Source organism: Podarcis pityusensis, assembly GCF_964106645.2.
Source record: "Podarcis pityusensis genome assembly, chromosome: 12".
Lineage (NCBI taxonomy): Eukaryota > Metazoa > Chordata > Lepidosauria > Squamata > Lacertidae > Podarcis > Podarcis pityusensis.
The window spans coordinates 47294952-47784829 of record NC_138037.1 but is presented as its reverse complement, the minus strand read 5'-3'; the positions used below and the strand labels follow the sequence as shown (position 1 = coordinate 47784829).

The window sequence follows — 489878 nt, the reverse complement described above, 5'->3', positions numbered from 1 at the left end:
TACACTCTCCAGATAGGTAACTGGATAACCCAACATGTTTATTTTCACTTCAAAACAGCAGAGCTGTTTTACTAAAGACAGCTTTGAGAACATCCTGTCAGGCCAGTGGCCCATCCAGTCCAGCATGCTGGTCTTACTGTGGCCAACCAGATGCTTATGGGAAGTGTTGCAGGAACCCCCCCGCCCCAAATCATTCAGTTTGTACAAACTCGACACACTCACACACGACATACGCGACGCTTCTGTTATAAATTCATAGAAAATCAACCAAACATCGGATCTGCACTGTTCCACTTTTATTTTACTCCATGAAGGAAGGACTACAAAATGGGGAAGGTTTGATAGAGGGCAGCCATAATCCCTCGAGCGTACCAACATGTCCACAGGAACCCTACCCAGTTGGCATGCCAACCTTGATGGTCCCAGACAGAAGACCATCACACTCACAAAGGACCTGCATATGGGAGTGGATTCAGCACGGACTGAAACAAAGGACAATGATCAGCTCTTCCCTCTGGGGGCAGGAAACTGCAAACTCCCCTTTGTCCTCTGGAAATTACTCATGGGGAGGGGGGAAGGTGGAACCGGCCAGGTGACAAGACACTCAGGTTACCACCACAACTCCTCCCTCAACCCCTCCTCTTTGTGATGTGTCAATGATGTAGTTGTGATGTAGTTATGATGCAGTCTTGGGGGTGTAGCATGGGGAATTTGTAGCTAATAAAAGTTGGGGTCTTCTTTTGTTTGGGGCTTCCATTTTGTTTCACCTGGTGGCAGGTGGGAGTCCTGTCGCCACAGTCTTCAATAAAGACCAAGCCTACTGGCTGCTGTTTTGCTCTGGTATTCCTGGCTGGTGTCCTTGCTTTTTTGTCCAAGGGAGCCCTCAGATTTCTCCGTTAACAGAAGACCATAAGCAGGAGATGAGCTCGATAGCACTTACTCCTGCAATTGGAATTCAAAAGTATTACTGCCTCCAGCTGCAGAGACAGATCAGTAAAGCAGCAGTTAGTTGCCCTTTTCAATTTTTTTGGAAAATTTTGCCAATTACTCCAGCCCGATTATGCCTCACCAACACTATAACTGAAGACTTGTTGAAGACTCTCTGGTTCAGTTCTGACTGACCTAAGAACCACAGGCCTGTTCTTTGCAGGAGTCCTCTGGCTCTCCCACCAGATACCAGAGCCTACCATTCTTCTAGCTTCCTTGGTCTAGCCTCAGTCAATCACACTGTCCAACCAAACATTCTAAACCTGCAACCACCAATTGGAATATGTATCCTTCTTTTGCATACAGAGTCCTAGACAGCGGACTACCCCTCCCACATCAAATACATCACAATACAAACGGCAGAATATGTTAAAACAAAGGGTTTGGCAGGAGATATTCCTGCATTGCAGGGGGTTGGACTACATGGTCCTTGTGTTCCCTTCCAACTCTACAATTCTATGATTCAACATTTCAGCATGGTATGGTATAGTATAGTATCAAAATATTTTTTTATTTGCAGAATATGGATAGGTATCTTTTCAAAATTAGATGCAAGTGCATCGAGTGATACCGAGGACAATCCTAGTTGTGCTTTCCAATGTTATTTCTTATCAATAAAAAAAATTGGTGTGTTGTGGCCTAAGCAAATTTTTATTGTGAAAGTGTGACTCAAAGAAAAAAAGTTTGAGAACCACTGTGTTGGACAATACCCATTAAACCACTGTTTAAACAAACAAGGCTTCTTCACACAACCTCACAAAGAGCTTCTTGAGCTGATTTCTCAACCATTGATGCTTAGCAATCTTACCTGTTCAAAACCCTTAAAACCGACAAATGCGCAGCTCCCGATCCTCCCATCCGTCCTCTTAGCTGGGAGCTGGGCTGCCCACAATGAACCACAATGCCCCCCACCCTGCGCTCCCAATATTTGTTATTTTCACAATAATTCCTTTTGGTACAGTTGCTTTTTTATAGATCTTCTCAGTAGCTACTCATATACGTATAGGCTTTATTAATTATTATTATTATTAGCCCCCTTCGCTCGGCGCCCTTCACCGGGAAACCACCAACACCGCCCTAAAATAAAACCAGGATCCTATGATTCTAAGAAAATATGCCCAGCAAAACGGCATAATCAAGTGACAACTAAAGCACCACGGGCTTGTGCTCCACGCTTCCTTCCACGAATAAAACAAATTATTATTATTATTATTATTATTTATACCACGCCCATCTGGATGGGTTTTCCCAGCTATTCTGGGCGGCTGCCAACAGAACACGAACACGGTGTGGAGCTCGGCGGCGCATTCACACGTGAACCAAACACGTGAACACCACTCCTCCCTTAGCAATGTACTTTAGAAGCCTCCTAGGCGAGAGGGGGATTGCCCGGCGTCGAAAACCAGCGGTGTATTTTTAAAAGGGGCCTCTCTCTCTCTCTCTCTCTCTCTCTCACTTTCCGGCTCTCGTCCCTAAAGGGAGGAGCCGCGAGAAGCAGCGAAGGAGTTAACAACAACAATAAAAACGCGGGGCGGGGAGAGGGCGCTCGCTCGCTCGCGAGAGAAGCGCTCAGGCGTCATTCACGCATGCGCACTTTAGGCTCCTCGTCTTTTCCCGCCAGCCTTCGGGAGGTTATGATTCTGGGTCCCTCTGAGGGGAGGAAGGAAGCAGCGGCGGAGAGCTGAGGCGACGGGGTAAGCGGAAGGGGAGCGTCGCCTCGGCCTTTTTTCGCCCCTGTAGTAGGCGGGCACCCCACCCCGTCACACTTCTTCGCCCTCTCAGCCCAGTTTGCCTCAGTCGTGGTCGGGGCTTTCGGTTATGAGCCGTTCGAGGCAAGGAGAGGCCGAGGGGGGAGCGGAGGCCTCCCAGGCTCCCAACCCCCATCGCAAGGAAGAGCTTTCTGAGGTGTTCGGTGGGGGCTCCTTTCCCCGGATGGCCGTGGATGCTTTGGCGAGATTCCCGGGTTGGGCTAGATGACCCTTGGAGGTCCCCCTCCCGCTCTCCAGTTCTATGATTCACGCACCCAAACCAAGCACAGTGCCTGCCATGTCCCTTTACCTGCCATATGATGTGTGGGGCAGGTGGCCGTAGGTCCGTCCCACTGTATCCCCACAACCTGAATCGGGTCCCCTCAGCGCTGGCTGCCTGGTGCACTTGAGGACAATGCACTCTTCCTTGCAAACGGCGGTGCAGGATGCTGGACTAAGATGGGCCTTTGACCCCGACCCAGCAGGGCTCTTCCTTGGTTCTTAAGCAAGGGGTCAGCAAACTTTTTCAGCAGGGTCCCTCAGACCTTGTGGGGGTCATGGACTATATTTTTTGGGGGGAAATGAACGAATTCCTATGCCCCACAAATAACCCAGAGATGCATTTTAAATAAAAGCACACATTCTACTCGTAAAAACACGCTGATTCTTGGACCGTCCGCGGGCCGGATTTAGAAGGTGACTGGCTGGATCCGGCCCCCGGGCCTTAGTTTGCCTACCCATGTTCTTATCTGTGCTTAGCTTGGAACCAGCCGGCGCCTAGACCAGTGGTTCCCCACCTTTTTTTGGCCATGCCCCTCCTAAGCATCTCTAAAATCCTGATGCCCCCGCTCCTGTGACATAAAATACTTACTACAGTATTCAAGGGGGATGTGGGTGGCACTGTGGGTTAAACCACAGAGCCTAGGACTTGTCGATCAGAAGGTCAGCGGTTCGAATCCCCGCAACGGGTGAGCTCCGGTTGCTCATTCCCTGCTCCTGCCAACCTAGCAGTTCGAAAGCAAGTAGATAAATAGGTACCGCTCCGGCGTGAAGGTAAACGGTGTTTCCATGTGCTGCTCTGGTTCGCCAGAAGCGGCTTAGTCATGCTGGCCACATGACCTGGAAGCTGTACGCCGGCTCTCTCGGCCTATAGAGTGAGATGAGCATTGCAACCCCAGAGTCGGCCACGACGACCTAATGGTCAGGGGTCCCTTTACTTTTTTTTTACTGTATTCAAAAAGTGAGCTCCTATTCACGTGGAGGGAAGCCTAAAAGGCCATTAACTTGGTCTAAACAAGCTACCAAATTGCCTCCCGCCCCCATGGGAACCATGGGCCTCGACATAAGATTATGCCTAAGATACACCTGGCCATTGTTTGTTTTTGCCTATGGGGTTTGGAGCCAACAGCAGCCTCCCATTTTCCTTCCTCAATGTATGGCAGAGGAAGTGGACAGGTGTCGTCAAGCACCTGGCCTTCAGCAGCAGTCCTACCTGAAGGGGGATTGCTGGGAAGTTGCAACATCCTTGCCTTGCCTGCCACATCAGGCTACATTGGGGCGCAAGCCTGGGCAATGTGTGCGCCTCCATCCTGAACTGCCCAGACAACAAACATAAATGCAGGCTGTATATTCTCACAAAGTCTTTTATGAATAACTGATAGGAATATAAACAAAGAGAACTACTCAGGAGTAATCATCGTTAGTAAAGAGGACTTTGGGATTTTCGTCAAATGGGTTGTTACTGTATTTTAAAGTAAGCAGAAAATGGGTGCTTCCTAACAGCCAACATAGTTTGGTAAAAACTGGTCTGTGCCATAGTATCCGCATGCATAGGTTTCCACTAGCAACTGATTTTTCCACTAATCTGTTCATAATAGTTTTCCTTTCTAAATAAAGCTAAATCTGCTTTCCTATTTCTTCATTAGTTGAACAATGAAAAATAGCAAGGAACCATATTTTGTGAAGTTTATAAAGTCTGCAGAAAACTCAGAATTTTTCCTTCAGGCCCTTGAGGTAAGCTTATTTAGTACGTGGAGTTGATCTGTGAATGTAATGTGATCAATGAATACCTTTTTTTATGTATTTTAAATATTAAGTTTTGTGTGTTGAAAAAGTAAACAGCATTTTTATGGTTTATCTCACTGTAAACAAAGCACAAATTGTAGCCAAGTTTTGCTTTATGACTTGTCTCTTGTAGTTTGTCTGGAGAACGTAAACAACAAGCCCTGGTTCAGATGTAATTCTAAGCTAAACTATGGTTTAGTGCAGCAGCTGCAATCTTCTCTCTGAGAACCTAGATGTTTGTAATAGGCTATGGTTTGGCTTACAGTTATTTCTGAACTGGCCCAATATTTTGAATTGAATGTGAATATGTTTTTAGTAAGTATCACCAATTACAGGCATATTTCAGTGCAACCACCGTTTATATTCAAAGAAACTGTTTGCAAATCTACAGAATACTTGCCTACTGCTTTTGTTATATTTTGCAGTCCATCAAAGAATTTCAGTCAGAAGAATCCCTCCAGATTCTTGAAAATACAGCTGCACTGAGGATACAAGAGAATGACAAATCCCTTTATATTTGTGATCAGTTCAGTGGCATTGTTTTTAATCACCTTCAAAAGGTTTGTGTTTTATTTACATAGTGACTTTGTTAATGCAGTACAGTGGTACCTCGCAAGACGAATGCCTCGCAAGACGGAAAACTCGCAAAACGAAAGGGTTTTGGGTTTTTTGAGTTGCTTCGCAAGACGATTTTCCCTATGGGCTTGCTTCGCAAGACGGAAACGTCTTGTAAGTTTGTTTCCTTTTTCTTAAAACCGTTAATACAGTTGCGACTTGACTTCGAGGAGCAACTCATAGCACGCGGTGTGGTAGCCTTTTTTGAGGTTTTTGAAGACTTTGGTGATTTTTGAAGCTTTTCTAAAACTTTTCCGACACCGTGCTTCGCAAGACGAAAAAAATCGCAAGACGACAAAACTCGCGGAACGAATTAATTTCGTCTTGCGAGGCACCACTGTATCTTGATAAATTCTAAAGGAATTGAAAATCTGTTCATGTAATTAACACACAGACACTAATGTTATCGGGTGGGGAGGGAAGTGGATGTAGATGTCTCTCACCTCTGTTTTTAATTATTTCACGGAGAGCAGATTTATGTCAGTATTTCTGTATGTTCCTGTGGGAATCAAGTGTAGGCTAGCATGGTGTTCTGCAAGATGCTGTTTGACTCCAGCTCCCATCATCCTCCGCCAGCTTAGCCAATGGTCAGGGATGATGGGAGTTGGAGTCCAACAACATCTGAGGACCCAACATTGAAGAAGACGGGACTAGCAGAACCTAATCTGGATACTGGGACTATAAATGGGATGAAGAAGTAGATGGTTTATATGTCATTATTTGCCTTCTGAAATAATCCAGTGTCATCTGATTGAACAGTTGTCCACGTGTATATTGTTAGTATTGCAAGATATGTACTGACACACAATCATAGATTTGTAGAGTTGGAAGTGACCCTAAGGATCATCTAGTCTAAACCCCTGCAATGCAGGAATATGCAGCTGTCTCATTGGGGGTCAAACCTGCAACCTTGGCACCAAACTTGTCTGACCCCCTCCTTTGGCAATCCACACAGAACTCTAGCCCAATGGTTGCCGTTAATCTGATTTTAATTGTTTTTATAATGAAATGATTTTAGAATGTATCATTTTAATGTTGTTAGCCACTCTGAGCCTGGCTTCGGCTGGGGAGGGCGGGATATAAATAAAATATTATTATTATTATTATTATTATTATTATTATTATTATTATTATCATTAGCTTTTTTTTTTTTTTTAGGCGTGCCATGTGTATTGGAAGTGTGGGAGAACAGTTTTTCTAAGGAAAAAGTTCCTATTTACCATCTTGTTTTGTCCTATCTCTTGTTTCAGCTTGGTTGCAGAATTGTTGGACCACAAGTAGTTGTCTACTGTATGCAGAACCAGCGATGTGTGCCAAGGGCCGACCATCCAGTATTTAATATGACAATGGCTGATGTAACTGTATCCTGTACAAGCCTTCAAAAAGAAACTAGGGTAATTCTTTTTTATTGGTGTGTTTTGAAGAGTTGGGTGTTCATCTTATTGTAAGCATCTAGTCATAACTAGGAGTCAAATTGTCTTTTGATATGTCACCATTTCAGCTAAATAGATAGATTTGCCATAGATGCCTTGAAATCAAGATCAGAAGGGCCAAAACTCTTCACTGCAGCAAGAACATTACCTTGCTTAAAACATCATTGATAAATGTCTAATTTTGTAAACCACATCAATTTTATACCTTAAGAAAATATATTCCGTTGCCCTTCTCTTTGATTTAGGAACGCTTTAGTAATATGTAACACAGATCTGTTCTTTGCTATTTTATACATATTAATAGTACTTGTCCTTTTCTTTTGACAGTGCGGAAAGGTTGTCAGACATTTCAAGATTATCATGAATCTTCCCTGTCTTCTTTTTCTGCAGTCTGAAAATACCTACTTTGAGTCTGCTATTTTATATATTTATTGAAACATTTATGTACCACCTTTCATCCAATCTGGATTTAAGGGTGTTTTACAACAAAAATGTGCATCACAGGCATGTTTTTTATTTTTATTTTTGCTTTTCCTTGAATCATCTTAAGTCTGCCAGTATTGTCTACTAAATGCGCTGTGCACACCTGACACTATTTCAGCTGTACTTCTGTTAGCTTTATGATACCATATTATTGTTTTTGTTTATAGTGTTTTGCTAATCCTCATTTGATCTGCTTTGTCTTGGTTTATTTTCATTTGCTGCTGTTTTTTCTCTTTCATAGGAAGAGGTCCACAAGTATGTGCAGATGATGGGCGGCCGTGTATATAGAGATCTTAATGTGTCAGTAACACATCTTATAGCTGGAGAAGTTGGAAGCAAGAAATATTTAGTTGCTGCTAACTTAAAAAAACCCATTTTGCTTCCCTCCTGGGTAAAAGCATTGTGGGATAAATCCCAACATAGGTAAGACTACATTCGTGCAATTAGAAAAGTAATACTATTTGCAGTGTTTGAAACTCCCATTGTTTTAGGTGCATTTTGCGACAGGGAATTTCATTAGCGTGAGCCGTTTCTGAGCTCTGGGCACCTACGATTTCATATTAAAACTGCAGAGTGGAAGGAAAGGAGGACCTTTTTCTGCCTCCCCACTTCCAGCTACTCTATGAAGACTGGAGAAGAAACCCTCTTAAGAATAAGAAAAATCCTTCCAGTAGCACCTTTAAGACCAACTAAGTTAGTTCTTGGTATGAGCTTTCGTGTGCAAGCACACTTCTTCAGATACACTGTGTATCTGAAGAAGTGTGCTTGCACACGAAAGCTCATACCAAGAACTAACTTAGTTGGTCTTAAAGGTGCTACTGGAAGGATTTTTCTTATTTTGACTATGGCAGACCAACACGGCTACCTATCTGTAACTGGAACCTCTTAAGAATATTAGAGGGGTGGGCAGGGGAAGGACTAGACCATGTGAAAAATGAACATAATATTTTAGCTGCATTTATTCATTTTCAGCTTTGTATTCTCGTTATAAAAAAGTGCACCTAGACATTCTGTTGTTGCACCCATAACCCAGGTTTCAGGTTCTATTTAGCTCCTAGCTTTCATATTTCGGTTTCTAACACTGACTACTTGAAAAATTCTGAGCTATGGTACGGTATTCTCCAAATAGTAATTTAAACTTATATGTTAGTGATCATGTTGCAAAGTGCAAGCTTCACACCATTGACATAAAAAAGACATACTGTATTGTTCTTTACTTGGATTTATAGGAGAAGGTTTAAACACCTAAGAATGATGATATATCCTTGACTCTGTTGCATAGCCATTAAATTCTGTACTGGCTTTACTTAACTCATGCACAACTCTGTTTTTCTGCTAATGAAGAGAAATGGCAAGACATACTTTTATTGCTCTTGTTCCCAACAGGATGTTTAGATATACAGACATCAATATGGAAGACTACCTATGCCCTTTGTTTCTTGGTTGTACAATCTGTGTGACTGGTTTAAGCAGTGCAGACCGAAAAGCAGTCCAGCGTATCACTATCGAGAATGGTGGTCAGTATACAGGGCAACTTAAGATGAATGAATGTACCCATCTTATTGTTCAAGAACCAAAAGGTAATTAAAAAAAAAAATTAAAAAATGTTGAATTCAGGAGGGTTCTTGTGTATTTGTGTAAAATAATTTGGTTTCACATCTTGAATGCAGGCAGACTCGTTTTAATTTGACATGCTGCAAAACATGTCAAGTAGCAAGCTGTTTATGCTGCCATCTATGGTGTCCTATCTGACAAATCAATGAACAGAGTCCTCATGGCAACAAAAATGCCATGCAATCCATTGTTCACAACCACTTCAAGCATTCCTTTCCTTCCCTTCTCCTTCCACATGGAGACTGGGAGTGAGCCTCTGGCTTTCATGCTTCCGTTTTCACTCTGTATAGAGAAGAATTTTCAGTATCAAGGGTTAGGGAATATCTCACATAAACAGAAGGAAAATGCTTCTCTTTTCCCAAAGGAAGGACACTAAAAAAGCCCCACTGAACCACTTCATTACTTTGGAAAAGTGGAAAATACTTTTTCAAGTACTCTCACAAGCAACCATTTTATTCCCTCTACACTCTATGTGTTAGGGGTAGATACCCCTTTTGAAGTTGAGGACCACATTATCTTGGAGGGAAAACAGTTGTGGGCACATATTGCTGGTGCGTGAGCCCAGAGCTGGCAGTGAGTAGGACCAAACTTGGAAAGGAGGTGGAGCACAACTTCATCACTCTCTTTACCATATCTCTCATCTCCTTCAAGTATTCATTTTCTCTCTCCCCACTCTATACACAAGCATGCAATTTCATTCATCATCCATTCATTTCACCACCATTATTGGCAAGTACGTAGAGGGATGCCAGAGGGCAAACAGGTAAGAAGGGCCTTATTGCCTGTGGACTGAAGGCTGCCCACCTGTCTTATCACTAACAGGACTGCATTTGGCCAAATTTAGAACAGCTTTTTCCAGAACCTGAAAATGATGCAAGGAATTTAATTCAATGTGTAAAATCTGCATATGGTTTGGCCAGGGAGTGTAATGGAATCAGGCATATGTATATCTTTGAGTAACAGCAGCGTGATAGATTGAAAATAATAAACTGAGGCTGCCATGCATTTGCACGTTTATTTGGACATACATTCTTTTGAAATGAAGAAACATCATCTGGATGCAAATTGACAGTATGTTAAAATCACAGTTGATAATTACAAAAAAGAATGCATGGTTTTCTGCTAGCTGTGTTTTACTTCCTGCATTGCCGGAATGGTTAAACCAACACTTAAATAGTTGTGGTTTGACTGCAATGTTTTGTTTCTTCAGGGTTTCTCTTAAGGATGTGTTTAAATCTTGGGTGCTGTATCACCCCAAACAAGAATTAAGAAACAAAAGTTTGCTATTTTTTTTAAAAAAATGCTTGAATATCTGTCCCTATATATTTATCTGAGGAACTTATTTTAATATTAACTTCAACTGTATTTGTTTTTGTACTTGGGAAAGGGCAGAAATATGAATGCGCAAGAAGGTGGAATGTCCACTGCATTTCAGTCCAGTGGTTTTTTGACAGCATTGAGAAGGGATTTTGCCAGGATGAATCCATGTACACAGTCGACCTTAAAGCAAAGCAAGAAAGTGCACCAAGCACATCAACTCCTACTAGCCTAACTTGCAAGCCCGATAGTAAGTATTACTGTATTTTTCGGACTATAGGACGCACCGGCCCATAGGACGCACCTAGTTTTCAGGGGGGGAAATCAAGGGAAAAAAAATTATTTCCCCCCCCGCAGCTCTGGGAGCAGCGGACAGGCTGCACGCAGCCTGTCCGCTACTCCAAGACCTTCTCCCTGCTTTTGCGGGAGGTGGCGGAATTCCCCCACCTCCCGCAAAAGCCCACAGGAGCCCCGCGCGACTCCTGCGGGTTTTCGACCAGGAGGGAGAAGGGACTGAAACGGCCAGTCAGTCCCTTCTCCCTCCTCGGGGAAAAGCACCCAAGAGCGGCGCGCTCTTTAAAGGGTGTGCGGCTCCTGCAGGCTTTTCTAGGAGGTGGGGGAATTCCCCCCCTCGTAGAAAAGCCAGCAGAAGCCGCGGAGCCCCTTTAAAGAGCACGAGGCTTTTGCGGGCTTTTGCGGGAGGTGGGGGAATTCCCCCATCTCCCGCAAAAGCCCAAAGGAGGGAGAAGGGACTGACTCGGCCAGTCAGTCCCTTCTCCCTCCTTGGGGAAAAGCCCTCAAGAGCCGCTTGCTCTTTAAAGGGTGTGCGGCTCCTGCGGGCTTTTCTAGGAGGTGGGGGAATTCCCCCACCTCCTAGAAAAGCCGCCGAGCCCCTTTAAAGAGCGCGCGGCTTTTGCCTGCTTTTGCGCGAGGTGGGGGAATTCCCCCATCTCCCGCAAAAGCCCAAAGGAGGGAGAAGGGACTGACTCGGCCAGTCAGTCCCTTCTCCCTCCTTGGGGAAAAGCCCCCAAGAGCCGCTTGCTCTTTAAAGGGTGTGCGGCTCCTGCGGGCTTTTCTAGGAGGTGGGGGAATTCCCCCACCTCCTAGAAAAGCCGCGGAGCCCCTTTAAAGAGCGCGCGGCTTTTGCCTGCTTTTGCGGGAGGTGGGGGAATTCCCCCATCTCCCGCAAAAGCCCAAAGGAGGGTTGGAGAGTAGCGGGAGGGTGTCACGCGCCTTCCCGCTGCCCCCCATCCTCTGGGGCTGGCGATGGGGGAAGCGCTGCTTTCCCCACCGCCAGCCTCGAAGCCGGGTTGGAGGGTAGCGGCAAGGCGTCGCGCGCCTTCGCGCTGCCCCCCATCCTCTGGGGCTGGCGATGGGGGAAGCGCTGCTTTCCCCACCGCCAGCCTCGAAGCCGGGTTGGAGGGTAGCGGCAAGGCGTCGCGCGCCTTCCCGCTGCCCCCCATCCTCTGGGGCTGGCGATGGGGGAAGCGCTGCTTTCCCCACCGCCAGCCTCGAAGCCGGGTTGGAGGGTAGCGGCAAGGCGTCGCGCGCCTTCGCGCTGCCCCCCATCCTCTGGGGCTGGCGATGGGGGAAGCGCTGCTTTCCCCACCGCCAGCCTCGAAGCCGGGTTGGAGGGTAGCGGCAAGGCGTCGCGCGCCTTCGCGCTGCCCCCCATCCTCTGGGGCTGGCGATGGGGGAAGCGCTGCTTTCCCCACCGCCAGCCTCGAAGCCGGGTTGGAGGGTAGCGGCAAGGCGTCGCGCGCCTTCCCGCTGCCCCCCATCCTCTGGGGCTGGCGATGGGGGAAGCGCTGCTTTTCCCCACCGCCAGCCTCAAAGAGCAGACTCTCCTGGCTTCAGCGGAAGCAACGCGAAGCCTCCAGAGCGCAGGCTTCGGAGGCTTCGCATTGCTATCGCTGAAGCCGAGGAGTCTGCATTCGCTCCATAGGACGCACACACATTTCCCCTTCATTTTTGGAGGGGAAAAAGTGCGTCCTATGGTCCGAAAAATACGGTAAGTTCTGTAATGTGTTAACTTCTCTATGAACAGAAAAATTAGAGATCTTTATAGCATTATGATTTGATTTATCACTTTTAATGTCTATTTTTGCAGAATTTTTGGCTCATAAACTTTGACAACCTGTGTACTAGTCTAGGTTTTCTATTATTTTGGAAATCTTTGGAGCCCAAGGCAAGAGCATCCTTGTTGTGTTTTTCAAGTAGACAAGTAGGGCTTGCAAAAAAAAGTTGTAGCTTGGAGTGCTCTTGTTTAAGGTTCCAGCCATGGCTTTCCTGAGCCCGTTGATACCTCTCTGTTGTGTATGGATGGTGTTGTTAGGCTTTATAATAATCCACACTTTGAGAATGAGCTTGCTGTTAGTATGCAGGATGACTACAATATCTTGCCATAGTTCCAAGGGGAAAACAAGGCCTGTGGTTGTTAGTAAACTGAGGATTAAATGCATGCAGAGTACTTACTCAGTAGTAAAAATCCCTTGTATTGTATTCATTGGGCTATACGTGCTAGTATGTGTGTTAGGATTGCAACCTTAAATGTTCTCTATAGTTAAAATAATTCATCCATACATTGTTTTTGTTCCATATTTAAATCACTGTATGAAAAACTGTATGAAATCCTTAAATCCTTAAAATATATTTAGAATAATAGAATCATGGAGTTGTAGAGTTGGAAGAGACCACAAGGGTCATCTAGTCCAACCCCCTGCAATGCAGGAATCTTTTGCCCAACCCTGAGATTGAGAGTCTCATGGTCTTCCAACTGAGCTATCCTAGCTTGAAAAACAAGAATTCCCTTAAATTTCTTGTCACTTCTTTCTTTGGTCCACATGCTCTCCTCAAGGACAGAAGAAAATTCATAACTTAGGAAATAATTATTTTGAGTAATCTGTCTTCTTGGAGGGACCTGAATAAGCATTAGGAAGCAGAACGTGAGTTCTGTCTATATACGATAGCAGACCACTATATTCAGCGTGATAGAACTGGGCTAGTAGTTAATAAATGCTAAAATAAATAATAACCTTGGCATTTTACCCTTTTTTCTTATACCAAAATAAAAAGGTAGTAGATATAACATTTTCCCGAAATAACTCCTAACTTTTGTCTCTATCTGCATTTTATTCAAAGGTCGAACACTCTCAGATGTCAGCCACATTTCAAATATTAATTTAAGCGGTGTTAATGAAACCTCTTGTAATTCTACTATGAATAGCAGGCTGGATCCCTCTTCAGATGACCTGAACAACTTGGATACAAGTTCTTTGCAAGCACCTGAAGATTTACTAGATGGATGCAGAGTATGTCTAAATGTGCATGTGCATATTTACCCAAGTAATAAATGTTGATGATGATGATACTGATGATGAGAATACAGCCATTTTGGACACCTCAAACTATATAGTTTGTGAGTTTTGCTGAGCAGAATTAGGTATTAAATTCATGAGTGACTTGCTTGGGAGCATTGCTGTCCTAAAGTCAGGACAGGTAGCTAAAGGTATTAAGATGATCTCCTAGGACACCACTCACATAGCCTAGCTGCTTCCTTTGTGGTTTTCCTTGTAATGGAATTAAACGCAATCAAGATTAGTTGTCTTCATGCATTTGGTTACTGATACCCTGTAAGTGTAAAAGTTGACAATCAATAGGAGACATAGGTACAGAAAGTGATGTGTACTGAACAGTGACTTACAGATTTAGTAGTGGAAGCTGCTGGAGAGAATTTAAAATAAAGCTGCGACTGAATTTGGAGTCTCTCAGTGTGCCAGTAAACCACGATTTTTCTCTACCCTTTCTTGTAGATTTACCTTTGTGGCTTTAGTGGCAGAAAATTAGATAAGATGAGAAAGCTTATTAACTCCGGAGGTGGTGTTCGTTTTAATCAACTCAATGAAGATGTGACACATGTCATTGTGGGTGACTATGATGATGAAGAACTTAAACTGTTTTTGAAGAAGACCACACAGAGGTACTGATAATAACATGTCTTGTAGTGCAATCCTAAAGGGACGCGGGTAGTGCTGTGGTCTAAACCACTGAGCCTCTTGAGTTTTATAATCCAAAGGTCAGCGGTTTTAATCCATGCAAAAGGGTGAGCTCCCATTGCTGTTTCCCAGCTTCTGTCAACCTAACAGTTTGAAAGCACGCCAGTGAGAGTAGATAAATAGGTACCGCTGTGGCGGAAAGGTAAATGGCTTTTCTGTGTGCTCTGGCACTCGTCAGTGTTCCATTGTGCCAGAAGCAGTTTAGTCATGCTGGCCACATGACCCAGAAAACTGTCTGTGACAAACGCTGGCTCCATCGGCCTGAAGCGAGATGAACATCCATAGTCACCATTGACTGGACTTAACTGTCCAGGGGTCCTTTACCTTTACCTTTTTTTAGTATAATCCTATACATATCTATAGGGACACGGGTGGCGCTGTGGTCTAAACCACTGAGCCTCTAGGGCATGCCGATCAGAAGGTCAGCAGTTCAAATCCCCGTGATGGGGTGAGCTCCCGTTGCTCGGTGTCAGCTCCTGTCAACCTAGCAGTTCGAAAGCACACCAAAATGCACAAGTAGATAAATAGGCGGAAAGGTAAATGGCGTTTCCATGCGCTGCTCTGGTTTCGGTGTTCCGTTGGCAACATGACCCGGAAAAAACTGTCTGCAGACAAACGCTGGCTCCCTTGGCTTGTAAAGTGAGATGAGTGGCGCAACCCCAGAGTCGTCTGCGACTGGACTTAACTTGTCAGGGGTCCTTTACCTTTACCTTTTATACATATCTACTCAGAAGTAAGTCCTGTTGTATTCACTGGAATATACTCCCAGGTAATGGGTATAGGATTGGAGCCTTAACTTCTGCCAGCAGACGGCCCTAATATTAAAATATTTATAACAATAAATTGTCTCCCCATTGCATATCCTTTTGTGTGCAATGATTCACATTTTGACGTGTATATTTCAGTGTAAATTACTAAAAAGGTTTTAGAGAGTTAAATGAAAGTGATTGTCTTACGGGCTTTATTCTCTGTAACGGTGCTCCTGTCCAAAGAAGTAAATGTAAGCCCTCTGATTTCACTTGAACATATAGGGACAGAAACATGGATTGTGACTGCAGATCATGTATTACACATCTTTTCCCAAGATAACGTCTTTATTGTTACAGTATCAAAGGGTGTGTTTTGGACACATCTGTGTGTGCCACTTCTTTATATTTAAAAAATTCTCCTTGCCTGTGCTTCATTGCAGCAATGTCAATATGGTTGCTCCTTTATGGAAGCCTATAGCCTCCTGCCCATAGTAACTTAATTTTTTTTGTTTTATAGGCCATATATTGTGACAGCAAAGTGGTTGTTGGAATGTTTTAGAAAAGGTTATTTACTACCTGAGGATCAGTACACTTCGGCAAACTACCAGCCACTTGACAGTCCAGTTTTAGAGCAGCCTATCTTTCCAAAAAGAAGCAGTCTTTCAAAGAAAGAAGTTGTGAGAACAGTGCAGGCTCCAGAAGCAGACGAAGCTCTACTGTCTCAGTATTCAGCTAATGAGTCCACAGTAGGTAAGATTGCTACGCAATGTAGCCTCTTCTCCTTGTTCCAGTATCCCCACCTATCTACAGCTCCCTTATGTTGACCTCCCTCACTATTCCACCAGAACCTTACAATTTATCTTATCCTTAGAGCCTGTGTAAAATTTCTATCTCTAGTTGTCCTGTTTCTTTTCATTTGCCACTGCATTCCTTTGGCCTTCTGCCACCTCTGTTAATCGTTCTCTGAGGACTTGCTTTTCAATCATCTCCCTATTTTGCCTCCCTTCCCCCAGTCACCCTGATTCTTAGGGAAACTAAGGGGCAAATATAGCCCATCTCGTAGAACCTCTTCATATTTTTCATTTAAATACGTGCATTTTGCTTCTAAAATGTGGGGCATGATTTACTTGGTGCTTCTTTGGCTGCTACACAATCACATATATATTTTTTTAAAAACTGGGGCTTACTAAAGAGTTCAACATTTGCTCTTTTAAAAAAGTAGTTTTTATTAAAGATTTTCTTGTGTTACAAAACAGACAAATAAGCAGAGGAAAGTACAGTTGGGGGAAAGAGGAGGGAGGGAGAGAGATGGGGGGCTGCTGTTCTTTCATTCTACACAACTGTTAGTATAGGGGCTATATCAGCATCACGTGGCTAGGTCCTTTGTTTATATATATCAACATTGTGAGAGGTTGGGGGGGGGGTCCAGAACTTGGTTGGTTGTGTTCAGTTGGTTGCAGTGTGGCTTGTTTGTATGTTGGAGGGGCATAAGTCTTGAGTTCAGTATTTGCTAAAATGAAAGACAGTTGTGTGGAAGAAGTGCTTGGTGGATTGCAGTAATTAAAGAAGGTAACCTTTTGAATGTGTAAAGAAGTGATAGGACTCCAGTTCAACATCTCTTCAGCCTAGTAACTTGGAGAACGTTTTCTCATTTCCACGATCAACACATCTTCACTTTAATATTTGTTTTGAAGCAACATTTCCCCCTCTTCCAGTTGATGCCAATAACTACAGTGACATTGATCACACTGCCTTTCGAGAAGAAAAAGAGTTCAGTGCCAGCCATAGTTCCTTGGCAAACACTTCTACAGTCATTGAAGGAGCCTTGTTCAACAGAAAGAGGTTCATCCTTCTGGGTTTTGGTAAAGAGGATGAATCCTGCTTGAGGCCTCTGATTGAAGAGAATGGTGGGAAGGTTCTGCCTCAGCAAAGTAAAGCTATTGCTGACTATGCTGTGGTTCCTCTACTTGGCTACAACGTGGAATCAACTGTAGGAGATGTGGTTACAAATACATGGCTGGTAAGTGTAAGTCATAGGATAATACATGGAATGTGCAAAAAGAAAAGTTGTCAGTAAAGAAAAAATGTTGCTGCTAACTTTAAATTTGCATTGAAGGATGGCATACCCCAAAATAATGTGCGCTCTCTCTCTCTCTCTCTCTCACACACACACACACACACACAGAGAGAGAGAGAGAGAGAACCTCACTAAATTAGGAATCTTAAATATGTATTTTATGTTTCTGTTCTATTTATCACTGTTCCAATCACAAAAATCCTGTGCTGCAGATATCTGATGTGTCCACACTCATAAACTGAACCCAGAGACTCACTGGAAGATGGTTAACAAATGTCATCCAGCAATTGCTACAGCTAATTGTTTGATACATCTGAATAAAGCAGATGAATTGTGGTGCCAAATATTATGACAATTACAAAACAATAAATAGTAGCTTTATGTACTGAACCATAGTTTAATTTCCCAGTTGCATTAAACAACTAGACAGTTACCAAATAAATATGTGTAACAGCATTACTACAGTCCCAGAAAGTTGGATATAGAGTGTATTGCACTGTCTCCCAAGATGGATGGATTCCAGCAACATTGTATATAGAGTACAGTGGCTTGTTGTCTCAGAACTTCTGTATTGTAGTTGAAAGAACGTCTAGGTTATTGGTTAATCTTTATTTCCTCATCTTTAGGTGACGTGTGTGGAACAGCAGTCCCTATTAGATCCCCAATCGAGTCCACTTTTCACACCTGTGCCAGTGAAGGAAGGAAACACTCCGTTACAACAATGTGTATTGTCTTTCAGTCAGTTTAATGGGGCAGAAAGAGATTCTTTAATATATTTGGCACATTTGCTTGGGGCAAGGTATGTAGTTATGTTTTTATTTTTTTGTTAATTTTGTACAATCAAGTTGTAATGTTTCACCTCCGAAATATCAAAAGGGTAAGAATCTGTTGCTCAGAGCCATGGCCCACCACAATTTTATACATCTATAAATACAGAATACGTACAAAAATACAGAACAGTTTAACATATTTCATCAAACAACACACCTAAAAAGGAACAAAAAAAGCAAGACTTTCCCTCTGATACAAAAGGGACACAACCCTCCCCATAAATTAATTCATAGATTTTGGAGAGAGGAGAAAACATGTAAGTTTTTTAAAAAAATAAATCAATTCAGCGAGGGAAATTGCTGTTGAAATGTACTTACTGTGATTTATCACTTTAAATCACTGTGTTTGTCTTAAGGAGGCGAGCAAATTGTGAGCATATATGAAGTAGCGTTCAGATCTTATTGTAAGGTTAATGTAGTGTGGCTTGGTATGGAAATGTCACCTGGCTTTGATTACAGAGTGCAAGAATTCTTTGTGAGAAAAGCCAACCCAAGGAAAGGAATGCTTGTCAGCACCCACCTGGTGGTGAAAGAGCCGGAAGGTTCGAAGTATGAAGCTGCCAAGAAGTGGAACCTTCCTGCTGTTACCATGGCTTGGCTGCTGGAGTCTGCAAGGACAGGAAAGAAGCCTGACGACAGCAAGTTCCTGATTGACAATGTAGACACTGAAGGTTGGTTCATTTGAAGCTTTGTAGGTGTGTTCAGTAGCATGATTGCGTAAGGCAGACGTATTCTGTGCTTACTAATCCTGAGCATCTACTGGCAGCATATTGATATGTGAAATGCTATGAGTGATCCAACATTAGTCATTCTGTGGGAGCAGAGCCATTGAAATCAATGGACCTAAGTTATTTATTTTGCCCTAGACTCCATTCTTGGAGCTGTTCAGTATTGAGACTGTAAGATTTTAAGAGAGATTTTTTAGGAGCTTAGAACTTTTACATGGTGCTTCCTAATCTATGCAATATGGATTCCTTGTTTCAATAAATAAAATATTTAAAATGATGAATATGAGTTGCAATTTGACTCTGCTCACTTGGATAAATTATCTGTGTGCCCCCGCCCCCCCCCCCCCGCAAACCCCTGGCTAACCAGGGCAAACATATAAGTAACCACTCATCACCCTAATTTCCACACAACCCTCACTATAAGCGGAATTCCTTTCTCCTCCCTCCACCCCCCCCCAAGTCTTGGTAGCATAGGTGCTGAATTGCACAGTCCTTCACAGTTATAAGACACAACCAGAAAAGGCCTAGAATGTTCACTTCCATCTGTGAAAGGAGAAAAGCAGTGTTAGCATTGGTCTTCTGCTGATAGGTCAGGATCTTTACCAAAGGTGGGTTGTAGCATCATCCCTAGCACCATACAAAAGCTGAAAAATGTGTTAGCTAAAAGAACCTAATTAGGTGCTCTATTACAAAAACTGTATTCAAAAGAAATAAGTAAAAAATAATGATGGTTCTTTAATTTTATTTTTATTTTTGACTCAACAAAAACAAGAGTGTTTCACAAATCATCAAGCTGAGGCAGAGATGGATTCTGCATCTCCAAATACACGTGACCATCCCAGCAGTCTCCTTGAAATTGGGAGAAGAACAGCTGTGACACCTCTGGATATGAATCGGTTCCAGAGTAAAGCTTTCCAGAGCGTTGTCTCACATCATATTGGTAACAAGCCAAGCCCTTCACAAGCGGGGAAACCAGTACAGAAGGAACCATCCCTGCATCTTGACACACCATCTAAATTTTTATCTAAAGACAAGCTGTTCAAACCTTCTTTTGATGTAAAGGTAAAATACCTTGCAAATCTTCTTTGGCCTATAACAGCCTCCCTCTTTTATCCCCTTCCTTTCTATTCCCAGTTTATTTATTAGATGACAACTATGATTATCATTGAATTAGAAGAAGTGTGTAAACTACCTTTAATAACTTGTAAAACATTTTTATCGCATGAACATCCCTTTGAGCAGAGAACCTATGCACAGTTAAATGAGTGCATTTTAATTGCTTTTCAGGATGCGCTAGCAGCTTTGGAAACTCCAGGGAGCTCTAATCCACAAAAAAGAAAACTGAGTACTCCTCTTTCAGAAGTCATTGGCAGGAACTTAAAAGTGGCTTTGGCAAACAGCACTCGGCAAGCAGCTGCTCTCACTGCAAGCCCTCAGTTGAAAGTTGCAACTCAACAAGTGGTAGGCTTGGGTTTTAGATTGATTGGGCATATATAGCATAAAGTGGGTGCTGCTTGTTTGTACAGAAAGATTGGTTAAATGCAGCAGAATTCAAATTGCATGGCTCAGTGGGGAGAGGAGGGATGTGACCATGGTTGTGTGTCAACTGGAAGAAGTGAAATTACACATGTTGGTTCTAATCTGCAAACCAGCCATGGGCTCCGCCTGTACTTCCTGAACATGTAGATGACCAGTGTTGTCTCATTTGACATTGCCAATCACTTGTTATCAATAGGCAGTGGAAGGGGTCACCTCAATTCACTCCCACCCACCCCACCCCACCCCAAACCCGCTCACATGTCCTTTTAAGATCAGTGGAAACAGTTGGTCTTGGCAAGTATCAACCACCCTCCATTCCAGCCTGATAATTGCCACCTGCCTAACTTGTCTGAATTAATTTTAAGATGTATTTTAATTGATGTCTGTTTTTATGCATATTGTGTTGTTTTTATGATGTTAGCTGCTCCGAGCTTGGCCTTGGCTGGAGAGGGCGGGATACAAAGAAAATATATTATTATTATAATTATTAACAAATAATCAGTGCTGTCATAACTGGCACTACATTTCTAGAGATACCTTCATGAATTTGGTATTGCTGAACTATTGCATTGAAGGAGAAAGGAAGGAGAATAACTTTTCTTTCATTACATTACAAACAAAGTGAATTCACCCTTGAAAATGTGACCCTGAACTACATTTCTGCTAATTCTACTTTGAACAGGAAGAGGAACCAAAGCCTCTAGCTGATGTTGTCATATGTGTGAGTAAGAAGCTCAGTAAAAAGCAGGGCGAGCTGAATGCCATTGCTGCTTCCCTTGGAGCAGATTACAGGTACATGCAGTTAACAGAATTCTTCACTGATAAGACTTTGACATCTAGCTCTTGAAATTATTATAGTGATTCAAGTGCCTAAAATTTTCTAGTTGCTATACAAAGATAAAAAGCAGTAATGGTCCTGCCCTCAGGTTTACAGTCTAGTACACATAATTCAAAAAGGAAAATGGAGGGAGGAATTTGAGGGTAAGGCAATTTATTTCACTGGTCTGGTTCACAAGTCACACTGAACCATAGGTAAAATAAATTGTGGGGTTTTTTGTGAATGAACAGTATGCTGGTGCATATTCCTCACCCCTGCTGCACTGGTGGAAAAACAGCCATTATCTGGCTTGTGTCATCCGAACCTTGGACTCATGGTTTGTTTCTAAACAAACCATGAGCAGAAGCTAAGGAAGAAGGAAACCTATAACTAGATCTAGGTTGAATAGAGATCTCAGATTTACTGTATCTGAATGAAAATGGAGTATGATTTAGAACTCCGTAAAGAACTCTTCACTGAGCCTATCAATACAGAAAGCTCAGTATATACTATTATGGTGATATCTGACACTTGCTAGACTTAATAAAATTCACGTAGATGCATGTTTCTGGTGTTGGAAGCCTTCAGCTATAAATGCCAATTTCTTACATATGTGGTGGGAATGCCAGATGACGTGACTTTTAGAGACAAATAATTGGTGTTATATGGCTATGATTGGGATTAAGCTCTATGCTGATTTAATGGATAGGGCCTGATGTGTCAAAGAATATGAAATCTCTAATAACAAATTTATTATTCTCAAAAAAAAGTGGGTGTATAAGTGGAAAAACCCACAAGCTCCAACTAGATGGGAATGATAGTGCAGAGATGGACAAATTAATAGATATGATGCATATGAGAAGCATTCAGCATTCAGAATACTATATTTGTTGATAAGTGGCTGTGTCTTGTAAGTTATTGGAATAAATGCAATGGAAGCTTGAGACTTTCTGTGATTGTTTTGTGTAACTTGCAGACCATAAATCTATCCTGTAACTCATTTGAGAACCTATTTTCTAAAAGATTGAATAAATTAATTAATTAAATTTGTTCCAGTTTTTGAATGTAACACAGTGAATAACCATTGTTCACTGGTACAGCATCTACTTTGCATACAGAAGGTCCCAGGTTCAGGCTCTGGCATTGGCTGGAAATATCTTCTGCCTGACCCCTGGAGTGCCGTAAAATGTGACTTTTCAGTTTGAATTACCAGATGGACATTTATTTTATGTTCCTGAAAAATATATCATGGTCTCGAAGGACGGTTTTAAATCACCATAATTGTCGACTGATTGATTCTTTAAAAAAAATTATTGGCATATTTACCATAGAAAATGATCAGCATCTCTGGTCTTCTCAAGGTGAGGCATGTGGACCCTCCTGCATGTGAAAATGGTGGATGTTATTTCTAAGAGCTGTTCCAGTTTGGGGTGTGTGCAGGTGTTAGGAATGTTGAGTTGGCATCATGATAACCACAAGTCACACACACCCCATTCCCAGAACTGGAAATCACTCAACGTGGAGTTTAACATGTCTTTCATATCTTTTAGGTGGTGCTTTGATGAAACTGTAACTCATTTCATCTACCAGGGAAGGCAAAATGATAGTAACCGGGAATACAAATCTGCTAAAGAAAGGGGCATACATGTAGTGTCGGAACACTGGCTTTTGGAGGTATGGAGAAACAGGTTTTTCCTAACACAAGGATGTGGAAAGGGGAAGGTTGCACAACATGTCATTACTGACTTCTTTTTTTAATGTGAATTGAATCTGTTTTAAAAATCGGGCATATATGGGGTGACAGCCTACATTAATCACATTAAGGCTAAAGTCAATTGATTTCAGTGAGCCTACTCTGAGTTTAATTGGATATCATTCATAAGCAGTGTTCTGTGCATGCCAGTCTACATGCAGTATAAGGGTTCAGCAAATGAAGTGCCATGTGTGCTACTTCTGTTTCATATATCTATAAATGTAGCTTGGCAATATTTGTGCGCTTACACTGCAGTTCTTCTAAGGTCCATCTGTATTTCAAAAGCTTGATTGTCTTTCAGCAAGACTTGTCACTTGCTGCTTGTCTGCTACTAAGTATGTCGCTGAAGCACTGTGCTAAAAGAGAATGAGGTGAAAGTGCTATTAAGTGAGAAACGCAGCCTCTGAGTCAGCGGTTGACAATATGGCAGCCACCATATTTTGTTAGATTCAAAGTATCATTGTCCCTTACTATTGGATATGCTAGCTTGCTAGCTAGGGGCTGAGGACAGTTGGAAGCCCAGCATCTAGAGAGCACCACATTGGCAACTTGTACTCTTGAGTAATATACAGTGAAACCTCGTGTTACGTACTGTCCTCTTTACGAATGCTTTGGGTAACGAACTCCGCTAACCTGGAAGTAGATGCCCCTAGTTGTGAACTTTGCCCCAGAATGCGAGCGGTAGTGGCAAAGCAGCAGCAGCAGGAGGCCCCATTAGCGAAAGCATGCCTCATGTTAAGAAAGGTTTCAGCTTAAGAACAGACCTCCAGAACGAATTAAGTTCATAACTGGAGGTCCCACTATATTTGTGATTTTAAGGGCAATGCTGTTTCCATTGGTGTGGCAGTACTAAGAAGCCAGTGATTGGCATGGAATCAAAAAGGAATTAATAAAAGACCCTGCAAAGTAGCAGCCAGAAATACATACACTGTAAACAGCACATTTTCCTGGATATCTGTTGTTGTTGTTTAGTCGTTTAGTTGTGTCCGACTCTTCGTGACCCCATGGACCAGAGCACACCAGGCACTCCTGTCTTTCACTGCCTCCCGCAGTGCCTCTATTCCTCTACTATTCAGCCCTTCAGTTCATTTCCTGTCTTTCTTTCAGCTCTCCAAAGTGTATTTGTCTTCCAACTCAGGTGTCTCTCATCTCTCTTGTCTTCTGTCCTTAGTTACTTGTGTGGCTCCCAGTTCGAGTTCCCCCATTCATCTATCCTCTTGCTCCATTGCCTTGGATAGGCTTTTCCTTTTATTTTAAAGCCTCTGTTTATCACTTAATTGCTATAATTTTTAAGTGGTGTGCAGGCAACTCACAATTTACACTAGGGTTACATTTCACACTTCTGTGCATGTAACTGAAATTGCTTATATTGGGAGCACACTGGTGAGTCCTCCTGGCTCGCGAGCAGACCTTCCCCAGAGCCCAAAGAGGACATCCTTTTTGGGGTTTGGAGAGGGTTTTCTTGCAAGCCAGAGGCATAGTGGGCCTTTGCTGAGGCCTCCCGCTGGACAGCTGATGTGCAGGGTAGAGCCACCACCGCTGCTTCCCCACATGTCAACTGTGCAAGCCGCACTGTCCCTGCGACTTGTGCGGCTTGCGCAGCTGAGGTGCGGGGAAGCAGTGGCTGCTGATGCTTCTCTACCCCACATGTCAGCTTTTAGGTGGGAGGCCTTCACAAAGCCTCCTGTGTCTTTGCCTTGTGAAGAGACCCTCCCCAGAGGGCCCCCCCAAATCCCTGGTAACAGAGAATAAACATTTCACACATCCAGTGAAACAGTTTCTAGTTCATGAAAGCTTATGCGGCAGCAAAATTGTTAATTTTTAAGGTGCCACAGGATTGTTTGTTTTACCAACAAAGTAACATTTTCAAGGAACATATTTATTGTTGGCTGGGCAGAAAAAGAAATGTTTCCTTAACAAAAATAAAATAAAATTGCTCACTTCCTTGCTCTAAGTTTGTAGCATTAATTCCTCTCCCTACTAACTCTTTCCAGAGTGCACAAGAATATAAACGGCTGCCTGAATCTCTCTATCCTTACACATATAACCCTAAAATGAGTTTGAATATTAGTGGTATTCAAGATGACAGATTCTCAGATCGGCTAGATTCATCTGAAAAAACAGGGAAGGAAGACGAGGTATGGTAGATTCAATTTGTGTGTGTATGTGTGTTTTAAAATCATTATGGTAACCTTAACCTGGATGAATAAATGAATGTGGAATAAATAAATGAATGAATGGCTTCCTGCAATTGTTTTCACTTAGATTATGCTAATTCTGTAATCTAATAAATGCCAAAAGTTTCAATTTATTGTAGATATGGCAGTTAGTGTTCACAACATTATGAAAGTAAAAGGACTAAACTAATTGACTGCTATATGACCACATTCAGCTACTTGGAGGAAAGGCCAGAGCTTAATGGTAGAATATCTGTGGTGCATGTAGGTCAGCCCCAGAATCTCCAGGTAGGCTTGGGAAAGATCCCTGGAGATCTCTCTGTCAGTGTAGACCACAAGTGGGGACCCTCCATATGTTGTTTGCCTTCACCTTCACCTTTCCCCAGTTAGAATGGCCAGTGTTCAGGGGACATAGAAATTGCAGCCCAGACACATTTGGGGGGCCATCGGTTCCCCATTCCTAGTGTAGACAATACAGTGGTACCTCGGGTTACAGACGCTTCAGGTTACAAATCCCGCTAACCCAGAAATAGTATCTCAGGTTAAGAACTTTACTTCAAGATGAGAACAGAAATCGCACGGCGGCAGCAGGAGGCTCCATTAGCTAAAGTGGAATCTCAGGTTAAGAACAGTTTCAGGTTAAGAACGGCCCTCCAGAACGAATTACGTTCATAACCCGAGGTACCACTGTACTGAACGAGATGAGCCATTGGTCTGACTTGGTATAAGGCAACTTCCTGTGTTAATGTCATAGTGACAACCTGGAAGTAGATTTACTTTTGTTGGACTGTTGAATATTTTTGTTGGGTTTATTAGTCAAGTTTGTATACAGTTCTCCTTGCATCAATAATGAACATGGGACAAATTGCCATACTTTTTCTGTTCTGAGATATGACTTGTGTAAGACCTGAACATCAACTGTTTCAGAAAATGTCGTTGGATACTAATGATATAGAAGATGTTGCTATGGATCAAGTGACTGAGGCAGCTTCTGTCGAAAAAGAAAATGCATCAAAAGGAGGTAACTGTTTGTGTGCATTATTGTATGGTTTGGCATCTACCATGCATTTTTGCCATATGCTGAAGATCCACTTCTTTACGCAGACCTTTTGGAACCCACCCTGTTCTTGTGATTGTAATCTGTTTTTAATGTTGTATTTTTAATTTGTGTGACCCACCCCTGTGACCTTAGGATGAGGGGCAGAATTTTCAGTAGGTTCTTGAAATGTACGGAATATGGAAGGGCAAAGTATGCGTAACTAATAAGCAGTGAAGAAGGGGCCCACATGGCTTTTATTACATGGCATTTGACATATTTTAAGTAGAAAGAGCTGTTATTTATTTACATTTCTTTTGAACTCCAGTTTTAACACAGACACTGGAAATGAGGGAGAACTTTCAAAGGCAGCTACAGGAAATCATGACTGCAACATCACTAGCAAAGTTTCAAGGACAAAGAAAATCTTTGTCTAGGAACGGCTTTGACAATTCTCCGACAACTCCAGATGGCCCTCGTTCTGTTCGTAATGGCCGTAGCCGAGTCTTGGAAGCACTAAGGTACTATGTGACATTTTGAACACATCTTGAATTTCTGGGCTACCATCCTAGGAAGCTACGCATAGGCAGCCAGAGGTGTCTTCTGAGGTTTTTGCTGCAGCTGCTTGTGTGACTGAATGACAAATTTCTAAACAGAAAAGTGACTTGTCTGACTGCAACAGAAACTTTAAATGCCCAGCTGTGAATGCAGTTCTCCCATGCTAGTGCACAGGAGACTAACTTATCCCATTGACTGCATTGTAACCTAAGTCCAGCTAACCTAAGCTTGTTCTAAACCAATATGTTTCATTACTGTTGCACAAGGTTAGGGAACCCTCTACAGATGTTGCTGGACTTCAAACTGCCAACAACTCCAGTAAAGCATAGCTGAAAACCAGGGCCAGAGGTTTTCCAACTGCCCTGCAGAGAACTCTGTATACTTACTAAAGCAGTGCACATCCTCATTGTTCATTTTGGTCCTTAGGCAGTCACACCAGGTAGCAATGGATGTCAACACAGAGCCATCACAGAGTGAACAGATTATTTGGGATGACCCCACTGCAAGAGAAGAGAGGGCAAGGCTTGCTAGTAACCTTCAGTGGCCCAGCAGCCCCTCACAGTGTTCCGAACAAATTCAACCTATTGCAGTAAACGCTGGAGACCTCTCGCTTACAAAATCCTTTACCGATACGGAAATTGCTGAAATGGGTAAGAAGAGAAAACAGTGATATTGAGTTGAAATAGCTGGTTTTCTTGTTTAAAAAAATTCCCTGGATTTTGCTCACTTAAGACTGTAGATGTGTAGTTGTATTATTGAAGGTTTCCCTGTTTTTGTTTTGTTTTTAAATGCTGTATATTTGGGGGGAAGTCTAGGTTAGAATTAAGCTCAGGCATATTTTCTATATATAATGAAGATTTCCTTTGTATAGTGGAGTCCTCAGTCATGTGAGTCCCCACCACTGGTACAATGATAAGAATTCATAAACAGTTTTACCATCTGATGTACAATTATTATTATTTTTTGCTAGGCCCAATCTAATAGTTACACAGTTTTGTTGCTACCAGGAATTGTGTATTCCAGTGTAGAGTAGTTTGTTGTCAATTAACTATATACTTGCTTTGTGTCAGAGGATACCAATGATGATCCGTTTAAAAAACAACCCTTGCCTTTTTCTTCATGTATATTTGAAACACCTTCCTCACACCAAATATTTAGGGGTAGGAAGGAATTGAGAAATTGGCCTTAAGGATGTGTCTGGAACAGAATATGGGGGCAAAGGAAAGGTTGAAGCTGTCTTAGGTATCCAGGGATAGAAGGAGGGGGTTCACATGATAGAATTATGAATAAGAGATTTTTTATACTTTGTATGGTTTATGTGGCACTTCAAAAGCATTAAGGATACATGATAATTTTGTTCTACAGTCAGTCTGTTCTCATGTGTAGGCAAACACAGGCGACTCCCAATGATGTGTGATCCAAATGATGTGTGATCATGCACACTTGCATGGCACTGAACCAGAAAGTAGCCCCAAAATGTCATAAAAAGGGGCTCTGCCGACACGCATGGGGGTCTGGAACGGAACCCCTGTGTAAAACAAGGATTTCCTGTAAATTTAGGCTGCAGTCTTGATAATTTATTGGCTATTTAAACCAACAGGGTCACATGTTTTGGAGGTTCTAATTTAAATAATACATTATTTTTTCTCTCCTTTTCATTTTCTGCGTGGCTTCCTTTGAGAACTGTTCAGTTTTATATTTGCCTGCTTTAGTGATTTGATGGGGATTTTTTGCTTTGTAGAAATTGATGAACCTGCAAAAACAGATTGGGTTGAGGTCCCAAAGCTTCCAGGCTGTAGAAATCCAGCAATCCCTGTGAAAGAAGATAATCTGATCTCAACTCCGCTGGCTCCTGCCATTGCCTTTCCTTTGGCAAATCCTCCTGTGGCTCCTCAGCCAAAAACAAATGTATGCCTTATGACAGCATGCTGATTCCTATATTAATATTTGCATTGAGAAGTTGTACTCCAGTGTTCGTTTGAACTTTCATTTGAAGTTGTTAGTAGTTTAATATTAACATACAGATAATAGATCGCAGCAGACAGTAAATATTTTATCCCTGTGGCTTCTTAGCAATTAATTTAAATCCCATATGCAACCTACTTTTTCCTGCCAGTTCAAGAATAATGGAGAGGTTGAAGGAAATAGGAAGTACCTGTGATTTGTTCTGTTAAAATAATTTCATTATGGGGACTAGGAGTTCAGGAATGATTTTTGCAAAGATTTCAAGGGTCTGACATATTGGTTGATGAGGTATTTAATTTCATGTAGTGCTCGTTGACTTTGTGCTACCTGCTAAATTACTGTATAATGCATATTTCATATAGATAGACTTCAGCTCTGATACATTCAGCTATACTTGATCAGAATAAATAGCTTCTACTGTATAACTTGCCATTTAGTAGAGACTCAGGCAAAGATATCGAAGTGATTTTTTAAATAACAAATATGTAACTTAAGTCTCTCTAGAGGCTTCTCATATGTTTTTAAAAAATGTGACTGAATTAAATTGTATGTTTTCCTTTTCTCTTTTCCCCAAACTTACCTTTTCAGGTCATTAGAGTAGATCAAATGACTGCTGAAGAACCAAAAAAAGAGTACAGATTCCAGCTGTCTTCTGTTCGCCCTCAGGCACGGATTGATTATTACCATATGATTGAAGAGCTGGGTAAGAAATCAGTGACCAGAAAATATTGGGGCTCCGTCTGGTGGTTGGTTGTTGTTGTGTGTGGCTTACAAAACACCTCATCACTTTCTATGTCTGACCTTCCTCTAGTAGGCATTGCATGTAAAAATAACTATATTTTAAATCCATTCTTTAGGTGGAGTGGTGCTTGAGAAGCAGTGCTTTGACCCTAGGTGTACCCACACAATAGTGGGGCACCCTATTGGCAATGAGAAATTCTTGGCATCAATGGCAGCTGGAAAGTGGGTACTCCATTGCTCCTACCTGGATGCATGCAGAACAGTACGATGCTTTCTACCGGTACGGCATACTTTTAAGTAAATGTTAGTCTGTTTTAAAAACTCTTTTACTGTTGTATTTGTTTTCGTTTTCAAATGTGTACCCTGCTTTTCCCCACATCTGTGTCACAAAGCAGCTTACAAAATGAAAACATACAATATACAAAATTCAAAACTTAAATATCAGAGATTAAAACATCAGAACACCATTGATGGTGCAAAGGCATAAATGAAGCTGATATAATTTACAAAAGCAGCATGTGGTCTGGGTCTGGGCAGTGTCTAGATGGGAAATTGTACATATGCTGCCTTGAGCTCCATGGGCTAAAGGCAGGGATATACATGAGGGGAAAACAATGAACCGAAATCTTGCCTCACCGCAATGTCTTAAATGACTGAATCCCACTTTAATTAGCTACTCCATGGATTTAAGCTGATAATTCATTATTTAGGTTGAGTGGTGCTTGAACTTGGGTAATTTAAAAGCATACTTTCCCTTAAAAAAAAAATCTCAAAGGGCACCCAGTATAAATGTTACATGTATTTTATTTGTTTATAAACTATAGGTTGCTTGTTTTGGGGATTTTTCTTGTTTCATGTTGACTGAATTGCAGTGAATAAGAGGCTTTCCACCCATTAGGAGGAAGATTTTGAATGGGGAAGTAATTCCATACTCAGTGCTGCGTCTGAAATAACTGAATCCCAGAAGAATTTAGCAGTTGCAGCAATGAGGTGGAGGAAAATAATACAAAGACGGCGAGAGGAAGCTGGTATTACTGAGGTATTTTTCCTGAGGAGTAGTGGGGTTTTTGAAAGTAGCTCTCAGCTTTTTATTGATTGATTGATTGATTGATTGATTGACACTTTGTGGCTGTAAAGAGAGATGCAATTCATTTTTATCTAATTTTTTAAAATTGAAAATATTCCTTTCCTGAACAAAATAAAGTGAATAAAGAAATAAAAAGGTATGTTCTATCACTATATAGTCAAGAGATGTACTTTAGTGTAGTAAAACAGAATGCTTAACGTTAGTAAGTCAAAATGCTAACTTGTTAAAACTACTTTTAGAAAATGTGTTGCTAAACTTACTTTAAAAATTTGTAGCATTTTATACGTATGTGTTCATGTGTATATACACATATTAATAGCTCTATCTTTGTAGGGGGCATTTCGTGGTTGGAAAGTTATTTTGAATGTTGACCCAGCCAAGGAAGCAGGCTTCAAACGTCTTCTAGAGTCAGGCGGAGCAAAGGCATGTATTCTGTTCATTTGCCAGTATTGATGCCAGTGGGTGTTGAATTGCTGCTTTCTGCATAAGAACATAGTATCTTAAGATTTCGTATTCGATCAGAATGATGAATTGTTACAAAGCAAGGAACTGGTTGTGTCACCAGAAACTTTTCGTCCTGTGATGCAACACACCTCCATTAAGCGTACAGTGGTGCCTCGCAAGACGAAATTAATCCGTTCCGCGAGTCTCTTCATCTTGCGGTTTTTTCGTCTTTCGAAGCACGGCTATTAGCGGCTTAGCGGCTATTAACGGCTTAGCGGCTTTAAGAAAAAGGAAACAAACTCGCAAGAACTCGCAAGACGTTTCGTCTTGCGAAGCAAGCCCATAGGGAAATTCGTCTTGCGGAACGACTCAAAAAACGGAAAACTCTTTCGTCTAGCGAGTTTTTCGTCTTGCGAGGCATTCGTCTTGTGGGGCACCACTGTACTCCCAATGTTATTTTTCCATTAATTTCAGTTATAAGTTTTGTTGTGTCCATTGTTCCAGATCCACTTGGGGGCGGGAGGAGAAATCAATCAGTATTTTTGTTTTACAAATATGTATTATTGAGCAAATAATTTAGGCAGGTGCAGGGGACCGTTGGCCTTCTAGATGTTGCTGAAGTACAATTCCCATCATCACTATCCATGGCCATGCTCACTGGGGCTGATGAGAGTTGTAGTTCAGCAACATCTGGAGGGTTAAAGGGTTATTCACACCTCTCTCCAGCTACTGAAACACAAAGGTCTCTCTGTGTGTGGAGTTATCTATAATGACAATGGTTATTTTACCAACCTTTTTTCTATTTCAATCTCTCCAAATTCATGTAACTAAAAAAATGGCAAGAGATCTTTAAAAAAGTATTTGGAATAATAATAAACCAAGACTTAAAGCTAATATACTCATGATGGGGGGAAATGGAGGTTTGTTTGTGCCAAATTTGCAATTGTATTATATGTACAAACTCATACAGTGGTACCTCAGGTTAAGTACTTAATTCATTCCGGAGGTCCGTTCTTAACCTGAAACTGTTCTTAACCTGAAGCACCACTTTAGCTAATGAGGCCTCCTGCTGCCGCCGTGCCGCTGGAGCACGATTTCTGTTCTCATCCTGAAGCAAAGTTCTTAACCCAAGGTACTATTTCTGGGTTAGCGGAGTCTGTAACCTGAAGCGTATGTAACCCGAGATACCACTGTATATGTATATGAGGGAGGAAATGGAAGAAACCATTGCATGAAATGGGGTGGGGGAATAGGGCTAATAAAAATAATTTTCTGGTACTCAGTTGGCTAAATATGTGGCAAACCCAACTATATTTCCTCCATAATTGCTATGAGTTGCATCCAGATTACCGCTTTAAAAATTGGAGAATTTGTTAAATACAAGGATCTAATATAAAGATACGATTGAATTCTCAATTGTTGGAAATACCTGGTATTCTGGAAAGCTGAATATTTTCAAGTAATGGTTGAACACCCTCTTAACAGAACAGGTAGATTTTTGTCTGTATAATTCAGACTAGGGTAGCCACTTGCTAGGTTCTCTGTGGCAAGTAATTTACTCACAGACCCCTCAATTCCAGACCCCTCAATTCCACATTCTCTCCTTAGCCATTGGCTCTTTGAGACTGGATACAAGACACTGTGTGCACAGGCTCAAAAATAGTTTCGGAAGCTGCATGTGACATGGAGGACTACCACCCTTTGCACTGTGCTGTAATATTGTGCAGTATCAATGGCACTTGTCCAGCCAATTTCCTTCCTAGTATTCTGGGAGCGTGGAAAATATGTTTAGAGATAGGGTAAGGTGTCATAGGAACAGTCATGGGGGCTTAGCCACGTGGAGATGTTGCACAACCACTGCACCCTATTTTGACAATGTAACAGTTAATATGTTCTTGATTTTGCATGCCACTTCCAGGGCCATTCTGCAAGCTGCAAGCAGGGCTGGCGGTTCACCTTCTGAAATTCTGCTGGCAAGGCTCGTTTAAATGTTAATAGTACACATGTACCATATATATAAGTAATTCACTGTCTCTGTGTTTGAAATTACAGGTGCTGCCTGCTCATTCTGCCTCTGTCTTTAGAGAAGCCACCCATCTTTTTGCCGATTTTAACAAACTGAAGCCAGAGGATTTAAGAGTTAATTTAGGAGAGGCTTCTGCTCATGGAGTGAACTGCCTGAAGCCAGAATACATTGCTGACTATCTTATACAGGTCTGCATACCAGTAGCACAATGTGACTTTTGTTACTTTTAAGAAGACTTGCCGCATCTCAAAAATCAAAGCTGTTGCAGCAACTATGTGCAGAATTTTGTGTGCCTAGGGCAAGGATTAGGAAACCTGAGGCAATTCCCAGTGGCAATAGTCAGCATGGCCAGTGGTCGGAGGTGATGTGAGTTATAAATCAGGAACACCGGGAGGACCACAGGTTTCCCGTAAGGCCTTTGCCTTTGTATGACCAATAGGAAAGCTGTGTGTGTGGCGGTAGAAGATAGAAAACCTGTTGCCTACCCAAGGCTATGGATTGTGCCTCAGGTGCAGAGATTGTGATGATTACGCTGCTCTTGACCCATTTTCTTCAGCTTAAAAGATGACATTTCAAGACAGGTGGATGTTGTCTTTTTCTTTGCCAGAGCTGGTTAGAACAAAAAACAAAAAGGGCTAGGCCTGCAGACAGGGCAGACTTTAGCCAGTATTCCTGCTGAAATGCTAGGGTAATAAGTAGGGAAAGAGAATGTCTGATAATGAATTCACGGGTGCGAAAATTGAGAGGAAAACTTAAAAGCCGGAAGCATGTGTTCCTATTGTGGGTGGGTGTGCATGTGTTGGTAACGGGCACTCCTTAAGAACGTCCTAGGTAACAGAAATGTGGGACTAGTGATGGTTTGGATCTTTAAAAAACTAAAATCTTGTTTTGAAGGAGCAACCACCTCAAATGGAAGGTTATCGTTTGCTGGTATGAAGATAGGCAGCAGCGTCTGGCAGAGAACATGAAACCGGGTTATCTTAGAAGCAGATATCTCCTGAAGAAACACGCCCGATAAAGCAAGCCTGAGTATGTTGATACCTTAAAAATATTTTTTCAAATTTCTATTTATACTTGTTTTCTTTCCACATAAAAAGGTCATTAAATGTTTTTTGTAATATTTTGTGTATATTGCTTTTAAAATGAAATTTGCTCGCTCAGAAACTAGACTCCACTGATTTTTGCTGCCAGGGTAAAGTGGGTTGTTTGAATATTTTAAATTTATTCTTTCTTTTATTTTCTTAGTAGATTTATGTCCCTTTGTGTGGAGCCCAGTCATGCTTCCCCATAGCATATTTTCATCCCTTTTCGGCTGCTTTTACATTTACTTCTAGAATAAAGGATGTTGGACTGTGAAGGTTAGTTCTGCTCAGCTGGAGGTCAGTGATGGAGGATTCCTCCATTTCTGGAGACTGGACTTTCAGAATCTTCTACCTGTAGGAGCTCCCTCAGTTCTGGAATGTACATCATTCCTAATAAATTCTAGAAGCCAGGCATTTCAGTATATTGAATGAAATGCAGTATGTTTAATGTTTAATGTTTAATAAGAAGCATAGGAGGGCATTTACTCTCAGTGCAGAACTTTTCTTAGCCCCTGCCCTATTCAGTCATTATTTGCATTTTGAGGCAACAAGAGACTGCTGGACCATGCCTTTAGCCCCTGCCATCATAATAATAGTAATTTTATTATTTATACCCCACCCATCTGGCTGGGTTTCCCCAGCCACTCTGGGCCGCTTACAGCACATATATAAAAAATTCTAAAACAGACATTAAACGTTTCCTGATTCTTGTGTTCTTCTGGCTTCCCATGGGCTAAGGGCAATAATCAACAGCAGCAAAACTGCTGTACTTTAAGCTGCCCGTGTAGGTATCTCATTGCTGATTGCAGTAAACAGATAGGAAGCCAGGAGCCATTTGACAATGAGAGCAGGGCTAAAGGTGTGCCCTGGAAACTGTTTGCTACTCACAGCTAGTTTTGAGGGGAGGAAATAGTGTATTGTATCCCACTTTCCAAATCTTGCTGGGTAGAATGCTTCTGTTCAGGATTTCAGCTGCTCCATTCCACCACCACCCCTTCCTTAATTGTGCCCAGTCATCTTGGGTTTATTGGGAGTGAAATCAGCTTTCAACCCTTAATATATTGATTTTCCATTGATTTCTTTTGGCAGCACTCACTTCTGTCACCAGGGACATTTTCCCCCTAACTCCCTTTTTTGCTATTCCGCTGGAGAGGAAATGACCTGTTCATACTTTGAGGTTCTTTCTACAAAATTTAAGATCTGTAAGCCACTCTCCCTCCTTCCTATGCAACCATCCAGATTCATTCTGCCAAGCAGCTCCTCTCAACATTCCATGCCATTTATCCTAATTGGACTGTTGTTGGAGGGACTCCCCCCACCCCATGGACTAGCTAGCCACTGTGAGAACAAGATACTGCATTAGATGGATCTTTGGCCTGATGAACAGGGCTCTTACGTTCTTAAAGAAAAATAGTGTCTCATTGTTCACAAGTCTCTATGCAGTTAGTATGACCAGGGGGTGTTAAGACACATGTTAACAATGGACAGTTCCTTATTTTAAACCAGAGATGGGGGACCTGTGACCTCACCCCCAATGTTGTTGGGATTCTAATTCTCATAAACACTAGAATGATCAACCATCAAGGGGTGGTAGGAGTGTGCCCCAGAAACATGTCGGGGGCCACAGGTTCCCCCATCCTGGCTTTAAACATACACTTAAAAACAGTAGATCATACCAGAGGGATAACAAACAGTGTGAACATAAGTTTATTTCATTCAGGGAGTTTACAAAAAAAATATGATAATTGATCTTAAGTAATTTCCATGCAAAACCCAAAAACCTTGTTAATACAATTAGAGCTGCACAGTTAATCACATAAAACCAGAAAGGGGATGCATAAAGATTGAAAACTCAACCATGCCTTCTTGCAAAGTCCATTGTTACATGATCCATACATTTAAATAATGTTTTGTAAAGAAGCCTTCTATAGTAGTAGCAAAATACTGTAATGAAAAAGTTGAATAAGGTGACAGAATCAGCCATCAGATGTTGGCCGATTAGTTATATGTTGTGCACTGCTATAGCACCTTCCATCAGGAAAACTCAAAAGCATTTTACAATGAAGTCAGCCTCACAACACCCCTGTGAGGTAGGGAAGCATTATCTTTACAGCCTAGAAAACAGAGGCACAAGAAGACTTCCATCCACTCCTATGCCATACTTGCAGCAGACTATGCTTTCATCCTTGCAATGGTTTGGGATTCTTTTCATTGATATTCATGGACTTGCCTTTGGCAAGTATGTTAACATTTTAAATCGAAGCGAGTGGTCAATATACCAGCAATGTTTATGGTAATTCATATTCTAATAGAAATGTCAAACTTTTTTTAGTTATTAAAGTTACTTTATATATATTTAGAAGTAACTAATCTTTCATTTTAGTAACCCCCATTTACCTAATGGCAGCTTGAAGGCTCTGGAGGTTCATATTTGCAGAGATAATACATCATCCTAAAGTATTTCTTCCTATTGTTACTTTCCTCTGAGAACTATTCTACAGATTTGGCAGAATAGAAATGACAGAATTCTAAAGTTCATATTACAGGTAGGGTGCACTTTTCCAATATTCTCCTCTATATGAAGCTTCATATAGGGCCTGGCAACACCCTATATATTTTTGTTTTCTACTTATGGGGCGTTTGTGGAGGATCATGAAAAATACAAGCCACCCACCCCTGCACATAGAGCTGGTATGATTTATTCTTCAGAACTTTCTGAATCCTCTATGAGCAATTCAAGTATTTTTATGCAGTTCCTTTTTAGTATCTGTGTTGTTTCAGACACATTAAATAAAAATGCAGTTTTGTAGCTGCATCAGTGCTTTGGGACAAGATTACATCAAGGATGAAGTGAATCAATTCCTGGGCACTTTTATGTAGGTATTATGTAAAATAAGGATATTGCTTTCCAGGATAGAATTCTTTTAAATTTTGTACCTTTTAGCCTTACTCCCCAGGAAAGTTTAATTTAATGCTTACTATCAACTTTTCTTTACGTGGGCTCTTTTGAGCTAGTAAAACTATACAAAGAAGCCTACTCAATATGGCATATATTTTTGCACTTGGATTTTTGCCTACCTTGCTTTAAGAACAGCTTTATGAAAACTATCAGTTCTGACTCTATAGTTATCTAGGCCTAGGCACAGTTTATCCAAAATAATGCAGATTTTGTTTCACTCTTCTAACATTACTTGCAGCAGTCCACACTTTCAGCTATAACATGGATTATCAGGGATACAGCAGTCTAAGGCCTCATCACTAAACTTTTCCACATACAGGTCCCACTGAAGTCAAGTATTAAGAGTATATAGAAGACACTGTCTATGCAGACGTGGCTTTAACAGTACAGCCTGACAGGTGGTGGTGGGAAGCTCAGGAATGACCCTGTTCACCTGATGCTAACATACTGCATCTCATATCTGAATGGGAGCCTATGCATGTAGAACCCAATACCTCCAAGTCCTTGGAGTAAAAATTGTGCTGTTTGGGCCTATGCAGTTTGGGCAATATGCACATAGTCTCCTATTCAAATGAGACTCCAAATATACAGGTATCAAGCAGATGCACCAGCAGTGCAAGGGCACTCATGACCCCCTAAAGTTTGTGAGCGCTGCTGTTAGAGCCACATCTGCATAAAGCTTGCATTGCAACCACACCATTATAGCATTTGTACAGAAGCCTCTGAAAGTGATGCAAAGGCTCTCAGGCACTCCTAATGCTTCCATGGAATGAACACCCACTCCATAGGATCTCTTTACCATGCATCACAGATGCATTAAAAATGATCCAACCATGTTTGGAATAAAAAGCTCTACCATCAACACATATTTCTTGTTATGCTATCAAAAGTCCAGATTAAAACCCTATATTATTTAAGCCTGGCTTATTTGACCCTCACATTCCTTTCTTTGCATGAAGTTGGCTTTCAAGTGCTTTACTGAATAGGTTACAACTATTATGCCTGCTTTGAATAAGATGATGTCATGAACATTATAAAGTGTCAATAATGCAGTAAGACAACTAAATATTTTTATGACCAGCTACAAATATGGTGCATGTTCTGCCAAAAGTCAGTCTTACGTCCATTCACACAATAGCTACTGGAACACAAATAGAAAATGGATTGCACAAGACCAGGTTTCATTTCAGGGATAGAAATGTTCCTATTGTGCTCACTTCGGGAGCACATATACTAGAAATGTTCCTGTTGGGGCGTTTCTGAAATTTAGTGCGTGGCTGCTAGAAACAATAAGCAGGGCCAGATTCTTCATGCTAATAATTAAAACTTCCCCATGAAAGTTTACCAATAACGAACTGGCAACAGATGTCAAGAAAGAACCATTACTCACTTCCAATCTCGATATGCCTAAATTAATCTTCCTTTCCTTTTAGCCTATGGATCATAAACTGTAAAGCAGTTCTATAACAGGATGTATCCCATCATGTAGGTAAAATAGGCATACATAAGGATCCAGCAACTTCACACAGCATTAAAGGTTAGTCACAGACTGCCTCTATGCATATCAGCCTACCAAGGAAGTAGGACTACACTTTGTCCTAAAAGTGATTCAGCAGTATGAAAAGAACTATATGTCATGTTTCTTTGAGCTGCATCTTGGGTTTTGGAAAATATTTGTGACTTAGAGAGACAATTCAGGGGCCTAGTGCTTCAATGGCCTGATTTACACGTCATGTTAAACCCTAGTTAAAACTGGTTTATTGTGAATATGCTTTCTATCTGCTGCTGCCAGGAACCAAGCCAGGCCCTTGACTTTTCAAGATGCTTGAACCAATGATTGGGGTTAGTTTCCCCAGAAATGCACTCTAAGCAGTAAGTTAAGATACTTTGTTACTGCTCATTGTTTGCAGAGAAACGGGTAAGAACCCTTGGTGGTGACATCACAACAAACCAGACTGTGGCTTTCCCAGCAGCAGGAGTGGAGCTTTTCATAATTTTTTAGCATTGTGCACCAGTGTGCTGTACACTCACATTAAACCAGGGTTTGTTTTTAACAGTAGCTGAATGTGAGATGTGTACTGGGCCAATGGAATCAAGTTCTTCTATGTGAAATATTTCTCTTTGAGGCTTCAGACTCTAAGGAATGGGCAGCCAACATGGTACCTCAAGATGCTGCTCCAGCTCCCATCAGTCCCAGCCAGCATGTCCAATGGCTACCCCAGATCTAGGACTTCAGAAGGCTGTCCAACTGGAATTAGTGATTGTAATCAGCGGCCCTGATTACAAACCTCAGCACTTCTAGTTCCTCACCATAGCAAGCAATCAGCTTACTTGCTACTTCCCATTAGTTTGTGGCTTTTGTTAATAGTATATGGGTGAGGTAGACAGTAACCAGACAAAGCTAAACGAAGATCACTCCTCATTAGCAACAGCTGCTTTGAAGTCCCAATTCTGTGCACATCTACTCAGAAGTAAGCCACGCTGAGTTCAATGGAACTTACTCCCATGTCATGTATAAAAAATTGCAGCCTCGAGTTTCAACTTCATGATCATTTATCAGCTTTGCCGTGCTCAGTTTAAATGACATAGCATCATAACTAAATGTACAGATTCATTAGACTCCAGAAGCCATGTACATTGCCATGTATTATATTTATTAATGTTACAATGTTATCTTGCTTTGTCGACCATGCCCAAGAACTCAAGTGAAGATACAAAGGACAGCTTCATCCTACCCTAACATACAGTATATTAAAACTTGATTCATGTGTAGTAACAACCTTCATAAAATGCCAAAGTTGCAATTTTAAGTTTTTGCTATGTCATTAAGTGACATACATATACACATAATCTTTAGCTTTAATACCCTGCCAATGTTTTGTTGGCGAAGAAACACACTTTGAGGAAGATACACAACTCAATGGTGTCAGTTGTAGATTTACTTCAGTGATATGGACATCTAGTGGCCTAGCTTTACAAAAGGCAACTATTTAGTAGCGTTTTCTTTCAATTATGCCAAGCAATTCTTTGATCACAAAGCCAATGCAATTCTAGGCAGAGGGGGAAAGTTCGTTACCCAGAATATTAATCATTTCACATCATAGCCAGTCGTCAATTGCAAAGTCACCCCATGTTTATAACTAAAGCTGTTTCCTATGAATGTATTTTACCTACCCATCTCACAAAGCTGTATGCTCTGAGGATGTCTGAATTCCTGCTCAAGAGTCAAGAAAGCAACAGGACTCTTGAAAAGACACAGTAGCAGCAGCAGCCACATCAAGATTTAGTTGAGAAGAAAAATTATGGAGGATTACCTTCTGTACCCCAGGTATCTCTTTGGGAGTTGGTTTGAATTCTATTCACGATCAGTGTCATACTGTACAGTAAAGCACAAATCTTAGCATATAAGTGTTATTGTACTAGTATCTCTCCAAATGTCACAAAGCTGGTCAGAAGACTGATCTCTGACTGAAGTTTTCACTTAATCTTTGGGCAACAGACAAAAAACTGTCATAAGTGCAACACATTTCCAGAATATTTCCATGTTTCAACCAGTAAGAAACCACAACAAATGACATTTTTCACTAGACATATAATTACTTCCATCCTGCAAATACAATAGTGTGTGCGACCAACAGCTGATACTTGCCATAATACATTGTTAAGGTTAAGTATACGGCTTGAATTTTTCAAAAATGAGCTCCACAGACTAGGGGCGCATAGACATTTGTTGGCCATTGAATGCAAATCTACAGAAATCCTAGTCACTTGAAAATAAAGAAAAAATAATGTATGGATAGTCTGCATAATCCATACTGCTACTTGACTATGCTGCAATTTCTCAAGCCAAAAAAAGGCATTTTTTTAAAAAATAAAAGAGTTTACATAGATGAAACCAGTTAATATACGCAGACTAGTGTCCCTACCTAAGTTTTCTATCTGGATGGATATTTATTTTCTGGAAACCTAAATTGAAACATAACCCAAACAAACAGCTCAACACTACACTGCATATTTTTGAAAGTGGTATATGCTAGAGGTTCCTAGTAAGTTATGGCTACATATGAAAGGATGGAATAATAAATGGGGGCACAGGACAAATTGCTCATTTAAGGTCACTTAAATTTGTCATTTAGAATAAATCAGAACCCAGATGGCTGACTTCTGCAGGATTTCTGAGAGGAATCCAGTAGAGCTGGTTTCGAGTTTCAGATGGCCACTAAAGAGTTGTAACCTTTTCCAGAAGTTGTGATCCACATGGTGTCCACAATGAGTGCAGCAAGTCTGAGGTAGTCAACCCTTACGAAGGCTCAGTATCTGAACATAAAAAAATTTGAAATAACCACTGGCTGCCGATAGCTTTTGCAGAGTAATCAAAACACTGGGGACTCTTGTTCGACCAGTTACATTAATTTCCCTCATATCCAAAAGAAGTGTCAGATGTACCAAATTAAGCATACTTCCATAGAGCAAATCACTTACGTCAAAGAGGTCTGCACTTGTTGCAGTAGATCCAGCAGATATAAGACGGCATGTTCATAATAGGTGGTTTAGTTACCTTAGACTGGAAAGGTATCAAATAACCATTCCTTAATTGTAATGTGTGTACAGCTTTACTGATCCCCAAGCACAGCATATTGGTTGTCTAGCTGAAGTTTAGTTGCCTGGGATTTTGAAACCTCATCCCTACCTCTAGTTTTGTGTTTTACTACTTCAAAGCTCTTCTCCATTTCTTTATCCCTAAGGGAAAATAAATGTAATCAGTAACTGTCTTACACACACTTGCCCCTTAGTAATATTATTTCAATGACACTAGTTTTGGTTGCAAAGTTCCATGGCTAGGGCCACTGACAGAATGGATATATGGCCCAGAACCCAGGGGGCTATTGTAGGCAGAGTCAAGAGCTTCTGCATGTTAAGTGGGATATTTCTTTGAACACAAAGCCTCAATGGCATTAACACAAACTGCTTTCAAAACACCACCAGCAGATTATCTTCTGTTCAAAAAAACAAGTTCAAAGCTATGCTGAAGAGTGTGTTAGTGGTAGAGTTTGCTGAACTGTGGCCATGCTACTTCACACTCCCAGAGGTTTGAACACTGCAATACCATAACAATTGTAAATATTTTAAAGTAACTGTTCCAAAGCATTGGCCTATATCCAAAAAACCCGTAGAACTAGTTCTGCATGCCCAAGAGAGGTTTAAGGAAAGCCTCTTTCGAAATGGGGTGCTCAGGTGTCAAAAACAGTTTGTGATATGGCATTGGGTGTATGTGTGTGTCTGACAGTCAAAGAAAAGCATTCCACCAAGCACGCCCAAGGCCTTGGGAGCCCTTAAAGTAGCTCTCAGGATCACAGTCACAATCACAATCTCAGGGTTAGTGAGAGATTGTGCTGAATGTCCTGCAAATGCCATCTTTGTTAACATACTTTGTTCCACAGGCAGACAAAATTGCAACAGGGTTTAAGCTGTTGTTTAGCCGAGCAAGTCAACTCTGAGGCATAAAATTATTTCTTCTGCTGAGATAAGAAAAGCACTGAAGTCCTGCAAATGGCACACTGAATTTAAGATTCACACAGGACTGTGATTTGTTATGTGGAATTGGCACACATCATGCCTTTCAACATTCTACCATCCAACCCCTTGGAACACTTTCCTGTAAAACAAATTAAAAGCCTCTTGATCAAACTTATGCAAGCAGTGCTCCTAGAATAACATATCTGCAATTAAAATCCACTTGCTTCTTCTGGTGCAAATAACACCACAAACTTGTTTATGGTCTCAGTGGACAGGTTTATGAAGCTTTGAACCAATGATTAGGGGGGAAAGAGATTTTAAAGCAGATGTGCAGAGTCCTATTACTATACTTACTTTCTAGTATCTACATGCTTGGCAGTGGCCTGCAACGATGGGAATTGTGTATCACTATAAATCTCTGGGGGTCCTTGTGGCACTTTCCTTGTTCTAGTTTCTCTTGCTCCGGGTGGCCTATATACTCCACTGGACTGGACTGGCTCTGGGGCTTCTGCAAATAAGACAGAAAGAGCATTAGAAATAGTCATGTGTAATTAGATTAATATGAAGGACTCTGCTGTTTTTTAACCATCTTGGCATACTTCGATTATTATATGAACCTGTTACAATATTCCAGTTTAATATATTCAGTCTGGATTTAAAAAATCATCTGGTGTAGCGGAGTGCTGCTAGCAGGCAACCTATTATCAAAACTAATCTTAAAAACAAAGAATCCCAACTGCTTTTTTCAGGAATAATGATAAATCATGGTTTGTTGTTACATCAATGTTGTCTCTACTTCAAGAGATGGGCAGAACCTGAAACTTCTATTTCCAGTTCAGAACAAACTATTGTCTCCCTGCTTTTGCCAAATATGGAAACTGTTACCTTACAGAAATTAGTTCACAAACTGGGATATCAGACACAGTGAGAAATGTGGTTTATTCCAAACTACAAATGGAAACTTCAAATTTCCTCTTTTTTGAGTGAAAAAAGGAAGGCAAGGGGGAAGTATGCGAATCCACCTAAATGTTGTGTGGCGCTGTGTGTGGCAAGACACTTCCAAGACACTTCCTAGTCTTTCTTTTTTTAATTAGCCACATCAAGAAAATATTTATTAGTATACATCAGCATTCGAAAACAGCTCGGCGCCAGTTGTGACTGGCAACCGGCCTTTTTCAACTGGAGATGCCACACTGTCAAGCAAATCACCTGGTCTGCAGGGAAGCGTGGCAGCAAAAAAGAAAATGCCCAAACCCCAGGTCCCAAGACCTACAGGGCACCTAGCTTTCCTATCCCAGTTTCTAACACTGGACATAAGGGCATCTTGTCTATGCATGAGAAAAACATATTTGCACATCCTTTTTAAGCAGAGGCAAATACAACTATGTATACTACCAGGGTAACCAACAGTAATCTTATGTACTGCTTTCATTATCTCCCTGTAATACTATGATTTTCCTCTCAAATGAAGAAAATGTTTAACAAATAGTAACTGTTAGGAATTCTGGCACCTAGGGAGCTTGAATTTTTTTTTTTTTAGCTCTTGGTATTAATACTGTACAGCAGGAACAACACCCTACACCTATTGAGCGATGGCTATACCGCATCACACACACTTACTACTTACCCTTGCATTAGTAAACAATGCTTTAATTTTAACAAACCAGATTACTTTCCCTCTCCTTAGTTCTGTCAGCTTGTTTCACTTTTTCCATAGAAGACCAACCTTATTAATTTGTATGAATCATGCTACATAACACTGAGATGTTTGTATCCTGCAATTAAATTTTGAGAAGCAATGGGAAGCTCAAATAACAGAAAGGCCAATACAAGCCATTTCAATCAATATACCTTTAAAATAAAGAGCGAAAAAACCAACAACTCACCAATAATTTCAGCAACAGGTGTCTGTGTAGGAGCAGATCTATTCCAAGGACCTGACAACTTATCCATACCCCCACCTGGTTCTTCACTGTTATCCCTTGGCTCTTCCCTCTTTTCACCATCTTCATCATCTTTTTCACTGAAATAAAAACGAAGGTGAAATACATGTTCATCATTTTCGTAAATCAAGAATGTATGACACCATGCACATTTTGCATATTATGACATTAAGTACAGTTCTCCACCCTGCGTGAATATACAAAAGTATCAACAGAGTCTGGCAATTTAAAAAATGGGCCTGTAGTTAGGAAAGGAGGGACAAAGATTTAGAACTACACAACTCAAGGGATAGCAAAGGCAAATAATTCCAATATAATTCTGCCCATATCTGTTTTAAGAAACATGCTTAAACAGCATATTACCCAGCAAAAGGAAGTACAGTAGACAACCACAGTTTAGTTCTTTAGGTTTGACAATTACTGAGAAGTGACAGAACACCCATAAACATGTTTAAAGTATTCAAGTGCTTTCTAAGCCATACAAAGCAGCAGAACTTCAAGGAAACATTTTATAAAAGTGGCTAAAATGCACAGATAGATTGTGCTGATCGCTTCAAGCCATTCTGTGGCAAGTCTAGGGATATGACTTTGTTAGTGCCTTTTCTTCAGCTATTAAGCTGTTGTATGTTAGGCTGAAATAACTCATGAGGCTGCAAGTAATATCTCTATCAGTGAGGCACATCCAGAAAGTTGATGAGTACAATTATATTTTACCAAGTGTGTCTTTTTAAGACAGTAATACCTAATTTGCATGGAATGAACTCTGAGACCACTGTAGTCAATTACTTCTTCTTGCTCAAATTCCTTCCACTCATCCTCCTCCTGTAAGAGAGACAAACATTATGTAGACTCATTATCTGCTCTTAACAGAAGGCAACCAGCACAATAAGCTCTAAAATTATTGTGTAATATAAAAAACAAAAAGATATTAAATTGTACAATAGTAAAAAACCCCTCACAGAATGCAAATATTTCTATTTCTTTGCAATGAAGTAAACACTGCCTACTTTAGGAGCACATAATACATTTCAAGTTTCCAGAGAATTTCACATACATTTCTTATTTCTAATTAATATACATGATTACCTCAATTCTAACATATTAGCTTAAGCTAGTAAAGAAGAGTGCATATAACTTGTGTTTCTGCCTAAGCATTTTGTTTTTATTATCCAACCTGGCCCTATTGGAATAGACTTTAATAACACTTTGCACTTATTTCCTAATATATTCAAGCCTCTTCATGGCAGGCATGATTACAGTGTACGATGTGTGCAAGTGTGGGTTCATACACTAGTGAAGTTTCCCCATGATGCAGTGGAATCCTTGAGTCTACAGGAAATAGTTTGGATCCAAAGACCCCACAGTTCAGCTTGAGCAAGAGGTGGTGGGAAAATAGGCTCTTCTTGGCTCTCTGGAGTTAGCTTTTTGAGGACTAGAGATAGTGGAGAGAAAATTGGCAACAACACCCTCTCATGCAAGTGGAAGGGCTTTCCACTTTGGATCCATGCCACTGTCTTCCTTTAAATTTCTGCCATCTATTAAGCAGAGGATTAAATTTCAGCTGGAAAGTTATTATCTACGGCCAACAGATCTTACCCAAGAAAAAAATACTGATCTGAAAAGTATTTGCTAACAGGAAATCTACACTCTTATCTTCCAAAAAAATGAGACACAGATGGACAGCATTCTAGACTGGTAACTTGTAGTCCATCAAAGCAACACTCTTTCAGTAGATGGGTCCACCTTTTATTACCTATACAATGGTACCTCGGGTTAAGTAATTAATTCGTTCTGGATTTCCGTTCTTAACCTGAAACTGTTCTTAACCTGAAGCACCACTTTAGCTAATGAGGCCTCCTGCGGCCGCTGCGCCGCCGGAGCACGATTTCTGTTCTCATCCTGAAGCAAACTTCTTAACCCGAGGTAATATTTCTGGGTTAGCTGAGTCTGTAACCTGAAGCGTATGTAACCCGAGGCACCACTGTATACTCATACCAATTATTCTTATAGTGCTCATGCTTATGTAGCCAAAGCAGCACCATCAAAGCACATTGGCAGATCAGAGTGACTTTGATGTATGGGTATGTACCAAAAAATCTATAGGGAAAAACAGGTGGACCCCAAAGAAGCACCCTGAGTTGCACAGAACATTGTGCGAGAAGGGAAAGAACCTAACAGCAGCTCCCCATTAGAAAATATTGCAACTTTTTGGGGGTGGGGGTTTAGCCTAGAGAAAAGGCACATGAGGTGACATGGTGTAAATCTGAAAAACTCTGCATGGCATGGACAATTTTTCCCTCTCTGAAAACTCGTGGACATCCAGTGAAGCTGAATTAGGGACAGATAAAGTATTCCTTCATGCAGTGTATAGTATAAACTAACTTGTTCCCACAGGAGGCAGTGATGGCCACCAACTTAGATAGCTTAAATAAGGATTGGACCAATTAAAAGAGAATAAGGCTAGCAATGGCTACTAGCTGTGATTGCTCTGCCTCCTTTGTTGGAGGCAAGAATGCTTCTGAACGCTAGTTGCTGGAAGCCACAGGAGGCGAGAAAGTGCTCTTGTGCTTGCATCCTGCTTGCTGGTTTCCTATAGGAACCCGGTTGGCCAGTTTGAGAACAGTATGCTGGACTAGATGGGTCTTTGTCCTGATTTAGCAGGCTCTTCTAAAGAGGTGGAATAGAATAGAGTGGCTTGAACAGGAGACAACACACACACACACACATTAAAGGACAGAAAGAAGCATCTGATTGCTTGGACAGGCCTCCTGGTTCACACGGAAAATCTATTTTTCAGTGTCCCCAGGGACAGAAGACAACTGCTCAGTATTGGGGGAGAAGGGATTGAAAAGGAAAAAAAAAAAAATCCATACCACAGCATTTTGTTGCAGCCCCACCTATGGCTCCCTAATGTGGATTTCTCACCAAACTTATTCCCTCATCTTAAAAAATCATTGCAATGTTGTCCAAACATTTGATCTAGAATCACTGCATTAGGTTAAGAACAGCCTGCTGAGTCAGGCCAATGGGCTGTCTAGTCCAGCATCCTATTCTCACAGTGGCCACCCAACCACAAGAAGATGAGCCTCAATGTGACAACGGCCAAACGTAGAATATTAGAGATATATTTAAAAAAAACACCTCTGCCTTGTCCTTGAGGAGCTTTATGAAAACTGCAGTGTCTCAAATATTGAAAGCTACTGACCAGATAAAACAAGGAAGCAGCATTGTGTGCAAAAACCTCATGTGCCAGTGAGAGCTGTTTAATCCATGTTACACAGCTCCAATGCAACCGAATGAAGTACTTCGGGAACCATTTTTGGAAGGCAATGAAAAGCCCCGGAAGAAGTTGCACTACCATGTTATTTTTACGGCTGAAGGTAAGCACTCAGTGGCACGACTGGACGAATACACAGGAAAAAAATCCCTGCCTGCCAGCATGAAGGCAGCAGCTCAAGGGAGAGAGCCACGGCCTCAGTTACTACGGACATGCCTCAAATGAACAGAGGCTGCTGGGAACAAAGCAGTTTATGCAAACTCCGGCGCCGTTACAAAAGAGCTAGAACATGCCGGGGGTTGCGTAGGTGGGGGCGCAAGACGACTATTTCAAGCCCAGTGATTTTGGTTCCCCATCGGGCATCTACTTATCGCTAAATACGAGAGTCCTAAACTCTGACCTCGTTCCCACCCCCCACCCCATCCGCCGGGAGGGTTAAGGAGCGACCGATGGGTGCGACTTCCACGCGCCCCACGCCAAGGCCACGGCGGCCGGGCTGACCCCGCAGAGGCGCCCTCTGCTGACAGGAAGTCACCAACGCCCACAGGAAGCAGATAATTCCCTACTTCTCTCTCACCGCCATCCCCCCCCCCCCCACGCCGCCCCATGACTGGTCATGCTGGAACCCACCCGGCTCAGACCCGCACCCGCCTGCTCACCTTAATCCCCCCCTTCGTCGCGGCGGCGTTGGCATTGGAGGCCGTCCCGGAGCCGCCCTCGCCCTGCCGGCTCCCCCCGCCCCCACCCCCGCCAGAAGCGTTGGCAGGGGCGTTGTGCGAGGCAGCCGAGGAGGCGGCCGTTGCCGAGGCGGCCCCCCGGCTGCTCTTCTCTTTCCGCTTCTTCTTGTCCCGCTTGGCGAAAAAGTCGTCCAAGCTCCTTTCCTCAGTCTCGGCCATGGCGGCGGCAGAAGCGGCGGCTCCTCCTCGCGCTCCGGTTCAAACCGGTTGCGGCTGACGGGACGTGTCTTCCTCGCGCCTGACGGCGGTTGGGCGCCTACCAAGCCGACGCGCTGCGCCGGGGGCGGGGGAGTGAGCGAGGGAAGGCGAGCGGGCGAGCGACCCCCTCACAGGTGCCCACCAACAGCAGCCCTCACGTGCGCCTCAATGGGGGTGGCAGTCGCTCGCCCCTTCCGCGGGAGGCGAGTGGTACAGTCCTTAAACCGCCGGCTGCCCGCGCGCCGGACGCCTCTCTCCCTCCTCAGCTCACGCGGCGGCGGCGGCTTCCGCTCTCCACGTTGGTGGCCGCCGCTTGACACAGCCAAAGGAAAAGTGGGGGCGAGGGAAGATAGGAGGGGGAGGCGGAGCCAAGCGGCAGGAGCTTTTTCTAACGTGGCACCTTATTGGGCATGGCGGCGCAGAGGCGGGAGGCCGCGCGCGCCTCCTTCCGCCGGGGCCAACCCGCCCAAAGGGAACAAACGGCCCGGGAGCCAATGAGAGGCAAAGGAGGCCTGGGTGACGAGCTTTGGGTGCGGCAGGAGCGTCAGCAGCCCCGTCTGTGATTGGCCCGGCGGCCCGGAATGTGGGAGGAGAGAGAAGGCGGAGGGAGTGCGCTTGCGCGAAGTCGACGCCTTTTGGGCGCTCCGGGAGTGACGAGGCAGTACAGCGCGGGCAGATGTTCGTTACGGGCCAGGCTTTGATCTCTGTTGTTTCTGCGCTCCCTCAGCTTAGAGATAGCGGGCCTTGGTTCTGCGCGCGCTTTTTTTGCTCGCCGTCCTTCTGAGGGGGGGGGGCGCGTTGAGTCCTCGAGATTCTGAGTCCTCCCTTCTGACGGGATTCGGCAGCTGCGCACGACAGGCAGAAACGCAACCGGTGCAGCTGCGCCCCTTGCCTCTTGTGAGGGAGGAAAACCGTACCTGCGGGGTTGGCTTATTTAGGGTATTTATATCCTGCTCCTCAGCCAAAAAGACTCCCGCAGCGACTTATGAGAAATTAAAGCAATACGCTCCCTTACAATCTTAAAATGAAAAAGGAATACAACGCCCAAGAGGACAGGGGAAAATAAATCTCAAAAGTTTAAGCACCAGTTTCTAGAGACAGTTGTTCCTATGCCGACCAGCTGGCATAGTTAACAGGCAGAAGGTGCCAGGCGGAGCTGGGCCTCCAGCAAAATGAATGCAATGAACCAACTTCCTCTCTTGCCCTGAGACAGGGTGATGGAATGCCTCCACCCAGGTGACAGTTGAGGCTGAGGAGGCCTGATGGAATGAGTTGCCATAAGATTGGAGAATTGTAGAGTTGGAAGGGGTCCCAAGGCCCATCTGGTCCAACCCCACTGAAGGTTTTTTTAATAGAGGTTGAATGGCCATTAGTCATGGATGCGTTGCAGGGAGTTGGAGCAGATTACATTAGATATTTGAAGATGGCTATCATATCTCCTCTCAGTCTCCGCTTTACCAGGCTGAATGTACCCAACTTCCTCAACCATTCCTCATAAGGCTTGATTTCCAGACCCTTGATCATCTTGGTCACCCTCTGCACACACTCTAGATCCTTAAATTATGGCGCCAAGAACAGGGCACAGTACTCCAGGTGTTGTCTGACCAAGGTACTATGACTTCACACCATACATTGTTGATGTAGCCTACAATAGCAGCTATTTTTACTACTGCATCACACTGTTGACTCACATTAAACTTGTGGTCTACTTAGACTCCTAGATCCTTTTCCTAAGTACTTCTGGCAAGCCAGACACTATTGTGTGAAGGACTCAATAGCCGCAAAAAACATGTTGGTTAATTAAATGTAGACTTGTTTAGTCTCAGTTCCAATTTAATAATAATAATAATAATAATAATAATAATAATAAATTTTATTTATATCCCGCCCTCCCCAGCCGAAGTCGGGCTCAGGGCAGCTAACAACAATAAAACAGTACAAAAGTACAGCACAAAGAACACTCTAAAATCATTCATTATAAAATTAATTAATTCAAGCCACTGGCAACCATTGGGCCAGAGCTCCGCGAAGATTGCCGAGGGAGGGAGTCAGGCTATGCCCTGGCCAAAGGCCTGGTGGAACAGCTCTGTCTTGCAGGTCCTGCGGAAAGATGTCAAGTCCCGCAGGGCCCTGGTCTCTTGTGACAGAGTGTTCCACCAGATCGGAGCCACGGCCGAAAAAGCCCTGGCTCTAGTTGAGGCCAGCCTAACTTCTCTGTGGCCTGGGACCTTCAAGATGTTTTTATTTGAAGACTGTAAGTTTCTCTGTGGGGCATACCAGGAGAGGCGGTCCCGTAGGTACGAGGGTCCTAGGCCGTATAGGGCTTTAAAGGTTAAAACCAGCACCTTAAACCTGATCCTGTACTCCACCAGGAGCCAGGACACATTTAAGTGTGTTCTTGAAGTGTTTCCTGAAGTATAGATTTTTATCTAGGTAATGGAAAAGCCCTGGACAAACAGTGAACCCATTATCAGTCCCAGCACCTAAGTTGAGTAAAGCTCCTGTGAGCAGGTGTGTAATATGCTATCTAAAGTGGCAGGTGAGGGCCAACCATGAATAAATTTACTTGCAATTAACACAGTGATCTTCTGATATTTGCAAGTAAATTTACCGTTAATCCTTGTACTTTTTGTTCTATTATGTAAGCAACACAAGGACAAAGCAGGCCACAAAAGGCAAGTCATAATGAAACAAAAAGCAACAAGCTTAGCTGCAAAAAATAGATTTACACAAAATGGATTCACCTGTGTGGCTTCTGCTAGGTAATGTGCATATGATTGTAGTCTAAATAGGCAAATTTAGTAAGCTGCTGTCCTGATACCAGGGCTTTTTCCCCCCCAGCCGAGCTCAGCAACTCAGTTCCAGCACCTCTCAAGTGTGCACCATTGCCATTATAAGAGAACGAAGGACGAGTTCATGGTGAGTTATGGCACCTCTTTTTCTAGAAAAATAGCACTGCCTGATACTATTGGTCAGTTAGCAAAATTCTACACCGCTGTTCCCTTAGGATTCAGAGAATGCCTCTGCCCAACTTGTTCAGTAACAAGTGTGGCTTTAGCAATTAAAACTAATCCATAAGATAAGGTTGTAAGATACAATAAGTAGCACTAGCAGGGACTTTGATAGGCTGCAATTTCTTTAAGCATTTTTCTAACTGATGTTTTTTCTCAAATCAACTTTTTGAAATCTCTTAAGTCATGTTTGATTGGGTTGTGTGTTTTTTTTAGCCTTTTCTGCACCAACTTTATGTGCAACAGATTGTGATTTCTTTTATAGTATGGACATGGCTCCTATTTGCTAGTTTGTTTAGAAATGCATTTGAAGACAGTGCTTTTTGTGGAGACCTTACTGCTTAAAAGCAACAAGGAAAGCTAATAAGGTTCATGAGAAAGACATTCTTTAATTGGGCCCATAAACTCATGCCTTTTGTGAAATTACTTTGGGGCATTATAGTCAAAGCAGGTCTGCAGAGTAGTCTGGAGGAATGTATATACCTGTGTTAAGGCCACAACATTGAACTCAGCAGGTCTTACTGCTGACTAGACATGTAGGATTGTGCTGTGTAGGGTAAGTCTGCATTCTCCATCTTCCAAGCCTTAAAACTGACTAAATACTGTACAGCCTTGTGGTGTCAATATCAAGAAAACCTTTCTCCCACTTTTTGGGTGTGCTGCTTAGCATCCAGCCCGAAGTAGAGTTCTGAAGAACTAGAAAGCTTGCTTATAATTTTGGGACAATTTGGTTGGTCCTAGTTAAGGTATTTTCCAACTGTGGATTTTGAAATCTTTAGGATCACAACTTTCCATGCTTTTCAGTGTCTAGTTTTCCTAGTGACCCTGGGGTGTTAGGCTAAAGCGAGGGCTAAGGGCTCTTCAGAGAATTCCAGGAAAATTATAGTATGGTTTAAACAATTTTCATCCAGTATCCTGCCCTCCCTCCTTTGGCCATATAAAGATATCTTCACAATTATATAGCTTGCTTCTACTATTTATGCTCTTCTTTTTGTGAAAACACTTGCATACTTTCAGTAAAGTGAAAGACCAACTGCCAGGATATTGGCGTCAAAGCATTTATTGTTTGGGTATAGAACTGTTGCTTTTTCTACACATTGGTTTACCTGGCCTGAATTTAGATAAACTAAAGGAACAAATCCCACACATCCGCAGAGTGGACCTATTGTATGCACCTTCCTCAGAGATCCAAATTAAGCCTTTTTCTTCTATGGGAAAAATAATTTAAAATTAAGGCATCGTTGTAAACTGTGGTGTGGTTGTGAATGTCTGCGCAGGATCTTTGTACACCATGATGAGAGATGGACAGATGGGAAGCAGCTGAGAAGTATTACTGGTACTAGGCGACTCAGTGTGAGTTGTGTGACAAGCACCAAATTTGAGAGGATTAGTGGTGTGGCTTAGAATGTATTGTGGGATCAAGGTGACTGAGCTTCCATCTAGTGCTGTTGACGATACTCTTGTCTGTTACAAAACTGCTTATGTTATTTAATTCTATCAGTTTTCTCTTTTAGATTGACATGTTCAAATCAAACTTGGTTAGACTCAAAATGTTTCCAGTGATCAGACAAAAAGTATTCCCATTGTCATTTAGTAGTATAGTGCAGCCCTCCCCAACCTGGTGCCCTGCAGTTGTTTTGGACTACAACTCTCACCAGGAATGATGGGAGTTGTAGTTCAAAACAGCTGGAGGGCACCAAGCTGGGGAAAGCTGGTGTAGTGAGACAGTACTAGGGCAGTATGTGTTTACAGTATGTGTTTACAGTGTTCTAAAAGAATGTCTGGGATCCAAGCCACTGTATCTGTTATTTCATATTATTTTGTAGTAGTTGTGCTGTACTTACTGTTTGAATGTTGTGAGCCACTTTAAGCACAATTTTGTGGGAAAGTAGCATAGAAATAAACACATGTTGTTGTTGTTGATGATGATGATGGGCCTCTCTGAATCTAGACAATCTTTTGAGATTTCATAGCTCCAAGAAACCCTTTCTAAAGGTCAAAATAGGTGAGATGTGGGAAACCTGGGATCAGATCTCCAGGTGTCTTTTTTAAACTTCCAAGGTAACCATCACATCAGGGGAGTTGAAGTGGATCAGAGGCATGGCACTGGGGGGGGGGGGGAAGGATTAAGGTATGCTGCCCCCCCCCCCGCAAACATACAAAGGTTTTCTCTGTACTGTTTTCTCAATAGAAATCTCTTTTTCTCTTCCATCCCTCCCCCCCAGTTGCTATTTGCTTCAGTAGTAAAAGCAGATGGGTCTATACTGTAACTGTATGTTTCCTCAGTGGGGTAACAGTAACTTGAAGAAGGGAGAATTTAGATCAGGAAATGGGAACATGGGCAGGTAAGGGGATAAACTACTCCAAGTCCTGTGCCATACAGGCTGGGACTGGTGCAAATTGGAGTCCATCTTATGGATGGCCACAGGTTCTTCAGCCTTATTCTATAATTTAACAAATATATCAGAGATCCAGTCATGTCTCATGTAGTTTGGCTAGGTTCATGTTCTAGAACACACCCTCAGTTAAATCAGGGGACTGGCTAGACTTATAGGCCCCCTCCCTCACCGTTGCTCCATATGAACTGAGAGTGTAGCCTAGTAAACATTCAATGCTCTTTTGCAGCCGTGCATTGCAGAATGCGATCAGTTATGGTGGACAAATGGAACTCCAGATAACCTTCTAAGGAACTTCAGGAGTGTCCAGAATACAATTTGCAAGTCTCCTCCGGTAAAACAGGGGACTTTAGAAAGTATTAATCTTGTGGCCTGATCTTTTGTGCCTTTGTTGTTGTTGTTTTTTAAAAATCAAACTGAGATCAGTGAGATATATTCTCAAATGAGTGTTGACAAGAATGCAGGATCAGTCTAGTTTTTCCCCAGCAGTTTTTTATATTAAAAAAGAGCCATCAAGTTGAACTGATATTTTATTCTATAATCATATAGGAAGTTTTGAAACCTGTAAGCGAAGCAATCATATGTGGGGATGCCTAGTGCAGTCGGTCAAGCTGTGGCCTACTGAAGTTGACGAATCAAGTTGGAGTAGGCTGCATTGGCTTTCATCGTTTCCATGGACACTTGCCAGTGAGATCATCCTGTGCTTTGAGCAACAATCATTGTCTTCTGAAGACAACAAATTTGAAAATCAGCTGAAAAGTTAAACAAAAACAACACTATCATTATTTGACCATTATTTGACCAAACTGCGGGAGGCAGTGGAAGACAGGAGCGCCTGGCATGCTCTGGTCCCATGGGGTCACGAAGAGTCGGACATGACTAAACGACTAAATAACAAAATCATTGTTTCTCCAAAGATAAGCAGACCCTTAACAGTACAAATTGATTTGATGCAGTTTTGGCAAGATGAGCAACAAAATGACGCACACAAACACACACACGCTTTGTATAAGTCAGCTTTGTGGTTGCAAGTAGAAAGGTTATCACATGCATGATTAAATAGATGCACATATGCAGTGAATATGTGGGCTTCAAGGTCTGGGATGACTATTCTAATCCAAGTTGTCCTTTGTGTTTTTATCCAAGTAGTGGATTCAGAGTTTTTTTGTGGGGGCGAAAATATGTTCTTCCTAATGAAGAGAGTGGATGTTAAATCCAGCCAAGACTTCCAAGACTGATAGGAAAAATTCAGACCAGGTCTTCATGAGTCAGTTGTCAGAAAAGAAATACACTTGTTTGGAAATCAAATTTTCCAGTGAAAAGGGCAGCTTTTTCTGGCGTATTACAGATGGGAATTCCATTTATGGTAAACCAAAAGCTAACTGTTCTGCGTAATGTTTCCCATGGAAGACATAATTATTATTTTTAACAGGGAAAACTTTGTTGTTCTTGGTTTGTGTTTGAAACAGTATCCTGAACTATATGTTAAAAGTCGTTTTTGCTCTGCAGCCAAATCCTCATACATTGCTATTTTGGCTGTTCATGCCGTTTAGTGTGCTGTATTCAACCACTTTTTGTTGGTAGTTTGGGCTCCACCACAGACACTAAGCTAGTATGAATCAATATGTTATGAATTCCCACTAAAGATGAAAATCTAAGTCCTGTATTTTGTGTTGAATTAGAATGGGCTAGCTTTTAAAAATGGAATGTGCTAGTAAATCAAGAGACTTAAGAATTAACACAAATAGATGTTTGTTTTGATAAATAATATATATCTCATTTACTTTGCTGAACTGGGACTGATGCTTCCTTTCTGCAAAGAAGAGAATACTTGGTTCCATGTATTGTTAGTTTTTTAAAGCTAGAAAATCTGAAGCGATGCCAGTTCTTCAGAAGAGTTATAGGTTTTTCTGATGCAGCATTGTCAGTCTTAACTAGTGGCAGCATCCCAAGGTTGCGGTATATGCAAATCTTGCTCTTTGACTTACCGTGGCTTGCAATGAGGTGGTAAAACTGCACTCATGCATAATGCATGCAAACAGACTGCATTATATCTCCATCCACTATTTTGTATCTATGATCTTCTGGAGATTGGGACCAGGGCAGGACCTATATCACTGAGCTCTGCTGCTTGTTTAGTCTTGCAGTGTTCCTATAAACTAATAGCAAACATCTGAGTGTGCACCCTTATGTAGCTAAAAGGGTACAGTCTCATACCCTCAAACATTTCTCTGATGAAAATAGGGACGTCCCTTTCCATAATTATAATTTTACTATTTTATGCCCCACATATCTTACTGAGTTGCCCCAGCCACTTTGGGCATCTTCCAACTTATATACAAACATAAGGAAACATTAAACATTAAAAAAAAAAACTTCCTTTGTTAAAAAAAACATGTAAAAAACTGTTGCCTTCAGATGGCTCAGGGGGCGGATAACTCCATACCTGCCAACATTTCTCCAATGAAAATAGGGATGTCCTAAGGAAAAGCGGAACATTCTGGGGTCAAATCAGAAACTGGGAAAGCTTCTCTAAATCTGGAAAATAGGGACACTTGAAGGGTCTGCAGTCTATATTCAAGAGGGAAAGAATTAAGCCATCACATATGTAAGGATGCGAAGTTGTCAAGATCGATTCCGATGTAAATTGTATGTCATATGATCTTAATGTAAATCAGTGTAAAATAGTAAACTTTTTTTTTTTTTAAGAAAGCTTTGGGGAACCCCAATGCTTGCAAAAATGCCCAAAAAGTTTAAGAAAAAATCCGGAGGAACCCACTTCTCAAAATAGCACAGTGAGGACTACTGTAGTCATATTTAACGGTCATGGAATGCTGACTGTTTGGGGCAGGGGTGTGGAAAACTGGGGTGGGGGAGAGGGGAATGGCATGTTGGTTTTATTTATATTTTGATATTTTAATGAACATTTAATGCATTAATGTGAGCTGAGATACTTTGATTAAATGGAGTACCATATATCCTGGAAAAGTGCATGGCTGACTGGCTGGAACTCTGGACAGGAGCATTTTAAGCTGCAGCTTTTGTTTCAGGTCCACTTGCAGCACTCTGCAGAGACCACAAGGAGCAGCCAAAATCAAAGAGGCCCCTTCTTTTTGGCAAGTGTGTCACCTGTTGTCCACAATATGAAATAGTGCAGCTCTAGGAAACTTTAAGCCGTGATGTGGTTTTGACTGGCCTTCTGAGCCAAGCAACAGGCAATGGTACTGTTTGAGCTTCACTGCTGCCAGCTGGGGAGAACTTTGCCATCAAGACTTGAGCCTGTTCCACCCACCCCATCCTTCAAAGGCCTAAAATTTAAATCTGAAGAGAGGCAGTACTGGAATGACTGGATTGTGCCTGCTGTTTCTGGGGAAGGTGGCGAGTGAGTGGAGAATCTGGTCTGGCCATACCTCGTAAAGAGGAATTGTTCACATATGACTTAGGAATGGAGTATATATATGAGTTCAGTCAACTAGTAGCTGTATATCCAAATCTGTAACTGAGGCATCAGTTGCACAACAGAATGAAGTTGTTGGCAATGTAATATTATAATGTAGCAATGCTAATATTTGCTAGATCCTGCTTGATTTATCCTTTTGTGTCCACTCTGATTAATTCTCCTCTGGGCACAGAGAAGCGATTATGCAGGCAAGACACAATTCACCATACAAAGAAATACCTGCTCTCTTCTTTGTCTAGAAGGCAGTGATACGCAGTGATATCTTTCTCCAGCTGTGTTTTAATGGACAGCAGAATTTCACGATCCCTCTGCTGCTGCTCAGTCTCCGCTCGGATTTCTCCTACTTCTGCTTCCAGCTTGGTGATGACAGAACCTAAATTCTGAAGCTCTATGTCATGCCAGTGCTTGGCATCATAGAGGGAGTTCTCCAAACCTCTCTTCTGCAAGGACAACAAAATCCTGTTGTAAATATATATATATATATATATATATATATATATATATATATGTAATAAAAATGCTAATACATATTTTTGGCCTGCCCAACTTGTGCTCTACCAAGGTAAACTCAGCAGCTATGTAGTGTGGCCTCATATGATAAGACAGTGGAGGGCTGCATTTGGTGGTTATAAGCTGGGGAGGTCCGGTGTAGGTTTTCATAGGTGAGAATGCTGACGTTTGTAACCTTGGCATGTGGAGTGGGACACCTGAACCGTGTCATCTTTCTTTCTTGACAATAGCTCCACACACTAGTTGGCCAGTAATTTTGGAAACTTTGGCCATAATTTTGGAAACTTGAGAGAGGTTAACAAGTGGTGTCTGGAACACTGAGAGGAGCTGTTGGCAATGAGGAGCATGTGTACAAATACTTGAATCCACGTTATAGAGGCTCTGCAGAATGCAACCATTTTGACAGAGGCCTTGTTTGCATGCAACACTAAGCCAAATCGTAGCTTAGGGAGAACAAGTAAGCATGCAGGTATCCAGACAGGTATTCTCCTGGTCCTACTATTGCTATGCTACCCAAAGGTAAGCCATGGTTTGGCTTAGCATTTTGTGTGAACCCAGCCTTGTTGGTTTTCCCCAAACAAACCACAAGCAGTAAACTGACCACAAATTGGTTCAGCTCATGGTTCATTGTGAGCAAGACATGTAATTAATAATAATAATAATAATAATAATATTAATAAAGTGATAAAACATCAAACATTAAAAACTTTCCTAAACAGGGCTGCCTTCAGATGTCTTCTAAAAGTCAGATAGTTGTTTATTTCCTTGACCTCTGATGGCAGGGCTTTCCACTACCGAGAAGGCCCTCTACTTGGTTCCCTGTAGCTTCACTTCTTGCAGTGAGGGAACCGCCAGAAGACCCTCAGAGCTGGACCTCGGTGTCCGGGCTGAACGATGGGGATGGAGATGCTCCTTCAGGTATACTGGGCTGAGGCAGTTTAGGTCAGCACCAACACTTTGAATTGTGCTCGGAAATGTACTGAGATGTTTAAATGCAGTTGTTTTTTCTGGGGGTACACAGGTACGCATACCCCTAAACATTTTGTGAATCTAAGTTTGGCCTCATTGAGGGGCAGTATTTCAATATTAGAAATCTAAGAAAATGAGAGTACCCCTAAACATTTTTTTAGAAAAAAGCATTGTCTCTAAATGTAACACTAAGCCACACTGTGGCTTTGCTTCAAGTGGTGTGGCAGAAGCAGGACTGGTGGAGGAGTGAAGCAGCCACAGTTTTTGCTTTGAGTACCCGCACACACGCTCTTTGTCTTTGGGCATTGTGTTTGTCATTGCATGCAAACTGGGCCACAATCCTGAAAAGAACCAAAGGGGCATTACTGATTTCAGTGGAAGAAATTTAAACACTTGCTTAATGCTCCTACTGGAATCACTGGTAAACAGTTATAAGTCAGCTTTCCAGCTTGTACCCTAAGTTTTATAGCTATAAAAACTGTTTTGAAAAGTGGAGTTTTCAAGCCTTGACGTCCACAAGAAGTGTGTGGTTGCAATTATAATGGATGAACAATGGTTTGTTGAACACATTTGAAAATGTCAGCTGCAATCCTATGCACATTTACTGGGGAATAATTTCCATTGAAATCAGTGGCTTCTGAGAAATCATACAGAAGGATTGCACTGATTCTCTTATAGCATAAGATGTCAAACCCATATACAAATAGGAATCTGTTCATCCTGGAAACAAAAGCCTTGCACCTATAAACAGATACCATTTCTCATTTCTGACTCACCAGAGTTCTCAGTGATTCAGTCTCTGCTTGCAGGCTTTGGATTTTGCAAGCTGTTTCATGAAACTCTACCCTCAGGGATTCAACCAGTTCCTCCTCTTGTGTCCGTACAGATGGTGCTGTTTCTGTGGCTAGCTGACAACATTTAACAGTGACGAACGGGGGGAAATGCAGATTCTTATTTGCTGTTCTGTTATACCAGGCATCCCTAACTCGGCCCTCCAAGTGTTTTGGGACTACAATTTCCATCATCCCTAGTTAACAGGACCAGTGATCAGGGATGGTGGGAATTGTAGTCCCAAAACATCTGGAGGGGCCGAGTTTGGGGATGTCTGCGTTACACAAATATATACAATTCAAAAGCTGCTGGGATTTTCAATCCATCACTTTCTCCTCCGTTTACAGCATATACTGGTATATAAATATTACTCTTGGTTGACAGTGCTGATTGGAGAAAATGGAGGAGAGCGTTATTTCATGGAGTAATTTGGGCAGTATTATTTTTAAGCTTCCCACACACATAATGAATGGGCAGTCCATGCTTGGTAAGCCTGGCTTTATTGGAGAGGTGCTCCATCTCCCTAATCATTTTACATTGCAAGCCTATGCATGTCTACTAAAACACAAAGCCCATTGAGATAAATGGGACTTACTCCCAGACAAATGTATATAAGATTGCAGTCTTAGTTACTCTTACCTTGTTTTGTTCTTACCTTGGTGTGGAGCAAGGCGCCAGTCTCAGTTCGGTTCCTTTCAATATCTTTCTCCCAATGAATCCGGATTTTTTCCAGTATGTCATCCAGGCCTGTTCCAATGGGAGTATCTAGTTCTTCCAGTGGTGAGACAGCAAGCTGCTTGTAAAGCATCCTGACATCCTGAAAACCACCCACATAAATAAATGGGCAGCACCCATTGAGTTTCTAGCAAAAGGAACAATTTCCATTGATGCAACTGGGTAGACATCATTCGTGGCTACTGCAGCCTTACTTGATTTCTCGTTTGTTTTCTACAAATAGTCACTCAAATGTAAATGCAGTACAGTCAAACCTTGGTTCCCGAACACCTCCGATACTGTACATTTCGGTTCCCGAACGCTGAAAACCTCGAAGTAAATGCTTTGGTTTTCAAACATTTTTCGGAACCCGAACGTCTGACGTGGCTTCCACTTGAGTGCAAGAAGCTCTTGCAACCAGTCAGAAGCTGCGCCTCGGTTGTCGAACGTTTCAGAAGTCGAGCAGTCTTCCAGAATGGATTACGCTCGACAACCAAGGTTTGACTGGACGTGGGAAATAGCAGTCAAACATAACTAGTAAGCATACGGCTAGTTAATGCATGAAGGGGTTAAGATCACAGAACTCAGTTAGGAACTCAGAGGTGACAGGGGAAGTGAAACTTTTTCTCTTCCTTTCCTCACTCTTTTCGTGCCATGTAACTGACCAGGAAGGATGTGTCTGAGCTTGTTCCAAGCTCAGACTGCATGCTTGAAGCTGTATTTTGTACCCAAGAGTATTCCATGTGTGTTCTCCTTGCTGCTAAAACAGTGCATGAATCAGACCTTTGGATTTTGTAAGTAAAGCTTTTAAAGTGTGTGGTCTGTTCATTGCCATAGGGTAGTGAGATAGGATCAAGTGCTGTTTGCAAACTAAATGGGATATATAAAGGGCTCTAGCAGCCTATATTCCCCACGCTGTACTACTGCTTAACTCTGTGATTGTTTTAAACTTTGCTGGGGGCGCTCTCCCGCTGGGTCAGATCTGTTTCCCCCCACAAAACGCTCGTATTCTGATTGGAATTACTGATGGTGTTACTGTTCACAAATAGCTATTTCTAGAGCAAAAGCTGTTTGGTGACAGAGAGAGCTCAGTTTTCAGGAGGAACTTTGTTTAGAATTGCTGGAAATGAAATTATTTTCCTCCTAGCCTGTGATAGACATGGCTAGTTGATGTAGAAAGTGTTTCTCATGGGAAGTCTGTGGTTTTTGGTTTTTTAAGTGTATCTGGGTCATTTCACGGGACCATCTTAATTCCATCAACCTTGATGACTGTGTTGATGATGAAATAGTTACCTAGGTGCTCTGCCATAGCCCCAGATTCTAAAGTGCAGTGCAGTGCATTACTGTTCATATATTATCAGAAGTAAGCAACATTCAGTTCATTGGGACATACTTCCAGGTAGTTGCATATAGGATTGCAGCCTTAGCATGCCATTGTCACTGGGATTTTTTGTATCCTTTGTCATGGCCTACTAAACTGAGGGAGTCTGGCATGGCTGCTGTGTGGTGTTGGGATGTGTTTTATATATTGTATTCATGCTTTTACCAAATTTTGCTGTTTGCCTTGGGAGGGTTTTGCTGTGAAAGATATCATATAAGTAGGGATGTTGGAGAATATTGTCAGAAATAGAAGCAGGAATGGAAATTGCCACAATTTGCATGTTTGTTGAAGGTAAGGAATGGAAATCACACAAATAAACACCAGCGGTATTCATTGCCATATTTTTTCAGTCCACAATTTTTATATAAAAATTATGTTATTTTTTGCATTCTTGACATTTTTCTTCCATTGAAATTATGTAATTTCGATGAATGCAGGACAGGCTAGAAATCACAGCCTCCTTGCATTATGTAGAATTCTTTAGATATTTCAGCTGGTATGAATAGGAGATAAAGAATTCTTTGCAGGATCCATTCCTTCTGTTTCCAGTCTGCTTGGTAGAAGGCTTTTTAATTTTTTTTTTTTGTTTAAACTAGAAGCTAGTAGTCTGGGTTTCCATGCTGGCCATGGAGAAGCATACCCATACAGAAGCACAGGGTACTAGCCCCCTGGAATAGTAGTAAAAAAATAAAGTTCAGACTAATAACTTTTGTGGGGAAATTTACAGGGCTGTTTTTAGCCCCTATGGTTTTATGAACAAGAGGCAACCTTGCATACATAAAAACCTACATTTCTGTAGAGAGAGCACCCCACGATCAAGGTGTTTCCAAGGCAGCATGTAAAAGTTAAGCTTATCAGTGCACAAAAAGCTTAACCCCTTGGGGAGAGCAGAGGCTTCATAACCTGAATGTAGCTGAAGTGGTTTTTTCCCAGATGTTTGGCTATAAGGTTATATGAATGTGGACTTTCACGTATGTTTAAATGGCACTGTGTCACACAGAAGTGAAAATAGCAAAGTATGTCAGAGCCTGCTTATTGTTTTGAGATAAAGGCATTAAGTTAAGCTTATGCAAAAAACAAATACAAAACCCACCAATTAAGAGCCCTGCACTGTGACATTAATCGCAAAGTTCAACAATAAACACTATTTTTGGCAGAAGTTAGCCTTTGTTTGAATAGATGCCAGTGAGTCGCCTAAAAAGATATATTCTACACATGTGCTGTTCTCAGCTCCAACTTACCTCTTCATGATTCTTTGACAGTAAAGTTAATTCTTCTTTCATGTTTTCGATCTGGCTCTCCAGATCCACCTTGGTCAAATTAGCATCATCAATCACTTTATAGAGAGAATTAATTTCATCTTCCACTGCCTTTCGGAACGGTTGCTCATTTTCATACCTGCAGAAGAAATGGACAGGACGTTGGGACACTGCAGCCCAGAGCTCAGTCTTCTGGCAGATGCGTTTGTTACAGGGATAGGAAACCTGTCACCTTTCAGATGTTACTAGACTCCAACTCCCACCCTCCCCACCTGGCATATCCAGTGGTGATGGGTGTCTGGGGGGTGGCAGCCTGGGAAGAGGGCAAATCCTCTGACGCAAACACCAAGTTGTGAAACTCCCTCCTTACAGAGGCATATCTGGTTCATTCGCTATACAGTCAAACCTCGGTTGTGGAACGTAATCCGTTCCGGAAGGCCGTTCGACTTCTGAAACGTTTGACAACCGAGGCACGGCTTCTGATTGGTTGCAAGAGCTTCTTGCACTCAAGCGGAAGCTGCGTCGGACGTTCGGATTCCGAAAAACGTTTGAAAAGCATTTACTTCCGGGTTTTCAGCATTCGGGAGCTGAAATGTACGATAACGGAGGCATTCGGGAACCGAGGTTTGAGTGTACAGTGGTGCCCCGCAAGATGAAAAACTCGCTAGACAAAAGGGTTTTGCGTTTTTTGAGTCGTTCCGCAAGACGAATTTCCCTATGGGCTTGCTTCGCAAGACAAAACGTCTTGCGAGTTCTTGCGAGTTTGTTTCCTTTTTCTTAAAGCCGCTAAGCCGGAAGGATTCCCTGTCCGAGCTGCTTCAGGTCGTGGCGGATTTTCTCCTGGAGACACCTAGTTTGGTTGTCCTAGGGGATTTTAACATCCATTCCGACACGACCTTACAAGGGGCCGCTCGGGACTTCGTGGAAAGCATGGCCTCCATGGGGCTGTCCCTGAATAAGTTTGGCCCAACTCATAGTCATGGACATGCCTTAGACCTGGTGTTCACCTCTAGTGACGTGGGTGATCTGACACTAAGTAAAAGTGAAACAAAAGAAGTGCCATGGTCAGATCACTTCCTGGTGCAACTGGACTTCTCTGCGACCCTTCCCCTCTGCAGGGAGGTGGGACCAATTCGGATGGTCCGCCCCCGCCACTTAATGGATCCAAATGGTTTCCAGAGAGTGGTAGGGGATGCTTTAGCCCATGTTGATGGCCTTTCAGCTGATTCCCTGGTGGCCCGCTGGAATGCGGAGTTAACCAGGGCTATCGACTGTCTGGCTCCAAAGCGCCCTCTCCGATTGCATGGAGCCCGGACAGCCCCGTGGTTTTCTTCGGAGCTGAGGGCGATGAAACAATCGCTGAGACGGCTAGAGCGTCGGTGGCAGAAAACTCACTCCGAATCTGACCGGACACAGGTTAGAGCTCAACATCGAGCCTACCAAGTGGCAATAGCGACGGCGAAGAAGACTTTCTTCACCGCCTCTATTGCATCTGCAGAAAATAGTAGCAGGAGACTCTTTCAGGTGGTTCGTAATTTAACGGAACCACCTTTACCACCGGGGCATTGTAAAGACCCCAAGATCTCCTGCAACGATTTTGCAAAGTTTTTTGCAGATAAAATCACTCATATTCGGAAGGAGCTAGACACCACCGTGGGAGCAGGGCCAGGGCGGGAGAGTGCTAGAGCTCTGTCTGGTCAAGTTGCATGGAATCAATTTCAATCCGTTACCCCCGAGGATGTGGACAGGCTGCTTGGACGCGTGAAAGCAACCACCTGTCTCCTTGATCCTTGCCCATCCTGGCTAATAAAAGCAAGCCGGGAAGGGCTGGGCGATGGGCTCTGCGGGGTGGTGAATGCTTCCCTCTGTGAGGGAACATTCCCAGATCCGCTGAAAGAGGCGGTCATTAAACCGCTTCTTAAAAAACCATCTTTAGACCCGGCCAGTATGGCCAACTATCGCCCAGTCTCAAATCTTCCATTCTTGGGCAAGGTGATTGAGCGCGTGGTTGCTGAACAACTCCAGGCACGCCTGGAGGATGCAGACCATTTGGATCCCTTCCAATCGGGATTCAGGCCTCACCATGGGACTGAAACTGCCTTGGTCGCGCTGGTTGATGATCTCCGGCGAGCTAGGGACAAAGGTGAGAGTTGTTTCCTGGTTCTGCTGGATCTCTCAGCGGCCTTTGATACAATCGACCATAACAGCCTTCTGGACCGTCTAGAGGGGCTGGGAGCTGGGGGCACTGTTATACAGTGGTTTCGCTCCTTCCTCCTGGGCCGTGTTCAGAAAGTGGTGGTGGGGGATGAGTGTTCAGACCCCTGGGCCCTCACTTGTGGGGTGCCTCAGGGTTCCATCCTCCCCCCCGATGCTTTTTAACATCTATATGAAGCCGCTGGGAGAGATCATCAGGGGATTTGGACTGGGTGTCCATCAATATGCAGATGATACCCAGCTCTACCTCTCTTTCAAATCAGAACCAGTGAAGGCGGTGAAGGTCCTGTGTGAGTGCCTGGAGGCGGTTGGAGGATGGATGGCGGCTAATGGATTGAAGTTGAATCCTGACAAGACAGAAGTATTGTTTTTGGGGGACAGGGGGCGGGCTGGTGTGGAGGACTCCCTGGTCCTGAATAGGGTAACTGTGCCCCTGAAGGACCAGGTGCGCAGCCTGGGAGTCATTTTGGACTCACAGCTGTCCATGGAGGCGCAGGTCAATTCTGTATCCAGGGCAGCTGTCTACCAACTCCACCTGGTACGCAGGCTGAGACCCTACCTGCCCGCGGACTGTCTCGCCAGAGTGGTGCATGCTCTAGTTATCTCCCGCTTGGACTACTGCAATGCGCTCTACGTGGGGCTACCTTTGAAGGTGACCCGGAAACTACAATTAATCCAGAATGCGGCAGCTAGACTGGTGACTGGGGGCGGCCGCCGAGACCACATAACACCGGTCTTGAAAGACCTACATTGGCTCCCAGTAAGTTTCCGAGCACAATTCAAAGTGTTGGTGTTGACCTTTAAAGCCCTAAATGGCCTCGGCCCAGTATACCTGAAGGAGCGTCTCCACCCCCATCGTTCTGCCCGGACGCTGAGGTCCAGCGCCAAGGGCCTTCTGGCGGTTCCCTCATTGCGAGAAGTAAAGCTACAGGGAACCAGGCAGAGGGCCTTCTCGGTAGTGGCGCCCGCCCTATGGAACGCCCTCCCATCAGATGTCAAAGCGATAAATAACTATCTGACATTTAGAAGGCATCTTAAGGCAGCCCTGTTCAGGGAAGCTTTTAATCTGTGATATTTTACTGTATTTTTTGTTTCTATGGAAGCCGCCCAGAGTGGCTGGGGAAACCCAGCCAGATGGGCGGGGTACAAATAATAAATTATTATTATTATTATTATAATAGCCGCTAAGCCGTTAATAGCCGCTAAGCTGCTAAGCCGCTAATAGCCGTGCTTCGCAAGACGAAAAAACCGCAAGACGAAGAGACTCGCAGAACGGATTAATTTCGTCTTGCAAGGCACCACTGTATAGCTTTCGGCAAATGCTGAAGACATCTCTCTCTACCCTGGCCTTTGTCATCTGAGATGTGTGTTTTGAGGGACTATCCTATTCTTGTGACTGTAATCAGTTTTCACTGTTCTTAGTACTTAATCTTAAATTGTTGTAACGGCTGGTGGAGAGCAAGTAAGGATGATTATGATAATATTACCAATGTACCACAGTCAAAAGCTCTGTCCCACTGATAGATGGCCCATGAATTGATCCCTTTTGTTAGGATTAACCCCTCTACTATTATTCCCAGTCTGAATCTTTCCCCCTCTTCTCTCTCATATCAATAGAGGAAGAGAAAATTGACCTACAAGAGATTACCTGTCCTTAACATCTTCGGCACAGGCTTGAATATTTTCTGTCTGTAACATAAGCCGGGCATTTTCCATGACTGCATCGCCGACCTAGAACAGTTGAAGCAGTCAAATATAAATAACAAATACAATCTGTATCCGGAACCGGGTCCTTCATTGGACCAGACTGAATTTAATCAGCTCTTGACACCTTGGTGTTAATACTCAGTAGATATCTTGTTGGTTGATATGTGTTAACCAATGGCTTCATGGGAGTCTGTGAAAGCGCTGTGGCAGTGTAGAAAAAACCATTGGAGTATCATGGTGAGCTATTGGGGAAAGTGTCTTGCTGCATGACACAGTTGCCAGAAGGAGTAACTTAAAACAACCTGGAGCTGGATAAAATTGCTATAAATTGTTGTGGTGATTTGGAGGTTTAATCTGAAATCAAACTGGATTTGAGTTTGTTGGTGTCTTTGGTTGGTGTCTCTCTTATATCCTGGTTGTTGGCAAATTGGATTCTAGATTCACAAGGGAAACTATTTTAATGCTTAGAAACTTGGCAAAGTTTTTTTAATATTATGGATTATTATATTATGGATGCATGTTCTGTACAATTTTATTAATACTATTGCTTAATTCAAGTTTGTCGTGGCCTTTGGCTAGAATGATAAGCTTGTGAACTGAAATATGTTGATGATTACCGGTATTTACTGGCATTGTTTCTACTTGTACGTGGCCATGGGAACAAATGCTTAAAGGGAGGGTATCATATATTTATTACAATATACTGTGAATAAGTTTGCATATAGGAATGCAGTAGGTACCATCTTGAGAGTGATATAAAGGGCAGATGGCCAATATGTTGCAGTTTTTCTTCCTCTAACATAATATTAGTTGGAGTGATACATTTGGGGAGGGCAGTGGAATGGCATGGTGTAGGAATTACCGTATTTTTCGCCCTATAGGACGCACTTTTTCCCCTCCAAAAATGAAGGGGAAATGTGTGTGCGTCCTATGGGGCGAATGCAGGCTTTCGCTGAAGCCTGGAGAGCGAGAGGCGTCGGTGCGCACCGACACCTCTCGCTCTCCAGGCTCCACGAAGCTACCCGCAAGCCTTGCGCACCCGGGGGGAGTTCCCCCGCGCGCTCAAGGCTTGCAGGCGGCAGCCTGAGGACGCCCCGTGCTTCGCGCAGGTGTCGGCAAGCCTTGCGCACGGGGGGAACTCCCCCTGGGAGCGCAAGGCTTGTGGGCGGCAGCCTGTAGCGCGGAGCACGGGGTGCCCTCCGGAGGACGCCCCGTGCTTTGCGCAGGTGTCGGCAAGCCTTGCGCACCGGGGGGGGACTCCCCCCGGGAGTGCAAGGCTTGCGGGCGGCAGCCTGTAGTGCGGAGCACGGGGCGCCCTCCGGAGGACGCCTCGTGCTTTGCGCAGGTGTCGGCAAGCCTTGCGCACGGGGGGAACTCCCCCCGGGAGCGCAAGGCTTGCGGGCGGCAGCCTGTAGCGCGGAGCACGGGGCGCCCTCCGGAGGACGCCCCGTGCTTCGCGCAGGTGTCGGCAAGCCTTGCGCACTGGGGGGGGAACTCCCCCCGGGAGTGCAAGGCTTGCGGGCGGCAGTCTGCAGCGTGGAGCACGGGGCGCCCTCCGGAGGACGCCCCGTGCTTCGCGCAGGTGTCCGCAGCCTGCCGCCCGGCGCGTGGGGTGCCCTGAAGCAGAGCGCCCCTCGCGCCGGGCAGACATCAGCCAGCCCCACAAGCTCGGGGGACAGCGGGGAGGCGCAGCGCCGCCATCCCACTGTTCCCCGACCTGGTTTTGGGGGGGGGGAAATAAAGGAAAAAAATTTTCCCTTTATTTCCCCCCCAAAAAAGTAGGTGCGTCCTATGGGACGAAAAATACGGTATTACTTTTTACTGTTGATAGGTATGGGTAAGAATTTGGACTATTTGCATTTAAAGGCGCACCTACATAGTTTCAGAAAGAATATGCAAACTGAAACAACCATCCTGCAAAATTTTCTCTGAATTTTGCAGTGCAGTTCTCCAGCCAAGTAATGTGTCCAAAAAGACATATACCAGTGTGAAGTTTGCCTAAAAATGCACATAATAGTGAAATAATAATAGTGAAAATAACATGGAATTATACATTATATTAGCAGGGATTGTTTTGTAAAATAGTGTCTATTAGGCAAAATTGCATTAAAAAGTTTGTTCTGCTCTGCCGTTAGTGCTCCAACAGCAGTAATACAAAAAAGAGGAATTCCAGATAGATGCTTCTCATGGTCCCTTCTAACTTCACAATTCTATGCTTCTGTGATTCTGCAACATCCAAAGCCCCCCCCCCCAAGTCCCCATAATAGTGGGGAAAATTGCACCAGCCTGGAGCTAGTGTAGTTATTTTCTCCGGTCACCACTGGTCTTTCAGCCTGACTGGATCTAGAGCAGGCAGGATTTTGAATTTGGTGGTTCCACTGCCTCATATTATCCTTTCCCCTTCCTTTTAGCATTGCCCTGACAATGTGGTGCTTGCCATCTGCAATTTCTATAAGTATTTGCATCGAAAACTGTAGTTAAAATAAAATTAATCCTGCTGCCCAAACAATTTGTGTCCTTTAAAACATTTTCATCTATCAAATCCTGCAGCCTTATTTTAAACCCAGTCTTCCCACCTGGGATCCCCAGGGTTTGGAAATATGACTGCAGTAAACTGTGTCAGGATTTTTTAAAAGGGAATTAAAAATATGCATTTTCACACTTTACGGCTAACAAAAATAACACTTACATTTCCCCTGTGTAATACTAACTGCTTCAGCAGTAAACCTCTCTTGGGAGGGGGGGACTGGAATTAGATGGAGATTTTCGTTAATTATTTTTCTCACTTTCTTACTTCTAAACTAGAAGGAAGGCTGCAATTTGTAACACCTTGTTCTCAGGTTCAGAGAGAAGTGCCATCTTTTAATTTGCTGCACTGACTGTACACAGATGTCCTGCTGACTCTTGGGAATATTTTTTATCAAAAAGCTCTCTTTGGACTGTTTAATAATGCAACCAGAATTCAAATCTCATGGGCCAATTCTCTCTCTCTCTCTCTCTCTTGCGTGCATGCATACACACACACACACGAGATTTGTAACAGGAGCTTCCCACAGCATCTAACTATGGTGGAATAGCCCTACAAGTTTTCAGCAACTGCAAACCATTCGCTCACAGGATTCATGCCGTTTCCTGCATGCAGATTTGGCCTTCTGCACAGCTAAGATTGCCAATTTCCTTTGTCTGCATGGATTTAAGAGGTTGTTTGGGGACACATCCACACCATACATTTAAAGCATTATGATGCCACCTTAATCATGGCTTCCCCCAAAGAATTCTGGGAGATGTCATTAAGAGTTTGTCGAGGGTGCTGGAGGTTGTTAGGCAGCCCATATTCTCCTCCCCGAGCTACAGTTCCTAGAGTGGTTTAACCATCCCTCTTCACAGGGAACTTTGGAGATTTGTAGAGGTGAATAGGGGTCTCTGCTCCCTTAAAAAACTGCAGCTCCCAGGATTCTTTGGGGGAACCCATGTCTGCTTAAAGTGGTATCACGCTTTAAATGTATGGTGTGAATGTGGCCTGGGTCAGGGGACAAAACCTAGTGGTTTCTGCCTGTTCTGCCTGTAAAACCTGGTGCAAATTCTGCCTGTTAACCTAAGGGAGTGATGGGGAACCTGTGACCCTGCAGATGATGTTCCAGCAGCCCCAGCCAGGATGGCCAATGGCCATTAATGATGATGATGATGATGTTATTATTTGTACCCCACCCATGTGACTGGGCTGCCCCAGCCACTCTGGGCAGCTTCCAACATATATAAAAACATAAAGGTAAAGGGACCCCTGACCATTAGGTCTAGTCGCGGATGACTCTGGGGTTGCGGCACTCATCTCATTTTACTGGCTGAGGGAGCTGGCATACAGCTTCCGGGACATGTGGTCAGCATGACTAAGCTGCTTCTGGCGAACCAGAGCAGCGCACGGAAACGCCGTTTACCTTCCTGTCGGAGCGGTACCTATTTATCTACTTGCACTTTGACGTGCTTTTGAACTGCTAGGTTGGCAGGAGCAGGGACCGAGCAATGGAAGCTCACCCCGTTGCGGGGATTCGAACCGTCGACCTTCTGATTGGCAAGCCCTAGGCTCTGTGGTTTAACCAACAGCGCCACCCGCATCCCTTATATAAAAACATAATAAACAATTAAACCTTAAAAAACTTCCCTATTTGATGATGGGAGTTGCAACATCTGGAGCGCTACAGGTTCATTTTACAGAATACCCTTTAAAGAAGAAAGCCCCTGCCTTATCCCTGCAGGAAGAAAGCCACCAAACTTAACTGGTTTGTTGAATTGCTTTATTAGAAAATAAAATATATATATACACAGCCTGACTGTTATGCCTCCCTCTTTTCATGTGCCTGTTCCATTGGCACTTTAATTTATTTGTGATAGCTACTATTTACACTGAGTTCTGCTGGTGATTTTGACTAGCTTAAAATCAACAAATTGTGGCTTGCTATTTAATACTTCATTATAGTGCTGTTTGTACTAATAAAATGAATTGTCAGGAATTTAGTATGGTTGTACTGATTGCTGAAACAGTTTGTTCTGTGATTTTGTTAGCTTTGTTTGAATAGCTGCTCTTTTTAGTTGAACTTGACTGCTGTGCAATGTTGTTAGGAGTGTTAATGCACTTATTTATACCTCGAGTCCCTTTGAGTGCAGCATATGCTGCAATAAGGCTTGTAAATCAGCCTTACTTGACTGGTAATGTGTGCCTCTAGAACAGTTTCTCCCTCACTCCATCCCACAACTTCTGGAAGCAGAGAGGCTTCACTCAGAATGTTTTCAGAATATGTAAAGACAGCAATCCAAGCCTCTGAGGATTTTACAGAACTTCATTTCTGTCCAGGCATATTGCAAGGCGGTGGACCCAGAGCAGTGACTCAGGCAGAGACACAACAGGCACCCACCTCTCAGGGCCAGTAATGTTGCTGTAACTCTGCATTGGGGCACAGTGGTGCACAGCAGAGACTGGTTCATTAGGGTGAATCGGGCACTCCCTCACCAACCTCAGTCTGTCTGAGGTTCAGGGGGATGCAGTAACAGCCACCTTCCTCTTCATCAGTCATCCTCCTTTTGTGGCATGGGTATTCCTTATGCATTCAGGATAAACAACATCGTTGGCAATAAAACGCCAGCCCTTATTCCACACCCCCACCCCACCTTCCAATTGAATCTAAATTTACCCCTTTCTGTGGAAAATCAAGTAAAATTTTAAAAGCATTGCCAGTAATAACCCATTTGTGATACCTATGCAGCCCATTTACAGTACAAAGCACTCTTACCTCCCTCCCCGTAGTATTATTATTATTAATTGAATTTATATACTGCCCTATACCCGCACATCTCAGGGCAGTTTACAGGATTGCTTATAGGGCTGAAGCCTTTTATAATAATAGCAATAATAATGAACATTAACATTTTATATACGAACAGGACTGTGTTGAGAAGATGAGTGTACAATGATTTAACATAATTTACAGATAATTGACATCAAATCATCTAGGAAATGCACCTGACAGTGAGATGCTATGGAAGTCTATTCAGAAGCAAGTTCAATTAGATTTATTCTTGGGTTAGTTTAGCGTGTATAGGCTAAATGCAGGCTAAATGCAGAGTTATGATTCAAGTATTTTACTGCTTGCATGGAAAGCGGTCTCTTAGTCCCATCTTAATTAATCCAGAATAATTGAGGACTTTCCTATTTCTGTCTCGTGGGGGTGGAGTGGAGTGGAAAGAAGTGACCGGAGGTTGTGGTGCACATTCCAAATGTGTCCATGGGCCCTAAAAGGTCTGTTTCTCTGACCCCTTAGCCTGTTCACCAAAACATTCCCAAGAAATTGTATTAGAGTAGAGCAGAAGTTTTCAACCTTTTTGAGTCCACGGCTCCCTTGACCAACTGCATTCTTTCTGCGGCACCCCTGTGGGGCTCAGGAGCCCAGTTGTGTCACCCCTTGCCTGCAGAGCTGGCTGCCCCTCACCCCTTTTTGAACACCCTTCCTTGTGGAGTGTTCCCTCAGCCTCCTCTCTTCTCCCTTCTCCTTGGGAGTCCCCTGGTCTCTGAGCTGCCTTCCCGCCCCAAAGAGATGGGCCTGCTCACACTCCCCCACAGGGGCCTGGGAAGCACCCCCTGGCCAGACCCAGAGGCACCATTCGCCTGGGGAGCTTGTAGCCAGGGCTGCTGCAACAAACAGCTGTGCAAGCCTTTGGGAGGCAGAGATGTAAGAGGGCATCAGAGGAAGGGAAGGAAGGAGGGGCAGAGGCCAGTGTTGCCCACGGCATCCCTATCATTCAAGGCACCTCAGGATGCCATGGCACACTTGTTGAAAACCACTGGAGTAGAGGCATCCAGGACTTCACTAGTTCCGCAAGATCTACAAGGTGATCATAGTGCTGCAGCAATGCTGATTCAATATAGGCGTGCCTTCCTAGTGTTTGTAGGGTCAAATTTTTTTATTTATTTTGCCCTTATGCCTCTTGCACTATGTATGATCATGCTTTAATTTCATAAGATATTTGGGTTGTGTTGGGAGTTTTTTTTTTTTTAAGGCAGTTTTATAAAATGGGTAAAAATTTCCACAAATTTTAGATGAAAAAAAGTCTTTCTTTGTTTGCAAAGACCTTGACTGAAAAGTTCCCCTCCATGCTAAACGTTGCGTAAGGGGTGGAAGAAACGCCTTGCCATAAAATAAAATAAAATCGACTTTGCTTTTGGAAAATAAGATGAATGAAAGCAGCAAATACCACTCAGATGGTATTTCCTCGTTACAAACAGCATCAAGCTGGCAATGAGATAACACCACGAGGATAAACTCGCTGTTTTGGCAGCGTTTCTTTCGTAGTTTTGCTCATAAATGTAACGACTGCTCTGAGAATTGGCTGACTACGCCAAAGAAGGGAGAGAGAGCTTTCCATTCTTCCCCTCTTGTGCATGAACCTCCTCAGGGCAATTCCCATACATAATGCATTCCCTACACACACACACACACACACACACACACACACACACACAGTGAAATGATGTTAATTACCATGAAGATAAAAATTAAAATGTGCTAGGCAGGGTAGCTCTACCCTAGCACGAGGCTGCGTTCTTATCATTGGCATCAGAAACTCTTTGTTCTGGTTAACGATTCGTTCGTCTTTGTCTTTCTTGCCAGTTTTCATACTCACTTGGTGGTAGATGGTCTCCCAGCTCTCTCTCAGGGCTCCCCAGTTGTTGGCGCTGGAAGATTTCTTGTTCAGGTAAACACGGATGCGGTCTTCGAGCTCCTGGTTGACCTGCTCTAAAGCTCTCACCTTTTCAATGTAGTCCACCAGGCACCCATTCAGGCTCTCGTAAGATAGGCCCCGTCCTCTTTCCAGCCCCTGGGGCAATGGGACAGTAGAGCAAGAGCTACGGAGGCCTTGTAAGAAGACGCTGCTTATACCCAGAGCTCTGCGGGACACGCGGGTGCCCAGGCTGCTGACACCTCCTGTTGGCACAATTCCCACATAAACCCCCGACGGCCTGGACAGGCTGCCTGCCCCACCGATGCTAACCCTACGGCTGGCGGTGCCCGCGCTCTCCGCTGCAGACGTAGAGGGCTGCTGCCCCAGAAAGGAAGCCCTGCGTCTTGTGAAGGGCATGCTGCTGCTCGGACTGCCTGCACTAAATGAGCAGCCTCTTTGCTACGTGCCCCTCTGCCGCTGCTGCTGCTGCAGCCGGCGGGTCGAGATCTGCAGAGCGAAGCAGGATTTGGAGGGGGGCTCATTATCTGTGCTCTGTCCCGAGAGCTTCTGGGACATTTCTCATTGTCTTTGGCTGCGTACCACAGGCGTGTTTGTTGGGAACAATTGTTCGGGCCTTTCCCCTCGGTCAGCAATCTATTTCATGAGAATGATCTGTCTGTTGCAAGAGCAGCACATGGAAAGGACAATGTAGTCCAGAGCCTCAATTTGGGCTGGGTAGGGGGCGAGGAGAGATAATTTCTTCCATGTTTAAATGCTGCCTTTCTCTGGGCTTCCAAATGCAGGGTTTACGTGTACTGGCATGAGTCCAGCTCACAGAGATGCCTCTTATATGCCAGGAGCAGATCTAGCTGAATTTAAGCGAGCAGCACTGCTTATACCGTCCCATCTGATCCTGAGCATCAAAAGGCCTCCTGGCTGTTGACACATGAATGATCATTTTTGAAAAGTAGAGTAGAAGCTTGAAGCAAACTGGCCTGCTACCACGTTGTGTGTGTGTGTTGCTATTGTAAGTTTCTATGATTGACAGGGACGACCCACCAACCTAACACTTTCACAGTGATAAGAAAGCAATAAGTAAGTGAAAACTGGCCAATTCTTCATTAAGTCTCTTGTCACTTATTTTGGGGTTCCTTCATATTTTTGCTGGTGACAGAGGCACAAAATACATTCCCACCCACATAAATACATTGATCATGTGTGATGAAGGGAACAGGCAGGAGTTGGACTTGGCTCCAAATCCAGCCCTGGTCTTATTTTATGAGTGCCTCACTATCTTTAGGCCTTAGCTCCACATCTCTAAAATGGGAATAACAATCTCCCTCATTTGGTTGTTGTAAGATCAGATACAATGAAAACTGAAAGTGTAGCCTTTGTAAATAAAAATTATAAATAGTACAGGAACAACCTTGCTTGATGAGTCCTAAACCCTCTTAGTTTTGCAGACCAAAGGGCTCAAAAGAAAGCAAGTTGCTTAGCAGTGTTTGGGACTGGCAGGAAGGGTATATGTCCCCTAATCCATAGGTCAGGAAGACTCACTCTAAAGAACATGATAAAATTAGCTTAAAATCTGTAACAACACAAAACGTCAAGCAAGATGTAACTAAAAGCTGATTTAGAATCAGAGCCAAATAAAAATTGGATTTTGGAAGCTGTTGGGAAGGCTGGCATAACAATTCCATCGAGCCACGCTGTTAGAGGCTCACCAAGTGGAATGCCACAAATATTCTCTGAGCCTGGCTGCCTATCTGCCTATATGGCAGAGCGTGGAGTCTTGCCTGGCTTGTCAGCCCAATCCCTTAATGCTCAGAGAATGCTCTGTCAGCACGCAGTTTAGTCACAGTACAATGTTTTTGTGGAAAAGGGATAGCTGTCTTTTTTGTTCCATGGCTCAACCCAAAAGAATGCTAGGCTATAGCCTAGTATATCAGCAAAGGCTCCTGCGCTTGCTCATCTTGTGAAAGGGAGGAGAGAAGGGAACAGAGAATGATGTGCTAAACCACCCCCCTCGCTTGGTTACATGCAAGTGGAGTACAAATTAAAACCATCTAGCAAAGGCGACAAAAGGAACTGGTTCAGCAGGCGTTTTTGCTTAGAAATCACTTTTATTTTATAAAGCTGGAGTTTGGTCTGTAAAGTTTTTAATCACACTTATAAAAAAGAGGTTGATAATTCTTGTGGGGTGGGGGGAAGCTCAAAAGGTTGCTCATAATTCAAGGTTACACAAAGGTTATATTTATAATATATATATTTATATATATAGATAGATTTATATATAGATTTTGGAGACAATGGAGATTGGACTGCAAGTACAAGTCATATTTCAGACACTTGCTCATGTCCTGCAAATAGCGTTTCTTGACAGAAAGGGTTAACAAGGACCATGCCGGTGTCCCTGTAATCACCATTAGCTGGGGAGCGCGGCTCAGACAGGTGGTCCTACAGGGAAAAAGGGGTCAGGGGAGAGAAAGGGAAGAAAATATTAAGCTTCAGAAATACAATAAGGGACAGTCAACATGGTAGAATTTGCACTGGCAGGACAAAGTCTTGAAGAATATCCAGTATCCAGTCAACCAATGGTTCAGTATGGCCAAAGCAAAGCTTTAAAAAATGTAATACTTAGGATTCACTGGTCTGAGCTAAAAGCAGTAGGGTGAGACAGAAACATCAGTGTCCCCTTAGAGAAAGGTGGTTCCTTTATACCAAGAATTGGAGGCCTGTGACTTTCCAGATGTTGCAGTTCTCCAGCTCACATTAGCCCCATGCAACTTGGCCAAAGGTCAGGGATGATGGGAGTTGTAGTCCAAAAAAGATCTGGTGTGCTACAGGTTCCCCATTCCAGCTTTGTTCATTTGAAAAATGTGGAATTGTATAATTGGTTAGGTGGATCATCCATGCTAGTTGATGGGATCGACTGTGACTGCTGATTTTCATGTCACGTCCTTTTTGTGAACATTCTAGCAGCTGAAAAATCTCTCAACAGCAAATTGTTCATAAATAGCCCAGCTTCTGGGAAGCAAGTGTGGAAACCCTCACATAGAGATTGGAATAGCAGGGGCTGGGTAGGGAAGCCTGGTGGGAAGGAGGCAGGAAAGCTTAATGGCAGGATAGTGGCTGAAACAAACAAAAAAAGACCGAGCAGGTTATCAACTGAGAAACAGAACCTGAGGGAAGTGTGGAGAAACTGGAAACCAAAAGAAAAGAGGGGGGAGGGGATAGATATATAGAGCAAAGATTGGGAACCTGTGGTGCTCTAACAACTTGAGGACCACAGGTTCTCCATCCCTGTATAAAGAGAGATGGGGCTGTAGGGAAAATCTGAGAGAGAAGGTGGTTTGGATGGTGTGGAGAAGATAAGAATGAAACTGGGTAAATTGAGATGGCTAACGGAATTGGGACAGAGAAGTCAGTGGGGCTGGGGCAAAACGCCCCTTGGTGTGAGGGTAGCCATTTATGCACCCAAAAAGAGGGCCAAAGAGGACATTTATTTGCATATGCTACATAATAAACATAATGGGAGGGGGGTTTCCAGCTACCCCACCCTTTGCCCTTGGAAGCCTTGTAAGAAGCTGCTGCAGGAGAGGGACTGTGGCAACCTCACGGGAGGCGTGTTTCTAGGACCAAGGGGAAACTGTGGCGCTCCCTTGTTTTTGCTATTGGATGCTGGGTGTTGTTTAAGTAATACTGTTATATGGGTAGAATTGAAATGTGTTTTTTTTGGTATGCTATTATATTTGCCATTGTTTTGCTGTGTCATTATGTAATTTTTTGTGGCATTTGCTTGAGATGCACACCTGTTTCTTTGTAGCATGCCGGTTTGAGCATATATATTTTTATTGTGGAAAAGTGGTGTACAAATTGAATGAATGAATGACTGGATGAGATGCAAATTTAGAAGCAATTACTACCATTTGAATAGAAACACAATTCCTCTCAATATAGTGAGAAAGATGTGACCAGGTGTACCAGCTCAGTCTGTTGTCCAGTGCTACAGATGGGTCACTTCAAGGCCCCTGGTCTCCATTTGTTCTTTACTCTTAAAAGGATTTGGACTCAGCTCTTTGAGTCGAGTACTCTCCTCTGTAAAGTAGGACACAAGGCCACCCTGTCTTGGTTCAGGAGGAGTCTATATGCTGGTAACAGGAGGGGCATCAACAGAAATGGGAAGCCAGACACTATGTGCATGGAAGCCAAGAAGGCATGTTTGCAAAGAGTAGCATCTGAGGGGGTCCATGTGCCTTTCAGAACTGCTTAAAAGGGAAAGTTCTCCCAGTTACCTCTCCTATCATTAGGGCCCTGTGAGTTCACAACGCTATGTGTGAGAGCCAAGCAGAGTGGCTAAAATCCGCTTGTTGATATGAACTACCTCGGAGGTTCACTGCCAAGAGAGTTCAGATCTTACCTCTGAGGTTTCAAGGGACTGTATCTCTCTGGGTAATTCTACAGCATGCCTGTTGAAGTAGTCCATAGTGATAGCATTGTTCCAATAGCTCAGGTTGGTTTCTGGGTTTGATGTCTTCTTCTTTCTCCGCATGCAGCAGATGGTGAGCAGGACAGCTGTTAACACAAACATGTTTGAGAGTGTGCTTGTGCAACAATGGGAAATTAGTTGGCGGTGGCTTGCATAGTAGACTGTATATTGTAATAGATTACCCCCCACTGTCTGTGGGTTGCATGCACAGATCTATGAAAAGTTCACATTGTGGTTCATGTACCACTGGAAGATGCAACATTTGATGAATTAAGAACACCATGCAAGACCACCTAATGTTTTCACGTTCTGAATCAAAGAGATGTAAGAATATAAGAAGTCAGAGCAATCTAGGCCACCACACCCTGCTTCTCACGGTGACCCAACTAGATGCCTTTGGGAAGCTCACAGGAAGGACAAAAGCACAGTTCTCTGATTCAGGACAGAAAAAAATGAAGTGCTTCTTCATGCAGCACGTAGCGGAATTCCATCCCAGAACAGGGAGTTAGACACCAACTTGGATGGCTTTAGAAGAGGCAGATTCATGGAAGACAAGGCTATATTCTACCTCCCCTGTTGGAGGCAGTATGCTTCTGAATGCCAGTTACGGAGTACACAGGTGAGAAGACTGCTGTTGTGCTCAGGTCCTCCTTTTGGGCTTCCCATAGGCATCTGGTTGGCCACTGGGAGAAGAGGATGCTGGACTGACCAAAACACACAATTGCTTGTTCCCTTCCTGCCTTTTGAATCAGTGGCTTTGGAAACATACAGTGGAGTAGTTATCCAAGGTGTGTTGTTTGTAATGAAGCAAACTGCTGACAATGCTCGACACTGTTTCTGTAGTCCAAGGGGACCAGTGTGTACTGCTCTTGTTCCAGCTTGTTTCCAGGAAATACACTCAAAAACAGAGTAATGGTGTTTTTCAAACTTGGGTCCCCAGCTGTTGGACTACAGCTCCCATCATCCCTGATCACTGGTCATGTTAGCTAGGGATGATGGGTGTTTTAGTCCAACAATGGCTGGGGACCCAAGTTTGAGAAACACCAGTATAATATGTAGAATTTATATTATAACTTTAATGGTGGAAGGAGGGAAAAGATTACTTAAAGCCTTTCTCCTCCAGCCATTTTTCTGTTTGAAATTCAGTGCAGCTGTTTTTCCAGCTGTGGGAAGAAAATACGTAACTCTCCCCACCCACTGGTGGAAAAGCAGCTGGGAAGGGGGGATGCAAGTGGGGAATGGGCAGAAGGAAAGGGGTTAAGCTGCCTCTCCTCCCTCCTCACCATTCCTTTCCATAGCTGCTTTTCATTAGAAATCTGTTGGGCTACTTCATGTACCTGCTGTGTAATGCTTGGCCCAAATACCGCTCTCAGTCTTAGTAGTATCAGAGGTCACGTGTTCCATTCTAATTTCATAAGCATCTACGATTCTCTGGATAACACAGCACACAGCCAAGGCTAAGCCTTGAGTTAATATTACCAGCAGGGCCACTATAATCAGGTCTCACAGCAGGCTCCATCCTTAACACAAAATACTGAGAGAGAGTGCAGGCATAATCGTATCTGTTTTGATTTGGATCAAGAGATGTCTTATCTTCTTATTACCACTGAAAAAGCTTCAAAATCTGGGCAATTTCATCTAAGCCAGTCATAATCACTTCGCTAGGCTAGTCATCCTCTTTTGCATTGCGTAGCTGTGGGAAATCATATGGGTAGGAACTGCATGTTAGCTGCACAATATTAAATCTCTGCCCTGCCTACTGTCTTCCTGTGATGTTCATCAGGTGTCATGCCTTTAGTGTGGCAGCACCTGTGTTTTGGAACTCCCTAGGCAAGTGCCATCATTGGATTCTTTGAAACGCCTGGTGATAATGTTGCTGTTTCGGCAGGCCAAGTCAGACACACAATCGGTTGCATGTTTGATTGTGCTTCACTGTTTTTAGATGTTGCGTTGACAGCTTTTTAAATGTTTCAAATAGGTTTTTATTTTATTTTTCATTGTATTGTTTATTATAGATATGTTTGCTGCCCAGGGCTCCTTTGGGAAGAAGTGCTGGGCAGAAATTTGATAAATCAATCAATGCTAGCATACTAGCACGGGCACAGGAAGCAGCTATTGCTGCTAAAAGTCTCGAGGCTTGTTTCCTGTTGGGCGATACTGGCAAGACATTTCTGCATCTAGTGAAGTTTAAACACCACTGTGAGCTTCTCCTTTGTTACTGGTTATAACAATCAGTGGGCCTCTAGGCACACATGCAAATAGGAGAAGCTGTCGTGGGCACCACGTCGCACCCACACCATACATTTAAAGTCAAATTAATGCCCATGTAAAGCACAGGGTTGGGACGCGGGTGGCACTGTGGGTTAAACCACAGAGTCTAGGACTTGCCAATCAGAAGGTTGGCAGTTCAATTCCCCATGATGGGGTGAGCTCCCGTTGCTCGGTCCCTGTTCCTGCCAACCTAGCAGTTCGAAAGCACGTCAAAGTGCAAGTAGATAAATAGGTACCGCTCCGGCGGGAAGGTAAACGGCGTTTCCGTGCGCTGCTCTGGTTCGCAAGAAGCAGCTTAGTCATGCTGGCCACATGACCCAGAAGCTGTACGCCGGCTCCCTCTGTCAATAAAGCGAGATGAGCGCTGCAATCCCAAAGTCGTCCACGACTGGACCTAATGGTCAGGGGTCTCTTTACCTTTAAAGCACAGGGTTTCCCTGCAAAGAATCCTGGGAGCTACAGTTTATCCCTCGAAGTGCTACAATTCCTTTCGCCCTTAAACTACAGCCCCCAGGGTTCTTTGCGGGGAAAGCCATGCACTTTAAATGTATGGTGTGAATGTGACCCTATGTCTAATGGCTGCAAGAGAATGCTTCTTACAAGCCTGATTTCAGTTGGACCCTGTGGGTGCCAGTGATGGCCTCTGGGCGCATGAGCACCCACAGGTGCCAAGTTGGTGACCCCTATGTTACTCTAGTTTCCCACTTATGCAACCAAATTGCAGGGTCTCTATTAGCCTGGGAAATAATGGGTTGAATTCTGGGAGGAGAGCCTTCAAACAGAAGTGCTTACTCTGGGGAAACTTTTGAACCATAACTCTGCATTGTTCTGTACACCAATTATCTAAAATGGTGATTATGAAAGCTTTTTATTTACATTTATATTCTGTCTTTCCTTCAAGAAGCTCAAAGTAGCATTCATGATTTTCCCACCTCCTTTTACCTTCCCAACAGCCCAGTGAAGTAGGTTAGGCTCAGAGACGGTGACTGGCCCAAAATTTCTCAGTGAGCTTCAAGGCTGAAGGTAAAGTTGAACCCAAGTAGCACCCCCACCCCCCCGTTCGGCTTAGCCCAATGCTCTAACCATTATACCACATACTTGCTCTTTCAAAGAAAAGATGTGGTAAAAAAAACAGCTTTAGGGACGGGTCCACAGAATATAAAACACATCTATTCTTGATGCAATATCCAACAGCTAAGCTGTTAGTTACATGGGCAGACTAAACAGACCCTGTGAAAAAGGCACATTCCTTTCTCTCTAGGAGCTTCTTAGTCCAAGGAAAACAATTCAAGAACTACCCAAGAGCCATACTTTTTATCTTAGATTTGTAAATTTTATAATGAAATGATTTTATAATGAAATGATTTTAGAATGTTGTATCATTTTACTGTTGTTAGCCTCTCTGAGCCCGGGTTCGGCGGGATATAAATAAAATTTTATTATTATTATTATATGAAAAATATTGGCTGGTGAGGTAGGGGGAAGCAAATGCTGGTAGGCCAAAGACCCTTTGAATAGTTTGACAACTAAAGCCACTGCAAAAAAGTCTTGTTGCACACTAGGTTCCGCTTGTGACCTTCCCATAGGCATTTAGTTGGCCACTGTGAAAACAGGATGCTGGACTACATGTGCTAGGAGGTTTCTTTGTATCTGTGCATAGCATTTTTAGCCCACCTTTCTCACAAGGAGCTACCCATTTTATCCTCACAAACAACCCTCTGAGGTAGGCTAGGCTGAGAAGTGACAATTGGCCAAAGGCCACCTCATGAACTTTGTAGCCGAGTTGGGATTTTAATTCCGGGCTCCCAGGTCTTAGTCTGGGACTAATAACCACTATACCCCACTGCTCATCAGGGATTCAAATGAACGTTTCCCACCTCACAATATAAATTATGGACGTTTTACCAGTGCATAGGGGGTCAGAGTTCTGTTTAAAGTAACAGGGAGCACTGGGGGGGGGGGGGGAGGCTGTTAATCAGAACAGTTGATTTAGTTCCTGCTTTATTCAAAGGAAAAGGTGTGTGTCTGCTACAAATCTCTTTGTTGAATTAATAGAAATATAGTTATTACTCCTGTCACATTCAAAATTGCAGGCTATTATACGCCTACCACAATGCTTAAGACGGGCTCTTTGCTTCCATTTATCCGGTGCCATTCATTTAATTCCTACTGTACAAATCTTAGTCCCCAAGCAAACAAACAGATGTGTAGGCAAGAAGTCCCACGGTGGCAATGAAAAGCACTTGGTACGTAAGTGCCCACTTAGAGAAGAATTCATCCCCTAGAATTGATCTTCTTTCAGGGTTTATTTATGCGGTTGCTGTTGAGTCAGGATCAACAATATTTGGAATGACAGCCCGGGGTTCTTAGGAAATGCCCTTTTAACTACATCTTGCCTTTGCTCCAAGGAGATCAAGGCAGCTTACATGAGTCTCCCCTTCCCCATGTTATTCTAGCAATCATCATGTGGGGCAGGTTATACTGAGAGAGAGAATGATTGGCCCGAGGTCAGTCCCCATCTTCATAAACCACTGTGCTAAGTCATACCCATCTGCTCAAGTCACTTACCGTGCATTGCACGGGGTTGGACTAAACGACCCTCATGTCCCTTCAAACTCTTATGTGTGCCAATAGTGCACAGCCATAGCTTGTCTTTTGTAGATGGTGCAGTTTTCGGTTCTTAAGCAACAGCACTCAGAGAATTCAGATCACTATTAGTATAGATGATTTGTGTGCCTTCTGCCCTCAAAGAATCCTTATATTAGGCAGAGGTGGAGGGTTTGAAGGGGGGAAGGGCATCTGAAAGTACTTTCACCTAGGCAGACCATTCTGAATGGCTTAGATACTTAATTACAGGGCTTGTGTTACGGTGGATGGAGGTTTTGCAGCTAAATCTGCGTAAGCCTTTGGGAAATGTTAGGTTTGATGTTCGTCAAATTATGTTGCCAGAAAAGCATCAGGTTTGCCTCTGGTGGGCTGGAAAGACAGATTTGTTGCATCTAAGCCACAGTGATTGCTTTGTTTTTTATTCTCAAGTGGAATGGCAGTAAACATGAACCCCAAACTTAAAAGTATGAAAGTTGCATGTGTGGGGTGCATATTGGTTAGTTGGGGTTAGATGACCAGTAATTTACCACGCAGGGTTTCCAAATGGAAAGTGATTTTAATGTAAATGGTACAGAGCTGCGTAATACTACAGGCTTGGATGTTTCAAACCAATGGAAATTCCCAATATAAGGTTCCAGTCTTTCAAAGGAGAGACCACAGCTCAGTGGCAGACCACATGCTTTGAACCATGGCTAAGAATGTAATTCTGGGCTTCTCCAATTACAGATTTAAAGTGGCAGGGCTGAGAAAGACTTCTGCTTGGTGGTCCCCAAGAAATCACTGGAGAGACACCTGAGTGACCAGGAATTGGCTCACTCCTGAAGAGCTGAATCCACTTAGCTTGATGGCTCTGGGTCTTCCTACATCAGCGTTTCTAGGACAACCAGGTAAGTTGGACAGCAATCTGCAGAATGTCAAAGTAGCTGATTTACACTTCCTCCATTGATATGGATCATGCTGGCTGATATGAAAGCAGCTGCTGCAGACCTCTCCTATAGGAAGCGCTAATGTGGTGTGGAGAATTAGATAAGTGTAAAAGCTGCTTCCAGGTTCTGCGGCAATACACTTCAATTTGAGGCAGCCTGACTTTCATTACAGTGTCAAAGCACATCTAAACTGCATTCACCACTTAAAAGGAGCACTGCTGACCTGTGAGCCAAAGTGCAAATGCACGCTAAGTGAGTGTGAGCGTCAAATAAGGTTAAACATGTCTTGCTTGGGGGGGGGGGAAGGGGGGGAACATAAACAGGACCATATGTCTAAGTTATAATCCTAAGCAAACTTACTAGGGAGTAAGCCCCATTGAGCAGAATGGCTCTATCTCCGAATAAATAGGCTTGCAAAGTGAGTTGGATAGGGAAAGCACAGGGTTGCGTAGAAGGCAATCCATGCAAAGACACCATACTAAAGCTGTTCTGTAATGGTGATCTTCACCTGCAGCCTATCTCAGTGACAAGGCTTATCCTTCAGATGCTAAGAAAGGCCAGACGCTTCTCCTGAATTTCAATGGTGGTGGTGAGGAATCCGAAACCCAATCATAACTTAACCAATTGCTGATATACTGAGTTAATAAAAGCAGGAGGAGCGCTCAAGTGTTCCGAGGATGTGAAATACAGTGGAACCTTGTGTTACGTACCATCCCCCTTGCGAACGCTGCGGGTTACGAGCTCTGCTAACCCGGAAGTAGATGCTCCCATTGTGACCTTTGCCCTGGGATGCGAGTGGAAGTTGCATGCCGGCAGCAGCGGGAGGCTCCATTACTGAAAGCACGCCTCATGTTACAAGCGGTTTCGGGTTACAAACGAACCTCCGGAACCTCATAACCAGAGGTACCACTGTATGAGCTAGAACAGGATCCAAAGGAACACGCCACATGCATCTTTGGTATTCTACTGATACTTCCACACTCCAAGCTGGCCTCCATTTCACATGAACAGTAATGGCTAAATTAATTCACAGTCATGAATTGAAGTCACAGCTTTCCCATCCTCCTCTTTTTCATCACATCAGCCTTTAATTGCAGCAATAGGTTTCTTTTCTTTTTTCCTTAAAAGGTCTGGATTCCAAGAGCTTGGAGAAGTTTTTCAAAGTGATTGTGCTGAACATTTTGCTACTTCATGTTACAAATTCTCCCTCTTCCCCAAATGAATCAAGGCAGCGAGGACATAAAACCCACTGGAATTGTGACAAGATGAAAATGCATTTTTATGGTTAAGAACTGAATGCCACTTAGCACTTCTCTGCTGAGCAAGTACTAGTTAAATAGAAGACACATTTTCCAGGGTTTCTCTGTACTTCCTAATGCATTGGTCAAAACCACACAGATTTTGGGAACTACTACTTCATTCCCTGGCTGGCCAAACCAACTGGCCTGAGCGTACAATAATGAGCTGAACATGTGCTTTGCGTGATGTGGTCTCTCACAATTTGGCTGCTCTCATGATTTGGCTGGGACTCTGTAGATTTTGCTCTGAAAAGAGAGAATTCCTGTGGGTGGTTGTACCTCCCCCTGTGCTGTTTTAACCCTGGAAAATGCTTCTTCTGAAACTCCATTCTTAGGTTACATTTATGGATATGGGGACTTATGCTGAACACTGTGCAAAAAATCTCCACCTTCCTGATTTCTATATGCTTTATACTGATACAGAATTTCACAGTTCAGTTAATCCCACACTCCCCACCACTTCCTTGTGATGGGAAGATTAGCCACATTTCTTTTCAAGTGGAAATATGGCTGCCACGACCCTTTAATTTGATTAGAGAATGGCCACGTGGTATTATTCTCATTGTGTGAGCTTTTAAAAAGGCACCAGGACAAGAAGCAGAACATGAACAGGGGCACCTGGATAAACTATTGTAGGAGCGAGATCCAGTTGGATAGCTGGCAAAATGCTAAATCCAACCAAACTATGGAAATTCTAAGGCTACCTGTCAGTAAAATGTTGACTTACCATATCTGGGCAGGCATGTTTCCTGGGAAATTTTATCTTGCAGTCTTAAAATATCAAAACAATGAGGGACTCCATTTGAATCGCAACCACTGGCATCACCAGGGCAGGAATTTGAGACAAGTCAGTGTGGTGTAGTGCTGAGAGTGTTGGACCTGAGAGACCTGAGTTCAAACCTTTGCTTAGCTGTGAATCAGGCACACCAACTAGCGGGGGCCGGGAGGGGAAACCAAAATTTTCAAGGGGGTGGTTGGGCCCTTTCATAATTCCCTGGTGGCCATGTGCACATGTTGTGGGGCATGCTTGTGTCACATGCAAGCCGTGAGGCGTGCACGAGTGATGTCAGCCCGCCCTGGGCATGCCCACACACCACAAGGTGTGATGTTGTGCAAGGTGGAACGCTTGCACTGGATTGTCTTAGGCACACTGTTACCTCATAGGGTTATAGTCAATGAAAAATGGAAAGAGGAAGAAGCTCCTTGGAAGAGAGGTGGGATGTAAACATGAGGATGTAACAATGAATCAGTCGAGGGCCCTGCACAGCAGAATGAGTAAGAAAGTCCCCAGATACAGCAGGGCTGTCTTATCAGTTTGAAGTACATAAAGTACTAACACACTGATATCTAAATGCCCCTCTTCCGATAATTAAGTTCAGGGTCTAAGAATTCCTTAACTGCACAGTCGCACAGCTGTGTACCACTTGTGCACCTATATGTCTACTTTTCATTGTGGTTGTCACAATAATACTGTACTGTATTTGATGTACAGTCAAATAAACTGAAGTTTACTGTGTCATGTTTTGCTTCCTATGCCATTAACATGCTGACTGGTAGCAACCCCGTTGACTTTAAAAATAAAAAAATGTTCGCAACAATAAACCAGCAAGTTGGTCAGACAAAAGGTTGACTCTATTTGCCTTGTGTCCTGAAGGTGGCAGCAACCTCCCTACTTACATGACCCATTTGTCAGGTGATCTGCCTTGGAGCCTAGTTGCAGCTTTGCTGCGATGCTGAATATGAAATTGCACTCTTTTGGCAAGAACATATTTTCAGGAAAACCGAAGCTTTCTGCCTTGGGATTATGTACAAGGGAGCTGCAACTGGTCTGTCCATCAGGGGGAGCAAGTAATTTATTTCACATTACCATGACAAGAAAAGTGACTTGTCGGGGTGGGCATTTGTACCACATCTGGTATGTAATGCATGCCTTTCAACTTGGGAGATGATGGGGAAGCAGCCTGCAGAGTTAGCAGAGCCAAGGAAAGATTATACTATGATTATTGTCATTATCTTATTATCCTGATGCGGCACCATGCATGGCACCTGCCTTGTGAAGCGTTCCATCCCCTGAATTACAATTGGACAGGAAGGGTGTAGCTTGTGAGAGAACGAACTGTTCGGGGAAACAGAAAGTCAAACAGAACAGTCCAGCTGCTGACTTGAGAAATATGTTAATACAGCAACATCTGGCCCAAAAAGCCATTTACAGGCTGGAGACGAAAAAGAGCTTTTAAAAAAGTTGAACTGACACAAAAAACATTGCTGTCCGTGGCATATTCTTTTGTCTCATTGTTATCTGGACAAGAGAGGTTGGGAAGCATTTGAACCACTACCCAAACCCTTCAAGGACTATGAATGGGCCAGAAGCCAAAGAGCAGCTTAGGCTCGTGCAAAGAGAATTGTTGACTTTTAAATTTTTGAGTTAATACTTCTGGACCATTCAGCTGTTGGCATTATATTAAGACTGTTTTGTGATCTGACATGGTTGCCTCTTGATCCAAAAGTGAACTAAGCATGGCACATATTTGTCTAGACTACTACCACCTCTTAAGAGTTTTCTGCCACTAGCAATTCCTCAAGCAGGATGTGGCTGCCTCATCAGCCACACAGAATGAGACAAACAGGTAGAGCTTACTGTGCCCTGCCACTTATCTATGTTTCCATCCCTGCTCTGAAGCTATGCTGCAGAAGAAGTAGATCACTGTTTCAGTGCATCCTGGTAACCTCTCAGTCTTGCAGAAGGTAGTCGTACAAACTAATTGTATCTGCAAGGCCAGACATCACTACAAGTTCCATCTTTTTCAGTCACCCCAGCCCTGATCACACTCCATGATGTTACGACTTGGGAGGAGTTGACAATTGATACTGAAATCCCAGCAGCCATTTATAGGGAATTCCAAAGACTGCTATTCAGCTTGGTGTGGGAGAACTGAAATTGTAGTGCTTCAAGTATCTCCACAACCAAATCCCTTAATCTCCCCTGATGGACTAGTAGTAGCTATAATTAACTCCCATGAAGTAATATTCATCAAGTAGAAGAGAAAAATTAATTAGACCCAACAGTGTTTGCATGACCAACTGGGAAAAGTAATCCAGCCAGTGCTCTTTCCCTTCTTAATGCTATATGTGATATAGTTCATTGGGAGCGCTAGACTCATAAGTCCCAGATCACCAGTTTTCATTCTAAAAGAGTATCTTTCTAGCATTTGTAGAACCTGAGATAGGAGGCAAAATACACAGGCACTATCCTTCTCATAAGAGTACCAGTCACCTGTACAAGGCACGGTTCACCAGCAAACCCAATTATGTAGAAATGCCTTGCTTTTGGAAAAAAGCTACTATCCAGTTCCTAGCACCCAGTTTTCAAGCACCTGAACATTCAAGGCTCTTCCGTTACATTAGATATACATAACACAAGTGTCAGACAACAAGGATGGAGTATCTCAAACATCTACGACAGAATGTATGACAAAAAAAGAAGTCAACTTACAGCATGAGGATATGGGCACACTGATGGCCAAAATGATCCATGCTATATCCACTTTGCTGAGACAAATGGTTGCCCTGTGCTGGGGCTTGTTTCCCTCTGAGGCGTGAGAAATGTTCCCTGGCATACCAGGCTTCCGGGTCCCAGCGGGTACCAATCTGTTTAGGAAGTTGCCTGTTGCTGTTGAAGTGGAACTCGGCATCCACGTGGAGGGCTCTGCGCTTGGCAAGTTGGCACGCCCAGAGGGATTCAGTGCGGTAGATGTTTCATTTGGGTTCCTTGTTGTATGCGAGGAAGAAACATCAGCATCAATGCCCGTTTGACCAGAGTGACCAAATGCTGCTGCTGTTGCAGTCCCAGGGCTGGCAAAAAAAGGTCCCTGGTTTGTAGTTTGGCTCGAGGGTACCCAAGAGTCATTTTTGCCCAGAATATCCCATATGCCATACCACTGGGGTTTAAAAGGCACTGTCACCATTTCAGGAGCAGCTGATGGGGCATTTGCTGGGGTGGTGAGACCTGTTTCCTGTGTAACCAGTTCGGATGAGCTCCCCTTCCCTGTCGTGTTAAGGCCTCCCAAGGTATCACTGTGGAAAGATGCAAGTGAGTCTGTTGTGGTTACCAGCATGGTGCCATTACTACGACTGTGGGCTGTGGATTGAGACTGAAAGGGATGATCTGGAGACCAGTTCCTCACGGTCGGGGGAGAGTGCTGTCCCGTCTTTCGATAAGGCTCTGTAAATTCTGTGGAATTGCCATTGACAACCTGAGAGACATTCACTTGGGGGAGAGTCTTTCCGGAAAACAAAGCACTCTGGTTGTTTAAGTGATATGGTTCTTTGTTGCCAATGGGATGGCTGCTGGTTGATTCCTTCTGGCCAACAGAAGGAGCGTAAGTCTCCACTGAGCTAGCGGGATGAAAGTTTGCAAGGGATGCTGTGGGCAAGAGTTTGGTGGTGTGACGGCCTTTGTGTCCAGGAGTCATCCCCATAGCTGAGATATTGCTATTGTCTGTCAGGAGGCCCCAAGATGATGCCAAGCTGGGAAACGGTGCCTGAACTGCAAACACGAGTTCTTCTGTCAGTGCCAAAATCAGTAGAACGCCTGCAAGGAGAGAGATTGCAGTGAAGAAAACCCAAAGCATAGCAAACTGGCATAAAATCAGAATGGCAGGTTTGGGACTGAGGTGACGGCAACAGAAGCTCACTCCCTGCATTGCAGCTGGGTCATTTGTACACAAGGTTGTATGCTTGCCAAACATATATTCCAGTACAGAATATGAAACCCAGAGAATTTCAGCTTTGATTAAAAAAATTCTACATGTATAAAGTATTAATGGCAGTGCAGAAATGCCATTTCTTACCCTTATTCTCTCTCTCTCTCTCTCTCTCTCTCTCTCTCTCTGTGTGTGTGTGTGTGTGTAAAGTTTTCATTTATTTTAAACAATTATGGCCCAGTCTTCAACTACACAGGTTAGGACAGAGCATGTTAGGGTATCCTGCTTCATCCTCACAAAAGGTAGGTTTTGCGGAGAGAGAGACACAGACAGACACAGAGTGGGGAGGCAAGGCCACCTGGTGAGTTTCATGGGAGCAGGTATTTGAACCCAGATCTTCTTAGGCCAAGTCTAACACTCAAAGTACTTCACAACAGTTACTCACCACACTGTGCAGAAAACACACAACCTTGCAAATCTCAAAATGCTAATTTCTGTTGACCAGAGCCAGGATGGCCAGCAGGTTGGATCTGGGCCTATAGCAATTATACTGGGCATCTGACAATTCAAACCCACCCTTTCACTCATAAGGCAATACAGCACAACACTAGCAGGTTGTAAAGAACGGAGATAGTTTACACTTTATTACGATACCTCTCTTTTTTTTTGGATTTTGAAGCAGGGCTATGTTTGAGCACACACAATTTATAACTGTGAAACAGTTAGAAGGCACCACTTTTATATTGGCATTGCTCTACCTAGAAAGAGGTCAGCTTGTTGTATATCAAAATACATTTATGGTGTCCAGAACATCGTCTGTAGAACGAATATAGAAATTGGCTAGGACTGCCCCTGTTTACAAGTCCAGTTTAAAGATACAGAACCATACAAAGAGAGGAGCCTGGGATTCACTTGCCAACACCTGGATAGCAGACTGAGTAAGCTACACATGCCCCCTGGTTTGAGTCTTCCTGCCTGCTCAACCAGAATGAGATGCATTGCAATTCTATTTAAATTACAGTAATTGTTTTTAAATTTCCATCTATGCCTAGCATTTAGCATGTGCACTTTTTATGCAAATGTGTTCCAGTTTCTCCCCCCCCCCCAAAGTGATGCATTTCCCTCTTGTGTATGTGTGTGTGATCTGCAAGTAGCCACCCTACTCCTGGTTCCAGATAATGCCATATAACATATGGAGAAGAGAAGCCAGAGGTAAATGTAGGACAAGGAATACCTTTAGTTAAAGCACATCCAGATGGCTCAAGTAAATGAGATGTGTCATGCATGACAGTAGAAAGCAAAAGGAGAACGAACCATACGGTCAAGCTAGAGGGAAAATTCCGTCACAGTGTGGCAATCAGTTATCATCTGAGCATGAAAGCAAAGCATAGCCGCTGAACTTTCTCCAGCAGAAATCTTTCTGAGCTCTGTAGCACAGGTCCTCACCTACCAAAATTGTGTCTCCATTTAATGCTAACTCTGAGACTTCAGAGGAAGAACAGGTACCCTCAAAATCTTAGACAAACATTTACTTTGTGACCCCCAACAAGCTACTACTTTGCAGTAAGTATCTGACTGCCACTGAGGACACTGGATGCTTCTAGACAGCATCTGTGGAGCAATTTGGCAGTCTGTCTCAAGGTCATTTTAGGACACATTTCTCTTCAGATCACTGGTTTAATACAACACAGCAGCTCCTCCACAGTTATGAGGGCTTAGGGGGGGGGCAGCTGTCCAACCTGATCTCACAGAAGCTTCAAACTTGTGCTTCAGAGAATATTCATCCCTTGTATATTCTTGAAAGAGAAGGCCTGGTATGAATAAGCACAGGGAAATTAAGAGCAGAATCTGAGAAGCATTGTTTGATTACTTATCTCAATGGGTTGTTTACTCTTATATTCCAGATATCACACCTTCCAGACAATGGAAGGACCAGGAGGACATCTGTATTTCCCACATCAATGCATTGATGTTTATTTACTTAGAAGTACAACGAACCATTTCCCTAAAACCGTGTACACGCTATGCCTTTAAAGTACATTCAAAACACATGGTTTCCCTCAAAGAGCTCTGAGCACTGTAGTTTGTTGAGGGTTGCTGGAAATTGTAACTCTGGGAGAGGTAAACTATAGGGCCCAAAATTCTTTGAGGGGGAAATGTGCTTCACATGCACTTTAAAGGTATGGTGTGTGCAGCCTTCATTTGTTTTAATACTGTGGCATTAACAAAAAACCCAAATGTCTGCCAACAATGTTGAGAACTGCACTCTGCCATGAACCTTTTCCAACTCAGGGGGACAAAGGGGCGGGGGGGGGGATTTTCCAGTCTTCCATGGTTCTGCCCATACTTCCAGAATCCAAAGCTTCATCTGCCAACCCCCACTACTGGGCCTACATGAAAGCTCCTCACCCTTTGCTTGGTATTGGAGCAAATATTGCAACTGCTCCTTAGCAATGCTATTCCGGATCGCCTGTGTCACCAGCCATAATCAAAGAAGAGTTCACTGTCACAGAAGGGGAGTCAATGCAAACTCATTTCGTTAGAACAGGTGTGGGCAATCTGACTTGGATGTTGTTGGAGTCAAACAACCAGTGTTCCTGATTCTTGGCCATGCAGGCAGAGGTTGATGGGATTTGAGAGTCTCTAGTTTAAAATATTTCTTCTTATAAGCTACAAAGTGTATTTTGGCAGCAGCATAGCGTGGTTTGCCGATGACCAGGGTGCGGAGGGTGAATGGAACCCTCGCCAGCTCAGTCCTTGATGCTGACGCTGCCAGAGTGCCCCCTATAAAACCAAGTGGGGCCACACTATGCCACTTACGGGGGGCGGGGCGGGTGTAGCTAGCCAATGTGGCCCTTGGCAGGTGAAACCTGTGGAGAGGAGGGCAGGGCTAGGAGTCGCCCCTTGCCCACCTTCATCCTAGCCCACTCACTGTCTGGGGAGCATGTCAAGTGAGCAAGCGCTGGCCAGGCACCCATTCAGCAAGGGGGCCAGGGATGCGGTGGGAAGGCCAGGCTGGGCTCCAGGGCCCAGAGACACCGCTCAGCAGCAGGCAGGGAAGGATGGGGAACGGGGGATGAGCCCTGCCAGGACATGCCTGAGTAGGATGGGGATCCCGGCAAAAACCAAACCTTTGTGGGGGCACCTTGTTTGTGCCCCCTCAAAATCCGTGCCCGGGGCCACAGCCCCCTTGCCCCCACCCACACCCTGATTTTAGGGCCTTGCTAGACTGAATATTGCAGCCAAGGTACTTCTCAGTTTTATGGATGAAGCACTTAGGGGTGTGCTTTTAACACCCAAAGGTGTGTGAGAGGGAGAGAAAACCTTCCCCACCCCCTCCAACTGAATAATGGACCATTGCAAAGTAAAGTAGGGAAGGGGGACAATTACCTGCATCCCCTTTTATGTTTAATTTTTAACGCACACACACACACCCCGATTTATGCAGGAATGGGGCAAATAAACATTTCTACCATGGCTGGCCCAAAATATTTTTGGTGCCTAAGACAACAGTAGATAACATCTTCCTCCCAATCAAGGTACATAGTACCTAAGGCTGGCTATATTTTGGTACTTGAAGCAGGAAAAAACCACAAGTGTCCCCTCTCCTCCTTTGCAGTAAAGATACTACCACAACACATTAAATTTCTTGACAGTAAAAACTATCTATCTGAGAGCTGGCACCCTCTTGTCAAATGATAGGGCCAGTCCTATGATCATGTTTAGAGTGCTCCTTAAGGCTGGTTGATTTAGATTGATGCTGGCTGTGTACAGCCACTAACAAAAAGTCCTCACAAGTTTATTAACACTCCCCAGCCAGGCAGCAGCATGAGTTTATATGGGAGGTTATGAAAGTTCATAGCATCAGGTTGACTTGTCAAGTAGAGGGCTTTTTTCTGCTTTTGTTTCAGTTGTATATCAAAGTACTTGGGCACTTCCCAACAAGTCCTATGACTTTGGACCGAGTCCGAATTGTCAAAAACCCATTGGAAACATTTACTGCTTGTGCAGGCATTTTTCCACGGTGAATTTACGCACAAAGAGTTCAGCCTTGCATTCTAAAGCCAAGAGTCTCTTCAACCCCCACCCACCTCAGTCTCATCCTCTGATCTCAGACATGACGATGACAGGATAAACACAGCCTCCTTGATCAGTGGGGCTTCAAAAGCATTGTTGCTCTAGAAAGTCAAGAGCAGATCTTTTTTGTGCTCACATACCTCACCCGTGGCATTCAATAAGGGAAGACAAGCTACCTGCCTGGAGCCCCAAATCAATTTATTGTCTTTGTACTGTAGGCTGGTTTTGCATGCGCTCAGATCCTGCTCTCCATCATCCAGGCAGGCAGGCAAGAGGCCTCATCCAAATTCAAGGACACATTCCAGCGAGGCCAAAAACACTCATGGGGGGTGTAAGGTAGCTCTGTTGAGTGTGGCCTGGGAAGAGGGGGTATAACTCAGGAGGAGAGTCCCATTTATCCTCTGGGCCTGAGGTTCCCCAACCTTGCCTAAATGATGTCTCACCTTGAAGTAAGCCCCATTGAACCTAACAGGATTTACTTCTGGGTAGACAAAGGATTGTGCCAGGAGTGCAGTGAGTGCAATTTTAGACATCTTCCTTCAGTGCCATTTGCAAGAGATCAGAATGAGGTGGCCTTCTAGCCCTTGTGAACAAACAATCCCATTGTTGGGTTTTGGGACCAATCTACATGTTTGCTTCTGAGGTGATACAGTGCATGGAATGCAGCTTTGCCGCCTGACGTTGATATGGGGCATCGTTTGTCTGAAATGAACCATACGTGAAAATTACCTAAGCAGACAAAACCTTTCAAAATCAGTGGGTTCCCCTAAATACCCCTGATGTAATTCTGGAGATTTTCACTTGGGACTATTTCAACAACCTAATGGACAACCTGGGGCCCTTCAGAGCTGGTTGGACAACAGTTCCCACCATTCCTGATCTCTGGACACACTGGATGGGTCTGATGGGAGTTGCAGCCCAACAAGAAGATCTGGAGGGCCCCAGGTTGGCCAACCTTCAGATAGGAGTTCCCTGACATAAAGCACCAATGTGTATTTCTCAGCTAATGACATACTAAGAAGAAAAGTTATTTGTCCTCCCAGTGCCCTGCCTAGACCCGGGTTAGGGCACTTTTTTGTTATTTGTCCATGGGACCAAGAATGGGCGTATCCCAGTTAATATTACATAGGTGTCAATCTAGGAATGCGATAGCCATGATCTTCATTTATATCTTATGCTCCTCAGGGCAGTTCACAACATAAGCAATGCCAATTCCATAAAACAATTACAAACACACACAGGGTTAGTACTTAAAATAATCACCGTTGATTCAAATGGCTGCAACCTGGGAATAAACTACTTTGTTTCTGAGTAAACATACATAGGATTGGGCTGATCAAGTCTGATAAAGCCCATCTCATAGTAACAGGTAAACTGAGAGGGGGCTAGCTGGGGGGGGGGGAGAGGACAAAAGAAAGCCATTCACCCTACAGCATGAACAAAATCTTGCTTTCTCAAAAGTATGGGAAATCAAAATATTTCCAAAATATATACAGCTTATCATAGGAAACAAGCACTATTCAGCTCAAGCACAGCACTCTCTTGACAAAGCAACTGAGTGTCCAGCTCTTTCAACAATTAAACCCCTTAGAGGAGCCATCAGCTCTGTTGCTAAGAAGGTGAATTTTTAGCCAAGCTTTAAGGCGAGTCAGTTCATAAATCAAGAAATTCAGTTCCCTCTCAGACTGTCAAGCAATAGGAACAATAGAGATTACAAACAGAACATTAACATGAAGAGGCAGGCAGGCAGTCTCCCCATTCATTCTCACGGTAAGCTGAAAGAAAGCAAGATTCTGTGGAAATAACAGAGGGTTCAGAAACGCCTATTGAGAAAAACATTCAGACAACTGAATAGCTGACCCTTCAGAAAATGATCACGGGGAATTAAATCGCCTTGTAATTACTGAACGGAGGAGGTCAAATAGGGGAAAAGTGAGATGAGACTGATCAGATTGCGCTAGGTAATAAAATTACTCACCTGAAAATATCATTTGGACTTGTCAGCAGACATTCTCACCTACTCACATCATGTAGGCTAGGAAGCTTCATATTTTAGTAATTAAAAAATAAATAAAGGAAGTGGCTTGTGCCTGCTAAGCCACTACTTCTCGGGAGGAGAGTTTTGCTGCTAATGCTGGGATGGCTTGGGAGCAAAGACGACAGGCACACAGTACGCAGGCGTGTCTTGCAGGAATGTGAGGCTTAGTGCCTGCTCCTTTGTGCAATACTTTTGCAAAAGGCAAGGAAGGCTTATTAGTTACTGAGCCTTATTTGCTCCCCTGCTGAGCTGCTTTGTATTCCAGCTTGGGTTTTTTCCACTCCGACATACACACTTGCAGTGCCAGACTCAGATGCTGCTACACAAAAGATCCCCTGACTGCTCTGGTTTGCTGGGAAGGAAGCATTAGCCTCTCAGTGGCACATCCTGATAGCTTGGACTAATTTCCTATTTTAAGGTGGAATACTGCTCATACTCTGACATGTAATTTGGCTACACACACAGCTGGATTTTACACACTGAGAGATTGTTTTCTAGACCTGTTCTCTTTAGATATTTGAAATCTGGGGGGGTTTTAAAAAAGGAAAATGAAACTCTGAATTGCCTTCTGACATGCTCTTTCTCTCTCTGGTTCCAATCCTGAACAGTATTTCCTTCATAGTGAAGAATGTTCCAACACTCTGCTTTGAGGATTATGTGGAATCAACCTATATCCTAGAGATTATTGTTCTCACTGATGGTGCAGTCAGTCCAGTTATCTCCAACCTTGGGTTCTCAATGCTGTTAGACTACAATTCCTGTCATCCTTGACCATTAGATAAGCTACTAGGATGACAGGAATTGCAGTCCAACAACACCTGGAGACCCAAGGTTTGAAGAACACTGGTGGAGGTCAGGGATGGGGAACCAGAGGTTGTCTAGATGTTGTTAGCCTTTAGGTCCCCACCCTTGATCACTGGCCATGTATGTTACTGGAGCTCCTTGGTATTTTTAAATATATAACTTGGTATTTTAAATTATATAACCATCTGATTAACATAAGTGACCCCTCTCATTCTCCTTCTGTGTTATTTCTTCAGTAAAAATAAACCAGATCTTTAGTGTATGAAGAGATGATGAAGATGAATTCAATTTTTAACCACCCTTCACCATGTGGTCTGAGGATAGGTTCCAGTAAATTAAACATACAATATTAAAACGGTAGAAAGCAAATTACAGTCACAAGAATAGGGCAAGTTCTAAAAAACTATTTCTCAAGTGTCGAAGGCCAGGTAAAGAAGTGCACCTTCAGCATACAATGGAAACTCAATAGTGAAGGCACCAAACATACCTCTGGGGAGGGAATTCCGTAACATGGGGGTTGACACAGAGAACGCCTTCTCCTGGGGCAACCCCTCAAACTTCTGTGGGCAGTGGAACTACTAAGTGGGCACCCACTCTTCTGAACTGATCATGTGCACTGGGCAAGAAAGACTATTTCAATATGCAATTTTGATTCTCTGAAGGTATCTCATGTTTTGTATAGCTTTGAAAATTTCATGCTGTTAGATCAATACTTGAGGAATTAGAAGTTGAATCTGTTAATTACCCAGTTGCGTACAGACTAATTAGAGACCAAGGAGTGTGGGGAAACCGACAAAAGTAACTTCAGGTTGCATTCCTTTAGCTACTAACCTCCCAAGGAGACATATATAGGATTGGCCGAGTCAGGCGCATATACAATATAATCCAGGCGTCAGCAAGGCTTATCAGGCATGGGCCAGATCACTCCCACGGACATCCTCCGTGGGTCAGACCAAAATCCTGGAAATTGCGCCTGCGCATGCCCAGATGCTGAAAATCATGCCTGCACAGAAGCAATTTCCGGCACCACGGACACGAGCAGACGCGATTACCGGCATCTGGACATGCGCAGAAGCAATTTCCAGAGCCGTGGAAGAGAGTCCCCGTGTCACGCTGTGCCAGTTTAGTGCAGCACGCGGGGACTCACCAAGTGGGCGGTTCGGTTTGGGGGCGGCTCGGGGGCCGGTTATACAGCCTCAGTGGGCTGCTTCCGGCCCATGGGCCTTAGGTTGCTGACACCTGGTGTAATCCTTCGTATGTCTACTCAGAAGTAAACTGCATTGCATTCAACAGGTCTTATTCACAGGTAAATGCACAGTGGATTACAGCCTTAATCCCATTGATTTCTGTGGTTTTAAATCTGTAATCATTACAGGTTTAATCCTATAGAGATCAATGGGATTAAGGCAGAAATGTAATGGATGTAATGCAATGGTCTTAACACAGTGATGTATTTGTATGGCGTAATGGATCAGGGCCAAGGTAGGCTGCCTATATCTGTGGAAGCTGAGTATTAAGCCCCCCCCCACCATTTTGTTAAAATAAGAGCAGCATATACCCTCCTTCGAAACTGGGGAAGGAGGTGAAGGCAAGAGAAGCCCGGAAGCCTAAGAAAACATTGTCAAATGAGAGAAGGTGTGAAACTTCCTACTGAGAAAGCTCTGGCCAATTATTTGGCTGGAGCAAGTGCCCCAGTCATTCCTCATTAGCCTTAATCACTCAAGAACCATTCCCCCTCCCACTTCATTAGAAAATTAAGACATCTGGTTGCAATGGGGCTAAGGGAAAAGGACAGTGAAGTAAACGGAGAAAAGCAATGTCTTGACGACCTTGTCTATGGTGTAATTTTCTATATACATGTATGATGGACACCTGAGACACAACCTGTAAAGGTGCAAGCCTGGTGTAGAAAGAGTTGGTGTGGATTTTAATTCTCCAATTCAACTCTCACTTCCACTAGAACAGATAGTGGCCTCTGGCCATCTAAATATTGTTGGACTCCAACTCCCACCAGCCCCAACTTGCACAGCTAATGACCTGGAATGGTGGGAGCTGTAGTTCTTGTATAGTCCTAGGGATATGGGAGCTGTAGTTCTCCACCCCTGTACTAGGAATCCACTGGCTGGCCACAGACAAGCCACTGCCTTTTAGCCTCAGGCCTCTCCTGTGTTTGGTGGATAATGAATCTTGCCTACCTTATAAGCACTGTTAGGAGGATTATATAGATCATCCTCCTCCAACCTGGTGTCTTCCAGATGCTTTGAACTATAATCCCTGGCCACTGGTCAAGCTGGCTGCTGATGGGAACTGCAGTCCAAAACATCTGGAGGGCACCAAGTTCAGGAAAACAGACACATGTGCGAAGTGCTCTGAATACACAAGTACTTTATTAATGCCAAGTTTTATGATGATTCTGTAAGAATATTCCAAACTGAGCAAGGCTAGTCATAGCTGCAATGCGGCTATTCAGAGGCAAAAATATCCACATTTGATGGAAATATGCACATGCACAGGGTGAAAGGGCATCCGAGTGATGCACATTTGTGCGTGAATAGGGGGGAAATGGGTATGTCATTTCTGGTTTCTCTGAGGTTCTCATTTTTCCAGTCTAAAGTTCAGTTCTCCACATTTCCACATCAGTTTGCATTTAAAAAACATCTTAATGATAATTCAGCAGTATTTTAATGTGAATTTCTCCCAATATACACATTTTTGGCGTTATTTTCACTAATATATCCAGTTTTGCACACGTATCTCAAGAGCTGCATTGCAAAATTCAGAGGTGTAAATCTTGTGCTTTGGTTCACATATTCTTTTGGAATGTGCACACTAGGTATATTCACCTTTAAATATGAACCGAATTGGACTTCTCCCCCATTCCTCTCTGAGTGAATCATCCCTAGCACTTCTTTGTTCAAATAACACCTGCCCTTTCTAGTTTTCTACTCTATAAAACCCATTCTCCTTTTTAGCCATTACATGGCAGCATTTCGGTTGTCAGGATGCTGTTGCCAAGGGAGATAGAATAGATGTGCAGCTGTTTTTTTCTTCTACCACCACTTAGATTTGCTGTTGCTATTTACCTGACAGTGTGGCCTTTGGCTGTTGAGCGCATCACAGTTAACGCTCTAAGGGATTTCGGAGGAATCATGGCAATGGCATAATGGCGCCCCAGCATGAAGTACAGCTTGCACAGGACCCTATTGGGTGAAGGGTTTTGTTTTATGTCACAAAGGCTGACTCAGAATGTCGAAAGTAGTGGCAGTATAAGGGTAGGAAACAATCAAAGAGAAAGTAAAAGTGGGTTTGGTTGCCTTATCTTTACCATTTCGGACATCCAAATATGACTGTTTACATGCATCTGAAATGTGTGAATCAGGGGTGGGAAACGTCAGTTCCAGGGCCTGAATGAGGTCTTCCAAGATCCTTGAGGCCACACACCCTCCCCCAGCTCCTAGGGGAACTACGAATGGTGTGGGACTACAGTTCCAAGGATACTTTGGCAGATGCTATGACTGATAAAGCTTTATAAGTGTGCTTTCAATGTACGGTGTATATGTGACTGGTGACAAGGTGTAGAGACAAGACACTTGCAAAAATATCCAGTCTAGAGGGGTCCCATGTGTGCATGTGTACACACACACACACACACACACACACACACAGTCTTCCAATGTCTCCCTAAGGAAATTTGACCTTTTAGGGTAAAGTTTTCCCCCTCCAGATTAGGATGTTTGCTTGCTGGTTAATTTTCCTTCTAGCCTGCCCAGCCAATCTTGTGAGCCCGCAAGAAACCTGTGTGCACCCACTCAGTCTGTTGTCTAGGTGCTAACCACAGATGGGCAAATTCTGGGCCCCATCGTATGAGTCTTTCTCTTTAAACCAGATTTGGATTGGAGAGCACCTCAAATAGAGGACTGTCCTTTGTCGCAAGGGACACATGGACACCAAGGTAGAATTGCAGAACTTCTACAGGAGCCTACTCATTGCCTGGGCCTCAGTGATTTTATATCTCCCGAAGACTTTCACCTAAAGGAAGAAATTCACTGGAGCAGCATTCATAGAGGAGAGAAATCACAAAGGCAACATGCTACAGCAGCATTTGAAAAGGGACTTGACAATTTGGCCTCCTAATAGTATGTGTCACTGCAGGTGTTACTAATACAGGGGCGATCACATCTCATTCTTCTGAAGGTCAGATGATCACTACAGGTATCATAAGTTATTCCTCTCCCACTTGATAAAGAGGACAACACAAGTGGTAAAGGAACAGATAGATTTTTGCCTTCCTCTGAAGACAGATACTGAACTAGAATAACGGATTGCCTAAGCTGACGCAGTAAATTGTGTGCTTTTACATAGAGCAACCTCAGAGAGAACACTGGAACTGCTTCTGCTAATGAGGGCTAAAGCGCTTGGCATTTTAATAGAGAACCTTTATGATCCATTACTTGATTAATTAGATTTGGTAGTTGAGGGTTGAGAATACTGAAATAGCATCTGAAGTACCTCCACAATATCTGCTCTGCTGATTCCATGTGGCTGATAAACTAAAAATTCTTGATTCAATATGCAACCAAGCTGTGATTTATTTGGCAATATATTCTGTTTGACTGGTGCTTTATGTTTCCAGTGAGAAATGAATTCTCTTTTTGTAATTCGTTTAACTGTCCTTCACTACCACAGCACATTTCCTTTAGATACCAGAGTGCCTTGTGTGAATATTCATTAGCTAGGAGATGCTAAGGGCACGATCCAGTCAAACTTAAGCACTTTTAATTCTAACAGATTTCAGTAGGTGATAAATACATTTGCTTAACTTGAGCTGAAATCTGGGGAGATTTTTATTTTCTAGATGCTCTATTTTTTATTAAACTTCTTTTTAAAAAATAATTGGATGGATTCCAGTTGGTGCCTCTGCACTAACGGAAGGGCTATTGATTCATTTATAGCATCTGCTAATGGAAGAGGAGAGGAAATGCTTTTTTGCCCATTCCTTCTTCCACCTAACCTCTCCTGCACATCCCCTCCCACCCTATTCTAGAGGATCCAACCATTCTCTGGAGCTGATTTTCAGGGGAAGGGGGTAGATGCTACAAGGGGAGAGAACAGAGGAAGATGTCTTATATTGAATTTGACTATTGCTCCATCAAACCCAGTATTGTCTACAATGACTAGCAGTGATTTCAGACAGGGGACATCTTCCTACCTGAAGCTGAACCTGGGACCTTCAGTAAGCAGGACAAGTGCTCTGCCACTGAGCTATGACACTTACCCCCAAATTGCCTCCCCTTTTCTTTTATTGCTGGGTCCTTCTGAGAAATCAGAAGCTCTTCCCTGAGTGCAAGGGCACTCACTGGATTCCACCCAACTATTTTACTGCCATCTCAGGGACCATTGTATTATGGAGAAATGCTGCAGAGCAGTAACAAATCAATCTGGCTTACAAAATGAATATGTAGGATACACAATCTTCTGAACTATAAGTCATAAAACAAAAAAGAGACTAACAATGAAACTTAGTTTTCAGTATTGAAGAATGCATTTGTTTCTATAATGTTTTATGTTGTGAACTGCCCTGTGATCTTCAGACAAAGAGTGGTATACAAATTTAATAAATACTATTAAGGTAAAGGTAAATGACCCCTGGACGGTTAAGTCCTGTCAAAGGTGACTATGGGGTTGTGGCGCTCATCTCACTTTCAGGCCGAGGGAACTGGTGTTTGTCCACAGACAGCTTTCCAGGTCATGTGGCCAGCATGACTAAACCGCTTCTGGCACAACGCGACACCATGACGGAAGCCAGAGCGCACAGAAACACCGTTTACCTTCCTGCCACAGCAATACCTATTTATCAACTTGCACTGGTGTGCTTCCGAACTGCTAGGTTGGCAGAAGCTGGGACAGAGCAACGGGAGCTCATCCCATCGCATGGAATCAAACCACTGACCTTCCGATTAGCAAGCCCAAGAAGCTCAGTGGTTTAGACCACAGCACCACATGCAGGAAAATAGTAGGGAAATACAACTACTACTACTGATATTAACAATAATACCACATAATCTAGCTTGAAAGAATCCTTCTATGCAAACGTAAGAGATCATGACCATGTCAGGCAGCCAGATAAATTATGTTTTATTGATAAGAAGTCTTATATTGGACTCTGATTCTTCCTCCTTCCTCCTCCAGTTTGGAAGGTTTTGCTTCTCTTTTAGATGAACCACAGCTTGCTGTGCCATTTGAACTTGATAAATTGGCTACTCCATGGATGGGAAACATCAGGCTTGGAAGCCCAATGCAGCCCTCCATACCTTCATATCACAACCCTTGGGACTCTCACTGGGCCCCTCCAAAGGCAACAACACACACTGGCTGTGATCTGCACTCTCCTCAAGTGTTTCTGTCTAATGTGTCCTTGAACTGTGACAGTGCCCCTTGCTTGCCTGGATGGAGGATGGAAAGATGTGAGTATGCAGAAACCTTGTATTTTTGCGTAGGTGGAACACAGCCTATTAAACAAAGGTTTATTTAATTATTCTACCCCCTTTTGCTTCTGGTCCTGCTATTGGCATGTGGCCCTTGGAAGGCTTTCCAGGTGGGAATGCAACCACCAGGCTGAGAAAAGTCCCACTCCAGCTGTACTCCATATCACGACCCTTTACAACCAGTGTGGGGAACCTTTGCCCCTCCAGATGCTTCTGAACCACAACTCCATCATCCCTGGCCATTGGCCATGCTTGCTACAGCCAATGGGAGCTATAGTTTAGCAACATCTGGAAGGTCAAAGGTTCCCTACCCCTGCTTTACAATAAGGAATATATCATCTGAAATCTTGTTTGGTTAATTTGTTTAGCACTGATTCGCAGGGGAAGCCATCAAAAACTCCACAAAATATTAAAACACAAGCCTTCAGTTAACCACAACTTTCCATGATGGAATGCTCTCCAAACAAAACATCAAGGTGTCTTTGCACAACCCGTTTTTGCCGCTTTGCTCCCCGCTCTTGGTTTTTTTACTGCCCTCATGCTGCACACTATTGATTTTTCATTGAAATCCTGGAAACATTAGCCATGTACTTGGAACATTCTGCTTCTCTTAGTTCTGAAAGGCTGCCTGTGGACTAGAAATAAAAACAGCTAAAGCCAAATGGGTCTCAGAGGAGGGATTCATAAATATGAGGAACTCAGGACTCAGCTACATGTACAAGAGAAATGGGTAGCACAGCCTTCTGGGACTGGAGCACTTCAGGATACAGGTGACCAACTGCATGACTGAGTGGTGCCTCCAAGTCAACCATGGGTTCTTGGGCAGACTGTTCTGTGATAATGGATGAGGGAGAAATGCAATTCAGTTTGCATTTAAAGGCGAACCTACCTAATTTGCACCCTCCGAAACAATATATGAACCAAAACACAGCCATCTTTCAAAATCCACATTTCTCCAGCAAAGCAGTGTGCACAGAAATGAGTAAAGTGTGCATAAAAATGTATAGATTTGTGGAAATAACACAACAATACACCAGGGAAAATTGCTTTGCGAAAATGTGCATTATTACACAAGATTAAATGCAATGTGTGCATTAGGAGAAATTCAAAATAAAATGCTGATGAATTTCCTTGACAGTTATTTCTGCAGTTAACAACCTATTATAAAACACTGAATAGGACATGACAAAATACCAAAATTAAAACATTACAAACGAAAATCAAATACAAACTACAATAAAAATAACTGCATACTGATAAAACATTAGCAATAAAAATCAAACAGAAAACTGCAATAAAGGTTCCACATATCATTAGCAACAATTTATTTATTTTGAATGCATATCCTGCCCTTCCTCCCTAATGAGCCTTCTGAGATAGAAGCTGCACTCTCTCCCTGCAGTACCATTTCCCAATCTTCCGCTTCACTCTCAAGCATGCCCACTAACCGTAACACAGCAAATCCCCAGCCAACCATTGGTCACAAAGCAAACATCTGGGGTTAGATCCCGACTAAGTTAGTTGTGCTTAATTCCTGTTGAAAGAGATGGGGTTCAAGTTACATCATGGTTAGCCTGTCCTATTGATTTCAATGGGGCCTGAGATCAGTCGGCAGGCTGCTTATTCACTGTTTGCTCACACGTTGAGCACAATGATATTTACTTTGGGGTAAATGTGCATGAGATTTCACTGAGCCTCTGGAGCCAACTCAGAGGGCCCCAGGAGACTGCAATGTGTGATCCTTTTGAATGTCTGGCTCTGCTTTCAAATGAGACCCCCCCCCCCACACTTTCTTATTCTCTGTTAACACCAAGGAATCTTCAAAAGCTTTATTGATTTTAGGGAATAGATACTAATGTCTCCATTTGCAAAGGACCGTTTCATCCATTAATCAATTAATCAAAAATGACTTTATTTCTGTATTGATCTACTGCTACCACCCTTGTTACAGGCCTCCCTGAATTATTACTATGCAATAATAAGAGCTGTGCAATTAAGAGTGGAGCAAACCTAATGACAAATTATAAACTGGGGAGTTCAGTGGTTTGAACCAATTGCAATTAACACTGCTGCTGCAGAGTGGATACGCAGGCATTCCCACCCTCCGCCCCCCAATTAACTACACAAAATGTACCAAGCATAAAGTGTTGTGTGTGAAGAACTGAAACAAATAGGGGAGTCATGTCAGGCAGGTGCTCCATTCATCCTCTTGCCTGAACTGAAGTGTCCAGATCCGATCATTATATCAGGACTGTGCGCCACAAGCAAAACAGTGAAGCGTGCTCATGCCCCAGGGACATCAATGCAACACAGCCGCATCCCACTGATGTCAACAGCAGTTGACACATGTGCGATCATCACATTCAAGAGATCAAGCCCAACAGGTGGAGGTTTCCTATAATCTGAATTGCCTCAGCCAGTTTCCCCTTCTTGTCTTTAAAGATTTTAATTGAGGTAATTTACGCTACACCCACAAATCTAAAAGCGAAGTTGATAGCTATTTTCCCACTGTAGCTTTCCTAAAACAGGCAAATAAACTTCAAGCACATTTCCCTCTCTCTTTTAAAAAATTATTCACCTCTCTGACAAAGGCTGTGTAACAGCATTTGCAGTTTCAGTATGAAAAACGGAAAACATTCTGCAGCATGTGAGTGAATGATTTCCCCCAGAGGCTCCCAGATTTGGTTCGCTTGAAAAATTAAAACTCAGAAACAGCAGAAGACCCATATTCAGGTCTGAGATGCAGTTATACTTTTCAGTAGAGACCTAGTCCTTCCCCTTGGTTGCAAGCCATTGAGTGGTGGGAGCGATGTGAAAGGGTTTAAATGCTCATGTGGAACCAGTCCTAAATGGGCTTAGCTTTCTCTGAACTGTGCTCAAATGCACTGGTCCAATGGAGGGCACTAGCGGCTGGTGGGCATTGTTGCTCCCTGGGCTTCCCGATAGCATGCACTGCTGCCAATCACTGAGAGGGGAAGGGGCAAGACGGTGGGGAATTCAGCACAGCATGGGAACAGCAGTAGGGGCATCAGGTTGGCTCTGCTGCTGCATCTTCACTGTGCCAAGCTCCCCGCTGCCTTGCCCCTTGCTCTCCCCTGCCCTTGGTAACACTGGGAAGCCAGGTGAGCTGCCCTGACCTTGCTGCTCCTCTGGCAACTACTGGTGGAGGGGCAACTGGGGAGGAAGGCAGCTCCAGGCCCCTTTTTGGAGGAAGGGCAATAGCATTACCTGCTGGAGCGCCAGGATAACCAATGGTCCCTCCTTGCTCTGGCAGGTGCATGAAGTTGTAATGAGGCTTTTATGCTTTACTATGGTTTATGGCAGTTCAGTATACAAGAAGTCAGAGAATGAGGCCTGTGTCTTAGTATATTGGCTGATCCTAATTAACAAGGTATTGTGCTATGTACTGTTGCGCGCTCTCTCTCTCTCTCTCTCTCTCTCTCTCTCTCTCTCTCTCTGTGTGTGTGTGTAATGAAACAACACTTGCCTGCATTTTGGACCCTCCTGCACATCAGACTCCACCCTTGAACCAAGCCCAAATGTATTCTTAATTATGTGCTAGTTATGGGTGGAAGGAGGGGAGTGAGGAAGATAGGGATCAGGGGTGTCTTTTGCAATTGCTTGCTTGCTAGGCTACGGAGAACATTTAACAGTGCAAAAATGCAGTGCTATCTTTCCCCCGCTAACATGCGCCTGGTGTTACAGGCTATTTATTGTACCTTTATTCAAAAAGTATCCCTGCTGGGAGCTGTCTATGAACATTTGCTCGCTGCCAATTTCTCTGCCAGAAGCACGTAGATGGACCTTACGACTATTTCCTCAAGGTAACCTTGGCCACAAGATATTTATCAGCAAGGGTAATAAAATGTAAAACAGAAAAGGGGAGGGAGAACAAACAGCCAGTTGTCTAACCCTCACAGTTTATGTCTGTAAATTATCAGTTAATAACCAGGCATGCCAAGCTAATCTAATCCAGTCTTCACCAACCTGGTGCCCTCCAGTATTGGACAACAACTTCCACCGGTGAGGCTGTATAGTCCAAAATGTCTGGAGGGCACCAAGTGCATAATGAAAGTAGCACGGCATAAGACACATTTTAAAAGTTAGGTCTGTTTTATATATATATATATATATATATATATATATATATATATATATGAAAGCAAAATATCTAGGCTTGAATGTACATGTGGCAAGCCTAGGCAGTGGCAGCATTCTGAGGCCACACCAAACATTCAAAGATCCTGGGAACTGTAGTTTGTTAAGGGTGTTGAGAGTTAGGAGACCCCTATTCCTCTCACAGAGCTTTAATTTCCAGAGTTCTTTGGGAAGAAGGCTCAATTGTTAAACTACTTCAGGAATTGTAGCTCTGAGGGGTCTCCTAACACCTCTCAGCATTCTTAATGAACTAATAATAATAATAAATTTTATTTATACCCCACCCTCCCCAGCCAAGACCAGGCTCAGGGTGGCTAACACCAAATATAAAAACAATTGATTGAAATACAGCTTAAAAAACAAGATTAAAATACAACATTAAAACATTAAAATGCAGCCACATTTCAGTGGAAACTCAATCAAAAACTTTTTTGGGGGATGAAAACGTCAAGGCTTCACCAAGGCTAACTATCCAGACTGGTCCTACGTGGGCCAGAAAAAAGCCAGGGAAGTCCCCAAATAGGAGTTCCAACCCAGAAGGAGAAAGGAAAAAAGAAAGAGGGGGAGGGAAACAAATTGATTCCATGCCAAAGGCCAGGTGGGCATATACTCAGAGTCGCAAAGTGATTTCATGCTCTTTATTCAGCTCATAGTGGTGAGGAGGAATGAATAAATGTCCCCTCACAGTATCTGCTTTATATACATTATTTACACAATGGGCTGCACATGATTGGCTAATTCTGGAATTCTACTGTAAGCCAATCAGGTTGTGGATTCACTTCTATCTGGAGCAGGATTGGGTGGTTCCTGCCAACCAATCATACTGCTGCATTGTTCTAGGACCAATCAGACTGCTGCCTTTTGGATCCTATTGTTCTAGGACCAATCAGACTGCTGCCTTTTGGATCCTATTGTTCTAGGACCAATCAGACTGCTACAGTTTGGATCCTATTCAACTCAGTACATAACACCCCTCCCCTCTAAGTTCCAGTCCTGCCCGGGAGGTCGCATTCATAGTCCTCAAGGTATGCCGGCGGCCTACGTGTGCGTTGTGGCCTGGGGTGTTCCCTGGTCCGGGCTCCGGGTTCTGGCTCGTGTTCCAAGGATGCTGGCTGTGATGCGGCTGTTTGGTCTGGTGCAACCGGCTCGCTCAGTCGTGGTTCTGGTTCCGGTGTCCTTTCGGCCTCACGGGTCCTCTCTGTATTTACTGATTCTGCCTCTCCTGCTGGCCCCTCCTGCTCTATGGGCCTCACTGCCCCGCTGTTCCCTTGGGACTCCTCTGACCTGTCCTCCTCCTGGTTTTCTCCCGGGAATCGTCGCCGTATCTGGTCGCAGTGGCGGCGCCAGCATTGCCCCCCATCCGTTAGCACCTCGTACGACACGGGGCCAGTGACCCTGGTGATTGTGGCGGGTACCCATGCTGGGCCTGCCCCAAAATTCTTTGCGTACACTGGGTCCTGGGCCTCGAAGGTCCGGGGGTTCCTGCCTTCCCCCACCACTACCTCATCCTGAGCTCTATCGGGGTGAAGGCGGTCCAATCTGATTGCAAGGCGCCGACCCATTAGTAGTTCAGCGGGGCTCCGGCCAGTCGTTGAGCTGGGGGTGCTGTGCTGTGCTAGAAGGAATGTGGCAAGGCGGTACTCCCAGTCCCCTTGCGTCATGCGGCGAAGGGTGTCCTTGGTGGTCCGCACCATGCGTTCTGCTTGGCCATTGGTGGCAGGGTGGAACGGCGCCGAACGGATGTGGCGGATGGCGTTCTGCGCTGTGAAGGTTTGGAATTCTCCTGACGTAAATGCAGTCCCGTTGTCTGAGACGAGAGTGTCAGGGAGCCCGTGGGTTGCAAACAGCCTGCGTAGTACCCGGATGGCTGCGGACGTGGAAGTGGACGGTACCAGTGCGACTTCCAGCCATTTGGTGTAGGAGTCCACCACTATGAAGAATGTTTTCCCCTGAAAGGGGCCAGCGAAATCCACATGCAGGCGTGACCATGGTGCTCGGGCGGACTCCCAGGACTGGACTGGGGCCCTTGGGGGATCTGGGCGGGATTCTTGGCAGGCCTGGCAGTGTTTGACCCAGGCCTCTATCTCTCCATCGATCCCCGGCCACCACACATAACTCCTGGCAAGGGCCTTCATTCTTACTACCCCTGGATGTGTCTCGTGTAGGGCTGTGAGGACCCTTTTGCAGAGGGGCTGGGGAACAACGACTCTGCTTCCCCATAACAGGCACCCCTTGTGGGCCGACAGTTCATGTTTGCGGGTTGTGTAGCCGGCGAATTCTGGCCCGGGGCTGCTGCTGGGCCATCCCCTCCACACCCAGTCCAGGACCCGGGAGATGACCCTATCTTTCTTGGAATGGTGTGCAACTTCTTGTGCCTGAATGGGGCGGTCGGGAAGCAGCTCCAGGCTCATAACCTCTTGTGCAGGTGCTGGGTCAGGGCCTGTTTCCGGTAGTGGTAGCCTGCTGAGGGCGTCCGCATGGCCCATCGCCTTCCCAGGTCGGTGAATCAGTGCATACTGGTAGCTGGCAAGGAAAATTGACCACCTGAGGACGCGAGGAGACAGCACTTGGGGGGTCTGCTTTTCGGGGGCAAACAAGCCAAGCAACGGCTTGTGGTCAGTCACCACGGTGAAGGGCCGCCCGTACAAGAAATCATGGAATTTTTTTACTCCCTTTACGATTGCCAGACCCTCCTTGTCGATTTGCGAGTAGTTCCGCTCGGTTGTGTTGAGTGTCTGGGAAAAGTACGCCACCGGTACCTCTCTTCCATCCGGGAGTTGGTGCCCCAGGACAGCTCCAATGCCATAGGGTGAGGCGTCGCATGCTAGCACCACCGGCAGCCTCTCGTCGAAGTGTGCCAAGACCGAGTTTGAGACAAGCAAGTCCTTGACTGCCTGGAATGCGGCCTCCTGGCGCTGGCCCCACACCCAAGGGGCCCGCTTGTCCAGGAGTCTGTGTAGGGGCTCCGCTACCGCCGCCTTGTGGGGAAGGAAGGAATGGTAAAAGTTCAATAGTCCCAAGAAGGCCTGAAGTTCAGTCTTGCTCTTGGGCGCTGGGGCATCACAAATGGCCCGTACCTTGTCCCCAGTCGGGTGGACCCCTTCTGCGTCCACCATAAATCCCAGAAAGTCCACCTGAGGCACTCCTAGTAGACATTTTTCCCGCTTCACCTTGAGACCCGCCGTCTGGAAACGGTGCAGAACGGTGCGGAGGCGGTCCTCAAACTCCTCTGGTGTGGGGCCGGCAATCAACACATCATCGAAGAAGGGGGTGACGCCAGGAATCCCTTTAAGGAGAGAGTCCATTATATTCTGGAATATGCCTGGTGCCACGCTGACACCGAATTGCAGCCGCTTTACCCTGAACGCTCCTCTGTGCGTCACAATCGTCTGTGCCTCTGCTGTGGCCTCATCTACTGGCAGCTGTTGATATGCTTGGGCCAAGTCCAGCTTGCCAAAAATTTTCGACCCAGCCAGGGTGGCCAGGACATGGCTGACCACTGGCACTGGGTATGCGTGGGCCGTGAGGGCCTTGTTTATGGTACATTTGTAGTCTGCGCAGATGCGGACCGAACCATTAGGCTTGACGGGTGTGACGATTGGGGTTTCCCAGGGAGCATTAGGCACCGGCTCCAGCACTCCTTGCTCTACGAGTCGGTCCAATTCCTCGTCTATACGGGGTTTCAAGGCGAACGGGACCCGGCGGGCCTTGAGCCTGACCGGTCGTACTGCGGGGTCAAGCTGTAGCGCAATGGGGGGGCCCGTATACTGTCCCAATTTCCCATCGAAAACCCCTGGAAATTCCTTGCATATGGCGTCCACGTCCACTTGTAAACTAGTGTGGTTCACCCCGGTGACAGCTAGCCCCAGTGGTCCAAACCATGCCAATCCCAGTAAGCTAATGTAGGGGCCCTTGACCACAAGCAAGTCCAGTTGCCGCGTCCGCCCTCGGTATTGCACCCTGAAGGTCCCCACCCCCATTGTGGGGACCTTACGTTTCTGGAAGTCCCGGAGGGTGAATGGGGCCGGCCTGAGTTTGGGACCCCCAGTGGGACACAGTTTCCTTAAGGTCCTTGCCGAGATTATGGATAGAGTTGAACCCGTGTCAAGCTCCATGCGGCATGGGGCCCCCTCTATCTGTACCTCTACATAAATTTTCTCTACGTTGGGGTGGGGCAACTGGTATACCTGGAAGTCCGTGAGCTCCGTCGAGTTGCCTTGGTGCGTTGGGCCCCGGGACCTGGGGCTCTTGGATTGGTCATCTGATGCCTGGTGTCGGGTGGGCCGAGCCCGACACACCCGGGCGATGTGTCCCGATTTTCTGCACTGCCTGCACTCTGCGTTGCGGAAACGGCAGGTCCTCCTCTCGTGACTCTCCCCGCAGCTTGCGCAGTTCCCTCCTTCTCGTCGAGGCAGCTGTGGTCTGTGCGCTGCTTGAGTGCGCTGCTGTACTCGGTGCACCTCCTCCCTGTCAGATCCTGAGTCGTCGGTGAGGTCTTCATGGTGGACCCTCGGTTGGGATGGCAGGCTCGGCCGTGCCTCTTGGGTCGACCTCTCGGCAGCTTCTGTTGCCAGGGCCTCCTCCAGAGCGACCTGGAACGTTAGGTCCTTCTTAGCGTAGAGGCGCCGTTGCAGCTTCTCATCCTTCAGGCCACCGACGAGGCGGTCACGAAGCATGTTCTCCAGCTCTGAGAAGTTGCAGAACCGGGCGGCTTGGCGGAGAGAGGTCACAAACCCAGTTATGGTTTCCCCAGGGGCTTGCCGCTTTGCGTAGAAGGCATTTCGACGAGCCACCACTGAGGGCTGCGGCGAAAAGTGCCCCTTCAGCTGTTCCATTATTGTTTTGTATGGAACAGTAGCGACGTCTTCAGGCGCAAGGAGAGCCCGGGCGATTTCAAACGTCTCCTCTCCGCAGACGCTGAAGAATATCGCCCTCTTCTTGGCGTCTTCTTCGTCGGTGACCCCTTTGGCTTCTAGGAGGAAGGTGAAACGGGAGGCGTACGCTTCCCAGTCTCCAGATGCTGGGTTGAATGGCGAGAAGCTGCTGTTGGCTGCCATTCTGAGTTCCTTGTGCCCCGGAGCTGAAGCCTGGATACACGGTGCGAGGCAGCGGTGCGGCAGTTGGCGGTGCTGCGGTGCTGTGTGTGGCAGTCAGCTCAGCGGGATCCCATCCTCGTCGCCAGTGAAATATACTCAGAGTCGCAAAGTGATTTCATGCTCTTTATTCAGCTCATAGTGGTGAGGAGGAATGAATAAATGTCCCCTCACAGTATCTGCTTTATATACATTATTTACACAATGGGCTGCACATGATTGGCTAATTCTGGAATTCTACTGTAAGCCAATCAGGTTGTGGATTCACTTCTATCTGGAGCAGGATTGGGTGGTTCCTGCCAACCAATCATACTGCTGCATTGTTCTAGGACCAATCAGACTGCTGCCTTTTGGATCCTATTGTTCTAGGACCAATCAGACTGCTACAGTTTGGATCCTATTCAACTCAGTACATAACAAATAATAATAATAAATTTTATTTATACCCCACCCTCCCCAGCCAAGACCAGGCTCAGGGTGGCTAACACCAAATATAAAAACAATTGATTGAAATACAGCTTAAAAAACAAGATTAAAATACAACATTAAAACATTAAAATGCAGCCACATTTCAGTGGAAACTCAATCAAAAACTTTTTTGGGGGATGAAAACGTCAAGGCTTCACCAAGGCTAACTATCCAGACTGGTCCTACGTGGGCCAGAAAAAAGCCAGGGAAGTCCCCAAATAGGAGTTCCAACCCAGAAGGAGAAAGGAAAAAAGAAAGAGGGGGAGGGAAACAAATTGATTCCATGCCAAAGGCCAGGTGGGCATATCGGGAGAGACGGTCCCGTAGGTACAAGGGTCCTAGGCTGTGAAGGACTACAGTTCCCATAATTCTTTGGGGCAAGCCATGACAGTTAAAGTGGTATCATAGTGCTTTAAATACATGGTGTGGATGCAGCCTGAGGTGAGTCAGGGCATTCCTGCATCTGCACAGTCCTGACCTCACTGCCACCCAGCCTCACCCCTGCCCCATCCAGGTAAGCTACAGCGATGGTGGGAGGGCAGCTTTGCGGTTCTGCCCCACCATGCTGACCAATGCTGCTTTAAAACAAAACGCACTGATTTGAGGGTATCTTGATTACAATCTCTCTCTCCCCCTGCCCCCAGGATGGAAGCTTACCCCATGGCAGGAAGATCTATCCATCACACTTGTATTTCAGCCTGAGGCTGAATATCCACATGGAGCTATTTTGCTTTATCTTAACAACAACCTTCTGTGGTAGGTTAGACTGAGAGGTAGTAAGTGATTCGCGAAAGGCCACCCAGTGATCAGGATTTGAATCCAAGTCTGCCTACCCCAAGTCAAACACTCTTTCCTATGAGCTTGTTGATTCTTTCTAATTTGATTGCTTTTAGATCACAATGGGTGCAAGACGTATTTATTTTCTCATTAATTGCAAAACCACATGGATCAGGTTCCATCTGTCCCTGAGTGGAATCTCCCCTCTCCCCACCCGCTCCAGTATACATATACATACACACACACACACACACACACACACACACACTTATTTTCTCTGGTTTCAGAAACTCTTAGTGCATTAGCTTTTCCTTTGTCAGGGTTGTATCTCTGACAGCAAATTGTCAAGCAAACAAAACCTTCTTGCCAGCGCTGCAGCTCTTATCTCTTACAGTCAGTCTCACAGTCCAGACTGCAGCTGAAATTGACAGGAAAACTCTTGGCCCAAGCAAGCCAAATACTCTCAATTGTTATTATAATAATTATGTCACATGAATTTTGCAGCAGACCACAGATGTCTTAGCCATGCAGATCAGCCAGGCAACTGGGGAAAAGATGTTGCACAGACAAGTGCTCTTTCATTGCTGTTGCTGAAAGCCAAACTGGACCATGTGTATATTATTCTGTTTTGGACATGTGAGCGTGGGTAGCTTTTTAATTTGTTCTATCCATAGAGTTTCGGTAGGTGAGCAGCAATCTATTAATAACACATTTTTAATTACCAATTACCAATCAAAATGAAGCAAGCAGATAAGCCTCAGCTATATACTGTACTGTAGATGAAACAGATGTGGGCTGTAACAAATATTGCAATGTGTAGGGCTCCTGATTCTAGCCACCCAGGGACACTGCTTTTCCATATATTGTACTCTATTCCATTCTGCACACCCTTCAGTTCTCATTGAAAGGCAAGCCTACCCAATTTGCATATTCTGAAACAAGATGTGGACTGAAACACGCCTATCCTTTGCAATTTGCATTTCTCCAGATTTTCCAATGAGGTTCCTCCTGCCACGCAATTTGTATAATATGCATATACTACGGGAAGTGTGCATTAAAAATGCATATGCAAGTGAAAATAACAGTCTCAAATCTTCCATTCTTGGGCAAGGTGATTGAGCGAGTGGTTGCTGAACAACTCCAGGCACGCCTGGAAGAAGCGGACCATTTGGATCCCTTCCAGTCGGGATTCAGGCCTCATCATGGGACTGAAACTGCCTTGGTCGCACTGGTTGATGATCTCCGGCGGGCTAGGGACAAAGGTGAGAGCTGTTTCCTAGTTCTGCTGGATCTCTCAGCGGCTTTTGACACCATTGACCATAACATCCTTCTGGACTGTCTAGAGGGGCTGGGAGCTGGGGGCACTGTTATACAGTGGTTCCGCTCCTTCCTCCTGGGCCATGTTCAGAAAGTGGTGGGGGGGGGGATGAGTGTTCAGACCCCTGGGCTCTCACTTGTGGGGTGCCTCAGGCTTCTGTCCTCTCCCCCATGCTTTTCAACATCTACATGCAGCCGCTGGGAGAGATCATCAGGGGGGGTTGGGCTGGGTGTTCATCAGTATGCAGATGATACCCAGCTCTACCTCTCTTTCAAATCAGAACCAGGGAAGGCGGTGAAGGTCCTGTGTGAGTGTCATGAGGCGGATGGAGGATGGATGGCGGTTAACAGATTGAGGTTGAATTCTGACAAGACAGAAGTACTGTTTTTGGGGGACAGGAGGCGGGTGGGTGTGGAGGACTCGCTGGTCCTGAATGGGGTAACTGTGCCCCTGAAGGACCAGGTGCACAGCCTGGGAGTCATTCTGGACTCACAGCTGTCCATGGAGACGCAGGTCAATTCTGTGTCCAGGGCAGCTGTTTATCAGCTCCATCTGGTATGCAAGCTGAGACCCTACCTGCCCACAGACTGTCTTGCCAGAGTAGTGCATGCTCTAGTTATCTCTCCCTTGGACTACTGCAATGCGCTCTATGTGGGGCTACCTTTGAAGGTGGCCTGGAAACTACAACTAATCCAGAATGCGGCAGCTAGACTGGTGACTGGGAGCGGCCGCCGAGACCATATAACACCGGTCTTGAAAGACCTACACTGGCTCCCAGTACGTTTCTGAGCACAATTCAAAGTGTTGGTGCTGACCTTCAAAGCCCTAAATGGCCTCGGTCCAATATACCTGAAGGAGTGTCTCCACCCCCATCGTTCTGCCCGGCCACTGAGGTCCAGCACCAAGGGCCTTCTGGCGGTTCCCTCACTGCGAGAAGCCAAGTTACAGGGAACCAGGCAGAGGGCCTTCTCGGTAATGGCACCGGCCCTGTGGAACGCCCTCCCACCAGATGTCAAAGAGAAAAATAACTACTAAACTTTTAGAAGACATCTGAAGGCAGCCCTGTTTAGGGAAGCTTTTAATGTTTAATAGGTTATTGTATTTTAGTGTTTTGTTGGAAGCCGCCCAGAGTGGCTGGGGAAACCCATTCATAGAGAAATCAATTGAAGACTGGGAAAATGAGACACAGAGAGAAATGAAATTGACAGATTCGCCCATCTGCACCTGCACCTCAATAGTCAGTCAGTATTCCACACCCACTGAGCATGCTCAGTCCTCTCTGGTCTACTTTGGGTGGTGCAATTATCTCCTCTAGCAAACATGTGGAATGCAGCCATTAATAGTACACCCTCCTTTTTTAATGTAAGTCACATTAGGTTACTGTGTGTCACAAGCTATAATAATAATAATAATAATAATAATAATAATAATAATACAATGTGATTTTATCCTTTCTACCTGCAACTGTTTTATTGATTGCTTGTTTTTTGAGATTGCTTATATATTATATTTTGAGCACTGCTTTAGGGAAAAGACAGGGTATACATTCCCTAAATAAACAGAAATGTTGGGCTCAAGCTATCGGAGGCTTTCTTGGTAATAAAGAAGCACCCTACATTTTGTTACGAAAGCAGGAGGCTAATGCTGATATTGCTGGCACATATGCTCCCACCCCTGTCAAAAACTGTGTGTCAATTTAAGCTTCCAAGCAGTCATCAAGGGCAGTCCCAGGTAGAGGAGTAACACTGACAGGCTGACTGCATGCATATTTATGGCCCGCTGCTCCCTCAGGTGCAGCTCCCATTTAAGCTAATAGGACCAGCACAAGAATAATGGCAGGTAGGTAGACAAATTAATAAAGGAGATTTAGCACTGCAGGCTCTTAGTGGGTGGGCAGCACTTTCATTTAAAAATAAATATAATATTATTTAGAAAGCACACAGCCCCACAGCCTGCAGGGCGAGGCAGAATAATTCCATTATAAAAACATTAGAAACATTCGAAGTGTAGAATACCAAAGAAACGAGGAACAAAGGGAATCCAAGTCCGGGAGAAGGCCGAAGTGGATGCCAGTAAGAGAGGAAACCTCTTACAAAGAACATTCAGGTTATTTTATTAAAAATCAGCATGAATGGTTTTTTCTTTTAAGAGAGAGAGAATAGACTTTGTGTGCATTCATGACAGGCTATTTTGTTGGAAATTCAAGTTTTCATCATGCTGAAAAGAAAGAAATAACCCACGTAGGTGAACTGTGGTCCCGGAATGATGGGATGCTGAAGTCTTGATTAGGACTGGGCCTCTGAAGCACATTAAGCCTCTCAAGAGGTCAGCCTTCGAGGTTAATTGCAAAATGCTACATATTCCACAAGGATGCAGTTGTTTGGCACTGGTAAACATGTGCCAAATGTTCAGTCCCTTCTCAAAAATGCACTAAAGGGATGAAGTACACTGTTCCTGCTCACGTCAATTTTAAGAATCACAGAGACCTCATTTAGGCTTTATACTTGTCAAGTAGCTTATGGACCTAGGTGAGCCAGGGTTGTGTTTTTGCATGAAACACAATTGGCTGCAATTGGTACTTTGGATTACAGTAAGCAATATTCTCAAATACCAGATGCTATAATAAGAACCAGCTATCGATTTAAATTAGCTGAACTTTAAAAGAAGTGTTATAACGCATACTGAATCAGGGATCATTTTTGATCATGTTCTCATGTGGAAGGCAAGTTGGCCTAACATTATGTCTTCTTACACAATGAGCCGGAAACCAGTTATACGCTCAGCTGAATATGGGCGATTATAGGGGCTGTTTACCAAGTGGTGACTAACCAGAGTGTCAAGGCCAGCCCAATACATTTTGCCGCCCGTGTTGAAGGGCAACGCCCTCCCCATTGCGCAAAAGAAGTCAAAACTGCAGTATCCTTAAGGCAGCGAGCTGTCCTCGCAACACCTCACTGCCACCCACTCCACCAACCATCTGCCACCTGCTTAATGGTAGGGCCGGCCCTGCATAATTTTATGTTAATTGTGCACCATATCCGAAATAAGAACAGCCTACTGGATCAGGCGAATGACCCATGCAGTCCAGCATCCTGTTCTCACAGTGGCCAACCAACCAGCCCGCAGAAGGTGAACACCAGAGCACCTTCTTCTCCCATGGTTTCCAGCAATTGGCATTGCTGGAACTGTGGAGGCAAAGCATGGCATCATGGAGGCCAACTGTGGAGGCAAAGCATGGCATCATGGCTAGTAAAAAAGGTAAAGGTAAAGGACCCTGGATGGTTAAGTCCAGTCAAAGGTGACTATGGGGTTGCGGCACTCATCTCACTTTCAGGTCGTAACGTAATGTGTTACCAACTACCCTTACAGCTTAAGTACCTTACAGACCACTTCTTGTACCATCCTCCCTGCCTCCTAATATCTGGTGCAGATACTCTTCTTTGTGTCCCAGCTAAGATGGGGGCTTGGCCGATAGGGACAAGGGCCTTTTCCAATGGTTGTGTTCTTTGCCCTGAAATGCTTGATTGACAGCCCTCTTCTCCTGCTGTGTCTCACTGGATGGTAAAAACATTTTTTTATTCCAGCAGGCCTCTGTTTTAATGAGTAGATAATTTCCTATCCTATCTTATGCCTTTGCTTCATCTGTTGAACCTCTCTTCACCTTATCCTATTGTTATCTTAGCATGATTGTCATTGTAGTTTATAATTGGTTTTAACTGTTGTAAGCATTGGAAGGGCAGGATAGAAATCCGTATATCAATCAATCAATCAATCAATCAATCAAACAAACAAACAAACAAACACATAAATAAAGTTGGCTGGCAAGAAACTGATGTAAATGGGAACGCATGAGAATGTGTGTCTGGATGTGGGCATCTGGCTCTCCAGCAATTTGCAGAACAGTACATTTTAGCATCACACAGAGTCATTATGATTGCACATTCGGTGTATTTTTCTATATATCAAATCTATAAAGTCAACATCTGATCTGGATGTATGATTTAGCATCTAGGCAACTAATGGCTAACGTAGTATACTGAGGATAAGCGAGTTGGCCCATGCTTATCTTTAAGGCAGCAAATGATAGCAGTTTCATAAACAGACATGCCCCCGCTTCCTTAACTGCTTCACTCCCTGCTAAAAGCCAGGTCAAAAGTGGCCCTTTAATATGTAAAATCCAAGCCTGAGTGTAAAATGTAGAGCCATCCACTGACTGTAATATAATGTGTCATAAGAAGTAAGTAGCCTTCTGGTTTGAAGGAAGGCTGATAGGCAGTACAAGGCTATTTTACACATGTCAGAGGTAATAAATCTATAGGTTGCCTGCAGGCCTTAGATCCTGATAGAAACACATTACGTGATGTTAAATGTCTCTGTGTTTTTAATGCTATTGACTCTTTTCAAGAAGGTCTTTGCTATCAAGCTCGAAGAATTCCTGTTTATGCTGGTTTGCGTTCTAGCTTTATTATGCACAGAATGATTGCATTAATCAGTTTTCAATTAGGAACAGCTAAGGGGAATAGATCGCCATACCAGCTTTGCTTATGACTCTTCAATTTTAAAAGATCATCCTCAGGAGGAGGAGGAGAGGGTAGAGAGAGTCTTTAATTGACTCCCCCAGCTCCTGAATAGAATGCATATGTCATTTCTTAGGATATGTGCAAGTCCGCATTCATCAGGCTGCAGCTCAGTGGTGGAATATCTGGCTTGAATGCCAAATTGCCCAGAATTCAATCCCTGGCTGGGAAGGATTCCTGCCTGAAACCTTGGGAGAGCTCCCACCAGTCAGTGTAGACAATCCTGAGCTACATGGACCAATGGTCTGACTGGGTATATGGCTGCTTCCTATGGTTCCTAATGATATTGTTATGGTCTGATCCCATAAGCCACCATGCTGTGTTAAGACTGGGCACTATGGCTGTTGTGCCTGGAAAGTGCCACAAACTCTGTGATATTGCCCTGAATAGGTAAGCTAACTCAATGCATCACAGGGGCACAACAGGATACTTTGTTTGTGTTGTTAATCCCCATCAGTGCGCTAGTTTAGGCTAGTAGGGTATATTCAGTGGGGAGCTAGGAGGAGGGAGCTCTCCTTGGAAGCTTAACATTCCTGGAATCTTAGCACCTTGTGTAAGGTGAACTGAACTTACGTGTATGTCTGGTTAACCAGGAAGTGGGTAGGAACTGAGTCCATGTACATATTGCATTATTTGCTATATTTGGATGGGCTGACCTCCAAGTACTATAAGACATTAAAAGACTATTTGATACAACCTTTGATGGAGGTCAGCAATGAAATTATGGAGGGGAAGAGGGCACCGGAGTCGTGGAAGGAAGCGTTCATCACATTAATACCAAAGTCGGAAGCTGAAAAGACACAACTTAAGAACTACCGTCCCATCTCTCTTTTAAATGTGGATTACAAAATATTTGCAGACATTTTGGCAAATAGATTTAAAAAAGTTTTAAATGAAGTAATTCACAAGGACCAGGCTGGCTTTCTCCCAGGTAGACATCTGTTTGCTAATACAAGGAACATTATTGACATTTTGGAACTTTTGCAAACAGATATAAATACAAAAGCAGTTTTAATTTTTATAGACGCGGAGAAGGCCTTTGACAATATCTCCTGGAAATTTATGATGGGAAATTTAAAAGAGATGGGAGTGGGACGGGGTTTTGAGAATGGGATTGAGGCGATATATTCAGAACAGAAAGCTAAACTGATAGTTAATAATGTGGTTACAGAAGAGTTTAAAATTGAAAAAGGGACACGACAAGGTTGCCCTATTTCCCCTTTGTTATTTATTTCGGTTCTGGAAGTGCTATTGAACATGATTAGAGGGGATCGGTTGGTGGAAGGAATTCAGGTCGGTCAGAAACAATATAAATTAAAAGCTTTCGCAGATGACCTGGTTTTGACCTTGCAGAAGCCAGAGCCTAGTACGAAAAGAGTATTACAATTGATTAATGATTTTGGTCGGGTGGCTGGATTTAAACTAAATAAACAGAAAACTAAGGTTTTGGGGAAAAATTTGACTGATACAGAGTCAGAACGGTTTCAGAATGAGACGGAACTCAATGTGGTTAAAAAAGTAAAATACCTAGGGGTAAACATAACAGTAAAAAATCTAAGTCTATTTAAGGACAATTATGAAAAATGCTGGACAGAAATCAAGAGAGACTTAGATAGTTGGTCAAAATTGAAACTTTCTTTGTTAGGCCGAATTGCTGCTATCAAGATGAATGTATTGCCAAGGATGTTGTTTTTATTTCAAACACTTCAGGTTTTGGACAAAACGGAGTGCTTTCAGAAGTGGCAGAGAGACATTTCTAAGTTTGTCTGGCAGGGCAAAAAGCCCAGAATTAAGTTTAAGATATTAACCGATGCAAAACAAAGAGGGGGCTTCGCCCTGCCAGACTTAAAGTTGTATTATGAAGCCGCAGCGTTCTGCTGGCTAAAAGACTGGCTACTTCTCGAAGACACTGATGTGTTAGATTTGGAAGGGTTCAACAATGCCTTTGGATGGCATGCATATTTATGGTATGACAAGGTTAAAGCAAATAAGGCCTTTAAGAACCATATTGTCAGAAAATCATTGTTTAATGTCTGGACAAAATATAAAGACTTGCTGGAAAATAAAACACCAAGGTGGCTTTCACCTTTGGAAGCCAAGGCCCGAAAAAGACCCAATATGGAGGCTAAATGGCCAAAATATTGGGAAATACTAGAAAAGGATGGAGACAATTGGAAATTGCAGAGTTTGGAGAAAATGAAAGACAAAGTGCGAGATTGGTTACATTACGCTCAGATTAAAGAAGTTTTTAAAAATGATAAGAAACTAGGGTTCCAGGTGGAGAAATCGAAATTAGAAACAGAATTGCTAGAACCAAAGATTAAGGTACTCTCAAGGATGTATAACTTGCTGTTGAAATGGAATACACAAGATGAAACGGTTAAATCGGCTATGATAAGGTGGGCACAGGACATTGGGCATAATATCATGTTTGAGGACTGGGAGAGGTTGTGGAGTAATGGATTGAAATTTACTGCATGTAACACTCTGAAAGAAAATGTAATGAAAATGATTTATAGATGGTATATGACCCCAGTCAAACTTGCCAAAATTTACCACCTGTCTGATAATAAGTGTTGGAAATGTAGAGAGTGTGAGGGAACGTTCTTCCACCTCTGGTGGACTTGCCCTAAAGTGAAGGCGTTCTGGGAAATGATTTATAATGAATTGAAAAAGGTATTTAAATATACCTTCACTAAGAAACCAGAGGCTTTCCTTTTGGGTATTGTCAGCCAAGGGGTGGCAAAGAAGGACCAGACATTTTTTATGTATGCAACAACAGCAGCAAGGATACTTCTCGCCAAACATTGGAAAACTCAAGATCTACCCACACTGGAAGAATGGCAGATACAACTGATAGACTACATGGAACTGGCTGAAATGACCGGCAGAATCCGTGACCTGGGAGAAGAGAGGATTGAGGAGGACTGGAAGAAATTTAAGAACTATTTACAAAAGTATTGTAATTTGAGTGAATGCTAAATAAGATGCTAGATTAAAATAACTGAGCACCACTAAATTTAGAAGTTTTTTAAGAAAATAAGTAAGACTGTGAAAATTTAGCTCCTTTCGAGAATTATAAGATTATGAAATATAGAAGGGATATAAGAATTTAAATAAGATGATAAATTGCTGACAAAATGTTACAACGATGAAAGTGGGAGCGGGAGATGTGAGGAAGTCCAAAGAAAATGTGAAAATATGTAAGGATAAATGTTATATTGTTTATTATGTTTATTTTTATTGTAAAACCCAATAAATTGCTTTAAAAAAAAAAATATTTGCTATATTTGTATTCTGACTGCAGGGCTCTGTCCTTTGAGTTTTGGATAATAAATTCACCAGTTGTCCTCTTGCCTTGGGACTGAAGCACCCAGCACTTGGAACTTTTAGACTGGCTGACTACAAAATTGCAAGCCATATTGTCTATTTTTCCTCTCTACAGACTCAGAAGGATTATTGCATTGTTTGTGTGTTAAACAAATGACCTATGTGTTTAGCTCTTTGTGGGCAATTGCCGCATTGGCTTGAATAATTATTGTTCCAATGAAAGAATTCTTTTCACCTTAAATACTGGCAAGTTTTATTCCACCCAAGCCTCAAAGGACCCCCAGAGGAAGGGATCACACTGTTGCATGGCAACATTGGCCTACCATCTCCCATATCGAGCCCTTTGTTTACTGCAATTGTCATCTGAGACTATTATTCTCCTTATCTTAACGGGAAGATGCCATGGGTTATTACTGTGGTGTTGAAAGTGCAGGGTATAAATGCAAGAAATTAACTTAAGCACAAAAACCCTTGTAGTAAGGTGCAGCAAATTGGGGGTTGCAGTGACTCCATTATGCAAGACTCCATTAAGCCAGCACAGAACAAGGCTGGTGTGTGGCAGAGGACAGCTTTGCTATGCAGCACAGCTAGGGATGGGGAAGACAGTTGATGCATTTAGCATTTAAAGGAGAATCTACCTACTCTGTACTTTCCAAAACAATATGCAACGCAGAACACAGGCAACCTTCAAAATTAGCACTTCTCCAGATTTTGCAATGACATTTTCCAGTGTGGCATAGTGGTTAGAGTGATGGACTAGGACCTAAGAGACCACAGTTCAAATTCCCACCCAGACATGAAGCTGACCTTGGGCCAGTCACTGGTTCTCAGCCTAACCTACTCCACAGGGTTGTGGTGGGATTAAATGAGGAGGGGGAGAACCATGTCTGCCACCTTGAGCTCCTTGGAGAAAAAGGTGGGATATAAATGCAGTAAATTAATAATAAGTGGTCTGAAGAAAAAACAACAACCCAAAAAGCCACACACTAAGGTAATGTGGGTATAGACATGCATACTTAGTGAAAATTGCATTATATTGGGGAAAACACGCTTTGCAAAAATGTGGATATTAGGGCAAATTGTAAATAGTAGCATATTAGGAGAATTCCACACTAAAACTCTTACAAATTTTCACGAGGACTTAAAACAGACACACACATATACTGCAAACTGATACGGAAATGTGGAGAACTTAAGGATGGGAAACAGAGAAACAGAAATTGACTGATTCTCCCATCCTTGAAAAAGTTATTCCAACACCACCGAACTACCATTGCTGATGCAATGACATCAAACCAATAAATGATGGCAAGAGACATCTCAGCACCTTCTGAATTGAATTTCTCCCACATCCCTAACTTGTGGTGGTAAAATTTATTTGATACCTGCACATCCTTGACTCACCAGTTACCTGCTGCATTTGTCACAACAAAATCCTCCTCCTACCAAGAATGGGAGCTGAGGGCTCCACTATAGCTCAATATGTGAGATTAACCATCACACCCTGAAACAGGTGTGTTTATGGCCCAAGACCATGTTAAGCTGGTGCAGCAATGAATTGTTCCCACTGCAGGTCAGTCCCAAGATGCTAGCCTGCCACACAACCATCTCCTCTTGTTTGGGTTTCTGCTGATGTGTTTCCTTTCTGTCCCATTGCTGAATCAAGTCTGTGCAGTGAATAACAAATACAGCTTCCTTTTCTATTAAAGCCTTCCCAGGCATTAACCCTCACACTCTCAGTGTTATCTTTATCAGATCTTTAGCATATGGTCTGGTGGGCTTTGTGGCTGGCTAGCTATTTGTATGTGTACTTTTGCATTAGTTTCCAAGAAATGAATGCTATACAGTGGTACCTCGGGTTAAGTACTTAATTCATTCCGGAGGTCCGTTCTTAACCTGAAACTGTTCTTAACCTGAAGCATCACTTTAGCTAATAGGGCCTCCTGCTGCCGCCGGAGCACGATTTCTGTTCTCATGCTGAAGCAAAGTTCTTAACCCGAGGTACTATTTCTGGGTTAGCGGAGTCTGTAACCTGAAGTGTATATAACCCGAGATACCACTGTATTTCGCCTTCCCACTTAGTCATTTTGAAAATCTGCACCTTCTTCCAAAGCCCACAAATTATGCATTGCCAAAAAATAAGGTTTGCATAGAAATCACATATATTAATTTTTGTGTGCAGAGGCACGTTTTTAAATAATTACTATCATTTACACAGGACTTCAAACACAATACATCTTATAACAGTGGGAAAAAACTTACTTGTCTTCTTTCTGCATGGTGGGCAACTTCAAGGCCCTTGCTGTTTCTGAATTTACATTGATATTTTCAGTATTAATTTCTAATATTGCTGGTTGTTTTCCTAATGGTACAGCATAAATGTGCATATGCTATGATTTAAAATGCAGCAACAATAATAAACGTTTGATTAGAAATCATTTCTATTTCTATTCCAATTTTAAAAATTCACAACAAGAGCTCTCTTAACATCTAAACCGGGATGACCTTTAGGAGGAAATTACTTGCTATGTTTATCTCAGAACCCACCCACCCACCTCCCTCCCAATCTCCCATTAAATACAAATTCCTCTGTGGCCATGTTGGAGCCTTTTCTATGAGACCAGCACACATTGCAGATTGGTCATGCCTTTCGAGAGTGTTTTAGGCTCCCTTTTTTTTTTTTTTTTGGCACCACTTTTTCACTCAGAGGGAAAAAAGACAAGAGGAATGTGTGCTGTGATGCTGAACTTTGAAAAACAACCTGACCTTTACAGCTGAGTTGGTGCTCTTTCCCTTGCTTGGTTCCCCCCTGCACACCTGAGTGGAGCTCAGAAGCAAAACAATTTTGGAATTCAGAAGGCCAAGGAGTGGGTCTTCTAAAGATAATGGGAGTGGAATGAAACACAGATGGTAAGAGAACCACATCTTATTTCATCTCTAATAAATAAGAGTTAATGGAAAGGTTTATACTACTGGGACAGAGCAACCCTATGCCCAAATTACACTAGGGCAGGAGACATGCCACTGCAGTGCTGGTAGCAGGACTGCTGTATCCAGTACATGCTCACCCTGGGGAGGGAGGGAAGGAGAAAATATAAGAAGGGGTGGAAAAATGCAGATCCCTCCCTCAGTGTCCTTGGAAACTAGGCCACATACCCAGTAGCATCTAAGCCACATACCCAGTAGGATCTAGCTTCATGGCACTGGCATCACCATCACTTACTGCAATGATGCAGGGTTGGTTCAGGGCAGCACTAATAATCATAATAATAATAATAATAATAATAATACTTTATTATTTATACCCCATCCATCTGGCTGGGTTTCCCCAGCCACTCTGGGCGGCTTCCAACAAAAGATTAAAATTACATTAAAACATCAGTCATTAAAAACTTCCCTAAACAGGGCTGCCTTCAGATGTCTTGTAAACGTCAGATAGTTGTTTATTTCTTACTATTCAAAAAGAAACAAAACTATACAAAACATACAACCATACAATTAAAAGATACAAAACTATACAACAACTATACAGCAAGGTTGGGGTAGTGCAGGAGCACTGGTGAAAACACCAGATTGGCTCCATCCATGTGCCTACCCTGCTTTCTCCTCACACCATTCAAGAATGGAGCAGGGTCAGGTCTATGGTGCCAGTCTTTTCCACGCTGCCTCCTCCTGCACATACCACCACTCAAAGACTATGCTGGTACTGTTGCCTATATGACATCCATATCCAGATGCAACCAATGAAATGATGATGGTGGGCCATGGCCTCAGGACACAAACAGACCACACAATTCATACATGCCCGCTTCCCTTTCGCTCACACACAGATCACACACACATCTCTTCTTCTCTCGCACATTCCAGGGTAAAAAACCGGAAGAATGGAGCAGGCCAATTTCCCCCAAAGAATGAGAAAAATTGTGTCTGTGCATTTTGCCTCATATGTCAGGTTCCAAAAATTGCTAGAAATAGTTTTTGAATGGAAGCTGGGGATCTGGGGATTGTGGTTCACCCCAGGGGCACCAAAAAAGCCTTTGCACTGCCATGGTGCCCAAGATGATGACACCTTTAAGGCAAGGAAAATGGCTGCTTGAGGCTCTCAGGCTGTGATTTAATGCCTAATGAAGAAGACATATTTTTAAAAATATCTGAAATAAGATTTTTGGGGTTTTTGTTTTTTGTTTTTTTAATACCAACGTTGTTTTGAATTTGCAAATTCCTCTGCCACTCAACTCCAGTGGGGGACTTAGGGAGTGTGCATCTAGTAGGATGTCTAAAGAGCAGCAAATTGATCTTCCCCATGCCCACCTCTGGTGCTGAAAGTCTCTTAGGGATCAATGTGATGCAACACTTGCTGGAGTGACAACAGATAAAATGCATTTGGGACACACTTTGGATAATTTTTATGGGAAAGTCTATCTTTCCCCAGGCACTCAAGGGGAAAGCAGACTCAGTGCAGTGGGTTAGTTAACAGCATTACTCCAAACTCATCTAATTAAAGGTCTGTCTAGAACTCTAAGCACGGAAGAGAAAATACATATAAATGACAATGATATATTGGAGAGCTGTGGAACACAACAATGTTTTCAGAGGGCATACTATAGTTCGGGGAGAGTAGTTGCCAATCCCAATCAGCTATTTGTTCAGACTTTTCCCTGACCTATCCCAGGTGTTCAGAGCAGGTTACAATATATCTCATTTTATCCTCACAGCACCTGTGCGAGGAAGATTTGACAAACAAGCAAAGAGATGTTGGCTCCCCAGAGCCACCCATTTACCTGGATGGGTAAACAAGGATTTGTACTTCAGTCTCCTGTGTTCATCCCAAGAGCTCTGAGAGACAGAAGGCAGGAGGGAGACCCCTTGGCAGTTCTTTGCATAGATGTGCAAAGAAAGGTATCTTGCGGAAGGAATGCAACTGTGTGAAAATAAGGTTCCTTTTGAATATTGATGGGATTGAACAGCTAAGGAGCCAAGACTGTACACAGAACAAAAAAGTACACACACCAGTAGAAAATAACACACACCTAACATATACCAGTTGCCGGGGGAGGGTGTCGGGGGCTAAGAGAGTATATTGCCAGTACAACACATGGTTACTAAGTAAGGTAAAGGTAGAGGGACCCCTGACCATTAGGTCCAGTCGTGGACGACTCTGGGGTTGCGGCACTCATCTCGCTTTAATGGCCGAGGGAGCCGGCGTACAGCTTCCGGGTCATGTGGCCAGCATGACTAAGCCGCTTCTGGCGAACCAGAGCAGCGCACGGAAACGCCGTTTACCTTCCCACCAGAGGAATTTATCTACTTGCACTTTGACATGCTTTCGAACTGCTAGGTTGGCAGGAGCAGGGACCGAGCAACGGGAGCTCACCCCACCGTGGAGATTCGAACCGCCGACCTTCTGATCGGCAAGTCCTAGGCTCTGTGGTTTAACCCACAGTGCCACCCACTAAGTATCTCCCCATAAATTACCCTATCCAAACTCGGGGGACATATGGCTGAAACTGGAGGGCAGTTTTTGCATAGCGCTAAATAGCTCAGCTTCTCCCTGATCTTTCTTTTACTACAACATATAGAACCGAGATATCTGAGCCAGCCCTGTCTGGCAACTCCCGTGCTCTTTCCCTTTTTTTCATGCTTTATGTTTCCACACACATTTGTGCATGCAGAGTAACTGAATGATTCATAACATAACAAGAGTCATAACATATCCGTAGCTTGGCTAACGCTTGGAAGAGTTAGCAAGTTATGACTAAGCAATTTGGCTGGTCAACAAAGACCAGAAATAAAAGTGCTGCATTTTTGTTTTGTTTTTCATAGTATTTTTGTTTTCTCTGTCTCACTTCCAGTTCAGAAGCAAAGCCTATAGGTGTATCATGTCTAAGATGGGTTTCATTTAATTTCCTCCCACCCCCAACACTCCTTCTTTAAATACAGATTTATAATACATTAAACACTTGGAAGCCAAACTTGATTTTGCTTTTAACTTAACTTGGCATTTTTCATCTTTTCTGAAACCAATGTTCTTTCTGCTAGCTGAGGTTTAAAATTAGCATACTTCTACTGAAGGCATTTAAAATGTTGATTCCTTATTCTTGGAGAAATTTAACTTCTGTTTATACAACTTGCTCCCCATGTACATTCTGTTTCCAATATGCCATTTGTTAAACCATCTGGACTGGCATTTGGACCCATTTTGGTAGCATCCCCTTCTTTAGGAAATGTATGAGGTGCATGTACAGTGATGAAATTGACAGTTTTCTGTCACGGCTTGGTGTAGCAATTGCACAGAATTTAAAGCTGATGTTCTTGAGCCCCCATGACTATCACACTCTTGGGTGCCTTTTATCAGCAGTGAGAATCACTGGTAACCAGGGTTCATGCTGGTGCCTAGCAAAGAGTTCCTGTACCACTTGATCACATAGCCAGACACATGGAAATACCTGGCGAAGGCGAGAACCCGTAACAGGTGTGAAAATGGAACCTCATTTAACATAAGGCCAATCAGGACTGGCTCAAGAAACTTTGCTGACTGAGGTGGAACAGCAAAGGGTGCTTCTGCTCCCCAAATCAAGGTACATAATACCCAAGGCTAGATAAGTCATTTTGGCCCCTGAGCCAGAACATCTCACAAGCACCCCTTCCATGGAGTAAAAATGCAATAATGAATAGAAATCAATTTGTTGCCCTTTCTTGTCACCCTAAATAAGCTGTCTGGGGCAGCTTTCTCACTCTGCCCAACAGTAGGGCCTGCCCGGTTTTCAACCACAGCACAACCTTCTCTCCTCATACCCTAACAGGCAAAACAATGATCGATTTGTAGGAAGGCATATGGAAATTTGGCTGTATGTCAATGCCCAAATTATAGACCTTGGACATTTTCTGGGGCCTTCCACTTCCTGCCTTTAAATAACGCAGTTTCTAAATGGAAAGATGAAAGGTGATGGACCTTTTAATTTGTCTACATCTTTAATTAGGGTATGTACTATTGAAGCAGCTAGTACAATTATTTCCACTAAATGAAAGTCAGGACACTGGTGGGAAGTGCTGGATTTCATGGATGTTTTCATTCCCAGTTGTTCTGATCTCCTTTAATATTCTCTTGAAGTAATTCTCACTCCTATGCATATTCACGCCATTACTTTTAATCTTGGGCCATTCATTTGCCTTGACATAAAAAGTAATTTGAAAACCCCCTTAACAAAGAGTGTGTTCTTTCCATTTATCTCATAATTCGCTGAGGATAAAGGCAACTTTCTAACAGATCAAATTGTGAAGAACCTTCTGCTGGATATATTATAAATAGATCATAGCAAAGAGGTTAATCTTTTATCAGCTCAAAAACTGGCAGACTAGTGCTTTGCTGTTTTCCTTCAAGCTGGCTTAACAAATTTCCTTAATTCAAACCTAGAGGAGCTGTTAAAAATGGTTCAAACAGATCTTATGCTACCTACAAATGAGTATTTCCTTGGAGTAATTCTTTCTAAATCTTTCTGTAAATAAAGAAAACTGACTGACCCCACCAGAAAGCCAATTTACATATTGTGCAGAACAGAGCAGACTGAGGACCAAACTAGATACACCAGAGACCTATGAATGTTTCTATGATGTGTTTGTTGTTAAAAGCAGCTATTGGGGTGGGGAGAAGAGAATTGGGTCATGAGCACAAGGTATGTTTTGGGGAGGAGCCCCTGCAGCCCCTTTTCACACTGCCCCCTGGACATCTGTTAGGGGTGGGCAAGTCAATTATAGTTTCTCTGCTTCTCATTTTTCCAGTCTTAAATTTGGTTCTCTACATTTACAAGTCAGTTTGTGATAATTCATCCATATTTTAGTGTGACGATTTCCAAATATACATTTTTCTATGCAATTTCCCCAATATAATGCATTTTTGTATGTAATTTTCACCAATATATTCATTTTATGCACACTTTACCCTAGCACATGCAGCTTTATACCAGTTACTTGGTTGGAGAACTGTATTGGAAAGTGTGAATTAGTGATTAGCATTTAAATGTGATCTGAAACAAATTTCTCCCTTCTTATCTGTTAACGTTAGCCAAGCAGGTGAAAACATATGTGCACAAGGTTAAGCCTCCTCTGCTCTATGCCATGGTCCCAATCCAAATCCCCTCACAGCTTTTCTTAGCAGGGGGGTGGGCCTTGAAAGATAAGAGAGATAAAGTCACGCATCTGCAATGTCACATCTAGCTTGGCCCTGAGGTGGCAGAATTCTTGATGGTTCCACTTCAGACTGTAAAAGTGTGTGTGTGTTTGCATTTGTGAAAATTTCTCCACATTATATAAAAATTATGCTTGCATACAGTAGCAAATCAAAGAGAAAAGTCCCAGATTCATGAGTCTACTACAGATTTTTGGTTTGCCGTTTTCACACGGAGGAGCATTCAAACATATGACACATACTTCATGTCCCACCCGTTCCAAACCGTTGCTACCTCATCCTGAGAAAAATATGTAAATTGGTTCTAAGAGTATGTAAAACCGTTGAGCATAATTGAGAAAGAGAACCCAGCTTCCTGAAATATAAAAAAGGGGGAGGGGAATACACTGATGACTCTGATGCTGCCTCTTCCTTACACTGATTAGCAAATCAGTTTCTGACTGGAGGTAATTTATAAGATCCTTCAACATTTCATATGATGTGCTGGGAGGGGAAGAGGTCACATCTTTCCTGGAGTAAATCTCAGTTGGCAGTTACAGAATGTTCAAGCTTGTGAAAAGGCCAATTAAGGCATTATTGGCTGATGGGCCTCAGCACTTTGGATGGCTTTTAAAGGGCCTTGGAAAATTAGCTCTGCCGTCGTCGTTCAATGCACATGGGTTTTCTTCAGGGAGGTCCACAAATGGATCCTCTTTCTGAAAATCTCTGCTTCCATGATTGAAGCTGCAAAGCCTGGGTTATTTTTCTAATTATGAGTTCAGGGAACTGATCTGTCTGCAATAACTGCAACCCACCCTTCACTCGATGCTTCACTCTTGTTAACATGGCGTGTAAAACAATTGAAGTGGGCAAGAATTCACATGATTAAGGAACATAGGAAACTGTCTTATAGCAAGTCAGAACATTGGCCCATCCAGCTCTACACAGATTGGCACTAGTTATCCAGGATTTCAGACAAGGTTCTCTTTCAGCACTTCTTGGAAATGATGAGGATTGAACCCGAGACCTTCTGTGTGCAAAGCAGATGCTCTACCACGAAGCTACAGCCCTCCCCCAAAGCACACTTAGATTTGTGCTGGGATGTGGCCAAATTGTTTGATCATCTGGGTTATTTCAGGAACAGTCTCAGTCTCTTTCTTCTCACATGCTTGCACGCACAGATGAACAAAGCAGATGCTGTCAGTGGATACACATGCCTACATATCACTCGGCCCTCAATCCTTGATTTCTCATCAAGGTGAACTGCCTCTGTTGAGTACAGTTAGGTGTTTTTTGTTTAAAAAAAGAATTGTTGTGCTCACCTCATACAAATCACTATCAGGAAGCTTGGTTGTGCTGAGTCAGACATTGTTTCCATGAGTTTTGAGTATTTTAGCCAGATGTGAAAAGTATTGTGTCTGAGAGGTGGCTGAAGCACGCACCTGTGATGTCTGACCTGCAGCGACCCTTTCATATGTGGAAGTCATCCCTTGATGCAGCAGTGCTCATTATGTCTCTCTTGGACTAATATTTGTGCATCTACGTTACACGCCAACCCTGAAATTAAAGGAAATGTGAGTGTGCCTAGGTGAATCGCAAAGGCCATAACCCAACAATGAGATGCAGTCCTGTGCATGTTTGCATGGAGGTACGTCCCACTGGCTTCAGTGGGGCATACATGGAAGCACAGGACTGCAGCTGGAGTTAAGAAAGCTTAAGCCCTCTGATTCTGATGGATTTAAACATAGGAAGCTGCTTTATACCATGTCAGACCAATGGCTCATCTAACTCAAAACTGTGTACACTGACAGGCAGCAGATATCCAGGGTTTTAGGCAGAGGTCCCTCCCAGCCCTACCTGAAGATGCTGGAGAGTGAATCTGGGACCTTCTGCATGCAATGCAGATGCTCTTCCACTGAGCTAAGCACACCTATCTTTGCGTTGTAATGTGGCCTATTTGCTCATTTGGATTATTTCATGAGCAATCTCTCATGTCTGCATGCAAAGGCAGAACACCTATATTTGTGTGTATATATACTGAGAGAGGAATACTTACTGGTAACATGCACATATACACAGATATGTGTACATATAATATATATTTGTGTGCATAATTATAGCCCGAGGCCCCCAGGTATAGGGCGGTTTGGAATTCAATAAATAATAATAAATTCTAATAATTTTACTTATGAAATCATTTTGTCCACAATTTCCATTAAGAAATTTGATATATATATATATATATTTAAAAACCCCAATACATCAGAGTGTTACAAGAAACCAAAATGGCCAGAGTGCAATTGGTGAAGACTAAACAATGCAAGCAAACAAACCAAGCAAAACCCCAACCACACTCTGCATTTTAATACATCCAGGATACAAAAGGAGAAACAAAAGCAGATTCTGAAAGGTATTCAGCATTGTTCTCTTCCAAGCCTCTACAGGCTGGACTTCCTAATGCAGAAATTACTTCTATGCTTGTTAGGTCATAAGAAGGAAAAACGCTTTTTCTTTGTCTAGTTGGGCTCTCTGCCTAGTTAGAGAATTGGAGCCAGTCACTTTCATTTCTCTCCATTGTTCAGCCAGTGAATGAAAAGAATTCAGTACCTGAATATAAAAATACTGTAAACCCTTTGGAACAGGGAAAGCCAAGCTGGTGCCCAATGGATGTGGCTTGTCTGCAACTCCCATCAGCCCTTTCTAGCATGACCATGGATCAGAGATGGGCACTGCAATCCAGCAACATCTAGAGGGCTCCACAATGGCTTCCCCTGCATCACAGTGATATGGATGTTGCCCTGTTTTTAAAAGCATAACCCATTCAAATATATCTATATCCCAACTCTAGTCATTTCATGGGTTTTGAATGGGGGGTGGGAGGGAAGCTGACCAGTTTCTACTGAAAGTTAAGCCCTAAAGCCACCTACTGAATTAATAGTGAGGTCAGTGAGATCTGAATAGGGGGTGTTCATAACTGATGTTCACTATACAACACTAGTTCTTAAAGGACTATAATTGAATGCTTCAGGGGCTGAGACCAGCAGTCCTTCAGATTTGAAATGGACACAATTAAAATGTGATAGCAGATGAGACCAGGTGTGTTCGCCCTCCTGACAGCGTGCGGAACAAATGGCATTGTTATTATATGGTGAAGGATGAGGTTGTGGTTGAACAGAGCAAGTCCATCCTTCATTTTGCAAGGTGTGGGCTACAGGGAATACGACAGATTGCGTCAGCCTGCAGTGTACAGCTGGCAGCCCCCGTCTTCTCATTCAGCTATCAATATAAATAATGAGAGATTAAAAGTAGGGTGATACTCTATTATTGAACAATCTGCAGTGGCTGAAAGTGTATGGAAACTCTGACGTGGCAGAAATGTAGGCAGAATGGGAGGGGAGATCATCCCTAACATTTGACAGGGCAAAAATGTTTCACGCAGATCGCTCAAATAGCCTCTTCACATTTTCAAGTCCCATTGTTTTCAGTACACCATTCTCTCCCATTTAAATCAGCAGGTGGCCTAAAAGCAGCTAACTTTGGCCGGGTTGCTGTCAAAGTTTTTAGTACTAGCCCGAGAGGGGAGAATGTGGTTGCACTCAAGACCCACTTGTAGGATTCCCATCAACACCTGTCTGGCCACTGTGAGAACAGAATGCAAGATTAGGTGGGTCTTTGGCCCGATTCAGAATTGGTCTTCATATGTTCTTATATTGGTACATTAAACAGTGGTTTGCAACAACATCCCTCAATCTGGTGCCCTACAGATATGGTTAGACTCCCATCAGCCCCAGCCAGCATGGAGAATGGTCAGGGAGATGAGCTGTAGTCCATGACATCCCGAGGGTCACAGGTTCTCCATCCTTGCAATGTAGGGACCCCAAAGAACTACAAATGTTTATAATGGTTCAAGAAGCTAGAAATCTTTGTTTTTCCCAATTAACAAGGTTATGTACTTTCACACTTGAGCACATCATTTAAAGGAGTTGTAAAATAGGGATTCAACAGGAAAGGTTCACGGGTCATTGGCACACAATATATCTTGTTTTCTAGGATTTGCTCCCCCTCTCAAACAGAAATGTGCAAGAAATACTTTGTGGCATATGGTTCCTGTAATCCTCATAAATTCAAAATTACCCCAATTATGAAACATGGACATCATTAAAAAGAAATGACCGTGCAATTATTTTCCGAATGCCACTGTCACTGTGCTGACAATTTAATTAAAGCTACTGTGCCTTAAGTTATAATTAGCTTCTACCAATACAGGAGAAGCAGACTTAAAATTCTCAAGTGGCACTAATCAAAACATATCTGTGTATTGTTACATAGGGGTTGAAATGATTAACACGTTTTATCAATCCTAAAGATATGACAATTATCATCTTTAACAAGAGTCTTCATACCAGCTTTATTTGTAAAGTAACAAAAAAATCAAACTTCCACGATAAAAACAGAGCATGGCCCCAATAAATTACAGGGAATATTAAAACTTGTTTAATCGTCCCCTCTGTTTAGCTGTGATTATTTGTGTTTGCTGATGTTTTAAGAATTCTTATTTTTAGTTTAAATGATTTATTTTATTAAATTATTTATCTTGTGCTATAGATGTTGGAGAATTCCAACAAAATGGGAGCAGAAATTGCCAAAGCTCATTCATTCCATGTCTGGAATGGAAAACAATCCAGTGAATATGATTGAGTAGTTGCTGCTGCTGTTAGCTTCCAAGTGCTATTCCCCCTGCCCCACTTTGCATTGCATTTCCTTTGCAATGAAATGAATGGGGCAAAATAATGTAATCTGGGCAATATATATGTAATTAATTACAGAAGTTATGCGATTTTGACAAAGTGGACAGTGAAACAAACAACACAGCTTTTGGAAGTAGATGAACAACAGTGGAATGGAAACAATGCTGCTTGTGATTAATACAGGGCAGAACAGAAAACATTGCCTTCTTACATCCCTGTGTTATATATCCCACAGTGGTATTGGTAGCAATGAAGGACAGGCTATAAAACAAACAAGGTTCTAGATGAACATACCTAGGACAAATGGGTATCCTTTGGAGCAGCAGGGCTAGGGAAACCCTGGCCCTCTAGATGTAGCTGCACACCAACTGCCATTAATCCATGAGCAACATGGCAAATGGTTCACAACTCCCACCCTGCCTGACCAAGAAGGTCTGAAGAACCACAGATCCCCCATTCCTGCTTTAGAGAATTCTTGCCACCACTACCTTTGCTACCACTGTTTTCTCCCACCTCCTGCCCCAAGGGAGTTTGGGAAGCCTTGTGGTGGTAGTGGGAAGGGGAGAAAGCTGCAAGGGCTATCGTGGGGCTCATGGCTTGGGCTGAGCAGGACTCTCCTCCTCAGGCTAAAACCTCTCTCAAAACATTACTCTGAGGGCAAGAGGCAAAAGAGAGCGAAATAGAGTAGAGCCAGTACAGTGAGCAGCACTGGAGAGAAATCAGGAAGGGAGTGGAGAAGGAGACAAAGGGGGAGAGCAGACAAATCAGAGTGATCTTCTGTAGAATGGGACTTCTTGCATTGTTTAATGTCTAGAAATGAACTCTTGTCTAAACTTTTCATGGTAATAATTGGAGCTGCCTATGTATTGTGATTCTGGACAACTGCAGAAAAATGAAGGCTGTTGTAGTGGGTGTATAATCCTAAGAATCCCCACACTTATGCTTTTTAAAAAACAAAACAAAACCAAGTTTCTAGACCCTGTGATTGTGAGGATATGCTTGAAAGTGTGTGGTAATTCCTCATGACTCTAAGGTTGCAAAGTACTTTTTGCTGTAGTTTGAGGGCAAGGATTCATGGCCCTGCATAGATTTTTGTCCCTCTGTTGATCTGTAGAAGCACAGAACTAATGCAACAGAGTAATTAAATTTTGTTTGCATGTTGTAATGTACGTGAGTCACAAATTTAATATTTTATGGGTGCAGAATGTAGGTTACCATGGCATAGATTCCCCCTCCCATCCCCTGTCCTGACAACAATCCAGTCCTTTCCTGTCCCACTGCAGTTAAGAGCAGCAAGTCTTCCAATTCTCCTTAGCCAAACTCTTGGCCATGATGACTGAACTGAAATACAAACGACTAACAATGTCAAACCTTTATAAAGTGCCACTTTATAAATTTACAGATTACAACCAGTCCCACCGTTCTTTGATGGAAGTGGCTGCTGCTTCAGCAAAACCAAGGCCAATTTGGCAGCGGCCGAAGAGCCACTTCTCAAGCAAGGGAAAGTGAAGAGCCAGAGCAAAGTGAACACAGGCAGCTTTTGACCTTCTGCTCCGCTCTTTTACTGCCTTCCTCTGAGGAAGAGCGTGATTCCAACATAACCTTGGCCTGCCTTTCGTAGGCACACCTGAACTGCACTGCCTAGCAGACAACAGAGAAACCACGGAAGTGAGACAGGCTCACAATTCAAGCAAAGAGTCTGGCAGCCTTTTAGGAGCTTTTCCAAGTCACTGTCTTTGCTAACCCCCCTTCTCAGAAGCATAATTAGGGCAATGTCTAAGGTGTTCCTAATCTTAATGAGCCACTTCGTGGCAGATGTGCAAGAGGTAACACCTTTAGTTTTCCATCTCAGAACAAACTTTGTTTTTCAACAGAGTGCTTTGAAAGTGGCACATTGAAGAAGCAGATACATCGATAGTCTTAACCTGGGAGCAGCCAACAATGTTCCTGGTCTACAATTGCCATAAGTCCTAGCCATCACTGCCAATGGTTGGGGACGATTAGAACTGTAGCCCAACAATACCTGGAGGGCTACCTACTGTTATAAGCTTGTTGCTGAGCAGCAATGTGCAGAATGGGAGGCCAGCCAACCAGAAATGACTCTGAGGTGTACTTGCCTGGAGGCAGAGTCAGCATTTGAAGTCAGGTCCAGTCCTAGGGTTGGGCAAACAGCAATCCGTGTGTTCAGGGAATCCAATGATCATGCGGTCAAGGGTCAAGAGGAACAGGAAGCAGCAAGGTTGAGACAGGAACTGCAAGCATTGTTATCAGTATCTGACTGCTGCTGGAAGCTCAGCTTAAGAAGGCTGAAGCCAGCTGGTTCTCATCAGCGCCTTCACCTCTGAGTCCTTGAAAGCTGAGCAGCTGCAGGTGAAATCATTCCCCCTTCTCGCCCTTCAGGCTGCTGTCCAGCAGGCAAAGCTGACTCCTAGCCCATGACACTTACACCTTAAGTTCTCTTGATAAGTACAGAAAATCCCAAGTGTGGAACATTTGGAGCAGGAACATGGGGATTACTGAGGATTTAAACACTCCACATCTCCATCTGCTGAACACATCAAATGAACTTCCAGGTACACTGAATTTTTGCCTGTCTCATGTTTCTAACATATCATGTCCTTGGATATATGTGACCATTTGGTTGCATTTTCTATATTCCTTGTCATGCTTAAAGATGCTGCATAGTATTGTTTAAGGGTTCTGGACATTGACAAGAATTTAGAGCATTCAGGCCACACCTGGAGTACTATGTCTAGATGTGGGCACCACAATTTCAGACCAAGATGATCAAGGGTCTGGAAACCAAGCCTTAAGATGAAAGGTTGAGGGAACTGGGGATGTTTAGCCTGGTGAAGAGGTGATTAAAAGGAGATATAATAACCATCTTCAAATATCTAAAGGACTGTCATATGGAAGATAGAGCAAGCTTGTTTTCTCCTGCTCTGGAGGCTGGGACCAAAACAAATGAATTCAAGTTACAAGAAAGGAGATTCCCAACTAAACATCAGGAAGGACTTTCTGATGGTAAAAGGTTTTTGACAGTGGAACAGATTACTTCGAAGGTGTTGGACTCTCTTTCTTTGGAGGTTTTAAAGCAGAGGTTGGACGGCCACCTGCCATGGATGCTTTACTTGAGATTACAGCAATGCAGGGGGTATCTTCAAAGTCCACAATTCTATGAAAATGTAGCAATTCACGAACTGACACAATTGTACTTCTGCCCAAAGACCGCATGGCTACGGAAGCTGTTGTTGTTTGCAACTGCCATGTGTTGACAATCAAATCAAACTAATGCATACACATACAAAATGGACATTGGTTAATATCTGTTGATCTGAATTCACGCCAGTGGGGGTCAAAAGACTGCTATGCTGGGTAAAGTTTAAGGACCGCCCACTCCCAGATTCTGCTAGCAACTGAGCAGACATGGACTTGAGACACTCTGCACTGTAAATGTTTTGTACAGATATTAAAGCCTTGAAAAGACCAGTGGGAGTCTTGCCTGTTCGCTCTCGAGCAACCACACACACACATAACAGGTATCATTATGTCAACGGCATATTTACGGGTGTCAATTTCACAAAGAGCATACACCAACCAACTGCCAAAACAGCCCCTATCCTTTCTGATCACCTAGTTGGAAGAATGTAGACAGGTGCAAAACAAGCAGATAAGCTCCCAATAGCCACAATTTAAATGGCAAGCAGATAAGTTTGGGGGCAAAGGAACTCATCTTCAAATATATTTGCATACTGCATGCAAGATATATTAGTGCAGCAGGTCAGATATTCTTGAACTTTAATGACACCAATATGCAGCTGCAGACAGTCCTGTGATGACATGGACTAGAAAAAAATGCTGCTGCAGTTGTGGAAATCCCTGCTTGATGCAGCTGCAGTTCTGTCTAGGGGAGCTGCTTGTGTGATGGGAACCTGCCATAAATTCACATATCCAGCTCCAAGTAATTATGATTTAAATCTCCACATAGTAGTCAGTGTGAAAGGCAACCTCATCTTGCAGCTTGTTACTGAGAGAAGGTGCTTAAGCAACCGAGGTTCCTGCAGGGCATCAGCTTTGGCAGATGTCTCCATAAAAGTCCCTAAGCCAGAGATTCTCACTGGCAGACAGCAACATTAGTCAAGACTAAATTCTGCAAGGAGCCCCATTCAAAGAGTTCTTGGTAGAAGATCTGCAGTCACTGTCACATTTATTGCCTTAAAGGGGGTTGGGGGGAAGCAGCCAGTTACCTCTTCCAACTACACTGATTATCTTTTTCTGCTCTTATACTGGCTGCATGCCAATGAGTACAAAAGAAGGATGTAAGGACAGGAAGGAGTAAGCTATGGTGCTGTCCTTTGGCTGACATGCTGTTTTAAAGATTACATGCAGCTTTCTGCAATCACAAGGATGCGGTAAGCACAGATATTTCATACAATGCAAGCACCAGATCACCTGTTGTTTGGGTAACCTTAAGGTCACTGAGCATTCACAGCAGGAGAACAGCATGGCTTGGGATCATTTGTTTTATCAGCTTCCCTCCCATGCTGTCCCACAACTCCAGGGTATCTGTTGAAATCATCAGGATTTCTTTCTTTTGATTTGTTTGTCTGCAACCTCATTTGCTCAGTTGCTGTGTCATCTGTGGGTTCCTTTGCATCTTCATCCATCCATCTAGTTATTTGACACTTGCACTGGGATCTGGGAAGAACGCCCCACAAAGGGGGCTCCCAATTCTTCTTTTCCAGTGCATTTTCAACTCTTCCATTTCAGCCAATCATAGCATTTGGTACTTCTTGTATTTGGTACTTTTCCTCCTTTGAAGTTGAGTCACATGATGCCGTATGATATGAGGTGATTGACAGGTGACTTACCACTCACATGTCAAAGTGTCCTGAGGAGGGTGGGGCAGTTCAGGATCTGGCAGCCAGTTTGGTCAGTGGCCAGGAATTATTAGAGCTGTGGTCCAAAACATTGGCTACCTCATCACTAACATATCAATTATATAGCTCCTTTCACAAGAACTACCTCCAATCATTTGCACTGAATAAGAGGAAAAAGCAGTGATGAGAACAGAGGGAATCATCCCAACAAAATGTAATAGTGTAGTCAGATATTATAGATGTTCTGGGGGCTTGGGATTGACCACATCTAACCTTAAGTGAGCACCCTATAATTTATGGTGCTATTTTAATCTGCAGCAGCCAATATTCCCAAACGGAAAGTTCTTTAATCATCCCACTTATCTCATAGCTACGGATTTTCACTCCTTGGCTATAGCAAAGGCCACAAGTCAATTGAAGAGCAAGAATGTGTAACTAAATTAAACCACAAATTGTAATAAGTGTAAATGATTTCAAGCCTGCTTCTATACATTTGCTGCCACAAGATTCTTTGTTAACATTTACTAGAGCTGGAGGGTAATTTTGTTCAGTCTGCACTGTAAAGAAAACCAATCTAATTCACTGCTCCTAGATCAGGATCTCAGAACAGAGCTATCAGTTGGATTACACTTTTTTCCTTTTTTCCTATTTTTGGTGCAATTTTGTTTTGTTTTGTTTTAAAAATGCACAAAATATATACAACAGCGTATTTTAGGGGAAGGGGAAGTACAAAATGCATACAATTTGAATTTGATTTTCCCCCGTGTGTTTTTTAAAGTTCATAAATAACAAGATAGAACAGACCCATGACTGGGCACCTGTAAAACTGATACAGAAGAAAAATAGGCTGACATTTGCTCTATATTTTGGAAAGTTGTTCGTTATGCTATGTGTAGCAGGAACCCCCCACCCCAATCATTCTGTTTGCACAAACTTCACACACACTCACACTCACACACTACATACGCCCCATTTCTGTTATAAATTCATAGAAAATCAACCATACATCGGATTTGCACTGTTCCATTTTATTTTTACTCCATGTGACAAGGACTATCAAAGGGGGGTGGCTTGGTTCTGGTCAGCCATAATCCCTTCACCATCCCAGCACATCCACAGGAGCCCTGCCCAGTTGCTATGTCAGCCTTGATAATCCCAGACAGAAGACAATCAAAATGACAAAGAACTTGCATATGATAGTGGATTCAGCACGGACTGGAACAAAGGACAATAATCAGATCTTCCCTCTGGGGGCAGGAAACTGCAAACTCCCCTTTGTCTCCTGGAAGACACTCCAGGACACTCAGGTTACCACCACAACTCCTCCCTCAACCCCTCCTTTCTGTAATGTATGCATGATGTCAACCCCCTTCTGTAATGTATGCATGATATTTCTGGGGGTGGGCTTGACCTGGAGGATGGGAATTTCAAAAGTTTTTATAAGGTCTGACACACCATCTTTCTGGGTCTTTCCTCTCACCTGCAAGTGAGGGGAGCACCCTGTCGCGACAGTCTTTCTTCAATAAAGACCAAGCCTACAGGCTGCTGATTTGCTTCAATTTACTCTGGTTGGTGTCTTTACTTTTTGTCCAAGGGAGCCCTCAGATTTTTCCGTTAACAGTTGGCGACCATTCGAAGGGACACTTGGTTCTCCTGCAGAGGTGGGGAGGGAGATAGAGGGGATCAGGCGCCACTGGGCAACCTTAGCCCAGGGATCCTTCTTCCTCTCCCTGCCTCCTCTTTGCGGGCGGTAATCAATCGTCACCAAAAGCCCAACCAGGGGAAGCAAAGGCGAGGTCAAGCCGGCTAAGGGGAAAGGATCCTGAGATCCGCAGGGGACATCCTCGAACGTGAGTATGGTTTGAAGTAAATACATTGGGAGGGGGGTGGAAAAGAAACATCTTCACGACAGCCAGACTTTCCTTCTTTCATTTCTGACGTTACCCCTCGGAGTCGCCCGGGTACGTTTAAATTCTGTCCTTTTCTACCCCGATTCTCCCCTTTCGGAAAGTGGCCAGGGAAATCGCGGAGCTATACTGTCTGGCGTTACCCCTCGGAGTCGTCTAGGAACGTCAAAACCTTTCTCTGTCTCTCCCCTCAATTTCTTACGCGGAGCGTGTCCGGGGAAATTGTGGTACTCTTGCTGTTTTCCGGCGTTACCCCTCGGAGTCGTCCGGGTACGCCTTAATCTATCTGTCCTTTTCTCCCCCGTTTCCCGTCTTGGAATTGAGTCCGGGGAAGCGTGGCCCTTTATTGTTTTTTCTCTGACGTTCCTCTCTCGGAGTCGTCCAGAGGCGTCCATCCAAACATTTCTCTCTCTCTCTCTTTTCTCGTCTAATTATGCAAATGAAGCCACCCCTCCTGCCTGGTGACCTTCGTTAGGGATGACCCGGGTATGTGAGAACGCAAGGTCATTTGTTTCCTTTCCAAACCTTCATTTTCTCGGACCCTGATCTGGCATTGCATTACGCAAGCGTCCAGTAGGGAGCCCAAACTTAGTCTCAAAGGCTAGGCAGGAGGCTGTCGTGGAGGGTAGAAGGGGCGGTTCACGAAGTGGGGCCCCACACTAGGATTAGTCTTGTAAACAGCGCTGAGGTAAAGGAATTCCGGGCAGAGGGACCCGTGGTTTGAGTTTCCGGGCAGAGGGACCCGTGGTTTGAGTTTCCGGGCAGAGAGACCCGTGGTTTTGTTTCAGGTTCAGGTTTGAGATTTCCAGAAATTAATTCGTGGTTTATAGATAAGTAGGAATTGTGTTAGTCAAGGGTACTTTGAGTACTGAAAGGATCTTTTATCTGTCCCCCCTTTCTTTCCCATTGCCCCTCCTCCCTTGTGTGTGTGTTTCCACTCTTTCTGTCTTTAGCGTACTTCGTTAACGAAAAAAAAAAAAAAGAAAAAAAAAAAAAAGCCCAATAATAACATATGAGAGAATGGGAGCTCACTAAACACCCTAGCTGGACTCCTCCTGGCAACAAAGCTTCCATGAAGCCTTTTTGCCCCAGAGAGGATTCTAATATGCCCCTCCAGCATTTCCAATTGAAAAAAAAAAAAATTTAATTAAAAAAAATAATAATAAAGGGGCAAAAAAAAAAAAAATGGTCAAATTTGTGTTGTTAAACTATAACCTAAAGCTAGAACATGAAACTGTAAACTTAATGGTGCTCAGAAGGCAGTAGATATAATAACAGCCCAGCCTGAGAGCCCACGCATTAGAGATCTTAGTTTCTCTAAAAAAAAATTAAAAAAAATTTAAAAAAAATGAATAAGAGATGTACTCAAAGATTTAGAAATATTTCAAGGGTTTGTATTTACATTGGCCTCGACATCCACAGACTGTTCTTAAATGCACATAGTTTTAAAATTGCAAGCTTGCTTCAAAAATTTTAAATTTAAGAAAGCCATGTTGGGCCTTATCAATCTTAAACAGGACAAAAAAAAAAAAAAGAAAAAAGAAAAAAAAAGGAAGAAGAATGAAGTGTGCAAATGTTTGTTATTTGAGAGAGGCTCCAAAGAGTCTTCCTCCGAGTAGCTTAAGTGAGGAGTATGATTTTAAGTTGATGGTAGATGATGTTTTGCTGCAACTTTTGAGTTTGTAAGTTCCAGTCTTTTTGTTCCAGTATTTTGAAATGTGCTGTGAAGAAACTAATGTTTCTGCTGCAAAAGCCTAGTTGAGCCAACTGCTCTCTCAAGCTAAAATGCAGTGTATGTATTTCATTAAGCATATGCCTATGAAAGTATGGTGTTCCTTCTAAGAAAAATATGTGAGTCCAGTTTTAACTTTGATTTGGTTGGACAGAAGAGTTATTGTAAGGCTCCTGATATCAGTCTCTATAAGACTTCCTGGCCTCTTTTGTTAGAAAATGCCCCCCCCCCTTGTTTCACTCTGCCTCTTTCAGTTGTTTTCTTCCTTCTTAATTCTGTGCCAGGTAAATTTACTCCCAAGTAAGCTTCCTTTAAAGGAAACTGCAAAGAGGGGGGGGGGGAATCTTTCCTAAAGTCACCCCGCATCTCACTTTCCAATGTGCAGTTATTAAAATAATAATAATAATAATAATCTAAATTAGGCTTACTATTCCTCTGCAAGTTAAGGGGGGAAAAACAAATCTGTTCACTTCAGTCTTCCTTTAAATATTTCTATAGGAACTTGCATTCGTTAGTCTAAGGAAGCAAACTCACTCAAACTATCTCAAGATCTGCTAAAAGGGTTCTGTGTAAAGTTGGGTACTTTTATTTTCCTCTTCCTTAGTACATGATAGGAGCATAGATGTTTCCTTTCCCAGCTGTAAATCTGTACTTAAATGTGTATGTCTCTTTGGTAGTACAAATCTTGCTGTGAAATCTTGCTGTGAACCCTATATTTTCGAGGGTTGGACTAGATGACCCCAGGGTCCCTTTCAACTCTCCCAATTTGTGGCTGTGTGGAAGGCCATGTGTCTGCAAGCATTGGAAGGTAATTCTTAAATTCTGGTGAGATGATGAGTTGAAATTCTACCTAGCTTTGCTCTTTGGTTTTAAGAGGAGAGAGGTGAAAGCCATGATGTTTTTGAAGCACAACTGGTAATATCAAGCATTTGAGTGATTACACTATTTATCATTTTGTCTACTATTAAAAAAAAAAAAAGTAATCAAACTTAAAAGTCTATTCAAAGTTTAAGCACATAAAATTCATATAGTCAAGTAGCATTAGCCTTGACCATCCATCCTGTAAATAAAGGGCAGGAAAAAAAAATTTGTCTGCAAATGGTAAGGTTGAAATGACTGAGAATGTTGAAAAAAAGCCATTTCCCCCATATATAAGGGCGTGGCATTGTTCCGCGAATGGCCAGACGGATATTAGCCCTTTCCTGTACATAAAGGAAGCAGTCTCTTTTGCTTGGGCTGAAATTGCTAGTTTTGGTGAATACTTAAATTGCTGAGTTTCTCTTTTTTGTTTAAAATCAAACCCTATTTTCAAAATCTACTCCTTACCCTTCCCTTACTCAAATAGTAATTTAGCCAAAGGATGCAACATTTTCAATAGTATAAAAGGTTTGCTGAGACACAATCACTCTGCACATGCACAGAGGCTAGATCAGCTAAAGAGAGAAAGAGAGAGAGAGAGAGAGAGAGAGAGAGAGAGAGAGGAAGGGGGGAACTGTAAGGGGGGAGAGGTTTTCTTCGAGAACTGCAGAGAAAAACCTTTCCAAATTTCCTTATGTAAAAAAACTTGGAACCATTGAGGGAAATCATCCTTAATGTATCTTTGCTCCAGGGGCTACGTAAGACAAAAGGGTTAAAAAACTAGCCCATCAAAAGTCAGGAGCTTTCCAGGTTCCAAATCTTAACATGCCAAATTCTTTTCACAGGTAAATATCAAAGCATTCCCCCCCTCAATGGGAATTTTAGGAACAGCATTTCCTGACAGGCTTCTCACATGAAATAATTTTCCCTTTTAACAGGATATGCGAACCCCGATAACAAAGTGTTTGTCCCTTTTTTCCCCCTCCCACAGCAACTTTCTTTCTGTTCTGTGAAACAAGTCTGAATCCCTGCTATATTAGTGACTTCCATCTCTTTGTGGCTTTGACACTTTTTAAAGTTACAAATAATCTGTTTTCATTTATTTAATCCGTTTCTCCATGATGTCTATGAAGTTAATCGAAGCACAACCAAACATTGTTTGTGGAATGGTACTTGTTTACCTTTGGCCTGAGCATCTCTTATTAATTCTGTCATTTTGGCTAGTGCAAGGTACTTGCACAACTTTAAATTGCCATTCATTTTTCCTTCGTATTAAGTCATTTTCCAGTATTTTGCTATTAACATTCTAGCCGATGTTGTCACATCAAGAAACACTCTTTTATTTTCATTGTTACTTCAGATTTCTTAAAATTGTGTGTCTTAGCATTTATTTATTTTCGTTCCTCATAAGTCAGTGTGTGTGTTTCATTATTATTTTAACCTTGTATTTTTTACAGTTCTCTTTCTCTCCAAAGTGAAGGAAACCAAACGAACTTGGCAGATAATAACAGTAATTATATGAAAATGTGATAATAATATTGGAATGAATGAAATGTTTAATCCACTAAGATTTTTATTATTTGCAGCTTCCAACGGAAACCGAAGGACATCCTTTTTGCCTTTTGCCCCTCCCTTTTCTAACACTGTCTTTAAGTCCTCAAAACCCTGCCCCCTTACAGGATATCACTTCTACAGATGTGCAATAATGAAAAGCAGCAACAACCCCTCAACTCATTCTTCGCCATCACAAGACCTGCAACAACAACAGACACCAAAGTTTCAAAGTGGCCACAGCTATCTCTTTCAAAGGATATAGACTGATGGGGAGTGGGGCTGACAAAGGGGGGAGGAGTTGAATTACAAGGACATTTTTTCACTTGAACCTGAAGCCTCTGTGCTCCAGGATTCAAAAGATACATGCGTAAAAGATCACAATTGTGTCAAAATATGCAACTGATATTTAATTAGTTTGTTTCGTATTATGTGTTATTATGTAAGAATGTTGAAATGTGTCTGACAGTGTGATTTCCACAAAGGGGGGCAATTTTTTTTGTAACTGTTTTTATGTTTAATGTCTTATTGCTTACACACCAATGGAGAATTCTCATGCATTTTATACTTTCTAATAGCTCACACTATTGTGTAGTCCAATGTTTAGATCAATTTATAACCACATTTCGTTGTCCCACCTGGCACTATGCCAACCTTCCCTCTCCATTTTAAAAAATGTGCTAAAACTTGCTTTACCAAGGAGAAGCTTCTAAGAAACATGAAGGTGGATATGCTTTGGTTTAACAGGAATGATCCCTTATAGACTTAAATTGACTTATTTGGACAACTGCCCTTGTTAAGAATGGTTTTCTTTTAACAGATTGGTTTGAAGAGTTGAGAACCATGGGGCAACATAAATTCAAATTGGACTCAGTTTGAATTGGGCAAGTGTATCCAGGCTGCAATTAGCTTTTTGGTCCTTAAAATGCAAGTGAGCAACTTCCCATGACTGCAAGACCAGAGCCTATAATAATAATAAAAAAAATAATCCCATGGAATGGCCAAGGCGAAGACATTTCTCTCAGGACGTGTCCAAAACCTGTGCCAGCTGTGGTGGGTGCCAGGCAACATAGTAAATATGAAAGCCCTAAGTGGATTCACCAGGGATTGCCACTACTGCGACACCATGTCAGTGTGAGACCACAGAAGAGCTAGCTTGACACCTGAGAACACGAAAATGGCGGGGGGGAAGCAAACTGCACTTTTCAGTCATTAGTGGACCTTCCTGCTAAATGTAAAGCATAGACCACTATTGAGAAAATATTTCTTCCAAGGTGCTAGAATACCACAAGTAACTGAGCAACAAAATATTAATTTTACGTGATATCCTATGTCTAACTATGTGCACTGTTACACCATTATATTTCTATGCAAATATCCTTAAGAAGCATGATATCCAAGTCCCTTTCAGGTTCACATGGGCACACGCATCTGGGACGGAGAATAGCAGGTTAATATTTATCACCTTAAATTGTGCGGAGAAAAGGATTGCAAAGTAGCCACCTTTGCAATCTTATCTCCGAAGGGGGGAACTGTAGCAGGAACCCCCCACCCCAATCATTCTGTTTGCACAAACTTCACACACACTCACACTCACACACTACATACGCCCCATTTCTGTTATAAATTCATAGAAAATCAACCATACATCGGATTTGCACTGTTCCATTTTATTTTTACTCCATGTGACAAGGACTATCAAAGGGGGGTGGCTTGGTTCTGGTCAGCCATAATCCCTTCACCATCCCAGCACATCCACAGGAGCCCTGCCCAGTTGCTATGTCAGCCTTGATAATCCCAGACAGAAGACAATCAAAATGACAAAGAACTTGCATATGATAGTGGATTCAGCACGGACTGGAACAAAGGACAATAATCAGATCTTCCCTCTGGGGGCAGGAAACTGCAAACTCCCCTTTGTCTCCTGGAAGACACTCCAGGACACTCAGGTTACCACCACAACTCCTCCCTCAACCCCTCCTTTCTGTAATGTATGCATGATGTCAACCCCCTTCTGTAATGTATGCATGATATTTCTGGGGGTGGGCTTGACCTGGAGGATGGGAATTTCAAAAGTTTTTATAAGGTCTGACACACCATCTTTCTGGGTCTTTCCTCTCACCTGCAAGTGAGGGGAGCACCCTGTCGCGACAGTCTTTCTTCAATAAAGACCAAGCCTACAGGCTGCTGATTTGCTTCAATTTACTCTGGTTGGTGTCTTTACTTTTTGTCCAAGGGAGCCCTCAGATTTTTCCGTTAACATATGCATTTGGACACCTCTTTAAAATATGATCACCAAACTTTGTATAATCATTCTTGAGATAAAGGAGCAGTTTGTTGTCTATGTTTGGACACAATCAGACACCATTTTGAATAAAAATGGAGGACTTAATATTCCAAAACTGCACTGATTTTTTGGTTTCTTATAACTCCTGAGCAATGCGGGGAATGAGGCTGGTAATTTGTTTTTAAAATCTCTGTTTTGCAATTTCCCAATATTTACCATCTCCATAAATGTTCATTTACATAAACAATGTGGTTAACTGTGCAACTGTAGGCAGAAAATAAGCTTGACTTTAACCCACTTTAGAAATATTGGGGATATGGCTTTTCTTACACCTCATCTTTCTTTTCTTAATGCATTGATGCTGCAGGGTTGGCAAGGTGAAGCATTCAACATGCTTGATTAATTGTTATTAATGTGATTTTATTCTTTATTGGCTAAACATGAGGTAAATGTTGATTGGCTGGGGAAAAGGAAAGTTAAATACAATTTGTCTTCCTCTATATTCCCATTGATCTAGTCACACCATGTTATCCATTTCCCATTAAGATTCTATCTGGACTGCACCTCATTTTAGAGGTAGACTTGGCAAATCAATTTGTGGTTCTTAAACAAGGCCTTCTATTTGCACACTGAGAAGACGAATTAATAATGCAAGTTTGTTGTTTTGTCTTCAGCTGTGACATGACATGCCTAAGGTATGTTACGTCACAGACAAAGTGCCACTTACACTGGATTGGATCCCAATAAAGTCAGTCACATGAAATCATTGGGCAGTTAGTCATGACTAATTTACATCCCACTCATTTCAATGGCCCCAAAGCATAGATCCATCCTACTGCAATTTAGAGTCTTGCTGTAAGGGGTTAGTGAAATTACTTTTGTGACTAGCAACTTCAGTACTACTGTATTTAAAGGTAAAGGGACCCCTGACCATTAGGTCCAGTCGTGGCAGACTCTGGGGTTGTGGCGCTCATCTCGCTTTATTGGCCGAGGGAGCCGGCGTACAGCTTCTGGGTCATGTGGCCAGCATGACTAAGCCACTTCTGGTGAACCAGAGCAATGCGCGGAAACGCTGCTTACCTTCCCACCGGAGCGGTACCTATTTATCTACTTGCACTTTGACGTGCTTTCGAACTGCTAGGTTGGCAGGAACTACCGTATTTACTTGAATCTAATGCTCACCTTTTTTGGCTAAATTACATTGCAAAAATTAAGGTGCACGTTATATTTGATGGCACATTTACGTTTGCCAACAAATATTTTTTTGGTCTCAAGGTTCTGAAAACTGAGGTGTGCATTAGATTCGATGGCACATTAGACTTGAGTAAATGCAGTATTTCAAATATATCTACACATTAGAACTCATTCACACAAAGTTAACTTGAATGGAACAAATCCAAAACCACTTTTAAAGTTTGTACTATGAAACACTTGCTTTTTATTACATGCACAATGTGAATATGGATTGGTTATTCAGAAATCCTAATAAACATGAAGGATGTAGGGATGATGGCTATTCTTTAGCAGAAGCATGTGGGATTCAGCATCTTGCAGAATGGTGTCTTCAGCCAATAAAAAGAGTGCAATCATCACTTCTCCCTTGGCAAGACATGAATGTCAAAATCTCCCTTGGCAAGACATGAATGAGTATTTGCCTCAAATGTGCAGGTTTTTCTCAACTGCAAATTGTATCAGGTGGGGGAGCCGATAACTAATGGAATCAATTGAGAAGGAATTTAACCCTTTCTTTCCTCTGAGGAAGGAAAATCTCTCCCCCTGTGATCATGGTATGTCCCCTGCCAGGTAATCTCTCCACCTGGGACTTCCGGGTTAGCGCCACCGGCAATGGCGGAATTCCTCTGATCAGGAGGAATTTGCCTTGTGGAAATTCGGGTCTGGCCGCCACGGCGAAGGCGGAGACCCACTAAAAATCACAGGCGGTTGAAGCCTGTGAACGTGGGATTCGGCGGGCACCTTTTGCACCTCCCCTACTCGCGGGGAAACCCGGTTTCGGGGATCCGGAGCGATGTGGGGTGAGCGGCGCAGTGCTTCGGATCGACTGCTTCTTCCACGAAGTGAAGCCGCATAGCTGTTGCCGGAGAGCGCTGACTTTTTCCTGTGGACAATTTGATCTTAAAGCAACTACCCGTGAGTAGAGTGAAGAATTGGATTTTTAAATGTTTTAATTTGGCACCGAAACGGGGAGGTTCAAAACAGGAAGTCCACCTCCGCTTTTTGTAAATAAGACTGAGGCAAAGAGGCTGCAAGCTAAAGTCTTGGAAAGCCCATTGTAAAGGACTAAATTCTCATCAGTAAAAAATATTAAACCCCCCTTGGAAGCAGGAGAAGAGGGGGGAGGCTTTGGATTGTATATTCCTGCAGGAGAGAGTGAGGAAGTTAAAATACCATCGTTCCGAACCTGGAAACGGGCTGCCAGTAAAATCGCCGTGCCTTGGAAGGTTCACTGACAGCGAATAGAACGTTCGGTGACAGCTAGTATAAGAGAGATACATTGTTTCCATTGTTTTCGTCTGTACTTAAAAAGGAGTAAAGTAATGGAAAATTGAAACAATCTTACTGAACTTTATTAAAAAAGGAGGAAAGTAACTGAAAATTGAAACTAATTTTGGATTATTGAAACTGTGTTTAAAAGAGGACATACTGACCGATACAAATACAACTCGCTTTCCCCTAGTGAAAGCTTTTGAAATTGGTTACTTGATAGGAGCTGGGCTACGGGATTTTCCAGCTGCAAGATAAGAAAGTGTGAGACTTTGGAATTGACCTTGAATCTTCTAAGTGTTATGGCAAACGGAAAGGAAAAAACAGACGGGATGTCGACAGAGGAGGCCTTGGTGGCTGCATTATTGAAAATAAATGATTCGCTGGAACAACTCCACAAGAAAATAGATGCGAGAAATGTGAAATTGGATGTTGCAAATATTGAAATTGTTTCAACTGTAGAAAGCTTAAATAATTTGGGACAAAAGGTGAATATTAATTCAGAAACCACTCAGAAACTGACACAGGAATCTACTTTGATATGGCAAACTGCAGATGAAGTCAGGGGGAAAACCCTTGCTGCTGAATCTAAAATAATACAACTGGAGAGGAGAGTCCCATCCATACAAAGACAACCTGACGAACATAAGTTGACATTCGTTATGACTGAACTTAAAGAAGAACGGATGAATTTGAGGACCAGAGCCCTATCTGAATTGGAAAAGGAAAGCTTGACAGAGTTTCAGGAGGCGATACTAACATTGGTTGAGAAAGAGAGGTATTTGGGGGTTGACATGACTGCCAAAAATGTGAATCTGCTTAAGGATAACTGTGAAGGATGTTGGATTGAAGAGAAGGGGGATCTGGAAATATGGACAAATCAGAAGTTGTCACTGTTGGGCCGAGTTACTGTGGTGGGGATGAGGGCTGCTGTGTTGTTGGGGATGTTGCTTTTGTTTCAAACACTGCAAGCTTTGGATGGGATGGAGGGTTTCAGGAGGTGGCAGAGGGATGTTCCTAGAGTTGTTTGGCAGGGCAGGAAGCCTCGAGTTAAGCTTAAGATATTGATGGATGCTAAAGAAGGAGGTGGACCTGCCCTGCCAGACCTTTAAACTTCGTTGTGAACCATCTGCCTTTTGCTGATTGAGAAAATGGTTGCTTCTGGAAAACACTGAAGTGTTGGACAATGGCAGACGAAGTTGATGGACTATAGGGAATTAGCGGAAATGACTGGCAAGATCCGAGACCAGGGTGAAGAGTCGATGGAAGAAGATTGGGAAAAGTTTAAAGACCATTTATAGAGATATTGTAAAATTAAGGAATGTTAGAAAAATGTTGGAATGAAATTATATGGCTTTAGCAGAAATGTCATAAGGAATTAGGTATAAATAGATTAATAGAAAATTAAAGGAAAAGTATGGCAAGAATGTGTAAAGATAATTATAGAACAGAAAACAGAGTAAGATGGAAAGGAATTGCTGAAACAAATAATAGAAGTGGAATACAAAAAGGGAGGTGAGATGAGGTCGCTGGAAATAAGTGAATGAAATATAAGATATTGAAAATGTTTGAGGTGATTTTAAACTGTTTTTGCTTGTTTTTATTTGGGTTTTTTTAGTCTATGTAGCGTTTTTGTATTGTATTTGCATTGTTTTTTCTCTTTTTTCTTCTTTCTTTTTTTGTTTGTGTTGGAAATGTTGAAAAAGTAATAAATATCATTAAAAAAAAAAAAGAAAATCTCTCCCCCTGAAGCAGGTACCGGTATTTGCTGGAGTAGTGGTGAAATAGCTCACTGGCACCAAGAGGAGACTGACCCCCCCAAGCAAACACCAACTGCATAGTAGGAATTTTCCTCAGGATCACAGCAGGGAACAAGAGAGTTTATTTCCCTCTCTATGCCAGATCTGATTCTGCTCAACTGATGTCATTTGCAATTTATTTACTGTTTACTGGGGAAACTCCCCGGCACATTAGATTTAAAGTCACAATTAACATCATGTATACATTGGCCTTCAGTCCACCCCCAGCCCCGCCTTTGACATTCCTCACTCAAAGCAAGTTTCATTTCACAGATACTTTATTTTAAATCTGGTCAAATTAAGCTAAGATTATCTCACATCACAGGTAAGGATTTTCTAGAAAAACATTTCAAGGGAGCCTGAGAAGATGGAGCATTGGTGGTTTGGCTCTTTCAACCAGTTCTGCTGAAATAATTACACCTGACAATGGGCTTTCTGTAATCCAATAGCACTCAAAAATGGAGAAGTAAGCAGCTTGAGGCAAAGCTATATAGGGAAAATTTCTCATCTGTTCTTTGTACTTATGAATGTCAAATGTGCCGCATGCCGGCCTCAGCATTAGTCATCTATAAAGATGTTGTGTCCAGTCAGCCCTCACAAAGGCAAAATTACAACTCCAGGATGTATCTACAAGTACACACATTTGGATAACATGTTTGTAGGGGGAAATTCAAAGCATTACACACAATTTCAGTCATGTGCTCCCACTGAGTTCCATGACAATCATTTGGCTAAAGTCCTATTGTGTGTTTTTTAAGTGCTTGATTATTTTTCTCTCTTTAACAAAGAATTTATATCTCTTAAGATGCTCAAGGGGGGAAAGACAGCAACAATCTAAAGGTTTCAAAGATGGTATTAGGCAGAATTTTTGCAATTAAAAAAATGCATCCCCCTTGGTTTTTGCATGTGCCTGAGCCCATATCTCATATTCCATGGTATTTAAAGCAATATGTACATGCATTTGGCTGGAGAAAGGTAATACCAATGGAAAAGGGGAAATTGCTACATAACCACCTCATAAATAAGTGAAATTTCTCAACTGGACTTATTCCTGGGGGCAAAATCCGTATCATATATGCCTATTTCTAATTCAGGCAGGAGCCAATCATTGCCATCTATGGCCAGAAGGGAGTTGTCAATGAATTTAATCTAATGAAATATTTTAAGCTTATATGGAAAGTCCTGCTCAAGTAAAATGCCAGGAAGCATCTTCAGGGAAATCAAAAGCAATAAGATGAGTGATATTTCAGAGAGGAGATTTCTGTACATTCCAGCTTGTAACTGGCACCTAAGCTGAGATGCTGTATATGGAAAGGATCAACACAAATCCTGCAGTTTAGGGAAGGCATATTTTGATCCAGCTCAGATCAGTGTAAACCAAAGTTGAGGAAGCTTTTTTTCAACCTGAGGGACACGTTCCTTCATAGACAATGTTATTGGTCACATAGTTGTTGGCAGGGGCAGAGTCAACAGAAGGTGTGGCCAGTGGCAAATGTGGGCCCGAGCAATGGTTGTGGCTCTTCCATTTGTGCTGTACGCTTTCAGCATACTTTCCAGCATACTTCCATTTGTACTTTCCAGCCACACAAAAGCCAGCACTTTCTCCACACACCTCCACCCACATATCTCTGCATCTGGGCTAGTCAGAGTCATTATCTTAGGTCAAAAACATGTTCCAGATAAGCAAAGGCACCCGAGGAGAGCATGGAGCAGGGTTTGGCCTGCGAAGAATTCTGACCTACACAAAGAGGCCTGGAGGGCTGCATTTGACCCTGGGCCTCAGGTTCCGCATCCCCAGTGCAAAATGATTGGGAATCACTCTGAGTCACTTAGCCCAATTGTGTATCCCAAAGTCAGAAGTATCCACCCACTAGCTCTCAACGGATTAACATGTGCAATCCAAGCCACAGTACGTTATGGACAGGAAGGAGCAGCAGCACAGAGTGCCACTGGAAAACAGATTCCTCATGATGATTCGTGTAATAGAGCCAATGGATAGAGCTATATAGTTGCATGTTACTTGAAGGCCTATTTATTGCATGTCATAAAATGTAGCGGTTGCAGCAAATCATCGTAAGGACAATGCAATGTATATAAGAACGCAAATCAGGAAATATGGTGTAGCTACCCCCAAGATTAATTTACATGAGATTAATTAAAATGTAGAATAATGCATGAACGGTAGAAGAAGTTTAAAGGTTCATACAATATCCTAATGCGCTCAGCAGTCCGACAGCTAATTTAGGATTTCTGCCATGGATTAGTCCCCAGCCAATCCAAGTTCACCTTTCCAGTAAACCACACTCTTAATCAGATCACTAATGTCATAGTTTGAGATGAATTCCTTCCCTATATGGAGGAACTTATTTGGGTTCCAGACCTTAAATGGCCAGATTACAGTGATCCTTTGTTACACAGGCTTGGATTTGAAAGGTTTGATTAATCTGATGCACTGGCTAGCCGGAGAAGAAAACCTCCAGACACTTCGGCTTAGGAACTAACCAGCGTGGTGAGCTTTAATTAGTTCTGACGTGTCTGGTTGTCAGACAGACATCAGAAGGTAAGCGTGCTGGGCATTTTCTTTAAAAATGATTAAATTAACAAGGCTTGATGATCTACCCAGTGCTACACTGATTTTTAAAATCAATAATGTATATATCAAGTCTAATCCTTAATCGCAGTTGGAGAGGGAAGACCCTACTTCAAATCTCACCTTGGTCTGAATGTTATGGTAGATGACCCTAGACACACAGTTTCAGATTCAGCCCTTCACCCACCGTATAGTAATAAATGCCACTCAGTCCTACTGGGCTATTATGAGCATGATTTGATGCAAAGTGCTTTGAACACCTCCCCCAAAGCAGTATACAAGTGCATCGCCATCTTTATACATTTGGAGAACCAGGATTAGGCCAAGGTATTTTGCTACCTGTAACAAAGGTGTTCTTCACCTACCCACCCCATATTCCCATGTAGAGAAGATGACCAGACTGGCAATGTAGTATTACTAAAACTCTGGCAGCAGGACCGTGTTCCCCACCACACCTGACGGCTGCAGACTACTTTAGGGGGTTCAGGGCAGGTTGTGTGGCATGCACAACTCCACGCTCCAACAGAGTGGAATGACTAGGGAGCCCAAAATGAACAGCTGGGGTGCTGCTGCTGCCATCCCAACCATACACAACATCTGCTGCTTGAGGCAACTGCTTCACTGTGCCTAATGAGAGAGTCTTCTGAATCAGGCCAAATCTCCAATTATCTTAGATTCAAGTTTTGCATCATATCTAATCCCACCCGGCTGTCAGATTAATCCTTATTACATGTGAACAGTAGCACGTATGTACAATTTGCAATGCAATCTATGTACGGAGACACTGCTGTGTGCACTCAGGAGCCAAAACAAAAAGATGAGTTACACTTCCTAAGCAATGCTATTAGGGACTGGCAGGAGGCTGATGAGTGTTCACTGGGCGAAGGGGACTGGAGTCTGACTCGGGAGAGGGGGGCAGTGGATACCTGTACCAGCCTGGAGGCAACAATGAGAGACAGGGGAAGCTTCAGAGCTGGAGGAAGAGGAAGACGACGCAGGCCAGGCAAGTGAGGGGCCGGGTGTTTCCCCACTCTCCCCTATGACACTGTCTCCCAGAACCAGGCGAAATTTGTAGTGAGAAGAGCAAAATCAGCTTCCATGCAGGTGTAGTCTCCAGCCATTGAGGGACGGTATGTAAACTGATGGAGGGGGAGTAGTCCCCAGTTGCTGCAGCTGCTCCACACAGGATGGACCTGGGAATAGCTGCCTAGTCACGTAGGCCTCCAGAGCTGCAGAAGTGACTGTGTTGCCTTTGACAATGAGGAGTTAACTCTCTGCCATGTGCATTCCTTTGGGTTGAAAAGCGCTACTGACACTTACCACCACAACCCCGTTTTCCTGCCAGATAATGTTGCATTGGCAAATATGTGCACCATGTGTGAAGTGGCTGAGGGAGAGGCTTATATATCCAAAATGCAAAATACACACGCCTGCCCCTGACGCAATGGCCCTTCAGTTAATCAGCTTCTTTGAGCCTGAGGGAACATGAAGCGCTTTCTCCACAGTTATGCAGTAATTGGTTTAGCAATAATTACAGATCCCAAACAGGATGCAGAAGGTATGCTTGTCAATGAAGCGTGTGCTGCTGCTGCTGCTGCTGTTAGTAGCAAGAAACCTATTGTAGTGTATTCATTAGATCTCCAAATGGTGATTGTGGGTGTTTTTGTGATGATAGCTACCAACTTAGATGGCTTTAAAAGGGAATTGGGCAAATTCAGGCAGGAAAGGGATGCTGTGAGGTGTGGTGCAGGCGGAATTCAACCAGAGTGATGCTGAGCTGGAGCTTCGCTCTGATTGGCTGTGGGTACAGCTAGCCCAAAGGGGTGTGGAGACAGCACTTTTGAGAGGTAAAAAGAAAAGGAGTTTTGGTTCTTGGCATTCAGCTGGATAACTGTATAATCTCTGAGCTGTGTAAAACTCGCCCTGAGGAAATATTTACAGCCAGAGAAAGCAGTCTCTGAGCTGGAGGGTTTGACTGAAAGACAGTGGTTATTGTGTTTTAAGTCACAGACAGACACACGAGAACTGGGAAGTTGAATTTTGGGAGAGGAGAAGTGGAGTTGTAGGGGGATGCTGTACATAAACCCCAATTCAGTAGGAATAGGATATATATTCTAGTGAGAGAAGAATAACCCCAAACCAGCTAGAAGGTCTGATATACTGAGTCTACTAGAGGAGCCTCAGGTGTGAGATTTCTAAAGGTGGGGAATCTGAAAAGCAATAGCACAGAAAGTACCAGCCTGTTTCAGAACTCACAAGTTATTGAAACCTAAGCCGGAACACCTCTGTGTTAAGTGTAAGTGACTGAAGTAAATCTAAGCTGTACATTTACCATCTTACCATCCAATTGAGCAGCTGCGACAACTACTGGATTATATATAGAGAGAGTTTAATGATTCTTTGAAGGTTTCCAACTCCCAAAATATTTCTGTTTACCATTCTTGAAATAAATCCCTTTTTCTGTTTAACTTCAATAAGTTTCATTTTAAAAATTATATAGCCAGAAGTACAGTGGGCATGCTACAGATGCCAATGGCTACTACATCATGATGGCTATATGCTGCCTCCAGGATCTGAATAGGAGCCGCTGGTGAACAACACAGAGAGGAGGTTATTACCTTTGTGTCCTGTTTCCTAGGGGCATTTGTTGCGTAAAAAATGATACTGGATTAGACTGGCCTTTGGTCTGGTCTGGCAGGGCTCTCCTGATGTTCTTATATTCATGTTGAGATCCAGTTGTAAAAAACATCCAAATGAGTGAACAGCCAAATGAGTGAAGAATGTGCTTTTGGCACCTTTGCTTTGATGCCTCAAGTGTAGCCTGCCATCTTGACAAAAGGGTGATGTTGCAGCAGGAGAAGCTACATCTACTCCTGTTCTCCCTTTCACATCCTTGTTAAAGACACAGGATCTCTGCCCTGTAGGCAATCTAACAATCCTGTGCTATCTTCATGCTTTCATGGTGATTTGTGCTCAACATGCTACCAGGGTGGTCACATACAATTTCACTTCCAATAGCTCTTGCACCTGCAAAAGTTTTGGGATGGTCACACTTCTTCATTTCCAGTCAGTGCATATCTGGTAACTCCTTGCTGAAATCCAGTAACTCTTCATAACACAAATGTTCTGCTTTTATCTACTCACCTGCACTGTGGCCCCTAGGAAGAGCATGAATGTGCTAGCACTGGGGAAGCACTGCAGAACAACTAATAAAGCAGAATAAATCCACCACTATTGTTGTGTCAAGAAGATGCTGCAGAATACACATGCAATAAAACACTAGTCTGGAGGGGACTGCATTCTCCATAGTTGCCTTCTTCTACCCCTTTATAGCATCAGCACCACAGGGGCTGATCTAAATCACCCATATTCTCATTAGACAATGACTGTTGACTGGTTAAGGGCTCTTTTGTGCATGCATATACATTACCTGATGCCTCACATACTCAGCAATACTGTATATCATCACTTGATGTCTAAATGTGAACACAGCACCATCAGAATGTATTGTGAATGAAATAATGAAAGGCTTTCCCCATGGACCTCTGAGCAGCACACAAGGTTCTGTTGTTCCTCCATCTTGTTCTCACAATAATTCTATATGGTTGGCTAGGCTGAGAGAGAAAAAGAGAGGGATTGGCTCCAGTTCATCCAGTGTGTTTCATGGTTGAGTGGGGATTTGAACCAGAGTCATCCTGATCCAAGCCTGACAATCTAACCATGACCTCACATGAATGGAGAGCATGCAAGTAAATCATCCTTAACACAGTGTCTGAGAGCGTTTCTGTAAGGAAGGAGTCTGGAAAAACATTTCATGGAAAGGAGATCTTGCAGAAAGAAATAGCCGAGGCAAGAATGAGCTCTCAAGGGTGGGAAAATAAACTGCATGTGAGTAAGAAAAGTTATTTTAGTTCATTGTATCAACAACGGATAACACACCTTATTGCTCCTGAAGTCCTATTAAACATTTCATACATCCAAATTGGCCCATGCCAATTTTCCAGCAGTACCACTCCCTATGTTAAGCATTTAAACCTTTTATTGGCTTGGAAAGCAGCTTGCCTTTAAAGTCACAGAAGCGTTATGTATCTGAACAATACTGTTAAAAGAGTGCGCAAAAAGAGAAGATTTTGACCCTGTCAACCACCATGACAGTACAGTTGGGCTTCAACAACAACAGAAAATCAATGTAGGGATATTTCTTTCCACCAAAGATAATTCAATTTGTCTACTGCAGGGTCATACAATGAACTGAGTCACCATTTACAGTGGTACCTCTGGTTGCAAACGGGATCCATTCCAGAGGCCCGTTCGCAACTTGAAAAGCCTGCAACCTGAAGCGCCGTATCTGCCCAGTTGAGCGGCGCGATTTGGTGCTTGTGCATATGTGCGAAGTGCAATTTAGCGCTTCTGTGCATGCATGAGCGGCGAAACCCGGAAGTAACCCTTTCCAGTGCTTCTGGGTCGCCGCGGGACACAACCTGAAAAAACGTAACATGAAGCAAACGTAACATGAGGTATGACTGTATATACATTGTCAGAGGGCTGGCGTCCCAATGTTTCGAAACTAGACTCCAGTATTCGTCAGAAAATAACCTGTAACTTCCTTGTGTGGATGTCATTGCTATGAGAACCATTTGCATTTTTAATTCTCTTTCTAAACTAGTCTTCCGCAGAAAAGCTAAACAACAGCGAGACTCTTAGGGTGGGGCTTGAATCTCTTAGTAAATATCTGTTCTGGGTGGCACAATTCAGCTTGCTTAGGAGTAGTAGAAATGATTTGCATTAAGTAAAAATGCCTTCTCAATGTTTATATAGTGCTGTGAGTTGTTCTGCATGCTCACTTGAGCCAACTGACCAAGATTTCCATTATTTTTGCAATTACTAGGGGAAAAAGCAAGTACAAAGAACCATATATTTCTTATACTCCATATTAAGATCACCCTCACTCTTCACAGAGCACAAAGAATGTTTGTGTGAACCCATGTCACAGATTTCTTACTAGTTGTGTAGAATTCAACTTAGTCATTTGTATTATCAAATTAAAGCACAAATTCTGTGATCTGGGTTTCCTTTTTGTTTGAATTTCAGAAGATGTGTGAAAAAGCAGCCATTGTAATATAGAAGTTACAGTAGCTGCAAAGACTGCAGATATCTGTGGGGTGACAAATAAAAAATGATTCCAGGTCCTTCTTGTATAGTCAAATTACCTTGCTTCAAACCCTTTCCTCACAGCATTGTGGCAGCCTAAGGAAAACTGGGGGTAAGTGATATTGTATGGTACCCGGAACTCACTGGAGAAAGAACAGAATTAATGTGACACATGATGCTGATGATGTGCAACAGTACATCTGAAATGAGTAAGAGTTTATTTGATTTGATATTTACGCAGCACAGCCCTCTACATTATTTTATAGCAGCCCAGAATGCCCAGGGGCAACCATTTAGTTGAAAGTGCTCCCCTATTAAAATCTTACACATGAACAGTTAATACATAAGGGAAAAGGCAAGCTTCTAGAGACAAGCAGCCCATTTCTTCCTTTTTTCCATTTGATTTTTTTCATGTTTATGTAAACAAGCACAAAGCAGAGCAAAAATGCAAGCAGAGCAAACACAAACAACCAAATATTTTAGGCATTTAAATGAGAACACTTGTCAAAAGAGTACATTAACTCCAAGAGCATTCATCCCCTACTGTTTCCCATCTTTGCAGAGATACCAAAGAAAAGCATGCCTCTCTCTCAGGTAAACATGTTGAAGGAAAACGGGGTCCGTGAGAGGACTACACTCAATGCCTGCCCAAATTCAACCTCCAAGGGTCTGTTCAGACAACTGCGCTATACTGCCAGCCTCTGCTGATTTGCAGCAGCATTGGAACCCTGCGCTCTGTTTAATAAGTACAAAGAACAATGTAAAAAATGAGCGGGGGTGGGGAAGAGAAACCATGAAGCAGAATTCTCAAAATGCCACCATGTATAGAATCAGGGTATTTTAATTTAAATCTATGTATCTGTCTTCTTGCTAGCATTCATGCAATCACAAAACTGACAATCCAGAATCAGCCTAGCCTTGTGTCGCACTGGAAAATTGATTAAGATAGGATATTTAATGAAAACTTTTAATTAGGATGAACTCTAAAGTGCCTTCATCATGCCTAGCCAGTTGCTTTGTGGCATACTCAACAAGGGGATGGAGGAACAAAGATGATTGTGTGTGTGTGTGTGTGTGTCTGTGATCTCCTTAGATGATATAGATATACACAGAGAAAGAGTAGATAAGAGGTGGGTGTGTACGTGCAAAGCTAGGTAACTGATTGGTTACATGCATCTATTTTTAGATTCTGTCACAGTAAAGGATCATTAAACGTGACTTTAGCTATTCTACATCCATCTAGCTTAGCAAGAAGTCCCCAACCCTGTCCAAAGCATTCATTCTTTTTCTGTTTTGCTGGATTCTGGTGATTATACAGAGAACAGAGTGCCTTCATAGCAATGAAACCCCTTCGGTCATACTCAGGTCTCCTTAGGGTTCAGTTTTTCTTTTTCCTGCTATGCTAGGTTTTGTTTTTTTTAAAACTAAAACCTTATGAAAAGTAAACAAAGTAACTATAGCCATTGTATTTTGTAGAAATGTTGTTCCACTGCTGTCTCGTAGATTCTAGAAAGGCAAAGAACTTGTGGTAACAGCCCAAGGCATTTTGCTACTTGAAACAGAGTCCAAATAGCATCCCCACCCCCCACAAATAAATAGTATTGCTGCACAATTCAGACACCAAGTCCTACTTTCATGACACTACCCTACCACCCACCTACGGCAGCTTGCTTCACCTTACTTCAGAGCAGGAGACCCTCGTGATCTCTCATTCAGCCTCTTAATGGAGTTTATAGAATTGCAATTGTCCTTCAGTGCTCTCCCATGATGCCATCTGAATACCTGTGCTCTAAGGCTATCAATAAGGCTATAAGTGGTGATTAACCACGACGGCTATGATCTGCCTCCATGGTCAGGGGTAGAAATTCTTCTGAATACCAGTTGCTGGAAACCACAGGCGGGAAGAGTGTCTTTGCACTCAGCCTTCCCACAGGGATCTTGGTGGTCACAGTGGGAACAAGATGCTAGACTAGATGGGCCACTGGCCTGATCTAACAGACTCTTCTTATGGTCTTATGCTCCCTATACCTAGGAAGCCATTACAATTAGATGATGCCAGATGCAGAGCTGCAGATGCACAAGTTTAGTCTGTGAGGAGGTTAGATGGCTTCAACCATTAGTACCTGGAACATATAACATATAACATGTACCCTAATAATTGTATTACTCCTTGGTGAACTATTGGGTAGAACGCTTCTTGCACACCTTGGATTTCCACAAATAAAAAAGCTAGCAGGATATTCAGAGAGTGGAAGGTGGCACTGCCTGCCCCTCTCAGCCACAGCCTCGCTGAGAGTGCTCATTTCAACTAATTCACATACCTATAATACAAAGTAGGCACACGGCACCTTTCAAGACAGGTGCCACCTCACTCAAGGTTCTTTCTAGACATCAGGCCCAGCATCAGCACATGGGATCCTCGTGCGGCGGCCTGCTTTTCTTGCCACCCTCCACCAGGACCACTGACCAGGACCTCCAGCACTTGTGCAAGTTGACTGGTGGCCACCCCACCATACTATTTCCTCCACACAATGCCCTTGCGCAGAAGTTGCTCACATGGAGCCCTCCAAGTGTTGTTGAACTTACAATGCCTATCATTCCTGACGGGTGGCTATGTTGGGTAAGGCTGATGGGCGTTGTAGTCCAACAATATCTGGAGAGCACCACACTGGCTATTCCTGCCATCTAGTTCAATGTGGGAACTGCTGCAGTATGAGGTAATCTCCCCCTGGCAAAATTTAGGGGGGCAGCCATATGAAAGGAGCCCTACTGATTTTGGCAGGCTCTACTTCACTGGAGGTTTTTAAGCAGAGGTTGGATGGCTACCTGTTACGGATGCTTTAGTTGAGATTCCTGCAATGCAGGGGGTTGGACTAGATGATCCTTGGAGCCCCTTCCCACGCTACAGTTCTATGAGTCTATGATTACAGGGGGGGTTAAACTTGGGACTGGCCCTGCTCAATATAGGTGGTTCCAGACCTCCCTGAAAGAGATTATTTTGCCATGCAATCAAACGTAATTCAAAATTAAAGGAGCAGAAACCACCGGGAACTCCTCTGTTACCAATCATAGTGACTTTTCTTTCTTTCTAAGGTGTCACAATTTGAACACAAATTACAAATAGCCTCAGGGCAGTGTACTGAAGCTGATCAGAATAAAACTCAACAAAAATAAACCCTTTGCCTGTTAGGAGCCATTGGGAGCATCATCCATATTAAAGCTGAACTGCTGATTTGCCACCCGTGCTTTACCAATATCCTCACTGCCAGAGTGACCTTTTCAAGGTTTCTGTTATGCTATGTGATACTCTCCCAATATTACCAATGTATACAGAAGAGCTGCCCATCAAAACCAGTCAACTGGGGCTTTATCAAAGCATTATCTAGAGAGGGAGAGAAACAGGCTGAGCAACATTTATCAAATAGAGTAATACAACCTTTAAAGTAAGCCTCCAATGGGTGGTTGCTACATGAGTAGAATATAAATGCAGTTTCCTTTGCATGTCATTTGAGTTAGGAGAATTTGCCAGGAAATTCCCTCTATTCAAATTTATTTCAGGTCCAATAAACAGATGCCAGTGCAACACACACCAGCTATTCACAACATCATTATGAAGGTATGAGATACTTTATACTGAGTTGAAGAAATAATCTATTGAACTCACAGAATCACAGAACTGTAGAGTTGGAAGGGACCATAAGGATCATTTAGTCCAACCCCCTGCAATGCAGGAAATCTTTCACCCAAAGTGGGGCTCAAATCCACAACCCTGAGGTTAAGAATCTCATGCTCAGCTCAGTTTTGTCAGTTCTGACTGGCAGAAAATTTCAAACCCACTTCCCAGGGTCTCAGGGAAATGAGGTACTAGGGACTGAATCTGAAGCCTCAAGTCCATCACAAAGGTGTGTCCTATGGCTTACAGTCTGGGCTTTGTCTGAGAGAGCTAAATCATAAACCCAGATTTGGGAGACATGTTAAGCCAAACCACTAAGCCAGCGTGGTTTAGTGGTTAAGAGCGGTAGACTTGTAATCTGGTGAACCGGGTTCACGTCTCTGCTCCTCCACATGCAGCTGCTGGGTGACCTTGGGCTAGTCACACTTCTCTGAAGTCTCTCAGCCCCACTCACCTCACAGAGTGTTTGTTGTGGGGGAGGAAGGGAAAGGAGATTGTTAGCCGCTTTGAGACTCCTTCAGATAGTGATAAAGCAGGATATCAAATCCAAACTCTTCTTCTTCTTCTTCTTCTTCTTGGCTTTGCTTAGTGCAAAGCAGCCACTATCTCCTCTTTAGAAGCCTACACTTTTGCTCATTTGTATTTTGGTTAGCACTATGTGCAAATGAGGACAATGTGTTCTACTACAAATGTACACAGAGGGCCAAACCAGGACATTGTGTGTGCCTGAGGCAGAATAAGAAATGGTGCCTCTCTTCCAAAGTCAAAAATATATAGCATCCAACAATGGCCAAGTTATTTGGCACCTAAGACAGAAAACTCCACAAGTGCCTTGCCCTGAGAAACACAGTTTTGACTGAGACTAGAACTTTATGTCCTCTTCTTGGAGACACTTAGCTCTTGGTATAGACAAATTTATCCTGGACTTCCAATTTGACATGGAACTTGTGTCTTCTTTCAACAATGTAAACTGATGGCATTTACTAAGTTAGGGGTGTGTGTGTGTGTGTGTGTGTGTGTGTGTGTAATGAGGGAGACAGCTTCACCTTACCACTAAGGGTGTTCCATAATGAGGAATCCACCACTGAGAACGTCCTGTTGTGTGTTAGCATGAACGTAGCAGCAATATTTGTCCGTGTAAGTATTATTACTATTACTTTGTGATGTTCTGTGTGAGTTTGCGGTTGAGGATGAGAGACAAAGACTTGGAAATTATTTACCCATGTATGCCAGGCACAAGATTAATGGTATTGTTTGAAATGTTGTGTGTGTGTGTATGAGTGTGTGTGTGTGTGTCCAATTGACCAAATACTCACAGGCACACATGTGCGCGCGCACACACAATCTACTTAAATGTTCTTCAATAATTGCTGGCACAGTTCAATAATAATTATGGATAATTTCAGTGAATATACTTTGCTATTTGGGGGGGGATACATTTTGGCTAAAGCAACCTCAATCAGTTTATGGTTAATTCTTCATATTTTCATTTCCCGCCCCTCCCATCATTTGAACTATCCTGCCATGTTACTATGGTAACAACTATTGCCAAGATTTCCCGTAAATGAAAGGGAGGGAAGTGAGAGGGAGGAGAGGCAAAGTAGCCATAAAACTGACGCAGTTCATATGAATACTTGCCCTCGAGGAAGTATTATCTATAAGGCCTGACACACAAACTGCTTCATAAAAGAAAGGCGGATTCATGGCAGGCATGCTAAAATATCTGTATGCTAGACTCTGAACAATTGGATTAAATATTTGATTACAAAAATATTTGAGGGCATTTCACAATGAATAAGTTGTGACAGATGTAATCATTTTTCCTGCTTTATTTGTATCATATGATTTAATTCCTCCATTAAAAACAAAACAAAACCTCCATATAAAAATCTAGATGAAAGCCTTCTAGTCTGCTCTGTGGAGGGAATGGTTTTGCCTGATTAGGTATGCAACCATGTGAGCTTCCACCTGCCATTTGAAATGGTACAGCCCACACGTAGACTGGCCACCTTGGTGAGGACTGAGCTATAGAGCCAAGGGGGAAGAAGCAATCATATGAACTGTAACTTAGACAGAACAGCTTGTAAGGCTAGGTTTTCCAATCTTACAGTTATGGAAAGACGCCCCAAGCTGTCTGATAGAATTAAGAAATTGATTATTGAGAAACTGATTGCAATCAAGTTTAACAGAAATATCGAAGTAATTGCTTGAAAAACATTCTCATTATATGATTGGCTGGCCAACTATTTTAGCAAAAAAAACAACAACTTGTTTGTGATGGAAGCCATAATGGAAATGGATCTTTGAAAACATGGGCTTGACCTTTATGAACAAAAGGTAAAAAAAATAAAATCTCCTTGTTTTCCCAGATGGAAGGAAAAAGCTAACATCTGTAGCTTCTAGCACAAAGAGCTGAGCTGTTTTCTACCCATTAATTGCTGCAATTGGTTTGAAGTGCAAGAGGGGACAAGGAAGGAGGAAGGAGATTATATGTAGCCCATCTGCAGCCAACATCTGCCAAGGGGGAATAAGACTGTAGTAAAAAGAGTTTTGGATTGATACAGCTAAATACAGAGAGGTGGGGCTGCTTGATTCAAGGCGGCTAATTAAATGTGACTATTTTAAGCAGCAGCTCTCAGTATATTTACCTGAAGTCTGTTCCCGTGGAATCAGTGAAGTCCAATCGAGAATCTTTCCTTCTTGTACACAGGTAATAAAACTGAAATAAACTACTCCATTAACTGCCAGTTGCACCCATGACACTCTCTCTGTGTGCATGGACTGCATCACCAAGCTGAGGCTGACTGCTGAGCAGGAGGGGCATGGATATAGACTTGCCATGCCACAGCCACCAGTGGCCTCCACCTCATGCATGTCTTTGGGGCTGCAGGGCTGGGGACGTAGACCTAATTTTTGCTCCTGGTATGAATAGGCTGCACAGAAGGCCAAGAGGAGGAACGGGGTCACTGTAGACAAGAGTTGGTTTGATGTGTGATGGCTTGCCATACTAGGATACGCCTTAGGAGGTGTCTGTGGTTTTACACACAGAATCACAGAACTGTAAAGCTGGAAGGGAACATGAGGGTCATCAAGTCCAACCACCTTCAATGCAGGAATCTTTTGCTCAACGTGAGGCTCAAACCCATGACCCTGAGGTTAAGTGTTTCATGCTCTGCCGACTGAGCTATCCCAGATGAAGACATGCGCACACCCTCTTGGGAAGTGTATCCCATTCATTACTGTTGATAAGTGGGTCAGATAATTGCCACAGCCGAGCCCTGCTGTCTGTGCATACCCAGGACCCTTACTGTGTCCATATGCAAGGAGCCACTGTGTCAGTGAGTTCATGCTATTATTTCCATGAAATTGCACCCAAGATTCTCAAGTAATGCATTTAGACTAGGAATGGGTGAATCTGGCAATTCTGGTTTTTCTCTGTTTCTAATTTTTCCAATCTTAAATTCCGTTCTCCACATTTCCAGGTCAGTTCTTTGGGTGCAGTTGTTTTTTTTAATCCCATAAAAATTCACCAGCGTGTTAGTGTGCGTTTCTCCTAATGTACTCACATTTTTATATGTAACTTTGCTTAATATACACACACACATATATATATATATATTGCAAAGGCACATTCCCTAATGTAATGTATGTTATTTTCACAAATATATGCACTTTTAAAGCCCATTATACCTCAGTATATGCATTTCTGTACACATCACTTGGCTGGAATTTCTGACCCGTCCCCAATGTAGACAAAGCTCTTCCAAGGAATAGCCCAATTTACTGGAAGCTGGTGGGCTCCCGAAACCAAAAAAGAAAGAAGAGACTCTCACCCATTTTTCTTTCCTTCAAAATAGCCTTTTGATGAAACATTTGCATCAAGCAGCATGGACACCTCTTTACATCATTCCTTTCAAGGGAAGGATAATTCTGAGAGTTTCCCATCCTGTGTTGCTGAGTACGCTCATTGGTGGAAAGCTGATTGACTGCTGTTATGAAACTTCACCAGCTTTAAAGTCTTTTTTTAAGACTCTTCTCTGTCACCTCTGATTTATTAAAGTTTCATTACAGGAGGAAAAGAATCCTATTGATTTACAGCAGTTTTTAGAGTTATGATTGGAGTGTTCAAATTCACGAACAAGAGAAATGTTCAAGCTGTGCAAAAATATATTGCTTTCCAGAGAAATATTAATAATACATCTGTTGCTGCTGAGATCTTTTATACTTTCGAGAGTGGGGATATAGTTGTAATATGTTTACAAGGATAGCTGATAAAAATCACCTGCGGTGTTTTGGTTTTTTTAATCATGCTGTAACTTTTAATGTCTAAAGTTCTTCGAGAAGTCCAAAAGCTCTGATAATCATTCAGTTATTTCAGCATATTATCTATGCACCACTCCTCCCCACAGTGGCACAAGAGGTCTACAACCATGTTTCATATTGTATTTAGAGAGCTGATATTCCGCTTTCCAAGAGATTTACAAATGGAGATTAAAATGAAAATATTGCAACACAAAATCACAAAAAAGACAAATGAAAGAAAACAGCATAAAACAAAGCATAAAGCAGGATAAATCCACGAGAAAAATTAAAAGCACCAAGGGGAAAAAAGTAACATCCAAATATTATAAGATGAAAAAGGCAGCAGGGTGAAGTGGGTGTTAATCTATTCCAAACATAAAATTATACTATACTGCTACTTGTATCAAATGGCTTTCTTAAGAAAGGATAACTGACATTCAAAGGTATCTAAATTTGAGAGGAATTTGGTGAAGGTCGTACTACATAAAATACTATGGGAAGAGAGGAATTTTCAAGGAAGCAAACGAAACAAAATTCCTTGATTCTGAACTGCTGAGAAATTGGAAACAATCAGCCCAAATGGCTCACCATCAATATGAAATGATATAGAGAAAAGTTGGGAGGTTTGAGATTTGGAGGTAATACGTTGTTTAGATATATGGACTTAACAAACCATGGACTGCTGATGGAGAATTAAAACATTAACGGATGTTTACATCAGGAAAATTCCCAATGGTATGAATATTTTAAAGTAAAATCTTCAGCAAATAATTATCTGAGAATCCATCAGCAGCTAAGAGACCAATGGATTTTGACAAAATACTGATGAATGATAAAGATCACTTGTCAAGGCTATACACCCTGTAAATATGATACTGAACCTACTGACAATTCAGAATCTCTCTGAATTCCCGTCTGCAAAATCTTATAATTTCTCTCTGGAACATAAGTTTCTTGGTTTCAAATAACCTTTGCTCAACCAGTTTGCAGATTTGAGGGTCTCTGTCCCCTCTTTCTTTGACTTTTTATTAATTCTTTTGCAAACCATGTTCTAAGGAGCGAAAGGGTCTCATCTCCATTCTTACTAAGATCCTGTTGGATCTTAAATTTGAAACTGGTTGCTCTGCACTTAAAGCCTGGGAGACGGATTGCAATATTACAACCACTGAAACTTAGTGGTAACATCTATGGTCTTGTTCCCATTCGAAAGCGACATAAAGGTATGCTGAAACTGATTTATCACTGGCACTTAACACCAGTAAAGCTCAGCTATATTCACAACTCACTATCCCTATTTTGCTGGAGGGGGTGAGGATCTCAGGGGTCATATTTGCCTGTGGTGGGCATGTGAAAGAGTAGAGAGCTTTAGGGCTTATTTTTTTATATCATTGGATAGGTTATCAGCCAAACACTTATTCCTGACTTAGCTCTCCTCTCCATTGAAAAAAAACCCTGCATTTAGTAAAGAATTGTATAAGGAACAGATCTCATATATGTTAATGGCAGCAAGATTATTATATGGTAGGAAGTGGAGGGCACAAATGGTGCCAACAACAAATGGATGGATTGACAAATGCTGGGCTTTTGCTTTAGTGGCCAAAATGACCCATTTCATAAGGACAAAAGAAAAAAGAGACAAGGTAGTTCGGGGGGGGGGGAATAGAAGCCATTTATTGATCATTGCAAGCTAAAAATTGTTACTTCCACAACTAAGGGAAATTTTAGGTTATGCTGAATGGCCTATTTTGCTATTCTTCAACTTCCTCTTATTATTCAATATCTTAATAATGGTTCATGAATTCTTGATGCCTTCAGCAATGGGGAACTCTTGAGGTTTACCACTGTGCAACTGCACTCACTACATACATAACATTGCCCTCCGCCCTTGCCCAGACAGAAAACGAATCAGAACTTGGAAGAGTGAGGAGAGCCTTACAAATTGGCTAATAGAGGAATGAAAAGCCCCAGGATTCAAAAGGGAGACATAACTTTTCTATAAATCATCTGAGTTGCATGCAATTTATTGGAGACCGGCAGCTTCTAATATTCTATGAACTCTTTCTGAAAGTACAAATAAGGTGTGACATGAAGACTTTTGGGAGTGTGCGAATTTCCAACTTCTCTCAAGCACTTCTGCAATGATTCATAGCTCCAAAGGACTCCCGGTATCATGCTGTTTAGTTCTATATTCTTCCAGGCTGAGAAATGCAGTTGAACACTTGTTAGCAGCATGGGAGACCTCCAGGCTGAAAGTGGCAGTGAGATTCAAGTCTATTGAGCTATCTATTAAGAACTGTCACAGCAGATTGCTACAAAGTTTTGCCTGTAATTGAAGTGCATGCTTAAGGCCAGATGTGTTCAGAACTGTATGGAGAAACTTCCAGCTAGGTACCATGGAAAAGTTAGAACTCTAGAGGAATAGCAAATTGTGCACATCAATGCAACCTGTGCAGATTTACTTATTCCGTGTGGATTGACTGAATCACCATACTAATTGAGGTTTTTGGTGGGAAGGAGTGGTGAATATGAGCTGAAGGGGGTGAAGAAATGCAGGATGGCTACATTTTGCAGTGACAACATATATGAGTACTGTAGGACGACAGAAGCTTGCCACAATCTCTGATTAGTTATGCATTGAAATCTGCCTCCTATTATGCTTCCTGATAATGGAGAGACTTATAAGAGCACTTTCACTGCCATCAAGCCATTACACAGAAAGTAGCTCTCATTCCTCTGCGTACATCACATTTTGTCTATAGAAAAGAGGCACTTCCTATGAACCGTTTCTTATACCCAATAAAAGCTTGATGCTGGCTATTTGTGTGCTACTGGGCTCGATTAAAGGTGTTGGTAATAGTTTATAGGGGGACGCGCGTGGCGCTGTGGGTTAAACCACAGAGCCTAGGGCTTGCCGATCAGAAGGTCGGCGGTTCGAATCTCCACAACAGGATGAGCTCCAGTTGCTCGGTCCCTGCTCCTGCCAACCTAGCAGTTCGAAAGCACGTCAAAGTGCAAGTAGATCAATAGGTACCACTCTGGCAGGAAGGTAAACGGTGTTTCCGTACGCTGCTCTGGTTTTCCAGAAGCGGCTTAGTCATGCTGGCCACATGACCCAGAAGCTGTACGCGGGCTCCCTCGGCCAATAAAGCGAGATGAGCGTCGCAACCCCAGAGTAGGCCATGACTGGACCTAAAGGGGTCTCTTTACCTTTACCTTTAATAGTTTATAAACCCCAAATGAGTCAGGGTCCAAATATCTGAAGGAGCACATACTCCAGTGCCAGCCAATTCAATTCTTAAGATTGGCGGGTAAGTGGGTGGGCTTTGCTTGTGGTCACTGGCAGGATTCATGGAGTTGGGAAGTTCAGAAAGGTCCATGTGGTGGGGCCTCAGCTTTGGAATTATTCCCCCCCCCCGAGGTGTGTCTGTTTTTCACATTGCTGCTTTTTAGATGTCAACCGAATATATTTTTATTTACCCAGGGTTTTACAGTTTGATACTATGATAAGGAGGGGTTCAATCCACAGCAGCAATGCATGACTTGATGTTTTAGTGATTTATTATTTAATTTTTTAGCTTGGATGTGCATTTATAGATATTTGATATATTTTGCTTTGGTGCTTGTTGTATATCATCCATTGCTCCTTTAGAGAAAGGGCAGTTCACAAACACCCTAAATAAATACTCTAAATAAAAGCCACGTGCCACAGATGTCAGTGACTAATGGCATATTTACAGTGATGCTTAAATCCATTTCCCCCCATTTCCTACATACATTATTCAGTAATCACATTGGCTGGAATATACATTCATTTTTAAAATAGCTCTCCTTCACTTCTGATTCTGAGCTGACAGCATTCACACATGCAGTGGGAGAGAGGCTGAAAGACACTTTTAGTGCCATGTATGAAAATAGGCTACTGCATATGTAAATCTTCTATTAGATGATGAACTTGTACTAATATGTCTGGCATAAGATGAACTCATTGTACTGCTTTGGTTCCCAGCATAAGGAATCTGCATTGGCAAATTGCAAGTGTATGGAGGATATGCATTAAAAAAAGCTACCCTTTCTCATTAATCTTGAAAGAGCTTTCATTTGGCTCTTTTTATAAACGTGTCAGAACGAGCATAAAAGTGAAGATGCCTTCTGTCAAGATACTATCATGCTGAGAACTGTGGGCAAATGCAGGGATTTGCCTGTCTGCTCACAAGACCAGCCAATGCCATCATGTAGGAGTCAATCAGCTTTTAATGCTAAACTTAATGACACAGTTTTAAAACATGGTATACAAATCTATACTCTCAGCCCCTTTTTAATAGCCTATGCCTGTGCATTTTTGGCTAGGTTGCAAAACTTCCCAAATGTATCTGTGGTTTTAGAGTGACATTGAATGCAATTCACCACCGTTAATTCTATTTCAGCAAAGGGGTTTGGCACTGCTTGCTGCACCGTAAGTCAGGTTTGATGGTTAGGGGTACAATACAGAGTTAGGAAAGTCTCTGCTGTGCAGAGCAAAACAAATACAAATTGTAAAGGCCTGCCTATATGTATTTATGCAACCTTTCGCCTGCTCATTTTGCACACACATGGATATGATACCCTTAATGTTACACCCCATTCTGGATGAATATGATACAATAACGCCAGTTTAAAGTTGGAATCAGCACAACATCTTTGCCCTGTCTGCATCTGCTTTAGAAGTGTTTTTAAAATGTTTTTGATGTATTGTCACTTCTTTTCTTTTTTTTGCCACCCTGGGCAGCTTTGAGATATAAATTTAATAACCAAACCAACCAACAGCACATGTGGTACAGAGAAAGGCATCAGCCAGACTGAAGTTGTGTCAATATCGTGGAATTAGTGTGCATGTGGGTCACACAGATCCATTCCTTTCTGTGTCTGCATTTGTATACGTTTGTCTATACAAAAGCACTTTACATTTCTTTTGTCTCTGATACTTATACACTGACATTTCCCACTGGGTAGTGTTTGCTGGGAAGTTACCACATGGTTGTGTGTTGCCCCTTTCTTCTCAATCACTAGTTTCACACTCTCAGTTACCCTCCATTAACTTTTCCCTTACGGGGCATGCACACAAGTATTTCCTTGTTGACAGTCTGGGGGTGCGATGCAGGGTTGGGGAAATAGCTGCTGAGCAAAACAAAAAAACAAACATGTGAGGAGACATGTGGAAGCTACGCTATGACCAGCATAGATCTCTCATGTTCCTCAATTTGGAAACAATGACCAGATAATATCCACACATTTGAACAAACAGAGTTCAACCGTGTATTTATGGCAGTAAAATTAATGGGGGAGGGGACCTTTTGCCAAGAAAGGGAAGAAATGGTACTCAAAATGGAAACATTTATGGGAAATGCAACATGCTTGATTCATATATATGAATTGTCTCCTTCTCCAGAGGCAAAGAAATTTGAGACAATATCCTTCAGAATCATCACAAGTGCTGTCTTCTTTGTCCATGCAGAAGGTGATACACCAAAATGCACTGGGCATTTTGCATTTCCTGTAAATGTTTCCACTTTGAACATTCTTTCAAGGCCTTGTCTCCTTCTAGGGTCTTTCAGCCCTCATGGTGCTGCCACCTCCTTTTTCTTCTCAGAAAATCTGTTATAAACACTGCAGTGCGTTAAATGGGGATGAATGAATATTCCAATTACAGTTTCATTCAGTTTCTCCTTTCTCCCAACCTAAATTCAGTTCTCCACACTTTTTTCAGCTATTTGCATTCTAAAAAAGTCCTCATGAAAATTCATCAGCATTTTATTAATAATTTCTCCAAACATACACATTTTTGTACGCAGTTTTACGCATTTCTGCAAGCAATTTATGCAAATATCATGCATTTTGGCATGCTGTTTTAAAAAATGTATGGCGAGGGTTGCACTCTATCCCCTAATATATGCCAACACATTGTTTGGCTGAAGAACTGCATCACAAATTTGGGGAAAGCATAAATTTAGAAAGATAACTGTGACTGGTTCACATGTGCGCTCAAAATGTGTGGATAAAGTAGCTTCTCATTAAAATTCAAACAAAATAAAATTTATCCCCATCCCTAGTTACAAAGAACAAGCTTTGAAGTCAGTCATACGTGCAATTATCCAAACTCCAAATATTATGCTCATTGGCTTTGAGGAATAGAAAACTGTTATGCATTACACATGCCTGCTTGAAATTCAAAGAAGTGGTGTCTTAAGAAGTGTATACTTTTGACAAGAGGAGGCATGCCCAGTTTCACTGAAGTCTAACGGTTAGATTCTGCCATCAATTATGTATGCGCAAATCGCACTGACTTCAGCAAGGCTTATGCATGTGTCACTAAGCGCAGGAATGCAGCCTTCTGCATTACTTAAAAACACTATTTGACATGATCAAAGAAATCTGAAAACACAACTGGATTTCTGCTATGGAACTGGTTCATGCACAGAGGAATATGAAAGCAATGCTGATTGGGAGAAAAACATCAACAACCAACTTTTCCAGATAGGAAGAGGAACATCCTGCTGTTTTCTATGAGCGGACTGTCACCAAGTCATATAACTCATTCTTTATTGTTTCCTTCTAAGCTAGCTAAATCCAAAGGAGCTTCGGATGTGGAATACAGCACTCCCAGAGGCAGATTCAAATTTAAAGTAAAGCAGACAGAATAAATAGTGAAGATGTCACCACTCATGATATTTTTTGCCTAGCGTTATATTTTCCTCTCAAACAGAAAGTGACATCCTTTGCTTTTTGAATATCAAAAACTCCAAAAATATATCAAACAGCAGCCTAAATGTGTTGCCGAATGGTCTACATTTATTACTGCTCTGATTGTGTATTCTAAATATAGAAAAACTAAGGAGCTTTCAGCTTGGCCTACAAGAAAAACTAAATTCAGTGAGCAGCTCATATTATAGAAATACATTATCCATGTAACGGCTAATAATAATTGCTCCCTCCCTAGTGGCTTTTCTCTACAGAAGAAAATATATTGTTGCGCACCATCCCAATCTTTGAGTGATGCAAGATTCCAGGGGGTCCAGGTGCTTACCCAGGGTTTGGGTTTCTTTGAGAATGAGGCACAGCGGAGACTGTGGTGTCTTTATGATATATGGTTTATTTACACATACAGTTTAAGAACAGCCCTGTTTAGGAACTCCACAAAACTGGAAGTAGTGTCCTGGCTTGTGAACTTTACCTTGGTCTAAGAACGGAAGCCGAACAGTGGAAGGGCACCGGCAGAGGGAGACCACATTAGGAAAAGCATGCCTCGGTTTAAGAACGGGCTTCCAGAACAGATTAAGTTTGTAAACCAAGGTACCACTGTATATACAACCTGAGCCTATGATGGAGAGGTTAACAGCATTAACACCCCAAAGGGTATTGTTTCTCCCATAGCCACAGCCTTGGATTCAAACAGATATAAAATATTGTTCTGTCTCTCTGTTTTCTCCCAGATTACTGCTTTACATCTAGGTCCCATGGCTGCAAAACTGTACTCCAAACGCTGGCTTTGTCTGTTGAGGCTCTTGCACTGAGCCCCTTAATCCCCCATCACATCACCAGGAACCTAGTTTGACTATTTCCAGGAATAAGAAGACTTGATTAGCTTTTACAACTTGCTCCAGGGATTAGAAGGGTCTGGCATATAGCTTAACACCCCAAACTCATAACAATAAAGACCCACAGGGCGGGGGGGGGGGGGAGCAATTTCACAGAGGTAATGCTTAATTGTTAAACTTCAAGAGGAGAAAGGTTTAAGCAGCCCCTTCACCTGTATGCAATCATGGCCTCCTTAGCTATATGTTGTTTTGTTTTTTAAAGTCAGTGAAACACTGGATTGGAGTGAGACATTGAACTGGATTGGTTATTAGTATGAAGGGGGAATCACATGATTACTGGTGCCATTGCTGGTGTTGGACATGCTGTGTGGGACTGCCTTCAGTCATTCACATATTACTATAGTCATCCTCAGTGAAGACGCCTGCATGCAATCAATGTGGACATCTAAGTGAGGCCATTCCTCCCTTCAGTAACTGTGTGATGCCTCCTTAATGCAACTAACATATAGATTCAGAGATGAGAGAATGATTTCACTGTTTTAAGAATATTTTAACTGTAACTGTTTTAGATGCTTTCAACTATAACTGTTTTGTGAATGTTTTCACTGTTTTTATATTTTTAAATTTGATTTTAGATTTGATGAAGGTGTGTTTGCCATCTTGGGGTCCTTTAGTAGGAAAGGCAGGATATAAGTTCAATAAATAATACTAATGAAAGTGCATAACTTAGTTGAACTTAATTCTCATTTAAATTAATGGAATGTAAGTCATGACTAGCTTTTCCCATTGATTTCAATAGGAACTAAGTCAGCTATCCTAGCTGCAATCCTATATACTTTTTTCTGAAAACAAGTCTAGCAGAAACTTAGTGGGGCTTACTTCTGAGTAGATCCAACCCACTATGCGAAGCTTTGCCCACAAACACCTCACACTGCACAACTGTTTAGTCCTGCTTAACTCCAAAGAACCTGGATGGGAGCTTAATTTCACAGTCACTTAAAGTCCCCTCCCCCCAAAATATTCACTATTATACATTCAGTTTCAGCCACCCATGGAGAAAGAAAGCACAACAAACATCTATACTGAATTATTATGGTTCAAGCTGCAGGGCTTAATCACCATATTAGGGGTGTGTTGTTTTTTAAACTCTCCTTACAAAGCCAGCCGCTTAATGAAAGTAGAAATGTAGCATAATATGTGTCTGGTGGCAAATGAAGGAAAGCTGTAGACACATGTTCACTTTAATTGACGCTTATCAACAAAAGCCCTTGTAGTGGTTTCAAGATGTTAATCAATGTACCTATTTTGAAATCTTGGTTTCCTTCTCCCCATTCTTCCCATTCTAGAGTGGGAAGTGACAGAGACAAGATGTTTGCGTTACTGTGTTCCGTGAAGTGGGACTATTGTCCTTTGTTCTTTCTCTTTGCTGTCTGATGCTAGAGAGAGAGGGAGTCATGTTGCAGTGCTCTGTGTGTGTTTATATGCAAATAAAGTAGATTAGCCAAAATGCTGAGTTGCTGAGGTCTGTTATGCAAGCTGCGAAGACTCTGCGGATCCCTAAGTGTGCCAGATCCCTAAGTGTGTTGGCATCAGTCACTGTGATGTTCGGGCTGAAGAAAGCTTTTGAAGCTCCTGAACGAACGACTAGGAGGGAGAGAACATGCCAGTCGGGCATGTGTCTCTGCCAGGGTCCTACTCGAGTATAGGACGAGCTCCTGACAACTAGATGCAGGGAAACCCTACCATTAGGCAAAATGAGGCATCTGCCTCATGTGGCCGGTGCTGGGGGGCAACAGCTGCAACTCCTAGCTGTTCTTCCTGAATGCCCCTCTCCACCATTCCTCTCTGTTGTGACATTGCCTTTTATGTAGTGAAAGATGCTCTCCTTTCAGTAACGTTGAATTAAAATTTGGTTGCCAGTTCAGCTGGCTACTGTACATGGAATGGTAGAGGGACATGTGTCTCCTTCCCTTCCCCTGATCGAGAGCAGAGGGGTCAATTGTAGGGTGTGCCTTTGCAAGCAGATTCTCTGCAGGGAAGCCACTTGCAAAGGAGCAACCTGAAAGTGTGATGGCTCCACAGCTGGTGCACACAGGCATCAATCCTGTGTGAGGTACCCGTTCAGGGATGGAGTGCCAGGAAGGAGGGAGTACCAGGTGGTTGTGGGCTTCTACCTTCTCCCAGGAAGACACAGTCAAGTTGGTCTGAGCCTCTACATGGGGTTTTCCCAAACACTGCCTGCTTTTCCTTCCTGCCTGATGCCCCACCCCCAGAGCCTTGGGTCCTTATGGGCCATGCATCCTGACCAACAGCAATCCATGGATGTCTCTACCCAACTTGGCCAATGCCAAAATCCCTGTGAATAGGTCCAATTTTAAGCTAGGAGCATGGACCTGGAGCGAATCTGGTGCACAGCCATATTGGATGGGGTTATAGGAAGACTGTATAGATGTCCCGTTGTGGCCCATTGTAATGCTCTCATGAACCCATGTGTATTCCTGCAGATAAGTAGGAGGCGAGGTAGGTAGGTGGTAATTTTATGAGAATCTTTCATGGAAGAATGCTGTGACACCATCCTGAAACTTGCTCTCACTCAGCAGAAAGATCAAGCCTACATTTCTCACTGAAATTTCTCCTCCACTCTGATAGCAGCATTTTCACTGGGACTCTGGCATCGTTTAACATTACATGTTGATCCAATGGGCCTCGGCTTCCCTATAAATGTGGCCAAGATCACGGGCTAGGGTGATATCTTTATAGCTGTTATTTTATGTGAACTAGTAACCAGTTTTAGAAAACCCAGTAAACATTTTTACTACGAGAGAGAGAGAGAGAGAGAGAGAGAGAGAGAGAGAGAGAGACTATGTTTCACAAAGCAACATTAAGCCAGCTTCCTTGAGGATTAAAGTTCCAGAATAAAAACCTTCTAACCCTATTCATGTCTAATATGTTCTTACTCTTTATGAATGGTAACTGGATTGTGTGAAAAGCAATTGGAACAAGCCCATTAAAGTAGAAAGTCTGCCTAGCAGGCATAAACAAACTAGTTTATTGGAAATTAAACAGACATATAGATCATCCCTTTGCTGTAAGGGACAAAGAACACTTTTACAATAGCTCCAAACAAATATACTGCACAGATTCTTCTCCCCGCTCCCCAACTAGCTTTAGTGATAGAATGAAACAATTCTGCTCCATTGTACAGATAGTACAAAAACATTAGCTTGTTCATTCACTCAACCTGCGCTGAAATTCACATTTTTGAAAAAGTTGTATTTTAATAACAAGTTGCGCCACTTTCACTGTATATATGACAACACATCAGTACTTTTTTTTTTGTCACTGAAATCCCTGAGAGGATCTCTGTATTTTTTATCTCTTTTCTGTTCTTGAAAATCTTATACAATAAAAGCCCAAAGCAAATCTTGCAATCAGGGACATTGACAGAAAGGGCTGACACATCTTTTATATTCTGCTTCCAGTACTTTTTAGAAACCCAGAAGCTTGTTCTCAAAAGCCATGCAAAAATCAATGAATGTTTCAGTCTGTGACTTACATCTGCATAATACACATCATGTGCAATATGCATCATCACATGACAACAACCTGCTTCTACCTGGTTGACAGTTTTGCAGGCTCACCCACCAAAAAGCAAAGAAAACTGAAAGGGACTGCCAGAACTGAGTTGTTTATCTCTGCTTTTTGATCTCCTACCAGTGCAACCCCTGCCATGTCTACTCAGAGTGAGACCTACTGAATTCATTGGGGCTTTCTCCCAGGTAAATGGCACTACAATTGCAGCACTATATTGCTATCCCTGCCCTAACCTGCCAGCTGCATGCATGCACCAGCTGAAGTAGATTCTGGCTTATGAATGCAAAGACTAAGATTTGTAGCCTATGTATCTGAAGTACAGTTGGGAAAAGGCTGAAGCTCAGTGGCAGAGCATCTGCTTTGGAAGTAGACTGTCCCAGTTTCAATTCCTGGCACCTCCAGGAATGTCTCCTATTTGAAGTCAAGGAAGAAGCCTCTGCTAGTCAGGTAATACTGTGCAAGGTGAACCAATAAAGCAGCTTGCTATGCTCAGATGAAGTGAATTACATCAGTAATAATAATATACTAATCACTTATGTGCAGATGAAGTAAATTTTAGGTGCATTATAGAAAGTACTCACCAGTGCTTGAATTAGCATTAGCTTGGGATGTAATATTTTCATTAGCTCAAACTCTATTAAATTATCTTGTGGTGATGAATATAACAGTAAATAGAAAAACATCTTAATCTGTGCTACTTTCATAAATGGGTTGGGAATGACCCTCATAAACTAACTTGAAATCCTCTTTTCGGAAATGATTTTCAACCTCACTTGCAAACAGATGAGTACATCCTATGTATCAATTCAGACTGTGTGAATTATGAACATGTGAAAATAACTTTCTGCCATACCATAGCTCCATAAATACATAATCCCTAAATAGATTACTGCTGACTAGAAACATTCCATCACTATGTAAAAAATGAACACAAAAGAATTCCTAATAACCATAGCAGTTAAAACACCTAATAACTTTTAATGGAATTAGATAGCATGGCATGAAGCTTGCGGAAAGTAATTTGATGACATGAATCAAGGTTTGGATATAAAACATTTATCAACAGATAAAACCTACTAAACTAAACTAAAGGAACTGAGTACATATTGATCCCCTTTAATTTTACTTTATTTAGCAGCTCTAAAGATAAACAAACTCTTCATTTGCAAACATGCAAAGTACAGCTACTATGACAACAATAAAACTAGTAGATTATATTTGAGAGTTCAGGGTCAAAAACAAGTCCTGCATTGAACAAAGAGACATCTTAAAATTAGAAATGTCAAAGAAGTTAATATTATTAGAAATACGAATTTGGAGAACTGCTAAATAGGTGATATAATGAAATTCAGTTAGAGGGGATTCGAGGAAGTCAGTTATCAATGTAATGAAATTAGGATTTGGAAGTAATAATTCTGTTTTTCTTTGTTTTTGTGTATTGTAATGTTTTTCTTTTCTCTAGTATCTTTTTTATGTGATAAGTGTGAAAACCAAAAAAAATTTTTTTGAAAAAAAAAAAAAAAATTAGAAATGTGACCTGATGTACAGCTGCTACAAAAAGTAAGAAATACACATCTGGCTCTGTTCTCCCCCATCATAACATCTGGTAGAATTTACCTGCATCCTATTGTGTTTTCAGGCCCCATTCCCATCTTCCTTGGAGGAAAACTCATGGGAGGTGGAGACAACTTTTGGGGAAGTTGCTGTTCTCAGCTCTCAGACCCAAACTGGAGAATGTATTATCTACTGCCATCTTCCTCAGACTCAAGACAATGCTCTTAATAATGCCCCATCACTTCCATGCTGCAGGAACCAATGACTGCGCCACCATTCTGCTGAATCAACAGTTCTTTACAGCACAGAAGGAAATGCTCTAGTCAGAATCTTAGACACTCCTCTGTCCAGGAACTGGATGTGACTCCACCTTTCCTGATGGCACCTTGTTTGTAAGTGCCTGTGCCAAAGACCACTCACCACCTCAACCTCAACCCTTGCTGTGACTGGACACCTATGCCTGGCATTATACTGCCTCCCCTTTTTATCACTGAGAACGAGGGAGGGAGAAAACATCAGCACACAGTTACGTTCTAAACACTATGGAGGAGCTGGGAATTACGATTTGCAGCCGCAGTTTTCTTTATTTTATATATACCCCTTAATCATCAAAACCTCTAAGCAGTTATCAGAGGCATTCATGCATTTGGCAGCATCCAGGCATTTAGCAACATGGCTAGATTGTCCCTAGTAGTTCAGACAACTGCTATAAGAGAAATTGGCAGATATCCAACTCTAAGACACATGGGGGCATCCATTTGCTATCACCACTAGCTTGCCCTTAAAAGAACACAATTTAACAGCTTAACCCCGAGCCCAAGAAAGGCAAAGAAAGGGATAAGGTGGGTTGTGTGAGATGAACAATGGAAGGAAAAATACAATAAATTTTGATGAACATTAAGAGGGGGGAGAAGGGGGGTGGCAAGAGTAGTATTACTCATATCCAAAGTAAGTACACCTAAAATAGAGAATATCAAAGTATTCAGATGACTGTCTACTTACTAAGCAGTTGGCAATAGAGGACTTGTAAACTTCTCTTCATGGTATCATCTGCTCCAGGTTGTCCTGCAGTTTATTCATGATTCTGTCTAGGAGATGATGAAGAAGAACAGGATATGAATAAGTTTGTTTGTTTGTTGTTTGCTTTTGTGTTTGTTTGTTAAGGAGCTATCCTGGTCTATGTGGCCTCTTTGGCCTTCCAAGCAGCTAAAAAAACATAATCAGAAATTGTCGAAATAGGTTGCAGAGTCCCTGTGTCATACTTGGTTGACCAAGTTGCCAACTGTGAGTTTTTTTAAAAATAAGGTATGTGAATTAAAACGAAGCAGACAACCGAGTATTTCTGCTGCTGGGTCTCTTTATTATATAGATTGGGAGCCATTCATCAAGGGTGTTGATTGTGAGATGGGTGCTCCTCATGCATGCACATTTTTTGGCAATGCTGGTATAAAAATGCCAGCCCACATCTGCAAGACCACATATCCCCCACCCCTGCACGGTTGTCATAACCATCTGTCTGATGTTTCTTACAGATACAGATAGGTAGCCGTGTTGGTCTGCCATAGTCAAAATAAAAAAAAAATCCTTCCAGTAGCACCTTTAAGACCAACTAAGTTAGTTCTTGGTATGAGCTTTCGTGTGCAAGCACACTTCTTCAGATACACTGAAACAGAAGCTGCCAGATCCTTCTATATAGTGAGAAGGTTCTATATAGTGAGAACTGAAACAGAAGTTGCCAGATCCTTCTATATAGTGAGATCTGCCAATCTCCCATTCCCACCACCCTTCTGAGTAATACCCCTCCCCACCTTCTCACTATATAGAAGGATCTGGCAACTTCTGTTTCAGTGTATCTGAAGAAGTGTGCTTGCACACGAAAGCTCATACCAAGAACTAACTTAGTTGGTCTTAAAGGTGCTACTGGAAGGATTTTTTTTTATGTTTCTTACAGAGAATTAGTATCACTACTCCTCCCACCCACCCGGTAATTTTGGTAGTTGGCATGCACCCAACCAATTCATAATGATCTCTGAGCAGTTCCAGAAGGCACCCAAGAAATATATAACAAAGGTGACTGTTGTGTTTGGAACCTTATCACCAAAACACATGGATCCAAAGAAGCATTACATTAGTTTCATGAAGCAACGAGGGTTTTAGACTTATTTTTATTGGGGGGAAACCTGCTTCTGAAACCAAGGGAAATTTGAAAAAAACAGTTGGGAGGCAGCTAAATAAAGCTGGGTGGTGGTGTTTTTGTGTGTCAAACATTTCACTGGAATCCGTGTAAGCCTATGCAGGTCTCTGAATCCTAGCCGTTATCTTTTGTCATTGCAACCAGATCCAGAAAGCTTCCACCAGCATCTATCAAAGAGCTTTACTGCAGAGCCTGCCACTTCAGGCTGAAGAGCCAACTCTTCAAAAAAAAAAGTTAACAATCTTTAGGCACTTGATACCTTTTATTTCTCATAAGAACTTCTCTCCCTGTCTTCCAACTCAAGGCATTTGCAAGCTATTCCAATGCACTCCACTATAATTCCTTCGGAGCTTATTTAAGAGATGATCTTGAAGGTATCTGCACTACAAGCCAAACCAATAAACAGCACTCCGCCACTGATTAAATGCCAGGAGTTTATGAAAGCAGGAGGACCAAATTTGATTTGTAGATGGAAGTCTCCTAGGATTGCCACTTTTATTAGCTCCATTTGCCTGTGGAAGAGGCAAGACATTCACTTATGCTATCACTTTACAGCTATTTATACACATGGTGACAAAGAATACTCGCATTTGGATATCTCCCTTCTCTCTTCCTGCTCTCAATTTCATTTTAAAACTGGTTGTGAATGTGAAAATGGTTCAATATTTCCTTAAGGGAAGACATCATTTTCACTTAAATAAAATAATATTTACTTATGTTCCATTGATCTTGTGCATAAAGCGAGTTATCCTGAAGGTAAATAGTTTCAAAGAAGGGCTTTTAAATATTAAGAGAGCAACCCAAAGTTCCTGAGGAGGTCTGCTGAGGAGCAGTTAGACATTGTAGACCTTCCCCTCCATTGGCAGAAAGGGAAGTCCACAGACGGAAGTGGTCCATTTGAGTCCTTTTCGCAGAGGAGGAAACCTCTGCCTCGTTCCCACCACCTCATAGATGTATTTCAATATGTATTTCAATTTGAATTTTCATTCAGATATTTAAAAAAAAATGCAAATGAATGCAAAACCAGGACGTAACAGGCTTATGAACATGTGAAGCTGACACAGACTGATCAATCCATCAGATCCATCCTCACTCAGATCCTATGTGTACTGGGGTGCATATGCATAGTCCCTGTGCAGGAATTCCTATTCATGTGCAGAAAGAAGGGGCAGGGCTCACCCTCCCCTCCATATATATTTCTTCACAAGCAGCCCTGTTTAAGGAAGTTTTTAATGTTTGATGTTTTATTCTGTTTTTAATCTGTTGGGAGCCATCCAGAGTGGCTGGGGAAGCCCAGCTGGATGGGTAGGGTATAAACAATAAATTATTATCATCATCATGTCATCTAAGAGATTTATTCCACCACTGATGTGGTCTGTCCACATCAAGCTGGCTTTAAAAGCAGGGGTGGGAGGCATTTTTCAGCCTGAGGGCCACCATTTCCTTCTAGGGTACCTTCTGGGGGTGGCCTGTGGGGCAGACCAATGAATATAAAATTTACCTTTGTACACCAGACTAGATGGTTCACACACACACACATGCCTCTCTGCCCTCCATCGAAGCAGTTTAGAAGCATGAGCAAGGTCCAAGTTTTACCCAGGTAAAACACTCAACAAGGATACAAAGAAGACCCAGTGGAGTAGGCTTGCCATATTTCAAAAAGTAAAAATCCAGACATCCCCAAAATTGTTGATTTTTTTAAAGGGAAAAGTTAACCCTTATGTGTAATAACGCAGGTAGCTACCATAACTAGTGCACCCCTGGCTACTGCTGCCCTGCTTTCTGCAGCTCCCCATCAAACCTGCTCTCCCTTCCCACCGCTGCCTACAAGGAGCCTGCCTAGCCTCCTGCAACCATAGTGTCACCTCCAGCCAAGAGTGGGGGGTAGGGGGAGCCTATTCCGCTAGGGCTAGAGGCCACCCAACCTCCCTTGATCACAGAGTTCATGGAGAGTGAAAGCGTTCCTTTCGCTTCCAATTTCCGGAATAACACACACACGCTTCCACACAAGCCCATGTTGCCTCCCTTTTACCCGCAGGAGAATGCTCACACCTTGTAGCCAGGAGGGGAAGCTCGAAGATGTAAACAGCGAGTCTAGGCCCCTCGGAAAGGCATGCCAGGTGCTGGCACTGCGGCTGTGGCAAGAGCCCACCACGCTCAGGACACTGCGCCTTGGAGAAGCGGTTTCTAGATGGGGTGGCTGTGCACAGCCAAGCAAGGGAGGCAGCAGCCAATGCCAACAGCAGTAGCGCCATGGGTGGCTGGAGCTCTCGCCATGCGCCCCGCAAAAAAAAAAAAAAAAACCCTGGAGAAAAACCCTGGGGGGGACGGACAACCCTGGACACTATTTTAGGCATCCGATTTCCATACATGTCTGGAATTTTCCAGACGTATGGCAAGCCTACAGTGGAAGGCTGTGGCCAGGGAAGAAGGGGTGTGGCTTGAGGACAGTCCTGGGGGCCAGAAAGTTGAGGTTCCCCATCCTTGCTTTAAATGTGCAAAAAGGAGGATTGTATTAATATACTGTGAATAAACATTCTAAAGCCTTAGACATGAATTTACTATCTAAGTAGCTTCACTCTGAGGAGAGACAGGGTACTGTATAGTTACAGCAGGCTTATTTCCCCCCGTTTATTCCTGCCACATATGCCTTGTGGTGACCATCAAAATACAGCCAGCTATTAACATGCACTATTCTTATTGCATAATATACATCCGGGATCACTGTCCTACGTTGTTCTTCACTTACTACTTTGGCACCATGAATGCCTAAAAAAAGTTTTACCGCTTAGCCCACAGGATAGCATCTATTACTTTGTTTCAACCATAGACTTACTGTATTATACTTCTACGGACTTTCAAAGATTGACAGACATGTGTTCATTCGCTTTCAAATATATTAGAGAATTTACAAGTGTACACATTTTGTTTTTGTTGTACTAAATCATGTATATTATGCAATAAGAATTGCAGTGCTATCTAGTAAACTGGTCTTCGTGTTGCTTGTACAGTCATACCTTGGGTTGTGCTCCGTGGTGACCCAGAAGTAATGGAACGCATTACTTCCGGGTTTCGTCGCTTGCGCAAGCACAGACAGTCAAAATGACGTCAAGCGCATGCGCGGAAGTGGTGAATCGCAACCCGCGCATGCGCACACACGCAGTCACAGGTTGTGTTCGCTTCTGGATGCAAATGGAGCTCCCGAACGGATCTCGTTCGTATCCAGAGGTACCACTGTATTGTTTGTTGTGCTAAGTTTGCAACACGGGTTTGTTGTTTTGTATTAACATGCACTAACCTGTAGTGTTGCTTAGCTTTTGCCTCCAAAAGATAGACTAATTTTTCAATACATGTGAACAACCCAGCATACCATTCTATATTAAACACTATTAGGAATACAGTATTTATATCTAAGAGCCCACTGCCATTTATTTGAGTATATTTACTATTCCCAATGCATGATTGCCTCTTGCATTTAAGCAACTACTGTCGATTGCACTATGTAATAATGTATAAGTTGTTGTGCTAGTTTTTGCTGTATTTAAATAGCAGTTGGATAATTTATTGATTTCTGAGAGGGAAGAACAGGCTTGTGCACAAATAAAAACCATGAGACATTTGGGTTGGAAATGGCAGTCTTTCTTCTGCCAACAGCTGAAAAAAACAGACCACTTAATGGTCATGAACCTTACTTAAAACTCCATGAAATAAACTGAGTAAGATCCTTTGGGTCAAATCCTACTCTGGCTTTATAGCTTATAAATATAAGTGAAGTCATTCAGTTGAGCAGACATGGATCCTTTTGGGTAAAATATTAAAAGTGAAGTTACTTTTGAAAGCAATACAGAACGGGATGAAGAAAGAAAACAAAGCAGATTGGAAGGGAAGAAAAGGCTTGCAAGCAACATAAGCATGGCTTTTTTAAGGCTGCAAACCTATAACTGGGATTAAAGGGACCTCTGACCATTAGGTCCAGTCGTGACCGACTCTGGGGTTGTGGCACTCATCTCGCTTTATTGGCTGAGGGAGCCGACAAACAGCTTCCGGGTCATGTGGCCAGCATGACTAAGCCGCTTCTGGCGAACCAGAGCAGCGCACGGAAACGCCGTTTACCTTCCCGCTTTCAAACTGCTAGGTTGGCAGGAGCTGGGACAGAGCAACGGGAGCTCACCCCGTCGCGGGGATTTGAACCGCCGACCTTCTGATCAGCAAGCCCTAGATGGGCAAATCTGTCAATCTGGGTTTCTCTCAGTTTCTCATTTTTCCAATCTTAATTTTAGTTCTCCCCAGTTCTGATTCAGATTGCATTTTTATTTTTACTAAACTAGCAGTTTAGTGTGAATTTCTCCTAATATGCATATATTTGTAAGCAGTTTTGCCTTATACATATTTTTGAAAATATTATTTCTTCACAAACTACTGCATTTTTGTATGTTGTTTTTCACCAACACATGCTTTTATGAACACTTGATCCTAGTATATACATATTTGTGCATATCACTTGGCTGGAGAATTGCATTGTGAAATGTGGAGAAGTGCAAATGCTGAAGACTGGCTGCATTCCAATTTGCATTCTGTTTTAGAAAGAGAAAATTAGGGGGATTCACATTTAAATTTTAATCAGATTTCTTCCCCATCCCTTCCTATGAGTAAATCGCATTGAACTAAATGGGGCTTACTTCTGAGCAGCCATCTTTAGGGTCCTGAATATCGGGGAAAGCAGAAATGATGTTTATTTCCCACAGATACCCCCCCTCCCAGCTTTCTCTTACTGTGACATTTTTCTCATGCAAATGGCACAATTTTGCTGAAAACAGAAAGCCAGAAATGGAAATAAAGAATGACATTAATTAGTTTTAATGCTTTACACAAAAAAGGAAGGAAAAGCCAGGTGCAACAATTTTGAAATCATAAATATTTCAGCATCTGGAATCTGCCCTCTTGGGTGGGTATACTTGAAAAAAAACAAAGCTACCAGTTTATTGGAACAGCAAACACAATACAAAAATACAGTTCTCAAGAAGAAGGGGGGGACTATCTCCATTAACAGCAAACAAAAGAAAAAAATAGTATCATTATGCATTTCAGCTCGTAACTGCATTTCCAACAGATAAAATCCATCTGAGATTACAGAAATCTTCATGTGAACAAGATTAAGAGAGGGAATAATTTCTATGAGCTACAGAAGCAAATGCACTGCAATTCACCTCAACTAATGCAAGGGTGACTGTGGACAAATGAGGGTTTCAGTCAACTGGTTTTGACTTCCCAGATCAAATGGATCGTGTACATATTTGGAAGAAGGATTAAAAATGAGGAAATCAATTTGCATTTTAATCTCTGTTTTTGTGTAAATGGGATCTGTTCATCTGCTTGTACAACCCAGCTTTCCTAACGTGGGGTGAAGGGTACTTTCTCTGACTAAGCAGCTCAAAGGTTGGAGTATCCACATGTGCAACAGGTAAGCAACTTGTGGCCCTGCAGATTTGTTACACTCCAACTCCCACAAGTCCCAGCCAGCACAGCCAACAGTCTGGAATTCTGGGAGCAGTTGTACAACAACATCAGAAGGGCATTGCCTATGCTGGCCTTAAAATAGCGTATTTTTTGCTCCATAAGACACACTTTTTTCTTCCTAAAAAGTTAGGGGAAATGTCTGTGTGTCCTATGGAGCGAATGTGTGGTCCCTGGAGCTGAATTGCCCAGGGGAGAAAAGCAGATCATGCTTTTTTTTCCTTTTCTTTTTTTGAAAGAGGGAAGTGGGTGTTGAAACAAAGCCGCTGATCAGCAAGCGATCGGGAGCGAGATAAGGGACGCTAGCAATAAAGGAGGCTGCCTGGGAGCGGGGAGGTAAAGACAGCAAACTTGCAAGGAGAGGAGACAGGAAGACTAAAGTAATGAGGAGAGAAATTAGAAGAAAAGGAGGGGCAAAAAACTGCTCCAGCTAAGGAAAAGACACTAAGGCAAACAAGAGGGAAAGGGGTGTTGAAAGGAAGCAGCTGATCAGTCAGCAACTGGGAGGGAGATAAGGGACGCTAGCAATAAAGGAGACTGCCTGGAAGGGGGGAGGTAAAAGCCCATGGATCCTCAGGGATTTTTGCATTGGGTCACCCCAAATTCACCATCAGATCACATAGCATGTCCATGGCTACAGCCTGCACCAAAAAAATCACGCACCCACTGTTTCGTTCAGAATATTTCTTTCCTTGTTTTTCTCCTCTAAAAACTAGGTGCGTCTTATGGAGCGAAACGGTCTATACCATAGATAAGCTATTAATCGCTGAACGAGCTATAGGAATCATTACCTTAAATGTTCTTTCTAATCCTAACAGCTGCATCTACTGTGTATAAGTATACACATGATAATAAATGGATGTGTGAAATCTCCATGCAGAGCCAAGGTATTGTCTTCTGCAACGAGTGATTTCCATCCCGTGCCCCACACTGAACTCTGGCTAAATTAAAGAGGACAGCTAAGACATAATGATGAATAGAAAACAAAAGAGTCCAGTGGAGCTGACAGGTCCCCAACACTGCATCGTTCATTATGTCTGAAGGAGGAAGATGCCAACAGTGTCCTAGATCAAAGGAAAACAGATGAAAACAAAAAGTCACTGGGCATTCCAAACTAGGTATTATTGCTGAGCTAGAACATTCTCCTTCAAATCTAGCTCTAGGGATTGTTTTTTGAAATTTTTTAAATAAAAACTATTAAAAAATATATGCAAGAGCATTCAGTTGTGTGAGCCTTGCAACCAGCATCTCAAGCCTACATCATTCAGGGCCCTGACAAACAGAAATCAGCAGAATTGTGGAAAAGATTACTGAGACCTGCAACAAAATGTTGCAGTGTGGTGAATGTCTGCTTAAGACCCTCAATGTCCCTCCCATTTTTCCATTCCTTGCAACAGTCCATTAGCATTATTCACACACTAAGCATACACAGTCCTCATTGGACTGTTTATGGGTTTTTTTTGGTGGGGTGTCTCCCCTTTATTTCTGGTGGCGGTCCTGAATTTTTTTGATCTAATAAATTCCTGCACAATCTTGAATAAAATTCTAGAATAAAAATTATTCCCAAGGTGGTTCACATTATAGTACAAGAAAACAATAAACAACATTTAAGCATCTTAACAAAACAAACCCATATTATTAAAACTAGCAATACAGCCACCAAGACCAGACCACACAATCAGAGCCACAGCAACTATTAGTTTATGTAAGCCAAGGTAACATGGTTTTTAAGGCTTGTATAAAAATATCCATGGATGAGGACTCCCTAATATAACATGAGACAGTATTCCAAGATTGTGGGGCCACCACCCAAAAAGCCCTGGCTCATGTGCTTGCCAGCCTAACTTCCTTTGTAACGTGCACGTTTATAATTACTTTGTTCAGTATACGAGTATGTCCTGCTTGAAATGCTTAGCTGCATTACAAATTGATCAACATCCCCCATCTCCGAATTTGTTCCCCATGTTGGAATGTTAAATCAGATCCTGCACATGCGTAGTCATTGTTCACCATGTGTACATAAACATCTGCTTCATCAACACCTATGAAAAAGTTATTCTGTGCTTGTTAACTGCTTATTCTTGATGAAGTTTTCACTGGTTGCTCAGCTCACCCTATCCAGTAGTCTTTTCCTGGGTGAGTATTTTCTCTATTCTCTGGTTGGTTTCTTGCAAACCTTTTAGTTGGCTGCCAAAATACGATATCCCGCTTAATATTTACAGTGCCCCAAATTGTAAATCCCGCAGGGGGTTGCGAAGCCCTGTGGGCCAGCCTGCCACACCCCACTGTCCAGGTGTTTAGCAGGTGTGAGGGGCTCTACAAATGTACCAGTGTATACCTACCATGGTGAATTGTATGTCTGGAGCAGGGCATGCCTGGCACGCACATTGTGACCTAAACACACACCCCCTTGTTTTTCCTGGGAATTGGCAGCTACCCCTTTTAAGTCCGTAGTGTAGGCAAGCCCCAATAATGTCAAGTTTTAATTTGTTCTGATTTCAGGGGTGGGGGCCCCTAAAACAAATTTGCAGCCATCCAGAATTTTTCTGCACTACTTGCTACCTATCACACCAAATGCTCTGATCTCTGATTTAAGATCAAACCTCCCTTCAGCTCTACGTTCACATTCGGGCTCATAAACAAAGCATCAGAGCTGGCCTTGCAAATAAGGGGCCCATGACCCGACACAAGATTCAAAGTCTCCGTGAGATTAAATCTAATATATTCAATGTGCGATAAAACGCTCTGACTTCAGATGTGACAAACCTGCTCAGGAGCCTTTCATCACGTTCACTTTAAAGGAATACCGTATCACCCAGCAGATGTAAAATGTCTCCTTTATGTAAATAATTCCCTTTTATACTTCAAAACCCATCTTTATGATTTTGTTTCTTTCTTTATGACAAAAAAACTAAAGCTGCAAATGCACCATTGTAAAAAGGAGGTGATGGGAGGAGGCAACTTGCAGTTGAGGTTAAAAACCGACAGGTTGCAACCTGAAGGTGTTTCCGCCCCCTCCTGTACGTTTCCCCTTTAAATTCACTACTAGATCTGGAAACGAGGAAGGAATTGTTTCTCTCCCACCTTTTCTACTCTCAATTTGGGGGCCTTTGAAAACTACTCAAGTAGAAAAGGAACAAAAAGAGAATGGCAGGGAAGTGTGGATGAAAAGGCTTTGCCTGCAGCCTTCTCTGGTCTTCAAAATGAGGACGGGTGACCTACTCACAGCTCTCTTTCTGGCAGGTCTGAGACTCCTAACCTTTCCCCCCACCCCCTGAAAAGCTGCCAGTCAATCAAAATCACCAAAGTGACCAGTCAGTTAAAAAAGAAACCCTTGATGTGATACTGCTACCCTCCTTCCCATCCTTTCCAATATGCTTCACAGTATTGAATTCCATCCCCCACCTCAATTGACTCAACAAGTACTGGGCATTATTGATTATTTATTTTGCTCTTAATTATTCACCATTAGCAAATCTGTTTGAACCAGTTCCCAGTGGGAGTTGCATCTGAACATCAATTGCAGTTAAGGGCTGCAGTTCTACTCCAGCAACCCCCACCCCTGTCTATGGGGGCTTCTGTTTGTCTGGCAGTTTGCAGAATGAAAGATGAAGGATGATTCCCCATCTGTATCTTAAGGTTTCTCCCTTTCATCAGGGCCCCTGATGGGACTATCAGAAGAAGCTGAGAAGCTCATAAGCAGATCTGCCTATATTATGCAGATTGTCTACAGATGAAATAAGTATTTGACTTGTATTAGAGGAAGGGGAGGAACTACTATGTTATGGCTGTGTAAATCCTATTTTATGGGTTGGATCACCCAACAAATTCAGGGTACACATACAAACTAAGAGAGACTTTTGTTATGTTTTCACAGGCCAGGATAGATAGACTATAGGTTGCTGAAGACAATAGACATATTTGTACCTCTGAATACGCTCTGTCACGACTGCTTCTATGTTTAAGATGCAGGTTTATTTTGTGGGTAGTTAGCGCTGTGGTTTAAACCACTGTGCTGCTTGGACTTGCCGATCGGAAGGTTGGCAGTTCGAGGCCTCGCAACAGGGTGAGCTCCCGTTGTTCGGTCCCATCTCCTGCCAACCTAGCAGGGCCTAGCAACCTAGAAGGGCCTATGATGATGTTCACAGGATCCAGGCCGGTTCATTAGACACACTATTTTGTGATTTTGAAACATCGGAGCCTGAACATTGGGACCTTACAGACATTCCATTTGGGACTAATGAACCCTTGGTTCCTTACTGTATAGGATGGATGTGTGCACACGCAGGCTTGTTTGTGATATTCAGATAAACTTACATAGCTCAGACTGGAGCCTTCTGACATGACACTGCTCCCCCCCCCCACTTGTTTACACAAAGGGAGACTTTAACATGAAAGCCATCTAATAATGCAATCAATAAGTATGAAGTGGTGTAGAATCATGAAATCTGCAATAAATCTTTCATCCTCACTAGGATTTCAGTTAAACAGCCAGATTTGCTTCTTCAAGGTAACCGAAATGGATATTAAAAAAAAAGTTTTCCTTTGAGTTATTCTTTCCATAACAGCTATTTACTCTTGGAAAGAACATCAGTCACGTTGAACACTGAGAGCATTTCTAGGCAATTGTTTTATTGCGTGATGGATGTGTAGTTATTACTCAGCTGTTGTGGGGGGATACAAATGTTTCTCCCTGCAGTTGCTCTCCTGAGATGGCAAAATTGTATCTTCTTTGCATTCAAGCAGCAATTTTTATTTCTGGGGAAATGTGATTCTCTTCCACCCAGTCTGCTCTTGCTTCATTTTCTGTTTCATTGCAATGCTGTGTGGACTGCTGATGTTTGAGTATCAACATAAGTATCTATTGACCAGTGCCTATGACATCATGCACCACAAGCAGCCAGTACAGTGGTACCTTGGTTCTCAAACTTAATCCGTTCTGGAAGTCTGTTCCAAAACCAAAGCACTCCAAAACCAAGACGCGCTTTCCCATAGAAAGTAATGCAAAATGGATTAATCCGTTCCAGACTTTTAAAAACAACCCCTAAAACAGCAATTTAACACAAATTTTTACTATCTAACCAGACCATTGGGCCATAAAATGAAAGCAATAAACTGCAGTCACACAATCAATCAATCAATAGCTGAACTGGGTTCCACACAGTCACAAAAACAAAACAGAGAGTTGCAAAAACGGAAAATAAATAGCAAAAACAGACAGACCTCAGCGTAATACTCAAAACGGAAGCGTAACACTCAAAACTGAGCATGTTCGGCATCTGAAAAAAGTTCGCAAATCGGAACACTTACTTCCGGGTTTGCAGTGTTTGGGTTCAAGTAGTTTGAGTACCAAGGTGTTTGAGAACCAAGGTACCACTGTATAGCATACTAACTGAAGTTCACTATACAGTGGAAAGGAGCAGCCAAGCATACTAGGACTCAATTTCTTGACTTTAAGAAAGCCGACTTCATAAAACTTAGGGAAGTGCTGGGTGAGATCCCATGGACAGTAATACTAAAAGGAAAGGGAGTTCATGATGGCTGGGAGTTTGTTAAGAGGGAGATAGTAAAAGCACAACTTCAGGCAATACCAATGAGATGGAAACATGGAAGGTGCCTAAAGAAGCCAGGGTGGCTATCTAAAGAACTTTTAACTGAGTTAAGATTAAAAAAGGATGTGTACAAAAAATGGAAAAGGGGGGAAACCACCAAAGAGGAATTCAAACAAATAGCCAGCACGTGTAGACACAAAGTCAGAAAAGCTAAAGCACAGAATGAACTCAGGCTTGCTAGAGAGGTTAAAAGCAACAAAAAAGGCTTTTATGGGTATGTTCGTAGCAAAAGGAAGAACAAAGAAACAGTGGGGTCACTCAGAGGAGAAGATGGTGAAATGCAAACAGGGGACACAGAAAGGGCTGAACTCCTCAATGCCTTCTTTGCCTCAGTCTTCTCCGATAAAGAAAACAATGCCCGACCTGAAGAATTTGGAGCAAATGATTCAGCAGAGGAAACACAGCCCAGAATAACTAAGGAGATAGTACAAGAATACTTGGCTAGTTTAGATGTATTCAAGTCTCCAGGGCCAGATGAACTGCATCCAAGAGTATTAAAAGAACTGGCAGGTGTGATCTCAGAACCACTGGCAGTCATCTTTGAGAATTCCTGGAGAACAGGCGAAGTCCCGGCAGACTGGAGGAGGGCAAATGTTGTCCCTATTTTCAAAAAGGGGAAAAGAGAGGACCCAAATAATTACTGCCCAGTCAGTCTGAGATCAATACCAGGGAAGATTCTGGTGCAGATCATTAAGCAAACAGTCTGTGAGCACCTAGAAAGGAATGCTGTGATCACCAATAGTCAGCATGGATGTCTGAAAAATAAGTCATGTCAGACTAACCTGGTCTCGTTTTTTGACAGAATTACGAGCCTGGTAGATGAAGGGAATGCAGTGGATGTAGCCTACCTTGATTTCAGCAAGGCATTTGACAAGGTGCCCCATGATATTCTTGTAAAGAAGCTGGTAAAATGTGGTCTTGACTATGCTACCACTCAGTGGATTTGTAACTGGCTGACTGACAGAACCCAAAGGGTGCTCATCAATGGTTCCTCTTCATCCTGGAGAAGAGTGACTAGTGGGGTGCCACAGGGTTCTGTCTTGGGCCCGGTCTTATTCAACATCTTTATCAACAACTTGGATGATGGACTCAAGGGCATCCTGATCAAATTTGCAGATGACACCAAACTGGGAGGGGTGGCTAACACCCCAGAGGACAGGATCACACTTCAAAACGACCTTGACAGATTAGAGAACTGGGCCAAAACAAACAAGATGAATTTTAAGAGGAAGAAATGTAAAGTATTGCACTTGGGCAAAAAAAATGAGAAGCACAAATACAAGATGGGGGACACCTGGCTTGAGAGCAGTACATGTGAAAAGGATCTAGGAGTCTTGGTTGCCCACAAACTTGGCATGAGCCAACAGTGTGACGCGGCGGCTAAAAAAGCCAATGCAATTCTGGGCTGCATCAATAGGAGTATAGCATCTAGATCAAGGGAAGTAATAGTGCCACTGTATTCTGCTCTGGTCAGACCTCACCTGGAGTACTGTGTCCAGTTCTGGGCACCACAGTTCAAGAAGGACACTGACAAACTGGAACGTGTCCAGAGGAGGGCAACCAAAATGGTCAAAGGCCTGGAAACGATGCCTTATGAGAAACGGCTAAGGGAGCTGCGCATGTTTAGCCTGGAGAAGAGGAGGTTAACGGGTGATATGATAGCCATGTTCAAATATATAAAAGGATGTCACATACAGGAGGGAGAAAGGTTATTTTCTGCTGCTCCAGAGAAGCGGACACGGAGCAATGGATCCAAACTACAAGAAAGAAGATTCCACCTAAACATTAGGAAGAACTTCCTGACAGTAAGAGCTGTTCGACAGTGGAATTTGCTGCCAAGGAGTGTGGTGGAGTCTCCTTCTTTGGAGGTCTTTAAGCAGAGGCTTGACAACCATATGTCAGGAGTGCTCTGACGGTGTTTCCTGCTTGGCAGGGGGTTGGACTCGATGGCCCTTGTGGTCTATTCCAACTCTATGATTCTATGATTCTATAACCCTGCCTGACTGCACAATTTTATAAATGCTTTACAATATTTATTTTTAAAAATATTTATCTTTATACATGCCTTATGCTTCAGACATTTGAATGCTAAGCAGCTCTTATTGTGTCATTCCAGTGCATGAATTACTAATGAAGCCTTAGAAAACAAAATCACTCCCAAATCGCCACCTAACTAGGAACCACAGAAAAAAACCACACCAATATTCTGCTGTTTTATAATCTCCTTTACAAAGACAAATAACTTTTGTTGTATGATCCTATCTCCAATCCTAGTTGGGGGGGGGGGAATGGCAGAGACTACAGGGCTATTTTCTGGAGCAGGAACAGTGGACTTTTTCTTTTTAATCTTTTTGTGTCATCTGGAATGGAAAATCTCTGATTCCAACCTCCCACACCACTATCCTGTGAAATGATTACAACCTGTGCTCCGACTGCAAGCAAGATGGATGGATAGATGAATTCACATATACAACAGTTGTGTCATGGAGATTAAGGTTGTGCCTTGACCTCTGTCTCGCAGGTTAAGTCTCTTTTTAATGGAAGCACTTTACTGCCTTTCCTATAATCATGCACTCAATATAGCCAGAAGAGGCGGGGAAATAAAGTGAACTCAAAATATGACTTATTCTGCCTTGGAGGGCTGTGTGACCAACATATAGAGAAAAGGTGGGTATTGTACTGGTGTGTCTTTCTGACATTTCATAAAAAGGTTTATTATGGCCTCCCCTACATTGGGAATGCCCTTTATTTATCTCAACCTTGAGCTCCAGGGTTAGATGTCAAAGGAAGCTATTCCCTTCTAAAAAACAACGGATCATAAGTCAATGGCCTGGTCATAAATAATTCCTATTTTATACAGCACAATAGTTTGTACACCATTAGAAATACGACGAGAGGAAATGAGATGCTGCAGCTAAAAATGGGAAGGTATAATTTCCATGAATTGATTCATTCTCAAATTATAAATGTATGCTCTATTTTAGTTATTGTACCTCAAATGCTGTAGTTCATTTTGAAAATATATGTGGGTTTCCCCCCAGATCAATCGGGAGAATCCCAAATAAATGTAAATATCAGACCAACTTATCTCCTTGGCTTTTACTGAGTATTATTCACTTGCTGTGCAATGTTGAATAATCCTGGTTCTCTCTATGTCAACATGACAAATTAGCTTCAGATACTTGGACAAGGGATGAATAAGTAAAGAGAAGTGTTTATGTGCAAGACCATTTTAATAAAGCTTTGCAAGTTAAGGTTTAGTTCTAAATAATAAGATTTGTGGAACTGCAATGTGGATTTAGTCCCATGACTGTTGTGTGATTCCCTACCTCCCTTTCCACCCTGTTGCTGTGTCCATTTAGCAAGGCCTGCTTTTTACTGGGAAAGTGGCTCTGTTTTCTTTCTATAGGTACTGACACATGTCAAAAGTACAGCTAAGCCTGACAAAATTGCATCTGGAAAGGAATAAAAACTTTTCAAACAGCAATGTTTGCTGCATACTTTACTTTTGTGACTTTAAATCTCTGCAGGGGTTCTCACCAAAGAGTATTTGCCCCAAACTTGGATCTTGGCATCCAGTAATTCTCCCTTCTGTATTTTCTTTTTGCACCAACATGTTTGCCTTTGAAAATTAAAGCTGTGGCTCCAAGCAGTGACTTTAGTGAGAGATTGGAAGTAATCTGGGCAACCAGCTAAGGGAGCAGGAACATGTCATCCCCCACTCCTTGCAAATATGGGCTACAGATGTCCAAACCTTTGCCTCCGAGCACAACCCTAATGGCACCATTGTGTTCTGTCTCTAAAACAGAAGACACAACTTGTTCAGGAACAGATATTGGAACTTTGTCTGCAGTCATTTTTCTCAGTTCAGCTGACGTTGCATAATGTGATTATGTCAAAGCACATGGAAGATGCTGCCCAAACTGGGTGGAACTCCCCTCTGCTAGAACTGTCCACAAGCTGCACAAATTGCAAGCATGGAAGCACGCATGAGGGATACTGGAAAAGGGTTGAACTGGGGGGGGGGGAGTGTTACATGTCATCTTTCATGAATATATTCAGACCTTGCACTAATGCATTCAACTGTATTAGTGTCTAATGCAGGAGCATGTTCTTTTAATATTTATCTTTTGCTTATGCCTGCAGAAAAGCCCATCCTTGGAAAGTCTTTGATGAAGCAACATGCCTTCGTACACCGTTAACAAATTTTACTATAGTCATTATCAGGCATACAAAAAAAAAAAAAAAAAAAGCACAGAACCACCAAATGAATGACATACAAAAGAGGAAGAAAGAAAATCCTTTTAAGAGGAAGATTACTTAAAAAGAAATTAGTTAAAACATATGTTTAATGATTTATGCTAAGACTTTTGGAACAAATGCAATAATTATATGTAAACCCGCACTAAGCCTTTATTACTGCTCCTTTGGGGAGCAATTATTAATCCATTCCTTTAATTGCAAAAAGTGATTTGCCAAAAAGAAGTGAAAAGGAACCTGTACAATTTGTGGTCCTAATATTAAGATGGCATTGTGTGATGATGAAAGAAGATAATGAAGTGAAATAAATAAATAAACCCTTCATTTGTTTCTAAGTACAGCTGTTATGGGTTTTTTTTATATTGTTGTGTAACTAAACTAATCACAATCCTTTGTTAGGGGCAATTGTGTTTTTACTCATCTGGGCTAATCAAAGAGGCCATCTGTTATTTCACAGGTAATTGGCACTCTTAAGTCCCAAAGGCCTGTGAAGTATCTTGAGGAAACAAAAAGTTGACACATCTGCTCCTACCAGGTACAGCAAGGACCTGGCCATGATCTAAAGAGTAGTGCTTTTGAGCTTGGCATTCATTTCATTTATTTCTTTAACAAAATGCACAGGCTGCCTAATAATAATACTGAAGTTTTAGTACTACATGTCCAGAAGAATGTATGAAATGTGGAACAGAAGCACTGTAACTAGACTTATATAGCAGGATGCTGAGACGGAAATTGACAAAACCTGCTCTGCTTTGGGGAAAACCCAAGTTCAGCCTTGCGGGGTGTGAGTGTTTCTAGGAAATCCACTTGTGAGGAAGCCTTGGGCTGTTTGATGTCTTCATTTCTAAACCAAAATGAGTGCATTTCTCATTTTGCAGTTCTCATGGGGAACCTATGGTCCTGCAGATGTTGTTGAACTCCAACTTCCATCAGCCCCAGCCAGCACAGCCAATGGTTTATGGGATTATGGGATCTGTAGTCCAGCAAAATCTGGAGGTCCATAGGTTGCCCACCCCTGGCAGAGCAGGTTAGATCCACCTACAACAAACTCTGTGGCCCATTAATAGATTATTGTCATTTCTGAAGTTGAAAGCTCAGCTGGTGCCTACCAACTGAGGTCAATTCTGTGCTATCTGAGCTAAGGGGCACAGTTAATGCTACATGTGAATGATTTTTTTCTGTTTAGAAAGTCAATTGGTGGATTGTACCTGTGTTTACAGAACAGAATGGATTATGGAGAATAACTAGCCACAGAATGAGAGGTATAAAGAGGAACTGTGGGGGTAGTGTACTATAGAAAGGCACGTGATTGAAGGGATAAAGCTGGTGGGAAGAAACCTGATGGTAAGGGCATCTCTTAGGGTTGCCAACATTTTTTCTAGACACCTCTGATGCCTATAACACAAGCATAACAGACATAAAAACCACAAGGTAAAGCCTTCCTAAATTCTGCATTTCCATGACAAGATGATGTTCAATTTTCATTTGCCCTAAAGATATAGGACAGTGACCGGGAACCATAGGTCCTCCAGTTGTTATTGAACTACAACTACCCTCAGTCCCTTACAATCATAGTCAATTGTAAGAGATGGTGGGAGTTGTTGTCTTTCAATACGTAGAGGTCTGCAGGCTCCCCATCCTTGATGTAGGGGACTGCAGATATTAAAAGATTATGGGACTTCTTTGTTCCTACTTCACCTACAAAACTACAACTCCTTGACTAAGATCTGTTTAAATTAGATTGAATAAGATACAGATGCCAACAACTCTAAGTATGACTAACATTGGATAATACCCGGAACATTTATCAAGGGGGAAATGTCACCAGATACCACAAAAATCTCATGTAAAAACAAAGAAACAAACAACACACACAAAGGACACAATCCACTAATATGTTCTCTCCAGTAGCCCCATTAACATGAATGGGAGCTGGTCAAGAGCATGGAAGATTGACTGGTGGGTTGCGTCCATTCGGCAATAACCATTCACTGCTGAATTTCCTTTATCTGTAGAGAACCTAAAGTACTGTACCATAAAGGCACCCTAAAAAGCTAGTTAAATCTTGAGGCTTGACCTTATAGCCTTAAAATAAGTTATATTATTTGAGTTCCTGATTAACTAGAGATGTGTACGTCAAATGATTTTAAAGTTTTCTAGGTGGGAAGGAAAAACAATACAAAGGAAGAAGATTGGCAAAAAAGATAACACAATTTCTTTGGGGAGATGAACTGAGATGCTGCCAATCAGATTTTGACAATATATCATTTTGAAGAGTCTAGATATTAATCCCCTCAAGAGATTCTGAATTAGAGTATTAGTAGACACAACCATATTATGTATGTATCAGCCACCTGCTCCCATTGCATTAGCAGTATAGTGCAAGGATTTGAAGTGTGTAAGTGTGTGAGAGAGAGGGGGAGGGGGAGATACACTTTGGTTTTTAATTCTTTTAAAATAAAATCAATTAAAAACCAATCTACCAAGCTCCAAATTCACCACTACATTTTCTTGGCTTGTTTGTTGTGCTTAAGATTGATGTACAGCGCTGTCCATTTGTGTTATCTGGGGACGACTGAGCTGAGAGAAACCATGTAGAAATGCTCGACTGCTTAACATAACAACATATCTGGCTGGTGGTAGAGGAGGAGGGGAATTGAACAGCTACAGACAAAGCAAAATTTCCCCTTCAGGGAGAAATAAGGACAACAGTCCATGATTTTGAGAGACATGATATAATAGATGACAAAGAGATTAAACATTGCAATTGTGATGAGAGAACGGTTGCAAATGAGCTTATGTAATAGGCTCTTGAACTATTTGAAAACAGTGATGTTTTTCTGGTAGGGATGGAATTTTCTGAAAATCTCAAAATTGATCTTATCTGCATGCATTCTTTCCAATTCACATCTTGCCCTCTGATCTCACAAACAATAAAATTTTATTTTTATCAGTTCCACTAAAACCACTAACAATTATGCATCTTATGCACACTATAAATATCCTATTATATGCATACTTTACACATATGCATTCCAGGTTTCCTAAAGTAACTAGCATACAACATTTACAGTTACATACAACAATGCATATAAATAAATGGGGCAGTTATAAGACCTCTACTGAAAAGCCCTCTCTGAATCCCACCTTACTGGATAATTATCGTCCAGCCTCCAATATTTAATTTCTGTTCAAGGTACTAGAATATGTGGTGGCATCTCAGCTCCCAGGGTTTCTGAATTTTTACGTTGTGAACCACCCTGTGATCTTCAGATGAAGGGTGGTATACAAAATAGAGAGATAGATGGATTATCTAGATCCAGTTCAATCCTGTTTCAGACCTGGTTGTGGGGCAGAGATGGCTTTGGCCACCTTGGTGGATGACTTACACTGTGAATTGGACAGGGAGACTGTGTCCCTGCTGGTTATGCTGGACCTTTCTAGAGAAGCCAGACTGGCTTCCTTCTCATGCTTCTTTCAGCAGCTGAAGACTGTTTCATTCCAACGGGCTTTTGAGAAATGACTTTTGTTTTAAGAAAAGGACTTTTAATAGTGCTGTGCTGTTTTTACAACCTGCATATTAATAGATTTGTTTTTACATTGGTTTAATTCTCTTACTGTAATTAAACTATCACCTTTTATTTGTTTTTCACTTTATGCCTTTCATCTGTTGCTTTGCTTTGTGTAGGCCACCTTGAGTCCCAGTCAGGGGGAAAGGTGGGATATTAACAAGAACAACAAGAACATATTAATTGGGGCTGTGCACCAGATTTGGCTGAGTCCCAAGCCAAACTGGGTGTATTTGAAGGGATTAAAGGGTTGAGGTGGGTTGAGGGACAGCCACTGATTGCTGTAGGACAGATTGGATGGCCCAGGATGATTTGGGGGGGTCAGGGGTCAGGGAATCAGGAGGAAGAAAAGGCAGGCATTAAGCAGGAAAACCCATGCCAAGACGTAACCTGACTGCCACTTTTGTCTTCCCAGGAGACTTTTCTGACTCTCCTTCTTGCCTGAAGCAGCACATCACAGGATTGATGCCTCCTTGCATCAATCCTGCATAGTGCAAGGTGCTCCTACAGAAAAGCCACTTGCAAAGCAGCACCGTATAGGATTGATGCCTCCATGCAACAGCTGTTGTGAAACTGTCAGTTCCAGCACCCCCCTGCAGACACCCATAGCAGCCCTCTGGATTCCGTCCCGTAATTTGGAGGGTTTGGAGTAAAGCGTCTATGAAATATTGCATTTGTTTTATTCCATTATGAAAAGCTGTTGACAAACGATGGGAAGCTCAAAGGCAAATAGGATCAAGAGGATGGAAGACTGGGTTTAGGAAGGAAGATAAGGAGAGGCAAGCTGCCAAGTTTGGGAAACTGAGGGCTAAGTTGTGAAGATAGGAGGGCAAATACTGGATGGAGAGGTAGTGGGATTTAGAGACAAAATTAAGTCAAGGGGAGCACACAGTGAAATTCCGAAGAAAGAAAACTTTTTATTGGGCATTGATTGCTGTGGAAACAATGCTAAGAAAGGGTAAGGTGGGGTGGCTTAGTAATGCTTAAACTAAGTAGGATAAAATGACGACAAAATTTGAGTACAAAATGTTGTAAATTAAGAATGAACTTTAGCTTCAACAAGATGCATTGAGGATGAAGGACTACTTCCCAGTTTAAAGGTCCTCTGCAAATCACTGCTGTGTCTGAAAATATCTTGTTGGTATAATGAATACTTGAAACTAGCTCTACAGTCATGTGTACTACATTTACTCAAGCATCTCAGAACTAATAATATGTGCTAGGTTGCAATTCTACAGTGCGCTCACTAGCTGCCTCTGTGTGGAGACAACACATGAGTCATCACTGGGGATTGAAGGATCTGTCAATTTCAATGCTTTTAGTTTCTCCTTTTTCCAGTCTTAAATTCAGTTCTCCATATTTCTGCACATTTTTTAAAAATCCTCATGAAAATTCTTCAGTACTTTAATGTGAATTTATATTAATAAATTGAATGCACTTAGACTAACATACCCATGTCTGCAAGCAACTTCTCCCATGATAAGTTTTATATGCTATTTTCACCACCAGCATAGTCCCTAATTGGTGGGCTGTAGAAATTAAATCACTAACTTTCATAGTTTGAACATTCACGGTAATTTAGCTCCAGGATCCAGAGTCAGACACATCTAGCAGTAAAAATAAAACAAAAAAGAGCCCAATTAGCATTTGTTCAATGTCTTATTTATTACCTTTCCTTTTTGTGGTCTTTGCGATACCCTTTAGTGTCAGGTTGACTTATAGCAGAATTAGCTATGGAGATGCTATTTCAGGTAACCATTCCATTTTACTAGAATCGCTGTGCTTAAAAGACTGATCCTCCTAACCATCCCCAAAAGGTAACAAGCAAGACAAAAATGGAAACGTGCAGAACTGCCAACCTTTGATTGCAGATGAAAGACGTCTTCATTCAAGTCATTAATGCTTGAACAATATCGTACCATAAAAGCCAGTAATGAACGAGATAACTGAAAAGTACTATAGATGTGGGGAAGGCTACAAAAATAACTGTTATCCCACATAAGTTAAAATGTCGTTTTCCTCCCCACACTTCTAGCTTCATTGCACAAAGAGTTTACTTTGCATTATGCCAGTAAACAAAAACCAACCCAATTATAAAGCACAGTTAATTCTGCCTGGTTCTGCAAGGCCCTACTAAATAAATGAAGGAAAGGGATCAAGCTCATGCTCGGCATGCAGGGGGTCCTAGGTTCAATTCCTGGGATCTCCAGGTAGGGCTGGGAGTGGACCCAGTCCAAAACCCTGGAAAGCTGCTGCCAGTTAGCATAGCCCATACAGAGCTAGATGGACCAATGGTATGATTTGGTATAAGTCAGCTTCCTGTATCTAACATGGCACTCTGTGTTTGTGAGTGAAAGGGTGAATCAGATGTACCTGGTGTGCTACAGCCCTTGTGTGGTCATTGCCAAGAAAGAAAGCCCTAGAAGCCAAGGCAGAGGAGGAGGAGATGGGGAGGCATCTGCACTGTGCTGACCTCCCTACTGCCTCCACCACCCTCTCTCCTTCCCATTAAGCAGCAGCAACCCATCTGCCAGGAAGCTGATATGGTGCCCCACCCAGTGAGCTGCTGCTGGGCTTTGGATGGAGCACAGCCCCTGGCAGGAGTTGGTGCTGCCAGATAAGTGGGGAAAGAAGGGGAAGGGAACGGGGTGACAAAGAAGGGCTCACAGTATGGTTGGGATCAGAGAGACCTCTGGACCCCATCATACTCCTGATGACATCAATCAACTTGTATAGCAGCAAAAATAATTTATTCGAGATGGGCCAACTCTGAACAGAGCAGTGAAGAAGAGTTTGCTCATCACTAGCTCCCCCATAGCTTAGGAACCAATTCACCCATGTAGCTTCTTATGTGGAAAGGAACCTAGAGAGTTTGTTTTCTTGGCAGAAGCACATCACCTTTATCAGATGTGAACTGCTGGAGCTGGGGTGGGGCAGGGAGAAGAAATATGTGTAAAGGAAAGGGTATTGATTTTTCTGCATATCGAGCTATTATTCCTTTCTCACATCAAAGGGAAAGTAAAAAGTGGTGCAACTGTAAAGGAAGGTTAATTACTGAGAAGATTTAATTCCAGTCTCTTAATTAAAATGGCTGACATACATATCATGGACTCAAGCCCCTGGCAGAGAATATGTCCATTAGAGAAATTATTCCTTGCAGTAGCTTTCCTGCAAAAACAAAGGCAACAGCAATGGTGCCAGACAGGATGTCAAGATGCATCTCAATTCTCCCCACTGTTTCATGCCAGACGGATGGATTTTACTACAAAACCTTGCTTAGTAGCTAATGTCGGTGTTACAAACCGATATATGAAAGCTAGGAGCTAAATGGGACCTTTAACCTAGGTTTTGGGCACAACAACAGAATGTCTAGGCACAATTTTTTTTAATAACAAGAATACAAAGCTGAAAATGAATGAACAGCAGCTAAAATATTATGTTCATTTTTCATATGGTTTAGTCCTTCCCCTGCCCACTCCCCCTAAATTCTTAAGAAGGTCTTTTCTCCAGTCTTCAGAGAGTAGCTGGAAGTAGGGAAGCAGAAAAGGGTCCTCCTTTCCTTCCACTCTGCAGTTTTAATCTGAAATCTTAGGCACAGTACTATGCTCAGAGCTCAGAAACTGCTCACGCTAATGAAATCCCCTGTTGCAAAATGTGCCTAGAACAATGGGAGTTTCAAACACTAGCTAGGGTAACGTTTAAATGTTGCTTTTCTCTTCAAACAGTTAACCACACCTTACTGTCAAACAGTATTTTCTACACAGTATTGTTAGGTATCAACAGGCATACAAGAAATAAACAATAGTCTGACCATAGTGTTCTGAGATTTTTCTTACTGGTGCATTGGTGATTAATAAGCAATTCAAATGAGCCATCAAGGTCAGCTCACACCTACCTGGTGCCAGCCTGATGCTAAGACCAACATTTGCTCTCTTTTTGCATGTGTGTAGGGAGAGAGAGAGTTTTGAATGTCACCAGTGAAAGATAAACAACTTGAGCATTTGAAACTCATTAGAAGGAAGCAGGCTTGAAGAGCTGCAAAAGTATGTTCCTATTGTGCTAGGAAATATGTGACCTTCCTATCTATTCATCCTGTACATTTGTGGATGACTCCAGACCAGCGTGGGATTTAGAGCAGTGAGGGCGGTCCCCTGGCAAAGGGCGCTCAGCCGAGGGGGTGCAAATTCTTCTTCTTCTACCACAAACCTATATTTAGATGGGTACCTATTAAAAGTTGGTGGGGGTGCCAAATTTTGTCCTCACTCAGAACACCATATTACCAAAGTCCACCCTCGCTCCAGTCTGATAGTGGTCTTGACATGGTTAGCCAGATAAGGTTGCGTTATCCTGTGATATGTATATATCAACTTCCTTCTGGTGGTAGCCAAAATTATTCTTTGATTTGTTCCTACATCGAAGACACACTTCTGTATTTTTGAGATTAGTCTGTCATGGCAGAATTAAAGATGTATATTCATTATGCAGTTCAACTCTAGGAACACATACAGCTAGTTTTAAAAACCATGTTTTTAAAATTAGCATACAATGCAAGAGCACAGTGGGGTGGTGGCAGTTCAGAGATTAACTGATTTATCCGGCATGAGGTCTTTCTAGATGGCACACATGGAATGGACTGAGAAAATTGAAGGTATGCACATGGATGAAATTAATGAACAGCTGGGAGGAGGAATATGTTCCTGCTGCAGCATCTCCAGTGCAACAAAAATAACTGAACCACAGGATCCCCCTTCCAAATTGCAGCTGTGTACAGAAGTCTCCATGGCAACAACAAGAATAACCCCAAGTAGATGCCTACCATTTATCAGAAAGGATCGTACAAAAACATTATCAAAGATGATCAATAAATTATCCTATGATCATGCAACCTGCTTTCAGCAAGTTACCGTATTTTTTGCTCTATAAGACTCACTTTTTCCCTCCTAAAAAGTAAGGGGAAATGTGTGTGCGTCTTATGGAGCGAATGCAGGCTGCGCAGCTATCCCAGAAGCCAGAACAGCAAGAGGAATCGCTGCTTTCGCTGCGCAGCTATCCCTCTTGTTGTTCTGGCTTCTGAGATTCAGAATATTTTTTTTCTTGTTTTCCTCCTTCAAAAACTAGGTGCGTCTTATGGTCTGGTGTGTCTTATAGAGCGAAAAATACGGTATATGCACACAAAAACCCTTTCCTCCTCAGATATCCCAGGAGAACTACTGTGAAAAAGCAAAAAGTTAAACAAAGCTAGGGAGGGGTGAATCTACAAATTTCTGACACTTTCCTGTAATGTAATTAATTTTCATATGCTACTTTCACTTACATATGCATTTCTGTGCACACCTTACCCTAGTATACACATTTTCATGCACATTACCCAGCAGGGGAACTGCACTGCAAAATTCAGAGAAGTGTGAATTTCAAAGGATGCTTGTGTTTCAGTTTGAATATTGTTTCATAAAGTGCAAAATATATAGGTTCACCTTTAAATGTGAACTGAACTGAATTCCTAATAAAATCTGGAGTTTATAGTCTTCCATAAATGTGATAGAGCCAAACCAATTACATTGCCCTAGTTGTCCTATACTACTTTAATTTCAGATCATCCTTTAGCATCACTTCTAATGGTCATGTTTTACTTATAAAGTTTTGCATACAATCCACTTATCTTCAGTGGATGAAGTCATGCTAAACAATAACTTCAAAATGTGACCTCTACAAATCCATGCTCACATAAAATTCATGAATGTAGTATTACTTTTAAAATGACTGAAAGAAAATCTGTTTGGATTAAAGCAGTCTTCTTCAGCAGCAGCATCTCACATCCATCTTTAGACGCCTCTTCAAATTGTCTCCATCGTTCTCTTTTTGCGTAAGTGGCCATCCCTTTGGTCAGTATAGCTTCAGAACTGCATTGCCCCAATCTAGTCTTGCTTGGTTGTTTAGAACCCAGAGCTTGCTAATATAAGACTCTCTCAGCATTATTAAATTCTGACCTCAAAGACCTGGATTTTTTAAAAAGCTCCAGGTCAATTCACTCCTTGCTTTTACAGGTGACCCTTCCAGCAATATCATCTACGGCCAATTATAATAATAAATTTCATGCTATTGACAACTGCTCACTAAGCTGTGCCCAGCTGTTTCTGTATCAATTCATGTGTCTAGAGCACAAGTAGATTTTCAACCTTCAGGAGGGTTTCAGATTTAACATCTTATTCTGAGCCCCAGGGGTGGGCGAGGAATGGTCTCCTTTCTTCTTAAAATGTCTTTCTTCCCACCCTCCCCTCTCTGAGACAGCATGTGATGTTTACTGTCCCTTATGTGAACTGAACAAGGCCAAAAGACACATTAAATAATTTTAAGCTACAATTTGAAGTATACGTTCCTGGGAATGTGGCTACAACCCTATACCTAGTTATCTAAAAGTAAGCTCAGTGGTACTTACTTCTGAATAAACACATATAGGTTTGGACTGGTAGGGTCCACTGAAAACAGTGGGGCTTACTTCCATGTTAGTTCTCTTTTCATTATGTGGGCAGAAATGTCCTTGGATCAAGTAAACAGAGGATTTATCTACTTTGCCGAACACTAATTGTAACAATAATGATGATAACTCACCCTGAGGCTATGTCATGGACTAGCTGGATGCAGAAGAGTGGTAGGGGGCAACCCTCAGGGGAAGAAGGCTCAGAGCCAGGGGATTGGTGGTGGGACAATGATGAGTAGTCAGAGGGAGCAGACTGGGAGGAGGAGGTGTTGGAATGCCGGTAACAGCAAATACCATACTTAGGACTGGTGTTACCCAAACCCTGTCATTAGCATCCTGGCTAGTTCTGGGGAGCTACCATTTATATTTCCTGTAATGTCGTGGAGTGAAGCTATATTAGCACATTGTGGGAAATTTAAATGCCCGCCACCTCTGTCACCTGCAGCTGCTGTCTCGCTTCCAATACTGCAAGTCTACTGTGAGTACAACCTCCACATCACAGAGACTACTGTGGAGACCAGTCTGTAACACAAATGCTAAGAGCCACAAACAAAGAGAACAAGTACAAAAGGTGCTCTTATAACCCATGCTGTACACTCCCTGTCTTGGTTAGTATTGCCACAGACTACATTAGGTCTGCTTTTATTCCTGTGTTAACAAATGCCAGCCATACGCTTGCCACTTAGAGGCGTACAGTGAAAAACATGTGCCTCTTTCTTTGGTGCAGCTGTGTGAGGAAAGAAGGAGGCCAAGCGTCTAGAATCCCGAACAGCACATTTGTAAGGAAATTTGAAAATAATTTGAGTGTTCCACAATTGCTTTGCTGAGACAACAGGAAAAAATGGCAACTAAAGCTCACAGGAGACCCATTTGTTTCATTTGTGTTTACAACTGTTCATTCAGAGTGCTCCACAGCCAAGCCGCGATATTGGAACATAAATTAATTTACTACAATTCTGATGTGAGATGGAAAGATTAATGTAATGTGTATCCAAAGGGAATTCCCACTACATGCTGTTTGCCAGAATCCATAGAAACCAGCCCTTTTCATGCTGTAACACATTGCTGTATTGTGGCTGCTGTGATTCCTTAGCAACAGAGCTACTTTTCTGTACAACCCAGCACATATAATGCATTCCAGACATAAGTAGTAGGGCTTGTAATTTTTGAGTGAAGAGTGGGAGAAGAACAAAAACTGGAGGTCTTTGTTGTATCTTAAATTGTATCCTTCCCCTGAGTATATTGGAGGTGGAGACTTACACAGTACCCAAAAAGAAGACACAGATTTGAGGGGGTGGAAGCATATTCTAATTTAGACAAATTTAGAAATAACTGTTATAATTTAAACAGAAATACAGGGCATAGCTGCGAAGGCTGTAAACAAGTGATCTGTATAGCAGCTCAGCCTGTTGATGGGCAACTTCCAGACCCCTTCTCTCCCTTCTTATCATTAGGCAAAGTGAGGCAACCACCTCAGGCAGCAAGTGTTGGGAAGGGGTTAGCATCCCCCTCTATTTGAGGACTGAGATTTGTGGACCATGCAGCCTGTCTTGTACCCAGTTCTCCAAACTACCCTGCTTCCCTCAGTTTCTGTGGAGGACGCTATTTCGTTGCCCACATTGACTTTTTCTGGGGAATGGGATCACCATCTTGTCTTCTGCATCAGGCAGCAGAACATCCTGGGCTGACCCTGCTTCTTCCAGTTTTGTTTTGTTTTAACTGGTTGTGGACCAGACAGTCATTCAAACAGAGGATCCCTTCAATGAAAGGGGTCACTTCTGTATAGTAGACCTATGGTCGCTGTACTCATGCTTAGGAAGAAAGGTGGGTCACAAAGGCATTTAATGAATAAAAGTAATTCAAAAAATAAATACCTATTAAAAACCACAGCTACTTTGGAAGGACAAACACTGCACAACAACACTGTTCTCATCTGTCTCTTGAAAGTGTACAATGCATTCTTCAGAACTGGGCTGCCACTACTGAGAAAAAAAATTAATCGGAGGAAGGGAACCTATGACAGCCAGCATGACAAAGGTCAGGAATGATAATAATCATAGTGCAACAACATTTGGAGGGTCACAGGTTCCCAGTCCCTGTTCTGCTACCACCACATGCCAACAGGAGCTGATGGAAGTAATGGGAAAGCAACATTATTCTATATTAGCCATTTAACATTTGGTGTGTTTCAAAGGAATAACCTATTCAGTATCTTGGCATCTTTTCTTAACTGCCTCTTCTCATTTACTAAAAGTTATTAATGAGCCATCTCAAAACCCAGGTAAAATGTGCCACTGGGGAATTCTCTAAATAGAAAAAAAGCATTCAGTCTTCTCCACCAATGTGTTTTTTTACAGCATAAGCTGAGGAATGAATGATACTACCATGTGCTACCCATACATTCTATGTGACATACCTTTTATCACTTGACCGCCACAGCACTTTACTAAATCCCAGTCCCTTGTAAAAGGGTTGACTTTTCAGTGGAATAATAGCTGGCTATATAAGAGGGAATATACTTTGCTGAACCATGCAGTCTAATTTCAGAAAGCAGTAAACATTTGAAACCCAGACCTCAAAATCCTTTAATCTGACAGCTGTGAGTCACACATGTTTATAAAGAATATTTAGGTGCTGAGATTGCTCTATTCAAACAACAATAATATAAAACTGCTGTTTAAGTAAATCATTAAAACAATGTGAAATACAAGCACACAAATATGCATGCAAAGGCAAAGAGAATATTAAACCAGCAATTGTACTAGTGCAATATTCCTTTATAGCATTTCCTTCCCCAGACAATTCATGCTATGTCAAGCCAGGATTGCAGTAACTATCAGTAAAGTAAGACCTGACAAACCCATCCAAAAGCCAGGTTTCAAATGGCTCTTTGCCACAGAAAGATGGCCTTACAGTGAGTGAGCATGCTGTGTGAATCCATCTTATTCAGATGCAGCACAAGAGAGACTCAATGGAATAGGGTGCCTCTGTTTTCCCAATACATTGCAAATATCATATCCATAACAGTGATCTAGTCAAAGGCTGATCCTTATTTAGTCAAAACAGCACAATCCATGCACAAGAGGAAGATGCCAGCATGTTCTGGGGGAACACAAAGTTCGTAAATGTACAAAAAATAAAAGCTTTTCATTAAAAAAAAAAACTAATTGGAGGGAATCCCCAAAACATCCAAATGAGGACTGAACATGCTCAGTGGGCACAGAATGCTGACTTTTTTGAGAATAGAATATTCTTCTGAACAGGTGCATTTTAATACTGCCACATTTTGCATTGTTTGTACAACCCTTATACATATAACACTTGTATAGAAATACAAATATGGATTTGTCAGTCTTCTACACTGTTATCTTTTAGATGCCAATTAAAAACTTTCCTATTTATCCAAACTTTTGGTGAACTGATATGCAGCTGATACTACTATCTGTATTATTCTTTATCAATTATTTTGCTTACATTATAAACCATCCTGGAGGCCTATTCTTGGCACTGCGGTGGCTTATACACAGTTTGTAAGTATATGTAGCAGCAAGTCTACATACACTTACCTGAAAGTAAGTCTCATTGAATCCAGTTACTTCTAGGATTGCCCTGTAAACAAATTAGTGATTGCTACCAACTCTCTCAATATGTTTGCTGATAGGACAATTAGTCATTGCAGACAAACAAGCTTCAGCTTCTTTTCGATGTCTCAAAGTACATATAAAAGATAGTAACACACATACACAAGGAAATTCGTTCAGAACTGAAAACAAAGGCTATTTGAACCTAGAGACAATTTCACACTATTTTTTTTTCATCCCAGGGCTACCAGCTATAATGTAGCCATCCAAACCACTTCCAGGATCTTCTATCCTGAAACCACAATCTTTTCAAGGGAGGCTTTGATCTAACTGTGGCTGGCTAAGTAGTTTTACGTATTAAAGAATTAACAATGATGCTGTTCATCTTCCTCCCTTCTAAGTCCGCACTCCTGAGCATCAAACGTTATCTCCTTGACAAGTGGCACCATGGTTATTCAGGGCATCATAATAGAACAGTCTGCCATTAATTCAGGAGGTAAGGCTGCAGTACAAATCCTACCAGCAAACAGAAAAGCCAGCCAATAGCCATCAAGCTAGCTCTCTGACTTGTCAGGGGAAATAAGAGCCATCACTAAATTTCCAAGCAAGCAGACAAGATGTTGCTTAGCATTAGGCTGAGACAGAATTAAACGCTTTAAGAGATAGAAAATCTGAATGAAGCCCATCATCTGTTTATAACTGTACCATTTCTAAGTTGCATTACCTCATAGCGCTAAGTGGAATTACTAGAACGCCAACCAAACGTCTTTTCATTTGCAACAAAATACAATAGCAGCATAGGGCTGGCTCCCTACCTGTGATTCCTGGCAGCTGAATGTGTGAACTGACTCCATGGGAAAGAGTTAAACTTGAGGTGAAAGTTCTAGCTAAGGTTTGATATCCATGATGGCTCATTCACATTGGTTGCAGTCATCGTGTCATTAATTTGCATGTGCACCCACAGTCCATTCTTAGAGGCTTTCTTTACATTTAGAGACAGAGGGTGACATCTAGTTAACTCCACCTGTTTGTGCAATGGAAATCCACATGCATTACAGGATTTTCAGTTTATCTTATTCTTTCCTCCAGTCCCCCTCTGCACTCCCCCAAATGTGCTCCAAATTGTCCCTCATCTCTCTGCAAAAGATCTTTGGGGTGCAGGCTTCTGTAGAGAGGAGGGGAGGGAGGAGTAACCCCACTGCATGAGTGAACTCCTGCTTGTGCTATGTTGCATCTCATCCTGTAGATATAAAAGGATTGCCCAGATATCCTTGCCTTTTAAGCCAGAATTTCAAGCCTGCAAAGGCTGTCTTTCCAACAACCATTGCAATGTATTTTGAGTAGAGGTAGCCTATGCAGGTCAGTAAGAAAGAAGAAATACTCCATGGCAATTGTATTGGACCTGAGAAAACAAAATTAATTGATGAAAGCCAGGAATAGGAAAACTGTGTCCTGTAGTCCAGGCAATTCTGTCCCCTGATATGCCGTCACTCCCATGGACCCATGTAATTCTTCTGGCTGGCTGACCTGTACAGGCTACCTCTACCCAAAATATATTGGATTTTTCATTTCTCTCACCTTCTGTCCAATGAGCTCAACACTACACACATGGTTCTCTCCCCCACTCCCATTTTTATTCTCAAAACAACCATGTGAGGTGGGTTAGACTAAGACAGTGACTTCCCCAGGGTTACCCAGGGAGATTTGTGGATGAGTGAGGAGTTGGACATGGGTCTCCCCAGTCTTAGTCCATATCACACTGGCCCCTGTTAATTAAAAATGAAGTAACTTGTGACAAGACTAAAATGATTAAACTCTGTATTGATTGGCTAAAAGATTTAACTGGGATCAAGCATATTTCTACAAAGAAAACAAAACAATCTTCTCATTTTTTAAAACGCAGTTACAGTTGCCCAAAATTGCCCTGGTACATGACAGCATCATTTGTTGTACAGAGCTGCAGCAGGAAAATCAGAAGGATTTAAAAAAACACAAAAGCAAAACTAGGCCATTCTTTGCTCAAGGCATGCTCTAAAAAAAAAGTAGTACATGTTTTGCGTGGAAAATTCTGTTTTAAAAACATTTCATGGCAGGGTTTCATCCCTTTTACTTGCTTCACTTTTCAGCATTAAGGTAGAAAATGGGGGTTATTTTTGACAGCATGCCCATTAATCAAAGGGTCTGTGAAGCCCGGAACATATTTTAGCTGATCATTACCAGAATGTCTTTGCTAGCTGAGGATCAAATTAGAGCCTAAACCATTTTTTTCCATCCTGGATGTCAGCAGTGAAAAGCCCATGCTTTTTCAGATTAGTACAGCTATATCCAATAACACCAGTTTGACACAGAACATAAGACCCACTTCAGTCTCAGTTCAGGCCTGGTTTGGGGACTGAATCAGCCTTGGTTACCCTGAGAGATGACCTTTATTAAGAGAGGGACCATCTCAATGGCTTTTGATGCTATTGACTATATACGCCTAGATCAAATGTGTGGGATAGGTATTGGATGCACCATATTATGGTGGCATAACTCTTACCTGCATGGCTGAGTAAAGGACCCCTGGATGGTTAAGTCCAGTCAAAGGCAACTATGGGGTGTGGCGCTCATCTCACTTCAGGCCGAGGGAGCCGGTGTTTGTCCACCTACAACTTTCTGGCTCATGTGGCCAGCATGACTCAACAGCTACTGGTGCAGGGGGGACCGTGACAAGTGCCAGAGTGCATGGAAATACAGGACACTATTTTGTCCCCATTGCTATTTAACATCTGCATGAAGCCACTGGGAGCAATCATGAAGAGTTCCAGAGCACAGTGTCATCAGTACACACTTGACATACAGCTTTGCTTCCCCATAAGATCTAATCAGGGGTGGATGTGCAAGAACTGGACCAGAACAGACTGCTGATGAGGCAGGTGGTTGTCAGAACAGGACAGCTCTGCTAAAATATCTGTATTGGCTACCCACATGCTACCAGGCCACATTAAGGTTTTTGTGTTACTACTCCTTACATCCCAGTCTGATCATGGAGATCATCTGGAGAAGCATCATTGGTTGTTCCCCAAGCCTGACTGGCTTCAACTAGAAGTGGGACACTTTGTGTCACCAGCCCCATGCTGTGGAACACTTTTACAGCAGAGATTCAGAAGGCATCCTTGCTACTGACATCCCTAGAAGACTTTTTTCTTTTATGCTGACAGGCCTATTCCGCTTTTTCCCCCTCCCCAACATGAGCCAATCATTTTTATAATCATTTTGTATAGTTTTATGTATCTTATGTTTTATTGCATTTGTAGAAATTGTTTTACACCACCTTGATATTTTATGAGTGGTGTGTGTGTGCGTGTGAAAATAGGATGCTGCCACATACTAAGATAATCAGGCAATCTCTTTCAGCATTGTCTACACGGACTGGCAGTGGCTCTCCAGGGTTTCAGGCAGGAGTCTTTGACCCAGACCTATCTGGAGGTTCTGGGGATTGAACATGGGATCTTTTGCCTGCAAAATAGTTGCTCTACCACGGAGTTACGGTCTGCAGGAGCAGGCATTGCAAAAAGAAAAAAGAAAAGAAAAGCACATTTTATTAGGAATGGAATGGCAGAGGATGCACGCAACAGCAGTACAAAGGACAAATTCCATGTATGCCAGCAGCTGAGGTGCACAGTGAGGTAGCACAATTGGAGAGCATATGTAGTGTCATCATGTCACATCTGAACTGGTTTGATTGCCAGGTTGCTAGAAGCTGGTGTTGAGGAAAATGCAGCAGAACAGTCTAAAAGGATTTCTTTTCCAAGCCAGTGACTGGAAATGACAGATGGATCACTGAAGAAATACAAACATTCCCTTGATGGCTCCCTTTACTAAAAATTAGGATGCAGCTTGAAGCAGTTACAGGAGGGAGCATGATAGTCTCACCGGAAAAACTGAGAAGGGCAGTTTTATTATTATTATTCAGACCTTAGAGCATCATTATAGAGAACTGCTTTTGCATATCCAACTAAACAATGATGCACAGAACAGGAAATAAAAGGAATTCAATGACTGTCAGCATATTCCTATCCCTTTTTACTTAGAAGTGTGTCCCACTGAGTTAATTAGGACTTACACCCTCATACATATAGTAAGGTCTGCCACCTCTGCATATTAATATTCAGTTAAAGTTAACTAACCCCAAATGGCTTACCAGCCATTTGGTATTTAATACAGTGCCCCAATTGGGGTCTTAATGGTCCCAGAAGACAACCAGCATATATCACATACTGTAAGAAATCAATGACACAAATGCTGATGCTTCTGTTCATGAGGACTGTACTGTCTGAAAGCCACAGTAAAAGTTATGGAGTTGGACAAGGAAGGGACAGGGGTGTTCCACGTTAAAATCCCTACACAGCCACAAAGATCACTAGGTAACTGTTAAAAAGGAACGTATTGGCTACTCATATGCTACCAGGTGCCTAAAGGTGTATAATGAAGGCACCAGGCGAACTTCCCTGGAGAGAGAGCATTCGACAGACAGGGAGCCACTCATGAAGGGTGCCCTGATCCTCCACAGTGAAAACATGAAACCAGGTTGCCCCGTTTTCTTCTTGATCTTGGAGTCTCCAAGGCAAAAGTCGCAGTAATTGTTGGGCAAGGCCAAACCATCCAGACCTTTTTTCGATCTCTGCTCCTCAGATTTCTGCGATACATGTGGGGGGGGGGCTGCAAGTCTTACTTGTCTTCCCCCTCTTCCTCCATAGGTGGGAGTGCACATAGTGGTAACTCAGCCCAGGACGGTTCTTGTAACACTTCCCATAGATGTCAGAGGCATACGGTTGTCTCCCAAAATGGCTACATCCAGCTTTTTCCGGGCGCTCCCAGCTCCTTTGCCCTTGGCTTTGCCTCGGCATTTTGGCATGTCTTCTTCATAGTCCTCATCATCTAATAAATAATCAGGTTCCAGGTTCCTTTTCTTTGTGCCGCTACTGGCAACAGGAATCTCGCCAAGGCTATGAGGGTCAGGCAGACTGCGCTCCTCAAGAGAGTCCGTCCTCAAAAGGGCCTCCAGGCTGCTGCCATCCTGAAAGATCACACCCTCTTTCTTTAGGGTCTGCTCAGTGTCTGGTTTAATGGAATGAAAGGGAAGCCTTGGATCCTCAGGAGGGTGAGCACGACATTTTTTCCACCCAAGCTGGGTAGGAATAGAGCTGGCCAGATGCCAAACCTGGCCCCCTGTGCCGCTTCTCCATCCAGATGTAGCAGTTACTCTGTGCCACTCCAGTCTGCGAGTCCAGAAATGGCGATCAAATACTTCTCTCAGCGCACAGTTGGGCACTGTAGTTGTGGCACTGCTCCATCGTGTCCTTATAATATTGTTCGCCAAGGAGCTTCACCACATTCTGTACCACCGCTGCCATTTTCCCCTCGCCTTTTCTTTGCCCTGCTCCCAAGGGCAAGACAACCAGAAGATCTACATTGGGAAGCTTGCCTTTGCTGACACTGCAAAGGACTTTATTCAGGCATATTTGTATGCTGCCTTGAAGGCCTAAGTGGTGAAGAGTGAGGTATAAATGTTAAGTAACTATTAAATAATGAGTGCAAGGACAAATGAATGAATGAATATTACTGCCTTTGTATATAATTAAGCTTTCAAAGTGGTGACTGTGGTAGCTCTTTCTGGACTGGTGACTGTGAGACACTGTCTCCTGAATCTGATTCTAGCCTTTACTGATTGTTCCCCAGCCTCCCTCTAATGAATGGACAGAACCACTAATTCCTGTTTCTTCCTAATTTTAATCTGTCTCCATCAGTTGCCATGCTTTGAACCAACAAGAAAATTCACGTACAGCTTGCAAAACCATGATTAATTGATTATGCGAAGTAAGTGTTCCTTCTGTCATTGGCAGATATAGCAGGGCTTGTCTCAGAATTCAGAAGCCATTAAGGGAGAAGTTTTATTGAAGCTGTCACACTGCAATATTCCAGAGGGTCTTTCCTAAACTGCCATACAAAGCAAACAATAATAAAAACCAAAAAGATTGAGAGAGAGCTCAGCTATCACTGAACAAGGATTTTGCCTATTTTGTTTTCCATTGCAATTCACATAGAACACAAAGGAAGGTGCTTGGAGAAAGGCAAACAGTCTCTCTCTCTCTCTCTCTGTGTGTGTGTGTGTGTGTGTGTGTGTCCATCCCCTCTTGGTAGTTGATGGACTAGTCCCTTGGAACCACATGTGACAGTCAAGTGAAAAATACAGCAGCAATGAAGCAGCTTTAGTTTACACTAAGGATTTTATTAGCAGCTTAGCAGCCCCAGAGCTAAACTCTGATGGAACAGACAATCTGTCTTCCTTGATGTTTCTTGGGAGCAAAGGAAACAGCAGGGGAACACATAAATCTAAGCAAGATTCATAAATAACTGGAGCCTCAGCCATAGGTCAAAGGGAGGGGTCATCAAAAGAATCTTTTCTAAAGTAAAAACCAAGCCCAGGTGTTAATCCTAATTGCACTAAATTAGACTGTCACAATCTGAGCATATGCTTGTAAACCTTTTGGGAACGGGGAAATGTCTCCTATTTTGTGGTTGCTATTCACCCTGAGCCCTTGAGACCAGGCTGACTCAAAATCAAGACCAGCCAATACAGTTCTGTATGTATGGAATTTAGGCCTGGGTGGGCCACTCTATTTCTAGTCTATTATCAGTTTCTCAAGTGTTCAATAATAGGTCTGTTTGGGTTGGGGGCTTTCCAACGAGCAGTATAGAACAATATGGAGTCTTGGTGGACTATTTAATTCCCGCCCGCCCCGCCCCCCAGCTACAATTGTAATTCCAGAGAATTCAAATTACAATACAGTAACATACAACTTTAAAAACAAGCAAAAAAATAAAGTTAATAATCAGTATGAATACTCATTGCAATGGATGTGCCATCTTCAACCACAAATCCACAGACAGGCCGCGGACCACGTGAATGAAGGTTATGGACCACTGGGAACCCCTGATACAGAGGCATAAATCCTCAGCTCTTCCTTACCCAGAACTTTATTACCATTTGATGGTATGAAAAATCTAAAGCTCGGTAACAAAAATAAGCATGAATCTGAGGGGTATGTTGTTGAGACCATCGTGGAACTTAAGAAGACTTCCTAAACTTCACAGTGAGCTTGAAAATTAACTGAGTCAGATCTGCCAGAGGATATAATAGTGAAAATAATGTTTAAAAAAGCAGTATAAGGTGGTACTTCAGTTTTTGAACGTAATCCGTTCCGGAAGACCGTTGGAGTTCTGAAACATTCGAAAACCAAAAACTCAATACGGAAAACTCAATACGGAAGCTGTGTTTCATGTTCAACTTCCAAGGCATGTTCAAAAACCGAAGCATTTACTTCCAGGTTTACGGTGTTCAAAAACTGAAATGTTCATCAACAGAGACGTTCGAAAACCGAGGTACCACTGTATTAGGGGAAATCATGAAGGTTAGGCAAAACTGCATTGAAATATGCCTATTAGGATAGATTTGCACTAAGGTGCTGATGAATTTTCATGAGGACTATGTTTTTAATGCAAACCGGTTAGGAAATGTGGAAAACTGAACTTAAGATTGGAAAAATGAGAAACCGAGAGAAAATATGGGGTTGAATTGCCTGGTACAAGATAAGCAAAGAGGCTGAAATTGTCTCTTCAACCACTACCTTTTCACATACAATGGAAAATGAGGGGAAGATAATGTGCAGGCCAGGTTATTGCCATGTGGTGAAGAGTAGAGAAGAGATTTCTGATGTTTCTAGCAAGGGAGAGAAGTCAATCAGGGCGTCATTCCTTCCTCTGTGGTCTGAGGTTTTCAGCAGTTGGGATGGTTGTCACTATTTTCCCTTTCCCCCTTGCTAGAAATTTCAGCAAAATGTTTTATTACTTGCCATAAGCAAAATAAGATACCTAGTGCTTCTGCTAAGAGGGGAGCATAGGCTGTGTCTGCTGGTAAATAAAAATGCTTCATGAGCCTTTGTGTGTTTTCCTTAATTCCACTGCATCTTCTTGGCATCCAGAAATCTATTTTAATCATCAGTATGTTCCAGGACACACCAGTATATCTAAGCATTGGTGGCTGGCAGATACATTGCATTGTATTGGTCTTTCCTTCCTTCAATAATTTTATTAGCACATAAACAAAACCATTATGAAAATATTGGTCGTTCAAGTATGATTATACACTCCCTAAAGACACTCTCTGGCAAGGTAGTGTAGCGTCTGTGCTCAGAGTGAATTCAGTGGGAATTGAATATGCTTCTTATTAGGCTGCTGTTAAGAAACAAACTACTCAGAGAATCACTTGGTTAATTAACTTAAGCACTGGGGATAATAAAAAGCTTCATTCAACCATTTTGAATGTACTCTTTCATGCACATTGCAACACTCTCCTCTTATTAGGGCTAAAGTTGAGGGAGGCAAAAAATCAATAAGTAATGGGCTGGGGATGGGGAGGGAAATGGGAGCAACATGTATGATCCTTGATGGTGCAAAGAGAGTCATGTGTTGCACAGAAGCTCTTGTGAATGTGGCACATGCTAGAAAAGAGAATGGTGGCAACTGCACAGTCCAGTAGCACAAGGGAAAGGAAGGGAACTGTTGTACACAAACTGCACATGTAAGCAAGACGTTTGGCAAGGCTCCTCCAAGATTATTTGGAAGGGCTAACTAGATGATACTTGGTTCAGACAGGGATTGATGCTTTAAGTAACTTTCATTGGGAATGAAACCCCAGATTTGTTCCAACCCTATGATTATAAAGTCCTTGTACAGCAAGCCCTCTTAATCCATGTGCAGCTTTACACATCACTTCACGCTAGAGCTAGCACACAAAATAAAAGATCTCCTGAACAGGTTGCCCCATCCTTGTACCAGAAACCTTAATCCATTCTTACCAGTCGGTGCAGCCATAATTAAATCTGCCAGCTTTGTACTTGCCTTTGTTATGGAAAATTGCCAGGGAGATTACAATAGCCACAACACTACAACAGCAAAATTAAATTATCCATTGTTTGGGTCTCCTTTGAGCACACCCGCGCTATACTTGCCCAGACTGCAATGCAGAGAAAGAGCTTTTAGTACGACAACTTACTCCAGCGTGATGAAAGGCACTGAAGTTTCATTACACACAAACAAGCAAATCCCTGCTTAGGATTCTGTACAGTGCATTGTTCTTTGCTGCTGTCACTACTTTCCACCCCGGTGGGGTGCAGTTCCTGGCAGCTCTAAGAAGCAGACACTATAATTATTACATGTGAGTGAATAAGCGGCATTAACTGTTGAAGCATTGCCCTCAAGAGCAATGCAGGATGGCTGAATGGGTCTGGAAAAAGATGTGAAATGGTTTATTTACAGGCTTGTTGAAGTTAAGAATTTACAGCAACTCAGTGCCAAGTTGGTTGATTTAACCTGCATCAGACAGATTGAAAACATCTGAGAACTGGTGTAGGAATGATTCAAATTGCTTTGGAAGGGGCACAATTTATCTCAGTAACCTCTGCACTTGAGCATAAAGGATGGCTGCATGTTGGACTGTCCTAGCTCAGGATAAACAAATCTGTCTATTTACCCATGATTCTATTCTTTAAAAACAAAAAACCTTCTCAAAATAGCATATTTAAATGCCTATTTTGATAAATTAAAACTGCGTCCCAACATTTGGTGAACTGCAAAATCTGATTGATGGCTAGGTTCTGATCCACACATTAGTCGGAGAGGTACAGATCAGGTCATTCTGTAGAAGAGTTCACATAGGTGAAATTCCTCAAGCTCCCCTGCTGCTAGCCTGCCCTTTCCTTTTCTCTCGCTTCCCCTCCGCTGTGTTTGTCCATTCCAACTGGCACAAACAATGATTTATTTTGGTAAGCCTTATTCCCAGCTGGGTGATTTCTCATGCAAATCCAAAGGCTGACACAGTGGTCTTGTACTGTATTTTGTGATTATAATTTCTTTTAGAGATTAAAAGGACGATCTGCGCTACATTAAAAAACAACAGCCTAATCTGTCCACAGTGTGAATACTTCAGGAGTGCACAGCCCTGTTTCTTCCATACTGGGTTTGTTCGTATATACAGCTGCCCTTGCTCAAGCCACCATGATCATGCAAAGCAGAGCAGTGCCACCCCTCAAGTGAAGGCTCCAAAGGCCACAAATGGAAATTCTGAGTCAGTGCCACCAGCAAGCTCTGTGTGCTGCCCAAATACTTATACAGGGACCGGGTTCATCTGAATTTGATTTTAGGGGTGGCAGAAAGCCAGTGTAGTTTTATTTCTCCAGCAACCAAAAAGGCAGAGAAAGAAAGCCATGCTGACAAAGCTCTGGGACAGCCTTTTTAGCAAAGAATAGCTTCTATGTCAGTGCACGGTTTATTTCTAATCTAGCAATAGTTTAGAGACATTTAGGATCAGGTAGAAAGCAATGGAAAGCCTTCAAAACAAGAGCATGAAGGCTGAAGCTGTACGTAGACAAGGTGCTAGCAACATGGTCACTCAGTGAACAACTGTGCTATGGATAGCATGGGAATTTAAATTAATCCCTTGTGGATCTTCCAAAATGATGGCAATAAATCATCCATCCATCTACAGTGTGTGAATACTAAAACACAATTAAGGGGAAGGGAAGGAACGAGATTGTACTCAACTCAGGTCCTTCTATAGTAACACCTGCTGACTCACAGCAGGCATGCCATTTTTGCGGGACGATGGGAGCTGAGCCCCTCCCCCCAATTTTCACTGAGGGAGCTGGGCACCCTCAATATTCTGCAGCCTGTTGGGCCCTCCCACAGCTGCAACTAGGGCCCATCAGGCCTTTCGGAGGGTGCAACAGCCCCACCAAGCCTCATCCCATCGCATGATTTCACATACACACATTGCCCCTCCCAATGTTGGGCAGAACGCAGCACGCCTGCACAGGAGAACAACTGGGAGATAAATCGCCCAACAAACAAGTCAACTGGCTTAATACCCAGCCGATCTGTTATGTTATTTCTAACAAAGATTCTGGAGGAAGCAAGCAGAGGATCTCGTGCCATTGGAGGCCTCGGTTTTGGCCAAGGAAGATGAATTGAGGGCTTTGGTTTCAAAGATATTAACAAAAGATGTCACAGGAAAGATTGCCATCCTTAGGGCAGTTTGGGAAAGAGATGCAGGGAAGGAAATTCAATTTCCTAGTCAAAGAGTGAAACTACTAGAAAGTGAAATTGCTGCAATCTGTCTCCATATACCAGAGAAAATACCTTAAAAGCAATCCACATATGGTATTATATATACCCCAGTGAGATTAACATATATGCTAGTGTTGGAGGAGTTGTGGTCAGGAGATCATTTATATTTAACTGCAGTTACACAGGCAGTGAGGTTTGGAGATAAGCAACTCAAGGAAATGAGCACTGTAAATGGGCAAACAACTGTTGAAAACTGGTATTACATTAATGGTTTTACTTAAAGCGGGATGGTAGAGTATTTAGGGACTCAATTAGATTCATGATAGTTGATGACAGACCTTTGGTAACAACCAAGGAAGAAAAAATAGGACTCCTACTTTAAATGTCTGGAACAGTAAAATTTGGGAAATCACCACTGTAGAGAAGCTTACATATCAAACCCATGGTCAAGAGACAAGTGAAACAGGACACATTTTCTCTCCTGAATGGAGTTATTTTATTTTTCATACTAATAAGTATACTTTGAGCTTTGTATGCCACAATTTGGAAAAAATAATAATGATTCAAATACCAGGAGAATTAACCTCAGTTGATGTTTTTCATGATGTCCTAAATCCCTTTGTTTAATGAATATGATTATGGTGATTGTTTTCTTCTGCACTGGACCCGTAATAAGAAAACAACAACAACATTATGTTACTTCAGCTGTCACAACATTGTAGTTGTTAAGCCTTTTTTTTTTTTTTGGTCTGGGGTTTTATTTGTTTATATCAAAACATTTTTGAAAAAAGGGTATGAAGTATGAAAGCTGTAACAATAAAAATTGAAATATTTGTGTGTTTGTTTTTGTTGCCAAAAGTAACAGGGACAAATTTCAGAAAGAGAGAGTAAACAAAAGTTGCTTGGTGACTCATCATACCGACTCAAACAGAATTTCCCTGGTTCAGGAAAGCTGAACCATAGGGTCACAACTAGGAAACTTCTCTGCCACTAAGAATAAATAAAAAAATAACAACACAAGGAAATATCCACCTCTTTTGCATCATATAAACAAATCCTTTCTCCCCCTAAAACCCAGATCCATACATGGGATGTTTTGCTGCACATTTTGGTGATCACTTGGTGGCTGAGAAGACACAGCTACTCTGCATTCTTATAGAACAAATTTTGCCACTTGCTCCCTATCCGATTGCCAGCTAGACACAAGCTTATAATACATATATGTTATGCTGTCAAACCATCAGATGGAAATGGACTGGCCATAAACTCATCACAGTATCACATGCGGCAGTTCAAACAGAATGAGCCTTTTCTGCGGTGAAGTCAGAATGCCCATTACCACCATGCACCCAATAGTCCCTGCTTTTCTGTCATAAAGAAGTTCATTGGCCGTTCTCCAAGAGAAAGCCAAGCCTGCAGATTCAGCTTCGAGAAGTAGATCATGTGCTATAGGCTATGAAAACAGCTGGCAACTAAACATACTTACATAATGTTTAGTAAAGCAATATAACATTCTCAAAGGGAGGAACTAGATTTAAAACAACACACCATGAAATTTTGAAAATCAAGACACCAAAGCAGAGGGGAAAACTGATACCAACATACTATTAAAATAAGCCTGGGTGATGCACGGTTCAAAGTGACAAATTCCTGACTTGATAATGATAATAATAATTTATTTGTACACTGCCCATCTGACTGGATTGTCCCAACCATTCTGGGCGGCTTCCAGCATATATAAAAACATAGTAAAACATTAAACCTTTAAAAGCTTCCCTATACAGGGCTGCCTTCAGATGTTTCCTAAATGTTATATAATTACTCCTCTCCTTAACATCTGATGGGAGGGCATTCCACAGGGTGGGAGCCACTACTGAGAAGGCCCTGTAAAAGGAAGCTGAATTCAAAGCTTAGGGATCACTATTGTAAAATATGTTTTAGCAGTGGCGGGCAGAAGGCTTTTCAGTAACCACTCTCAAAGAGTAGGAAGGTAGGCAAGGTAGAAGGCACTCTCCCAAGTGTCCCAGACCCAGGTTATAAAAGGTTTTAAATATAGGTACCAACACCTTGAATTGGGCCTGGGGGTAGGGGTGGGGGGACACAGGCAACTCATGGAGGTAATGCAAAATAGTTTTTGTGTGTTATATGCTGCTGAATTCTGAACAGCATTTTCTGAACTACATTCAAGAATAGCACCATGTAGAGTACTTTATAGTAGTCCAATGGGGAGGTTACCAGGGCATGCACAACAGTGAAAAGATCCCTTTTCCCAGGAAGGGTAGTAGGCAGATCACCCAAAACTAATAATGGTGACAATGTGTTCAAGCCAAATGTGGACAATGGGTTCAAGAGCTAGATGGAAAACTTAGAAGTAATTTTCAACATGATTGAACTCTTATTTCAAATTATAAAGATGAACTTGAGAAAACTGTGGTGGCAGACCCCTAATTATACTGATGCATTTTCATGCATTAATCTTGAATAATTCTCTTTGAGAAAAAAACAGTTTCAGAACATCTTATTTAAAAGGACTTTAAAAAATCTGTAATGAGATGCCCACACTTGCTTGCACCCAAGGCAGAAACCTTTAATAAAGGTCAATTAAGTGGACTCCTCATATTACATATTTTGTCAATTTAATTAAGCTCTATATTCTGGTTGGGTTCTGTAAAAAAAAAACACACAAAAAAAACCACCCTTAAACTTTTCTGTGAAAGAAGAGGATAATATTAAGGCTCTATTTTTACTTGACAACAAGAATCCAGTGCTTTTATCCAGATCTTTTCATGATACCTTCATATTCTAGCAATGCTCGATCTGAATAACTCATTTGATATATAAGCAGACAAACAATAGCAGCATCAAGCTTTTGCAGCCTTTCAAGGCAGACAGCTTCAACCCAAGCAAACAGAACGAATGACATAATGGGGGTAAGAATTAAACTTTTCTTTATAGGTTTTCTTATCCTACACATGCTCAGCTTCTATCAACAAGAATTTGATGGCATTATTAAAAAATCGCAGGTGCCTGCAGAAAGCAGGCGATGAATGTCTCAAGGCAGCACTTACAGCTTTTGTAGCTGAGCCCAAATGAGCTTCTCGGCGAGGTGGTTGCATCTCTGAGCAATAAAGCTGGCAGTAGGTTTGATGTAACAAACAACAAGGCTGGGAAATCTCCTAGGCAATTCATGCTTAATTTAAGAATTTGGACTGGAGGCCCAACACATCTGCGTCCTTCAATTTAGAACTATAAAGACACTATAAAGAGGCACTCTGAAGAAATGAATAAATATTCTTTTAGGAATGAATAATAGGGCTGCCTGGTGTCCTGTACCCAACATCTTGATTTCTGGGAAATCACTAGATATTGTTAGTGTCACAATAGACAGCAATTGGCAGAGCAGAAGTTTGACAAGGCTTGGAGACAGAAATTGCTACAATAATTAATGCCACCTGCAGTGCTAGATGCAAAGATGTTTTCTGAGCTTCTGAAGGGGCAGGTGCCATTTTCCAGTTGAGAACTAGTAATATTGGAGTGCTGGCATGGTATAGTGCCCTCCTGGTGTTGTTGGGGCTCCAACTCCCATCAGTCTTAGGCATTGCTCAGGGTTGACAGGAGTTCTAGTCTAACAGCATCTACATGGCTTGTGGAGGCCTGAGCCCCAATCCCTTCTCTGTAATATTAATTGCCTTAGGCAACTCACTGTCTCTCATGCAGGCCTAGAGGACCATAACTATCAGTAAAGCATGCCACATTTTAAAGGCCTATTTAAGTACCGTATTTTTCGCTCTATAAGATGCACCAGATCACAATACGCACCTAATTTTTGGAGGAGGAAAACAAGAAAAAAAAATATTCTGAATCTCAGAAGCCTGAACAGCAAAAGGGATCACTGCGCAGTGAAAGCAGCAATCCCTCTTGCTGTTCTGCCTTCTGGGATAGCTGCGCAGCCTGCATTCACTCCATAAGACGCACACACATCCCCCCTTACTTTTTAGGAGGGAAAAAGTGAGTCTTATAGAGCAAAAATACGGTGCATTCTAATTAATTAATTAATTAATTAATTAAGTTTTCTACATCCCTCCTCCACACACACACCTTGATGAAAAATCCCAATCTATTCTAAGAACTGAATGTCAACAATTCCCAAGCTATCCGGAGCTACTCATAGGAACAGCAACGTACCAATGAAGATATTTTCCCCGTATTGGGGGCCATCTGAATCTCAGATTATCCAAGCAGGGGGCACAGCTGAATCATTACCACTATCTGGTTATTGCTCACTTGACAATAAAACTAAAAAAAAAAAAAAAAGGTTCTCCTCTGATTTTATTTCCAGTCACCCTGGCCTCAAAGGATTGTGGATGCTGAATGGTGGGGGATTCGTGACAGACAAAGGGAAATATTTCTTCACAAACGCCATAATTAAAAAATTGAACATGTTACCACAGAATGTGGTGATGGCCACCGAGTCATCTGGAAGTTTTTTCCACAGCATTGTGGGGAACACACCACCTCCTAGATTTCTGCCTGTCACTTTGCTGTTAAAGGCATAGAATTCCTAGCTGGAAAAAAGGTTGGGGTCCTCCATCTATTTGCCTGTAGTCTCCGAACACAACTTCCCTTATGGGAACTTCTTCTCACAAGCTGGCCTGAAGAAAAAGACTGCAAAATGGAACTGCATTGCAAAATATAAATCTTGTCTATAGCCTGACATTTTGCATGAGCTTCATGTGGAGAAAACGTCAACATCAGGGTGCCTTGGCAAGGTGCAGGACAACAGCTCATTAAACTTACTGGCACTGGTATACAACCTACTGAAACGAAGGACAAGAGTAGTATGTGGTGCACAATTATTTCATTATTTATGTGAGATTGAAATGGATGTGTTTCCTAGAGTAAGGGAGGTTTCTCTATGGCTGCATTAGTTAACTGTAAAGTCACAAAGGACTGTGAACCATTTTCATTTCATTTTCATTTTAATATAAATCTACCTGGGAACTGTAACTTGCTAAGGGTGCTAGGAGCTGAAGTTCTGAAGTCAGCACCTTAACAATCTTAACAATTACCAGGATTCTCCATGACTGTTAGTAGGAAACTAATGCTTTTATATGTATGGTGTGGGTGTAACCCTTATCTTTCACATGGATTTTTTTTAAAAAAAATGAGCTGTGAGGGAAAAAAATGACCTCACTGATCAAATTTTTGGCTTGGACACTGGAATGGAGGGCAGGCAGATAAAACCGCTTTGCAGGTTGGATTCAGCCTCCAGTGAGACATCCCCTTTCTAAGCTATTCCTGTCTGATGCAGGATGGAAGCATTCTGTGCCTGCTCTAGCTGATGAGCCGAATACCTCTGACAGCCAGCCTACAGAAAGATACTTCTCTTAGTTTTCTATATGGAGTCCCTGCTGAAGCCAAGCTCAAGCCTTTTGCCAGCTTTGGGTTTTGAAGCCTTGCAAGGTGACAGACTTAGCCTGAAGACATGCTACTCAAGTCAGCTCCAATAACCGAAGCAGGACTATAAATAGACCATTATGTCCATTGGCAGGTTTCCATGCTAAGAGATGCAAGAGATGGTTGTGGGCAAATCAATAGGTGGCACTCTTCCATCAGAATATCTTAACAGTGTAGCACCGTGACAAAGGTATTAAGCTACAAGAGGTTCCTTCCAGCCTTTGGAAATAGAATTGTTATGTTTGGTCAGGTAACCTTCTGAGCAGCTTTTCATGGGAGAACATCCCTGGCTTGATAAAAACATTAATCTACCCAGGCGGATTCATGTGAATGCAGTAACATTATTTACTTGACACCTACGAAGGGCACATTATATGTTTTCTGTGTGAACATCCTCTTCATGTAGAAAAATGTATGCCTTTCATAAGTGTCTGAAGTGCAGTGCAAGTGTTTTTCACACTACAACTCTATGGATCAAGTAGCTGCATAGTAGTGGTAGAAAGACTACAGTGGTACCTCGGGTTAAGTACTTAATTCGTTCCAGAGGTCCGTTCTTAACCTGAAACTGTTCTTAACCTGAAGCACCACTTTGGCTAATGGGGCCTCCTGCTGCCACCGTGCTGCCGGAGAACGATTTCTGTTCTCATCCTGAAGCAAAATTCTTAACCCGAGGTACTATTTCTGGGTTAGTGGAGTCTGTAACCTGAAGCACATGTAACCCGAGGTACCACTGTACTCAGGCTGCACTTGATGTTACACTGCCAGGCATATCTTACGTGAAGAGTGCTTCTTCTGTGTGAAACAGGCCTTATTTACTTTGCCACTTGTGAATTGCCCCAAAAGAGAAAATGCATTGCCCCAAAAAAGAGGGCACATATTTGTAGTATGTTTGCAGGTGCTCATTCATATGTATAAATGCGACCCAGTTAGATAGGCGGGATGTAAGTAATATATTGTTGTTTAGTATTATTACCTTCACCCTAAAATTCTGGGGCAGCAGAATTTCAGATAGATCACTACTTGATTCCCACTAACAGAAGCATATACTTGTTTTCTTTCCAAATCTGGAAAGGTAAATATAGATTAAGAAAAGATGACCACATTTCAAGCACCCTTGTTTCTCCACCCACATGAATGAGTGTGCAAATTACTGCTATAAACTCTGTATGGGGTTGTATGCCCTGGCCTACAGCTGGAATAGCATTTGTTCATTCATCTTCAGATGGCGGCCAACTTAGCAGTACATTACCCAAACGCAGCAAAATCTGCACTGGTTTTCTAATGCCTTGCAAGCATCATTTGAGATTTTAGGCGTTTACAGGTTTTTACCTAGAAATTTGTTTTATTAGCTACATTACATCCTGATCTTTTCCAGGGCCCAATTTAAAGCTCTAGTTTTAACAGATCAAACCCTAATCAGTTTAGGACCAGTTTACCTGAAAGATTGCCCCCTCCTGCATATAACTTCCTGAACATTAAGATCTTCTTTAGATGCCCTGTTGTAGGTTCACATGCCAAGCAAAGTTGAGCAGGTGGATATCAAGAAGAGGGCCTTTTCAGTGGTGGCACCTCAACTATGGAGAAACCTCCCTGGAGGTTTGCCTGGCACCTTCTATATGGTATTTTCAGCTTTAAGTGAAGTCTTTATGCATTTAAGTTTTTTGTTTTAAATCTGGGCTGGCAAGAATTTTGAATTGTGCTTATTTTGTTTATTTGTGTTGACTACACAACACGCACAATGCCCTGGTCATAACACAGCCTGCTGCAAGAAAAGCAGTATCATCAATCTGGGAGAGCAATATGTTTTCCTCAATAGCCTAAGCATTCATATGCTACTTTTTCCCTCATTTCATCAATCTGTTCATTGCTTGCACAAATGATACTTCAACCTGAAAAAGAAAAAGAAAATCAAAACGAAGGATTCAGTCTAAAAGGGAAAAGGGGTGGGGGGTAAAACAAACAGATATGTATGAAAAACTCCCCTTCAAGTAAAGCAAATAGCTATTTTAGCTCTTAGAAGCATTGTATTACACATTCCATCATAAGCTTGATTCACTGTGCAAAACAATCATTACTCCTTAGAGAAAGGTGCCAAGAGGTTAGCACCCAGTGGAGATAAAACCCAAGGAATGAATTTATTAGAGATTTCTCCCAGCCTGCATACTGCCACTTTATGGCATGCCTAGTGAATTACACAACAGTGCTGCATTGAACTACCAACTACTCTTTGGTGGAATAAGTATACAATGGTGCAGTTGGGTAATTTTAGACCCTGGACTTAATGTTTCTGCAGGGTTCTTTACATAGTAACTCATACTTTACTTAACTCTAAAATGTGATAAGCCAGACCTGGAGAATTGGGGGGGGGGGGCTCCTGCTCCATCTGCTGAGTGGAGCTCTGGACTTTAGGACAAAAGTCCAGGACTGAAAGTACCTTTTAAGTATACCAAAAGCATATAGGCAACCTTGTGGCATAATCAAGAATCATAATGAAAAAGCAATGAAGCAATGTTTGTTGATGCTTGTAATGGTTCTAGGGGTTGCTCGTGCGTAAATCGGCACCACACCTGGCTGGGTTGCCCGAGTGAACCTTTTCTGTCCAGACAGCCACTCGCTCGTGGCTGTCTTAATCGCTGGCAGAATCCGTCAGTGGGCGTTTCTGGAACTTCTTCCAGCAAAGAAGTTCTTTGACGCCTAGTCTCCGCCTACTCTCCCTGCGCTGAAGCCTTCTGCGCAGGGAGGGTGTGGGCAGCGGAGGACCCGTGCTCTCCCCGCTGGTCCCCGGCGAAGAGTCATGGAGCCACCTCGCCAATTCCCCCATCTGCCCCCCTTCTCCACTGGTGCTACGCTGATTTCCTTCCCCAGAAGATGTGCTGCTTCTCTCCCTCCCGGGACGCTCTCCGGAATCCCTCTGGAGCCCTCCCTCTCCCCCTGGCTCCGATGGCAGTTCCCTGACAATGCTGTTGTCTGCAGGGTAGCCATGTGGCTAATACAGTGCAAACAACAGCAGTATGGCACAGTAGTTTAATGTGAAAAGTCAAAGTTCTAATATTTCTCTAAGTAAGAACACCCTTTTTAGAAAGTTATTCCTTCAATGTCATTCTACCTACAAGATAAGGGACCTGTGTTCAGTGAATCACTCCAAGTGTTCACCTATTAAAAATGAGGCCAGTTACAAAGCATTGCCCTCACCCAGAACACTTGCACTGGATTTTTGAAACAATCAGCAAAAAGATCAAGGAAATGAGGGGTGCCTTTTGACACTGCTAAAAATGTTCATGAAATGAACTCCCCTCCCCCTTTGGGCTCAGTCTGAATTAAAAGTAATTAATGCAGTTTGGGTGAATTGAAGTACTGCAAATAATTAATTCATCTAGCTTGTTGACATTTAGAAGTTATTCTGAATATATATCTTTGTTGAAAGTGATGTTAAAGAGCCTTAACCACTGGCTTTTGTTTTTTTAATAGAAACAGATGAAATCTTTGATTTGTCTCTGGAGTGCAATTTGTGAAGAAAAGCAGACACCCAGGGTTAATAACTGCGTAACTGCGGTGTCTGGTATTTAAAGAATTGATTTTGAACTATTTTTATTTGACAGCAAACTATAAGAGTGTTCTATTTAAGTTACGCAACACAGTACAAAATGAACTTAAGACAATGCACTGCTCACGTCTAAGACTTTCACATTTAGTGATAAACACGTAGGCCTTGATCCAGAGATCCTTACCCACCCAGTAGCAGACGAAACATATGTTGGTGCATGTCAGCCATTACGCCTTGCCAAATGGATGGATGTCAACTTTGGGTGAGAAACAGGGAAGTTGCGAACAGTATTCTGCTCCCACCCAGGACTTTCCAAGAGGCAACTGACAATCTGGGCAGCAGACGTGCTTTTGATTCAGCTCTTATCAAACTATGAGTGAACATGTCTTCAGGGATGGCTCAGTCGGTACAGCAGGAAAGTCTTTATCTCAGGATCATGAGTTCGAGCCCCACAACGGACAAAAGATTCCTGCATTGCAGGGGGTTGGACTACATGATCATTGTGGTGCCTTCCAACTCCACAATTCTATGATTCTCTATCCAAGCCTAGAAGTTGTCTCCCTTCTCCAAGGAACATGTGTTAACATCCATGCCTCTGAACAAGAAGGGGATCCGCACAGAGAGGCTCTTCCCATCCATTCCATGTATGGACTGCCCTTGTTGGTTTACAATGGCCATATTTGCATTTAAGTAATGTTTCCACATGGACTGCAAGAAGATCAAACCTATCCATTCTGAAGGAAATCAGCCCTGAGTGCTCACTGGAAGGACAGATCGTGAAGCTGAGGCTCCAGTACTTTGGCCACCTCATGAGAAGAGAAGACTCCCTGGAAAAGACCCTGATGTTGGGAAAGATTGAGGGCACAAGGAGAAGGGGACAACAGAGGACAAGATGGTTGGACAGTGTTCTTGAAGCTACCAACATGAGTTTGACCAAACTGCGGAAGGCAGTGAAAGACAGGAGGACCTGGCGTGCTCTGGTCCATGGGGTCACGAAGAGTCGGACACGACTAAACGACTAAACAACAACAACAAATGTTTCCACAATCTTCCTTCGAAACTCTGTTCTTTCTGATCTATAGAATTCTGGGCACTATGGTTTACTAAGGGTTGCTGGGAATTGTAACTGTGAGGGGTAAACTGTAGAGCCCAGAATTCTTCGAGGGAGGAAATGTGTTTCAAATGTGCTTTAAAGGTATTGTGTGCATACAGCCTAGAAGTACAATAAAAAAGGAAAGTCCTATTGAGGCCTGCTCTTGCTGAACTATCGCCTGTCAGCAGCTGTTCCATCAGACTGCCTCAGTGGGAAAGATAGGAAGCAGGACAATCCAGGGGCAGGAGACTACCTCCATCAGGTGCCTCATGCCCCTGGATTGTTTCTATGCCAGCTGGTCATTATAAGAACTCTTTAAGAATCAGTGCTTGAGTTTGTTTTCATCCGCTCTTCCCTCTCTGTCTCCTTTTCCCTGTGTGTCATGCTTTTTAGATTGCAAACCTGCAGGCAAGGGTCACCTTGTTTTAATTGATTGTGTGCAAGCTACACTTGGAGCCTTTTTGGCTGAAGAATGGGGTACAAATGGTTGAAATAAATAAAAAGTAAGCCAAATACTCCCATGTAAGTATCTACAGAATTGCAGCCACAACTGGAGTAAGTCAATGGTGCTTTTTCTGAGTAGATATCTAAAGGATTGCTCTGTTAAAATATCCTATCTGCAATCGGTTAACTCCTGTAATCATTATATCAGTTTGGGAAAGCGTAATTAGTGAAGCATATATAAATAAAATAAAACAAATTAAGCCATGTATAGACCAAAGTAAATGTTAAAATCTTCAATGTAGCAGTTTTAGATTTGATTTTCATTTTATATTATGGAAATTATTTTTAGATTATGTGTTAAATAATCTGCTTAAGCCTGTCAGAATTTGTTCAAACCAGTAAACAATTTTCTTTAAGGGAGTTTGATCTTCATAGATTCAGAACAGATCTTTTCATTTAATAGTGTACCCTTGCTAAGGCTTTAGATTTTTATTTTTTTTTTTAAAAAGTCTGGTATGTAAAATTAACATCTTGATGGTTTTATTTATTGCTGGTAAAATTAAAGACAAATCTATTTGCAAAACAGGTCACAAAGATACAATCAAACACTACTTACACTATGTTATGGTGCTTCTTTTTCTTCTCCCTCTTTAGATCTGCTCACATACTTTATTACGCCTCTGCTTCTCAAAAATGCAGTAAATTCTTTGCTGGGGATTTAAATCTCAGCTAAACAAACTTAACCGGTGCTGAGCTGACTTAGCAACCCTTGGAGCAGATCACAGCCATTCACCAGTTTAAGCTTGGAATGCAAGACATGCAAGGCTGTGTTTTATTTAATTTAAACACTTCTGCTCCTAATCTGGAACAGAACAAAAAAGATGTTCCCAGTGGAGAGCTCCTCTGCCAAGCCTCATGCAATTCTCTCTTGGGTACATCTGCCTTAGAGGTAGAAAATCAAAGAGTTGGAAGGTAGGAATGGTGGAATAATGCGATTCAGTTTGCATGTAAACCCTAAACTATCTATTTTGCATGTTCTGAAACCATATAGAGGACTGAAACACAAATCTCCTTCAAAATTCACTTAAGACAAATTTAACAATGCGGTTCTCCAAACGTTTGTAAAAATGCACCTGGAGTGGGAAATGTGAATATAAATGAATATGTTCATGAAAATAGCATACAAAAAATACATTATATTCGGAGAACTGCTTGCAAAATGTGTATGTTAGTCTGTTCCACCTTCCGCACACGAGTAACATAAAGGAATAAAGTTGTTAACATTTCTTTAAAAATAACACAGCAATTTTGTCCTTTGCAAAAGAATAAAGAAGGCTCAGTTGTCACCAGATGTAATTATATAATGATGCAATGCCTGTTCCCCAACTGCTATGAGACTCGGATACCATGCACAGGGACAGGGAACTTAATGAATCTCAGCTAAGCATCAGTAGCTGCCACTGAGCAGCCCAGCTTGTGCAAATTAATCCTTTAAATGCCCCGGACAGGCAGCATATGCCCAGCAAATTGTAACTCACAACAATATAGCCACTGGACAGGCCATTCCAGCTGCTCCTGGTGACCATGTTGAAAAGGGATCAAGTACATGCCAAACGAAGCAGCCCCAGCTAGGCCTACAGAGGGGTTGATACCACACAACCTCTGACACCTCTTGCATCTCACTTACTGCAGATTCCTGCATCTTCTGCTGCATGTGAAAGAATCTGGTCTATGTTTGATAATAATCAAGAAACAAACTGACCTGTGAACAGGTAGAAAAGCTTGTTTCAATCTGTGCAAACCTAAAGTTTTTAGAAGTCCATGAGAAAAATGACAAAGAGGAAGAGGAAGAAGAAATGGAAAATGATATCAGTAGTTCAGAAAATGAGACAGAATAAACTGCATGTATATGCTGTGTTGTATGTATATATTCCTTAAAAAAAAGAAAAGCACTACTCAAAGGGTAGACCTTCTATGGAGCTTAAATACTGAGGTGGACCTTAACTTTATTTGCTGTTGGTACTAAGGGGCAAATCTGATTATTATTTATGTTGATGGTTTTGTGGGGTAAGAAATGATTACTGATCCTGTTTTATATAGAATAACCAGCTATATTCACGTCTTTATAAATTGTGCTTGCTAAATGTAATGCTGTCTCTGTTTCCCTGTTGGAGAATCTATCAAGAGTGTTATGCTAAGGAAAGCAGTTTGCAGCCAATCAATCTGGTCTTTTGAAGTTGAATCTCTCCTTTGTCTTCTTATTCAGCTCAATAAATTTGTCTTGGATTCTCTCTGTTTTTGGCATTTATTGACTTTCTATGGCAAAGACTGTTCGGGGTTTGAAAGCAGACCCAACAGTTTCTTGCTTTTTGTTGTTGTTGCTTTTGAGGGAATGGGGGGTGGTTACCTATTTTATTGCAAGCATAATACTTTTTATCTACACTGTGTTTCACGCAATTTGTAAAACTACTCCTCACTGAACTTTTTTTCAATGTTTCCAAAAATTCCATTTTTTTCTGGAAAAAAACAGGGGGAAATGTTTCCCCCTCATGATTTCAAAATTTCTGGAATTTCACATCTCTAGTTGGTAGTCTGGGACATAGCAGGGATGGGCAAATAAAACAGTTTGGTTTCCTCTCAATTCTGGCACATTTCCACATCAGTTTTTTTTAAGTCCTTATGAAAATCTATCAGCATTTTAGTGTCAATTTCTTTCAATATACATATTTTTGTATGCAGTTTTGCCTAAGGCGCTTTTTTTTGCAAAAAAATCCCCTAATGTAATGCATTTTTCCACCAATATGTGCACTTTTGTGCACAATCCCTTTCTTCAAATGACTTTTAGGGTATGGAAGAGATGGTGTTCACACTTAGCTCTGCCTACATTCCCTTTAATTCCTATACTGAACCACCCATCCTTCTGCCTTACAGATAAATATGTACAATATAAGCTATGGAAGGCATAGTTTATATAGTTGTTCTCATCAGTGTAGGGCATGGGTGGGCAAACTAAGGCCTGGGGGCTGGATCCGGCCTGGGAATCAGCATGTTTTTACATGAGTAGAATGTGTGCTTTTATTTAAAATGCATTTCTGGGTTATTTGTGGGGCATAGGAATCCATTCATTATTATTTTTTAAATAGCCCGGCCCCCCACAAGGTCTGAGGGACAGTGGACTGGCCCCCTGCTGAAAACCCTGGTGTAGGGTTTTATCTGGGTTTCTTTTTTTCATTCAGATTAAAGCAGCAGGCAATTCAAAAACTATTCATAACATCACTTGGGAAACAATATCCCATATCTATATAGAATCTGGACTGCAGTGTCACAAATCAAGGAGAATCAAATGGTTTCCACTACAGTACACTGCGTGTCATCTAGCTTTGCAATTATTTGCCGTAACCCTGGAGCAAGATTCTCAGATACTACAGAAGACCACAAATTTAAAACAGTGAAGCACTGGGACTCCTGATGGGGCTGAGCAAGAATGAACAGCACATGCTTTATATCTCTCTGATAGTTTGAATGTGCCCTGCAGTTGCTACGTTCTTCCTTCTCTGTGCCAGAGCATCTGATTTGCTTGAAGAAGGTCCTGGTTCAATGACTGTAACCTCCAGGTAGGGTTGGACCATCCCCTGTCTGAAACCCTGGAGAGCTGCTACCAGTCAGCTTAGATAATACTGAGCTAGATGGATCAATGATAAGCGTGAAGCAGGCAGCTTCTTACGCTCCTATGAGTAATTCCTACTGAACCAAACACAAGTGGCAGGTCCCGCTGTAGGAGAACACTGCCATGGAACGCTCTGTCTTTGGTCTTGGCTGACTTCATCTAACACTTTTTTTTTTGAGTGAGCTCTTCCAACTGCATTTATTACAAATATTTCATTTTAGTTGTAGCCAAGACAGTGTCCTGCACTGAAAGAAATACTGTTTTCTCTATTTCTTTTTAATGCCATCTCAGCTTACTTTTCACACGGGCAGTTAACTTTCATATAATTCATCGTTAGAACGTGGCCACAGAAATCTCTGCAGCCCCTAACCATTACAAAAAGAATGGATTATATACTTTCGGGTGTTTTTACTTTAGCTTTTCCGTTATCTGAAGAACTCTGCCATCTCACTGGCACCATTAAATCTTTAGAAGACATCTGAAGGCAGCCATGTATTGGGAAGTTTTAAATGTTTGACATTTCATTGTTTTTATATGTGTTGGAAGCTGCCCAGAGAGGCTGAGGCAACCCAGCCAGATGGGCGGGGCATAAATAATAAAATGATTATTATGATTAAGCTGGCGACGGAATAGAAATGATGTGAAATAAGTTTCTTACCACAAATAATCAGCACCCATTAAATGTTAGTCTATTTTATAAAATATGCATATTTAAAGACTATGGGTACAAAGCTATGCACACTAACCTGGAACATGGAAGGAAACCCCATTGAAAACAACTGGATTTTTTTTTTTTAATGTACCGAAATGTGCTACACATTTCAACATGTTCAATGGGGTTTACTTGCAGGTCAGCTTGCGAAGGATTGTAGCCCAGCGGCCACTCCCAATCACCAGTCTAGCTGCCACATTCTAGATTAGTTGTAGTTTCTGAGTCACCTTCAAAGGTAGCTCCATGCATAACGTATTGCAGCAGTCCAAGCAGGAGATAACCAGAGCAAGTACCACTCTGGCGGGACAGTTTGTGGGCAGGTAGGGTCTCAGCCGGCTGCGCACCTGGTCCTTCAGGGGCAGTTACCCTATTCACGACCAGGGGGTCCCCCACACTCACCTACCTCGTCCCCCCAAAACAGTACTTCTGTCTTGTTTGGATTATAAAATCTACTCAATGTGTCCCTTTAATTGACTTTCCAAGTGGCTTTGAGAGGATGGTAACATTGGGTTTACCATGCAGCTTGAGATTGTCTCTACACATAGTAAGATTTTAAGTAGTTCTCATGTGGTTAGCAGTTGTCTGAATACACCCAAAGCCAATGTATACTTTTCATTAACTCCATTGGACTTTGGAGCATGGCCCAAATGACACTCAATTGTAATGATGAGAGATTCCAATTCATTCCCCTTTTCTGTATTCATTGTGCACAGTGCTTCTGTCAGGACAATTCATTTACAGAAACAATGGATGGAAATCAACAGCAAACCAATGAGCAAAAAACACTCATTCAATTTTCTTCCTTCAATTCTGCATTTTAAAAGTGAAGTTCTTAAAAAGAATAGATGATTATCTCTACAAAGTGTCAGTTTTCTTGCAAGACATGAAAACAGTAATAAAGGATCAACATCCAAATGACCAATGTGTGAATTTTAGAGACTGCAGTAATCACTTGCAACCAACGTAAATTACAGTGGCGGTAATTTATCATCCATTAATATGCACTGCTCTTTGAAATGACATGAGAAAAAGAGCTGAAACATTGGTATCAGTACTGTAGCTATTGAGGATCTTTACTGAATTACTTTTAGAAGAGATTGCAACTAAGGATATCTCCAGACTCACTATTTGCAGGAGGGACTCAAGTACATATGAAATGTAAGCTCATGCAACTGAGGTGGATTAACCACTTTCTCACCCTAGTCCAACAAATCCACTCATTTTCTTGACTTACTGCAGTGAGGAAAGTAATGGGGAAATGCACTGAATAGTGTACAATGAATCAGTGATTAATGGGAAGACATGTAAACACGTAAACACTCTGCAACCAAATCAGGATGAATGTTGATTGCAGTTTAACTTCCTTACAAACAAATGTATCTTGCAAGCTTTTATGATTGCAAAGAGACCTGTTCTTCAAGATTGGAAGGCCAAACATCACCATTCACTTCTCAGTGGTCAGAAGATCTCACTGCCCTTTCTGTGTTTGAGTATGTACCGTATTTTTTGCTCTATAAGACTCACTTTTTCCCTCCTAAAAAGAAAGGGGAAATGTGTGTGCGTCTTATGGAGCGAATGCAGGCTGCGCAGCTATCCCAGAAGCCAGAACAGCAAGAGGGATTGCTGCTTTCACTGCACAGTGATCCCTCTTGCTGTTCTGGCTTCTGATATTCAGAATATTTTTTTTCTTGTTTTCCTACTCCAAAAACTAGGTGCATCTTGTGGTCTGGTGCGTCTTATAGAGCGAAAAATATGGTATCTTAAATTGCCAATCTCATTTCAATATCTATCTGGACATATGGACAATTTATACTAATTATATATGTTAAAGTCAGGCCTGATGGGTTGTCTTTATTGTTAATGTGAGCCGAGGTTTCTTTGTTTTTGTTCTTTTTGCATAATAAAATTTATTTTAAAAATATAATAACAACATTGCACTTGGCACTACATTTTTTCTAGGTTATAGGAAATGGCTGACTACACTTTTAGAAGATGTCCATGTCCCCGTTGTCCACCTTGGGTCCTTATGAGAGAAAAATAGACTATTGTTAAAGGAGAGAATGATTTTCCTGGCTGTTCTTCTGTCTGTCCTTGAAATTGTATTGTGAATCTAAACCCCGTGACTAATACTAGTAATGCTAGGAAAATAAATCTCTGCCGAGGATCTAAAAAATATAATAAAAGGTAATGGGGATGGTGTTCAAGACTTATTGTCCACTTTTGTTAACAATACTGGCCTTGATAAGTCACTGATGTGATTAATCATCAAGCCGTTCCTTGTATCCGTGCTGTGTACTGTTTGTGATGGAGAGGCCACACAATTACCAACTCCCCCATAATTATTTCTGCCCCTAGGCATTATTGCTCAGTGATCATAAAATGTACTAAAAACTGCCACCCTTGAGAAAGTGAAAGAGACTGGTCAGTGCTTCCTTACCGATAAGAAAGCTCAGTCCTGTAGGTCACAAGTCAATAATTCCACAATAAAAGGGCATTCGTACACTCAATTCAAAAAATACAGGTGTCAATGCTGGGCTCAATTTGTTAAGTAACTAGCAAACATGACACTCATTTATCATGTACTTTGCACATCTGACCTTATTAAAAAAACATCCAGAACTAACAATTTTGGCAGCTTACGGGAACATATGCAATAAAACAGGATGTCATCACTGGGGCATCTTGAAATTATGGAATGCTGTTTCCATCATTTCCCACAACTGAATAGATGATGTGAACAGATTTTAAGGTTCAAAGCCAATACTGATTGGGTTTGTAGCAAGAAGCTAAAAATTATTTCTCCTAGGTTTCAGTCAAAGATTAAATTATTCAGATACTTATGCATACTCACATAGTTGATGAGATTCATGCAGTGGCATAGAGAACAGCAAAAGAAAAACTTTGCTTTTGCATAATATTAACACAAGCAGAATGATAATTCAAGATTGAAGGAACTGAGTGAAAAAGAATTATGAATTAAAGCACTGGATGTAAACTTTCACAGTCCAAGACAGATTTGTTATTTTTCTAAGGTGTAACATCTACTGTAGAGCTTTGCATTCCCCTTGAAACAGTTTTATGTATTATTGATTTGAGAGAGAACGGGCAGTAGTTTTATTCTTGAGAAAGTAGTTGTGAAGTGCTTGCTAGTCACTGCACCACTTATGAGGTTCAGCCTTACACATTCAGCCTATGTTGAAAGCCTAACTGCTCCTGGAAACTGGTGATGTCCAGGAGAGCTTTGCAATAAATCCATCCATCTGGTAGGAAGACTATGGCAGTCTCTGTCACATTCATAACTGTGACTACCATTTATTGCCAAGCCTTGACTACTCTAACACACTATAGATTTCCCATTACAGCCTCATGCATCCTTAGAATATCCCACTGTAGTCACTACTCCCTTCAGAAAATCAGAAGCACATCAGTCAATAATTCTTAAATGGAAGATGAAAGAAGTCTAAGGGTTCTAAGAAAACGTTTGACTCAATCCGAATGCATTTGGAGTCATTATTCAGTTCGCATTTAAAAGTAAACCTCCTGAATCCAAACTTTTTGAAACTATACACAATCCAATAAACAGACATCTTTTGACATCCACACTTTTCCAAATTCTGCAATGCAGCTCTCCAGCCAAGTAATGCGTACAAAAATGCATATACTACAATAAAATATGCACAAAATGCATATATCAGTGACAATAACATGCAAAAATGCATTGCATTAAGGGAAATAATTTTGCAAAAATGTGTACAGGCAACTCCCCATTTACACTGGGGTTACATTTCGAGGTCCCGCAGTTTAAGTGAAACTGCATATATTTGAAACACCATTGGAAAAGCCGGCAAACACCCGCTAAACCTCTGGAGACCCTTGAAAAACACTTTTTAAAAACCAGCAGGGCTCCTGGGATTTCACTTGCAAAGGCTCATGGGATTGCTAGGCACTGTTTTCATGCCTTTTTTGCCCTTTCTGGGCTCTTTTAGGGCCATTTTTTGGGCCAAGTCACTTCCAGGGTCAGCGCAGTCACATGTAAACTGGACATGCACAAATTTGTTGCTACCTCTATATTAGGAGAAAGTCATACTAAAATGCTGATGAATTTTCATGAGGATTTCATTTGTAAGAAATGCAAGTTGATACAGAACTGAATTTAAGACTGGATAAACAAGAAACGGAGAGAAACCCGAATTGACAGATTCAGCCACTCATGCTTAGAAATAGCTGCCACTGCAGTGTGCATAAAACTGTAGCCTTTGACTCTTCCTTAGGGAACTACAAAACATCGATTTTTAAGACATATTATAGACTCTTCTTCAAGGAACTCTTTTAAATCTTTTAGAAACATGCTGGATTAAAACAATAAATTATTAACTAGCACCTTTTGGACTTTTGCTCCCCTTTTATTCAAGAGTCATCACAGACAATAACTCACTCCCATCTCTGGTGTTTTCCCCTCTTAAATGTCTTTTAAGGATACTTTGCAGCTTCCATTCTTGAAAGAATTGTAGGCAGCAATTCAAGCTAACATGCTTATTCTGGTACCAGGTCTGACCATTACTAATGCTGCACTAGACAGGCTTTTCCTGGTAAAACATGCCCACTACAATCCTGCACTTAGAAACTGCCTTCATTTCCCCCTGCCACTGGATGAGGTGCCCTATCCACTTCCATATAACCCATGAATCAGCTGTTTACTAGCTTGGGCAGGCTATTTGTAGTCAGAAAGAAATGGTGGCAAGCATTACATTCTCTTTATGTTGATGTTTTTCAACTCTTCTTGCACCATAAAATGCCTTGGTCATTTAGTTATAGCACTCCATAATAAATCACCCAAGTGTTGCCAGTCTGCATGCACTATTAATTCTTTGGCAAGAGGTAAGCAAACTGAAAATTAAACTGAATTAGGCTGCTGTTTCATTTTTAGAAAATCTAAATCTAAAAACAGCTGTGGGGACTTAATGAACAAATTACATTGATTTTAGAACCGTATACTGTGCTCACTTACCGAAAGGGGGGGAGGGAACCCTAACAAGGTTGTAATCTAGGTGGGGAAGGGGCACCTCTAGAGAGATTATGGGCTCTTCTTTTTTCCGTGTATCATGCTTTCTGTCAGATCCTGGGAAGGTTATCTGGGCATCTGTCAGGGCTAGATTCTAATGACTTTACTGAGCTGGTACAGAAGAAACCTGCCCAGTCGTGTTCACCAACATTAAACAAGACATTAGAAACCATTCATCTGGTCAGGTTGTAAAAAATCTGTCTGTCTACATCAAACTGTAATGCAAGGTAATGTGTCACCAATGGAATAACTAGAGTAGAGTTCAACATGATTAGTTAGGGAAGATGGCTCAGTGGCTAAGGAGTGGATGCAGAAAATACTGGGCACCCCTAGGCTGAAATCCTTGTTCACTACAAAATTTCCTCTTCTCAAACCTTAGGCATGATTACAAAAGGTATACTTGATAATTTTTTTAAAATTTTAAAAATCCTGTAGTTTAAGATCAAAGTTAAAGTATTTCTTGTTGGCTTAAGCTCCACAAAGCCAGAAAATTAGAAGCTAAGGATGACGTCTTAACAGACATGCCCTATGATCAGTCATGCTGTGGAATATCACAAATTATGCTTGCTTACAACTTATCCTACATAAACTGCACTGTCCATTGGTCTTTTACATCCCGAATCCTAATGGAGAAGACAGAGTGCCTGAGACCAGCAGAAATGGACCACATTGTCTTGGTCCTCTCCTGCACTCCTCTTGGTTGATCCATGCCATCTGCTGCTTACAACAAGATCTGGTGTAATTTGAAATTTGGCACACTCACAGATCTCATCAGGTAGATGGTAGACCATGTATGCCAAAGTTCCAATTATTGGCATAGCAGGTATCGGGGTTTTTTAAGTTAAGGGTGGGAAACCTCCAGCCCATGGGCCTGATTAAGCCCTGCAGGTCTTCCAATTTGGCCCATCAGGCCACTTCATATGTGACATCAGGTGTGGAGAAGGTAAGCACGCAACTGAACCAAAAGCAGGACTGTTAGGTCTTGCAAAACTACGTACATCTACATGGCACTACCAAAACCCAGTAAGACATGCAGGCAAAAACAGATCACCTGACATCACTGTCAGATATAGGTTACCATGAAAGAACGTCATTTTTTTTAAACTACTCCCCTTAACTAAAGGGGCATTTCCTTAATAGGAGATCCCTCAGAATCACTTATCATCCAATCACACCCACACACTATGACTTAAAGGCTCCTGGGCTTAAAGTGGTTGATGTACTTTACACAGTTAAGATTTTACTACTGGCAGCTCTCATAACAGGTAACTATTTAAAAGTCAAGTGGAATATGCAGTCTGGGGCTTGTGGGACCTATTTCTTGGTGAAGGATATGGCAGATTCTTGGGATTCATCCCTGCCCTTCAGCCTTAGGCTCAACCCTACAATCTAGGCTTGGGGTGAGAACCTTGTTTCAAAAAGTGTGTGTGTGTGTGTGTGTGTGTGTTTCTTGTTCTAATCCTGCAAGGTTGAGCATGCGTTACAATCTACATCTACATCCTTGGAACAATATGGGACTGAATGGAGTGGTAATTAATTGTCATAACAGCTCATTAGGCTGAAAGTCAAAGTATACCCATTTTATCTGCAGCTGAATATTGGCATGAGAACTGGGACATTTGAACTCACAATGTTTTTAGACATTAGCCCTCCTTTATCACAGTCCTCCTCTCTCCCATTCAACCAACATGTGGAGGGGAATGTGATACTGCCACCTGAACTTCTTCCCCAACTTCCATATGCCCAAACACCCCCGTGTATTGAGATAAATGCAAAAATGGACCCTACAATAAAAGGGCCAGAACTCACAACTGGAAACTCTGGGACACAATTCCCCATCATGCATAAAATCCTCATGAGAGCACAGTTCTATATGTGTACCATATAGTCTTTATATTCTGTTGAGGGCCAGCTTATTTGCAGGCAGTATTTCTGGGCTAAAAACCAACAACCTGATTTTATAAACAGCTGAAAAATATTCAACAGGAAACACATCCCCAATGGAATACAAAAAAAAGAAGTAAAAGTGCTGAGTATTACATTCAAGCATCAACCAGCACTGAAGAACAATAGCAAATTAGCCTTTTGATGTCAAAGTCTCAGAAGCATATGCAAGATCTTATTAGAAAGAGTTACAGCTTTATATAAGTGGCCAAAGGTGGAAATGAATAATGAGAGGTTAAACTAAGGATAAAACTGTTTAAAAAACACACACACCAAGGAAAGAGTTCATGCCATTAGTTCTTTTAACACTTCGGTGAATTATGGTCTCATTATATAAACACTTTTTAATTAGAGTCTGTTATATCCCCAACGGGTTTGTTATCCATGTCAGATTTCAGGATATTAGGTATCAAAATGACTAAGAGCTTATGCAACTTGCATGAAATGTGGAAGTGATGTTCCTGCTTCCTCCCTTTAATGATTTCCCTAAATCTGTTCTCTCCTCTGAGTAGCCACATCAAGGTTATACTGTTGTGCACTCAAATGGGAAAGCTATCAGTTTTAATTTGTAGCCAGTGTACTGCAGCGATTTATGAAGCTGCCTGCTTTTTTAAAAGAAATAGATAAATAGAAGCTGGAGATGGCAGCCAAGAAATGTGATTGAAGGCAGTCCTGCTGGGCATTTGCTGGACTGTCTTCCATAGTACCCAAAATAAAGCAGGCAGCTCTATGTAGTATTCAATGCAAGCAGTACTCACATTAAACACACTGAAATTAACAGACATGGCTAACTTAGGTCCCTTAATTTCAGTGGGTCTACTCTTGAGTGGAACTTTGTTGGATACAATCCTCTGAAGATACCTCATATACCAATACACAGAGTACATTATCCAAGGATCCTAGGACCAGTCTCTGTTGTCAGAAGGATGAGTTGGTAAACTTCTTGCAGCGGTGCTATTTTTATTTTATTTTATTTTTTATATCCCACCTTTCTTTCAATGTGTTTATGCAGCATACATGAATCCCCTCCCTTTATCCTCACAACAACCTAGGCTATTTTGAGAGAAATTGGCTGGCCCAAGGTCATCCAGCATGCTTCATGACTGAGTAGGAATCAGTACCTGGATCTCCCTCGTCCTAGTTGAACACTTCAACCATTAAACCACATGGATCTGGATAGGGACTGGATTTGGGATTCATAGTCCTTTGGATCCAAAAATCCGTGGCTCAAATGGAGCCAAAATTGTGTTCCCCAACTTGCCATCAAAAACAGAGGCCTCCCATAAACCCCAAATCAAAAACTGCCCAACAGCACCACTGTTCTCAAGGACCTCTTCCAATAAATGTTTCCTCAAGCAGTACTGTCTCTGCTTGCCTTCCTCCCACAACTGATACCATTAATGGGAAAGCTCATGTTAAATGTGTATGTGGCAGTTTGGCCCTGAGAGGGTAAAATAATGCTCTGCTGGGTTTTATTAAAAAATGGAAGAGAAGGGGAAAGATGAGCTGTCAGCCTAAGCCACTTATTTGAAAGTATGTTCCACTGAAATGCAGACAGTTTAGGACCACATAAGTATGTTTAGAATTGTGGTGCGACAACATGTTCTTTGCCAAGGATATATAGCTGAACAAAATGTGCTGGTTTCTCATCAGTGAGCTGCAGTAAATTTTCATTCTTTTACAGGACACAAGGAGTTCAAAGAGACAGAAGATCCAGATTAAAACAAAGCAGGATAAAGCCACAGTGATCACCAGACAGTGAAGCCTAATTAGCCAGAGAGACTGCAAGAGAATAATTTTGCCAGCCCTAAAAGAAAATGAAAAACAGGTGCCAAACACTAGCTGAGAAAACACAATAGTGATAAATGCAAGTGAAGGAGTGAGGGAGTGGAAGTTTTTTAAGGAAAGAAATTACTCAAATCTGGTTTGGCTTCTTCGAGAGAAAAATGGAATGAGAGCAGTTGAACCTTCTTTGCAATCTCCCCAGAAATACATCAATGTCATTCTGAAACCTACAGCACTGTTACAATTACACCACTGAGAAAAAAGAGAGCAAGTATGACAGTATGCAGACTGGAGGTGGACAAATGTTGTCCCCATCTTCAAAAATGTGTGACAAGACGACCCAGGTAACTACCGACCAGTCTGCTTGATGTCTATACCAGGAAAGATCCTAGAACACATAATTAAACAGTTGGTCTGTGTGCACTTAAAAAAGGATGCTGTGATTATAAAGACCCAGCATGTGTTTCTCAAAAACAAGTCATGCCATTTCTTTCTTTTTTAAAAAATGCGAGATACAAGCTTGATGGATCAGAGGAATACTGTGGACACAGTATATCTTGATTTCAGTAAGGCTTTTGACAAGGTCCTTTGGGGACAAGTTGGTAAAATGTGGGTTGGAAGAGGTAACTGTAAGGTGGATTTGTAGCTAGTTGACTCACTAATGATTCACTAATGCTCACTAATGGTTCCTCATCATCCTGGAACAAGTAGGGTGCTGCAGATTCTGCCCTGGGCCCATTGTTGTTCAACATCTTTATAAGCGACTTGAATGAAGGAATTGAGAGGATTCTCATCCAATTTGCAGATGACACCGAACTGGGAGGAACAGCTAACACCACAGAAGACAGAATCAGAATTCAAGATGACCTTAACAGATCAGAGAACTGGGCCCAAACTAACAAAATGAATTTCATTAGGACAAATGTATGGTTCTACACTGAGGCAGGAAGGACCATCTGCACAAATATAAGATGGGGACACATGTGAAAAGGATCTAGGGATCTTAGTAGACCACGAGATTAATATGAGTTAATAGTGTGATGAAGCAGCAAAAAAAAATCTAATGCTATTCTAGGCTGCATCAATAGAAGTATAGTATCCAGATCAAGGTAGTACCACACTTGGAATATTGAGTCCAGTTCCGGGCACCACAATTTAAGAAGTATATTGAAAAGCTAGAATCTGTGAAGGCAACCAAGACGATCAAGGAAACCAAGCCTTATGAGGAACAGTTGAGGGAGTTGGGGATGTTTAGTCTTAAAAAGAGGAGACAGAGATGATATGATAGCCATCTTCAGATATCTCAAGGGCTGTCACATGGAAGATGGAGCAAGCTTGTTTTCTCCTGCTATGCAGGGTGACAAGGAAGGAGATTCCTACTAAACATCAGGAAGAACTTTCTGACAGTAAAATCTGTTTGACAGTGGAACAGACTCTTTCGGAAGATAGTGGTCTCTCCTTCCTTGGAGGTTTTTAAACAGAGATTGGATGGCCATCTGTCATGGATGCTTTAGTTGAAATTCCTGCATTGTAGGGGGTTGGACTAGATGACGCTTTGGGACCCTTCCCACTCTATAATTCTATGATTCTATATTTTACTGGATTATACCCTGCAAAGTGAATGAGGATTAGTAACTGCTGGTCTAGATTCTGTATCCAGCCTCGCTAAGGGTGTGGTTTGTTTTCTCATTGTTAAGTCAATTTTCTCCCCACTGTTAAAACCATTCTCTTAAAAGTGAGATTCTGTTGTTTACAGTAGGGTAAACTCTCCATCCTCTCTCATTCACAATTATTTGTTCCTTGCCTAGGAGATTGAAGGAAGAAAGATAAAAACTAGTTTAGTTAGACAAGAGAAGGGAGATCCAATTTATATCATATTGCTCACTATTATCCCCTCTTACCCATACCAGACAGAATTACACAAGAGAGTTGAGGAGAGCAGCTTGATTGATAGTAGGTAATCTGGTTTTGACTTGTCTCATCAAGAGCCATCCCACCCACCCAGACTCAAAAGTTGCCTACTATGGATGTAGAAGCTTAACTTCCTAATGGAAGGGCCAAAGGCCACAACAGAATGTGAGGTGGAGGGATCAAATCTGTTGCTGCTTATAAGCCACATTGCTTATAAGTCGTTTATATCAGAAGCAGTACAAAGGCAAGTGGAGAGACAAAGGTCAGTCAATGAGAACTTTCCACTTCAACAAGATGCCTACTGTGTGTTTCAATCAGAAAATACAATGGACAAAATTAGAAAGGTGAACAGTACAAGGTGACTGACTCTCTCTATAGTTATTCTTAGCTTGGCTTAAAAATAAATAAATCACCCCACAACACTCTCTCTTGAAAACTTGCAGGATGGAAAAGGTAATGCAGTGAAAAGCTAAACCCATAAAAAACAAATATAGACCATTTAAGAGAGAGAAAGAGTGTGTGTGTGTGTGTGTGTGTGTGTGTACGTACATGTGCTATAGGTGGTGGAGAAATCTGGTTTCGTCTGCATCCCCTACATAACTCAAACTTCCCAAAAGCAATGCATGAACTGAAACACAGGTATCCTACAAATTTGGCAGCTGCTGCAAAAAGATGGAAGGCAGCCAGGCCAGGAACAGAATGGGCTTAACGTAGCCCTTCTGGTTCCACCCCCACAAAGGATCTATGTGGCAGCATGCCCTGCTTCTTTCCTGGTCCAGGTACAACATCACCACACACCTAAACCCTGCCAGATGAGGGTGGGTAAATTAACTACTGAAAGTGATGATGTAAACCTGCAGACTTACTTGGCCAGCAGGCCTAATAAAGTACAACATGTCACATACTCTCTTCCTTCAGTAGTGTAACAATCCACACTCATCCTTTTCACCCCAGATATAAGAGAAACAAGAAATGAGCAATTGGTCAAGTCTGATTTGTTCAGAAATAAGTAAATGCTGATCTCTACATGGACCACCCATCAGCCTGGTTGCGGGAGGCTTGTTGATGCCCTTATGGTCCTCCAGACCTTGCTGCTCAAAGTGGAAAGGTCAGGGGTAAAGCTTTCTACATGACCAGACATTTATAAATGCCTGAAGAGTGTTCCTGTTTATTAAGGAATAGGCAAATTGATATTATATGAAAAAATGGACTTCCTTCATCCCTTTCAGTATTAAGTAGACTTGTTGTTCGTTTTAAACTGGTGGAATATAAAGTGAAACTGTACTTCACTTAACAGAAATTTGCTTTTGTAAAATCATTAAACTTAAAAAAAAAAACCTCTTACCCATGCAGAAAAATTTCCTCTTTAGACAGAAACACACAGCCAGGCTTGCCCGTTTTATTTCCCTATTCCCAAAGAATTCCTGGACATGATGGCCTCCCCATTTGCCTTAATGAATTTCCTACATGCAAAAAGAGCATTCCCCCCCCCACCACACGCTAATGGAATAATTGGGGGGGAATGATAAATGATCTTTGTGTGCGCACCGGAGCACTAATGCCTACAGCAGAATGCCGGGTAAGAATGTAACAATATACCTCGGCGAAATATTAATTATCGCTAATTTCCTGTAACCACGTTTGAGCTCATCAAGATTAACCTAGATAGGATTTATATTACATCTGTCTACAGTTTGCTTAATTCACTGGAGTCCCTAGTTGCAATCTTGCATTAATTAAGAGACAGCATTTTTAAAACATCACAAGGATATCATGTGGTTGGAGCAGTATTTGCCAGATTTTCTTTTAAATTATGTGAATAAATTGTACTTTTTGGTTAACTAGTGAAAAATTCCATTTACTAGATTACAGTATCACTTTTGAGAGCTAAAGGAAAATGCTTAAATCACAATATGGTCAAAAGGTAAATGCCTTTTTCTACTGATTCTAACTGAAGAGCTTTAAGCATGTGCTTACCTTTCCTACTGCAGTCAGTATAACCTCAGATTACTTACGGTAACTCAGGCTAGACTTGTGTCCTTTCAATTATGATAGCAAAAAGACCTCTATTGGTTTTAGGTGTTTATAAAAGGTTACATTTTACACAGTTATAATTAGAGGCAAAGGTTAACATTGCCACAGCTCACAGGTGTAAGAATAAATTAGAGCCCCCCCCCCCAAAAAAGGCAGAAAGAAATTTTACATATAAAACATGGATATTTAAAAAATATTAGGTACCATCTCTATATTATCAGGGACATAAGGTTAAAGAATTGTGTATACAGTGGTACCTCGGGTTACATACGCTTCAGGTTACATATGCTTCAGGTTACAGACTCCGCTAACCCAGAAATAGTGCTTCAGGTTAAGAACTTTGCTTCAGGATAAGAACAGAAATTGTGCTGGCGGCAGCAGGCCCCATTAGCTAAAGTGATGCTTCAGGTTAAGAACAGTTTCAGGTTAACAACGGACCTCCGGAACGAATTAAGTACTTAAGCCGAGGTACCACTGTAATGCACATGCTTCCCATCAACACTGCCTCTTTAGAACAAGTCTTGCTGATAATAAAAAGAAGGTCATGGTGACATTGTTCTAGTTATAGCTCACCTTTATAGGCAGATAGAAAAGTAGACAAGCTCCTTCTTAGTGTTGCATTGTAACGAGATAGACTTTTCTCCAACGGTCACTCACCCTGGTATTATCCTGGCCCCCATTTCTTTAATTGCTTGGAGATTTAAACTTTTCTCTTAAGGCAGAGTATTCTGGGTGTTTCTTGCTGACTGTCCTAGGTCATTCACTGGGGCTTCTAACTGATGTTTAGCCACTGGAGAGAACATCAACTGTTCTGCTGTTTACATCAAGGATAGACAACAAGATATCCTCCAGATGTCACTGGGCTGTCATCATCCCTGACCGCTGGCCATACTGGCCGAACCTTATTTATTTATTATTTAATTTATATACCGCCCTATACCTGGAGGTCTCAGGGTGGTTCACAGACTGGGAACTGAATGTCCAACAATATCTGGAAGGTGCTGTTTTGGCTGCCCCTGGTGTATATCATCACTGTATATATGGATTAAGAAACATAAATAAAAAAATCTCTGGTTTTCTAAGCAGCTTAAAGCCTGGTCCTATACATCTTTACTTGCAAGTAAGTCCCTTCTAATTTTAGTGTTCCATTCTTCACAGAAACAAACTTGCCTTTGTCTACAGGACCCAAAATTAAGGCAGAGCAGTTCAGAGACAGAACAAATCCCAAACAAGGTTAACCCATAGGTCTTCCGTATATGAAAACCCAGTGATTAAATTCTCAAGGCTCTGAACTTTATCTGTAGCTTCTTCCCTTTCATCAGTTTCTTTGAGGCCAATATGCCTTATATTAGTAAAATAGCTACATGAGAGTTAAAGCACAAAACATTTCATATCACACACTGGCTTTGTTGATAAATCCGTACGGTAACATCTGCTTTGGGAACATTGGAACTTCCAAAATGAAGCCCTTCATGATTTGTCTTATGAAGGATTAATGACTTCTTCTAACTTATCCTCATGAGATGAGAGGGAAGTGAAAGGTGTGCATGCACTTATGTGGTGGAGAAAGAGAGAGAAAACATCTTAGTTGCTATCTCAATCACTTCACTTCAGGCATCACGTTCTGCAAAAAAGCCAAATTTACCACTAGTGATGCATGAGTGAAGAGGCTAAATTATGAAAGACACTCTGGCTGCTACTGTTTAAAGAAGAAAGATTATGGCGAGACCACTTCCAATTACGCAATATATACATCAAGACAAATGACATAATGTGAGCCACGCTCTGTATTGACGCTCTGGGGCCTATTGGTTGGTATTTTTAATGAATAGTGGCCAATGGTCAGGAAACAGCTGGAGGTCTCTTTAGTGTTCTGGATAGGAGAAGAACAGGAGCATTTTTAAAATGAGGTGAGGATGAGGGACAGAGAGATATGAAGGGAAAGGAGCTCCCTTAGGTGTGCTGGGGTGGCTCCTCAGGGATCTGACATGGGGATTTGCTGTTGGTAGGAATGCTACGCTCAACTTGCATATTTGTAAATAAACTCAAATACTGAAAAACACTGTAAGAGGTTTCTCCTTCCAAAGGAAGTCAGACTTCACTAAGTCCTGCCCAGAGTTGGTGACAAGAGCTTGCATGGTCAAGCATCTGTTGAGGGACCCCCACCTCAACACTGGCAAGAGGCTCTTGGAACTGCTGCAGCGAGAAGGGAGACTTACTGACAGAGGGGATTCACTGACAGTATCTTGCCTAAGGCGGGGGGCTCAAAAACCTGCAGCTTACACAGCCCTTGGACCTTCTCACCACACAGAAAATATTTTTTCTGATAATTCATTTAATTATTTATGTGTATAGCTCCTGCAATATACATGACACTTGATAGAATAACATACGGAAGAAAATGCGAGTGGGCGGAGGAGACAAGTTCCTGTCTGGATAGGCTCACAAGCTAAATTTTAGGGGAGGGTGATACAGAATAGGGAAGGGCAAGCTAGGAAAGGGAGGGGGGAGGGAGGGAGAGGGAGAGGGAGAGGGAGAGGGAGAGGGAGAGGGAGAGGGAGAGGGGGAGAGAGAGAGAGAGAGAGAGAGAGAGAGAGAGAGAGATGCAAAAGGGGAACAGGGTGATTATAGCCAACTGAAATCAAACATCACACCTAAGTATCATTGCACATATCTCATCACTGCCTTAAAATGCAGCTAGGCCAGGTCTGCGGCCAGAGGGCAACATGAGGCTCCTGAGGCCTTTTTGGCAGCCCTTGGCAACATTTAACACACATCCCAGCCCTCCTGCTGCCTTCCCAAAGCCTGGTAAGTGAGGCATTGGGCTTTGGGAAGGAGGGCTCTGACAGGGTCCTAGAGTCCTCCCTCCTTCTTCCCAAAGCCTATTTAGTGCTTTCTCAGCTTTGGGAAGGAGATGGGAGAACTCTAGGACCCTGACAGAGCCTCACACCTCCTTCCCAAAGCCTAGCACCTCACTTAGCCAGCTTTGGAAAGGCAGTGTGAGGGATGAGGGGGGGCATAAAAATGCCCCCCTTCACAGGACAAGGCAGTGTACTGCCTGCAGCTTCCATATCAAAGTATTCTTGCAGCCCACTTGGTATGAAAAGTTGGGCTGTTCCGAACTAGGCCATCCTTTTCCTCAATTTGGTTCAAAGCTCGTTTGGGGCGAAAATACATGAAAACACAGCATTTCTTAGGTAACAACAAGATAAATATGGATTGTGACTAACATCGTGTGTACACCACTTCCCAAACCAGCAGTTGGAGTGCACCAAATGAGGAGTGTGTACACAACCTTCGTATCCATTAAAAAATGTCCATAGGATCACAAATCATAGCTCTCTCAATTTCGAACAATGGCATACAAAGCCTTCTTTCAAAAAAAAACCTGGATCCTTCCTGCCAAACGTGTCAGCACCATCCTGTGAATATCTCCAACATATATTTCTACTATTCTTGTATATCTTAACCCTCAGTCAATATGGTGTCAGTGAGACACCACTGATACTGTATTTTATGAAGATTTCCCTTCATGAACGAGAAGCTCTGGAAAGTGCTATACAGAATAGTAAAGTATTGTTTTAAAGTAGACACTGTTCAGTGTTTACAAAACATACATTTTATATCATCCAATAAACAGTGTCTCAAGCTGAGTCCTAAATTATCACTGCAATACATTTTGGGTCTGTTTTTTTTAAAAAAAAAAATCTTAAGCACTAACAGTACGAAAGACTATCCTTACCACTTTTCAACAGCTGCACTTCAATGCTGTTAAGTGACTGCATAAAACCCAGAAGAGCCAGGAAATGGAGTAACAGCTATTCTCAATTGTCTCGTACACAGTATCATCTCTTCCACAGTGAACTGAATTTAAAGCACCACCATTTGGCCTGAGTACATGCCAACTTCAGGAAAATGCAAGTACTGTGTTTATTTCTAGACCCTCAGCAAATCTTCCAGAATCAATGGGTAATTCTGAAAAGATGCTGGTGAAAGCATTTTGTACTTATTCCAGCAACATTTCTTTATTACTGTCCTCATTGTGCAAGCCCATAGTCTGGAGATAGGATGCTTTATGTGCCACAAGCTATGCATCTCCATTTATATGAGACCAGGGACACTGGGGGATGTTCGATTCAGGGAGAATGATTCAAGGAGAGCACAAGCAGGGAACCAACTGTGTGCCCTCTTAACCAGGAAGAGTCAGGTCATGAAAAACACAAATTCTCTCACATTGCCCCTGACTTTTCAGGTGCTTCATGGTTGCTGGCCCAAGGCATTACACTGTTGAGTTGGAGGACAAGATGACACCTGTAGAATCCAGCAAGACTCGCAGCTGTAATCTTTTATCAACTGGAGACAGTTACAGATAGGTAGCCGTGTTGGTCTGCCATAGTCAAAATAAAAAAAATCCTTCCAGTAGCACCTTTAAGACCAACTAAGTTAGTTCTTGGTATGAGCTTTCGTGTGCAAGCACACTTCTTCAGATACACAGTGTATCTGAAGAAGTGTGCTTGCACACGAAAGCTCATACCAAGAACTAACTTAGTTGGTCTTAAAGGTGCTACTGGAAGGATTTTTTTTATTTCAACTGGAGACAGTTGGCTAACTTAAGAGACTCAAGGGAATAGGAGCAGGGTGCCTGCCCTCCATTATCTGCCTCTTGAGGCAACTGCTTTGCTTTGCCTAATGGTAGGTCTGGTCTCCTGGCTTGTGGCTATGGTACTAGGGGAGAAAAGCAGCAACGGAAACAGCTTGGGATTTGTCACCATCCAGCTTTCAGCAGAGGCCCCTTCCTTTCTCAACTTCTACCACAGGCACTTATGAACAAGCCATCTTGCCCTTGTAATTGTCTTTCCTGTTTTATTGTGGCCCCATCTGCACTATATATTTAAAGCAGTATCATACCACTTTAAAGAGTCATAGCTTCCCCAGTGCATCCTGAGAACTGTAGTCTGTTAGAGGTGCTGAGACTTGTGAGGAGACCCCTGTTCCCTTTATACAGCTAGAATTCTCAGAGTTCCCTAGGAAAAGGAGTTGGCTACTAAACTACTCTGGCAATTGCAACTCTAAGGGGAGTAGGGGTCTCCTAAAAACTTTAACAAACTACAGTTCCCAGGGGTTTTTTTTTTGGAAGAAACCATGGCTGTTTATAGTAGTATAATAATGCTTTTAAAATATAGTGCAGATGGGGCCTCTGACATTTTTACTGGTGCTTATTGTTGTAACAATCTAATGAAAACTGCATTGTGAGGCCCACCTCAAAAGCCTTGCATAAATTTCACAAGACATAAGACAAGGATGAGGAACCGGTGGCTTTCCAAAAGTTATTGGACTAAAATTCCCATCATCCCTAATCACTGGCTGTGCTGGCCAGAGGTCAAAGAAAATCCAGAGGGACACAAGTCCTCTACCCCAGTCTTAAAAAGAAAGATGCTGTATTTTTCAGTATATTGGGTCACTTGCTGCAAGATGAAATCAGAAGCGAGGTAAGGGTCTCACTACCTATTTCTCCAGAGATTCTTTTCCTAACCTTTAACTCACTTATACACAAAGTATAGCACAGTAAAAAAAAAATCATGCCCTGGCTCCTCAGTCAACACAGGGCACTTCCATTTCCAGATGGGTTGCTGCAAGAATGAGGGAGGTTGTGGCTAAACAAGCCAGATGATGTTGATTCAGAACACTCAACTAGAAAATTACTGTTAGCCACCTGTAAAACATCTGGAAAGAATAGACTAGTAGCCCTGGATGGCTTTGATAGCACCATGGGCTTCTACAGGATGGGATCGTGACATGTGACCCAAAGCACCACAAGTCCTTTCCCACCTTTTTAATGTTTATTTTTCTCCTTAGAACTTGAACATTCACTTCTGCTACACTGAAACATAGGCTTCCTACTTTAAAAAGCAAGCAAACAATTCCCTGCCCATAGCAGAGCAGTTTCACGTCTTCAGCATGAGTAGTGATGAAGCAACCCGCAATGAGCTTGGAATTGGAAAATAAAGACTATTTTTCTCCTAACTTTGAAAATCAGTTGGTTTATTCTAGGACAAACTGCAAGCCAATTTGGACCCTAATGTGCCCCACAATTATGTCATCAGGAACATTACTGATTCATTGGCCACCCCAATGTCTCTCCAAGGCCTGATCTCAAGGGTGAGGAACCTTTTTCTGCCCAAGGGCCATATTCCCTTCTGGGCAGCATTCTGGGGGCCACATGCCAGTGATGTGAAGTTCACCTTTGTAAAGGCTGGTATCTACACATACTCACATGCCTCTCGGTCTTCCATTCAGTCAATCAAGAAGCATTATCAGAGATCAAGGGTTTGCTCTAGCCAATCAAGGATGGTGTGGAGGACCAGTGAGGGTTGTGTCCTGGGAAAGGGTGTAACCTACAAACTTCCTCCCACTTACATGTCTGTTTTGTCCAGAAGCCTCCAGCTGACTCTGGTACGACAGCACATTTCCAAGATTGCCAGAATCAATGGCTATACTGGGTGTAACAGGGATGTTGTTATCATTATATTCAACCAGTATCACACCCCTACCCTCCAAAAACATGCAAACATCCACCTTATTGCTCTTCCTCCCGAGCACAAAGAACAATAATAAAAAACCATGACCATAAACATACCTTGGAGCAAGATGTGTAAAAGCTCTCTGTCACACTTTTATTCTCATCGTCCATTGATTCTACCTTTTCTCATTTGTGGTGATGTTTTATTCTTTGTCTTGCTTTCAAGATTATTGTCAATTGAGACAAGCTGAAAAGTTAAAAGAAAGTGTGATTATGTCCAGTTACTTAGCCACACTGCATTCTGCAGTGTGTTCCATCCAAATAGAATCTCCCCAGATAGATCACCTTCCTTTCAATTGGCCACAACAATTCTGTGGGTCATTGATCTTAAATGGGAGCCTATAAACTTCTCTGGTGGTTTCCAGAAAATGAAATCCATCCATATTTCAGAACGCACTGTTACACTTCAGGTGTTAAGTAGATCTGAAAAGCTAATCCCTCAATGTTCTGAAAGTTTTCTCAGAACTTGTTTTTTATAGCATCTAGAACATATAAAGTGGATGTGAGCAAAGTGCCAACATCAGATAGCTGAGTAATGCTTATGATAGGCCTATTAAGTAGGGTGGCCACATGTCCTACATCACAGCAGACAATCCTATGTTTGAAGAAGTTGTCTATTTGAAGGACTGTCCAGTCAAAGACTGGTTTCACGATAAAAGAGGGTATTCTCCGTGGCAACCCCAGCAGAGCAAACTTTCATGGTGAAGGGAGAGTAAGAAATAATTTACAATTCAATAACTGAACTGAATTTGTTAACAGTCTTAGCAGCAGCATTCTGAACCAAGTCTTATTTCTACTCACACTTCAAATGCAGCCCTTTGTAGAGCCCACTGCAGGAATTCAAACACTAAGCCTTGTATTTACCGATCCAAATCTCCAGTCACCAGGAATGAGTGCAGTTAGTGTACCACCCTACACAAGACAACAGCCCTATTGGCCACATATGACATCTGAACATTTAGATAGGGTGGTAGCTAAATGGCAGGGCCTCTGCTTTGCATGCAGAAGGTACCAGGTTCAATCCCCAGCATCTCCAGGTAGCCCTGTACAATCACTGAGTAGACGATAATGAGCTAGATGGACCAATGATCTGATTCAGTGCAAGGCAGCTTCCTATGACCATGCAAGGTTCAGAAGAACCCTTTAACTAAGCACTAAAATGAGCAGTAGGGAGTTGCAAATGGTGACATAAAATGTTCAACTGAGATATTGTCAAATCTGCACTCTGTTCATTATAAGATATGTCAGAGAATGGAATATATCAATGGGGCAACATGCATCGTGGAAGGAGGGGAGGAATCGTCTCAAAGGAGTTTAAACAAGCCAAAGAGTTTGTATAAAGCCATCTGGAGCCATATGCTGCCTAGTTGCTCAGTAAGATGAATTAATTACTTTGATGAGGCACATACTTCAATCAGAAGACAATAAAATATCAAATCCTTTGAATCCTGCCTCATAAAGACACCAGATGACATCATGAAATACAGTATTATTGTTGAATGCTTCAGTATTACAGGGCTCCCTAACTGTAACACAGGCGTCTCCCCACTTCCATGCAATAAGCACCCAATTCCCACTGACACATGCACTGAAAACAGAACCAAAAGGGGCAGGGCAAGGGTGGAACAGTGTGGAATGGAGCTGGATGCGAGAGAAACGAGGGAATTCCCACTTGTGTGCATTCCGGTGACGTGTGCAGTAGCCCAGAATGGAAACCTCACGTAAGTTGGGGATTCCCCTGTATTTATAGAACAGAGATCTTTTTCAAGCTCACTTTTAATTAATGTGCACAGCACTTGGCCCAACAAAAACTATTTTTCTCAAACGGGGTGGGGGGGTGAAAATGTCTGCATTCTTACAAGCACACAGCTTTAAGGAAAAAAACTGAGAACATGAACAACAGTTTGTAAACTGGAAGGTCAACTTCCAAGTTTACAAAAGCATTTTAAAATCTCTGTTTTTTTGCTTTTACAAAAGCATTTTAAAATCTCTGTTTTTTTAGTCAATTGCGTAATTTTCAATTGTTTGAAAGATGTACCACATGGCATTGTATATCTGCAGTGCTGTAGCAAGGATATACCAACTATAGCTCTGACTCTACTAGAAGATAACTAAAGGAAACGATTCTTCCTGTGCTTTCCTGGAATTTTCACAAAAAATTATATCTCCTTCTAGCATAATAAATCACAGTGCCTACAGCCTACACAGTAGGAGGATGTTTTGACAAGGATTCCTTATGATGCTATTGCATATGCCTTGTCAAGACGCTGAGATGCCTTGTGAAACGGAGGGAGCTTCCTTGTCTGGTAACTTCTCCAAAAAGAAAAGGGGGGGGGGGGGACTGGCAAGATGTTCTAAGACTGAGAGAGCTTGTTGTAATGTAGATGCTATTTTGAATGGTGAAAGTTCACCAAAACAACACTGTGGGCTTGAGTGGCAGCCAACCTCTATAGCTAACTTATTGCTGATACACAGAGGTTAGGAATCTCAGCCTTGGGAACCTAATGCAGCCTTCCAAGCTTCTAACTGGCCTCACTTCAAACCTTGGGTGTTTTTACCTGGCTGGATTCCTGAAAATTCTCATTTTTCTGTATGCAAGAGGGTGTGTGAGTGTGTGTCTAAACTAGCATCTTGTACAAAGGTAACAATGAAATTGATTATTCTGCCCTCTTTTGCCTTTCGGCATGCCCAACACTGGCAACGTTCCCCCACAGAAAGTTACCTAGAGAATAATGTAGGGTGAAAAGGCCAGTAAACCCACTGCTGTAATGAGGACACTACTTTTGATCACAACACAAGGAGAACCCTGATAAAATCAAGACACACAGCACTGCAGTGCTACAGGACAAAAGGGCATCAACCAGGTGAGCACTTCAGTATCGCTCAAAGTCTTGCCTAAGCTGAGGGCCACTTCTCCATTAAAAAAGGAAGGGGAACTTAGCTCCCCTTACTTAGAGAAGTTAGAAACAAACTTTGCAGACCCAATAATTGACACATATCCCCTTCCCTTTTGAGGTGGATCAGTTGCCTTTCAAAAGTGAGTGATCTTCCTCCACTGCGAAAGTGGTAACTCTCTGAACATCACTTGTTATGGATCACAAGTGGAAAGAGTGATGATGTACTTGGGTCCTGCTCATGGGCTTCCCACAGGCATCTGGTTGGCCACTGTGAGAACTGGAAGCTGGACTAAAAGGCCTTTGGCCTGATACAGAAAGCTCTTATGTTCTTATGTGTATTCAGTCCAGCTTGATCATCAACAGACTATGCCTTTCCACATCCTATTTGCGGCAGTGCCCATCTGATACTTCAAGTAATAAATGGCAGTTATTAAAGGGATTCCTCACTGACTCCACTGAACTAACTCAGTCTCAAAACCAGATTTTGTTTTTTAACTTCTACTTTTTTTCTGGGGAGATAACACAAAAATTTCTCTAATGGCTCTTCTGCTTGCTAGTGTAGCACCTTTGTCCTAGGGTAATATATCACACCGAAGAAAGTACCACAGAAATTAATGGGGCAAAGGGCTGATTGACACATTAAGGTTTCTTCTAGCAGAGATAATGTGCACAGCCATCTTCCTCATTCGTGGCAAAATAAACACACACCTCACACATCACAAGTGATTGTGTATATATTGTTTTCTTATATGAAAGAATGCCATATAAGACACTGATCTTGTTTTCATGTAATGCTAAACCAAACTGTGGCTTAGTGTGAATGAGATGCTCCTGGCGAGATCTCCCTTCAGTTATTCTGATGCTGCACTGAGCTGAACTATGGTTTGACTTTGCATATCAACATAGGTTTGTGGTTTAGCTCTCCAAGGCAAACCACAAGCTGTAAACCATAGGACCAACCTTGGTTTGAGCTCGTGGGTTTGTCTGCAGAGCTAAACCCTGAGTCCAGGTTTGTAGGACACATTACCCTGACTTAGCAGAGCGCAGCAGAATGACTGAAGGAGGAGTAAACTGGTCACAAGTTCCTCTCTGTAAGCCTGCATGTTTGCTCCTAAGCCATGATTTGACTCTGTGTTATGTGCAAACTGAGCCATTGTCAAATAATTAATTTACAGAACTCCCTGCCATAAAGATATAGTGGTGACCACTGGTTGGTTATAAAACGGGGTTTGAAAAACAATCATGGAGGGCATATCTATCAGTCAAGTCATGATGGTTATATGAAATCTTCGTGGTGGGGAGGAGGATTTGTTTATCAGCATCACTCCCACTTTATTTCCTGTTGATTACAGATACAGTGGTGCCTCGCAAGACGAAAAGAATCCGTTCCGCGAGTCTCTTCGTCTTGCGGGTTTTTTCGTCTTGCGAAGCAAGCCCATTAGCAGTTTAGCGGATTAGCGCTACAGTATTAGCGGGCTTAGCGGATCAGCTGATAAGCGGCTTAGCGATCAGCTGTTAAGCGGCTTAACGATAAGCTGATAAGCGGCTTAACGATCAGCTGATAAGCGGCTTAGCGATCAGCTGTTAAGCGGCTTAGCCGATCAGCTGATAAGCGGTTTAGCGGCTTGGGAAAAAGGGGGGGGGGAGGAAAAAAACCCCGCAGGAACTCGCAAGACATTTTCGTCTTGCGAAGCAAGCACATAGGAAATTCGTTTTGTGAAGCACCTCCAAAACGGAAAACCCTTTCGTCTAGCGGGTTTTCCGTCTTGCGAGGCATTCGTCTTGCGGGGCACCACTGCACTGTTTTTTCTCTCTGCAAACAACCATGGTTTTGCACAACAGCCACAACTCTAACATAAAAGATGAAAAAGACGACAAATGAAAGTAAGGTGGCATGGCTTCAAAGGCAACTAACTTTAGTTTGGGGGAAAGGGGAAACTGGGGGTGGATGCAATGTGGAAAACAGAATGGGCAGAGTTTGGATGCAATAATGCAGGAATATTGAGGAAGAACTGATAAAGGAGGATAATGTGCTGCCAGTACTATGCACTATTCACATATCAAAGATATGATATTGCATATACCCTTAGTAAAACAGCTATGTAGATGGGCCCTAACTCCTTAGGAAATGTACTTAGGATTGCATCTAAACCACAATTAATTTTCCTTTGATTAAATCCAATGTATCTCATTGGAGATGTGAATTTATTATGACTGTAGCTTAAATTCATTTAGCTCTTGGAGATTGCATCCAAAGCTTCCATTATCATGCATTTATACATTTTGGTACACGTTTCCCTGTGCATTTTTGTTTGTACACATCATATAGGCTGTTATCTCCATTAATGCTTTTGCTCAAGTTCTTCTCAATTCATTGTTTCTTCTTCTCCTATAAAAATATAAATAACTCTTCCTAGTCATTTCTGATATATATACACGCCAAGCACATGAATTTACAAGTGTGAAGTAAGCTCTCAGCTCCTTAACTGGATTAGAAATTTTCTCAGTTGACGAATCCTTTTTAAAAATCCTGTAGAATCCTTAGCATCTAAAGAATCCCTGAAAATCAGACTTACCAGAAATAAATTTACCATAATTAGCTTAGTGCCTGCGCATCCAAGATAACTTTGTACAAATATTTTCAAACAAGGATGGTCACAGGGGATAATTTATGGTAAGACTTGATGGTGCAGTAACAGATGTTGCTGGAAGCCTTGATATTCTCATTGTAGCATGCAATGCTGAAAACAAAACGCTAGAAATGAGAAAACAGAATATACTTTTTCTGAATCCTATAGAGCATTTGTTCTCAGTAGATAGGAAAATCAGTTAAGGAAAACCAGTTAAAGAACACTGCTGATGAAAAATTCACAGAAGTTTTTGAACACAGGAGCATTTGGTTCTCTGAATTGGTGCTAAATAGGCAAGGTGCCAACTTTTTCAGAGTTTGCTTAAAAAACAAAACAAAAACAGACAACATGTAACCTGGGATTGGAAGCAGTGGGAATCAGTTGAAAAATGACAGCATCATTTTCCAGAAACCTCCCAACAGAATTATGTCCAGAGGCAAATCAACAGAGTTCCTCTTAAATATTACATGTTTTGTGCAGCTTCATTATTTATTTATTTATTTATTTAACGGGGCATGGGTGGCGCTGTGGTTTAAACCTCTGTGCCGCTTGGACTTGCCGATCGTAAGGTCAGCGGTTCGAGGCCCCGCGACGAGGTGAGCTCCCGTTGTTCAGTCCCAGCTCCTGCCAACCTAGCAGTTTGAAAGCCCACAGTGCAAGTAGATAAATAGGTACCGCTCCAGCGGAAAGGCAAACGGCATTTCTGTGCGCTGTTCTGGCTTCACCAGAAGCAGCTTAGTCATGCTGGCCACATGACCCGGAAAAACTGTCTGTGGAAGTGGACAAACGCCGGCTCCCTCGGCCTGTAAAGCAAGATGAGCGCCGCAACCCCCGAGTCGTTCGCAACTGGACTTAACTGTCAGGGGTCTATTTACCTTTACCTTTATTTATTTATTTATTATTCAACTTATACACCTATACCTGGAGGTCTCAGGATAGTTCACATCACAATCCTATTCATGTAGATTCAGAAGTGAATCCAACTGTGGGACTGGGGGGTTAATTTATACGATTTACCTGCCTAAGACTTGCAGCCTGTTCAAATAATAATAGCATCCCCATTTTTAAAAAATAAATGTGAGCATGTTGTATGTGCACAAAAACACACATATGCACACTAATGTTCTCTGCTCACATGATAGAAAACCTTTTCTGCTCGATTATACATTCCACATTCCTACTGCACAGTTCATTTTATTTGGTTGCTTTTAATAACCTACTGTTTTATTTTGTGCTGCAGAGTACATTGTTCTGGTTTTTTTAAAAAAAAATTGTTGTAAAGTGCTTAGAAACCCATGATTAAAGATGAATTCATAAATATTTTAAACGAATAATAAACGAACAGCCATTGATCCTTGGAGAAATGTCTTCCACAGACACATACTCTGCAGTAATTATTAACACCCCTGAGCGTCAAGGAACCATTTGATTTTGGGTATGGGTGTGAGGGCTAATGAAAAGTTATGCACTCGCTGGCTTCCATCTCACCCGCCACCCCACCCCAAACACACCCACCCACCCACCTTCACTTCCAGCTCAGCCAGTAGACCACAAGCCTCAGGGATGTGGGTTCGAGCCCCACATGGGGCAAAGGATTCCTGCATTGCAGGGGGTGGGACTAGATGACCCCCCAGGTCCCTTTCCAACTCTACAATTCCCATGGAAATCTCTCTGTAGCTTGGCTGCTTCAGAGAGGCGTGCTTCTATCAGGGCTGAAACGTTATGTGCTTTTAACCGGCTGTAGCAAAAAAACCCCAACCCAACCCCCTCGAAATTCGCCTTACAGAACAACAGAGTCCATTTAACCCCCGGTTCATTTGGATATCCTGAGAACCCCTTTCCTCATTTCCTCATTCAGTCGAGAGGCATTTCCCAGGTTTAAATTTAAACTGCCAGCTTTGCAAATAATAATAATAATAATATTAATAATAATAATAATAATAATGACAATATATATTTCATGCCACCCTTTCTCCTCACCTTTCCTCATTTCCGAACCCGCCTCTCAGTCGAGAGGCATTTCCCAGGCTTAGATTTAAACTGCCTGCTTTGCAAATAATTAAAAAAATAATAATAATGACAAGATATATTTCATGCCACCCTTTCTCCTCACCTTTCCTCATTTCCTCAGTCGAGAGGCATTTCCCAGGTTTAAATTTAAACTGTCTGCTTTGTAAATAATAAAATGATGATGGTGATGAAGGTGATGGTGACAAGATATATTTCCTTCCTCCCCACCCTCAAACCCAGAAGAGCGAGGCGAAAAAGAAAAGAAAACCCAAGTCGTATTTCCAACGCCTCACGGATCTCCCCCTCCTCTGCCTCTTTTAACTCTCACAAAGACAGAGAAATAACCCACGTAAAACGCGACACCCCCCCTCAATCCGTCCGCAAGCCCCATCCTCGCCACACAATATTGGGGTTTCCACACACTTTCTGAGGGAATGGAGGAGGACAACGTACGGCAGGGTCCCGAAAAAGCAGCCTCAGCAGCCTCCCCCCCCCCTTTTCCCCACCACCTCAGATTTTACCTCAGGAGGAGCAGCGCCGCTGCGAAGATCCACCGCGGAGGAACCCGGCGATCTCCCGCCGCCGCCACGCGCGACGCAAGACGATACTCCCCGGCAGCCCAGGAAGGCCAATAGCACATGTTGCCTCGCGTCCGTCACGTGGCAGGCGCCAGCCAATCCCTCCGCGGGTCCCGCTCCGCCGCTCCCCCTCCCCACCAGCCGCTCTCCCCCCCCCCCCATCCCGTTTAGAATTCCCGGCTGTGGGAACGCACGAAAGATACCCTGGGAGTCGGGAGATTTCAATAGAATTAGATATCCTAGGGGTACCCTGAGGGTCATCTAGTCCAACCCCCTGGGATATGCAGCTGTCCGCCTCTAGGGGGGAATCGAACCTGCAACCTCGGCGTTATCACCACCAGGTTCTACCCAGCTGAGCTACCCAGCCACGTAAGGCGTTTGCCCTCTTTGAATTGTTTTACTATAGCTGAGTTTGCATCCAATGTTACATCAAAGAATCAGGTATCTGGGCCAGCTGAATAGGCTGGGGGGGGGGTTTGCGCTCAAATCGAATTTAGTTCCCAGAATATAAATGAAGTGTTTTTGTTTTTTGCAACAGCAGGGACAAGTTATTATGGAGATTAGAAGCAGGATTATGCGAGAGCTGTATTGGATTAGCCATAATCGGGCCAAAATGGGAAGGCCCGTATTTAGCCGTTGTGGTTTTTAAAAGATTTAAAAAGTTGATGAGGGAAACAGGTGCTGTCAATAAGCAGGAGGCCCTTCGGAAGAATATGTGCTAATTGGGAAGAGAAGCAACTTCCTTGGCAATATTGGGAGAGCTCAGCTGATGGATCATGAAACTCTTAATCTCAGGGTTGCACAGTGGGCAAAAGGTTCCTGCATTGCAGGGGGTTATTATTATTTATTAAATTTGCATGCCACCCATTCATCTGAATGTATCAGGACAGCTCACCGCATAAAAACACAAAATGAAAACATAAAGTGCACGACCCTTGCTGCCTCCAAATCTCACATCCCCTTTTCTATTCATGCTCTACAATAGTGGTTCTCAAAGGGTGCACCACACTGGTCCGGCAGGAGAGAATGGCAAGTGTGGCGGGAAGGTGCAAGGACAATCAAACATTTAAACGTTTCAGTGTAGTACTGTATACATCTTATAGTGCATAGTAAGAGGCTTGTTTAATAATGACATTTTGGGAATGATTCATATAACTGCATTGGGCTAGATGACCCTGGCGGTCCCTTCCAACGCTACAGATTCTAAGACTCGTAAAACTGCCTGTCAGCTGGCTTGGGAATTGGGTGAAGAAAGGAGCAGGTACATTAGTGGACTGCAGTCAAAACTTTCCATCTTGGCTTCGGTTCTGATCTAGATCAAGTTCTTTAATCCACTTGTGTCGTTTAAATACACCATTTGAAGTACTGTATATGCCAATTACTGCAACACCATAAAAGGTAAACGGACCCCTGACCATTAGGTCCAGTCGTGGCCAACTTTGGGGTTGCGGCGCTCATCTCGCTTTATTGGTCGAGGGAGCTGGCGTACAGCTTCCAGGCCATGTGGCCAGCATGACTAAGCCGCTTCTGGCGAACCAGAGCAGTGCACGGAAATGCCATTTACCTTCCCGCCAGAGCTGTACCTATTTATCTACTTGCACTTTGACGTGGTTTCAAACTGCTAGGTTGGCAGGAGCAGGGACCGAGCAACGGGAGCTCACCCCGTTGCGGAGATTTGAACCGCCGACCTTCTGATTGGCAAGTCCTGTGGCCACCAAAAAATGGTTTCCAGATGATAGGGGCTGTATGTGATTGTATCAAGGAGCAACAATTCTCAAACAAAACAAAATTCAAAGGAAGGATCTGAGAACTGCAGTGGTGTGACAGCTGAGCTACCATAATAGCCTTTCTCATTATGAGTCTAATATAGAAGTCAATCAGCATTATCATAATAATCAAACAGAGGACTTAAGGGCATTATGAACAACATCAACTGATGACAATTCCATAGATACTTGAATCATTAACTGTTTCTGCAGATTGTTGTATGCTGGGCTGGGAGTGTCCTTGTAATGCTTTTATTAGCATGAACAATAAAACTACTCCGTTCTGCAAAAAAGGGGTATTCTGTTTTACTGGCCCCTTGATGACATTGATTGGGTGTGTAAGCTTCGCTGCAATGGCAATTTCCCAAGGTTTACCGTACCAGAGATCTAAAGGCAACTAACATGGATCTAATCAAATCCTTAAATACTGTCTCCTGGTCACCACCCTCTGACTCAAATAGTAGGGCTGTGCAACCTCTTCATCTGAATTCTGAATACCCAAGTTCAGCGGCGTAGCGTGAGTTGTCAGCACCCGGGGCAAGGCAAGTAATTTGCGCCCCCTAACCCGGGGCAAGGCAAGTAATTTGCGCCCCCCCAACCCCTAACCTGCCGATCTGAGTCGAGTTGCTGCTGGCGCTGCCGCCCAAACCACGCCGCTTGCCCGGAGGAGGAGGGGGGGCAGAGAGGCGAGGAAAATGCAACATGGCCCAGCAGCTGCAGCAGCAGCAGCGGAGGCGGGGCTGTGAGGAGGGGCTGCCTGGCACGTCCTCCGCGGCCCTGACGCGCGGGGCTGAGAGCCGCTGCCTGCCGGACGCCTTCAGCCCGGGCGCGCGCACAGCTCGTCGGTTCCACGAGACATGGGGCTCTGCTACAGCCTGCGCCCGAGGCTCTTCGGCGACTCCGGAGGCAGCGAGCGCGCCCCCCCAGATGTTGCGCCCGGTGCGGCCGGCCCCCCTGGCACCCCCCACGCTACGCCACTGCCCAAGTTAGGTGAGAATATTTGGACCAAAGCTGGGGCCCTTCAAAGAGAGCCTGCCTGAAGTGATCCAAAGTTAATACCCACCCCAACCTCCTCCTAAGCCACACGACCTGTCTCCAAAATAGCACCAACTTCTGCTAGTTCTCTGAATAACAAAGAGTTGTTGTCATTTCAATTCAGCTAAGGAGGGAGGATCATCTTTGGGCCATTGGGTTCACCCTTTAAAGCTCAAAAGTTCTCTACAAGGGGTGGAGCCTGGTGGAGGTAGTCAGCATACAGAGGCCTCCGTTTGCTTCCAACCCTTGTTGGAGCAAGTTGGTCACTTGGAGATGTCCATAGTGTGCCTGGCTTCGTTCTCTGTGGGATCCTGAATCAGACCAGAATCTTCTTTGGCGATCACTCGTAGCTGAGTAAGATTGTCTTCCATAAACACGGTTTTAACAATGAGTCCGTAAGTGACTGTGGAGGCCAATTCTGGATCCACACGTCCTTCCACAGTGAGGACATAGGTTTCCGGGCGGGAGTTGATCACAGTGTGGATCTTAGCATGTTCCTCCCTTGCGTCCTGAGTTCAAGTGTCTTCAAAGCCCATGACACCTTTGGTAAAGACTGTTCTCCAATTGGAGTGCTCGCAGGCCAGTGTTTCCCAGTTGTCAGTGTTTATACTACAATTTTCAAGATTTGCCTTGAGACAGTCTTTAAACCTCTTTTGTTGACCACCAGCATTACGCTTTTCATTTTAAAGTTTGGAATAGAGTAGTTGCTTTGGAAGACGATCATCAGGCATCTGAACTACATGACCAGTCCAACGAAGTTGATGTTGAAGAATCATTGCTTCTACACTGGTGAGCTTTGCTTCTTCCAGTACACTGATATTAGTTCACCTGTCTTCCCAAGTGATTTGTAAAATTTTTCAGAGACCAGAATATGACAGCCCATAAGGAGCATCACTTACCACCCTGCCCACAGCATTCTGCACCAGCTGGACTAGCTACAAGGGAGTATTGCAGTAGTCTAAAAGAGAGGTAACTATCACATGTGTCACAATAGCCAAGTATTTCCTGTCCAGGGAAGGGCACAGTTGGTTCACCAGCTGAAGTTGGTGGCAGGCACTCTTCCATGGACAAAGATCGTTCCAAGAACTGCCCTAAACTGCCTGTTCCCCTAGAGGGAGTGCAACCCCACCTAAAACAGGCAACCCTCCATTTTTGGACCTGGGAACGGTTCACCAGCATCTGGGTCTTAGCAAGATTCAGCTTCAGTCTACTGTAATGTACACCATATGAACACGTTACAGACTTCTGCAATTGTCTGGGGGTTTGTTGAAAAGAAAAGTTGTGCCCCCCCAGAGGAACATCCTTAGATCCTAACAATTCTATCTGGATCCACAGCTTGTCTTTATATTTCAATTCACACACACCCTCCCTTCCACTCCCCAAATGCTCTGGCTGCATTCATTACCTGCTGCTTTCTTGTCCATTACGCAGTACAAAGCAATCTGAAGTTAAACACAGACATTTGCATTTGGAAGGCAACACACTGTTTTAAATTTATCTTTATATATAACGCCATGAGCCATTGTTCAGGGAAAACTGCAGATTAATAAATTCAAGTTCTCTCCATTGTTTGGCTGGGTCAGCGCCACACTGGATTACTCCTGGGCTCCAGATACGACTTGCTATGCATCACCAAGGGCTGGTGTTTGATGAAAACAAAGTCTAAAACACCCTGCACACAGAACTATTTGGTTCTTATTTTATATCACGTTGCACCACTTGTCCCGGGAGACCTGGGTTCAAATCCACATTCAGTGATAAAGCTCACTAGAATCCATCTCTCTCATCCTAGTCTTCCTCAAAGAGTTTGTGAGTATAACATGGTGTGCATGTTTGCTGCTTTGTGTTCCTAGCAGGAAAAGTGGACATAAATGCAATAAATACCTAAAAACAAATAGCATTACACATCCATTGGGAGATACCCTTTCATCCTCATCCTAAGTGAGTCTTATTTGATAACATCATTCTCTAATAGCTGATTGGGTTGGCCAGTCATGTGATCCTAGGAAAAGTCAGCAACATACCTCAAATGAGCAAATGAAATACACTTCTTTTCCAGACAACATCTTGGCTCCCTTCCCCAATCTCCTTCCTTTCCTCTTATGCCAGAGCTGGGGAATCTTTGGCTTGGGGCAACATCTGGACATAGCTGTCAACTTATAGATTTGAAAATAAGGGACCAGCAGCCTCAAAAATAAGGGATCAGCAGCCAAAATAAGGGATTTTCAGAGCACAGGTATGTTCAACTTCTAAGCCTCTCTGAGCCAAAGGCAGAAAGCCCAGCCAGCAGCCAAACGAAGCCTCAAGCGGTGGTTCCCACAGCGCAGCAACCCGGCAAAGGGGATGCAGCAAGGAAAACCACCATCACCTCTCCACTGGGAAGCGCTGAGCAAAGGCGAGTCCCCAGGCAAGGCGGCCGATTTGATCGGCACAAGGCATGCAAGCTCCACCCCCCAGTCGTTCTTAGACTCCTTATTGGGTGAGCAACGCAACCAAGCAACACAGCTGGAGCCTCCCTCCTCCTAGGCCGGCAGGGAGGGAGGGAGGGAGAGGAGCTGCTGCCTTTGAAACCCGGGAAATTTAAGGGACATCATCAATAAGGGACAGCAGCGGGACACGGCGCTGGGATAAGGGACTTTCCCGCCAAATAAGGGACGGTTGACAGCTATGCATCTGGAGGGCCAAAGGTCCCCCAGCCCTGCTGTATCTCATGATCCCAGCTCATTATCCTTGCACAAACTTGACCAGACCAAACTCTTAGGAGCAACAATCTCTTATGAGACTTTACCACCAGAACTACAACCATCAATGGCAGTGGGGCTGGTATATTTGCAGTTCCTTTGAAATGCCCCATTAATAGACTTGGGGGCTGGAAACCTCAGTTCTGAAAATATACCTGCCCTCTTCCCTTTCGGAAGCACCCTTACATCACACAGTCTCATTGGAACATCTTCAGTCAGTGAAGTAGAATGGGACAGGATAGGCACTTACAAACCACAGAGGACACTGAGCTACATAATCTAGCTTGGAGTACGGCAATGCATTCTTTGTGGGGCTGCCCTTGAGGTTGACTTGGAAGCTGCAGCCGGTGTAAAACTTGGTGGACTGAGTGCTCATTTGAGTATCATATTACACCTTGACTGAAAGAATGGCGCTGACATCCAGTTAGCTACAGTTCAAGGTGCTGGTACCCAGGGCCAGCCCACCCATGAGGCAAAGTGAGGTGACTGCTTCGGGTGGCAGGATTCACAAGGGCAGCAGATCCCAATGTTGCTCTTCCTTCCCCCATGTTCCTGAAGAAGATCTTCAGGGAGGGGGATGTAATTTTGGCGTCCGCCTCAGGTGCCAAATTGTCTTGGGCTGACCCTGCTGATACAGGTAGCCCCATACAGTTTGGGGCCAGGATACCCAAAATATTGCCTTATCCCTGATATACCCAATTAATTGCCGCCTGCAGATACCATACTACCCACAGATTAGTTCCACACAATGCCAGAACCAAGCCTTTAGCATGGCAGCACCAATCAGGAGATTGGCGGTTTGAATCCCCGCAGCATGGTGAGCTACCGTTGTTTGGTCCCAACTCCTGCCCACCTAGCAGTTCGAAAGCACGTGAAAGTACAAGTAGATAAATAGGTACCACTCCAGCGGGAAGGTAAACAGCATTTCTGTGCTCTGCTCTGGTTCACCAGAAGTGGCTTAGTCATGCTGGCCACATGACCCGGAAGCTGTACGCCGGCTCCCTCGGCCAGTAAAGCGAGATGAGCACGCAACCCCAGAGTCATTCGCTATTGGACCTAACGGTCAGGGGTACCTTTACCTTTACTTTTTCCTTGTAAATGGATATTTTTATTTCAGTAGGTATCTGTACTAGATTTGAAACTGCTTTTATAAATTTGATTTTTTAATTGTTTCTATGTAGGTAATTGTTTTTTATGACTGCATTTATTCTGTTTTTTTACAGTTCTGAGAAATCAACCTGTTAGTGTGATGGCACCTAAACTTTGGAACTCCCTGCCTATTGATGTCAAGCAAGCATCTTTTTGGTGCCTGCTTGAAACATTTTTGTTTAGGCATATGTGCCTGGACAAAGAGATGTTGACAGACATTACAGGCCTGCTCCTGGTTTTGACTCGACAGCTTTTTGTGGTTTATGGATATCAATCATGGTTCGCAATGAAGGGCAAATAGTTTCATTTGAATGACCATACCATGAAAATCCTTTGAGTGAAATCTTTTGACTTTGAATAGGCTGCTTCAGATGCTGTTGCCCATTATTGTCCAGCGGGAAATCTTTCTTGAGTTTAGCACATTATTCCAAGCCCAATAGCCCATATATGAAAACCATGTTTCACCACAATCCTTTTAGAGAATTCACAACCCGTTTATGATGGTTTATTAGTATTTCTTTTGAGGCATCTAACAACTGGTTTCCAGACTCCTCTGGGACCTAGCTGAGAAAGCAGGCATGGAAGTTAGCTAATGTAGCTCATATGGTTTAAATGGCTTGGATCTAGCGATGGGGGTGGAATTCTTCTTTGAGTCACGTTTTAATGTGAACCTACCATGTTCACACTTCCTAAAACAATGCACGAACAAAAACACAGCTATCCTTTGAAATCTGCACATCCTGCATTTTTAAAAAACACATCCTTAATAATAAAATACATTTCCCCCTGATCCAGAAATCATTGCACACAGCATCAGGCTACAAGCAGGTCTCTTCCTTTTGCTGCTCTAATCCTCCCATTCAGGAGATAGGACAAGAGAATGTCTGTTGTCCCACCTACATCCAAACAGGCGATTGCCCCCATCTGCTTGGCAGTGCACTCGTAACTCTGAATCAACAAACAGCGTGTGCAACTAAGCAGCAGGATGTGGGCTTCTTCCCCTACCCAGTTGGGGTGAGTCATGCCTAGGAGGTTCGTATCCAATGTGACTCACATTGGTTTTATGGGACAATAGTGCTCGCCCCAATAAAGCCATAGGGTTGGCTCCAACTTGCTTGGAGCAGAGCCACTTAAATTAATGGACCTGTATTTAGGCATTAATTTCAATGGATCTACTGAGCATTTTTTAAAAACAACAACACACTAATAACTCCTCTATTCCGTTTAATGCGTGAGACCCAAAGAAGTTTGCTAATAATAATAATAATAATAATAATTTATACCTTGCCCCTGTGGCTGGGTTTCCCCAGCCACTCTGGGCAGCTCTCAACAGAATATTAAAACACTCTAAAACATCAAACATTTAAAACTTCCCGAAACAGGGCTGCCTTCAGATGTCTTCTAAAACGCAGATAGTTGTTTATTTCCTTGACATCTGATGGGATGGTGTTCCACAGGGCAGGTGCCACCACCGAGAAGGCCCTCTGCCTCGTTCCCTGTAGCTTCACTTCTCACAGGGAGAGAACTGCCAGAAGGCCCTCGGAGCTGGACCTCAGTGTCCGGGCTGAACGATGGGGGCGGAGATGCTTATTCAGGACACAATAAGATCATAAGAAATCTATGCAACAGCACTAGAACACAAAGGAGTACATCAAGAATAATAATGCCCACCAATAAAGCATTAATAAAACAGGGCAGTGCAATGATTATTATGAGCACAAGTAATTTTGGACACCACCCATAATTCCAGCCAAGGTAACAACTTAAAGAAAACTTCCCACCAGTGTGGCTGCTTTAATTTGCTTTATCCACTGGAGCCTACCTACAGCACCTAACCATGATATAATTAAAGCCTTAAAAGCCCTTGTGAATTATTTCTCTGTTCCATTCCAGTTCCAAAGCATCTCATTGGAAACAACGTCTGCATTTTTATGAACAGCGAAAGTAACAAGTAAAAGCCTCCCAGAGAGCTCTTTATTTTTCCAGACCTCTTCCCCTACGAAGACTGTAATTATTTCCTCCTCTGCTGCTTGCATAGTAGTTAATTCTCATCCTCCCTCGCACTTGATATCTATCCCCCAAGCTTATTAAACACTCTAATAAATGATACTGAAATATTACTAAAACGACTGCAGCTCTATGCAAAAAAGCCAGTCTTACCTACACAAAGCATAAACAATTTTTCATTTCGTTTTAAAGGTCTTTGGCTTGTAATATTTGTGAGGCACTAAAAGTGGTGTGTATGTGTGTCGCAATCCTTGGTATGGTCACTTTATTATAAATAACATTTGTAATACTTCCTTTCTTTTCATCTCAAATGTTATCTGTGTAGTCTTTCAGATATTAAGCCAGGCTTAGTCCCAACAGCCCTTCAAATAGAGGCCTCTCCTCTGTCTGTCATTCAAATAGAAGACTATCCTTGTAGATATGGCCACCCTAAAGGTAAAGGGACCCCTGAACATTAGGTCCAGTCGTGGCCGACTCTGGGGTTGCGGCGCTCATCTCTCTTTATTGGCCGAGGGAGCCGGCATACAGCTTCCGGGTCATGTGGCCAGCATGACTGAGCCGCTTCTGGCGAACCAGAGCAGCACACGGAAACGCCGTTTACCTTCCCGCTGAAGCAGTACTTATTTATCTACTTGCACTTTGACATTCTTTCTAACTGCTAGGTTGGCAGGAGCAAGAACCGAGCTCACCCCGTTGTGGGGATTCGAACTGCCGACCTGATTGTCAAGTCCTAGGCTCTGTGGTTTAACCCACAGCGTCAACCACGTCCCACATGGCCACCCTACTGCCTAACAAATAGGTGGGCAGGTTCACGTGAGAAAAGACAGTCCTACAGACAGTCCAGCCCCTTGTCACTTTGAACCACAATCTTCTCCTTGAACCTGCCCATCAGTTAAGATCCCCTATTAAAAGGCCAAAGACAGTTCCTTTAATTAAGCCTGAAAATTTATTCACAGCTGTCAGTCCCAGTTAGCAATCGGACTACCTCATTTCGTACAGTTGCGGTATGTCGATGCTTTTCAAGCGAGGCTCCATGTACAACATGCTACATTAGTCTTATCCTAGGTGTTCCTTACTGTAGCCAGGTGACTTAACTTCAAGATTATCAAAGTGGGTTGATTGGCAAGTGTGGCAAAACATGATCCTAAAGCAGTGATGGCCAAACTTGGCCCTCCAGCTGTTTTGGGACTATAACTCCCATCATCCCAAGATAACAGGACCAGTGGTCAGGGATGATGGGAATTGTAGTCCCAAAACAGCTGGAGGGCTGAGTTTGGCCATCACTTTCCTAAAGCAATAAGAATAGGGTCCTGAAAATACGGAGAACAAGCTTTGCAATCATATGACTGTGTCATGTCTTGCTTGCGAGTTTCCCCAAACGTGTGGCTGGTATTTGGGTGGGGACAGGTATTTGGGTGGGGACAGAATACTGCAAGACTGTGTTTATGTTCTGGGACGTGGGTGGCGCTGTGGGTTAAACCACAGAGCCTAGGACTTGCCGATCAGAAGGTTGGTGGTTCGAATCCCCGCAACGGGGTGAGCTCCCGTTGCTCGGTCCCTGCTCCTGCCAACCTAGCAGTTCGAAAGCACATCAAAGTCTAAGTAGATAAATAGGTACTGCTCCGATGGGAAGGTAAACGGCGTTTCCGTGCGCTGCTCTGGTTCTCCAGAAGCGGCTTTGTCATGCTGGCCACATGACCCAGAAGCTGTACGCCAGCTCCCTCGGCCAATAAAGCGAGATGAGCGCTGCAACCTCAGAGTCGGCCACGACTGGACCTAATGGTCAGGGGTCCCTTTACCTTTATATCTTGCATAATTGAAAATGGCCTCGCTTTCTTCTTTAAACAGTAGCAGCCAGAGTGTCTTTCATAATTTAGCCTCTTCACTCCTGCATCCCTAGTGGTCCCTTTACCTTTACCTATGTTTATGGTCACAGGCATAGCCAAGGGAAAGAGCTCCAGCAGTGCCACACCTCATCCCAGGACTGACCCAATACATTTTGGCCCCTGAGGCAAACCACAAAATGGTGCCTCCACCCCGCATCCAGGAAAGAAGGCAGGAGTGAAGATCTACATTGGGAACAAGGATGGGAGGAGGCCAGCAGCGACTCCTATTCACCAAGAGGCCGCTGTCAAGATGGCATATGGTGGGGCAGCAACAGAGGTGGGCAAGGCATTCCTTGGCGGCTGGATCAGCTGCCCCGTGGATCCTGCCGCTTGAGGCAGTTGCCTGACTTTGCCTCATGGATGGGCCAGCCCTTTCCTGTCCTCTAGCTAAGGATCAGTCCTCACTGTCAGTTGAATGAAGCAAAACAAACGAATTGCTGGGGTAATTGCACCAGTTCTGTTGTATTTGTGCCTGGGGTGAATAGAAGACCAATATGTTCATATTTTTAGGGGTGAGTGGGTGTCAATCCATCTCCCCCCTCTCTCCCAGTTTTGATGATTCCCTAGCAGAATTGCTTCATTAAAAGTATGGGCTCCCAAAGACAGGATGAATTAATGATAAATGTGTGGCAGATAGAAAGACAAAGGCAGCTTAACTATTTTCATTTCTTTTGCTAAATAGTCCAAAGAAAGCTTTTATTGCTGCCACTAGATTTCAATAAATAATGCCACTAGTCGTGTGGCAGCATTGTAATATAAATCTAGAGAAACTCTCCAGAGATCATCACCCTGACAACAGGAAGATGGCAATTTGTGATATCATCATGATAAACATTATAAGAACGGTGATGTGCCCTCTCTGCTTTGCTTCTTGTTTTGGAACTTTTCCTTCCCCGCACCCAGACTGCCGCTTGTTTTCATTGTTGTGTCATTATAATTAGGACCCTGCAGATTTCTTTATAATTGCTAATTATAAATAGCTTTTGCAAGCTTAATTGATTCTGCTTACAAGGACTAACAGATTACCCAGGATTCCCCATCATTTGTCACAGCAACACATGGAGTGGGAAGAGGGGCTGTTGCTCTCAGGCCTTTTATGTAGGCTTCCCATGGACATCTGGCTGACCACTGGAAACAGAGTGTTGGGACTAGATGGGCTATTGACTTGATCCAGGAGCCAGACTCTTGTTACGTTATTTTTATTTTCTATGGATTTGTAATGTCCTGGGTACAATCCCCTTCTGCTAACTTTGTTCTTCTTCGTTAGTCTTGGCCCAACTGCACTTGCTGCCAATTCGTTTCCGGGCCCAATTCAGAGTTCTGGTTCTGACCTATAGAGACCTAAATGGCTCAGGACTGCAATGCCTCTCTCACCATATGAACCAACCCAGACCTTGCAATCATCATCTGAAGCCCTTCTTCTTGTGCCTCCACCATGAAAGGTCCAGAGGGTGGCAACACAAAAACGGGCCTTCTCTGCAGTGGCTCCCTGTCTGTGGGATGCTCTCCTCATGAAGACTTGCCTGGCACCTTCATTACATACCTTTAGATGCAAGGCAAAAATGTTTCTCTTTAACCAGGTGTTTGTCTGATTAACATTCTATGGCTTTTTAAATGTGCTTGTGGGACGGGGTTATTACTGGTGATTTGTTTTCATTTTCCTTTTATTGTGTGTTTTGTATTCTCATTTTGCACTTTTCTGTTGTGAACCTCCCTGTGATCTTCAGATGAAGGGTGCCACATAAATTTAATTACTAAATTAATAATAGGACCATGGGACGGGTCTAATGTCCAATTATGGTTTTTGAAACCATAATTATGGTTTAAAATTATGGTTTTTTAAACCATAATTAAATGCAAAGTTGTGCAGGCGACAGAAGAAGGAAATGCTTCATCTCCTTTCCTGACCACAGAAAGCAGGAGGGTTCAATCCTGCAGGGTGCTGCTTTGCAAGCGCCTTCCCTGTGGGGCGAGTACTTATGAAGGAGCATCTCGCTGGGGACTGTAGCCTTCCCACCTGATACCACACCCACTGACAGCCCTAGTTCACACCTGGACTCCTAACTTGACCCAGACAATTCAGGACTGCCTGTACCCAACTCCGCCGAAGCTCAAACCCTCTTGCTTCAGTCAAATCCAGTGCACAGCCTAATCTTTATCATAACACATCATATATACTCACTTATAAATTTAATTCTGATATCGTCTTTGGTCATATTAGGTTGGGTCTCATAGGGATGGACAGATCAGTCTATTTATGGTCCATACCACTTTCACAGGTCTTCAGTCACAAGTCAGTCCCATCCAATTCTGCCTCAATCTGTAATTTTTCTTTTAAAAAATGAATGGGAATTTGCTTTATTTTGAACATTTCCCCCCATGGAATACGCCTTTAAAAAATCATTTTCTCCCAAATTACTCATTCGTGTATGTGTATGAACCAAAAACATGGATTTTCATCAATGTTTTGGTACATTCTTTGAGCCAATACCTGAAGCTCAAAACCTGGAGAAGTGCAAAGAAACCTGAAGGATAACTGTGTTCTGATCTGTGTTATTAGTCTGGGGAGTGCAAATCAGATTCATTCGCTTAAAAAACAAACAAACAAAAAACATATCACATGAAATCCTCCAACATTCCTAAGGTTTGAAGTGATGGAACAGGGCAATAGATTGGAAAGGCTGTTTTCTTTTTGTAGGCCTTCTGAGCGAATATTCATGAGCAGTTTCTGATACACTATACAAAGGAGTTTTTAACACACTTGAGCCTGTCTCTATGTGTTTCTTGCTCCACAAGATTAACATCACTTGGAAGAGGAAACCAAGATAAGCAAGGTCAACCTGACGCCTTTCTCACAATCCCTGTCAGCATCCACCAGTCGAAGGGTGTGAGACCCAAAAATGGTGGAGTTCAGACACTGAATTTGAGTGTCCCTAGATCCATTAAGGAAAGATCCCTCCAGAGTTGGGGCCAAACCAAAATGGATCCATCTTGTTCCCTTCCCAGCACACTCTGCTCTTTCCCCCTACTATTTTACCTAGACAGGTGAACAGTTTTCATAAGCATCAGTACACCAAAAAGATGAGTGCACTGTCCTGTATGGAGCCATGGGACTCTAAAACGTGAAGCCACAATGACAGTCAGTGGAACTGTGGTATTCTGCAATATTCTAGAATAGGAGGCAATGTTTTAAACAGGGATGGGAGGTCTTGGCTGCCAGATTTTGTTGGACAACAGTGCCCATAATCCTTGATCACTGGACATGTCAATGAGCTACAGCTGATGGGAATTAGAGTCTAACAACATCTGGAGAGAAATAGGTTCTTATCTCTGGTTTAAAACATATTATCTCCCTTAAACTTGGAGCTATCTAGCAACTCTATGGCAGCACAATTAACTTAAAGAAGTACTTGCTAAAACAGAAAGGCCTAATAAATTTTCTTGAGCACCATGTCAAAGAGCTTGTGGTAGACGTATTAATATAGGAAGGACATTCTTAATTGATGGGACACTAAGCCAACTCTTACACATCCAGATGAAATGGAAACTTGCTGAAATACATACCTTGTGGAAATGCTAGCGTTTAGACAGTAATTCAAACCATCTTGTATCAGTTATGAAATGGGATATGGCATTGCAGTAAGACCTTGAACTCACTGTGCTGGTGTTTGGTTCACTCATGCGGTACAAATAACTGAGCAAGCTGTAAGCATTAGCAGTCCTTTCCATTGTTCCTCAGCCACCCACATTCCACCCACAAAATGATGAGCAAGATTTTACAACATAACAGATGATGCCAAGTCAGGAAGGCCATAGCTATAGCTCCACTCACAGTATGAAGGTGTGCATTGGCAGAAATCCTGCTCACACTGCATAATGTGATTGCATCCTTCCACACTGGGGGTGGAACTGCAATGAGGAAGGCGCAATATCACAGCCTCAGCTTTCATTCTTGCTCTGCCCCTCTTCCACCTCTAACACCTGAGACTGGCTTTTGCCATTTCATTTATAGCAACCCTCCCCAATCTCAATTGCTAATCATCTCACCACCACCACTGGTAACTTGAGAAGCAGATCTCCGTTTGGAAGAGCAGTTATCTCAGCAAGAAGCATTCTGGTGACTATGTGGGCATTTTCATAAAGGTAAAGGTAAAGGGACCCCTGACCATTAGGTCCAGTCGTGACCGACTCTGGGGTTGCGGTGCTCATCTCGCTTTACTGGCCGAGGGAGCCGGCGTACAGCTTCCGGGTCATGTGGCCAACATGACTAAGCCGCTTCTGGCGAACCAGAGCAGCGCACGGAAACGCCGTTTACCTTCCCACTGGAGCGGTACCTATTTATCTACTTGCACTTTGACGTGCTTTCGAACTGCTAGGTTGGCAGGAGCAGGGACCAAGCAACGGGAGCTCACCCCGTCGCGAGGATTCGAACCGCTGACCTTCTGATCGGAAAGTCCTAGGCTCTGTGGTTTAACCCACAGCGCCACCCGCGTCCCTTTTCATACATGAATCTAAAAGATGAATTTCAACACTTAATTCATGTTTTTGTTGAATTGCTTATGAATGCAGTAAATCCGAGATGGAGAACCTGTGGCCCACTAGATCTTGCTCAACCAATATTCCCATCATCCCTGACCATTGACCATGCAGACTGGGGTTGATGGACATTGGAGTCCAACAACAAATTCTCAACCTCTGCTGTAAGCACGGGTGAGAATCTGGAAAGATAAGACTGGATGTACATTGCAGCTTATGTGGGTTTTGCATCCCTTTTAGGGGCAAATCTAAAAACAAAGCTAATTTAAGTCTCAAGAATATAACCATAGTTAACCTTTCATTTGATGGAGGTTTATTCATGGCTATAGTCATGATTGAGACAGTGTAGATCATGCAGTTAAGGACTTTACATTTCCCCCAAATCATGTGTCAGATTTATTTTTGAAGGGCTGTAGGCTAACTCAGTTGGTAGAGCATGCTCTGCGTGTAAAATGTCCCAGTTCCAACCCCCAGCTTCTCCATGCAGGGCTGGGAGGGGGGACGCTTTCCTGAAACGCTGGCGAAGAGCTGCCAGTCCGTGTAAGCAGTACTAAGCCAAGTACTAAGTACTAAGATGGACCAGTGCTTTGGCTCAGAATTAGGCAGCTTCTAACTGCACCATTTCTCAAGGTCAAAAGAAGGAAGAAGGAAGTACTCTGTGACAAACATACATACATACATACATACATACGCACCCCCTGATCTGAAATGTACCAGAACTCTGTGAAAATAACTACAGGAAAATTATAATTAAAAAACCAAACCATGTTGCTTTTTTGTGGCAGGCCTGGCCCCAAAGCATTTGTTCAGGTAGTCAGGTAGTCTCTCTGCTGCTTCCCAACATTGCCAGCTTCCTCTTGTTATGCAAATGTCGGAGGTTTCCGTCATTACAACTAATCAGCAGAGGCAATAACTTGTAGAGCCAAATGACGGCTTCTCTTTTTTTCCTTTTCAGTCCGCGAGCTCCTTATCTAAATAGTTAAGTCATACCAGCCCCGACAGTAGCATAAGAAAGCAATTATCTAGTTTAAAAAGTGAGCGGGGACAGGCAGCAAGGCTTATTACGTTCTTCTCCCTTAGGACTGAACAATTATTCCAGGGTTTTTTAAAATATGAAAAGGAAGCTTCAGTTGAATGCAATTGAACGCTGGTGAGGGCTCATCATCAAGCCTACCTAGTGGCGGTGAAGGCAGCAAAGAAAGCATACTTCGCTGCCTCCGTTGCATCCTCATTGTGCCATCCAGAAGAGCTTTTCCGGGTAGTGTGGGGCCTCTTACAGTCTGGCCCAAAGGAGATGGTAGAACTGACAATGACGACTCCCCACATCAAACGGGGGGGGGGGTGCCCTTTGCGCGGTCGCACACAGCCCCTGGGACCCTATGTGGCACCATTAGCACAGGCTTGGCTTCGCCTCCCCCCAGGTGGGATACCTGGAGGTCTCCGCCTACCTCAGCCAGTTGCCCAATCCCGCCTGGGGAGGCGTTGCCAAGGTAATCAGGCCAGGTAGGGGGAGGGACCACCCTGCCCACACAATAGGGGGAGGATCTTACCTGGGAATCGTCAGTTGGCTCCAGAGCTTCTATCTTCCCTAAATAGGGGTGGGTGTGTAACAGTGACCCACACAACCCCTTCTCCTTGTGGCGGCGATACCAGGGTTCTCCGTTAAAGGGGTTGTTTTGAGGGGAGGTTTTGGCCGTATGCCTAGAGGTTGCCATTGCCCTGCGACGGCAGTGTAACGGGGGCAGGCTCTCTCTGCTTGAACATATGTTTTCCAGAGCCAGCCCATCCCCACACACACTCTGGATAACCCTGATGTTACCCAGATCCGCGGTGGGGGACTGGTAAAGATAAACGCCCAATGCCTGAGCCAAGGTCTGCCCACATCTGAAACATAATAAAGTTGTGGCCAATTTTAATCCCATAGTACCTTGTCTTGAGTTGTTATTCCACACAGGGCTGCCCAGGGGTTGGGGGACTCCGCCTGTCCATGCAATAGCTGGCTGTGACTTGTTTGCAAAGCACTTTGAGGACAAAATCACTGGCATCCACCAAGATCTTAACTCTACTATTCCAGCAGATGACTCTCAAGGGGTGTTGAGAGCAGTGTGTAGTCCAGGGGTCAGCAAGTCTTACCGGCCATGGGCTGGATCACTCCCACAGAGATCATCCGTAGGCCGGACCGACGCAGCGTGACGCCGGAAATCGCGTCTGCGCATGTCCGCGGTGCCGGAAATTGCTTCTGCGCATGCCCATACGCCAGTGCAGACATGATTTTCGGCCTCTGGACATGCACAGAAGCGATTTCCAGTATCTGCGTATGCGCAGATGTGATTTCCGGCGCCGCTCGGCAAGTTCCTGTGGCACGCTGAGCCGGTTTAGTACAGCACGCGGGGGACTCGCTGTGCGGGCAGCTCGGTTTGCAGGCGGCTCATGGTCCGGTAAAACAATCTTCTTGGGCCATATCCGGCCCATGGGCCGTACATTGCCGACCCCTGGTGTAGTCCCTGACCCTCCCAAGTGTCCCCATTTTACAGGGACAGTCCCAGATTTGCAGAAACTGTCCCAGTTTCTGATTGGATCCCAGAATGTCCCGCTTTCCCCTAGGACGTCCCTATTTTCATTGGATAAATGTCAGAGGGTATGGATACAGGTAGGTAGCCGTGTTGGTCTGCCGTAGTCAAAACAAAATAAAAAAGTTCCTTCCAGTAGCACCTTAGAGACCAACTAAGTTTGTTATTGGTATGAGCTTTCATGTAAATGCACACTTCTTCAGATACACTGAAACAGAAGTCACCAGACCCTTATATAGAGGGTGTGGTGTTATTCAACCCCCAAGCCAAGGAGATAAGTAACTATACAATCTTTAGAAGACGTCTGAAGGCAGCTCTGTATAGGGAAGTTTTTTTTAATGTTTAATGTTTTATTATGTTTTTATATATGTTGGAAGCTGCCCAGAGTGGCTGGGGGCAACCCAGTCAGATGAGCAAGGTATAAATTATTATAATTTTTTTTTCAGTTTTGTTTTTTTTATTTATTTAATATTTATTAAAGTTTCAGAAAGAATAAAATCACATTAATAAACAAGAAAAATTTTAACAAAAGCAGAGAAAAATACACCATACAAAATACAAAGTACAAAATAGAAAAAAGTAAAAAAAGAAAAAAAAAACAGTTAAAAATAGTTCCGTCTTTTCATAACTTCTTTTACATTTACTTGTTTCCCGGACTTCCTCATACCTCCCTCTTTTGTATTCCAATTCAGTTTGTAAGCCCAGCAATTTATTTCCCTCCTTTTTAATTCCAATCCTAAATCTTAATATATTATGACATTAGATTTTTACCTATTTAGAACCAATTTTTCCATTTCTCTTAACCTTTTTGATCCTAATCCTTAATCTTGATATATTTATAGCTTTAAAACCTGTACAGCTAGAAGCCACTTAACTTCAATCCAACATCACTCTAACATTCATTAATTTTGCAATGTTTCTGTAAATAATCTTTAAATTTCTTCCAATCTTCTTCCACCGACTCTTCTCCCTGGTCACGGATTCTGCCAGTCATTTCCGCCAATTCCATGTAGTCCATCATTTTCATCTGCCATTCCTCCAGTGTGGGTAGCTCTTGTGTCTTCCAATACTTTGCGATGAGTATTCTTGCTGCTGTTGTAGCATACATAAAGAAAGTTCTGTCCTTTTTCAACACCGATTGGCCGACTATGCCCAGGAGAAAGGCCTCTGGTTTCTTCAAGAAGGTATATTTAAATACCTTTTTTAATTCATTATATATCATCTCCCAGAAAGCCTTAATCTTTGGGCACGTCCACCAAAGGTGGAAAAATGTACCTTCAGTTTCTTTACATTTCCAACATTTATTATCGGGCAAATGGTAGATTTTTGCAAGCTTGACTGGGGTCATGTACCACCTGTATATCATTTTCATAATATTCTCTCTTAGGGCATTACATGCCGTGAACTTCATACCTGTGGTCCATAACTGTTCCCAGTCAACAAACATAATATTATGTCCAACATCTTGTGCCCATTTAATCATAGCAGATTTCACCATTTCATCCTGAGTATTCCATTTCAGCAGCAAGTTATACATTCTTGACAAATTCTTAATTTTGGGTTCTAACAGTTCTGTTTCTAATTTTGAAAAATTATTATAAATATTATCCCCAGGCAACATGGCCAATGTTCAGGGATGCTGGGAGTTAGACTCCAAAGCAAATGGAGGGTACATGTTTGGGGAAAGGCTTATATCAAGTAGGCAGTATGGAGAATTTACTTATAGCAGTGATATCTGTGACGCGGGCAAATGTATTTCCCGCCTGTGTCACTTTTGCATGTTTTTACCCACAATTCCGTCCCTTATCTATGTCACCCTGCAAATTTTTGAAAAGCATTTCTCTAATTTAAATAGCTTTTGTCAAGGGCAGATATTTAAACATCCCCAGAAAGAATAGACATTGTGGATGTTCTTTGAATGTGCTGGACACTGTAGAACATATTCTTTTCTACTGTTCATTGTAGAACCAGCTACGCAAACGCATACTATCCCCTTTTTTGGGTAGTCTAACACTGCGGGAAAATGAAAATAACCAGATTCTATCTGATGTAACTGGGTGGCTGGGTTTTTGTCAATAGTATCCCTTAGAGGGCGAATGGCACTATTTAGCGGGAAGAAATCCCAATGAAAATCCTCGTCATTATATATTTTACATGGCTGTTTATTTGTATATATTTTACAATGTTATATATGGATGTTTTATGATGTTTTATGATGGCCTCTAGTTGTAATGCCTAAAAAAGGTTTGGCGAAGTATTTCCAACCTGTGTCACTTTTGCATTTTTATTGCATGTATATATTGTGGTTTTATATTTTGATTTTGTTCTGTGAACCGCCCTGAGACCTCTGGGTGTAGGGCAGTATATAAATTCAATAAATAAATAAATATATTTTACCCCCAGTCCTGTCCCTTTTCTATGTCACTCTGTAAATTTTTAAAAAAGCATTCCTCTCACAATACAAATTTAAATAGGCATTTAAAAATATATTTATTTTTTCCTACTTTTAAATTACTGAAAACTGTATCTAAATCAATGGCCTAACTTTAACATAAAAAAAACACCAGTTGTAATGTATGGGTGTCATAAGAAGGTGACACAGCCTTGACACTTACCAATGACTGAAGCAGAAAGAAGGTTTCCCCTATGCTCACCAAAGTATTTGAGTCTGGAGAGAGAAGATTTATTTATTTCCTAAAATCTATATACTGCTTGATTGTTTTACAGCATTATTTTACCCCAACAGACGATTCTGATCTTCCCCCTCTTACTTTTTCTTTCTGTCACAAGTCTGCCCTTAACGTTAATTTCCCCTCAGGATCAAAAGTGTCACGTCCCCCACCTTCTCGTTGTTTCCTTATTCGTAATCAAATGGGAGACCCGCACATTCAAATGCTGATAATAAATAGGCGATAAATTATTAACAGTAGCAAGCTGGAGGGAAACGAGATGAAAGCTGACAGATGTTTCTCTGAAAAGCAGCAAATGTAACTGACCAGGCCTGCGAGAGAATTGTAGAATACTATCTTGTGTGAAGAACGTGCCTCACAGAAGCAGGATGGAATATACACATATATTTTAATGGACAGATAAATTTAAATTATGTTTGTTACTGTGAGGCCATTTGGAGGATCAGATCGCAGGTCTTTACTGTGAATGCCCTACCCTCCAACATTTCTCTGATGGGGACATTTTGGGATCAAATTTGGGGCGGCTTCTGTAAATCTGGGACCGTCCCTGGAAAATAGGGACACTTGGAGGGTCTGAAATGGCGGAAGGAGCAGTTTCCACAAAACCATTGGCCTTTCCATTCGTTCTGAAGCCTGAGCCAAGGTGGAGGGGAGAGAGCTTAGTTTTCAAACACAAGCTCAGGCTATGACACAAAAATAAATCTCTGCATAATGACAGCGTCTAATGGAAGAGGTTCCCAACACTGTTAATGAGCGCTCAGAGATAGGAGCGAAGCTATAAATATTTTAAAATAATTAAAATAGATTGCCATTGCTGGGCCCCGAGGAAGCGTGGGGCTGCTGAACTGTCAGCTGTGGTGCTGAGGGAAATTGTTTTCTGAAGAAATGAATAAATGGAAGCACTTAAGTAATAAGATTTTGTATTTGCCAATCCTCCCACCAAGAGAGCAAGTGGGGGGAAACAAAATCTTTGAAATGATGAAAGGACCATAGGCCATGCAGCTAGCATCAACACTAAGCTCTCTTTGTGGCTGTACAGAGCCATAACATTTTTTTAATCTAATAACAAGAACACCCAGGGCTTGTTTTCAGCTGGAACTCTCCGGAACTCAGTTCTGGCACCTCTCAGGGGGGCGCCATTTCCATTCCAAGAGGTGTTCATGGTGAATCCCTGCACCACTTTTCCTAGTATAATAGCACTAAGAGCACCTTTTTTTTACTGTGCCAGTGTCTTGGCCCTAGATAAAGGGCTCTAACTCCCAGGCTGGTTTCTGCCAAAGTCTTTAATGCATAATTCAAAGGGATACAAAGGCAATACGCAGGTTACAAGGTGGAACAGATACATAAGAGGTATAGACACATGGCTAAGTGTAACATGGCTAGTCCACAACACTGTCCTCTGTGGCCAATCAGATGCCCATGGGAATCTCACAATAAGATCTGGAGCCCAAACGCACTCTCCCCACCTGTGATCCCAGGAACAGGTATTCAGAGACGTGCTTTCTCCAAAGTTGTAAGTAGGGGTCATTCCACGCCAAATCACCTGGTGCCATGTGCTCTCACAACTCAGATTTTCGTCAAAATAATAATAATTATGTGTAGATACCTATGAGATATTTTTTTTTTTAGATTTTTGGGTCCGAAATTGGGCGCAGGAGAAATTTTTCAAAATTTCAATTTTCACACCATTTAGGCTAATGCAATTTCTGCACCAGTTTAGGGGAAAAAACACACCTCCTGGTTCACTTATTTTTCAACCAATTGGGCTTATTTTGGTATCAAAATAAAGAGACAAAAAAAAACCTTTACAAATTAATTTGAGGTTAGCTCATAGGTAGGTAAAGGTAAAGAGACCCCTGACAGTTAAGTCCAGTCGCAAACAACTCTGGGGTTGCAGCGCTCATCTCACTTTACTGGCCAAGGGAGCCAACATTTGTCTGCAGACAGCTTCAGAGTCATGTGGCCAGCATGACTAAGCTGCTTCTAGCGAACCAGAGCAGCGCACGGAAATGCCATTTACCTTCCCGCCGGAGCAGTACCTATTTATCTACTTGCACTTTGACATGCTTTTGAACTGCTAGATTGGCAGGAGCAGGGACCGAGCAACGGGAGCTCACCCCGTCGCGGGGATTTGAACTGCCGACCTTCTGATCGGCAAGCCCAAGAGACCAGCACCACACACACACACACACAAAATATTAAACAAAATCTGAGATGTGAGAGCACGGTCAAGTATTAAAATCAGGTGATTTGGCTTGGAATGACCCTTAGAGCATAGCAGAAACTGATAGCCTTATCTCCATGAATATGTCACATGTTTTAAGGCTATCCTAGTTTTGGGGCAGCACAAAGACATTAAATGAGGTATTTGAGGGGCAGGGAGGAGCATTAGAAACCCTGCAAAACCCATGTAACTCAAGGCCTGCTCCTTGGATCTCAGCTGCACCAGCTCTGGATTGGGGCAGCAAAAAAAAGGAAGAAAGGCAGCCCAAGCCTCTGCCCTGATAAAGCCTTGTATGTATTTGACTCCCTGGTTCCCCAGCCCTATTTAGGTTTGCTCTGTTTGGCTGCTGGTTCTTCTTTTATGCTGCTTCGCTTGGATATTTTATCGATTCTGTGTTCCTTTCAGCTGATGGTTTGTAAGTCACCTTGGGGGGAACAGAACATGGGATACAAGTATTTCAGTAACTCAACTAAAAATATATTTTTTCTTTCTTTCTTTTTTAGAAAGATACTGTAAAATGGAAAATTTGCCAGAGGTAAGCTTGCATAGCAGAAGAAAAAGCACAGCCTCCATTTACTCCTCTGTCCTGCGTGGTGATAAACGTTTCATGAACACCTCTAACAACCAAGGCAAGCTTTGCTGTTCTCTTGCCAGTATCCATGCTGAGTGAAATCCATAACCCACAGGCACATTCACAGGTTTGTGTGTTAAAAAAAAAGAATTGAGAGAAAGAAAGAACCTCTGGAAATTAGGATAGATGCCCTACTGATAGGTTTGTGCAGATCTTACCATTTCTCAACCTGCGGTCCTGTAGGCACACACACAAAAAAGCAATCTATTGTAGTGCTGCTCTATTAAATTCTGAGGGCAGATTAGAGTCAGCTGATACTTGTGAACAATCCATAAATTGTAGAAGAACATTGCAAATTAGTTGCTTTCTGTTCTTTGCCATAACACTGAATCTAATGAGGCATCGATTCATTATAGCTAGTAGCCACTGATATCCTTTAGTTTTCCATTGAGGTGAAATTTACAATAGTGCACATATTAGAGGAGAGCATCATATTTTTCCGACATGGGGAAGCACTTCTGTGTAGGAAAAAGCATGAAATTAATGTGGAGGTGGCCCCATGCGGCAATCGCACATGCATGAACATCATGTTCGTTGGTGACATCTCATCAAGGGAGGGCTGCCATTCTCATTTGCTGTTGGTGTCTAGGCATAGGGTGAAAACGTATTATTAGGAAGGTCATTAAAATTTGAGGGGTTTGAAGCTTCCTCTATTAGCCAGGATCTTCTTTTCCCCAACCCCCTTTGCTTCTCTGAGCTTCTCTACTAAGGTGTTCCTTGAAATAATTTGAGCCTGGTCTGGAAGCTGAGGTAACAGACTATGGCTTGCACATAACTCCTATGCTTAAAACTCCTATGCATGGGTTGACCAATTGCTTCCAGGCCAAGTTCAAGGGTTTTGCATCAATTTACAAGGCCCTTAACAACTTTGGTCCAGAATTCCTTAAGGACTGTTCAGTTCCTTATATTCCTGCCTGATCATTAGGGAAGGGGGAGAAATGAACGAGAAACTAGCTAGCCTGCACTCCAAGAACCAATACATGCACCAAAACAGAGCTAGCCTTCAAAACTCATACTTCTCTGAATTTTTGATGCGGTTTCCCAATGAAAACAATATGTACAAAAAGCAAATGTTCATGAAAATAACATACCCAAAATACTTCACATTAGGAGAAATTACTTGCAAAAATGGTGTGCAGTAGTCAAAAACTCATACCAAAACAATGTGTTTATTAGGAGATATGCATGCTAAAATGCTGAAGAAATTTCATGAGTATTTTTTTTTTAAAGGAATTTGCAAATTGCAGCAGAAATTTGGAGAACTGAATTTACGATGGAAAAAAATGAGACTGTTGCAGAATATCCTCACAAAGAAAAAAAAAGTGAGAATAGCTGAGTCAGTAGAGCATGAGACTCTTAATTTCAAGGTTGTGGGTTTGAGCCCCACAATGGGCAAAATACACCTGTGTTGCAGGGAGTTGAACTAGATGACTCTCATGTCCCTTCCAGCTCTATGATTATATGAAAACAAAACAAAAGCACCAGCCTGGAGAGGCCCAAAATGAAGTTTGATAACAGATCTGTATCGCTGAAATTTAGAAGACAAGGCTTTCTCTTTGAATAATTATAATCTTTGCATGAAAGCACTTATGCAAGTAGATTTCCCCCTCCCTATATTTAACATTCATACCTAGCTGCAGCATAGGAGTTAATGTTTCTTTGCATTCTTACCATTACATGAGGAAGAGCGAGAGTTCCCTAAGGGCCCTAGGTAAATGGAATAAAATTGTGTGAAGTTGTGTTGTTTTTTTAAAGGGGGTGAATGTCGTTCAACACATTTCCAGTCTTATTTCTGCATTATAAATACACTCTGCCAAGCTTTGATTGTAGGCATATTAACACCAGAATGCAGAGAGCTGCTTGGAGCAGATTGGCCTTGTCTTGGGGGTAGAGCATCTGCTTTGCAGAAGGATCCGGGTTCAATTCCTGGCATCTCCAGGTAGGGCTAGGGATGCCCCTGTCTGATACCCTGGAGAGCTGCTGCCAATCAGTGTAGACAATACTGAGCTACATAGACCAGCAGTCTGACTTGGTAGCTTCCTGTGTTCCTATTGTCTGGAGGTAGTCCTCAGTGCTCTAAAAGGAGGTCCGTATCTTTACGCTTCTCCAGGAAATGGTGTAAAATGGAATTGGGATGGGGAGGGAAGAATGAGGTAAATTCCTCTCACTAAAAGGGGAAAGAGAAGCTTGTCTCTTCTAGTCAAACAAAGGCTCCTTAAAACTTGCCCATGGCTTAGAACCACTTTCATATCACGTTCTATTTGTTGCTTCGTGGTGAAAGAATAAATCTGCAATGGCAGCAGCACAAGCAACAGATTCTGTTATGGATTAATATTTAGGTAGCAATGTTACCAAGCACAGTGAATCTGAAGATCACAGTGCTTGTTATTTTGCCTTTTATTTCTTAGTCTTGTAATTGAGCCCACCATAGAAATAATTCTTAGAGTAAAGGAGTTGTCTGTCCGCACCAGAGCATTTTGCATCTTACAAGAACTCTCAACTACACATGGCTCATACTGATTGTATTCACTAATGGCTTACTAAATAGTATTGTGCCACTTTTGGGGAGGTTTTCTTTTTGGTTAATACCCTTTTGGATCTCATAGGGCCATGGAGGCTCTTACAACCATACATAAGAAGCATGCATAAAAGTTACGGCAATCTCCTTTCCCAAGGCCAATGTAGACTGCAGTCCTGTCCTCACTTACTGCTGGGGGTAAGCCGTACTGAATTTTATGGGGCTTACTTCTGAGCAGACACATAAAGGATTGCATTGCAAATGATATTGATGGTTAACAAGCCAAAATCAAATAGCATTTAGCCACAAAAGTATTTTAAGACTCCACTGATGTGTGTGTGTGGGTGGATGGGTGGGTGGGTGCTTAACATACATTCATTGTCATCTTAGTAAAAGTAAAGGGACCCCTGACCATTAGGTCAGTCGTGACCAACTCTGGGGTTGCGGCGCTCATCTCGCTTTATTGGCCGAGGGAGCTGGCATACAGCTTCCGGGTCATGTGGCCAGCATGACTAAGCCGCTTCTGGTGAACCAGAGCAGCGCACAGAAACACCATTTACCTTCCCGCTGGAGCAGTACCTATTTATCTACTTGCACTTTGACGTGCTTTTGAACTGCTAGGTTGGCAGGAGCAGGGACCAAGCAACGGGAGCTCACACCATCACAGGGATTCGAACCGCCAACCTTCTGATCGGCAAGTCCTAGGCTCTGTGGTTTAACCCACAGCGCCACCCATGTCCCGGGTGTAAATAAAACCAGAGGTTCAAGATCTCTCTCTCTTGTCCTCCCGCCTTCGGTCCAGCCCCCCTCTATGAATTTGATTCTTTCAGTTCTCAATTATAATCCTACAAGTTATATTGAAGGGCTTAGTAATTACAGTAGTTTCTCTGCTCGACTCACATGATAAGATCGCAGGTAACTGGAGAAAGAGCCTGCAATTCATAATGATGTGCTAAAGCAAGGGAAAAACGAGAACATTTTTTCATGTTCAAAGTGAACTCAGGCTTGAAAAAATCCCAAGCAAGCAGCTGTTTCCCCATCTAAGTTTCATACCTTATTCAACTCCAACACCTGTTTTAAAAAATTAGGCATATGGATGTGTCTTAACACTGTGCCCCATAAGTAAAAAAAAATCCTCCAGATACACATCTATATAATGCATCCGGTTTTGTCGCGTTCCCAGTGATCTTGCTCCAAAATAATTATCTTACGGAGAATAGCATGATTTGGTCTGTTTATTTCCCCAGTAGTTAGTAGTCTGTGGAGTAATAAGCACTCTTTGTTCACTTTCTGAAATAGACCCCATTTAACTGGGAGATTTTAAGAAACTTTTCTTGTGAACAACCAGAAGCATTGCAAACAGAAACAGTCACAAGGCAATGGTGGAAATACATTAGGGAATGATACAGAGGAAATTAGCCCCCACCCCATGGTGTTCTTGGTAGGGATGGCAGATCGTCACATCCTGTTGCTCCCAGGCATATTTGCAGCACCTTTTTCAATGCACGTGTCACTCACCACACTTTCTAGCCACTCCGAGCAATGCTTTCTTGTTTATAAAACAGGGGAAATGTTTTAAAAGAAGCAGTCAAGTCACCTTGTAGAACTGTAAATTCACTTTTTAAAAACAGTAATTGAGGATTTGATTAAAAACAACAACAACTGTACATTAATGTGCAAACGGGATGGAATGGGCTTAAAAATAGAAGGAATTCAAATGTGCTTGAATCCAATTTAGACTGATCTATTCATTCTTACATTAGCTCCCTGCAGCAGGGGGCTGACAACTGTGTCGTCTCCTTCAGACTCTGATGGTTTTGCTCTTCAAAACACTCCCGAGAGGATTTTCCGTAGCTAGAAAACATCTTTCAGCAAAGACCTTGCACATCCCCTGGACATTCTGGGCAATGGGCAGAACAATCCCACCAGTGAGTCAGTCAAGGGTTGTGACCGTTGGCAGAGAACCCAAGACATCTGGTGCCCTGCTGGGCTTACAGGGGCAGAGGGGAGGGAAGAGGAGCATTCGCTTTTTGCTTTTCCAGAGCAAGGTGGGGTTTTTTTGGGGGGGGGGTTAATTTTTATCACACACATGCCAGTTCCAGGGCTGGTGTTTCCCCCTTTGTTTCAGGAGCGTGTCAGGAGAATGGGAAAGATATATAGTGAAACAGCACCGTCCGTTAAGAGTCTTGCCAGCACCGTCCGTTAAGAGTTTGGGTGTAATCTTCGACACCTCCCTTTCCATGGAGGTGCAGATTGCAGCTATAACAAAGGCAGCATTTTTTCATCTCCGCCAAGCTAAGCAGTTGGCTCCTTACCTCTCTCGCCCTGACCTAGCCACTGTGAGCCACGCGATGGTCACCTCCAGACTGGATTATTGTAACTCACTCTACGTGGGGCTGCCCTTGAGACTGACCCAGAAACTCCAGCGGGTGCAGAATGCCGCGGCAAGACTCCTTACGGGGTCCTCGCTACGAGATCACATTCACCCGGTGCTATACCAGCTGCACTGGCTCCCGGTGGAGTACAGGATCAGGTTTAAGGTGCTGGTTTTAACCTTTAAAGTCCTATATGGCCTAGGACCCTCATACCTACGGGACCGCCTCTCCTGGTACACCCCACAGAGGAACTTACGGTCTTCAAACAAAAACATCTTGGAGATCCTGGGCCACAGAGAGGTTAGGCTGGCCTCAACCAGAGCCAGGGCTTTTTCGGCTGTGGCTCCGATCTGGTGGAACGCTCTGTCACAAGAGACTAGGGCCCTGCGGGACCTGACATCTTTCCGCAGGGCCTGCAAGACAGAGCTGTTCCACCAGGCCTTTAGCCAGGGCACAGCCTGACTCCCTCCTTTGGCAATCTTCACAGAACTCTAGCCCAATGGTTGCCATAAATTTGATTTGAATTAATTTTATAATGAAATGATTTTAGAATGTTGTATTATTTTATTGTTGTTAGCCGCCCTGAGCCCAGCTTCGGCTGGGGAGGGCAGGATATAAATAAAAAATTATTATTATTATTATTATTAATATTATTATTATTATGTCAGACGTTTGGCTTCCAAAAAACATTCGCAAACTGAAACACTCACTTCTGGGTTTGCGGCGTTTGGGAGCCAAAACTTTCAGGTCACAAGGTGTTCAAGGACCAAGGTTCTTTGTTTTCTTTTGAGTCCATGGCCTATCTAAATTAAAAGGGCCTGGACCTGCCATTTGCAGTATAGAACTAGTTGCTTTTAGGTACTGTGCATAGTGAATGTCTGTTCCAGAACACTGAAAGGAATAAATCGTTAGAATCAGTGTTGGCCATTGTATGCATGGAAAGAGAATCAACTAGGTATGGCGGTTGTGATTAATCTTGAATTGTTTTGTAGACAGATGAAAAAGGACATTGGAAAACTTTGAATGAATGGGAAAATTAGTCAAAATCTTAATAAAGAAAGAAACTGAAAATGCTTATATGTAATCACATGATATTATGATGGGGCTGATCCAAAGAGCCAAACGATTTTGATCGGTTCAGGATGATGACATTGGGTTGCAACTATTAAGACTGCTGTGATCCTTTGATTGGTAAAATGAAATGACGTGTGTAATCTGGAAGTGTATAAAAAACATTGCTTTGGGTGTGGTTCTTTGCAGCCTCCTCATTTTTGACCCTGCCCTTATATGCACATTTGTAATATAGGCCTTTATATTTTCGTTTGGAGTCTGCGTCCTTTTCTTTGGGGTTCCTGTGTGGGTGACCTCCAGTCTAGGAAACTTTTTAAAAAAATATCCAAAAGTCCCAGCTTCAATTCTTAGTAGGGTTAGTTTAAGACCCCGTCTGAAACTCTAGGTATCAACTCCTAGTCAGTGTGGACTAGACCAGTGATCCTCAAGCTTGGGTCTCCAGATGCTGCTGGTATACAGCTCCTCTCATTCCTGAATTGTTGGTTAAGCTAGTTCTGGGTGATGGGAGTTGTCGTCCATCAGCATATGGGGACTCTAGACTGAAGAACCCTGGACAAGACAACCTCAGTTGTCTGGTCAGGATCAGGCAGCTTCCTAGAGACACATCACACATTCTGATCACCATGGAGCCATCCACACTGCCATACGCATAAGCACCTGCTGTGTTGTATCAGCAGCTACAGTGGTGTTAGTACCGACACGCACAGCCTTGCTTTACTTCCTTTGCACATAATGCTGTGCTGGTAACTGTGAGCTTTCCTTGTTTTTCCCCCTAATGTGGCATCTGTCATGTAGTCACCATGATCCAAATGGCCTTGATCTGACCTTTTGAGTCCAAGGTTTCTGTTTTTCTTGTTATTAGTGTTACTATAGAATGCCAGTTGTAAGTTAATACTGATGACCCTTAATTCCCCTTGTTCCTAAGGGATGAAATATCTCTCCTCTTTCTATAGAGCACACGCCATATCCTAGCAGCGGCGTATCCCCCTTTTCAGTCCTGCGTTCTCACAGGCCTTGCCTCCAGATGGACCGCGCTCTCATTAAGTGTGGGGAGTGTGTTGCACCAAAATAGAAACGTATCTTCTCTAAGAACAAGATACAAGGCAGGTGGCCCCTTGGGAATTTGCAAGCCGCAGCCTTCTGGGGCTTGCTAGAAATAGCTGCAACTATGCCTCGTAAGAGGCGGTGCTCTGATTTCCTGGGTTAGTGACAGCAACTCAGAAAGGCACAGAAAGCAACCGTCAGGGTCTGAACCGGAACGGCAAGCTCAGTCCAAAAGCATGTGGTTTTTTGTTGTTGTTTTTAAATAGAGATCTTTATTGAAAGTTTAAAAGTACATAATTATATGTGCACTAAACATGGTGAGACATACATAAAGGAGAGAAAAAGAAAAGAGACACAGCACCTGTATAGAAGGGAAAGTAAAAGGGAAGGGGGGGACCCAAAACTGTATATAGTCAAACCTCTTCTTACGGCCACCTCTGCTTGCGTCCATTTTGCCAACGTCCACAGCAAACCTGGAAGTAACCGGCGGGTTTGTCGCTGTTCATGCATGCGCAGAAGCGGGCAATTGCCGCCTGCGCACAACAGCGCCTCTTCCAGCGACCCGTTTCAACCTCCAGACGGACCTCCAGAACAGATTATGGTCGCAGGTAGAGGTTCCACTGTACTTTACAAAGTTGTTATTGTACTTCACCAGATCTTAACCTATTACAATATTTGAAAGAATGGATTCCAAATATCATTGAATTTGTCCAGGGCAAGTCTGCATTTACAGTGGTACCTCAGGTTACATATGCTTCAGGTTACATACGCTTCAGGTTACACACTCCGCTAATCCAGAAATATTACCTCAGGTTAAGAACTTTGCTTCAGGATGAGAACAGAAATCATGCAGCGGCGGCACAGCGGCAGCAGGAGGCCCCATTAGCTAAAGTGGTGCTTCAGGTTAAGAACAGTTTCAGGTTAAGAACAGACCTCCGGAGCGAATTAAGTACTTAACTTGAGGTACCACTGTATATGCAAGTTGTTCATATGTTGTGATCTATGTTGTTGTTCAGTGCCTTGAGACCTTGGTGGGGATGTGGAAAGATGTTCTTAAACTCGGTTCAGGGTGGATCTGATTTTATTATCAGCCTGCTGTACTATGGTAGGAAGCTGGCCTGTTGTTGACATGACCCTTCTGTCAATACAACCTGTGACTGACAGGGTTGGTGACCTGCTTGATAGGAATTTAGGACTCCTGCATTTGGAGTTGGAGCCGTGGGGTCTTGCAGGAAACAGCTGCATAGTTTCTCAGATCAACCCAAAGCATTGGGTACTTTATGACCTATTGATCAAAGGGAGAGTTGACAGATACTTTATGATCCAATGAGACAAATTGCAGTGTAATATAAAAGCTTGACTTGTGTGGTTTTCCAAAATGATGAGCTATAAGCATCTATAATAAATGACTAGTATTTACTGTATCTTCCTATTCTCCTGGATGAAATCTCAGTAAAACTGAGCATTATCTAGAATATCTAATGTGTCTAGCTTTGTGTTTGTTTTTCCATTGGGACAGAATGCAGTGCTGTGTTGGCAGTCCGATATAATACAGAAACCTTTCCCATTCCTGTGCCCCCCCCCCAGATGTTTTGGACCACAATCCCCATTAGCCCCAGCCAGCATGGCAAATGGCCAGGGGTGATGGGAACTGTAGTCCCACCACATCATCCAGAGCACACCTGATTGGAGAAGGCTTCCCTTAGGCTATTTTCCATCAGGCAGATCTCAGAAATGTTAGAAATGGATCACTCATACTGTTGCACAGACAGCAGATCACAAGGCTAATCGACATAGAAATAAATGGAGGCATTTACATAAGTTGCATTATTTGGTATCGCCGGTATCAATTTGAAGCAAAACAACTATATTCAAAATGGTGTCCCTATTGCCAAGACTAGGGTAGCACCTTCTATAGAACACATGGCTTTTCAGCTGGCTTTTCCAGATGGAAACACTTCAGCTCTTTCGTGCTGAAATGCGACATGCAAACTGCTGTGGCCAATCCTGTTTACATGGTTTACATTAATAAGTGGTAAGTGGCCACGCAGACTTGGTAATGCGATTTAAGAAATGCGCTTGATCTCAGAGTAACGTGCATCAGTTCGCTGACCTACCAATGTGGTACAGCTGCCAAAAGAGAAAATTAACTTCGAGGCTTTATTAGAAACAGCATTTCGAGGAAGGACAGAGCAGTCATGAGACCTCATATGAAGCACTACTGTCCCCATTTGCTCTCCCTAATACAGGTAGCCCAAAAGCATAACCAACAGTCAGGAATAGAAGGAAGGCATCAGAAAGCAGCCCTGTATCGGGAGGTTTTTAATGTTGGACATTTTATTATATTTTTATATGTGTTGGAAGCCTCAGCCAGATGGGTGGGGTATAATAATAAAATTATTAATATTATTATTTACTGAATTTGCACTACAGCCTCCCTGATCTGTCCCAGGGGACTGATATGTGACGATACTCCCTGTGATGTCCTGGGTACCACCTGCCCTGGCCTGTATCTATTCCTGCAGAAATTTGAGGGGAAATTAAAAAACCCGATTCAGAGAAGTGCGGATATCAAAGGCTGCTTGCTTTTTGGTCTGCATATTTTTTCAGAAAGTGGAGATTAGGTAAATTCACCTTTAACTGCTAAATGCACCGAATTTCTTCCCCATCCTTACTAGTGGGTCGACTATAAATCTTTCACATTCTGTTAGATAGCCCTGTGACAGGATTGCCTGGTTGCTCTCTTCACCTCTCTGGCCTCTGGTAAACAGACTTCCAAGCTTCCATTATCTCGCAACAGTCCTTTTTTTTATTATTCTTACAGGCTACAGATACAGTTCTGCGGGCTGATTGATGAGGTGATTGTGATTCTACCGCCCTTATAAACCTGTCCTCCTAAGCATTAAAGAAGCTAGTAATGTTTCAGCCAATTACGGTCTGTGAGGGACAATTTAATAGCAGCAAAACATTTCCGTTCCTTGATTTTATGAGGTTGAGCTCTGCTAACTTATCGATTTTATTAGTATTGTTGCACACCACCCCAGTCTCTGAGCTGTGCGAGATTCCAGGGGTTCAGTTTCCTCAGCATAAGGGACAGCAGAGACTGTGGTGTCTTTAGGATATATGGTTTATTTACACATATATACATCCTGAGCCTACAATGGAAGAGTTCACAGCATTAACACCCCAAGAGGGTGTTGTTTCTGCCATAGCAATAGCCTTGGATTCAAGCAGAAATCAATTCTCTCTCTCTCTCTCTCTCTCTCTCTCTCTCTCACCTATTGGCAAAACCTGTTGGTGTTTCGCAACTTTCTGACTTGTTGCAGGACCTTAGCCAGACCTAGCAGAGTATACGCAGAGTCCACGGAAGCAATTGGCAACTTGGCTGCAGACAGGATGGACGAAGCAGGAACCAGGAACTTGTAGTTAGGTGTTTATTATATACAGTGGACTATTTACAGGAACAGAACAGAACACGGATATTTAACTTGCTCTCTCATACACGGCTCACAACTCCTGAACTCAGCCTCGTACACTAACACATTCCAGTTAGTAGGCCATTAATCATTATTCCCATGAGAGAGCTTGACCAATCATGGAGCTGTCTCCATGCCTCTGTATCACCAGGCAGATTACTCCTTCACATTGCCGTGGCTGTCTGCCAAACCATAATTGACTCTGTGTGAGTAGCTGCACATAGATTCAGATTCCCAACATCATCTGCATCTAGCTTCTGGCTCACATACCTCAACTCTGCCCTTTGTCTTTCTAACTAACAGGCAGTTGAGGGAAGAGTACCCCACCATTTGCTCTCTTGCACAGAGCCATTTTCCTTGTTACCTTAATGGCCCATACTTAGGAGGCCATTACCAGGAAACTTGCTTGGCTATACTGGCAATGGAATCCTGGTTGGGACTCAGGCCTGCATACATACATATATACATACATAAATGTATTTGTATGCTGCCTTTCCACAGTTCAAACCATGCTCAAGGCAGTTTAGTACATGAAGCAAATACATAACTACAGCCAGTGCTACTTTTCTAGAAAGAGAGGTGACAGAATTCAGCCATGATTGCATCCCTTGTTCTCTTATGATGGCAATGGCGCCCACCTGAGAGGTGCCGGAACTGAGTTCTGGTAAGTTCCGGCTGAAAAAAGCCCTGACTACAACAAAAGTAGTTATAAACAAAAGTAAAACATTTTAAAAAACACAAAACTAAACTAAACAATTTCCACATAAATCACAAGAACGAAAATAGAGATACAAAGAAAAAGAAAAAACACACACAACAGGAACAACCCCACCAACAAACTCCTTCCCACAAACAGCCCGGTCCAAGAATCTCCTCAGCAGCTTCAGCTTTTGTAGCTGGAGGTAGTCAGGACCCTGCCCTCCCAGGCCAGGTAGAAATTAAAACCAAACCTTTTTACTTCCTGTTCTTAAAGATGGTTGCGTTCAAAGCGGTTTACGATATACGATATCTTTATTGTCATTGTCCCATACAGAACAATGAAATTGAAAATCTACATAAAACATCAAAAAAACCCCTAAAAACTCTGAAACCCCATTTAAAAATTTTAAAATACAAACCCCATTTTAAAACACAAACCCCATTTTAAAATTTAAAATTTTCTTTAAAAAAAAAAGCTGAAATTTATATAAAATTCAGTACACGTGTTCCCAAATTATGTCATAAACAGCATAATCATCAAACTAAGCAGGGCTTTTTTCAGCCGGAACTCAGTTCTGGCACCTCTCAGGTGGGCACCATTGTGATTCATGGTGAGTTCCAGCACCCCTTTTTCTAGAAAAACAGCACTGACGACAAGTGTTTCTGCAACACATGTACACCTCATAAAATTCAGATTTCCCTCCTGGCCTTTTTCTTCTTTTTAATTTGTTTGAGGGACTCCCCGCTCTCTTCAGACTCGGTCTCTAGCGGACGCGCACTGTTTTGCCTAACATTAGAAACTGGTGTCTCCCCCACCTCGCCTCAAACTCGTAACATTGCTAAACCAGTGGTTGTTTTTTCTTCTCGTTCCAACGGTTGGGCTGTTGTTTTAGATTTCTAGAACACACAGAGAGAGATAAAGGAACATATTGAAAAGCTTCGAGCACATGTTTTTTGTTATTTTGAACCGCAGCAGAAACTGGCTGAGTAATATGATCAGAAAAGGCAAACCCAGAAGAAAGGAAAGTGCCAAGGAGCACACAATGGAACAACTCATCTGTCTTCATGTATGCAAATTTAACTATAGCCTTCCAGGAAACAAGTTACCAGCATTTCCTATACAGTGGTACCTCGGGTTAAGAACTTAATTCGTTCCGGAGGTCCGTTCTTAACCTGAAACTGTTCTTAATCTGAGGTACCACTTTAGCTAATGGGCCCCGCCGCTGCCGCCCGATTTCTGTTCTCATCCTGAAGTAAAGTTCTTAACCTGAGGTAATATTTCTGGGTTAGTGGAGTCTGTAACCTGAAGCGTATGTAACCTTAAGTGTCTGTAACCCGAGGTACCACTGTATATGTATCCACCTCCTGCTTCTCCCTCGTGCAAATATGAATTTATTTATTTACAGCTTTTTATTTATTTCTTTTTCTTCTTAGACTGTCTTTCTGGGCATATTCCTCTCAATAAACCAGTTCCTAGGGCTTTATTTAGCCTAGGAATGAGCTAGATTTCCTATGGCCCTGGTCATTTTAGGTTATTTTATAAGGTTGTGAGTATTTGCTATGGCATGAAACCTTCTATGCATTTAAAACTAGAGTTGTGCACAGGCCTGTCCTCTAATACACTCTGTGGCCCCTGGATTGGGAAAATTCACCCTGTGCCACCTCAAGGGCCACCTGCCCTGAATCTTTCTCCAAAGCAATTTTTGGGATAGGGTTAAGGGTCTTCTTCTTCTATTATTTAATTGTTGCAACAAATAACAGTATCATACAGACTAATATCACCCTAACCTCAAATATGGTGTTTAGGCAATGCATGCAAAATCACATCCCAGCAGCATAGTAAGTTCTTTTCCCAGACTTTTCCCATTTGTATAAAAGGTGATAAACAGTTTATGTTAACCAAAAGGTTTTATACTGTGAGGGAAGTCCTGTTTTCATTTTTAGCCGTGTACATAATAAAGATGTACCCAATCTGTTACAAAAGAGGTTTTGTGCTTCAAACCTTGTTTTAGCAATTTATCAGAGTTAGGGGTTTTAAAGGATTTTTTAAACCCTGTTTGTTCAACAAACAGTTAAAATAGGGTTTAAAAATATGGTCAAGATGGGGTGGACCTGAAGGGAAATTGATCTTTTTGGTGCTGCTTGAGGATGCAGGAAAGAGAAGAGACTTTGTGGGAAAGGCATCTACTGTACTCCATCCCCTATCTTCTCTAGTAACAACAACAACATTTATACCCTGTCCATCTGGCTGAGTTTCCCCAGCCACTCTGGGCAGCTTACGGCATATAAAAAATTGTAAAAACATCAGACATTAAAAGTATCCCAATACAGGGCTGCCTGCAAAGATGCAGCCCCCTGGTGGGTCCCTGATCCTCCTCACTCACACCTACTTCTCTTTCCTGCCTGGTGCCCTATCAGCCCCACATGTTTCTGAGTCACTCAACCCAACCTGTAGTGATCCAGGGTTGTTTGAACCTATTTGACCAAGGCCCAGATACCTCCAAATGGGCCCAATTTGTTTGCACAGCCCTGTTCACTACAAATGAAATTGGCCACAAAGTTAATCATGTCGAAGTCCCACTGATTGCACTAGAAGAGTTGATTATGTCCTTAAATCTCTTCCTTTGAAATCAATGAGACTTCAAAGTGATTAACTTTGGGTGCATCCGTGCTGTTGTTTCTTATTTATTAGGTGAAAGTACAGCTTTTCTTCCAGTCTTTTCTACTGCCTCTTTCTGTTTAGCTCATTAGCAACTGTCCCCCTTCCCTTCCTGGGCTAAACAATGTTAAAAAAAACTAATTAATTATCAGATTTTTTAACAGATTGACTAAAACGATGTTAAACTGAGTACAGGAGTTGCCCATGGCAGATGGTGTGAGTTTCTTGGAGTTTGCAATTGTGGTGCAGCAATAAAACTGCTAGCACATTTGCAAAGCTAAGCAGGGTCCTGTATGGTTTTGAATTGGATGGGGGACCACATGCTGGGATTCCTGCATAGGGGTTGGATTAGATGGCCTTTCCAACTGTACAATTCTATGAATTGTAGATAGAATTGTCTGTATCTGCAAACATTCTCCTGCCTGTGTGGAAGACAGGGAAAATGGAGTGTAATGCCCTAAAAGGGTTTTGGAGGTGCCTTTCTCCTTCCTGATCTTTCTCATTCTCATGCTATGATGAGCAAAGCCAAGCTTTGGCTTAGCATATCACCCGAACTCGTTGTTTAGTCATTTAGTCGTGTCCAACTCTTCATTACCCCATGGACCAGAGCACACCAGGCACTCCTGTTTTGCACTGCCTCCCGCAGTTTGGTCAAACTCATGTTGGTAGCTTCAAGAACACTGTCCAACCATCTTGTCCTCTGTCGTCCTCTTCTCCTTGTGCCCTCAATCTCTCCCAACATCAGGGTCTTTCCCAGGGAGTCTTCTCTTCTTATGAGATGGCCAAAGTATTGGAGCCTCAACTTCACGATCTGTCCTTCCAGTGAGCACTCAGGGCTGATTTCCTTCAGAATGGATAGGTTTGATCTTCTTGCAGTCCATGGGACTCTTAAGAGTCTCCCGAAGAGTCTCCCGAACTCAGGATTGTGGTTAAGCTCTCTCCCCTTTAACCAAAAGCTGCACCCAAGCTTTGTCCTTGGCTGCAACTCACGGTTAATGAAGAGAGAGTTTGACTATGGCCCGAGGTTTGGATGACATGCTAAACCAAACCTGGACATTGCTTGGCAGGGGAGTGAAAAGGACCAGGGAGGCACAAAGTAGATGTGAACTCCTCTGTAGAAGCCCACATGTTCACACAGTTCCAGGTTAGCTTAACATATTGTGCAAACACAGCCCTTCTATAGCAGTTACAGTAGCTGTAAGTTGTGGTTTTTGTCTCTCTCTTAGCATTTAAAAAAATGACAAATTCGGTTTGGCTCGGAAAATATGGCAGCTTCCAGCAAGGACATGTTGGACAATGATAATAATGAATTGTTATTAAATTCATAACCTGCTCATCACCAGAAGGTCCAAAGTTAACAGCAACATAAAACACAACATGAAAAACAGTGTAAGATAAATTTCAATTAGAACCAGAATGGGTCCTAAAAATGCATATCTCAGGTGTCAAAGACCAGGATATAGAGGTGCGGCTTAAGACTACGGAGGGCAGCCATTTTTGCTCAAACGGTATTTGTCACAATCAGTGCTGTTTCCATTCTGCTGCTGTTCAGTTTCTGCCAAATACTACGTTATTCATCTTCCTGGATGCTATTTAACATAAGTTACATAACTATTTATGTAATTGATGTTATATTCAATGTAAAGGCAACATCAAAACAAAGTTTAAAAAAACACAGCCGCTATAATTTATGTATCACTTGCAGACTTAAAAACAACAGTGTGAATGAATACATATCATACTCGTTTGGCTGTTTTCTGTTCCTGTTCACAAACAAACTCATGAGCTGCAGCAGTTTCTGGTTTCTTTTTTGTCAGATTTCTCTGACATCCCTACATTTGACTCATGCGGCAAAACCCCGTAGCACAGGTAATGCCCATTTAAAAAAAAATTTAGCTCTCATAAGCAAAACCCTGGTCACCTCTGAGCAGAATTGAACCATCAAACACAGGAGTAGCCTCATATCAAATTGTTGTATTTTCAATTCGTTTCAGTTTCTGCAATAATTCAGTGCTTCATTTTTGTTTTCCTAAGTGCAGTGTTTCAACATCTGAAATGTCAATTAACATAAAAATAACAGAGGAGACGCCTTCACCCCCGTCGCCAATGCAGAGTAGTAGATAATGGGTCCTTGAAAAACATAGGAAACAATCCATTGGAAATATGCCCTTTGTAGGCTGCTTTGAACTGAGTGGGACATGGATGAGATGTTTTGTTTATCTGTCAATGGAAATCTAAGACAAAGGCCAGGGATGTTTCACAGTAACAAACTGCCCGCATTCCAAAATCATGCCATATAATCTACTTCCAAATGGTAATAAATTATTCACAATGTGCTTGCACCTCCATCTCTCCAGTGCTTTAGAGGCAATTAAAATATGATCATCACAATAAAGAAATAAATAATCTTAATTAAAACAGTGCGCGGGAACACAGAATGGAGATGTAGCCATGTAGCCAATGGGGAGCTGCGCACTAACGTGTGATTTTACATAGCTGTCAGCTTTATCTAATGTATGTCTGAAAATAAAATCTGCAGAGACCAAATGTGGATTTTATTTTATTTTTGCTTTCTCTGCAGGACTCTGGGGCTGTGCACAAATGAACAGATGAAAGCATCCACGTGTAGCGGTTGTGGCTTTAAAATAAAAATACACTGCAAGATATACTTAATAATTAAGGCAACAATTTTTTCCTGTAATTAGTGTCCTACACAATTGAAATGAACCCATCCTGATTTCCGTGCTAATACAAATCCGCCTTTGATCCTCTCTCCAGATATTAGATTGATTATTTATCAAATGATAGAATCGTTTAGTAATTGGTGTTGCAAAACGTGGGGACTATATGCCATAAGTACTGTAGCTGTTCTTTTCCAAAGCATGCTTCTGTTTCTTCAAACATGCATGCCTTCTTTTACTGATGCTGTAAAAGCAAGCGCTTTGTGGCTATATGCCAGCTCCGGTGCCCCCAAATTAAGAGAAATATGCCGCAACTCTCTTCTTAAAATGAGTCTAACTCTGATGCTGCCAACGACATTCTCCGCTTTCTCAAAAGGACATTCCTTGAGAAACGTTTGAATCACAACCTTGCTGAAGTTAATCAGGTCTAGCTATGCTCAGTGTCTGCACGGAGACCCATGTAGCCTTTCCTCCATTAGTTATCACTGTCATAAATAAGCACTAACACTTCAAATGAATGATCCTGATAACAATAGATTTCATGCAAGGGTATCCTGAGGAGCGGATTTTGGCAATATGGCACCCTGAGCAAGGACAAAATTTGGATGCCCCCCACCACTAAATATTTCTTATTTTCACAGTAGTTCATTTTGGTACAGTTGCTTTTTATGGATCTTCTCAGTGGGTACCTGTATAAATATAGGTTTTATTATTATTACTAGGGCTTTTTTAAAGCCGGAACTTAGTTCTGGCACCTCTCAGGTGGCCATTGTCTTTCACATCTGCATGCAGCCGCTGGGAGAGATCATCAGGGGGTTTGGGCTGGGTGTTCATCAGTATGTGGATGATACCCAGCTCCACCTCTCTTTCAAAACAGAACCAGTGAAGGCGGTGAAAATCCTGTGTGAGTGTCATGAGGCGGATGGAGGATGGATGGCAGCTAACAGATTGAGGTTGAATTCTGACAAGAATGCATGCTGTTTTGGGGGGACAGGAGTTGGGCAGGTGTGGAGGACTCCCTGGTCCTGAATGGGGTAGCTGTGCCCCTGAAAGGCCAGGTGCGCAGCCTGGGAGTCATTTTGGACTCACAGCTGTCCATGGAGGCGCAGGTCAATTCTGTGTCCAGGGCAGCTGTTTATCAGCTCCATCTGGTACGCAGGCTGAGACCAGAGTGTCGCCAGAGTGGTGAATGCTCTAGTTATCTCTCGCTTGGACTACTGCAATGCGCTCTAGGTGGGGCTACCGTTGAAGGTGACCCGGAAACTACAACTAATCCAGAATGCGGCAGCTAGACTGGTGACTGGGAGCGGCTGCCGAGACCATATAACACCGGTCTTGAAAGACCTACACTGGCTCCCAGTACATTTCCGAGCACAATTCAAAGGCTCCCAGTACGTTTCCAAGCACAATTGGTGCTGACATTTAAAGCCCTAAACGGCCTTGGTCCAGTATACCTGAAGGAGAATCTCCAACTCCATAGTTCTGCCCGGACACTGAGGTCCAGCGCCGAGGGCCCTCTGGCGGTTCCCTCGCTACGAGAAGCCAAGTTACAGGGAACCAGGCAGAGGGCCTTCTCGGTAGTGGCACCTGCCCTGTGGAACGCCCTCCCACCAGATGTCAAAGAGGTTTGAATAATATTTTAATGGGTCTGGACGGTTCCAGACAAAGAGGCAGTTGGATCTGCCGCCTGAGGCAAATTGCTTTGCCTTGTCTCATGGAAGGGCTAGACTTGACTCCATGCCAGGTGTGAGAGCTTTAAAAAACCACTCACCCACTTTATTAAGCCGCATTGATGCAATGATGTGTCAGGAGATGAGTCGTTTTGGCTACCTCAGGTTACCTCAGGCGAAATGGACCAATGGTCTGACACCTTCTGGGTGGCCTTCTGGGTTATGTTCACTCTGAAGAATTGGACAACCACAGAGTTGTTTGTCTATGATATTAATATTGCACAGTTTGAAGTGACTGGAAGCATAAGAACTGACTCCTTTTGGAATAGATCATTGAATATTATTCAAAAATTTACTGGCAGAAGAAGATGAAGAAGTCAACTCCCTTCAAAATGGAGATCTGCAACTCTGTATGACTGTACCAATGAATTCACAAGCTACACTGTTGTGGAATTCGTATTGATTTTTAACAACCAAGGCCTGCAGCAAAACGTGGTATGTGTCAAGGGTGGCCTGAAACAAGATGGCGGCACCCTCCATTCCAAGTACAGAAGTTGACCAGACTTCAAGTAAGTTGAACCTTACTTCAACGTTGATCAGTGTCCTCTACTGTAGCACCCTGCTTGTGGTTAACGCTTAGCTGGAATGAAATATTCAACGCAGCAATAGAGAAATTAAAATAATGATTTATTTGTCAGACAAATAAATGATAGGCACAGTGGTATATGGTTACCAAAAGCTCTGCCTACTCCAGCCCTAATGGCCAGCACTTATATTTCCTCAGCCCAGCCCCCTTGCTCCTCCTTTGGCTGCCTCTGTCTAATCAGCCTGGTTGAAATTCCTATTGGCTGTTTGCTAGAACCAATCATAAAAGATACACCCATTTCCTATTACCTTTTATGGGAGACAAAGAGCTATATTTCCTTCTATCCATAAATGGCAGACATGTAGCCATATATCTTACATTTGCCTCGACAAGGCACCTTAATTACCAGATCACCTTTTGCCCTATTGCCCCTGGACTCCAAAACAAATGGCTAAAACAGATGGCTCATGGTTTTAAATTCTATCTAAACAGAGATCTTGGGTTCACATTCTCACACACCATCAATGAAATAAGAATCTAACATAAGAATCTAACATTTCTTACTTTCTAAATCCTTTGCCTAATTACATTAAACCAACAAATTTCATACATAACATAGATAGCTTTTTAGAAGAAAAGGCCTTTGCAAAGTAAAAAGGAATTCAGTAAAAACAGTTTCAAAAGCAGCCTCTTCAATTTACACCCCCCTTTCCCAGCCAGCTGCTTTTCCCATTAGCTCTTGCCCTTTAACCTTAGGAAAATATGGCCCGAGTCTGATGGGAGGCACATGGTATTATTTTCTGTTAAACAATAAATCTTACTATTTACCAACTCTTAATTAGTGTTTTTGCAGCTTGATTGTATTCTGTAATTTGTAGGGTCAATGTAACATTTGCTCACAGCCTGTATTTCCCTTTTACAACTTTGAGGTACTGCTATAAATCAGGGGGGCCCTTTCCAGGAGAGCAGGAAGATAAACAACTGCCAAAGTACTTATCCAGCTGCTTTATGCCTGGCATGAAACATACAAGCATTTGCAAATATATCTTTAAGCTCATTTTAAAATACAGGCCTTGATCAGATGCCTGAAGTCAACTCCCTTCAAAATGGAGATCTGCAACTCAGTATGACTGTACCAATGAATTCACAAGCTACACTGTTGTGGAATTCTTTATACAGGCACATATTGATTTTTAACAACCGAGGCCTGCAGCGAAACGTTGTACGTGTCAAGGGTGGCCTGAAACAAGATGGCGGCATCCTCCATTCCAAGTACAGAAGTTGACCAGACTTCAAGTAAGTTGAACCTTACTTCAACGTTGATCAGTGTCCTCTACCACATCTAGAGGCAGAAGGGAGAAATTTGATTCAATTCACATTCAAATTCTTAACTAATCTGCACTTTACAAAACAATGCACAAACTGAAACAGAGCCATCCTCCAAAATTCAGAGCAATGGATAAAGACAGAAAACCTAACTCTTGATTGATTTGATGTTTTTATTTTTATTCAATAATTGTTGTTCTTTTAAAATGGGATCTTCTTAGAAGCCAACCTAGGATTGTCCTCCAACAGTCTTTTAGATTGTTCACACGTCTCATCATATATTGAACACTTGACTAATAGCGTTTACCGATGAGCGCAGCTGCTATAAAGCTTACACCCATGAGCACAGTAGTAGCGATTGTCCACCAGAGACCGATTTTCGCCTGCAAAAAATAAGAGGTTTAAGCATTTTTATTCACAGTGACTGATGGTCCTTCATTTCTCACAACAGAGTTGATATTAAACATTGCTTTAAATGTTTCTTTTGGAGACAGAAAATAGCCAGATTTGAAACTCTCAGATTCCAAGGCAATTAACTCTGGATTTAACATGTGCTTTAAAAAATAATTCCATGTAACAGAACATGCTTTGGTGCAAAAATCTGAATTCTGTGGTTATAGTTTGAAAAATATTAAAGGAATACAGACCCAACATTTTTCATCAGGGTACAAGCCTGTCATTAATTTGGAAACCTGAGTTGGGTGTTTGTAATCTTCTCATTTGTCACTTCAGACAATTTGAATGTATGAACTCAAGTTATTTTTAAATGTTATGATATCTATTTTTGTTTGTTTGTTCTGATTTGCACTACTTCAGCATACTCCGTTGAAGTAAATGTTCCGTTCTGCTCCCCATCTTTGTAAATGGGGGTTAGAAATTAAATCCACATAAAAATAAAGTAAATTAACTGCTTCTTAATCTCACTTCATTTTTCCAGGATCAGGAGTTAAGAAAGAAAATTTCAATATCACAGCACAGATTGCCATTATGAAAACATGAATGAATTCTACACACCTGTCTACTGTGAGGTTCGCCATATCGTAGGTTGGTGGCAAAATGTTCACAGTTCATCGTGGCTGCATTGTAGTCTATCTCCATCCCAACATATTCATTTGCAGTGCTAATTATTTCGCTTACAGGCCTGACTTTATATTTTCTGTCCTTCTCGTTGTTGACCTTCCAGCAGTCGTTTCCTGCCACTTTTGAAAGCTTTTCTTTCTTCACCACTGCCTTTTTGGTGTTGGCAGACAGGGGAATAGAGGGAGAACTTCCTATACCCCCATCTCAAGAACACAGAGAGAAAATAAACTCAGAAACAGTGACCATTAGGCCTGGATTCCCTGCATTTCATCAACAACATTGTCTTCAATAAGACATCAGTTGTTGTTGTTGTTGCTGTTGTTTTGACAAATACTATTTTTTTTTATTATTAGTCACTCTTATTTTGCCCAAGGCAACCCCCCAAAAATTACAGGCAACCAGGATGCAATCTCTTGGCTACAAAGCAGTCCTCTAACTGGCTTACAACAATTGCAAGTATCAGGACATAGAACTTCCAGCAACAATTAGTCCCTAAGCCAGTGGTGGGGAACCTCCCCCCCCCCCCCGGCTGTGTTTCTTCAGGGGTAATCTGCCAATGTTCTCTATCTTATTCTTGCCTCTCATAAAATCACCCTTTCTAGGAAATAATGAGAAGCTCTTACCTGCAGAAGTTAGGTGGACCACATATCCATCGCCTACGTAGATAGCCCAATGTTGGTAACCCAATCGATAAATCTCAATCTGGTCTCCACGCTTTGGTCTCTGCAAGAAGAAAGTGAGCCCATGTTTTCCTTGGCTAAACAGCTGTGCAAGTTTACTCAGAAGTAAGTCCCACTAGGTTCAATGAAACACACTCCCAAATACATAGGATCACAGCCACAGAGGCAGCCTTTTCTTTTATACTGTAGCTCAGGGATAGAGAACTTGTGGCCTTCCTGATGTTGCTGGACCACAACTCCCATAGTCCCTGGACATTAGCCATAGTTGCTAGGGTTGATGAGAGTTGGAATCCAACCACGTCTAGAGGACAAATATTTATCCCAGACCTCACTCTGTGGCATCGTAATCTTTTTTATTGTATTTATCATTTTCAATTTTACAAATTTGCACAATAATATTAAGCCAAAATACAAACCATACATTTTCCATTGACTTCCCTTCTCCCCCATCCATGGTTCATTTTATTAAACCTTTACTGCTGTTAGCAGTATCCTGTTTGAAAGCATGCCAGTGCAAGCAGATAAATAGGTACCGCTGTGATGGGAAGGTCCACAAGACAGCTTTCCGGATCATGTGGCCAGCATGACTACACTGCTTCTGGCACAATGGAACACCGTGACACAAACCAGAGCTTATGGAAATGCCGCTTACCTTCCTGCCGCAGCAGTGCCTATTTATCTACTTGCCCTGGTGTGCTTTCAAACTGCTAGGTTGGCAGAAACTGGGACAGGCCAACGGGAGCTCACAGAGATTTGAACTGCTGACCTTCCAATCAGCAAGCCGAAGAGGCTCAGTGGTTTAGTCCACAGCGCCACCTGCTCCACTATGAGAACAGGATGCTGGACTAGGTAGATGGGCGATTGGCCTGATCTAGCAGGCTATTCTCATGTTCTTTAAGTCTGAGAAAAGCGCCACATGACCTCCTGCAAGATGCTGCAAGGGCAGATGGAAACCCCTTCACTGAGGAAATCCCCCTATTCTTAGCTCTTTCCTGCTCTTGAGGTCTGCTTTCCTTTCTTCCCAGCTCTAGTGTCCAGCCGTTTACTCTTTTTAAAAGACAAAATGTTTATTGGTTTTATAATGAGCCAAAGGCAGAAACAAAAATCAGTTCAAATATTGCACAATAAAATAAAGTATAAAATTGAAAGTCAAGCAAACTTAAATAAAAATATTTAAGTCAAGAAAACTTACATAAAATTCATAGCTGTCAAGCGTCCCTTATTTGGAGGGAAAGTCCCTTATCCCAGCACTGCTGTCCCTTATTGATGGATGTCCCTTAAATTTCCCGGGTTTCAAAAGAAGCAGCTCCTCTCCCTCCCTCCCTGCTGGCCAGGGAGGATGGAGGCTCCAACTGTGTTGCTTGGCTGCCCAACCCACCCCCCTCCGGCCTCCTCTCACCAGCCTCGGCCCCCGGAAACCCCTCCCCGCCGGGACTGGTGGGAGCCTCGGGCTGCTCTCCAAAATTATCTGGTCCCTTTTAACTGGTTGACTAAAATCCCTTATTTTGGCTGCTGGTCCCTTATTTCCAAGGCTGCTGGTCCCTTATTTTCAAATCTGTAGGTTGACAGCTATGAAAATTACAGGCATAAAAACAGTACAGAGCCCAGCACTTTACTGAGTTGCTGCTCTTATCATGGATTTCATTCCAAGCTCTCTTTTTGCAAGAAATAAAAACTTAGTATCCATGGCTTGCAGGAGCATCCCTCTCTTCCCACAAGCAGATGAATTTTGGATCCTGTGATTATTCATTACAGTTTTTGTAAGTCAGACTTGCAAGGCAGGAGGAAGGAGCTAAGCAGAGCTTTCCAAACTTTTCATGCTGGTGAAACACTTTTTAGACATACAGCATTTTGTGACACAGTAATTCCGTTTCACTAGCAAACAGGAGGTTAAACTAACCCCTTTCCAGCCCCGGGAGAAGTGCAGGCAGCATTCATGTGACACACCTAGACACTGCAGCCGACACACGAATGTGTCGCAACAGGCAGTTTGGAAAGCTCTGAGCTAGAGACAAAACTATCCTAAGCATTCTTACACAGAAGTTAGTCTCACTGTGTTCAACGTACGTTGGCTTGCAGCAGAGATAGCAGCATGAGGCAAGCAGCAAGTCAAGTGGCAACTCTTACTTCGAAAAAACAGTCAAAGGGAAGACAATCAAAGGGAAGGTATTTTGGACTGGGTGGGGATCGATAGACAATGTCCCCTATGCAAAGGGGTTCTTACCTCAGCCATTATGTTTTGCTCTCATTGTCCTCTCCTTTCAGTCCTCAGATATTTTTGTTCTTTTTCAGTTTCATTATCACTTTATATCCTTTAATTGTTATTTTTTTAAAAAAATCATGTTCTCAGGAAGGCAACAGTTGACGTCAATATAACATCTCCTGGCAACACTTCCTTAGTGTAGAAAAACAGCAGGAAAAACATTTTTCCTGCCAGGATATTTTTCCACATGCCAAAGAGGCCTAGAGCCCCCACCCCAACTCCCCAATATCCCAACATTTTAGAGCTCATTTCTGGTTCTTTTCACTTCTAGAGTAAGGTTACCAGATTTTTCCCCCAATGAATCTGGGGACTCTTTTCAACCATATCACTTTTTTCCTGACCTCCCAGCCTGATAGGCTCTTTGTATTTATGTTCTGGCTGTTCTACAATGGTTTCCTGCCCTACAAGACCCATTCACCACAATCTCTGTCTGAGACAGAGGTAGCCAACATGCTGCTCTCTACATATTGTTGGACTCCATTGCCCATCACCATGGCCCATATTTGCAGGGTCATAGGTTCACCACCCCTCAAGCAGGTGATGCTTTTCCTTGGCATGGGTGTACAGTTGATTGGGAAGACCTCCCGTTCACAACTGCTGCATCCTGTAAGCTGCAGCTATCCCTATCTTCCAGACAGTTTCTTTCTGATCCTTGTACCAGCTTTGATGACGAGTGTGTTTGTTTGTTTGTTTGTCTGTCTCTCTCTCTCTCTCTCTCTCTCTCTCTGTGTGTGTGTGTGTCCCAATTCTCCAAGCATTGAGGAGTTCAGGGGCTCAGAATGCCCTCAGGTTCTGCTTCCATTGCAATGAAGTCACTGGAGACTTATTGGCATTTTGTGATATAGGACTTGCATAATTACATGGGTTGACTGTAGGTAAAGATTCACAGCATTAAGCACCCTGGAATCTTCTGAAGAGCTCCCAGGAAGCTCTTGGATCCTCTGCCTGATCTTGTTTCCAGAAGTTTAAGAAGTATGGAGAAGGACTTTACCCCCACCTGAAAAAAATGGCCCTTCCCATTTCCCACCCGCAAATGGGGCAGTCTGGTTATTTTCAAAATGAAGAAATGTCACGTTCAGATGTCTTGGAGAACGGATATGTGGCTGATGTTTGTGGCTCCCTGTAATTGTTCCGAAACAGCAGCCCACCTACTGCACATGAAATTCCGTTACACTCTAATGCTAAGCAAATCCATGTGGAAAAAGCTTCCTCGGGGTCACTGTGATCCACTTTCAAAGAAGTGTATTGTTATTAAGGACCATGTGCTGTTCAGAGTGGTTTATTAATAGCTGCTAAACAACCACCAATTTATTTCAAAATTAAGAATACTGAACCAGATAAGGCCTAATTAATAGCTCGCTACCAGCATTTTGCTCTACCTTTTTAAATGTAGCACTGGAGCCAAGTAACTAATTTGAGCTCAGTTGTATTAACACCATTTCCATATTTCTGAAGCTGCAAATGGGTGGACCGGTATGTGAAACTCTTTCTTCAGTTTCAGTGGCTCCTGTGCTCCTTCAATTTTAGAAGTCCCATTTGTGCGTGTGTGTTTTAAGTATTCAACATGCATCTGTTTTTAGCTAATGGGACGTCTTTATCTGTTGCGGAAGTCTGTTCGACTTCCAAAACATTCAACTCCTGAAGCATGGCTTCTGATTGGCTGCTGGATGTTCAGCTTCCAAAAGAACATTCGAAAACCGGAACACTCACTTTGAAAACCGCAATGCTTGCAGGAACCCCACTGACATCCATGAAAAATGGGGGATGTAAATCAGATGTGAATAATCTGTAACCCATCAAGTCAAAAGCAGCGCACTAGCTATGGGTTGTGGGTTTGGCCAGAGCTTCTGTCACTTTTGATCTCAGATGGGAACCAAAACCAGGAAGCAAAAACATATTGCGACAGATGGGACTCTGTTCAACATTACTGAACGTTGAAGACAGTTTTGTTTAAGAAGGCTTTCCCCAAGGCACAACCCAGTCATTTATGACTTGCACCTTGGTAGGAATGGTTTCATTGCCTTTTGAGTGTGTAGGAATGGTCTCATCATGTTTAGAATTTATTTCTTTTTTTTTTGGTATTTTAAAATTTTAATCGTGTACTTTGCTTTGATGACCTCAGGCTATCAAATAATAAATGACTATTATTATTCATCAAAGCTTGTGTGTGTACTCAATGGTAAAATGTTTCGTAAGAGGAGGGACCTATTTCCCCCTTATATAAATCAGCCATTTTCTGTGGCAGCCCTAAGCAACGTAACAGAGGTGTGCCTGTCACCGTCATTATATAGCTTCTGGCAAATGCACCTCTTTACCCTGACTTTTGATAGTTGAGGGTGAGTAATAAATAAGAATAATTTACAATAAAATATTTTTATACTGTATACCGGTATTATTTTTTTTGCATTTTCCTATGTAGTATCATACTGATATTAGTGTTTATAGAAACTTCTTAGTAGATGTGATCAGGAATATTCACTTAACATTTAAAATAATGTACCACATTATCCCAGGGCAGTGTGACACAAATAAAAGTTTGCTTGAATTCCAACGACTGGGGTCACAAGGGACTGAAGAGACTGACCCTTCACCTCACTGGTATTCCTAACTGTACCACTTGGTTTTGTTTTCTCCCACTTTCATTTATTTTACCATTCATTCCTATGGGAAAAACTAACGCACTGGACTTGTGAACTTGGTAGTGAATGGGACAACACTGCCTTTCACTGAGGGGGACCGTACAGGGAATGGCCTTACTCAATACTATGCCAAAGGTCCTAGGTTCAGCTACCAACATCTCCAGGGGAAATTCTGACCTCTGTCAGAAGCCCCAGAGAGCCCCAGCCAATCAGTGTGGACATTGCTGAACCACATGGACCAATAGTTGTGAGTCATTCTAAGACACCACCCTGTGCTCCCACATACCTCCATATACATTATACTCCTTGTCATGATAGGCATTTTTCTAATCAGTCGTAAAAAACAAACAGGTAAACGTCCACCTATATGCCGCCCAACTATTAGAAGCTTGATACATTCCAAAATTAAAAACTAACCTGTTTCCCTTTTTTAGTCGCAGGAGCTGGAAGTCGTCCAACAGAAGATTTTTATTTGCTTCCCAACGCCACACCTATTTGCAGTACAGTGGTACCTCGGGTTAAGTACTTAATTCGTTCTGGAGGTCCGTTCTTAACCTGAAACTGTTCTGAACCTGAAGCACCACTTTAGTTAATGGGGCCTCCTGCTGCTGCCGCGCCGCCGGAGCACGATTTCTGTTCTCATCCTGAAGCAAAGTTCTTAACCTGAAGCACTATTTCTTGGTTAGCGGAGTCTGTAACCTGAAGCGTATGTAACCCGAGGTACCACTGTATTGGCTATGCTTTCCTTTTCATTGTCACTTGTCCACAATCCGTGTGCTTTCCTGGATACCACCTGTTTCATTGAATTACAGGTGCATCACTTTAGAATTACTTCTGAAAGAGCAAAAAAGAATCAGAGTGTTGAACTTCTACGTTTAAGTTTACACTAAGGACATAGGAATAAGGAAGCAGTTCAGTCAATACTGGAAATATAGAATTGTACTATTTGGCTATGGAAAACCTGGCAACCTAAGATTGCACCTATTATTTTTCTATTATTCCCAATATCACATCACCCAGATTCCTCCCCTCCCCCAGCAAGGGAGAGATAAGCAATTTGAACCCTGGGGATCCAAAGGTTTATGCACATTACGAGATTTCTATACCAACAATCAACCTGTATCTATTAACCGTGTACCATATTTTTCCGTATATAACACGCCCCCATGGATAAGACGCCCTCTATTTTTGGGGATTCAAACTTAAGAAAATGGAGGGAAATTGCCCAGAGCTGTTGAGCTTTTTTCCACTTACAATCTCTGGGGAGCAGAAACAAACAAGCCCACATCACCAATATGCACTGACAATGTATAAGATCCACCCCCCCCCCAATTTTAAAAATTACTTTTCTGGCACAAAAACCTTGTCTAATAAGCCACCGTCCCTCAGACCTTGTGGTGGGCCAGACTATATTTTGAAAAAAAATATGAACGAATTCCTATGCCCCACAAATAACCCAGAGATGCATTTTAAATAAAAGCACACATTCTACTCATGTAAAAACACGCTGATTCCCAGACCGTCTGCGGGCCAGATTGAGAAGGCAATTGGGCTGGATCTGGCCCCCGGGCCTTAGTTTGCTTACCCCTGGCGTAGGGGAACTGTTTGCCACCTTACAAGCACATTCTGTACAAAGGCCAAAATGGATGCCATTTACTCCAGGTTCATGCCTATCTCACCTCCCTCCCTCCAGTTACTAAATCTCTCTAATAGGTCTGGTATACCAGTTTAGGAAATCCTACCAAATTGGCTTTTGGGTCTGGCGCTAGACCAAATGCTTGGAGTGTGTCCCACTAAAAAGACGGCCATCCTTTGTTCCCTATAATGTCTCAGATTGCGCCTTTTCAAGCCCCGCTTTAACCCCCCCAAATATTGTACGTTTTTCACATGCTACGCACTGAGCAATCAAACCTTTATTACTCATTTAATTTGGAAGCAATTACTTGCTGCCTGGATTTATCTCACACACTTTTCAAATCTCAAAGCTCTTTTAACAGTCGGTATTTAATGAGCATATGGCAAATGTCCTCGTGATTCCAAATGTAATACCTCCCTTTTAATGAAGGGGGGAATTAGAGCCATGTTTCACAATTCCCAGTTATTTGGGTTGTTAGACGCTCCAGAGGTATCAGCATTAAGGCCCTGAGACTTCATGAGGAGGTTGACGTGTTGACATGGAAGTGGGATGATGTAGACTGTAAATTGAACATGTAAAATAAAAGAGGCAGCCTATTTAATGAGAGGTGGGGAAAGCAGTCTCAAACAAATATAAAAGGCAGCACCATGAACAAATCAACCTAACAGGGTTAATGTTTCCCCTGTATATTTAAAGTTCCTTCTCCTACCAACCAAGCCAGCTAGTAATCCTCTCAAGCCCTTATTCAATCTCCCACGTTGTATTTCTGCTACTGCTGAATGTTACTGTAGTATGAAGCTGATTATTTTGTGAATAGGTGGGATAAATGGAAATTCTTATGCCTTTGGAGACAGAAATCCAGGACTAGCCTGAAACTAATAAGGGGCATGTGCAGACCAGGCGCTTTTCCCCTCTTGTTTGGCAAAAAATTATTTCATTTACAAATCCATCTAACATAGATCCATACTCATGGGTAGCTCTGTAGATACAAACTGTAGATAACAAATGCCTGTCAGTGATCACTTTCTGTAGTTATGCTGCTCCTGCAGGCCAATCAGGTCCCTGATTCACTTCCACCTGGAGTTGGATTGGGTGGCTCCTGCGGACCAATCAGACTGCTGCATTCTGGACCCTATTGATCTAGGATTCAGCTCAGTACATAACAGGGGAGCACTCAGGAGAGGAAAACCTCCTCTCCTTCCTTCACCAAGAGCAGGCAGTTCAATTCTGTAGGGTGCTCTTCACAAGTGGCTTCTCTGCAGGAAAGCCACTTTCAAAGCTGTGCCTGCATCCTGCTGGAGCAATGCCCTCCACTCTCTGATCCTGCAGGATGAGGGGGTCAGGTGGAAGATGCAACTACTCGTCTGGTAGGTCTTGGCCTTTGTGCAAGGCTTCACACCTGACTCCTGCTTCCCCTTCCTGCTTGAGGCCCTGCCCCAACCACCACAGATTGCTTTGAGCCATCAAACCTGAACCGTAGTGATCCGTGGCTGTCTCACCTTGATTGATGCCCAATTTACTCCAAATAAGCCCAAGCTGGCCCAGGACTCGGATGAATCTGGTGCACAGCCCTAGTAAGAGAACACCACTTGGCTCAGGAACTCTCCTGCAATATTCAGAGAAGTGCAAAAGATGGCTGCATTTCGGTTCTGCCAAATGAACTAGATTTGCCTATGAATGTCAACAGAATCAAAGCTCTTCAGCATCCCTACCTGCCAGCAGCACCGAGTCTGCATGCAGATGTCACCTGGGCTTTGCAGCTCCAGAACAAAAGGACTGGACTGTGCCCAAAATGGTCACCATGGAAGCCCAGTTCTACACACCGAATAAATCCTGTAAATATAAACGCCTACCTTGTTCTAGCTGCAACACAATATTGTTATGTTATGCCAGTTCTTTTATATATGTGTGTATATATGTATATGTATATGTATATGTATATGTATATGTATATGTATATGTGTGTATATATATAGTGTATATTTATAGACTATATTTATACACACACACACACACACACACACACACACACACTGCTTCTTATCTCTGCCCCTTTTGATAACTCTCATGCTGATGAAATTACAGGAGTCTAGAAAAATAAATGATTTCCTTTTACGCCTTCTTAGGCTGAAATCCTTTGCATACATCCCTGGGAGGAAGCCCAGTCAGATACAATGGGACTTGCTTCTGAGTAAACATTGCTTAGGATTGTGCTTCAAACATTCTCTGTACAGATGACAGATAATGAATGACACAAACAAATTGCTTAATGGAAAAGGAGTGGTGCTTATCGCTCTGCAGAGGAAACATATCAGGATGCCAAAGGGATTGATTTTTATCTTAAGGCATTAATGACTTAATGCAAAGGCATTTCCTGATTATGGAAAAGGGGATTTGAGTAAATGAAGACAATGTTTATTTTTCTTGGTGATAAAGAATTTAAATGCTGCCACTTTAAGAATCAAATTCTCCTTTTTTAAGCTCTCACTCCAAGCATTTGAAACACCTTGGTCCGCTGTGCTTGCCCCACCCACCAAACAAAGGCCATGATTGGCTGGTTCAGATAAGGATTTTTGACGGGCAATTCCACAAGACTGGCTGAGGTAGATTCCAGTGGCCAGCTGCAAGAGAAAATTGTTTTCTCTGTGCCCAGGGGGAGCTGCATCCGGCCACAGCTGCTACCCATCCAGAATTCGGGTGAGGGCCCCTTATATTCTGCCACATCATCAATAACACCATCCTTTTCAAATAGTAGAAGGTGATGTCCTCTCCCCCTCTTTTGCAGAAACAATTCCCGCTGCCACCTTAAATAATCAGTCACCCACCCAACCAAATAATTTCCACAAGCAAAGATGATGTCTGACATTTCCAAGCTCAGCTTTGAATTCTTAGTGGTGAATATAGTTTATCTCATATGCTTTTCTTATAGAAAAAGGGAATTTGTCTCTTCTGCAAGTCCTTCAACAAATTTGGGATAAGTAACATCTAACCAAGGGACGCGGATGGCACTGTGGGTTAAACCACAGAGCCTAGGACTTGCCGATCAGAAGGTCGGCGGTTCGAATCCCTGCGACGGGGTGAGCTCCCGTTGCTCGGTCCCTGCTCCTGCCAACCTAGCAGTTCGAAAGCACGTCAAAGTACAAGTAGATAAGTAGGTACCTCTCCGGTGGAAAGGTAAACGGCGTTTCCATGCGCTGCTCTGGTTCGCCAGAAGCGGCTTAGTCATGCTGGCCACATGACCCGAAAGCTGTACGCCGGCTCCCTTGGCCAATAAAGCGAGATGAGCGCCGCAACCCCAGAGTCGGTCACGACTGGACCTAATGGTCAGGGGTCCCTTTAGCTTTTTTAACATCTAACTGGTTCAACATTTCACTTGATGTAAAATAAAGCCTTTCTGTTCTTGGTACTCTTTGTGCTTCTGATGGTTTCGGTCACAGGCTTATGTTTCTGTATACAGTGGTACCTCTGGTTACATACTTAATTTGTTCCGGAGGTCCGTTCTTAACCTGAAACTGTTCTTAACCTAAAGCACCACTTTAGCTAATGGGGCCTCCTGCTGCCGCTGCTCCGCCGGAGCACAATTTCTATTCTCATCCTGGAGCAAAGTTCTTAACCCGAGGTAATATTTCTGGGTTAGCAGAGTCTGTAACCTGAAGTGTATGTAACCTGAAGCATATGTAACCTGAGGTACCACTGTATCTTGCAAGCCATGGGCCCCATTCCTTATGATGGTACTTTCCACTTACCTTTCTGCATCTCATTATAAATATCCGGCTTTATTATTTTTTCTTCTGAATGTAACATCTCATGCCAGCCTTGGTTGGGTTTAGTTTTTATTTGTTTGTCTCATGAGGTTCTATTTTGTCCTTTGGGTTATATGGATAAAATTCAATAAAAATAGATTTAAAAACCCTTACACTCTTCTTAAAAGGTAAAGGTACCCCTGCCCGTATGGGCCAGTCGCGTCCGACTCTGGGGTTGCGCACCCATCTTGCTTAAGAGGCCGGGGGCCAGCGCTGTCCGGAGACACTTCCGGGTCACGGGACCAGCGTGACGAAGCTGCTCTGGCGAGCCTGCACCAGCGCAGCACACGGAAACACCGTTTACCTATAAAGCGGTACCTATTTATCTACTTGCACTTAAGGGTGCTTTCGAACTGCTAGGTGGGCAGGAGCTGGGACCGAACGATGGGAGCTCACCCCGTCACGGGGATGCGAACTGCCGACCATGTGATCGGCAAGTCCTAGGCGCTGAGGTTTTACCCACAGCGCCACCCGCGTCCCTATACTCTTCTTACAGGACCTAAAATGCAAATGTTGCAGAACAGGAGGTTCATGTTGCAAATTCTCCAAAACATAATGAAAAATCGATTTCTTTTTCCGAAAGGACATAAAAAGCAGATGCTACCAAACTTAAAATATTATTGACCTTTCAAATGGTTTTTTAAAAAAAGAGAAACATATACTGAAATTACAACAACAACAAATTAAATTTGTATGCCACCCTTCATCTCTGTAGATCTCAAGTACATAACATAAAAATACAAGATAAAAACACAAAATACATAATAAAAACAAGAACCAAAAAGAAAACCACAAACTAATACCCCCCTCCCAACCTCGTCCTGCTGGAATGTGTCTATAAAAGAAATAGCTGTCTGGCAGTAGCTTATTTTCCTCTCCACCCCAGTAACCTGTAAAGATATTTATCCTTTTTAATATGAAGTTTTTCAGTCACTTGAAAGACTTCCACATACTGCTACAGTGGCATTACCCATTTTTTTATTTTTTTGATTCATTCCTCATTCAGAGGTATGGCTCCCAAGTAAATTTTTGTATCATTGATTGGACAACTGCATTTTGTAGTAGAGTTCCATCCCTTAATCTCCAGTTAAACAGAACTGAACAAAATAATAATAATAATCCCAGTCTGTGTCATTAAGAAATGCCATCAGCTATTAACCTCAGAATTCTCCTCCATTTACATGAGGATTAAACTTGAGTCCTCCATTTTTAACCCAGACTTCCTAAGCAGGGGCAAAAATAATAATAAAAATCTGACACCAACATATTTTTTTTTACTCTATATCCTGAGAAATCAGATGGCTGCTTTGCAAAACTATGCAAAAAAAGGTAATCTGTTTCTTGCCAGATGGGATCCCTCCACTGTGTCTTTCCATAGCCTCATTAGGCAAAGCTCTATATTATAGGTTAATCTTGCACTCTAATGGAGCACTGTGTGAAATTATAAGCATAAAGCAGATAAGTATTTTGAGTATCCTCACTTTATTTTATGCAATGATAAGAACTAACCACTATTTACACATACTTTATAGATAGTGGTTTCCTAGTCTGCGTTTCTATTTTACACTTTTGGAAGTAAGCAGGAAGACAAGCATGCAGTTCTGTGACATTGTGACCCCTTACTAGATTGCTTCACCTGGTCAGGAGAAGATACCAATATGAGGGATGGGAACAAGGCAACTGAGAAATTGGAGGCTTTGTTGTGTGACGAAACTGTGCTATGCCACTGAAATGGAAAAAGAACAAAATGTGAGTCTCCTCACCCTTTTAAAGTCTATCGTGTAGATGCGGAGGGAGCACATCCATCTGTTATCTGTTTTCACATTCTTTTATTTATGAAACCAAATCAGCCAGTGAATTTATATAGAAATGGAGGAACCAAGTCAAAATGGAATCCCTAACCAACTCTTGTTCCCTGTCTGATGACTTTCCGACACTATGCAGAGATGATTCCCCTCCTCTCCTATGCATATATAGGGACTCATGGCAACCTAAAAATAGCTCACCAACTTTGCCCAAAAAAGCTCAACAACTGTCTGGATTTTCACTGTTTGAAATATGGCAACCCTACCCTGATATGTGTTGTCTGTGTTACTTGCTTGTTTCCTATTTTGAATTTTTATTGTTTTATTTTGATTAGATTGTAAGCAGCTTTGAGCCTTTTAAAAAATATATGAAAAAGCTGGCTAGAAAGACTTTAAATAAATAATAATTTGACGAGTTCATACAAACCTGCAAAACATGGTGCTTAAATATCTCGTTTCCTTGTCTTATACCCTGAAGTTTACCCTTTGCCCAAATATGAATGGGAGGGTTTTGTTCCTTGATGGTCTATTTGTCATTAAGAAGTGTGGAACCTACAACCAAGTGTTGTGCTGTATAACCTTTATCCTAGTAGGAGGGCTCAGGGTTCCTGCCAGTAAGCAAGCAAAATAAAAAATAAAAATAAAAAACTGGATTATGAGAAAGTGGTGGGACAGTTGCAATTGCAGTTTATTTTACAGTTGAAAGTAGCGTTTAGACTGGCAAACATAGGTAAATAATATTGTAAGCATTTCAGTCATTTGGGTTTGCAGTGATTTGTAGTTTTCATTTTTAAATTACCCAACATAGCTAGTTAAACTAAAAAGAAGAAAGGCAGAAAAGAAAGTACAGAGCAAAAATCATATACAGTACACCAAACTGTATTCTAAATAGGATTCAGGATCTATTCTGCCATATGTTTTATTATCCATTGGCACTCACTACCAGAGTTCGCGAACAGAGGGACTGATGTCGATGTATCTCACCAAGATGAAACATTCATTCATAGGGAAAGCTTCACGAAGCAGCTAAGAGATCACATGAAGGATGACGCTCGGTTTTAGCACAAATTGAAACCTTCCATTTAAAGATAGAAAGCAAAACCTGCACCTGACAGCAAGACACCCACAGATTGTCATGTTGATAAAATACTTGCTTTCAGAATGTGCCAAGGCACTAAGTAATTAATGAAGAAAAAGACATTGTCGTTCAGGGCAAAGTACATGGGAAAGCACATACTGTTGAGATGTATGACACTTGCTCTTGATAGTATTTTTCAACTAACCAGAATAAAACTTAGGGAGACAAATAATGTGGCCATCTCATACCCCTCAACTATCCCAGTAAAACCAGGACTTCCTGTTTTTTCTCATTAGAGCATGGTGGTCCTCACCACCGTCATGATCTCACACAATCTTAAGCTTAAACCATCCTAATTGGCTATCTCTACACTATTATTATTATTATTATTATTATTATTATTATTATTATACTGCCCGGCGGTTCATATAAAAAGATAACAGTATTTAAAATAAAAATAAAAGCAATAACCCAATAATACACCCCCTCCAAAAAAGAGCCACATTTTAAAAGGGTATGGGATGTTGATCAGGTCAACCAAAGGCCTGGTTAAAAAGGAATGTTTTTGCCTGGCACCTAAAGGTGTATAATGAAGGTGTCAGGTGAACTTCCCTGGGGAGAGCATTCCACAGACGGGGAGCCACTGCAGAGAAGGCCCGTTCTCGTGTTGCCCCCCCTCCAGACCTCATGAGGAGGAGGCACACAAAGAAGGGCCTCAGAAGATGATCTCAGGGTCTGGGTAGGTTCATACAGATAGAGGCGGCCCTTGAGGTATTGCAGTCCTGAGCCGGTTAAGGCTTTATAGATCAAAACCAGCACTTTGAATTGGGCCCGGAATTGCTCCTGTGTCCTGCACAATGCCATAGCAACAGATATATGTAAGCAAAGTTATAAATTTGTCCCATAGAGAATGTTTCATTTCCCTGTCAGTGTTATCTTGCTACATGAAGAATGTCTGAGTCCAGTTTAATTATTGTTCTCCTGCCATCTTAAACCATAAGGTGCTTGTCCTTTCCTGTGGAATCACACTGTTCTGGAGCAGTATTTTCAGTGTTGGACACTCCTGTGAAGGGCCCTTGAGTCACTCCTCATCAGAATGTTTTTATTATCCAAGAAAAGAATCGGCTGTGGTCTGCAGACATATGCAAACAAATACTGTGCAGCAGGAAGTAGCTGCAGTGCTAGGCGTGGAAGGTAATTGACGCTGGAAATGTGGAGCTGCCTTGCAGTCTCACACCAAAGGTCCATTTTGCCCAGCCAGCTGGAAGCTAATAAAGAGAGCAGGTTTAAAAATTAAAAAAAAAAAAAATAATAATTATTGTTCTCCTGGCTTTAATGCCACCCTCCCAGTCTTCTGCTGAAGGCCAGCGAGAGGCTCGTGATGGGTATTATGCTAGCAGAAAGACTGAAATGCATCTTTTATTCACTAATTGGGGATGCAGGAAGAATTAGCAAGTTGTCGGGGCTTCAGACTAGTTGACCTTGTTCTTTCAATGTCTTGCAATATTAGAGTCATTTTGCAAAGCAAGCAAGCTTCTTATACTGTATGAGGAGAAAAGCATAAAGTAAGAAGCATGTAGAAACAGGGAGAAATTGGGGTCACAAGTCCATTCATTGGAAAAGTACAATTACATCATAACTTAAAGCAGAGTGGGGTGCAGAGTATAGCTGTGTTGGGTCTACTTTGTATTTTACTAGAACCCCAAGTTCTGGTCATCAGAGCCAGATCTAAAATACATGTCCTTTCAATGAAAGCATATGATGCCTCTGAGCACATTCTGAGCCTAGGAGTTTATTTTCAGTCGAATTAATGATCCTTGCACACAAAGGTCCACTCCTGGTGTTAGCTCTCCTTTCCTTAAAGGTAAAGGGTAAAGGGACCCTGACCATTAGGTCCAGTTGTGACCGACTCTGGGGGTGTGGCGCTCATCTCGCTTTATTGGCCGAGGGAGCCGGTGTACAGCTTCCGGGTCATGTGGCCAGCATGACTAAGCTGCTTCTAGCGAACCAGAGCAGCGCACGGAAACGCCGTTTACCTTCCCGCTGGAGCAGTACCTATTTATCTACTTGCACTTTGACGTGCTTTCGAACTGCTAGGTTGGCAGGAGCAGGGACCGAGCAACGGGGGCTCACCCCGTCGCGGGGATTTGAACTGCTGACCTTCTGATCAGCAACTCCAAGGCTCTGTGGTTTAACCCACAGAGCAACCTGTGCCCCCTCCTTTCCTTACAGCTGTCTAATTTAGGTGGGGAAATATGGTTTGCAGTTGCTGTGGTTAAACAACTAGGAATCAGAAATGCTTGCTGATCTACTGCTAATCACTCTGAGATCTACCAATAGATCTACCTTCTTCCTAGCCATGGCTTAAATGTTCTTTTAGGAAAAAAATTGGGCCCTCCCAGGTAGCTGTCCTTCAACTTCAGAGTGCCTCTCTGTTTAGCTAGCTGTAGTACCGAGAGGAGTACCAACCAGAAAAGGTCCTTAGGGTTAGAGATGCTTCAGAAATGGTCAGTGTGTTCCAGACAGGGATTTTCTCCTGCCGAAACTTAGTTCCAGCACCTTTCAGGTGGGCACCATTGCCATAATAAGAGGACAAGGGTTCGTGGTGAGTTCCGGCACCTCTTTTTCTCTAAAAATAGTACTGGTTCCAGATGACCACAAACCTAGACCAGTGCCAGTGGCAAGTGGAAGAAGGGGAGAAGGAAGCAGAAGAGGGAAGACAAGACTGGTGCAGGTTTATTGGGGCCTGCAACTGAATAGCCAAAGCAAGGGTGTCAATAACTCCCCAAGGGACCCCTGACCATTAGGTCCAGTCGTGACCGACTCTGGGGTTGAGGCACTCATCTCGCTTTATTGGCCGAGGGAGCCAGCGTACAGCTTCTGGGTCTTGTGGCCAGCATGACTAAGCCGCTTCTGGCGAACCAGAGCAGCGCACGGAAACGCCGTTTACCTTCCCGCTGGAGCGGTACCTATTTATCTACTTGCCCTTTGACATGCTTTCGAACTGCTAGATTGGCAGGAGCAGGGACCGAACAACGGGAGCTCATGCCGTCCAGGGATTCGAACCGCCGACCTTCTGATCAGCAAGTCCTAGGCTCTCTGGTTTAACCCACAGCGCCACCTGCGTCCCTTAATAACTCCCCTGGCAGACATTTATTTCTTTCTCCACACCCTTCTGACAAGCTTCCAGGTGTCAGAAGGACTTGTGCTTTAGTAGAGTGTCAGATATCATCTCTGGCCGGAGCAAATACCTTAAGGGCATCTCAAGGGCAACTTTACGAACACAGGGGCTGGTACAGTGCCAGTGATGATATATGGACAATTTATAGAAATGGAAGAGTCCAAGGAGCTCATTAAGTGCAAGTGATCAGTCAGGTGGTCATTCAGTGAATAGTGAGAGCCTGCTTCAGTTTGAGTTTTAAAAGGGGAAATTGAGTTCCCACCACCACCAAAAACAACAACAACACAGAATACAAATTGCTTGGGTAGCAATATGTTGTTGTAGCTGACACTTTTGAAATAACGGTGGTACAAAGAAATAGCGGAAATTCTTAGTTAGAAAAGAACAGTTTAGCTTAGTTGCGTGGGAGGTATAACATCTGGTGGGTTTTAAGATGCTGCATCTATTCTTATACTCTGACTTGTTACTCAGTTAGTAACAAGTGTGCTAATATTATGATACCAAAGAGTACTGTGACAAACAGTGAGTTGTGGCATAAGGCTCCACAGATTACAATCCCCTTCATTGGATTCATGAAGTATTATCCTGAGTTGAAAGTTACATATATATGCATGGTTTGTGGGCACATATTATTATAATGAAGGAAGAGGGAAACTGAACGAGTTTTGCACCAAGGGAGGAAATATGGGGATATTAAACCCATCAAAGCTAGATGGGTGAATGGGCCCATTCCCAATACCATTTGCATCAGTGTTATGTGCATCCATCACATTTGACTGTAATTATCTCCACATTTGGCTGCAATTATCCCTACAAATTACTAAATGGCAATGCAGATGTAATATGTCTAGGATGCCTCTGAAGCCTCCTGGAATTATGGCTAAGTGAATGAAAACACGGGGAAGACCAAAGGCGGGGTGGAAGAGAGACAAACAGATCTCTCAGAATGGAAAATGCAAAAAAGACACCGGCTATCTGAAAATGCTAAGATATACACTGATATAAGAAATGGAGAGTATATTGGAGAATGGAAACCCACTGTTACCAGAGATGCAATTGTTGCAGTGCCATCGATTTTAATTTTGAGTTTTTTTGTGGATAAGAACTGCCTCAACTATTGATTTATATGACACAGGTTTCATGAATAAGGCTGGTGCCAAAATGAGTACTTGGAGAAGCATCCTAGCAACAGAGCAATCATTCGGTTTGTTATTTCAGCAGACTTTGAATTCATTGTTGGAGCTATGCTCATCTTTATTACCAGTTTGCTTGCTTTAGATGTTCTCAGCATATTTTTTCCTCACAGCGATGGAAGAGCAGCAGTGGAGCCAGATCTAAAATATAATTTGCTGATTTGATGACAATTCTGTGGGAGAGAGGCAGGAGAGGATATATTGTTTAATGATATCCTTCCTAACTTGCGCTAGCAAGTTCTATATCTTAGCAGAGTTTAAACATTCCCCTTTAAACCAGGGGTCAGTAAACTTTTTCAGCAGGGGGCCAGTCCACTGTCCCTCAGACCTTGTGGGGGGCCGGACTATATTTTTTGGGGGGATGAACAAATTCCTATGCCCCACAAATAACCCAGAGATGCATTTTAAATCAAAGGACACATTCTACTAATGTAAAAACACGCTGATTCCTGGACTGTCTGTGGGGCAGATTTAGAAGGCGATTGGGCCGCATCCAGCCCCCAGGCTTTAGTTTGCCTACTCTTGCTTTAAATGCACAGCGGTTTGCTTGTTACAAGTTCGTCTGAACCTCTCTATATAAGATTCTTGGTAAGATCCCTTCTTGTCCCTCTTAAAAAAAATAGAAATGACAATCTTATTAAAGTGAATATAAAAGCAGTTTACTCACAATCATTCAGTTCACAGTTGGATCCCTGAAGGCAGACTTAGGTTACAAAACTATATACACATGTGGAACTATCCCATAAGGGAATAGTTCCTAAGTGACTGCGAACAGGCAGTCACTTCTGCTCACATGTAGCACAGCAAAATGGAGAAGAGACAAACGAAGGAGCTGTGCTCCCTTGCCCAGGTTTGGCCTCACAAACTCTAGTCACATGCAGAGGAAGTTTTGTCCCGGCTCAGGAGGAAACAGGAAGTTTTCTCCTGGGTGATACAAAGCATTCCGTAGCATATCCACTCTAGGAATGTTGTACTTGACTGCTATAATAATACAGTGGTGCCCCGCAAGACGAATGCCTCGGAAGACGAAAAACTCGCAAGACGAAAGGGTTTTTCGTTTTTTGAGGTGCTTCGTAAGACGAATTTCCCTATGGGCTTGCTTCGCAAGATGAAAACGTCTTGCGAGTTTGTTTCCTTTTGAAGCGGGAACTGGGCTGGCAGGGAGCGAGCGAGGGAGCGACCTACCTTTTCCAGAGGGATCCTCTTCTGGAGAGGGCACAGAGGAGGCAGGTGGGCTGGGATCCAGCGGATCTGGCTGGGTCTCTGCGCCGCCGCCGCCGCCTCTGCCTCTCTCTCTCTCTCCCCCTCCCCACGTGGCTGCTCCATTTTGCCCTACCTGCGCGAAGGCAGGAGGAGGCGGGACAAAGGAGGAGGAGGAGGAGGCATCCACTGCACTTGGGCCGCCGTGAAGGCGCCTTTGCGGGGGTGGGAAGAAGCCGGGAGCAGCTGCCGAGACTGTAGGGAGCCCGGCGGCGTGGCGCAAGGTAACTGTGCTGGTCCCGGGGGGGGGGAGGTACTAATACCGTAGCCGAAGTTCAGTCCAGAGTCACTAGCAGGGTAGACAATCACTAGATGAGACGCGAGGTCCGAAACAGGGAGCCGGGCGGGGGAGCAGGAACGCTGGTAGGGCAGCAGCAGGAAGCCAGGCGGGTAACAGGAACACTGGTAGAGCAGAAGCAGGGAGCCAGGCGGGGAACAGGAACACTGGTGGGTCAGCAGCGGGCAGCTGGGCGAGGAACAGGAACACCGGAGAGTCAGGAGCAGGAAGCCGGGCGTGGAACAGGCACACTGGGAGTGCAGATCTAGGTCTGGGTAAAGCAGGTACTCCACAACGACGTTGCTCCCGCAACCTGGGACCGGGCTGCCTGACCTTTATCTTCTTCTAAGGCCGGGGGCGGTCCCGGCCCCCAGGAGCCCCGCCTCTCTTGGCCTTAAGGCGAGCACTCCTCCTGGGAGAGACCAGTTCCCTTCGCCTCTCTGCCCTAAGCCTCTGCAGTTCAGGAGAGGCCGAAGGGTTACTGGGCCCCGGGGGAGGCTCACCTGTAGCCACTGAGTCCTCCAGCACCTCTGGGGCCAGAATGGTCTCACCTGGTGCCTGCCCCTGAGGATCTGGCACAGGTGCAGGCTCCTCAGCATCTAGGCCTTGCCCCAGTTCAGCCGGCCCTGGAGGCGGGGACTCCTGTGCCGGCTGGGATTCCTCCGGTTCACTCTCAGACTCGGAATCCCAGGCCATCACAGTAACGGGGGGAGCAAGGGAGAGTCCGCGCCGGGCGCTTCGTGCGTCCGCCCTCGGTTCCTGGGCTTGAACTGCCTTTGGCACCTCGTGGAGAGAGAGGGAGAGGAGCGGGCTGGGGCTTTGGTGTGGGACGCGGTTTGGCGGAGCGAAGACGCGGCAAGGCTTGGCGACAGAGGAAGGGGGGCTGTTTTCGTGGGGAGGTGGGAGGGGGTGTCTTTGCCTCTTCCCGGCAATAGATCCTCCAGGCTGGGGAAACTCCTCCTGCTGGGGAGTGACCCGCTTTGTGCTTTGCCCGCTATCCCATTATAATACAGTACCAGGGTGCATCCATGCTTCGCAAGACGAAAAAGTCCGCAAGACGAAGAAACTCGCAGAACGGATTAATTTCGTCTTGCGAGGCACCACTGTAATAATAATAATAATAATAATAATAATAATAATAATAATATATTATTTATACCCCGCGCATCTGGCTGGGCTTCCCCAGCCACTCTGGGCGGCTTCCAAAAGAATATTAAAATACTGTCATACATCAAACATTAAAAGCTTCCCTAAACAGGGCTGCCTTCAGATGTATTCTAAAAGTCTGGTAGTTGTTGTTCTCTTTGACATCTGGTGGGAGGGTGTTCCACAGGGAGGGCGCCACTACCGAGAAGGCCCTCTGCCTGGTTCCCTGTAACTTGGCTTCTCGCAGTGAGGGAACTGCCAGAAGGCCCTCAGTGCTGGACCTCAGTGTCCGGGTAGAACGATGGGGGTAGAGACGCTCCTTCAGGTATACTGGACCGAGGCCGTTTAGGGCTTTAAAGGTCAGCACCAACACTTTGAATTGTGCTCGGAAACATACTGGGAGCCAATGTAGGTCTTTAAAGACCGGTGTTATATGGTCTCGGCGGCCGCTCCCAGTCACCAGTCTGGCTGCTGCGTTCTGGATTAGTTGTAGTTTCCGGGTCACCTTCAAAGGTAGCCCCACGTAGAGCGCATTGCAGTAGTCCAAGCGAGAGATAACCAGAGCATGCACCACTCTGGCGAGACAGTCCGCAGGCAGATAGGGTCTCAGCCTGTGTACCAGATGGAGCTGGTACACAGCTGCCCTGGACACGGATTTAACCTGTGCCTCCATGGACAGCTGTGAGTCCAAAATGACTCCCAGGCTGCGCACCTGGTCCTTCAGGGGCACAGTTACCCCATTCAGGACCAGGGAATCCTCCACACCTGCCCGCCTCCTGTCCCCCAGAAACAGTACTTCTGTCTTGTCAGGATTCAATCTCAATCTGTTTGCCGCCATCCATCCTCCAACCGCCTCCAGACACTCACACAGGACCGTCACCGCCTTCACTGGTTCTGATTTGAAAGAGAGGTAGAGCTGGGTATCATCCGCATACTGATGAACACCCAGCCCAAACCCCCTGATGATCTCTCCCAGCGGCTGCATGTAGATGTTGAAAAGCATGGGGGAGAGGACAGAACCCTGAGGCACCCCACAAGTGAGAGCCCAGGGGTCTGAACACTCATCCCCCACCACCACTTTCTGAACATGGCCCAGGAGGAAGGAGCGGAACCACTGTATGACAGTGCCCCCAGCTCCCAGCCCCTCAAGACGGTCCAGAAGGAGTTTCACATCCCACAAATTCTCCTTTAATTCACATTTTGGATATAGGAGATGGGATATGGCAGAGTCAGATGATGATGATGATGATGATTTATACCCTGCCCATCTGGCTGTGTGTCCCCAGCCACTCTGGGCAGCTTATAGCATGCTTCTCACATGTTGGGAACAGGGAGAGGAATCTTCACTTCACCATCGTAAGAGATTGCCTCCTTCCATGAAAGCCTGCTCACACCCTTAGACTTGGCAGAGGGGCCCTTTTATGTCCTATCAATGATGACTGGACCTAATGGTCAGGGGTCCCTTTACCTTTACTAAACTGCATTAACTGAACGGCTTTGTCAGACAGGTAAGAAAACGTTTTCTCTATAACGGCCACTCAAGGGCTAATGTTCATCAATTGTTCGGTTACAAACAAAATCCTGGTTCTTTGCGTTTAAGATTTAAGAGTCCTTGTAAAACTGAAGATGTGAGGAAATGTTTCTTTCTGATTTACAGGTTGCGCAGCTTTTGACGGTTCTGAGCTCTGCTTCTTTATGGGTTTCTTTGGCTTGTTCAAGAAAGATAGAATTGCCACTTCGCTGTATTGAAGCTAAGAAAACGGGTCGTGCTGGTAATCCTTTCTCCTTCCCTTTTGAACTGCCTTTTAGAAAAAGAATGGAATGGCTGTTTGTGCCTGATTGATGTTTTGGTTGTGAGAAACCTAAAACTTTGGGAAATCATTGCAAGATCCATTTTCCATGTTCCTAGCACTTTTGATAGCCATTTGTTGATTTTATTTCAGACCAACTTAGAAACACGAGCAGGTGTATTTATACTGCAAAGCAAGCCCTGTCTTCCTTGCAAGGATTGTCAACCTGGTGCCCGTGGGCACCAGCACACCCACCAGTAACTCTTATGGTGCCCCTAGTGGTCCTTGAGTTTCATTTAGGTGGTCTGTGGCGTGTTTGTAAAAATACAATTAAAAATCATACAGCAGCTAAATACAGCACATTACAGTTACTACAACCAGCAGAAAAGAGATTTTAAGGGTCACAATCCCCAAATTTTATTCCAATCCTTGGGAAGAATTTGTTTGCTAGTATCTAGTTACCATATTTTTTAGGGGTTCCATAGATCTGTAAGTCACATTAAGCAACACGGAGTACGATTTAGAAACTAATCCTCCCCTCCCCCACTCATTGTGCTTATAAAACTTTTCAAATTGTGTTAAGGGTCTCAGAGCTTCATTTGATCAAAATTAATCCAGTTAGTATTAAGATTTGACAAAGTTAAATTTATATGCTTAATAGATACAGGTTGATGATATAGAAATCTCATAATGTGTATAAACCTTTGGATCCCCAGGGTTCAAATTGCTTATCTCTCCCATGCTGGGGGGAAAAATCTAGCTGATGTGATATTGGGATTAATGGAAAAGTTATAATTGCAATCTTAGGTTGCCAGGTTTTCCATAGCCAAATAGTACAATTCTATATTTCCAGTATTAATTGAACTGCTTCCTTATTGCTGATTATTTCCTTATTATCCTGATTATTTTTTTCTCCTTCAGAAGCAATTCTAAAGTGACGCACCTGTAATTCAATGAAACAGGTGGTTTCCAGGAAAGCACACGGATTGTGGACAAGTGACAATGAAAATAACTGCAAATAGAAGGCCATAAAACACAGTTCCGGTGGAGATGGAAACAGCAGCTCCTGCGATTAAAAAGAGGGAAAGGGTTATTTTTAAATTTTGAAATGTATCAAGCTTCTAGTATTTGGGAGGCATATGGGTGGATGATTCCCTGTTTGTTTGTTTGTTTGTTTGTTTGTTTACAATTGATTAGCATAATGCCTATCATGACAATGAGGAGAATGTATATGGAGTTACGTGTCTTAGACTGAGTCAGAACTACAGTGGTGCCTCGCAAGACAAAATTAATCCGTTCCGCGAGTCTCTTCGTCTTGCGGTTTTTTCGTCTTGCGAAGCACGGCTATTAGCGGCTTAGCGGCTATTAATGGCTTAGTGGCTTAGCGGCTTTAAGAAAAAGGAAACAAACTCACAAGAACTCGCAAGACGATAGGGAAATTCGTCTTGCGGAACGACTCAAAAAACGCAAAACCCTTTCGTCTAGCGAGTTTTTCGTCTTGCGAGGCATTCGTCTTGCGGGGCACCACTGTATTGGTCCATGTGGCTCAGTAATGTCCATGTGGCTCAGTAATGTCCACACTGACATCTGGGGGTTCTGACAGGGGTCAGAATGTACCTCCATATACATTCTCCTCATTGTCAGAATGTCCCCTGGAGATGTTGGTAGCTGAACCTAGGACCTTTGACATAGTATTGAGTAAGGCCATTCCCTGTACGGTCTCCCTCAGTGAAAGGCAGTGTTGTCCCATTCACTAGCAAGGAGTTCACAAGTCCAGTGTGTTAGTTTCCCCCCAAACGTATGAATGGTAAAAGAAATGAAAATGGGAGAAAATAAAACAAAGTGGTACACTTAGGAATACCAATGAGGTGAAGGCTCAATCTCAGTCCCTGGTGCCCCCAGCCGTTGGAATTCAAACCAACTTTTATTTGTTGTGTGGCACTGCCCTGGGATAATGTGGTGCATTAATTTGAAATTTTTAAAAAAGTAAGTGTATATTCCTGAACATATCTACTGAGAAGTTTCTATAAACACTAATCTCAGTATGATAGGAAAATGCAAAAGAAAATTATATATAACTATTTTATTGTTAATTATTCTTATTAATTATTCTTATTAATTACTTCTGGCATTTGCCAGAAGCTATATAATGACGGTGCCAGGCACACCTCTGTTACGTTGCTTAGGGCTGCCACAGAAAATGCCCAGTTTATATAAGGGGGAAATAGGTCCCTCCTCTTAAGAAACATTTTACCATTGAGTACGCACACAAGTTTTGACGAATAATAATAGTCATTTATTATTTGATGGCCTGAGGTCATCAAAGCAAAGTACAAGACTAAGATTTAAAAAAATACAAAAAAAAGGAATTCTAAAAACAGTGAGACCATTCCTACACACTCAAAAGGCAATGAAACCATTCCTACCAAGGTACAAGTCATAAATGACTGGGTTGAGCCTTGGGGAAAGCCTTCTTAAACAAAACTGTCTCCAACGTTCAGTAATGTTGAACAGAGTCCCATCTGTCTCAATACGTTTTGTCTTCCTGGTTTTGGTTCCCATCTGAGATCAAAAGTGACAGAAGCTCTGGCCAAACCCACAACCCATAGCTAGTACGCTGCTTTTGACTTGATGGGTTACAGATTATTCACATCTGATTTACACCCCCCATTTTTCATGGATGTCAGTGAGGTTTCTGCAAGCATCTTAGTAGCAGTTTTCATAGAGGAATCCAAAGGGAGGGACTGTTTCAATATCTCCTTTGGTGGAAGTCATTTTTCATGGAATGCTTTTCCAGTTCTTTCTTTCTTTCTTTCTTTCTTTCTTTCTTTCTTTCTTTCTATATGTAGTCACATAGACTACAATGTGGCCACAAAGAACTGTGAACATTTTGTCGCCGAACTACGATATGGCCCACCTGACAGTAGACAGGTGTGTAGAATTTATTCACGTTTTCATAGTGGCAATCTGTGCTGTGATATTGAACAGAGATAGCTGCAGCTTCTAGGATGCAGCAGTTGTGAAGGGGAAGTCTTCCCAATCAACTGTACGCCCATGCCAAGGAAAAGCATCACCTGCTTGAGGGGTGGTGAACCTGTGACCCTGCAGACATGACTAGGCATGGTGACTAATGCTGATGGGAGTTTGGAGTCCAACAACATGTGGAGAGAAGCATGTTGGCTACCCCTGCCTCAGACAGAGATTGTGGTGAATGGGTCTTGTAGGGCAGGAAACCATTGCAGAACAGCCAGAAAATAAATACAAGGAGCCTAGCAGGCTGGGAGGACAGGAAAAAAGTGATTTGGTTATTTTACTTTTTGTTGTGCAATTGGGTAGAAGTCTTTTCCTTACACTTCTAGAAGTGAAAGGAACCAGGAATGACCTTTAAAATGTTGGAAGACTGGGGAGTTAGGGTGGGGGCTCTAGGCCTCTTTGGCATGTGGAAAACTATCCTAGCAAGTGTTGCCAGGAGATGTTATACTGATGACAACTGTTGCCTTGCTAATAACAGGTTGTTGTTTTTTAAGGCTATAAAGTGAAAACGAAACTGAAAAAGATCTATAAATATCTGAGGACTGAAAGGAGAGGACGGTGAGAGCAAAACATTATGGCTGAGGTAAGTACCTCTCTGCATAGGAGACATTGTCTATCGATCCCTACCCAGTCCAAAATACCTTCCCTTTGATTGTCTTCCCTTTGACTGTTTTTTTCGAAGTAAGAATTGCCACTTGACTTGCTGTCTGTTATACCCTGCTATCTCTGGCTACAAGCCAACGTGCATTTTAGGAGCAAAGTGTCATTGAACACAGTGAGACTAACTTCTGTGTAAGAATGCTTAGGATAGTTTTGTCTCTAGCTCAGAACTTTCCAAACTGTGTGTTGCGACACATTCGTGTCGGCTGCAGTGCATAGGTGTTTTCACACGAATGGTCCCTGCGCTCCTCCCGGGCTGGAAAAGGGTTAGATTAACCTCCGGTTTACTAGTGAAACTGAATTACTGTGTCACAAAATGATGCGTGTATAAAAAGTGTGTCACTAGCGTGGAAAGTTTGGAAAGCTCTGCTTTAGCTCCTTCCCCCTGCCTTGCAAGTCTGACTTACAAAAACTGCGATGAATAATCACAGGGTCCAAAGGTTGAAAAATTCATCTACTTGTGGGGTGGGGGAAGAGAGCGAGGCTCCTGCAAGCCATAGATACTAAGTTTCGATTTCTTGCAAAAAGAGAGCTTGGAATGAAATCCACGATAATAGCAGCAACTCAGTAAAGCATTGGGCTCTGTACTGTTTATACACTTGTACCTCCCCAGCTGAGCAGTCGCGATCCAGCTCCTGTTCCCGTGCAAGCAGCAACGCTGCCTAGCGGAGAAGCCCGATCCCACTCCTACTTGCCCGCAAACGGGAGCAGGTGGGGCGGGGACATTCCTTGCCTGCTCGCTTGCCACTCAGGCCCAGCCTTCCCTCACTCAGCGCCAGGGCTGCCACAGCTGGAGGAGGGAGTGGTTGCTGTTGTAGCAGCAGTGGCTGGAGCCAGCACTGGAGGGCGGCAGGTGCCTGCTCGCTTGTCGCCCGCCCGCCTTCCCTCACTAGGAAAATGGAAGTGTGGCACTCAAAATGGAAGTTATACTCAGAACAGAGCACGTTCGGCTTCTGAAAAAGGTTCCAAAACCGGAACGCTCATTTCCAGGTTTGAAGTATTCAGGTTCCAAGTAGTTCGAGAACTAAGCTGTTCGTAAACTGAGGTGCAACTGTATTTATTTTCCTCAATTTGAACTGTATTTATTTCCCCCCAAGTGGTGAACACACAACACACGCACGCACACACAAATAAATGGCCAGAGTTTCCACTTTGGGGGGATTTTTTAAAGCTGGATTCAGCAAAAATCAGCCAGGACGTATGGCAGCCCTAGAATAAGAAAGAACTTATAAAGAAGACTGGGAAAGATTTGTAGAATATTTGAAAAATCATTACAAACATATTAAAATGTTAACAGGATTTCAGCGGTATGAAGTATACTGGAACAAAAAGTGAAAAAGAGAGAGAATAGAAAATATAGAATATGCAGTGGTAAAGGTTTAATAAAATGAACCATGGACGGGGGAGAAGGGAAGTCAGTGGAAAATGTATGGTTTGTATTTTGGCTTAATATTATTGTGCAAATTTGTACAATTGAAAATGATAAATACAATAAAAAAGATAACGATGCCACAGAGTGAGGTCTGGGAAAAATATTTGCCATAAGCTACACAGGTGTAAGAAATCTGTGGTCCTCCAGATGTGGTTGGATTCGAACTCCCATCAAGCCTAGCAACTATGGCTAATGTCCAGGGACTATGGGAGTTGTAGCCCAGCAACATCTGGAAGGCCATAAGTTCTCCATCCCTGAGCTACAGTATAAAAGAAAAGGCTGCCTCTGTGGCTGTGATCCTATGTATTTGGGAGTGTGTTTCATTGAACCTAATGGGACTTACTTCTGAATAAACTTGCATAGCTGTTTTACGACACAATACATTGGCCCACTTGCGTCTTGCAGAGACCAAAGCCTGGAGACCAGATTGAGATTTATCGATTGGGTTACCAACACTGGGCTATCTACGTAGGCGATGGATATGTGGTCCACCTGACTGCTGCAGGTAAGAGCTTCTCACTATTTCCTAGAAAGGGTGATTTTATGAGAGGGAAGAATAAGATAGAGATCATTGGCAGATTACCCCTGAAGAAACACAGCCCTTGGGGGGGGGGGGAAGGTTCTCCACCACTGGCTTAGGGACTAATTGTTGCTGGAAGTTCTATGTCCTGATACTTGCAATTGTTGTAAGCCAGTTAGAGGACTGCTTTGTAGCCAAGAGATTGCATTCTGGTTGGTTGTAAGTTGTTTTGGGTTGCCTTGGGCAAGATAAGAGTGACTAACAATTAAAAAAAATAAAATAGTATTTGTCAAAACAACAACAACTGATGTCTTCTTGAAGACAATGTTGTTGATGAAATGCAGGGAATCCATGCCTAATGGTCACTGTTTCTGAGTTTCTTTTCTCTCTCTGTTCTTGAGATGGGGGTACAGGAAATTTTTTCTCTGCCGACACAAAAAAGGCAATGGTGAAGAAAGAAAAGCTTTCAAATGTGGCAGGAAACGACTACTGGAAGGTCAACAACGAGAAGGACAGAAAATATAAAGCCAGGCCTGTAAGCGAAATAATTAGGATTGCAAACCGATGTGTTGGGAAGAAGATAGACTACAATGTGGTCACGAATAACTGTGAACATTTTGTCGCCATACTACGATATGGCCAACCTGACAGTAGACAGGTGTGTAGAATTCATTCACGTTTTCATAGTGGCAATCTGTGCTGTGATATTGAAATTCTTTCTAAACTCTTGATCCTGGAAAATTAGGTGAGATTAAGAAGCAGTTAATTTACTTTATTTTTATGTGAATATAATAGTTGAGGAAAAGCTGCCAAATGATATATATAATATACTAATAAAAGCTAATAAAAGACTGATAAAAATAATAAAAACCGCACGACTGATGCGGAGCTCACGCCGATGCTACCACTAACGACGCCATCTTTACTTGTAGTATATTGAAGGACTGCAAACCAGAACAGAAAAAAAATGGATATTATAACTTCTAAAAGTAACTTGAGTTCACACATTCAAATTGTCTGAAGGAACAAATGAAAAGATTAAAAACTCAGAACTCAGGTTTCCAAATTAATGACAGGCTTGTACCCTGATGAAAAACGTTGGGTCTGTATTCTTTTAATATTTTTCTAACTATAGCCACAGAACTCAGATTTTTGCACAAAAGCATGTTCTGTTACAAGGAATTAATTTTTAAAGCATATTTTAAACCCAGAGTTAATTGCCTTGGAATCTGAATTTCAAATCTGGCTATTTTCTGTCTCCAAAGGAAACATTTAAAGCAAAGTTTCATATCAACTCCGTTGTGAGAAATGAAGGACCATCAGCCACTGTGAATAAAAATGCTTAAATCTCTTATTTTTTGCAGGTGGAAGAACCTTCTTTTCTAAACTGGATAGCAGACCAGATCGGTTGGTAAACACCATTAGTTGGTGTTCAATATATGATGAGACGTGTGAACAATCTAAAAGACTGTTGGAGGACAATCCTAGGTTGGCTTCTAAGAAGATCCCATTATAAAAGAACAACAGTTATTGAATAAAAACAAAAACATCAAATCAATCAAGAGTTAGGTTTTCTGTCTTCATCTATTGGTGTGAATTTTGAAGGATGGCTCTGTTTAAGTTTGTGCATTAAGAATTTGAATGTGAATCGAATCAAATTTCTCCCTGCTGCCTCTAGATGTGGTAGAGGACACTGATCAACGTTGAAGTAAGGTTCAGTTGCCAGTCTGGTCAACTTCTGTACTTGGAATGGATGCCGCCATCTTGTTTCAGGCCACCCTTGACACATACAACGTTTCGCTGCAGGCCTCGGTTGTTAAAAATCAATACGTGCCTGTATAAAGAATCCCACAACAGTGTAGCTTGTGAATTCATTGGCATTTGGGTTTTCATAGCCCCCTTCAACGGAGGAGGGGAAAGAGTCTTCTTTACTTGTGTGTTTAGCTGAAATCTCAGCCCTCAATCCTTCTTCCTTCACCTCAACTTCCCATTTTCTCAATATGTTTTTGCTTCCTGGTTTTGGTTCCCATCTGAGACCAAAAGTGACAGAAGCTCGCTCGCTCTTTCTTTCTTTCTTTCTTTCTTTCTTTCTCTGCTCTGCCATGAATAAAAAAAATCTAGTTAAAAGAAACTCATGAACAACAATACCATAATTAAAAATTATAGGAGAAGGAAAAAAATATATCCAAGAAACATCATTATTAAAAAATATTGAAAGAGAATGTGCCCTGGTCTTAAAGGTTGGCTTTTCAAAGGGGTGGGCAGGCTGGGAATCCTCATGCACTCATGGTAGCTTAAGCATAGCCCTTTGGCTCCTGGTGTTTGGACTTTGCATATACAGTCGTTTCCTGCAGCCAATCAGAAGCCGTGCTATGGAAGCCGAACGTTTTGGAAGTCTAATGGACTTCTGGAATGGATTCTGTTCGACTTCCGAGGTACAACTGTACTTGGGAATGTTGTTGATGAAATAAAGACGTCCCATTAGCTAAAAACAGATGCATGTTGAATACTTAAAACACACACACAAATGGGATTTCTAAAATTGAAGGAGCAAAGGAGCCATTGAAACTGAAGAAAGAGTTTCACATACCGGTCCACCCATTTACAGCTTCGGAAATATGGTAATGGTGTTAATGCAACTGAGCTCAAATTAGTTACTTGGCTCCAGAGCTACATTTAAAAAGGTAGAGCAAAATGCTGGTAGTGAGCTATTAATTAGGCCTTATCTGGTTCAGTACTCTTAATTTTGAAATGAATTGTTGGTTGCTTAATAACAAACACACTTCTTTGAAAGTGGATCGCAGTGACCCTGAGGAAGCTTTTTCCACATGGATTTGCTTAGCATTAGAGTGTAACGGAATTTTACGTACAGCAGGTGGGCTGCTATTTTGGCACAATTAGAGAGCCACAAACATCAGCCCCATAGTTGTTCTCCAAGACATCTGAACGTGGCGTTTCTTCACTTTGAAAATAACATGATAGCCCCATTTGTGGGTGGGAAGGGCCATTTTTTCAGGCCGGGGTAACGTCCTTCTCCATACTTCTTAAACTTCTGGAAACAAGATCAGGCTGAGGATCCAAGAGCTTCCTGGGAGCTGTTCGGAAGATTTCTAGGGTGTTTAATGCTGTGAATCTTTACCTACAGTCAACCCATGTAATTATGCAAGTCCTATATCACAAAATGCCAATAAGTCTCCAGTGACTTCATTGCAATGGAAACAGAACCTGAGGACATTATGAGCCCCTGAACTCCTCAATGCTTTGGGAATTGGGACACACACAAACACACACACACACACACAGAGAGAGAGAGAGAGAGAGAGAGAGAGAGAGAGAGAGGCAGGCAGGCAGACAAACAAACACACTCGTTGTCAAAGCAGGTACAAGGATCAGAAAGAAACTGTCTGGAAGACAGAGATAGCTGCAGCTTCTAGGATGCAGCAGTTGTGAAGGGGACGTCTTCCCAATCAACTGTATGCCCATGCCAAGGAAAAGCATCACCTGCTTGAGAGGTGGTGAACCTATGACCCTGCAGACATTGGCCATGGTAATGGGCAATGGAGTCCAACAATATGTAGAGAGCAGCATGTTGGCTACCCCTGCCTCAGACAGAGATTGTGGTGAATGGGTCTTGTAGGGCAGGAAACCATTGCAGAACAGCCAGAACATAAATACAAGGAGCCTAGCAGGCTGGGAGGACAGGAAAAATGTGATTTAGTTATTTTACTTTTTGTTGTGCGATTGGGTAGAAGTCTTTTCCTTACACTTCTAGAAGTGAAAGGAACCAGGAATGACCTTTAAAATGTTGGAATACTGGGGAGATGGGGTGGGGGCTCTAGGCCTCTTTGGCATGTGGAAAACTATCCTGGCAAGTGTTGCCAGGAGATGTTATACTGATGACAACTGTTGCCTTGCTGATAACATGTTGTTTTTTAAGGCTATAAAGTGAAAACGAAACGGAAAAAGATATAAAAATATCTGAGGACTGAAAGGAGAGGATGGTGAGAGCAAAACATTATGGCTGAGGTAAGTACCTCTTTGCATTGGGGACATTGGCTATCGATCCCCACCCAGTCCAAAATACCTTCCCTTTGATTGTCTTCCCTTTGACTGTTTTTTCAAAGTAAGAGTTGCCACTTGACTTGCTGTCTGCCTCATGCTGCTATCTCTGCTGCAAACCAACGTACGTTGAACACAGTGAGACTAACCTCTGTAAAAGAATGCTTAGGATAGTTTTGTCTCTAGCTCAGAGCTTTCCAAACTGCGTGTTGCAACACACGTGTGTCGGCTGCAGTGTGTCGGTGTTTTCACATGAATGATGCCTGCGCTCCTCCTAGGCTGGAAAGGGGTTAGTTTAACCTCCGGTTTGCTAGTGAAACTGAATTACTGTGTCACAAAATGCTGCGTGTATAAAAAGTGTGTCACCAGCAAGAAAAGTTTGGAAAGCTCTGCTTTAGCTCCTTCCCCCTGCCTTGCAAGTCTGACTTAACAAAAACTGCAATGAATAATCACAGGGTCCCAAATTTATCTGCTTGTGGGAAGAGAGCGAGGCTCCTGCAAGCCATGGATACTAAGTTTTGGTTTCTTGCGAAAAGAGAGCTTGGAATGAAATCCACGATAAGAGCAGCAACTCAGTAAAGCGCTGGGCTCTGTACTGTTTATATGCCTGTAATTTTATGTAAGTTTTCTTGACTTAAATATTTTTATTTAAGTTTGCTTGACTTTCATTTTTATACTTTACTTTATTGTGCAATATTTCAACTGATTTTTGTTTCTGCCTTTGGCTCGTTATAAAACCAATAAACATTTCGTCTTTAAAAAGAGTAAACTCCTGGACACTAGAGCTGGGAAGAAAGGAAAGCAGACCTCAAGAGCAGGAAAGAGCTAAGAATAGGGGGATTTCCTCAGTGAAGGGGTTTCTATCTGGCCTTGCAGCATCTTGCAGGAGGTCATGTGGTGCTTTTCTCAGACTTAAAGAACATGAGAATAGCCTGCTAGATCAGGGAATGGCCCACCTACCTAGTCCAGGATCCTGTTCTCATAGTGGAGCAGGTGGCGCTGTGGACTAAACCACTGAGTCTCTTCGGCTTGCTGATTGGAAGGTCAGCAGTTCAAATCCCCGTGAGCTCCCATCTGAAAGCACGCCAGTGCAAATAGATAAATAGGCATTGCTGCGGGGGGCGGGCAGGTAAACGACGTTTCCATGTGCATTCCTTGCCTGCTCACTTGCCACTCAGGCCCGGCCTTCCCTCACTCAGCTCCAGGGCTGCCACAGCTGGAGGAGGGGTGGTTGCTGTTGTAGCAGCAGTGGCTGGAGCCAGCACTGGAGGGCGGCAGGTGCCTGCTCGCTTGTCGCCTGCCTGCCTTCCCTCACTAGGAACATGGAAGTGTGGCACTCAAAATGGAAGTTATACTCAGAACAGAGCACGTTTGGCTTCTGAAAAAGGTTCCAAAACTGGAACACTCATTTCCAGGTTTGAAGTATTCAGGTTCCAAGTAGTTCGAGAACTAAGCTGTTGGAAAACTGAGGTGCAACTGTATTTATTTTCCCCAATTTGAACTGTATTTATTTTTCCCCCGGTGGTGAATACACACACACACAATACACACACACAAATAAATGGCCAGAGTTTCCACTTTGGGGGGATTTTTTAAAACTGGATTCAGCAAAAATCAGCCAGGACGTGTGGCAGCCCTAGAATAAGAAAGAACTTATAAAGAAGACTGGGAAAGATTTGTAGAATATTTGAAAAATCATTACAAACATATTAAAATGTTAACAGGATTTCAGCGGTATGAAGTATACTGGAACAAAAAGTGAAAAAGAGAGAAAATGGAAAATATAGAATATGCAGTGGTAGAGGTTTAATAAAATGAACCATGGACGGGGGAGAAGGGAAGTCAGTGGAAAATGTATGGTTTGTATTTTGGCTTAATATTATTGTGCAAATTTATAAAATTGAAAATGATAAATACACTAAAAAAGATAACGATGCCACAGAGTGAGGTCTGGGAGAAATATTTGCCATAAGCTACACAGGTGTAAGAAATCTGTGGTCCTCCAGATGTGGTTGGATTCGAACTCCCATCAGCCCTAGCAACTATAGCCAATGTCCAGGGACTATGGGAGTTGTAGTCCAGCAACATCTGGAAGGCCACAAGTTATCCATCCCTGAGCTACAGTATAAAATAAAAGGCTGCCTCTGTGGCTGTGATCCTATGTATTTGGGAGTGTGTTTCATTGAACCTAATGGGACTTGCTTCTGAATAAACTTGCACAGCTGTTTTACGACACAATACATTTGCCCACATACCTCTGGGAGCGACCAAAGCCTGGAGACCAGATTGAGATTTATCGATTGGGTTACCAGCACTGGGCTATCTACGTAGGCGATGGATATGTGGTCCACCTGACTGCTGCAGGTAAGAGCTTCTCACTATTTCCTAGAAAGGGTGATTTTATGAGAGGGAAGAATAAGATAGAGATCATTGGCAGATTACCCCTGAAGAAACACAGCCCTTGGGGGGGGGGGGGAAGGTTCTCCACCACTGGCTTAGGGACTAATTGTTGCTGGAAGTTCTATGTCCTGATACTTGCAATTGTTGTAAGCCAGTTAGAGGACTGCTTTGTAGCCAAGAGATTGCATTCTGGTTGGTTGTAAGTTGTTTTGGGTTGCCTTGGGCAAGATAAGAGTGACTAACAATTTTTTAAAAAATAATAGTATTTGTCAAAACAACAACAACAACTGAGGTCTTCTTGAAGACAATGTTGTTGATGAAATGCAGGGAATCCATGCCTAATGGTCACTGTTTCTGAGTTTCTTTTCTCTCTCTGTTTTTGAGATGGGGGTACAGGAAATTTTTTCTCTGCCGACACAAAAAAGGCAATGGTGAAGAAAGAAAAGCTTTCAAATGTGGCAGGAAACGACTACTGGAAGGTCAACAACGAGAAGGACAGAAAATATAAAGCCAGGCCTGTAAGCGAAATAATTAGCATTGCAAACCGATGTGTTGGGAAGAAGATAGACTACAATGTGGTCACGAATAACTGTGAACATTTTGCCGCCATACTACGATATGGCCAACCTGACAGTAGACAGGTGTGTAGAATTCATTCACGTTTTCGTAGTGGCAATCTGGGCTGTGATATTGAAATTCTTTCTAAACTCTTGATCCTGGAAAATTAGGTGAGATTAAGAAGCAGTTAATTTACTTTATTTTTATGTGAATATAATAGTTGAGGAAAAGCTGCCAAATGATATATATAATATACTAATAAAAGCTAATAAAAGACTGATAAAAATAATAAAAACCGCACGACTGATGCGGAGCTCACGCCGATGCTACCACTAACGACGCCATCTTTACTTGTAGTATATTGAAGGACTGCAAACCAGAACAGAAAAAAATGGATATTATAACTTCTAAAAGTAACTTGAGTTCACACATTCAAATTGTCTGAAGGAACAAATGAAAAGATAAAAAACTCAGAACTCAGGTTTCCAAATTAATGACAGGCTTGTACCCTGATGAAAAACGTTGGGTCTGTATTCTTTTAATATTTTTCTAACTATAGCCACAGAACTCAGATTTTTGCACAAAAGCATGTTCTGTTGCAAGGAATTAATTTTTAAAGCATTTTAAACCCAGAGTTAATTGCCTTGGAATCTGAATTTCAAATCTGGCTATTTTCTGTCTCCAAAGGAAACATTTAAAGCAAAGTTTCATATCAACTCCGTTGTGAGAAATGAAGGACCATCAGCCACTGTGAATAAAAATGCTTAAATCTCTTATTTTTTGCAGGTGGAAGAACTTTCTTTTCTAAGCCGGATAGCAGACATGTTCCGTTGGTAAACACCATTAGTTGGTGTTCAATATATGATGAGACGTGTGAACAATCTAAAAGACTGTTGGAGGACAATCCTAGGCTGGCTTCTAACAAGATCCCATTATAAAAGAACAACAGTTATTGAATAAAAACAAAAACATCAAATCAATCAAGATTTAGGTTTTCTGTCTTCATCCTTTGGTGTGAATTTTGAAGGATGGCTCTGTTTCAGTTTGTGCATTAAGAATTTGAATGTGAATTGAATCAAATTTCTCCCTGCTGGCTCTAGATGTGGTAGAGGCAGTGGCGTAGCGTGGGGGGTGCCAGGGGGGCCGGCCGCACCGGGCGCAACATCTGGGGGGGCGCGCTCGCTGCCTCCGGAGTCGCTGAAGAGCCTCGGGCGCAGGCTGTAGCAGAGCCCCATGTCTCGTGGAACCGACGAGCTGTGCGCGCGCCCGGGCTGAAGGCGTCCGGCAGGCAGCGGCTCTCAGCCCCGCGCGTCAGGGCCGCGGAGGACGTGCCAGGCAGCCCCTCCTCACAGCCCCGCCTCCGCTGCTGCTGCTGCAGCTGCTGGGCCATGTTGCATTTTCCTCGCCTCTCTGCCCCCCTCCTCCTCCGGGCAAGCGGCGTGGTTTGGGCGGCAGCGCCAGCAGCAACTCGACTCAGATCGGCAGGTTAGGGGTTGGGGGGGGCGCAAATTACTTGCCTTGCCCCGGGTTAGGGGGCGCAAATTACTTGCCTTGCCCCGGGTGCTGACAACTCACGCTACGCCGCTGGGTAGAGGACACTGATCAACGTTGAAGTAAGGTTCAGTTGCCAGTCTGGTCAACTTCTGTACTTGGAATGGATGCCGCCATCTTGTTTCAGGCCACCCTTGACACATACAACATTTTGCTGCAGGCCTCGGTTGTTAAAAATCAATACGTGCCTGTATAAAGAATCCCACAACAGTGTAGCTTGTGAATTCATTGGCATTTGGGTTTTCATAGCCCCCTTCAATGGAGAAGGGGAAAGAGTCTTCTTTACTTGTGCGTTTAGCTGAAATCTCAGCCCTCAATCCTTCTTCCTTCATCTCAACTTCCCATTTTCTCAATATGTTTTTGCTTCCTGGTTTTGGTTCCCATCTCCCATCTGAGACCAAAAGTGACAGAAGCTCTTTCTTTCTTTCTTTCTTTCTTTCTTTCTTTCTTTCTTTCTCTCTCTCTGCTCTGCCATGAATAAAAAAAATCTAGTTAAAAGAAACTCATGAACAACAATACCATAATTAAAAATTAAAGGAGAAGGAAAAAAATATATCCAAGAAACATCATTATTAAAAAATATTGAAAGAGAATGTGCCCTGGTCTTCAAGGCTGGCTTTTCAAAGGGGGTGGGCAGGCTAGGAATCCTCATGCATTCATGGTAGGTTAAGCATAGCCCTTTGGCTCCTGGTGTTTGGACTTTGCAAATACAGTCGTACCTCGGCTTCTGAATGCCTTGGGAGTCAAACGTTCCAGCTGCCGAACAGTCAAAACCCAGAAGTGAGTGTTCCAGTTTTAGAATGTTTGTTTGGAAGCTGAATGTCCGACAGGACTCTCATGGCTTCTGATTGGCTGCAGGAGTTTCCTGCAGCCAATCAGAAGCCGTGCTATGGAAGTCGAACGTTTTAGAAGTCTAATGGACTTCCGGAACGGATTCTGTTCGACTTCCGAGGTACGACTGTACTTGGGAATGTTGTTGATGAAATAAAGACGTCCCATTAGCTAAAAACAGATGCATGTTGAATACTTAAAACACACACACAAATGGGATTTCTAAAATTGAAGGAGCAAAGGAGCCATTGAAACTGAAGAAAGAGTTTCACATACCGGTCCACCCATTTACAGCTTCGGAAATATGGTAATGGTGTTAATGCAACTGAGCTCAAATTAGTTACTTGGCTCCAGAGCTACATTTAAAAAGGGAGAGCAAAATGCTGGCAGTGAGCTATTAATTAGGCCTTATCTGGTTCAGTACTCTTAATTTTGAAATGAATTGTTGGTTGCTTAATAACAAACACACTTCTTTGAAAGTGGATCGCAGTGACCCTGAGGAAGCTTCTTTCCACATGGATTTGCTTAGCATTAGAGTCTAACGGAATTTTACGTGGAGCAGGTGGGCTGCTATTTTGGCACAATTAGAGAGCCACAAACATCAGCCCCATAGTTGTTCTCCAAGACATCTGAACATGGCGTTTCTTCACTTTGAAAATAACATGATGGCCCCATTTGTGGGTGGGAAATGGGAAGGGCCATTTTTTCAGGTGGGGGTAAAGTCCTCCATCTTAAACTTCTGGAAACAAGATCAGGCAGAGGATCCAAGAGATTCCTGGGAGCTCTTCGGAAGATTTCTAGGGTGTTTAATGCTGTGAATCTTTACCTACAGTCAACCCATGTAATTATGCAAGTCCTATATCACAAAATGCCATTGAGTCTCCAGTGACTTCATTGCAATGGAAGCAGAACCTGAGGGCATTCTGAGCCCCTGAACTCCTCAATGCTTGGGGAATTGGGACACACACAAACACACACACACACACAGAGAGAGAGAGAGAGAGAGAGAGAGAGAGAGAGAGAGAGAGGCAGGCAGGCAGGCAGGCAGACAAACAAACAAACAAACACACTTGTCGTCAAAGCAGGTACAAGGATCAGAAAGAAACTGTCTGGAAGACAGAGATAGCTGCAGCTTCTAGGATTCAGCAGTTGTGAAGGGGACGTCTTCCCAATCAACTGTATGCCCATGCCAAGGAAAAGCATCACCTGCTTGAGAGGTGGTGAACCTGTGACCCTGCAGACATTGGCCATGGTGTTGGGCAATGGAGTCCAACAATATGTAGAGAGCAGCATGTTGGCTACCCCTGTCTCAGACAGAGATTGTGGTGAATGGGTCTTGTAGGGCAGGAAACCATTGCAGAACAGCCAGAACATAAATACAAGGAGCCTAGCAGGCTGGGAGGACAGGAAAAATGTGATTTAGTTATTTTACTTTTTGTTGTGCAATTGGGTAGAAGTCTTTTCCTTACACTTCTAGAAGTGAAAGGAACCAGGAATGACCTCTAAAATGTTGGAATACTGGGGAGTTGGGGTGGGAGCTCTAGGCCTCTTTGGCATGTGGAAAACTATCCTGGCAAGTGTTGCCAGGAGATGTTATACTGATGACAACTGTTGCCTTGCTGATAACATGTTGTTTTTTAAGGCTATAAAGTGAAAACGAAACTGAAAAAGATCTAAAAATATCTGAGGACTGAAAGGAGAGGATGGTGAGAGCAAAACATTATGGCTGAGGTAAGTACCTCTTTGCATTGGGGACATTGGCTATCGATCCCCACCCAGTCCAAAATACCTTCCCTTTGATTGTCTTCCCTTTGACTGTTTTTTCAAAGTAAGAGTTGCCACTTGACTTGCTGCTTGCCTTACGCTGCTATCTCTGCTGCAAGCCAACATACGTTGAACACAGTGAGACTAACTTCTGAGTAAGAATGCTTAGGATAGTTTTGTCTCTAGCTCAGAGCTTTCCAAACAGCGTGTTGCGACACATTCATGCGTCGGCTTCAGTGTGTCGGTGTTTTCACATGAATGCTGCCTGCGCTCCTCCCGGGCTGGAAAGGGGTTAGTTTAACCTCCGGTTTGCTAGTGAAACTGAATTACTCTGTCACAAAATGCTGCGTGTATAAAAAGTGTGTCACCAGCAAGAAAAGTTTGGAAAGCTCTGCTTTAGCTCCTTCCCCCTGCCTTGCAAGTCTGACTTACAAAAACTGCAATAAATAATCACAGGGTCCCAAATTCATCTGCTTGTGGGAAGAGAGCGAGGCTCCTGCAAGCCATGGATACTAAGTTTTGGTTTCTTGCAAAAAGAGTGCTTGGAATGAAATCCACAATAAGAGCAGCAACTCAGTAAAGCGCTGGGCTCTGTACTGTTTATATGCTTGTAATTTTATGTAAGTTTTCTTGACTTAAATATTTTTATTTAAGTTTGCTTGACTTTCATTTTTATACTTTATTTTATTGTGCAATATTTGAACTGATTTTTGTTTCTGCCTTTGGCTCATTATAAAACCAATAAACATTTTGTCTGCAGCATGTGTTGGATGGGGCGGGAGAGGATATGGTGCTTTTTTCAGACTTAAAGAACATGAGAATAGCCTGCTAGATCAGGCAATGGCCCATCAACCTAGTCCAGCATCCTGTTCTCATAGTGGAGCAGGTGGCGCTGTGGCAGGTGGCAGACTAAACCACTGAGCCTCTTCGGCTTGCTGATTGGAAGGTCAGCGGTTCGAATCCCCGTGAGCTCCCATCTGTCCCAGTTTCTGCCAACCTAGCAGTTCGAAAGCACACCAGCACAAATAGATAAATAGGCATTGCTGCGGGAGGGGGTCAGGTAAACGGCATTTCCATGTGCATTCCTTGCCTGCTTGCTTGCCACTCAGGCCCAGCCTTCCCTCGCTCAGCGCCGGGGCTGCCAGAGCTGGAGGAGCGGGTGGTTGCTGTTGTGGCAGCAGCGGCAGGACCCAGCCCTGGAGGGCGGCAGGTGCCTGCTTGCTTGTTGCCTTCCTGCCTTCCCTCACTAGGAACATGGAAGTGCGGCACTCAAAATGGAAGTTATACTCAGAACAGAGTATGTTCGGCTTCTGAAAAAGCTTCCAAAACTGGAACACTCATTTCCGGGTTTGAAATATTCAGGTTCCAAGTAGTACAAGAACTATAAGATATTTATTAAAGTTTCAAAAATAAAAAAAGAAGTTACAATAGTAATAATAAGAAAAAGGGGGGGGGAAGAAAAAAGGAATAAAAAAAAAGAAAGAAGAGAATACAAAATACAAAGAAGTAAAAACAATTAAAAACAAATCAATCTTTCCATATCTTGTCTTTCATTCACTTGTTTCCCTGACCTCCTCACACCTCCCCTTTTTTGTATTCCAGTTCAGTAAGTTAATTCAGCAAATCCTTTCCCTCTTTGTTTTTATCTTAGACCTTTGTCTTAATATGTAATAACTGTATATTCTCATCTGTTAGCAGTCCATTTTTACATACTCCTTGTAACATTGCTGCTAAAAACCCCTTAGCTTCATTCCAACATCATTCTAACATTCATTAATTTTACAGTATTTCTGTAGATAATCTTTAAATTTCTTCCAATCTTCTTCCACCGACTCTTCTCCCTGGTCTCGGATTCTGCCAGTCATTTCCGCCAGTTCCATATAGTCCATCACCTTCATCTGCCATTCTTCCAGGGTGGGTAAATCTTGTGTCTTCCAGTACTTTGCAATAAGAATTCTTGCTGCTGTTGTGGCATACATAAAGAAAATTCTATCCTTTGGCACCAATTGGCCGACTATGCCCAGGAGAAAGGCCTCTGGTTTCTTCAGGAAGGTATATTTAAATACCTTTTTCATTTCGTTATAGATCATCTCCCAGAAAGCCTTAATCCTTGGGCACGTCCACCAAAGGTGAAAGAATGTACCTTCAGTTTCTTTGCATTTCCAACATTTATTATCGGGCAAATGATAAATTTTTGCAAGCTTGACTGGGGTCATATACCACCTGTATATCATTTTCATAATATTTTCTCTTAAGGCATTACATGCCGTGAACTTCATACCTGTGGTCCATAACTGTTCCCAGTCAGCCATCATAATGTTATGTCCAACATCTTGTGCCCATTTAATCATAACAGATTTCACTGTTTCATCTTGAGTATTCCATTTCAACAGCAAGTTATACATTCTTGACAAATTCTTAACTTTAGGATCTAACAGTTCTGTTTCCAGTTTTGATTTTTCCACCTGGAAGCCAATTTTCTTGTCCAAATTGTATGCCTCCATTATTTGATAATAGTGAAGCCAATCTCGCACTTTATTTTTTAATTTTTCAAAGCTCTGCAATTTCAATTTATCTCCCTCTTGTTCCAGAATTTCCCAATATTTCGGCCATTTGGCCTCCATATTGAGCTTTTTCTGAGCCTTCGCTTCCATCGGTGACAGCCACCTTGGAGTTTTATTTCCAAGTAGTACAAGAACTAGGCTGTTCGAAAACTGAGGGACCACTGTATTTATTTTTCCCAATTTGAACTATATTTATTTCCCCCGATTTGAACTGTATTTATTTCCCCTCCCCCCTAGTGGTGAACACAGACACACACACACACACACACACACACACACACAAAATACACACGTGGCCAGAGTTTCCACTTTAGGGAGATTTTTTAAAGCTGGATTCAGCAAAAATCAGGCAAGACGTGTGGCAGCCCTAGAATGAGAAAGAACTTTTAAAGAAGACTGGGAAAGATTTGTGGAATATTTGAAAAATCATTACAAACATATTAAAATGTTAACAGGATTTCAGCAGTATGAAGTATACTGGAACAAAAAGTGAAAAAGAGAGAAAATAGACTATGCAGTGGTAAAGGTTTAATAAAATGAACCATGGACGGGGAGAAGGGAAGTCAGTGGGAAATGTATGGTTTGTACATTTGCGGGTGGGAAATGGGAAGGGCCATTTTTTTCAGGTGGGGGTAAAGTCCTTCTCCATACTTCTTAAACTTCTGGAAACAAGATCAGGCTGAGGATCCAAGAGCTTCCTGGGAGCTCTTCAGAAGATTTCTAGGGTGTTTAATGCTGTGAATCTTTACCTACAGTCAACCCATATAACTATGCAAGTCCTATATCACAAAATGCCAATAAGTCTCCAGTGACTTCATTGCAATGGAAGCAGAACCTGAGGGCATTCTGAGCCCCTGAACTCCTCAAAGCTTGGAGAATTGGGACACACAAACACACACAGAGACAAACAAACAAACAAACAAACACACTCGTCGAAGTAGTTAATTACCAGGTTACAAGGATCAGAAAGAAACTGTTTGGAAGATAGAGAGAGCTGCAGCTTATAGGACGCAGCAATTGCGAAGGGAAGTCTTCCCCATCAACTTACGTCCATGCCAAGGAAAAGCATCACCTGCTTGAGGGGTGGTGAACCTGTGACCCTGCAGACGTTGGCCATGGTGACTAATGCTGATGGGAGTTTGGAGTCCAACAATATGTGGAGAGCAGCATATTGGCTACCCTTGCCTCAGACAGAGATTGTGGGGCTGGAAACCATTGCAGAACAGCCAGAACATAAATACAAGGAGCCTAGCAAAATACAAGGCCAGGAAAAAATGATTTGGTTATTTTACTTTTTGTTGTGAAATTGGGTAGAAGTCTTTTCCTTACACTTCTAGAAGTGAAAAGAACCAGGAATGACCTCTAAAATGTTGGGATATTGGGGAGTTGGGATGGGGGCTCTAGGCCTCTTTGGCATGTGGAAAACTATCCTGGCAGGGAAAACGCATTTCCTGCTGTTTTTCTACACTAAGGAAGTGTTGCCAGGAGATGTTATATTGACGTCAACTGTTGCTTTGCTGAGAACATGATTTATTTATTTATTTTTAGTACGGTATATAAAGTTAAAACAAAACTGAAAATGAACAAAAGTATCTGAAGATTGAAAGGGGGTGAGAGCAGAACATTATGGCTGAGGTAAGAACCCCTTTGAATAGGGGACATTTTCTATCAATCCCCACCCAGTCCAAAATACCTTCCCTTTGATTGTTTTCCCTTTGACTGTTTTTTCAAAGTAAGAATTGCCACTTGACTTGCTGTCTGTTATACCCTGCTATCTCTGGCTACAAGCCAATGTGCAGTTAGGAGCAAAGTGTCATTGAACACAGTGAGACTAACTTCTGTGTAAGAATGCTTAGGATAGTTTTGTCTCTAGCTCAGAGCTTTCCAAACTGTGTGTTGCGACACATTCATGTGTCGGCTGGAGTGTGTTGGTGTTTTCACGCGAATGGTCCCTGCGCTCCTCCTGGGCTGGAAAAGGGTTGGTTTAACCTTCGGTTTGCTAGTCAAACTTAATTACTGTGTCACAAAATATGGTCTGAGGCTCAACATCAAAAAAAGAAGATCTTGGCTGCTGGGCCCATCACCTCCTGGCAAATAGAAGGGGAAGAAATAGAGGCAGTGAGAAATTTTACTTTCTTGGGCTCCATGATCACTGCAGATGGTGACAGCAGTCATGAAATTAAAAGACCCCTGCTCCTTGGGAGAAAGGCGATGGCAAACCTAGACAGCATCTTAAAAAGCAGAGACATCACCTTGCCAACAAAGGTCCGTATAGTTAAAGCTATGGTTTTCCCAGTAGTGATGTATGGAAGTGAGAGCTGGACCATAAAGATGGCCGATCGCTGAAGAATTGATGCTTTTGAATTATGGTGCTGGAGGAGACTCTTGAGAGTCCCATGGACTGCAAGAAGATCAAACGCATCCATTCTTAAGGAAATTAGCCCTGATGCTCACTGGAAGGACAGATCGTGTAGCTGAGGCTCCAATACTTTGGCCACCTCATGAGAAGAGGAGACTCCCTGGAAAAGACCCTGATGCTGGGAAAGATGGAGGGCACAAGGAGAAGGGGACGACAGAGGACAAGATGGTTGGACAGTGTTCTGGAAGCTACCAGCATGGGTTTGACCAAACTGCAGGAGGCAGTGGAAGACAGGAGTGCCTGGCGTGCTCTGGTCCATGGGGTCACGAAGAGTTGGACACGACTAAACGACTGAACAACAACAACAACATAAAAAGTGTTTCACCAGCATGAAAAGTTTGGAAAGCTCTGCTTTAGCTCCTTCTCCCTGCCTTTCAAGTCTGACTTATAAAAACTGTGCTGAATAATCACAGCATCCAAAGGTTGAAAAATTCAACTACTTGTGGGGTGGGGGAAGAGAGCGAGGCTCCTGCAAGCCAGGGATACTAAGTTTTGATTTCTGGCAAAAAGAGAGCTTGGAATGAAATCCACGATAATAGCAGCAACTCAGTAAAGTGCTGGGCTCTGTACTGTTTATATGCTTGTAATTGTAAGTTTTCTTGACTTAAATATTTTTATTTAAGTTTGCTTGACTTTCATTTTTATACTTTATTTTATTGTGCAATAGTTGAACTGATTTTTGTTTCTGCCTTTGGTTCGTTATAAAACCAATAAACATTTCGTCTTTTAAAAAAAGAGCTGGGAAGGGAAACAAACCTCAAGAGCAGGAAACAGCTAAGAATAGGGGGATTTCCTCAGTGAAAGGGGATTTCCATCTGGCCTTGCAGCATCTACAGTGGTACCTCTGGTTACGTACTTCATTCGTTCTGGAGGTCCGTTCTTAACCTGAAACTGCTCTTAACCTGAAGCACCACTTTAGCTAATGGGGCCTCCTGCTGCCGCTGCGCCACCAGAGCACGATTTCTGTTCTCATCCTGAAGCAAAGTTCGTAACCCGAGGTACTATTTCTGGGTTAACAGAGTCTGTAACCTGAAGCGTTTGTAACCCGAGGTACCACTGTATTGGATGGGGCAGGAGGTGATGTGGTGCTTTTCTCAGGCTTAAAGAACATGAGAATAGCTTGCATCCTGTTCTCATAGTGCAGTGGTGGCAAACCTATGGCACTCAGGCCTCTCTGTGGGCATGTGAGCCATTGCCCCAGCTGGTAGCTTCCGTGCTTCCCCAGCTGAACAGTCACGATCCAGCTCCTGTTCCCGTGCAAGCAGCAGCGCTGCCTAGCGGAGCAGCCCGATCCCACTCCTAGTTGCCCACCAGCGGGAGCAGGTGGGGCGGGGACATTCCTTGCCTGCTCGCTTGCCACTCAGGCCCAGCCTTCCCTCACTCAGCGCCAGGGCTGCCACAGCTGGAGAAGGAAGTGGTTGCTGTTATAGCGGCAGTGGCTGGAGCCAGCACTGGAGGGTGGCAGGTGCCTGCTTGCTTGTCGCCCGCCCCCCTTCCCTCACTAGGAAAACGGAAGTGTGGCACTCAAAATGGAAGTTATACTCAGAACAGAGCACATTCGGCTTCTGAAAAAGGTTCCAAAACTGGAACACTCATTTCCAGGTTTGAAGTATTCAGGTTCCAAGTAGTTCGAGAACTAAGCTGTTGGAAAACTGAGGTGCAACTGTATTTATTTTCCCCAATTTGAACTGTATTTATTTTCCCCAATTTGAACTGTATTTATTTCTCCCCCGGTGGTGAATACATACACACACACACACACAAATACACACATGGCCAGAGTTTCCACTTTGGGGGGATTTTTTAAAGCTGGATTCAGCAAAAATCAGCCAGGACGTGTGGCAGCCCTAGAATAAGAAAGAACTTATAAAGAAGACTGGGAAAGATTTGTAGAATATTTGAAAAATCATTAGAAACATATTAAAATGTTAACAGGATTAAAAGTGAAAAAGAGAGAAAATGGAAAATATAGAATATGCAGTGGTAAAGGTTTAATAAAATGAACCGTGGACGGGGAGAAGGGAAGTCAGTGGAAAATGTATGGTTTGTATTTTGGCTTAATATTATTGTGCAAATTTGTAAAATTGAAAATGATAAATACAATAAAAAAGATAATGATGCCACAGAGTGAAGTCTGGGATAAATATTTGCCATAAGCTACATAGGTGTGAGAAATCTGTGGTCCTCTAGATGTGGTTGGATTCGAACTCTCATCAACCCTAACAACTATGGCTAATGTCCTGGGGTTATAGGAGTTGTGGTCCAGCAACATCCGGAAGACCACAAATTCTCCATCCCTGAGCTACAGTATAAAAGAAAAGGGTGCCTCTGTGGCTGTGATCCTATGTATTTGGGAGTGTGTTTCATAGAACCTAGTGGGACTTACTTCTGAATAAACTTGCACAGCTGTTTTACGACGCAATACATTGGCTCACTTACCTCTGGGAGAGACCACAGCGTGGAGACCAGATTGAGATTTATCGATTGGGTTACCAGCACTGGGCTATCTACGTAGGCGAGGGATATGTGGTTCACCTGACATCTGCAGGTAAGAGCTTCTCATTATTTCCTAGAAAGGGTGGTTTTATGAGAGGGAAGAATAAGATAGAGATCACTGGCAGATTACCCCTGAAGAAACACAGCCCTTGGGGGGGGGGGAAGGTTCCCCACCACTGGCTTAGGGACTAATTGTTGCTGGAAGTTCTATGTCCTGATACTTGCAATTGTTGTAAGCCAGTTAGAGGACTGCTTTGTAGCCAAGAGATTGCAATCTGGTTGGTTGTAAGTTGTTTTGGGTTGCCTTGGGCAAGATAAGAGTGACTAACAATTTTTTTTAAAAAATAGTATTTGTCAAAACAACAACAACTGATGACTTCTTGAAGACAATGTTGTTGATGAAATGCAGGGAATCCAGGCCTAATGGTCACTGCTTCTGAGTTTCTTTTCTGTCTCTATTCTTGAGATGGGAGTACAGGAAGTTTTTTCTCTATTCCCCTGTCTGCCGACACAAAAAAGGCAATGGTGAAGAAAGAAAAGCTTTCAAATGTGGCGGGGCTAAGCAGCTGGAAGGTCAACAACGAGAAGGACAGAAAATATAATGCCAGGCCTGTAAGTGAAATAATTAGCATTGCAAACCAATGTGTTGGGATGGAGATCGACTACGATGTGGAAACGATGAACTGTGAACATTTTGCTGCCATACTACGATATGGCCAACCTGACAGTAGACAGGTGTGTAGAATTTATTCACGTTTTCCTAGTGGCAATCTGTGCTGTGATATTGAAATTCTTTCTAAACTCTTGCTCCTGGAGAAATGAGGTGAGATTAAGAAGCAGTTAATTTACTTTATTTTTATGTAGATTCAATTTCTAACCCTGATTTACAAAGATGAGGAGCAGAACTGAACATTTACTTGGAGTATATTGAAGGACTGCAAACCAGAAGAGGAAAAAAATAGATATCATAACTTTAAAAAATAACTTGAGTTCACACATTCATGTCTGAAGGGACAAATGAAAATATTAAAAACTCAGAACTCAGGTTTCCAAATTAATGACAGACTTGTACCCTGATGAAAAATGTTGGATCTGTATTCTTTTAATATAGCCACAGAATACATATTTTTGCACCAAAGCATGTTCTTTTATAAGGAATTAATTTCTAAAGCATATTTTAAACCCAGAGTTAATTGCCTTGGAATTTGAGAATTTCAAATCTGGCTATTTTCTGTCTCCAAAAGAAACATTTAAAGCAAAGTTTTACATCAACTCAGTTGTGAGAAATGAAGGACCATCGGTCGCTGTGAATAAAAATGCTTAAACCTCTTATTTTTTGCAGGCGGAAGTTGTTTCTGCTCTAAGCCGGATACCAGACATGTTCCGTTCGTAAACACCATTAGTTGGTGTTAAATATATGATGAGACATGTGAACAATCTAAAAGACTGTTGGAGGACAATCCTAGGTTGGCTTCTAACAAGATCCCATTATAAAAGAACAAGAGTTATTGAATAAAAACAAAAACATCAAATCAATCAAGATTTAGGTTTTCTGTCTTCATCTATTGGTGTGAATTTTGAAGGATGGCTCTGTTTAAGTTTGTGCATTAAGAATTTGAATGTGAATTGAATCAAATTTCTCCCTGCTGCCTCTAGATGTGGTAGAGGACACTGATCAACGTTGAAGTAAGGTTCAGTTGCCAGTCTGGTCAACTTCTGTACTTGGAATGGATGCCGCCATCTTGTTTCAGGCCACCCTTGACACATACAACGTTTCGCTGCAGGCCTCGATTGTTAAAAATCAATTCGTGCCTGTATAAAGAATCCCACAACAGTGTAGCTTGTGAATTCATTGGCATTTGGGGTTTCATAGCCCCCTTCAACGGAGGAGGGGAAAGAGTCTTCTTTACTTGTGCGTTTAGCTGAAATCTCAGCCCTCAATCCTTCTTCCTTCACCCCAACTTCCCATTTTCATCTGGTCACAGTTCATTGCTACAGCACTCCTGAAGGAAAATGCCTTGTGGCACGAGTCTGAAATGTAATCACAGACCTTTCCACTTTCAATCTAAAGTTCTCCCTACAGAGTTAATGCAAAAGCCCGCTTCAAATGTTTCGGAGAAAAGTCAGGTGGCCCTTTTGCTGTTCTTACCCTCCTGACTGCCCACTGTGATGTTTAAAACTTGTGTGATGGTTTAAAACTGCTCAGTGTACACTAGGTTCCATTAACTCCGTTTCACGCAGAAGTATTTAACCATGATCTTTTGACTAATCACATTTAGGCTTTACAAGTAATTGAGGTGTTCAGAATTCTTTCATTTTTAACATCCAGGGGATTCAAGCATCTGGATTGGACAAGTGCTATTTTTCTACAAAAAGATATGCCAGAACTCACCATGAACTCCCTTGTTCTCTTAGAATGGCAATGGTGACCACCTGAGAGGTGCTGGAACTGAGTTCTGGCGAGTTCTGGCTGGGAAAAAAAGCCCTGGTTATTAACCAGTTATACCTGGGGGGAAACTGAGACAATATTTTAGTTGTTACAGGGACACATCATTCAAATTTTGTACACATTTCACGGCATAAGCTCCATATCAAATTAAAATGCTACAGATGGCATATTGGGGGAGAAAAACATGTTCAAGCGTTTTGTCACAAAGCTAAGTTAGGTGACTTGTAAAGTACGTCACGCAGTGACCAAGGCTTGACATAAACCACATTTTACTGTGTTAACTTGGCAGATGTAGGTCTGACATGGAGAACCTATTACAAGAACATTCACAAGAGGATTTTTGGGAACTGCTTGTTCTAAAAGAGGACATTAAATTCCATTTCTTTAACCACTTTTAGACTCTTTTTTTTTTTTAAAAAAGCTGCCATTTAGTTAAATCAATCAATCAATCAATCAATCAATCATATTATTAGTATGAATAGTAGTAGCAAACATTTCATATCTATCTATCATCTATCTATAATTTTAATTAAATTTTTTGTTTTACAGTTTTGAATACTCATTTAAACATCCTTAAAATATCAGTGACCTCCCTTCTTCTCTTTCCATGGTTCATTTTGCATAACATAAATCCCTGCTTATTTTACATAAACTAAACCATTCAGTATTCCATTATAACATCAATCAAAACTTATTTACACTGTTGAATTTATTTACGCTGTTAAACTTATTTACACTGTTGAATTTATTTACACTGTTAAACTTATTTACACTGTTGAATTTATTTACACTGTTAAACTTATTTACACTGTTGCATGCTGCCAACATTTTCAGTTGTACACAATTATTTCCCATATATTCAATAAACTTTGTCCAATCTTCTCTAAATGTGTGTTCTTCTTGTTCTCCTTTTCTATATTGTTAAGTCCGCAAGCTGTGCATATTCCATCAGCTTACGTTGCCATTCTTTAGTTGGGACCTCGATCGTTTTCCATTTTGGGGTTAGTAGCAAACATTTCCATCCTGCCCTTAAATGCCAAACAATTATATATATGCAAAGTAACATTAAAACAACACAGAAATCTTACCATAGGCTTACACAGTCTCGTTTTAATATAAACACACCAGGCCTCACTATAGCAGCCCCTCTCCCCACCAAAAGAAACTTGGACAAAGAGGTACCTAAGTCTTTAGGTGGCACAGAAAATCAAGCAATGTAAGCACCAATTAAACTTCAAGGGGGACGGCATCTCACAACCAGGGCAGCTACCACCGAGAAGGCCCTGTCTCAGAATACTGAACTGCATACTTCATCTGGAGGCGGAAGAACGAGATGAGCCTCATTGATGGATCTTAAAGCCAAGGTAGGATAGGTTATGGGCTAAATCATGGGTAGGCAAACTAAGGCCCGGGGGCTGGATCTGGCCCAATCGCCTTCTAAATCTGGCCCCTTGGACGGTCCAGGAATCAGCGTGTTTTTACATGAGTAGAATGTGTCCTTTTATTTAAAATGCACCTCTGGGTTATTTGTGGGGCCTGCCTGATGTTTTTACATGAGAACAATGTGTGCTTTTATTTAAAATGCATCTCTGGGTTATTTGTGGGGCATAGGAATTCGTTCATTTTTTTTCTTTCCAAAATATAGTCCGCCCCCCCCCCTCAAGATCTGCTGAAAAAGTTTGCTGACCCCTGTGCTAAATCATATAAGTTTAACTCAGTTAATCAACTGAATGAATTTGCATATATTCACACATAGATAAAACAATATTACTGAAGGGGAGAAAGGCACACTTTGTTTTTATATGACACTTATGTGCTGTGTGTGGCAGTGGGGAGAAGAAAACACAGGGGCATAAGAAGGGGCCTTATCTCAAGCTGAAAAGCTACCGTTCAGTTCAGGAACATGTGAATACTGCATCCATGTCTTCAAGCTCCCACCTCTCCTCCAATGTCTGCATGAGCATCACTGCCTGCCACCATTCACACTCTGAACCTTCTACATGTTCTGGCACATGCCAAGGGGTCTGTGAAATCACACCATAAGTAATTTGTTTATGGAATCCAGGATGCAATGACTAGAGGGGTTTGGAAGGGATAAGGAGAATGAAAGCATGGTGGATCAATGGCTATTGGCCATGATACTTAAAACAGAATCTCGAGGGACAGCATACCTCTCTTGTGCTGTAGGACCTTTTCCTTGTCTGCTGTTGGGTCCCCGGAGCACAGAGTCACACAAAGTGGCAAAACAACCTTGCAGGGTGGTACCACAGGGTTTATTTGAAATGCATATGCATAGCAAAGGTGATGCGCAATAAGCTCGCAGTCTGCACACTCAGTTCTGAGCAAGCCAGCTTTTTATACATTTGCAGAATACAATACCACCTGATTTATTGTAAACCACCTGATTTCTGGGAAATTGAAAGTTATATTAACATAGCTGTCAAGTGTCCCTTATTTGAAGGGACACTCCCTTATTCCAGCGCCATGTCCCGCTGCTGTCCCTTATTGATGGATGTCCCTTAAATGATGTCCCTTAAATTTCAAAGGAAGCAGCTCCTCTTCCTCCCTCCCTGCCAGCCAGGGAGGAGGGAGGCTCCAACTGTGTTGCTTGGCTGTGTTGCTCACCAAATAAGAAGTCTAAGAACGACTGGGGAGTGGAGCTTGAATGCCTTGTGTGTGGCTAGTTAATGCAAGCTGAGGGGGGGGTTGAATGCTGGACGCCATTTTGTTGCATGTGCTGCTGCAAACTTTGCAGTGCAAAGCCAGGCTGGGGAGCCATCTTAAGTTGAGGCTGCATAGGCCTTGTGGTGCATGTGATTCAGATTCTATTCAGTTGAACCTCTGGTTACAAAGTTGGTTGAACAGTGTTCTCGAAGCTACCAGCATGAGTTTGACCAGACTGCAGGAGGACAGGAAGACTGGAGTGCCTGGAACAGGTGAGGCTGCAGGTCCCTTATTTTGGCTGCTGGTCCCTTATTTTCAAGGCTGCAGGTCCCTTATTTTCAAATCTGTAAGTTGACAGCTATGTATATTAAGTTTCTATTTCCTTACATGGGCATATTAGCAACGGGCATTCCTGAGTCCTCCTTATCTCTTTACAACCTTGAACAAAATTTTGAGAGGCCCTGCCAGCCTTGTTCTTATCTTCATTTGCTTAAGCAACACATTCTCCACCTTCTCTGTAACATCTAAGAGAGGAGAAATAGCCTTGCTCTTCTGGCTGGTGTAAAACCTCCAGGCCTTAAAGGAAGGGGGTTTTGGGATAACATGTGAGAGAAGAGAAAATGCCTCAAAGAGTTTTTGGGATCATATATAGAACAATATTCTAATGGCCCTTCAGTGCCACTGCAAGAAAAAGAATACTGAATTAAATGGACCTTTCGTCTGACCCAGCATTTTGTCTGACAAAAGCATTTTGTAGCCCTGTGTTCCTTCAGTGGGGGGCAGCAGCTGAGATACAGCATCTAGCCTAAAGCCAACCAGGGAAATTATAGCTTAATTTATCAGTGCAAATCAGCGGGTCATGACATTTCAACGGCACCAGGGATGTCCTGCTGATTCCTAAACCCTGATTTGTTTTGCATAAGGGCAAACACCAAATGCATCATTTCTACGGAAAGCTGGCACAAACTCGGGATGAAACGGTTGCATATTTTCCAGCTCGTTATGCATACAGGGACATTGAAAGAGATGTTTTCTCTTGCTGCGATTCTGACACACTTTTGGACAGACGGTCCAGCGTTCACGAAGCAGAGGGGGGTGAGGCAAGGCTGCTATTGAGCTGCATCCAAGACCGAAACCAAGTGTGATTGCTGAGTCACAGGATACAGTGTGAAGACTCAAATTCTTGCTTGGCATTTGGCAGCTGTCAAAATGATAGGCTTGCTTCATGCTATCTGTCTAGAGCGAACAGAAGCACTTCAAACCAAACCTGTTTCTGCACTTGACATCAGTTACAATTAAGGTAAATAAGTGGAATCCCACGAATCTTGACAGGTGGACAGAGTTCCTGTTTGAATCAGACACTAGACCTTGAACTCTGCTCCTTAAGAGTGATTGGAAGGGCTTTAGCTCAGCGGTAAGAGAATCTGCTTTGCACCCAAAAGGTCCAAGGTTCAATCCCCAGCCTCTCCACACAGGGCTTTGAAAGTTGCCATCTCTGAGTGCAGCACAGGGTCAGGCAACCTTAGACCTGGGAGCCTCCGACATTTCTATCCAGCTTTGAGGCTCTTCCTGGGTCACACTCTCTCTTCCCAGGTCACACATGTGATGTTGGTTTCTGTGTGTTGCCACTGTGCAGTGCTTGGAGTCACAGGACTCTGTTTACATTCCTGGGATTCCATACTGTTGGAAGTCTCACGGGAGACGGATGAGACGTTACTGGTTTCCTGTTCCTTTGTTTGTTTTCGGTTGCACTCTGCTCTCACAGAGAGACGATGTATTTTTTTCTGTCTGCGTAGCTTAGAAAATAAAGCATAGCCATGTAGCCATAAATCTCATCACTTCCGCGTGCTGCTTTGATTCTCTGCTGAATGGGATGTGCCTGGAGCCAGAGGCTCAGGTCGTTAATTATTGTCGGAGGCGATTCTGGAGGACTCGGCTGGAGGAGGAGGAGCTTTATCACCTTGGTCGAGCAGAGATTCTGATATGTCAATGCCCCTGCTCCACTCCTCCTTCGTGTGCTGTTGACTGGCTGGGATGTGTTTTTGAACTGTGACAATGCCTCTCTTTTGTCCAGTTTGAGAGTTATGTGTGCCTGGCTGGAATGTCACCTATTGCACAAAGATTCACGTCGTTTTGCTGCACCTGTATTTCGCCTCGGGCCCCATCTGGCACAGGCGCATGGCCCCTGGAAAGTTGCTCAGGAGGGAACATGGCCCTCAGATTGCAAAGGAAGGACAGTGTGTTTGGGGATCCGCCTCCTTTTTCTAGCTGCCCCACCTGACAAAGGGCCACCAGGTGAATTCGTAGATGCGCTAGGTGGGCTGTCTGCAGATGCTAGGATAGTAGAGGTTACTTGGTCAGTCAGTCCTTGTTCACCTTCCACAGGGTTCAAGAGATGATCTTCTCTCTCTTCTGTCCTTAGCCCAAGCCAGACAGTGAGAAGGAATGGCACTCTCTGGCTGCTGCTTTTGTGCCATAATTTGAGCGTGTTTGCAAAATATCCAAAATCTCTTTGGAAAACCTGCCCTTCTACACACACAGCCACTCCCCATTTATTCCCTAAGTCTTGCTGCCCTCTAGTGATAGATGCTGTTGAATTTCAAGAGCACAGTGCCACAGCCCTGTTGATCTTGTCCTTGTGGAATGAGATCGTTTGCATTATTACTCGGTTTGTTCTGAATTCAGTGGACTACATTCATACCAGTGTGCCTAAGATTGCAGTCTAAGGCTACATCTGCTCCTTAAATTGTGTTGATATCATTGCCTGAAGAACTACTCTTGAATTCACAATTTTCCTGTTTAAAAGAAATAACATGGTACACCTTTTTAGGTAGTTCACAGGGCTGTCCTGTGCATTTTTATTAGTGCAGCTGCAGGGTAAAAATGAACTCTTAAATTGGATTAATTAGGAGTTCTAAATCTTGAAATTGATCAGATTTGCATATTGTTTCCATCCATTTTTTAAATTGGTTATCCTTATAGACCAGGAGTAGCCAGTGTGGTGCTCTCCGTATGTTTTTCGACTATAAATCCCATCACCCCTGCCCATAAACCATGTTGGCTGGGACAGATGGGAGCTGTCATGAACAACATCAGGAAAATACAAATTTGCTTATTCCAAGCTTGGACATAACAACACATTCCTTGCTTTTTAATTCTTTTGCTCTGAGTACTAAAGCATAACAAGTTCAAAAGCTTACACTGTTTGTATTCATAGTTGGTCTAGATAGAGGTATTTCTTTTTTAAAAATGAAGGAGAAATCCCATCACTCTGAGACAACTTTTAGTAGTAAGCAACAAACAAACAAACAAACAAACAAACAAACAAACAAATAAATAAATAAATAAATAAATTAAACAATACTGTAAAGGCAAATATTCTAAGGGGTACATTTAGGAACTGTTGGAGATTACCATATGCTGTTTTAAAACCAACTACTGGGCAACTTTTGCCCAGATCCCTACAAGAGAAAACTAGAGCGGATTAAAACTCAGTTTCATCTTCCTGTGGCCCCTAACACATCCACAAAGAAGCGGGAATGCATCATCAAAACAGAGGACAAAAAAAGGGCACAGCTTTGCATAAAATTCCCACATGCTAATTTGCATCTATAACTGTATGCAGTGCTTTTTTCTTTAAAAAAAATGTTTAGGGATACTCTCATTTTGACTCAAGAAAATCATCATTTTATAGTTCAAATCAGGAAAAATAAATACAGTAAATGGACAAAAGTACAAAGAGTCACAAAATGTTTAGGGGCATGCGTACCCCTAGAAAAGAAGCACTGACTATATGTTTAGAAATAATTACTATATTCTAAATAGACATACAATATATTTCACAATAGTGAGCAAGACTATGATTGGATGATTGATACGTATGCTTGCTCTAGGTGCTAAGTGTTGATGGGCAATTTCAAGACTCCTCCTCCTCTCCCTTTTTAGGGTTTTTGATCTTTAACCTGATCTGGAACAGAGAGACCTTCAAACAGAGGACTGTCCTGTGTATAATAGGACATGGACGCTTGGCAGCTGGAAAGAGCATAAATGGAATCAGAGCAAACATAGAATCCCATCAGCGAACCTCTCCCTAGACTGCTCTAAACAGGTTGCTCCAGAAGCCCTCAAGGAAAATCAACATCAAAAATGTCACTCAGATCCTGTCCTCCCTCGGCTGAAAGGAGCTACATGACTGTGGAGATAGTGGGGAAATAGGAAACCTTTGGGTGCAAGAAGGTTGGCCATTGGGCTTTTGCTGACTGACTTAGCCAGTCTTGACCTACAGCAGGAGTGGGGAACCTCCAGACATTAGACTCTCAATTTCCATCACCTCCTGCCGGGGATGATAGGCATTGTGGAGTTCAACATCCTAGGGAGGGCCTATTCTGGCCTACTGCCAGAACCCAGATGGCAGTGGGAGCATCTAGCAAAGAGCTTGTTTCATTAGATGAAAAGGGAAATCTCTCCTGGGTTAGATGTTCAACTTCCTGAGTGTTTGGAGCAGCTCCTCTGATTCCTAATAGGTTCTACAACAGGTGGTTTGATAAACCTCAGGCATCCTTTACACAGAACATGTCCAAATGCTCAAATCACCACTAGATTCTTTGAGTTTCAAAAACAGGCGTACTCTAGATGGAAAACCAAATCTGTTTTAGTAAAAACAGCAGGTAGGCAGTCCCGTGGCACTTAAAAAAACTAATATGCTTATTAAAGCATAAGATTTGGTAGACAAGAGACAGATGGAGCAGATATAAGTAAAAAACATAAAGAAAAGAACTCGTTTCATCAGGTTTCCCCTGGCTCTTAATTTTCTGATCACACTGCTTAGTATTTCTGTTTTGAAGTTCTGCTTCATATTTCATTGGATTTTATTTTGTGTTCGCTTTTTGGGTGTGGGGGTGTGATTTTATTATTGTCAATTGTGTGAACTGCTTTGCTATCAGTTATGTAAATAAATGAATGAATGGGTGTCCTAAGGCACAAAAAGAGGGGGAAACCAGCAAACAGTGGAGCCCAAAGACTGCAAAATGCAGTAGTCTATCGATGTGATATGGTTATGTCAAGTCATTGGCAAATGAACATAGCAAATAAGGAAGCATTTTTCCCCCTGTAGTGGGAAAGCCATCCATTACTGTCACTGAGTTTGGAAGGGGGAAAAATGCTCAGCTATATATTCCTCACTACCAGTAAATCTGGTTCCAGGTTAAGCAGTGTCTGGGTAGGGGTCCATCAATTAGTGGATTTAGTTGGCAGTGGTGGCAAAAACTGTGCACCAAATAGCACTGGGTGGGTACCGGTAAGTCTAGCTACCTTTTTAATTTCCATTTTCCCCCAAAACAATTTTTTTATTAAGTTTCAACATTCAAAACATAATTTCATCTTTTATTTTTGTCGACTTATCAACCCGTTTTCCATGGAGTTGTTGTTTTTCCCCTTCAGCTGCACCCTATCTTCTATCAATCAAATCAAAACTACAATATTACTTCAATTTTACTTCAGTTGCTCATAGCTCAAATCCTGCTCACGAGTTCATCAAATTATATTTCTTTCAGTAGTCCGAAAAAGGCATTCATAAAACACTCATCATTAGATTCTCTTAATTTTGCCAGTTCTGCATAGTCGATTATCTTACTTATCCCATCTTCTTTGGTAGGAACTTCTTCCTTCCATTTCTGTGCATAATCCTAGCTGCTGTTGCTATATACATAAAAAAAATCTTTAACATTTTTTCTGCCCCTATAATCCCTAACAGAAATGCTTCATGCTTTTTTGATATACTCATTTTAAACATATTTTTTAAAAGATCTAATCATTTATCATTTCCCAAAATACCCTTGCTTTCCTGCAAGCCACCATTTTAATTTCCTATAAAAGGTAAAGGTAAAAGGACCCCTGACCATTAGGTCCAGTCATGACCGACTCTGGGGTTACAGAGCCGGCGTACAGCTTCTGGGTCATGTGACCAGCATGACTCTGGCGAACCAGAGCAGCGCACGGAAACGCCGTTTACCTTCCCGCCAGAGCGGTACCTATTTATCTACTTGCACTTTGACGAGCTTTCGAACTGCTAGGTTGGCAGGAGCAGGGACCGAGCAACGGGAGCTCACCCCGTCGTGGGGATTCAAACCGATACTTCCCCCCAATTGTTTGGGGAATTGTGGGAAATGAAATGGTGGCTGGAAACCAACCAACCAGTACTGTTTGGAGTGTTGTTGGCCAGAACTACTTATAAAAAAAGCCTGAGGCAGCAAAGTCACTCCTGTCAGGACAGATGCCAAGAATGCCAGGGCCAAGTATGAGTGGTCTGCTGACCATCACCCACATAATTTGGTTTGTCCCAGTTTGAATTCATATTCAGTTGCATGCAGAATTCATAGAATCATAGAATCATAGAGTTGGAAGAGACCACAAGGGCCATCGAGTCCAACCCCCTGCCAAGCAGGAAACACCATCAGAGCACTCCTGACATATGGTTGTCAAGCCTCTGCTTAAAGACCTCCAAAGAAGGAGACTCCACCACACTCCTTGGCAGCAAATTCCACTGTCGAACAGCTCTTACTGTCAGGAAGTTCTTCCTAATGTTTAGGTGGGATCTTCTTTCTTGTAGTTTGGATCCATTGCTCATATTCAGTTGCATGCAGCCTTTTTCAAAGGCTGTACTGAACTGCCTATCTAAAGCAGTTGCTAATAAAATCATTGTAATGGGTTCCCTATTTTCTGGAAAAAATCATAAATAAAATGGTGAAAGGATAGCACTTCGGTGTAAAATGAATCCCTATCATGGAAATTAGGAACCCAGCAGCCCATTCTCTAAAAGTCTACTTTCAGATGCATATTATTTCTTTGTTAATTTCCATACCTCTTTGTAAGAAATTCTTCTGAAATACTAATGTGGCCAGCTGCTGGGTTGGTACGCTTTGCAAACCGAACATCTGCTTAATTCTGGGCCCTGGGTAATTTCCTACCAACAAACAGCATCGGGATATGTGTGAATGATCGCAGCAATTTTATTTTCACAATCAAAGCTCTAAATCTACCTTCATTTTGCATGGATGAATAATACATGTGGCATGTTTCCCTGGACGAGGTTGCATTGCACTTCAGAGAACAGCATGTGGAGCCCTATTTGCACAGCAAAATCATCTGCTATGTTATGTTTAGGAAGCAGCCATTTTCTTGCGTGCCAGTTTACAATTGTCCTCAATGAAGCCTCTTAAAGTACATAATCTGTAATTAATGGGCTACCTCCTTTGGTTGTTCCGGAAAAAACCCATTGATTTCAGTGAGAAGTGCAAAAAACTTGTGCTTCCACTAAAATCTGAGGCCACGATCACACTCACACCATCCATTTAAAGCACATGACTTTTCCCAAACCATCATGTGCACCAAAGTTTACCCTTCACCAAGCTAATAATAATGATAATAATAATTTATTATTTATACCCCACCTATCTGGCTGGGTTTCCCCAGCCACTCTGGGCGGCTTCCATAGAAACTAAAAATACACTAAAATATCACACATTAAAAACTTCCCTGAACAGGGCTGCCTTAAGATGTCTTCTGAATGTCAGGTAGTTGTTTATCGCTTTGACATCTGATGAGGGCGTTCCACAGGGCGGGCGCCACTACCGAGAAGGCCCTCTGCCTGGTTCCCTGTAGCTTTGCTTCTCGCAATGAGGGAACCGCCAGAAGGCCCTCGGCGCTGGACCTCAGCGTCCGGGCAGAGCGATGGGGGTGGAGACGCTCCTTCAGGTATACTGGACCGAGGCTGTTTAGGGCTTTAAAGGTCAGCACCAACACTTTGAATTGTGCTCGGAAACGTACTGGGAGCCAATGTAGGTCTTTCAAGACCGGTATTATATGGTCTCGGCGGCCGCTCCCAGTCACCAGTCTAGCTGCCGCATTCTGGATTAGTTGTAGTTTCCGAGTCACCTTCAAAGGTAGCTCCACGTAGAGCGCATTGCAGTAGTCCAAGCGAGAGATAACTCCAAATAAGAATAAGAATAATTTATAACCTGCCCATCTGGCTGAGTTTCCCCTCAGCCTGCGTACCAGGTGGAGTTGGTAGCTACAATTCCCAGCACCTTTAACCTACAGTTCCCAGGATCTTGGGTGCTGTTGGGGAGCTATGTGCTTTGCCACATGGCTTTAGAGGGTAGGACTTGATTCACAGGGCTGGATTTAGGTTTGAGGAGGCCCTAAGCTACTGAAGGTAATGGGGCCCTTTATATGGCCAGCTGTCCTTTGTCAACAACAAATTGTCGCTGTTTTTTGTGTGGAATATATGCTATATGGTAATTTATGGACCTAATAGGTACCTAAAGCCATTTGCACATGCAGAATGTAGGCACCCTATATATAGAAATGAGCAAACCAGTGATATTTTAGGGAGCAGGTTAGCAGACGGGGCCCATTACTTATATCACAGGAGCCTACACAACACAAAACACTGTTGCTGTATGTAGGTTTTTTTTTTAATCTTATATTTTGGAAACATACATCCAGTTCCCCCCCTTAATTTCTTTTTTTGGGGGGGGGGGAGCCAAGAGAGTGAGGCCCTAAGCTATAGCTTGTTTAGCTTATACGTAAATCCAGCAATGACTTGACTTGACTAAACCTCTGGCAGAACTTTTTTTAAAATTAGCTTTTGTTAAGGGTTTTCTGTGAGTGTGTTACAAAACAGATAAAAGGTACGTCTATCAATTCGTAAGAGTCTTTTTTCACAGTTTGTTTACATTGAGCGAGAGACATTTTTTTTTGTCACAGACACCTCGCCTCCCTCGGGAGGTTGTGAAATCTCCTTCCTTGGAGGTTTTCTTAAGCAGCGCTTTAGCTGAGATTCCTGCATGGGAGAGGGATACGGGGTTGGACTAGATGACCCTTGGGGTTCCCTTCCAACTCTGCGGCTCAAGCACCCTGAGGCCGTTGACCATCTGCAAACCCTCCGGATGGGGCTGAGCTGCGAAAGTTGGGAGAAAGAGAAGGTAACCGCGCGATGGAAAGAACGAGCGCAGACACCGGCACTGCGCCTTCTTCCCTCGACGGCGCCTCCGTCCGCTGCCCGAGGCAGAAGCGAGGGAGGGAGAAGCAGCCACGTCACTGCCTCCTCCTCCTCCTCCCTCTTTCCCCTTCCCTCCTTCCTTTCTCCCCCTCCGTTGCTGCGGGAAGCAGCGAGGGAGCTGCAAAAAGTCAGTCAGACAGAGGAAGGCGGTCAAGCGCTTGGCCCCTCCTGCCTTCTGCGTCGGGCGCTCTGGGAAACTTTTTGGCGACTTCTGCCTTTCTAGCAAGAGGGGTGGAGATATTGACCGGACTGGACAGTCTTGGGTCATCCCTGGGACGGTAGGAGGGTTTCAGCCTTTTAGAAAAGTCACGTCAGAATGCAGCCCGGCCCTGCGCGCGGGTTTACTTGCGAGTCGGCGGGACTCGCCCCCTAGTAAGCGTGCATTATTAGGAGGAGAGCGGGACAGGACGGGGTTTGCGCTGCAAATCCTATACGCGTGTCTATTCAGCAGGGAGCCCCATTGAGTTCACACGAACTTGCCCTCAGGTAAGTGTGTCTAAGGGCTGCACTGCTGTTCTGTCAGCCGGTGCCGGGGATGAAAGTGGACCGAAAGGAAGACTCAACCAGACTTGTTTCAGGAGACATTTATCGGTGAGTCAGGGATGGTCAGCTGGCTGGGTAAATTCAGAAGTCGGGTGTGGTAGTACTGATGGCTAGACTCACAAAATCTTTACCATGTGGCTGCAATCTTGGCTGGGCGGTGTAAGAACTGACCAGGAGGAGAATCCAGTACTTGGTAGTGTGTTGGGGTTTAAGAAAAAATAAATAATAAAAAAACTTTTGTCAGGGGTGTTCATCTGTACGTGCTGATTTGCAAATTTTAAAAATATTTCCCTGTTGAGTATCTAGAAGATGCAGAGCCCTGAAGACGGTGCATTAAAAAACCCTGGCCATGTTGCGAACCTAAAGAGCTGGCTAGCTGAAGCAGCCGGACAATCTTGGAACAGTTCATGGCTAAGTGGAATGGGAGAATGGAGGCCGATCTGTGGCTATAGGGCTGGCACAGAGCTTTAAAGCTGCAGTTGCAGGTCTTGGCATAAATACTGAGGATGGGTGAATGCCTGGCATTTTGGTGTAACCTTTGAGTAAGGCAGTAACTTCCATCAAGAAGAGACGGGGTTGAGGAAGGCACTATGGGGACTGCTTCATCGTTGGTGAACCCCATCGGCACGGTCGGGGAGGTGATTGAAGACACCTACGAGGGAGGTGGTGGCGAAGCTTGCGAGATCCCCGTGGAGGTGAAGCCCAAAGCCCGCCTCCTGCGTAGCTCCTTCCGCCGTGTAGGGACGTCGCGGCCTGGAGGCCTCATCGGAGCCAGCTTCAAGTCCACAGCGTCCGTACAGGAGCTGGAATGCATGGCGGAGTACGAGCGCCTGAAAAAGGAGTACGAGATCTTCCGCATCAGCAAGAACAACGAGGTGGCCTCTATGATGAAAAAGGAGAACAAGCTGGATAAGGAGAACAAGAGACTTCGGGCAGAGCTACAGGTAACTTGAAAGGCTGGGGCAGCCATCTTGGGCTAGCAAAAAGAGGCATAGGTTTACAAGACCAAACATAATAAAACAACAACACCACCACCACTTTGGAATTGGAGAGCAGCTTCTTGCAAGCTGCCAATTTTTCTATTCTGACACTTAGACATTAACAGTCAAAACCATTGCTTAGCTGTAATTTTTCATCCTAGGGAAAACACTCTCTCTCTCTCTCTCTCAATAACACTGGTCTTTTTTTAGGCACTTCAGAAAACCTATCAAAAGATACTCCGGGAGAAAGAAAGTGCTCTAGAGGCCAAATATCAAGCCATGGAGAGAGCAGCTACATTCGAACACGACCGGGACAAAGTCAAGAGGCAGTTCAAGGTAAATTGCTCCTCCTAGCAGCCAATTCAGGTGCCGGGTGCTGGTAGCTTTTGAAACCAGAAGTGTCCGCTGTGAAACAAAAAGGAGGTATCAATATGCTTTAGGAATATGTAAGGGGGGACCTCCCTGCAACTCAGTGGGCACTGAACACGTATGCCGAGTGTCTGTTAATGGGAGAAAACACAAAACTAGAGGAAGGAATCAAATGGAGCATTTTGAAGAAGGAAAAGTGGCCGAAACCCTAAACAGGGCCACTCCACACTGCAAGATTTTGTTGCAGTTCCCATTTGTGTCTACTTATTTTCCTTCTGTCTTTCACATTGCGTTGTGGTGGGGGCTGAGGGTCCTGTTGCTTGTACACTGGACTGTCCCAGCTGGTGTTAGTTTCATGCCAGAATGAAAGGACTCTCACATACTATTAAGTGGTGTTTTATAACAGCTGTAAATTCTGGCTGGTCATTAGTTAACCTTACTTTTTTATATAGATTTTTAGAGAAACCAAGGAAAATGAAATTCAGGATTTACTGAGGGCTAAGCGGGATCTGGAGGCAAAACTGCAGAGGCTGCAGGCCCAAGGCATCCAGGTCTTTGATCCTGAGGAGTCGGATTCAGATGATAGCTGCACTGAGGTTACCGGTAAGAATTTTAACCTCCTGCTTTTGCCAGTCGTGGGGGGACAATGTATATAAATACAGTGGTACCTCGGGTTAAGTACTTAATTCATTCCGGAGGTCCATTCTTAACCTGAAACTGTTCTTAACCTGAAGCACCACTTTAGCTAATGGGGCCTCCCGCTGCTGCCGCGCCGCAGTCGCGCGATTTCTGTTCTCATCCTGAAGCAAAATTCTTAACCCGAGGTACTATCTCTGGGTTAGCGGAGTCTTAACCTGAAGCGTCTGTAACCTGAAGCGTATGTAACCCGAGGTACCACTGTATGTAGCATAAGATAGACAAAAAGCTATCGGCTTCTATTCCTGGTGGATTTAAAAAACTAGTACATAATATTAACTTTTAAACAATTTATAATCTGCTAAATTACTACCCACCCACCCATGAACTCATCACACAAGCCATTTCAAATTGTAGTATCGCTGTACAGTGATCCTCACGTGCACCACTGCCAACAGATGCTATTTGGCCCCCAAATGTAATGTTGCACCCCACCCCAAACTCCTAGCGGTGCAAGATTCCGTGGGTCTTAGGTGCTTCCCCAGTGTTCATGTTTCCTTTTGGAAATGAGGCACAGCAGAGACTGCGGTGTCTTTATGATATAAAGTTTTACCTACATATATATACAACCTAAGCCTATGATGGAGGGGTTGCAGCATTAACACCCCAAAAAGGTCTTAATTTTCCGATAGCTCTAGTCTTGGATTCAAACAGGAATCAAACAATTGCTCTCAAATACTGTTCTGACTCTCTAGCTTGCTGATTTAATTCTTGGTCACATCACTGCAACTCAACTCCTAAACCTTCTAACTATTTGCCATCTCACACAGAGCGTCTTTCCTTTGTTTCCCTTAATGGCCAATCACCCAAGATATTACATCAACACCAGAAGCTAGCCTGGGTTATACAATGATAATAATCTGATTACGTTTTAAGCTGTTGCCTTACATTACTAATGATAATAATAATAATAATAATAATAATAATAATAATAATAATTTATTTATACCCCGCCCATCTGGCTGGGCTTCCCCAGCCACTCTGGGCGGCTTCCAACAAAATATTAAAATACAGTAATGCATCAAACATTAAAAGCTTCCCTAAACAGGGCTGCCTTTGATAATTCATCATTTGATTTATGTTACGCTGATAAAATTGTTGCATGTCGCCTAAATGACTAGGTAATTGATGACCAGTCTATGTAAACAATAGGTATCCATCAGTAAATGCTTGTTTCATTTTTAAGCCACTGGAGCTCAGACTGAGTATTGGACTGGCGGTGCTTTGGGAAGCGAGCCTTCCATGGGCAGCATGATACAGCTTCAGCAGTCCTTCCGAGGCCCTGAGTTTGCACATAGCTCCATAGATGTGGAAGGGCCATTTGCAAATGTCAATAGAGGTAAGGGCTTGGTTCTCTCTGAAGCAAGGGTGATTAAAATTTTAAAAGACCCGAGACAAAATCTTGCAGTGTTGTATCACTTCAAGACAAACTGTGGCTGAAATGCGGAGTCGACCTGCAGAACAATTCATCTTTTCATCAGTGTTTTAGTTATATCATGTACCGGCACGAATTCCAGCTTCTTTGCAGATGACCTGTAGTGGCAATTGAGGTTTAAACTGGTGAAATAACGATTGATTGATTGATTGATTGATTGAATGAATCTTCCCTCCCTATCCTGAAATGGGTGTTGTGTTGTTGTGGTTGTTAGAAGCATCACTTTTCAAATTCAGAAGTCATATGTGTGTCTCTCTTTGTGTGAAGCCACCCAAAGGGACTTCTTTTCTTTTTAAAGAGAGCACTACAGCACACGTACTTGGTAGCACAGGATATTTTCATTCGCTGCTTCGAAACGTGACATTCAGTTTAAAGAAATATTGATGAATGAACAACATTTTGTGGACCTTAAGGTCCAGCCTGGCAACATTGACAGGCCAGGCCAATTGCATACTGTCCCCTGTGGCTGTTGGAAGAGCATGGTGGGAGGGATGGACTGGCTGGGCTGCATTAAGCTGATTGGTGGTTTTGAATCGGCTAACAATGTGTTTGTGTGTGTTGTCTTTTCTTACTTTTGCAGATGACTGGGATGCAGCTGTCGCTAGTTTGCTGCAAGTCACTCCCTTGTTTTCCCACTCTTTGTGGAGCAATACAGTTAGGGTGTATCTCATCAGTACGGAAGAGACTCAGCAAGAAGTAGACATCTTCATACAGGTGAGAAAAATGCGTGCAGGATATACTAGTGATTTTCGACACTTTTCTGCATTCTGTTGTCACAACACTTTGCAATCTGCTTCACATGGACAATAAACCGTATCCTGATTTCACAGTTTTCGAAACAGGGAACATTGCCCAGTTAGTAGAGCCTGTGTTTTGTATTTATAAGATTTCTAGGTTACTGCTTACCATTTTCCAGTTTAAAAGTAATTTTGAGTCATATTGCTGAGCGAGGTGTCTGCCTCAAGGTATAGAGAACTGCTACCCACCAGAGCAGACAGTATAAGCCTTAAATATATTACTCGGCTCATAAATAATGTGGCTTTTTTATGTCATATGGTGTGAAATTTTCTGAATTTATGACGTCTTGGTGACCTGGTGTGTGACACAATGAATCACTTCAGTGCAAAGAGTGTATTATTCTGGCTGTGTGACACAGCAACTTTATTTTGAATTTTGGTTTGATCAGAATGTAACTTCCATCCACCTGGTTGTAGTCCACACTGTCATTTATTTACCTATCTACCAACAAAATCTCAATATAATGTACAGCAACTGGATAAGTGTTTTATTATAGTTATGCTTAGCTTGAAATGCCCCTGGGCCTTTGCAAACCTTTTTGAGAAAGGGAAGTTCAAACCCCTCCAAACCAGAACTGCTGCCTTCAGTTTGAACCTACCTGAGCATTAAAATCAATGTTGAAATCTGGATTCTGCGACCATTGAAGGTGCAGTGGGTGGGAGGTCCAGTGTTGTGGAACACTCTTCCAACAGGGGTCCGTCCGACACCATTGCTACCCATGTTTCGTGGAGCAATGAAAATACGGCTGTTCTAGTGAGCTTTTGGGTCTTACGTCAACTGATTTGAAACTCTTCTATTTTCAACTGTGCGTGAAATTGTGCTGTGATCTTGGATATTATTCTTGTGCTTGTATAATATATTATTTTGGTCTTTCAGTACTATCTTTGCTCGGTTGTGTGGACCAGTTTGAGTATCCTTGTATAGAAAAGTGAGTTATAAATTATTGTAAGTAAATAAATCTGAGAAACGAAAGAACGGGACTGTCTCTTGGCATGTCCTTGACATCATCCAGAGTGTCTTGTAGCTAACTGGAGAGAAAATAAATCGATTTAGGAAGGAAGGTGGTATCCAGCATGTCAAATGACTCTCAGGCTTACAACCCACTACTAGTAATCATTTATGAATGACTGTGGCTGAGAGTAGACTTAATGGTTAACAGTGATTACTGCTAGCCAGAGTTTCTTGTGTTAACCCCGATTAGAGAAACCCAGCGAAACAATGGCTTAGCTTGCTCAATCTTGTTTTTTGTGATGGCAATTTAGCACCCATAACAAAACCCACATTTTCCTCTTAACTTTCAGAAATACTCTCCCAAACTTCGGAAATATTGTGAAACAATGGAATACTTCTTCCAAGCTGTCCATTTTCCAGTAGAAACCGAAAGTACTTTCCAGGCTGTGAGAAAATGGGAAATTGAGAAAAGCTCTTTAGCCATTTTGTTCTTGCATCTAAATTTGCCAAGGTGAGTTAGCAACTTAGGAAACCGTTAAACAGAAACAGGCAAGTACATCAGTAAAAGTGGACTATGTCACTAAGATGTTCCTGGGTATATGGAATATATTTTCAATCAGTTTTGTTTTTAAATACTTGAATACAGAACCTGCCTTAAACCAGATTAAAAAACTCAGCTTGTCTCAACACCACAGGTTTTCTAACATATTCCAATTGAAGTATGCTTACTTTATTCAAATGTATACACCAGAATTCTTCCTAGAAAGAATACTAAGAGCGCAATGTCTAATGCCTACTTACTGTGTTTAATGGGGTTTATAGGATTGCAGCCTAAGGGTACTTTTCCTTAAAAGACTCATTTGGTTTTATTTATTTTTGTTTCTTTCTTTACAACTCTGAATCTCAGTACGTTTTTGCCCTCAGTTTTTTAAAGGCACGTTGCTTGTTTTGTGATAAAAAGGCTTGTCCCTTTTTGACTGGAGCCGTTTGTAGAAAAAAGTGCACCCTTGCGGCTGATGTTGATGAAAACTGTGTGCTACAGCAGAATAGTATATAGCACAAAAATGCTGGTTTTTCAATCTAGCTGCCTGCTGGATGAGTGCGAAGAAGCCTTCTTGAAAAACCCTGAAGGGAAGCCCCGGCTTATTTGCCACCGACTGGAAGATGGACAAGTCGGTTCGGATTCTGTGCAGCGATTAGTTGAGCAAGTTCGTTATGTGAACAAAACAAAGGTAATCAGAGTGTGCTGAAGGTTGGTACGTTTATCAGTTTTCTTATTTTGTAACCGTTTGTAGAAGCTGGTGTTAACATAATTTGTATGTGACGCCTTAAATAATTTTTTTTTTAAGGATAGTGCATGCAGGAAGATAATGGAATGGCACACTTTCAGGCAATTGAATGCACCCTGATCGTGCAATCCCAAATCAATTTTGCTTCCCAGATAGTTGTTTACTGTCACGCTGCAATAGTTGTTTCTGTCTTTAATATAAATATCTAGTGGAAAAAAGGTTGAGGTTTCCAAAAAGAGATATTGCTTCTAAGATTGCTGTGATAGTAATATTTTTCACCTTGAACCCTAATGAGGAAGGATTTTTATTTTTTATTTTTTGGCCTTTAAAATGTGCTTTTGTTTATGTAGTTGAGTTCTGAAAAAAATGTTCTGTCCTTAAAATTAATTTGATTCAAAGAATGAAGATACTTCGAATTACTCTTCCCTACTAGCATTCATTTTTGTCTCTTTGTACTACTGAGTTTGAAATGGCTATGATTGGGTGGTTATTGCATAACGGTGCAAATTTTAAATACAGCCCTTCATCCAAATATGCAGATTGGCCTGATGAGCCACACCCTTTGAAAAGCAACAACCCCATTTAATTCTTTTTGTGATATTTAATTTTAAAATGTAAATAAGTTTGTGTATGTTTGTAACGAAGCAATTTTTTAAAGGAAAAGAGTAGCTCATCTAGGCTTCCTATGGAATCAGGAGATTGAATTATTGTTGCCTAGGAGAGTTGTATGCTGAACTGACTTTCTGTTTTTTTAAAGTGTGCAAATCTTTTCTGAATAAGATGCCCCAGGTCTGTAAAAACAACTTACTTCTATCTGGAGACATAGTCTTTTCAGAATGATTTCTCTCTCCTCCTACTCCAGATCATCAGCCATATGGGAGGAGAAGAGGAAGGAGCCCGTGAAGTCTATAATTATGTGGAAAAGACCATAAAACAGGTATTTCCCCAAAGGCCAGTTGTCTGGTGGAAAAGCAGTGTATAAATGCTGTGATTTTTTTTTTTTAAAGGAGTAAATCAACATGGGATTCTTGACTTTCGTTTGCATAAATAGGGGTTGCTTCACACGTTGCATTATTATATACATATCTAAAGTATATTTTAAAGCATCTTATTTAAAGCCAGAGGGGGAAACCAAAAGCATTTGGCTTCAGCTTTAGAACTAATTGCAGGTTTAAGTAATATCCAAACTTCAGGAAACTGTGGGTTGCTTGAACTGCGGTTGGTGAGAACAAGCAAAGATCTGAAATCATGATTTGTCCCCGGCTTGTTCTCAATAACCACCCTGAAATTGTAAAAAAGAAGAAGAAGAAGAAAGGTAAATGACCCCTGGACTCTTAAGTCTAGTCAAAGGTGACTATGGGGTTGCGGCGCTCATCTCACTTTCAGGCTGAGGGAGCTGGTGTTTGTCCACAGACAACTTTCCAGGTCTTGTGGCCAGCATGACTTAAACTGATTCTGGCACAACGGAACACCGTGACGGAAACCAGAGCACATGGAAACGCTGTTTACCTTCCCACCAGAGCGGTATCTATTTATCTACTTGCACTGGCATGCTTTTGAACTGCTAGGTTGGCAGGAGCTGGGACAGAGCAACGGGAGCTCACTCCTTCACGGGGATTCAAACTGCCAACCTTCTGATCGGCAAGCCCAAAAGGCTCAGTGGTTTAGACCACAGTGCCACCCATGTCCTCCTGAAATAGAACATCAGCAGAATGGTTTGTTTGACATCAGAAGCTTCCAGTCTCTTTCCTTGTATGCTCAGAAGAGGAAAAAACAGAGAAAGTGTGTAAGCCCAAGAATTGCTGTAGTAGGAAAGTAGTAGGAAAACCATGGTTTTATGTTAAGTTTGAACTGGACTGATGGCAGGACATCCCTAAAACACATGAACTATATGAAGAAAGGATGATTCCACCAAAGACCACCTGAATTTGGTGGTGGAGAAGTCCTTGGGGTAGATTTAAGCCCCAGCACCTCCTTTAGGGACGCGGGTGGTGCTGTGGGTTAAACCACAGAGCCTAGGACTTGCCGATCAGAAGGTCGGCGGTTCGAATCCCCGCGACGGGGTGAGCTCCCATTGCTCGGTCCCTGCTCCTGCCAACCTAGCAGTTCAAAAGCACGTCAGAGTGCAAGTAGATAAATAGGTACCGCTCCAGCGGGAAGGTAAACGGCGCTTCCGTGCGCTGCTCTGGTTCGCCAGAAGCGGCTTAGTCATGCTGGCCACATGACCCAGAAGCTGTACGCCGGCTCCCTTGGCCAGTAAAGCGAGATGAGCGCTGCAACCCGAGTCGGTCACGACTGGACCTAATGGTCAGGGGTCCCTTTACCTCCTTCTTTGGGCACTGACCACTTCGTAGACAAGAGTCACTCACTTCTTCATAGGATTTGTTTTTCTGCTAACATAGGATATACTGGGCTGTGAAATTACACAACTGGAAAGGAAGGGCGCAACAGACAGTGCTGAGCCTTCCATTCCTGAAGAGGAAATTTTTGGAGACGTGCTGTGGGATGCTCACGATGAACAAGAACAGATGGAGGCCTTCCAGCAGGCGTCCAGTTCAACTTCTGAGCTTGGATTTGAGAAAGTAAGTTTGTGCCCTATTTTAAGGCAAACAATAAGTGTTTGTGTCTGTTTTTCTTCACTTGCAGCAGGGCTGCCACTCTTGCAGGAGGAGTGGGGTTTGCAAACATCCCCGGAGGCTTTCAGTCCTCAGGCTGAAGGCGGCCATATGTCTCAGGCAGACGATTCGGTTGGTTCTGGGACAATTGCCAAATGTGCCAATACCAAGGAGAAAATGTAATGATCGTATTCCAGCTGGCTGTATGCTTCCTTACTATTGAAGTAACAAGTATAAAAACTTAACCTTAAGTCTAGGCTGCTCCCAGACAAAGGTTTTCTGAGAGCTTTCCAGCAACGGTGCTCATTCTGCCAGTGCAAAAGGCAGATCGGGGGCCAGCACAAGGTGGCTCACAGCTGACAAAAAACAAGTGAGCATGTGCAACCTCCTCATTCAGGTGTATTTCAAACCACTTGAGGATCAGAGCCACAGTGCAAAACCAGTTATGGGGAAAATCTATTGACTTGGCAAGTCTCTAGTGGTACCTCGGATTAAGAACTTAATTCGTTCTGGAGGTCTATTCTTAACCTGAAACTGTTCTTAACCTGAAGCACCACTTTAGCTAATGGGGCCTCCCGCTGCCGCTGCGCTGCCGGAGCACAATTTCTCTTCTCATCCTGAAGCAAAGTTCTTAACCCAAGGTACTGTTTCTGGGTCTGTAACCTGAAGCGTCTGTAACCTGAAGCATATGTAACCCGAGGTACTACTGTATATGTTAGGTCCCTTTGAACAAGATAATCTTTAAAACAAAATGCTTGATAACTGTACGAATTTTAACTGAGATCCTGCACCTGCTTACATGCAAACCACTGCTGTTAAAATTAACAGGAACTGCTTCTGAATCTAAAGGCTGAAGGTCCTGTTGACTTTCCTGGCACTTAAAATATGTTTGGGTTTTGCTGCATTGTACGCTATTTCTGCAATACAGTGGTGCCCCGCAAGACGAATGCCTCGCAAGACGGAAAACCCGCTAGACGAAAGGGTTTTCCGTTTTCAATGCGCTTCGCAGGACGAATTTCCCTATGGGCTTGCTTCGCAAGACGAAAATGTCTTGTGAGTCTTGAGATTTTTTTTTCGCTCCCCCCCCCTTTTTCTAAGCTGCTAAGCCTTTAATAGCCTTTTAGCAGCTAATCCGCTAAGCCGATAAGCCTTTAATAGCCGCTAAACCGCTAATAGCGCTAATCCGCTAAGCCGCTAATAGGGTTGCTTCGCAAGATGAAAAAACCGCTAGACGAAGACACTCGCGGAACGGATTAATTTCGTCTTGCGAGGCACCACTGTACACTGGTTTCTTTCATACACAGAAATCTAAACAGAACACTGTTGGCAAGAAGGGCACCAACTCTATGTATACATTCCTTTGCACATGGAGGTGTGCTCCCTCTGTGTTTTAATCAAAGGGGCAGCACATGCGCAGGGGAGCTGGGTGTTCAATGGAACATGCACAGGGGCCTGGATTGTGTACAATGGCTTGGCTGCCAAGACTCCAGAAAGCATATTTGAAGGGGGAAATGTACAGTGGTACCTCGGGTTAAGAACTTAATTCGTTCTGGAGGTCCATTCTTAACGTGAAACTCTTCTTAACCTGAGGTACCACTTTAGCTAATGGGCCTCCCGCTGCCGCCGCACGATTTCTGTTCTCATCCTGAAGCAAAGTTCTTAACCCGAGGTACTATTTCTGGGTTAGCGGAGTCTGTAACCCGAAGCGTCTGTAACCCGAGGTACCATTGTACTCACGTTAGAAATGTAGCTCATGGAATAGTGGTGCTCCTAGAGTTCAAAAAGTCATACATTGGAAGAAATTGTTTCATGCTAAGTGAATTTAAGAGTTTTGCGGATGTATCTTTTCTATCACATTTACATAAATCAATGTTGGAAGGATTGCACCTGTTTCTGGGTATGTTGAATTTCAGTATATTGGCTGTAAGAGGCGATTCTGCATTTTGGTGGGGAAAGGGGCCTAGGCTAAAAGCAAAGCTGTCCCTCCAGAATTTTGAAGAATCATACTAAATCCTTTAGTTATAAGAGCATGTGCTATGACACTTCTAATGACGTGATGGTGAGAGACCCTTAATTGAATATCTGACTTTTTTTTTTTTAAAAAAAGGGCAAAGGCATCCAGACATTCAAGTCTACTTGTGAAATATTTATGCGGTTTGCATATGATGGTTAGTGGTTTGCTGTGACCATGCCCTGGAGAGCTCTCTTGCTCCTCCCACTCATGCATTGAGGAAATAAACAATGATCCCTGGCTCAGACATAAGCACAAAGCCAGCGGTCATTACTTGCTTCCTCTGTCCCTGAGTCGGGAGCAAAAGAGCCCTCTTATCATGGTAGCCTATTAACCATGTGGTGTGTGAATGGGGCCAGTATTTGAGAAAGTAAACTTAGCTCAGCTCTCCTCTGAGTGATGCTGGCTACTACGTTTGTGAGCTAATCTGTGACCAAGACAGTGTCCTTAAGAATACTAATGTGGACACAAGCCAATTAAATTCAGCGTGACTTACAAGTCAATGTGGTTAGAACTGAGCGTTTGGGGGACCCAAGATGCCGTTATATCTTCTTCTTAGATCACACAGAGCCTCAAGATCAAATAGATGCTTAGATTTTTGAATCACTCTGTTTCTTGACTTAACCCCAGAGCTCTTTGTTACGATGCCTGATTTTTGTTTGCAGTATTACGAACGCCTGAATGACTTGGTGGCAGCCCCAGCGCCAATCCCGCCCCTTCTCGTGTCCGGAGGACCAGGCTCAGGAAAATCTCTCCTTTTGTCAAAATGGTATAGTCTTTTAAGTGTTTTCCTTCTTTGTTTTTACTATGGGTCCCCATAGTTGTACCCAATAAAGTTGCAGGATATAACGGAGAAAGTTCACAAGAGCAGCCTTTCAGAGCTGAACAAGATATGCCAGTCCTAGTGTGACAGCTAAGGGGACGTAATGGGGGAGCAGTTGCCTTGCTTAGAGCAGAGTTAGTGTTTCTTAGGGACCTTCTTTTGCAAAATGGAGTCAAAGCTGGGCTCTAGCTCCTATAGTGGGACAGGATCTGTTCCTGCTGTGTCTCCTCCTCCTCGGCCTTTCAGTTCTGTGTGGGGTTTTTTTAACAACCCCACCCCCCAATATTCCGTAGCAAAGATGGGGAAGCCATGATCCTCTGGGTGTTGATTTCCCTGCCTAAATCCCATGGATGCTGCTGAATAAGAAGTCCCAAGTCCACAAAATAGCTCTTGGATAGAAATAAACCTGGCAGATAGAAGGTACTCTGCAAATGTTCAAAAGCACGGTCCTTTTGGAAGCCAAGAGAAACTATTTCTCTTGGAAATAGGACCCTCGTACCTACGGGACTGCCTCTCCCGGTATGCCCCATGGAGGACCTTAAGGTCTATAAATAGCAACACCTTAGAGGTCCCGGGCCCTAAGGAAGTCAGATTAGCCTCAACCAGAGCCAGGGCCTTTTCAACACTGGCTCCGGCCTGGTGGAACGCTCTGCCTCATGAGACCAGGGCCCTGCAAGATCTGATTTCTTTCCGCAGGGCCTGTAGGACAGAGTTGTTCCGCCTGGCCTTTGGCTTGGAGCCAATTTGATTCCCTCCCCCTCTTGCTTTTTTCCTTTCTCCTTCTGTGATGGAACTCCTATTTGGGGACTTCCCTGGCTTTTTTTCTGGCCCATGTAGGACCAGTCTGGATAGTTAGCCTTGGTGAAGACTTGACATTTTCATCCCCCAAAAAGTTTTTGATTTGAGTTTCCACGGAAATGAGGCTGTATTTTAATGTTTTAATGTTGTATTTTAATCTTGTTTTTAAGTTGAATTTAAATCAGTTTTTTTATATCGGGTGTTAGCTGCACTGAGCCTGGTCTTGGCTGGGGAGGGCGGGGTATAAATAAAATTATTATTATTATTATTATTATTATTAAGTAACAGGTGGGCAGCCTGTTGCCTTCCGGCTGTTGCTGAACTACAGATCCCATCAACCCCAGCCAGCAAGGCCAATGGTTGGGGATGATGGGATGGTAGTCCAGCAACATTTGGAGGGCCACAGGTTCTCTGTCCTGCTTCTATTGTGGCCACGCCCAAGTGTTTTGCCTTTCTATGGGTCGGAAGGAAATCCTGCACATGCCTAATAACTGCAGGGTCAGGTTTTTGCCATCTTTTTAGTGGTCTCAAAATGGTTGAAGAGCAAATCTGAGGTGGCTGGGAGGTGATCACACAGACCTTCCTCACCCACTGATTAACTACCTCTGTCCTGTTGAGAGAAATCATTCGGCTGATAAGCCCCATAAACACGAATCCCCTTTGGACAGAGTGGGTTGTCTCCAAATAATATGCTGTACAGACTTTAAGTCCAGACAGTTGGCTGCTCCTGTTTGTCCACTTTCAAAATATGTGTATACACCCCCGGTTCCCTTGCAGCAAGACATGGATGGTCAGAATGGTCAATTTGGCTAATGCCCCCTGAAAGCACAGTGCATTTATAAGTGCTGTCAACAAACTCAGTGGCAGGGCACATGTTGTGCATGCAGAAGGCCCCAGCACCTCAAGCCGGGCTGGGAATGAACCCTGCCTGAGAACTAGTACAGTGGTACCTCGGGTTAAGTACTTAATTTGTTCCGGAGGCCCGTTCTTAACCTGAAACTTAACCTGAAACTGCCAACCTAGCAGTTCGAAAGCACGTCAAAGTGCAAGTAGACAAATAGGTACCGCTCTGGCAAGAAGGTAAAAGGCGTTTCCGTGCGCTGCTCTGGTACGCCAGAAGCGGCTTAGTCATGCTGGCCACATGACCCGGAAGCTGTACGCCGGCTCCCTCGGCCAATAAAGCAAGAGGAGCGCCACAACCCCAGAGTCGTCCACGACTGGACCTAACGGTCAGGGGTCCCTTTACCTCTACCTCTGGTTACGTACTTAATTCGTTCCGGAGGTCTGTTCTTAACCTGAAACTGTTCTTAACCTGAAGCACCACTTTAGCTAATGGGGCCTCCCGCTGCTGCCACGCCGCCGGAGCATAATTTCTGTTCTCATCCTGAAGCAAAGTTCTTAACCCGAGGTACTATTTCTGGGTTAGCAGAGTCTGTAACCTGAAGCGTATGTAACCTGAAGCATATGTAACCCAAGGTACCACTGTACTGGGCTAAATGGACCAATGGTTTCAACTTGGTGCAAAGCATCTTCCTACATTCCTATACTGGTCCCAATATTTCCCGCATACTGATCATCCTTCTCTGCTCATTTTTTTTTACATTTAAATACAGCCGTCTCAAAATATTAAAAACAGTAAAAACAGTAAACTAACATTCCAAAAGATCATTAGCACCATTTAGATGCCGTAATGCAACTTTGAAAATGTATGTTCACGAGAAACCCATCTTCTCCCTTGTTTGTCTCTCCACCTTCTCCCTAGGATTCAGTTGCAACAGAAGCATTCGCCAAATACTCTCATCCTATATCATTTCGTTGGGAAACCTTTGTCTAGCAGTTCAGAGCCTGTGCTGATTCTCAGACGTCTCACTTTAAAGGTATTTCAAAAAAATAAAATAAAGTAAAAATTGGGCAGGGCAGAATCGTCAAAGTCTTTTTAAAGACCTGGATGCCTGTGTGCTAAAGAAAAAGTCAAGAACTATTTTAATGGGCCTTGAATTTCTGATTTGACAGTAAGCCATCATATGGTATACTGTGAACATTCTGATCCCTGGCAAGGAGGTCATTCCCATTTTTTCCTTCCCTGGGCCTTCGGGTCAACACGGGATTGCAGCGAAGCAAAGGTTAGGCTTAGTATGTTGAATCTTTGACCACGGTTAAGCCCTCTCCTTATTAACCATGGGGCGTAGCCAAGATTTGGCCTATGGTTACAGGTTGTGGTTGAGGAGAAGAGGCCTTAACCATGATCTTGGTTTTGGATGACATGTTAAGCCAAATGCTGGCCTAGCTGGTCTGGTGGGCTACATTAACCCCCATAACATGGAGAAGAGCAAAATGGCTGCATTTTCCTTCTTGGGAGCCAGTTAAAGATGGACTTCACGTGATATTCGGACGTGAGCAATATCTGCTTTGTCTCAAATGCCATGAAACTGCAAAAACAATCTCGAGGACACTGAAATATATATATATCTTAGGAATACCAGTTAGTTCATAACAAAAAAACAACAACCCTGAGAGTTAATACACTGAGTAATATGTTTTCCTGGCTATTCCCAGCCATCTGGACAAAGAAGTAGAGACAGGTGGTATTTCGTCTGTTTGAGGCTCCAGGCAAACCCAGTTGGCGTTTTTCAGTTGGCAGCACACTGCACTGCTGCTGAGCTCGTCTCTCTTGATTTAGATACATGCAGTCATATTTTTAGAATAATACCCTAATTCGGGGACCCGAAAGTAGTGTGAAGGCAAAGTGAATCAGCGTCTACTGTTGAAGCTGGGCTGTTCTGGCCTTGTGAGCTGCCTGGGAAGGGAACCATATGCAAGCCATTCTGCGAAGTATAAATGTAGCAGTTGTTTAAAGATATGACTGTTCTTTTTTTAAAAAGACGATGGTTCATTATGTTTGGCACTGATTCATACGTGGGTCCTCAGTCCCCTCTCCCTGCCACCCAGGATGTTGTGTGGTTCCTCATATGCTGGGGAATGCCAGGTCAACCACTGGGACAAAAACGGTGATGTAGCACTTATAATGACAGAGATCACTTTTCCTGAATCTGTGCCAGTAAATCAACATTCTTCTCTACCCATCCACCTATTTTGCATTCTACGGACTATTCAGCCCCACTGGGAAGAAGCAGGTCTACATTCTGCAAAGGTCTACTATCCCATCATATACAGACAAAAGTTTTAATAGGATACCGCTAGGGCTAGGCAAGAGATATAGATATAGATAATGTTGTTGTTGTTTAGTCGTTTAGTCGTGTCTGACTCTTTGTGACCCCAAGAGCACGCCAGGCAATCTGTCTTCCACTGCCTCCCGCAGTTTGGTCAGACTCATGTTTGTAGCTTCAAGAACATTGTCCAACCATCTCGTCCTCTGTCGTCCCCTTCTCCTTATGCCCTCCATCTTTCCCAACATCAGGGTCTTTTCCAGGGAGTCTTCTCTTCTCTCTCTCTCTTTCTCTCTAAATACCCAGATCGAAGTCCATATTGTGATATCGGTTTCATAATTTTTGACCTGGCAGTATATATTGAATCATGGTGTGTGCGTGCGTGTGTGTGCTATGCAACAATCACAATGTGAGGGAAACCGCGAAGCCAGCCAATTCTTCTCTCAATCACAAGAGGAGGTGCTGGGGAAAAATCACAATTCAGGAAAAACCGTAAAGCCAGCCAATGCCTCTACATAGCTCCATCATTATTTCAAACATTGTGATATACCGGTATATTGCAATGTTTAGCTAGTGATTTATCACAATGTTGAAAAGCAGATATTGCCCACCATGACCTATTATGATGCAAGCAACAATTTGTAGCAAATCTATAGGACTGGGCAGTCAGTGATAGCATAATGTGTCAGCGTCCAATTCTCAGTACTTTATTCTCTGTCAGGGAACTGCCATCGGAAGGAAGGGAAGTGAAAGGGCTCACACAGGTTGGGAGAGACTCAGCAGCTGAAGAGGGAACCAGTAGGGGGAGAGGAGCTGAGCTGAGGGAAAGTGAGCTGGAGGGATGGCTCAGAGACACTTCCAGCGAAAACAGTGGGGAGGTTTCAGGACCTCCTGTAGGGACACCCACTCCTCGCCGGAAACTGTCACGCAGAGAGTCCAGAAGACGTGTTTCCGTTAAGGAGCTTTTGTGTTGGAAGCGATTCCGAAAGCAACCACTGTCGGAATCTGCCAGCGACTGACGGAGCCATGTTTAAGGGGCTCCGTTACAGACAGAGGTTTGCAAACTTGACCAAACTCTGAGGGACTTGGATTTTACACACAAGCAGCTCATCGTCCCATCACAGCATTCCGACAGTCTCCGTGAGCAGCTTGTGCAGGAGAAGGCATCATGAGCAACCCAGCCGGAACCGGAGAAGCAGGAGCTGGAGCGGGTCCAAGCCTGGAAGAAAGGTACCGGGTGTTGGAGGTCCAGCTAGCGCTGCAGACGGCGAGGCTTGAGGAGAGGAGGGCTCAGGATGCAGACAAAAAGGGGAAAGACACCCAGCTCGTCAGAAAGGTACCAGGATTGGTGCAGAAGTTTGGGGGGGAGCCCAAAGACTATCATGGCTTTCGGACAGAGATGCAATATGCCCTCAATCTGCAGTTTGATGAATTCCCTGACGAGGAATCACGAGTGGCTTTCGTGATTGGGCATCTTGAAAAGGGGGCGAGAGACTGGGTTAGACCCCTGATGGCAGCGAATAGTGACGTCCTAAAGGACACGATGAAGTTCTTTCGCGCCATGGATCTGATGTTTTCCAGCGATATTGAACAGGGAGTGGTGCGCAGACAGTTAATGGCTTGCAAACAGGGGAGCCGATCTGTCCGTGAGTACTGGACTGAGTTCACCATGTTGATCCATAAATTGGGGTGGGATCTATCGGCGGAACCCATTCAAATGCTCTTTGAAGAAGGGCTTTCTTCGGCTGTGAAAGACGAACTTTCCCGGGCGCCCAGGGCGGAGTCTATGGACCAGCTGACCAAATCAGCGCTGACCATAGGAGCGCGCCAGGAGGCGAGAGCATTGGAGAGGCGGGAAGGGAAGGGGGAACGTTGGAAGGAGTTCCGCATTCCAGACATTCCAGAGCCAACTTTCCCGCCGGCAGAGCCGATGGAAATCGGAACAGCGCGCGCACGCGCAGTTTCAAAGCCCAGTGAGGGGGGAAAGAAGGAGGGAAAAGGCGCCCGGAAATGCTATCTCTGCCAACAGCCAGGTCACTTTGCCAGAGTCTGCCCCCAGAGGAAGGAATGGCAAGGGATGGTAGGAGCTGTGGAGGGAAGAGAGGAAGAAATACCGGAGCAAGTAAAAGCCAACGCCTGGCTGCCACCGTCGGGGCACAGCAGCCAGGCCAAAGAGCAGTGAAAGTGCCCACGCCAGAACCTCCTAAACCCGCCCTAGTGATAGAAGTGGCGCTAGAGCTGCCAAACGGACACCCTCTAAAGATAAAGGCGCTGTTGGACTCAGGCAGCTCCTGCAATTTCATGAGCAAAGAGTTTGCAGCTGAACACCAGATACAGACGATCCCTTTAAGCAACCCCCTGCAGGTGACCACGATCGATGGCAGGGAGCTGTTGGGAGGAGAAGTCAGCTTGCAGACCGTCCCAATGATAATGAAGGTGGCAAGGCACACCGAACTGATAGCGTTTAATGTGGCCACCTTGGGAGGAGCTCCCATTATATTGGGGATGAGCTGGCTAGCGTTACATGATCCGCTGGTGGGCTGGCATCAGAGAGTGGTTTCTTTTGGTTCAGCACATTGCTTAGAACACTGCAAAGAGGGAAAGGGTTTGGCAGGGGCCCAAGCCACCCTAGCAGGGACTGAAGTAACGGAGAACGTGAAGGTACCACGACAATACGCAGATCTCCGCGACGTCTTCAGCGAAAGGGAAGCTGACCAACTACCTCCGCATAGACCCTTTGACTGTCAAATCAATTTACTCCCTGGGGCACAGCTCCCTGTAGGCAAGCTGTACGCCATGTCAGACAGAGAGATGCAGGAGCTAAGAGAGTTCATTGACAAGAACCTGAAGAGAGGGTTCATCAGAGAGTCCAGGGCGGTGGGGGGCAGCCCAGTGTTTTTTGTGGATAAAAAAAACACGAACAAGCCGAGGCTGGTGTGTGACTTCAGGGCCTTAAATGCAGTGTCAGAACCAGTGGCTTTCCCTATGCCCAGGATTGACGACATTTTGACAAGGGTGCGGAAGGGAAAGATTTTCACAAAGCTGGACCTAAGGGGGGCGTACAACCTGATACGAATAAGGAAGGGGGATGAATGGAAAACCACCATGTTCACCCCTTTAGGGGCATTTGAATATTTAGTTATGCCCTTCGGCCTACAAGCAGGCTCCGCATGCTTTCAATCGTTTATGAACCACGTCCTGGGGCCTTTGCTTTACAAGAATTGTGTGGCCTTCTTAGACGACGTGTTGGTGTATTCTGAGAATGAGGAGCAGCATGTGAGAGACGTCAGAGAAGTGTTGAGCAGGCTGCAAGCCAACCAGCTGTGGGTGAAACTGGAGAAGTGTCAGTTTCATACCAAGGAGGTGGAATTCCTGGGGTATCGCCTGTCAGACAAGGGATTGGCCATGGATCCCGGCAAGGTCCAGGCGGTGCTGGAATGGAAAACACCCAAAACAAGGAAGGATGTGCAGAGGTTCCTAGGATTTGGGAACTTCTATCGTAAGTTCATCCGAAACTTTGCCCACCTGACGGCGCCCATTACGGACTGTCTCAGCAGTAAGAAGAAGTTCGTTTGGACTGAGGAGGCGGAGCGAGCATTTGAGGAACTAAAAAGGGCCTTCGCCTCGGAACAACAACTCCTGCATGTGGATTTACAAAAACCGATGAGAGTGGAAACTGACGCATCAGACAGAGCGATTGGGGCGGTGCTTCTGCAGCCAGGGGAGGAGGAGTCAGAGTGGAGACCGTGTGCCTTTTTTTCGCGAAAGCTGAACAAATCCGAGAGGAACTACACGGTGTATGACCGAGAACTACTAGCCATTCATGAGGCGTTCCGGAGATGGAGGCACCTGCTAATTGGCGCACAACATAAGGTGCAAGTGTGCACTGACCACAAGAACCTAGAGTATTGGAGGACGGCACGAGTGCTCAACCAACGGCAAGTGAGATGGGCCCAGGAGTTCTCCAAATTTAACTTTGAGATTTGTTACGTGCCAGGCCCAGAGAACATTAGGGCGGACGCTCTCTCACGCAAACCTGAATATTTGGAGGGGGAGGGAGCACCCGAAGAGAGACATGTCATTCCAGAGGACCGCTGGGTGTGTGGGGCGGCATTGGTGGGACAAAGAGAACTGGTAGAGGAAACAGAGAATGATGAATACGCCCAGAATAAGCTCAGAGGTCTTAGGGGTGAGGGAGAGGAACCAGGGGGTTTCGAGGAAAGAAATGGAGCTTTGTATTACAAAGGGGCACTGTATATCCCTGAAGGAGACTTAAGGGGGAGGGTACTCAAGCAGTTGCACGACAGCCCCACGGCGGGGCATTTTGGACAACACAAAACCATGTGGTTGGTCACCAGGGAATTTTGGTGGCCTAAGGTGAGGGAAGATGTACGGGAGTATGTAAGAGGGTGTGAGCAATGCCAGCGAGCCAAAGGGGAGAGGCGGGCACCGGCGGGGCTATTAGAACCCTTACCAACCCCAGAACGACCTTGGGAGGCAGTGTCGATAGATTTTATGACTGATCTGCCGAAGTCCAAGGGGAAAACAGCCATCATGGTGGTGGTAGACCTACTAACAAAGATGTGCCACTTTGTAGCCTGCTCGCATGCAGTCACGGCGGAAGAAACAGCGAAGTTATTTGTAGAACACATTTTTAGGTTGCACGGGGTGCCATTGAGGGTGGTCTCAGACCGAGGAAAACAATTTACTTCCAGGTTCTGGAGGAAGCTCATGAGCTTACTGCAGGTGGAGGTCAACTTTTCGACTGCCCGGCACCCTGAAACCAACGGGCAGGCGGAAAGAGCAAACGGTGTCCTCCAGCAATACCTGAGGTGTTATGTCAATGACAGAGAGAATGACTGGGTAGAAAAGTTGGCGCTGGCGGAATTTGCCTACAACAATGCCGAGAATGTGTCCACAGGGATGAGCCCCTTCTTGGCTAATTATGGGTGTCATCCCAGGGGTTTCCCAGGGGGAGAAGGGGAGAGATGGGGTGTCCCGGCAGCCGAGCATTTTGTAGAAGAAATGGAAGCAATCCATCGTCAGCTCCAACTCAACTTAGAAAGGGCGAAGGAAGAATACAAGAGGCAGGCAGACAAGAACCGAAGGGAAGGTGAAACCATAAGGGTGGGAGATAGGGTGTGGCTGTCAACCCAAGGGTTGCCGTTCAAAGGAGGTTGTAAGAAATTAAGACCCAGGAGATTGGGTCCCTTTGAGGTCATTCAACAGGTCAACCCAGTGGCTTTCAGACTCCGGTTACCCAACCACATGAAACTGCACCCAGTATTTCACAGGTCGTTACTGTCACCGTATGAGGGGGGACGAGAAGGGATGGCCACTCGGGGACCGGTCATAGAAGAAAGGGAATGCAGCAGCCATGTGGCAGAAATCCTCGACGCCAGGTGGAAGGGGGATCAGGTGGAGTATTTGGTAGCGTGGGAAGGAGAACCGGAGTCAGAAAACACTTGGGTAATGGCAGAAGATATCAATGACGAGGTATTGATAGAAACGTTCCATCAAAGGTTCCCAAGGAAACCTCAGCCTGTGGAGAGGTTCCGGAGGGAATACTTTGGGACCACCGATGAGGAGGAGGAGTTGGAAGGATTCTTGGACTCGGAAGGGGAAGGGGAGATGGACTCTGAGGAGGAGGAGTACTTCGAGACCAGGAACCGCAACAGGTGGAGAGAAGTGTTCGAGACATCGGAAGATGAAGGAAGTTCATTCCGGGGTTTTGCCTCCTCACCGCCCGTAGAGGAGGGGGCGAGAGGGGATGAAGGGGGCCCTGGAGGGGAGGTGGATGTCAGGGAACTGCCATCGGAAGGAAGGGAAGTGAAAGGGCTCACACAGGTTGGGAGAGACTCAGCAGCTGAAGAGGGAACCAGTAGGGGGAGAGGAGCTGAGCTGAGGGAAAGTGAGCTGGAGGGATGGCTCAGAGACACTTCCAGCGAAAACAGTGGGGAGGTTTCAGGACCTCCTGTAGGGACACCCACTCCTCGCCGGAAACTGTCACGCAGAGAGTCCAGAAGACGTGTTTCCGTTAAGGAGCTTTTGTGTTGGAAGCGATTCCGAAAGCAACCACTGTCGGAATCTGCCAGCGACTGACGGAGCCATGTTTAAGGGGCTCCGTTACAGACAGAGGTTTGCAAACTTGACCAAACTCTGAGGGACTTGGATTTTACACACAAGCAGCTCATCGTCCCATCACATTCTCCTTTCAGGAGAATAAAACCAACCTAATGCTCTTCAATCCTGACATGTCATAAAAGACTATATTTAATTTCAGCATCATTCACGTATCTCTGGAAAGAATTATTCATCTTCCTATTTTGATAAAATCATTTTAAACAGATGGATACGGTATTTTAATCCGCTTTTTGGTCCTCTTTACAACGAAAATGTAATTAACAAGAAATAGCATGGGGTCATATATTGCCTTTAATTTACTGTTTCTGTGTGTTCCCTGCTGGAAAATTAGGTAAAGCATATTTTACTCACATTTACAATGTTGTAGCTTATGCAGCATTCCTGGTCAGTCTCACCTTTGACACTCGATCCTGTAAAGCTATTAGAAGAATTTCCTCGTTGGCTGGAGAAACTTTCTGCTCACCACCAAGGCGGCATTATAATAATTATTGACTCTATTGATCGGATCCAGGTAACATTTGCAGTATACTTGACTTGATAACAGTACTGAAAAATGAATTTAGAATTGTATTGATTGTTGTGCATTAGCTATTTCACCATTCAGCCTTTTCGTTGCTAATGGATGATGCTTATTCGATATTACTGAGGTGGTTTCTTTAAAAAAAGTTTGGGAGTAGTGGGCCTAGAACACAACACTGACACAACACACACAACTCTTGCAACGCATTATGTAGAAGGGGGTGGGGGAAATTATAGATGTTTACTGCATTCCCAGTGGCCACAGATACATAGACTTGGAAAGTGAAAACATATGGCCCATTTCAGGGCCAGATTTAGGGTTAATGAGGCCCTAAGCTACTGAAGGTAATGGAGCCCTTTATATGCCCATCTGGTCTTTGTCAACAACAAATTGTCGCTGTTTTTCGTGTTGGACACGGGTGGCGCTGTGGGTTAAACCACAGAGCCTAGGACTTGCCGATCAGAAGGTTGGTGGTTCGAATCCCTGTGACGGGTGAGCTCCCGTTGCTTGGTCCTTCTCCTCCCAACCTAGCAGTTCGAAAGCACGTCAAAGTGCAAGTAGATCAATAGGTACCGCTCCAGTGGGAAGGTAAACGGTGTTTCCGCTGCTCTAGTTTGCCAGAAGCGGCTTAGTCATGCTGGCCACCTGATCCGGAAGCTGTACGCTGGCTCCCTTGGCCAATAAAGCGAGATGAGCGCTGCAACCCCAGAGTCGGCCACGACTGGACCTAATGGTCAGGGGTCCCTTTGCCTTTACCTTTAAACCATTTTAACCATTACCTGAAGGTAATGGAGCCCTTTATATGTCCAGCTGTTCTTTGTCAACAACAAATTGTCGCTGTTTTTTGTGTTGAATATATGCTCTATGGTAATTAATGGACCTAACAGGTATCTAAAGCCATTTGCACATGTTGCCATGCAACCAGTCCATGCAGAATGAGCAAACCAGTGATATTTTAGGAAGCAGGCTAGCAGGCAGGGCCCATTACTGACATTATAGGAGCCTACACAACACAAAACACTGTTGCTGTATGTAGGTTTTATTTTATTTGTTTTTATCTTACATTTTGGCAATGTACATCCATTTTTTTTCTTTACTTTTTTTGGGGGCCCCCAAGAGAGTGGGGCCCTAAGCTAAAGCTTGTTTAGCTTATACGTAAATCCAGCACTGCACCATTTTTCTGTTGGAGGCTATAGGAAATCTGTGCATTTGTGACTTATGGGGACTGCTGAAAGGGAAAAATCAGGGGTGTAACAGTTGTCCTGTGGTGGGGTGAAATCTGTGTTCTGTTCAGCACGCTTATGAGTTTGAATTCAACTCTTTGTTTCTCAGCAAGCTGAAAAGCATATGAAATGGCTGATTGACCCCCTGCCTGTGAATGTGAGGGTCGTAGTGTCTGTGAATGTTGAAACTTGTCCCCCAGCGTGGAGGTAAGTTTGTTCTGGAGATGCTCAAAAGCAATCTGCTTAAACTGTTCAGTTGGCAGGAGTCAGGAGGTGCCTTTAAGTTGTCAACAAAGGGTATTCGGCAAGAGCCTCTTCAGTCACAAACTTGATGCTCAAACGGTGCTTGCAGCATGACACTCTTTCCCAATACAGTGGTACCTCTAGTTAAGAACCTAATTCGTTCTGGAGGTCTTTTCTTAACCTGAAACTGTTCTTAACCTGAGGTTTTTATTTTTAATTTATTTAATCATTTTTTTCAATACAAACAGCAACCACAAAAAACACATACAAATAAAATCACAATAACACTAATAACACAATTTAACAATTCAGATTTGAGTACTGATATACCTATAACTACACCTTTTTAACAATATTTCCCCACGTCTCCTCCCCCTACTTCCCACCACTGTCCGCCTTATTCCTTCCAGATTTCGTCATATTTATCCATTCTTAATTTGCGTTGATATGCAGTTCGTTTGTATGTAGCTAGTCTGTCCATATTGTCAATCCATGTACTCAATGGAATCTTTTTGCGGCTCTTCTGATTCATCAAAACAAGTTTTTTTGCTTCTAATATGGCACGGTACATCCATTTTTTTTCACCCCTTGTAATCGCCCACGTTTCCAGTATATAATTTAGAATTAAATTCAAATCCCCTAAATACCAATTTCTTAACCTGAGCCGTGCCACCGGAGCACGATTTCTGTTCTCATCCCGAAGCAAAGTTCTTAACCCAAGGTACTATTTCTGGGTTAGCGGAGTCTGTAATCTGAAGCGTCTGTAACCTGAGGTACCACTGTATAAGAAATGGGGCAAGAGAGAGATGTAAGGGGAGCCACATTGCATTTTCCTGCTGGGGGAGGGAAGGATTAACTGCGCTGAAAGAGGCCTAGGAGATGATTCAGAAAAGGCATGTATGGTCCTGGGACTCTAGCACTTCAGAGTGCAAGTGACAGGTGGCTTGTTTACTTGCTCTCATATCAAAAATGCCATGCATTTTAAAGCTGTCTCTTGGTGGGAGAAGGCTAGGTTGTGATTCATCCTTGCGTCAAAGCTTTTGATATGCAGTGTCGTCTCCACATAGAACTGCATTCAAACAAGAACCCCTATGCACCCAAACCTGAATTATGAATCACTGATAGACTTTGGAACTGGAAGGCTAAATTTTCTTTTGTTGTGTTCGGTGTGCCTTACTTTTAGGAAAGTGTGCATAGAATTGGCAGTCTTAATCTGGGCATTTCCATTTCTCAATTTTTCCAGCAACAGAGCAATACTAGAAGCAGGAGGCAACCTGACTGCTTTTCTTTTGATGGTGATGGTTTTATTATTATATGCCACCCATCCGACTGGGTTGCCCCAGCCACTCTGGGCAACTCCCAACAACATATTTAAACACAAAAAACCTCAAACATTAAAAACCTCCCTGTACAGGGCAGCCTTCAGATGTCTTCTAAAAGTCAGGTAGTTGTTTATCTCATTGACATCTGATGGGAGGATGTTCCACAGGGCAGGCTCCACTACCGAGAAGGCCCTCTGCCTGGTTCCCTGAAACTTCACTTCTCGCAGTGAGGGAACGGCCAGAAGGCCCTTGGAGCTGGATCTCAGTGTCTGGGTTGAACGATGGCGGTGGAGACACTCCTTCAGGTGTACAGGGCCAAAGCCATTTAGGACTTTAAATGTCAGTACCAATGCCTTGAATTGTGCTTGGAAACATACTGGGAGCCAATGTAGATCCTTTGGGACCGTATTATATGGTCCCGTCGTCAGCTCCCAGTCACTGGTGTCTAGCTGCCGCCTTCTTGATTAGTTGTAGTTTCTGAGTCACCTTCAGAGGTAGCCCCATGTAGAGTGCATTGTAGTAACCCAAGCAGGAGATAACCAGAGCATGGACCACTTTGGTGAGACAGGGCACAGGCAGGTAGGGTCTCAGCCATCATACCAGATGGAGCTGGTAGTCAGTCTCCCTGGACATACAATTGAACTGTGCCTCCAGTCTTAAGGTAGCTGCAAGCACTTCTGTGGCAGTAGGTAATGCACACTCAACAACAACAATTTAAAAGTCTTAGTGGTGGTGATGGTGGAATGAGTCCATAAAATGTGCGGGCCACTTAGGAAGGTGGTGCTTAGTCTCCCTATCATCAGTGATCATTTGGGCATGATGCAGTACAGTGGTACCTCGGGTTAAGTACTTAATTCGTTCCAGAGGTCCGTTCTTAACCTGAAACTGTTCTTAACCTGAAGCACCACTTTAGCTAATGGGGCCTGCCGCTGCCACCATACCACCGGAGCACAATTTCTGTTCTCATCCTGAAGCAAAGTTCTTAACCTGAGGTACTATTTCTGGGTTAGCGGAGTCTGTAACCTGAAGCGTATGTAACCTGAAGCGTATGTAACCCGAGGTACCACTGTACAGTCATACCTCGGGATGAATACGCTTCAGCTTAAATATTTTCGGTTGCGCTCTGCAGCAACCCGGAAGTAACGGAGTGTGTTACTTCTGGGTTTCACCGCTCGCGCATGCGCAGACGCTCAAAATGACGTCACGCGCATGCGCGGAAGTGGCAAAACGCGACCCGCACACGTGCAGACGCACAGTCGCGTCTTACATTCGCTTCAGGATGCGAATGGGGCTCCGGAACGGATCCCGTTCGCATCCAGAGGTACCACTGTATGTGCAATAGCATTTGTGCAGCCACATTCGCCGTAGCACTGCAAGATGCAGCTGCTGCATAACCTGGAAGAAGAAGGTTGCCCCAGCAAAGTTATACAGCTAGGGAAATGTGGCATCCTTCCAGATCCTGTGCAACAAATGAACAGCCACTGTGATTGTGCTGCATGGTAATCTAATCCCCGGAAAGGTCTCTCACCCCTTTTAGGTCTTTGTGCAGCAAGGTTGATAATGGCTGGAATGTACCGAGGAGTAAAGAAGTGTTCCGTTCATTCTCTTCTAAGTGTTCCCTCTTAGAAGAGAATGGTAAGCCTCCTCCGTATTTAGGGCTTTGAAATACAACCATTATCTCAAAAAAAAATTTATCTCCTGTGCGCTAATCTTGGGTATGTGCATGTAGGGACTTGCAGTACTTTGATATAGTCAGACTGCATAGATCAAAACTATATTGTCATCCAGAGCTCAATAGTAAAGGCTTCAAATTGTGTATTAGATTTTTTAAAAATATACTGTTCTAGTCTTTGAATCTGTTCTTTACAAGGAAGTGATTTCCACTCTCTCACTGAAAGGTTGTGGCCAACCCTTCATCTTGATCCATTAAATGCGAAGGATGTGAAATCTCTCATTAATGAAGAATGCAGCTGTGCGGACCTGAAACTGACAAAAGAACAGGTATTGATTCTTTATATATGTGTGAATGCTTTAGCCTGGGAGACGTTATCTACTGACAAAGTGAGAGAGACCTTGACTCAAGAAGAAAACTCCTAAAGCTCTACATGTGTAACTAAATTCTTTGTTAAAATGAAGCAAAACGCTGTAAAATGTGGAAAACCAATAACTGTAATTCACTCAAAGGGCTCGATTCATCATGCATAAAATCCCTTTGGAATTATTTGGTTAAAAAGGTAAAGGGACCCCTGACCATTAGGTCCAGTCGTGACCGACTTTGGGGTTGCGACGCTCATCTCGCTTTATTGGCCGAGGGAGCCAGCGTACAGCTTCCGGGTCATGTGGTCAACATGACTAAGCTGCTTCTGGCGAACCAGAGCAGCGCATGGAAACGCCGGTTACCTTCCCGCCGGAGCGGTACCTATTTATCTACTTGCACTTCGTGCTTTTGAACTGCTAGGTTGGCAGGAGCAGGGACTGAGCAACGGGAGCTCACCCCATTGCGGGGATTCGAACCGCCGACCTTCTGATTGGCAAGTCCTAGGCTCTGTGGTTTAACCCACAGTTATCTGCATATAAATGCGTGCTTGCATTTCTTTCCTCCCTTTTCTCCAAGGATCCCACCCATTTTGTCTTTTTAATAACCCTGTGGGGTTGACTACACTGAGCTTGACTAGCCTAAGGTCACCCGGTGGTTATTTGAACGTTGGTCTCCCAGGTCCAACAGAGTAACCACTGAACCACACCAGCCCCCACTCCACAAAGCTTTGGCTTTTGTAGTGTTAGATAAATGAACAAGGAGAGAGAATTCTGATCACCTACATATCTATTTGCCAAAAAGTGTTAGCAGAATTTTTCACCTTACTATCACTTAAGCCGTCATTAGCTCAACCCAAATATCTCATCAAATGCAAGGCAGCTAAACTATGGTTTGGTATGTCTGAATTGGCAGATCATGGTTTGTGATCAGGCAGCAAACCAGAAACTATAGTTTAAAGTGTTTTTTGCACACCATGGCCTGGGCTACAGCCAGAGTAATTTTGACAAAAACCTAGTTACAGTAATTGTTGTACCTCAAGAGGCCACAACACTTTAGAAATCAGGGTATTTAGCAGATGGAGAAAAAAGTAAGCAAGTCACTGTGAACCATGGTTTGCTGGTATGGCTTGGAAAAAAAACATGGTTTGGGTTCTAAACTATTAGTGCAAACCATGGTTTGACACAATGTGTGACCTGAATCACTGCATTCTTCAAACTAAAACAGTAAAAAAAGATTGTGGAATGAGTTCCCTGTGAGTAAGCATTTCTCTGAGTGTGACAGTTTGTAGACAATACAACATAAGTAAGCTCAGCAAGCTGCTCTCTAGTTTGTCCTGTTCTTTATCCTTTCCCTACTGCAAAAAAGATAGTCATCTAGAATGATGGCAATTGATATAGTAATGTGGTTACATTGCTTTTTTTTAAAAAAAAGTCATATAATTTACATTGCACCATCCTGAGTATATTTTGTATACTGCCCACAATGTGTTGCTGTTCTTGTGCTCTCCTTCATCCTGTATATTTGTGCAGAATTTTCAGAGCCTCATAGAATATTTAATGTTTGTGTTCAAACCTACTCTAGGAGAAGAAGCTTGAGAAACATGGTCATTCTGCTACAACTTGCAATGCCCTGTATGTCACTCTCTTGGGCAGAATGATGGCTGGGTATGTTGAAAGAAATACGGAAACTGTAGTTCTTCGCATGTGTTCTGTTAACAAATACTGTGGATGAAAAGGTAAAAGCTGTGTTTTTTGGAATCGAGATCCACTAAATTCAATGGGACTTCTTCACTGTTTTTAGTGGGATCTAGATTTCACAGCGGCCTGATTCCGATATAATGCTACAATATTGTTTTAGCGCTGCATATGAACTGATGTGGGCTTTAAGATCCTTTGTGGAGGTCTTCCCCAGAGGAATATAAATTTAATAAATATAAAATTTAACAAAAAATAAATTTTAAGGAACAAGACTCAGACTTGGTTGTCCTCGTCTTCTTTTGAAACATCCACTTCCTGTTTAAAACTAACCATAGTTTATCATGACATATGAACTAGAGGGAACTCTGTCTAGTTTAAACTATGACCTGATTTAGAATGGAAACTTAAACCATGGTTTAGTGCAAGGACAAAGGAACTTCCGTGGGTTCATGATGTCTTACATCCTTCTACTCCTCCTCCCACTAAACTTGGACAAAGTCTAATTTCACTTTCCACAAAACCTGGCTTGTTGCACGTGCACCCAGAGATCATCGGTTAAAACCAACTTTGGTTAGTTAAACAAACCAGCTTCACATCCCATGGTTTGAATTTGGCTTGTTAAAAAACCTGATGTGTTTGTTGGAAATTGCCACCCCTAGTTTGTACCTTGTGTCATGGACTGGCTGGATGCAGAGGAATGGGGGGGGGGGGGGAGAGAGACACCAGCTGGGGAACCCCCCCAAGGGAAGAAGACTCAGAGCCAGGGGATTGGTGGTGGGATGACAATGAGTTGTCCGGAGGGAGAAGAAAAATCTGCAAAGAAAAACAAGCAAAGAAACTGTTGTAATTCTTGACAAGTGTCAGCAGCAAGGCTTATATGGAATCACACCATAAAACATTCATCGCACAGATGTTTATGAACAATCCTTGTTTTTGTTATACTCAGCTTGAATATAATAAATATCTGCCTTGCTTTAAGTGTTTTTGTGCTAGTAGCTTTAATCTTTTTTTAAAAAAACTTAAAACTCTTACTTTATAGGATTTTTTTTTAACCTGAAGGCATTTTGCTTTGTGCCTGATGTTTTGATTCCCAGCCTCCCAACCAAATTTAGAAACATACACCAGCAGATGTTTTTCCAGTTGGGCACAGGCGTGGCTGAAGTCCATAATAAATAGTCATTTTCTGTAGTAATTTAAATACTCGGTTTCAGGTGAAATGTGTGCTTTCTTTTTAAATCCTTTGTTTCCTCCTCCCCCTTTCCCAGTGCTGGAAGTGCAGAAGACATTGATGTAATCCTTCAGAAGTTTTTGCAGTGCCAAGACACAGTGTCACTGTACAAGCTAGTTCTGAATTCAGTCGAAGAATCCTTGAAAAGTGAAAAAGACAAAAACCTCATGAAAGAGGCAAGTTCCGAAGTCTAAAGAAGCTCTATTTTTGGGGGGGGGGTGTGAAATGTGTATGTGCTTTCATAGAAACAGTTTTTCGTTAGTAAAATGAAAAGCATAGGGTGGTGGTAAACTCAATGGCCCCAAGTCCAAATTGTAAAATTCACATTTAGACCCCCACCTTTCGCCACCATGTTCAGTTGGTTATAACAATTGTACCGTAGTCTGTAGCACAGAGGGTTAAAGATGCCATATTCTACCACATGGCAATGTTGGCCTCACTTATGTAGACCTTCCCACATCTCAGCAGATTTCAAGGACATGTACTACACACATAGTTTCTGCAGAACATGGACACATGCACAGCAACATGCATGCTTTATAATTTAGTAGATCAGGCAAGCAGTGCTTCATTAAAACAAAATTAAGTGCTTTACGAGAAGGCCCTGCCTTCAGGCTTGCTATCTAAAAATAAACTTTTCCATTCCAAAGTCAATGACCAAATGCACATTCAATGCAATTTGATTTATCATGGAGTTTTATTTGGTCTGGCAAATAGGAAATTCTGAACAGCTGAAATGCTGACATTTTAAAAGTCAGTGCTTGTTTAAAAGATAAATCCGTTCTTTCTTCAGTGCTCTGTTGTAGGTCTGCAGTGGCTAAAATCTTTTGTTACGTCTCTTCAGATAAAGTATCTATTTAATTTACACTAATAAGACGAAAGATTTGCAGCAAACACAATTTATGTTGCAGCTAGTTTTCAAAAGCAGTAATTGATAAGGTTGCAGTCATGTTTTCATCTTTCAACTCTTCTGAAAGAGCTAAGATCAAAATCCCTTAGATCTAAAATCTTGTATGTCTGTCAATCATTCTGAAAGCTTCTTATACTGTATTGTTTAGGCACATTTAAATCTCTGTGCTGAGATTTTTATGAGGTTACTTTTTGTTGTGGGAACAAAACACCTTTTAAAGAATGTAGACAGAACTTCCTGGAGAGCTGTCCATCGTCTAGATTCAATGCTAATGCTTATTACGTTCATTGTTTCAATATTTTTTTAGCCTGATCCTGAAGCATCTACTGGTTTAGTTTTGCTGCTGTGCTGTATTATTTATTACTGGTCACACAGCAGACTCAGAAAGCAGTGGACAATAAGTTTTATTAAAATTATTTGTATGCTTGCGCTGTAGATACTTTGCCTCATCAGTGTTAGTCACAATGGAGTCAGCGAATCAGAACTGATGGAACTATGTCCTGCGCTGTCATGGGAAGTGCTGGCCTCGTTAGTTTACAGTTTGCACAAGATGTGCTTTTTGACATACGGCTGTGGCTTGTTAAAGTTTCGACACCTTCAGGTAAGATGTTCTTGCAAAAGGTATCTGACACCTGCCAGCTTCTTATAGAAGGCAAAATGAAAGAATATATGCATCTCACTCCTCCTCCTTGCATTTTCAAATATTTTCTACAAAAAGAATCTTTTAAGATCCATTCTGTTTCACGTATCATGACGTTTGTGCTCAAGGAGAGAAAAATTATAGTTCTAGTCCTGTTGGGAAGTTTTGTCTTCCTCTTTCTCTTGCACACAGACATGCCCCGGGCATGAGGAATTATGTTCTTAATGTAAAATACATTCCAGATTTTTTGATTTCCTTGCCTTACTAGGCTTATATTAAGCAGTTAAGTTATGCAATATACCAGCCTTGGTTTTTCTTCATTGCTTTCTCTGATGAGACTTTGAAATCCTCAGTTCACGATTTACTAATCTGAGAGATTATTGCTGCAGTCCTAAACCTATTTTATTAACTGAACCCCATTGTACGTACTATGACTTACCGTATTTTTTGCTCTATAAGACTCACTTTTCCCCTCCTAAAAAGTAAGGGGGAATGTGTGTGCGTCTTATGGAGCGAATGCAGGCTGCGCAGCTATCCCAGAAGCCAGAACAGCAAGAGGGACTGCTGCTTTCGCTGCGCAGCGATCCCTCTTGTTGTTCTGGCTTCTGAGATTCAGAATATTTTTTTCCTTGTTTTCCTCCTCCGAAAACTAGGTGCGTCTTGTGGTCTGGTGCGTCTTATAGAGCGAAAAATACGGTATTTCTGAGTAACATGCATAGGATTGCATTGTAACACACACTTACCTGGGAGTAGGTCTAATTGGACTCTGTGGGGCTTACTTCTGAAAAGATATGCGTAGAATTGTGCTACAATTTATACAATGCAACCATTGTCTTCTGTGTATTTTGTGTGTTTTTTTTTAGGCTTGGGAGACTGTCAAGCTGCAATACATGGAAGAAGGTCAGAATGTTTTTGCTACTTTCAGAGAAAAACTCATAGACTACTTCACCATGCAACTAAGGTAGACTTTTCAGGAAATTAGAGAAACAAATAATTCAGTATTTCCCATAGTTGACAGATGGTTTTTATAACTCAGTGGCTAAAAGTCTGAACTGTAGACCAGAAAGTCTTCATCTCAGATTTCACTTCTGCTATAGACTCAGTGGATGGATTTAGGCAAAGCATTAACTTGGGACCAGGGCAAGATTTTTGTGATTCCCAGGCAAAAATCTGGCAGTGGGGTCTCAACTTGGTTTTATCTGCTTTTTTTCATCTTATGTTAAAGATGTTTTAATAGTTGTTTTTCCCCCCAATATCCTTTGCTTAGCTACTTTGGGTGCTGGTTTTTTTTTTGTTTTGTTTTTTTAGAAAGGCAGAATATAAATTGAAACAATGTGGTTTTATCCATCTAAGTTCTACTCAGAGGAGACCTACTGAAAATAATAGACCAAAGTTAGGCATGTCTATCAATTTCAGTGGGTCTGCTCTGACTATGACTAGTATTGGATCTAACCCAGTACCTTAGATAGACTCTATGCAGATAAGGCATTTTGCAGAAGATGTGTTGTAATATTGCCCAATGTGGATGACTATTTTATCAACCCCTGTATTTTGCTTTCTGCTCTCCCATCAGCGAAGAGAGAGTGACTTGGAGGAGTGCGGATGAACTCCCCTGGTTGTTCCAGCAGCAAGGGGACAGGCAAAAGTTGCAGAAGTGCCTGCTGAATCTCTTTGTGTCTCAGAACCTTTATAAAAGGTAAGAACTATGTCTTGGTTTGCAGGTTCTTATTGCTAGTGTGTCATTTCTAAATAAGCACATGTTCCTAGAAATACATACAGACACACTCATTCCAGATAGAAATATTGAGTAACATCATGAGTATCTAATTCAAGCACCCCAGCTGCTCAAGAGTTCTTAATTCCCCTTCCTCGGTGCGAATAGCAACAGAGGCTTTGGTTACATTTTCTTTTTGCGCCTTATTTCCCCCATATTTTTTGGCTCGTGCAAGGGAGCCCTGGGTTCAAAAGAGAGGGAACTGCCAGGACCTTTGATGCAATTGCGTCAGGACTGGGGAGAATGAAAGAGAATCTGATATGTGTAGTAAGCGGGAAGACTCTGCAAAAGATTGTGGTAGTCAGAATTTGGGGGAAAGAACTAAAGTGTGTTTTTCCTCAGCTTTTGTGGGACTGACCAATAAGGCAGAACCAATGGCTGTGTTGATTCATCATGCTGAGCCATAGGTGAGAATGAACCTTGGGCTCATGTAAGGAAGAGTTCAGAAACCTTATAGAGTTGAGAAGACTCTCTGGTAGTAGATCTGGGAAAGACCTGGCCTTGGAAAACTGCTTTCAACAGGAGTGGACAGCGCTAGGCTAGATAGCTCCTTTTGGTCATACATGTTTATAATTTAACATACTTAAATGGTGCAGCTCTTCTTATACGGTTTTAGAGGTAGTTGAATTAAGCAGCAAATGACAATTGAGAGAGCCCATGTGTATACTTGCGAAAGAGTTGGCACGTATACTGATTGTGAGGGGGGGAGTGTCATTGTGCCGTCCTAGAGACCTCTCCCAAAACTTTGACACATTTTGGATAACTGGCTCACCCAGCAGTTCATAACAAAGAGAGACTCAGAAGCCCTCCTATCAATTGCTCACCATGGTGTAGCTTCATAGGTTCCTGACTAGAGGAGGAGGAGGATTAAATTGGATACTGTTATTAAGAGCTTGATTTCCCCCCTGTGGGGTAGTAATTATGGGGGGATGAGCAGCCCTCAGACCTTGATAGACTGCATTGGCTGTTTTAGACCCAGCGTGATGAACATAAGGAGTAACATAGGTGTCCACCAAATGTATTTATGGGGCCAGAACCTTTATTAAATGTTCTAGATATAGGTAGGTAGCCGTGCTGGTCTGCCGTAGTCGAAACAAACAAACAAAAAATTCCTTCCAGTAGCACCTTAGAGACCAACTAAGTTTGTTATTGGTATGAGCTTTCGTGTGCATGCACACTTCTTCAGATACACTGAAACAGAAGTCACCAGACCCTTATATATAGTGAGAGGGTTGGGAGGGGTATCACGATAAAGCTATTTTTGGCCATCTCACCTCTTGCTTTTTCCTGTAAGACCAATTGCAGTCGTTAACAGTCGTCAACTGGTTTACCACACCTATCAGCCAATCACCCATTCCCACCACCCTTCTGAGTAATACCCCTCCCCACCCTCTCACTATCTATCTATATCTATCTATCATCTATCTATCATCTATCTGTCTGTCTGTCTGTCTATCTATCTATCTATCTGTCTATCTATCTCACTATATATAAGGGTCTGGTGACTTCTGTTTCAGTGTATCTGAAGACGTCTGCATGCACACAGAAGCTCATACCAATAACAAACTTAGTTGGTCTCTAAGGTGCTACTGGAAGGATTTTTATTTTATTTTATTGAATGTGTTTAGAATTTACTCCTTGGAACTTCTCCTGCATCGTATTTCCTTGCTTGCAGGGGCCATTTTGCAGAACTGCTGAGTTACTGGCAGCTTCTTGGGAAAGATAAGAGCTCCATGGCAGCAGAGTATTTTAGCTCCCTTAAACTTTATGAGCAAAGCTGCGAGGGGGAAGAAAGCATGATCTCTCTAGCTGATCTTTATGAAACTCTGGGGCGATTTCTTAAAGACCTGGGTCTTCTCAGTCAGGTAAGTGCATTTGGTGGGCAAAAGAGCAAATGAAAATCTTATGTCCCACAGTGACACGCCACAGGTATGCCATTTTGTGCTGTGTTGGATACACGGAGAACTGTAGTTTTCATTCAAATGGTTCATTATTTTTTGCTATTACAGTGGTACCTTGGGTTAAGAACTTAATTCGTTCTGGAGGTCCGTTCTTAACCTTAACTGTTCTTAGCCTGAAGCACCACTTGAGCTAATGGGGCCTCCCGCTGCCACCGCGCTGCCAGAACACGATTTCTGTTCCCATCCTGAAGCAAAGTTCTTAACCTGAGGTACTATTTCTGGGTTAGCAGAGTCTGTAACCTGAAGCGCATGTAACCCAAGGTACCACTGTATTTTTTAAAAAGCTTTATCTATTTTTTTAATGGAGATAACTATATTTATCCTGGGGAAGATTACGGTGGAGGAGAACACCCACAGTCATTCTGTTAGGTCTCAAGAGACCAGAGATGGAATCTTCGGCTCACATCAAGCCTCTTAAAAGACAATGCAGACCAATCTGGAGGTAGTCCGTTGAAGGACTGGCATAGTTGTGGAAAGTGATTGCAAAAACCTGTATAAGGTGTACGCGGCATCTCCCAACACCCAGAGAAAGCAGTGTATTATTTCCTCCTTTACAATGTATGGAACTACGTTTTTATATGGAGTCAAACAGACAGTTCGATTCACCTAGTGGAAAGTTTTCAGAGTCATAGTATCAGAGTTGAAGGGAGCCTGAGCATCATCCTGTCCAGTCCCACTACAATGCAGGTATCTCAACATGTGGTCTCCCATCCAGTTTAAAACTGTACCGGACCCTGCTTAGCTTTGCAAATGTCCTGGCACTTTTATTGCAGCACCACTAGGAAGTGGCAGGTGGAAAGGTGGAGAGCTTTTAATAGAATTTCCTGGGCGACCCCACCTCCCTTTTTAAAAAAAATAATATATATATATATATATTCTTTTATAGGCCATTGCTCCTTTGCAGCGCTCGCTGGAGATTCGGGAGACTGCCCTTGATCCAGACCACCCCAGAGTTGCCCAGTCACTCCATCAGTTAGCTGGTGTTTATGTGCAATGGAAGAAGTTTGGTAATGCTGAACAGTTGTATAAGCAGGCTCTGGAAATCTCCGAAAATGCTTACGGGACTGAACATCTCAGGGTCGCTCGTGAACTTGATGCTCTCGCAATGTTGTATCAGAAACAGAACAAGTAAGCACAGCCAGTTTTCTCCTTCATCTCTCTCTCTTTTTCTCCTCCCTAAGATGTTGCTCCAGAGTGGCAACTGGGCTGCAAAATCTGTGGGGCAAAGAAATTTGGTTTTGGGACACTGGAAGGGTAGTTTGGGGAAGGAGGTTGTGGAAGCCTTTAGGCTGGGGAGAGAGCCTCCCTCTCTTTAGGTGGACTAGTATGGCAAGGGATGTATGCTAATGGTGCTTTGATGTTCAGCATTATTTTATGTCTCCCGAAAAATTATAGAGTGGGATAGGAGATTGGTTTGAGGCAGAGAGTACTGTTAAATTGCCTGGTAGCCTTCTTCTTTTCGGTCATCTGTACCAACTGATTTTGTGGGTCTTTTGAAATCAGGTTTTAAGGAATTGTTTTTGTTGGGCTTCACAGATGCTTGCTTCCATCCATGGGCCAGTTTAGATATTTATGCTCCTGTTAATGTGATACAATGGGTGTCGAATTACACCCATGTCCCACATCTCACCTGGGCACCTGCAACTGTGCCTAATTTCTGTAATCCATGCAGGAAGTGGAATGAAAAGAGGAAATGTGCTTCTGTTTATACAGAAACCCAGTCACTGGTGGCTTTTTATAGGCAGCGGCGGCTGCTGTGTCATCCTCCATATATAGGCCATTACAGTACTGAAACAAACCCTGACAATACTTGCTCATAAAATTACACCCCAAGAAGTCAAGATCTCCCACTAGCCTGGTGAGAAAGAAGGGTTATATCCCCCCGTTAAAAGCACTGTTGAACTCTTAGTAAGTTAGTCAAACAAAATCGTAATTGATTTTATTCATTTTAGATACGAACAAGCTGAACAGCTAAGGAAGAAATCCTTAAAAATTCAGCAAAAAGCTGTGAGACGTAAAGGAAGCCTGGTAAATGTTTTATTCCTTTGTTATATGGCTTTTGCTATTTCAAGGCTTAAAATATAGAAGGTCAAGGCAGTGAGTTTCTTAATCTCCTTTTTAGTATGGATTTGCTCTTCTTCGCCAACGAGCCCTGCAGCTAGAAGAGCTCACTTTGGGAAAAGATACGTCCGATAATGCTCGGACGCTTAACGAGCTCGGAGTTCTCTACTACCTCCAAAATAATCTTGAGTAAGTACTGATTCTGTAACAACCTACACGGCTTCCTTTGTCTTAGAACTGGCTGGGAGGGTACCATTATTCCTGACAGGAGCAATGCCATACAAGTTTTGTAGCCTGCGTTCCATATGGAAGAAGGAACATCAAATATACAAACTCAGGTTTCAGGTTTGTGTCACTGCTGCATTTCCTACCATTTTGAAGGAAATGGCCAAAAGGATTGCAATTCCAATGTGCAAGTTGTCAGGAGCTCAGCCTACACTCGAGTAGGACCCTGAAAGAGACACACACCCGACTGGCATGTTCCCTCCCTCCTTGTCGATTGTTCGGGAGCTTCATAAGCTTTCTTCAGCCTGAACATCACAGCGACCGATGCCAACAAGCATCGGCACACTTAGGAATCCGCAGAGTCTTCGCAGCTTGCGTAACAGACCTCAGCAACTCAGCTTTTGGCTAATCTACTTTATTTACATATAAACACACACGGAGCACTGCAACATGGCTCCCTCTCTCTCTAGCATAGTCTCCGTCACTTCCCACTCTGTGGAGTCAAAACATATACCATCATGTGAAAGACAACAATCCCATGACTGCAACCATGGAGCAGGAATTCTAACACAAGTATCTTCCTACATGGACTTTGGGCCACTTCACACCTATCTACACCAGTTGCAAAGTTATAAGGCAGCTTGATTTTTATCAGCTTGGACCGAAGCATAATTTTGCAGCCAGCATTATCCATATGCAGGTGACACGTGAGGTAGGGGACCAGAATCTGCTGGACAATCCCAATCCCTCTCTACTTATTTTTCCAGATGTGTAGGCTTCCTCAAACTCAGCCCTCCAGATGTTTTGAGACTACAGTTCCCATCATCCCTGACCACTGGTCCTGCTAGCTAGGGATCCTGGGAGTTGTAGGCCAACAACATCTGGAGGGCCGAGTTTGAGGAAGCCTGTGTTAGGCATTGTGTTCTAAATGTGTATGCTTAATTTCAACCCTACCCCTAATTTTCATGGTGTCTGTTATGTAGAGAAGGGCTACATTATGCACATAGTGATATCAGATGACTTCAGGACCATCAGGAGAAAGACTGTCAAAGGTGGTCCTAAATGCAGCGTCTGTTCTCTTATTGGGGTTTTGAGTTTTCTGCTTTGATTTTTGATAAAATTAGCAGATGCGTATCAGGGCAGGTCCAACAAACATTGAGCAATCACAGGTCCTGGGGTAAGTGGTGGTGCAATTATGGGAATTGCTGTGTCCCTGGCTACCTAGATCATCTGTTTCATTTGCATATGCAAGTACATTTTAAGGACAGTGGGTATTGCTCATGCGTGGAGCAAACTCTTGAATGAACCAGCACTTGCAAACATGGTTAGGCAGAAACCTTTTTCCTTCTTGAAAGGAAAAGTCAAGGGTTGACAAAGCAAGCCAAATTCCTTGCACAATATACTGAAGGGTCACGATTCTTCATCAGCAGTGGAACACACTGGCTTTGGAGTAGAATTATACCATCCTGCAGCACTGGTAAAACAAAGGATGTACAACTGCTCTGCAAGTTCTGGTATGAGCTAATCCACTTTTGATGGATGCATTGACTAAATCACTTACAGTTCTGCGTTTTCAGTCAGTCTCGCTGCAGCAGATTTAATGGTTTCCCTTACAATGGACATTCTTCTAGGACAGCAGAGCTTTTCCTCAAACGCTCCCTGGAAATGCGAGAGCGCGTTCTCGGTCCTGACCACCCAGATTGTGCCCAGTCTTTGAATAATCTAGCAGCCCTCAGCAACGAGAAGAAGAACTACGACAAGGCAGAGGAGCTGTACGAAAGGGCACTGAACATCAGGAAAAGAGCGCTGGCCCCAGACCACCCGTCTCTGGCTTACACGGTGAAACACCTTGCTGTGCTGTACAAGAAGATGGTAAGAGCAATAGACGTGTGAATGCGCTATTCATTTTAGGTGTCAGAAGCTCTCACCTAGCTTGGGGCTTTACGCAGTAGCTTGCGGTGACAGTGCGGTGGAAATAACAGAAGCAGAATAAATTATGCCAAGTAAATTAAGTCCAGAGTAATCGCACAGCGCTGCAAATAGTGACATTTTCATTTGACTTCAACCAACGGTTGATGACAGCATGGATTGAATGTGCAGCATTTCTAAAAGGAAAGAAAGCTATAGAGATCTGTCTCTCAAGCTCACGCTTGCTTTGTTTCCTAGGGGAAGCTTGACAAAGCTGTTCCTCTGTACGAGTTGGCTGTTGAAATCAGGCAGAAATCTTTTGGTCCAAAGCACCCGAGTGTGGCCACTGCTTTAGTGAACTTAGCAGTTCTTTACTGCCAGATGGTAAGTTTTCTCTGCCCTCTCCTTTTATACACAATATCAGGGATGGTTAATGAATGATATGCACAACATATGCCACAATTCAATGTAGCCAATAAGAAGAGGGGGAAAAACACCAGATTAAAATCTCTATTGCATCTCCCTGAAGTAAATATAAAATGCTGGTTTTAAATAGGACTAAAAATGTGTGTTTTCACATTAATTGGAAGCAGATACAGAGGCACAGCATAGTATTATCATAAGATCTCAGGGCGGTTCACATTTTTGTATAGCTGTATACTACTTTTTGTAAAGGACGTGGGTGGCGCTGTGGGTTAAACCACAGAGCCTAGGACTTGCCGATCAGAAGGTTGACGGTTCGAATTCCCGCAACGGGGTGAGCTCCCGTTGCTCGGTCCCAGCTCCTGCCCACCTAGCAGTTCGAAAGCACGTCAAAGTGCAAGTAGATAAATAGGTACCGCTCCGGTGGGAAGGTAAATGGCATTTCCGTGTGCTGCTCTGTTTCGCCAGAAGCGGCTTAGTCATGCTGGCCACATGACCCGGAAGCTGTCTGAGGACAAACGCCGGCTCCCTCGGCCAATAAAGCGAGATGAGTGCCGCAACCCCAGAGTTGGTCACGACTGGACCTAATGGTCAGGGGTCCCTTTACCTTTACTATAGTACTTTTTGAGCACAGCTGCCAATGGCTTTCCCCATTCCACTTGCACAAGTCCTTGCTTGCTAGCAAACCCCTAGAGCATGATGGAACCTGTTAAAAAACCCATAAGCAGGATCTCACAGGTGTTAGGTTGGCTCGCTTACCACTCATCGCTGCCCTTGCCCAAATCCTCTGGCATGCAGCAAGATTTCTCTCTCACACACAGCAGTTTGGATATGAAACAGCAGGTTTATTATTTTCTCAATGTTTTCCTTCACCTTCCTCCCTGACTGCCACACAAGTTAGTTCACAGGAAGGGATGTGTGTGTTCTACTTGTCATAATTCGCAACAGGCAGATCAGGCTCCCTAGCAAAGCCCTTACTCACATGGTTCCTTTGGGAGTTTCACAGAGCACCCTTTCTTATCTGTTTATAGCACAGGACAGAATAGGCAGAAAACACTTTACATTGGAAAATTCTCCTACGCAAACCTCACCTACCATACAGTTTCTGTTTTTTGTGGTTTTGCTTGCAAATGAGGATATCCAAGTGCTCTGTAATAGCTGGCGATCTTTGAAGAAGACTCATGACTTCTTCAAATGTTTTTCTTTTTTGGCAGGCAGGCAGGGAGACAGACAAACTCTGGCTGAAATATTTGGTGTTCATTGCTTACATTGTATTCATTCCTTTGGACTCAGTCTGCATTCAGGCCAACTTATGAGCCCAGCTTTTCTCATCTTCAGGAGTTAAGCCTTGCACAGCCTGTTTTAATTCTTTGGCTTTGTGTCCTGGCTTAATTTATAAAAGTTGCAGCACCCGTTCCTGCCTTCCAGCTCTCAGATTTTTATCATAACCTTAGCCAAAATGTGAGAGTAGTTACAAGCTATTCTCCTAGGCTCAGACATCTTACGGTTTCCAGTAGTTGGAATGTAAAATTTTAATGAAACTTAAGTGTTCAGCTCAGATCTGAACAAACACTTTTGGCAATACCTGTTATCTTTTGTGCCCTAATACTTCTAGAAAAAACACTCTGAAGCCTTGCCTCTTTACGAACGAGCGCTGAAAATTTATGAAGACAGCTTTGGGCGTATGCATCCTCGTGTGGGAGAAACATTAAAGAATTTGGCTGTGCTTAGGTAACATTTAATCTAACCAACCTACCTTGTTATTTTAAAAAAGTGTATATGTTCACTACTTGCTTACTGAATAATCCTAGGTTCACACACCAGATCTTTGCACCAGAGCAAAAGCTGCAGTATGGTGGGAGGGTGGGGGGTTCAGAAATACCTGACAAAGTTTCTTTGAAGCTTTTTAATGTGATACAGAAGTAGTATATTTTGATTTGGGGGTGGGGGATGACTTTAATCTCTAGAAAAGTGGGAAATACGAGTTAATGTTTGATAACTTTTTTCAGTTCTACTACTAATCTGCAAATGTTCTGGAATAGCAATGTGGAATGTTTTTTATTCCTTTGTTTTCTCTCACCCCCCCCCCCCAGCTATGAGGGAGGAGATTTTGAGAAGGCTGCCGAGCTCTATAAGAGAGCTATGGAAATCAAAGAAGCAGAGACTTTGTTGATTGGTGGCAAGGCAGCGTCCCGTCATTCATCCAGTGGAGACACCCTCAGTTTGAAGAGTGCTTTCTCTCCCAATGTTTTTTTGCAACATGGACAAAGGTGATGATAAGGTAAAGGACCCCTGGACAGTGAAGTCCAATCAAAGGCGACTATGGGGTGCAGCGCTCATCTTGCTTTCAGGCCGAGGGAGCCGGCGTTTGTTCAGACAGCTTTCTGGGTCATGTGGCCAGCATGACTAAACCGCTTCTGGCACAATGGGACACTGTGACAGAAAACAGAGCGTATGGAAATGCTGTTTACCTTCCCGCTGCAGCGGTACCTATTTATCTACTTGCACTGGCGTACTTTCGAACTGCTAGGTTGGCAGGAGCTGGGACAGAGCAACGGGAGCTCACTCGGTTGTGGGGATTCAAACCGCCAACTGTGATGGCCTGGGATTCCGATTCGGAGGATGAAACAGAGGAATCCCAGCCTGCACAGGAGTCCCCGCCTCCAGGGCCGGCTGAACTGGGGCAAGGCCTAGATGCTGAAGAGCCTGCACCTGTGGCAGTGCATCAGGAGCTGGCCCCAGGTGAAGCCCTTCTGGCCCCAGAGAGGCTTGACGACTCAGTGGCCACAGGTGAGCCTCCTCCAGGGCCCAGTAACCCTTCGGCCTCTCCTGATCTGCAGAGGCTTAGAGCAGAGAGGCGAAGGGAACTGGTTGCCCCCAGGAGGAGTGCTCGCCTTAAGGCCAGAGGAGGCGGGGCTCCTGGGGGCCGGGACCGCCCCTGGCCTTAGAAGAGGATAAAAGCCCAGTCAGCCCGGCCCCAGGTTGCGGGAGCAACGTCGTTGTTGGCTTCGGACCTTCCTGTGTTCCTGATCCCTGCTCGGCCTCCTGTTCCTGACTATCCGGTACTCCTGTTCCCTGCTCGGCTTCCTGTTCCTGACTATCCGGTACTCCTGTTCCCTGCTCGGCCTCCTGTTCCCGACCATCCGGTGTTCCTGTTCCCTGCACAGCCTCCTGTTCCAGCGTTCCTGTTCCCCGCCCGGCTCTCTGCCTCGGACCTTGCCCCTCTTCGTGTGGACTCTGCTACACCCAAGGTACCTTACCCCCGGGACCAGCACACCAACCTTCTGATCGGTAAGCCCAAGAGGCTCAGTGGTTTAGACCACAGCGCCACCCACATCAAATGGGTTTGTCTGAATATGAGGAGGATGGCAGTGCCCTGAACACCTCCCCCCCCCCCCCAGTATTGCCGAATGTTTTGCAGACTGTTCCACACAGTTAAAAAGTAGTTTTAGTTACCGTATTTTTTGCTCTATAAGACTCACTTTTTCCCTCCTAAAAAGTAAGGGGAAATGTGTGTGCGTCTTATGGAGCGAATGCAGGCTGTGCAGCTATCCCAGAAGCCAGAACAGCAAGAGGGATTGCTGCTTTCACTGCACAGCGATCCCTCTTGCTGTTCTGGCTTCTGAGATTCAGAATATTTTTTTTCTTGTTTTCCTCCTCCAAAAACTAGGTGCGTCTTGTGGTCTGGTGTGTCTTATAGAGCGAAAAATACGGTATATTGACACTCCAGTCCTGCATACATTACATGGATTTAAGTCCCATTGATTATAAGGACAGGTACGTATATAATCTATAATACCTTTCTTAGGTGCAGAGTCTTTCCAGTAAGAGAAAGGAGGCTCAGGTGAAGCAGTAACGATAGAGGTGCAGAAAGATGGAGGTTCTTGATTTGAGCAAAAACAGGGAGATGCTTCCTGATTGGGGCAGAAAGCTAAGTTGCATGCCTCCCTTATTTCCAGCCAAGTAGAGTTATCCAAGGTGAGTTATCTTCCACAAAAGGAACAGAGGCTTCCCCTTGTTTTTAACTCGCTGAACTCAAAACTGTCATTTGTCCTGCAGTTTACAGAGGAAAGCCAACTTCAAACTGGGTTTTATGATGTTCATTTGTTTCAATAGACCATAGTTAAGCTTAACCAGAAATTTTGGTTTGGACACAACACAATTGAAAGTGATGGCTAATGAACTCCTTGTGGCTGCACTAGAGAAGATAGGGAGTACACAAGCCCAAGGCTTATTCGTGTTACATAATAATGAGGTTTTTTTAGTTACAGCACCTTCTTTCCTTGACCAGGTATAAAGGATTTGTTGGGACTGAGCTGTCATTCTGTAATGTCTTTTCCTACTTCTGTTGGATTTAATGTGACTCTACAGTCAGAGCTTTTGATACCAAGAAGAGGGCCTTCTCGGTGGTGGCGCCCGCCCTGTGGAACGCCCTCCCACCAGATGTCAAGGAAATAAGCAACTATCTGACTTTTAGAAGACATCTGAAGGCAGCCCTGTTTAGGGAAGTTTTTAATGTTGGATGTTTTATCATGCTTTTAATATTCTGTTGGGAGCCGCCCAGAGTGGCTGGGGAAACCCAGCCAGATGGGTGGGGTCTAAAGAATAAATTATTATTATTATTATTATATCTCCAAAGTGGAGAGAAAGAAGAAAAAACATTTGACTATCAATCTTTCTGTAAATTATGAAATTTAAAAGCAGTATTTGTAGCTGTCCAGTTATACTTCCTTTGAGATATACATTAAATTGTGAGGAAGTGAAACTCTTAACTGAATAGCCTGCTTTGTGTTTGCCACATATTCAAAATCTAGAGCCGGGACTCAAAGACCATGTACCATGTACTCTTGAGCTGTGTGGGGTGCTTTTCTTTTGACCTTCAGGAATGGCTTATGTGTGGGACAGACACACAGCTATAGTTCGCGGTTGGGCATGAAGAAATACACCATTTATTTTAAAAAATTATACACATTTGAAGGCTTCCTAATTTCCCTTATCATTTTTTGTTCCATCTTACCTGGTTCTATACAGCTTTGCTTTCTCGCAGTTAATATATTCCCCTTGATACGTGGCACTCCGCACAGGCCCTTTTAAGTGTTTACCCTAGCACAGCAACCATATTCATGCATGCTTATTAGCAACCCCCACTGAAAACAAATCATACTTATGGGTGATTATTGAACAGGGCTGCAGTAAAGTAAGTATTAAATATTCCTTTCTTTGTATTAGGCATCAGGCTGAAGCAGTGGTAGCTTAGAAACAAATGGTTCAATTAGTCTTAACCCTATTTGTTTGCACTCCAATAATAATTTAATCTGAAATGTTTATAAGCAAGAAGCAGGCCTTTGGCAACAAAACTTGTATATGGTATAAACTGCACCAATATTAGTTCTGTTAAAGCTGAATTCTAGAAATGTTGGTAGTCTAAATTTCAAAACTCTTGTAACAAATTTAATAGTTGTCAGTTGAGCACAAAGTCCTGAGGTAGAAAGCAATCTATAAAAGCACACAAGCAGATAACACATTGGTTGGTTGATGCTAAGATTATTTTAGTAATAAAGTTTATTTCCAAGAAAGTAACTCACAGGAAGGACACACAAAAATGCTGTTGTAAAAATGCAAAATGGAAACAGAATGGAGTGTGATTGAACAAGTAGTTGAAGCAATTAATTGTGGGATTGCCTAGAACCATCAAACTTCCAAACCACTATTTTTGCAAATCTGTCTGAATCAATTAATTAATTAATTAAGTTAATCACCAGTTAATGACAAAAGCATTTCTCCAGCAGGCTTATCCAACTGACCGTACAACATTCAGTCCAGCAAGCATAACCTGTAGTTTATTGGTGGTGGTTTAAAAATAGTTAGCCTTAGGGCCATTGATTCTAAATAGGCTTCTCTTGGATTGCAGCTTCTTTGTTTACTAAATATATACCTGAAATATTACTTAAGTAAATACTACTAAGGTGACATTATTATAAAGCAACTGGCAAGAGACCTTGTAAGTGCTGAGCGACTGCAAGTGTCATTAACCCTGCCTAACTTTCAATTTTTGGTTGACCTGCCCGGATTAGAAAGGGAATTAAATGCTTTGGTGGAGGAAGCCCTGGCAACTTCTGCTTCCCAGAGCTTTTTATCCTACACCACTTGAGTGATAATCTACAATTGAACATAATAGACTAGATCATTTGCCAAACTTACTCCTAGTGCAGTTTTCTCTTATCAATTCAAAGCAACTTTCACCTCATTGCTTTATTTTCTTCTTATTTGGAAACTGAGGATTTTAGGTGTGATGGCTCAAGAGCATTTCCAAATTCAGTATTCTCCCATAACGGTATATCGGTGACAGCAAATTTTAGCATTCAATGCTTCCTATTACACACTGCATGGCTCGTCCCACATTTCCAGCCCACTAAGTCTTCCAAAAGACTTCTCTTGCGGCTAACAAAAGTATACCAAACAGTTACTTTTCCATGTAACGGTCATATATAATTGGCTAGGGTGTATGACAATGATAATCATTTTTTAAACAAGGCTCTCTCTATATATCGTATAGCTTTTCATTCTTCTAACTATAAGCTTAAGCGGATCAAGTGTTACTATTTTAGACACTTTTCCAATCCAGGCATCCTAAGGAGGAACTGATTACACTCAACAAATTTACTCTCACCTGAACTGGGCTTAAAAGGCAGCGTGGCATTGTGTTATAAATTAAACCTGTCAGCTTGCCTTGGTTTTCACTGGACCCTCATACCATAAAGTCTTCACATAATTAACAAAAAGACAACATGACAACGCACTATTCATGAAAGACTAAATCTGTTACACATCACTGGCTGCTGAAATTACAGTAATCTCGAAGTGTTCTTTTTGCTAGATGCTCTTCATCTTAGCCATAAGTTCTTCTAGACTTTCTTCAGATTCTGGAACAGTTTCCCCAGTAACAGCGTTCTCTTCCTGGTGAGGGGAGAATAGTAGTAAATGCCTTTACACCTTTTCACTATAGCCTCAAATCCAAAAGCCCCAACAAGCTTGGCGTGCTGAACACCACACACATTATAGTAAAATAGGCCGGATACAAACGTAATTAAATACTAACACCTGTCAGTCACCCAACATCACCATCATGTCAGGGGACTCATTCTTCCTTCCTTGCATGGCAAGTACAGAAAATCCAAGCTTAGTCTCACCAGGCTGAAAGTTACCAATGATCAATGCTGACTTCAAACTCCACCTTCTGCAGCGGTTGGCTACGCTACTGAATCCCTATGGGGGAAACTCAGAAGTTCATCCCAATGAGCTTTAGTTAAGGCCTATCAGGTGATATAGCATCCTTCCACAAGCAGAAGGACACTTCAAGGCTGCAAACTGTGCACTGGCAACTGCATCTCTGCATGCCCTTTGCCTGATATCTGGAGGCCTCACAAGCCAGAGGTTCCCACCCCATTGTAAAGCAAAGGTTAGCGAAGCACGTACATGCCAAGTGAGCAGAGGCTCTCTCCGCCAAGGAAGCTACGACAGCCAAGCTTGGAAGGTGCACACGTCAAAGTGTGCAGTGCTGCTGTGGCTATGACAGCAGTTGTGGGCTGTTAGGATCGTCTTACTTTCATGTATGAACCTGGTAGAGACACATGCCTGACTGGCATGTTCTCTCCCTCCTGGTCGATCGTTTGGGAGCTTCAAAAGCTTTATTCTGCCCAAACACCACAGCGACTGATGCCAGGAGGCATCAGCACACTTACGATTCTGCAGAGTATTTGCATTTCGCACAACAGAACTCAGTAACACTGCATTTTGGCTAATCTACTTTTATTTACATATAATACACTCAGAGCATTCTGACTTAGCTCCTTCCTCTTTCTCATCAGACAGCAAAGAGAAAAAAAACCCAAAGGACAATAGTCCCACTTTCCGGAACACAGTAACACAAAACATCCTGTTTCCATCACTTCCCACGCTGTGGAATGAAAACATACACCGTCATGTGATATGACAACAATCCTATGACTGCAAACACGGAGCAGGAATCCTAACAGCAACTTCATTGACGCACACAATGGAAGTGAAGACTGCAGAACAGCAGCACTGATTGCTCATTCCCACATGCAACTTGACAAGTTAAAGCCAATCCAAATAAAATGTTCTTGACGTTAGCTAAAAACAACTTACCACCTTGTTTGGTATTGTGTATGCCATCGTGATTCCTTCTGGAAGATCGAGAACTGGACCTGAAGCAGCTTTTAATTCTTCCTCTGAAACTTCCGATACCAACTCTATCCCTGAATAGCCCCAAACACATCAATGCAAGGGAAAGCATTAGTGCAGATTAATGGTATACACAGTAATTGTCTACAAATACAAAAAAGTTACAGACTGAACTTATGTTTCAGGGCAGATAAAGACATTACAGTGGTACGTCCGGTTACAAACGGGATCCGCTCTGGAGGCCCGGCTGTATCCCGAAAACTTCGTAACTGGAGGCGCCCTTCTGCGTATGCACGGTGAAACCCGGAAGTATACACTTCCGGGTTTGCCGTGGCCGTAACCCGAAGATTCTGTAACCTGGAGGTTACGCAACACGAGGTACCACTGTACTTCTTACAGTCAAAAACCTCTTCAGGCAATTGAAAGGGCAGGGAGTAGGGCTGTTACCCTCTCCCGTGTTGGACAGGCCCAATGGATTTGGGAGCAGTGGTAATGTTTAGGGGTTTTTAAACCCTAATTAAGCATAACATGCCAAAGTGGGTTCATAATGTGGGATACCCTTTCATGACAATAATAGATCACAATAGCTTGTGCTGCTGTCACAACTATGTCCTCACTTACAGCTACCTGCTTTTTGGGACAGGGGCTCAATTGAAATCATTCACAAGAGAGAAAGCTGCTTAGGCTGATGGGCATTTTACTAGTTCCAAGAGTTGTAAGCTAGCAATTTGTATTGTCTTAGTATCTTAACTCACCCCAATCATTCTCTTCATGAACTATTTCTTCTTCCTGTTCAATTACTTCTACTTTAGGATTTTCTGCTGCTTTTTTCTGGAAATACAAACACAGTCACAAGTGGTTTTTCTTCCCACTCTAAATAATGGGAAAAGTTAAATAATTATATGCTAGAGGCCCATTCAGAATGACCATACTAGGGTAAATAGCTCCAAAGAGTTCATGCTACATTTTCTAACATCCGCTGAACAAGTTATCCACCCCTTTCAAGGAATTGGAAAAGGAGCCTGAACTCTTTTAGCTATTTATTTTACCTTGTACTCTTCCTGCTGGTGTCTACAGTTTCTGTCATCGCACTGTGGATTTGGCTTCATCGTCATGGAGGGGAAAAAATCCTGCATTGCGTTATAGCCAAGGTAAAAGCTCACCGTGCCAAAATTCAGTAAATATCTGGGGGGAAATGCAGGAAGGATAAAAGAAGAGAACAGTTTATTGTTTGGATGTGTCAGACGGAAGACACAGCACTTTGGTTCATTATGGGTGACATCCAATGATGCTTGCCTACTTGCGCAACAGAAATCTTGCACAACTGGAGTTCTCCTTCAGCACCTGTGCACCCCGAAAATCTGCTCTGGAGGGTCCCTAACTATCTGCAGCAAATATAGGAGGGTGTGGAGGGAACAGATGGAGAATGCACAAGGACACAGCTGCTCACACTACTCTGGATCTCACCCAATATGCTTGATGTAATTCTTTTGCCATGAACCAATTCCCACTTAAACTTTTTTTTTAAATTGAGGCATCTCAGTCACTTACTTCAGGACGTTTTGAACAAGAAGACCGGCGACCACTCCCATAGTGGTGGGAAGGCTGGCGGCACAAACTCCCTCCCGTTTGAGCGTTTTCTCATCTATATTTGCCGCTACAACAAGTGGAGGTGCACACTAGCCAAAAAGGGAAGAGGAGTTTGAGAATCATAAAAGGGGCATTTGAAAAACCCACGAACAGGAGAAGGATCCAACAAAAATGACTTTAGATTCCAACAACTTTCACTTCACCTTAGAAGGGACAGCACAATGGAACTTAGAAAGCATATCACCACATACCGCAAAACAAGCCGATTCACCAGGGATGATGAGTTGGATATGGCCAGACACAGCGTTTTCGCTCACTCCAGATTCCATCCATATTTGTCCAAGCTCATTACAAGCCTTAAAAAACATAAAACACGTACTATTTATACATGCATAAGTTGCACTTGCTGCAAAAATCTAAACTGCTTATGGATATAAGAAGAGTCCTGCTGAATCAAGCTAAAGGCTTATCTCAGGGGAGGGGAACTGTCTAGATCTTGAGCTCCTGCCCCCCCAACTGACCGGTGGCTACTTTGAAAGATGAGCTAGGACACCTTTGCTGTAAAATCACCTGCCCGTCACCATGACATCAGGTGACCCAAATTAAAAGGCAAGAATCGGTAGCACATTCCTGGTTTCCAGGCCTGAAAATGAACTCATTGTAGGGGAGTTGGTCATCTAAAGAATTTCAATTGAAAATACAGTGGTGCCCCGCAAGACGAATGCCTCGCAAGACGAAAAACACGCTAGACGAAAGGGTTTTGCGTTTTTTGAGTCGTTCCGCAAGACGAATTTCCCTATGGGCTTGCTTCACAAGACGAAACGTCTTGCGAGTTCTTGCGAGTTTGTTTCCTTTTTCTTAAAGCCGCTAAGCCGTTAATAGCCGCTAAGCCGCTAATAGCCGTGCTTCTCAAGACGAAAAAACCGCAAGACGAAGAGACTCGCGGAACGGATTAATTTCGTCTTGCGAGGCACCACTGTAAGTTCTTAGGAAAGCAAAACTTCATTTGAGTTTTGTGACAGACTTCAGCAATCCCTCAAACTTCTCAAACCAGATCTGGAAAACGGATCCCATTCATGTCCATGTCACAGAAGTCTATTCACCCAAGGATGAAACTGAAGTCGCCAACGAAATGCAGTTCAATCTCTAGTATTACTGTTTTTGTGTATCCTGCTTTCATGTAACATACACAGGCTCAAGGCACGATGATACTGCAAATGCACCAAGCACAGCTACTGTGGAACAGCCATATCTTTTCAGAAGTGGCTCGCTTGGGAACCCTCTGCCTCCCCCACTGAGATGGCACAGCAGCCATACCTGCTACAATGTACTGGGTACGAGATCCACAGCTTCTAGCAATAGGTGTGCAATGTGTACGTGGGTGATAACAGGAGGCATGTGTGCGTTGCTGTTGCTACACTTACTGTGTTAATTGCCATGCGTGCTTCAAAATTATCCACGCAGCTCAATACAAGATCAACAGGTTTCCCTTCTTCTAAACCTCCGTTGCTATAAATAAAAAGGGGAGAAAATGGAAATATTAAGGTTCCTTGCAAGAAGATCAAGGAAGCTGTTTTACCATGAAACTCTCCATTCATTATTAGCATGGAATCCTCCTCTGCTCAAGGGTTGCATCTTCTCCTAGGAAATCTTACATGGCCCACATGCCAGCAATGGGCAGGGCCAGAACAACAAATGCCAATTTAACCTTTGTACAATAGGCTAAGGGGATTGGGCCGGATCCAGCCCCCGGGCCTTAGTTTGCCTACCCATGGGCTAGTTGCTTAGAGACCCCTCTATCCTCAATCCAAGCTAGGGAGAATCGTTATAAGAGTTAAAGGATTATTTCCAGCCAGATAAAAGCCCTCAAGGATGGGGTAAGGCTAGGCCAGACCAGACAGCAGTGTGGCCTGGGAGAAAGGGTGTGTGGCCTAGAGAGTCCTAAGGCCAAACAGAGAAGCCTGGAGCATTTGACCCCCCAGGCCTGAGGTTACCAACCCCCTGATTTAGAGAAATGTGAATCAGTAGTGTTTCGTTACGACCACCGCTACCAGCCCCCGAAAGATATGTTACCTGATCCTGTCCATAAAATGTTGAAAGTTGTCCACGGTTGTGATGTTGTAGTTATGTACTTCGAACTGCACATCGGGGTTGATGTTCCTTAAGGATAAAACAAACACTGCAGCTTTAACACGAACATCTCTGAAAGGAGCCCCACACGTTTGTGTTGCAAATTCTAACATACTAAGGTTGCAATCCCATGCTCTTCCTTGGGAATAAATCCTACCGGACTCAGAAGAACTTCCTTCCGCATAAACGTACGCAGCATGATTTCTTTAAGATTAGTTTCTCATGAAACTTTTTTTTTTTAAAAAAGGTTGGAAGTTCTGCATGCCTGAAGTTGCATTCCATAACTGGATGTCACCTCCCACTTTCACATACCTCAAAGTGTGCTCTGCTGCTTGCACTTTACTCAGTCCAGCTTGGTGGGGTTGGAAAAAGAGCCTGTTCATATTGGCCAGCTCCACCTTATCATAATCAAACAGGAGCAGCTAAAAGAAAGATTACAGTGACACATGAATGGCCTTTGGTCAGGTTCACGTTTAGGACAGACAGGGTCACAGCCCTTGGGCTAAAAAATATTATTCCTACGGATTCTAAAGTGGCAAACATATTTATTTCTAAAACACCTGAAATTCAGTTTTAAAAGACTGTGATAGTTTAAGTAAAATGAGATTCAAAATTTAAATTCATCACAGACGCCCATCAGCTTTAAATAATAAATTTTTAAGGGTTACTTCCACAAGAAAGCTCCCATTTGTCTCTCATGTGCTTCTGTGGCAGAGATAAAAGAATCAGAGAACAACAGTACAGTGGTACCTCGGGTTAAGTACTTACTTCGTTCTGGAGGTCCGTTCTTAACCTGAAATTGTTCTTAACCTGAAGCACCACTTTAGCTAATGGGGCCTCCCGCTTGCACAATTTCTGTTCTCATTCTGAAGCAAAGTTCTTAACCCGAGGTACTATTTATGGGTTAGCAGAGTCTGTAAACTGAAGTGTATGTAACCCGAGGTACCACTGTACTGGAGATCGGGGGGGGGTTGGATGTAGGAAACAAAGCTTCAACATTGATGTTTGCTCTTTGGCCATGGGCAAGTCATTTCCTCTCTTCCTACCCTACCCTACAGGACTGTTGTTAGAATTAAATGAGATAAATCCATGTATGTTGCTTCAACAATTTTAGAAAAATGAAGTACCAGTATAAGAACCAAAAAGGACATGCAAGGAGAACTGTGTGTCCTAAAATGCACAGTAAACATACTTCCAGGAGCCTCTGCCAACTACAGCTTCTAAACCGTCACTAATCATCATGTAGGTGACCACCCTTTACCCATTACAGAGGCCACTGTGAATACATTTAAGTTGACAAAGGGAAATTAATCTTTCACCAAAGCACCACTGATTTTACTCAGGACAGTGTTGTTATAAGGAAGAAGCGTATTATTACCTTACCAATGCCACATCTTGTCAGCATCTCAGCAGTTACGCTGCCAACTCCACCAACACCCACCACCGCGACAGCAAAGGAGCAGATTTTCTGCAACAAGAAACCAACACTGGTAAGCATTTTGTGCCATGTGTTTACATCGTTAATGCAAACTTCTATAAGAAACATTATCCCACCTCATAGTCTTTCACAATTCCCATTCTTTTCAGCGCCATCAGGCGACTAGAGAGAGGGAAGAAACAAAAACACTTTTGTCAAGTGGGCTTCATTCACATGGCACAGCTATTTCAAAATCAAAAGGAGATTAGCAAATTCCATGGTGCAAAATTGAAGTGCGCTGAAATCCCTGTTTGTCTTGGATATTTCAGCAGCTCCAGATCTCCCACGGTGATTAAATTAAGTATGGATTCATTTAAGACATCCTGGAACATAAACCAACAACCTCCAGGTTGGTGAAAAGGGCTAAACGGAAACACTTTGAAGGTGTGTATACAGCCTGTTCATGCCACTAATTTCTGTGCTGCCACTAGGAATAGCCATTACTTGCCCATTACTGTTCCATTACAGTAGCTGAAAATGCCATACCACTTCTTGACTGGCTGTTAAGGACTTCCATCTATCCACTGACACAGGGCTGCCATATTTCCAAGGCTGCCTCTGAAGAGTTCTGAAACTCCAGCTGGTGCAGAATTCAGCAACCAGGTTGCTCCCTGGGGCAGGCTGGTTTGAGCCCACAACACTAACCCTGGCCCAACTGGACAGGCTACCCATGAGCTTCTGGGACCCAATTCAAAGAGCTGGCTTCAACCTATAAAGTCTTAAATAGCTCAGGACCGCCGTACCTTAAGGACCACATCTCCCCATACAGGGCAGATTTGAGGGTAAACCATACACAGCACGGGTCTGCCCTTGCGGCTCGTTGGAAGTTGAAACTGCTTCACATGTACTATTACATTGTCGTCTTTATGAGGATGTACGTTTGACTTTTATTGCACCTGTTTTGCAAAAGTCCAGGAAAGAATCAGAACATCATAGTTTAAAACTACTGCTAGAGGACAAGAATCCCAAGACTACATTAAATGTAGCTAAATTCTGTGCGTCTGCAATCAATCGCAGGAAGCAAGTGGTTTCCCATAATGACCAAACCCCTAAATGCTAATTACAGGGGGCACGCTAATAATTAATTTTAATTTTTTATATTTAAATCCTTGTTATATTCATATTGTCCTTTGTATTTCTGATATTTTTATGATCTGTGATATTGTGTGTGTTGACGCTGGTCTGTGACCGTATTAATAAATTCATTCATTCATTCATTCACATCTCCCCATAGGAACCAATGTGGACCCCGCAATCTTGAGGCCCTTCTTTTGTGTGCCTCCAGAGGTTAAGAATAGCTGGGCCAGAGTGCCGAACTAGGATCTGGGGGCCCAGGGTCTGCAAATCCCAACTCAGCCTTTGAAGCTGACTCGGAAACTACAACTAATCCAGAATGCGGCAGCTAGACTGGTGACTGGGAGTGACCGCTGAGACCATATAAAACCGGTTCTGAAAGACCTACCTACATTGGCTCCCAGTACATTTCTGAGCACAATTCAAAGTGTTGGTGCTGACCTTTAAAGCCCTAAACGGCCTCAGCCAGGTATACCAGAAGGAGCATCTCCACCGCCATCGTTCTGCCTAGACACTGAGGTCCAGCTCCGAGGGCTTTCTGGCAGTTCCCTCAATGCGAGAAGTGAGGTTACAGGGAACCAGGTAGAGGGCCTTCTCGGTTGTGGCGCCCACCCTGTGGAACGCCCTCCCATCAGATGTCAAGGAAATAAACAACTGGCATTTAGAAGACATCTGTTTAAGGAAGTTTTTAATGTTTGATGTCTTATCGTGTTTTTAATTTTCTGTTGGGAGCTGCCTAGAGTGGCTGGGGAAACCCAGCCAGATGGTCGGGGAATAAATTATTAATATTTTTATTTTACTTTGGAAAACTGTTAAAATGATATATAATGAAATTCAATCAAGGGGATTTGAGGAAGTCACTTAATAATGTTACCAAGATTTAACAGGATGTATGTATGTTTGTTTTAATATTTTTTTGGAAAATTAATTTTAAAAAATTGATAAAAAAATTATTACTTTACATGAAGCTTACTGGGTGACCCTGGGCCAGGTAGCCTATAACCTACCTCGCAGGGCTGGTGTGGAGCGGGTGAGGGGGGGAGAACCTTGAGCTCCTCCTTGGGGGGAAAGGGCGGGATCACAGGATGGTAGAGCTGCGAGGGACCCCGCCCCACAATGGTCATCTAGCCCAACCCCCTCTGCAATGTAATTCACGATCACCCTCCCCTGCTCCAAAGACCAGCTCACCTGTACGGGTTGGAGTCGGTCACCTCCGAGCTCATCTGCTCGATCCTCGCCCGCCGGCCTCCTTCCCCCCGGCCCAGCTCTTCCTCCAGCTCCCGGACGCGGCGCCGCAGCTGCTCCACCAGCTTCTCCGAGGCGGCCATGGCGATCCCTCAGCGGAAAGCCCGCAGTACCGGCTGCTCAGCCCAACCCCGCGCCGCCGCCGCCGCCGCCGCCGCCAGAGACACGTCTCCCCAACCGGCGCTTCCGGGAGTCACGGCAAAAGGCTTCCCCCCGCGCAACGCAGCGCCGGAGACCACAGTTCCGGCCTTCAGAGTTCTCTCTCCTTTCAGAAAGTTGCTGCGAGTTTCAGAGTCCGGGGGTGGCGGGCGAACCGTTGGGTGGGGAACCTGATTGCCCCCCCCTTGCAAGCAAAAGGGCGGCCAAGGAGGGGCGGGCGGGCAGGGGGTAGCAACTGCCCCCCACAATAAAAAAAAACTGAAGTTCTCTACCCCCCCACCACATAAAGCCTGCCCCACACCAAAACAAAAATCCTGGTTGCCCCCCTTGCAAGCAAAAGTGCGGCCAAGGAGAGGTGGGCGGCCAGGGGGGAGCAACTGCCCTCACAATAAAAAAAAAAAAACTTAAGGGGTTCTCCCCCCCCCCCCCATAAAGCTTGCCCAACACCAAAACAAAAATCCCGGCTACGCCCATGAAAAGGGCACCATTTTGCTTTGCCCTCATCCCCCGGGTTTTGCGTTGCCTTGCAAGTGGGTTTAAGGGTTGCAAGCTGAGCAGCCCCCTTCCACGCAAGACTTGGGAGTGGACCCATTGAAGTCAGTGGACCTGCTCTCTAAAGCAGCGACTAGGTCTGGGCTACGACACCGCCACCCTTGAGGGGGGAAAGCCAAACGCCTTGGGCAGACCCGAGGAAAGAATTATTTCAGTCAGAGTTCAGCTCGGTCTCCAGAAAAGAGCAAGGTCTGAGCCGCAGGGGCAGCAGCCCGAACAGCTCTTTCTGCTCTGGGTGAGGAGGAGGAGCGTCTTTGCAAACGCTTTGGAGTAACTTCACAGGCAGCCCTATCGTTTGGAGGTATGTCGCCTTTGGAGGAGCGGCTGCAGCAACCTTTGCGCTGCAATTCTTATCTCACCCCACCGCCCTCTTTGCTCTCGCCTCCAGTGTAGCAACAAGTCAGCGAACCGGTTCGAGGCCGCGACTCCGCAGTTGGAGAAGAGCCTCTGCAAAATGGCAAGTGAGCCCGATACCACCGAAGTGAGGAAGCCGCACAGATTTGACCAGGGAGCCTTGGAGAGATACCTGTGCCGGCACCTGCCGGGCTTCCCGCAGCACCCACCCGAAGCGCTGAGGGTCAGGCAGTACAGGTAAGGATGGCAGCTTCGCGGAGCAATGGGGCTCGGAAATCAGGGCACTGAATTCAACGAGATTCCTGCATTGCAGGGGGTTGGGCTAGATGACCCTCGGAGTCCCTTCCAAGTCTACAATTCTGTGATCCACCCCCCACCCCGGCACAAGAATCGTGGGAACCGTAGTTATGGGCAGGACTTTTTTTCAGCCAGAACTCTCCTCAATTCCGGATCCCTCTCAGGTGGGCGCCATTGCCATTAAAAGAGAATAAGGAAGGTGTTTACGCTGAGTTCTCAAATTTCATTCATGCCCTGTGCAATGCTAAAATTTGGCACCCTGGGCCTATTGCGCTCCATTCTAAAGCGTAATTGCTGCGTCCCCGGTGACAGCCCCCAAGACTCTGCAGTGCACCCAATGACCAAACCGGTTGCCGTCCCCTAAACCCACCTCTGCCCCCAGGATTCCTTGGGAAATAAATTGTGCTTTTAAGTTCACGTGTGTTCGCAGCCTTTGGTAAACGCTGATAGCGCTGCAGCCTTAGGACTCTTAAATCAGTGTGTGGAGAGAGATGGAAAGGAGTGCATTAAGCTGCAAACATTTCACTGAAATCTGATAGGATAAGATTGGTTTCCTTTCTCCTGCACATTCTTCCTTATCCCCTGAGGTACCCTATACAGTGGTACCTCGGGTTACATACGCTTCAGGTTACAGACTCTGCTAACCCAGAAATATTACCTCGGGTTAAGAACTTTGCTTCAGGATGAGAACAGAAATTGGGCAGCAGCGGGAGGCCCCATTAGCTAAAGTGGTGCTTCAGGTTAAGAACAGTTTCAGGTTAAGAACGGACCTCCGGAACGAATTAAGTACGTAACCAGAGGTTGTTGTTGTTTAGTCGTTTAGTCGTGTCCGACTCTTCGTTACCCCATGGACCAGAGCACGCCAGGCACTCCTGTCTTCCACTGCCTCCCACAGTTTGGTCAAACTCATGCTGGTAGCTTTGAGAACACTGTCCAACCATCTCGTCCTCCGTTGTCCCCTTCTCCTTGTGCCCTCCATCTTTCCCAACATCAGGGTCTTTTCCAGGGAGTCTTCTCTTCTCATGAGGTGGCCAAAGTATTGGAGCCTCAGCTTCACGATCTGTCCTTCCAGTGAGCACTCAGGGCTGATTTCCTTAAGAATGGATAGGTTTGTTCTTTTTGCAGTCCATGGGACTCTCAAGAGTCTCCTCCAGCACCATAATTCAAAAGCATCAATTCTTCGGCGATTAGCCTTCTTTATGGTCCAGCTCTCACTTCCATACATCACTACTGGGAAAACCATAGCTTTTACTATACGGACCTTTGTTGGCAAGGTGATGTCTCTACTTTTTGGTACCAGAGGTACCACTGTATTTTTAGAAGTGTGAATTAAAGAAGCTTGAATAAGTTAGGACATCTCCAGTAGGTGAACAGTAACCCCCAGATCCCCCAGCTTCTATCCTTTGTAGAACCTGAGATATGAAGCAAAACGTAAAGGCACATTTTTGTCAGAAATAAGTCTGCTTTTGCCTTTTCAGTGTTTTACTTCCTTCCCCACCTCCACCAAGGACACCTGTGTCATCTATTTTTATGGAAACATTCCAATATATTAAAGGAGGCAAATCTTCCATTCCTAGTTATACACAGAACATATATCCATGATTCTTTTTCTCCCATGTACCCCTCCCCTTCCTCTCTCCCCAGGTTGCTGACAAGTTCTGCGACTTTAAAGCAGACACTCTAGGCAGTTTTTGGACTCCCAACTCCCATTAGCCCCAGCAAACACTGACAACATCTGAAGGTTTTCTCACGCATGCTTTCAACCAGCCCAGTGCTGCTCTTTGAACCTACGAAAACCCAGTGGTTCAAAGAGCAGCACAGGGCTGTTTGAAAGGCTTTTTTGAGGCCAGAAAAGTGTTATGTAATGTTATTCGGCTTCTCAGAGTGGTGAGAACACTTGCTTATCCAGGTGATATTTCATTTGGAAAGAGAGCATTTGAAAAATATTGGCATTTTGTAATATTTGCACTCATTTACAAATGTACAGGCTGCTTATAGGTGGAGAGCTTCTAAACCAGGCATGGCTGTACTTGGCCCTCCAGCTGTTTTGGGACTATAACTCCCATCAACCCTAGCTAACAGGACTAGTGGTCAGGGATGGTGGCAAATGTAGTCCCAAAACAGCTGGAGGGCCAAGTACAGCCATGCCTGCTCTAAACAGTCCACCAGATAGCCAGTCTATTTGCTCTCAAATCAGATCTCTAGGAAGAAAGCCAGCAGTCTGAGAACCCATATACAACTCTATGTATCTTTCTGGATCTCACTCACTTCAGTTTGTCATTTGTTTTCCCCACAGCTACACAGATTGCAATAGTTTTAGCTAATGGGGGAGGAGACAGTAATGCCTTTCCCCCAAAAATGGCTCTCCAACTGTTTCCTCATTGTGGGCCATTTACCTGTAATTCATCTAACAAAGGAGAGACTTGGCAACTTTGCCAAGACTCTCAAGGCGGTCTCTCCTGTTGGAATGCCCAATTTTACAACAATCCTAGCCCATTTATGGTTGTAGCTCCACATATAGTACTGACCTGTCTATCCTGGTTGCGTTTGAGCAATCCCCAAAGGGAGGAACAAAGGACGCAAAAAGGCAAGAGAGAGAAACTGTTGTTATCTTGGACCATTGCAATTAATTAACTAGCTTTGAAACTGTTCCAGAAACCCATATCCTACCAGCAATACACTTGTTGTTTGTAAGGACCAGCTAACTTTTTTTTTTTTAAGTGAGTTATAGAGTCTAATTATTGCTCTCTGAACTCATAGAGCACACTGCATTCTGCTTTTGTGCTGTTTTTTCCCCTCAGCACCAAATCTGGGGTTGTTATGGCTTCAGAGAGAAAACTTGCCACGTAATGAGCAGATGTGCTATGCGTGCTCTGAACGTCGACTCCAGATTTAGTATTTATATTTATTTATTTAGATTACATTTGTGAATCGCTTCCCATAAAGTATCTTGAAGCAATATCGGGGTAAAAGCATCAACAATAAAAATTGTTGTTTCTTACAGAATAAAAATAAAATAAAATCAATTTCAGATATAAAAAAAAGTTTCGAATCCACTGGTATGCCTCCGCTGAAAAGGCTTGCCCCAAAATATGTTGCTTTGATCATCAAAGCAATTTGCTTGTGCAAGTGTTTCATGAGAAAATTTCACAGGTGTGGTTGTTTTTCCATGCACCCAGACTTTTAACTAGTTGAACCAAAGTTATTAGATTTGGTAAGGGTGGACAACCTAGGGTCCTCCAGATGTCACTGAACCAATAAGCACAAAACAACCCCTCTGCAGTGCCACAAATCCAACTCAATGGTGTAACGTTTGAAAATGTTGATCGCTTCTCCTGGCTGGGCAGTTATCTTTCCACAAGGGGTGACATTGATGCCGAAATCCAGCATCGCCTGAACTCTGCAAGCATGGCTTTCTCCAAGTTGAGGTGCAGAGTGTTTGAGGACCGGGACATTTGCAGGGAAACCAAAATGCTTGTTTGCAAAGCTATTGTACTACCAACCTTACTGTACGCTTGTGAAACATGGACCACTTATAAGCGCCATCTCCAACTCCTTGAAAGAGTCCATCAACTGTGTCTCTGAAAAATGTTCCATATCACTTGGGAAGACAAGCGAACTCATGCCAGTGTACTGGAAGAAGCAAAGATCACCAGTGTCAAAGCAATGATTCTTCAACATCAACTTTGTTGGACTGGTCATGTAGTTCAGATGCCTGATTATCGTCTTCCAAAGCAACTACTCTATTCTGAACTTAAAAATGGAAAGCGTAATGCTGGTGGTCAACAAAAGAGGTTTAAAGACTCAAGGCAAATTTTTAAAAATGGAATATAAACACTGACAACTGGGAAACACTGTCCTGTGGGTGCTCCAATTGGAGAACAGCCTTTACCAAAGGTGTCGTGGGCTTTGAAGACACTCGAACTCAGGACGAAAGGGAGAAAGGGAGAAACGTGCTAAGAGGAAGGCAGGCTTGGCAAACCCTCACCATGATCAACTCCCACCTGGGAACCTAGGTTCCCACTGTGGAAGGACGTGTGGATCCAGAATTGGCCTCCACAGTCACTTGTGGACTCACTGTTAAAACCGTGTTTATGGAAGACAATCTTAGTTGGCTACAAGTGATCGCCAAAGAATAAGAATAAGACTGGACCGCAACTCTTATCATCCCTGACCATTGGCCATGCAGGCTAGAGCTGATGGTATATGGTCCAGCCACATCCAGAGGACCACAGATTCCCCATCCCTTTTTAATCCCTGGTTTGGTTTCTGTTGCCTTTCAGTTCATTTCACTTTTAATTTGTATACTGCCTTGCTATATTACTATACACAAGGCAGTTTATAGGCTGAAGAAACAACAAACAGACGGCAAAGATCACACAAGTATTAACAAATCTGATCCGGTACAAAAAAAGTCACAATAACTTTAAAATAAGCAACTTATATCCTATAAAGCAATATTCAACAATCCATTGGAATATAATGGTAAACAGTAAAATTAAATATCAGCTAATAATAATGAAACAGTTTGCACTTATCAATTACAATAAAGAATTAATAAACTAGAATCAATAAAAAGTAACGGCAAGTCACAATGCATGAAATACCGCAAAACATACAAAATCATGTAAAAGGCTCAAACTAAGAAACAAGGACACACAGCTTATAATTTTATTTTATTTTTTAATATCCCTGAACTCCTATTCTCTCTTCCCAGCTGCTTCTCAAAGTGCTGGTCTGGGGGAAAGTCCCAGGGCTGGAGGGTGGGGCAAAGCAGGTGGAAAAAGCCATTGCTTGATGAACAGCAGAGTCTCTCTCCCCCCTCACAGTTCTTCCTCTGGAGCAGCTCTCTTAGGAAGCCTTCTAGGGCTGGAAGGTAGGCCAAGATAGGTGGGAAAAGCCATTGCCTGATGGGTAGCAGAAAGTCTCTTATTCATCACTACATTTCCATGGCCCAAAGAGCTCAACGTGCTGAATTTTTGTTTGCTGCCCTAGGAATCTCCTTCATTCATACCTCGGTAGAGTGCGAGACTCTTAATCTCAGGGTGATTCTATAACCAGCATGTGTTGGGTTGTACTTACGCTTACCTTCTTAAAATGTTGTAACTCGCTTGGTGAGCTTTTGTGTGTGTAAAAAGTGACTAACAAGTTTTAAAATTAATAATAATAATAATGCATATCTTTGCTCACATAGCTCAGGGCAGTCAAACCCAACTTTTTACTTGGAAAAAGGCCTCAAGACCTACGTACTGAGGAAGAAACCTCATGGCTCACTCCTACCTCAAGCTCATAAGGTAAATTTGCTGTTGTAAAGCAATCCATTCATGAAATATCTTTGGCTTTTGTTTGAAAACATTGATTTGGTTAGCAACAGGGTGGAGAAGGAGAATGGCTCCTTCAGTTGACCGTAAGGACTAGGCTCGCAGGTATAAAAACAGAACTGCTACCGTCCAGGATTGCCCCCGATCTTGCGTTCCATTTGCTGCTAGATTTGTGTCGAGGATTTGTCAGTAGTTGGCGTTAACATTTGTTACTAACAATGTGATGTGGTTGTGTTATGGGATGGAGTTGGTGCAATGTGTTATGACTTGGTGGTTGGGGGTTTCAGAGTTTTATAGACCCCCTCCTGTGACGTGGTCTATGTCTGGAACCACATGTGTGTCCACCACATGCATGAACTCGACGTGAAGCTCCGAGAGGGTTGGAACCTTTTGCGTGGAGCCATTACATGCATCTGTTAAAAAGAAAATGTGATACTGTGCATACCTTTAACCCTCATGCCCAGTAACGAACTTGTCACATAAGGAAGTAGGTTTATTACGCGGAAATGATAAGAGACAGAGCATATGGATGTTTCGCATATGCGAGCAGCAAACACTCATTAGACACATACACACCTTAATTCTAAGGAATAAATAGAGTCCCTAACTACCCCTAAAGAGTGAGTGCCACAGGCTCACATTAAAAAGAAAGAACTATAAGAGAGGGAAGGGTGTACACCTGTTCTAGAAGCACACAGAACACAAAGTCGGGGAATTAAGCTTCCCCTTTAAAATCCTAGGTCCACAAGCCAACATCCTCTCTCACCTGTGCCTTTGGTTGTCTAGCAAAGGATAGGATTGATCCTTAAGAAATAAAAGAGGGGGGGGGTTCCTGTTTGAGCTGTGAGACAATGAACCATTCAAAATCTGGGATTTGGGTATAGCCTGAATCTAACAAAACTTGGTAGAGAAAGGGGCTTCCTGAATAAGTGAAGAATGAAACGCCCACATCCTTTGAACTGTTGTTTACTCCTGGGATAAAAAAGGTAAAGGGACCCTGACCATTAGGTCCAGTCATGGCCGACTCTGGGGTTGCGGCGCTCATCTCGCTTTATTGGCCGAGGGAGCCGGCGTACAGCTTCCGGGTCATGTGGCCAGCATGACTAAGCCACTTCTGGCGAACCAGAACAGTGCACGGAAACACCTATTTATCTACTTTCACTTTGACGTGCTTTCAAACTGCTAGGTTGGCAGGAGTAGGGACCGAGCAACGGGAGCTCACCCCATCACAGGGATTCGAACCGCCGACCTTCTGATCGGCAAGTCCTAGGCTCTGTGGTTTAAACCACAGCGCCACCCGCGTCCCTCCTCCTGGGATAACTCTGAATTAAGGAGGGCACAGCCTTAATTTTGAGGAGACCACACATTGATCTATACATGTACCTTGAAAGAGATCCCATTGTCTCTGTAAAGTCTGGCTCCTGCTTACAGGAGGGCGGTGGCCAAATTTTGCTGAAACAAACATTAGTACGTTGGTACTTTCTGCAACTATTGGGGTCCAGATGGTAGATATTCATTCCAGGTCACATCTAAGATAATAACCTGTATGTCCTTCGCATGCATATTTTATATTAAACTTATGTCAGCTGAACTGATCCATAGAAATAAACCTTGTGAAATGGCTAGATTGGCACCTGCCTGCAGGTAAGAGCCTGCGCTTGTATTCAACTCTTGAGCCACAGAGAGGAAAGGAATATACGGGTGTTATTCTGGTTAGTGTGTTTGGTTTTTATTGGCTGTTACATGTGTGAGATTGATGTAAAGCTGTGTAATCAAAAAAGAAATATAACCCTGGTAAGGTTGCATATTTGGTGTGAGTGGCTAATGAAAGTGATAAATTGCGAGAACTGTTGTGTGGGTGGAATGTCTATGTGGGCTTGTTTAACAAATGATACGGTTCTTCATTTTAGACTTTTGTATTGGCGTGGTTATTGTTACGTGTATGGTTATTGTCCTGTGTTGTACATCTGTGCATGTGGACTTTTCTTCTTCTAAAGTTATCGAGATTGTGTTTACTGTATATTTACATATTTGGATTTTTTTTAAAAAAGTAAATTGCTTCAATATTGTTAATAATCTATAAATTACTTAAATGGGCAATCAGATAGCACTTGCTTACATTTGAGTAAGTGGTAACGATTGTGATTCATTTCTAATGGCTTCATTGCACCTTTAAGGATTTGTGAATGCTGGATAATAGGCCGGGGTATTTGAAGTAAGCTCCACTGAGCTCAGCTGAACTTGCACTCAGGAAATTTGGTACAGGGTTGTAAACTTAAAATTGCAGTCTTATGCATGTTTGCTGGGAGTCTGCTCCATTGAACTTAGCTGGGCTTACCAGTGAATAAACTTCTATGGGATTGTGCTATAAATCTTGCTGAAACGCGTAAGAATTGCCAAATTCTTAAGTTCTACTGATCTGAATAGGGCAAGTGCATCCATTTCTGTGGATCACAGCTTTTGTCACTTAAGCTCCTATCACTCACATTATTGTATATCCTACCATAATCCTGTTCAGGTCGACAGAGAATATCAGGTTCAGAAAGCCTTGTTTGCCGTTGGATTTCCAGTTCCTGAGCCTCTCTTATACTGTAGTGATGCTTCTGTGATTGGAACGGAGTTTTATGTGATGCAACATGTACAGGTTGGTGCTTTGATTGCAACAGCATTTATTGCACACACTTTTCCTGCTCCATGGGCAAATTTAGCCCAGAATGCTTTAAAACATAAGAATGTTCCCACTGAACCAGATCAAAGGCCTATGAAGTCTAACGTCTTGTTATTACAGTGACCGAGAAGCCCTCCAGCAGGGCATGAGCACAGTAGCCTCTACATAAAGCACTGGTCCCCTCCCACCCTTGTTCCTGAAATAAATCTTTATTCCTCCTCCTTGCTTCTGATGTAGGTCTTCACTTCACCAGTGTTGGTGCTGACCTTTAAAGCCCTAAACGGCCTCGGTCCAGTATACCTGAAAGAGCGTCTCCACCCCCATTGTTCTGCCCGGACACTGAGGTCCAGTGCCGAGGACCTTCTGGCGGTTCCCTCGCTGCGAGAAGCCAAGTTACAGGGAACCAGGCAGAGGGCCTTCTCGGTAGTGGCACCCGCCCTGTGGAACGCCCTCCCACCAGATGTCAAAGAGAAAAACAACTACCAGACTTTTAGAAGACATCTGAAGGCAGCCCTGTTTAGGGAAGCTTTTAATGTTTAATAGGTTATTGTATTTTAATATTGTGTTGGAAGCCGCCCAGAGTGGCTGGGGAAACCCAGCTAGATGGGCGGGGTATAAATAATAAATTTATTACTATTATTATTATTACCCCTTCTTCCCTTGGTTGGTGGGGGGTGCATTTTGTGGTTCACCTCAGGTGCCAAAAGGTCTTGGGCCGCCCCTGCCTGGGACTCCCCATCTGGATCAGGACCCTAGAATATGGGAAGAGGGGAACTCTAAGCCTTTGCCCCTTACTGCAGTTCTGATTCAGATCAGCTCTATGGTGCTTGCAATATGCATTGCAATAATGTTTCTTTTAAAATGGATGGGCTCTTTTCCTCCTCTCTTCAATGCATACAGTGGTGCCTCGCAAGACGAAATTAATCCGTTCCGCGAGTGTCTTCGTCTAGCGGTTTTTTCGTCTTGCGAAGCAACCCTATTAGCGGCTTAACGGATTAGCGCTATTAGCGGTTTAGCGGCTATTAAAGGCTTATCGGCTTATCGGATTAGCTGCTAAAAGGCTATTAAAGGCTTAGCGGCTTAGATAAAGGGGGGAAAAGCGGGGGGGGGGGGAAATCTCAAGACTCGCAAGACATTCTCGTCTTGCGAAGCAAGCCCATGGGGAAATTCGTCCTGCGAAGCAACTCAAAAACGGAAAACCCTTTCGTCTAGCGGGTTTTCCGTCTTGCGAGGCATTCGTCTTGCGGGGCACCACTGTATTTTATTTGTGGGGGGGTGGGGTGGCAATGAGGACCACAGCCAGGAGCAAAAGATTAAAGTCACAAACACCATCCCCTTCCAATTCGTGAAAATAAATTCTGCATTCAAGGACAGAACTATGAAGTTATGATCACGTGTTGTTTTCCCCTAAGTATGTTACTAATCCGATCTCTTGGTTTATCTTCATTGCTCAACTAAGGCGAAGCAGCATATCTGTGTCTCAGTGCTTCTGAAAACCAGTAAGACAAAGTCATCACTGACTTTGTAATTGATTCTGAGCCGATATATTAGGCTCTATCTGCGCTATAAATTTAAAACAGTATCGTACCATACCAACAGTCATGGGTTCCCTCAAAGATTCCTGGGAACTGTAATAATAATAATAATAATAATAATAATAATAATAATAATAATATATTTATTCCCCAGCCACTCTGGGTGGCTTCCAACCAAATATTAAAATACAGTAATGCACCGAACATTAAAAACTTCCCTAAACAAACTGCAGTTTGTTAAGGGTTCTGTGAGACCCCTCTTCCCCAAATTTCCCTGGGAAGAGTGATTTGCTGTTAACCCAACTGTAAGAATTGTAGCTCTGTGGGATGAGGGGAGGGATACAGGTCTCCTAACAACACCCAGTACGCTGAACAAACTACAGTTCCCAGGATTATTTAGGGGCAGCCATGGCTGTTTAAAGTGGCATGATATTTCTTTAAATGCACAGTTCAGATGGTCTGGTGCATCTTGTGTTTTAAAGCTGTAATCCTCCCTATTTGCTTCTCACCCACCTTGTATTTGGCTCCTGGTGTCTTTAGGGTCGCATCTTCCGAAACACTGCATTACCTGGCATAAGTCCAGTGGAAAGATCTGCTCTATACATAGCTGTAATAGAAACTCTGGCCAAACTACACTCATTCAATGTGAATTCACTGGGACTCCAAGGCTATGGCAGAGGACCAGGTTACTGTAAGAGGCAGGTAAATGATCTACAAAACCTTTCCAATGTTTCTGCCTCATTGTATGACTTTCTTCACCATTTCTTCTTCTCTTTGCCATTTACAGAGTGACTAACTTCCCTCCACACACACACTTATTTTATTTTATTATTTTTTGGTGTCAGGCAAAGGATACGTATTTCAACTCTTAAACAAGGAAGTTAGCTTTCTGCAAGTCTTGGGCAATATTTAAGTGGTTGGTGCCAGCAGCTAATTTACAGAAGCAGCAGCAGCAATGGCCAGAGATCAATGGTCATTTCCAGTTTGATTTAACTGCAGCTGCTGATCAAGCAAATAGGTTTTCTGCAGGTCTCTTACACTTGCAGTTCTGCTTACACAAACACACCCCAACAGTGTTCACTTTGCCCTTTCTTTGCTCCTCCTCCTCTTACTTCACTGCTGATGTTCCCATTATCAGTTTTCCACAACAGATCACACCTTTACAACACCTGTGCTTCTGACTCTCATTAAAAAAACCCCATTTGAATTGTGCTACTCATTTGCTGTGTGAGGAAGTGTTGCCTTTTGAAAGAAGGAAATAAGGCTATGAATTGTATGGATTAGGATAGTGGTTCCCAAACTTTACCCCCCCACGGAGCACTTGAAAATCGCTGAGCGTCTTAGCTGACCACTTAACGATTTTTCTTCCTGTTGCAGCAATTGTAATTCACTCCGCTTGATGCTGCATTATTTTAAAAGGTTTTTTGTTTTGATTTTTTGCTTCATTGGTTTCTTATAAATTGCATTTTATCCTATAACAAATACAATAAAATGCAATACGGGAAATGAAAGAAGCAATAAAAATTAACTAAAAATTGATTATGATGGATGTGCCCTCTTTTGTCTTCAATCACAAATCCATAGACACACTGCAGACTGCCTGAATGAAGTCCATGATCCACATTTTGGGAACTCCTGGAGTAGGATCCAAAAAAGTCTGCAATCTGCTTTTGAAAGCAATATTGTGATATAATCCAAAAGAGCCATGGGAAAGTCCTGTAGCACAAACCTTTCGTCTGAGCTTAAGCAATTTATTTTTTGATCACAACCATAACATTTTCCCTTCAGTTAGGCCTCCGTCTAACATATATTTCCCCCCATCCCTTACTGATTTTGTTTTCAGGTATCAACTTGGAGAAGGCAGTATCAAGCAGCAGCTCATGCAAACATCCCAGCTATGGATGAATTGGCTGAATGGTTAACCAGCAACCTGCCTGCTGGCGATACTGAAGAAAAGTTGGTCCATGGAGATTTTCGATTAGACAACATCATATTTCATCCAACAGAGGTATCGTGCATACGGCTTCAGTTAGGCTTGTAGCATTTCCAGGACTATGTGCATAGAGCCCTGAGATAAAAGTAGTCCCTCTTATTTCTGTGTGCTTCGTAAGATATTGCGTTTTCTGCCTCTGGGGAAGATGTCCAAATACTTTTGTGTGTCATCAGAAGCAAGTCACGGTTGACATTGCTCTATTGGTTAGGCGCAATTTGTTTAAATTTGTCACCAGTGGCCACTCTGAAAAAGGATTGGAAAGAAAGAAAGAAAGAAAGAAAGAAAGAAAGAAAAGGCTATGGAATGCTTTGCAAATGATACAAGAATAAAGGAGTCTGTTAGAAGGGGGGACATTTCCACTCAAAGACTGGATGGTGCTGAGGGTGACTCATGCAATTGGTTTCCAATTCTCTAAGAGTATGTCTGCATAATCCTTTTTGTCGTGCCTCAAATTTATTTATTCCATAGGTTTGAGTCAATTTGGTGCCATTACCCTCATGGATCACTCCTTCACCATATTACATAAAAAAAGGACTTGAAGGACAACCCCTCCCCATATAAACTGTCCCAGACTCTGTGTTCATAATCTGAGGCCCTTATTTGTGTGCCTTCTGCATCTGAGGTCTGGAGGGCCTTCTCTGTAGTGGCTCCCAGTTTGTGGAAAGCTCTCCCCGGGAAGTTTGCCTAGAGCCTAAAATATATGTAATGAAAACGTACCTCTTCAACTAGGCCTTGGGCAGATTAATATTCTACAGCCTTTTAAATGTGTCTGAGGGAAGAAGGGGGTATTATTTGGCTGTTTTGTTTTACTGATTTACTTGTTTTTATCGTGACAAGTAGACAATTACGAGAAAGGACATTGATAACAATGTTCCTCGCTGAAGGAGGCCTCTTACTGCTCAATTAGATATACAAATGTCTTTAGATTTAGAAAGGAACACTGAATTATATTTTATATTGCTAATAGAATAATAGACTTCAGAGACGTACATAGAGATGTTGTAATACTGAACAGAGCCAGTAGTCATAGGAATCGACCGCCGTGCCTGGGAAGCTTTCCTGACTTCTTCTGAGTGACATGTGCCAGAATGTCAGGGAAAAGGACAGTGTGAAATAAAATGCTTAAGAATGAGGGGAGAAATTTAAAATCTGGGCAGTTGAGCTGTAACCTCTAGGCGTATCTTCCTCGTGGTTTGAACCGAGCTGAGAAAACCAGTGGGGCATTAACCCTGTAAATAAATTCACATAGTTACATAACTACCCTGTGGGAGGGATCATTCTAAAAAGAGCCCTCTAAAACTCTCCTCCAGCCTCTCTGTGCTACCTCTTTTGTGAGTGAAAGTTGAGTCCTTTTTGCGCAAGCAACAAATGACGCAACACTTGTAGAATAAAGTCCAAATCTCCGCTTCGGTTTCATGACCATAACGACAGTCAGTTCAGGCTTTGCTCTGCAATCGTCCCCTTAAGTGCAAATTCTTTCCACAAAATACTAGCCCGGTAAAGTAGCAGCATGTTATACAGGGCACTGATACAAAGGTGGTGGTGGTTTTTTTTGCAATTCTTGCTTGTTTCAGTGGACCTAGCCCTTGCCTAGTGGGCTGTGCCTCTAGTTCTGAGAGGTTTTCCTCAACCTTCCATTGCAAAAGAGTAATATCCTTATTCAGTGTGATGCAATAATAATAATAATAATAATTTATTATTATTATTATTTATACCCCACTCATCTGGCTGGGTTTCCCCAGCCACTATGGGCGGCTTTCAACGGAATATTAAAATGCAATAGTCTATTAAACATTAAATTATTATTATTATTATTATTATTATTATTATTATTTATACCCCGCCCATCTGGCTGGGTTTCCCCAGCCACTATGGGCGGCTTTCAACAGAATATTAAAATGCAATAGTCTATTAAACATTAAATTATTATTATTATTATTATTATTATTATTTATACCCCGCCCATCTGGCTGGGTTTCCCCAGCCACTATGGGCGGCTTTCAACAGAATATTAAAATGCAATAGTCTATTAAACATTAAAAGCTTCCCTAAATAGGGCTGCCTTCAGATGTCTTCTAAAAGTCTGGTAGTTGTTTTTCTCTTTGACATCTGGTGGGAGGGCATTCCACAGGGCGGGTGCCACTACCGAGAAGGCCCTCTGCCTGGTTCCCTGTAACTTGGCTTCTTGCAGCAAGGGAACCTCCAGAAGGCCCTCGGCACTGGACCTCAGCATCCGGGCAGAATGATGGAGGTGGAGACGCTTCTTCAGGTATACTGGACCGAGGCAGTTTAGGGCTTTAAAGGTCAGCACCAACACTTTGAATTGTGCTCGGAAACGTACAGGGAGCCAATGTAGGACTTTCAAGACCGGTGTTATGTGGTCTCGGCGGCCGCTCCCAGTCACCAGTCTAGCTGCCGCATTCTGGATTAGTTGTAGTTTCCGGGTCACCTTCAAAGGTAGCCCCACATAGAGCGCATTGCAGTAGTCCATTCCAAAGCAATTATTGGACACATGTGGATGGGGGCTTGATACAATGCCAGAAAATAATGGGTGCAATCAGAACGAGCCCTGTGCTTGCATGCTTTGTGATTCTCTCCCCCCATCACTTCCAACTTAGTGGCAAACCCTCATTTGCTTTTGCCTTGATACTGGGCAAACGGTGGCATATGCAAACTGCAGTTTACAGGCAAACCAAGATTGCAAACCACAGTTTTAACTGCATAATAATTGCATGGTTTTGCCATTTTCTAAATCTCTTAACACTGAGACAAATATTGGGGTGGCTCCCGGCATCATGGAATCATAGTGAGAGACCCATAGAACCAGTCATTATTTTTTTAAAGTGACTCTTTAGAGATGGTAACACCAAGGTTGCAGGTTCGATCCTCCTATATTGCAGGGGGTTGGATTAGATGATCTTCAGGGCCCCTTCCAACTCTACAATTCTATGATTCTTTTAAAAAAATGACAAGGGTGGGGAGGGTCACAAAAAAACCACCTTGGGGGCAGGATGCAGCCAATGGAACATGATTAGTTGCTGTTGTTTTACATGATAGATATAAATGCTTGTATGTAAATTCTGCATCAGTATTTTGGAGTGGCTGCCTATGTAATAAAAACAAGCTTCTCAGAAGTTGAATGAATGGAAGCAGGGCACTGAAGATGGACTGGTGTTAATGGTCCCTTTATACTAGAGCCTTGTGTGTATGCTGGAGTCAGTGGTTGGGGACTGCTGACCTAATCCAGCCCTTGCAGAACGGGTGCCCTCCAGATGTTGTTGGACTACAACTCCCATCAGCCCCAGCCAGCTTTGCTGCAATCCAACACCTGGAGGGCACCAGGTTGATGAATGTTGATCTAAACCTTTTCACCATTGCCACTGGTCCCCCCCCCCCCTGTATTCCTCTCTTTCCAGGCCCGTGTTGTGGCAGTGCTGGACTGGGAACTTTCGACTATAGGGCACCCTCTGGCAGACTTTGCTTACACTGTTTCTCTCTGGTTTTGGCCCAGATCCCTCAAACATTTGCAAATGGCAAATTTCCAGTATATAAACAATATTGCAGGTATGCACCCATCTTTCTTTATATGTTCTATGCCTATGTATTGGGGGGTCACCAACCTTTGGGGACCAGTGAGCTGAATGAAGGTCCTCGCTAGAGCGATGAGAGCCACTGGCTACAAATTTTAGGGTTCCTTTATTATATCATTTCCTTCATGGAGAAGAGAAATGGATTTGGGATAAGGAATTTTTATAGTAGATACTGTCTTTCCACCGGGGTTCCTGCCCATTTCCATCTTGCAAATTAAGGGTTTGAAAGACTACCATCCTAGTGAAGAGGAACTGAGCTGGTTGTCTTTTGTCTGCTCCCTGCCTTCAAATTATCTCCTAACATTATCTTGATGGTCTCCATTCAAGGGGTGGATAGATTGTACTTGGCAACTAAATTTGCATGTGCTGATTTTTATGCAAGGAACTCAAGGTATGCCTAGATGCCTTTCAGGAGCCGAGGCTGTGATCAGACTGGTACCAGGGGCACAAAAATTCATGATGGGGTACCTCTTGTCATATTAGGTTATACCACTTACCTTGCATGTGCCACGATCTAGTAATAATCCACAGAATAAGTTCATATGGACACATACACCTTTTCACAACCAGACTTTTTTTGTATTAGAAACTCAATAGGGTAAAGGAAGTTCCTGCTGCCAGCTCCACGTGACTGGCAGGCAACAACACACAGCCTGAGCAAGTGGGATTATCTCCATTGCTCCTCTCTCTCCCCCCCACCAAAGTTTTTTTAAAAAAAGGTTTATCTGTGGGGTAAAGGAATTATCAGCTGCCATCTCCATGTGACTGGTAGGCAACAACAGCTCAGTGTATGCGTATGAGATGTGGGAGCATTCTCACATAAGCACTGCATTGGATACAACCTGTTAGTTATCTCAGTTGGTACAGCATGAGACTCTTAATCTCAGGGTTGTGTGTTTGAGCCCCATATTAGGCAGAAGATTCTTGTTTTGCAGGGGCTTGGTATAGATGACCCTTGTCGTTCATTCCAGCTCTATCTCTCTATGATTCTATGATCTGATAGCTATATTGCTGCATGAGAAAATAGATGCACTACTAGTACAGTGGACGCTCGGGTTGCGAACGTGATCCATGCGGGAAGCACTTTTGCAACCTGCAGTGTTTGCAACCAGCCGCATCTGTGCACGCGCGAGTTGCGATTCAGCACTTCTGCGCATGCGCCATAACCTGGAAGTAACCCGTCCTGGTACTTCTGGGTTCGGCACGGTGCAGAACCCGAAATCGCGCAACCCGAAGCGTCTGTAACCCAAGGTATGACTGTATATCTATTTACACCTCTGTTGCATACAATTAAGACAACAACAACTCTGTGTAACCGGCACACCAAAGCCAAGTTTTCACATTATTCCGTATCAATTTCCTAGGAATTCCTTCGGCTGAAGAAGTGATCGCAACGTACTGTCGCTGCAGAGGTATCAGCACTGCTGTGCCCAACCTGAATTTCTTCCTTGCTCTCTCGTATTTTAAAGTGGCTTCAATAATGCAGGTAATAGTTGTGGCTATAACCTGCCCATTTTAAACATATTTTAACTTTCAGGGAGAAATACTGCAAACCATACTCCTACATAATGTTCGTGAAGTTTTTTGAAGTTCAACAAGAAATTGAGCGTTACTTTGATATGCATATTTCCTAGAATGTGATCAGATATGTCTCAGGCATGTGTCAATTACACAATTCAAATGCCCCTTAACATTCACATGAACACAAAATTTAATAACTGGGTGGCAGCGGGGAACCAGTCACCTTAAACACTGGCAGATCCAGCTGTGAGATTTTGCGGGGCTAGTTGAGATTATTACTACTACCATACTTCATATTTAGGGACGCGGGTGGCGCTGTGGGTTAAACTACAGAGCCTAGGACTTGCTGATCAGAAGGTTGGCGGTTTGAATCCCTGCGACGGGGTGAGCTCCCGTTGCTCAGTCCCTGCTCCTGCCGATCTAGCAGTTCGAAAGCACGTCAAAGTGCAAGTAGATAAATAGGTACCACTCCGGCGGGAAGGTAAACGGCGTTTCCGTGCGCTGCTCTGGTTCGCCAGAAGCGGCTTAGTCATGCTGGCCACATGACCCAGAAGCTGTATGCCGGCTCCCTCGGCCAATAAAGCGAGATGAGCGCCGCAACCCCAGAGTCGGCCACGACTGGACCTAATGTTCAGCGGTCCCTTTACCTTTACCTTACTTCATATTTAGTTTTCCATTGCCTACAGGAGCTGGATTTTAGCCACCCTGCAGTGGGTTTGTGTCAGTGTCCTCAACACCCCAACATTTTAAAAAAATAAACAGCTCTGGGACATCAACAACATTGTCTTACACTGAACGTAACGAGAGAGAGAGAGACATTGCAGTTCTTTGGTAATTCAAGAAAACCTTTAGTAAAAAGTATTTCAAAATAAAATAACAAAGGTCATTATATATTACTTTAGCTAGTAACAAACAACAGCTCTCCAAATTTTATATTTTATCAGTTGTTTCAGAGGCAGAATTGTTTGGCTGTTCAGCACTAAGTGTTGTGCCATTTCACAATTTCTACATGACATATTGTTTTAGCAAGTGGGGTTCTTGAATGAAATAAAAAGCCAAATCACATATACCTTTGTTTATATGTTCCTTAGGGCATCTACGCCAGATACCTTCAGGGAAATTCCGTTGCGGAAAACAGCCACAAGTTTGGCAGTATGGTGAAACCTTTGGCAGAAACTGGATTACTGGTATCAAAAAAGTAAGAATGGTTTATTCAGAATATTTTTTAAAAAATGGCAACGAGTTCACTCCAAAGCAGTTGAGGTCGTAGTGTGGGGTATTGCATGAGGAGTCGGGGAGATGAATTTGTTTCTGCTTTAAGGCTATGTAGCTGAAGAAAAATGCCATTACTGTCCCATCTGGGTTTTTCTTCTAGAACATCTTTTGCCACTGAGAGTCAGCCCCGTAGCACAGGAGAATTATTCCACCAGTCTAAAGAGGGCAAAGAAGTGCTTGAAACGGTGAAGGATTTCATGAAGAAATATGTTTTTCCGGCTGAAATGGTGAGACATATGATGTAGCATATTCAGAACACTGGTACTAATCAGGCACAGATTGAGAGCCTAATCATTGATTAGGAACAGAAATGTGCTGAATTTTGCCCCGGTTTATTAAGGTGCAGACTGGTGAAGTATTGGCAAGAAAACTGAGCCAAGCCACTTGTTTCTCTAGTATATGACTCAGCAGTACTGATTTGCGGTTGTCAAAGTAAGACACAGATTTAGTTGCTATTGGCGGCTCTAGCAGAGATGGGGAATCTGCTGCTCTCCATCTGTCATTAGTCTTCAGCTTCCATCAAACAACATGGCTATGAGCAGTGATGATGAGAGTTCAAGTCAAGTACAGCTTTGGCTTCCCTGCTATCAGGTCTAGTTCCTCCCTCAGTGCCAGAAGGCAGAGGTGATCCCATGCAAAGGTTATTAGGACTCCTGTATCATTCATAGTTTTACACAGAGGCATAGGTGCCAGATCCTGGGGGCCGAGGCACTTTCACACACCCCCAAATGTTTTTTTATTAGTTGGTGGGCCCCATCAATTTTCAGAAGGCATTTGACTCTGCCCCATGGTACATCACGATGCCATGCTCGCAACATCGGGATGTTGTGCGACATCGGGTCTCAATCATCTTGAGAAGTTGGTGCCTCTACAGAGAGGGGATTTTAGCTGGTGCAATCATCGCTGGCCGCCAGGACCAGCTGCAAGTCTGAGTTGCCTCATAACAAAATGTGGCCTGGTAACTCACCTCCTGGGCTGGTGTCCTCACCCCAGGGGCATGCAGTAGCAACAGCATCTGTTTTCTAAATTGGGCAGCTAGGAAGTGCCTGCCATTTTAAGCCCACCAAAAAAAAAATTTGACCCGTGGCATTGTGGGAAATTTTAATGGTGGATAGCTTTCAGACCCAGCCATCTAGTGCAGGGGCCCCAGGACAGGCATAGTGGTGGGCCTTTCTAAGGTCCAATGGTACAGTTAGGTAAATTATACTCTAGACATACAAGTACTCGGGTTAAGTACTTAATTTGTTCCAGAGGTCTTTTCTTAACCTGAAACTGTTCTTAATCTGAAGCACCATTTTAGCTAATGGGGCCTCCTGCTGCCGCTGTGCCGCCGGAGCACAATTTCTGTTCTCATCCTGAAGCAAAGCTCTTAACCTGAAGCACTATTTCTGGGTTAGCAGAGTCTGTAACCTGAAGTGTATATAACCTGAGGTACCACTTTACAGGTACCACTTTACAGGCTTTACAGGAGTCCTTTTATTTTACAGTGGTACCTCGGGTTACAAACGCTTCGGGTTACAAACACTTCGGGTTACAAACTCCGCTAACCCAGAAGTATTACCTCGGGTTGAGAACTTTGCCCCAGGATGAGAACGGAAATTGTGCGCCGGTGGCACAGCAGCAGCGGGAGGCCCCATTGGCGAAAGCGTGCCTCAGGTTAAGAACAGTTTCGGGTTAAGAACGGACCTCTGGAATGAATTAAGTTCGTAACCTGAGGTACCACTGTATTATTTTATTATTTATATGATGCCCATCTGACTGGGCTGTCCCAGCCACTCTGGGTGGCTCACAAACCAATATTAAAAGCACAATAAAACGTCAAACATTAAAAAATTCCCTGTTGTACTGGGTTACCTTCAGATGTTTTCTGAAAGTCATATAGTCATTTAGATGTGTGAGGGAAATATTGATTCGCTATTCATCCAGTCTGTTGGACTTCAGGTGCTCACATTCACAATTCTGTGCCTTTATGACTCTTTCCTCCAATTACTCACAAATCTCTTACCATATGAAAAGCAGAGTAAGTAGCAATCTAGTGAAATGTACTGAGGGGGGGAAATGCACTGATGTGGCTTTATTGGCTGTTGTGTGTTCTCTATTGATGTATTTTATTTTCCTAGGAAATGGTGGAGTATTACGCCAGAAATAAAAATTCGCCAGATGTATGGAAAAAGCCTGCCGTGATTGAGAGACTGAAGGTGCTTGTATTTTTTCACTTTGTGGTGTTAATAATGGAAGGAATTACCTGATACAGTCCTGTAGCTGTGCAAATGTCACTTGAAGAATAGCTTATCTGATGTTTGGGGATCTTATTCCAATTAAAATGGCAGGTAAAGTTTTGAAGAGAAAGAATAGTTTATCACCCTGATCCACAGGCCTGATAAAACGGCGACACTTTTGCTTTAAAGCACTTTAGGTCAATTGATTTCAACTGCAGGCAAGCCTAGGCCAAATTTCTTCTGCAGTTTCACAGGCTTACACTCTGGGCCGTTAATCATAGATGTTTTGCTGAATAACACTGTGGAAAGACAAAAATCTCTGCAATGTGTAGTTTTTAATCTTCAGTTTCTATAACCAAGGAGGAAAAAATAATAATTTCACACTAAGACACCTTGTCAGGAGTAAGATGCTCTGACTCATTTGGATTTCCTTAATGGAATTAGGTTGGTTGGAACCAGAGTTTAAGAACTGGTGTGTATATGAGAGACAGAGAGAGGGAGGGAGAGAGAGAGGGAAGGAGGGAGGGAGGGAGGGAGAAGGAAGGAAGGAAAGAAAGAAAGAGAAAGAAAGAAAGAAAGAAAGAAAGAAAGAAAGACCGTATTTTTCGCCCTATAGGGTGTACCGGCCCATAGGGCGCACCTAGTTTTTTTGGGGGGGGGGGAAAGATTTTTTTTTATTTCCCCCCCAGGCCGAGCTTCCCCCGACCCCAGCCCCCAGAACAGGCTGCTATCCGCAAGCCTGGGGAGCCCGCAGGAACTCCCGCTTCCTGAAGCCTGGAGAGCGAGAGGGGTCGGTGCGCACCGACCCCTCTTGCTCTCCAGGCTTCAGCGAAAGCCTGCATTCTCTCCATAGGACGCACACACATTTCCCCTTCATTTTTGGAGGGGAAAGAGTGCGTCCTATAGGGTGAAAAATACGGTGTGTATATATATAGAGAGAGAGAGAGAGAGAGAGAGAGAGAGAGAGGGAATAAGTGAAGCTGTTTATGGCAATAATTTGGCTTGGTGTTTTCTGAGTGCTGTGATTTCAATCAGATTGGCATTTATTTTATCGGGATTATATTAAAATACGTATATTTTCCCGAATGCTGTAAGCATCCCAGCTCTTAAATTATTTATTTTATTATATTTAAATATTATATATCTCCCTTCTAGCTAAAGTATTAGAATGGTCGTTCAGTGCCACCATGACTTGGCTGATCCCTCTTACTTCTCTCATCAGGAAAGGGCCAAGGCAGAGGGTCTCTGGAACCTTTTCCTGCCAGGGGTTAGTGGTCTTGGCCAGCTGGACTATGCCTTAATCGCAGAAGAGACCGGGAAGTGCTTCTTCGCGCCCAACGTGTTCAACTGCCATGCCCCAGGTCAGTGAATTGTTATGAGACTCATATCAGGGATCGTAGAATCACAGAGCTGTAGAGTTGGAAGGGACCTCAAGGGTTATCTAGTCCAACCCGCTACAGTGCCAAACGTGGGAATCGAACCCATTACCCTGAGATTAAGAGTCTCATGCCCTAACCAACTGGGCTAATCTAGTATCTGACAGGGAACCTTTCTCAGCTCAAGTGCCACGCTTTCTCCTGAGGGACCGCATGCCAGAGACAGATGTGCATTAGACCTTTGACTGGTTCCTACAGACACCATTTGCACACCCCTCATCCTACATCTAGGAAGGTAGAAGCATTTTCAGAGTTGAATGGCACATTCCAGCCAGGCAAAAACACTCAAGGAGGGCGCAAAGCAGGGCTGGTGACAGATGTGACCTTGGGAGTTGTCCTGGGGGCTGGATAATGAGTCCTGAGGTGTTGCATCTGGTTCCTGGGCCTGAGGTTTCCCATCCTTGCCTCTATGCAGTGATCACTGTGTGTCTGATGGAGCGGGAATTGCAACAGCGTCTTTTCTGTTTGTCTCCCCCCCAGACACAGGAAACATGGAGGTCCTGCACATGTATGGGACCCAAGAACAAAAGAAACAATGGCTGGAGCCTCTCCTAGAAGGGAAAATAAGTTCTTGCTTCTGCATGACAGGTAATAGTTTTTTCTTCTCCTCCTAAAACTAAGGATTGTGATACGGTGCTACAAAAATCCTCCAATAGGGACTGCATGGTGACTTCTTACATTTGTGTTACATACAGAGAAATATAATGGTTTTAGTATTGATGGTCCACAACAGTTCCTCTGCAGTATTTTTCCAGGAATATCTTTTCTTTATCATTTATATCTGCTCCAATTATTATTTCTGTATGTTTGTCTTATTTTTATACTGTTTTTTAATAATTGGAGATGTATATATGTTTTGTTATACAGTGGTACCTCTGGTTACGTACTTAATTCGTTCCGGAGGTCCATTCTTAACCTGAAACTGTTCTTAACCTGAAGCACTACTTTAGCTAATGGGGCCTCCCACTGCTGCCGTGCTGCACAATTTCTGTTTTCATCCTGAAGCAAAATTCTTAACCCGAGGTACTAATTCTGGGTTAGCGGAGTCTGTAACCTGAAGCGTATGTAACCTGAAGTGTCTGTAACCCGAGGTACCACTGTATAAGTGTGAAATTCAATAACCTGTAAGAAACATTGCAGTAATAAAACAAATATAGCTTGAACCAGATTTAAAATATTCCCTGTCCTTCTCATCACCGTTCATCTTTCTACATCACATAGAATTGCATGTTGATAAGAATTCTCAACTAATAAATATATGTCTACATATATATTTGAGCTCTTTGACATTCTCCTTAGATTAACTTAGAAACAATCTGAGACAGTGGTGGCAAACCTATGGCACGTATGCCAGAGTGGGCCCTCAGAGCCCTCTCTGTGGGCACACGCGCCATCGGTCAATCTGCGCCATTGCTGGGGGTTGGGGGTTGGCAAAGTGGGCAGCTGCCCCCCAACCACTGGGGGCAGGAAACTCTCACTAGAGTTCCTTGGCCCCCCATGCCACTGCGAGCCAGAAACGGGTTATGTTTTGCTTGTGTGAGCCAGAGATTGTCTGTGGCGACTGGGCGGGAGATTATTGCCTGTTGTCGATTGGCTTCCTCTGTATTTCTTGGCAGCTGCCTCCCCCCAAAAAGCTCAGCAAACCTGGACATTCCCCCCAATGAAAGCTCAACAACAGTGTGCAACCCCCCCCCCAAAGAAGCTGAACAACTCAGGGTACTTTGTGTTGGCACTTTGCGAGAAATAAGTGGGTTTTGGGTTGCAGTTTGAGCACTCAGTCTCTAAAAGATTCGCCACCATTGCTCTAAGATCTTCAGCAAAATAAATAGTAAGGCCTCTTCCCAAACCAATCAAGAAGGACAAGGAAAAATGCCAACCAGGCTGTGTGGTCCCCAGAAGTGCTTTAAAACAACTGTTGTTGTTTAGTCGTTTAGTCGTGCCCGACTCTTCATGACCCCATGGACCAGAGCACGCCAGGCACTCCTGTCTTCCACTGCCTCCCACAGTTTGGTCAAACTCATGCTGGTAGCTTCGAGAACACTGTCCAACCATCTCGTCCTCCGTCGTCCCCTTCTCCTTGTGCCCTCCATCTTTCTCAACATCAGGGTCTTTTCCAGGGAGTCTTCTCTTCTCATGAGATGGCCAAAGTATTGGAGCCTCAGCTTCACGATCTGTCCTTCCAGTGAGCACTCAGGGCTGATTTCCTTCAGAATGGATAGGTTTGATCTTCTTGCAGTCCATGGGACTCTCAAGAGTCTCCTCCAGCACCATAATTCAAAATTAAAACAACTAGGGGAACATTAAAGGTAAAGGGACCCCTGACCATTAGGTCCAGTCGTGGCCGACTCTGGGGTTGCAGCGCTCATCTCGCTTTATTGACCGAGGGAGCCAGCGTACAGCTTCCGAGTCATGTGGCCAGCATGACTAAGCTGCTTCTGGAGAACCAGAGCAGCGCATGCAAACGCCGTTTACCTTCCCACCGGAGTGTTACCTATTTATCTACTTGCACTTTGACGTGCTTTCAGACTGCTAGGTAGGCTGGAGCAGGGACCGAGCAACGGGAGCTCACCCCGTTGCGGGGATTCGAACCACCGACCTTCTGATCGGCAAGCCCTAGGCTCTGTGTTTTAACCCACAGCGCCACCCATGTCCCATAGCGGAACATTAAGCAACATAATAAAAAGGTAAAGGGACCCCTGACAATTAAGTCCAGTCGCGAACGACTCTGGGGTTGCGCCGCTCATCTCGCTTTACAGGCTGAGGGAGCTGGCGTTTGTCCGCTTCTGCAAACAGTTTTTTACGGGTCATGTGGCCAGCATGCTCAAGCTGCTTCTGGCGAAACCAGAGCAGCGCACAGAAATGCCGTTTACCTTCCTGCCGGAGCAACATAATAGAACCACATAAATAGACACATCATCTGCTGAGGGTGGTGGGGACAGACAGACTGCCTTTTCTCCTTGCAGACCACTGATGCTGCTTCTATCACCTCTGCTTGGTGATAAAATGGGCTAAGTTAAATTCTGTTTTCAATTACTCCAGCTGCAGTAAGCCATGATTGGTATTTTGTTTGAACAGAACCTGGCGTCGCTTCGAGTGATGCCACCAATATGGAATGCAGCCTCGAGAGAGATGGGGACAGCTATGTGATCAACGGCCAAAAGTGGTGGAGCAGCGGTGAGTAAAACAAAGTTTTCCTGGAATGATGAGGTCAATTCTATCTCAGAATTCTGTCCTCCCTCCCATGTTTCCGTATTGACTGCATGAGGACTAAGAAAGATGACTTTGATTTTTTTCCTAGCCTCATGCTTGAACAAGCCTTTGCATTTGCATGCTAGATATTCCATTATATTTTATCAATGGATTAAGTCACATGGGACTCCAGCATTAAGGTTTGCTCCTGCACATAGGTGAACTGAATCCTAGGGACCTATTCAAACTGAGTGTTGTATAAATAGTGGAGAAGACACATTAATTGTGCTGAGTCTCAACCCTGTGCTGGTACATGTAAACCAGTGTTTCTCAAACTGGTTTTGGACTACAATTCCTATCATCCCTGATCGCTCGTCCTGCTAACTAGGGATGATGGGAGTTGTAGTCCAACAACAGCTGAAGTCTGGGAACCCCTGATGTAAACCAATGACTCCTTTGGAATATATTTTACACACAAGTTGTTTAACAGTGTGTGAAGCTACAGACGTATCAATCTTTTGAATCAGAATAGTATGTGATGCTAATTAGCTGATATCTCAAAACTTCTGCAAGGCAATAAGGGACCCTCCTGAATTTTGACTTTGAAAGATTCCCCTATAAAAACAATAAACCTATAGTAGTTCAGGGATTGTTTTATACACATGGTTCCTTTCTCTTCCGTTGAAGCTCTTTTATTGTATACAAAAATGAAGCATAATATATATTAACATAATACAATAGGAATAACAAAACATAAGATTGTGTTGTGGGTGACTTAATGGAAATGCTGTAGGTGTCATTACGTGACAGTTCTAATTGTATTAGGAAATTCTACCCAGTAAGGCCTGCACTTCAAATTCCATTACGTGAAGGAATAAGGTCCCCCCCCAAACGAAAAATTACTGTACAAATATTTGTGTAAATAAGTGTTTAGGTGTATTCTTGTCCATATAAGTATCCAGATGCATTCTTGAGCAGCACCTGAACACGGCATCCCCATGTCTAGTATTCCTCCTTTCAGAAACACAAGGCCACATGTTCCCCATGTACTGATGCCATTATCCTATGCGTTTTCTGGATTCCTGTTCCTTGTAAATTATCTGGGGGGGGGGCAGGAGAAAACTTAGCACAGGATTTATAACAGGGCTTGGGGGGAAGCATTGATCCATTGGGGTTGTTGGACTCTGGACTCACGACACCTCCTGGCTCAGCTGGCCGCTTCGTGCCACGGTGGGCATGGCAGGCAGCACACTGAGCGAGCGGGCCTGAGCTGAGTGAGCGAGAGCACATGCGCCGCTCCTGCCAAGCGTCAGCTCGGTTTTTCCCCTTTTAGCCTTCTGGCGCCCCACAGAATTTGGTGCCTGCAGGCTAAAAGGGAAAAAACCTAGCCGATGCTCAGCGGGAGCAGTGCACGCACCCTTGCTCACTCAGCACGCTCGTTCGGTGTTCCCCAGACTCTCATCTGGTGCCCTCCAGAACCTGGTGCCACTAGCCTCGATGGGTAAGATGGGCCTGGTCAGTGGTCAGGGATAATGGAAGCTGAAGCCCAACAACAGCTTTCATTATCCCTGACCACTGGCCATACTGATGGGGGTGGAGTCCAGTGCTTCCCCACCTCTTCTTATAGGATGATTTTATTTTATATAATAAGAACAGGCTTGCCACTATCTTTCCTGAGCCATGCTTCTCAAGGAAAAAAACAGCCTTTAGGAAAATAGCTATTGAGTGATTCTACTCCCTCTATCTCCTTGCTACTATGCAGGCTTATTTCCACTTGAACATTTCATTAGTATGTATTATTTGATGCTAGAAATAATGTGCAGCATTTCCTGTATGCATTGATCAGCCCATTTAAACTAGGTTATGTTGTCAGCAGAGAGCAGGTACGCTAGGTCCAGCTATCTGCTCGATTGGAACAGCTTCATCCTACCACGTGAAGCAATCGCAGTCGATATTCAGTTCTTTTATCAAGGATCTCTCTGTGTCAACCCAGCACAGCCCAGGCATTGCTGACTTAAGCGAACACGGATTGCTTTCCTTCTCCCCATTTTCTAAATAGTGAAGCTACTGGTTTCTTGCCCAGAATCTTCATAGTCCACAGGAATTTCTTCATTCGCTGCGCTCTGCTGCCTTCTCCAGTAGCCGCAACGCTTTGCCATTTTGACCATGTGCATTTTGAAAGAGGCTCCCATAAAAAAATAAAGGATGGGGTTCAGGCAGCAGTGGAACAAAGCAATGCTGTTGGTCACCTGGAATACAATATCGATGGTTTTGCTCGTGTTGCAGTCTGTAATCAGCGGGTAGATAATGTCGATGGCTTTCCAAAGCTTGACGATGTTATAAGGCAGTTGCGTGATGATAAAGACCGACACCGCCGCGACAAGAACTTTCAGAGGCCGGCATTTTTTATCACTGGGGCTCAAAATGAGAGTCCTGGCCACAGCCGAGTAGCAAACCAGCATGATGAGGAAAGGCAGTGCAAAACTCAGCAACATTTCTGCTATTTCGATGGTTACATTAATGACGTTCCCCGTGCTTTGAGGAAATGCGGGAAAACATGAAAGTCTGTTGTTGAACTCCACGACTGTGTTAAAGACGAGTTCAGGAATGCAAAGGAACATGGCGGCTGCCCAGACAAGGAAAGACGTTTTGACGCATTGGTTGATGGCCCCTGGTTTAGCTTGGGATTTGACAATGGCTTTGTATCTATCGACGCTGATGCAGGCCAGAAATTGCATGCTAGCACTGAAGGTCATTGTGTAGATAGCGGACGTGATCTTGCATAAAGGGATACCTAGGACCCACCCGTGGGCAGCACTCGCAGCCCAAAAGGGAAGAGTGCAGAGCAGTAACAAATCGGCAATTGCCAAGTTCATGATGTATACATCCACCCTGGTCTTTAGTTTTCTGATGTAGGCGAAGAATGCCACCACTAAGGAATTCCCAGCGAGCCCAACGAAGAAAACGACAGAGTAGAATGCCGGTAGGAACGAGGTGATGAATGCTCTGACCTCACCTTTGTAGCAAAGCATTTCGAAGGAAGCATAGTCGAAAGTAGTGTTCAATTCATAATCATCATAGTGGTACCCTTCTGTAGAGAGCTCCATGGAAGAATCTGAAAGACAGGGTGGGGTGGAGGGAAGTTAATTGCACCCAGTGGATGTTAGTTTTCCAGGAAATTTTGGATTGGGGGAATTTCCTGTACAAATTAGGATGATTTCCAGCTTGCCTCAGAAGATTTCTTGATGCCTTACAATGTGATTCAAGGATGATGATGATGATGATGATGATATATTATTTCTACCCCGCCCATCTGGCTGGGTTTCCCCAGCCACTCTGGGCTGCTTTCAACAGAACATTAAAAACAGAATAAAACATCAAACATTAAAAACTTCCCTAAACAGGGCTGCCTCCAGATGTCTTCTAAAAGTCAGATAGTTGTTTATTTCCTTGACCTCTGATGGGAGGGCGTTCCACAGGGCTGGCACCACCACCGTGAAGGCCCTCTGCCTGGTTCCCTGTAACCTCACTTCTCGCAGGGAGGGAACAGCCAGAAGGCCCTTGGAGGCTGAATGATGGGGGTAGAGACGCTCCTTCAGGTATACCTGGCTGAGGCCATTAAGGCTTCAAAGGTCAGCACCAACACTTTGAATTGTGTTCGGAAACATACTGGGAGCCAATGTAGGTCTTTCACGACATGGTCTTGGCGGCCACTCCCAGTCACCAGTCTAGCTGCCGCATTCTGGATTAGTTGCAGAAGGGTGTTCGTTTCACTTTTGTTTAGTAAAGGGAGATAAATACCTTTTGTTACATCAGAAAATGTACTGAGATCCTAGAGAGTGATCTAATTTTACATGTTTATTTTACTTTTATTTCATAAAGAAAGCTAAAGCATTTGAAACTGACACACTTGCGTAACATTATATTTTTGCATTCATTGTTATGAATGAACAATGTGGGGAGGGGATTTTGCTCCACGTCATTGGTGGCATTTGGAAATAGATTTTAAATACTTGAATCAAAGGCTCCAGACAAACGCTATAATCTTCAATGGCTCTTACCTGCATGCAGGTCTAAACTAGGCATTACAATGAATAAACACATGGTTGTAGGTAAACATAGCACCTCCTCTCCCCCATTCCATCCTTACTATTACAACAGCCTCCAACCATTAGCAGCCAACTCCTAGGGCTGAGAAGTCTCCCTCCCCCGTAAAATATTTGAGGGGGCCGGACCCCTCCAAAGTTAGTGGGCATTGCCATTCCATGCGTCTGTGCACTGCAGCATGTGATCGCTTATGCATGGTAGGGGTTTATTTGCCCTCTCCGTCATATTTTATTCAAGTTGGCACCCCGGGGAGCCAACGATGTGAAGTGGGACCATGTCATCAGAAATGCAGTCTCTCAATTTAGATGATATTAATTTGTCCCAGTGAGCAAAGACCCAGAATCACGCCAAAAGAAAATACATCAGAAAACTTATTAAAAGTAAATGGTAAAAATTGCAAATATGTAGAATGAAGACAATGTAAACGATGCATTTATAAACAATGATACAAAATCAACAGTGAGCTATATAAAAAATGATTGCAGTATAATAATATAAGCTTACAGCGAGACTAGTCCAGGCAGTAAAGCCCTGCAGCTTTCAAAATTAAGATAAGGCAGGAATGCCAAACCTGCGGCTTTCTTTCAACGGTTTGCCCTTGAAGTTCTTGGTCCAAGTAATTAATTTCAGCTGAGTTGGCGGAGGACCCGCTTTACTCCTGGGCTGTCCTTTTTGTTTTCCTGAAGCTGCAAATGAGCAGATGGATACAGGAAGTTCTTTTCTTAGATGTCGGCGGCTAGATTCCTGAGAGTCTCAAATTGTTCCTCAGTGCGCCCGTGTGAAATCTTCCAACATCTAACTAATTGTAGCCGGTGGGATTTCTTTCGCTGATCGACAAAGATCCCAAGTATTATTATTTTTAAAGTCGAAAAGTTTTCTCTTGCTCTACCATGTGTGCCTGGGGATATTCCAGCCTCCCACTTTCCTCCATAAACAGCTAGGTGACTGCTGTGGCTGGTTGGAATGGCTGGTTTCCAAGACTCTATAATATTTTTAACAGTGGTGGGCTTTGTTATTTTCCCCCTGGCTGCTTTAAATTTGGATTCCTGCATTGCAGGGAGTTGGACTAGACAACCCTTTCCCCTTCCAACACTACAATTCTATGATCATCTGCCTGTCCCCTAGTAACCCCATCCTTTTATCTGTGTGCGTTTTATCCCCCTTGGCTTCTGTCTTTGGGCGGCACTAGTGCCATGGGATGTTTGAGAGCAGGATTTTATCTGTACAAATAAGAGGTTAGAGCACCAGGAGGGCTTCACCCTTCCAGTTGCAGGCAGAGCAATGGGCACAAATTTAACGATCAGTACAGTAGTCTTGCGTCCTTTTTGGGCGCCCTCCAGCTGGGAAGGATGCAGCAGCTCATGGCACCCTGTGCCCCCTCCCAAAACTGCACCTGGAGCAACAGCCCCCCTCCCAGCCCCTCCATGCTACGCCTCTGGGATCCCGCAAGGAAAAAGGACCGTAAGCCTAGTGGTAGCAGCAGAGCACATGTTTTGGTCCCAGCTTTAATTCCCAGCGTCTCTCTCTTGTAAACGCCAGAGAGCCGCGGCTAGGTCACATCTGTCCTGCACATCTAGAGCACTCTGATGCCACCTTAGCAGTCATGACTCCCCCCCCCCCCAAGAATCCTGGGAGTTGTAGTTCGTTAAGGGTAGTTCGTTAAGGGTGCTGGGAACGGTAGCTCCGCGAGAGTTCTCCTCTCAGCACCCTTCGCAAACTGCAGTATCTGGGAAGCCACTTGAGGGAACACACACACACACACACACACACACACACACACACAGCAAAAGGTCACTACAGACTGTTTTCTAATCATTTATAAAAATGATAAAATGAAATTGCTGACCTGTTTTCCTCTTTTCAGGAGCTGCTTCACTGAACTCCTCCTGTGCAATGCTGTTTTGGTTTCTGACTCACAATTATTCTCCAGAACCACCCCGCCTTTTATTTCCATTCTCCTTCCTCCGCCCACCCTCATTTGCCAGCAACACTTGTGCTTTCCTGGAAAACATCTGTTTCAGTTGAGCCAAAGGGCAGCTCCGTTTGCTGGCTCAGCGTTGCCTTTTAACCTGAAAGACAGAAAAAACTTTGTTGAAAACCCAGTTATTGGTGTGGAGTTTGGACAACGGGAATAGGATTGAGGTAGAAGTTTGGTCAGGGTTGCTAAGCATATTTTAGCTCAGATAAGGGCTGCGTATGCACCATGCCTTTAAAGCACATCTCTTTCCCGCCCAGCTCCCCTAAGAATCCTGTGCACTGAAGTTTGCTGATGCAGGGCTGATCAGTGGCAATATGGCCTATAGGGCAGGTATCTGGCTTTAAATGGAGGGTGCCCCATTCCCCTGCTGCAGCACAACTGTCATATACTCAACACAGTCTGCTAAAAATTGTTTGCATGCCTCAAAACGGTATTTCAAAATATTACGTTTCATGCATCCTAACAACCAGACCAACAAGTCAGTTAAGCCAGTTTAAATTTGGCTGGTTTGTGGATCATTTCAGACAGCTGAATGTGTGGGATTTCCACCTTAAGCTGCCCTTTCCCGAATCTGACTGTTGGTCTATAAAGTCCAGTACAGTCATAACTTGGTTTTTGAACAGCCTAGTTCTCAAACGCCTTGATTCCGAAACGATCAAAACCTGGAAATGAGCGTTCTTTTGGAAGCCGAACATCCAACAGGGCTTCCGCAGCTTTTGATTGGTTGCAGCAGCTTCCTGCAGCCAATCAGAAGTCGCGCTTTGGTTTTCGAACATTTTAGAAATCAAACGGACTTCTGGAACTGATTCCGTTCGACTTCTAAGGTATGACTGTACTGTCTGCTCTGGCTGGTGGTTGGGTCTCCAGGTTTTCTTTTTCCATCAGCTGCTCTTTTTAACTGGGGACAGAATTTGCTTTCAAGTACATAGGAATGTCATTTCTTGCTAAATGAGATGGGATTAGCATCACAGCCTTTTAGCCCAATCCTAAAACTGTTCACTGGGAACTTGCCCATTTTTTAGGAGCTGGAAATCCAGACTGCAAGTTTGCTATTGTGATGGCCAGAGATAAAAACACATCTGCATCCAGGTAAGAAGAAAACCATGGTAAAATGTTAAGCCAAGTCTGAAAATGGGTCCTTCTAACTCGGTATTGTCTCTGCTAGGAGTTCCCAGACTGTGGTCTGAGAGCTGCGCTGCAACCTGTCTGTGGATTTGTGGTTGAAGATGGGAGATGGCACATCCATCACATTAAATATCCATATTGAGTTTCAATTGTATTTGTATTGCTACTTTCTTATATTCTATTTTTATACAAAAGCAGTATCTCCAAATGCAAGAGAGATGTTCTTATGAACAGAGGAAGCTCAAGAAGGGCCATGGCATGCAAGAAGAGGCTGTCACCACTGCAAAGTGACCAAGGGGGAAGACCACCTTGTGTCCTTCCTGGCTGGCATGCTGGGGCAGAAGGTGCTCGAGTCAGTCTTATGCAAGTGCATGCGTGCAATTGTACAATACCTTGCACGAGCCTTGTCCTCCGGCATCCGTGCTCACACTGGCTGAACCTGGACCAGTCAGTAGCTATGGCACTGAACAAGACACCTCACTGCCTTCCCATCCCTGCCATAGAAGGCCCATAGGTTAGTTATGCTTTGCATACTTTGCAAGCCAAGAGGTTCGATCCTTGACATCTCCGTGAACTGCTGGAAATCCTGTGGAGCTTTTGCCCATCAGGCGCTGTGGGTTAAACCACAGAGCCTAGGGCTTGCCAATCAGAAGGTCGGCAGTTCGAATCCCCATGACGGGGTGAGCTCCCGTTGCCCAGTCCCTGCTCCTGCCAACCTAGCAGTTCGAAAGCACGTCAAAGTGCAAGTAGATAAATAGGTACCGCTCCGGCAGGAAGGTAAACGGCGTTTCCGTGCGCTGCTCTGGTTTCGCCAGAAGCGGCTTAGTCATGCTGGCCACATGACCCGGAAGCTGTACGCCGGATCCCTCGGCCAATAAAGCGAGATGAGCGCCGCAACCCTAGAGTCGTCCGTGATTGGACCTAATGGTCAGGGGTCCCTTTACAGACCAGAGAGGGGGAACCTTTTTAAGTCTGAGGGACATATATCCTTCTGGGCCACCCTCAGAAAGGGGCCACACTGCGGTAGAGGCGAAAGCAGGCAGAGCAACAAATGTGCGGGTTACCTTTGTGCAGCAGGCAACACATTCTCATGTCCCTCTATCTTGCCAGAGTTCAAGGACACATTCCAGCTAGGCAAAAATAGTGCAAAGCGGGGTCGGTGAGTGGCAGGGCCTCAGGAAAGTTCCAAGGGCCAGATTGAAAGGTCTGAAGGGCCAGATTGAGCCTCCAGGTCTGAGCTTCCCTATTCCTGGTGTAGACAATACTGGACCAATGGCAGCTTTCTGTGTCCATTAATACTCAGCAGTTTCTGTGTTCATTAATACTCAGCTGCTGCTCAAGAGGTAGAGGTAATAAAGGTTTAGTTGCCAGATTTCTAGTTTCAGTGCCTCTCTCTCAGGGCCGGATTTAGGTTTGATGAGGCCCTAAGCTACTGAAGGTAATTGAACCCTTTATATTTCCAGCTGTCCTTTGTCAACAACAAATTGTCCCTTTATTGTGTGTTGAATATATGATATATGGTAATTTATGGACCTAATAGGTATCTAAACCCATTTGCACATAACAAAGTATGTATTTTATCAAAGTACATCCACTTTTTTTTTCCTTTAAAATTTTTGGGGCCCCCAAGAGAGTGGGGCCCTAAGCTATAGCTTGTTTAGCTTATACATAAATCAGGTACTGCGCTTTCCATCTCTCTCTCATATCTGTTTTTTTTAAAAACTCACAGTTAATTCCCAGCACCACTTTTTTTATTTTTTTAGATATAAACAGCACAGTATGATCATTGTGCCAATGGATACACCGGGTGTCAAACTTATAAGGCCTCTTTCAGTCTTTGGATACTGGGGTAAGTTGGTTTGCCAAGTACTTACGATCATCATTGTCATCATCAAGCTCCTTCCAAGCGCTTGGATTTGGCTCCTAGATCTCGGTGCCCTAACTGGTCTGAGCTGTTGCTTTAATTCAGGCATAGGCAAACTTGGCCCTCCAGATGTTTTGAGACTACAGTCCCATCATCCCTGACCACTGGTCCTGCTAGTTAGGGATCATGGGAGTTGTAGGCCAAAAACATCTGGAGGGCCGAGTTTGCCTATGCCTGCTTTAATTTAAACCACTAAATAAATGGGTGTCCCTTACTCTCATGTCTTGATGCTCTGTCGCTGGATTGGAGACACTTAAGACTCACAGAATCGTAGAGTTTGAAGGGACTACAAGGGTCATCAACCCCCTGCAATGCAGGGCTATTTTGCACAATGTGGGACTCGAACCCACAACCTTTGATTAAGCTGTACTGACTGAGCTGTCCCATAGGTCAGGGCTCCCCGTAGCTCATGGAGCTGCTGCTGTTGGGCTGCTATACTGTGCATACTGGATATAGAAAGGACGAATCACCACAGGCGCAGATCCTGCAGCTTTAAAATATGTACATACTGTACATACTGGTCGGTGGTTCGAATCCCCACAATGGGGTGAGCTCCTGCGGCTCAGTCCCTGCTCCTGCCAACCTAGCAGTTCGAAAGCACATCAAAGTGCAAGTAGATAAATAGGTACAGCTCCGGCGGGAAGGTAAACGGCGTTTCCGTGCGCTGCTCTGGTTCGCCAGAAGCGGCTTAGTCATGCTGGCCACATGACCTGGAAGCTGTACGCCGGCTCCCTTGGCCAGTAAAGCGAGATGAGCGCCGCAACCCCAGAGTCGGCCACGACTGGACCTAATGGTCAGGGGTCCCTTTACCTTTACCTTTATATACTGACGCTAGCGATTTCCCTCAGCTGACACTTGCCTTTGTTCTTTTCACAACTTTATAGATTATTTCCATGGCGGACATTTTGAGGTGCATTTTAACAACGTCCGCGTACCTGCCTCTCATTTAATCCTTGGTGAGTCTCAACATTTATTTGCTAGAGAAGTTTCTTTATGTTTGATGTTTTATATATGCTGTAAGTCGCCCAGAGTTGGTGGGGAAGACCCAGCCAGATGGGTGGGGTATAAATAATAAAAAGTATTATTATTTATTATTACAGAGCTCTGCAAAGCTCTGCTGCAACCTCTTCCCACCTGGTGCCCTGTGTATGTTTTGGGCTCCAACTCTGATCAGCCCCAGCTAGCCTGGGGTTGGTGGGAGTTCTCATTCAAAACATCTGGACAAACTGACCTTGTCTATGGTCATTTTTTTTCATGTTCCCATGTATCCCCACTGAAACTTCAGCAATCTCTCCACTGTTACATGCTAGCTATGGAACAACACCACATTAGTGGTGCAGATGCAATCTCGTTCCCAGAAAGGCAAAGAACCTTTCTGTCTCACTCTGTCTCTCTGAACCCAGGAGAAGGAAGAGGATTTGAAATCGCGCAAGGAAGACTTGGGCCAGGCCGCATACATCATTGCATGCGGTCCATAGGGGCAGCTGAAACTGCTCTGCAGATCCTGTGCAAGCGCTCAGCCCAGAGGGTGGCATTTGGGAAGAAACTCTACCATCATGTGAGTTGTCTCTCTACTTCAGTAGGTGTAACTCTTTTCTTAACTCAAAGGTGTGTCAGATCCAGTGACAGGAGGCATAGCTAAAGCTTCAGTAGCACGCTAGGAAGCAGAATGTTTATGTGCTAGATAAGAGACAATTTTGAACTAGATGGACCAATAGTCTGATGTTGCGCAAGGCGGGTCCCTGTGTTTTCATGCTGTTCAAAATATCTCATGAACGGAACCACTGGGCAGCAGGGACTGGGAAAAAATAAAATAAAATTGAGAATACAGGCTTCCTCTCATTTATGCAAGGGTCACGGTGCATGTTACGGGGACACGGGTGGCGCTGTGGGTTAAACCACAGAGCCTAGGATTTGCCAATCAGAAGGTCGGTGGTTTGAATCCCCATGATGGGGTGAGCTCCTGTTGCTCGGTCCCTGCTTCTGCCAACTAGCAGTTCGAAAGCATGTCAAAGTGCAAGTAGATAAATAGGTACCACTCCGGCGGGAAGGTAAATGGCGTTTCCATGCGCTGCTCTGGTTCGCCAGAAGCAGCTTAGTCATGCTGGCCACATGACCCGGAAGCTGTACGCTGGCTCCCTCGGCAAATAAAGCGAGATGAGCGCCGCAACCCCAGAGTCGGCCACAACTGGACCTTTACCTTACATGGTGCATGTCAGCAGAGCATGCATAACACCCCGTTCTGCCCCTGCCCTGCCCTCTTCCAGTGCTGAACATGGCGTTCCAGTTGCGATTGCACATGCATTGAATGCGCACAAAATGGGAGTTGCTTGTAAAGTCTTTCAAAGTCATTTAGCTCTTATAGTTTCTATCACCGTTAGCAAAAATTGCTAGTTTTAGCATTCATCGGTGTACTGTGGTTCACGAGCATGGTTCTTCAAATCAGTGACCCAGTGTGGTGTAGTGGTTAAGAACAGTAGACTCGTAATCTGGGGAACCGGGTTCACATCTCCGCTCCTCCACATGCAGCTGCTGGGTGACCTTGGGCTAGTCACACTTCTTTGAAGTCTCTCAGCCCCACTCACCTCACAGAGTGTTTGTTGTGGGGGAGGAAGGGAAAGGAGAATGTTAGCTGCTTTGAGACTCCTTCGGGTAGTGATAAAGTGGGATATCAAATCCAAACACTACTTCTTCTTCTTCAAATCATCTTCCAACTGGAGGTATGTATTCTGATACTGTCCAAAACTGCAGATCTACATTAAGTATCCACGTCCAAGTAAGACCACTAGTAGAAGGTTCAGTGAGATAGGTTGCGTTACTTAAGCGGGGTGCTAATTTTCACGTTTCTTTGGTTATCCTTATGACTGCAGGAAGTTGTCGCTCACTGGATTGCTGAATGCCGCATTGCTATCGAACAGGCAAGACTGCTGACGTTGAAAGCAGCCAGCAAAATAGATGCCATGGGCAACAAAGAAGCCAGAAAAGAGGTAACAGGGCAAGTGCTGGAAGCTGGAGGAAATAGCATCCTTGTTAGCAGATGTGTCTTAAGTCAAGGGTAACTGGGGTGGAGTCCTCCAGAGGTTGTGGACTACAGCTCCCATCATCCTTGACCACTGACTATGCTGGCTTGGGGCTCGTGGGAGAGCACTATCTTAGCTTTCCTGACCTAGGAAATAGAATTTCACCATCTCTGCCAATAGCAAAAAAAAAATCCATTATTTCATACCTGGACAATCCCACCTGTGTGTACAGTTGTACCTTGAATCCTGGACGCCTTGCAAGTCGAGCATTTTGGCTCCTGAATGCCACAAACCCAGAAGTGAGTGTTCCGGTTTGCGAACGTTCTTTGGAACCCAAATGTCTGCTGCGGCTTCTGATTGGCTGCAGGAACTTCCTGCAGCCAATCGGAAGCCATGCCTTGGTTTCCAAACGTTTTGGAAGTTGAACGGATTCTGTTTGACTTCCAAGGTATGACTGTATTTTGGCAAATACAGCAACCTTGTAATTTTTCTGGGCGAACATGTCGTGGATTTAGTGCAAGCAGCCTTGGCTCAGGGGCACAGCATCTATTTTGGATGCAGGTCACCCTGCCTGGAAAGCCCCTGCCAGTCAGTGCAGGAGGACCAGTGGTATGACTTGTTCCTACACATGGCAGACCATTCCAATAAGACTTATAGCAACCACCACAGTCTTCCAGCTTTCAAGAAAGCAAACAGAATTTGATCAGGAACTGCATTTTTTGTTTCAATTCAATGCTGTTTCATTACCTTTGTGCCGTTATCTCCAGGGAGCACCCAATGGGCTTCATGGCTGAGTAGATATTTCAGCTTGGGTCTCCTGATCTGAGTCTGACCCTCTAGCTATGTGCTACAAAGATCGCTTTGGCTATTCTTATTCAACTGTGGCTATCGACAAGTTCAACTGGAAGATCACCAAATTCTCAACAATCAGTGTTCTTGCTTAAGCTGGCTGGATTAGATTGGCTCTGTATGATCTGGATTTTCTCAGAAACAACTTTTAGTAAGCACTCTAGAAATTACAACCTCCCACTACACCATCAAGCATGCTGCCTTTGTCTATGTTGTCATGCACCCAGAGTCGTCCTGGCTTTTAGGCAAGTTGCAAAACAGCAAACACAAATGCTCACAAATGTGTCCAGTGGCATGGGGGTGCTTCACATGTTTTCTGAATTGCAAGCCTGCTTGTCGTCATAGGGTTTCACTTGTTTCTTCATGAGCAAATCTTCTTTAAAAAAGCTTTTCCTCATCTTTACAGGTTGCGATGATCAAAGTGGTGGCCCCCCGAGCAGTCCTTAAAGTGATTGACTGCGCCATTCAAGTTTGTGGAGGTGCCGGAGTCTCTCAAGACTTCCCATTGGCTGAAATGTAAGTGAAAGTTACTCTTAGGAGAGGCTAATATTGTAAGCCAAACACATCCCACGAGCTGTGTGTGGTGGCTCAGTAGAGGCTCAAAGCTCCTCCTTTAGCTGCCAACACACAGGCGTCGTGTCAAGCTCCTGCACATATAGCTCCTGCACAAGCTCCTGTTTGCACATAAAGCTGAGCCATAGTTTACTTTAACCATGGTTTGTTCAACAAACCACAAGTTGTCTTGCAGATGAGATAACAAGCCTTGTTTCTCCAAAGCTTGCTCTTGCTTTGGGTCTGTTACTTGGAAGCACATGGGGTAAGGTGGAAGAGGTGATCCAACAAACCATGCTTAATCTAAGCTGTTGGGACTGAATTAAAAAATTTCCTTTGCTCACATTCTAATCTAAAAAATTAGGATTTTTTAAAAAAGGTATAGTAGCTGAGTTTAGTTTTATTTAAAGAATGTATCTAGTGCTCTCTTATTCAAAAGTCGCTCTGAGAGTAATAAAAAATTAAAATTCACAGTACAAGCTTTTGAGCCATAAGCGTTATATGCATTTATGGTCATTTAATCCTGGGAATTTTGCCCTAGCAGAAATCCATGTACAGTACAGTATCCCACAACTTTTGCATGGTGGGGTTGGTTGGATTTGACCTACAAAGTCCTTTCCAAAGCTGAATCGGTATATGGCATTATTTTTATAAACTGCTTGGAGGTGTTTTTGTTTTACAGTCAAGCAGTGTAAAAGTGTTTCTTAAATAAAAAAATGATTCTGCTGAAGATGCACATTTTAAAAGCCCCACTGACTGCGCTGAAAGAGCCAAGATGCTTATGAGACTTACAGCGGTTTCCAACTTGTTTGCCTCCAGATGTTCCTGACTACAACTCCCATCAGTTTTGGCCAGCATAGTCAGTGGTGAGGGGAGTTGTAGTCTTGCAACATCTGGAGGGCACCAGCTTGGGCTAGAGTATGAGGTCTGCATCATCAAAAGCTGTCCTTGGTATGTTAAGAGAAGGTGGGGAGTGACAGAGCATGAGACTTTTGATCTCAGGGTTCATGGGTTTGAGCCTCACAATTCCCTTCTAACTCAACAATTCTATATAATTAGAGGTAGAGACCTAAGGTATAAACTAGCAAGCCTTCCTGTTGTGGTGTTGAAATGGCCAGACCATCTGCAACTGCTCTGTCCTCCTGCAGGTTTGCCTACATCCGGACGTTACGCATAGCAGACGGGCCCGATGAAGTTCACCTCTCACTAATTGCAAGACAAGAGCTGCAGGACCAAGCCAAACACCTGACTGCACATCTGTAATATTTTGCTTGCTTAAAGTCGTGATGGTACCGCAATCATTTAAAGCCATTCTCTTTCTTTAAATTAGGCTGAAAGCTTATGGGGCAGGGGACTGTAGATTTGACACTGTTCTCAATTATGGATATTTCTTAAGTAAACTCACTCTTACTAATTCTACTAGCAACAATTCCTTTACTGGTCTTTCACTTGATGAATAGTGTTCTTGCAGACAAAATGGCTTCACTCTGAACAGAGGAGAAATCAAACTTTCTGCTTACGTGTTGGGCCATCTAAAACCAAGGGGGAAGGTTTAGAATAGGCCTGCCATCAGAATTTTGATACCTTTCCCTGCAGTTGGTGGGTTGCATAAATTGTAAGATTCCTACTCAATTGCACATTGGGTTTTGCCTAAAGCTCCTTCTGTTTTTTTTTTTTTTTAAAAGCAGGGGTGGGACATTTATTCAGCCCCAAGAGATGCATTCCCAGCAGTGTTTCTCAAACTGGAGTCCCAAGCTGCTGTTGGACTACAACTCCCATCATCCCTAGCTAGCAGGACCAGTGGTCAGGGATGATGGGAATCGTAGTCAATTTTGTGGGCCATCTAAGATGCAGGTTTGGTTCTCTCGCCCTCAAAATAGATTTCAGGTACCTCATCCCAGAACCCTCATTTTCTTTCCAGCCTTACAAAGGAATAGAACAGCAGAAGTACAAGTGTCACATTAACAGTTCAGTTCCCTTTATTTTTTAAAATTTTATGTACATACGAATGATCTGTATAATGTACATTCAATATAGAAAGTTTTATATACTGGATAATGTATAGAACATATCACAATTACACTATGCTTTTTATATATAACATGTTAACGTCATTTTTAAATAGGTTTTTTTTTTTTTTGCTGCATTTTAATTTTTCAATTTGGTAAAGCCAGTTATACATACAAATATCTTGTTAGGTCTGGTGAAGGAAATGTTAATGATTGAGGAGAGAGGCAAACACCAAGTCTGTCAAGTTTTGGGAGGATTATCTTGTCCAACTTGGAGAGGAGTAGGAGGATCAAGTGATTTAGCCCAATTTCTTCGAGACTGCAGTTCAACTTCAGTCATGCTTAGCTCATAAAATACAAAAAACTAGGAAAAAGTGTTTCGATTCACAGTCTTGTAAACAAAAATATAAAGGAACAAAAAATGTGCTTACGTACAGCAAGAAACAAAAACTTCTTGTGTACCCCTTTAGGCTGATCCCCAAAGTACTTTCTTCTTATGTTACAGTGTGATAGAATCGTGGAACCTTATCTTTCCCCCCTAAAAAAAATATATTCATAGAAAAAGGAATAACACTGTCATGAAACTGGAAAGGCAGGCAGAAATCTGTTTCGGTGGACAGGCCAAGGAATGGGGCCTTCCTCACCCCCGCCAGTCTGTTTCGGAGTCTCTTGCATTTCATGTCCTTTAGCTGTGGTCTCCAGCTTCGTGGTCTACTGGAGGGGGGACACTGGGCAGAACCGATGAAGACCTCCCTGCAGTAAGATAGCCAGCAACTCCAGGACCTGTACCAGGGGGGAAAGATAGGAAGGAACGAACAGTTTTCTTTAAAACGCTGTATCATTAACATGAGTGTTTTCAAAGTTGTTAGTTCTGATCAGACAAACCAGAATGATCTGTCTTACCCATGACATTTGTGTCCAGCTTACATTTATCTAGATTGATACCCGTTACTGGAGATCAGATTTCCATATCACCAGTCACTATGTTATCTAGGATTTAGGTTTTAACTCAACTGCAATAATATATCCACAAAAATATACATATACATATACACATACACAAACACACATACATGTACCAGAGGTTTTCAAACTATGGTCAGTCCGCAGAAAGGTTGCAAAACAGACAAGATTATCTGAACTTCACCCTAAACTTGATTTGTTTTTTAGGCTGTTTGGACCAGGGCAGGATGATTAAACTGGCCAATGAGACAGTGGGTCAATTGTTTTCATAATAAGCCTACTAGCTTTGTCGATTAGAGGTACCATGGCCCTTGCTCCAACAATGCTAATGTGGAAGCAAAAAATGTTGCTTGCTTTCATAGTTCTAATATCCATCATATTAGAAAGGAAAGACTAGGCAAGTGTGGATTTTTTGAGCCATAGAAGAAAACACTAAATGGCCCGTTGAGACTCCTTGCAAATTTTTCAAGTGGTCCGTGTGGGGGGAAGAGTTTGAGAACCACTGATACATACCCTCAGGCACCTACCATTTGGAACCCTGATGTCACAGTCGCAGGGGAATAAAAATCACGAGTTCCAAAACGTGGCATTGCGCAATGTTCTACAACAGTCACATGTCCGCTACAACTGTATTGCCATGCACCTAAGGAAGCATTTCGTTCTAGGAACTGCGCAGATGCACCATGCACTGAGCAAAGTGGTATCTACCTGCTTTTAGAGAGTGCTAGAGAGAAGTTTAGCAAGCTGCCTGCCAAAGTAGATCTAAAGCCCACTTCTGAGATGAAGAGGACTGCTACCAGATAGAAGGGAAGGAGAGGAGATACCTGGGGGAGAAAGAAACCAGACGCAAGGGAAGTACAGACAGCAAAGCACTTGGAAGCAAAAGTGAAGCATCACTCCGTAGTGTCCCGAGGAGGTTTGTAACGGACACATTAATCATTTGCCCCCTTCAAATTTCTACCCTGGATATGTCCAGAATTAAAACTGAAGTCCAGTTGGAGCATCCATTGCTCCTTGTGGCCCCTTTTCCAACCTTACAATTCTACAATCAAATTAAGGGGACTGAATTAAGGTGTTATCCCAGAATAAACAAGCCACATGATACACAAAAGAAGGGAAACACAACAGGAAAAGCCTAAATTAGAATGTTTACTGACCAGTGAGGTATCCTGCTGTTTGAGTCTCAGAAATGAACAAGTCATGTTTCTGATCTTTGAAGGCACTCCACACAGAGGAACGAGAGAGTATTTCATTCACCTGCAAGAAACATAAAGCTCAGGAAACGTTTGTTTCATTTCCCCTGCTGTTCTTTATAACTGGCTGCTGTCATTATGAAATTGACCCTGCCATTAGCAGCAGCTTTTGTAATTGCACAAATCTGGAGCATTTTTTTTGGGGGGGGGGGTCAAAAATACAAAATGCAGATACCTCAACTGAAAGGAATTCAGGGTGCTTTACCTGCTCTCCATACTGTAGACTGCGAGACATAGATTTCAAAGCTTTAACGATCTGAGCTTTCGTGGCCGAGGGGCTTTCCAGATTCTCAAGACCAACGCCTTCAAGCAATCGCAGGAGGTATGGAACCAACTCTACTTTCAAAGCCTGCAAAACAAGGTTACAGGGTACTTAATGATAGCCCAAGGGCATTCCAAAGCAAGAAGTGCTCCTATCCGCCAGGGAGGTGACGAGCCTGCCTCCTAAAATTCTTTGCTCTCCTGCCTAACTCAACAACTCAGGTCATCTCAAATATGGCCACCCAGAACCACTGCAAAAATACTAAAGGATGAATTCACCATCTTCCCCAACGTTCCAACAGTAATTCCACATGATTTTATGGTAAAGACAACTCCAGCTCTAATAGACAGATAGGTACAGTCGTACCTTGGCTCCCAAACACAGCAAACCCAGAAGTGATTGTTCCAGTTTGCAAACGTTCTTCTGGAAGCCAAACGTCCAATGGGGCTTCCACAGCTTCTGATTTGCTTTCATTCCATTCAACTTCCAAGGTACGACTCTTATTACCAAAATCTTCATCAGTGACTGAGGAGGTAATGAGTGGCATGTACCATTGGAGTTAGTCTTGCCCTGAGATGCAGGATTATTGCTGTACGCAAATGCCTTTTTCTATACCAGATTCCTTTTCTGCACAAGCATGTGCCTCTGTTTGGCCATTCAATACACACTGCTCCTACTGGTAAGGTACTCCAAACAGCAAATGTTAGGAACTCTGCATTTAGTGTTGCACACGGAACTCGGCTAGTAACTCAGGGAGATATTTATGGTGTATTACGGATATCAGCATGCATGGCAACATCTCTGTGGTGTGGTCACTCTTAGAAAATACGGATACATGTGTGAGCGAATGAGCAAGGATGCATGTTAATGCAAGGACATTCCACCCGCAGCTTTGTAAAGTGAGCCTCACTTTTTCTTGTTGCCCTAAGCAACCCACACACAAGCTGCCACAGGGAAATACTTTCATTCCACACCACTCCACACAACACCACGAAGCTAGCGTAACAAATTGAATGGACACGTATTTAGATTGCTATACAAATGCCTTTAAAGGGCACGGTTCCGGCTTGCTTACTTGGACTACAAGATCATTTTGTTCCTTTTGAAACATTCGATTAAGTGCCTCGCAGGCTACTCCAATCGTATCTGGCCGTTTCTTCATTCCATTCATCACGGGTCCAATGGTCTCTAGCGCTGCCATTGAGCGAACACAAAGCTGTGGAGGGGAAAAGCAGTTTGATTTAGGCTGTTGAAGATTCTCATTTAAAAGATGAGGTTACAAGACCCCAAGAAATGTCTAGCACAGGGGTAGGCAACCTAAGGCCCGGGGGCCGGATGCGGCCCAATCGCCTTCAAAATCCGGCCTGTGGACAGTCTGGGAATCAGCGTGTTTTTACATGAGCAGAATGTGTCCTTTTATTTAAAATGCATCTCTGGGTTATTTGTGGGGCATAGGAATTCATTCATTTCTCCCCCCCCATATAGTCCGGCCCCCCACAAGGTCTGAGGGACAGAGGACTGGCTGACCCCTGTCCTAGCATACCAACTTGAGTTAACACCCATTTTCCAACCTGGGCTGCAGAAGTAGTAGGCAACATTCCTTAAGGCTAATTGCTGCTAATTTTCCATACCCTGGATTAATTCAAACTATTGGTTGATAGAGAGTTCAAACAACTAGGCAACCAACATATTTTAGGGCACCACATCAGGATAGTGTTGGGGTTGCTACATACTGAGAGACTGGAAGCAACAGTTTGCCTGCAATGTAAATAGGTTGAAGCATGCATGGACCTGATCTCTTCAACTGACCGAGTTGACAGTTTTATATACTATGATCCCAGCTGGAGACAATCTAATCTAGGGTGTAATATGAGTTAAATTGAACCCTGCTTTATACTGTGCCTAGCTAGATTTACCATCCCTGGTACTGGTTTCAGGGGGGGAAACATTTGAAATCCAATCTACATCATCAGGAACATACAACAAGCACCTGAGATGGAAGTTCTTCCAGCAAACAATAACACAATAAATCCATATCCTCATACCTCATTATCAGACAGCATGTGTATGACACGCATTGCGCTTTTCGGAATGGCGTTGTTCTTGTGATTCAGGGCCTGGAGAATCTTGGGAAGATGACCAAGAGGGGGAACTTGGTCTGCCAGCTGAGGCTGAGCACTAAAGAGGCACACCGTCGCTGTTGTTAAAGTTTCTAAAGTTTCCCCCTGTTTCGGAACGCAAAGCACAGAGCAAGTCGATGAAATTTCCTGCTCCACTATTGAAGTCAGTCAACAAGCGGCCAGTTTACAATCAACCGTTTAATGACACTCAGGAGTCGCATGTATGAACATCTTGATTAGTTTGTGGGAATGCAGGCTTATCTTAAAGCTTATCTGTGGTCTAAACCACAGAACCTAGGGCTTGCCGATCAGAAGGTCGGCGGTTCGAATCCCCGCGACAGGGTGAGCTCTCGTTGCTCAGTCCCTGCTCCTGCCAACCTAGCAGTTCGAAAGCATGTCAAGTGCAAGTAGATAAATAGGTACCGCTCCGGCGGGAAGGTGAATGGCATTTCCGTGCGCTGCTCTGGTTCACCAGAAGCAGCTTAGTCATGCTGGCCACATGACCCAGAAGCTGTCTGCAGACAAATTCCCTCGGCCAGTAAAGCCAGATGAGCGCCGCAACCCCAGAGTCATCCGCAACTGGACCTAATGGTCAGGGGTACTTTTACCTTTACCTTTAGGCTTGTCTTGTTAAGAAGCAGAGAATGACAGCCATAACCTGAATAAGAATAAGAACCTCTTCAACGTACTGAGCAGTTACCATTTCTTCGGTCAGAATCTTGTATGGGGAAAACCCAAACTGCACGCACAGATCTAATGCGTGTGCATAAGCTGTTTCGAACAGCTGCCTGATCACTTATGCAACTGCATGCCGCGCAACGGCTTGTGCTAGGATGCATTCATTTAGTGGCCATTCATTCGTTGTTCTTCAAACTAAACGAATTGCTCTCCTACTGCCTTTAACCACCATGGGTTTGCTGCTGTTATGTGCCAATTATTTCACAGCACAAGCCTAGGCAGGTTTACAGAGCAAGAAGCAGAACTAACCGCATCCTTAAAGGTCTTTATTGTAAACTGCTCAGGGCAAGCTATTCGTAAATGAAACAAACAGTGGTAGGAAGTAGTAACAATAATAGCAGCAGCAGCAGCACCTTTCAGTGGACCGGAGCTCGCTTTCACAAATGCAGTTGCACAAAGCTAACACGCAACCAATCAACTCCACTTACATGGGGGTTGTTTTTCTCCAGGAGTTCGGTGAATTTTTCTAACAGTGCAATGAGAAATTCCCTAGGTTTTCGCAGCACCCAGGCCGGCTGGGCAATAAAGATTCTTAGGAAGACCCCTCCTACAGAAAGTTCACCCTCTGCTTCACCGTACACCACAGCAAAGTCCTCAGGCAGCTGGATCAACGAGAGAAAAACATGTCACTGAGTTTGTGCATTAGGAAAGTTACATTTGGTTTATTAGAAAGGGAGGGGGACTAACAACAGAGGTGTGAGCCCAACTACGATTATAAGGGTCTGTAGCAATGCAGAATACTTTGCAGCAGGGCTGTTGAAGCTGCAGCCATCCAGTGGATGCTGGGCTCCTGCTTCCATAGGACCAAAAGTAGCATGACGTGGTCAGAGCGGATGGGAGTTTTAGTGCAGAAACATCCAGAGTTTCATAGCCCCCCCCCCCCGGGTCTCTGTCCTACCGTGCAGTTTCATGCTATTAGTCATGGTACAGCAAGATAAGACTGAGCAATAGCGAAAAAGAGAAAATGCAAAAGGATACGAAGGAAAATCACACCCATGCTTTGTCTTAATTTCCCCCTTAACATTTAAATTTTGCTTACCTTCCAGTTAATATCAGGGTTGTCTCTCTGTAGTTTAAAGTGCCTTAAAAAAAAAGTCAGAAAACCCATTAACAAATTCTTCTGCAAGCAAGGGCTAAAAATGAATTAAATTCTAAACGCTTCCCTCGCCTGAGGTTAAAATCAAACTGGCTTATTTGCACTCTAATCGCTTTTAGCAATTTTGATCAATACAGAATATCTGGTTATATTTTCTGCATTATGCTGCCTGGAATAGACCCTGTACTACAATCCCAGAGGATTCCAAACTGAATCTAATCGTTGGCTTTACAGTTCTGCTACGTTTTACCACGAAACTGACTACAAAAGTACAACCATTATTCACCACAACTGTAACATACTCTAGCATCATTTCTCGAACAGTTGTAGACACTTTCTCTCTGGAGTTGTCATTCCATATCAACTCTGGATTTTCATGCGTTCCTTCAAAAATGTGAACAGCAGCTTCAGGGTTATCTCTCATGGCATCCATAAAGACACCAGGTAGAAACTTCATTAGGGTAATTCTAACCTAGAAAAGAACACACCAGATTGCAGATTCTGTCACCGCTAACAAAGGTTTCCAGTGAATCAAATGAACAGCTTGTAATACCGACATCTAGCAAAGCACGGGGAAAATATTTTTGAAAGGAATTTGCCTTATCAACACATAGCAATTCTTAAACCTGTGTGGGGAATGCCTTTGTATGGCTGACTACTGAACTTGATGGATGGGTATTGTGAATCCCCATTGTTCAGCGCAGACAGAGATCCAGCTCTGACAGCCATCTGCCTCTTTCCTCGCTGCAAGGTGACAGGGAATGAGGCAGAGAGCCTTCTTGGTAGTTGCACCCGCCCTGTGGAATGCTCTCCCATCAGATGTCAAGGAAATAAGCAACTATCTGACTTTTAGAAGACATCTGAAGGCAGCTCTGTATAGGGATGCTTTTAATGCTTGATGTCTTACTGTGTTTAATGTTTTAATTCGCTGGAAGCCTCCCAGAGTGGCTGCGGCAACCCAGTCAGATGGATAATATAATATAATATAATATAATATAATATAATATAATATAATATAATATAATATAATTTTAGGTTTCACAATTCATGAAAACTAAGGCTATCAATAAGGGGATGCGGGTGGCGCTGTGGTCTAAACCACGGAGCCTAGGGCTTGCCAATCAGAAGGTTGGCGGTTTGAATCCCCATGACGGGGTGAGCTCCCGTTGCTTGATCCCAGCTCCTGCCAACCTAACAATTCGAAAGCATGTCAAAGTGTAAGTAGATAAATAGGTACCGCTCCGGCGGGAAGGTAAATGGTGGTTCCGTGCACTGCTCTGGTTCGCCAGAAGCGGCTTAGTCATCCTGGCCACATGACCCGGAAGCTGTACGCTGGCTCCCTCGGCCAATAAAGCGAGATGAACGCTGCAACCCCAGAGTCGGCCACGACTGAACCTAACGGTCAGGGGTCCCTTTACCTTTACATAAGGCTATCAATGGCTACTATGCCCACTGTTGGAGGCAGAATGCCTCAAGGAACCCGTTGCAGGGATTCACATTTGGGGAGAATGCTGCTATACTCCTGGTTATGACTTCCCACAGGCATGTGGTTGGCCATTGTGAGTATTATATGCTGGGCCAAATGGGCTGCTGGCCTCATCCAGAACGGCTCTTCTTATGTTGCCATGTTTTCCAACCAGCATGTTGCTCTACAAGACTAGTAGCTTGCAGAGAATGAAATGTAAAGCTTGCACCACGTGAGGGTTGTTTATTTGAAGTGATGCACATTGGCTGCATCCAGACAATCAGATCTTGGATTGAGAAGCCAAGCTACGAACAGGAAGGCAGCCACTTGGCTCTCCCCACCCTTCACGTTAAGTGGAAAAACCAAGGCAGGAAGACGTCGCCAATTCCTCTTGCGTCCAAACCAGGAAAACTATGACTAATGGCTTCCAAATAAAGAATGGCAGTAAGTCATATTTCAAAGCTGGCTTATGTATCCTGGTTTGCTGGGAAGCTATTAATCATCGTTTGCTAGCTTAGGTGTAATGGGAAGCCATGGTAACAGCAGCTTCGTGGCCCGTTTCCCAGCCCATATGAAGGGATGATAAAGATGAATACGGCCTGTGTAATGTTAACTCCTAGTACAGGGTTGGACAGCATTTTTTATAAGCATGTTGCAAATCAAGTCTAACAGACATTGTGCTATTTAGTGTTAAAAGCATGCTTTTAAAAGGGCCAGTTACAATGTCCAAAAATGAAGCAAAACACACTCACCTTTGGACCAACCAGCTTGTCGGCTGTCATTTTAGCAAAAAGCTCTGCAGTCTGAGATCGAACTTGGGGATGTGTTGAGTTGCAGAACATATCAAGTAAGTAGATTAAAGCACCTAGGAAGGGACAGAGAAACAGAGGGCCTTATGGCAGCCTATGAATATTCTGACAGATAAAAACAAATGAACTGTTGCCTCTTCCAATCACAGTAAGTTTGAAACATTACTTTTGGGTAATGTTTCAACAAAGAACAACAGCGCTCACTGTACCTTTTGCCATGGCCTCTTTAACTATTTTGGTACTGGATGTCAAAGCATACAGAGTTTCCAGAACAAGCTGCCGACCTGCCAAGAGGAAAAACCGTGAGCGAAACCCAGCTTTTGTGTGTCTCTATTTAGCAAAGATGAAGTAAAAACACAACAGGGCTTGTTTAGAGTTGGACAATGGGGCCTGCACTGTTGCCTAGTTTAGCTGGCCTCTCAGGAAAGAGCTGTTTATGAGGCGAAACAAAAGCCTTCCATGGACTGAGTTCCAAAGTCAGCAAAGGTACTTAAAAATGAAAGATCAGCTTAAGTCAAAGAACTAAGCACTAGTAGAATTAAAATATATGCATATAAAAAAAATCACATACATATACAATACAATAAAAACATCACAGGTCTAGCCTTTCCCTTAAAAGCTAGTCCCTAATAGAGAAATAAGTTCCAAAGGGCTGATTGTGTGGTAAGATGCCTTCATTCACAAAATGGGTGTATCCTGAAAACATACTGAAAGTATGACCTAACGTTCACTGAGGGCTTTTCTCTAGATCTATTTTGAATGCCAAAGACAACACCCTAACACAGGCGATTTTACTTCATTAGTGACCTCCTATAATTTCCCCAAGAGATCTGAAGTCAGAGGGCAAGATCTCCAGGTTAGAGAATATTTGTCTCTACACAGGCCTGAGATCTCAATGCCCTTCCCAAGTTGGAGCCACAATTCTATATGCACGCTTGTAAGGGGGGGGGGGAGTTTATCTTTTTCTTTTGGTATCTAAAGAGTTTTCTAAACGTGTATTTTTGTCACTGAATAAGTAAACTCACGCTCTACGTACTTGAAGGTAGTGAATGTAGGAGGGCTAGTAAGTTGGAAAGAACCATTGCTTCTGCAATATTATTTACACATTCTTGGTTACTAGTCACTATGTTCACCACCTGTGAAAGAAAGAAATAAAATAAAATAAAATAAAAACTGCTAGACTGGTATGGAAGCAGCTAGTTGTCAATCTTGATTCCTTCAAGACAAGGATTTTCTACATATTGATTGGATACATAAATTCAAGCTTTGCTTCCAGAAAGGCCGCTCTGAATTTTCTGTGAATATTTATAGCAGAAAATGTCTTTCAAAATATCTGACCAAATGCTGTTTTCAAACAACAGTTTAATTTTGCAACAGAAGGAGCACCATCAGGTAAAAGCCGTGACCCTAGTTCTCTATCTCTTCCCAACCCAGCACCGCTGTCCCTACCCATTCAGAGCGAGGTCAAAGCAAAGGTTTCATTTGCCCTTGGCGAGGTAGCCAAATCTGATTTGTGTAACGACAGATATATGACCTGTGATTATCTGGGATCATGTGGGCTGAAAAAAGACTCCCTGTCCCCCAAAAATCTGACACTTAGCCAGCTTCTTAGAACAGGCAAATAGGTGTGGAAATGTAAGCCGGGGGGGGGGGTGTGTGGATATTCGTGTATAGGGGTGGGCGAGGGAATAACCGTTTTTTAATACTCTGGATAACAGTGTCGGTGCAAAGATATCAGTCACTTTTGCCAAGGCAACTCGGGCCATTGCTTCTGCCAAATGATGCAACTTCTGGTAAGAGATTAAGACTGCCACTGTTGCCTTCAGAAAGAACATCTGGACAAATGTCATTGTGTTCTACTGCCTGCTAAATGCACATTCCTTAGTACTATTCACATAGTCTCTGAACTGAAGGTATAAAGTCATGTACGGTAGCTATTTTGATGCCCCGCACTCCATTCTCTAGCTACAAAGCCCAAAATCAGAATCATTACTGGCTGAGTGTAAAATAACGTCCTTACATTTGTCATAAAAGTGAACACCGCTTTGATTAATCTACACAATATATTCCGAAGTAAAGAACTTTCTCCTATGGCAAGAAACTTTTATCGCTTTGGTTTTTACCTCCAGAGCCAGCTGTTGGACTTGACCAGCTCCGTGGACACGCAGAAGGGAGAAGATCAACTTAAAGTGGCCTATGCATTCACATTCTGAACCTGCGTGGAGAAAAACAGCTGCTATGGTTAAAGTGGACTAAACTAAAGCACTTTCAAGCAAAGGTATCTTAAAAACATTTTTTAAATTAAAAAAACCCACCTTAATCAGCTTAAACAGCCATTTTAGTTTGGTGATAAGCTGTATGACTAAGCATTCATCTAAAACATCTAAAATCTAAAGTGAGGTTTCGTTTGACAGGAATGTTTAAGGTGTCTGACATGCCTCACTTACCTGGGTTGTGTTTTATTACATTTCTCAGAGCCTCCAAGGCCATCTCAACCCTTCTGAGCCTCTCTCCATGTTGGTTTGACTCCACTTTCCCTGTGTGAGTCATGGCCATTAATGTATGAAGGTACTGGGCTTGTGAGCCTATGTAATCCAAGAGGCTTGCAGCAAATGATTTTGGAAGCTGTAGGATAACAAACAAGCAAGAAGGAAAATTAAAAAGATAGATAGGAAGTAAACATTTTGTTGCTGCTGCTTAACACAGTGTATCCATATTTTACAAACTATTTACAATTAAGGGATGAACAATCAAATGCTCTATCAGGATACATCACCAGTAGTGTTTCAGCTTCATGTGGCAAGGCTTCCTCACAAGATTATAACAAAGGAAGGGTAAGACTGCTATATAAAAGTCTAGGAAGTTCTATAGTATAGGGTTACTCCATTCTGAAAAGATTGCTTTCCCATCGTTTGAATTTTTTAACGAAGAGTTATAACAAACATGTAACAAAATTCAGAGGGAATGGATATAGATCCTCTGAACGTTTCTGCTGTGTTGATGATTTACTGAGAACAAATTAGTACATCCTATATTTTGACAAGGAAAGGAGCTTCAATATCTAACATGTTTCGTATTGGTATGCAAAAAAGAAGAAGGAAAAAAAGGGATTAACCAATTTAAAACCAAAAGACTTCACCAAATAACAAGAAGTAGAATCTTACCTCCAGTTGGAATGTGGGGACTTCATTGTAAACTCTAACAAAAATCTCTCCTACAATAAGCTCTTTTGCATGATCACTGAAGATGAATTCAGATCCATAGCTTTTATCACAGTCACCCTTTAGAAAGTAAAAATCAATTGAATATATTTGCAGCTTCCCATAGTAAAAACATTAAGCCGAATGGACGCAAAAGCAGTACAGTTCCCCAATATGAATTGTCTACTTTAAGCTTGGAGCCATGAAGCGGGGACAGAATTTGATTTCAGTTCTCATTTCCTTTGCAAGAAAAGGCTAGAAATGTAAGCAGGTGAAGGTAGGAGGAGAGTTGGCCAGCACTTGGGAAGATATCTATTACTTCTGTCCTTTCCCATGGCTGTTGCTAATTCCTGCACAGGTCGCACTTTAACCCTCAATGATCTTTTAACACGTGTGGTGCTACAACAGGAATCCTGCAACCAAAAGCAGCTTGCTTTGAAATTGTTCTTTTACCTCCAGCTGCAGAACTTGAATACGTATGACAATCATATTCAGCTACAAGTGATTGCCAAAGAAAAAGAAGAAGATGCTAAGCAAGACCTGAGGTGTACTACTGGCAAAGAAAGAGCTCTCGATCACTCAATTGAGGGCAAATATCTGAGGGAAAACAAGTCACCCCTCAGCCCCTTGTGCTGCTTCAACATCTTCTCCATCCAGAGCAATATGAGATGCAACAAAGGGGATAAAGGAATCAGGAAAAACTGTCTCCTCCACCTCTGCCACCAAGAGCCTCTCCTGGTTTTAGGTCATGTCTGAACTGAAGGAGCCTTTCTGTTCACTGATGGCGAATTAGGATCAGAGTTATTTACATTTGCTTCTGTTAAAGGATGCTGTTTACAACATGAGACCATAAATGGAGAAATGAGGGGATGAAATCTATAAATCCCACGGGAGGACACCAAACTTTTGTGGCCTGGTACAGTGGTACCTCGAGTTACATATGCTTCAGGTTACAGACTCTGCTAACCCAGAAATATTACCTCATGTTAGGAACTTTGCTTCAGGATAAGAACAGATATCGCATGCCGGCGGCGCGGCAACAGCAGGAGACCCCATTAGCTAAAGTGGTGCTTCAGGTTAAGAACAGTTTCAGGTTAAGAACAGACCTCCAGAACGAATTAAGTTCTTAACCCGACGTACAACTGTACATTAAAAGAAGCTGGCCGTGTGGCTTTTGTACACCTCAGTTTAATGATTCTGAAAAATGCAGCGACAAGAATTACTTGCTGCTTCTTTCAGTTCCCTGCCTCAGAAACTCCCAACTAACAAGCCCGACAATTTGAAAAAGTGCCTCACTCTTTTAATCATGCTTTCCTGCTGAGATTCCAAGAACTCAAGGAGTTCAGCTCTTGTCCGATTGTTCCAAATAAGGTACGGGCTTTCTGTGTTGCTGTTCAGCATTTTCAGAATCTAGGTTAAGAAACAGTTATGGCAAGACAGATTTGAATGCAAGACGAATATTTCATTTTTTCTACAGCATCTACATCCAGCCAGCTTAATACCACTACAAAACCACTGTAACCCTTCTAACTTTCTCAATGTGCACGTTATTTCCTCTTATTTATTCTTTAACACGAGTCTATTTGGAATTTGCTCTTAAAAACTCCAGCTCTGGCTAGATGCACACTTTATGATTTCAAGCGCTACCGAAGTAATCTGAAACAGTCTCTATTCTGCAACTATTGAGTGCAGCAAGCACTGTTTCTCTCTTCTGTTTGCGTGCACACACACACAAATATTCCTGGTTTGCCATATGCAGTAGTCACTCAAAAATACTGTAGCAGCAATATCATGAGAAATCGCCCTTAGTATCTGGCAAGAAAGACGCGACAAGTTAGAAATAGTAGGATGACTACTGTACGAATCAGCACATCTCTATTAACACTCCACTATCTTAAACAAAAATCCATTGGCTGCAACACAGAGAACTGAAGGTGCTCGCAAGTGCCTCAATCAAGACTCCTTTTCTAAATTACTAAATTTTCATACTGAACTTACATGCTCAGCATACTTGTCAAGAAAAGCGGAAAAACATTAACATGGATATTAAAATGTTCTTGTACCTCGGCAGGATTGACCACAGCAAGTTTTCTTGCAATATAAGGCGTCAGCATGCCTGCAAGACTTTTTCTGATGGTTGGGTTTTCAGGCGTAGCTTGTTCTCCGGGAAGATATCCGCCAAGACGGCTCAAAGCAAGGAGGCTAAGCTTGGCAAGGGTATTGGCTACTTCCTGTTAGCAGAAAATAGGGAATCAATCTCATGCATAGATTTCCTGAGTAGATGAAGAAACAAGACCACCCCTCCTTCACAAGCAATACTGCAAAATAAAATGGACACAACTTGCAAAAATGTCATTGCCCAATTTAGGGCGACTGTCACTTGCCATTGTGTCTCCTTATACCCCAATGTGCACTATTCAGGAGGGTTCTCTAACTCTCTAGAGGGGCTTTTTGGGTGCTGCAGAGGGGTGTGTGTGTGGTTTTTTTTTAAAGAATATAAAGAAGTTCCCTTCTTCAAACTTCCTTTTCTCTTTGGATCAAAGCTTGGCACAAGCAAGCACAACTGATCTTGAGAATGTCATTTGAACCACACAAAAAAGGCTACAACACACATGCAAAGTTTTACCTAAAAGCACAGCACATTAAGCAATGTGTGTGATTTTAAGATAATGACTGTAAGTTCCTACAGCCATCTTAGAAATGCTGCTCAGGATATATTGAAAGCACAGCAGTCTATTCACAGTTCCTTATTATCATTACCTGCTGATTGGAATCTTCACTCTTCTGAATCCCACTCTCTTCTAGTGTGTAATCATAGTTGAAGATGTAGCCGAGCAAATACCACAGAACTCCAGCTTGAAACAGATGCGTCTGTAGCCAGTAGTCCACAGCAAAGGAGCTGACACACTCGACCCCTAGGGAAGCCACGCGGGGAATGTTCTGAGTAGGAAAGAAAACATTTGCTTTGGGTGAGAAATGCTTCAGTTCAGCAGGAACGAGACAAGCGGTGTTTCTGACATAAAAATGACAAAATGCAATAGTGGCACGTTCTTCACACTTTTTGTTTCTTGCTTCTGCAGTGTAGCGCTTTAATCACATTGCAGAATAGGGTAAACAGAATAAATAAGAATATAATAGGGTAAACAGAAGGACTGTGTCTGTACATTCCATTGGACAATGTGCAAACAAAACTGTCTACATGCCCCAGGAAGCCTTATGTGAACTGGGGCTCTGAAAGGAAATTCTACAGCTTTCAAAAGGAAGGCAATAGGCCCAAATGATTGCATCCACTTAATGGACACTCCTGAGGTTCTACAGAAATGGGAGGCTAGAAAAGAAAGATAGGAGTCATACAAGAGCTTACCTTGCCATAATACAGTACTCTGCAGAGATCCTTGATGATATTTGGCATTTCAGTTATTTTCTCTCTGCAATCTTCAAATTGGGCTGCCACACTGTAACATTTACTTACATGCCCACACACCTATTAAGTGAAAAATGCGAAGTCATATGGCGTCGGGACAGTGCATAATAAGATGCACTACAAATATACACGCTTCAGAAGTTGAAAAGGAATGATAAAGAGCTCCCTGGAAGGCAGACACAGCACTGTAATTTGCCAAGTGATTACTTCTTTCAGTCTTGTGAAGCATTGTTACTTCTTTTCAATTTATGAAGTGTCTAATGTTGGCACCTGGGACGTGGGTGGCGCTGTGGGTTAAACCACAGAGCCTAGGGCTTGCCGATCGGAAGATCGAATCCCCATGATGGGGTGAGCTCCTGTTGCTTGGTCCCTGCTCCTGCCCACCTAGCAGTTCGAAAGCACGTCAAAGTGCAAGTAGATAAATAGGCACCGCTCCGGCGGGAAGGTAAACGGCATTTCTGTGCACTGCTCTGGTTCGCCAGAAGTGGCTTAGTCATGCTGGCCACATGACCCAGAAGCTGTATGCCGGCTCCCTCGGCCAGTAAAGCGAGATGAGCGCCACAACCCCAGTCGGCCACGACTGGACCTAATGGTCACCTAAACATTAGGAAGAACTTCCTGACAGTAAGAGCTGTTCGACAGTGGAATTTGCTGCCAAGGAGTGTGGTGGAGTCTCCTTCTTTGGAGGTCTTTAAGCAGAAGCTTGACAACCATATGTCAGGAGTGCTCTGATGGTGTTTCCTGCTTGGCAGGGGGTTGGACTTGATGGCCCTTGTGGTCTCTTCCAACTCTATGATTCTATGATTCTATGATTCTATGGTCAGAGGTCCCTTTACTCTTTACCTTTAATGTTGGCACCAGAAACGGGCTGTGGCAAAATGGGAGAATGGTAAGGTACACATTTTGCATGTGGAAGTTCTCAGGTTCAGTCTTTGGTATCTCCATTGTTAAAAGAAACTATGCTTTAATGAGAATAAGCAGATTGCTGGTACACACCACTGAAATTGCAGCTGTTTCCTTCCTTCCCTGTTGCTGCTGTACCACCAAAAACAAGCCATAGCTTCTTGTGTTATCCGAGCCTGGAATGGTGGTTTGTTTCTCTCCAAACCAACCACGAGCAGGTAGCCAAGGTTTGTTCTTATTCACATTAAACCATAGTTTATTTTATCTACAGTTTTAATATGTTGTGAGAACCATGTTAGTGTAAATAGTTAGAACAGTTGCCCGAATCTGGTCTCCTATGGCCAGTTCACATTTTAGTTCACATTCACACATATGCTAAAACTTCCATTACTGGGTTATTTTGAACACTTACCTGAACTGACATATCATCTGGCTTACTAAAGTGTGTCAGGACAGCAACACAGCGATTAAAAGCCTCTTGCAGAATCTGTGGGGATAGACAGACATGTTTTCCCCCTGAACACTGTCAGCAGCAAAAGTTGAAACGATTGTTTTCATTTAGCAAATATTTCTCTCTGAATTTTCGGATGCCATTTTAAAACCACAATGTAAAATTTAATACGTCAAATGCCTACTTGTTAGAGAAAGAGAAGTTCAATTATTCCAAGCCAAACCAATAATCTGAAATTATCTGGCGTAATATTAGCAACATTTTTTAGAAGCCCAGTTATTGTTTCTTTTGCTTGATATAAGTTAGAAGTTAATATTTGTGTTTTTAAAATAACAATCTACTTGCTTATTCTTAGGCAAATTAAGCCAAAGACATGAAATATTCAGCACTGGTTATGCAAGCTTACAGAATAGTCAGCAACAGCAGTTCTGAGATGTACTTACAGATAGCTAGAAAATATGAGGAAAAGCTGGCTGTGCAGACAACACCCAGCCAAAAAGGGTTATTAAAATGCATTTTGCAAACCAGAGCTTAATAGAAAGGAAGAATAAAACTCACTCTCTGCAAAACATAACCCACAGGAGGATTTTGAGCCTACCTCAATACCATTCTCTCTTCTTAGTTCTTCTGCATTAAGTGCTGAGCAGTTGACAGTGTAGAAAGCTAACTCAGTAGCAGCAGGCAACAGGGGAGATTCTTTGGAGAACAAGAGGTCGTCTGAAGTTTCTATTGTGATTGTCTTAATCAACATGGGGTAGCCTGCGTATTTATAAGGCTTCAAATCTTGAAAAGAAAAGAATGCCAAGAATTAACATGCACATGTGAATCAGTCTCATGGTGACACTTACTCTATATCAAACAAATTATTTTATGGCTTCTTACTTCAAAGGCCAACAACACAGGAGAAAGGAGAAGTGTAACACAGAATGCACTAAACAAATTAGCTCCTAACAAGTATTGAACAAGGTTGAATTCCCCAAAATTCTGGGCAGCTCCTCGGAAAGTATACAGGTGAATCAGAGCAGCATTTGGAAAATAGAATCTCAAGGCTCTGTTTTGAATGCAGACTTTCTGCTTTAGAACAAGTCCTAGGTTTTCTACCAACAAAGGTCCACCTATTAATCAGTGGAGACTGGGTGATTTTAAATTGCTGGAAAAAAGAGTATTCACTGCATTCAAAGAAATGTCCATTTTGGGCTTGACTGTAGCCTCCAAAAGTACAGGGGCTGCCCCCCTTCAGAAATCCACTCTCCAACAAAACCAAGGTGATGCACCTGAGAAGGTAGAGCTTGATAGTTTGCCACATGATTTGTATCGGTTGTAATCAGTGAGCTCCCAAATAAGCCCAAAGTTTTCAATAACACATAAATGAGATTTAGTATTTTACAAAACAAAATTATGTCTTCAGATGCTAAGTATAATTACCATCTTTGTGTCTGTTGAAAAGGATGCTTTGAGCTTTCAAAATCAGAATTATGTTCTCAGGATCTGGACCATCCACCACTTTGGCTGACTTTGTACACAAAAACTCATACGCTTTATTCACTTTTTCAAACATATCCTGCAAATACAATGCATGTAAGGAAGCAGATATGAATCCAATCTCAAAATAAATCAGCTGATGTTGCAAAAGAAACAGGTCAGGATTTTAAGAAAGACTGTCTTCTACTACATAATCTTCAAAGACACGGTTCTAATTTTGAGCTATTTTAATGTTTTTCTGACTTTTATACCATACTCTTCTATGAAAAGTCCTACACGTACACACACAGTAGAACAACAGAATTAACAAGAAACGTAAGTACAACCTATTCAGAATAGCCACGTGTACAGACAGCATCGTACACAGTATTCCAAGTATTTGGCTAAGGATTACTTAATGTAAAGCAGGGATGAGACCTGCAGTCAGGTTTCAGAGTCCCCTCCCAACCTTAAGTTGTACAGCAAGAAGGGAAAGGGTCTTTGAAGTTGTGCAAATTGTGCAAGTACGACTTCTTCCCTCACAATCAGATCAAAGCAGAGGGAGAAATTAACAGACCTGTATTCCTGGCAGATGTGCTAAAAGTAGTCCATACAATTTTGGGAATGCAATTACATTATGAAGTTTGGGGCTCAAAACAGTTGCGGTTAACGGTTTCCAGTTCAGCGATGT

At 43.1% G+C, this 489878-nt stretch overlaps 12 protein-coding genes, 3 long non-coding RNA genes and 1 pseudogene across 36 annotated transcripts in view; 6 read left to right on the top strand and 10 right to left on the bottom strand.

The window, feature by feature from the left end:
* The first annotated feature begins 2539 nt into the window (after positions 1 to 2539).
* Positions 2540 to 34007, top strand: TOPBP1 (DNA topoisomerase II binding protein 1). Of its 2 annotated transcripts, none has more exons than XM_080975738.1 (28): positions 2540 to 2681; positions 4661 to 4748; positions 5225 to 5359; positions 6665 to 6808; positions 7572 to 7753; positions 8717 to 8910; positions 10332 to 10511; positions 13403 to 13572; positions 14074 to 14240; positions 15583 to 15815; positions 16781 to 17085; positions 17769 to 17941; positions 18432 to 18643; positions 19473 to 19762; positions 19988 to 20161; positions 20922 to 21031; positions 22607 to 22730; positions 24804 to 24947; positions 25914 to 26007; positions 26351 to 26543; positions 27007 to 27230; positions 28322 to 28488; positions 29134 to 29248; positions 29403 to 29566; positions 30185 to 30325; positions 30707 to 30796; positions 32870 to 33031; positions 33738 to 34007. In XM_080975738.1, exons 2-28 carry the CDS (start codon positions 4668 to 4670, stop codon positions 33777 to 33779), a joined length of 4410 nt encoding a protein of 1469 aa, XP_080831864.1. In that variant the 5' UTR covers positions 2540 to 2681; positions 4661 to 4667; the 3' UTR covers positions 33780 to 34007. The 2 variants fall into 2 exon arrangements, with proteins under 2 accessions (XP_080831864.1, XP_080831863.1); XM_080975737.1 differs by having other exon boundaries at positions 16760 to 17085.
* Positions 34008 to 35609: 1602 nt separating this feature from the next.
* CDV3 (CDV3 homolog) lies at positions 35610 to 48866 on the bottom strand. Of its 2 annotated transcripts, none has more exons than XM_080976029.1 (5): positions 48281 to 48866; positions 45087 to 45166; positions 44288 to 44424; positions 42756 to 42909; positions 35610 to 41624 (listed from the first exon to the last, which is right to left on the bottom strand). In XM_080976029.1, the coding sequence occupies exons 1-5, from the start codon at positions 48515 to 48517 to the stop codon at positions 41498 to 41500; spliced, it is 735 nt and encodes a 244-aa protein (XP_080832155.1). In that variant the 5' UTR covers positions 48518 to 48866; the 3' UTR covers positions 35610 to 41497. The 2 variants fall into 2 exon arrangements, with proteins under 2 accessions (XP_080832155.1, XP_080832156.1); XM_080976030.1 differs by having other exon boundaries at positions 35610 to 41201; positions 48281 to 48863.
* Positions 48867 to 49101: 235 nt separating this feature from the next.
* Positions 49102 to 87330, top strand: LOC308460043. 5 transcript variants are annotated; one of them, XR_013978406.1, is made up of 5 exons: positions 49154 to 49792; positions 51398 to 51475; positions 74169 to 74253; positions 84314 to 84474; positions 85642 to 87330. It is a non-coding gene; the product is annotated as an uncharacterized lncRNA (long non-coding RNA). The 5 variants fall into 5 exon arrangements; XR_013978408.1 differs by having other exon boundaries at positions 49154 to 50165; XR_013978404.1 differs by lacking the exon at positions 74169 to 74253 and having other exon boundaries at positions 49102 to 49792.
* On the bottom strand, positions 54481 to 75436 carry BFSP2 (beaded filament structural protein 2). Its single transcript, XM_080975953.1, has 7 exons — positions 74182 to 75436; positions 66950 to 67032; positions 63070 to 63226; positions 60389 to 60550; positions 59679 to 59810; positions 57643 to 57863; positions 54481 to 54715 (listed from the first exon to the last, which is right to left on the bottom strand). Exons 1-7 carry the CDS (start codon positions 74635 to 74637, stop codon positions 54712 to 54714), a joined length of 1215 nt encoding a protein of 404 aa, XP_080832079.1. The 5' UTR covers positions 74638 to 75436; the 3' UTR covers positions 54481 to 54711.
* On the bottom strand, positions 76324 to 267291 carry TMEM108 (transmembrane protein 108). Of its 5 annotated transcripts, none has more exons than XM_080975925.1 (6): positions 267168 to 267291; positions 259167 to 259296; positions 183505 to 183590; positions 89305 to 90402; positions 78641 to 78795; positions 76324 to 76677 (listed from the first exon to the last, which is right to left on the bottom strand). In XM_080975925.1, the coding sequence occupies exons 3-6, from the start codon at positions 183542 to 183544 to the stop codon at positions 76555 to 76557; spliced, it is 1416 nt and encodes a 471-aa protein (XP_080832051.1). In that variant the 5' UTR covers positions 183545 to 183590; positions 259167 to 259296; positions 267168 to 267291; the 3' UTR covers positions 76324 to 76554. The 5 variants fall into 5 exon arrangements, with proteins under 5 accessions (XP_080832051.1, XP_080832052.1, XP_080832055.1 ...); XM_080975926.1 differs by having other exon boundaries at positions 183505 to 183586; XM_080975929.1 differs by lacking the exon at positions 89305 to 90402.
* On the bottom strand, positions 218235 to 219239 carry LOC308458986 (zinc finger protein ubi-d4 pseudogene; annotated as a pseudogene). The gene has a single exon. The product of its transcript is annotated as a zinc finger protein ubi-d4 pseudogene (transcript).
* Positions 267292 to 279708: 12417 nt separating the features above from the next.
* On the bottom strand, positions 279709 to 288579 carry LOC308460070. The gene is made up of 3 exons (XR_013978449.1): positions 287757 to 288579; positions 287530 to 287582; positions 279709 to 280139 (listed from the first exon to the last, which is right to left on the bottom strand). It is a non-coding gene; the product is annotated as an uncharacterized lncRNA (long non-coding RNA).
* Positions 288580 to 310717: 22138 nt separating this feature from the next.
* LOC308460024 (phospholipase A and acyltransferase 4-like) lies at positions 310718 to 314622 on the bottom strand. The gene is made up of 4 exons (XM_080976062.1): positions 314549 to 314622; positions 312268 to 312367; positions 311579 to 311847; positions 310718 to 310947 (listed from the first exon to the last, which is right to left on the bottom strand). Exons 1-4 carry the CDS (start codon positions 314555 to 314557, stop codon positions 310858 to 310860), a joined length of 468 nt encoding a protein of 155 aa, XP_080832188.1. The 5' UTR covers positions 314558 to 314622; the 3' UTR covers positions 310718 to 310857.
* Positions 314623 to 337493: 22871 nt separating this feature from the next.
* LOC308460040 (phospholipase A and acyltransferase 1-like) lies at positions 337494 to 360218 on the top strand. Its single transcript, XM_080976082.1, has 7 exons — positions 337494 to 338011; positions 343978 to 344066; positions 346322 to 346463; positions 346884 to 347140; positions 358635 to 358734; positions 359149 to 359417; positions 360025 to 360218. Exons 2-7 carry the CDS (start codon positions 344058 to 344060, stop codon positions 360073 to 360075), a joined length of 828 nt encoding a protein of 275 aa, XP_080832208.1. The 5' UTR covers positions 337494 to 338011; positions 343978 to 344057; the 3' UTR covers positions 360076 to 360218.
* On the top strand, positions 338003 to 341455 carry LOC308460127 (phospholipase A and acyltransferase 4-like; the record flags this gene model as incomplete). The annotated part of the gene is made up of 4 exons (XM_080976114.1): positions 338003 to 338011; positions 339926 to 340025; positions 340442 to 340698; positions 341405 to 341455. The coding sequence occupies 4 exons, from the start codon at positions 338003 to 338005 to the stop codon at positions 341453 to 341455; spliced, it is 417 nt and encodes a 138-aa protein (XP_080832240.1).
* LOC308460095 lies at positions 342102 to 343964 on the bottom strand. The gene is made up of 2 exons (XR_013978476.1): positions 343542 to 343964; positions 342102 to 342137 (listed from the first exon to the last, which is right to left on the bottom strand). It is a non-coding gene; the product is annotated as an uncharacterized lncRNA (long non-coding RNA).
* A 12321-nt stretch (positions 360219 to 372539) lies between the features above and the next one.
* Positions 372540 to 418420, top strand: NPHP3 (nephrocystin 3). Of its 3 annotated transcripts, none has more exons than XM_080974580.1 (28): positions 372540 to 374343; positions 374590 to 374715; positions 375201 to 375351; positions 376631 to 376783; positions 377460 to 377593; positions 378979 to 379139; positions 379713 to 379860; positions 380780 to 380854; positions 382320 to 382499; positions 385209 to 385312; positions 387927 to 388041; positions 395843 to 395986; positions 397328 to 397425; positions 400682 to 400784; positions 402403 to 402485; positions 403784 to 403922; positions 405093 to 405257; positions 406160 to 406257; positions 406870 to 406992; positions 408746 to 408935; positions 409918 to 410159; positions 410984 to 411059; positions 411154 to 411281; positions 412949 to 413189; positions 413484 to 413609; positions 415264 to 415379; positions 415742 to 415929; positions 417457 to 418420. In XM_080974580.1, the coding sequence occupies exons 1-27, from the start codon at positions 373990 to 373992 to the stop codon at positions 415920 to 415922; spliced, it is 3954 nt and encodes a 1317-aa protein (XP_080830706.1). In that variant the 5' UTR covers positions 372540 to 373989; the 3' UTR covers positions 415923 to 415929; positions 417457 to 418420. The 3 variants fall into 3 exon arrangements, with proteins under 3 accessions (XP_080830706.1, XP_080830707.1, XP_080830705.1); XM_080974581.1 differs by lacking the exon at positions 417457 to 418420 and having other exon boundaries at positions 372544 to 373342; positions 373706 to 374343; positions 415742 to 416235; XM_080974579.1 differs by lacking the exon at positions 417457 to 418420 and having other exon boundaries at positions 372544 to 373447; positions 373706 to 374343; positions 415742 to 416235.
* Positions 418421 to 419176: 756 nt separating this feature from the next.
* On the bottom strand, positions 419177 to 429593 carry UBA5 (ubiquitin like modifier activating enzyme 5). 2 transcript variants are annotated; one of them, XM_080974971.1, is made up of 12 exons: positions 429313 to 429593; positions 427128 to 427173; positions 426952 to 427041; positions 425886 to 425995; positions 425517 to 425603; positions 424868 to 424952; positions 423695 to 423799; positions 423405 to 423532; positions 422903 to 423038; positions 422609 to 422684; positions 421821 to 421927; positions 419177 to 420605 (listed from the first exon to the last, which is right to left on the bottom strand). In XM_080974971.1, exons 1-12 carry the CDS (start codon positions 429450 to 429452, stop codon positions 420522 to 420524), a joined length of 1194 nt encoding a protein of 397 aa, XP_080831097.1. In that variant the 5' UTR covers positions 429453 to 429593; the 3' UTR covers positions 419177 to 420521. The 2 variants fall into 2 exon arrangements, with proteins under 2 accessions (XP_080831097.1, XP_080831096.1); XM_080974970.1 differs by having other exon boundaries at positions 421818 to 421927; positions 429313 to 429584.
* Positions 429594 to 429982: 389 nt separating this feature from the next.
* Positions 429983 to 470452, top strand: ACAD11 (acyl-CoA dehydrogenase family member 11). 3 transcript variants are annotated; one of them, XM_080974741.1, is made up of 21 exons: positions 429983 to 430381; positions 430469 to 430671; positions 435926 to 436025; positions 438571 to 438696; positions 440796 to 440957; positions 442099 to 442263; positions 445665 to 445812; positions 447203 to 447324; positions 448451 to 448557; positions 448735 to 448861; positions 450755 to 450832; positions 452076 to 452214; positions 452770 to 452877; positions 455365 to 455463; positions 462586 to 462652; positions 464452 to 464537; positions 465497 to 465568; positions 466016 to 466170; positions 467483 to 467599; positions 468888 to 468997; positions 470182 to 470452. In XM_080974741.1, exons 2-21 carry the CDS (start codon positions 430535 to 430537, stop codon positions 470294 to 470296), a joined length of 2340 nt encoding a protein of 779 aa, XP_080830867.1. In that variant the 5' UTR covers positions 429983 to 430381; positions 430469 to 430534; the 3' UTR covers positions 470297 to 470452. The 3 variants fall into 3 exon arrangements, with proteins under 3 accessions (XP_080830867.1, XP_080830866.1, XP_080830868.1); XM_080974742.1 differs by having other exon boundaries at positions 429995 to 430124; XM_080974740.1 differs by having other exon boundaries at positions 429983 to 430671.
* On the bottom strand, positions 456678 to 462579 carry ACKR4 (atypical chemokine receptor 4). Of its 4 annotated transcripts, none has more exons than XM_080975040.1 (3): positions 461432 to 462579; positions 460090 to 460412; positions 456678 to 458593 (listed from the first exon to the last, which is right to left on the bottom strand). In XM_080975040.1, exon 3 carries the CDS (start codon positions 458583 to 458585, stop codon positions 457530 to 457532), a length of 1056 nt encoding a protein of 351 aa, XP_080831166.1. In that variant the 5' UTR covers positions 458586 to 458593; positions 460090 to 460412; positions 461432 to 462579; the 3' UTR covers positions 456678 to 457529. The 4 variants fall into 4 exon arrangements, with proteins under 4 accessions (XP_080831166.1, XP_080831167.1, XP_080831169.1 ...); XM_080975041.1 differs by having other exon boundaries at positions 460090 to 460271; XM_080975043.1 differs by lacking the exon at positions 460090 to 460412.
* Positions 470453 to 470994: 542 nt separating the features above from the next.
* The window catches only part of DNAJC13 (DnaJ heat shock protein family (Hsp40) member C13), a 62315-nt gene continuing 43431 nt past the window's right edge, over positions 470995 to 489878 (bottom strand). For 2 of the 3 annotated variants that reach the window (XM_080974530.1, XM_080974531.1), the window contains 21 exons: positions 489152 to 489287; positions 488325 to 488509; positions 487688 to 487762; positions 486313 to 486432; positions 485709 to 485888; positions 485012 to 485179; positions 484245 to 484358; positions 482913 to 483029; positions 482196 to 482373; positions 481872 to 481963; positions 480785 to 480884; positions 479958 to 480032; positions 479692 to 479804; positions 477777 to 477946; positions 477418 to 477460; positions 476807 to 476980; positions 475566 to 475745; positions 474596 to 474736; positions 473464 to 473607; positions 473163 to 473262; positions 470995 to 471825 (listed from right to left, as the gene is read on the bottom strand). In XM_080974530.1, coding sequence (XP_080830656.1) covers positions 471728 to 471825; positions 473163 to 473262; positions 473464 to 473607; positions 474596 to 474736; positions 475566 to 475745; positions 476807 to 476980; positions 477418 to 477460; positions 477777 to 477946; positions 479692 to 479804; positions 479958 to 480032; positions 480785 to 480884; positions 481872 to 481963; positions 482196 to 482373; positions 482913 to 483029; positions 484245 to 484358; positions 485012 to 485179; positions 485709 to 485888; positions 486313 to 486432; positions 487688 to 487762; positions 488325 to 488509; positions 489152 to 489287 — 2703 coding nt within the window. In that variant the 3' untranslated portion in view covers positions 470995 to 471727. Of the gene's footprint in view, positions 471826 to 472713; positions 472830 to 473162; positions 473263 to 473463; positions 473608 to 474595; positions 474737 to 475565; positions 475746 to 476806; positions 476981 to 477417; positions 477461 to 477776; positions 477947 to 479691; positions 479805 to 479957; positions 480033 to 480784; positions 480885 to 481871; positions 481964 to 482195; positions 482374 to 482912; positions 483030 to 484244; positions 484359 to 485011; positions 485180 to 485708; positions 485889 to 486312; positions 486433 to 487687; positions 487763 to 488324; positions 488510 to 489151; positions 489288 to 489878 lie in introns of all 3 variants that reach the window. The other variant, XR_013978016.1, reaches the window with a different exon arrangement.

What these genes read in the sequence shown, in the direction of transcription:
- TOPBP1 (XM_080975737.1), top strand. Translation starts at nt 4,668, where the DNA reads ATGAAAAATAGCAAGGAACCATATTTTGTGAAGTTTATAAAGTCTGCA. An exon ending in CCATATGATTGAAGAGCTGG is followed by an intron (nt 29,249 to 29,402) that starts GTAAGAAATCAG and finishes TCCATTCTTTAG; the next exon opens with GTGGAGTGGTGCTTGAGAAG. An exon ending in TAGAGTCAGGCGGAGCAAAG is followed by an intron (nt 30,797 to 32,869) that starts GCATGTATTCTG and finishes TTGAAATTACAG; the next exon opens with GTGCTGCCTGCTCATTCTGC.
- CDV3 (XM_080976029.1), bottom strand. Translation starts at nt 48,517, where the DNA reads ATGGCCGAGACTGAGGAAAGGAGCTTGGACGACTTTTTCGCCAAGCGG. An exon ending in ACCTGTTGCTGAAATTATTG is followed by an intron (nt 42,910 to 44,287) that starts GTGAGTTGTTGG and finishes TCTTATTTGCAG; the next exon opens with AAGCCCCAGAGCCAGTCCAG. An exon ending in AAGCATGTAGATACTAGAAA is followed by an intron (nt 41,625 to 42,755) that starts GTAAGTATAGTA and finishes ATTTTCCCTTAG; the next exon opens with GGATAAAGAAATGGAGAAGA.
- BFSP2 (XM_080975953.1), bottom strand. Translation starts at nt 74,637, where the DNA reads ATGCCCTTCACAAGACGCAGGGCTTCCTTTCTGGGGCAGCAGCCCTCT. An exon ending in TGTCAAAGAATCATGAAGAG is followed by an intron (nt 60,551 to 63,069) that starts GTAAGTTGGAGC and finishes GGTGGTTTTCAG; the next exon opens with GATGTCAGGATGCTTTACAA. An exon ending in CTGAATCACTGAGAACTCTG is followed by an intron (nt 57,864 to 59,678) that starts GTGAGTCAGAAA and finishes TTGTCCTTGCAG; the next exon opens with AAGAGAGGTTTGGAGAACTC.
- TMEM108 (XM_080975925.1), bottom strand. Translation starts at nt 183,544, where the DNA reads ATGAAGAGAAGTTTACAAGTCCTCTATTGCCAACTGCTTA. An exon ending in CCTCTATTGCCAACTGCTTA is followed by an intron (nt 90,403 to 183,504) that starts GTAAGTAGACAG and finishes CTCTCCTTGCAG; the next exon opens with GCGTTCTACTGATTTTGGCA. An exon ending in AGTCCCTTGAAACCTCAGAG is followed by an intron (nt 76,678 to 78,640) that starts GTAAGATCTGAA and finishes TTTTCCCTGTAG; the next exon opens with GACCACCTGTCTGAGCCGCG.
- LOC308460024 (XM_080976062.1), bottom strand. An exon ending in GGTCCACCTAACTTCTGCAG is followed by an intron (nt 311,848 to 312,267) that starts GTAAGAGCTTCT and finishes TGTGTTCTTGAG; the next exon opens with ATGGGGGTATAGGAAGTTCT. An exon ending in GCGAACCTCACAGTAGACAG is followed by an intron (nt 310,948 to 311,578) that starts GTGTGTAGAATT and finishes TATTTTTTGCAG; the next exon opens with GCGAAAATCGGTCTCTGGTG.
- LOC308460040 (XM_080976082.1), top strand. An exon ending in GCCAACCTGACAGTAGACAG is followed by an intron (nt 347,141 to 358,634) that starts GTGTGTAGAATT and finishes TACCTCTGGGAG; the next exon opens with AGACCACAGCGTGGAGACCA. An exon ending in GGTTCACCTGACATCTGCAG is followed by an intron (nt 358,735 to 359,148) that starts GTAAGAGCTTCT and finishes TCTATTCTTGAG; the next exon opens with ATGGGAGTACAGGAAGTTTT.
- NPHP3 (XM_080974580.1), top strand. Translation starts at nt 373,990, where the DNA reads ATGGGGACTGCTTCATCGTTGGTGAACCCCATCGGCACGGTCGGGGAG. An exon ending in TGAAACTGACAAAAGAACAG is followed by an intron (nt 400,785 to 402,402) that starts GTATTGATTCTT and finishes AACCTACTCTAG; the next exon opens with GAGAAGAAGCTTGAGAAACA. An exon ending in CAGTTCTTTACTGCCAGATG is followed by an intron (nt 413,610 to 415,263) that starts GTAAGTTTTCTC and finishes TAATACTTCTAG; the next exon opens with AAAAAACACTCTGAAGCCTT.
- UBA5 (XM_080974970.1), bottom strand. Translation starts at nt 429,452, where the DNA reads ATGGCCGCCTCGGAGAAGCTGGTGGAGCAGCTGCGGCGCCGCGTCCGG. An exon ending in ACCGACTCCAACCCGTACAG is followed by an intron (nt 427,174 to 429,312) that starts GTGAGCTGGTCT and finishes CCCTCTCTCTAG; the next exon opens with TCGCCTGATGGCGCTGAAAA. An exon ending in ACCAGCAGGAAGAGTACAAG is followed by an intron (nt 422,685 to 422,902) that starts GTAAAATAAATA and finishes TTGTATTTCCAG; the next exon opens with AAAAAAGCAGCAGAAAATCC.
- ACAD11 (XM_080974741.1), top strand. Translation starts at nt 430,535, where the DNA reads ATGGCAAGTGAGCCCGATACCACCGAAGTGAGGAAGCCGCACAGATTT. An exon ending in CTGAGGGTCAGGCAGTACAG is followed by an intron (nt 430,672 to 435,925) that starts GTAAGGATGGCA and finishes TTGCTCACATAG; the next exon opens with CTCAGGGCAGTCAAACCCAA. An exon ending in CCGTGATTGAGAGACTGAAG is followed by an intron (nt 450,833 to 452,075) that starts GTGCTTGTATTT and finishes TTCTCTCATCAG; the next exon opens with GAAAGGGCCAAGGCAGAGGG.
- ACKR4 (XM_080975040.1), bottom strand. Translation starts at nt 458,585, where the DNA reads ATGGAGCTCTCTACAGAAGGGTACCACTATGATGATTATGAATTGAAC.